Raw genomic sequence first — 428,324 nt, 5'->3', positions numbered from 1 at the left:
AGTTTGTATGAGGGGTGCATGAGGCCCTTCACAATGCTGTTGGCTTTACGGGTGCAGCGTGTCGTGTAAATGTCTGTAATCGCGGGAAAAGACAAATACAGTATAATTAGTTTTTGTGTAGTTGCAATATAATGTCACAACTTTTATATTTTGTGCTCTGACCTATGAAGGCAAGCATGCCACTTGTCTTCTTAACATGACATGCTCACTCCTCTTCTTTGGACAAACTAAAAGCAAACTGTGCTCTACACACCATCTTTATACATCTGGAGAAGAAGAATGCTTATGTGAGAATGCTGTTCTTGGACTACAGTTCAGTATTCAACACCATAATTCCCTCCAGGCTTGACAAGAAGCTCAGAGACCTCGACTTTCTCCCTGCCTTGTGTAGCTAGATCCTGGACTTCCTGTCAGATCACCGGCAGGTGATAAAAATGGGCTCCCTCACCTCTGACCCTCAACACAGGTGTCTCTCAGGGCTGTGTACTAAGCCCCCTCCTTTACTCTCTGTATACCCATGACTGTGTTACCACCCATGGCTCCAATCTGCTAATTAATTTTGCTGATGACACTACACTGATTGGCCAAATCTCAGATAATAATGAGGCAGCCTACAGAGAAGTTATCACCCTGACACAGTGGTGTCAAGAAAACAACCTCTTCCTCAATGTCACATAAACAAAGAAGCTGGTTGTCGACTACAGGAGGAATGGAGAAGGGCTAGTCCATATTGACGTCAATGGATCTGGGGTTGAGAGAGTGAACAGCTTTCAGTTCCTTGGCATAAACATCACCGAGGATCTCACATGGTCTGGACATACTGGCTGTGTGGTGAAAAAGGCATAACAGTGCCTCTTTCATCTCAGACAGTTGAAGAAGTTTGGTATGGGCCCCCAAATCCCAAGAACTTTCTATAGGGGCACAACTGAGAGCATCCTGACTGGCTGCATCACTGCCTGATATGAGAACTGTGCTTCCCTCAATTGCAGGACTCTGCAGAGAGTGGTGTGGACAGCCCAGCGCACCTGTAGATGTGAACTTCCCACTATTCAGGACATTTACAAAAACAGGTGTGTAAGAAGGGCCCGATGGATCATTGGGGACTCGAGTCGCCCCAACTACAAACTGTTCCAGCTGCTACCATCAGGAAAATGGTACTGCAGCTTAAAAGCCAGGACCAACAGATTCCGGGAGAGCTTCCACCAGGCCATCAGACTGCTTAATTCATGCTGGCACAACTGTATTTCTATGTTATATTGACTGTCCTGTTGTACATACTATTTATTATAAATTACTATAAATTGCACGCTACATGTTTAGACGGATAAGTAATTTAAAGATTTTTACTCCTCATGTATATGAAAGAGATAAGTGATAAAGTCAATACAGTCATTTGTGGACTACCTGTGCTCATTTCTTGAAAATAACCTTAAGAATCTCAGAAGAGCCCAAGCAGTTAGATCACTCATAGCAACAATAAGAGAAAGACAACTCAGATTCCTCGGACACATCATGCAGAAAGATGAACTAGAAAAACTCATACTCTCTGGAAAGATTGAGGGCAGCAAACCTAGAGGAAGACCTCGGCTTATGTACATCAAAAGCCTAGCCAGGTGACTACACATCAAGGAAATGGAAGTCATCCAAAGAAAGAGGGATAGATCGATATGGAAAACCATGGTCACCAATGTCCGCATCGGATATAGTACCTCGACAGACAGAACATTAAGAAAGCAGGAAATTAAAATTTGATTTGGTTAACATCCTTCGCAAGGAAAATGTTAGAAGGTATCATTAAAGATTAAAATACGTCCCTAGAAAGATTCAAGGTATTCATGCAAAGGCAGTAAGATTTAGTGACAGGAAAATTATGTTTGACTACTTTATTGGATTTCTATGAAGTAATGTGTACTGTGGTTAACGGAAAACTGGTACATGTAATATACTAGATTTCCAGAAGACTCTTGATAAGATGCTGCAAAGGTTATTTGTGGAAAATTTTTAAAAAATTCATGGTGTAGGTGGTAACACATAATTATAGATTTGCTGAAAGAATTTAGAAGATTTGCTTGCTAACAAAACAGAGAATAGGTGTAAAAGGATTTTTTCTAAAATGTAACAAGAAATGTACCAATAGGATTGGTATTGCTGCCTCAGCAATTTACAATTTAAATAATTTGGACTAAGTGACGGAACGAAACAGAACTGAATTTATTACTGGCCTATAGTGAAGAGAATATGAGGAGGCTACATAAAATGTGGACAGTTTAAGTGAGTGGGTATATAGTTAGCTAACGTGAAATTGCCTCTTTTGACTGTAAAACAAAAAAAGTATGTGATCTAAATGATAAAAGACTGTAGAGCTTTGCGATGTATAGTGAATTAGATGACCTAGTGCACAAATTGAAAAAGACCATTACATAGGTGCAGCAGCTAATTGGGAAAAGGTAACAATATATTATTGTTTCTAGCAAGGAGAATTAAATACAAAAATTGCTATGTATTCCTCCATTATATGGAGGATTGGTGAGATCACATCTACAGTACCCTCTACAGCATTGGTCTCCATATTTAAAGAAAGACAAAAATGTGTTCAATGTTTAAAGAAAATTCCTTTATTTGGTCTTTCGAATGGGATGGTTGCCTTTGAGGAGCATCTTTGGACAGGCTGGGCTTGTAACTATTGGACTTTACAAGAGTGAGAGGGAACTTGATTGAAACATCAGAGATCCTGATGATTTTAACAGGGTGAATGTAGAGATTTTCTTTGTATAAATATCTTGAACTACTTGAAATTGCAGTATCTGAAATTTCCTTTTTCAGTCTCTTTGTTTTTACAGCTTTATTAGTTTTAAATTTATCAGATGAACTTATCATATGAAAAAGTGCTCTTCTTTGGTTTGGTCAAAGGATCTGATTGTAGACTACAGGAGAGAGAAACCAAAGGTCCATGAGCCAGTAATTGTTAGACGATCAGAGGTGGCAAGAGTCAGAAACTTTAAATTCTTGTATGTTACTATCTCAGAGGACCTGTCCTGGACTCATCATATAAACATAATTGCAAAGAAAGCACGACAGCGCCTCTACTTCCTCTGGAGTCTGCGGAGCTTCGGCATGTCATCAAAACCTTGGCAGACTTCTACAGATGTGTGGTGGAAAGTGTGCTGAGTGGCTGCGTTACGGCCTAGTACAGGAACACCAATGCCTTTGACTGGAAAAACCTACAAAAGGTAGTGGATTCAGCCCAGTACATCATGGGTAAAACCCTTGCAGCCATTGAGCACATCTACATGAAACATTGCCATAGAAAAGCATCATCAAAGATCTTCACCACCCTCTTTTCATGCTCTTTTCTTGTTGCTGCCATCAGGTATAAGGTACAAATGCCTCCGGACTCGCACCTTCAGATTCAACAAAAGGGGATAACTACACTCATTCTACTCTGGTTTTCCCACAACGATGGTCTCACTTTAAGGATTCATTTATCTTATTATTTATTGCTATTTATTTATATCTGCACTTGCACAGTTTGTTCTCCATTGATCCTGTTTGTGGGCATGTGGCCAAGTGGTTAAGGCATTGGACTAGTGACCTGAAGGTCGTGAGTTCGAGCCCCAGCCGAGGCAACGTGTGTTGTGCCCTTGAGCAAGGCACTTAATCACACATTGCTCTGCGACGACACTGGTGCCAAGCTGTATGGGTCCTAATGCCCTTCCCTTGGACAACATTGGTGTCGTGGAGAGGGGAGACTTGCAGCATGGGCAACTGCTGGTCTTCCGTACAACCTTGCCCAGGCCTGCGCCCTGGAGAGTGAAGACTTTCCAGGCGCAATCTCGTAAGACTGACGGATACCTTTAAGATCCTGTTTACGGCTACTGTTCTGTAGATTTTCTAAGTATGCCCGCAGGAAAAGGATCTCAGTGTTGTATGTGGTGACATGTATATACTGTGATAATAAATTTTACTTTGAACTTTAAACTTTGGCACATACTCTAGACAGTGAAGGCAAGTTCATAAAAGTCACAACTATCACTAAGACAGGAGTAATAAAGAATGAGAAAAAACTAAGAAAGTTTCTGGGATTAATCTAATGCAGAAATTGTTTCATTCGTCATTTGTCAAAATATATAACAAAACTGAAACAATTATTTAAAGAAAATTATGAATATCAATGGTAATTGATATGGGTATCATTGAACAGGTATATCATTCCAAAGAAGTGGCACATTCTCTTATGATGCATTCATCAGAATTCTGTTTAACTCCATTCTTTGCCATTCTTCCATTGCCTCATGGAGACGTTGGATTCTGGTGTTTCGGTCCAAGGTTCTTTCTGAAGTCATGAAAGAGACACAAAACTTGGTGCTTCATGATCTTTTTACTAAGCATTAATAATACAAAGAAAAATTGAAATGGATAGTGACAGGAGCTAGTAGGAGAAGGCTGAAAAACAAAGAGACCAAGACCTCTGGCCTCGTGGTCAGCTCTTTTATAACCATAGATAAAGAAAAATCCCATATTAAATTTGTAGATAAGAATCAACCACTATGATACCCTCTATTCAAATTATGCAGCACCAGGAAAAGCTTCCAGAATCATACAAATGTGACCACTCGGAGACACACCGAAGAATTGCATATACACACTGTGACCATTAGGAAGCACAGTGAGCAGTTATTTGTATATACTGTAAGTAATTAGATAAAATACAAGCAGCCAATTGTTAAACTGTAAAGGAAATAACAATTAAAGAGTCCAATCTGAAAATAAACAGTCAGATCTGTCAGAAATGATAGCTGTATTCTCTGTCATGCACCCCAAAGGTCTGAATACAATTTACTATGATTACTACATCTTTGCATGGTGTTATCTTTTCTCCACTGAAAGACATTGCGTCTTACTTTATCATTGGAACTATATCCTTTAAATTGTGCGTTAAATATTGTCAACAGTGAAAATTATTCATCAAGCTTCCTGGTCCCCACAGTTCTGCGTAGTTTGGTGAAAACATTGCTCACTGCCAGTGCTGAAATAATTTGGCCAATGAACTTTCTGATTCAGATCTTTCTGGGCCTACCAATATTTTTCACCATCCATTAGATTTTTTTCCTCTCCACAATGGAGTTTATTAAGTTTGCAGTTTAGTAACTTTTGCTGTTACTCCCTTCTGCTCTACCTCCAGGTGTTCGAAGTTGTGAACATTTTCTCCGTCATGTATTGCTTGCATGAGATTGTATCCTTTTAAGATATCTTCTTTGGGGTAGTAATTTTCATTCAATATGAGGGATCATTCAAGTGTCCCTGACAACCATGTATGCAGGAAGGGTGACTAACTGCAGCTACTCTTAGACCAGGTGAGCAGCAGTTGGGCTCATTGAGGAACGTACAGAAAGATTTGGAAATAGGAACTTCATGGATGTGGTCACATGAAAGGTTCAGGCAAAGTGCCCAGGCAGGTCATGCAGAAGTCTCCTCATTTTGAATACTGTTGCAGGGGATAGTCTCCCAGGTGAAAACATCAGCAGCATAACTGGCTCTTATGCAGTTCTAGGCAAGCAGTAATGATGGGGATCTCCATAGTCACAGAGACTTCAGGATGGTGTTTTGCCTCAATTGTTTCAGGGTCAAGGACTTCTGACTAAAAGGGGAGGGTGATAACCAGAGGTCATGATCAAATTAGTATGCAAGTCAAAAGAGACATGAGAGGGTTTAGGTGGTTGGAAAGAAAATTAAAAGGCAGAGACTCCAATCTCAGCATTACTCCCTGCTGTTATAGGCAAGTAAGGCAAGAAATAGGAAGATAGTTGAATGTGTGGCCAAAGAGCTGGTGCAGGAAGGAGATGGATTAATGAGAGCAGTTAGAAATAGATAACTTGAACTAAAAGAGTTAAAATCTGTAAAATGAGGGCAACTATAAAGAGAAAATACAAATCATGGCATGTTTCCTGTGTTCTTAAACTCTTGGTCATTCAGACCAAGAGAAATAGACTATGGAGGAACAATATTGCCACCTTGTGCTGGGAGGCCGAAAGGACATTTACTAAATTGATAATCGGATAATGTCTAGTGTAGAACTCATTGAGTGAGTGGCAATTCTGTGGTTGAAAATGCCTTCTTAATAAGAAAGGTCAGAGGAGGATGACCAGACTGGTACAAGCTGACAGGAAGGCAACAGTAATTCATGCATTACAACAGCGGTGTGCAGAAAAACATCTTTCAATACACAGCACATCACACCTTGAAGTGGATGGGCTACAGCAGCAGAAGACCATGAACAAACACTGCGTGTATATCACGGTATGTCACCTATGATTCATTTTCATGCAAGCGTTCACAGTAGAATAAAGAAATACAAAAGAATCATCTTAATGTGGGAAGATAGCACCAGCAAACAACAAGACCAACGGTGATGTTCCTGCAGGCATTTCACCAAACTACTTTTTGTACTTCTTTTTCTTTCACATATGATCCTACTACTGAGCTGTGTTAGATTTGAACCTGTGCATTACATTTTGATGGTGTGTTTTTGGGCTGATTGAGCAGTCTAGCACTTTGCTGTCTCTGAGGGAGTTTGGTGACGTTTGGAGTGGAGTGCCTGGAGACCAGGAAAGCTCATGATCGGCTCCATTGCTTCTCTCCAATTGAGGTGTTGAGCAAGAGCAAAGTTGATGAGGATGAGAATGGAGGACAAGTGGGTGTTCAGTGCCATCTGCCTGCATTTGATTGGTCTTCCTCTCCCTCTCGCTAGCTGCTTTCGGAGGAAAGTGCATGAGTCTTGGGTTCCATGCTGCAAGGATGACCAGTGAGGCTGTGGATTCATTTTCAGAGACTTTGAGGATCATGGTGCATGTTTTTCTATATTCTAGTTACTCTTTTTTTGCTGTTCTTGAGCAGTTGATTGAGATGATTAATATAGACTCGGGTGCTTCAGGGAAGAATGGCTCCTCTGTGTGCAGCCTGTAGTGGGCTAGCGGCACAGGGCTGAATTAAACTGAATACTACTGGACTTCTGGTTTAATGCTTCATATTCTATGTGTTGTTCGTTCACTTTTTGCTGTGCGTGCAGTTTGTTCTTTTCTCATGTGTTGCGTGTTCGATGTTTCCTTAAACGGGTTCCATACTGTTTATTTGTTTGTTTCATGGCTGCCTTTGGGAGGACGAATATCAGAGTTGTATTTTGTATACAGACTTTGATAATAAATATACTTTGATGAACTACAAAGACCAACAAGGAACCAATGTGCAAAAGACAAACTGTGAGAATACAAAACAAAATAAATAATTAACAATGAGAACATGAGTTGTAGAGTCCTTGAAAGTAAGTTCTTACTCAGTGGTGAGGGGAATGAAGTTTTCCACGTTGGTTCAGGAGCCTGACGGTTGAAAAATAAAAAACTGTTTCTGAATCTGGAGGTGTGGGCTCCTGTACCTCCTCCCTGACAGAAGCAGTAAGAAGGGAGCATGGCCTGGATAGTGGGGGTCCTTGACGATGAGTCCTTTCCTGTGGCAGTGCTCTTTGTAGATGTGCAAAATGGTTGGGAGGGCTTTTCCTCTGATGGACTGGGCTGTATCCCCACAGTTTGTAGGCTTTTCTGTTGTTGGACATTGGTATTTCCATACCAGACCCTGACACATTCAGTCAGGATACTCTCCGCCATGCACCTATAGAAAGTTTTAGATGGCATGCCAAATCTGTGCAAACATCTAAGAAACTAAAGGAGCTGCCATGCCTTCTTTGAAATAGCACTTACTTGCTGATCCCAGGACATATGATAATGCCAAGGAATTTAAAGTTACTGACTCTCGCCACCTCCATGATCTAGTCCCCTAATGAGGACTAGACCATGGACCCCCAATTCCTTCCCCCAATTCAGCTTTTTTAATTTTGCTGATGAAACCCCCTTTCTTCCAGGACGTCTCAAGAAAGGGCTCATTAGCCCTCACTGGCAGTCTCCCAAGTCAGCACCGAGAACCCGACCTTTCTCCGGCCTCATACATCTAGGGTATACACACTCCGGTCCCACCAAATACGTGAGATTGGGATGTCTCACCCATCCAAGCCCGAGTTTGTGTGAATGCTGTGTGATTTGCTCCCCTGTTACAGCTCGTCACCAGAAATAACAGATCACACACTGTATACAATTAAAAGAGTATATTTATGAATATTAACTTAACTTAAGAGTTATTAGAGAAAAGAAAGAAACAAACAAAAAGGGCCCATTATAATCAAACAGTTAAATATGCACAGGTTGGACCTCAAATCTTCCAAAAGCCATATTCACCGATCCCCAGAAGACTTCCGCACCTTGGCTCCATGGATCATAGTCCCCTCCCGCGCCCCCCCCCCCAGATCGAATCCTATGACCGATTCTCTCCAGCGTCTTCTCTCTCTATCTCCCAAGACTCCCACTGGTGTCAAGCACAAAAACAAAACAGTCCCCAGCCTTCTTTCCTGATTGGATGGCCCACATTCCTAGGCATCCCTGATCTCTAACAATAACCCAAACACTGTTAGCAATGTTTTCTGGAAGCCAAACAGAAAAGACCCCCTCCATTTCCACTCCCTATATGTGGACTCTCCACATACTGTTTTAAGAGCCCTTCTTAAGTGCACTTAAGAAATCCTGCCCCATCTAAGCCTCTTGCATTATGAAAGCTCCAATCAATATTGGGGAAGTTAAAGTACATTCCCTATCATAGCCACCATAACAACCTCGTTGTTCTTGCACCTTTCCATAATCTGTGTGCATATTTGTTTTTTTACATTTTGGAGACGATTGGGAGTTATGATATAATCCCAACAGTGAAGTTGTACTTTTCTGATTTTAGAGCTCCACCCTCTGCAGATGAGCCCTCTAATGTGTCTTCTCTGAAGGCTGCTGTGATAGTCTCCCTTATCAGTAGTGTATCCCCTCCACCTCCTTTATACCCCTTTCAAAGACATCTAAAACAACGAAACCCAGGAACATTGAGCTGCCAGTCCTGGACCCTCATGCAACTAGGTCATTGTAATTCCCTGTATGGATCCAGGCTCTAAGTTCAAGCTCCTTACCCATAATAGTCTTACCACTGAAATAAACACATTTTAGTCCATCAGTTCCATGATGTTTATTCGCCTGTCCTTGCTGTCCTTCCTTTCAGCATGTTTTGTCATATCATCTGTCTTCTCCTGAACCCTATCACCTGTCGATTGACTGCTGTGGCTACCATTCCTCTGATCTTTCGTTTAATCATTTGGGAAGTGCAGGTGTCACTCCGTTCTTTGGGAAGGGAGGGAGGCAAAATAAGGGAGATTGAAGGCCGGTTGGCCTGGCTTCATTGGTTAGCAGGATGTTAGAGGCTATTGTTGGGGTTTTGGGGTGCTTAGAGGCACATGGTAAAGTGGATCAGGGTTGACATGGATCCCTTGGTTGTTCTTGTCTGGTGGATCTGTTGTAATTCTTTGGGGAAACAGCAGGCAGAGTGGACCAGGGAGAGTTGATTGATGTTGTTTGCTTAGATTTTCAGAAGTTCTTTGGTGGTGTGTCTCATGTGGAGCAGCTGGATTGGCTGGGAGCCCATTGTGTTACAGGAAGGATGCTGGTGTGGACGGAAGAATGAATGGCTGGCAGGCGCAAGGAGTGGGAATGAGGGAGCCTTTCCTGATTGGCTGCCAGTGATTGGTAGTGTTCCACAGGGGTCAGTGTCAAGTCTACTACTTTTCATGTTATATGTTGGTGATCTCTCTATAAGGCCCTCCATCGGTTGGGGTTGCCCATGCATATGGTGTCCTAGTTCTCAACATGACACGCAAGTCAGGGCAGTACAATATGGAAAGCAAGCCATTGCCCATGCAGCAGATTCATCCTTTCCACACAGCTAATGACTCCAAAGGAAAGGTAGAGACTGATACAGTTTGGCAAAAGCAGCATTGCAGAAGATGCCAGTCAGCATTGGACTGCCTTAGGGACTCCAACTCCAGATATTTCCCTCAGGGTTTACTATTGAAGCCTTCCCCATGAATGGGTATAGTCGCAAGGCAGCGTCGATTTAAGATCAGAGTTTTCCTTCTCCCAGATGAGCTGCCAACCATGACTGATAAGCTTCATCTGGCCAAAGTAACTGGTTTTAAGGCACCAGTAACCTGCCTTTGCTCTTTCTCCTGTCAGTAGAAATGGTTCTGCCGGGTTTAGTAGTTAAGTCACACGTGAAGGCCAGGAGCTGGATCTGGTTTTCAAAGGCTATTCGAGATGAACACCATTGGGAGCCTCCCCCAACTATGACAACCTTAAGGAACCGTTGATGATCTAGGTGCTAGAATTGATGACGTTGTAGTCAAATCTGGGTGGTGTTGCAAAGGAGGGGTCTGTAGGGGCATTTGGATGGGGGGGTGGAGGTTAGCAGATGGAATGCAGTGTAGGTCATGTGCTTGGCAGACAGAATCAAGGCGTAGACTATTTCCTAGGTTCAGAGGTTAGATGTGCAATGGACTTGGGTTTCCAACTCCAGGGTTCCCTAGGGGATGGCATACAGGCTGAGTGGGGATATTGGGTGTGGTGTTGGCATTCGAGATGTCTGGAGTGTAGGAATGGGGATGTGTTGCTGGGACTCTTGTTGGGCATTAGTGTTGTGGGCAGTTTTGGGCCTCATGTCTGGGAAGGGACTGCGGTCAACATTTCAGGTCAAGTCCCTTCATCAGGACTGGAAGACTGGAAGAGAGAAGAAGCCAGAATAAGAAAATGGTTGGGGGGGGGGAGGGAAGGAGTACAAGATGGTAGGTGATAGATGAAACCAGGTGAGGGGGAAAGAGTGTGGGTTGGGAAGGACCTCCATCACCTAGGCTATGCTTTTGTCTCACTACAACAATTAGGCAGGGGATTCTGGAGCCTGTGGTCCCATGCCACAAGGTTCAGTAACATCGACAATCATCTGGCTCTGAACCAGCATGGATAACTTCACACACCACAACACTAAAACTGATTTCCAAAGCCTACAGACTCACTTTTATCTTTTGCACATTGGTTCTTTGTCAGTATTTGTTTATGTATATATTTATGTAATCATATTGTATTTCTTTATTTTCCTGTAACTGCCTGCAAGAGAATGAATCTCAGGGTAGAGTATTGTAACATATACATAGGTTGGTGATAAATTTTACATTGACTTTCACTTTAAAAGAAGTAAGAAGCTGTGAGGTAATTCGTGCAATAGGAAGGTTGAAGAAGAAGACGATAGTGGACCAGGGAAGAAAAGGAAGGAGGAGCGGCACCAGACAGTGGTGATGGGCAGGTGAGGAGAAGGGGTGGGAGGGAAACCTGAAAAGGTGAGAAGGGGGAGTGGGGAAAAAAATGACCAAAAGTTAGAGAAATTGATGTTGATGTCAACACGTTGATGGGTACCCAGATGGAATATGAGGTCAGAATCAGAATCAGGTTTATTATCACAGGCATGTATCATGAAATGTGTTAACTTAGCAGCAGCAGTTCGATGCAATACACAATATAGAAGAAGAAAAAATAATAATAATGAGTAATCAATTACAGTATACAGTATATTGAATAGATTAAAAATTGTGCAAAAAACAAATAATATGTATATAAAAAGTGAGGTAGAGTCCAAGGGTTCAATGTCCATTTAGGAATCCAATTGCAGAGGGGAAGAAGCTGTTCCTATATCGCTGAGTGTGTAACTTCAGGCTTCTGTACCTCCTACCTGATGGTAACAGTGAGAAAAGGGCATGCCTTGGGTGCTGGAGGTCCTTAATAATGGACGTTGCCTTTCTGAGACGCTGCTCTTTGAAGATGTCCTGGGTACTTTGTAGGCTGGTGCCCAAGATGGAACTGACTTTACAACCCTCTGCAGCCTTTTTCTGTCCTGTGCAGTAGCCTCCCCCCATCCACCCCCTGCCATACCAGACAGTGATGCAGCCTGTCAAGATGCTCTCCACAGTACACCTATAGATGTTTTTTAGTGTATTTGTTGACATACCAATTCTCTTCAAACTCCTAATGAAGTATAGTCACTGTCTTGTCTTTATAACTGCATTGATATGTTGGGACCAGGTTAGGTCCTCAGAGATCTTGACACCCAGGATCTTGAAACTGCTCACTCCCTCCACTTCTGATCCCTCTATGAGGATTGGTGTGTGTTCCTTCGTCTTACCCTTCCTGAAATCCACAATCAGCTCTTTTGTCTTACTGACATTGAGTGCCAGGTTGCTGCTGCAACACCACTCTACTAGTTGGCATATCTCACTCCTGTACACCCTCTTGTATCATTGTTGATGATACAACAATGCTGTATCATCAGGAAATTTATAGATGGTATTTGAGCTATGCCTAGCCACACAGTCATGGGTAGAGAGAGAGTAGAGCAGTGGACTAAGCACACACCGCTGAGCTACACCAGTGTTGATAATTAGCGAGGAGGAGATATAATCACCAATCAGCACAGAATGTGTTCTTCCGGTGAGGAAGTCGAGGATCCAATTGCAGAGAGAGGTACAGAGGCCCAGGGTCTGTAACTTCTTCATCGGGATTGTGGGAATGATGGTATTAAATGCTGAGCTATAGTCGATAAACAGCATCCTGACACAGGTGTTTGTATTGTCCAGGTGGTCTAAGGCCATATAAAGAGCCATTGAGATTGTATCTGCCCTTGACCTATTGTGGCAATAGGCAAATTGCAATGGGTCCAGGTCCTTGCTGAGGCAGGAGTTCAGTCTAGTCATGACCAAACCCTCAAAGCATTTCATCACTGCAGATGTGAGTGTTACTGGTCGATAGTCATTAAGGCAGCTCTTACATGGGTGAGATCCAACCAAGAGATAGGAGGACCACTTCATTGAGCACAATTTCACAGTGGATACCCTTTCAATTCAACTCACTATTCCTATTCCAACATGGTCTTCCCTACTGCCCCGATGAAGCCACAATCAAGTTGGAGGAGCAATACCTTTCTCCACACCTGGTTTCACCCATCACCTGCCAGCATGTACTCCTTCCTTTTCCCCCACGTTCTAATTCTGGCTTCTTCAACCTACTTTTCAGTCCTGATGAAGGGTATCAGTCTGAAACATTAAACGTTTATTCCCCTCCATAGATGCTGCCTGACTTGCTGATTTCTTCCTGTACTTCATTTGAATTGTGCATTTTATTTCTAGAGTATAAATCAAATAGGGATAGACAGGGTAGGTACAAGATGAAGATGGTAGGTGTCTCTTAAAAATATAAACTGCTGGTTAAATAAATAAATTAATTGATCTCTCAGACGCAAGACTACCATCACCTGGAAAAACAAAGGCAGCAGGTGCTTGGGGATATCATTAAGTCCCATTCGACAGTAGGTCACATGATTAGTGCTACTGTCTCACAGCTATCTGCATGGAGTTTGTATATCCTCTTACTGCAGATTTCCTGTGTGTGCTCTACTCCTGTATCATTGCCTCAAAACTAATCAATAAACTCCAAGATCTGAGCCTCAATACCTCCTTGTGCAACTAGATCCTTGATTTCCTCAACTGCAGACACTAGTCAGATTGGATTGGCTACAACATCTCCTCCACAATCACCATCAGCACAGGTGCGCTACAAAGCGGTGTGCTTAGCCCCCCGCTCTACTCATTTTATACTTGTGAGTTTGAGGCTGTACAGCTCCAATACTATATTTACATTTCTTGATGCATCGCTGTTGTTGGCTGTATGCTGTATATCAGTATACTGGAGGGCGATTGAAAATCTGGCTGAATTGTGCCACAACAACAACCTCGTACTCAATGTCAGCAAAACCAAAGAGCTGCTTATTAGGAGGAAACTGGAGATCCATGAGCCTGTCCTTATCAAATGACATGAGGTGGAGAGGGTCAGCAACTTTAAATTGCTTGGCATTATAATTTCAGAGAATTTGTCCTAGGATCAGTACTTAAGTACCATTTCAAAGAAGGCACACAAGTGCCTCTACTTTCTTAAAAGTTTGCAAAGATTAGGAACGTCATCCAAAACTCTGGCAAACTTCCATAGATGTATGGTGGGGAATATATTGACTGGTTGCATCATGGTCTGGTATGGACCAATGCCCTTGAATGGAAAACCCTACAAAAAGTAGTGGATATAACTCAGTCCATCATGGGTAAAACCCTCCCCACCATTGAGCACATCTATATGGAGTGTTGTCGCAGGACAGCAGCATCCATCATCGAGGACCCCATCATCGAGGTTATGCTCTCTTATCACTGCTGCCATCAGGAAGGAAGTACAGGAGCCTCAGGACCCACACCACCAGGTTCAGTAACAGTTATTACCCCTCAACCATCAGGCTCTTGGACCAGAGGAGATAACTTCACTCACCCTAACCCTGAACTGATTCCACTACCTCTAGACTCAATTTCAAGGACTCTACAACACATGTTCTTGATATTTATTGATTATGTTTTTTTTCACTTTTGTACTTGCACAGTTTGTTGTCTTTTGCACATTGGTTGTATGTAATTTTTCATTGATTCTATTGCCTTTCTTTGTACCTACTGAGAATGTTCACAAGAAAATGAGTCTCAGGGTTGTATATAGTAACATATATGTACTTTGATAATAAATTTACTTCGGGAACTTTGAAGTTTTGATATTTGAAAACCGTAGTTTAATAATGTGCTGTAAATGAGACAAAGTATTCAAAGGAGAATTAATGGACAATTGAGAGAGAATTAAAATTAGATAACTGGATATACAATTGGCTTGATGGCGGGAAACAGGGTTATGGTGGACGGTTGCATTTTGAACTGAAGGACTGTGTCTCGTCGTGTTCCCTAGGGGTCGGAGCTGGGCCCATTGTTACTTGTCATTTATTATCAATAATTTGGATGAGAATGTAGAAGGTACAGTTAGTAACTTCACGGATAAGACCATAGACTGCAAGATATAGGAGCAGAATGAAGATTTTTGGCCCATCAAGTTTGCTCTGCCATTTCATCATGGCTGATCCATTTTTCCTCTCAATCCCAATCTTCTACCTTCCTTCTCAACACCCGCTGCCCCCCCCACATATCCTTTCATGCCCTGACCAATCAAGAATCTATCAACCCAAAGATGGCACCAGAGGGCGACTTCTCCCAGCTTATCAACATAAAAGTTAAATTCTTCCCATTCTAATATCTCTACTTTCCTTTTTCGACTGAGGTCCTATCGGGGTCTTTGATCGATAGTGGCACTTAGACACTGCAGTTCTGCATGATGGTGAGTTCCCGTTCTCGGAGCTCGCCAATTGGCCTCATTTTGGCATGTCCAGGTTTGACCTGAAGCTGGGTAACTTCGAGGCCTGTGCGGTTCTGAGGACATGAATTCTTGTCGGTGTCATGTACTTAAGTATAGCAGGAGATGGAACATTGAAAACAGCGAGAGTGGCTATAGAGGGCTCTGCACTCAGTAATCAATTTGCTGATTTTTGAGTCAGGGAGCTTGAAATAAAAAGCAGTGCTTCAGACTGAAATAGTAACTGTTGTCTCTCCTGCCGCTGTGGAAGGAGTGATATCTGTCCCTCCCTTGTTAGTGAGAGAGATAGCCTGTGGGATGTTGAAATATTAGAGTGAACAAACAAGAGAAAATCTGTGGATACTGGAAATCTAGCAACACACACAAAATACTGGAGGAACTCAGCAGGCCAGAGAGCATCAATGGAAAGTGCGAAAGGGAGGATAGGCAGGTGATAGAGAAGGGACGCACTCAATCTGATGGTTTGAGGCGTGTCTATCTTAATGCAAGGAGTATCATGAATAAAGTGGATGAGCTTAGAGCGTGGATCAGCAATTGAAGCTATGATGTTGTGGCCATTACAGAGACTTGGATGGTGCAGGGGCAGGAATGGCTACTTCAAGTGCCAGGCTTCAGATGTTTCAGAAAGGATAGGGGAGGGAGGCAAAAGATGTGGGGCGTGGCACTGTTGATCAGAGTTAGTGTCACGGCTGTAGAAAAGGAGGAAGTCATGGAGGGGTTGTCTACGGAGTCTCTGTGGGTGGATGTTAGGCATAGGAAAGGGTCAATAACTCTACTGGGTGTTTTTTATAGACCACCCGATAGTAATATGGACATTGAGGAGCAGATAGAGAGACAAATTCTGGAAAGGAGTAATAATAACAGGGTTGTTGAGGTGGGAGATTTGAATTTCCCAAATATTGATTGGCATCTCCCTAGAGTGAGGGGTTTAGATGGGGTGGAGTTTATTAGGTATGTTCAGGAAGGTTTCTTGACACAATAAGTAGATAAGCCTACTAGAGAGGAGGCCGTACTTGATCTGGTATTGGGAAACGAACCTGGTCAGGTGTCAGGTCTCGCAGTGGGACAGCATTTTGAAGATAGTGATCACAATTCTATCTCCTTTACCATAGCATTGGAGAGGGATAGGAACAGACAAGTTAGGGAAATGTTTAATTGGAGTAAGGGGAACAATGAGCCTATCAGGAAGGAACTTGGAAGCATAAATTGGAAACAGATGTTCTCAGGGAAACATGTGGAATTAATGTGGCAAATGTTCAGGGGATATTTGCGTGGGGTTCTGAGTAGGTACATTCCAATGAGACATGGAAAGGATGGTAGTGTACAAGATCCATGGTGCACAAAGGCTGTTGTAAATCAAGTCAAGAAGAAAAGAAGAGCTTACGAAAGGTTCAAAAAACTAGGTAATGATAGGAATCTAGAAGATTATGCTAGCAGGAAGGAGTTTAAGAAGGAAATTAGGAGAGCCAGAAGAGGCCATGAGAGGGCCTTAGCAGAAAGGATTAAGGAAAACCCCAAGACATTTACAAGTATGTGAAGAGCAAGAGGATAAGATATGAGAGAACAGGACCAATCAAGTGTGACAGTGGGAAGGTGTGTATGGAACCGGAGGAAATAGTGGAGGTACTTAATGAATACTTTGCTTCAGTATTCACTATGGAAAAGGATCTTGGCGATTGTAGGGATGACTTGCAGTGGACTGAAAAGCTTGAGAATGTAGATATTAAGAAAGAGGATGTGCTGGAGCTTTTGGAAGGTATCAAGTTGGATAAGTCACTGGGACCAGACGGGATGTACCCCGGGCTACTGTGGGAAGCAAGGGAGGAGATTTCTGAGCCTCTGGTGTCATCATCTCTTTGCATCATTAATGGGGACGGGAGAGGTTCCGGAGAATTGGAGGGTTGCGGATGTTGTTCCCTTATTCAAGAAAGGGAATAGGGATAGCCAGGAAATTATAGACCAGTGAGTCTTACTTCAGTGGTTGGTACGTTGATGGAGAAGATCCTGAGAGGCAGGATTTATGAACATTTGGAGAGGCATAATATGATTAGGAATAGTCAGCATGGATTTGTCAAAGGCAGGTCGTGCCTTACGAGCCTGATTGAATTTTTTGAGGATATGACTAAGCACATTGATGAAGGTAGAGCCGTAGAGGTAGTGTGTATGTATTTTAGCAAGGCATTTGATAAGGTACCCCATGCAAGGCTTATTGAGAAAGTAAGGAGGCACGGGATCCAAGGGGACATTGCTTCGTGGATCCAGAAGGCAAAGTGTGATTGTAGACAGGTCATATTCTGCATGGAGGTCGGTGACCAGTGGTGTGCCTCAGGGATCTGTTCTGGGACCCCTACTCTTTGTGATTTTTATAAATGACCTGGATGAGGAAGTGGAGGGATGGGTTAGTGAATTTGCTGATGACACAAAGGTAGGGGGTGTTGTGGATAGTGTGGAGGACTGTCAGAGGTTACAACGGGACATTGATAGGATGCAAAACTGGGCTAAGAAGTGGCAGATGGAGTTCAACCCAGATAAGTGTGAGGTGTTCATTTTGGTAGGTCAAATATGATGACAGAATATAGAATTAATGGTAAGACTCTTGGCAGTGTGGAGGATCAGAGGGATCTTGGGGTCCGAGTCCATAGGACACTCAAAGCTTCTACACAGGTTGACTCTGTGGTTAAGGAGGCATGCAGTGCATTGGCCTTCATCAATCGTGGGATTAAGTTTAGGAGCCAAGAGGTAATGTTGCAGCTATATAGGACCCTGGTCAGACCCCACTTGGGATTACTGTGCTCAATTCTGGTCGCATCACTGTAGGAAGGACGTGGAAACCATACAAAAGGGTGCAGAGGAGATTTACAAGGATGTTGCCTGGATTGGGGAGCATACCTTATGAGAATAGGTTGAGTGAACTCGGCCTTTTCTCCTTGGAGCGACGGAGGATGACAGGTGACTTGATAGAGGTGTACAAGATAATGAGAGGCATTGATCATGTGGCTAGTCAAAGGCTTTCCCCAGGGCTGAAATGGCTAGCACAGAGGGCATAGTTTTATGGTGCTTGGAAGTAGTTACAGAGGAGATGTCAGGGGTAAGTTTTTTTACGCACAGAATGGTGAGTGCGTGGAATGGGCTGCTGGTGGTGATGGTGGAGGCAGAAACGATAGGGTCTTTTAAGAGACTCTTGGATGGCTACATGGAGCTTAGAAAAATAGAGGGTTATGGGTAAAGCCTAGGTAGTTCTCGGGTAAGGACATGTTCGGCACAGCTTTGTGGACCGATGGGCCTGTATTGTGCTGTAAGTTTTCTATGTTTCTATGAAAAGAGTAAATAGTCAACGTTGTGGACTGAGGCCTTTCATCAGCACTGGAGGGAAAAGATAAGAAGTCAGTGTAGGAAGGTGGAGGGAAGGGAGGAAGAAATACAAAGTAGTAAGTGACAAGTGAAACTGGGACAGGGAGAAAGGTGAAGTAAAGATCTAGAAAATTGATTGGTGAAAGAGATAAAGGGCTGGAGAAGGGGAAATAAGATAGGAGAGGATAGAAGGCCATGGAAGTAAAGGAAGGGAGAGGAGCACCAGAGGGAGGTGATGCGCAAGTAAGGAGACGAGGTGAGAAAAGAAAATGGGAATGGGGAATGCTGAGGTAGATGAACATCAGTTTCTCAAATTTCTGGTAATGGTGTCCCCCCACCTCACCATTCCCCATTCCCATTTCCCTCTCTCACCTCATCTCCTTACCTGCCCATCACTTCCCTTTGTTGCTCCAACCCCTTCCCTTCTATAGCCTTCTGTCCTCTCCTATCAGATTCCCCCTTCTCCAGCCCTTTATTTCTTTCACTGGTTGACTTCCCAGATCTTTATTTCACCCATCCAAATTTTACCTATCCCCTACTACCTTTTATATCTTCCTCCCCCTTCCCCCACATCTTACACTAACTTCTGTTGTTTGTACTCTGACTTCTCATCTTTTTTCTCCAGTTCTGATGAAGGGTCTTGATCTGAAATGTCCACTTTCACTATTTGATTGAAGTGAAGTTAGTTTTTGCTGGCATGTGAACCATGGTCTCTCTTTGTGGGCTTTGCTGTTCCTTGCATAGTGGGTGGTAAGAATGCTAATGCTTTATGCTAGCATAATTTGGGGCAGGGGAGGGTAGATGCTGCTTATTACCACTTGTGTGTGGGAGGGGGATAGGAGGCTTTTGGGTTCTTATGCCTTTTTTCTGTCATTCATTCTTTGGGTTTTTTCCTTCTGTTTTGAGGATGTCTGCGGGGAGTAAGAATTTCAGATTGTATGTTGTATATATACTCTGATATTAAATGGGACTATTGAAATATATGTGAAGACTTGATCTCCACAGCTGCCTTTGGCAACGAATTCCATAGATTTGCCCATTCTCCTAATCTGTTTAAGTCTTTCAGTAGCCTTTCCACTCCCTTGAAACTTTCTATCCCTCCACGCATCTTTGTATCATCTGCAAACTTTGCAACAAAGCCATTATCCAAAGCATTGACATATAATGTACAAAGAATTGGTCCCAACACAGACCCCTGTGGAACACCACTAGTCCCAGCAACCAACCAGAAAAGGCTTCCTTTATTCCCACACTTTGCTTTCTGCCATGCTGGAATCTTTCCTGTAATACTACGGGTTCATAACTTATTAAGCAGCCTCATGCGTGCACCTTGTCAAATGCCTCCTGAAAATCCAAGTACACATCAAATGATTCTCCTTTGTCTATCCTGCTTGTTATTTCTTCTACGATTCCTAACAGATTTGTCAGGCAAGATTTACCCTAGAGGAAACCGTGCTGACTGGGGCCTATTTTATCATGTGCCTCCAAGTACTCAAAACCACATCCTTAACAATCAACTCCAACATCTTCCCAACCACTGAGGTCAGACCAAGTGACCTATAATTTCCTTTCTTTTGCCTCTGTCCCTTCTTGAAGAGTGAACAGTGCAGTGACATGACAATTTTCCAGTCTTCTGGAAGTATTCCAGAATCTAGTGATTCTTGAAAAATCATTACTAGTGCCTCCATGATCTCTTCAGCCACCTCTTTCAAAACCCCTGGGGTGTACACCATCTGATCCAGGTGACTTATCTACCTTCAGACCTTTAAGTTTCTCAAGAACTTTCTCCCATACTTCATGACCCTTAATACCTGGAACTTCCATCATATTGCTAGTGTCTTCCACAGTGAAGACTGATGCAAAATACTTCTTCAGTTCATCTGCCATTTTATTGTCCCCCATTATTACCTTTTCAGCATCATTTTCCAGAAGTCCGATATCCACTCTCACCTCCCTTTTACACTTTATGTATCTGAAGAAACTTTTGGTATCCTCTTTAATCGTATTGGCTAGCCTACTTTCATATTCCATCTTTACCTTCTTAATGACTTTTTTAGTTGCCTTCTGTTGTTATTTAAAAACTTCCCAATCCTCTAACTTCCAACTAATTTTTGCTCTATTATATGCCCTCCCTTTGGTGTTTACGTTGGCTTTGATTTCTCTTGTTGACCACAGTTGTGTCATCTTCCCTTTAGAATACTTCTTCCTCTTTGGGATGTATATATCCTGTGCCTTCTGAATTCCTTGCAGAAATTCCAGACAGTGCAGCTCTGCCGTCATCCTTGCCAGTGTTCTTTTCCAATCAGTTCTGGCCAACTCCTCTCTCATGCTTCTGTAATTCCCTTTAGTCCAGTCTAATACTGATACATCTGACTTCAGCTTCTCCGTCTCAAATTTCAGGGTGAATTTGATGATACTATCACCACTTTCCCCGAAAGGTTCTTTTACCTTTAGCTATCTAATCAATTCCAGTTCTAATTCTAATCAAGTCCTACAAACAGATCAGGCCCCTGACCTAAAAAAATATATATAGTAGCATTGGAAGCAGTCCACAGGAGATCCACCAGGCTAATTCCAGGGATGAGAAGATTGCCCTATCATGAGAGACTGAACAGTTTGGGTCTTGTTCTTTAGAGTTTAGAAGAATAATACATGTAAATTCAGTCGTCACTTTATTAAGTACCTCCTAATGGTCTTCTGCTGTTGTAACCCAAGGTTGCGTTGAGAGGTGCTCTTCTGCACCCCACTGTTATAACACATGGCTATTTGAGTTACTGTAGCCTTCCAGTTATTTTGAAACAGTCTGTGCATTCTCTTCTAAACTCTTTCATTAACAAGGCATTTTCAGCCACAGAATTGCTGATCTTATGAAGTTTTTTTGTTTTTCTCGCCATTCACTGTAAATCTCAAGAGACTATTCGGCATGAAAATCCCAGACCAGCAGTTTCTGAGATACTCAAGCCACCATCTGGCACCAACAATCATCCCACAAAGTCACTTCAATAATATTTCTTCCCAATTCTGATGTTTGGTCTGCTTGCTTTTATGCATAGAGTTGGCTGATTAGATATTTGCATTAACAAGCAAGTGTACAGGTGCACCTAATAAAATGGCCACTGATTATAAAATCCTGAGGGGCCTTGACAGGATCGATGTTGAGATGTTTTCACTGCTTGGAGAGTCTCAAATGCTGGGAGATAGGGGTGTGATTATTTAAAATGTAGCGGCATGGAAATTTCTTTTCAGGAGGTAGTGAATCTATCAAATACCTATCCCAGGAGGTTGGATCACCAGAAAACCTCCTGTACTACTATTTTCTTGTGTTCTTATATTTATTGACCATTTCTGTTAGGTTTGCCAGTGGATTTATAAGCTTTGAACTTTTACAGTCCTTGTCGTAATGCGACTCCCACAATGTTTTGGGGAATTATATGATAGTTTTAGTTATCCTACCTTAAATCAAATGTTAGCCAAAAAGCGAAATATGGCAAATACTAGAAATCTGAACTACAAAAGTGGACAATATTGAAAATACTCAGCAGACCCGATAAAATTTGAAGAGAAAAAATTCTTTTAAAAAATTCTCAATAGATCATGCAGACATAAAGGTCAATGATCAACATTTCATTAGAACCATTCGAATGCATGTCCACTAACCTGAAATGTTAACTATGCTTCTGTTTTTCCAGATTGTGCATGGCCTATTGAGAATTTTGAAAAGGAATATCATTGTGCTTTGAAAATTGAAGAGATTTAAGAGATACCTGATGAAGGATTAAGGGTTTGTGCTTTGGGTGGAACAAAATTGGATATTTAATTTTGCTCATTTTCTTTTCATTCTATGTTATGTTGTCTGTTATGCAAGTTGAACGGTTGTTGAACTAAGTGGATATATCTTATGCTACCCATTTAATTATTTATCCAAGTTCACTGAAATTACAAAATAAATATGATGCAGCCTTGTTTCTTTTGGCAGAGTATGACAATTTTGATTGTGGACTAAACTTGGAAATAATGGTTCAAATGTAATATGCAAGAAGAAACAGCTGTCATTTATAAAATATGGGCTGTATTGAAAACGGTTCCTCAGTATCGCACAGTGGTCTGTTTATAAAAAAGATGACAAACAGTGGATATGCCAGTAGCAGTGACCTAAAGCTTCGTCAGAGAAATTGGCTTTAAGTGGGGGGTGGGTCTCAAAGGATAAGAAAAAAGGTCAAATCAGTGGTGAAAGGAGAAGATTCCACAAATTTGTAATCAAGGCCTCTGAAGTCATAGTCACTAACAGTCAAGCAAAGGAGGTTACACCAGATGATGATCGGTACTTTAGTAAACAGCATTGCTTTAAGGTGTTGATACTCAAAATTGACGAACCTCAAATAGCAGACTTGGCTCGTGAATGCAGTTCCCTTTTAAGAAAACAGAACCCCGGTATCTTTTGTATGTTCTGTTTCCTCTCCGGGTCTGTGGGTCGCGCCTATTGTCAATCCTCCTTGTTATGGGTTGACTTTAGGATTTATGGAGTCTATTATTAATTTTGTCTCCTGGAATACTAATGGTCTTAATCATCCTATTAAAAGGAAAAAAGTTTTTAAAGTGTTCCGGAGACTTAAAGCACAAATTTTATTTTTACAAGAGACCCATGTACGGAGGGGGGACAGACTACGTTTTTTCAAATTTTGGAAGGGACAACAATTTCATTCGAACTCCAATGCTAAGATTCGAGGCGTCTCTATTTTTATAGACTCCTCAGTTACTTTTATACAACAGGATATTATCTCTGATCCGAATGGTAGATTTTTATTGGTTAGTGGTTTATTATTTAATAAAAAAGTAGTTTTGGTTAATGTTTATGCTCCTAATATGGATTGTCCGGAATTTTATAAATCATTGTTTGATCAGTTTCCGAATTTGAACGAGTTTTCATTGATTTGGGGCGGAGATCTTAATACCTGTTTATCTCCAGCTTTGGACCGTTCGGCTCCTTTACGGACTTTACCTAATAAATCTGCAAATTTGATTAATTTTTTCCTTTCTGATTCTGGGTCGACGGACATTTGGCGTTTTCTGCATCCTCAGGAAAAAGATTTTTCCTTCTTTTCACATGTTCATCATTCCTATTCAAGAATTGATTATTTTTTCATTGATTCTCGTCTCATTCCTTCAGTGATTAAATGTGATTATGATTCTATAACCATTTCGGATCATGCTCCACTTAAGCTTTCTATTAAAATTATGGCCAATATACCAAACAATAGACAATGGCGTTTTAATTCGCTGTTGCTTCAGGACTCGGACTTTGTTAATTTTATGAATGAACAGATTGAGCTTTTTTTTACAATTAACCATACAGAAGATATTTCGGTTAACACTCTTTGGGACACTTTTAAAGCCTATATTCGGGGTCAGATTATTTCGTATTCCGTTGCTTTGAGGAAGAAACAGAAGCAGGAGGAGATGGTAATTGTGGACAAGATTAAAGAAATTGATAAGAAATATGTTATGGCTCCTTCTGAGGAGCTATACAAACAAAGAACTGAACTTCAAATGGAACACAGTTTACTACTCTCGTCCTCGATTGTAAACCAATTAAAGAAAACAAGAAGTGATTTTTATGTTCACAGTGATAAAATTGGCAAGCTGCTGGCTAATCAATTGAAATCTAATTATGTTAAATCTCAAATCAATCAGATTTATAACCAAAATGATCGATTGATATTGGATCATGTGGGGATTAATCAAACCTTTTGTGATTTTTATTCTTCTTTATACCAATCAGAGTCTCCTCGAGATTCTAAATATATGAATGATTTTTTAGATAAGTTAGACTTCCCTCTGATTTCACAGGATATGTCTTCTTTATTAGATACTTCCATTACAATGGATGAGATTAAGAATGTTATTTTTTCTATGAATCTGGGGAAAGCTCCTGGCCCTGATGGGTTTACCGTTGAATTTTATAAATGTTTTGCTTCTTTATTGATTCCTTGGCTCTATAAGGTTTTTGAGGCTTCTTTGAAACTTGGTAAACTTCCGGAATCTTTTAATAGAGCATCAATTTCTTTAATACTAAAGAAGGATAAAGACCCTGCTCAATGTGCATCTTATAGACCAATATCTTTATTAAATGTTGATTCTAAAGTTTTTTCTAAGTTATTAGCAAATAGACTAGAAAAAGTACTTCCTTCTATTATTTCGGAAGACCAAACGGGTTTTATTAAAGGTCGTTACTCTTTTTATAATATTCGTACATTGTTAAATATCGTTTATACTCCCTCACAAAATGTTCCTGAGTGTGTTATTTCTTTAGATGCCGAGAAAGCTTTTGATAGAGTAGAATGGCCTTATTTATTTAAGGTGCTTGAAATGTTTAATTTTAGCTTGAAATTTATATCCTGGATTAAACTGTTATATTACTCCCCTGTAGCCTCGGTTCGTACTAACTCCTTAAACTCACCTTTTTTTCCTCTCTTTCGTGGTACTCGACAAGGCTGTCCTCTTAGTCCCCTATTATTTGATATTGCATTAGAACCTCTTGCAATTGCTATTCGAGAATCTTTAAATATTACTGGGATAACTCGGGGATTAAAGTCCCATAAATTATCACTCTATGCTGATGATTTACTTTTATATATTTCTAATCCTGAGAGATCCATTCCTGCTGTTTTAGAGTTATTAGCACAATTTGGTCTTTTCTCAGGTTATAAATTAAATCTTAGTAAGAGTGAACTTTTTCCGATTAATAAACATCTTCCCTTATATTATAAATTTCCATTTAAATTGATTAATAATTACTTTTCATATCTTGGGATTAAAATTACTTGTAAACATAAAGATTTATTTAAGACTAACTTTTTACCATTAATAGACCATATTACTCAACTTTCATCTAAATGGTTTCCCTTATATTTAACTTTGATTGGTCGTATTAATGCAGTTAAGATGTTTTTTTTGCCAAAATTTTTATATGTGTTTCAGGCATTACCAATTTTCGTTCCTAAATCTTTTTTTGATAAAGTTGACTCTAAAATTTCTTCATTTATTTGGCAGAACAAGAATCCGAGACTGGGTAAAATACATTTACAGAAAGCTAAGAGAGATGGAGGTTTAGCATTACCTAACTTTAGATTTTATTATTGGGCTATTAATATTCGACATATGAAATTTTGGTTACTTGACCGGGACATACTATTTATTCCTAAATGGGTAGCATTGGAATTACAATCTGTTCAGGGTTATACACTTGGTTCTATTTTAGGTTCCTCTCTTCCTTTTGATTCGAAACGTCTTAAGCAGGTCTCTAACCCGATAGTTAAATATGCTTTGCGCATTTGGTTTCAATTCAGAAAATTTTTTGATCTTAATCAATTCGGGTTAGCGATTCCTATTTTAGGTAACATATTTTTTCCTCCCTCTTTTACGGATCGCGCTTTTCAAACTTGGAAGACTAAGGGTATTTTACGGTTTTTGGATTTATTTTTAGATGGTTCCCTTATGTCTTTTGAACAATTATCTAATAAATATAACTTATCAAGAATACATTTTTTTAGATATTTACAAGTTAGAAATTTCCTAAGTACTATACTTACTTCCTTTCCAATGCTTCCTCCTATATATATTTTAGATTCGATAATTAACCTTAATCCATGTCAGAAAGGTGCATCGGCTATGATTTATAATATTATTATGAAACTTAGGAAAGCTCCATTTGATAAGATTAGGGTAGATTGGGAACAGGAATTGGGGCTTACCATTTCTGTGGATGATTGGGGGCAGATTTTACAATTAGTTAATACTTCCTCTATTTGTGCTAAACATTCCCTAATTCAATTTAAAGTGGTTCATAGAGCACATATGTCCAAAGATAAGTTAGCGCGTTTTTACTCGCATATTAATCCTTTCTGTGATAGATGTTCGGGGCAGATAGCCTCTTTAACTCATATGTTTTGGTCTTGCCCTACTTTGGAAACTTTTTGGAGAGATATTTTCAATATTATTTCTAAGGTATTAAATATAGATATCTCTCCTCACCCTATTACTGCTATCTTTGGACTACCTAAAATTTCTAGTAATCTTTCCCCTTCAGCCCGTAGAATGATTGCATTTCTTACTTTAATGGCGAAAAGATGTATTTTACAACATTGGAAAGAGCTTAATGCTCCAACTACCTTTTTTTGGTTTTCTCAGACGATTTTATGTTTGAATCTGGAGAAAATTAGAAGTAACCTTTATGATTCTTCATTTAAATTTGAACAGATTTGGGGACCTTTTATTCGATATTTTCATTTAATGTAATATTTACCCTTCTTGTTTTCTCTTCACTGTTTTAATGGAGGTCGGGATTGAGGACGTGATTTTAAGTTTAACTCTGTTTGGTTTCAAGTTAGCCCATTGCTTTGCTTTGCTTTTAGTTAGTTGCACGGTGGGTTTTTTTTTTGGGGTTTTTTTTTTCTTTTTTTCCATTGATATATATAAAATCTAGTATACTATTATGTTATCTTGGTTTCTTATGCTTAAATTACATTGTTTGTAGTATTTTCTTTTTGGTATTGTTATCTTTTGGAATTTTATTATACTTTAACATTGTATTAATGTTTATATGGCTTACCTTTTTTGTATACTTACTCAATAAAAAGATTTAAAAAGAAAGAAAAGAAAACAGAAGCGGGGATGCCACGCCAGCCTCCAGGTATGAACGAGACATGACTTCCACTCCTGACTATCCTGCTGGTGAATGAACAGTCTCTGGAAAATAATATTTAAGACTTTAGAACAAGATTGATGTACCAGAGGAACATCAGGGACTGCTGTGCACTCTGCTTCACATAAACATGGCTCATACTTGCAAATTTGGACACAGTGCTGCAGCCCAAGAATTCCACCATTCTCCACAAAGACAGGACAGCTCAGTCTTTTAAAGACAAAGGAGGAGGAGCATACTTTATGATTAACTCAACATGGTGCACAACCGTGGTGGCGCTGTCTCCGTCCTGCTCGCCTAACCTGGAATATCAAGCGGTCAAATATCGTTCATTTTTTCTGTTGAAGGAATCTTCCATCATCATCCTGGTAGTGGTGTACATCCCACCTCAGGCCAACATCACGCAGGTGCTGGAGGAGCTGAGCAACATAATCAGCAGGCATAAAACTGCATGCACTGATGCCTTCCCTAATGGGAGATTTCAACTAGGCTGGTTTGAAGAAGTCTCTGAACATCTACCACCAACATATCACTTGTGAAACCAGAGGAGTCAACACACTTGACCACTGTAATACACCAAAGTTCAAAGTAAAGTTTATTATCTGAGTACATATAGTACATGTCACCATATACAACTCTGAGATTCCATTTCCTGCAGGCATACTTAGCAAATCTAGTAACTATAAATACATAATAAATATATAATAGTGAATATACAATAGTATTCACTATGGAAAAGGATCTAGGCGATTGTAGGGATAACTTACAGCGGACTGAAAAGCTTGAGCATGTAGATAGTAAGAAAGAGGACGTGCTGGAGCTTTCGGAAAGCATCAAGTTGGATAAGTCACCGGGACCTGACAAAATGTACCCCAGGCTACTGTGGAAAGTGAGGGAGGAGATTGCTGAGTCTCTGCCAAAGATCTTTGCATCATCAACGGGGATGGGAGAGGTTCCGGAGGATTGGAGGGTTGCGGATGTTGTTCCCTTATTCAAGAAATGGAGTTAGAGATAGCCCAGGAAATTATAGACCAGTGAGTCTTACATTAGTTGATGGAGAAGTTCCTGAGAGGCAGGATTTATGAACATTTGGAGAGGCATAATATGATTAGGAATAGTCAGCATGGCTTTGTCAAAGGCAGGTTATACCTTACGAGCCTGATTGAATTTTTTGAGGATGTGACTAAACACATTGATGAAGGAAGAGCAGTAGATGTAGTGTATATGGATTTCAGCAAGGCATTTGATAAGGTACCCTATGCAAGGCTTATTGAGAAAGTAAGGAGGCATGGGATCCAAGGGGACATTGCTTTGTGGATCCAGAACTGGCTTGCCCACGGAAGGCAAAGAGTGGTTGCAGACAGGTCATATTCTGCATGGAGGTTGATGACCAGTGGTGTGCCTCGGATCTGTTCTGGGACCTCTACTCTTCGTGATTTTTATAAATGACCTGGATGAGGAAGTGGAGGGATGGGTAAGTAAATTTGCTGATGACACAAAGGTTGGGGGTGTTGTGGATAGTGTGGAGGACTGTCAGAAGGTACAGCGGGACATTGATGGGATGCAAAGCTGGGCTGAGAAGTGGCAGATGGAGCTCAACCCAGATAAGTGTGAAGTGATTCATTTCGGTAGGTCAAATATGGCAGAATATAGTATTAACGGTAAGACTCTTGGCAGTGTGGAGGATCAGAGGGACCTTTGGGGTCCAAGTCCATAGGACACTCAAAGCTGCTACACAGGTTGACTCTGTGGTTAAGGAGGCATGCGGTGCGTTGGCCTTCATCAATCATGGGATTGAGTTTAGGAGCTGAGAGGTAATGTTGCAGCTATATAGGACCCTGGTCAGACCCTACTTGGAGTACTGTGCTCAGTCCTGGTCGCCTCACTACAGGAAGGATGTGGAAACCATAGAAAGGGTGCAGAGGAGATTTACAAGGATGTTGCCTGGATTGGGGAGCATGCCTTATGAGAATAGGTTGAGTGAACTCAGCCTTTTCTCCTTGGAGCGATGCAGCATGAGAGGGGAACTGATAGAGGTATACAAGATGATGACAGGCATTGATCGTCTGGATAGTCAGAGGCTTTTCCCCGGGGCTGTAATGGCTTGCTCTTGAGGGCATAGTTTTAAAGTGCTTGGAAGCAGGTACAGAGGAGATGTCAGGGGTAAGTTTTTTTACGCAGAGAGTGGTGAGTGCATGGAATGGGCTGCCGTTGATGGTGGTGGAGGCAGATACGATAGGGTTTTTTTAAGAGACTCCTGGATAGGTACATGGAGGTTAGAAAAATAGAGGGCTATGAGTAACCCCAGGTAATTTCTAAGGTAAGGACATATTCGGCACAGCTTTGTGGGCTGTAGGGCCTGTACTGTGCTGTAGGTTTCTATGTTTCTATAAAAAGGATCATTAAAAGAGCAAGTAGAGAATAGAAGATAACAAACTGTACAAATGCAAATATAAAGAAACAGCAATAAGTAACGATTAACATGAAATAACAAAATAAGGAGTCCTTATATTGAGATAATTGATTCTGGTAACATCTCAATAGATGAGTGTAGTTATCCTCTTTTGTTCAAGAGCCTGATGTTTGCCGGATAGTAACATTTCTTGAACCTGTTGGTGTGAGTCCTAAGGCACTTGTACCTTCTGCTGATGGCAGCAGTGAGAAAAGAGCATGGCCTGGGTGATGAGAATCTTTAATGATGGATGCTGCTTTCCTAGCATTTCATGTAGATGTGTTCAATGGTTGGTAGGGTTTATCCATTATGTACTCAGCCAAATCCACAACCTTTTGCAGGATTTTCCCTTTAAAGGTATTGGTGTTCCCATACTAGGCTGTAATGCAGCCAGTCAGTACACTTCACACTACCGTGCTATCCTATGCCCACAACTTGCTGTACTTCTAATCCCAGCTAATAGACAGAGACATAAGACTGCAGCACCAGTGGTGAGGACCAAGGTATGGTCAAGGGAGGTGGAGGAGCACTTACAGGACTGCTTTGATTCAGTGGATTGGGCATTACTTGAGAATCATCTTCGAATCTGAATGAGTATGTTACAGTTGTCACTGACTTCATCAAGACCTGTGTGGATGAGTGTGTGCCTTTGAGAACATACCAAACTAAAAGCTGTGGATGAACCAGGAAATTTGTAGTCTGCTGAGGGCTAGATCTGTGGCGTTCAAGACTAGTGATCCAGAACTATACAAGAGTCTCAGGTGTGACCTACAGAAGACTATTTTAAAGGCAAGAAAACAATCCCAATCGAGGTTAGAGACAGAATCGGATGTACAGCAGCTCTGGCAGGGCTTGCACGCCATTACTTCCTACAAAGCAATACCTAACAACATGAATGGCTATGATGCTTCTCCCAGATGAGCTAAACGTCTTTTAAGCACGCTTTGAAAGGGAGAATAAAGCTACACCTGTGCATCTGGTGACCCTTTGATCTCTGATTCGGAGGCTGGTGTCCGAACATCTTTCAAGAAGGTGGACCCTTGCAAGTCATCGGGACCTGATGGTAGGGCTCTGAAAACCTGTGCCAAACAACTAATGGGAGTGTTCAAAGACATTGTCAATCGCTCACTGCTGCAGTCGAAGATTCCCATTTGCTGTCAAAAGTGTGACAATCATACCAGTGCCAAAGAAGAGCAAGGTGAGCTGCTTCAATGGAGTATCGCCGAGTAGCATCACATCTACTGTAATGAATGGCTTTGAGAGTTGGTCATGTCCAGAATCAACTCCTGCCTAAGCAGGAACCTGGACCCACTGCAATTTGCTTATCATCACAATAGGTCTACAGTGGGTGCCATTTCACTGTCTCTCCACTCAGCCTAGGATCACCTGGACAAAAGTAATACCTACATCAGGCTGCTGTTTGTTGACTACAGTTCAGCTCTCAATACAATCACATCCTTAGTTCTAACCAACAGGCTCCAAACACCTGAGCCTCTGTACCTCCGTCTGCAACTGGATCCTTGACTTCCTCACTGGGAGATCACAGTCTGTGCCGATTGAAAGCAACATCTCCTTTCTGCTGACAATCAACACTGATGCACCTCAACAATGCGTGCTTAACCTACTGTTCTACTCTCTCTACACCCATGATGGTACAGCTAGGCACAGCTCAAATGCCATCTATAAATTTACCGAAAACACAACTATCGTTGGAAGAATTTTAGATGGTGATGAGGAGGTGGACAGGAGAGAGATAGTTCAGCTGGTTGAGAAGTTTTCCAGCAATAACCTTGTACTTAACATCAGTAAGACCAAGGAACCAATTGTAACCTTAAGGAAGGGGAAGTTGAGGGACCACACACCAGTCATCAACGGATCAGAAGTGGAAAGTGTGAACAATTTCAAGTTCCTGGGTGTCAACATCTTTGAGGAATTATCCTGAGCCCAACATATTGATGCATTTACAAAGAAGGCACAAATGTAGCTATACTTCATTAGGAGTTTGAGGAGAATTGGTATGTCACCAAAGACACTCACAAATGTCTACAGATATACTGTACTGTGGAGAACCTTCTAACTGGTTGCATCACCATCTGGTAAGCAGGGGTCACTGCACAGGACTGGAAAAAGCTGCAGAAAGTTGTAAACTCAGCCAGCCCCATCATGGCCACTAGCCTCCCCAGCATCCAAGTCACCTTCTAAAGGCAATACCTCAAAAAGGTGGCAATCATCATTAAGGACCCCCATCACACAGGGCATGCTCTCTTCTCATTGCCACCATCAAGGAAGAGGTACAGGAGCCTAAAGACACACACTGAACATTTCAGTAACAGCTTATTTCCCTCTGCCATCAGATTGCTGAATGGACACTACCTCGGTATTTTTTTCCCCTCTTTTCTTTCCAAGTTGTGCTCTTGGAAGAAGAAACCAAAGTATTTCAGCAGGGAAATTGGTTATGGTGAGTAGATAACATGCTGACAATGGAAATTTACCAAGGAAGGAAGAAACTTATAATTAGAATAGTATTGGAATAGTCAAGAATGATTCTATTTTTCAGTTGCTCCATTGGTTAATATGAGAAAAAGCTGTAATAATATCACTGAGATGGAAATAGTTATTCTTTGTGATGAAAAATATATGTGAACGTAGTCATAATTGTTATATTTACATGATCAATTCTCAATATCAATGTCAATGTTGCTATCCAGATTGTTTGATGTCATTTTCAATACACATGTGTAAAGGAGAACAAAATAATTGTTCTGGGTCCAACACAGCATATAAAAACACACTAAAGTAAAGAACATAATAATAAAACAAAATCACAATAAATAAGTACATAAAATAGCTTACCTACATTGATTGATTACATGCACAAAAAGCAGTACTGGTGAAGTTAACAAAGAGAGGATTTAATGACCATTTGCAACAACTGGGAACTTGCTTCTTGCTAAGTCAAGTGGAGAGAAACAGGACGGTAGTGCTTTCAATACTGTAATAATAAAGTTATGATGAAAAGGGAAATTAACTTGGACTGTAAGGTAAGTAGCACCACAAATATCTCAGTTTTAACAACCTTTCCTCTACTTGCCCCACAGTTGTTACATTTTCTGGTTTATTGACATTAACATAAATGAATACAACTTTCATTATTCCTGTTCCCAAAAAATATTGATGCATCCTTTTGAAGGGAAGTAAGAAGAATCATGCAGTTTGTTATTACCATTTGGGTTCCATTTGGTCTTCTCCTCCTGGTACAAACAGGAAGTTTTCCACTTTCACAACACAGTAATGGGCACTGATATAAGGCATTACTGAAATAAAATAAACAAAAAGCAACTTCACTGAATGGTCATGTTACAGGATCAGAATTGTTTCTTATCATTTTCAGTTATCAGCTAGCTAAAGTTACTGGAGGCATTTCATTATCATATTGGCTTTCTAACAAAGGGTAACGGAAAATAATCAAATAACACACATAAAAATTGCTGGTGAACGCAGCAGGCCAGGCAGCATCTATAGGAAGAGGTACAGTTGACGTTTTGGGCTGAGACCCTTTGTCAGGACTAACTGAAAGAAGAGATAGTGAGAGATTTGAAAGTGGGAGGGGGAGATCCAAAATGATAGGAGAAGACAGGAGGGGGAGGGAAGGAAGACAGGAGGGGGAGAGCACAGGAAATTGGGTCACTCTCAGGCAAGGGAAGAGGAAAGGGCAGGCAGAGCAGGGTTCCCCTGTGGCCATTCCCCTCAACAACAAGTATACCGCATTGGATACTGTTGGGGGGAGGGGGGAATGACTTACCTGGGACAAGCTGCAGCAGCCAGATCTCTGGCACTGAGTCTGGCTCTGCAGTGCAAAAGGGAGGGTGGAAAAAGAGGAGAGCGGTAGTGATAGGGGACTCGATAGTTAGAGGTACAGATAGGAGGTTCTGTGGTCGTGACAGAGAATCCAGGATGGTTTGTTGCCTCCCGGGTGCCAGGGTCAAGGATGTCTCTGATCGCTTGCATGACATTCTGAAGTGGGAGGGTGATCAGCCAGATGTCATGGTGCACATTGGTACCAATGACATAGCAAGGAAGAGTGAAGCGGTCCTGGACAGTGAGAATAGAGAGCTTGGTAGGAAGTTGATAAGCAGGACCTCAAGGGTGGTAATCTCAGGATTGCTACCTGTGCTAGGTGCCAGTGAGGGTAAGAATAGGATGCTCTGGAGGATGAACAAGTGGCTGAGGAACTGGTGTAGGGGGCAGGGTTTCAGATTTCAGGATCACTGGGACCTCTTCTGGGGCAGGTGGGACCTATACAGGAGAGACGGGTTACACTTGAACTACAGGGGGACCAATATCCTTTCAGGGAGGTTTGTTAGTGCTATTGGGGAGGCTTTAAACTAGATTTGCAGGGGGATGGGAACCAGAGTGCCAGAGCTGACAGCAGGGCTGGGGTGAAAATAAATCATGTTAAAAGTTCAAGCAAAGCCGCAAATAGAAAGGTGAGTGGTGGTAAAAATCTTCTGAGGTGTAGAAATTTCAATGCTAGGAGTATTGCGGGGAAAGCAGATGAGTTGAGGGCGTGGATTGACACGTGGAATTATGACGTTACAGCAATTAGTGAAACTTGGCTACAGGAGGGGCAGCACTGGCAGCTTAATATTCCAGGGTTCCGATGTTTCAGGTGTGAGAGAGGCAGAGGAATGAAAGGTGGAGGGGTAGCATTGCTTGTCAGGGAAAATGTTACAGGAGTGCTCAGGCAGGACAGATTAAAGGGCTTGTCTACTGAGTCCTTATGGGTGGAGCTGAGAAACAGGAAAGGTATGGCCACATTAGTGGGGTTGTATTATAGACCACCCAATAGTCAGCGAGAATTGGAGGAGCAAATCTGCAGAGAGATAGCAGGCAACTGCAGGAAACATAAAGTTGTGGTGGTAGGGGATTTTAATTTTCCACTTATTGATTGGGACTCCCATACTGTTAGGGGTCTAGATGGGTTAGAGTTTGTAAAATGTGTTCAGGAAAGTTTCCTAAATCAATATATAGAGGTACCAACTGAAGGGGATGCAATATTTGATCTCCTATTGGGAAACGAGTTAGACAAGTGACGGAAGTGTGTGTAGGGGAGCACTTTGGTTCCAGTGATCATAACACCATTAGTTTCAACTTGATCATGGATAAAGATAGATCTGGTCCTAGGGTTGAGATTCTAAACTGGAAGAAGGCCAAATTTGAAGAAATGAGAAAGGATCTAAAAAGCGTGGATTGGGACAGGTTGTTCTCTGGCAAGGATATGATCGGTAAGTGGGAAGCCTTCAAAGGAGAAATTTTGAGAGTGCAGAGCTTGTATGTTCCTGTCAGGATTAAAGGCAAAGTGAATAGGAATAAGGAACCTTGGTTCTCAAGGGATATTGCAACTCTGATAAAGAAGAAGAGAGAGTTGTATGACATGTATAGGAAACAGGAAGTAAATAAGGTGCTTGAGGAGTATAAAAGTGCAAAAAAATACTTAAGAAGGAAATCAGGAGGGCTAAAAGAAGACATGAGGTTGCCTTGGCAGTCAAAGTGAAGGATAATCTAAAGAGCTTTTACAGGTATATTAAGAGTAATAGGATTGTAAGGGATAAAATGGGTCCTCTCGAAGATCAGAGTGGTCGCCTATGTGCGGAACCAAAAGAAATGGGGGAGATCTTAAATGGTTTTTTTGCATCTGTATTTACTAAGGAAACTGGCATGAAGTCTATGGAATTAAGGGAAACAAGTAGTGAGATCATGGAAACTGTACAGATTGAAAAGGAGGAGGTGCTTGCTATCTTGAGGCAAATTAAAGTGGATAAATCTCCAGGACCTGACAGGGTATTCCCTCGGACCTTGAAGGAGACTAGTGTTGAAATTGCAGCGGTCCTGGCAGATCTATTTAAAATGTCGGTGTCTACGGGTGAAGTGCCAGAGGATTGGAGAATGGCTCATGTTGTTCCGTTGTTTAAAAAAGGATCAGAAAGTAATCCGGGAAACTATAGGCTGGTAAGTTTGACGTCGGTAGTGGGTAAATTATTGGAGGAAGTACTAAGAGACAGAATCTACAAGCATTTGGATAGACAGGGACTTATTAGGGAGAGTCAACATGGCTTTGTGCGTGGTAGGTCATGTTTGACCAATCTATTGGAGTTTTTCGAGGAGGTTACCAGGAAAGTGGATGAAGGGAAGGCAGTGGATGTTGTCTACATGGACTTCAGTAAGGCTTTTGACAAGGTCCCGCATGGGAGGTTAGTTAGGAAAATTCAGTCGCTGGGTATACATGGAGAGGTGGTAAATTGGATTAGACATTGGAAGAAGCCAAAGAGTGGTAGTGGAGGATTGCTTCTCAGAGTGGAAGCCTGTGACTGGTGGTGTGCCACAGGGATCAGTGCTGGGTCAGTTGTTATTTGTCATCTACATCAATGACCTGGATGATAATGTGGTAAATTGGATCAGCAAATTTGCTGATGATACAAAGATTGGAGGTGTAGTGGACAGTGAGGAAGGTTTTCAAAGCTTGCAGAGGGATTTGGACCAGCTGGGAAAATGGGCTGAAAAATGGCAGATGGAGTTTAATACAGACAAGTGTGAGGTATTGCACTTTGGAAGGACAAACCAAGGTAGAACATACAGGGGAAATGGTAAGACACTGAGGAGTGCAGTAGAACAGAGGGATCTGGGAATACAGATACAAAATTCCCTAAAAGTGGCATCACAGGTAGATAGGGTCGGAAAGAGAGCTTTTGGTACATTGGTCTTTATTAATCAGAGTATTGAGTATAAGAGCTGGAATGTTATGATGAGATTGTATAAGGCATTGGTGAGGCCAAATCTGGAGTACTGTGTTCAGTTTTGGTCACCAAATTACAGGAAGGATATTAATAAGGTTGAAAGGGTGCAGAGAAGATTTACAAGGATGTTTCCGGGACTTGACAAACTCAGCTGCAGAGAAAGGTTGAATAGTTAGGACTTTATTCCATGGAGCGTAAAAGAATGAGGGGAGATTTGATAGAGGTATATAAAATTATGATGGGTATAGATAGAGTGGATGCAAGCAGGCTTTTTCCACTGAGGCAAGAGGAGAAAAAAACCAGAGGACATGGGTTAAGGGTGAAGGGGGGAAAGTTTAAAGGGAACATTAGTGAGGGCTTCTTCACACAGAGAGTGGTGGGAGTGTGGAATGAGGGGCCAGATGAGCTGGTAAATGTGGGTTCTTTTTTAACATTTAAGAATAAATTGGACAGATACATGGATGGGAGGTGTATGGAGGGATATGGTCCGTGTGCAGATCAGTGGGAGTAGGCAGAACATGGTTTGGCACAGTCAAGAAGGGCCAAAAGGCCTGTTTCTGTGCTGTAGTTTTTCTATGGATGTAGCTAAGAGCTTTTAAGTTGATTGGCAAAAGGGATATGAGAGGATCATGGGACGGGAGGCCTAGGGAGAAAGAAAGGGGGAGGGGGAAGCCCAGAGGGTGGGCAAGAAGTATAGTGAGAAGGACAGAGGGAGAAAAAGGAGAGAGAGGAAAAAAATTAATAATAAATGAGTAAATAACAGATGGGGTATGAACGGGAGGTGGGGCATTAACGGAAGTTAGAGAAGTCCATATCCATGCCATCAGGTTGGAGGCTACCCAGACGAAATGTAAGGTGTTGTTCCTCCAACCTGAGTGTGGCTTCATCTTGACAATAGAGGCGGCCATGGATAGACATATCAGAATGTCAGGTTAATACTTGGAAATGTACTACCCCAGTTTCACCAGAGGAGAATGTTTGAACGTTTGAGAATCCTTTCTACTAATAAAAAGAAATGAAAAATAATTCTGCAAAGGCTGTAAATGTATAAGTCAAAATTAATTCAAGATTGTTTAATATCATTTCCAGTGCATAAGAGTAAAGGAGAACAAAATAATCCTATGCAGCACTAAAAACAAAATTAGATAAAAAGCAGAATAATTAAAAGGAATACAATAAATATGTATAAATATATAAGATAGCTTATATACATAGATTGATTGTATGTCCATAAAGTAATACTAGGCACAGCAGTGTCTGTACATAAGGTGACTCTGAGAGGAAATCAAATAGTGGTGGTGGGGGTGTGGAGGGGTGGAAGTATTGGTCAACCTTAGTGCTTTGGAAAATAACCGTCTTTGAGTCTGTTGGTCCAGGAGTGGATACTACATAGCCTCTTCCCAGATGGGAAAAGTTCAAATTTCGCAGTAAATTTTATCATCAGCCTACATACATGTCACCTCATACAATCCTGAGATTCTTTTTCTGTGGGTATACTTAGCAAATCTATAGATCAGTAACTCTAAACAGCATCTGTAAACTGTAAACAAACTGCAAATGCAGATAATAAATAAATAGCAATAAATACTGAGCATAAAATAAGATAAGAGTCATTAGATGACTGTACTTATCCACTTTTGTCAAGAGCCTGTTTGATAGGTAGTAACTGCTCTTGAAACTGGTGGTGAGAGTCCTGAGACACCTGTACCATCTACCTGATGGAAGCAGTGAGAAAAGAGCATAGCCTGGGTGGTGAGGATCTTTGATGATGGATGCTGCTTTTCTATGACAATGTTTCATGTGGATTTGCTCAATGATTTGGAGGGTTTTACCTATGATGTACAGGGGCGAATCCACTACCTTTTGTAGGATTTTCTGCTCAAAGGCATTAGTGTTCTTGTACCAGGCTGTAATGCAACCAGTCAGCTTATTTCCACCGCACATCTATAGAAGTGTGCCAAGGTTTTTAATGACATGCTGAATCTCCACAGATTCCTGAGGAAGTACAAGTACTGTTGTGCTTTCTTCATAATTATGTTTATATGATGGTTCAAGGATAGGTCTTCTGAGATAGTGACACCCAAGAATTTAAAATTACTGACCCTCTCCATCTCTGATCCTCTGATGATCACTGGCTCATGGACCTCTGGTTTCCCTCTCCTGAAGTCTACAATCAGTTCCTTGGTCTTATTGACATTGAGTAACAGGTTATTTTTATTTACACCAGTCAAATTTTCATTCTCCTCCTGTATGCTGATTCATCACCACCTTTGATACAGCCCACAACAGTAGTGCCATCAGCAAACTTAATACCGTGTTGGAGCTGTACTTAGCCACACAGTGGGATGAACACAGGAGTGGAATGAACAGTCCATGAGCAGCATTGGTGGGACCTTTCATGATGACTACTGGTCCTTCTCCAGCACCATATTGTATATATGTCCTTGGTGGCAGGTAGGGTGGTGCCAGTGATGCAGTTGGGCAGTTTGACTACCTTTCGTGGAGACTTCCTGTCCAGCACAGTGTAGTTTCCATACCATGCAGTAATGCAACATGTTAGGAAGCTCTCTACTGCACATCTGTACAAGGTCATCCAGTTGTCTTCAGACTTTTCAGAAAGTGGAAGTGTTGGTGAGCTTTCCTGATTGTGTAGGATGTGTACTTGGACCATGAGAGGTTGTGCAAGATATGCATCCCCATGAGTTTGAAACTGCTCGCAGTTGCTACGGCTGTATGGGATGCGAGTAGTGTGAGTTCTCCTGAAATTGATAATCATCCCCTTTGTTTTGTAGACGTTGAGGAAGAAGTTATTTTTCTGGCACCAGGCCTCAAGCTCTCCTACATCCTGGCTGTAAGCCGTCTCTCCCCACTGTCATGTCATCAGTGAAGTTGACAATATGATCACATGGGTGTCTGGCCTTGCATTGTGTGTGAACAGTCAACTGCACAATTAGCAAATTAATAAAGCAACAATTGTTTAGCAGGGGGAGCGAACTTTTCTGTGCATGGGTACTCAAATTGGAGATGATCTAAAAATTCTCTCACATGCCACAGTAATTTTGAATGAGATTGTCATTGATAAATGAATTAGTAATAATAATTAAGAACTTTTTAAAGGAAAAAGGATGAGTCCTGTTTCTTAGTTACATGCAGTTATTGCTTTACTATTAATAAAAGTATGAGACAGATTGAAATCAATGAATTTTAGAAAACCTATTCAAAATTATTATTAATATTTAAAAGAATTGAAAAATGACTATTTTAAAATAGTATTGTTATAGTATCTCATATACTGCTTAATATAAGAAATGTGAATGTAAACTTAAGCTTTGGTGCATATTAGTAACTAATCAAGGAAAATAAACACACCTTACTCTCACTGAGACTTCTGTTGCTGCACTAAGTAGGACAATTATTTTATATATTGTAATTGTAATTGTCACTGAGTATCCAATGTTAACTCACAAATAACAGAAGAAAAAATATAACCAGAGTGAAGCCAGTGCCATTTATTATCCAAATACTGATGTGTACACAAGGTCTGCAAGGTTTTCAGAATGCATCATTCCTCGTAATCATCTAGCTGGCACCAAACTGGTGTCAGGCATTTCCTGTGAAAACATCTCACTGCTCTGAGGTTATAAAAGTTATTCGGTGCTTTATTTGGCAGTAAAGGTACAGCATCACTATATCTTTTTATTATGGGTTCAAAGAATCGAGGGGCAGTACTGCATGCCGCATGCCAACAAAATTTCTGCAGTTCATCTGAAGCACGCATACCATAGGTTCGCCATCCTAGGGGTAATGGATAAGTGAAAAGCCATGTTTATAGTGACGGAACAAAATTGAGAGTTAAGTGACACAATCAGAGGCATGAGAAATGAGATGAGATATTTAGTAAGAATAAGACTTCAGATTAACAGGAATAGAGATCCCCTTACTATCCCTACCACCCCATGAGCCTCCACATCCAACACATCGTTCTCCACAACTTCCACCAGCTTCAATGGGATCCTAACACCAAACATATTTACTACAGCCCACTCACTCTGCTTCCCACAGGGTTGCTCCCTGATTCTTTTCTCCATTTGTTTCTCCTGCTAATCTCTCTCCTGGCACTTATTGTTGCAGTGAGTGAATGAAACAATCCTAGTGCAGGACAGGCATGGGGAATAAGTTAGGATGCTTACATGGACGTGAAAGTGGTTGTAACACTGGGGTTCTTGTGCTGCAGGTCTTGATGGAAACCAGGTGTGCCAAAGAGAATTAGAAGCAAATGGGAAATTATTGGTCAGAACCATGGCACTATCAAAGGAAATTAGGAGAAGGATAGGGAATTAACGATCAGGACAGTGACAGTACCCTCTCCCCACAACAGGAGTCTCCAGGCGAACCACCAGGCTTGTTCAGATTGTCTCGATGGAAATCTCGGATAAGGGAAGGGTCCAGGATGAAGGAGCGGGGAATCCAGGAGCGTTCCTCTGGGCCGTTTACCTCCCAATCGACCAGGTACTGGAGGCCCCTGCCTTGGCAGCGCACATCCAGTATTTGCCAGACGGTGTACGCTGGGTGGTCATCAATGATCCAATGGGTGGAGGGGGTTTGGCAGGAGGGCACAAAGGGCTGACAGATAGAGGTTTCAATTGGGAGATGTGAAAGGTGGGATGAATGTGCATGGATCCAGGCAGTTTGAGTCTGACTGCTGAGGGGTTGATGACACTCTCAATCTTGAATGGTTCCGGGTAGTGAGGGGTGAGTTTCTTGGGTTCATTCTTGAGGGGGATGCCTTTTGACGAGAGCCGAACCTTCTGCCTGGGCCAATAATTTGGTGCAGGAATTCGATGGCAATCAGCAATCCTCCAGTTGCAGCTGGCTGAGTGGAGCAGGGCCGCCCGTGCATCCTTCCAGACCTTGCGGCACCAGCAGAGATGGGTCCGAACAGAAGGCACAGCAATGTCATCTTCATGTGCGGAAAACAGAGGGGGTCGGTAACCGAGAGCATTTGAAGGGAGACATTCTGGTGGTGGTGCTGACCAGGGAGGTGTGGGTGTACTCGACCCAAATGAGATGAGTGCTCCAGGATAACGGGTTGTTGGTGGTTATGCAGTGCAGTGCTGCTTCCAAATCCTGGTTTGCTCATTCTGTTTGACCATTCGTCTGCAGATAGAAGCCGGAAGATGGTTTACTGAGGCTCCAAGGGCTTGACAAAAGGATCTCCAGACTTGAGAGATCAAATGGGGACCCTGGTCAGAAATAATGTCAGGGAGAATACCATGAAGGGCAGAAGATGTGATGAACAAGGAGGTCGGCTGTCTCACGGGTTGTAGGGAGTTTGGGAAGGGCTACAAAGTGCACAGCTTTGGAGAAGCAGTCCACCACAGTGAGAATGACAGTGTTCCCATGTGAAGGAGGTAGTCCATTAACAAAATCCAGTGCAAAGTGAGACCAAGGGCAGCTGGGGACTGGTAGGGGATGAAGCAACCCAGCAGGTGGCCAGTGAGAGGCTTTTCCGCAGGCACAAACAGAACAAGCAGAGGCGAAGGAACGGGTGTCCATGGAGGGCCACCAGAAATGTCTCTTCAGAAGAGACAGAATTCAATCTATTCCAGGATGGCAGGCAAAATGAGAAGTGTGCCCCCACTGGAGAACCTGAGACCAAACTGAGTCAGGCATGAAGAGGCGATTGGAGGGTCCATTGCCTGGGTCAGGTTGAGTCTGTTGGGTCCCTGACTATGGATTTGATCTCCCAGGTGAGGGCAGCCACCACACAGGATGGTGGAAGGATAGTCTCGGGGTTCAGAAGGCCCTCCTCAGATGTATTGACATGAGGGAGCATCGGGCTTCCCGTTCTTGGACCCTGGACGATAGGCGAGTGTGAATCTGAAACGGCCAGAAAATAATGTCCAACAGGCTTGGCGGGATTTCAGGTGTTTGGCAGTTTGGATGTATGCGAGTTTCTTGTGATCTGCCCAGATGATGAATGGATGTTCTGCTCCTTCCAGCCAGTGTCTTCACTCCTCCAAAGTGAGTTTGACGGCCAGTAACTCCCAGTTCCCCACATTGTAGTCCCGTTCAGTGGGGGATAGCCGGCAAGCAAAGGCTGCGCAGGGATGGAGTTTTTGGTCTGGGCCGGAGCGTTGGGAGAGGACCGCTCCCACCCCAGAGTTGGAAGCGTCAACTTCCACAATGAATTGGCAAGAGGGCTCAGGTTGGACCAGGATGGGAGTGGAGGTGAAACACCTCTTCAGCTCCGAGAAGGCCGAGTCCGCTTCAGGGTCCCAGTGGAAAGGGGTCGTAGGAGAGGTGAGTCAAATAAGGGGTGCTGCCACCCAGCTGTAATCCCTGATGAAGCAACGATAAAAGTTTGCAAACCCTAGAAATCGCTGGAGTTGCTTGAGTGAGGTGGGTTTTGGCCACTCTGCCACCGCCCAGATCTTTTCAGGATCCGCTCTCACTTGCCCGCTCTCGGTAATGTACCCCAGGAAGCTGACGGAAGAGACATGAAACTTGCACTTCTCAGCCTTCACAAATAGTTTGTTCTCCCAAAGCCTCAGCAGAACCTGACGGACATGGTGGGTGTGTTCCTGAAGACTGCGGGAGAAGATTAAGATGTCCAAATAAACAAAAACAAAATGGTTAAATAAGTCCCCAAGGACATTGTTTATCAGGGCTTGGAAGATGGTGGGGGCATTGGTGAGACCAAATGGCATGACCAGGTATTTGAAGTGACCAAGAAGGGTGTTAAAAGCTGTTTTCCACTCATCTCCCTCCCTTATTCTGACCAGGTGGTAGGCACTTAGTAGGCGCAACATAGACAAGATGGTGGATCCATGAAGGGGTTCAAAAGCAGAGTTGATAAGGGGCAGTGGATATTTATTATCTATGGTGATACTATTTAGGCCGTGACAGTCAATGCAGGGGCGCAGTGAACCATCTTTCTTCCCCACAAAGCAAAAACCTGCGCCTACAGGGGAAGATGAGGGTCGGATAATGCCAGCACAAGAGTCATATAGGTAAGCCTCCATTGCTTCCCTTTTGGGCCAGGACAGGTTATACAGCTGGCTGGTGGGCAGAGGGACTCCGGGAAGAAGGTCAATTGCACAATCCTAAGGGAGGTGTGAAGGCAGGGAAAGAACCCATTGTTTGCTAAACACTTCTCCCAGATCATGATATTCTGCTGGAACCTTGGATAACTCGGGGGTTTTCAGCAGCAGACGAGGTCGCGATGACTTTCACAGGGGAAAGAGCCGATTGTAGACAAGTGGAGTGACAGAACGGACTCTAGCTGACCATCTTCCCGGTGGACCAGTCAATGTGGGGATTATGGTGGCTTAACCAGGGGTACCCAAGTAGTATAGGAGCATTGAGGTGAGGAAATTAGGTTAAATCATACCTGTTCCCGAAGGTTCCCAGAGAGAATAAGAGACAGGGTTGGTGTGCAGTGTGTAACTTGGGCCAGGAGTCTACCGTCCAGTGCCTGGGCTTCCAGAGGGGTACTCAATGGCTCTCGAGGAATTCCAGCCTGGGAAGCTATGTTTTCATCCAAAAGGTTTCCTTCGGCACCAGAGTCCACGAGAGCTGACAGAGGCAGGGACTGTTGGTTGTAACGTAAAATAGCTTGGATCTGCATCCGGGTTCAGGGGACAAAGGAATGTTGTCTGGCTCACCAGGGTCCCCCTTTCTACTAGTGAGCCTTCCCTTTTGGCCGAAGGGGACAGGTAGCACGGAAGTGGCTGGACTGGCTGCAATACACTCCCCCACTCTTAATCTCTGGAGTCACTCTGTGGGAGGAAGACGGTTCAGTCCCAGCTGAACGGGTTCCTCTCCCGGGGCGGTGGAAACAGCCGGGCTGGGAGCTATTCTTGGAGCAGGAGGAGAAGAGAGGCTTGTGCTGGTGGGAGGTGGTAATGGGTGCCGTGGAGTGGCCAAAGGTGGTGGACGACCAGTTCTTTTCCTATGGCGTTCCCAAAGACAATTGTCCAACCTGGTGGCTAGGGAGATTAGGGAATCCAGGCTGTTGGTGTCATCTCTTGTCACCAACTCATCTTTCACCATGTCGCTGAGACCATTCTGAAATACCCCTGGGAGTGTGTCATCGTTCCACTGAGTCGGCTGCTAACGTCCAGAACTCCACAGAATATTCAGCAACACTGCGTGAGCCCTGACAGAGAGTAGATGCTTAGCAGCATCTTTACCATGGACGGGGTGGGCAAAGATCTTTCCCATTTCCATGATAAAGGTGGGGAAAGAAGAGCAGATATCCAGTTGATTATTCCAAACAGCTGTAGCCACGCTAAGGCACTTCCCTGCAACAACTCCATGATATAAGCTATCTTTGACTTATCCGTGGAGTATGTGGATGACTGCTGTTCGAACACCAAGGAGCATTGCAGAAGGAAGGCCCGGCACTTCCCCAAATCCCCAGTGTTCTGGTTCAGGTATGTGCGACTCTCTTGGTGGGGGTGTTGCTGACACATAGGGTGTTACCACTACAGGCTGTCTGGGCTGGTTAGACAGAGTTCCAGGAGTGGATGGGGTAAAATGAGTGGATACACAGTCCACCTGGTCACCAAACTTCATTACTTAGCAGACAGGGAACAGAGGTTCTCCATAACATCCCAGGGAAGTTGATCGTGCAGACCCAGTAGGGAGCCCTGGCTGGTGAGGGCTTGTTGCAGGGTATTCGTGTCTGCTGGGTCCATTGTGGCCAGAACGTTCTGTTGCAATGAGTGAATGAAGCGAACCCAAGACCAGGACACAGGCATGGAGATTGAGTTAGGATGCTTATGCAGATGTGAACATTGAACAGCAAACAGGAGGGATCTGGACACAGAGCTTTGACACAGAGAGACAGAGTTTCATAGGTAAACCTTGAAACTGGAGCAAAACTTAGAACACATGGTCCTAAGCAGCCAGGAAATGTTAATTACCACACAGGCAAAACCAATGATCTGGTGACTAGTTGTTGTAAAGCCAGGGTTCTTATGCTGCAGGTCTTGATGAAAACCAGGTGTGCCAAAGAATTAGAAGCATATGGGAAATTAACAGTCAGAACCGTGGCACAATTAAAGGAAATTAAGAGAAAGATAGGGAATTAACAATCGGGACCCTGACAGAAATGCTGCACCTGCCAACTCACTTCCTCCCTCACCTCCATTCAGGGCCCCAAACAGTCCTTCCAGGTGAGGCAACACTTTACCTGCGAATCTGTTGAGGTCGTACTGTAGGTGCTTCCGATACCATCTCCTCTACATCTGTGAGACCTGATGTAAATTGGGGGATCTTTGTCAAGCACCTCCACTATCTGCCAAAAATGGAATTTCAGGTAGTCAATCATTTAGTTCCTATCCCCATTCTCGTATTACAATGTCAGTCCAGGCCTCCTCTTCTGCCTGGATAAGGCCAGTCTCAGGATGGAAGAACAACACCTAATGGTATAAACATCGATTTCTCCTGGCAAGTGTAATTTATTTATTTATTTTTAAAAACATTCTCTTTTCTCCTCCCGCCTTCATCTATACCCCACGTTGGCCTCTTAGCTCGTCTCATCACCTGTCGAACACCTCCCACTGGTGCCCCTCCTTTCCTTTCTCCCAAGGTCCACTCTCCTCCTATCAGACGCCTATTCTCCAGCCCTTCACCTTTCCCACCCACCTGGCTTCATCTACCACATTCTAGCTTGTCCTCCTTCCCCTTTACCTTTTTTATTCTGGCGGTCCCCCCTTCCTTTCCAGTCCTGATGAAGGGTCACGGCCGGAACCATCGATTATTGATTCATCTCTATAGATGCTACCTGAAATGCTGAATTCCTCCAGCATTTTGTGTGTGTCTGGATTTCTTGCATCTGCAGAATCTCGTGCTTATTCTTCGGAGTAGTTTGTTGCCTTTATTTGGAGGATGAAAAATGCCAGTAGCATTGAACTTACGCCATTGTTTTTGCATATGATTTAGCAAGACGAGAGCAGATGCGTATATGTTTAGAAAAGTTTGTAACCATTCAAGTTGCCGATACCCTCTTTGGGCTCACAGTGGAGCTACACATTCGAACTCCAGCTTCCGTGGTGAAGTTTTTGACGTAACGAACCGTAGACAAAACCACTCTGCCAGAGGCAAATACTTGAATGTTTGGTTACGCAACTTTAGCGGCTGAGTTCCATGCTCTGTCTTTCATTAACCCAAAATAAAATATTAAATTGAGAAGCACAGAAAAACGCATTTTGTTGTTGTTTTAATAAAACAGATCTCGCTGAGATTTCTGGTATATACTCCCCCCCCCCATGTGATGGGTGGTGTAGCTCAGAGCCCAGGTTGTGTCACAGTACTCCGTTCGTTGGACTGGATTTGACCATCTACCCAAGACCCTTAGGTGGCGCAGAGCAGCCAATCGAATTTCCATCGAAAACACAAATACGGAAAGCGTAATTCGAAATCAGTGTTGCGGTAAAGTCAGAAAAACAAGGGGCCAATTAAATCATCACCTGACGTTATTCGTAGAAAAGAGTTTACACATTCATCTGAAAGTAAAATGTAAGTTGGAGAATATGGCAACACTGCCGTTGTATGTTGTAGAATCGAACGCCACATGCATGAAAGGAAAATAAGATGCAGGCAGGCGGTGCGACACCGTGCCTTTGATCGTGCTGGTTGCTAATGGGGTCGCTCGCTACATTTGTATGGAGCGCGGTCGATGTCATTTTTTTTCTTCCGATTTCTTTGTGCTTCGATCTTGGGTAGAACCTAGATTACAGAAGAACAAGCGTTGAATGTAGGCGAGGTTGGTGTTTCTCCCGTGGCCGGAATAAACTGATTTATATCAGGACGCCAAATTTGCTGACCGTAATTCGTCTCTGGACCAATGTATTTTTCATCTTTGGGTATTGCAAATCCACTTAAATTGTGAGTTGCCACTTTTGGTTGCTTTGCCGTTCAGGTTGTTTTTGAAATTAATGTATCGTAACATACGTTAGAATCTGAAAGCACTTTCTAAATAGTATTTCGACTTTTCCTTTTAAGTTTCCGCTCTAATTTTGAGGGAATTTATAAAGAAAATAGAATTTACAGCTGTGAATTACAAATAATGCGTTGAAGTTGCTTGCCTCCAAATTAAGATTCCAAATTTAAACCCGTCTGATTGAAAATGCAACGTTTTATTCGAGCAATAGGGTAACCGTTTTCAAGATTTCTTTTTACCACAGCGACATTTAGAAATCAAGAGAGGAATGAAGTATTAACACAAGAACTGAAATGGAAAAATTAACATGTCGAACAAACCGACTCAATATGCAGGTCGTTTATAATTACCGTTTGAAGATAGTGATATTTCTGGCTCAGTGCTGCGCTGGGTAATGAGGATACATGGTTCTGTCTTTGCTCTATTACGTTACAATTAAAATAAGATTTAGTAGGATCTGTAATGTATTTGAATACGCCCAAAATAAAAGTATCCTGTCACGTCGACATGGTGGCTCTTACGGGAAACTTCGCGATGTTACATAGCCATGAAAACGATCGTGATGGCAGTCCAGAGATAATTTTTGAGAGCTGTTTGGATTTCTTGTACGGGTATAGTTTGTTTTTCTCACCGCAGACTGGAACTTTATTAACAGAGGCGAGGTGTGTATTAATATTTGCCATCGATATCATAGCAGTATTTTATCAAGATGGGTGGATGGAGAATATCTGGGGAGTAGCGACAGAAAAGATGTGACAAAAGGAGGAACAAAAGGGAAAGGGTTTGTGCGTGTGAAAGAGCGGTAGGTGAATGTGTAGATGGAGCTGGCCTTATGCCATTCTCCCGGCTCCCTTCCACGCACTTGGTCGTGGTTTAGAGGCAGGGACGCCGCGGCGGGCGCTGTATCACATCTCATTCACAGACGCTGCAGCTAATCTCTCAAGAATGTCGATTAAAAACAAGCAGTACATCTGGTGTGTGTTTCAGACATGGCACATCCGCTTTTAAGACTGAACCTTTCGGTACAGGAAAATTATCAAAACCATGGACACTGATTTTCAACAAGCGAGTTGACTATGTCTAACACAGCAGGCATCGATCAGCTTTTAGCCCCACCTATTTGGATATCGCCCGTTGACCTTGTGGGATTCAGGTTTATGTTTATTCCGACTATTTAGAGACAGTAGTGGTTTTGAGCGTTTAAAAACTCGCCGTGGCTTGGCATACACCAATGGGGAGGATGTCTCTGTTGAACTGAAGAAATACACGGAGAATGAAAAAGTTGGCCACTAACGTTAACTTTCTAATATTAAGTTCTGTTGGAATTTGGTTTTGACCACAACCGTTTCGACTTCCTGTGCAAATCTTGAAGTGTAAATAGCGCGCTAGTTTTGCTTTATAAATCGTACAAGAAAATGAAATGGATTAGGGATAGCGGTGTCCTTTAAAAACGACTGTTTGGTGCTTTTATACATGACTGGGTGAAGTCGTCCGGCAGGGGTGAGCTATTCAATCGTAAATGTTTCTTTCCGCTTTAATGGGTTGGGAAAGTCACGTATTTTCAACCCCAGTGTTCGGTTCCATTGAAAAACGTTGATGGAAAACCCACGTTTTCTTTTTCAATTATCTACTCCTCCGAAGATATTTACTGAGGTTCGTTTCCTCTGCCAGTATTTCAAACTACTACTGTATTTCTAACAACTAATTTACATAGAAATTATTGCCGTAACTGAAATTAATTTAAATTTCTGAAACTAAGCAAAATTCTGTGGACTCTAAGAATAATAAAAATATGATATTGAAACTAAGTTACATAGCATCTGCAGGGAGAGAAATTTGACTACCAATGACATGAAATTCTAATTCTTGTCTCTCCTCTCTTCACGCATAGCATGACAGGTATTTTCAGTATTTTATATATTTTGCACAACTTTTGAATTATTAATTTCAGTGCATGCAACTTATATTTTGCTTCTGAATGTGCAGAGTGTTTTTGCTTTCATTTTTCAGATGTTCTGCCACCTGTGCCATTTTTCTTTGCTCTAATTTTAAAAGAGCTATAGATTCTGAGAATTAATTAGGTATAATTTATGCAGTTGGTTCCATATGATATTCAACTTTCATTGCTTGTAATAAATATTTCATGAATTACACTCAAAGCTGGGTATTTTCAGGTATTTTGCATGTAATAAATATTGTTTTATTTTTGTAGCATTCAGTGTAAATACACAAGCATGATCTAATTTGCCTTCCATTTCATCTCACCCATATGCTTGCTAAACTAGCATATGGTGTTGGCCAAGCAATGTTTCAGTTTTATATTTTGATCAATGATGTAAGCTCTGCAACCCTCCAAGTTTCTAGTGTTTCTTAATGCTAAACTGTCACATATCAGCGATTTTCCTTGACAGCTTGGGTTCAGTTAACATAGAAGCTCAGAAACATCTGTCTACTTTTTCTCCTTATTGAGACATTCTTGACCAAAATTTTTTTGACATACTCCAGTGAAGTGCAAGTAAATTAGTTTAATTTTTCAGAATGAATCGGAGATTTAATGGAGTCCCAGAATATCGGGTTTTGATGGCTGAAAACATTGTAGAGTAATGGAGATACAAACTTGGGAGAGAGGAAAAGTGAATCATTTGGGGAAGACTGGAGGGTTGTAAGTAGTTAGAGAATTGATATAACAGAAGTTAGATGTGATAATGAGAAAATTAAAAGCTGAGGACTTAGACAGGGGTGAAGGGTGCATGAGGCACATCTTGAATAGCATGTTACATTTCTGACTGACACCAAATTATCATTATCACAATATCCTATCAATTCTTCACCAATTTTTAAATCAATGCACCATAGAAAACATTCTGTCTGGATGCATGATAGCTTGAAATACAACTATTCTGCACTTGGCTGTAAGAAACTCGAGAGTTGTGGACACAGCTCAGCACATCACAGGAACCAGCTTCCCCTGTGTGGACTTTGTCTATGCTTTGCCTCATTAAAGCAACCAGCATAATTGTAAATACCACCATCCTGTACATCTTCTCTTTGCCCCCTTCCATTAGGTGGAAGATGCAGAAATCTGAAAGCTCAGACCACTCTGCTCAAGGACAGATTCTATCCTACAGTTTTCAGATTCGTGATTGATCTCTTGTACGATAAGATGGACTGTTGCCGTAAAATCTAGCTTGGTATGATCTTGCACTTAGTCATTTACCTGCACTGCACTCTTTCAGTAGCAGTGAAATGATTTGGTCTGTATAAACAATAAAGGTGGCATGCTTTTTATTGAATCCAGGCACATGTAACAATAATAACCAAAACCAATCTTCATGACTACCATTATCTCATCTCATCTCCCCCATTGGGAAGATATAAAAATCTGAAAGAATGTACCACCAGGCTCAAGGAGAGCTTCTGTTCCACTTTTAGAAGACTTTTAAGCAGTCTCCTAAGTACCACGAGATAGACTCTTGACCTCGTTTGGGCCTTGCTTCTTATAGTCTGCTTGCACTGCACTTTTGCTATAAATAACACTAATATATATAAATGCTATATATAATTGTTATTGGTTTCTCTTGTACTACTTCATGCACTGTATGATTGGCATGCAGATCAAAACTTCATAGTACCTCAGTACATGTGACAGTAAAAAAACTAATTTACCATTATAAATAGGCCATGAACAATGATAGCACCAAATCTGTGATTTGACAGTCAATTCACATTTTGCAAGTTTGTGATTGACCTGTTCTGTGTTACTCAATTTGCATTGCATGGAACATAGTATGGTTCACAGCCAAAAGGGAGAGCAGAGCTTAAAAAAGTGGGATATTTTCTTTAGGCTGATTTAAGCTTTGATAACATGAATCATTTCCACATACAAGTTGGCTCAGCAGTAGGAAGCAGAGGGTGGTAGTTGAAGGTTGATTCTCAGAAAGAAGGCTGGTGTCTAGTGATGTGCCACAGAGGTTGGTGCTGGGACCTTGTTAGTCATAATTTTTATACAAATCATTTGCATGCAAAAGCAAAAAGCTTTGATCAACAAGTTTGTGGATGATGTGAGATTAAGAGGTGTTATTGATAGTGAAAAAGGTTGTCATAGATTACAGAGATCTAAATCAGTTCAGGAAGTGGGCCAAGATGTGTCAAATAGATTTTAGTACAGAATACATAGAATACAGCATGCAAAAAAAGGCCCTTCAGCCCATATTATTTCAAACCAATTAAATTTTTAATCAAATGGCTATTTAATTTCTTTTGTCTACACAATATCCATATCCTTCCATTTTCCTCAATCTTGTGCAGATCTAAGCATCTCTCAAGACAAATGTTTCTGCCTCTACCACCATCTCAAGCAGCACATTCCAGGCATCCACCACTTAATTTGTCCTTCACATCTCATTTGAAATGAACCCCTCTCACCTTAAATGCATGCCCTCTGGTATTTCACTTTTCAATCCTCGGAAAAAATATTGTCTGTACTCTATGCCTCTCAATCTTATAAAGCTCTATCAGATCTACCTTCAGCCTCTGCCACTAGAGAAAACAACCCACGTTTGTACAACCTCTTGTTATAGCATTTGCCCTCTAATCCAGGCAACATCCTGGTAAATCTTTTCTCCAACCCTTAACATCCTTCCTGTAATGAGGCAACCAGAGCTGTATGCAATACTCCAGATGCAGTCTAACTAGTGTTTTATAAAGCTGTGACACAACTTTGACTTTTGAACTCAGTGCCTTGACTAATAAAGCATGTCATTTGCCTTCTTAACCACCATCAACCTGTACAGCAACCTTCTGGGAGCTATGAACTTGGACTCTAAGATCCCTCTGCTAATCAATGCTGTTAACATTCTTGCCCTTAACAGTGTACTGCCTCTTTACATTTGACCTACCAAGGTGCAACACTTCACATTTGGCCAGGTTAAACTCCATCTGCTGTTTCTCAGGCCATCTCTGCAACTGATCTGTATCTTGTTGTATTCTGAGTCCTCTATGCTATCCACACCATCGCCAACTTTCTATTATCCATAAACTTACTAACCCACCCACCTACACTTTAATCCAAGTCTTTTATATACATCACAAACAGAGGTCCCAGTACAGATCCCTGGTGAACACCACTAATGACAGACTTCCAGATAGAACAAGTCCCTTCAACCACTAACCTGTCTTCAGTGGGCAAGTAAATGGCTCATTCACCATGGATCCCATGCATCTTAATCTTCTGGATAATGCTTCCATGATGGACCTTGTCAAACTTTCTAGAATTCATGTAGACAGCATCCACAACTTTACCCTGTGATCACTCATCACCTCATCAAAAAACTCAAGTTAGTATGACATGAAGTGCCCCACTCAAAGATAAGCTGGCTTCTCTAATTAGGCCCTGGTTTTCCAAATGTTCATAAATCTTCTCCTTAAGAATTCTCTCCAGTAACTTTCCTACCAATGATGAGAGACTCACTGAACTATAGTTTCCAGGATTATCCTTGGTTCCTGCCTTACATCGTGGAACAATGTTAGCTACTCACCAGTCCTCCACAAGCTCACCTATGGCTAGAGGACACAGATATTGGTCAATGTCCCAACAATCTCTTTTCTTGCCTGCCTCAATAACCTAGAATATATCCCATCATCCCTGGGCTTATCCACCTTAATGTTCTTCAAGAGACCCAACACTACCTCCTCCTTTACTTCAAAATGCCCTGGCATATTAATAATCTCAGCACTGATCTCCCTATCCTCCATGTTCATCTCATGATGTAAAGTACTCATTAAAGGGCCTCACCTACATCCTCCACATCCAGGCAAATGTTCCTTGCTTTATCCTTGAGTGTTCAACCTTCTCCTTAGTTATCCTCTTGCACTTGATGCATGTGTGAAATGCTTTACAATTCTCTTTAATCCAGGGACTTTTCATGGGCTCTTACCTTTCCTAATTTCCTTTTAGACTTATTTTCTGCCTTCTTTATAATCTGCAAAGGCTTTGTTGGTTCTAGCTTTCTGAGCTCCATACTTTTTTTCTTTGCCCAATTTGAACATCTGTCAATATCCAAGGTTCTCTTACCTTGCCATCCTTGTCCTTTTTTTTGACTGGAACATACAGTACTTATCTTGTACTCCGTGCAGTTGGTCTTTAAACACCCTCTGCATATCTGGCTACATCCACACCAGACCAGATAATTTTGAAAACACCAGTTTCACATAAAAACAATAGGCATCCACAACCAGCATTTTTCAAAATACCTCCATCCACATTAGAACAGATATTTCAGTGAATCTCCTCCTACTGGGCATACACAGGACAGATGGAAAACAAGCAAAGAGGAAATAGTATACTTGGTGCATATTTGTCTAGAAACATTTCTTACAGCTATAGTCTCTTCACCAATGAAAGGGACAACAGCTATAACTAAATGCAATAAGGCTTGTTACTGGGCAAAAGTGAAATTTGCTGTTACCTCATTTGTTTGCCTTTACTTTTGCCATGTCTTTATGTATTATTATGCTGTATTTAACATGTACAATAAAACAAGTTCCTAAGCAAAAGTGACAGTTGCATCTATTAAATGTTCACACAAGCAATACATTGATAATGTTATACAAGCATAGCTATGGACAAACCCAAGTGCAGAACACAGGCATGGGGGCAGAGTCAGGAGGCATTATCACCATAGCAAGCATGAAATCAGTTTCCAGGAGAGTCTTTACCTGAAGTCTTGAGTTTGGAGAGAATCCAGGAACAACACTGGACTTAGAACTAACAGCCCTAAGGCCCATGAACCAAGGTTACTCACACCAGAGTCAACCAATAAACTAGCAGCTCCTTATTCCGATCACAGGGTCTTTATCCTGCATTTTCTGATGGAAAGCAGGTGTGTATAGTTAGTGGAACCTGGGAATGATTGGAAATTAAACAAGGGGATTAAAGCCCAATTCTTGAGGTAAATAGTAAGGTGGGAGATTGCCAGAAGAGACCATGGCTTTAAGGTAAGGGGTGGGAAGTTCAAGGGGAATATTAGAGGAAGGTTTTTTACTCAGAGAGTGGTTAGTGCATGGAATGCACTGCCTGAGTGAGTGGTGGAGGCAGATACACTGGTGAAGTTTAAGAGACTACCAGACAGGTATATGGAGGAATTTAAGGTGGGGGGTTATATGGGAGGTGGGGTTTGAGGGTCGGCACAACATTGTGGGCCGAAGGGCCTATAATGTGCTGTACTATTCTATGTTCTAAATAAAGTGCCTTGTTAAATGTATAAATCATGTCTGCATCAGTGTTATCTTGTATTTCCATACAATGTTACATTAGGCTGTTACACATCTATTGTCAGAGAAGTACTTGCATTAGTAGGTAAACCACCTTCATACAAGCAAGGACAGAAAACAGGACAAAATGAGTATACTTATTTATTAGGTAAACTATGGGTCAAAGTATTTGGTGAGTACATTTCTAACTCTTCTGGCTTCAGTCTCGTTGCCGTCTGTTCTGAAATTGTTAGGTTGTGTGGGGGGTTGCGTTCAAGAAAACAACAAAATGCCACGCTGCCGCCATCTGTTCCGGCACGTCATGACAGCGTTTTTAAAAATATCCATTTACCCTGTCCACACTGCTCTGCACAATTGGCGTTTTCAAATTTACACACTGTGGAGGGCGTTTTAGAAAATCTCCGTTTTCGGGGGAGGAAAGCGCCGTTTCAGTGTGGACGGAGGGTCAAAACAAAGAGAAAAGGCTTCGGTTACGGATTTATCCGGTCTAGTGTGGACGTAGCCTCAGATGAGGGTTTGCCCAAAAACAGCTGTTCCCAATTAACTCTCCCTCATTCCTGCCTAATGCTCACATAATATGCCCTGTTCCAATTTAGTACACTCCTGCAAGGTTGGCATGGTAGCGTAGTGGTTAGCACAACACTTAACAGTACAGGTGATCGGGGTTCAATTCCTGCCTCCTCCTTTAATGAGTTTGTACATCCTCCCAGTGACCATGTGGGCGGCTTCTTCTAAAAGCTGGTATGGCATATTCCATGCTGTATCTCAATAAATAAATAAATAAAGGTCCATACTTGTCCTTATCTATAGCTGTCTTAAAACTTGAAGATTGGTGGTCACTATTCCCTAACTGTTTACCCACTGAAAGGTTGGTCACCTGGCCAAGCTCATTAACCAACACCAGTTCAGTACAGCCCCATCTCTTGTTGGACTACCTACATATTGAAGAAACCCTCCTGGATGCACTAACAAATTGTGCACTCTGAAAGTCCCAGTCTACGTAGGAAGTTAATGTTCCCCATGACAACTACCCGATTGTTTTTACACCTTTTTGAATATGCCTGCAAGTCTGTTACTCAATGTCCTAGTGGCTATTATGGATTGGTAGTACAATCTCATCAGAATGATTGCACCCTTTCTGTTTTTGAATTCTACCCCTATAGCCTCAGTCCTCCATTATATCTCCTCTGAGTTAAGCTGTGATATTGTCCCTGATTAGTAGTGCAACTGCTCCACCTATTATCTCCCTCTATATATTTTATAAAACATCGAATCCCTGGGACATTAAGCACTTGTTCCTGTCCCTCTCTGAACCACATCTTTGGAATGGCCACAACATCATGGTTCCTTGTATTTATCTATGTTCTACCTTTACCCACAATGCTTCAAACTATCCGTCCCGTTATATCCATTACTTTGCTCCTGCCTGTTTTTACTGGTCCTGACGTCTACTTTCCTCGCTTTCCCTCCACTTTCTGACATGGTGCTGTAGTTCCCACCAGCCTACTAAACTAGTTGAAACTCTCCCGAGTAGCAAAAGCAAATCTCCCAGTCAGGATATCGATTCCCCTCCGGTTTAGGTGCAACCTTTCCCTTTTGTACAGGTCACCTTTTCCCGAGAAGAGGTTCCAGCTGGAAACTCTGCCTCTTGCATCAATTCCTCAGTCACTCATTCATCTGTACTGCCGTCCTATTCCTGTCCTGAGCAGCACTTGGCAGTGGGAGTAATTACAATATTAGAGGTCCTGCTCTTCCCTATTCCCTATACTCGCTACACAGGACCTCTTCTCCCTTTCTACCTATCTCATTGGTGCCAATGTACACCATGGCCTCTGGTTGCTGTCCCTCCCTCTTGAGAATATTCTGTGGCCACTCTGAGACATCTTGGACCCAAGCACATGAGAGGCAATGCACTATCCTGGTGTCTCTTTTGTGGCTACAGAATCTCCTGTCCATCCACTTTGAGTTTGAGTTTCCTATCACTATTGAGTTTCCTATCACTATTGCCTTATCTGAGTTTCCCCTTCCCTCCTAAGCTTCATTGACACACAGTGCCACTGGCTTGCCTGCTGCTGCTGTGCCTTAATAGGTTATCAAGTAGTACTCAATGGATATACTTGTTGCAGAAGGAATAGCCACAGAAGAACCGCACATGAACTGCTTAATCCCATACTTTTCCTGGTGGTCACCCATTTGCTATCTGAAGCCTGCATTCTGGCTATTACCTCCTCAGTAAGAGACTCATCTGTGAGGTTTTCAGCCTCCCAGATGTCCTGAGTACATCCAGCTCTAGCTTCAGTTCTTTGAGCTTGTCTGTCAGTAGCTGAAGTTGAATATGCATCCGGCAGATGTAGTCATCAGCGAGACCATTTGGTATGCTGCAATCCCACATTTTACTGGAGGAGAATTGCACTGCCTTTACTACCATTCTATCATTGGCTTTAACTTCTCAAGCTTATGTTCTAGCCTCTGCCTGTTCCTGCCAAAGCCTGTTGAGCCAAAATCTGACCACTCTAACCCTGGCCCACTCACATAATGGCTGCTTCGCTTAAATTTTACTTCTTTTTATTGGCTCTTGCTATGTTACAAACAATGCAAGCAATCTCCTGCTTCCTAGACAAGTCCTGACAGGCCCTGCTTGCTATTTAAAACTGGTGTGAAGTCCACAAGAGACTGTCATTCCATTCCACAGTTTCCTGCTCTGCAGACAAGTCCCAACAGGGCTCACTGTTAGGTGATGCATTTTGGAAAGTCAAACTAGCATAGTACATATACTATAATGGAGTATAATGGACTTTGGAGTACAAGTGAGGTGTCACTGGTAGTGTGGTGGAAAAGGGCATCCAGCATGCAGGCCTTCATCCACCAGGGCTTGAGTATAGGAGCAGCGACATTACGTTACAGTTTTGTAAGTCATTGGTGAGGCCACACTTTGTATTCTGCATTCTGTTTTGGTCACCCTGTCATTCTGGAAAGAATGCAAAAAACATTTACGTATTGGGGGAGGGGGAAGTGTCTAAGATGGGTGCTAACAGTCTTTTCTCCAGGGTAGGAGTTGGCATAGTTTTAGGGTTTGGGTTTGGATATTTGATCCTCCACAATATTCCGCATAGGAATTTAAACTAGAGGTTGCAGTGTTTTATTTTATGAGGTCGAGTTGCAAGCTCGACATCAACCCGGCACGGATGCAGAGCGCGCTCAGGAGCGGCCTGTCACTGGATCGAACTCAGGAACCTCTGTTCTCGAGCCCGGCGCTGATCTCACTGTGCCACCAGGGTGAGAGGAAAGGTTTTAAAGGAAGCCGAGGAGCAACTTTTTCACGCCGAGGGTGAGTATATGGGATAAGCTTTCAGATGACATAGTTGAGGCAGGTACAAAAGTATTATTTAAGAAGCATTTGGATGAGTACATGGAGGGGTGGGGTTTAAAGGAATTTGGGCTGCTGAAGGCAGGAAATTGGATCTCGATGAGTGGGTACTGTTGTCAGCATGGATTGTCCCATGACTATAAAAAGGGATTGGATCAGATTGGTAACTTCATATCTTCACTTAATTGGGGCCAGCTGCAAGTTGAAATTCTGTGAGTTAGTTTCAGTAAGGATGATCTTGATACAAAGTGGTTTTGCTGTGCCTCTTCTCATCTAGTTGAGAATAGCTGAGGTTTACCATGGCTGTAGCAAACGAATGTCGAGTCATTTACTTTGAAATGTGATTATAATGTTTTGAATAATTGAGCAGTACTTCCAATTTTTCTGTGAGACTTGGCTTTATTAATGCTGCATTGTAATGTAGTGGATAAGAAATGAGCAGAACATGACATTGGAGGTCTCTGATTTTAAAATTTTGATGCTATCACAAGTATTTGTCCCTCAACGCCAGGTTATGGATGAATCATTTTTCTGTCCAGTTTGTATTTTGGCAACAGTATAATGCAAGGTATAACAAATAAGTTGTGCAAAAGATGAGATACAAGATTATGTTCATGGGTTCATGGACTGTTCGGACATCTGATGGTGCGGGGGAAAAGCTGTTCCTAAAACATTGATTGTTGGTCTTCGGGCTCATGTACTTCTTCCCTGCTGGTAATAATGAAAAGAGATGCAAACTGTAATAACCACCACAGTAGAACCACGGTAGCATAGCAGTTAGTGCAATGCTATTACTGCTTGGGGCATTGGAGCTCGGAGTTCAGTTCCTGCACTGTCTATAAGGAGTTTGTACATTCTCTCCGTGACTGTGTGGGGATGTCCACAGACGTACCGGTTAGTAGGCTCATTGGTCATTGTAAATTGAACTGTAATGAGGCTAGTGTCAAATAGGTCGGTTGCTTGGCGGTATGGTTCGTTGGGCTGGAAGAGCCTGCTACATGTTGTATCTCTAAATAAAGTAAGATAAATAAAGTGCATGTCCCAGATGGTGAGAGTCTTTGATGATGGATACCACCTTCTTGAGACACCACCTGGTGGGTCTCAAAGGTGGGGAGGGTTACGCCCTTGATGGAGCTGTCTGAGCTTACAACCCAATGCACCTGATCCCAGTCCTGACGAAGGGTCTCGGCCTGAAATGTTGACTTATTCCTTTCCATAGATGCTGTCTGACCTGTTGAGTTCCTCCAGCATTTTGTGTGTGTTGCTATATATTTCCAGCATCTGCAGAATGAATCTCTTGCGTTTGCCATTTGCATGTTCTTTCAATTCTGTGCATTGAAGCATGTATACCAGGTTGTGCTGCAATAGTCAGAATGTTCTCCACCATGCATCCATAGAAATTTGCAAGAGTCTTTGGAGACCTACCAAACCTCCTCAAACTCTTAATAAACTCGAGTAGTTGGCATGTGTTCTTCATAATTGCATGAATGTATCAGACTCAGGATAGATCATCTGAGAACTTCAAGCTGTTCACACTTTCTATCAGTGACCGCTCAACGAGAACTGGTGTGCGTTCTCCCAAATTCTTTTTGAAGTCCGCAATCAATTTTTTGATCTTGCTGATGTCTTGCTGAGGTTATTGATGTGACACCACTCAACTAGCTGATCTATCCTGCCATGCTGCAAAATCAAAAATTCTTGATCTGACTTTTACTAAGATGTGTTGTTTGAACTTCAGCATCTCTGCTAAGTCCATAAATAAGGTCTAAAACCTGGTAAGAATGTTAGAGAAGTTGAGGAAGGAAGAGGCATTAGTTTGTGAATATATTATATGTCTACCATTGATGGTTTGTGAAGGAGATATTGTAACCTCTCTCAGTAGATTTCTACCACTACACTCACCTACACAATATTGGCATGCACAGGGCCAATGAATTTGTGGATTTGCAAGTCTTTGGCATTTGGAAGGAAATTGGAGCATCTGGAGGAAAACCACACGGTCACAGGGAGAATGTGCAAACTCCACACAGAGAGCACTAGAAGTCTGAAGCCCTAAACATGTTGGAACTTAGAGCCGATAGTTGTTACCTATGATGTTGTGCACCAAGACTTTGTTATAGTGCGTAAGTGCAAAATGTAGTCATTGGTGAGAAAGAGCTTAAATGCAGATAGATAATTCTTTACAGAGAACCTAATAATACAAGGCTCTGGGGAAGTAAGATATAACTATTAATGAAAAATTGTTGTCATGCCTCAGTGTTTCATGTGGAAGTTGCATACATTTGTTGCAAGGAAGGAAAACCAATTTATCAATATTCAAATTGTTTTACATTAATTTATCTTAGATGCTTTAAAGAACTATCTGATGTCTTTTATAGACCTACTGATTTCCATGGTTATCTTGACTATACCTCTTCCAACTCTCTGTCCTGTAAACATGCTATTCCCTTTTATTACTTCTTTAGTTCCCAGGATGAGGCTTTCCCTTCCAGGTCCTCCTTCAAAGAACAGGGTTTCCCTTCCTCCACTGGTGATGTTGTCCTCACCTCATCTTTCCACCACCTTAACAGTGATAGAACTCAATAGGTTCAATAGATACATTTAATGTCAGAGAAATGTATATAGTATACATCCTGAAATTCTTTTTCTTTGAGAACATACACAAAAACAGAGAAATGCCCCAAAGAATGAATGTCTAGTCCTTATCTACCACTCCATGAGCCTCTGCATTCAACACATCACTCTCCGCAATTTCTGCCGTCTCCAAAGGGATCCTACCACTAAACACATCTTTACCTGCCTCCCACCCTGCTTTCCACAGGGATCGCTCCCCCCGTGATTCCATACGTCCCTTATCCTTGCAAACGACCAAAGTGCTACAACTGCCCTTTCACCGCCTCCCTCACCTCCATCCAGGGCCTCAAACAATCCTTCCAGACAACACTTAACCTGCGAATTTACTGTGGTCATCTATTGTGTCCGCCGCTCCTGAAGTGGCCTCCTATTCATTGGTGAGACCTGTCATAAATTGGGGGACCACTTCATCAAGCATCCCTGCTTTATCCACCAAAAGCGGATCTTCCTCATGGCCAAACATTTTAATTCCGATTCCCATTCCCCTTCTGACTTGTCAGTCCATGGCCTTCACTTGTTGCACAATGAGGTCACCCTCTGGGTGGGGGTTGTTGTTGTTGCTTTTCACGCCTTGTATTTGTGCCATTTCTTTGGCACAACTGCTTTTTACGAGGCTGAGTTGCCAGCTCGACGCTTTATGCAGCACGATGGTGCATGGGGCCAGGTACATTTGAACTTGTTACCATTTGCCTCAAAGTCTGGTGCTGATGCCACTACACCACCGGCTGAGATCAGGGGGGAGGAGCAACACCTTATGTTCTGTCTGAGTAGCCTCCAACCTAATGGCATGAATATTGATTTTTCCTTCTGGTAAACATATTTTTCCTTCTCCATCCCCTCTTTTACTCCCCACTCTGGTCTCTTACCTCTTCTCACATATCTTTCACCTCCCCCTGGGTCCCCTTTTCCTTTGCTTCATCCTGTGATCTGCTCTCCTCTCCTATCAGATTCCTTTTTCTCCAGCCCTTTACCTTTCCCACCCACATGGCTTCACTTATTACCTTCTAGCTTTCTCCCTTCCTTCCCCCCACTTTTTTATTCTAGCATCTTCCCCCTTCCTTTCTGGTCCTGAAGAAAAGTCTCAGTCTGAAACATCAACCGTTTATCTATTTCCATAGATGCTGCCTGACCTGCTGAGTTCCTCCAGCATTTTGTGTGTGCTGCTCTGGATTTCCAGCATCTGCAGAATGTCTCATGCTTATATTTTGTCTGCACTCATAACATAAAGAGACTAAATTTTAGTAAAGTTATATAAAAAATTCAAGAAAAGAGCACTTATGGTAATACAATAATGGTGCCACAGGGATCAGTGCTGGGTCCATTGTTATTTGTCATCTATATCAATGATCTGGATGATAACGTGGTAAATTGAATCAGCAAGTTTGCTGATGATACAAAGATTGGAGGTGTAGTAGACAGTGAGGAAGGGTTTCAGAACCTGCAGAGGGACTTGGACCAGCTGGAAAAATGGGCTGAAAAATGGCAGATGGAGTTTAATACAGACAAGTTGCACATTGGAAGGACAAACCAAGGTAGAACATACAGGGTTAATGGTAAGGCACTGGAGTAATGGAGTGCAGTGGAACAGAGGGATCTGGGAATACAGATACAAAATTCCCTAAAAGTGGCATCACAAGTAGATAGGGTCGTAAAGAAAGCTTTTGGTACATTGGCCTTTATTAATCAAAGTATTGAGTATAAGAGCTGGAATGTTATGATGAGGTTGTATAAGGCATTGGTGAGGCCGAATCTGGAGTATTGTGTTCAGTTGTGGTCACCAAATTACAGGAAGGATATAAATAAGGTTGAAAGAGTGCAGAGAAGGTTTACAAGGATGTTGCCAGGACTTGAGAAACTCAGTTACAGAGAAAGGTTGAATAGGTTAGGACTTTATTCCCTGGAGCGTAGAAGAATGAGGGGAGATTTGATAGAGGTATATAAAATTATGATGGGTATAGATAGAGTGAATGCAAGCAAGGCTTTTTCCACTGAGGCAAGAGGACATGGGTTAAGGGTGAGGGGGGAAAAGTTTAAAGGGAACATTAGTGGGGGCTTCTTCACACAGAGAGTGGTGGGGAGTATGGAATGAGCTGCCAGATGAGGTGGTAAATGCGGGTTCTTTTTTAACATTTAAGAATAAATTGGACAGATGCATGGATGGGAGGTGTATGGAGGGATATGGTCCGTGTGCAGGTTAGTGGGACTAGGCAGAAAATGGTTCGGCACAGCCAGGAAGGGCCAAAAGGCCTGTTTCTGTGCTGTAGTTTCTGTGGTTTCTATGGTAATAGAGTTAATACAACAAGCAGCAGTAAATTTGCAGTTTCTCTGGTTTTGGCTTGGCAATACTAGTTTTGGATTAAATATTGGCTGGGAGAGTCCCCTGCTTTTTTTAGTAGTACCATTGGATTTTTATTTTATGTACACTTCTAAAGTAGATGAGGTCTCAGTTCAATATCTTATCTGAAAGACAACATTACTTGTGATACAGAAAGTGCAGAATTTATTGTATGCCCATACCACTGACTCTTTGTATCTATCTGTCTATCTATTTATCACTTAAAACAAAAAAAGAAGGGTAGTGAAGCAACGAGATTTGGGAAGGAAATTCCATTTTGGTAGTTGCATAGCTGAAGGCCTAATGCAGGAAATGGGGAAGCATAACTGAATACTCCTGATTACCCGATATCATATCAATATTGAATATTTTTGTCCTGCAATATGGATGTAAGAAGTTTACCCATAACCTCGAAATGTCTAATTGATCCATAATCTATAAGGTCCTCAATTCTCAATTTTCCCCTTTGAGTAAAAATGTAACATCTGCAGTGCCCTAGTTCTTTAGGTGTATGCCTGTAATTACCATTTCCAGTGCATTTTGGAAAATTGTTGCTGTTAATTACTTTATCCTCACCTACTTCACTGTTCTGTGAGTTGTACTACAGCAGTAAAAATGACACCTGTTTTTGATTCAGTTCACATTTTTCAAAAAAGCATGCCTTTGAATGCATAATCTCAGATATGCTAAGTTCAGGGATGTCTCGGATTGGGTCTTCAGCATTCTAAGAGGGGAGAGTGAGCAGCCTATTTTCACGGTACATATTGTTATCAACAACATAGATAGGAAAAGGAAGGAGGTCCTGAAGAGAGAATATTGGAAGTTAGGTAGAAAGCTGGAAAGCAAGACTTCAAGGGTAGTAATCTCTGGATTGCTGTCTGTGCCACATGTCAGTGAGGGCAAGAATAGGACGATTTGGCAGATGAGTGTGAGGCTGAGGAATTGGTGCATGGGGCAGGGTTTCAGATTTCTGAATCACTGGAATCTCTTCTGCAGAAAATGTAACCTATACAAAAGGGATGGATTACACCTGAACCTGAGTGGGACCGATGTTCTTGCGGGCAGTTTGCTAGAGCTATTGGGAAGGGGACTAAACTAATTTGGCAGGGGTATGGGAACTGGAGTGATAATACTAAGGATGTGGCAGTTGGTATACAAGTAGTTGCAGTATATAGTGAGATTAAGAGGAAATTCAGGTTGATGATAGGGAAAAATTGGAGTCAGTGGGATGACTTGAAGTGTGACATGGGAGCAAAAGGGTGATGAATACAGGACTGTAGGTGTTACATTTGAATGTAGTTGTATACGGAATAAGGTGGATGATCTTGCAGCATAGTTAGAGATTGGCAGATATTACATTGTGGACATTACTGAGTCGTGGCAGAAAGAAGATTATAGTTGGGAGCCTAAAATTCAAGGATACACTTTATATTGAAATGACAGGCAGGTCGGCAGAGAGGGTAAGGTGGCTGTTTGGATAAAAAATGAAATCAAATCCTTGGAGAAAGGTGACATAGGATCAGAAGATGTAGAATCCTTGTGGGTAGAGTTAAGAAACAGCAAGGGTAAAATGTCCTTGACGGGAGTTATATACAAGGCCCTGAACAGTTGCAAGGACGTATGTACATATTACAGCAGGAGATAGAAATGGCATGTAAAAAGGGCAATGCTGCGATAGTCATTGGGGATTTCAATATGCAGGTAGATTGGGAAAGTCAGGTTGTGTTGGATCCCAAGGGATAGAATTTGTAGAATGTCTAAGCAATGATATTTTAAAGAAGCTTGTGGTTGAGCCTATGGGAACAACAATTCAGGATTGGGTGAAGTGTAATGCACCAGATTTGATTAGGGAGCTTAAGGTAAAGGAACTGTTGGGAGGCAGTTATCATAATATAATAGAATTCACTCTGAAATTTGAGAAGGAGAAGCTAATGTCAGATGTATCAGAATTACAGTGGAGTAAAGGGAATTACAGAGACAACCCAAAGATACTCTTCTCAGGATGATGACACAACTGTGGTTGACAGAGAAAGCCAAAGACAGCATAAGCACAAGAGAGTGGGCATCTAATATAGCAAAAATTTGTGAGAAGTTAGAGGATTGGGAAGCTTTTAAAACCAACAGAAGGCAACTAAAAAAGCCGTAAGGAGAGAAAAGATGAACTATCAAGGTAAGCTAGCCAATAATATAAAAGATGATACCAAAAGTTTGTTTCAGATATATAAAGAGTAAAAGAGAGGTGAGAGAAGTAGTAATGGAGGACAAGGAAATTGTGGATGAACTTAATAAGTATTTTGTGTCGGTCTTCACTGTGGAAGATGCTGACAGTGTGTCAGAAATTCAAGAGTGTCAGGGAGCAGAAGTAAGTGTAGTTGCTATCACTAAGGAGAAGGTGCTTGAGAATCTGAAAGATCTAAAGGCAGATCTGACACCTGAACCAGATGAATTATCCCCGGGTTTCTGAAAGAGTTAGCTGATGAGATTGTGGAGGCATTAGTAATGATCTTTTGAGAATCACTAGATTCTGGAATGGTTCCAGAGGACTGGAAAATTGCAAATGTCACTCCACTCTTCAAGAAGGGAGAGAGGTAGAAGAAAGGAAATTATAGGATGAGGTTTCAAGGTACTTGCAGGCACATGATAAAAATGGCCAAAGTCAGCATGGTTCCTTAAGGTGGAAATCTTGTCTAAAAAATTGGAATTCTTTGAGGAAATAACAGGCAAGATAGACAAAAGAGAGACAGAAGATGTTGTTTATTTGGATTTTCAAAAGGCCTTTAACAAGGTGCCACACATGAGGCTGCTTAGCAAGGTAAGAGCCCATGGTATTACAGGAAAAATACTAACATAGATAGAAGATTGGTTGACTAACAGGAAACAAAGTGTGGGAATAAAGGGTACTTTTTCTGGTTGGCTGCTGGTGACTAATGGTGTTCCGTAGGGGTCGATGTTTTGAGCGCTTCTTTTCACATTATTTGTGAATGATTTGGATGACGGAATTGATGGCTTTGTGGTCAAGTTTGTGGATGATATGAAGCTAAGTGGAGGGGAGAATAATGTTGAGGAAGCAGGAAGTCTGCAGGAGAAATTAGACAGATTGGGAGAATGGGCAAAGAAGAAGCAGATGGAATATAGTACAGGGAAGTGTATGGTCATATACTTTGGTAGAAGGAATAAATGTGTAGATTATTTTCTAAACAGGAAGCAAATTCGGAAATCAGAGGTGCAAAGGGACTTGGGAGTAAGAGGCGAAAGGATTGGTGAGTAAGTTTGCGGATGATATGAAGATTGGAGGAGTTGTGGATGGAGCTGTAGGTTGTCGAAGGTTACAAGAGGATATAGACAGGATGCAGAGTGGGGCAGAAAAGTGGCAGATGGAGTTCAATTGGATAAGTGTGAGGTGATGCATTTTGGGAGGACAAACCAGAAGGCTGAGTACAGGTTTAATGGTCGGTTACTTAAGTGTGTGGATGAACAGAGGGACTTTGGGGATCAAATCCATACATCCCTCAAGATCGCTGCACAGGTTGATAGGATAGTTAAGAAGGCTTATGGGATGCTCAGCTTCATTAATAGGGGGATTGAGTTCAAGAGTAGAGAGGACATGTTGCAACTCCACAAATCCCTGGTGAAACCACACTTGGAGTATTGTGTTCAGTTCTGGTCACCTCATTATAGGAAGGATGTGGAAGCTATGGAGAGGGTGCAGAGGAGATTTACCAGGATGTTGCCTGGATTGGAAAACAAGTCTTATGAAGCAAGGTTAGCAGAGCTGGGACTTTTCTCTTTGGAGCGTAGAAGGATGAGAGGGGACTTGATAAGGGTCTACAAGATTATGAGAGGCATAGATATGGTGGGTAGCCAGTACCTGTTTCCCAGGACACGAATAGCAAACACCAGAGGGCATATGTACAAAGTTAAGGTAGGGAAGTTTAGGGGAGACATCAGGGGTGGGTTTTTTACACAGAGGATTGTGGGTGCCTGGAATGACTTGCCAGGGATGGTGGTGGAGGCTAAAATATTAGGGGTATTTAAGAGCCTCTTGGACAGGCACATGGATGAAAGAAAAACAGAGGGTTACGGGGTAGTGTGGGTTTAGTACTTTTTTTAAAGGAATATATGGGTTGGCACAACATCGAGGGCCGAAGGGCCTGTACTGTGCTGTAATAGTCTCGTGTCGAGTATGCAGGATTCCCTAAAGGTTAACTTGCAAGGTGAGTCAGTGGTAAGGTAAGCAAATGCAATGTTAGCATGCGTTTCAAGATGACTAGGATATAATGCTGAGGCTTTAACCACACTTGGATTATTGTGAGCAGTTTTGGGCCCCTTATCTATGAAAAGTTGTGCTGGCATTGGAGGGGGTCAAGAAGATGTTCACAACAATTCAGGAAGTGAAAGGTTTAATGTATAAGGAGCATTAGATGGCTCTAGGCCTGTACTCATTGGAGTTTAGACAAATGGAGTGGTGGAAATCATATCATACTGAAAGATCGAGATAGAGTGGATGTGGAGAGGATGTTTCCTAGGGTGGGGGAGTTTAGGACCAGAGGGCACAGCCTCAGAATAGAGGAACATCTATTAAGAACAGAGATGAGGAGGAATTTCCTTTGCCAGACTATAGTGAATCTGTGGAATTCATTGCCACATACGGCTGTGGAGACCAAGTCATTGGGTACATTTAAAGCAGAGATTGATAGGTTTTTGATTAGTCAGGGCATCAAAGGTTACAGAGAGAAGGCAGGAAATGGGGTTGATAGGGATTATAAATCAGCCATGATGGAAGTTGGAATAAATTCTACGGGTTTCATGGCCTAATTCTGCTCCTATGTCTTATGGTTTATATTCACATGCCGAAGTATAAATAAATAAAACTTACATTGTTCTCACAATCTTTAGTATTAAAGCAAGCCTTTTTGTCTCTAGGTAGTTTCTATCCTTTCTTGGGCGATAATTTTACTCTTTGTTTAAGCATAGAAGCTTCAGATGCTCAACAATGCCTCGTATAGTTGTGAGAAGGCAAGTCAATCAGCAATGTTTCATTTTAAATTTATTTTAAAGGTGTATGTGCATTTCAATAACCTTTGGCTTTTGTGATGCTCAAACTTCAATTGTATTTTAAAATATATATTTCTTAGTTTTTAACGACCGCAGGCCAAAGACTTACCGGGTGGGTTAATTGGTTATTGAAAATTGCCCTGTGATTAGGTTAGGGTTAGTTGGGTTTATCGGGAGTTGCGCAGCATGGCTCTGAGGGCCTAGTTCATGCTGTATTGCTAAGTAAGATAAAAATACGAATTTCTTGTACCTAATGCACTAATCTGCTATCCTCTGTCAATATTTTGGATTAAAGAAATCAATTTGACCAGCATTTCAAAGTACATTTACATTTATTATCAAAGTATATATGCAATATACAACTCTGAGATTCGTCTTCACCACAGACAACCACGAAACATGGAGAACGTTCCCATATAAAAAAATCAACCCCCCCCATGTGCGAAAAAAAGCAAATTATGCAAATAGCAACAAAAAAAGACCGAAAACACAGAATATAAAAACACAGAATCAAAAGGCATATTCAGTTCAGGTCAGTGTTCATTATCTGCAGGCTGCCCTGATTCAAAATCATCTAAGCTATCAAAAAAACAAAAGAGCAACCAGAAAAACTAGAAACACGTCATACGTGAAGTAGCGTCCACAATGCACAAACCGCCTTGATTAAACTTTGTTCTGGCACCATCCCCTGACAGCATCGAGAGAGGGAAAGAGAAAAAGATCATTCAAAAGCAGGCGTCTTCGCTTGGGTGCAATGAGCGAGAGGGAGAGAGACACCGTCACATGAAGCCACCTTCCTCCAGCAGCAGCAACTGAGAGGCTAGTGGACGGTGCTGAACACTCGCTCGTCCTCCGCACAAGTCTTGACAGTTTCAATCTTCCTTGGTGCTTTAATCGGTGAGAGATGGAGTCGATCATGGGCTCACGCCCTGTCTCCTGACTTCCTGACCTCCATGCCACATGCTTTGCTTGCAGCCTCATGGAACCCTCTCAGAGACAGCAAAACACCAAATTGCCCGATCAGCCTGAAAACATACTGCTAGAGTGTAGATGACAGGCTGCAACAGTAGAAGAACCACATCTGAATTAAAGAAGATGTAGAAGAAGTGCAAGGAGTGTTGTTTCATGACCCAATTTGAGGATGTTGCCTTTGGTAGCATTGTTCGCTGGCGCCATCTTCTTTTTGTCCGGCAAGAACGTAAAGGGAAATTCAGATCTTTGGTCTACTATAAGCCATACAAGTTTTACTTGAGCTGTTGGTATGTTGTCTGTGAAACTTAATTGGATTGCTGCTTTGTAATTATTTCCAGGTGTCTAGTTTTCAAAGAAATTGTAGGACTTGTTAATGAAATTTTTTAGATGACACGGCAGACATTTGGTGGGTAATGGGTTAACTGACAATGATACTTTGGAAATGGCCTTAACATTTTATGAATGGCTTGAGGTAACTTTAAGGATTAAAAATGTGAAATTTGTATAATGGACTCATGTGATCTAAAATGAAACTGAGTAAGATGGAGCTGTTATTTAACTAAATTTACTTAACTTTCATGAAATATTAGAATAAACACTGAACTTATGATTGTTGGGGAGTCAGAACTTTGGATCGGAAATGCGAGTGGATTGGGAAAATCAGGTCGGCACTGAATCTCGAGAGAGAGAATTTGTAGAATGTCTGCGAGATGGCTTTTTAGAACAGCTTGTTGTTGAGCCCACTAGAGGATCAGCTGTACTGGATTGGGTATTGTGCAATGAACCGGAGGTGATTAGAGAGATTGAGGTGAAGGAACCCTTAGGAGGCAGTGATCATAACATGATTGAGTTCACTGTGACATTTGAAAAAGAGAAGCCGAAATCTGATGTGTCGGTATTTCAGTGGAGTAAAGGAAATTACAGTGGCATGAGAGAGGAACTGGCCAAAGTTGACTGGAAAGGGACACTGGCAGGAAAGACAGCAGAGCAGCAGTGGCTAGAGCTTATGCGAAAAGTGAGGAAGGTGCAAGACAGGTATATTCCAGAAAAGAAGAAATTTTCGAATGGAAAAAGGATGCAACCGTGGTTGACAAGAGAAGTCAAAGCCAAAGTTAAAGCAAAGGAGAGGGCAAATAAGGAAGCAAAAATTAGTGGGAAGACAGAGGATTGGGAAGTTTTTAAAACCTTACAAAAGGAAACTAAGAAGGTCATTAAGAGAGAAAAGATTAACTATGAAAGGAAACTAGCAAATAATATCAAAGAGGATACTAAAAGCTTTTTCAAGTATATAAAGAATAAAAGACAGGTGAGAGCAAATATAGGACCGGTAGAAAATGATGCTGGAGAAATTGTAATGGGAGATAAGGAGATGGCAGAGGAACTGAACGAGTATTTTGCATCAAACTTCACTGAGGAAGACATCAGCAGTATACTGGACACTCAAGGGTGGCAGGGAAGAGAAGTGTGTGCAGTCACAATTACGGCAGAGAAAGTACTCAGGAAGCTGAATAGTCTAAAGGTAGATAAGTCACCCGGACCAGATGGAATGCACCTGTGTGTTCTGAAGGAAGTAGCTGTGGAGATTGCGGAGGCATTAGCGATGATCTTTCAAAAGTCGATAGATTCTGGCATGGTTCTGGAGGACTGGAAGATTGCAAGTGTCACTCTGCTATTTAAGAAGGGGGCAAGGAAGCAAAAAGGAAATTATAGACCTGTTAGCTTGACGTTGGTGGTTGGGAAGTTGTTGGAGTCGATTGTCAAGGATGAGGTTACAGAGTACCTGGAAGCATATGACAAGATAGGCAGAACTCAGCATGGATCCCTTAAAGGAAAATCCTGCCTGACAAACCTATTACAATTTTTTGAGGAAATTACCAGTAGGCGAGACAAGGGAGATGCAGTGGATGTTGTATATTTGGATTTTCAGAAGGCCTTTGACAAGGTGCCACACATGAGGCTACTTAACAAGATAAGAGCCCATGGAATTACGGGAAAGTTACATACGTGGATAGAGTGTTGGCTGATTGGCAGGAAACAGAGAGTGGGAATAAAGGGATCCTATTCTGGTTGACTGCCGGTTACCAGTGGTGTTCCACAGGGGTCCGTGTTGGGGCCGCTTCTTTTTACTTTGTACATCAACGATTTGGATTATGAAATACACAAACAATGATTTGGATTATGAAATAGATTGTTTTATGGCTAAGTTTGCTGACGATACGAAGATAGGTGGAGGGGCCGGTAGTGCTGAGGAAACGGAGAGTCTGCAGAGAGACTTGGATAGATTGGAAGAATGGGCAGAGAAGTGGCAAATGAAGTACAATGTTGGAAGTTGTATGGTTATGCACTTTGGCAGAAAAAATAAACGGGCAGACTATTATTTAAATGGGGAAAGAATTCAAAGTTCTGAGATGCAACGGGACTTGGGAGTCCTCGTACAGGATGCCCTTAAAGTTAACCTCCAGGTTGAGTCAGTAGTGAAGAAGGCGAATGCAATGTTGGCATTCATTTCTAGAGAAATAGAGTAAAGCAGCAGGGATGTGATGTTGAGGCTCTATAAGGCACTGGTGAGACCTCACTTGGAGTACTGTGGGCAGTTTTGGTTTCCTCATTTAAGAAAGGATGTGCTGACGTTGGAGTGGGTACAGAGAAGATTCACTAGAATGATTCCGGGAATGAGAGTGTTAACATATGAGAAACGTTTGTCTGCTCTTGGACTGTATTCCTTGGAGTTTCGAAGAATGAGGGGAGACCTTATAGAAACATTTTGAATGTTGAAAGGCATGGACAGAGTGGATGTGGCAAAGTTGTTTCCCATGATGGGGGAGTCTAGTATGAGAGGGTATGACTTAAGGATTGAAGGGCGCCCATTCAGAAGAGAAATGTGAAGAAATTTTTTTAGCCAGAGGGTGGTGAATCTATGGAATTTGTTGCCATGGGCAGCAGTGGAGGCCAAGTCATTGGGTGTATTTAAGGCAGAGATTGATAGGTATCTGAGTAGCCAGGGCATCAAAGATTATGGTGAAAGGCGGGGGAGTGGAACTAAATGGGAGAATGGATCAGCTCATGATAAAATGGTGGAGCAGACTCGATGGGCCGAATGGCTGACTTCTGCTCCTTTGTCTTATGGTCTTATGGAAATGGTTCAGGAATTTAAGATTAATATGGATGTGGGCATTAGTGAAAACTGGTGACATTGATGTGATAGGGTAACTTAGATTTACCGGGCAAAATTATCAGTTGGGAATCTGCTGCCCTTTGGAAGTTTTATTTTTCACAAGATGATTGATTTATGGAACAAGGTCCAGAAGTCATGGGGGAGACTATTTCTTTTAACTCCTTCAAGAAGGCATCAGAAGATTTCAGGAAGCCAAAAGCATCATAGAGTGTAGCTGGTAAGAATATGTTATTTCTGGGCATTTATGACTCTATTTTGATTGTTTTTAGGAGCAGATGAGGATGAAAATGCAAATTGGTTATAGGTTCATCTTTTTAGCTCTCAGGAAGTTGGGTGTGGATGGCTCAAATCTGCACAGAGATGGCTTCACCCAATATATTTAGCTGGTTGTTCAGCATAAATTAAATTAATGATTTACTTTTCAAGCTGATTTGAGATTGTTGTGTTTGTTTACTGAGTAAAGTGGACAAGAAACAAAAATCGTAATGTCTCCTCTTCATCTAAAGTACGTATTAGTCTTTCTTGGTTTAATTACCTTACTTATCCCTTAGATGAAGACTTATGTAATATACATGCAATTAATGCCATTAACACAGCAACACACATCAAAGTTGCTGGTGAACGCAGCAGGCCAGGCAGCATCTCCAGGAAGAGGTACAGTCGACGTTTGAGGCCGAGACCCTTCGTCGTGACTAACTGAAGGAAGAGTTGGTAAGAGATTTGAAAGTGGGAGATCCAAAATGATAGGAGAAGACAGGAGGGGGAGGGATGGAGCCAGGAGCTGGACAGGTGATAGGCAAAGGGGATACGAGAGGATCATGGGACAGGAGGTCCGGGAAGAAAGACAAGGCGGGGGGGAACCCAGAGGATGGGCAAGGGGTATAGTCAGAGGGACAGAGGGAGAAAAAGGAGAGTGAGAGAAAGAATGTGTGTATAGAAATAAATAACAGATGGGGTACAAGGGGGAGATGGGGCATTAGCGGAAGTTAGAGAAGTCGATGTTCATGCCATCAGGTTGGAGTCTACCCAGACGGAATATAAGGTGTTGTTCCGGTGCTCCCAATGTGGCCTTTTATATATTGGCGAGACCCGATGCAGACTGGGAGACTACTTTGCTGAACACCTACGCTCTGTCCACCAGAGAAAGCAGGATCTCCCAGTGGCCACACATTTTAATTCCGCATCCCATTCCCATTCTGACATGTCTATCCACGGCGGCCTCTACTGTAAAGATGAAGCCACACTCAGGTTGGAGGAACAACACCTTATATTGTCTGGGTAGCCTCCAACTGATGGCATGAATATTGACTTCTCTAACTTCCGCTAATGCCCCACCTCCCCTCGTACCCCATCCGTTATTTATTTTTATACACACATTCTTTCTCTCACTCTCCTTTTTCTCCCTCTGTCCCTCTGACTATACCCCTTGCCCATCCTCTGGGTTCCCCCCCCCCGCCTTGTCTTTCTTCCCGGACCTCCTGTCCCATGATCCTCTCGTATCCCTTTTGCCAATCACCTGTCCAGCTCTTGGCTCCATCCCTCCCCCTCCTGTCTTCTCCTATCATTTTGGATCTCCCCCCTACCCCTCCCACTTTCAAATCTCTTACTAACTCTTCCCTCAGTTAGTCCTGACGAAGGGTCTCGGCCTGAAACGTTGACTGTACCTCTTCCTGGAGATGCTGCCTGGCCTGCTGCGTTCACCAGCAACTTTGATGTGTGTTGCTTGAAGTTCCAGCATCTGCAGAATTCCTGTTGTTTGCGTTTTTAAATTAACACAGCAAAATATTTCAAGATCTCAATTAGTTAATCAACCATAAATTTATTTTACAGCACACAAGAAGACATTAGAATTAAAGTTTGTTAAAAGGTTTGAAGGAGCACCTTGGGAGAGGAAGGGGGAATTGGGAGGTAGGCCTACAGAGGGATTTCAAGATCTTGGGCCGTTGGCTACTGAGTACAAAACTTCCATCACTGGATGAATGAAGGTGATGAAGATCTGGACAATGAAATGTGAGGAGTTATTCAGAGTTATCCCTGAGAGTTAGAGGATTATCAGAGATGATAGAAGTCAAGAAGAGTGTAAATATGAAAGGGTATGGAGAGTGAGCGTGAGAATTTTGAAATTTATACCCGTCCCTTATTGCCAGTGTTGAGTACCAGAGATAGGAGTTGTAGACTAATGGGATTTGGTGTTAGTTAGATTTTGACAGCAGAACTTTGGATAATCTGAACTTTATGGTGAATCAAATGACACAGATTAGCCATTTTACATTGAATTGATCAAGCTGTAAGATTGTAATGACTTGATTATAGATTTCTGAAACATACAAGACTGGAATTATGCAATATTACTTCTCGGCATTAGAATGGATACGTGGTTGGAAGCTCACCTGAGAGCCAGAAAAAGCATTAAGGTTACGTAAGTTCAATTTCACACCATTGTGGTGGAAAGTGATTCTTTTGTATGTTTGCATGCTCATTTTGACCACTGCACTGTACCTGAGTGCATCATTTCTACTTCTACATTTTTCTTTGTCCTTTTCTATCATTTCTTTCTATACCACTTGCACCCTTCTATCATAATGGTTCCTTGAATTTCACCTATTTCGGGAACTCTTCTATTTCCAGGAATGGTAGAATGGAGAACAATCAAGCAAAATGTTAAAGTTCAAAGTAAATTTTATTATCAAAGTATGTACATGTCACCATGTACATCCCTGAGATTCATTTTCTTGCGGCAATCACAGTATATAGAAGAAACACAGTAGAATCAATGCAAAGGACGGGCAAATAACCAAAGTGCAAAAAACAACAAAGAAATAGCAGAATCAAGGATCCATCTGGAATCCATCTGTTTCTACTTATCTTGTTTCATGGAATCCTTATTTCTTTCTCTAAGGAAATAGAGAAAGGTTTCCAAAATAAAGTGAGGTTCAACTTGGAATGTATGAAAAATTGAAACAGTGTTTCAATGCTATTTTGTTAAATTGGGACCAATTTAGGACGGCTCGAATAGTGGATTTCTTTATATTTTTCATTTTAGGTGTCTTTGGAAGGCAGTCCAATCCAGTTACTGTTCATTGCTGATGGACAGAATGTTAGTTTAAGGTAGTGATAGTATAACTTTGGTTTGGCTGGTATTGAGCTTGCATGTCATTGGAGCTGTACTCATCCAAGAAAGTGGGGAATGTTTTTATCACTTATTTATTTATGTTTGAGAGATATTGGTGAAGTTTTGGGATGAGAAGAGGTGAGTCACTCAGAAGAGATGTCTGGCCTCTCACTTACTCTTAGAGCCACAATGTTTCTGTACCTTCTCCAGTGGAATTTCTGGTTGGTGAAGATCCCCAATATAACTTTGACACAAAAGAGTCTCTTTCTGTTGATCAGTGTCAAATAAGTCAAATTAAATTCACTGTGATTCAATGTTGTAAAACAATAAAACATGGAAGTTTCTGGGGGAGGGGTGGTGAATACAGTCGGCCCTCCTTATCTGCGGGTTCTGCATGTGCGGATTCAACCAACCGCTGATCGGGAAAACCCGGAAGTAATCTCTCCAGCACTTGTTGTTTGAGCATGAGCAGACTTTTTCTTCTTGTCATTATTCCCCAAACAATGCAGTAAAACAATTATTTACATAGCATTTACATTGTATTAGGTAATCTAGAGATGATTTAAAGTATGCGGGAGGATGTGCGTAGGTTACCACGGATTGGGATCGGGAAAAAAACAAAAGTTCTTTTGCTAAGTAAGTCGGAACAGGTACATCCAGTATTATTTAGTGTCAGTTAGTCAAATATTTGTCTTAGTATATATTTTACCTTTCTATGCATATAAAACACTTAAGAAACTTATGTATTTCAATAATTAAACCACTGCGTTGCTTAGTAATAATTGTAGCTTTCATCGGGGCAGGACCTTTCATATGCTCCATTATTCTCACTTTCTCCTTTAAAATTGTTCTGATCGTTGACTGACTGCAGCCTAACGCTTTTCCAATGACTGATGGCACTTCACCTCTTTCCGATCGCTTTATTATTTCCAATTTGTTTTCAGTCATGATCGTGATTATTTTCGTGAGCAGAAACACTGTGGATTCAGAGCTCTGCCAGGTCCTAAAGTCCACCTCACTGAGACAGGTTAAATAAGGGACTTGAGCATCCTCATTTTTTGGTTTCCGCGGGGGGTCCCGGAACCAGTCCCCCGTGGGTAAGGAGGGCCTACTGTACTTTTTATAGGAACTACATCCATATCATTCCATTTCCTGCACTGTGTCTGTTTCAGAGCCTCTTGAATGCCTCAATTGTATTTGCCCCCTCCACCATCCCAGGCAGTTGATTTATGGTACACACCACTTACTGTGTAAAAAAAAATAACTTGCCCTGCACATTTCAGAATCAGAATCAGGTCTATTATCACAGATAAGTGTCGTAAAATTTGTTGTGGCCGCATAGTACAAGACATAAAATTACTGTAAGTTACAGATATAAATAATAGTGCAAAAGATGAATAATGAGGCAGTGTTCATGGACTGTTCAGAACTCTGGTGGATGATGGGGAGAAAGCTATTCTTAAAACTGTTTTCAACTTATCCCCTATCCTTAAATGCATGCCCTCTGGCATTAGACATTTCAACCCTGGTAAAAAGATATTAGCTGTCTCTGGCTCTCATAATCTTATAACCTCTATCTCATCTCCCTTCAGTCTCCACCACTCTGGAGGAAAGAAACAAGTTTGTCCAACTTCTATCCTTAAAGATGGTCTTATGGTCTTATCCCACCATCTGGGCCATGCCATCTTTTTCCTTATTGTAATATACATTTTCTTATAAAAATGGTGTATAATTGATGTTTAGATAATGTTTTTTCTTGTGAATGCTGCTTATATGATGCTACGTATCTGTGATGGCAAGTAAGTTTTTCATTGCACCTCTGCATACATGTATTTGTGCATTTGACAGTAAACAAGACTTTGATCTTGAAAAGAAGCCTAACTTCAGGATAACGTGGAATTTTGTAGTTCCATACCATCGTGTTTGAAAAAAGCAGCCAGGGAGAGAGATATAGAGGAGTTTGGGTAGATGCAAATGTTAGCTGAACAGAATGGTTTCAGTTTTTGTTGCCAGGACTCTCATTTTGATTTGATTTGATGGCAGAAAGAAGTCCATATGGAGTGAAAACATAAAGGTGGTACAGTTGTGTGGTTGAGTTGGATGTCAACAGTGTTGCTAAGGACTTGGTGAATAACATTATATTCTGAATATAGTAGTTTGAAGGTGCTAAAATATAATCCTTGCTACCTTAAGAAATCTTCTAAATGGTAGAAAAGCACTTTGCAATCAGATTTATTTATGATTATGAAAGAAGATTGGAGGATAAAGGAAAGTTGTTTCTCATTATTGGTTACATTCAGTGAAAGGAGGGCTTTCTTTCACTGAAGAAAATTTAGTTGTATCTTGGTACATAGCATTCAAAATATTAATCTGGAGCAAAATGCCTGAATAGACTGAGGATGTAATGGACTATCTGAGGAAGAAACATTCAACCAAAGCACTGCCAAGGTATACTTGAAGCTCCTGTGACAGTTTCATAATGCATTGCTTTCCAGTGTCAGAACCTGTGCTTCAAGTATTATCATTAAATAGACTATCTTCCAGCTATGATACTATTTGTGGGACCATTCTATGCACTAATTCCTTGTCGTAGTTCACATCCAATGGATATGTTTCTAAAGTAATTCACAATGTACATGTTCTTGAAATACATTAGTTCCATTTCAAACAGCTCACTGATGCCAGCTTACTAATATACAGCAAGATCAATGTTCCCATTTTAATTCCAGTGCAACAGCACAGGTATGTTTTGTCTTGGCATCGCTTCCACTTAAGGGGGGAAGAATGGTATTGATATGTCAGGATTAACTTTCACACACTTGCTGCCACATACTGTTGTGTACCAAGAATATCAGGGGTCCACTCAAAAAGCAACCTTTGGTGGTGACCCATGTCTGTAGCAAATGTCATTTTGGCAGTATTGGCTGGAAGAGAGGCACGAGAGAAGAGGAATCAAGTGCCTGAGTTTCCAGACGGCAAGTAGGAGATGCTCTTTGAAGAACGTTTTATGCAAGTGTGGCAGGAGACCTCTGAGGACCAGAGTATGGAGATTCTGGCAAGATACAGCAGCTGAGCTTATTTACTAGGAGTGACAGTCAGCAATAAATGGAGCAGTGCTGAAAAATGTAGCATGACCTCAGAAGGTATGTCAAGATGAGAGCTCAAGCATTTTAATGTGCTGATCAAATATTCTGCCCTCAGCTGAAATCCTCAAAGTAAAATTATCATCAAAGTACATCTATGTCACCAAATACTACCCTGAGGTTCATTTTTGTGCAGACATTCACGGTAAATACAAGAAACACAATAGAATCAAAGAAAGACCACACCAATAGGGCAGACAACCAGTGTGCAAAGGGCAGCAAACTGTGCAAGTACAAAATCAAAGGGAAAAAAGGAAATAGTAATAAATAAACAATAAATACCAAGAACATGAGATATAGAGTCTTTGAAAGTCAATCCATAGGTTGTGGGAACAGTTAGGTGATGAGGTGAGTGAAGTTGTGAGTCCTGAGGTTCCTGTACTTACTACCTGATGACAGCAGTGAGAAGAGAGCATCACCTGGGTGGCGGGGGGTGGGGGGGGGGGTCCCTGATGATCGATGCTGCTTTGCTGCGACAACGCTCTGTATAGATGTGCTTCAGTAGTGGGTAGAGCTTTACCTATGATAGATTGGGTCATATCCACTACTTCTCACAAACTGCTAAGGAAGTAGAGGCCTGCTGTGCTTTTTCGTAATTGCTGTTATGTGCTAGGCCCAGGACAGATCCTCTGCATGATAACACCAAGGAATTTAAAGTTGCTGACTCTCTCCACCTCCGATCTTCCAAAGAGGACTGGCTCACAGACCTCTGTTTGCTTCTCCTGAGGTCAATCATCAGCTTCTTGGTCTTGGTGACATTGAGTAAAAGGTTGTTTTTGTGGTACCACTTGGCCAGATTTTCAAATTCTCTCCTATATGCTGATTCATCTGCTTTGACCAAAGACAGTGGTGTCGTCAGCAAACTTGAATATGGCTTTGGAGCTGTGCTTCGCAACACAGTTTTAAGTGTAAAGCGAGTAGAGCAGGGGTCTAAGCACACAGCCTTGTGGTGCACCTGTGGTGATGGCGATTTTGTGCAGATGTAGTTGCCAATCTGAATGTGTGTATAAAAATAAATAACGGATGGGGTACGAGGGGAGGTGGGGCATTAGCGGAAGTTAGAGAAGTCAATGTTCATGCCATCAGGTTGGAGGCTACCCATACGGAATATAAGGTGTTGTTCCTCCAACCTGTGTGTGGCTTCATCTTTACAGTAGAGGAGGCCGTGGATAGACATGTCAGAATGGGAATGGGATGTGGAATTAAAATGTATGGCCACTGGGAGATCCTGCTTTCTCTGGCGGACAGAGCATAGTTGTTCAGCAAAGCGGTCTCCCAGTCTGCGTCGGGTCTCGCCAATATATAGAAGGCCACATCGGGAGCACCGGACGCAGTATATCACCCCAGCTGACTCACAGGTGAAGTGTCGCCTCACCTGGAAGGACTGTGGCCCTGAATGGTGGTAAGGGAGGAAGTGTAAGGGCATGTGTAGCACTTGTTCCGCTTACAAGGATAAGTGCCAGAAGTGCCAGGAGGGAGATCAGTGGGGAGGGATGGGGGGGACGAATGGACAAGGGAGTTGTGTAGGGAGCCATCCCTGCAGAAAGCGGGGGGTGGGGGGGGGAGGGAAAGATGTGCTTATTGGTGGGATCCCGTTGGAGGTGGCGGAAGTTACGGAGAATAATATGTTGGACCCAGAGGCTGGTGGGGTGGTAGGTGAGGACCAGGGGAACCCTATTCCCAGTGGGGTGGCGGGAGGACGGAGTGAGAGCAGATGTGCGTGAAATGGGGGAGGTGCGTTTGAGAACAGAGTTGATGGTGGAGGAAGGGAAGCCCCTTTCTTTGAAAAAGGAGGACATCTCCCTCGTCCTGGAATGAAAAGCCTCATCCTGAGAGCAGATGCAGTGGAGACGGAGGAATTGTGAGAAGGGGATGGCATTTTTGCAAGAGACAGGGTGAGAAGGGAAATAGTCCAGATAGCTGTGAGAGTCAGTAGGCTTACAGTAGACATCAGTGGATAAGCTGTCTCGAGAGATAGAGACAGAAAGATCTAGAAAGGGGAGGGAGGTGTCGGAAATGGACCAAGTAAACTTGAGGGCAGGGTGAAAGTTGGAGGCAAAGTTAATAAAGTCAACGAGCTCAGCATGCGTGCAGGAAGCAGCGCCAATGCAGTCGTCGATGTAGCGAAAGAAAAGTGGGGGACAGATACCAGAATAGGTACGGAACATAGATTGTTTCACAAATCCAACAAAAAGGCAGGCATAGCTAGGACCCATACGGGTGCCCATAGCTACACCTTCAGTTTGGAGGAAGTGGGAGAAGCCAAAGGAGAAATTATTAAGAGTAAAGACTAATACTCTTCCATGTCAAAGTGAAAACAGATCTCTGCAAAGTGATCTAAATTAATTACAAACATTAAACACAAAATAATCGATTGCATAAAGTTTTCACTCCCCCCCCCCCCAATAGGACTCACCAAATCATCACTGGTACACCCAATTGGTTTTAGTAGTCACGCAATTAGATAAATGGAGAACTGTTTTTGGAGACCTGTGTGTAGTCAAGGTGTTTGATTGCCATAACAATACACCTGTATCTGGAAGGTCCAACTACTGGTGAGTTAGTATCCTGGCAAAAACTACATCATGAAGACGAAATAATACTTCAAGCATCTCTGCAAAAATTTCCAAGTCACTATATATCCCCTGGAGTACGGTTAAGTCAATCATCAAGAAATGGAAAGAATATGGCACAGGAATAAATCTGCGTAGAGCAGGCCATCCTCAAAATTTGAGAGACTGTGCAAGAAGGGGACTAGTGAGGGAGGCTACCAAGAGACCTATAACAACTCTGAAGGAGTTGCAAGCTTCGGTGGCTGAGACGGAAGAGACTGTGTACATAATAACTGTTGCTTGGGTGCTTCACCAGTTGCAGCATTATGGGAGAGTGGCAAAGAGAAAGCCATTGTTGATAAAACTCATATGAAATCTTGGCCAGAGTTTGCCAGAAGACATGTGGGAGACTCTGAAGTCAGCTGGAAGAAGATTCCATGATCTAATGAAATCAAAACTGAGCTTTTTGGCCATCAGACTAAACGCTATGTTTGGCATAAACCTAACACTGCACATCACTGCACACCATCCCTACTGTGAAGCATAGTGGTGGCTGCATCATGCTGTGAGGATCCTTCACTGTAGCAGGCCCTGGAGGGCTTGTGAAGGTACAGGGTAAAATGAATGCAGCAAAATATAGGGAAATCCTGGAGGATTCTGGAGAAATTCTGCAAGAGAACTGTGACTTGGGAGAAGATTTGTTTTCCAGCAAGACAATGACCCCAAGCATAAAGCCAAAGCTACAGGGGAATGGCTTAAAAACAATAAATTCAATGTTCTGGAGTGGCCAAGTCAGAGTCCAGACCTCAATCCAATTGAGAATTCGTGGCTGGACTTGAAAAGGGCTGTTCACTCACAATCCCCCATGCAAACTGACAGAGCTTGAGCAGTTTTGTAAAAAGAACGGGGAAAACCTGTAGTGTACAGATATGCTAAGCTGATAGAGAGTTATCCACATGGACTCAAGGTGCATCTACTAAATACTGAATTGAAGGGGTGAATACTTTTAAATCCACTGTGATTCAACATTGTAAGACAATAAAACATGAAAACTTCCAGGGGGGCGGGGGGTGAATACTTTTTATAGCCACTGTATATGATGTGGACTTAACCAATATCAGCTATTCCCAATCTGCTTTCCCTGACTCCTGTCTATTACTGTTGCAATGAGCTTCTCCACAATGTAGCACTTTACCCTGATGTCCAGTCTTATTCTTGTCAATATCTATCTGAAAACCTATGGAATTATGATCATTGTTACCAAAACTCTCACACTTGGAATAGGGTCAGTGAATGCAAACCTTTGGAGGGCTTATCTCTTAGAAACTACAGTCTTGTTTGCCAGGTCTGATGTTCCTACTGAAGAAGCACCTCCAGAAGAGCCAGTGCTGATGCTGAAACAGTACTGAAACGGCACTGGTGCTAAAGGACAATCATTGTGGTCAGCAGAATTGGATTTTTAAGAATCAGCCCTGAGTCTGCAATACAGTCGGCCCTCCGTATCCGTAGGGGTTTGGTTCCGGGACCCCCCGCGGATACCAAATTCCGCACATGCTCAAGTCCCGTATGTAAAATGGAATAGTATTTGCATATAACCTACGCACATTCTCCCGTATACTTCAAATCATCTCAAGATTACTTATAATACCTAGTACAATGTAAATGCAGTGTAAATAGTTGTTATACTGTATTGTTTAGACAATGACAAGAAAAAGTCTGTACACGTTGTGTACAGACGCAACCATCATAACTCTTCCGCGAGCCCCGAGCAGCAAGAGTGTTGAAAAGCGAAAATAATGTTCAGCGTTGGTTTTGCAGTGAGCCGTTATAAAGGCAGCATGTGCACTGAGCAGTGACAGTGGCGAACAGCAAAAATAGTGTTCAGCGGTTGTTTTGCAGCGAGTCGTTTACAGAGGCAGCGTGCATCCCGAGCAGTGAGAGTGGTAAAAAGTGAAAATAGCATTCATCATTTGTTTTGCTCTCAGCAAAACAAATACTCAGCATCTCAGCATCAAGCCGCCATAGCTTTGAATTTTGCTACAATTGAGAGTGCTGCAATGATTGCAGAAAAGTATGTCTTTAATTTTGAAAGGGCACGTAGGTTTAGGGCAGGTTTGTAGGATGTTTTGAGTGCTTACAAAGAACTGTATAATAGAAAAATGCGTGAACCTTCCAGTGTGATCGCTGTCTACCCGATTCTGGTACATACATTATTTCTACTTTATATAGGATGTGTATTTATCATATCATTCCTGCTTTTACTATATGTTAGTGTTATTTTAGGTTTATGTGTTATTTGGTATGATTTGGTAGGTTATTTTTTGGGTCTGGGAACACTCAAAAATTTTCCCCATATAAATTAATGGTACTGTAATTGCTTCTTCACTTTACTTTCGGATAGTGGGGGAAACCTGTACAATGGAAGTGCTATGTAAATAGTTGTTACCCTGCATTGTTTAGGGAATAAGAAGAAAGAGAGAGAACTTTTTTCGATCCTGACCCGCAGTTGGTTGAACCCCCAGATGCGGAACCCGCAGATACGGAGGGCCGACTGTACTGTGCAAATGTCAGAACATAAAACATTCACGGGTCTTTAATGCCTTTGAAATAGAATAACCAGTGTGAAACTGTTTAGGATGGAACTGCAGGTTCCAAGTGCAGGTGTGTTTCAAAACCAATTTTAATATTTCTAAAAGCTCTAAAAAAGTATGAGATGTAACACACTTAGATGCATATCTGACAAACAAGACAGTTCATCAGACTTACAACTGGAAGAGTCTCATTGAAATTTAAGAGTTGTGTTCCTTCAGCTTGAAATGGTTGTAGTTGTGTTCTATTTAAAAAATAATTGCCGATAAAAACATTGCTATATAACTGAATTTCTGGGCATTGTGTTTTGGAGTGTACTAATGTTATCAGAGATACTATATAAATGTTTTTAACTTTATTCTTTGTTAAGAGTATTGTTTTCATTATTTGGTTTACCTTATAATACTTTATCATTTTGATATAGCTGCTTCATTTGAAATCCATTTTCTGTCCATGAGTGGGCACATGGCTTTGAAATATGAGTGCCCAGTGAGGACCATAGATTGCTATTAAAATGAATGCTCATGACTCTCATATACAGTCATATATCCTTATCTGCGGGTTCTGCATGTGCTGATCGGGAAAACCCAGAAGTTCACTCTCCAGCACTCATTGTTTGAGCTTGTACAGACTTTTTTTTCTTGTCATTATTTCCTAAACAATACAGTGCAACAACTACTTACATAATATTTACATTGTATTAAGTACTATAAGTAATCGAAATGATTTAAAGTACAGGCAGTCTTTAAATCGGATTTGTACGTAAGTCTGAACAAGTACATCCATTACGTATTATTTAGCATCAGTTAGTCAAACGTTTGTCTTAGTATATAGTATATATTTTACCTTTCTATGCATATAAAACACTTATGAAACTTATGTATTTCAATAATTAAACCACTGCATTGCTTAGTAGTAACTGTGGCTTTCATCGGGCAGGGCTTTTCATATGCTCCATTATTCTCACTTTATCCTTTAAAATTGTTCTGATCGTTGACCGAATCTAGCCTAATGCTTTTCCAATGACCGATGGCGTTTCACCTCTTTCCGATCGCTTTATTATTTCCACTTTATTTTCAGTCGTGATCGTTTTCCGTCAATGGACCAGAAACGCTGCTAATTCAGCAGCAGCTGCGGGCGGCGGGTCCAGAGCTCCCCCGGGTCCTAAAGTCCACCCGCACTGAGACAGGTTAAATAAGGGACTTGAGCATCCGCGTTTTTTGCTATCCGCGGGAGGTCCCAGAACCAATCCCCCGCGAATAAGGAGGACCAACTGTACTATTCTTAAGTCCAGCGAAGTTCAGAAATGAAATGAGTTGCGTATACCCAAAACTGTACATTTTTCAAACGTTAATTTTGGACAAGGTTGTTCAAATTTCATTTTTATATCCTTACATTTTTTTTGAAAAGAATATAGATCTTGGTTATGAGTTTGCTGATATTTTGCTTGGAGAGTTATGAAATAACATTCCTTAATGTTATGAGTACTGAAAATCAATGAAGGCATATTTAGAATAGAATGTTATGCATCAATTCAAAACTAATGCAAACTTTCCAGTTAGAAGAAGGGTAAATTGTGGTATATTTTAAGATTATAAATACAGCTGGGCTCCCAAAAATCATTGATTTTCATTGATTCACTGAAAATCAATGAGCTTGTATCTGAAGAATGCTTCCAATCCATAGTGAAGTTAATGGGACTATTGCAAGACATTTTGAGCATCAGAATTTTTTTGCCCCCAATTTGTGCAGCAGCTGGAGCAAAACAGGCATTAATAAGCTGGGGATATTTTAGGAGAAAGAGACATATGATCTGGTAGGTGACACATTTGTTCCCTGGAGTACTTTCATTTAAACGTTCTTCTTGACTATTGATTTATTTTCTTGGAGCAAATAAATGGTTAAACAATCCAGATGGTCTTCCAATTCGCACCTTAGTTTCAGAGCGAACACTATTTCCAACTCATTTTCCCTGAGGTAGAATCTCAAAATGATTGTCAGCATTCCTCTCTAAGGCCACCACCTTGATCCCTCTGCAACCACTCCCCCATCCCTTCACCCCACACGCACGCAGACCTGACACACGCACACACACACACACACACACACACACACACACACACACACACACACACTTACTTTACTTTGGAGCACTGCAGGGTCCAGACATGTGGGAGCCAATTTTCTCCCTCAGCTGTTTAAGAAAACTATCTGGTATACTGACCTTTCAGATCCTGTGCAGTATCTCATTTGAATATCTTTGAACTAGAGTAAAGAGAATCATAGAAAAAAATGATGAATTGCGAAAGGTACACAACGAATTATGTTTCTTTTGTGAGCTGATTTTTTGACAACATAAACCAACTCAGAAGAATCCAGGAAATAATCACACCTCATGGTCATTGGTGAAAGGAGAAAACCAAAAACTCCATATTCTGAGTCAGAAAGTGGTCATTAATTGACAGCATGACGTATCGCAATAGTTAAAAATACATTTTGCTTTGTTAAATGAACAGTTTAAATGTAGTATTGTGGCACATATATTGCAGAAATCTCTAGCATTGTCCCTGCTATCTACTTAAGCTTTAGTCATGCAAATATTTCCTTTGAATGTTGCTAGGGAGCAGAAAATGCTGATTAAGTTTTTTCAAACAAGAAGGGAGATGCCACTTGAAACACGGGCCATCTGTCCTGAGGGGATTGATTTCCTGTGAGCAAGGCTTTGTTACTAGAGGACACGACGTGTTTGTAGATAATGCTGCTCTTGATGACATTATGTTCAACTAAAGTTACATTAAATATAGGAACTATGAAAAATCCACGATTAGACAAATTACTTTCAGCAAGGATCACCTCTTCCCTACAATCATCATATCCAGTACAGGTTCAGTGGCATTATTCAGTGTAAAGTTTACATCTGTTATCCTATTTATGATATCCCCTCCCCCACTTGAAATGTGTGGTCAGCCTTGATTGCAAAGGTGCCTGGGAAGTGTACTTAGGAGAGATCCATCCTGTTTGGCATGGATGATCAGGAATGAGGCTAGAATAGCCCATAGCTGTCATTCAGGTTTTGTTTGAAAGCCTTTGGGCCTGCTGGGAGAAACAAAGGTGGGGAGGAGATATAGGGAGGGTGAGGGTAGCTGGTTGTTCTAAGATCTGCAGCTTGAGACTCCAAATCCAAATGACATTGAATTTCTTTATCTGTCTATTCTTTTCTGCCCTAGAGCTTTAGAAGTCATGTAATTGGGCTATTGTACTTTTTTTATTGTCAGCAATTGCTTTTTTTAAATCAAAGAAGTTCAGTTTAGGCAGTGTCTGAAAAATGACCGTGCTTTAGTGATCTCATTTATCTTTCTGTCTTTAATGTGGATTTATACCATTATGGCATTCACCTAATTTCTACAAGAGTCTAATTTTAAATGTTTCGTTTAATGACGATTATGCAGAGAAATAAGGATAGTTATTCAGAAAACAATAAGGTGCTCAATTGCTAGCCCGTGTTAATACATTCATTATGAAATTAATGACTTAGAGTAATCAAATTACCATTTTACATTATTCTCCAGTAAGCCAGGTTGGAAAATGTGTATAATTGTTTCTTCAAAGTTCAAAGTAAGTTTATTATCAAAGTACATAGATCACTATATCAGAATCAGGTTTAATATCACTAGCATATATTGTGAAATGTGTTATTTTGCAGCAGTGATACATTACAGTACATAATAATAAAAACTATAAATTACAACAAGAAGTGTGTGTATATATATATATAAAAAGGAGAAGAAGCTGTTCCTGAAACTTTGAGTGTGTGTCTTCAAGCTCCTGTACCACCTCCTTGATGGCAGTAATGAGAAGAGGGCATGTCCTGGGTGATGGGGGTCCTTAATGATGGATGCTGCCTTTTTGAGGTATCACCTTTTGAAGGTGACCTGGATGCTGGGGAGGCTAGTTCCCTTGATGGAGCTGGCAGAGTTCACAATTTTCTGCAGCTTTTTATGATCCTGTGCAGTAACCCCTCCATACCAGGCGGTGATGCAACCAGTTAGAATGCTGTGCAGGAACATCTGTAGAAATTTCAAAGTGTCTTTGGTGACATACCAATTCTCAAACTCCTAATGAAGTAATGCTGCTGTTGTGCCTTTTTTATAATTGCATCAATATGTTGGGCACCAGATAGATCCTCAGCGATGTTGACACCCAGGAACTTGAAAATGATCACCGTTTCCACTTCTGAGCCCTCAATGAGGACCGGTGTGTGGTCCCTCAACTTCCCCTTCCTGAAGTCCATAATCTGTTCTTTAGTTTTACTGACATTGGGTGCAAGGTTGTCGCTGCAACAGCACTCCGCCAGTTGATCTATCACACTCCTCTATGCTTCTTTGTCACCATCTGAAGTTCCGAAGCATAGTTGTGACATCGACAAATTTATAGATGCCATTTGAGCTGTCCCTAGTTACACAGTTGTGGGTGTAGAGAGAGTAGGGGAGTGGGGTAAGCACACTTCCTTGAGATGCACCAGTGTTGATTGTCAGTGAAGAAAGGAGATATTATTTCCGATCTACACATACTGTGGTCTCCTTGTGAGGAAGTCAATGATCCAGTTGCAAAGGGCATTACAGAGGCCAGGTTTTGGAGCTTGTTGATTAGAACTAAGGATCTGATTGTGATGAACGCTGCACTGTACTTAATAAACAGCAGCCTGATGTAGATATTGCTATGTTCTGGGTACTCCAAGGCTGAGTGGAATGCCAGTGAGATTGCATCCACTGTAGACCTATTGCGGCAATAGGCATATTGCAGTGGGTTCAGGTTCTTGCTCAGGCAGGAGGTGATTCTTTTCTTCACCAACTACTGAAAGCACTTCATCACAGTCGGTGTGAGTGCTACTGGGCGATAGTCTGCTCTTCTTGGATGCTCGTATGGTTGTTGCCTTCTTGAAGCAGGTGGGAACCTCTGACTGCAGCTGTGAGAGATTGAAGGTATCCTTGAACACTCGTGCCAGTTGGTTGGCACAGGATTTTCAGAGCCCCACCAGGTACATCATCACTGCATGACACCTTGCAAGGGTTCAGCATCTTGAAAGATGTTTTGATGTCAAACTCCGAGACAGAGATCACAGGGTCGCAGGTGTGTTTTATTCTGCCTTTCAAAGTATGCGTAGGTGTTGAGCTTATCTGGTATTGAAGCGTCACAGCCATTCTTGATGTAAACACAAGGAATTCTGCAGATGCTGGAAATTCAAGCAACGCACATCAAAGTTGCTGGTGAACGCAGCTGGCCAGGCAGCATCTCTAGGAAGAGGTACAGTCAACGTTTCGGGCCTCGGCCCGAAACATCAACTGTACCTCTTCCTAGAGATGCTGCAGCCATTCTTGATGTTAGGTTTGTAGGATGTAATGGCCTGCAAATTTTGCCAGAGCGGATGTGTATTAGATTCTGTCTCTGATCTCAATCAGAATTGTCTCTTTGCATTAAAATAGCCTTTTGTAGTTTGTACCTGGACTTCTTGTAAAGTTCTGGTTCACCAGTCTTGAATATCACAGATCTAGGCCTCAGCAGACTACGAATCTCGTGGTTAATACACGGCTTTTGATTTGGGTATATTCTCAAAGGCATGTACTCATCCACACAGATCTCAATGAAGTTGGTGACAACTGTGTTGTATTCGTTCATACTCAAAGATGAATCCCTGAATATTGTCCAGTCCACCAATTTAAAGCAGTCCTGTAAGCACTCCACCGTTGCGCTTAACTATACCTTCTTGGTCCTCACCTCTGATGCTGCTTTCTTTAGTCTCTGCCTATACGCGGGAGTAGGAGGTGCAGGTGATTGGACTTTCCAAAGTGTGGGCGTGGGATGGCATGGTAAGCGCTCTTGATGGTGGTGTAACGGTCGTCAAGTGTGCTGGCTCCTCTGGTTTCATGGGTGATATGTTGGTGGTAGTTGTTCTTCAAGCTGGCCTGGTTGAAATCTATTGCAATGATAGGGAATGCATCAGGGTGCGCAGCTTTCATGCCTGCTGATTACATTGCTCATTTCCTCTAGTGCCTTGCAGACATTGGCCTGAGGTGAAATATACACCACAACCAGGATGATGGCAGAAATCTCCCTCAGCAGATAAAATGGACGACACTTGACAACTAAATGTTCCAGGTTGGGTTAGCAGGACTGAGAAAGAACAATCATTATTTGTATACTATGATGAGTTAGTCATAATGCATACCTTTAAAAGACATCTTTGTGGAGAATCATGAAGCCATCCAACTACAGCGCTGTGTCTAAAATGCTGGGAGATAGCCATGTTTCGATGAAGCGAAGTACAGAGCAGTCCCTGATGTCCCTCTGGATCGTCAGTCTTGCTCTGAAGTTTGCAAGTTGATTTTCTGGAGACTGTTCATTCGCTGGCAGGATAGTCGGGAATGTGGGTCTAAAGCTTCTGTATTTCAATAGTACTTGTGGACTGGTGTGCCAGCTCTTCTTCAGTTTTTGTAAAAGGGGAATTCTGCTCCTGACATGAGCCACGGCTGTGACTGGATTTCAGCTGTAGTAGTTCCAAACAGGAATATACCTGTTGGAGCTACACATAAGCAGTTGACCCTTAATTCTGCCATTTTAATATGTCCATCCAATAAAATTTTGGATATACAATTCTGAGATTTTTTTCATTGGAATATGGAAAATTAATATTCTTTTTCAGATCCTGACATTTACTTTGCTTAGTCAGGTGGACCTATGGTTAGTTTTATGAATGTTAGGACTGAGTAAGCTGAACTTTGCAGGATGGGACTCAGTCTCTGTGGAGACAGAAACTGGCTCCTGAGACAACATGTTTTCTTGGCATTGCCATTACCCGTTATCCATAAGTGAATTACTTTCAAAGTGGAAATGAAATATTCTTGACTCTGCAAACCTTTTGAGATAATGTGGAAAAGTATTCCTGCATCTGAAGGAGATATTGCAAAATATTTTACCCTTTTTATTTAATTTATTTTTTTAAATTTGGAGATATAGCACAGTAACATGCCCTTCCAGCCCAACGAGCCCATACTACCCAGTTGTACCCATGTGACCAATTAAGCTACGAACTCCTACATCTTTGGAATGTGGGGGGAAACCAGAACACCTGGAGGAAACCCACGTGGTCACGCAGAGAACATACAAACTCCTTACAAAATGTAGGACCCTACTCCAAGCATTGTGGAGCTTTTCTCCAAGTGCTCTCTCCTAAATGCTGCCCTAATTTGAGGTTCGTCTGACTCCACCGTATCAACATTACAGCTGGATTCAGCTTCTATGGACCATAACAGTAGCTCTCTTTCTCCTCCTACTAACTCACCACCTGATGGTGGCAGGTGTCTTCCTTTGAAAAACACATCCTTCTAATTTTATTTCTTCCTCATCATGTTGGTATCTGAGCTGTTGCTCTGTGGGCCGGGTACACTAGTACAATAAGGTGCTGTCCCTCTGCAGTAGGCATTGCCTGTGTCTCCTCCTGTTCTACAAAAGAGTACGCTGGCTCACAGGAACAGCAGGCTGTACCTCAGGGTTTCCTGCCCATACTTTTGGAAGATGACCAAGAAATTGTTCATACATGCTAAATGGTTCTGTAGCAGTATACATTTGGAAATATTAAACCATAGTACCTGGTAGGGCCTGACTATATCATTTGAGCTCAAGACAGGTACCAAATAGAATTAAGAGCCCATGTGCTTGACTTTGATCGGGTTGGCTGTCTCTTTATAAACAAGCACACTAATACTGATCACTGTATTTAAAGCTGGGCTATGGGATCTGACCATGTATGTTGGACTTGGGTCTTGTAAGATTGTTAGACCAGTAATCACAATGGCTGAATGGTTTCACGATACTGTGTTTAAATTGCAGAATCCATTGGTAATGGAGGTTGAACATATGGTTTTGCAGATACAGATTTCTTTACCCATATAGTCATTTTGGGCTAGTGACTTCCTGTATCAGAAATTTTCATTGATTCTGTGTGCTTTGGTCAGGTTCATATTGGCTTTGGTTGAGCCAAAATAAATTTTAATTTTTAATGGTGATATTTAGTACAGTCGTCCCTCAGTATCCGCGGGGGATTGGTTCCAAGACCCCCCACGGATACCAAAATCTGCAGATGCTCAAGTCTCTTAATAAAATGGCATAGTATTTGCATATAACCTATGCACATCCTCCCATATACTTAAAATCATATCTAGATTACTTATAATACCTAATACAATGTAAATGCTATGTAAATAGTTATTACACTGTACTATTTAGGGAATAATGACAAAAAAAAGTCTGTACATGTTCAGGCAACACACATAAAAGTTGCTGGTGAACGCAGCAGGCCAGGCAGGGAAGAGGTACAGTCGACGTTTCGGGCCGAGACCCTTCGTCAGGACTAACTGAAAGAAGAGTTAGTAAGAGATTTGAAAGGGGGAGGGGGAGATCTGAAATGATAGGAGAAGACAGGAGGGGGAGGGATGGAGCCAAGAGCTGGACTGTTGATTGGCAAAAGGGATATAAGAGAATCATGGGACAGGAGGCCCAGGGAAAAAAAACTGAGAAGGGGGGGGAACTAGAGGATGGGCAAGGGGTATAGTGAGGGGGACAGAGGGAGAAAAAGGAGAGAAAGAAAGGGAATGTGTGTATATAAATAAATAACAGATGGGGTACGAGCGGGAGGTGGGGCATTAACGGAAGTTAGAGAAGTCAGTGTTTATGCCATCAGGTTGGAGGCTACCCAGACGGAGTATAAGATGTTGTTCCTCTAACCTGAGTGTGGCTTCATCCTTACAGTAGAGGAGGCCGTGGATAGACATATCAGAATGGGAATGGGAGGTGGAATTAAAATGTGTGGCCACTGGAAGATCCTGCTTTCTCTGGCGGACAGAACATAGGTGTTCAGCGAAACGATCTCCCAATCTGTGTTGGATCTCGCCAATATATAAAAGGCCACATTGGGAGCACCGGACGCAGTATATCTCCCCAGCCGACTCACAGGTGAAGTGTTGCCTCACCTGGAAGGACTGTCTGGGTCCCTGAATGGTAGTGAGGGAAGAAGTGTAAGGGCATGTGTAGCACTTGTTCCGCTTACAAGGATAAGTGCCAGAAGGGAGATCAGTGGGGAGGGATGGGGGGGACGAATGGACAAGGGAGTCGCGTAGGGAGCCATCCCTGCGGAAAGCAGAGGTGGGGGGAGGGAAGGATGTGCTTATTGGTGGGATCCTGTTGGAGGTGGCGGAAGTTACGGAGAATTATATGTTGGACCCAGAGGCTGGTCGGGTGGTAGGTGAGGACTCGGGGAACCCTATTCCTAGTGGGGTGGCGGGAGGATGGAGTGAGAGCAGATGTGCATGAAATGGGGGAGGTGCGTTTGAGAGCAGAGTTGATGGTGAAGGAAGGGAAGCCACTTTCTTTAAAAAAGGAGGACATCTCCTTCGTCCTGGAATGAAAAGCCTCATCCTGAGAGCAGATGCGGCGGAGATGGAGAAATTGTGAGAAGGGGATGGCATTTTTGCAAGAGACAGGGTGAGAAGAGGAATAGTCCAGATAGCTGTGAGAGTCAGTAGACTTATAGTAGACATCAGTGGATAAGCTGTCTCCAGAGATAGAGACAGAAAGATGTAGAAAGGGGAGGGAGGTGTTGGAAATGGACCAGGTGCCTCCTACCACCCCACCAGCCTCTGGGTCCAACATATAATTCTCCGTAACTTCAGCTACCTCCAACGGGATCCCACCAATAAGCACATCATTTCCTCCCCCCTCTGCTTTCTGCAGGGATCACTCCCTACGCGACTCGCTTGTCCATTCGTCCCCCCCTACCCTCCCCACTGATCTCCCTCCTGGCACTTATCCATGCAAGTGGAACAAGTGCTACACATGCCCTTACACTTCTTCCCTCACAACCATTCAATGCCCCAGATAGTCCTTCCGGGTGAGGTGACACTTCACCTGTGAGTCGGCGGGGTGATATACTGCGTCCGGTGCTCCCGATGTGGCCTTCTATATATTGGCGAGACCCGATGCAGGCTGGAAGACCGTTCCGCTGAACACCTACGCTCTGTCCACCAGAGAAAGCAGGATCTTCCAGTGGCCACACATTTTAAATCCACGTCCCATTCCCATTCTGATATGTCAATCCATGGCCTCCTCTACTGTAAAGATGAAGCCACACTCAGTTTGGAGGAACAACACCTTATATTCCGTCTGGGTAGCCTCCAACCTGATGGCATGAACATTGACTTCTCTATTTTCCGCTAATGCCCCACTTCCCCCTCGTACCCCATCCATTATTTATTTATATACACACATTCTTTTTCTTTCTCTCCTTTTTCTCCCTCTGTCTCTCTCACTATACCCCTTGCCCATCCTCTAGTTTTTCCCCCCCTTCCCACTTTTCTTTCTCCCTAGGCCTCCTGTCCCATGATCCTCTCATATCCCTTTTGCCAATCAACTGTCCAGCTCTTGGCTCCATCCCTCCCCCTCCTGTCTTCTCCTATCATTTTGGATCTCCCCCCCACCACCTTCAAATCTCTTACTAGCTCTTCTTTTAGTTAGTCCTGACAAAGGGTCTCGGCCTGAAACATCGACTGTACCTCTTCCTTGAGATGGTCACCAGCAACTTTTATTTGTGTTGCTTGAAATTACAGCATCTGCAGATTTTCTCGTGTTTGCTGTACATGTTCAGTACAGGTGCACCTATCGTAGCTCTTCTGGGAACGCTGATGCTGCCTCGGTATCAGCCGGTGCCGATTCTCCCGTGATCGCCAAGTTCTTGAGGCTGTAACGCTTTACATAGCTGGCCAGCCATCCCTTACTAGCCTTAAACTCCTTCCTCTCACTCACAGCACGAGTAGCGAATGAACGAGACACAAGGCCAACAATCCTCAAACAATAAGTGCTGGAGAGAGACTAAGGATCTGTGAAATGGCGGGAGGCTACAGCAGGGTATGCCTACACATCACTTCATCCACGTGGATTCAGCATAGTGCTGAGCGTGCGGGAAATTCAAGTTTTGCTTTTTGGAACTTTCTGGAATTTTTTTTCAGAATATTTTCGATCCACGGTTGGTTGAATCCACGGATGCGGAACCTGCGGATATTGAGGGCCGACTATACTAAGCACGCCTCATTAACTGCAACGTGAATGCTTGCAGTTGCTGTAGCAAGCATCTTTTTGCAGATATTAACTTGAACAAATTTGAAGGGATCACTTGTTATTCGTGCCAGTAAATTGTGCCCATAAAATGTCTGATAACCCACGACTGGCTGTCAGAATTGGACAACTGCAAAACTGTTAATTCCAAGTTTAGTCTTGAATTGCCACTTGACCCGTGAGATGGCTTTCTGGAGATTATACCTGGGCTTCTTGTAACTTTCTTGGTCACCACACCTCAGATAAGCTTGGCTGAGGTTCCTGACTATAGTTTAAAATGCGCTGGGATAGACTCTTTCTTGTTTGGAGATGGCTTCATGCAGTATCTCAAGTGCTTGATTATAGTCATCCAGTGGTAGTATGTAAACTGCGGTCAAGATTATGGAGGAGAACTCTCTTGGTAAATGGAACGGATTATTTGAATTTGAATGATTGCCTGATTTAAACCATCTGTCTATATTGCAGTCATAATAAAAGCTCTCACTGTGGAATCCTCACATACCTACACAATTGTTGATGTGGTCATAAGCATCCTTGGATGCTTTTCCTGATCGTGATGAGTATGTCTTGGAAGGCAGATGCCAGACATGTCTTTTTTGGTGATAGAGGTCAGGTCATATATTTGACAGCAGTTGCTGGTGGCTGATCATGGCAATACATTTTGTAGATGGTACACTCTGCAGTCCCTGTGTATGGTTTTGTAGGCAATCAATATTCTGTGTAGTTGATGGATTTGTGCTTACTTATGCTCAGTAAAAGGTGGAAAGGCTTTGGGTGTCCGGAGATGAGTCATTCATTACAGGATACCCAGCCTGTAGTCTGCTCTTATTGGGTCCAGTTGAATTTCTAGTCAATGATGATCTTCAGAATTTTGATGATAGGGGAGTTAGCTATGGTAATGACATTGAATATCAAGGAAAAGGGGTTGCACTCTGCACAAATGTTACTTCCCACTCATATGCCCCTGCCTAAGTGTTTTCTAAGGTCTTGCAGCATGCAGGAATGGACTTCTTTTAATTTGTTAAGGAGTTGCAAATGAAATTAAATATGGTGCACATATCAGTGAACAGTCTCACTTCTGACATTATTGATGGAAGAAGGTTCACTGATGAAGCAGTCGAAAATGGTTAGACCAAGGTCATTTCCCTGAGGAATCCCTGCAATTTTGTCCTAGGACTGGCACAGAGCATTGGAGTATAAATGCAAACAACAGGAATTCTGCAGATGCTGGAAATTCAAGCAACACACATATTATTCTCCGTAACTTCCGCCACCTCCAACGGGATCCCACCACTAAGCACACCTTTCCCTCCCCACACCTCTCTGCATTCCACAGGGATCGCTCCCTACGCAACTCCCTTGTCCATTCGTCCCCCCCATCCCTCCCCACTGATCTCTTATCCCCTCCTGGCACTTATCTGTGTAAGTGGAACAAGTGCTACACATGCCCTTACACTTCCTCCCTTACCACCATTCAGGGCCCCAAACAGTCCTTCCAGGTGAGGCAACACTTCACCTGTGAGTCGACTGGGTTGATATACTGCGTCTGGTGCTCCTGATGTGGCCTTTTATATATTGGCGAGACCCGACGCAGACTGGGAGACCGCTTTGCTGAACATCTACGCTCTGTCCGCCAGAGAAAGCAGGATCTCCCAGTGGCCACACATTTTAATTCCACATCCCATTCCCATTCCGACATGTCTATCCACGGCCTCCTCTACTGTAAAGATGAAGCCACACTCAGATTGGAGAAACAACACCTAATATTCCGTCTGGATAGCCTCCAACCTGATGGCATGAACATCGACTTCTCTAACTTCCGCTAAGGCCCCACCTCCCCCTCGTACCCCATCTGTTCCTTATTTTTATACACACATTCTTTCTCTCACTCTCCTTTTTCTCCCTCTGTCCCTCTGAATATACCCCTTGCCCATCCTCTGGGTCCCCCACCCTCCTTGTCTTTCTTCCCGGACCTCCTGTCCCATGATCCTCTCGTATCCCTTTTGCCTATCACCTGTCCAGCTCTTGGCTCCGTCCCTCCCCCTCCTGTCTTCTCCTATCATTTTGGATCTCCCCCTCCCCCTCCAACTTTCAAATCCCTTACTCACTCTTCCTTCAGTTAGTCCTGACGAAGGGTCTCGACCTGAAACGTCAACTGCACCTCTTCCTAGAGATGCTGCCTGGCCTGCTGCATTCACCAGCAACTTTGATGTGTGTTGCATTGGAGTATATTGCCTTTGATGTCCATTGACTTGTGTTTTTTTCCCAGGGTTCCTTAATGCTGCACTCTATCCAGTGCTGCCTTGAAGTCAAGGTCAGTCACAGATCCTACTTCTGGTGCTGCGGGTGTTGTGTACCTTTAAGAGCTGACTAATGTGGTGTTAACTCCATGGTTATATTCCAGCAGTTACACAAGATTCCAATTTTTCAATTGTAGGAGATACATAATTGCAGTTTTGTATTAGAAAGCCCTTGAAATAAGGCCAAGCTAAAGTCAGAGGATAGAAGGCTCAAAATAGATTAATGCAACACACATCAAAGTTGCTAATGAATGCTGCAGGCCAGGCAGCATCTCAAGGAAGAGGTACAGTTGACGTTTCGGGCCGAGACCCTTCGTCAGGACAAAGATTAGATTATGTTTTTTTGAGCATCAATTATAGCCACACTTTTGCATGGTTACCATTATCTCAATCTGTATCATTTTTGGATTCTAATTAGAAAAGAAATATACTAAGTTTCATTATTACTTGTGTATATAACTTCTTTTGGCAAGGCTAAAGGAGTTGAAATAGTTTAAGTGCTGATCTGAATGAGGAAAGGTCCATTTTTAGCATTCACTGTTTCTATCTAATTCTGAAAATATTTCCACGGCCTATCTTTGATTTGAGACTTAGATTTGAACTAGGTTACTTTTGCAATGAAAGGGCAAAGGGCAGATGTTGGCAAGGATGAAATTTAGGTGTTTAGTGATAAAACCCAACCTTAAAACAACACTGGATGGACAATTAACTATAGCTTTTCACAGACGTTTGATTTTTATTGAGATACTAGTTAATTTTTCTAAAGGTTAAAGGATTGTTGTGTATCTGAAAACTGGAGCCAGACTATTTCCAGGTGATTTGTTTTAACTGGCTTTAGACCTACTGATATTCAGGTAAAGCTGCAACTAAAGTTGGCAATTGAAATCATGTAACATTATAAACTGGAAGAGTGAGAATGGAGTAAAGTTAGCATTTAGTACAAGTTTATTCAATAAACTTTTCGTCCCAAAACTTCTGCTGACCGTGGTTTTGGGACTATCAACTGCATATCTTTCCATAAAATGAAGCTCACGATTTACAATAGTGCTCCTAAGTGATAAAAGCTTCACTTGAAGTACTCAAATAAAGAAGAACAAAATCCTGTGAAATATATTTTGCTGTAATCAAAACTAAAAATAATTAGAGACATCTATCTTCATGTATCATTAACTCGCTATGTAGTTTGGAAAATGGGATCTCGGTTATAACATGTTTTCTTTGTACTTCACCATGATTAGTTGGACATTAACTGTTATCTAATCAGAGCAGAGTTCCGTGAGATTGTGTCATTTTTTAGAGTGATATGATTTGTGTGTGAACCTTGATGTGGATCTTTTAAAGAGACTACATTAGACTGAAATATTGAAATAAAGAGACGATATTCAACTGTAACATTGAAACTTTAGGTTTGACTTCATAGCAATTATTTAATATAGTAAATACAACTAAGGTGACTAATATAAAAAAACTTCCAAAATATAATTAGAACTTGTTCCAAGTCATATTTTAATCAGTGAGCTGTGGATATTTCAAGGGAATGGTAGCACAGAGACATTGTTATAGGCCTGGTAATTCAGAGAGAGATTTGGACTAATGATGTGTATTGGCCTTCATTAATCGTGGAATTGAATTTAGGAACCAAGAGGTAATGTTGCAGCTATATAGAACTCTGGTCAGACCCCACTTGAAGTACTGCGCTCAGTTCTGGTTGCCTCACTACAGGAAGGATGTGGAAGCCATAGAAGGGGTGCAGAGGAGATTTACAAGAATGTTGCCTGTATTGGGGAGCATGCCTTATGAAAACAGGTTGAGTGAACTTGGCCTTTTCTCCTTGGAGCGATGGAGGATGAGAGGTGACCTGATAGAGGTGTGTAAGATGATGAGAGGCATTGATCGTGTGGATAGTCAGAGGCTTTTTCCCAGGGCTGAAATGGTTGCCGCAAGAGGACACAGGTTTAAGGTGCTGGGGAGTAGGTACAGAGGAGATGTCAGGGGTAAGTTTTTCACTCAGAGAGTGGTGAGTGCATGGAATGGGCTGCCGGCAATGGTGGTGGAGGCGGATATGACAGGGTCTTTTAAGAGACTTTTGGATAGGTACATAGAGCTTAGAAAAATAGAGGGCTATGGGAAACACTAGTAATTTCTAAGGTAGGGACATGTTCGGCACAGCTTTGTAGGTCGAAGGGCCTGTATTGTGCTGTAGGTTTTCTATGTTTCTATGATCCAAGGATATTATTTCATTTTCTAGCGTGGAGGTGGAAAATTTAAACACAGTTAATTAAATATCATATAAGAAGACGTTGTAGCTGGTATTTGTGCCCATGGTCTCAACAGTTAGATGGATTCTTAAATGTCTTCTGAAATAGTCATGCAAGCAATTTTACTAATTTACTATGATCTGAGAATATCTAGGAATAGATGTCTGCATGTTAAGATCTATCCCACAGAGTAGTCAGATGTCATGTTTATACAGTCATAGATACAGAATGATACCTTTTAGCTGTCGCCCCCATCTCCCTCATCACCATCCAGTCCAGCAGAAGGGTCTTGACCCGAAACGCTAACAGTCCCTCTATTAGATGCTGCCTGACCCACTGAGTTCCTCCAACTGCTTTGTGTGTTGCTCCAGATTCCAGCATTTGCAGTCTTTTGCGTCTCCTTCATCACCACTGTTCTGGGTATGCTCTGATTCTCAAGCAGGTTATTAATAACAGAAGTTGTGCCATACATTGGCATGTGTGGGAATGAATGACCCTGAGAGTCCTCAACATTGTCACTTGACCCCATGAATGTTAATGGTATCAGATAAGATTGAGAAACTCTCTGTTGACTGCCACTTACTGTTACCTCTAAAGAATTGATAACCGAGGCTTATTCAATCTTTCCTGTTCACCAAGAAATTCCATTGCTGGCAACATCCTCATAAATCTCTTCTGCAGTCACAGTTATTTTTGTCACATGAACTGAACTCATTGTTCGAATGGTTTAACTTTTGTGCGCAATCTTAGCATCAAATTTGGGGTAGTACCGCAGCAGTTAGCATAACGCCATTACAGCGCCAGTGATTAGGTTTAATTCCACCACTCTCTATAAGGAATTTGTTCGTTCTCCACATGACCACGTGGGTTTCTTCTTGTTGCTCAAGTTTCCTCCCATATGCCAAAGATGTATGGGTTCATAGGTTAATTGGTCACATGGCCATACAGGCTCATTGGACCGGAAGGTCCAATGCTGTACAGTGCTGTACTACTAAACTAAATCAACTCTCTGCTCTTGCATTCTGTACCCTGTTTTTAGTGTCAACTGTTTTAATGCCTTTTTAACCATCTTATTGACCTCTGGACATAAACAAGGTTCTTCTGTTTACCTCCCCTTTCTATATCACCCTGCTATAGTGTATTTCCTTGAGGATTGAGATCGTTGTGTCAGAACCCCTGTGTAATGGTGACCTGCAGGGATGAATCTATCTCATTTACTTCCACCAACTACCTTTTGCCACCATGTTCTAGTCTGGTTGCTTGCTCCGATGGCTGAACCCGTTATCCTCTTCTATCACCCAGGCTTTGCTGTTTTAAGTTCCTTTTTGCCTGTGATGTTAAATTTCTAGATTGAATTCATATAATCAAGAGAAGGCACCAGTTCTGTGTAATAAACAGCAGCAAATTCTTTGGCTCATTCGACAGTTCATTTTTGAGTAGACCATTCATATGAAAAGTCCATTGCCAATCAATGGGAGCTTCAGTGCTTTAAAAAAGAACATGGGTGATGCAAAGATTATTGGCAATTTAGAAAGAAGAACTGGATAAATGGCATATGTGTGGAAAAACAAGTGCTACAGTATAGTACTGATGTCATTAAACCTCACTAAAAATATTGCTATCCAGTTGTAAGGCCATAATATACATTTTTTTGAGTGTGATGAGTGGGATGATATAAATAAAGTGGTTTGGATCTGTGAAACTAAGTTGGCCAGTGCAGCTTCATGGATTCTCAGATATTTGGAATAAAAACATGAAGCATTAGATTAGAAAATGTTCAAGGTTTCATATTTCATAATGATATAAAGGAGACCATTCATCCCATCCAGTTCATGCTGGCTCCAAGAATAATCTTATCAATCTTATTCTCCACTTATCTTCCTGTAATTTATTATCTCACACATATTTATTAACATGCCACCCTGATAGCCCATAGCATTTCATTAGCCCTGAAACCGAGCTGTGATTGGTCATGTTTCCTCAATTCAGATACCAATAGAATCTGCACTCAGCCTCTCCCCACTCCACATACTCACAATCCCATCCGTGACCACACTATGATAATTTTGAACTAAAGGCCACCAGTCCTGCTGACTATTGATGTACTAAAGTCAGGCTTGATCTCAGGTAGAACACTTTTGAATACTAAAATGTGTAACACTTGTTTACTTGTGCTGGATCCTCATCAAAGACCCAGTGACCAAAATGGCTATTTGCATCTGCTGCAAAACCAACCTGTTTGGCTACAGTGAAGTGGCAAGCTAATTGTTTGGCAGAATGTGCACATGATTCTTCCTGCACAAATTAGTTTGCATCGTCAAATTTTGTGTTCCCAAAACAAGTTCTAATACTGTTGCTATACTATTAGGCTAACTTTTGAAATGTACCCAGGTTTAGACACTTGATTTGTAAGTTGCTATTTTTCCACATCGGATTTTGACTGAGAAATGTTATTAGATTGACATTCTAACAGTATTCAAAGTTGCATAAGTCCAGTCAGTGTCTCCTCTGTACCCCAATAAAGTTTTCTCCTCAATGTTAGTTGTGGATTAGAAAACCAGTTGTCCTGGTTTTGCGTATTAGTAGGTTGAGTTGATTTCTTTCAAGAGGTATCAATTTAGTTAAAAGCATTAATATAACTATATTTAAAATTCAAAGTAAATTTATTTTCAAAGTACACACATCACCATATACAACCATGAGAATCATTTTCTTGTGGGCATTCATAGGGTATACAAGAAACAGTAGAATCAATGAAAGATTGCACCCAACAGGGTGGACAACCAACCAATGTGCAAAACACAACAAACTGTGTCAATGCAAAAAGAAAACACTAATAATAATAATAATAATAATGAATAAATAAATAACTAACTAACTAATATTGAGAACGTGAAACGAACAATCCTTGATAGTGAGTCCATTGGTTGTGGGAACAGATCAGTGATGGGGCAAGTGAAGTTGAATGACATTATCCCCCGATGGTTGAGAAGTAGTGACTGGGTACTGGGGCATGTACCTTCTTCCTGATGGCAACGGTGAAAGGAGAGCAAGCCCTGGATGGGGGTGCGGGGGAGGTGTTCTTGATGATGGATGCTGCTTTACTGTAACAGCATTCTGCGTAGGTGTGCTCAGTGATGGGGAGGGCTTTACCTGTGATGGACTGGGCTGTAACCACTATTTTTTGTAGGCTTTTCTGTTCACTGGCATTGGTGTTTCCATACCAGGCTGTGATGCAACCTGTCAGTATACTTCCCTCCACACATCTATAGAAGTTTGTCAAAGTTTTATTTGGCATGCCGAATCTATGCAAACTTCTAAGGAAGCAGAGCCGATATGTAATGGACCGAAGACATGAGGTTGCTTTCCAAAAATTGTACCCTGACCTCTTGTGTTTTACTCGGTCTCAAGACCTGAAGGCTACTTATCTGAGCAGATTGCAGATCTCATGGTTCAACCAGGGCTTCTGGTTGGAGAAGACTGAATAATTTTGTGAGAACATACTTGTATACGACTTTTTATAAAGTCTGTGGCATATGCGGTGTATTCATTCAGATCTTTTGATGAGTCCTTGAACATGGCCCAGTTCACGAACTTTGCCATGTTTTGCCAACGCCATCTTGTAGAACCTAGTGGTGGATCTTGTCGCGGGATCACAAAAGATATACCAATGCAAATAAATTAATGTTCTTAATTCAAATTTGTCACTATTTATTTCAATCTATTCATTCAGTCTTATTTACCTATATTTGAAAATGGCAACCATGTGTCATTTGATATTGCCCATAAATTTAACTTAACAAACATTTCTTATTTATTGCTTTGCTGATGGCTGCATTACTCAGCAGTACCATATCTTTGCTGAGACATCTTTTGATTTCAACTTTATTGATTAAGTTGTGTTGTCTTCAAGTAACAAATCTATGTGTTTTTTTGAGATAAACATTTAAATAGAAATTATGGCATCCACGAGCAATTTGAAACGTATATAGCTGCTGTGATACAAATAATTTGAAAGAAAAATTCTTAAACTATTTAGAAAGCTATCAATATACATATGTATCCTTTTCCTAAATGTTTCCAATATCTATTTGGAGCTATTACAGTATATATTTTGTTTCAATCAAAGATATGACAGTGGTACTCTTTGCTGACTTGAGATAGCTTCATTTTCATAAATGGTGCTAGTACTCAGTCTTACTCATGAATTAATGGCAGTTTGTCATGTACAGGAATTATACTCAGTTCTTCCTGGAAAGGGTTAATGCATAAATGTGGTAAAAGAAATTGACACTCATAGTAATGTACAGCTGTTTGAATTTATAGCCAGTCGTGGAATTTAAAATCAGTCTTGGAACTGATTTTATCTTAGACTATTGCTTACTTGATTCAGATTTGGCATTGATGTTAAATCTAGCCTACAGCCAGCTCTGTCACTATGATATTGGAAGAGAATTTGGCCCTCAGATCTGATCTCCTAAAATAGTGGAGAGGACCAGTGTAAATCTGGATGAATAAATTTAATTGACAAGCGTGGACCTCCAGAATTCAAACATTGATGTGGTGACACTGTTCAGGGTGTGATTCAAAGACTCTTTATTGTTTCTGAGGTGTTATACTTTATCTAGCAAACTGTTGTTATACTTCTCTTTCTCTTTGTTGCACATCAAAGGAAAGTAGGTATTGAGCTTGAAATTGCTCTTTCCTGTTTAAAGTCTTTGGGATTACCTTTTGCAGGAGTTGGCAGTGGATCGACTACTGCTTGATTCGTGTTAATTGGGAATTGAGTATTCTAGAAGGAAATGCTGAATTCACTTTAGGTAAAATAAATAAAACCGTAGATGCTGGAAGCTAAACAAATGCAGAAATGCTGGAAGAACTCAGCCAGTCAAACAGTGTCTGTGTAAACAACACACATCAAAGTTGCTGGTAAACGCAGCAGGCCAGGCAGCATCTATTGGAAGAGTTTCAGTCGACGTTTCAGGCCTGACGAAGGGTCTCGGCCTGAAACATCGACTGAAACTCTTACAATAGATGCTGCCTGGCCTGCTGCATTTACCAGCAACTTTGATGTGTGTTGCTTGAATTCCCAGCATCTGCAGAATTCCTGTTGTTGGTGTCTGTGTAAAGATTAATTAGTTAACATTTTGGGCCTCTGAACTTTCCTCAGAATTAAGTCTTAGTTAAGTTTGGTTTAGGTCATTGAGTCCACATTACTACATTAAAGTGGTTGCATAGTTTTTTTTGCATAATCCTACTTAAACATTCTATCTACAAAAGATTATATTTTCTTTATATATCTGAGAAAGCAGTTTCATGAAGCATTCACCTGGCGAATGGGAAGTGTGAAGAGACATTTATTGAGGAACTGGTGCCACAGTGTTTGGGTGTAGTGAAACTGGTAACAACTTGATCTGGTGACAACTATCAGTTTGTGAGACTTGCATTTAATTCTGTGATCAGACAAACTGTGCATACAGATTTCATGGTGTTTACACAGCTCATTCATGGTGGTCTTGTTATCTGTTGAAACTCATGCTTTTCAAGATGCTGAGTGAAAACATTTAACCTTCGTGTAAAGGAAGAAAGGTGATCACTTCTGGTGCTTAAGCAAGATGTCTTTTCTGATGAGGTGTTTCTAATATTATATGACTTGATGAAGTTTGGAATCAAGCTCATGGTATCTGGTTGATTGCTCAATCATGTCTGGAGTATTCAAGTGTACTGTTGATGATTGACTAGATGCCTGGTGCATTAGTTGACACTGGATAGCCATGTCTTTGAGCCAAGGATACTTTATATTCAGTTTCACATTATGCTGGAAATCTGCTTGAATAACCAGTGTGCTTTTGGTTGGTAAGGAGCAGATGGGTTTTCAGAGCACTGTGATATCAGGCCTTTTGATTTATCTTGTTAATCTTCAGCAGTGCACATGCATGCATTTAACGTCACTATAATCTTTGTAACTTTATGGCCAAAGTGTCTGAAGGAAATAAAGATCATATTCTTTAAAATGGAAGTAAAAATCATCAAGCAAGAATTTCATAATCTTCAGCAAAAGCATAAAATGAACAACAATGTACTTCCACGGAGGTGTCCTCATCACAACCTTGATTCAAACAAGGAGTAAAGATTCGAATTACGGAGATGAGAGTGACTGCTCTTGATGAAAGCAGAACTTGACTAGTACGGCATTAAGTATGCCTGGTAAAAATGAAGTCAGTGAGGTCAAGAGGAAATCAATCTACAGGCTGGATCAATACAGTATCTGACACAAAGGAAGATGGTTGTGATTGCTGGAATTAAATCACCTCGGTTCCAGTGCGTCACTGCAAGACAATTCCTCAGTTTCCTATGCTGAGTCACTTCAGCCACTCCTTCAATGAGTTTACTGGATTCTGCAGGGAGCGCTCATGGAGTGAGGTTGTCTCTGGCTTCGCTTCATTCCCGTTATCCTTTTTAACCTATGATCTCCTTGATCTAATTAATTTTATCCACACCAGAAGATTTATTCTATCTTACTGATTCATTGATTTTACTGAATTCTTCGTAAATTGCAACTCTGGAGTTTAAAGAAATGAGTACGAGATCCAAAGCCAAAGATGGGAAAGACTCCGATGGGAACGGAGGAAAAAAGGTGATTCCAAACAAACGGAATCAACTTACGAGGTTATAGTGAAGTGTCTGGAGGAAAAGCTCGAGGAACATCGGCAAAAATTATCCGAAAGTTTATCTGCTCAACTTGAACATCGCCAAAGTTTTAATGAAGACTTAAAATCAATCACGGAATCTTTGAAATCTCTGGATTGCGAAATTCAAAATCATGGAGGTAAAATTTCTGAACTGGATACTAAGTCTCAGAAGACGGATTCAAAAGTTGAGAACTTAGAGAAGAATTTAGCTTCGACTACTGAGCAACTGCAACACCTTAAATCCAAAGTTATCGATCGAGAAGACAAAACTTACGCTTAATTGGCTTACCCGAGGATGTTGAGACTGGAGACCCTGCAATATTCTTTGCTCAACTTTTAAAGGATACGTTCAGTTCAGTTTTTCCCAACGACCCTCCGTTACTTGATCGTGCCCATCGTATACCGTGGATAAAGTCAGCATCGGCTGTATCCAAACTGAGATGAGTTATTCTTCATTTCCATTATGTCAATGTTAAAGAACAGCTTCTCCAGACTGCTCATCAACAAGGGATGATCAAGTATCCCCAGCATTCTTTCAGAATAGTTCAAGATTATAGTCCCGAAGTGATGAAGGAGCGACTGACTTTTAAACCTCTAATGTCGGAATGTTATAAAAAAAATCTTAAACCAGCACTTTTGTATCCTGCACGTCTCAGAATTTCTCTTTCTGATGGATCTCATCATGCCTTCCATTCCATAGCCGACGCTCGTAGCTTTTTGGATGACAACTACCCTTCTGACACAGATATCCTTCTTTAATTAATGCCCCGTGCTTTCTGCACCAGCTTTTTTCTCTGGTGTTTTTCTTTAAAACAAACCTTCTACCACCGTACGATGAAGGTTTTTTATAAGCTCAAGATTTGTGTTTTGTGCTTACTACTATAGTTATTATTCTGTAACCTGTATAGAATACTTATTTCTTGTGAATAACGTCATTTTCCTTTAATTAATTTTTTCTTTAACTTTTTGTTTTTCGTTATTATTACTAATGATTTGATCTGATGATCATTTTTAGTTATATATTTTTTTATTTTTGGTTTCTGTACAATTAAAATGGCGATTTGTCTTTCATTTTGCATAATCTCCTTTGTTCTTTTTGGGACGCCATGTTCCTATGTTTCTTCTCCCCATAATCCCTTTTCTTTTCTGGAAGTGATATTTTACTTACTCATTTATAATTAACTAATCATACATATTGATACTAACTTTTTTTTATTTATATATTTTAGTAATTATACTATGTAGATTATTTTACTATAGTGTTTATTTTTTATATATATTAGTTTTCGGGGGATCATCTATATAATATATATCTTTGGAGTTGCCTCCTGCAGAAATGGGGTTAGAGTTAGTATTAGTTAGTACTTTCTTCAGCCTTCTCTGGCTTAGTTTGGGGTTCTTGGGGTTGGTGGGTGGGGTAGTCTCTTTCTTTTTTAATTTTTTCTATTGGGCTGATTTAGAACTACAAAGATGTCCGCAGTGTCGAGATTTCCGGTTCCTCTCTGATCATGTATTCCTCTTCCAATTTCATGAGTTTACATTATGGTTAACCCTTTACTTACCAAAGGGTTAATCTCAAATTATGGTTCACATTATTAATTTTGTCTCTTGGAATACAAATGGTTTAAACCATCCAATTAAACGGAAAAAGATTTTCAAAGTATTCCAAAGACTGAATGCTCATATTATTTTTGCACAAGAAACTCATGTAAGGAAAGAGGATAATCAATGCTTCTTTAAGTTTTGGAAGGGATAACAATGCCATTCAAATGCTCAAGCCAAAATTAAAGGTTTCAATTTTTATAGATCCCTCAATTACATTTATTCATCAAGACATTATCTCAGATCCTAATGGCAGATTTTTGTTAATCACTGGGGTACTTTTAAAAAAAAGGTTGCTATGGTTAATGTTTACACTCCGAATGTGGATTATCCTGAGTTTTTTAAACACCTATTCACTTCCTTTCCTAACTTGAACAAGTATATGTTGATAATGGGCGGTGATTTTAACTTATGTTTGAATCCCATGTTGGATAGATCCATAGGTAGTCCAGCTTTACTGAATAAATCGGCTACTCTTATTAACTCTTTTATGTTTGATTCTGGGATTTCAGAAATTTGGAGATTTCTACATCCAAACAACAAAGAATTCTCTTTTTTTTCACATGTTCATTGTTCTTATTCCCAAATTGACTATTTTTTTATTGACTCTCGATTAATCCCATCTGTAGTTGATTGTAATTACGACATTATCGCCATCTCAGATCATGCTCCAATGAAACTTTCTATCAAGTTAATGGATACTTCTTCTACTAATAGACAATGGCGATTTAACCATATTTTACTTCAAGACTCAGACTTTGTCAAGTTTATAAAGGATCAGATTGATTTCTTCTTTTCAACTAATACTACGGAAGAAGTTTCCAATGGAACTGTTTGGGACGCTTTTAAAGCTTATATCCGTGGTCAGATTATTTCCTATTCGGCTGGTTTGAAAAGACGTGTTAAGGATGAAATACTTTTGTTGGTTGATAAAATTAAAGGAATTGATAAAAAATATGCTATTTCTCCCAGTAAGGAGCTATATAAACACAGAGTTGAAAATCAATTAATGAGAACTGGAAGTGATTTTTATATTCATAGTGATAAATTGGGTAAATTATTGGCTAATCAATTGAAATTTGATTCGGTTAAACGTCAAATTACTAAGATTCGTAAACACGATGATACTTTCACAGTTGATCATGTTGGGATAAACAAAACCTTTCAAGAATTTTATACCTCTCTATATCACTCGGATTTTCCTCATGATTCCAATTTCATGCATGATTTTCTAGGTAAGTTGAATTTCCCGAAATTATCACCCGAAGATTGTTTATCATTAGAAACTCCCATTACAAAGGAAGAAGTAATATCTGCAATCTCATCATTGAATGCTGGTAAAGCACCCGGTCCGAATGGGTTTACAGTGGAATTTAAAAAATGTTTTTCCTCCATTCTCTCTCCAAGGTTGTCTAGAATATTCAAAGAAGCAATCAGTTTAGGTAAATTACCACAATCGTTTTACGAAGCCTCTATTTCCTTAATCCTTAAAAAGAATAAAGATCCTACTGATTGTGCATCATATAGACCGATATCTCTTTTGAATGTAGGTTCAAAAATTTTTTCAAAAATTCTAGCAACTAGGTTAGAGAAGGTATTACCTCAAATTATATCTATGGATCAAACCGGATTTATTAAAAATCGTCATTCATCCTTTAATATTAGGAGGTTAATGAATATTGTTTATATTCTCTCACTTACTACCCCGGAATGTATTATCTCATTAGATGCTGAGAAAGCCTTTGACAGAGTCGAATGGCCTTATTTATTTAATGTTCTTGAGAAATTTAATTTTAGTCTGACATTTATATCTTGGATTAAATTGTTATATTACTCCCTGGTAGCCTTGGTTTGTACTAATAATCATAGATCTCCTTTTCATCGTCTTTTTCGTGGTACTAGGCAAGGAAGTCCTCTTAGTCCTTTACTATTTAATATCGCCCTTGAACCTTTAGCAATTGCTATCCATGACTCACCCAATATTTTTGGTATTACCCGTGGAAACGAAACACATAAATTATCACTATATGCAGATGATTTGTTGTTATACATCTCCAATCCGGAGAAGTCAATTCCTGCTATTCTAGGTTTGTTGGCTCAATTTAGTAATTTTTCTAGTTACAAATTGAATGTTAATAAGAGTGAATTATTCCCCCTAAATAAGCAGGTACCTATTTATGGACATTTACCATTTAAATTGGTTACTGATTCATTTATATATTTAGGGTTAACAATTACGAAAAAGTATAAATATTTATTTAAAGCTAATTTTTTACCTTTAATTGATCAGATTAAACTTTTGTTTACCAAATGGTCACCAATCTCTTTGTCTTTGACTGGTCGGATTAATGCTATTAAGATGATTATTTTGCCCAAATTTTTATATGTATTTCAATCGGTTTCAATTTTTATCCCAAAATCTTTTTTTGATAATGTAGACTCAAAAATTTCCTCATATATATGGCAGAACAAAAATCCTAGGTTAGGTAAAAGGTATTTACAGAAACCCAAAAAGGAGGGGGGGCTTGCCCTCCCGAATTTCAGAATCTATTATTGGGCAATTAATATTCGATATTTAAAATTTTGGTTACGAGATTTGGATGTATCTTTAAATCCACAGTGGGTAAATCTTGAATGTAATTCATTACAAGGGTTTTCCTTGGGTTTGGTTTTAGGAACTTCGCTTCCTTTTACTTCTTCCAAATTGTATAAACTAATGAATAATCCAATAGTTAAGCATACTTTACGTATATGGTTTCTATTTCGAAGATTTTTTGGGTTTAATCAATTTATTTTAGCAAGTCCTATTATATCTAATTTCCTTTTTCAACCTTCCACTATGGATCAAGCTTACTTTGATTGGAAAACCAAAGGTATAATACGTTTTCGTGATTTATTTCTGGACAATTGTTTCATGTCTTTTGATCAGCTTTCTAGTAAATATAACTTACCCAGATCTCACTTTTTTTAGATATCTGCAGATTAGAAACTTTTTAATTACTGTTTCTCCTAATTTTCCACACGCATATCCAATGGATATTTTGGAAAAAATTTTTGATTTAAATCTCTCTCAGAAAAGTGTTGTAGCAATTATATATAATATAATTATGAATTTATGTCCTGATGTTACCAATAAAATTAAAGCTGACTGGGAAAGTGAACTTAACATTATTATACCGATTGAAAAATGGGAAAAAATTCTTCAGTTGGTGAATTCATCCTCTATATGTGCTAAACATGTGTTGATACAGTTTAAAGTAGTGCACAGGGCCCATATGTCCAAAGATAAACTATCTCGTTATTACTCTTATATTAATCCAATACGTGATAGGTGTCATTCCGAGATAGCTTCTTTAACTCACATGTTTTGGTCATGTCCTTTGTTGAAAAAATATTGGAAAGACATTTTTGACATTATTTCAACGGTTTTGAATATAGACTTACAACCTCATCCAATTACTGCTAGCTTTGGATTACCAATGATAGATTCAAATTATCTAACCTCTTCAGCACGTAGGATGATTGCATTTCTTACTCTAATGGCTAGAAGATCCATTTTGCTGAATTGGAAAGAGATTAACCCTCCTACAGTATTTCATTGGTTTTCACAAACTATGGTATGTTTGAACTTGGAAAAAATTAGAAGTGCGGTTTATGACCCTTCCATTAGATTTGAAAAAACTTGGAGGCCATTCATTCAGCATTTTCATTTGATGTAATTTGACCATTTCCAAACTTGTTTTATTTCTCTGTACTGTTGGTTGAGAGGAATGGAGTCATCGACACTAAGGTTTTCTTCTTTCCCATTTTCAAGTTGTTAGTATTGCCCAAGTCTTTTAGTTTAGTTGACTAATTCTGTTTAGTTTTTTTTTGGGATGGGGTTTGTTTTTTTTTCTCTTTTTTTTCTTTTTCATGATTTTTCTTCCAGGTTTTTTTTGCTTTGTATTATTCATTATTATTCTACACGATTAGGAGCTTTGTCAATTTTTACTATTTGGTTTTACAATTACTCATTTTAAATGTAACAATGTATCTCCTACTACTTGTATTTTTGCTGTGTTATGTTTTCATTCTATGAAATTAATAAAAAGATTGAAAAAAAAGAAAAGAGAAAAAGAGTTTACTTCCATCGGAAGGTCAGAATTGTGGATTGTCACGTGAAGATTACAAGTTGTTCAATTCTGTTTGCAGTTTCTCAGAAAATGCAACAGTCTTTGCCTGCTTGACAACTTTTGGGTATTTGCAAGTAACTGGCAAGAACACTTGTGTGAAAAGCGTCAGGTATAGGGCCTCCTGAGGTTACGACAGGGATCTGCTCCTGTGAACTGTTTGTAACCTCAACAATTCGCAAGTCAGAAATGCTGTTGCATACTGAGCAGTCTGCAGCACTGCAGCAGCCGATAAATCCATTCCACTGGTCTCCCAAGCGCTCATTCATAGGTACAAATTGTAAATGAGTTGGGCCTTTATAAACTGGTGAGGACCTGTAGTGACCTTTCCAACATGAGAGCCTTGCTACAGTCTCTTGACAGTCAAAGACATTAGCAATGCTGACTCTCCTATTATCAACCTCCTGATAGTCATTGTTGATCAGAACCTCCATTGCACAAGCATCATAAATACTATGGCTGCAATCAAGTCAAAGCAACACACACACAATGCTGGAAGAACTCAGCAGGTCAGTCAGCATCTACGGAAATGAATAAACAAGTCAACCTTTCAGGCCGAAACCCTTCTTCAGGACTGAGAAGGAAGGGGAATGACACCAGAATAAAAAGGTGAGGGGAGGAGAAAGAGTCTAGCTAAAAGGTGATGGGTGAAGTCAGGTGGGTGGAGAAGGTCAAGGGCTGGAAAAGAAGGAATCTGATAGGAGAGGAGAGTGGACCAAAGGAGAAAGGGAAGGAGGAGGGGACCCAGGGGAAGTGATAGGCACATGAGCAGAGGTAAAAGGTCAGAGTGGGGAAGAGAGAAAGGGCAGGGGAATTTTGTTTCAAAAATGAGAAATCGATATTCATGCCATCAATTTGAAAGGTCTCAAGTCAGAGGCAGGGTTTACAGTTGGAGCTAACTTTCCTTCTGACGTCCCAAAGCACCCTGCTTTCTATAAAGCACCAGTCAGGAATATAATGGAATATTTCCTACCTGACTGAATGAGTTCAGTTCCAACAACACTCAAGAAACTGAACACCATCCAGAACAAAGTCGCCTATTTGAATTGGATGCTTTACAAAAATAACTAAGAATGGTATGCCGAGAATGACCAAAAGATCGAGCGATGAATTAAAAACAAATGTTAGGCATTTGTGGAGACTTACCATTGCTTTAAGGAAAAGGAACAGTGCCTTTTAAATACAGAAGCCCAGCAGAAAGTCCTTAACCTAAAGAATAAATGCTGGATGGAAATGGAGTTGCGAGTTATGGCGCATGTAGGGTGTACAAGGACCACCAAGATCATTTATGGGCCAAAATATGCATGGCCCCATCCCAAAAAGAGTGAAATTTTAGATAAATTTGTAAGGTACAGAGACGTTGTTAACATCCATTTTGAGTACCTACTGCAACTCTGCCCTTGATGTGATGTCAACAAATTTTGGACAATGGATTCTCAAGAATCAAGATTGTTTAACGTCATTTCCTGTAAACAAGTGTAAAGGAGAATGAAATAATTGTTTCTTCAGATCCGATGCAGCACATAAAACACAGCAAGATAAAGAACACAATAATTTAAAAAACAATAAATAAAATTACATAAGGTAGCTTATATACATTGGATGTTCTAAGCACAAGAGTGTCAGTAGATAAGGTGACTGACAGGAAATGCTGAAGTACTGGTGGGGTGGGTTATGTGGTTAGAGGTGTTGATCAGCCTTTGGGACACAAAGCTGAAAGCTAAAATAAAGCTCTTAAATTAAATTGAACTAAGTGTGTCAGTCTAATGGCATTTATGTGAAATGTCTTTTTGGTCTCACAAACCTTGAATGATCTACACAATTTTAGATAATCTGTGATTTATTTGTTGCTAATCTCCAGGTGTCACACATACAGCATTTTTTTCCAAAATAAAATTCGAGAATTCTTGCTGATCATTTGCTTCATTTCCATGTTTTCATTTGGATATTAAATAATTTCAGATGTGATTTATTAAAGTTTCTAATTAATTTTGAGGGAAGCTGCAATAGCAAAGCCTGAGTAATGTATAACCTTTAGATAACTATTTACATTGTAGTGCTTGTGTGATATTTGGCAATTTTTTAATGTTGTAGTTGCATATAATTTTAAATTAAGTGTATATGTATGGAACTTTTCTTTCTCTAAAGAAGTTCAGAGTATCTTAATCAGACAAAACCATGAACTGTTCTCCATACAATTTAATGGTGGCCACAAGAGGATTGCTTTGTTTGAATATAGTACTGCATGATTGCTTCCAGCGGGATTTTTTTTGTTTAGGGTTTTGGCTGAAAGTATCCTAAAAATTGTCACTTATCATGTCAATTCTTCAGGGCCGTCATTAGTTCTCCTCCATTGTTCTTTTAGGTCACCTGCTATTTGATTATATTGCTTTATATTTTGATTTATTTTGCATATCAAGTTATTTGTGACCCACAAATGACATACTTTTGCTTTTGGCTTTCTTCCAATGTCTCTCACTCTTTAACAGTCTGCTTACACATGCCTAAAACAGACTTGATCTTAGAGATGGCTGAACCAAGTGAAATCCATCTCATTCTGTCCTTGTGAGAAATTTCAGTGATTGCACTGGAGTGCAGAGGAGATTCATCAGGATGTTGCCTGGATTGGAGACCTTAGTTATGAAGAAAGCTCAGGTAGACTTGACTTGTTTTTTTTCCTGGGATGAAGGAGACTGAGGGGTGTCGTTTAGGAACTATATATGATTATGAGAGGCATAGATGTGGTGTATAGGCAGAATTGCTTTCCCATGGCAGGGGTATCAAAAACATGAGGAATACATTTAATGTGAAAGAATGGAGTTTTAAAGGAGATCTGATGGGTAAGATTTTCATTCAGAGAGTGGTTGATATCTGAAACTTGCTGCCAGAGGAGGTGGTGGAATCAGATACAATAGGAGGTATTTAGGTAGGCATTTAAGGTAAGGTATAAAATGTTACAGCTCTGGTTGAGGCAAATGGGATTAGTGTAGATGAATAAAACTGATTAGTGTGGGTATGATGGGCCAAAGGCAGTTTTTTATGCTGAAAAATCCTGTCACTCTGATTGTGTGGCACACTTTCCTTGTGATAGAATTATTTATTCCAGACTGCTTCAAAATAAAGTTTGGCTGTGAAGCTATTTCATGGGGGTTAGTAAATATTGTGGGCATGTTATGTTGGCAATGGAGGGAAGCGACACTTGTCAGTGCGTATTCAGATTGTGTTGGCTGTTGACGCAAATGTATTTCACTGTAGGTTTCAATGTACATACAACAAATAAAGCTAATCTTTTAATTCTTTTGTTTTAGTGCTTTTTTTAGTTAAAGGAAATTTTTGTACATCCAAAAATACTGATCTCAATTTGGTTATGCTGACTCAGCAGTCAGATAAATCATTGCCTCAGTCTTACCTGGGTTCAATGCCAAGGTCACGGCATTCCAGGATGTACTGGGACATCTGGGTGCAATGAATAAAGTCCCACCTATGAAACTGCTAAGAAATTAATAGTTATAGAGTAATGGTGCCAACTTTGTTGTTTGTTAAGTCTGCCAGGCTTTGGAGTACTTCTGATATTCCAAAAGATTCAAATGTCATTATTTTAAAAAGTTACAGAATGAACTCTTGACCTTGCAATCTACCTCATTATTGTCCTTGCACTTTATTGTCTAACCAAAGTAGATTTTCTCTGTAACTGTCTGAGAACACTGTATTCTGCAATCTGTTTTTGTTTTCTCATTGTACTACCTTTGTCTCTATGTTTTGAAATTATTTTCCTTGATGGTATACAATACTCAGTTTCCCCCCTGTATTTTGGTTCATGTGTCAATAATAAACCGATTAAAATGGAATTAAGAGTCCTCGTGCAAGACTCCCAGAAGGTTAATTCACAGGTTGAGTCTGTGGTAAAGAAGGCAAATGCAATGTTGGCATTTATTTCACAGGAAATAGAATATAAAAACGAGATAATGCTGAGGTTTTATAAGACACTAGTCAGGCTGCACTTGGAGTATTGTCAACAGTTTTATGATTATGAAGACACGTAGTCCTCTTTTATTGTCATTTAGTAATGCATGCATTAAGAAATGATACAATATTTCCTCCGGTGTGATATCACAAAACACAGGACAAACCAAGACTGAAAAAACTGACAAAACCACGTAATTATAACATATAGTTACAACAGTACACAATACCATAACTTGATGAAGAAGTCCGTGAGCACAGTAAAGTTCAAAGTTTCTCAAATGTCCCACATGTCACGCTGACAGGAGAAGAAGGAAAAACTCTCCCTGCCATGCTGACCACAATCCGACTCTGAGTCATTGGAAAACTTCGAGCTCTGATCAGCTCTCCGACACCGAGTACTGAGCGCCATCTCTGTCCGAACGATTCAACCTCCTTCTCGGTCGCCAAAAGCAGGCAAGGCTGGGGATTTTGAGGCCTACCCTCCAAAAGATTCACGACCACACAGTAATGACAGTAGCGAATGGGCGTTTCAGAAATTTCTCCAGATGTTCCTCTGTGCTTTCACATCCATTCTCCATCAAATTAGAATTGTCCATGGCCCCTATTTAACAGATACGATATCATTTTTCACCAGAGGGCTGCACACGTGCGGTGCGCTGCCATCTTCTCCTCCTGACAGTTTTGGGCCCCTTATTTCAAAAAGGATATATTGTCGTTGGAGAGAGTCCAGAGGAGATTCACAGGGATGAATCTGGGAATGAAGGGGTTAACATATGAGGAGCGTTTAGCAGCTTTGGGCCTGTACTCACTGGAATTTAGAAGAATGCGGAGGGACCTCATTAAGGCCTATCGAACGTTGAAAGGACTAGATAAGGTGGATATGAGAGGATATTTCCTATGGTGGGGGTGTCCAGAACAAAAGGGCAGGGGTGACCTTCTAGAACAGAAGTAAGAAGGATCTTTTTTAGCCAAAGAGTGGTGAATCTGTGGAATGCTGTGCCACAGACTGCGGGGGACGCCAAGTCCTTTGGTATGTTCAAAGCGGAAGTTGATAGATTCCTGATTGGTCAGGGCATCAAGGGATATGATGGGAGGGCAGGTGTATAGGGTTGAATGAGATCTGGGATTAGCCATGATGAAATGGTGGAGTAGAGTCGATGGGCTGAATGGTCTAATTCTGCTCCTATGTCTTAAGGTCTTTATTCTTACATTTCTTCTCTTATCTTTAAAATCTGCATTGAATTGAGTGGTGTCTAGATCCTGCAACTGATCTGATCTGAATCTCACAAATTTCTGCCCTGCTGTTAGACCTATGTATGAGTGTACTGACAGATTCACTGTCAAAAATATGTAAGTGAATTTAAATATTTGGATTTGATTACTGCATATGCTGAAGTTTTGAAATTTCAGTCATGAACTTCCAGAATTTATCAGTAAAACTTATGGAGACTGCCTGATGTAAATATTTCAGAATCAGAATCAGATTTATTATCATGCATGTAACGTGAAATTTGTTAACTTAGCAGCAGCAGTCCAATGCAGTACATAATATAGAAAAAAAAACAAAATATAATAATAATAAATAAATAAATCAACTACAATACATGTATATTGAATAGATTAAAAATTATGCAAAAAACAGAAATAATATATATTAAAAAGTGAGATAGCGTCCAAGCTTGAATATCCATTTAGGAATCGGATGGCAGAGGGGATGAAGCTGTTCCTGAATCGCTGAGTGTGTGCCTTCAGGCTTCTATACCTCCCACCTGATAGTAACAGTGAGAAAAGGGCATGCCCTGGGTGCTGGGTGCTGAAATATTTCCAGTATTTGCTGCTTTTGTTTCAGATTTCCAAAGCCTAATGTATGTATTTGGATTAGTTTTAGGCATTGTCTCAGTGCAGCTTTAAAATAGCTCTTCTGCTATATGGAGGTTTTCAGTATTGAGCTTATCACTCTGCATCCGAAGAGCAATTAGCATTGAGTCTAACGATGACAGTTTGCAACCACAAGTTTTTAATTCACTTGTTAAAAAGCACTGATAATTATCAAGGATGGTCAGCATTCCTTTTCTGAGGAAGGCAAGATACTTAATACTTTAAGTCAACAGCCAGGGTCTGCTGAATATTTCTAATGTTCTCTGTTTTCATTTCAGATTTTCACCATAAGTAGTATATTTTTGAACACAGTAGATTCCGATTATTTGGGACAGATCAGGATCAGAGTATTTTGGGCCAATTAAGTGGCTGCCCCAATTAGCTAAATTTTCATGGAAATAGTTAAAAAGGTATAAAATAAGACAAACTACTGTTTAACTGAGTAATAATTTATGTATTTAAATGAAACACAGAACAAATTAGAATCTACCAATACCACCACAATATGATAATACTGTGAGATATTTCCTAATAGCTATCAATGGAGGAATTCACCCGGTATACGCTGCCATGTTCTTTTACTACTACCACTACATTGACTCAGGCTTAGGGGGCCGGCATCAGGCAAAATGTTCTTTTCATTACTGTAAATGAACAAAATTAGCGCAGATACCTAGTGTAGATAATGGTCTGCCTTCATACAATGCTTTCAATGACTGCATTCTCCAAATCTTCACTTTCATTGTAACTTTCAAGATGATTGTCGATACCTTCAAGTCCTTCATAATTCTTAACTTGTCGAAGTAGTGAAATTGTCTCATTTTCACTCCTGGCCGTTTCTGGCATCTCCAAGTCTGAATGCTTGAAACTACAGTGAGCCAAGCAGTTCTGAATTGTCTTCCTGCTTATTCTCACCAACTATCAGTGACAAAAATTACTGTTTTTTGAACACAAACATAAACAGACTCTTTAAAAACTGTTTGCTCTGAGTATGGTGTAGTGTAGACACTAATGGCCTGATAAGTACACACTACTGACACTAGTTAGAAGCTGTTTGGCAACAGCCCCCATCCCAATTAAGTGGCATAGTGTCCCAGTAAACAAAAGGAATCCCAGCTATTTTCTTGATGAGTTTTTATTCTTTAAGAGTTGTCCCAAGTAGGCAGCTGCTCTGTTTAACCAAGGGCTCAATGAACTGAAATCCACTATGTATGGTATTCTGAAAACAGGTCAATTTCTGATGTTATTCTTTAATCAATGGGAAGTAATTATAAACTAAATAATTACATTAAAAGAGTATAAGCACTAATGTGCTGGAAGGTTGCAATATGCTAGTAGGGCATTATAAAATTTTCAGAAGATGCACTGCATTTTGGAACCAAGGAATGCTTGATGAAACATTTTGGCTGACTTCCAGCATCCTTGCTGCAGTTTCTATTTAAAGTAGAACAAAGTGTGTTTTGATGAACATTTGCCCATCGCTCTTTGTGTAACCTTTTGTTCTTTTTCAACATGCTCATGGCTGCATTGGTTGGTGAAACTCAATGTCGGTAATGGGCACCCTGCTCCAGCACAGTGAGTACTGGTCTATGACAGACATTCCAGATAGAGTTAATAAACAACTAATCCTTTGTGCTCTGTATATTCAATATATTTTTTTATTTTAAAAACTAATCTCCCATTTCAATTCCACATGGCATAATGCCAATTGTCATTCGCTGCCCCATAAGTACAGTGCCTTGGAAGGAAGAATAATGATTGTATTAGAAATGCATTCTTACATCTGCCGAACCTATGAGTCAGTGCAGCCTTTTGAGGTTATAGTAACATTTTAAAAACACTGTAGTAGTAGAATCTTGGCAGAGAATCATGTTTTTGATGTAAAGTAGACCTCCCTTGAATCCGATGTAAAGTATGTTTGCTCCAGTCTAAGAAGCTTAAAGAAAGAGAGATGGAATTAGTGATTAAAAAATGGGGAAGTGCAGGAGAGGGAATGGATCGTGCCAGTGTGAGGGTGGAGTGAATACACTGGGAATGCGAGAAAGAAAATGCAAAAAAAGGCAAATAAATACATTCTCCCTGCAATCCTTGCCCTTACTAAGGATTACCTTATTGTTGGATACTATACTACTTATTTCCTACTACCAAAGAGACAGAGAAAAACAATAAAGAAGCCAGGAAAAAGAAAATAAAATGAGGAAAGAGAAAAGGAAAGAAATAGTAATCAGTTGAACATACAGATTGAATTTAGGTTAATAAAAACTATATTCTTTGACTTACTGTGGATGATGTGGTAGATGATCCAACAGTTTTCTTTTTACCAGCTTTTGAGAAGTTTTACATTGGTTGTCAGCTAATAAATTGCCATTGTAACCTTCTGAAGATAGGTATAATCTGGAACCGATCTTTGCTCCTTCCTTGCTCAGAACCTCATTGCATTCTTTGCTGTACACTATTGGGAATCTGCATCTTAGATCAGTTTTTAAAGCAAGTTTGTTTATTCCATCTATGCCAACTCCCTTGCACTGTTACCACACTCCCTAGTATTCTGCCTTGTGATTTGCCTAGGCAGCTCCTGTTTGTTACATTGTTAGTATCTGCCTTAATGTTCAATGTGATCCTTTAGACTCCAGCTGCTGCAGAGGTTAGTTACTGATAGAAATTGGGTAAATATTTTCCTGTGAAGTAGAAAGACTGAATCATCAAGGTCTAGCACTGCAGATAAACTTGCTAGGGCAGGAGATCAAGTGGCTTTGCTTGGCAGTCGAAAATTAGAATCTGAAAGTAGTGTCCACCTATGTGCATTGCAGTTGCCCTTTTGCACTGGTAAGTGTTTAAAGGAAATGCAAATTAAATTGAATTTAAGGAGGCAATCTTGAATGTTGGATTAATTTAGTACTAAAGTGCAATGCAGAGATTTCACACAAAACAAGATCTATGATTTTAAAGGGAAGTGATCAGCCACACAGTACTTTTACACAGATTCCTCTGTTAAAGTTGATTGTAGTGCAATAGAATAGGGTCATTATGTCAATAAAGCAATCCAACTCCTATTGTGACATTTTTGCTGATCCTGGTTTCACTGGGAAGCAGGGGTCAGGAAGGACAGATGATGGATAGAGACACCAGCCTCTGTCTCTGCAGGAAGTCAGTGAAGGATGGTATCCTCTGTTTCCTCAGAGGTATTGTTGGTTTGTCTTGTTGACTGTAAGTGACAAGTTTAACTTGAAGAAGAAACATAAGGTCATTATAGACCAGTATCAAAAGAGATGGAATGAATTATCTTTAAGTCAACTACTCCATTATGATGCTGAAATGTTTAAACTCCATAATATTCCTTTGTAAATTTACATAGTAAGTTTGTAAATGATCGCTTTGCAATGTTAATTCCAGGCAGATTATGAATACTTCTTACAAATCTGGTATGATTTAATTATATTTTAAACATTTTGGTTGTGATATTATTTTTGTTTGACTGCTTGCCATATATTGTCAGGATAATAACAGGTTTCAACTTGTTCAGTCAAGATGGACTGTATAAGTGAACGGCAAAAAAGAACATTCAATGTAAAGCTAATTGTCTGGGTGAGACATTCTTCTACTCTAGAATTTAGTGTTCCAGCCAGAATCAATTCAGGTGCTTTTAACTTCAAGGCTCTAACCAATCCCTTAACTGTAACTGGAAAGATGTTTTCCAAATGATTAGTTTCCTGTGGGCCAATAGTTTAAACAGATATCTCCTCATTGCATTCAAAACCTTATTATGCATGTTTGTAGAGGAATTTAATACTCTTCTGGTATGGTGAAGATATTTAGGGGGTAATGCAGAATTTTTGTAAGTCTAGTGGTGTCATTATTTTATGTTCTCATTGGTGTGAACCTATTTCATGGGCACTGCTGAGGAGAAATGTGTTATAGTCTGTCATCCTCCTCAGTCTAAATAAACTGCTGTGCAGCTGGGTGTTAAACTTGCTAACCAGCAGACCTCAGATAATCAGGATGCACAACTGCTCTTCCCTCCCCATCATCCTCAGCACGGATGCCCCCCTTTGCTGTACACTCCACAAGATTGGATGGCTAAACACCCAAGTAACCACATTATTAAGCTTGCTGTTGATAACAGTGGTGGGGTCATTACCAACAACGATGGCATGGCCTACAGTGAGGAGTGGAAGAGTTTGAGGCATGGTGGCAGGCAAATAGTGTCTTCCTCAATATCAACAACACGAAGTTGATGGTTATGGACTTTAGCAGAACTCACGTCACTCACACCCGTCTTTTCATCAGCGAGCAGTTTCATACACCTGGGAATGCACATCTCGCACAATCTCTCATGATCCCAGAACATATTCTACACAATCAGGAAAGCTCACCATGCCTCTGCTTTCTGAGGAGGGTGAAGAGAAATGGATGTTGCACATCTGTACTCATGTCGTTCTATTAATGCGCAGTAGAGAGCATCCTAACAAATTGCATCACTGCATGTACAGAAACTGCATTGTGGTGGACAGATATGCTCTACAACAGGTTGTCAAACTGCCCAAAGTATCACCAGCACCAACCTGGCCACCAGCTGGGACATGTATACAGAAGGGTGCTGGAAAAGGGCCAGCAATGTCATGAAGGATCCCATACACCCTGCTCATGAACTGTTGGGCCCACCTCTGTCAGGGAGGAAGTTACATAACGTCCATGCCAGGGCCATCAGACTCAAAAACAGTTACCTTCCCCAGGTAGGACGACTGATTAGCATCTCCACCCACTAACCCCCCTCCCCACGTCCTCATCCACCACTACTTTATCATTTCCTTTTAGTCACCTTATGTACAGACACTGCTGTGCCTCGCAGAAGTTTGTGGACATATAATCCATCTGTGTATAGAAACTATTTTATGTATTATATTTATTGTGGCTTTTGAAAATTGTTATTGTGTTCTTTATTGTTACTTTGGTGATACTTTGGATCAAAAGTAACAATTATTTCATTCTCCTTTACACTTGTGTACTGGAAATGATATTAAACAATCTTGAATCTTGAATGTATTGTTACTTTTCACATTTGACTAAGTAGTATTCAGTTCTCCGCTAAGGTCCAAAGGTGATTATATCCTGTGGCCATGTACATGATAGCTGTGTTAATCTTCAAAACTGGAAGAAGGAAATCTGATTAAAATCTCATGAGGAAACTTCTCAATTGACCTCGGGGATGACCAGTGGAAGACAATGTAGCACTGTTTGTAATATTCATTTTTATGAGTAATGGAAGAAGGATAGACCTGGATTCATATGGTCCCTTTCACATCCTTTTCAGGACATTCCAATGTCCAAATACTTTGGATATAGTTGCTGTTATTATGCAGATAATGTGCCAGCCAGCATTCAAAGTTGTTCAGAAATGATCAGAGTATGTATTTTAGCATTGTTAATTAAAGACATCATTTCCACTAGCACACGAGGTATAGCTTCCCTGTTAAAATTTGAAATAGTGTAATGGGAAATTACTGTCCACTTACCAGCCAATGAATGTCCAAAAGAGCACCATTGATAGAGGAGCCCTCTCGGGACCTGTGAGAGTCATTTTAGATTTTTGTGCTAAAGTCAATGTAGCAGCAATTTAATAGAACTATTCTATAATATAATGCCAGTCTAAAAGCATGCACATAGTTCATCAGAATGTAGTCTGATCTGAAGAGGTTAACAGAAGTGTCATGAATGGAATGAATGCATGGAAATTTCTCTTGACATGTAAATGTATCAGAAAATGTTTCAACTGACAGCAATGTGGGGTCAATATAAGTAACTCATTTAAATAGTTGATTTAGCTGCATGGCTATTGGAAATTACAGGAAGGGTCTTCAAATATAATGCAACATACCACCAAAAGATGGACATTTGGTTCATGTATTGTCACGCTTCAACAAAATAGTTTGAGTCCCAATGCTGCAGTAACCAACAACCACAGAGTCTACTCTCCTGAGAGGCGACAACCACAGTAAAAATGAAAAGCACTGAGTACATTCAGCCAGAGACTCATTCCACCGAGATGCAGCACAGAGCGTCATAGGAAGTCATCAAACTTTACAACTCCTCCCTTGGCGGGTCAGATACCCTGAGCCAATAGGCTGGTCCTGGACCTATTTCATAATTTACTGGTATAATTTGCATACTACTATTTAACTATTTATGGTTCTATTACTATTTATTATTTATGGTGCAACTGTAATGAAAACCAATTTCCCCTGGGATCAATAAAGTATGACTATGACTAATAGCTTTATGCAGATTTGGGGCATAATCACTTGAAGCATTAAGGTCTAGGTTTGGCCCAAGGAACTGATTGAAGACATTGAGGCTCCATAAAAAAAAGTGTAGGAGTTGAAATCTAATTACCCAAGTGTCGGCTGGGAATGGAAATTAAATGTTTTAGAAATAGTGGATATGTCTGAAGATTTTTAAGATGGGGAAGACAGTGGATGTACCTCAGCAAGACAGATCTTTTAAGATGCGTATAGATGTTAGATTCAGGGAAAAAATGTATAAACTTTGTAGCAAAAAGTGTAGATTAAATACCAGTGGAGCAACATTTGGTTTCTGAAGCAGAAGAGAGAAAAATATGGTAGCTATCAATTCTTAACTGTGCTTTCTGTAAGAGCAAAGCACATTTTTGTTATTGAGAATCCTTTGCTAGTTAGCAGAGGCTGATTGCCTTGGGAAATCAAGGAAGAATTCGTTAGGTTTTTTTCCCCTTAGTTAACAACAGTTTATCTCTTTATCCTTTGCCTGTTTGAAGTGATGCATGGTTAATTGACACAATAGTAATGAATATGGTCTGATCAAAGTCATTTACTTCAAACAAAATCTCTCTTCATTAATGCTGCATGATACACTGAGATTTTTCAATATTTTCTGTTAATAATTCAGTATATGGGAATGATATCGTCATCTGCATGGAGTGTGTTTGCCAAGTCTAAAGCTCTGCAAGATGGCACCAGCGACCAACATGACTAACAGCAATGTCCTGCAGACAGTTCACAAAACTGCTACTTCTTTTAAATATACTTCTACTTCTAATCTCCATGTGATTGGAGCTTGTAATTTACATTTTGTTGTAGTGTTTTTTGACTGACTGAGTGATGTGGTGCTTTTGCTGTCTGCAAAAGAATTGGCAAGTTTGAGGACAGAGTTTGCCTAGTGGCAGAGTGCAAAGCCATGATTGGCTCCAACTTGCTGATTAAAGTGTCGAGCAAGATTGAAATCAACGAGGATGAGAGCGGAAGGCAAGAGGGTGATCAGCACTGTCTGAATCTTTGAATCATCTGCTTGCATTTGACCATTCTCTTGCTCTCACTTGCTGCTGCTGGAGGAAGGTGGAGGAGGCTTGTCCTATGTAAGGTTTGATCGGCGCGATTTGTGGATTGGATTTGTTTTTAGAGGACTGCAGTTCATGTTATAATGTGTCTCTGGCTTCTGGTTATGCCTTTCTAAAAAATTTCTGTTTTGCACAATTTTGATCGGGGTGGACTGGCTCTGCGACTGGCAGTCAACGAACAACACCGCACTAAATTGAACTAAACCAAATCGCCTCTGATCTGGGCTGACATTTACGTGCCAGGCGGCACCTAATTAATTGGCTTGTTTATTTCGGCTTTTTTCTCAAAGATGTGCTGGGTGCGTCCCGGCTACCGCTGCATTCTTCGCGGATTGGTATCGGTCCACGGCCCCGAGGTTGGGGTGGTGGGACACTGGGGTGTGATCTCATCGTCGTCTGTTTCCATCAGGGCAGGCAGGTCATCTTCTTCTATGTCTGCCTGCCTCGATGTTGAAGGTCGAAGTTCGTCGTCTGCTGTGGCTGATGTGGAACTTGAAAAACGACAGTATACTTGACTGCCTAGCCTTGCGCATTTTTCTATCATACAGTTCTTTGTCAGGACTCAAACCATCCTGCAAATATGCCCTAAACCTATGTACCCTTTCAAAATTAAAGTCGTACTTTTCTGCAATCATTACAGCGAAAATCTCACGCAGTTGCTTCAAGTTCAGTTCCTGGACGACTTCACTTTTGGTCCATTCGCTACTGCATTCGGTTTTGATTGTTATCCTTTCCTCTTCCAATTACATCAGCTCTTATCTATCAGTTCTTGGTCATGGGATGCCAAAACCTCTTCAACATCATCTTCGTCAACTTCCACAAGCCAAACTCACTTTGTCCTTACTTCGTTCACCACGATCGAAACGCTTAATTATGTCTAGTTTTACACTAAGTGTAACACCTTTACGAGCTCTTTTAGGCTTTTCGGATACCTTAGAACTCATCTTGCTAACGGATGCTCAAAATAAATAGAGATAAAGCACAGATGCTCACAAGCACGTGTTTAAGCAATGCCGGCTAGAATGCAGTTTCGGGGGAGGAGCTTGGCTGCTCGGGGCGCATGCTGCCTTTTTTCGCGAGTGGCCTTTTTTCATAACAGCGAAAACACCTTCTGTTAGTGAAAACAGGTAACTAATGTAGGTCTTTCGTAACAGGGAGGTTTTGTAAAGTGAACGTTCGAAAAGCGGAGGACACCTGTATACATGAAATTCTTTTTTTCTTAGCAGACATCCACGAAAACAGAGAAGTGCCCCAAAGAATGAATGACGGTTAAAACATTAGAACCCCGAAGACCACCCCCCCCAACTCCTCCTCCCACGCACAAGCAACAGCAAGGCAATCACCCCCCCCCACCCCCACCAGCAAAAAAACATCAGGACCCTCCACCAAGTGACTCAAGCATTCAGCAAAGCATCAATAAAGACACACAACCCCTGGCAGCTAACCAGCAGCTGCTGATGTTCCGTGTTCTCCCACACGCTCCATTCAGGGGCACTGACCTAGAATCAGCACGTCCCCAGAGCCACGAACAGCTGGAACCCTGAAGGTGTTCCAGGGCATGTCCTTGGGATATCAAAAAGCAGCCATTCATGAGACCCTAGGCGTGGGTCCCATTCCCGCAAAGAATCAAAGTCAGAGTGTAACTCCAGGTCAGGGTCTTCAAAAGAACCCCCCACATCCTGAAAAGGAAAAAAACAAGAGATACCAAAGATAGAAATAGAGCTGTTTCCAAAGATGCAAGCAAAGGATTTGCCACTTACTGCCATCTTAACTTCACCCCACCTTAGTGTTTTTTCTGGACTGTTTTTTGATGTTTTCTTTGAATGGGTTCCATGGTGTTTCTTGTTTCGTGGCTATCTGTGGAAGACGAATCTCAGGGTTATATACTACAGACATACTTTGAAATGTCCTTTGAATCTTTGTTTCCCCCGTCTCTCCCTTCTCTGTATGCCACATACATGTGCAAGGCCCTGTTATTTGTGGCTGTTCTTCAGGTTTGCTCAGGTCATCTATCAAATGCAAAAAGCACCACCACCCCCTCAGCCCATGTTCACAAGCCTTATATCTCCAACACCCACCCAAACCCATGATCACAGTCATTATCAATTACCATCCTTGAGTGCTGCTTCCACTCTGCTACTGAAAACACTCAATATCATCTCGCATGAGAGAATAATACCCTATTTGTTGATCTTGCAAACAACCCAGGTTTCTTTGCTCTGCATAACCATGAATCAGACCTGTAATAACAGATTGAGGTGGGGAGAAATGTTTATGCTTAGTACTTGTACATTGGCTGTCTCATCCACAACAACATATGGGCTTTTGTACAATAAAACTTTGCAATGGCAATCTTTACAAAAATCAGGCGATGGCTTGTGGTGCACCACATATTCATTGAGACTTTCAAGGCAGGGAAGAGTTTCTCAGCCCGCATGAGCAATTGCGAGAAACTGCTATCAGTTTTGAAGAGGAATAACACCAGGCACCATCTGTTTATCTGTCATTACAGTTGTAAATTCAGAGCCAAAACCATTCTAAATCCATGTCCAAGCAGTTATTAAGCTTACATCTTTGACTGAAGAGATTAAAAAATGTATTTCTCTATATTTTGAAAGATGAGAGCAGAGAGAATCACAGATTTCTAGTCCAGCCTCAAAGGTGTTTTTGTGGTGCTTATAACATGAAAAGAGTTGAGCTTTTTGATATAAAAAATAGGCAAACTTATTCCACAACTTTATGGGTCACACATGATTGTGTAAACCTTTTAAAAATCTGTCTTCTTGAATAACAGCCTCTCGGGAAGCAACATGAAACTAGATGTGATTTTGAACAGCATACTTTCCAACAAAGTAGGCGTAGGCGGAGTAAATTTGAAATGATCTGAATAATATTTGCAGAGCAAAAGCTGGGGCATTGTCTATGTCTTACTGTTTATTGGCTGTGGTGTATAATCTGACATTTTCTCAGAGCAATTTGCTTGCTCCTTGTAAACTCTATTAAGTTTAGTGTCTTTTCACACCTCTTTGAGAAATGTGAAGAGCTTGTTATCACACTACTTTTACAGATGTTATGGAGTGATTTTTGTCAGTCCATAAAATAAAGTTTTCAGTTTGACTTAAGATCTGAATTTGTAGGTGGACAAAAGTTTTAGAAAAATATCCTTTCACCTATCAGCCATTATGTTGTGACTAATTTTTTTTAGTTTTTCTTGAATTCCTTAATGCTCTGAAATAGGCATTGGTTAAGTATCCAGCTACCTGTCAATCCTAGGCTGTTTCTGAAACCATGATGTGATTTTTGGTTAGCCATTGCTACTATATATCCTCCATCAATGATACAGAAAATAAAGTAGACTTAAGTTCAAAGTAATTTATTATCAAGGTACATATATGTCACCATTTACAACTTTGAGATTCATTTTTGTGGACATACTTAATGGATCCATAATAGAATCATAACCATAATAGAATTAATAAAAGACTGCAACAACGTGGGTGTTCATCCAGTGTGCAGAAGACCACAAACTGTGTAAAGGAATACAAAAATACAAAAATGCTGCCCTCATCTGCATCTCCTCCATTTCCCAAACATCCACACTCACCCCATCTTCCCACTACCTTAACAATGATAGAGTTCCTCTTCTCCGTACCTACCACCCCACGAGCCTCTGCATCCAAAATATCATTCTGTACAATTTCTGCCATCTCCAAAGGGATCCTACAACTAAGCGTATCTGTACCAGTAAACCAGGTATGATTTGCGGAGGGCTATTTCAAGGGTGAAGAGACAATTTCGAACAAGGTTGGAGGCGACATCAGATGCACGGCAACTCTGGCAGGGTCTGCAAGACATTACTTCCTACAAAGCAAAACCCAATAGCATAAATGGCAGCGATGCTTCACCAACAGATGTACTGAACGCCTTCTATGCACGCTTTGAAAGGGAGAGCACAACCACAGCTGTGAAGATCCCTGCTGCATCTGATGACTCTGTGATCTCTGTCTCAGTGGCCAATGTTAGGCTGTCTTTAAAGAGAGTGAACCCTCACAAGGCGGAAGGTCCTGATGGAGTACCTGGTAAGGCTCTGAAAACCTGTGCCAGTCAACTAGTGGGAGTACTGAAGAACATTTTCAACCTCTCACTGCTATGGGCAGAAGTTCCCACTTGCTTCAGAAAGGCAACAATTATACCAGTGCCTAAGAAGAATAATGTGAGCTGCCTTAATGACTATCGCCCGATAGCACTCACATCGACAGTAATGAAATGCTTTGAGAGATTGGTCTTGACTAGACTGAACTCCTGCCTCAGCAAGCACCTGGACCCATTGCAAGTTGCCTATCGCCACAATAGGACAACGACAGATGCAATCTCAATGGCTCGCCACATGGCTTTAGACCACCTGGACAACACAAACACCTACGTCTGGATGCTGTTCATCGACTATGGCTTAGCATTTAATACCACAATCCTGATTGAGAAGTTGCAGAACCTGGGCCTCTGTACCTCCCTCTGCAATTGGATTCTCGGCTTCCTAACGGGAAGACCACAATCTGTGCAGATTGGTGATAACTTGGTGCCCACTCTGTCTTGCATGGTAGATATGCCATTTACTACTGCAGAGCTATATATATAGAGGCTGGAAGTGCTTTGATTGAATATGAGCTGGCTCACTATTTCAGCTACCTCTGAAATCATTTGCAGCAATAACATATTTATGTAGTTCCGTTCACATGATTAAAAGTTCTAAGGCACCTTTTAGGAGAGGTGTTACACAAAATGTGATTCCAAGTTGCAGAAGGAAATAGTTGCACAGATGACCAAAAATCTTGATCAAAGATTAGTTTAGGGAGATTTGAATTAAGGAAAATGGTAGGAGGGTCATGTTTAAGAAGGGAATGATATACCTTGGTGCTTAGATCTTGATTCTTGCTGCACCTGGTATATAACATAAATCTTACAATCTCTTGATCTGCCCTCCTACCAACATCACAATAATCATCTCACTGAGCACTGTAAAGGAGCCTCTGGATTCCACTCCATTCATCCACCTGAAACCCCCCTCCCCATATATGGCTTAGGCTTCCCACAGTCCCACTGAGCCTGTGTGGTCACTGAGCCACTACCCACTTGATTTATACCACCATTCAATTTTTCAATCACCCTCAATCCTTTTATTTCTTTTAATTCCATAGCTTGTTTTGTTTTATTTATTCTATTCCTAAACAAAGTCTGAATTGTAAGAAAAAGCTCATATCAAAACTCATTTTATTCTTTAATTCACTCAGCTTTTATGTTAGGTCCTTCTCATCCATAAACATTTCTTTGGATAATGTGCACCACCATCGTTTCCCACGAATACTATTTGTGCTTTTGTGAAATATTTCGGTCTGCCAAGTAGATCTGTGTCCTATCTCAGTGCAGCTGATCCCCAAGCGATTACTCACTCCTGCGCAAGCATTTAGCACACTGATTCACCAGACTAAACTGGGGTTTGTGTAAATATCAAGAACATAACAGACCTTACAAGGTCATCCTGACCTTTCTTTTAAACTTTGTGCTTATTGATTGCCATGTTTCAGAGATTAAACTAACTGGTGATAAAAGTACCCTGTAATTAGTAAACTATCTAAGTAACCTGGAGATGGTGAATTACACTGATGCAAAGGAACAAATTTATGTTTAAAAAACTTTGATTAAGAGATGTCATGTAGATAACCTGGTCAGTGATAACAAAAGGCTCATCAAATAAAGAATGATAGACTATTTTAGGAGTTGACGAAATTCAACTTACTTAACATTATATGTAGCGATAGATTGGTCCCTTAAGTTGTTATAGCTGCGGGTGGGGGCAGTCGAGTAGTGGGGATAAACTTCTACTACCTATTAAATGATCCCAGTGGTGTGCATCTCAAATAGCTTCTGAACCTCTGACAACCAAATCCAGCTCCTGGACTTTACATATGGCTTGACAGAACTGTTTCTACTCACAGTGAGAAGGGGCAAAAGAGAATTACTGGTGCCTTAAAACCAGTGGCTCTGGACAGATGGGACTTGTCATCTGTGGTGGTCAGCTCATGTAGGAGAAGGAAAATTCTGCTCTCAAATCTCCACTGCCTTGTGGCTGTACCTACTCATGGGGAAGGCTTCAGTTGTAAACCCTGAAGAAATATCTGGAGCTGGAGTCCCTCAGGCAGTCCTATGCTGAATTCAACACTGACTGGTGCCAAACTGTATATTTCTCTGCCGTTCCTTCAGATTCATCAACTGCATGGGGTAGGGGAGCCTCCTGCTCTGCATGTTGTAATCCTCTTGCTTGTATATTGATTTTGTAGAAGCTCAGAAGCAACATCTATGGTCGATCCCGAATGAAGGAAGGCCACATCACCACAGTGTCAGATGTTAAATGTTGATTGATAACTAGTATAAGCGTTTATGTGGTTCTATGCTTGCTACCATTGCACTTTGCAACTCATTCCAGCCTTGCAATTTTCAAACAATAAAGCATATTAAAAGTGACAACAGGAATTCTGCAGATGCTGGAAATTCAAGCAACGCACATCAAAGTTGCTGGTAAACGCAACAGGCCAGGCAGCATCTATTGGAAGAGTTTCAGTCGACGTGTCAGGACGAAGGGTCTCGGCCTGAAACGTCGACTGAAACTCTTCCAATAGTTGCTGCCTGGCCTGCTGCATTTACCAGCGACTTTGAGATGTTAAAAGTGAACTTGATATAGAATCAGGAAATCCATGTATCACTATAAAAAGTTGAAAGGTTGTGGGAAGTTGGGAGAATAAAATCAAGCAAATTTTGCACATGGAGCTGAAAGTTTTAAAAAAAAGCAAATAAAATTAAAACTATAAACTTGCAAGTATTTCAAATTTAAAGATTCTATTAATATTATCTTGGTTTGTGCTTCCTAAGTTATTTTTATTAATTTAATCAAAGAAGGTGTTTATATTGGGTTGGGTTTCTGTAGTTAAATATGAATCTTTGGATTAGAGTGTTGCAGATATATTTGAATAAAAGGAAAGTTAACTTTGTGTGTACTTTTGCTTTTGATTTTGTAATCGTAGTGAGAGCACGGTTCTGATGCCAATTCACAGTAATATCCATGATTTATTTTAAGTCGTGTGTACCAAACAAATTTTTTTTTGTTGCCAATTACAAGGCAGTACAGACTTCTCAACTATATGGATCTGTTAATGTGTTATATAACTGACTAGTTAAAGCACATGACAAAGTACAAGTTGACAATTCAACTTTAGTTTGCCTGGTGAAGAGTGGTCTCATGACCAATGAATGTTTTTGAGGCCTTACCACTGCAAACTCCTATTATGGGCAGGTTTAAAAGCCCTCCCACTGTCTGCACAGACCATGCAAGCAAACAGGTTACAGAATTGGGAGATGTTATGGGAAAGGCAGGAAAGATTATATGTGCAAAACACATAAAAGTTGCTGGTGAACGCAGCAGGCCAGGCAGCATCTCTAGGAAGAGGTGCAGTCGACGTTTCAGGCCGAGACCCTTCGTCTGACGAAGGGTCTCGGCCTGAAACGTCGACTGCACCTCTTCCGAGAGATGCTGCCTGGCCTGCTGCGTTCACCAGCAACTTTTATGTGTGTTGTTTGAATTTCCAGCATCTGCAGAATTCCTGTTGTTTAAAGATTATATGTGACCTACTTGTGCATAAGTAAGACACTTTCTGTGAGACATGCAAGCCTTTGGGATAATCACAAAAGTGGCTTTTAAGCATGAGTGCATGTTTTTTTGGAGCCACTGTTTATTTTCAATTGGCACTAAATGCTTATATTAATTGCACCAGGGATAGTGAAACAAAATTGTTTTGCTCATGGCACTGATGGTAAGTCTATCATTGAGCTTTTCAAACAATAGTATTGAAGGTGCACGTCAAGTTTCAAGTTAAAATTTCTTGCCTGTGTCTTTTGACTTGCTCTGTTCAGCTGCTTTCCTGTAGATAAACTAGCCCATCATACATTATTGACCTAATTACCAACTCTAGCAATGGCATTCAGTTGGAATGCTGACTCTCTACTTTGGTTCAACAGTTTTTTTTCTCTCTTGGGTCATCTGGAATTCTCAGTAATGTGATGTGCACAGCATGCAGCCATGGTTGTTGAAGTGAATTGGGTTGTTGTCTACCACCCGGGTTACTAATGACTGGGCTGGATTTTTTTTTGTTTTCATTGTAGGTTTAAAATCTAAAAAGTTACTCAAATATGTCACGTTTTTGTTATTTACTGTATGTCGGACAGCCTCAAAACAGTTAATAAAAATGTTCTGTTCAGTAAAGGCATTCTGGAAGTACATACATTGAAATGCTTATATTTAAATAAGTTTACTCTGTAAGTCAAGACAAAACTTGCCAAATATAACAAGTGCAGCAGTTTTCCAAACTGTTTCCCTGTTTTGTGATCTATTTATCGATCTAATTTGACATTTTTCTGAAAATCAAGATATGCAACTGTTGTGTATATTTGAAAACTACTGTAATGCTGGCCGATGACAGTAGTATTGAAGGTCATTGTACTCAAGTATATTTATACTCTACTACATAAAATGCACATTAAGAAAAATCAAGTTTCTGTAGATTTATTTGTAGTTAAGTTTCAAAATTGATCCAAGAAAAGGGATCATTTCTATTTCAAGCATTTGTTGAAGGCTTGGAGTCTGAGGTAAAGGTCATATGGGGAAAAGAAAATGTAAATTAACTGAGCTGTTATACCAAATGCATTTGACATTTGACTGTTTTTGACCATGGGGCATGCGGCCCTGTAGAAACACTTAAAACGCAAGCTCTTGTTTAGGTCTTTGGGTATAGACTGAAGAGTTAGAAGTCACATGGTTATTCAGTCAACCGTTGACTTGAAGGATGACGTGAGTACAGATTAAAAACGGGAGTTGTTCAACGTCCGAGCATTTCCGGAGCCTTGGATCTGAAGAGTGAACAGTTTGATGAAGTATTGCTTACAAATTCAGCAATTCATCCAGAGGAAGAAAGAAAATAAACTGGCACATAAATCACCATTTATCTCCTCCTCATTATTTAAATGTACCAATCACAAGGTTTATGTTAAGAGTTTGAGGGTTGGTGAGGGGGAAGGGTGGGGCAAACTTTTGAAGTGCAAATAAGCTCTTGAAGGACAGATAAGCCCTTTCAGGCACACATTTTGAAGGATTTATTCTTTATTTTAATGACTGAAAGTGATTGAGCTCAGAGTTTGTCTTTTGTTTTTGTTTCGCTGGGCAGTAAGAACCAACTGTGGGGAGTTCTTTCTTTCTGCGTATACTGAATTCATTTTGTCTGAGGCTGTTCAGTTAAATAAGAGTTTTGTCATGGTGGTGTTGTGTTTCAGTACCAGCTTCCTTAGTGATGAATTGTTTCAGGATTTAAGCACTTCTCCTGTTTTGTGTTGCTTACAGTCCTGCTTTTGATTATGACCTATATTCTGAACTATAACCAGTCACTTGACTTGTGGACATAGCTTATTACATCATGGAAACCAGCCTCCCTCCATGGACTTCGTCTGCAGTTCTCACTTCCTTGGCAAGGCAGCCACCATAATCAAAGATCCCACCCACACCAGACTTTCTGTCTTCTCCCATCTCCCATCAGACAGAAAGTACAAAAGCTTTGAAAGCACATACTACCAGCCTTAAGGACAACCTCTATCCTGCTGAATGGTTCCCCATAAAATAAGCTGGACTCTTGACGTCACAATATACCTCATTTTGATCTTGCACCTCACTGCACTTTCTCTGTACCGTGACACTATGTTACCTTTTACTTTGTACTACTTTAATGTACTGTTGTAATGAGTTGACGTGTATGGAGGGTAAAGAAGTCAGGTTTTTCACTGTACCTCAGTACATATGACAATTATAAAGTAATTTATCAATTTAAATCACCTTCCATTTGTTTTCTAATTTGAAGCTACTAACTTTTTGCGCTGTTTTGTCCTGTCTCAAGGAGCATGGCCTCTGGATGTGGACTCCCTTGTTGTATATGCTCAAAGTTATTAAGAACACCGAGCTACGAAGAAGGTAAACAGGCTATGTTTGAAATTTTCAGATCGTCTCAATTGGTCTGAATTGTTAAGCAGTTCTTACTGATAAGACCATAAAACACAGAAGCAGAATTAGGCCATTCAGCCCATTGAGTCTGTTCTGCTATTCCAGTATGGCTTATCCCAGATCCCACTCAAGCCTGTACACCTGCCTTCTCGCCATATGCATTGATGCCCTGACTAATCAGGAAGCGATTAACTTCTGCCTTAAATATGTCCACGGACTTGGCCTCCTCCGCTGTCTGCGGCAAAGCGTTCCACAGATTTATTACTCCATGCCTCTAAGAGGTCACTCCTCAATTTTGAGGCTGTGCCCTCTAGTTCTGGATACCCCCAGCAAAGGAAATAACCACTCCACATCCACCCTATCTAGCCCTTTCAACATTCGGTAGGCAGGGGCGTATCTCTGGAAAATAGCACCTATGGCAAGCACTGAAATTGCGCCCCTGTCCAAACATTTGACACCCATCTTTTAGATAACTTTACCATAATATCAACTCAAAATTAGAAGTCAAACTCTTTAATCTTTTAATTAACAAATTATGGCACTACATGAAAATTATAACTGCACCTTCCTTGCTTTCACGGATGCAAATTGGTCTATGATGTGATCAAGGTCAGTTTTTTCAGTTTCTTCTCTTTCTACACTCAGCAGAGCAAGATCACAGAGTCTGCCTTGACCCATGGAAGCTCTCAAATACGAAAGTATTAGTTTTAACTTGCTGAATAATCTCTCACAGCTGGCGATGGAAGCTGCAATGGTTAGCATTATCTGAATAGCAATGCAAAGAGTGGGGAAGATGCTCTCATCTTCATACTGAACAATAAATTCAAGAAGCTCTTCAGGTCTTGATATTTTCATGTTGACCTGCCTTGATAGCAACATTCTGCAATCCAAAATTTCTTCATATTGCTGCTGTCCATCAACATAAGAGCTTTACAATTCGCCCAAATTTTCGCACTTCTTCTTTAGGTCGTTACTGTCGGTGCCATAACACAGTCCCTCGACATCGAGAAGGAACCCAAACTTGGCGTCAGTGTCGTGCAAACGAGCGAACCTTTCATCCATTTCTCTGTGAAGACGGTTGAGTGTTCCCTTCATGACTCTTTCCATTTCCTCCTTAGCTGTTAACCCAGCGTCTCTCAAGTTCTCATCAGCCATTCATTTCTTTCGTCTCTGACGTCTTTCAACTTCAATATTCCATTCTTGACAGAGACCGACTCCTTCTTCGAGTGACTCACTGACCAACACTTCTCTTTCATCATAAAAATGATCTCAGAGGGCTTTCAAATCCAGGGCAGCATCGTGGAAGTTCATGCTGGGATCCTGCAGCCCCTTTTGAATATGGTCAATACGAATGAGTAGATTGTTCCAAAATCCTAGCAAAATCAGAAAATTGTAACTCAACATGTGGTTGTACAGTTACCTTGCATCCCTTCTTGTTTCACTGGTCTTGTTTTCATTATCTATCATGTCCTGGAGAACTTGAAGTATCTCCTCAAGATACTTGTTGATGGGCTTCACTGCTTCTGTCCTTGCGTTCCACCTGGTTTTGGATTCCGACTTAACAACCACAGACACGGCATTTTTGAATTTTTCCCAGTGCTGTGTTGAACGAGAGAAAAACACGTAGAGAGCTTCGGTGGTTCCAAAAAACGTGACCATCATTGTATCCTGCTTGGCTGCACGTACTCCCACCAAGTTGAGTGAATGATTGTCGCAATTCACAAACACTGCTAGGTTGTTTTTCTCACTTATTCTTTGATGAACACCACTTCTGTGTCCAGCCATCACAGCAGCGTTGTCATATCACTGTGACCGACAATCTTGAAGCTCCATTTTGTCCTTCTCTAGCTGTTTCAAGATGTCTTCAACCAAGCTCTCAGCATTCTTCTGGTTTATCTGGATAAAACCAAGGAAGGACTCTCTAACACATACTGTTTTCCTCTCAAAATCAGCTTCCACATACCTCACAACTTCTGACATCTGCTCATTGTGTGCCTGATCAGGAGTCGAGTCAAACATGAGACCATAGTACTTGGCTTTACGAGTGCTTCTCAGTAAACCCTGGCGAATAGTGGATGCCATCATATGGATGAATTCATTCCAGACACCTGGTGAAAGATAAGACGTGGATCCAGGATGACTTTCCAAATGACTCAGGTGTTCTTTTATGACAGGGTCAAAGATGGCCAGTAGTTTCAGTAAGCCAAGGAAATTTCCCACATTGGAGTCATCGTCTAACTGAAGTGACTCTCAGTGTCCTCACAAAGCCAGGTTCTGAGTCACAAGGAATTTTATGCAGTGAAGGATTCTCGTCAAGATATCACGCCACTTCTGCTTTTCCTTCTCAATCTGTGACTGAAATACCACGTCAATAACTCCTCTGTTTCAAGCTAAATTTCTTTCCATTTCTTTCCACTGTGTGAAGCATTCCCGGTGATTCTTGGCATTTTCATGAACACTAATCCTTTCAGGTGCTTTCCGCTGGTTGAATCCACTTTCCTGCTCCAATGAGTATTGATGGTCTGACTGGGAATAGAGAAGACAACAGACACAAAATGCAGACTTCTTAGAAGGGGAATAGACCAGCCATGAGCGAGTCACTTCCTCACCACGACCATTTCCCAATTTCCTCATGAACCAAGTTTTGTTCATTGAGTGGTTATTTGTTGGTAGGAAAGGCCCCTCACTGTTCTGGAGATACTTCAAACCCAGCTTTATTATTTCTGTTCTCAACGCGTCAGGCAGAATTGCTTTTCCAGTATCCTTGTCGAACTTCAGAAGTCCAATGTCATGCTGTTCAATCATTTCTGGTATGACAGTTCGAGGCTCTTTGACACCATCCAGTTCACTAGGTTCAGTGTCGTCAGGTTCAATCTCATCAGGTAAAATCTCGTCAATAAACTCAACATCACCACCCCCATTATCATCTTCCCTGCTGTCATGTCCACGTTCTCTGTGGCAGCCGCACTCTTAATCTCATCATACTCGGATTTATTTGACTTGACCTCCTCCTCGGCATGTGACACATTTGTACTTGACCCACCTTCGGATTCTAACAAACTTGTAGCAGGTGCAGGCGACTCCATGGAACGTGTCAAACTACTTGTTCCGGGCTTTTCAAAGAAGGGCATGAAGAACTTGCTCGACTTCTTGGCTTCCTCCGCCTCCAACTTTCGTCTCTTCTGTCCTTCAGCTCCGCTTTCCTTCTTCTTCGTGAAGAAACGTTTCATGGTCTTCTAACACAATGCTCTGAAATAAGGCCATCCTAGTGCTTCTCACCCATGATAATCAAAGGCAGATCATACATCTGAAGAAAATTCTTAAATTCTTTTTTCAATATCCGAGGATGGCTTGTCTGACTTTAATAGAAACTGCTCAGTGGTGCCCCCCCTTCAAGTGGCTCCCAGGGCACGTGCCATATCTGCCATACCTTAGACACGCCACTGTCAGTAGGTTTCAATGAGATCCCCCCGCATTCTTCTAAATTCCAGTGAGTACAGGCCAAAAGCTGCCAAACACTCCTCATATATTAACCCCTTCATTCTCAGAATCATCCTCGTGAACCTCCCCTGAACTTTCTCTAATTACAAAATAGCCTTTCTGAGATATGGGGCCCAAAACTGTTGACAATACTCCAAGTGCAGCCTTACTAATGTCCTATAAAGACTCAACATTATCTCCTTGCTTTAAATTCCCCTTAAAATAAATGTCAACGTTGCATTTGCCTTCTTTACCACAGACTCAACCTGTAAATTAACCTTCTGCGAGTCTTGCACGAGGACTCCTAAGTCCTTCTGCACCCCTGATGTTTGAACCTTCTCCCCACTTAGGTAATAGTCCACACTATTGTTCCTTTTACCAAAATATATCGTCATACATGTCCCAACATTGTATTCCATCTGCCAGTTTTTTGCCCATTCTTCCAATTTGTCTAAGACCTGCTTCCTCAGCTCTACCTACCTCTCCACCTATCCTTGTATCGTCCACAAACTGCCACAAAGCCATCAATTGCATTATTCAGATCACTGACAAACAACGTGAAAAGCAGTGGTCCCAATACTGACCCTTGAGGAACACCACTAGTCACTGGCAGCCAACCAGAAAAGGCCCCATTTATTCCCACTCACTGCCTCCTGCCTGTCAGCCATTCCACTATTCATTGCCAGTATCTTTCCTGTAATGCCACAGGATTTTATCTTGTTAAACAGCCTCATGTGTGGCACCTTATCAAGCCTTCTAAAAATCCAAGTAGATGACATCCACTGCCTCTCCTTTGTCCACCCTGCATGTTACTTCCTTGAAGAACTTTAACAGATTTGTCGGGCAACATTTCCCTTTACAGAAACCATGCTGACTTTGACGTCTTTTATCATTAGTCTCCAAGTACCTTGAAACCTCATCCTTAATAATAGACTCCAACACTTTCCCAACTACTGAGGTTAGGCTAACTGGCCTATAATTTCCTTTCTTTTGCCTTCCTCCCTTCTTAAAGAGTGGAGTGACATTTGCAATTTTTCAGTCCTCCGGGATCATGCCAGAATCAAGTGATTCTTGAAGGATCATGACCAATGCATCCGTTATCTCTTCAGCAACCTCTCTCAGGACTTTGGGATGTAGTCCGTCTGGTTCAGGTGACTTATTCACCTTAAAACCTATCAGTTTGCCTAGCACTTTTTCCCTTGTAATAGCAATGGCACTCATTTCTGCTCCCTGACACTCATCGACCTCTGGCACAATGCTAGTGTCTTCAACAGAAAAGACTGATGTAAAATACCCATTAGGTTCATTTGCGTTTCTTTATCCCCCAATTACTACCTCACCAGCATCATTTTCCATTGGTTCAATATCAACTCACACCTTCCTTTTACTCTTTATGTAACTGAAAAGTCTTTTGGTATCCTGCTTTATATTATTGGCTAGTCTGTCCTCATTTCATCTTTTCCCCTCGTATAGCTTTTTTAGTTGCCTGTTGTTGGACTCTAAAAGTTTTCCATTCATCCAACTTCCCACTCACTTTTGCTAACTTACATGCCCTTTACTTGGCTTTTATGCAGTCCTTAACTTCCTTTTCAGTCACGGTTACCTACCCCTACCCCACAGAACAACTTCTTCTGTGAGACATCTCTATCCTGTGCCTTGTGAACTATCCCCAGAAACTTCAGCCATCTCTGCTCTGCTATTATCCCTGACAGTATCCTCCTCCACCTGGGCAAGCTCCTCTTTCAAGCTTCTGTAATTCCCTTTATTCCATTGTGATACAGATGCATGGGTGTTATGCTTCTCCCTCTCAAATTGCAATGTGAATTCAATCATATTCTGATCACCTCCTAAGGGCTCCTTTACGTTAAGCTCCCTAATAAGCTCAGAGTGATTATATAACACCCAATCTAAGATAGCCTTTCCCTGAGTAGGCTCGAGCACACTGCTCTAAAAAGCCAACTTGTAGGCATTCGACAGATTCCCTCTCTTCTGATCTAACACTATCCTGATTTTCCCAATCCCCTTACATATTGAAGTCCCTCATTATAATTGTGTATTTACCCTTATTACATGCCTTTTTCAGCTCCCTTTGGAATCTCAAACCCACATACTATAAATAACATTTCTTTAAAATACTATGTTGTGAGTTCCAGGTATTTATAAGAAGTAAATTGGTTGAGACTATGTATTTGACAACTTGAATACAAATTTCACCACATTCACTCAGCAGGTCAGCACGAGTATTTCAGCATTAAAATCACTTTATCGCTTGTCATCTGACAGTATATAGAAAATACTCGCATTTATATAGTAGATATCACAGCCTCTGGCTGTCACAAATTGCTTTGCAGCTAGTGACACAGCTTTTGAAGACGATCTACTGTTGTCATTTAGTGAAATATATGCAGAACAAGGTGTCACAATTAGTGACAAATAAATGTCAAGTAACATGGAGGAAAGATGCAAATATTAACAAGGACACTCAGGAACTTCTCCCTTTTTTGAAGAGTGCTTAAGATCTTTTAGTTGCAACAGAGAGCACAAGCAAGGTTTTGATTCAATGTTATCCAAAATAAAGCACCTTTGTCTGTATAGTACTTCATTAATCCTCCAATAAAGAATACTGTTACATTTATTGATTTTATGAAGTGGCATACTATTTGGATTTCACAGATCAGGGTCTGTTTGCAACTTCCACGATTATAGACCAGAATTCCTGTGATAATTCTGAAAACCTAAACTGATAGTCTTCAAATTGAAAAGAAATTGGTGACCAGTATAATGTACAATGAATATTATTTACTGAATGGACTTCCGGTTAAGATAGTGCCTGTGTACAACGCTCCTTTGGTTGACATCTTCTGGATCGATCTTGAAACCATATATTTCACTTCTTTTATGTCTTTTACATTTGCTTTTCATCTTGAATGTGATTGTGGAACCTTTGGAGTCTGTGATTTGCAGTTCGGAGATCATTTGGGTATTTCAGCGCTCTGCAGTCTCCTCGAGGATTCCAGGAGGCAGAGGCAGTGTGTGCGAACCTTGCGTCGAGAAGGCTGCAGGGTGTGAATTGATGTTCAATTTTATTTTGCGGATTAAAACTTTCATTGTTAGTCAATTAAAGTGATGAGGGAGTTTGGAACGTCAAGGCGAATATAGAAGGTGAGCGCAGGCTGCCTGTCTTTTGATCATTTGTGGGTTCACTCTACTCTTGGAGAGGGTTGACTGCCTTTTGAAGGCTGGTGGGTTTGCTCTAATATCGGAGAGGGGAGACTGCCTTTTGATTGCCTGTGGGATTGCTCTACTATAGAGAGGGAAATGCCTGTCGCTGGGCCCTGAGAATGTTACCCAGGTTTTCTGTGTTTTGGATATGGACTTGGACTATAGACTTTTTTCAGTCTTCTTGTTTTTTATATTCTGTGTTTCTCCCCTGATCTTTCTCGCTGTTTTTGTGTGTGTGGGGAGGGGGATTATAGGGTGTCGTTGTGTCTGTTCCGTTTTTGTTTGTTTTTTTTGTGCGGGAGGAGGGCTTTAGGGGCTGACGATCGTGCTGCCATTCTTTTCTTTCATGATTTTGTGGCTTTCTAGGGAAGAAGAATTTCTGGAGAAAAGTTGTATTCTTTGATAATAAATGAACCCTTGAGCAGTTAAAGTAATAAATCAAATTGAAATTTTCACACAACATTTTAACACATCCATTTCAATCAAGAGGCTTTAGTGTGCAAATTAAATAGTAGAAGGTGGCGGTACTTAAGCTCCAGTGCTATTTAAACACAATCTTATTTTTTATAATGCGTTTAGATGCAAATCATAGATTTTTTAGGCTTTTGGGCTGCAAGTCATAATACATTGAATTTACAAAAATCTCTTAATAGTTACATATTTTATACATTTTCCCCATGGTCAATAATAATTCCAGAATAATTCCTTCTTATTTTTGGTGGTTAAATTGGGTGTGAAAATAGGCAGCAATTCATGTCTAACCTGGTTCTTCTAGATGACCTTGGTATTTGCATTTGGATCATAGAATGGTAGAGACTTCAGCATACATTAATCCCATTCTTATACTCATATTCTCTATTGAAGAGTTGTTTTGGAAGGGAAAGGAGGTGAATAGTTGTGCTCTTCTATTCTTTTAATTAGGTCAAAGATGGTAAATCTTGCTGTAAGTTTGAGCCACATCCCAAAATGTTATTTACATTTTACTTCATAATATTATAAAATTATCCATGATGCTTCATGGATTTCATGGAAAAGTTATGACAGATTTTATGTTCAGATTTTAATCTTCCAGTCTTTTGAGGTGGACTCATTTAATCATCAATGAGTGAATTTATCCACTCATATGAAAATAGATTGTGGCATTAATTTTTATACAATTACTTTGTTGGACAATCAAAGTAATAGCTTAGAAGTAGTCATTATTATTTAAATCCTGGGCCCCATTAGACATAGGTGCAGTATTAGGCCATTCGGCCCATCAGGTCTTCTCCTTCATTCCATCATGGCTGATCCTGGATCCCACTAAACCCCATACAGCTGCCTTCTCACCATATCCTTTGATGCCCTGACCAATCAGGAAACTATCAACTGCCTTAAATATACCCACGGACTTGGCCTCCACCACAGTCTATGGCAGAGCATTCCACAAATTCACTACTCTCTGGCTAAAAAAATTCCTCTTTATCTCTGTTCTAAAAGGACGTCCCTCAATATTGAGGCAATGCCCTCCAGTTCTGGATACCCCCACCAAAGGTAAAATCATCTCCACATCCACCCTATCTAGTCCTTTGAACATTGAGATCCCCCCACATTCTTCTAAATTCCAGTGAGTGCAGGTCAAAAATGTTAACCCGTTCATTCCCGGAATTATCCTTGTGAACCTCCTCTGGACTCTTTCCAATGACAGTGTATCCTTTCTGAGATATGAGGCCCAAAACTGTTGACAATACTCCAAGTGTAGCCTTACTAGTTTCTGATAAAGGCTCAGCATTATCTCCTTGCTTTTATATTCTCTTCCCCTTGATATTAATGCCAACATTGCATTTGCCTCCTTTGCCACAGACTCAATCTGTAAATTAACTGAGAGTCTTGCACAAGGACTCCTAAGTCCCCCTGCACCCTTGATGTTTGAACCTTCTCCCCACTTAGATAATAGTCCACACTATTGTTCCTTTTACTAAAGTGCATTATCATATATTTCCCAATACTGTATTCCATCTGCCAGTTTTTTGCCCATTCTTCCAATTTGTCTTAAGTCCTGCTGCAATTGCATTGCATCCTTGGCACTACTTACCCCTCCACAAAACCATCAATTCCAATATCCAAATCATTGACAAACAATGGGAAAAGTAATGGTCACAATACTAACTCCTGAGGACCACCACTTGTCAACAAGAAAGGATCCCTTTACTCCCACTAGCTGCCTCCTACCTGTCAGCCATTCCGCTATCTATGCCAGTATCTTTCCTGGAACACCATAGGATTTTTATCTTGTTAAGCAGCCTTCATGTGTGGCACCTTAGAAATGCCTTCTAAAAATCCAAGTAAATGACATCCACTGCCTCTCCTTTGTGCATTCTGCTTGTTACTTCCTCAAAGAACTCATACAGATTTGTCAGGCAAGATTTCCCTTGATGGAAATCATGCAGAGTTGACTTATTTTATCATTGGTCTCCAAGTACCTTGCAATCTCATCCTTAATAATCGACTCCAACACTTTCCCAACTACTGAGTTTAGGCTAACCGGACTATAATTTCCTTTCTTTTGCCTTCCTCCCTTCATAAAGAGTGGAGTGACTTTTGCAATTTTCCAGTACGCCAGGACCATGACAGAGTCAAGTGATTCTTGAAGGATCATAACCAATGCATCCATTATCTCTTCATCAACCTCTCTCAGGACTTTGGGATGTAGTCCATCTGGTCCAGGTGACTTATTCACTTTAAGACCTTTCAATCTGCTTAGCAATTTTTCTTTTGTAACAGCAATAGTACTCACTCCTACTCCTTGACACTCACAGACGTCTGGCACACTGTTAGTGTCTTCCACAGAGAAGACAGATGCAAAGTGTCGATTAAGTTAATCTGCCATTTCTTTGTCCCCCATTACTACCTCACCAGCATCATTTTCCAGTGGTCCACTATCAACTCTCACCTCCCTTTTTGTCGTTATATAACTGAAAAAAATACTTCTAGTATCTTGCTTTATCTTATTGGCTAGTTTGCCCACATATTTCAGCTTTTCATTTATGGCTTTTTAGTTGCCTTTTGTTGGGTTTTAAAAGCTTCCTAATCATCCAACTTCCCACTCACTTTTGCTACCTTACATGTCCTTTTCTTTGCTTTTATGCAGTCCTCAACCTCCCTTGTCAGCTCCTATCAAGTCAGCTTCACCATATGTACATGTAACTCTCATCAGCTCCACGCTGTAGGCTGTTTATCCAGGGTCCCAGCAGAATTCATGTTCCACAGAGTATTTTATTATCTGTGCAGTTTTTCTGTATTGTCACTGAAGAGACATTAGTTCAGCTCTCTTGTTCATAAATTGCTTAGCATAGCAGTACATGCTTTGTCCATGTAATTAACTGAATGGATATTTGATATTATGGAGTCTTTAATTCTTATCTATAATTGGAATTAAGACTTAGTAATTTGGTACAAATGAAATTGTCCTTTTGTCCCAGTTGAAACTATCTGATTATTATTCATTGGTAGACTCCTATGGTTTGCTCACAGTAAGTCAGATCATTTGGGCCGAGAATGTAATTAGTCGTTTTCTGAAATATTGTTTTGATTATCTGACAATGAAACTTTATTCGGTTGAAAACAGCAATGTTTTCTTTGGAATATGTCTTTCAGTTTTGAGCCAAATGAGTTGTTACTCTGCAGCATTTCATATATATTTTTGGAAACTTTCTACTCTGCATGAAAATCGACGTCAAGTATATTGTATGTTATGTAAATGTTTGAGCTAAACCATGTAGTTCCATTGATTTTATTTGGACTAGTTTGATAGGTGCAATCAATGCAGCAGAACTTCAGTGATCACTAGTGGGAAACTTTTGGTGAAAACAATTTTGTTGTTTTATGATCTCTTGATTAAGCATGAGGGTGGACATGTTACTACTCTGCCTTGGTCTGTCAGAGAGGAACCTGAAATACATAATAACTTTGAATCTTCTATCCATTTAAAAATTCTTCCAATCAAGCATTCTACTTAAGCTATGCATTTGGTATTAAATAAAATTTGTGCAGAATATGAAATTGGAAAACTCAGATTGAGGATTGAAATGATGTATCTCTCTGTTGTTGGCATTGTTTCCTTTGACTGGGATTTCCAAGTTGTTGATTTAATTTGTTACACATTGCATGCAAAATTTTTGAAGTAATTGTCTTATATATTAATTGGTTGCATAGGTACATTTGTATTACAAGTTTATATTGATGCTACATGAGCCTTTATATTAGTGATTGGAAAAATATGTGCTAAAATTACTTGAATTTGCTGTATTCGCCATCAAGAAAGAGTGAATCAGCAATGTGGTCAAAAATAATCTTTTGCCATGTATGTAACGACAATTTACACTTGTATAATGATTTTAAAAGTATTGTATAACTGAAAGTTGTTGCAAATCAAATTATCTCAATATACTTAATAAAAAAAGAATATAACCTGACAATGTTAACTAGTAATGAAAATAGTGTCAAACAGACATTGGGAGAGTACATTCCAGATCATATTTGCAGAATAGCTGTAGACTGATTGTGGATTGGATGGGAGGATTGCAATGAAATTAGGCATCTGGAAAGTAATTAGTAAGTAACAATAAAGGCTGATAAGAACTGAGTATTAGGGAAAGTAAGATTTTGGGCATGTTTTGGACCATGGATAATGATATAAGGGCAACAAAGGACATTGAGTGAAGAATACAGTGTAATGCCACCACCCCCCCCCCCGCCCCAGTTCTCCATTGCATACAATGTACTCTGTGTGGTAAGTAAATGAGCTTGTGCTCTTGAAATGTACTAGATACAGAAATATGATGTTCTATGAAAGCACTTAATTTTATAAAAATGGGTGAAGAACTAACCAGAATATAGGAGTTTAGAGCCTTTAATAGCTCACTTAAGTAGCATAGCTTTGATATGAATGAGAGCTCCATATGTGGTTGACCAAGGCCCCACCCATATAACTAGGGCTTCACTTCCTCCCTTTTGTTTTCCAGCCTAGTTGAGATAAAGACCATTATTCTACAATGCTTTTTGATTACTTTTGTATTGTGTGCTAGCTTGTCCTGAATTGTTTTCATGGACACCTAAGTCTTTCTGCTTTTCAGTCCTATTTTTAAATATTTAGAAAATATTCTGATATGTCTGAATAGTGGGTGGCCACTAAACAGCGTAGCAGTAGGCAGGTAGTGCAGGAGTCCCCTGAGGTCATCTCCCTCCTAAACAGATATACTGTTTTGGATACTATTGGGGGAGATATCTCATCAGGGAAAGGCAGCAGCAGCCGAGTTCATGGCACCATGGGTGGCTCTGCGGCACAGGAGGGAAGGAAAAGGAGTGGGAGAGCTATAGTGATAGGAGATTCGATTGTAAGGGGAATAGATAGGCGTTTCTGCGGCCACAAACGAGACTCCTGGAGGGTATGTTGCCTCCCTGGTGCAAGGGTCAAAGATGTCTCTGACAGGACATTCTGGAGTGGGAGGGTGAACAGCCAGTGGTCGTGGTGCACATAGGTACCAATGATATAGGTAAAAAACGGGATGAGGTCCGACAAAGTGAATTTAGGGAGTTAGGAGATAAACTAAAAAGTAGGACCACAAAGGTAATAATCTCTGGATTACTACCAGTGCCACGTGCCAGTCAGAGTAGAAATAGGAGGATATTTCAGATGAATACATGGCTTGAAAAATGGTGCAAGGGGGAGGGATTCAAATTTCTGGGGCATTGGAACCAGTTCTGGAGGAGGTGGGACCAGTACAAACAGGACAGTCTGCACCTGGGCTGGACTGGAACCAATGTCCTAGGGGGAGTATTTGCTACTGTTGTTCAGGAGGATTTAAACTAATGTGGTAGGGGGGTGGGAACAAGTGCAGAGAGACAGAGGGGTATAAAATAAGGGTAGAAGCAAAAAGTAGTAAGGTGAAAAGTAAAAGTGGCAGGCCGGAAAATCCAGGGCAAAAATCAAACAGGGCTACTTTTCAACTTAATTGTATAAGGGCTAAGAGTGTTGTAAAAGCAAGCCTGAAGGCTTTGTGTGTCAATGCAAGGAGCATTCGTAACAAGGTGGATGAATTGAATGTGCAGATAGTTATTAATGAATATGATATAGTTGGGATCACAGAGACATGGCTCCAGGGAGACCAAGGATGGGAGCTCAACATTCAGGGATATTCAATAGTCAGGAGGGATAGACATGAAAGAAAAGGAGGTGGGGTGGAATTGCTGGTTAGAGGGGAGATTAACGCAATAGAAAGGAAGGACATTAGCAGGGAGGATGTGGAATCGATATGGGTAGAGCTGCATAACACTAAGGGGCAGAAAACGCTGGTGGGAGTTATGTACAGGCCACCTAACAGTAGTAGTGAGGTTGGGGATGGCATTAAGCAGGAAATTAGAAATGCGTGCAATAAAGGAACAGCAGTTATAACGGGTGACTTCAATCTACATGTAGATTGGGTGAACCAAGTTGGTAAAGGTGCTGAGGAAGAGGATTTCTTGGAATGTATGCGGGATAGTTTTCTGAACCAACACGTCGAGGAACCAACTAGAGAGCAGGCCATTCTAGGCTGGGTATTGAGCAATGAGGAAGGGTTAGTTAGCAATCTTGTCGTGCGAGGCCCCTTGGGTAAGAGTGACCATAATATGGTGGAATTCTTCATTAAGATGGAGAGTGATATAGTTAATTCAGTAACAAAGGTTCTGAACTTAAAGAAGGGTAACTTTGAAGGTATGAGACATGAATTAGCTAAGATAGACTGGCAAATGATACTTAAAGGGTTGACGGTGGATATGCAATGGCAAGCGTTTAAAGATCGCATGGATGAACTACAACAATTATTCATCTCAGTTTGGCAAAAGAATAAACCAGGGAAGGTAGTGCACCCATGGCTGACAAGGGAAGTTAGGGATAGTATCAATTCCAAAGAAGAAACATACAAATTAGCCAGAAAAAGTGGCACACCTGAGGACTGGGAGAAATTCAGAGTCCAGCAGAGGAGGACAAAGGGCTTAACTAGGAAAGGAAAAAAAGATTATGAGAGAAAGCTGGCAGGGAACATAAAAACTGACTGTAAAAGCTTTTATAGATATGTGAAAAGAAAAAGCTTGGTTGAGATAAATGTAGGTCCCTTACAGTCAGAAACAGGTGAATTGATTAAGGGGAACAAGGACATGGCAGACCAATTGAATAACTACTTTGGTTCTGTCTTCACTAAGGAGGACATAAATAATCTTCCGGAAATAGTAGGGGACCGAGGGACTAGTGAGATGGAGGAACAGAAGGAAATACATGTTAGTAGGGAAGTGGTGTTAGGTAAATTGAAGGGATTAAAGGCAGATAAATACCCAGGGCCAGATGGTCTGCATCCTAGAGTGTTTAAGGAAGTAGCCCAAGAAATAGTGGATGCATTCGTGATAATTTTTCAAAACTCTTCAGATTCTGGATAGATTCCTGAGGATTGGAGGGTGGCTAATGTAACACCACTTTTTAAAAAAGGAGGGAGAGAGAAACCGGGGAATTATTGACTGGTAAGTCTGACATCGGTGGTGGGGAAAATGCTGGAGTCAATTATCGAAGATGTGATAACAGCACATTTGGAAAGCAGTGAAATCATTGGACAAAGTCAGCATGGATTTGTGAAAGGAAAATCATGTCTGATGAATCTCATAGAATTTTTTGAGGATGTAACTAGTAGAGTGGATAGGGGAGAACCGGTGGATGTAGTGTATTTGGATTTTCAAAAGGCTTTTGACAAGGTCCCACACAGGAGATTAGTGTGCAAACTTAAAGCATACGGTATTGGGGGTATGGTATTGATGTGGATAGAGAATTGGTTGGCAGACAGGAGGCAAAGAGTGGGAATAAACAGGACCTTTTCAGAGTGGCAGGCAGTGACTAGTGGAGTACCGCAAGGCTCAGTGCTGGGACCCCAGTTGTTTACAATATATATTAATGACTTAGACAAGGGAATTAAATGCAACATCTCCAAGTTTGCGGATGACACGAAGCTGGGCGGCAGTGTTAGCTGTAAGGAGGATGCTAAGAGGATGCAGAGTGACTTGGATAGGTTAGGTGAGTGGGCAGATTCATGGCAGATGCAATTTAATGTGGATAAATGTGGGGTTATCCACTTTGGTGGCAAGAACAGGTTATTATCTGAATGGTGGCCGATTAGGAAAAGGGGAGGTGCAACGAGACCTGGGTGTCATTGTACACCAGTCATTGAAAGTGAGCATGCAGGTACAGCAGGCGGTGAAAAAGGCGAATGGTATGCTGGCATTCATAGCAAGAGGATTCGAGTACAGGAGCAGGGAGGTACTACTGCAGTTGTACAAGGCCTTGGTGAGACCACACCTGGTGTATTGTGTGCAGTTTTGGTCCCCTAATTTGAGGAAAGACATTCTTGTCATAGAGGGAGTACAAAGAAGGTTCACCAGATTGATTCCTGGGATGGCAGGTCTTTCATATGAAGAAAGACTGGATGAACTGGGCTTGTACTCGTTGGAATTTAGAAGATTGAGGGGGGATCTGATTGAAACGTATAAGATCCTAAAGGGATTGGACAGGCTAGATGCGGGAAGATTGTTCCCGATGTTGGGGAAGTCCAGAACAAGGGGTCACAATTTAAGGATAAAGTGGAAGCCTTTCAGAACCGAGATGAGGAAAAACTTCTTCACACAGAGAGTGGTGAATCTGTGGAATTCTCTGCCACAGGAAACAGTTGAGGCCAGTTCATTGGCTATATTTGAGAGGGAGTTAGATATGGCCCTTGTGGCTAAAGGGATTGGGGATATGGACAGAAGGCAGGTACAGGGTTCTGAATTGGATGATCAGCCATAATCATACTGAATGGCGGTGCAAGCTCGAAGGGCCGAATGGCCAACTCCTGCACCTATTTTCTATTTTCTTTTTTTTTAATTTTATTTTTATTTGGATAAGGAGTTCACAATTATCATGTACTTTTTTCACACATATAACCTTTTCCATTTTTTTATATGTATAAAACTACAAATACATTCTTAAGTACACATTGAGATGATATAAAAGCAAAATAAACATTTAAATAGATAATTATGTTCTGTGCTAAATCTAACCTATTAGGCTAAGTAATGAAATTAGTTGTTAAGAAAAATGGTAATAATAGTTTCCATACAACCCTTCTGGACCATTTCCACTGGTCCAAAATGTTGCATACAAGCCTATATACCAACCATTGTAGGTGTTTATATCCCAATTTGTTCGTGCTTGTTCCTGCCCGCAGACATAATTATCCAATCCCTATGTACTTATTTACTTAATTTTTTCATTTTTTTTATCCCTTTCCCAAATCTTTCCCTTTACTTGTGTTAATTCTCTATTTTCCAAAAAAAAACAACAAACATTTAGACTAGGGGTGCTTACGTTAGCAATATTACTGTGTTGATGAGAAGAGCAATATAAATCATTAGGAGAGTCATCTAAAGTCTGCTCGCATTGGGGTTATATATTCAATCCATTTATTCCAGATTTGATAAAATGTTTCTTTTTGAGTTCTCAGGGAGTAGGTCAACTTTTCCATTTTAAATATTTCCAAGATAATTTCGTACCAATCTTCTAATGTAGGTGGTATTGGATTTAGCCATTTTCTAGTGATTGATTTCTTACTTGCCGCTAAGAGGGCCTGCAGCAACTTTATATCTTCCTTCTGTTCAAGGAACAATACATGCCCCAAATAGAGCGTCTCAAAGTTCAGAGGTATCTGGGACCTAAGTACCTTAACTAATGTTCTATGAATACCTTCCCAAAATAGACTTAATTTAGGGCAATCCCAGAAAATATGAAAATGATTTGCCTCCTTGGAGCCGCACCTTCTCCAACACATCACATTTGTATCTTTATATTTTTCCTGATATGGGGTCTTGAAGTATCTTATAATGTTTTTCCAACAATGTTCTCTCCAAGTCAAAGAATAAGTCGAGGACCATTGAAAGCTGCAGATTTTCCCCCAAGCCTCCTCTGAAAGTACCAACCCCGCTTCTTTCTCCCACTTCTCTTTAATATACAGTGTATTTACATTTTTAGCATGGGAGAGTGCATTATATAGGCGAGAAACTGATTTACTAGGTATTGAACTGCAAGCCGAATTCAGAATCTTGAAAAATTCTAATTCTACTGTTGATAGGTCTGTATATCTACAACTCTGGTTAACATAGTTTCGTATTTGAAGGTACCTAAAAAAGTCATTATGTTCTAGGCCATGTTTGTCCTGCAGGATTTGGAAACTTTGTAATACTCTTTTATCTATAAATGAGAGGTAGGTTGTAAGACCTTTCTTTATCCATAGCTCAAATCTTTTATCTCCTCTGTTGGGAAGGAATTCGGTATCATATGCACACCATCTAAAGAGTTTTAGCATGTTATTAATTCCACATGAATTAACCACCTTCTGCCATACTTTTAATGTAAGATTTATCCAAGCATTATTAGATTTTTCCAACTGGGCCATCAATCCTTTGTCAGCTATTGAGGCCTGAAGAGGAAAACTGTCAACTAATCCAAATTCTATTTCCTTCCATCTAGCCTTATATTCCCTATTACACCAATATAACAGAGGGGTTATCTGTGAGGCATAAAAATAATTTCTCAGGCAAGGAAGAACCATACCTCCTCTTTCCTTCCCTAACTGTAAGGTGTTATATCGAATTCTAGGTTTCCTTCCTTGCCAAATGAAGCGGGAAATCCATTTGTCCCATTCCCTGAATTGATTATCATCCACCTCCACTGGTAAAGTACGGAAAAGATATAATAACCGAGGAAGAATATTCATTTTTATAGTATTTATCCTTGAATTTAAACTTAAAAAGGGGATAAGATTCCATCTATGCATATCTGCTTTTATCTCTGAGATTAATGGCCCATAATTTACCTGTGACAGTGTTGAAAGATCCTTCGGCAGGGTTATTCCTAAATATTTTAATGATTTAGCTTCCCACTTTAGATCGTATGTATCCTGCAATTTTTTGGATGGTGTATAATTTAGGGACATAACCTGCGTTTTCTTTACATTTATTTTATAACCTGATATTTTCCCAAAGTCATCCAACAGTGTAAACAATCCTATAAATGATTTTTCTGGTTCACTCAGATAGACCAAAACATCACCTGCGAATAACGCCACTTTCTGTTCAATCCCTGCCACCTTGATACCTTTTACGATTTTGCTCTGTCTTATTAGTTGGGCAAGTGGTTCAATATATTGCGCAAAAAGGAGAGGAGAAATTGGGCATCCCTGTCTAGTGCCTCTCTCTAAAATGAAGGAGTCAGAGAGGTCCCCATTTATCTTAATTCGGGCTGCTGGGCTGTCATACAGAGTCTGAATTACTTTAATAAACCTTTCTTGAAAGCCGAATCTTCCTAACACTCTGTATAGGAATGCCCAACTAACCTATTTTCTATTTTCTATGTTTGTATGTCTGTCTTGGACTTAAAGTGGATGAATCTGAATCTCCAACTCTACCTCAAAATTTAATGATCAGGGCCAATGGTTATGAACTATAATGTTGTGTCGTAATATATCTAAACTAGGTTACTGCACAACCAATTACCAGAGATTATTTCCATATTGATCTGTTTCCAGAAATCTGGTTTAAAAAAATAATTGGAAGGCGGCTATGATTTGCAGCTTTCACCTTACAAGTACAGTGGCTGATTGTATAGAGCAGGGGTGGCCAACCTTTTAAATTCCATGCATCAATTTTTTCATGCACGAGTTCAGATGCGCCATACAACTCTTGTACCCCCATTCAATTCTTGTAAAAATATGTTAATATAGACATATTTATCATTTTACAAGATGTATTGATTTAATATAAAAACAAGATAAACATTACTTACCTGAATGAGACTTCTTTTAACAAATATATTTTGTCTTCTTTTGATTTCTTCTTTTTTCTTAATCACATATTCTTTCCCTAACTCAGACCCAAGCACTAGTTTCAGTTTTCCTTCTATTTCAGTCTGATGTTGTGTTTTATAGTGTCTATTAAGAACATGTCTTCTATTGTGTGCGAAAGTGTTTTCACAAACCATGCACAACGGTTTTTCTCATGGACCCGCTACCCACTGTTCATTGAATTCACGCTTACTATCACTTCCTGCTTTTCTTTTGCACTGTGATGGGTAACTGAATGTAAAAACAAGGTTTAATTTTTGAAAAAGTACAAAACTGCAAATGTTCACAAAGGACGAACAAAGCACAACTCCGTAGCGCATGCGTGTCAATTGTAAACTGACTGGCAAAAACCTGCGACGCACCGCTGGTGCAGACGCCTGGCGCCTCAGGATCAAACAAGTATCAAACGTGTATTGAACAGTTATGGAACGACTGCAGAACAAAAGTCCTTCTTTCCCAGTTTGACTCATTGAATATTTTTTAAAATTGAAAACAGATTAATGTGAAAGAAGATAACATTCACCAAAAGATGTGCACGAAATAATAAAATCGCTAAAAATAATTTCTAAGTTTTAGATTTATTCTCAGTAAAACGCATTTCTAACTCTAAGCTACTTGAATTCCTGTTATACTTTTTTTTCTACAAATCGGTTTTTGGTTAATACTTTTCTCATGAGTAGGCTTACTTTTTTATTATTAGCACTGGGGTGCAATGCGCCGCTTCTAATCATCCAATGCGCCATAGGTTGCCCATCCTTTTTATAGAGCAAGAGTTAAGCTTTTCTTACTATCTGTAACAACAGTGTGTGTACTACCAAGGCACATACATATTTGGATTTTACGAATATTGACAAATGAACTTGCGTCATGTGCCCATTTATTTTGTTTCTTATCTTACACTCCGTGCTCATGTCCATCAAACTGTGGCAGGGTACAAATCACCTGTTGATGGTGGTACACACCTCCTCATGCATGCCCGCTTTTGGTCAATTAAATGTATTCTGACATTTTTATAGAAATAAATTGCTGGATGTTGCCAAATCAATCTGACAATGCTTGGCCCATTCAGTTGTTGCAGACTTTTACATTCAGTAACAGTATCCTACCTTCTTTCCTGCAGTCTTAGTGAGATGTGTTAGCAGCTGGAGTTCATCCCAAATATTCAATTATGATTAAACTCAAAAATTATGTCTCTTGCACTTCACCGCACCTTCATTCGGAATTGTGCGCTGTCAGAAAATATATCTTGGAAGTTGGGCAAATCTTATTAAAAGAAAGTGATTGATACTTTTTTTACCGTTCACCTTTTATATTTTATCTCAAGTTTGAAAGAAAATGAAGCAAAAAATTTTGTGTGATATGAGTGGCCTTATTAAACATATGTTTATGACTTACTTGTTCCTTTGGTTTCTTTCTCATTCCTTCTGAACATTGTTCTCAACTTTTTTGCTTTGACTATATATTTTTGTTGTATATTTTCCACGTTACTGGCCAAATGGCGCTGGCAAGACACGGCGACATTTTGTGGGCAGCAAACAAAACTACTAACTATTCTATTAATTTTACTTTTTCTGGACTATGACCTCTGCAATCCTCAGCCTTTGAGAAGTGTGTTTTTGGACCATCTGCACAACCTGGCATTTTTTGCAGTATCCTGAAGGATATGGTGAATTGGACTCTTGCGAATGCAGGTGCACCGATGACTGCCATTGCTGGAGCAGACTTGAAGCCAGATTGAAACTTCGGGCCTGAGAATGAGAAACAAACTGATGTTTAGTTAACTTAAGCCAGATTGAAAAGATAAAGGCGCCAAAGCCAAGGGCGAAGGACGAATGGATGTTCAGCTCACTACTCTGGGAGGCTGCACTCACCTCAGTGCTGAACTGACTGCAGCTGTGGCCTGTTGCCATCGGGCTCCTGGACTGATTGCAGCAGAAATTTGGATTAGTGACTGTTATTCATGTTCTGTGTATTACCTGTTTAATTTTTCGTTGTTTGCATGATTTGTTTTTTTTTTGCACATTGGATGTTTGACGATCTTTGTTGTGTGGGGTTTTTCTTTGTTCTGTGGCTGGCTGCAAGAAGACAAATCTCATGGTATACATACTTTGATAATTAATGTACTTTGAACTTGAAATTTGAGCAGTTTCTTCCCCGTTCTGATGTTTGGTCTGAACAACAACTAAGCCTCTTGCCCTCCTGATTATGTCTGCATGCTTTAATGCATTGAGTTGCTGCCATGCGATTAACTGATTAGATAGTTGCATTAATAAGCAGGTGTACCTAATAAAAGAGGTCACTGAATGTATGCTTTGACATCATTTGTCTTGGTTTATTGATTGCTATATTATCCTCGTTATTGAATTCAAGTGGAAGTATGGAAGTGGGCCCTTAGGCCTATTACCAACCATCAAACATCAATCTGCAAAGGTCCCATCTTTTTCTCTCACACTCCCATTAATTTCCTCCCTTCCTCCTTTTCTTCTTTTATTCCCACACTTCCATCTACAGCAGAGGCAATTCACAGTAGCAATCTAACCTTTCGACCATCACATTATTGTTAAGAAACTGGAGTAGCTGGTGGAAGTCTTCAGTCACAGGAAGAATGAGCAGATTACACAAAGACTGCATCCAAGGCCAGGATCAAATCCAGTTTTCTGGAGGGCTGAGGGAACTGTTCCACTACACTAGCCTAAATAATTTGTTTCATGGGGCATTACAATTTACAACTGGGCAAAGGTATTTTTGTTCTTGTACCTTCTGCTGAAGTTAGTTTAAATTTTCTGAAGATTACGTTAGTCTTTGTATACCAGAGTAATCGCCCTCGATATCTGTCAGATTGTGCATGTGATTACAACTCATTTTTTCGAACTCAAAGAAAAAATACAGGAGACATAGCACACATTGAGACGTAGCCAGGATCTGGAATATAAATTTCAACGGGAAATAGAAATGGCAATATTACGATAGGGGGATTTCAATATGCAGGTGGATTGGGAAAGTCATGTTGTTGCTGGATCCAAAGAGAGGGAATTTGTAGAATGCCTACGAGATGGCTTTTTAGAGCAGCTTGTGGTTAAGCCCACTAAGGGAAAGGAAATTCTGGATTGGGTGTTATGTAATGATGTAGATTTGATTAGGGATCTTAAGGTAAGGAAAGTCTTGGGAGGCAGCCATCCTATAGTTTGAGAGGGAGAAGATAAAGTCGGTATTGCAGTGGAGTAAAGGGAATTACAGGATTACAATTATAGGATAGGAGCTGGTGAGAGTTGATTGGAATTATTATAAAGGGAGGATGAGGCAACTGTTGTTACCAAGGGAAGTTAAAGACAGTATAAAAGCAAAAGAGAGGGCATATGATATAGGTAAAATTAGTGGGAAATTAGAACCATAGAACCATAGAACATTACAGCACAGAAACAGGCCTTTTGGCCCTTCTTGGCTTTTCGTACCATTTTTCTGCCTAGTCCCACTGACCTGCACCTGGACCATATCCCTCCATACACCTCTCACCCTGTCCAAGTTTTTCTTAAATGTTAACAGTGAGCCCGCATTTACCACTTCATCTGGCAGCTCATTCCACACTCCCACCACTCTCTGTAATGTCCCCTTTAGACTTTTCCCCTTTCACCCTTAACCCATGTCCTCTGGTTTTTTTCTCCCCTGGCCTCAGTGGAAAAATCTATACCCATCATAATTTATATACCTCTATCAAATCTCCACTCATTCTTCTACACTTCAGGGAATAATGTCCTAACCTAATCAACCTTTCTCTGTAACTCAGTTTCTCAAGTCCTGGCAGCATCCTTGATTGGAAAGCTTTTAAAAACCCTGAAGAAGGCAACTAAAAAAAAGTCATAAGGAAAGAAAAGATGAAATACGAAGGAAAGTTGGCCAAAAATATCAAGGAGGATACCAAAAGTTTTTTCAGATATAGTAAGAGTAGAAGAGAGGTTAGTGTAGATTTTGGCTGCTGGACAATAATGCCGGAGAGTTAGTAATGGGGACCAAGAAATGGCGGACAAACTTAATTAATCATTGTGGAAGACACTAGCAGTATGCCAGGGAGCGTCAGGGGGCAGAAGTTGCTATTACTAAGGAGAGGTGTTTGGAACCTGAATGTAGATAAGTCACGTGGACCAGATGGACTACACTCCTGAGTTCTGAAAGTGGTAGCTGAAGAGACTGTGGAGGCATTATTAATGATCTTTCAAGAGTCACTAAATTCTGGAATGGTTTTGGAGGACTGGAAAATTGTAAATGTTACTCCCTTCTTTACGGGATGCAGAAGCAAAGAAATTATAAGCTGGATAGCCTGACTTCAGTAGTTGGGAAGATGTTGGATTCTCTTACTGAGGATGAGGTTTTGGGGTACTTGGAGGCAGATGATTAAGTAGGCCAAAGTCAGCATGGTTTTATTAAGGAGGAAGCTTGCCTGACAAATCCGTTGGAAAGACAAAGGAGAGTCAGTGGATGCTGTTTACTTAGATTTTCATAAGGCCTTTGACAAGTTGCTGCAAATGAGGCTGCTTAACAAAATAAGAGCCCGTGGTATAATGGGAAAGATACTAGCATGGATAGAAGATTGGTTGATTGGGAGGAGGTAAAGATTTAGAATAAGGAGGGCTTATTCTGTTAGCTGCCAGTGACAAGTGGTATTCCGTAGGGGTTGATATTGGGACTTTGAATTCACGTTATATGTCAACGATTTCAATGACAGAATTGATGACTTTTAGGCCAAGTTTGCAAACAATACAAAGATAAGTGGAGGGCAGGTAGTGCTGCTGAAGCAGGGAATCTGCAGAAGTACTTTGACAGATTGTGAGAATGGGCAAATAAGTGGCAGAAGAAATACAGTGCAGGGAAGTGTATGGTCATGAAGTTTGGTAGAAGGAATAAAGGCATTGACTATTTTCTAAACGGGGTGAAAACTCAAAAATCAGAGGGTCCTTGTGCAGGATTCCATATAGGTTAACTTGCAGATTGAGTCAGTGGTAAGGAAGGCAAATGCAATGTTAGCATTCATTTGGAGAGGACTAGAATACAAAAGCAAGGATGTGATGCTGAAGCTGTATAAAGCATTGCTCAGACCACACTCGGAGTATTGTGAGCAATTTTTAGCCTCTTATCTACAATGTTGCTAGAAAGTTTGTGAACCCTGTCAAATTTTCTCTATTTCTGCATTAAGTATGACCTAAAATGTGATCAGATCTTAATGTAAATCCTAAAAGTAGAAAAAGAGAACCCAATTAAATAAATAACACAAAAAGCATCAATCTTGTTCATTTATTTATTAAGAATAATGATCCAATATTACATGTATTTCTTGGAAAAAAGATGTGAAAATTTGCTTTCAGTAATTGGTGTGACCCCCTTATACAGCAATAACTTCAACCAAACATTTCCAGTAACTGTTGCTCAGTCCTGTACATTGACTTGGAGGAATTTTAGGCCAAAAATTCCTTACAAAACTGCTTCAACTCTGGGATGATGGTGGGCTTCCTTGCAAGAACTGCTTCTGTTTGTTTCAGGTCCTTCCACAATAATGTAAACTTGAGACAAGCAGCAATGCTTTTTTTTGGAGAGCAGTGGTTTCCTCCGTGGTGTCCTTCCATGAATACCATACTTGTTCAGTGTTTTTCTTGTAGTGGACACATGACCAGAGACTTCAGCAAGTCCTGGAGATTTCTGCAGGTCTTTTGCTGTTACCCTTGCATTTTTTTCACCTCCTTCAGCTTGCATGTTGTGCTGTTTGTGTGATATTTGCAGGATGCCCACTGCTGGGGAGAGTAGCAACAGTATTGAGTTTCCTCTATTTGTAGACAATTTCTCTTACTGTGAATTTATTAACACTCAGGTCTTTAGAAATACTTTAATAGCCTTTTCCAGCTTCATGCATCTCTACAATTCTTCTTCTATGGTGCTCTGAAAGTTGTTTTGATCGAGGCATGGTGCACGTAAACAGATCTTTCTTGAGAAGGGAGGGAGGCGCTGTCAGAAACCTAACTTTATGTGTCTGTTTTATAGGGCAGGGCAGCTCTACAACCCACACTTCCAATTTCATCTCATTGATTGGAACACCCGACTCCAAATAGCTTTTGCAGAAGGCATTACCTCAGGTTCACATACTTTTTCCAATAACTGCAAGTAATATTTGATTATTTTTCTCAATAAATAAATGAACAAGAATAATTTTTTTTGTGTTACTTACTTGGGTTCTCTTTATCTAGTTCTAGGACTTGCATGAAGATCTGATCACATTTTAGGTCATAGTTATGCAGAAATAGAGAAAATTCTGCAGGGTTGACAAACTTTCTGGCACTACTGAAGGAAAAGATGTATTGGCATTGGTGAGGGTCCGAGGAGGTTCACCAGAATGATTCCGGGATTGACAGGGTTAACCTATGAGGAGTGTTTCATGGCTTTGAGCCTGTACTTGCTAGAGTTTAATGAATGTGGGTGATCTCATTGAAACCTATCGAATATTGAAAGGATTAAAGAGAGTGAATGTGGAGAGGATGTTTCCTACAGTGGAGAAGTCTAGGACCAGAGGGCACAGTCTCAGAATAGAGTGATTTAGAACAGAGATGAGAAGGAATTTCTTTTGGCAGAGCATAGTAAATCTGTGGAATTCTTTGCCATGGACAGCTGTGGAGACCTAGTCATTGAGTATAATTAAAGTGAAGGTTGATCGCTTCTTGGTTTGACTGGACATCAAATGTTATGGGGAGAAGGTAGGAAAATGGGGTTGAGAGGGATAATAAATCAGCCATAATGGAATGGCAGAATAGCCTCGATGAACCGGTGGCCTAATTTCCCCATGTCTTATTGCTGTTTGTGTTGTACATATTGTTACATATCTCTCTGATTTTCAGGGTAAGGTAGGTAACAATTGAAGACATTTGCAGCAAACTGATACTTGACAGCCATGTCCCTACTCCCATGAAGGAAGCAGAGTTTAAGTGGCTTTTCCTCAGTTTGTGGACAACAGTGAGGCAGAATTATGAACAATAACAATCCTCTTATCTACTCCTAATAGTTTATAAATCCCAAAAATATCATCTGATAAATTATGGAAGATGCAACACTTCCCTTCCCCATCTCTTTTCTTTCTTTCACTACAACTCATCCTTGTGTCTTTAGTCTTTGAGATGGGGTTGGAGTGTGGGAGGGGAGAAGGAAAGAAGGCAAGGAAGATGAAGAAATAATGCCAGTGGATTTAACCTTAACAGCCAGCAGATGAAATAATGTCACCACTTGCACTGGTTAGATGAGGGGTGCTGTTTGCCTATGGCTGGACTGGGTGCACAGCCTGTGGGTAGAGCAAAGGGCAGTGCGGAGTTGTACACAAATTCTTCTGCAGAGGGTTCAGACTAAGAAGCCTGTGCTGAGTACAGTGCTTGATGCGTTGTAGGTCTACCTGAAAGCCAGAGTGTAACGTCAAGGAGCAATGAAGAAATCCTGGTTCAGATCATGCATGGAGCTTTGGTTGGTAACTCTGGAGGCACACATGGATTTAGCCTTCATACAGTTCCAGATGGCCAATCTGTCAAGCTCCATTTCAGCACAAATAGAAACCACCCAATCTCTGAGTGCTGCAGGGGAAACTCTGATCTCAGATTTCATGTGACCTCTGCTGCCCTCTTGGCTGTGAATAATGTTGGAAGGGTGTTGCCATGGTCCAGCAATCTGTCGCCAACAGATCACTTGACTTGCTGTGATGCAATCCCAGAGAAACGGCAATGATAGAGTCACAGAGCAAAATAACACAGTCATACAGAAAGCAATACAGCAGAATCAGAATCAAAATCAGCTTTAATATCACTGGTACATGTCGTGAAATTTGTTGTTTTATGGCAGCAGTACATTGCAATATATGATAAAATATTATAAATTACAATAAGTATATATAAAACCAAAAAAATTAAATTAACCAAGTAGTGCAGGAAAGAGCTGGAAAAAAGTGAGGAAGTATTCATAGATTCCTTGTGTGTCTTCAGGCTGCTTGATGGTAGCAATGAGAACAGGGCATGTCCTGCGTGATGGGGGCCCTTCATGATTGATGTCGCCTTTTTGAGCCATTGCCTTTTGCAGATGTCCTCGATGCTGTGGAGGCTAGTGCCCGTGATGGAGCTGGCTGAGTTTGCAACTTTCTGCAGCCGTTTCCAATACTGCGAAGTGTTTCCTCCATACCAGAGGGCGATGCAACCAATTAGAATGCTCCCCACAGTACATCTGTAGAAATTTGTGACTGCCTTTGGTGACATAACAAGTCTCTTCACACTCAATAGCTGCTGTCTTTGTAATTGCTTCAATATGTTGTGCCTAGAATAGATCTTCAGATATGTTGACACCGAGGAACTTGAAACTGCTCACCATTTTCATTACTGATCCTTCGATGAGGATTGGTGTGTGGTCCCTCGACTTCCCTTTCGTGAAGTCCACAATCAATTCTTGGGTCCCACTGACATTGAGTACAAGTTTGTTGCTGCGACGCCACTCAACCAGCTGCTTGCTCCTGTACGCCTCCTTGTCACCATCTGAAATTCTGCCAATAAGAGTTGTCATCAGCAAATTTATAGATGGCCTTTAAGCTGTGCCTAGCCACGCAGTCATGGGTGTAGCGAGAGTGGAGCAGTGGGCTAGGCATGCATCTTTGAGGTGCACCAGTGTTGATTGTAAGTGAGAAGCGAGGAGGAGATGTTATTTCCAATTCACACAGACTGGTTTCCCAGTGAGGAAGTCAAGGATCCAGTTGCAGAGGGAGGTACAGAGGCCCAGGTTTTGGAGCTTATTGATTAGAACCGAGAATATGATTGTGTTGAACACTGAGCTGTAATGAATAAACAGCAGACTGATGTAGGTATTACTACAGACTCTTCAGCCCAACGAATCCATGCCAACCAAAGTGCACACGTAGCTAGGCCCAATTTTCTTTGTTTGCCTCGTATCCCTCCAGGCCCTCTGGTTCCGCTGGTTGACTTTCTAAAGTATATTACCTCACACTTGTATGTACTGAATCCAGTTGCTACTCCTCTGCCGACTGTCCTAACTAATCAAGAGCCCCAGGTACTTGATAATCTTTTCACTTTAACCACACCTCTGATTTGCCTAAAATGATTGGGAAGTGAATGCATAAGGCTTGTTTAGAAAGTCATCTACAAACATACTGAAGAAGCCTTGTACGTTCACATCCAAATAATTTGTATAAATAACAGATAGCAAGGGTCCCAATACCACTAGTCACTGGTCTCCACTCCAAGAAACATCCTTTAACCATCACCCTGTGCTTCCTGCCTCCAAACTAATTTGTAATCCAGTTAACTTGCTCTGTCTGGATTCCATGGGCCTATAATCTTGAAGATCATACTGCCATGTGAGACTGTGTTGAGGCCTTGTTAAAGTCCAAATAGGCAACATCCACTGCCCGAACTAACCTCCTGGTTACCTCTTCAAAAAACTCTCAAATATTCATCAAACTCAATAATGCGCCAATCTTCTCCAGTAATACAGCACCAGTTGCGGTCCTGGCCATAAAATGTCAGCCAGCAATGTTAAAGTACTGCTGCTTGCTTCCAGTTGATTCAAACACCAGTGCTTCCCCCCACCATGCATATCCTCCAAGGTCATCTGCAGTTTCCTTTGCAGAAAGTCAGTAGTCACCAAGCTAAGTGAATCAGGATGGGCAAAGATACTTAAACACAAGGAAATCTGCAGATGGTGGAAATTCAAGCAACACACATAAAAAATGCTGGTGAATGCAGCAGGCCAGGCAGCATCTATAGGAAGAGTTACAGTCGACGTTTCGGGCCTGTTGAAGGGTCTCGGCCCGAATAGTCGACTGTACCTCTTCCTATAGATGCTGCCTGGCCTGCTGCGTTCACCAGCATTTTTATGTGTGTTGGGCAAAGATACTGCCATTTGAGCTAAGTTTTCAAATTAATGTCATGGAACCTTTCATACTCACTTTACAGGGGGAGCTAATGGCGGTAATTTCGCAGCCTAAAGGTGGTTTATCCATCATTGTGCTCTTTAGTACTACATGGATACATGGGCCTTGATTGTCTTCTGTGCTTCGATCTCTGATGTGGTCCTCATGCCTCCTGAACTTATAACTTCTGAATCAGAAAAAATAATTGCGTTCAGCTGCCTATCTAATGCTCTGTTCACTGACACATTGACAAATAGTAATTACCTATCATCACACCAGGTGGTGCTGTGTTATCTGGTTTCCCCCATAAATCGCTCAAAATACATATTGGAAAAGAAGTCTCTTTCTCATTTCAGATGTTAACATGCTGAACTCCAAAGTTCAGCGTTAATTATTGATGGATAATTAACCCGTCAATTAAATTGACTCGTTTTGGAGATATCCTCCACTGGAAAAGGCCAAAATGATTTTTTAAAATACTATTAAGAGGGAAGAAGATTTGGGCTGTTGAAATGAATTCTGGAAAACTTAATTGTTAGGAGTTCACACAGACATATAGAATATGATATTACCCACAACAACGAACTGCCTAGCTTAAGTTTGAGCTGTGCAATGAAAGTCAGAAGGCTGGAGATCTCAATTCTTTTTGTGCAATTGCTCCCTTGGCAGTAAATGTTTTGCCAGTCCTGATAACAAGAACCATAAGCTTTGTTGACATTAAATATACAGCAACAGATCATGTGGTAGGTTGAGATGAGCTGGATTACACTTTTTTTTGCTGTTTTTATGAGGAAGTGGATCATCTGTCTGTGTATCCATACATGGAAGGCAAGTTTAAAAATTGCTGAAAGTTTCTGGTATATCAAAGTTTAAAAAAAATCCTAATTTGTGAAAATATTGGTCAGAACATAGAACATAGAATAGTACAGCACAGTATAGGCTTTCAGCCCACAATGTTGTGCCCACCTTCAAACCCTGCCTCCCATATAAGCCCCCAACTTAAATTCATAGAAACATAGAAAACATAGAAAATAGGTGCAGGAGTAGGCCATTTGGCCCTTCGAGCCTGCACCGCCATTCGGAATGATCATGGCTGATCATCCAACTCAGAACCCTGTACCAGCCTTCCCTCCATACCCTCTGATCCCTTTACCACAAGGGCCATATCTAACTCCCTCTTAAATATAGCCAATGAACTGGCCTCAACTGTTTCCTGTGGCAGAGAATTCCACAGATTCACCACTCTGTGTGAAGAAGTTTTTCCTCCATATACCTGTCCAGTAGTCTCTTAAACTTCACTAATGCATCTGCCTCCACCACTGACTCAGGCAGTGCATTCCACGCACCAACCACTCTCTGAGTGAAAAACCTTCCTCTAATATCCCCCTTGAACTTCCCACCCCTTACCTTAATGCCATGTCCTCTTGTATTGAGCAGTAGTGCCCTGGGGAAGAGGTGCTGGCTATCCACTCTATCTATTCCTCTTATTATCTTGTACACCTCTATCATGTCTCCTCTCATCCTCCTTCTCTCCAAAGAGTAAAGCCCTAGCTCCCTTAATCTCTGATCAGAATGCATACTCTCTAAACCAGGCAGCATCCTGGTAAATCTCCTCTGTACCCTTTCCAATGCTTCCACATCCTTCCTATAGTGAGGTGACCCGAACTGGACACAGTACTCCAATTGTGGCCTAACCAGAGTTTTATAGAGTTGCATCATTACATCGCGACTCTTAAACTCTATCCCTCGACTTATGAAAGCTAACACCCCACTAGCTTTCTTGACTACCCTATCCACCTGTGAGGCAACTTGCAGGGATCTGTGGACATGTATCCCCAGATCCCTCTGTTCCTCCACACTACCAAGTATCCTGCCATTTACTTTGTACTCTGCCGTGGAGTTTGTCCTTCCAAAGTGTACCACCTCACACTTCTCCGGGTTGAACTCCATCTGCCACTTCTCAGCCCACTTCTGCATCCTATCAATGTCTCTCTGCAATCTTTGACAATCCTCTACACTATCTACAACATCACCAACCTTTGTGTCGTCTGCAAACTTGCCAACCCACCCTTCTACCCCCACATCCAGGTCGTTAATAAAAATCACGAAAAGTAGTGGTCCCAGAACAGATCCTTGTGGGACACCACTAGTCACAAGCTTGTCCTCCACCTCTTCTCATCAGCTTGATGTTTTTGTAAATCTCTTGAAATATCTAGTTTTCTTTTGGTGGATAATGTTAAATTATCCAAACGGAAGCGTAAGGTATGCAAAAACAAGCTCTTCCAAACAGATCAAGAGCACTCAAATTGCAATCTGGTTAATGACGATAGAACTGTAAGACATTGGAGAAGAATTAGGTCGTTTGGCCCTTTATGTCTGTTCCACCATTACAAGGTACTATTTTTGGTGGAGAAATATAGAGGGAAAAAAGAACGTATTTTGTGGATATTTTTTGTTCAAGTGTATTACTTTTATTTCTAAAAGTCAGTTTATATGTAATTTAGTGATATGAGCTCAGTCAAAGTTATTAAGTACTTAATTTAATAAATGAGAATAACCCCAATACATCTCAGTAGATTGCCTCATTGCCTTAGCAACAAAGTTTGGGCTGAGATCCATGGGCGACTCCAGCAGGAATTGATGGATTTATTTGGATTTAAACTCATGATTTAGCAGGCCAAATAGCAAAAGAGAGTAATTTTTTTTCAAATTTTGTCAAAATGCTTTATGTTCAGAGGTGCAATGCATATGCCTTTGATTTCAAATCATGAATAGAAGGTTAGAGACCAGCATTTTCTATATCAATATTGTGGAACTTTTTGTTGGGAGTGTCAGAATTATAATCCAAACCATTTGCAAGAAGGTTTTACTTAAGTTGTATGTAGACAGATACAAGGTGTCCCTGGGTTGCAGAAGACCTGACTTACGGAAATCCGACTTTACATGATTGTTTTGTTGGCTAACAAGGCATATCTGGGAGAAATTGTGTGAAGTCTAATTGGTATGCTATGGAAAACAGATGACATGCCTTATGCAAGGTAGTGCACAAGGAAAGGGAGCTCCACAATTTGAGGCAGTGGGATTTTATCTTGGCTTTGTATGAGATTGTTCATGTCTGACTTGCAGAACAATCAGCTTAACAGACAGTTCTCAGAAATAGAAATCAGAATAGAAACCAATGTAACCTGAGCGCTGGCTGTACTGATTTTTTTGTCATATTTCGACTTAGGTATGCTACTGTCCTCACACTCCAATTAATGCCTCCTTACTGCTTCCTCACTATTCTTGTTCTACCTCCTTCCTGCTCTTGTTCATGTATCCTCGCTGCTGCACTTGCCACATTTCTGGTGCTCTTTTCCACCTGGCCAACAGTTTCAATGTCTCCTGTAAAGAGAACATAAGGAAATACTCAGCAAGTTAGGTAATATTGGTTGAAAGAGAAACAGGTTTAATGGGGCAGATTGAGCTTCACCAGGCCACTGTTTCTATAAAGGGCAGCTGATAAGCTGCACCGTGTGTGTTAGCATGAACTAAGTTTGTAGTGCGGAAATAAGAAACATGTTGCAGGTCAAATGTGGGCATATCTGCCATCATTTTTCCCAAACTCACCACCGAGTCCATTGACATTCTGTAAATTACTTCTTTCTTGCCATTTGTATCTGGCTTCTTGTTTTATGCCTTTCTTTTCTTGTTAACTTCAGTAGGCATTTATAATTTTACTAATAGCAGTTTAATGTGTTTTGCTTTTGTTTGTTTTTAAATTATTTCAATCAAGTTCATGTGTTTTTAAATGTCTCTCATCAGAGATTTGACAGCATGAGATTGTCAGGATAGTGCTGGAGACAGGGTTTCTGAATGTGCTGTCTGGAGCTCTAACCACATTCTGCTGATGGGACATCTGCAGTGCAGAGATTGGTCTCTGCAGATGGTTCTGGATGGACTAGGGATGAAAAGGTTCAGACTGAGTATGTTCCAACTCACCCTTATAAGGTTGATGATCCCTCACTTAGGCATAATTTTCCAGAAATTTCAGTTTGACCTCAGAATACTAACAGCTGAAATATTTTGCTCTTTACAATATACCAGGTTCTGTGTAAAAGCTTTTAAATGTTTCTCCCTACTAATTAGAGGTTTATTAATGTCTCTCTGATCCTACAGACCAGTATATAACTGTCCTTCAGTTTGGATCTATCAATATGCATAGAAGTTGAGAGTTGTTTCTTTCTTCTGATCCCCACTGTTTCAAAGCTTCTCCTTGTCCCGGTCTGTTTCTGTCTGAAAATAGCATGGGGCATCCTTTTTAAGGAGCTGTCACCATCCTAGGAACCAAGATACTTCCGGCAACAAATGGCTGAAGCAATTAGTGTGGTTTTTAAGTTTAAAGTTTGGACATTTGATAATCAAGAAGTATTTCTGAGGTTCAAAGTTCTAAGTAAATTTTATTATCGAAGTACATATATCACAATGTACAACACAGATTAATTTTCTTGAGCATATTCAATAAATCTATAGAGTAGTAACCATAATGTAATCAGTGAATGTCTTCCCAACTAGGGTATTCAACCAGAGTGCAGAAGACAACAAATAGTGCAAATGTAAGAGAAATAATAAATAAGCAATAAATATTGAGAACATGAGATGAAGAGTCCTTGAAAGTGAATCCATTGGTTATGAGAACATTTCATAATGGGTCAAGTGAAGATGTGTGAAGTTATCCCCTTTGGTTGAAGAGCCCAATGGTTGGGAGTAACTGTTCCTGAACCTAGTGGTGTTAGGAGTTATCGAAGGAGATAGTGTATTTCTGAATAATTCATGTCAGAAGGAGCATTGATTAAGAATGGGGAGAGATTACTCTCACGTAGCTCACTCGTTTAAAAATGTTTCCATGACTCCAAGTGAGATTTAAATCCCAGTCCTGCATCATATTGAACACAATGTCAGGTTGTACTGACATTAGGTAACAAGTTACAGTAGGCAGCTCTATCTCTAATATGGTAACACTGTATGTATTGGGGCCTATTGTATAAAATATGTTCTGAAGTATATGTTTCTAACTGTAGTCGGAAAATTAAGCATAAATGTGGCTGAGATCAATTGATTTTATTTTGAATTTGTTAGTTAATGGTACTTGAGGCAATTAATGTATCTGTTATTTGACTCCTTTATGGTTTATATAATTATTTATTCTATTTCTAATGTAACTAATACAGAATTATTTTTAAAATAGTATTAAGGCCAAGGTTTCCAATTTGGTCTTTGATCCGTTTTCTCACAGTGTGTTACAATCCTCACCCATGTATCTGAAGGAGTCATTAGAGTATTTGAAGTAAAAGACAACAAGTACTTGTGGCCAAAAAGTTCTATTTTAACTTTATCGGTCCACAGGACTTGTTTCCAAAATGTATCAGGCTTGTTTAGATGTTCCTTTGCAAACTTCTGACGCTGAATTTTGGCGGCAATGAGCAAAAGTGTGTTTGAAGAAAAAAGGGTGCAGAATTTCATGAAAAGAACACCTCTCCAACTGTTAAGTACGGGGGTGGATCGATCATGCTTTGGGCTTGTGTTGCAGCCTGTAGCATGGGGAACATTTCACTGGTAGAGGGAAGAATGAATTCAATTAAATACCAGCAAATTCTGGAAGCAAACATCACACTGTCAGTAAAAGAGCTGACGATGAAAAGAGATAGCTTCTACAACAGGATAATGATCCTAAACACACCTCAAAATCCACAATGGACTACCTCAAGAGGCGCAAGCTGAAGGTTTTGCCATGGCCCTCACAGTCCCCTGAAAGTCATCATCGAAAATCTGTGGATAGAACTCAAAAGAGCAGTGCATGCAAGACGGCCCAAGAATCTCCCAGAACTAGAGGCCTTTTGTAAGGAAGAATGGGCGAAAATCCCCCAAACAAGATTGAAAGACTCTTAGCTGGCTACAGAAAGCGTTTACAAGCTGTGATATTTGCCAAAGGGGGTGTTACTAAGTCCTGACCATGCAGGGTGCCCAAACTTTTGCTTCTGGCCCTTTTCCTTTTTTGTTATTTTGAAACTGTAAAAGATGGAAATAAAAAAGTAATCTTGCTTAAAATATTAAAGTGGTGTGTCATCTTTAACTTTATGCGTTTTGGAAACCAGTTCATCTTTTACTCGCTTAGCTATTCACAGTAACAGAAATTTTGACGAGGGGTGCCCAAGCTTTTGTATATCCAAGTCTCTGAGTCCATGAATCTTGCAGCTGTCTGCAGTTGAACAAATACAGTTTGTCTTCTGATGAGCAAACATTGGGGGTGAGTGCTGACTCCAGCTTGGGATCCGTGCTACACCGCCTCTGGTGGAGTGCACTGACTCCGCCCCTCTGCTGGCACTTGTAAACAGGTGACACCTCAGCTTGAGGTCCAGTCCACACTACACTTGTATGTTTAATATTTCAGTAGTATTTGAGGAATGTAAATATATTGTTTGATTCAGCATTCTTTGTTTATATACATAGTGTTATATGTAAAAGTACATGAATGGCTTGTCATTATGTCACTATGGCGTACGCACGCACCTCAATTAAAGTAAAATCGAAGTTACAAAGTTTGCATGCATCTCTTGGGCTCCCTTGATTTTCTTTCAATTAGCTTTACATTTTGGAGTTACAACCCATAATAGCTACAACCAAAGGACACAGATCCCCCGCCGTCCCACCGTCCACCAATTAACCAGTGGATTGGACTTTGCAGCATTCAACATTAAAAATGTCAAACAGGTTTTTGCGATCAGAAGAAAAGCAACTAAGATGAGCACTCACTGTTAGCTAGCACACCACCGTTGTGCACTAACACCTTTGATGCAGGCAGCAGCACGATCTGCACCATCCAGCTCCTTCAGTTTCTCTGCTAACCAGTAACGAGCATCTACCGCTGATGGGGTAGACCTGCAGCATTTTAAGTTCTTAATGTCCAGCCGGGTCTTGCAATTGTAAAAAATAAGTTTAGTTGCAGTTGTCTTTTATCTGGAAGCAGAGGACACCAGCCTTCCAGTGCAAATCAACCTTTTGTTTTGCCCTAATGAGATACGGTGACGTGAGGTAAGATTTTAGAACAGTACAGTGCAGGAGCAGGTCCTTTGACCACAATACTAATTAGCTGTTTTCTCATACTAATTACCTGTTCACAATGCTGAATGCATGACAACCAGAGAAAAATATGGCGAGCTCATTAGACACTATAATTTTTCTGCCTGATTTAATTTTCAGGCTGGCTTTTAATGAAGTACTTAATGTATGAAGCAGGAACTCTTTAAATATAGAATGCAGTGTTCTGTTTTGCAGATCAGGCAGCATCTGTGGACAGAAAAACTTGAATTAGCATTACAGGCCAAATAGAAGGATAGAATATAAGAGCAAGGAGATAATGCTGAGCCTTTATAAGACACTAGTCAGGCTGCACTTGGAGTGTTGTCAACAGTTTTGGGCCCTATATCTCGGAAAGGATGTGTTATCATTGGAGAGAGTCCAGAGGAGGTCACGAGGATGATTCCATGAATGATGGGGTTAACATATGAGGAGCGCTGAGGCAGTTTTTGGCCCTGTACTCACTGGAATTTAAAAGAATGCGGGGGGCGGGGGGATCTCATTGAAACCTACCAGATGTTGAAAGGACTAGCTAGGGTGGATGTGGGGATGATGTTTCCTGTGGTGGGGATATCCAGAACTAAAGGGCACAGCCTCATAATTTGGGGTGACCCTTTAGAACAGAGGTAAGGAGGAATTTTCTGTAAAAGTCGTAAATCTGTGGAATGCTTTGCCACAGACTGTGGTGAAGGCCAAGTCCATGTGTATATTTAAGGTGGAAGCCGGTCAGGGCATTAAAGGATATAGTGAGAAGGCAGGTGTATGGGGTTGAGTTGGATCTGGGATCAGCCAGGATGGAATGGCAGAATAGACTCGATGGGTTGAATGGCCTTATTCTGCTCCTATGTCTTATCCTAATTTTTTAAGGCCAGAGATCTGTTCTAATAGCAGTTCCTCAACATGAAACATTGTCTTCACTGCAGATGTTGCCTGAATTGTTGTTGAAAGCTCCCAGAATGTTTCTGTATTTGCTTAAGTTTTGTACTATCTACAGACTTATATTAATTTTGTAGAGAATTTACTATGCCTTTGTATTTTATAATGCCTAACAATTCAGAGTAAGAGATTCAGCTCATAGTTTCTCTATATGCTTTGGAGATACATTTTTTAAATTAGAAGTTAATACTGTGCTGAAGTGTTAAGTGTATATGTGTGTGTGTGTATGGTGATTAGTACTCTATTTGTCAACATGGAGCAGAGAGCGAGTTTGTAAATCTGGCGGGACCAAAGGATGTTGGGAATAGCGAGGGTTGTGTGCCGTGGGAAGGGTGTGGGACAGGTGGCAGAGGAGTGCCAGGGTGCTGGAGGGGGTAACGCGGGTGCAGAACTCCAAGCCCTGAGACGCCAGTCAAGGTCATTTGATTCCATTGATCATTACAGAATGTCTCCCTGCTGCTTTCTGCTTCCTCTCCTCTCCCTTCCCCTTCTCCCAACCGTGATTCCCCTCTCCCTGCCCCTTTCCTACTCCCAGTCCACAAAAGAGACCTGTATCAGAATCAGGTTTATCAATACTCACGTATGTCCTGCAATGTGTTTTTTTCGTGTGGCAGCAGTACAGAGCAATACATAAAATTACTGCAGTACTGTGCAAAAGTTTTAGGCACCCTAGCTATATATGTGTCTAAAACGTTTGCACAGCACTGTAAATCTGTAGATCCATCAATTCATATTCATTGAATGATTGCTGGTTATGAACTTGAAATAATTACTGCCTTTAATTTTTCAGTTGCCTATTGCTACAGTAGGAGTGTGAAGTCTATCCTGTTTACTCAGAGAAACGAAATTCAGCACACGTACCAGTTGTTTTCTTTCTTCTCGAATAGTTGAAACATTCCAGTTTATGTCATGAGACTTAAGCCTCTACCGGCGTCAAATTGCAAATGCCTTGGGAATTTGAAGTCGATGCAGCTGAGTGCATAAGTGAGTTTCAGCCAACTTTCTATGAGAAAAATAAAAGGATATTCCTCTGTTTTCTAGGGTTTGCTTTATTTTGCTTTCTCAGGACATTGAGGGAATCTTGCATGGACAGATCAAAAATAGTGAGCAACACACATCAAAGTTGCTGGTGAACACAGCAGGCCAGGCAGCATCTCCAGGAAGAGGTACAGTCGACGTTTTGGGCAGACCCTTCGTCAGGACTAACTGAAGGAAGAGTTAGTAAGAGATTTGAAAGTGGGAGGGGGAGGGGGAGATCCAAAATGATAGGAGAAGACAGGAGGGGGAGGGATAGAGCCGAGAGCTGGACAGGTGATAGGCAAAGGGGATATGAGAGGATCATGGGACAGGAGGCCCAGGGAGAAGGAAAAGGGGGGCGGGGGGGAACCCAGAGGATGGGCAAGGGGTATTATCAGAGGGACAGAGGGAGAAAAAGGAGAGTGAGAGAAAGAATGTGTGTATAAAAATAAATAACGGATGGGGTACAAGGGGGAGGTGGGGCATTAGTGGAAGTTAGAGAAGTCGATGTTCATGCCATCAGGTTGCAGGCTACCGAGACGGAATATAAGGTGTTGTTCCTCCAACCTGAGTGTGGCTTCATCTTTACAGTAGAGGAGGCCGTGGATAGACATGTCAGAATGGGAATGGGATGTGGAATTAAAATGTGTGGCCACTGGGAGGTCCTGCTTTCTCTGGCGGACGGAGCATAGGTGTTCAGCAAAACGGTCTCCCAGTCTGTGTCGGGTCTTGCCAATATATAGAAGGCCACATCGGGAGCACCGGACGCAGTATATCACCCCAGCCGACTCACTGGTGAAGTGTTGCCTCACCTGGAAGGACTGTCTGGGGCCCTGAATGGTGGTAAGGGAGGAAGTGTAAGGGCATGCGTAGCACTTGTTCCGCTTACAAGGATAAGTGCCAGGAGGGAGATCAGTGGGGAGGGATGGGGGGGAACAAATGGACAAGGGAGTCGCGTAGGGAGCGATCCCTGTGGAAAGCAGAGAGAGGTGGGGAGGGAAAGATGTGCTTAGTGATTGGATCCGGTTGGAGGTGGCGGAAGTTACGGAGAATAATATGGTGGACCCGGAGAAGGGTGGGGTGGTAGGTGAGGACCAGAGGAACCCTATTCCTCGTGGGGTGGCGGGAGGATGGAGTGAGAGCAGATGTGCGTGAAATGGGGGAGGTACGTTTGAGAGCAGAGTTGATGGTGGAGGAAGGGAAGCCCCTTTCTTTAAAAAAGGAGGACATCTCCCTCGTCCTGGAATGAAAAGCCTCATCCTGAGAGCAGATGCGGCAGAGACGGAGGAATTTTGAGAAGGGGGTGGCATTTTTGCAAGATACAGGGTGAGAAGAGTAATAGTCCAGATAGCTGTGAGAGTCAGTAGGCTTATAGTAGACATCAGTGGATAACCTGTCTCCAGAGATAGAGACAGAAAGATCTAGAAAGAGGAGGGAGGTGTCGGAAATGGACCAGGTAAACTTGAGGGCAGGGTGAAAGTTGGAGGCAAAGTTAATAAAGTCAACGAGCTCAGCATGCGTGCAGGAAGCAGCGCCAATGCAGTCGTCGATGTAGCGAAGGAAAGGTGGGAGACAGATACCAGAATAGGTTCGGAACATAGATTGCTCCACAAAGCCAACAAAAAGACAGGCATAGCTAGGACCCATACGGGTGCCCATAGCTACACCTTTAGTTTGGAGGAAGTGGGAGGAGCCAAAAGAGAAATTATTAAGAGTAAGGACTAATTCCGCTAGATGGAGCAGAGTGGTGGTAGAGGGGAACTGATTAGGTCTGGAATCCAAAAAGAAGCGGAGAGCTTTGAGACCTTCCTGATGGGGGATTGGTTAAAAATAGTGAGATTGGTTTGAAAAGGAGTAGGAACAGAAGTTCAGTTTTAAACTGAATACAGGCTCAGATGTCTTAGTTCCCAATGCATTTAGATAAAAATACTCATGTCACTATTTGCTAATGATTGCACAATATTCAATTCTACTTGCAACTCTTCAACAAATGAAGTAGCCACGCAACAAGACGTAGACATGCACTGATATTCACAGACAATGACCATGTACCAAAAAAAGTACGATTGCCAAGTTCTACAGTAGACTGGAGTAGCCATAAATACAGTGGCAATAAGAGCGCACAAGAGTTTGCAGATCCTGTGGGAAGTGAGTCAACTTGTGAAACCTCAAGGCCTTTCTGCAAAGCAGGCTGTCCCCAGGTAACAAACAGGTTTCATTTTTACAGATGCCATTAAGTCAATATTGTCCATAAATTGGAAACTGCACAAGAATCACTTGATATGGTAGCCACACATCAGCTGTAATGTGTGGCATCAAAGTACGTGAGGAAACTAGTTCTGTCGTTGGAAGGTGCAAACATATGTACGTTCATCAGACTTTTGTGTAATACTCTGGTTTAAGACCATATGTTATTAATACAGTTATGCTGTTGAGCATTTTACTTTTTGCAGATCTCCATAAAATGCAAATCTATATAAGAAAGTGTTCCTTTAATTGCATTATACAATGAAGTATTTCATTTTTGCTATCTAAAATAAAAATTCAGTTGATTTACAAGTTAGGCTTGTTGTAATTAACCAATAGGATTTGCCTTGTTAACATTTTTGCTAGAGAGAGTGTGGGAAAGGAATGGGCAGCTATTTTCTAGGGAGAATATGAGTTGGAAGAAGAAAAAGAATGAATGGAGGCGGACAACAAACGTTGCAGAAGAACATGGTGAAATGTTCACAGAACCCAATTTGGAAGGACAGTTACCGATGTCAGAAAATCCTCAGGTAGACTATGGTCTCATGGAAAAGTGTAGATTACTTTTCATTAGCCATCTAACACACGACATTGGAGAAAATTTGATGATTCTTCCTTGGATGATGTGTGGATTTTTTTTTAAACTTGGACTATTTTTACAGGGCAGAACGGTTTCAGTACCATGAGTAAACGAACTGAAGCAAACTGGATTGATTACGTGACAATGAGCTCCAATAATTACTTAAATTATGTAGACCAGGGATAGGCAACCTACGGCCTGCGAAGGTATTTTGACCGGCCTGCGAGCAAATATTGGGATACTATGCTTATCTGACCCGCGAGCGATTTTTCCTTATTCTGAGTGTTTCATGTGACCACACTGTTGGACATGCAAGGCATCTTGTTACACTGGCCCGAGGTTCCATCTTGTTCCAAACCAAACACTGGTACATACATGATGTATTTGAAGTGCCACTAATAACATGTGGCCCTGTGTACTACCATTTTATTTGCATTGTTAGATGAACTTAGTTTAAACCTCTACTGTCATTGGCCACTCACAAAGCAAGCACTTTTTCATAACATTGCATCCTTTGCAGATCTGTGATTTAAAGGAGTGTTCAGACTCTCACTTGCCATTTGCTCCTGATCATGCCACGGAGACTTGTACAGAGCCACATTATTTTGAACTTGGAAAGTCCTTATGATGGTCACATATAATTTGCTCTGACTAATTTTGTTGGAAGATATGGAAATGTATTACTGATGTAAGAGGGTCCATTAGCATGGTTGGGGACATTATCACCTCAGAGCCCTTCATAATTTCTCTAAGAAGCAGTGTCAACAGTGGCAAAGGTGTACCAAGACATTTGTTATTAAATCTGCATTTGAGGCTGAGTTGCTCTGATAGCACCGAACAACAATGAAGATTTTCTTTCCTGAATACTTTTGGGTGTCTTAAGGAATCTTAAGGATTTTGGGCTGCTGATTATGAAAGTCACCATGAAAATCCCCTATCACGCATAGATTAAGGAAGGCATTTTTGTTGGTCCACAAATCAAACAGGTCATCATTAAAAGGCAATTCGAAAAACTTCGAGTGGGACCGGAGAAAATCCTATGGAATACATTCAAGGATGTTGTAGAAAATTTTCTTGGCAACTACAGAGCACCAAACCATGTGCAGCTGGTTGACAACATGCTTCAAGCATACAAAACCATGAAGTGCAATATTTCACTAAAGATTCATTTTCTGCATTCCTATTTAGACTTTTTCCCTGCAGATCTTGGCACTGGCAGTGATGAGCATGGTGAAAGGTTTCATCAGGACATTGTGGTCATGGAGAAACGGTATCAGGGCAACTGGAATCCATCAATGCTGGCTGATTATTGTTGGACCCTGAAGCAAGAAGCCTCATAAACTGAGTACAAATGAAAATCATTAACAAAACATTTTTAACGCAGTTGGACTATTGCAAAGCATCAGTACTGTTATGCAGTTAAAAACATTATATTCAATAAAAGTTAATTTTTTGTTTTTCCGAATTCCTACGTGATGCAAGTAGTCTGAAATTATATTTGTGTTCCGCTTCAAGCAGTCTATCATAAACCAAAAAAATTCTGAAGAAATAAGCCTTTTGAAAAAAAAATTGTTGTCCAGTGTAGTTGAGGTCAAAGACATTGCCAATTTTTTTAGACTCATGATCATTCCATTCAACATTCATGGTTGAATGTAAAGTGTATGTCCTTGTATCAATAAAAGGAATGCTGGGAGCTTCATGACTCCTTCATTCTAAGGTAATCATTTTAGTCTTTCCAGGCTGTAAAGGGATGTATATTTGGGATATGTGCTGTTTCATTCTGATATCCCTCTAATTTTTGCATAATCTTTAGCCACTGTGGCTGAGTACTGCTATGATGAAAATCACAACAGCACAAGCAGCTTAATTAAGGCCACTTCTAGACTCTACAAAATGAGGCAGTCTCCATCTGGATGTGTAATCAGAGACCTCAAATAGCCAACAGAATTTCATGACATACACTGTTTACCAGTTTCTATATCACCCGTATGTGCAGCATGCACATGCATATGTGCAGCATGAAGAAAGCTCACCTCTGTCATAGGATACTGATGGACTTTTACCCCTGTACCATTGAGAGCATACTCACCAACTGCATCTCAGTGTGGTATGGCAATTGTCCTGTACCGGACCACAAAGCACTCCAGCGTGTGGTGAAAACTGCCCAGCGGATTATCGGCACTCAATTGCCCAGCATTGAGAACATCTACCATAAACACTTATCAGGGATGCATCTCACCCTAGTCATGGACTTTTTACTCCCCTCCCATCCGGTAGGCGCTACAGGAGCCTCCGTTCCCACACCAGCTGGCACAGGAAGAACTTCTTCCCTGAGGCTGTGACCATGCTGAACCTCACATCACAGTGCTGAGCAGTATTGCATCCATATTGAACTGTCTCAGTTCTTTTATATTTGTGTGCTGTTGCACTTTTTTTATTCGCAGTTATTTTGTAAGTAACACTATTCTTTGTATTTCTGGTCAGATGATAAATGCATTTCATTGGCTTTGTATCTGTACTCGGCACAATGACAATAAAGTTGAATCTAATCTAATCTTATTAGTCTAATATTTTCACAAGTACTACATAACCAGTTGATAGCATCTGAGTAAACAACAGGTAAAGCTTCAAAAGCTCTATACCATTCTCCCATTTCCATTTAGTAGGTCACATGACAGGATAGTGAAAACTATATGTAAAATTCATAACTTACTGAAAAATTTGCATTTTTCTATTGTTCCCGCGCAAAATCATTGTGCTAGACACTCAGCAATAGACTCCAATAAAATGATGCAAGGATGTTTGTTTTGGATTTTTTTTGTCTTCCACTTATGCTATTCTGTGGAGGCAATATCAATTAATCAGGCTAGATTCTCCTTACCCTGGGCACATTATTTAATTATATCACTCTCCTGGCCAAGTCAGTCCTCAAGTGACAAACTGTTGCTTCTCTGAAGTATCTTTACTTATTTAAAACAGTTGATTCGATAAATGTATGGTCAAAATGAACTTTATCGATAAACTGATACAATGAGATGTGTAATATTGTTATAATCAGAGTTATTTCGTTCATTCAATATCATTGAATTTCAAACTCTGTGCCATCATCACCTGCAAAGGCATAGTTAATTCTGTGGACAATATAATCAGACATTTAAAGTTTGGCCTTTCTTTTTCAACTTGCAACTTGCTTGTTTACACCGGAAAGGAGACCACAGAAGCATTATGTTTCAAGGCAGGCAGGAAAATAATAGCAGCACTAAGTGCTCATCAAGGCTATGTTTAAAGGTGATTTATCAATGGGCCTGTCACTGATATCTGAGTTCCTGAACATTCTCTAAGGAGATGGCCTTGAGGGTGACACAATGTTGGGATAAGCCACAGGAGTGACTCTGGACCGCAGATTCTATGGGTTTGATCTCTAAAAATACGTTGATACAATGATAAGGGGTTGTCGCATACACAATTCCCTTACTCTGAATAGAATGGCAATGGCAAGCTTCATTCACATAGCTCATGCTTATGTTGTGCTGTGGGATGTAACTGATTTAACATGAGTCTATTGAACTATCTCTGTGGAAACAGTGCACGACCATCTGCAATGGATGTCTCATTGTGTATTAAAGATAAGAGCTAAAAGGTCAGGGTTAGTGTATGTAAACTTGTTATAGGCCATAAAGCTTCCTTAAAAGCTGGAAGTCTGGTTTACTTTTTTATGATAAGTACAAACTCTTAAGACCCTATTTCTCCAAGAATTTTGTGCATATTTTAGTAACTGATTGTGGAGCTCTAGATCAAAACAAGGGGCAACTGCTGTGTGATTGGATCACCTCAGCTGAGCATGGTCATTGATTCTGCACAATGCAGAAAACGAAGTGTTCTATTAGAAGTGAATTTCAGCCACAGAAGCAGCCCTTCAGCCCAAAATGTCTGTACAACTTTGTCCAACTACATAATCCTATTTGTCTGGATTAGGTCCATATCTTTCTTAGCTTGGAAAACTTATGTGCATGTCTAAATGTTTCTTAAAAGTTGTATTCAATTCACCTCCACCTCTGGCAGGAAGTATCAACTTCTCTCTCTACAAAAAGCCCCTCAAATCCTCTGTATAACTCCTTCCTGTCACCTTAAAACTGTGTCCTCTTATTTTTGATTCTTTTACCATTGAAAAAAAACTCTACCAAGGCATCGTGCGATTTTATAAACCTCTATGTCATCCCTCGGCCTCTCTTGATCCAGGGAAAACTTTCCCATCTCTCTTCATAACTAACATACCTCAATTTAGTCAACATCCTGGTAAAGCTTCTCTCTCTCCCCTCTTTAGCGCAATCAAATTCTTCCTATAGGTGTGATGAACAGATATGTTTGTAAGGATGCAAAATAACATCCAAACTTTTACATTTTATGCTTTGCCCTATGAAGGCAAGCATACCATATACAGTTGAAGTCAGAAGTTTACATACACCTTAGCCAATACATTTAAACTCAGTTTTTCACAATTCCTGACATTTAATCCTAGAAAACATTCCCTGTCTTAGGTCAGTTAGGTTCACTACTTTATTTTAAGAATGTGAAATGTCAGAATAATAGTAGAGAGAATGATATATTTCAGCTTTTATTTCTTTCATCACTTTCCCAGTGGGTCAGAAGTTTACATACACTTTGTTAGTATTTGGTAGCATTGCCTTTAAATTGTTTAACTTGGGTCAAACGTTTTAGGTTGCCTTCCACAAGCTTCTCACAGTAAGTTGCTGGAATTTTGTTCCATTCCTCCAGACGGAACTGGTATAACTGAGTCAGGTTTGTAGCCTCCTTGCTCACACATGCTTTTTCAGTTCTGTGCACAAGTTTTCTATTGGAATGAGGTCAGAAAATGATGCCAAGTCTGGTTCATCCTTGGGAGCAATTTCCAAACGCCTGAAGGTACCATGTTCATCTGTACAAATAATAGTACGCAAGTATAAACACCATGGGACCACGCAGCCGTCATACTGCTCAGGAAGGAGATGCATTCTGTCTCCAAGAGGTGAAAGTACTTTGGTGCGAAAAGTGCAAATCAATCCCAGAACAACAGCAAAGGACCTTGTGAGGATGCTGGAGGAAACAGGTAGACAAGTATCTATATCCACAGTAAAACAAATCCTACATCAACATAACCTGGAAGGCTGCTCAGCAAGGAAGAAGCCACTGCTCCAAAACCGCCATAAAAAAGCCAGACTACAGTTTGCAAGTGCACATGGGGCCAAAGATCTTACTTTTTGGAGAAATGTCCTCTGCCCTGATGAAACAAAAATTGAACTGTTTGGCCATAATGACCATCGTTATGTTTGGAGGAAAAAGGGTGAGGCTTGCAAGCCGAAGAACACCATCCCAACTGTGAAGCATGGGGGTGGCAGCATCATGTTGTGGGGGTGCTTTGCTGCAGGAGGGACTGCTGCACTTCACAAAATAGATGGCATCATGAGGAAGGAAAATTATGTGGATATATTGAAGCAGCATCTCAAGACATCAGCCAGGAAGTTAAAGCTCGGTCGCAAATGGGTCTTCCAAATGGACAGTGACCCCAAGCATACCTCCAAAGTTGCTTAACTACAACAAAGTCAAGATACTGGAGTGGCCATCATGAGGCCCTGAACTCAATCTGATAGAAAATTTGTGGGCAGAACTGAAAAAGCGTGTGCGAGCAAGGAGGCCTACAAATCTGACTCAGTTACACCAGTTCTGTCTGGAGGAATGGAACAAAATTCCAGCAACTTACTGTGAGAAGCTTGTGGAAGGCAACCCAAAACATTTGACCCAAGTTAAACAATTTAAAGGCAATGCTACCAAATACTAACAAAGTGTATGTAAACTTCTGACCCACTGGGAAAGTGATAAAAGAAATAAAAGCTGAAATAAATCCTTCTCGCTACTACTATTCTGATATTTCATATTCTTAAAATAAAGTAGTGATCCTAACTGACCTAAGACAGGGAATGTTTTCTAGGATTAAATGTCAGGAATTGTGAAAAACTGAGTTTAAATGTATTTGGCTAAGGTGTATGTAAACTTCTGTCTTCAGCTGTACCTTCTTTACCACCCTGTCTAGTTGTGTTGCCAATTTCAAGGAACAATGGACTTCGATTGTGTTACGGCGAGAAATACACTGTATGCTAGAAACATCAAAGCACTTCATTTTAATGGAGGGAAAAGCATAACAAAACATCATAACTATTCTGGGTTACTTGCTGTATCAATTGTACCACTAGTATTGGTTTTATTAGGAAATTAAGATGTGAATCTCTAAAAGGAATCTCAGCTAAAGTGTTTAATTGATCTGATTTGATCTGATGTAAGAGGTGTTGGCATTAGTTAGTTAAGATCTAGTGGAAACTTCTGGAGGAGGGAGAAGAAAAAGAAAGGAGGACAGATTGAAATAGGGGAAAAGACCCAGCTCAATTTGCCATTCCTTCCCATGGTCTCACTCACCTAGAGATTTCCCATCATTCAACAGTTGAGGTCCACCAAAAAATCTCAGCGGTGCCTGGATTGCTGGTGCTTGTAGCTCCTTAGCAACGCAAAGGCCAGGAGATTCCTACTCCCAGCAGTGTCAACAGTGAGCAGCCAGTCTGAAGAACCATGTTTTGACAATTGGCATGCAAATCTATCAATCAGGCCCACCTTCCAAATGGAAATAAAAGTAAATTCCTAACAGTTATGCATGCAACTGCTGGCCAATTGGTCAGCCATAGCTGTTCATGATTTCCTTTCTCTTCACTTACAACCTTTGATTTATTTTTTTGCCCAGGAGCCATTGTTTCTGCCATTGAGAAGATTACTGACCACAAAATCTCCAGCACAATTTTACCTCTTGTCACGAAAAAAATGAATGCATTTTCAAAAGGGTAACTGACAGAAAAGGAGGTAAGAAGAAAAATCATGTCTGGATTCTTGTGTATTGATTAGTAAAAAGTTTGATTCTGTATGTGGGTAATTTACTTGGTTTACTTGCCTAGTTTGAAGAGATTATAGGAGAAGTATTGCTTAACCAGTGGCTTGTTATGATTATTTCCCAATGATCTTGTGTGAGATAAGATTCCACCCCCTCACCCACTCTCTCTCTCTCTCTCTCTCTCTCGCACACACACACACACACACACACACACACACACACACACACACACACACACACACACACTTTTCTTCTCCCTCTCCCTCTCCCATTTCACATATTATGTGTGTGAACTTACGTCTGTTCTTATTAGTACAGTGGGTTCTGGTTAATTGGGACACATCAGGACCAATACATCTTGGCCCAATTAAACAGTTACCCCAATTAACTGAAGTTTCATGGATGCGTTAAAAAGGTATAAAAAGACAAACTACTGTTTAACTGAGTAACAAATTATGTACTTAAGTGAAATATAGCGCAAATTAGAACACTATTGTTACTACTACAATGCTATAAAACTATGCAACACACACTAAATGCTGGAGGAACTCAGCAGGCCAGGCAGCATCTATGGAAAAGAGTACAGTTGACGTGTTGGGCTGAGACCCTTCAGCAGGACTGGAGAAAAAAAGAGGAGGAGTAGAGTTAAAAGGTGGGGGGAGGGGAACGAGAAACACAAGGTGTTAGGGTGAAACTGGTAGGGGGAGGGGTGAAGTAAAGAGCTGGGAAGTTCATTGGTGAAAGAGATACAGGGCTGGAGAAGGGGAATCGAATCGAAGAGGGCAGAAGGCCATGGAAGAAAGAAAAGGGGGGAGGAGCACCGGAGGGAGGCGATAGGCAGGCAAGGATATCAGGTGAGAGAAGGGGATGGGCAATGGTGGAGGGGTGGGGAACATTACCAGAAGTTCGACTATAAATTCCTAATAGTTATCGATGGAGGAATTCGTATAGTGTACGTATTCTTTTGATTGACACTCAATGAACAATGTCAGCACAGATACCTAGTATAGATAATGGACTGCCATCATACAAGGCTATATTGACGATTTTATCCTCAAAATCTTCATTTTCATTGTAACGTTCAAGGTGATTGTCGATACCTTCAGACTCTCTGTAGCTCCTAATTTGCTGAAGTAGTGAAATCCTTTCATTTTCACTCCTGGCCATTACTCGCATCTCCAAGCCTGAATGCTTGAAACCACTGTGTGCAAAACAGTTCTGAGTTATCTTACTGCTTATTTCTCACCAAATATCAGTGACAAAAATTCCTGCTTTTTGAACGCAAGTGCACGCAATTGATGCTGCTTAAAAACTATACACACAAAATTCTGGAGGAACTCAGCAGACCAGGCAGCATCTATGGAAAAGAATAAACAGTTGACATTTCAGGCCAGGACCCTTCATCAGGACTAGGAAGAAGTACAACATATAGAACATAGAACATAGAATAGTTCAGCACATTACAGGCCCTTTGGTCCACAATGTTCTGCCGACCCTCAAACCCTGCCTCCCATATAACTCCTCACCTTAAATTCCTCCATATACCTGTCTAGTAGTCTCTTAAACTTCACTAGTGTATCTGCCTCCACCACTGACTCAGGCAGTGCATTCCACACACCAACCACTCTCTGAGTAAAAAACCTTCCTCTAATATCCCCCTTGAACTTCCCACCCCGAACCTAAAAGCCATGTCCTCTTGTATTGAGCAGTGGTGCCCTGGGGAAGAGGCACTGGCAATCCACTCTATCTATTCCTCTTAATATTTTGTACACCTCTATCATGTCTCCTCTCATCCTCCTTCTCTATAAAGAGTAAAGCCCTAGCTCCCTTAATCTCTGATCATAATCCATACTCTCTAAACCAGGCAGCATCCTGGTAAATCTCCTCTGTACCCTTTCCAATGCTTCCACATCCTTCCTATAGTGAGGCGACCAAAACTGGACACAGTACTCCAAGTGTGGCCTGACCAGAGTTTTATAGAGCTGCATCATTACATCACGACTCTTAAACTCTGTCCCTCAACTTATGAAAGCCAACACCCCATAAGCTTTCTTAACTACCCTATCTACCTGTGAGGCAACTTTCAGGGATCTGTGGACATGTACCCCCAGATCCCTCTGCTCCTCCACACTACCAAGTATCCTGCCATTTACTTTGTACTCTGCCTTGGAGTTTGTCTTCCAAAGTGTACCACCTCACACTTCTCCGGGTTGTACAAGGTAGTAGGTGATAGGTGAAACTGGAAGGGGTGAAGTATAGAGCTGGGAAGTCAATTGGTGAAAGAGATAACGGGCTGGAGAATGGGGAGTCTGATAGGAGAGGACAGAAAGCTTTGGAAGAAAGGGAAAAGGGAGGAACACCAGAAGGAGGCGATAAGCAGGTAAGGAGAGAAGGTGTGACAGGGATACAAGAATGGGGAATAGTGAGGGGGGGGCAATTACTGGAAGTTCAAGAAGTCAATGTTCCAGCCATCATGTTGGAGGCTACCCAGACGGAATACAAGTTGTTGCTCCTCCAACTTGAGTGTGGCTTCATCGTGGCAGTAGATGAGACTATGGACTGACATGTAGGAATGAGTAGTAGAATTGAAATGGTTGGCCACTGGGAGATCCCGCATTTTCTAGTGGATGGTCTCCCAATCTGAGTCAGGTCTCACTGATATACAGGATGCCACACCATGAGTACTGGATACAATAGATGAGCCCAACAGACTCACAGGTGAAGTGTCACCTCATCTGGAAGGACTGTTTGTGGCCCTGAATGATAGTGAGGGAAGAGGTGTAGAGGAAGGTGTGGCTGTTTTACACTTGCAGGGCCAAGTGCCAGGAGGGAGATCAGTGGGGAGCGACAAATGGGTAAGGGAGTCCCATAGGGAGTTATCCCTGTGGAAAGCAGAGCGGGGGGGGCGGCGGGGGAGCTAAAGATGTGCTTCGTGGTGAGATCCCATTGGAGATGGTGGAAATTACGGAGAATTATGTGCTGGACACAGGCTGGTGGGGTGGTAGATGAGAACAAGAGGAACCCTATACCTGGTGGGGTGGCAGGTGGATGGGGTGAGAGTGGACGTGAACAAAATGGAAGAGATACAGGTGAAGGCAGTGTTGTTGGTGGAGGAAGGAAAGCCACACTCTTTGAAGGAGGATGTCTCCCTCATTCTGTAATGAAAAGCCTCATCCTGAGAGCAGATGCGGTGGAGGTGGAAGAATTGAGAGAATTGGATGGCATTTCTACAAAGTGGGGAGAGGTATAGTCCAGGTAGTTGTGAGAGTCAGTGGGTTTATAAAAGATATCAGTAGATAGACTGTCTCCAGAGATGGAGTCAGAGAGATCGAGAAAGGGGATAGAGGTGTCAGAAATGGACCAAGTAAATTTGATGGCAGGGTGGAAGTTGGAAGTAAAGTTGATGAGCTCAGCATGGGTGCAGGAAGCAGCACAAATGCAGTCATTGATGTAGCGTACTTCTTGTGTTTAAGAACTGTTTGCTCTCGGCACAGTGCACTGTCTAATAGTCAGACAAGTGCATGCATCTGACGCTAGTTAGAAGCTGTTCGGCAGCAGTCCCCTGTCCCAATTAAGCAGCATAGTATCCTGAAGAAACAGAAGGAATATTGGCTTTCTCAGTTTATTTTTGTTCTTTAAGAGTTGGCCCAAATAAACAGCTGATCAATTAACTGGAATCCATTGTATTTTCCATCCAAACCACAGGCATCCTACTACATGTTATATGCATATCCATTTTGGAATTGGTATTCTCACAGATACGCAAGTTTAATTTGATATACTTTATATTCCTTTACTTATAGTAACAAAACTTTGGGCAAGGAGTTGGAAGTTATCTGAAAAAGCTTATAAAAGTGTGGTAGGTATGGGCCAGCCTTTTCAAGCTGTTCCTTCAGGTGATGGTCTGTTGCCTGGACTGAGTTAAGCCTTGCCCAATTTGTAGGTATAAAAATTCTCTGCTTATCCAGGAAGGTGGATTGCTGGAGTAGAAAGGACATTGAAGTATGCGTTGGTTGCAGAAAGTTTAAGGCCTGCTGGGTTGAGGTAAGCTGTTCAGGGGTGTGGAATCAGTCAGTCGATTAATCGGGTAGTGGGGTCAGTTGAATAGGTGACTGGAAGTTGTAACCAGGTAGAAAAGGAGTAGGAGACTTTGAGAGTTTTGGCAAAGAGGAAGGGAAGAGTTGCTTGGAATGAATACTGAGAAAGCCACTTGAAGGAGACTCACCTGGAAAATGATGAATGCCTTAGAGTCTACAGCAGTGGTGGGCCCACTTTTAATTCACCATGAAGTGGGCCTCTGCATAAACCTACTTGGTAAATATGAACTGTGCCATTTGTGCAGAGGAAGCTTATACAGAAAACGAAAAAGAAAATTCCAGAAAACCTCATTGCTAGATTATATCGATCACTTGATGTAAAGGTCAAGAGTTGTTTTTTGAGGAAAAGGAAATAATGATAAATTTGTTTATAAGTATCAGGTTTGAAGTATCATTTTTCAGTGCGTAAGAATGCCCAGTTTTGTTGCCTTCTCTATTTTGGACTAATCATGCAAATTACTCCCTTGAAGGACATTCATCTAATTTGGACTTAAATGAGGTTGCTCTCTCTGCATTGTGACATGTATGTCAAGCACCTTCACGATCTTAGGATGGTCTAAAATGTTTTAATAATTATGAAGTAAATATATGGCATTTGTATGTGCACAGAGGCCAAATTCAAGTCATTATTGACTTATTCAGTTTCGTATGAAAAGTGCGCTTTGTACTAAACATCTGTAAAAAAATGATCCAGTCAGCTTCCACTGCAACCCACCACTCCAGTGAGGTCCCTGAAAAATATGATCCACTTTTCATTCCTTGGGAGCTTCTTCTGTGAGAATAAAGTGGCTGATGAAACTCACCATTGCCTCCATGTACATCAGCTTTTGGCCTTCTGTGGAAAAAGGTTGTTGAAGATCATGATCTCAAACCTGCCTTGAAGCATGATCCACCTAACTCTCTTATATGACTCTGATATATGGAAGTGAGGCATGAGAGAGGTTTAGGTTGCACTATTTTCACAAAATCCTGTGATTGGACTACAGGATAAGCAGACTAATATCGCAAACCTCTCACACCAATTTCCTTACCATTATCATTTAATTTTATCAACCAGCTCCAGTGGACAGGCTACATTGATTGCATACCTGATAATATTCTTGAAACAGGAACTCAATACTGAGCGCTGTTATAGTATGAGACTACAACTCAGACAAAGGAAATAATTAAAGGATTTTAGACCTATTAAAAAAAATAACATCCTCACCAATTCAACGGGAAACCATAGACTGCGACTGATTAAAATGGAGAAGAAATATCTGGATTGACATTGAGAACATCAGTCTCTTGTGGAGCACACGGGAATCCAGGAAACCATTGCAACATCTTGAATGCCACTCTACACCTGAGCTGCCAGGCACCTCCTGGCCCAACTGTGGCAGAGTCTGTGGGTCCCACATTAGTCTCAGCAGTCATCTCAGAATTTACAGAACTGGAGTTAGAGCAAGTCATCCTTAACTCCAGTGGACTGCCTAAGGAAAAGAGATTTCTGAAATACAGCCTCTAATGTAATACTACATGCTGCAGCAAATTAGTATGTGTAAATAACAATAATATAATAATTAGATTCTTTATTAATTTTGTAACATTTTCAGGATAAATTGAACCTTCCCTATTATTCAGAATTGCAGCATGGCATCTTTTATATCCAACTTAGAGCGTTGAAATGCCCACCAAATCATCTTCCTTTCGGGCTGGTCTGGCTGGCATCACATATTTGGTTGAAGATTTCAAAAATCCTGTCATAATTCTCTTTTCTGATGTATGGTGGCTACCACCATCACACTCCAAACATCAAAACTCTGCTGTCAGCATTTTCGTTTGTCCAGATGTTGATTGATTATGTTGTGCAGAAAAAGAGGTAAATCTGTAATCTTCTCTTGACTTACAACACTCTCTGATCTCAATTGTTCATTGGCCCCAATGGTAGAGTAGAATTTCCTACAATGATATTAAACATACTGAATGCTCAGATTAATTCTGGTCTAGGTACACAAAGTTTGAAAAAAGTCTTTTACGGAGCATACAAGTTTTGTCTTATACAGTAACATTTCTTGAGTGCTATCTTTTGAAGTTAAATCAATTCTTTCTTTCATTGTCACCAATTAATTCCTATTGTCCTGGCTGATATTTTCCCCTTAATAAACTGCACACAAAAAAAATGCAGAGGAGTTTTCTGTGGATAAACTGCCTGCCTCTTTGCCTTTGCTACAACAGTAAGTTACATGGATATTAATACATTTGTTTGTAAAGCATTTTGGGACATTCAGAGGTCACAAAATTTAGTGTGTAAATACATACCATGTCTGTGCACGAGTCAGAGAACTTGGTGTTGAAGGGGTTAATACTTTGAAGCTGACTTTGTACCCTATTGTTTAATGTGACTACAAAATCAGACCAAGTTTGATTTGAAATTTATTGCTCACTGTGCCTTTGGAGCAGAAGTGAAACCCACCAGAATTGCGGGTCATTGCCACAAACCAGGTTAAATTTACTGCTTTGTATACTGCTGCAATGGGATCCAAGCCTCTTATCAGTGAGGCTTTCGTGGAGAACTTGTGAGTCGTGGAGAAAATGGGAAAGGGTGGCTGCATGAAACTTTGTATTCAAATTTGTGGCCAGGTGCTAGGAGGAAACAGCATCTTCAGGCTTGACATAGGATAAATGCAGCAGGCCCAAAGTGATGCTGAAACAAATACAGAGGTCATTGGGTGGATGAATGAGGGTCACCAAGCCACTGAGTGGTGTGTTTTGTTACTTTGTAAAGCAAGCAAGCTTATAAAACCCAGAGAATTTCATAGAATGAGATCTAATTTGTGATATTTTTTCATTAAAAGATAAAGTATGCTTTTTTATCTGAGGAAGCCTTGAAATTTGAAGAATTACATTGCTTTCTTTTTGGTGTGCATGAAAACTACACAACCTTTGCAACATAGAAAAAGAGATTTGTAATTAAATATTATCTTAGGGAATATAAATAATGTAAATTTTATAAAAATTACATCCTTCCAGAATTTTAGGAATTATCATTTCGGGAATTTTTTTCTAATTAAATCAGCGAAATTTGAAAAATAATGACTTTGAAACATTTTCATGTTCCAAAACTATTTCAAATATATCTACTGAAAAGGATAATGTGATGCAGGCTTCCTAATAATTTAAAAAAATATTGGAATACTTTAAGTTGGACTATTTCGAACCAGAAGCAGGCCTTTGTGTATGGGGAGTAATTAATTACTACAAGGTTGTCCTCCAGAGATATGGCACGTGCCAGAAGAAAGCTTTCTGTTTCATAGCACAGTCTTTAGTTCCAGCCAGTGTCTCACATTCGACAAACTGGGGCATTTCAGAGAATGATTACAGTATCAATGAGGTTTCAAATACAGCTGGAAAAAGAACATTAGGATGATGATGATTATGAAATGTGCTGTTTTCAACTGATGGGTTGCACACTTATTTCCTGGGATTTAGTATATCCCTAGTAATGTCTGGAATTCCACCTAGATCTAGAAGTGTTTACTTTACCAAAGAATCTGTGGTATGTCAATGCATGGGGTGCTTGATGATGTACTCTGGCAATTGAGTAAGACATTACTTTTAATGATGACAAACCTGTAAATATATAGACTTCAAACTACATTGTGATTTAAAATAATGGTTGCATATGATAGAGATATCTGCAGGTTCCAGTTTTGTTAGATTAAAATATTTCTGCAGCCAGGTAGAAGGTTTGAATTCATATATTCTTTAATTCTTTACAGGTAGATTGTTAACAACCTGGGAGTATGCAGCAATGCTGATCTTGTGAATGCTTTTTGAGGATTTTTTATGAATAAAAAGTCATTTCTTCAAGTGTTGTTAGTGCTTCCCCAACATAACCTTGGATAAGAAGTAATCTACTTTGTTGAATTACCGGGAGTGGATTTTATTTCTGAATTTTAGGCTGAAAGCAAGAGTGATAGACTTTCAGTGATGCTTTATTGGATTCATTTATTGAGTAGCTCTGCATTGTATAGTGAGGGAGGCCTGTGGTCAGTAACAGTCTGTGCTGAGTTTGCTGATCTCAGGCAGGGCAGTGGCAGACATCCCACCCTGCAAAAACTCATTTCAGGGAGATATCACCACCATTTCAGGGAGGTAGCACCCCCGCCCCCCGCCCCCTTCGACCTTCAAGGGTGTATGCAATACTTTGTTTAGTGATTTTGTCTAATCTGTAAACCAAGTTGCGTATATGCAGCAAATGTGACATTAAAATATCTGCTTATATTATATTATATTATATTATCATGTTTATTCTATTACAACTTTAAGCAAGTCTACAGGGAGTTTGGCCTCATCACGTAGGACATCAATAGCGTAGCTCCTTAGCAGCTAGCCAGCTAGTTTAAATAACGTTAGCTATGCTGTAATGACACCTGTTAAACTCACCTCAACATGTCTTTTACATTTTAACCCACCATGGGCAATAGAAAAGTCACTGTTGCAAACAGTGCAGCGAGCAACACTGTCATTATTTTTGAGGTCGACTGTAAAGCCCACCCACAGAGAAAACTGATAGGTCTACTTAGCAGGGGTCCCCAACATTTTTTGCACCGCAGACTGGTTTAATATTGACAATATTCTTGTGGATAAACCGACCGGGGGGCGGGGGGGCTGGGGCATGTGTAATCACGACCAGAATATAGGTGATAAGTCAATAGCATCATAACATTTTAAGTAACGTTTGGATATTAAACACACAGCGCACATTTTCCCCGTATGAACATATAAAATCATTGCAACACACCAATATCGCTGAATCAGTGTGAGCCCTGGGCTTGTTTCCCTGCAACAAGACTGTCCCATCGAGGGGTGGGGGAGACAGCGATACTCGAAGGGGGTTCCTTATGTCCAGTCTCTTCCGCAATTTAGCTTTCATTGCATTCATTGCAGAAAACTCCGCTTCACAGCGATATAATGTTGGAAATGGAAGCAACGTTTTCAGTGCTTTCGTGGCTATCTCAGGATATTTAGCCTTGACTTTGATCCAGAATGCCGGCAGAGATGTTATGTGAAACATACTTTTCAGCCCGCTGTCATTTACAAGCTCGAGGAGTTGATCTCCTTCCCGCGCTGACACGGATAATGCGTGGGTAATGACCTCGCATGCGTTCAAGCTCAACAGTGCGTGACAGGGAATGCGGAAAGGTGCAAATGACTCATATCGTTTCATATCGCCAAATCATATTGTTTCTTTGCGGCCCGGTGGTTGGGGACCACTCTTAGCACGAAGAGAGACCAATCAGGATGCTCGCTCTCCCTCTCTCTCTCAAAAAAATCTATTTCTGGGATATTGTGTATAATTTCCGGGCGTCAGGGAGCCACTACCGATATGCAGGAGACTCCCGGATCTTCCGGGAGAGATGGGATGTCTGCCGTGGTAATGGTGGTGCAATTGTCTCTTTTCTGATGGAGAAAGAGGGCAAATATACTTCCTGTAGTTCAAATTTACAGTATCTGCAATTTCTTTTTTATTTGTTTTTCTATGTTACAACTGCCAGTGATTGGTTAGACTGTGAGGAGAGATTGAGTCGCCTGGGACTATACTAGCTGAAATTCAGGAGAATGTGAGGAGATCTTATGGAAACCTATAAAATTATGAAAGGGATAGATAAGACAGAGGCAGGAAAATTGTTTCCACTGATAGGTGAAACTAGAACTAGGGGACGTAGCCACAAGGTTAGGGGAAATAGACTTAGGATAGAGATGAGGAGGAACGGCTTTTTCCAGAGGGTGGTGAATCTGTGGAATTCTCTGCAGTGAATTCTCTGTAATGAAGCAGTGGTGACTACCTCATTAAGTATATGTAAGACAAGGTTGGATAGATTTTTGAAGTGTAAGGGAATCAAGGGTTATGGGGAAAAGGCAGGGAGGTGGAGATGAGTCAATGGCCAGATCAGCCATGATCTTATTGAATGGCGGAACAGACTTGACTGGCCAGATGGCCTACTCCTGCTCCTGTTTCTTATATTCTTTTGAATTTAAAAGTGAGGAAAACTTTGGGGGAAAAACGTGATTTGGGAATGTTGAAGAGCTGGAGGAGACTTTACGGTTAGGGAATTTGGAAATGACCTATTGCTGGAAAGGAAGTCTATTCAGAGCAACACACACAAAATGCTAGAGGAACTCAGCAGGTCAGGGGCAGCATCTATGGAAATGAATACACAGTCAATGTTTCGGGCAAAGACACTTCTTCGGGACGGAAAAGGAAGGGGAGGGATGCCAGAATTTAAAGGTAGGGAGAGGGGAAAGACAGCAAGCTAAGTGATAGGTGAGGTCAGGTGGATAAGGGAGGGGGTGAAGTAAGGAGCTGGGAGGCAAAGGACTGGAGAAGAAGAAATCTGACAGGTGAGGGGAAGAGGTAAAAGGCCAGAGTGGGGAAGAGAAGAAAAGGGAAGGGGGAGGGCAAAATAATACCAGAAGGAGAAATCATTGTTCACGCCATCACGTTGGAGGCTATCCAGGTGGAATATGAGGTGTTGCTGTTCCACCCTGAGAGTGGCCTCATTGTGGCAGAAGAGGAGGCCATGGACCGAGATGTTAGAACAGGAATGGGGATAGGAATTAATATGGTTGGCCATCGGGAAATTCCGCCTTTAGCAGATGGAGCAGAAGTACTCAATAAAGCACTCCCCCAGTGTATATTGGGTCTCGCCAGTGTAGAGGAGGCTACATCAAGATCACCGGACAACAGATTTAGGGGTATGAATGGCAGTTGCAGCAAATTAGGCCAAAACACAGCAGTATTTCAGATGAACTCTTTTATGGAGTTCACCTCCAACCTTTGTGTCATCAGTAAATTTACGTACCCATCCCTCCACTTCCTCATCCAGGTCACAAAGACTAGGGGTCCCAGAACAGATCCCTGAGGAACTCCACTGGTGACTGACCTCCATGCAGAATATGACCTGTCTATAACCACTCTTTGCCTTCTGTGGGCAAGCCAGTTCTGGATCCACAAAGCAATGTCCCCTTGGATCCCATGCCTCCTTACTTTCTCAATAAGCCTTGCATGGGGTACCTTATCAAATGCCTTGCTGAAATCCATATACACTACACCTACTGCTCTTCCTTCATCAATGTGTTTAGTCATATCCTCAAAAAATTCAATCAGGCTCATAAGGCACGATCTGTCCTTGACAAAGTCATGCTGACTATTCCTAATCATATTCTACCTCTTAATACCTCTTCTTTCAGTTAGTCCTGACGAAGGGTCTCGGCCCGAAATGTTGACTGTACCTCTTCCTGGAGATGCTGCCTGGCCTGCTGCGTTCACCAGCAACTTTGATGTGTGTTGCTTGATTCTAACAACACCTAATATTCCGTCTGGGTAGCCTCCAACCTGATGGCATGAACATTGACTTCTCAAACTTCAGCTAATGCCCCACCTCCCCCTCGTACCCCTTCTGTTACTTATTTATATACACACATTCTTTCTCTCTCTCCTTTTTCTCCCTCTGTCCCTCTCACTACACCCCTTGCCCATCCTCTGGGTTTTTCCTCCCCTCCCCCTTTTCTTTCTCCCTGGGCCTCCTGTCCCATGATCCTCTCATATCCCCTTTGCCAATTAACTGTCCAGCTCTTGGCTCCATCCCTCCCCCTCCTGTCTTCTCCTATCATTTTGGATCTCCCCTCCCCCTCCCACTTTCAAATCTCTTACTAGCTCTTCTTTCAGCTAGTCCTGACGAAGGGTCTCGGCCTGAAACGTCGACTGTACCTCTTCCTAGAGATGCTGCCTGGCCTGCTGCGTTCACCAGCAACTTTGATGTGTGTTGCTTGAAATTCCAGCATCTGCAGAATTCCTTGTGGCCAAAGAAGAAGGAATTTGATAGGAGAGGATATTGGACCATGGAGAAAGGGAAGGAGAGGGGGCACCAGGGAGTGGTGGTGGGCAGGTTAGGAGAAGAGGTAGGATCAGAAACCTTATTGTTTTCTGCAGAGTCCACTCTTTAAGTGACTTCTGATTTACTTAATCCTCTTTGTCACTTTGCACTTTCTCCTGTGATTGTAGAAGGTGCAGCAGATATCCTTATACCTCCTTACTCTTCTCTATCCAGGGACTGACACCTCCTCCCTCTCCTCCATCCAGGGACGGATACCTCCTCCCTCTCCTCCATCCAGGGATCTAAATAGGGCAGAGATTCATATGCATTTCCTCTAACCTTGTCGTTTGCATTCGGTGCATGTGATGTGGCTGCCTCTACATTAGTGAGGTCAAGTGTATACTAGGTGACTGCTTTGCCAAGCACCCACACTCTGTGCACAAATGCAAATTAAAGGTAATAGTAGACACTTCAACTCCCTTTCCCATCCCCACACCAGTCTATCCATTCCACAGTGAGGCCAAATATAAACTTGAAGTAACAGTGCATTGTATTTTACCTGTGTAGTCTACAAGCCAATGGTATAAACTTTGAATTTTTCAATTTCAGGTAATCTGAACTCTCTCCTTCTGATTCCCCTAGGTTCTCTCAAACCTCCTATCTTACTAACCATCTCCTCCACCTGGTTCTTCTGCCCATCATCCAATACTTACTCACTAGGCCTCCTATCTCCTCTCCCACAGGTTACATAGAAACATAGAAAATAGGTGCAGGAGTAGGCCATTCGGCCCTTCGAGCCTGCACCGCCATTTATTATGATCATGGCTGATCATCCAACTCAGAACCCAGCCTTCCCTCCATACCCCCTGACCCCTGTAGCCACAAGGGCCATATCTAACTTCCTTTTAAACATAGCTAATGAACTGGCCTCAACAGTTGGCTGTGGCAGAGAATTCCACAGATTCACCACTCTCTGTGTGAAGAAGTTTTTCCTAACCTCGGTCCTAAAAGGCTTCCCCTCTATCCTCAAACTGTGACCCCTCGTTCTAGACCTCCCCAACATCGGGAACAATCTTCCCGCATCTAGCCTGTCCAATCCCTTTAGGATCTTATACGTTTCAATCAGATCCCCCCCTCAATCTTCTAAATTCCAACGAGTACAAGCCCAGTTCATCCAGTCTTTCTTCATATGAAAGACCTGCCATCCCAGGAATCAATCTGGTGAACCTTCTTTGTACTCCCTCTATGGCAAAGATGTCTTTCCTCAGATTAGGGGACCAAAACTGCACACAATACTCCAGGTGTGGTCTCACCAAGGCCTTGTACAACTGCAGTAGTACCTCCCTGCTCCTGTACTCGAATCCTCTCGCTATAAATGCCAGCATACCGTTCGCCTTTTTCACCGCCTGCTGTACCTGCATGCCCACTTTCAATGACTGGTGTATAATGACACTCAGGTCTCGTTGCACCTCCCCTTTTCCTAATCGGCCACCATTCAGATAATAATCTGTTTTCCTATTTTTGCCACCAAAGTGGATAACTTCACATTTATCCACATTAAATTGCATCTGCCATGAGTTTGCCCACTCACCCAACCCATCCAAGTCACCCTGCATCCTCCTAGCATCCTCCTCACTGCTAACACTGCCACCCAGCTTTGTGTCATCCGCAAACTTGGAGATGCTGCATTTAATTCCCTCATCCAAGTCATTAATATATATCGTAAACAACTGGGGTCCCAGCACTGAGCCTTGCGGTACCCCACTAGTCACCGCCTGCCATTCTGAAACATTTGACCATCATCCATCCCTTATCTGATTCCATTATCACCATCTTATTTATTCCTTATAAATATTCCTTATTTATCACTGTCCTTATTTATCAAATTCCAGAATCTCAAGGCCTTTGCCATCTTCATTTATTACCTTGCAGCAGGTTCTGCCTCTACCTCCATTTTCTCCTCCCTCAACCTGGCTCCATCTGCCTATTGTCTCCCTCCTAACCCAGCTCTGCCTGTTCTTGCTCCTCCCCCCACCTACCTCTTTTCACTGGTCATTTCCACTCTCTGTTTTGGCCCAAAATGTCGACTATCCTGTTGCCTCCACAGATGCTGCCTGACACATTGAATTCCTCCAGCAGTTTCTTTATGTTCCAGATTCCAGTGTTCACAGTTTCTTTGTTTCTATTCATCCCAATGTCCATTTGAGAAGTAGCAATCAGGACAGCTGTAATAATGCTTAGTGCAACAGAAGAAAATCTGCAGATGCTGGAAATCAAAGCAACACACACAAAATGCTGGAGGAATTCAGCAGGCCTGGCAGAATCTATGGAAAAGAGTAAACTGATGACGTTTTGGGCCCAGGCCCTTCATTGGTCCTGATGAAGGGGTCTCGGCCTAAAATGTCAACAGTTTACTCTTTTCCATAGATGCTGCCTGGCCTGCTGAGTTCCTCCAGAATTTTAGGCGTATTGCTCTATGTCATTTGGTTCCATGACAACTGTAATCCAAATGCAGAAACTTTAGACAAATCTCTAATGAACAAGCTTGTAACTGTTAGCGTGAAAACAAAACTTTTACATTGAAAGTGCTGCAGCATTGGGGAATTTTAGGTCCCCTCACCTGAACAGTATGGGAATGCCACCAGCTGCAAATTCTCCTCTAAGTCACAACAGCCTGTCTTGGAAATATATTGCTATTCTATCATCTTTGCTGGATTAAAACTATCTACAAAATGCACTGAGAGGATCATCAGTACAAGGAATTTTTAAAAATTCCATTTATGTGATGTGGTTGTTGGCGACAAAGCAGCATTTAGCACTCATTTGTATTTGCCCTATAAGTGGTGAATCAGAATCAGGTTTATTATCACTGGCGTGTGATGTGAAATTTGTTACCTTAGCAGCAGCAGTTCAATACTATACATAATATAGAAGTAGAAAAAAATAAAATAATAATGAAATAATAAATAATTAAATCAATTACAGTATACATATATCGGAAAGATTAAAAATCATTCAAAATACAGAAATATTATATTTATAAAAAAGTGAGGTAGTGTTCAAGGGTTCAATGTCCATTTAGAAATCGGATGGCAGAGGGGAAGAAGCTGTTCCTGAATCACTGAGTGTGTGCCTTCAGGCTTCTGTACTTCCTGATGGTAACAGTGAGTAAAGGGCATGCCCTAGATGCTGGAGGTCCTTAATAATAGATGCTGCCTTTCTGAGACACCGCTCCTTGAAGATGCCCTGGGTATTCTGTAGGCTAGTACCCAAGATGCAGCCGACTAAATTTACAACCCTCTACAGCTTCTTTTGGTCCTGTTCAGTAGACCCCCGCCCCCCCCCATACCAGTCAGTGATGCAACCTGTCAGAATGTTCTCCACAGTACATCTATAGTTTTGTAGTGTATTTGTTGACATACCAAATCTCTTCAAACTCCTAATGAAGTATTGTTGCTGTCTTGCCTTCTTATTAACTGCATTGATATGTTGGGACCAGGTTAGATCGTCAGAGATCTTGACACCCAGGAACTTGAAACTGCTCACTCTCTCCACTTCTGATTCCTCTGTGGATTGGTATGTATTCCTTCGTCTTGCCCTTCCTGAAGTCCACAGTCAGCTCTTATGTCTTACTGACATTGACTGCCAGGTTGTTGCTGTGACACCACTCCACTAGTTGGCATATCTCGCTCCTGTATGTCCTCTTGTCACTAACAATGGTTGTATCACCAGCAAAATTATAGATGCTTTTTGAGCTATGCCTAGCCACATAATCATGGGTATAGAGAGAGAGTGGAGCAGTGGGCTAAGCACACAAACGTGAGGTTCACCAGTGTTGATCGTCAGTGAGGAGATGTCATCACCAATCTGCACAGACTGTGGTCTTCCAGTTAGAAATGCGAAGATCCAATTGCAGAGGGAGGTACAGAGGCCCATATTCTGCAACTTCTCAATCAGAATTATAGGAATGATGGTATTAAATGTTGAGCTATAGTCAATGAACAGCATCTGACATAGGTGTTTGTGTTGTCCAGGTGGTCTAGAACCCTGTGAGGAGCCATTGAAATTGCATCTGCCGTTGACCTATTGTGGCGATAGGCAAATTGCAACGGGTCCAGGTCCTTGCTGAGGCAGGAGTTCAGTCTAGTCATGACCAATCTCCTAAAGAATTCCATCACTGTAGATGTGAGTGCTATCAGGCTCACATTATTCTTCTTAGTGAGCCACCCACTGTACATAAACTGTTGGAGTTCTGAGGAATTTACTCCCACAGTGATATTGAGAGTGGACTTAGACCCAGTGGTTGCTGTAGTTTAAGAAGTCAACTCACCACCGTATGGAAGTAGGAGATTCATTAAATGCTAACCTTGCCGTTTATGGTGAAATCTTTTGTGTTAATGAAAAAAACATGGCTGAGGCTGTTAACATTATAAATTATAACGATGGTAACAGAGGTATTGCCCGAACATGACAATATCTGTCTTTAAAAATTCATACTAGTGCTTGATGATAACATAAAGACTTGGTTGCCATAAAGACCTGTGGCTTTGAAGCCAGGCTAGAGGTTTAACACTAGAAGAAGAGGTCTCATTACGAGTCAATTTTGTTTCTTACTGAGGACGAAGAAACAAAACTACAAAAAAATTAAGTGCAAAATGGCAAAAAGCTGTGACTTTTTTCCAAATTGTTACCTGACCAAAATTCTAATCCATTCGCTACACTGCATTCACCTCACTGGGCTGATCAATTTTAACAGCAGAGCTCACTGTTTTTATTTCTTGTTTGGGAATCTTAATAATGCAGCTTTGGATTTTTAAGTGAAGGTGGAGGAAGTGGTAAAAATTCCATACTTGATACAATGTGGTAAAATATTTGTTCCTCACCTTCTCTCATTAACGTATTGATATTAGCTGGAGTTTAATTTCATTGAAATTATTTGCTCTTAGTGGCTTTTCTTGCTGTCCACTTTTCATTTGACAGATATGGCAAGTTGGCACCAGAAGTGAGCCAATTTTGTCTGTACTTGAATGCCATGGTGTATAGTGTTAGCAGATTGCAATGAGCTTCCAGATTTGGTTTGGTTCTGACTTTCTGCTAATGATTAGCTATCCATGTGTTTGCAGCTTTAAAAATGCCTAAGTAACTAACACTTAGTACACTTAGTAAAATAAAGACAAATAAAAAAATTGACTTCTCAACAATACGAACAAAATACAGGGTGAGCACCCCTTATCCAAATTTTTTTGCGCACTGACATAATGCCACAAACTGTAAATTCCCACAAAGCACTGGGAAGGTTCCCAGGTAAAGCACAAGTCTCTGCACACCACAGACAGTGCTATGAAGTGACCTCACATATATAATCAGCAGAGGTTAATGGAAAAATAGAAAAGCACTGCATAAAGTGAAAATGAAGATCTCAATCTTATTTTGAAAGGGTGGATTCGTCAGAATTGCTTAACAGTATGCTGTTCATGAAACAAGCAAAGGTCTATCACGATGAACTGAAAATTGAAGTTAATTGTGGGTAATCAGTAGGCTGGTTGTATTAAATTTTTAGTGGTGAAAAAGCATCTTCTGATCACGAAGGGACAGATAAACTCATTGGTGGGTTTGCCAAGATAATTGCTGATGAAAATCTAACATGCTGAACGGGTACATCACTACATATGTGTAGCACATCAATTCAGAGTCGGAAATGATGGCGATGCCAAAGAGCCACTGACTGTCCACCCAGGCAGCCGAGGTAGTGATAGCTTACCTTTCTATGTACACATTATTGCTTCATGAGCAAAATTATTTAAAATATTATTTAAAACTCCCCCCCCCCCCGCCCATCATAGTTGCTGTAGAATGGGCAGCTGTTTGAAATCAATGGCAGATATATTCAACTCTGACTGTCTGCGGAGGACCCAACTCCATCACGTCAGACTGTGCTCCGAATATGGACTGTTCACTCTGTGAGCTCCACACCAGCTGTACATAAGCTGTATAATGTAAATGGATTTTGTGTTTAGACTTGGGTCCCATCCCCAAGGTATCTCACTATATAGATGCAAATATTCTAAAATACAAAATCTGAAACACTTCTGGCCCCAAGCATTTCAGGTAAGAGGTGCTCAACCTTACATTTAAAGTTTTTGTTGGTGATGCATATTTTAAATAATCATGCATTCTACTGAACAGTGATGTTCTAAGTAACGCCAATATTTATATTTAGAATACTGATAATCAGCTTATTAATTTGTTCATTATTGATTATGCTGCCTTTCCTCACTTTCAGACCATGGGAAATTCATATGCTGGACAAATGAAATCTGCACGTTTTGAAGAGGCTCTTCACAATTCAATAGAAGCATCACTTCGATCCAACAGTATTTCTCCTCAGCCAATCTTCTCTCAACTCTATCTTGAGTCAGATCAACCACCTCTGTCCCCTGAAGGTCAGGGTTACCTCAGTTTGATTTTATGCCTCATTGTTTTGATTTTTAATCACTGTGTTCTGCTCACAGACTTGCCTTTATGTTTCCTCATTGACTTTCTATTTAAAATTCTGATAGTAAATACTTGAATGCTTGTCAGACTGGTCAAATCACTTGCCCCAGTAATTAATCATCTTTGTGGGGGAGGGAGGAGGGTAGGATTGGTGATTGTGCTTGTATGTATACATTTGAGGCCGAACATGGGGTGATGTGATTGAATGAATAAAGCATCAATGTTATTTTTTGTCACCATATATTTAACAGTCAAGGCCAGACTTTGAAAGGGAGACTGATGAGTGACTGCTTTGACAACATTTTACATCCATTTCAACCCTTTCAGTTGACTCCATTTATCTTCAATTCACATTTTAAAAGGAATAGCCAGAGCACCATAGATAGACAATTTGCGAATTTAGTCCTTTCCTTTTTTAAGATGCTTATGATGTTAATACAAAAGACAATATGACGTATCTTTACAATCATGTATCAGTTCTTTGCAATTTATTTTGATTCTAGCTAATTACTTTGGTAGGCTTTTGCTACAACACACTGTATCTCATTTGGACAACTTCATCATGGATTTGGGGGGCAAAGAATTTTAAAGATTAAACTTTGAATTTGCTCTTAAATTCAAACAATTCATTTTGAATTCAGTGGCTAAAGATCTGTGATGCATTTGATGCAGATAGGTAACAGTCAGGTGAGCTGTCAAGAGAGGGCTATTGTATTTTATTTATCTCCTCTGACTTACTTGCCCCATCCCTGTGCTAATCCAGTTATTTCCAAATTTACTAGATGGGGCTGTGTCATGGTCCGGTCCATGAAGTCCATATTCCGGTTCACGGTCCGGTCCATCGATCCTTGCTCCAGGTTTTCTTTCTTTTTAAATCTTTTTATTGAATTAGTACACAAAAGGTAAAGCATATAGAAACTAATACACTGTTGCAATATAAATTTACAAGAGATATTAATACATAAAAAACAATACAAACAGTGCAAATTAGTTATAAAATAACGAGGTAATATAGTAGTATACTAATTTTCCATATATATCAATAAGGAGAAGAAAAAAACCCCCAAAAAAAACCCACCGTGCAACTAACCTAAAAAGCAAAGCAAAGCAATGAGCTAACTATGTACCCAGTAGACTTAAACAACTTAAACAATCACGTCCCCAAACCCGACCTCCATTAGTAACAGTTAAAAACCAAGAAGGGAATGTAAATGTGGTCAAAGAGAAAAAAAAGAAGTTACATTAAATGAAAATGTTGAATAAAAGATCTCCAGGTCTGTTCAAATTTAACTGAAGTATCATAAAAATTACTTCTGATTTTTTCCAAATTTAAACATAGTATCGTTTGAGAAAACCAAAAAAAGGTAGTTGGGGCATTAATCTCCTTCCAATGTTGTAAAATACATCTTTTCGCCATTAAAGTAAGAAATGCAATCATTCTACGGGCTGAAGGGGAAAGATTACAGGAGGTTTTAGGTAATCCAAAGATAGCAGTAATAGGATGGGGAGAAATATCTATATTCAATACCTGTGAGATAATATTAAAAATGTCTTTCCAAAAAGTTTGCAGAGTAGGACAGGACCAAAACATGTGAGTTAAGGAAGCTATCTCCCCATGACATCTGTCACAAAGAGGATTAATATGAGAGTAAAAACGAGCTAATTTATCTTTAGACATATGTGCTCTGTGAACAACTTTAAATTGAATTAGGGAATGTTTGGAACAGATAGAGGAAGTATTGACTAGTTGTAAAATATGCGCCCAGTCATCTGCCAAAATAGTAAAGCCCAATTCCTTTTCCCAATCGGACCTAATCTTATCGAATGGAGCTATCCTAAGTTCCATGATAGAATTATAAATAATAGCCGTTACACCTTTCTGACACGGGTTAAGGTTAATTATAGTATCTAAAATATTTATAGGGGGTAACGACGGAAAGGAGGAAAGGATGGTACTTAGGAAATTTCTAACTTGCAGATACCTAAAAAAATGTATTCTTCGTAAGTTATATTTGTTAGATAACTGTTCAAAAGACATAAGAGAGCCATCTGAAAATAAATCCAAAAACCGTGATATACCATTAGTCTTCCAAATTTGAAAGGCACGGTCCGTAGAGGAAGGGGGAAAGAATATATTGCCTAAAATAGGAATCACCAGTGCAAATTGATTAAGATCGAAAAATTTCCGGAATTGAAACCAGATGCGTAAGGTATGTTTAACTATCGGGTTACAAACCTGTTTATGGCGTTTCAAATCGAAATGAAGAGAAGAACCTAAAATGGAGCCAAGTGTGTAACCTTGAGCAGATTGTAATTCCAATACTACCCATTTAGGAATGGGTAGTATGTCTTGGTCAAGTAACCAAAATTTCATGTGTCGAATATTAATTGCCCAATAATAAAATCTAAAATTAGGTAATGCCAAGCCTCCATCTCTCTTAGCTTTCTGTAGATGTATTCTACCCAGTCTCGGGTTTTTATTTTGCCAAATAAATGAAGAAATTTTAGAGTCAACTTTGTCAAAAAAGGATTTTGGAACAAAAATCGGTAATGCCTGAAATATATATAAAAATTTTGGCAGAATAAATATCTTAACAGCATTAATACGACAAATCAAAGTTAAATAAAGTGGAGACCATTTAAAGGAAAGTTGTGTAATGTGGTCAATTTAGGATAGGAAATTAGTCTTAAATAAATCCTTATGTTTACAGGTAATTTTAATCCCAAGGTATGAAAAATGATTATTAACCAATTTAAACGGCAGGTTCTGATATAAGGGAACTTGCTTATTAATAGGGAAGAGTTCACTCTTATTGAGATTTAACTTATAACCTGAAAAAAGACTAAATTGTGCTAATAAATCTAAAGCTGCAGGGATAGATTTTTGAGGATTAGAAATATATAAAAGTAAGTCATCCGCATAAAGTGATACTTTATGAGACTTTAAACCACGAGTTATACCAATAATGTTAGGAGATTCTCGAATAGCAATTGCAAGAGGTTCTAATGCTATATCAAATAACAAAGGACTAAGAGGACAACCTTGTCTGGTACCTCGAAAAAGAGGAAAAAAGGGTGAATTTACCGTGGGAGAATGATATAACAATTTGATCCAGGATATAAATTTCGGGCTGAAGTTAAACATTTCAAGCACCTTAAATAAGTAAGGCCATTCGACCCTGTCAAGGGCTTTTTCAGCGTCTAGGGAAATGACGCATTCAGGATCGGTTTGTGACGGGGTATAGACAATGTTTAAAAGTGTACAAATATTATAAAAAGAATAACGATTCTTAATAAAACCCATTTGGTCTTCTGAAATAATATAAGGAAGTGCTTTTTCTAGTCTGTTTGCTAATAATTTAGAAAAAAATTTTGAATCAATATTTAACAGGGGTATTGGTCTATAAGATGCACAATGAGCGGGGTCTTTATCCTTCTTTAATATTAAAAAAATCAATGCTCTATAAAAGGATTCGGGTAGTTTACCACGTTTTAATGAGGCCTCCAGAACCCTGAATAGCCAAGGGATTAATGAGGGTGCAAAAAATTTAAAAGATTCCACGGTAAACTCATCAGGACCAGGACTTTCCCCGAGTTCATAGAAAAAATAACATTCTTAATCTCATCAGTGGTAAAGGAAGTGTCTGACATAGAGCATATATCGTGTGAAATCTTAGGAAAGTCTAGGTTATCTAAAAAGTCATACATATGTTTAGAATCTCGTGGAGACTCTGATTGGTATACAGAGGAATAGAAGTCAAAAAAGGATTGATTAATCTCCGCTTGTTCAAATGTCAGTTGATCTTTTTGATTATAAATCTGATTAATTTGAAATTTAGTAGAGTTAGTCTTCAACTGATTAGCCAACAGTTTACCAACTTTGTCACTATGTATATAAAATTCGCTTCTTGTCTTCATTAATTGATTTGCAGTAGAGGACGAAAGTAATAAACTGTGTTCCATTTGAAGTTCAGTTCTTTGTTTATACAACTTCTCACAGGGAGCTGTGGCATATTTCTTATCAATTTCCTTAATCTTGTCCAGAAGTACCAGCTCCTCCTCCTTCAACCTTTTCCTCAGAGCAGCAGAGTACGAAATGATCTGACCACGAATATAAGCTTTAAAAGTATCCCAAAGGGTGTTCATGGATATATCCTCTGTACAGTTAATTGTAAAAAACAGATCAATCTGTTCATTCATAAAATTAACAAAATCCAAGTCCTGAAGCAACAGCGAATTAAAACACCATTGTCTATTATTTTGTGTATTGGCCAATATTTTAATAGAAAGCTTAAGTGGAGCATGGTCCGAAATAGTTATAGAGTCATATTCACATTTAACCACTGAAGAAGTAAGACGAGAGTCAATAAAAAAATAATCAATTCTTGAATAAGAGTGATGAACATGTGAAAAGAAAGAGAAGTCTTTTTCCTCGGGGTGCAAAAACCGCCAAATGTCCATCAACCCTGAATCTGAGAGAAATGAATTAACCAAGGTTACGGATTTATTGGGTAGGGTCTGTATAGGAGCCGAACGGTCCAATAATGGGGATAAACAAGTATTAAGATCTCCGCCCCAGATTAGTGAAAACTCATTCAAATTCGGGAACAAATTAAATAATGATTTATAAAATTCCGGAGAGTCCAAGTTTGGAGCATAGATGTTTACCAAAACTACCTTTTTATTGAAGAGTAAACCACTAACCAGTAAAAATCTACCATTCGGATCAGAAATAATATCATGTTGCACAAAAGTGATTGAGGGATCTATAAAGATAGAAATGCCTGTTGGGTATAACTTCCTCTTTTTGCTCTACATGAGGGCAGAAATGTTTTTTTCGGTTTAATTAATATGGTTGTCAAACTTTTTTTAACTGCGTCATTCCTTTCTTCTTCCCTGGGGATTCTGGGTGGCCATTTCCACAGCATCATTTTACGCACATACCTGGAGGCTTTAAACTTTGTAGTCTTTTATGTAGTTTTTGTAGGTTTTTTTTGGCTAGTTTATGCTGATATTTCATCTTCTTCTTTAATTATACGGTCTGTTGAGGGTTAACGGTTTTCTTTATATATACCTGTGTTTTCTTTGTATTATATCGTTTTCGTTTTAATCGGTATACTTTTTTTTATTCTTTTACTGTTTTATAACTTTAGCTGATCTTTCTATATTAGCCCAAGAAGAAAGAAAAACTAAAAAGTGAAGCCCCCCCACACCCGCCACCCCATAACCCCAAAGCTACATCTAAGATAGACTAGCCAGAAAGAAGCAAACACTAGATCTACCCCCATGACTTCCGATAGACGCTCACTAAAAAAGTGTAAATATAGAAAGATCAGCTAAAGTTATAAAACAGTAAAAGAATAAAAAAAAGTATACCGATTAAAACGAAAATGATATAATACAAAGAAAAAACAGGTATATATAAAGAAAACCGTTAACCTACAACAGACTGTATAATTAAAGAAGAAGATGAAATATCAGCATAAACTAGCCAAAAAAAAACTACAAAAACTACATAAAAGACTACAAAGTTTAAGGCCTCCAGGTATGTGCGTAAAATGATGCTGTGGAAATGGCCACTCAGAATCCCCAGGGAAGAAGAAAGGAATGACGCAGTTAAAAAAGTTTTGACAACCATATTAATTAAACTGAAAAAAACATTTCTGCCCTCATGTAGAGCAAAAAGAGGAAGTTAAACCCAACAGATTAACAGTCTCCGATTGGACAGAGATGATTTAATAGTGCAATTAGGATGTTCAAGGCAATTGTTGATCCAGGTAACTCTGGGCTTCTGACGGAGAGTCAAAAAAACAGGAAGAGCAATCAGACAATCAAATCCTCAAACGTGTGGGATAAAGCAACACTGGTTTTAAATCCATCTTGTAGGTCCGACATCACAGATGTGTAACGAACATGTTGATCACAAACCTGTTTACTAAAATCCTCCACCAATCGAAAACGGAGATCCGAGAAATCAATATAGCCTTTAGATCGAGTGAAGCGAAGCAGCTTCTCCTTGTCTTGAAAATAATGAAATCATAAAATAACATGCCAAGGTTTATCTGAGTTAGGCGAATATAGTGGGATTCGGTGAGCCCTGTTCAATAGTGGTGGTTGATCAGGAAATAAGGTGGGAAATGAATCTTTTAAAAGTTGAGAGAAAAACTTTATAGGGTCATCAGATTCGGCAGCTTCACGAATACCAATAATTTGAATGTTTTGACGTCGCATTCTGCATTCTAAATCAGAATTTTTAAAGGTAAGAAAGTCAAGTTTTTTCTTCATTGTAGTAATTGTTTCTTCAATTTTTCCCATCTTCAGTTCATTCTGTTGCGTGGAAACTTGGAGATTAGATATAGCAGTCTGATGTTCCGTGATAGATGTTTTCATTTTATCAATTTCATCGATGATTTTCTCCAGCCTAGATGAAATTTCCGCACAAATCAGATCCAATATAGCTTGCATAGTTACCGCCGGTTCAATCGGAGGAGGGTCGGTGGCTTTCGGTCTAACCGGAGGTTTGCCGTCTTTCCCGTTCTTAGACATACCGGACCTTAAAAACATCCAAATATATAATAGCAATCCGCTGCAAGGTATTGTAAAAGTTGATGCCTTAAAAGTTAGCTTAAATAAAGCTGATCATAGGATAAAGCTCAGAGGTGATGGAGCGAGTCAAGAACACGACTTCACTCCATGAGGTCTACCGGAAGTCTCCTCCAGGTTTTCCTGTCTACCCTGTTTCTGTTCTTGTTGAGCTCTAATTGAGGCAGCTGATGCTCGTTGGGGCTGGCTGCATAAATACCTTCAGAGACCAGGGTGTGGCTGCTGGATTGTTCTTGTCCTTACTCTTTGTATCCCTTCTTCTGCTTTCTGTTTCCTCGCCTGAAGCCCTGCCTTGTCTTGCCGGTAACTCTTGCCTCACCTGAAGTTCTCATCTCGCCTTGCATTGCCTGAAGCCGTGCCTTGTCTTGCTGGTAACTCTCGCCTCGTCTTGCCTGTAGTCTTGTCCTGGAGCCACCCTGTAACTAGCTCCCTTCCTGTCCCTTGCCTCCGCCCAGGTAAGCCAGGCCATATTGCTGTTACCCACGGTTGGTTCTGTCCCTTCCTGTCCCCTGCCTCCGTTGGGTAAGCCAGGCCATCTTGCCGTTACCTGGGGTTGGTTCTGTCCCTTCCTGTCCCTTGCCTCTGTCGGGTAAGCCAGGCCGTATTGCTGTTACCCACGGTTGGTTCTGTCCCTTCCTGTCCCTTGCCTCTGTCAGGTGGTGATCCGTGCCCTGCCCAGGAGTACCGCACCCTGCCCAGGAGGAGCCTCTAGCCTCGGGCCTCCAGCCAAGCCTCTAGCCTTCTGCCTCCTGCCAAGCCTCACCTTTGGTCTCTAGCCTCAAGCCTGAAGACTCTAGCCTCCTGCCAATCCTCAAGCCTGAAGACTCCAGCCTCCTTCCTAGCCTGAAGCCTGAAGACTCCAGCCTCCTGCCTACCCTCAAGCCTGAAGACTCCAACCTCTTGCCAAGCCTTGCCTCAGGTCTCTGGCCTCTAGCCTCAAGCCTGAAGACTCCTGCCAAGCCTCGCCTCAAGTCTCTGGCCTCTAGCCTCAAGCCTGAAGACTCAAGTCTCCTGCCTCCTGCCAAGCCTCGCCTCAAGTCTCTGGCCTCTAGCCTCAAGCCTGAAGACTCAAGTCTCCTGCCTCCTGCCAAGCCTCGCCTCTAGTCTCCTGCCTCCCGCCAAACCTCGCCTCAAGTCTCTAAGACTCCAGCCTCGTCTTGCCTGCCAGCCAAGCCTCATCCTTGCCTAGTTCTGGGGTCGGAGCCAGAGGCAAGACCCGGGTACTGGATCCTTGTCCAGTCTCTGGCTCTGAGTCCAAGCCCGGGCTCTTAGCTCTCTTGTCCAGTCCTGTTCCGGGTTCCCAATTTTCATGTCCATGTCCTTACTCTCACCCTGTATCCTAGTCCTGTCCCTAGTACTTCAGTGTCTGTGTCTTGCACTTGGGTCTGTTCCCAGCCTATGACAGGCTGATAACAAGCATGTTTGTGATTTGCCACTTCTGTGACTCAAATTTCCAGATCATGGGCACAATTAATGGATGTTAGAAGCTATAGTTAGCTACCTTTAAATCATTTCAGCTAACACTGTTAGTTAAACTCCAAGATTGTCTTGGGCATAATTACCATGAAAGTTAACTTTTTGCCACAGCAGGACAGCACATTACAAACATGACAAAACATAAAATGTAACAAGAGAGCTGTAATGAGAGAATCCAAAGGCAAAATCACAAACAATAGTACTGGAAATGGAATTCCTATGATTGAGCACTGAGTGCTCAGCACGAAGCCTTTGCGTACAGACTTTCCATGAAGGAATGAGGCAGGCTATAATTGGCAGTCTGAGTCTTAAGGGCGCAGTGGCAGCTGACCATTCTCTGAAGAACTGGAATGCTGAAACTTGGATGCCTACTGCTGTACAGTCAGGACTATTTCAATAAACTATGTATAACTTGTGCAATAAAAGAAACATAACAACATTGGTGCAAGTTAAGGGAGAGAGAAAAGAAATTTATTGTGAGGGCATGTCAGGTTTTTGAGATCCATTCAAGAACCTTAATACAGTGGGAAAAAGCTGTTATAGAACTTGGTGTGGCCCTTCAGGCTCATGTATGTCCTCTCCAATGGCAGCAACGAGAAAATAGCATGCCCCATATTGTGGGAATTCTTAATAATGTATGTCATCTTCTTCACACATTGCCTCTTGAAGATGTCATCAGTGGTGGGGAGAGCTGTACCCAATATGGAACTGGCTGAGTCCATCACTCACCATAGTCTCTTGTGTTCTTGTGTATTGGAGATTCCATACCAGGTTGTGATACAATTAGTCCGAATGCTTTCCACGGTGCATCTGAAAAGATTTGTCTGAGGCGCCAATGACATGCTGAATCTCCTTAAACTTCTAAGGGTGTAGAGATGCTGGCATGCCTTCTTTATGGTTACTTCTATATGCTGGGCTCAAGATATATCCTCTAACACAACCTTGCACACAATATCAGCAAAACCAAGGAACTGGTTTTGGATCTCAGGAAGGGAAATTTCAGGACTGGGGTTGTTGTTATGACAGCACTCAACCTGCTGTTGCCTGGGAGTGTACGTGGACTGGAGCTTCAAGTATCTCATATAGGACCTGGCTTGGATGAAAGATCAGATCATCCAAAGACATATATATAGTCAGTGGTAGCTAAAAATGTATACAGAGTAGTTTGAAGAAATTCAGTCTTTCATTTAATTAATTTGCTCTCTTTCATGACTATGTGTATCTGTTTCCTGACAACTTCAATAAATGAAAAACCAGGGATTCTGCAGATGCTGGAGTAGCACATGCAAAAAGCTAGAATAAACTTGTAGTCTTTCCTCTTCCCCTCCTTCTTATTCTGGCTTCTAGCCCTTTCCTTTCCAGTCCGGATGAAGGGTCTTGGCCCGAAACATTGACTCTTTATTCCTCTCCATAGATGCCTGATCTGCTGACTTCCTTCAATAAGTGAACCAGTGATGACTTGGAGCTCACGGTCTAAAAGTGTTCATAATGACTGTTGTCTGAATACCACAGCTAGACAACTGAAGTTGGGGTGATCTGCATTCTGGAATGTAGAGAGTACAGGATGAACTGTTTGCCATTAGCCTTGCAGATCAGCTTCATTCCAACAGTAAGTTTGTTGGAAGCAAGATGTGAAATTGTAGAAGGATAATGCTTTTGTGAGCTTCAAAAGGGATTTGTCATTGTTGGTTGTATTTTTTCTAATGTTGTCATGTAATGAGCATGTCTCCTTCTGAATAGTCGTGCATCACTTAGCTAGGCCAAAGCCTCAGTTGATGCTCGTCAATCATAAAGTTTGATCCAATGGATATGCACAGAGGCAGCAAACAGTAGAGTTAATGCTGGCAGTCATAATAACAAGGAGGGTGCAGATGGCATATTTGACTTGCTTCATGTTAAACAGACAGAGGCTAATTGGCCATTGCGACCCCAATGAGTGTTCTCCAGTGTTATTCAGCTGTTTCCCCACTGCGCCATATTGCAGTTGTACTCAGCATTGCCATCTCTTGTTCAGGGCCTGCAACTGCAGTGGTTCAGACAGCTCCATTAATGCCCAGAATTATAGAGACTAACCGATGAGCTCCCCTATACAGCACATCTACACTGCATCTAGTCAGAAATGAGCTAGACATGAGATGTCATTGCACCAGCCTTTCAAATAATTTGCAACCAGGTTTGAAAAGTTAACTTCAGTTAAGTGAATTTAGTGTTTTTCTTTATTTCACTAAATCTTTTAATTCATTTAACTATTTATTATCTAACATTTTAAACTATTTTTGTATTATTTAAATTCTTCTGAGTAGTTTGTAATTGTTTCTGCTCATTGGAGACATTCAAGAGCAGCTCACTGGACAATGACACCAGTGAGTCCCTGCTGCGTGAAGCTCAGAGGTAATTTATGAATGGCTCTACTTACCGGGATTGAGAAATATTTCTGCAGGAATAATGCTGAGAGTGACTTGCTAGGAGTAGGTGGGATTGGGCACAATCTGGTCCATCAAGTAGGTGATAGGGCACAAATTTAGGGCACCTAAATTATGAAAGTGGCAAAATCCATACTTCTGACTTCGTATGAAATGTTGGTAAAATGAACTAAAATCTACTAGATTTACCACAGTGAAAAATGCTTAGGGCTTGTTAGTGAAAGACCAATGAAGATATTTACACAGTTGCAATGAGCAAGGTAGGTCAGATCACAATAGAAAATAATGCACAATTTGTGATATTTTGTCCCCATAGGGTATGAGTACAACTCCAGTCACCAGTTTAGGTTTTGTAATGTAAAGTTTTATAAATTTAACTTCAAGGGAAGTAATGTTTATTTAGAAATGAGCATCTGCAGGAATCCTTAAGGCTATTAATAGTTATAACTGTGAGAAATTATTTACCGTGGTCTGAAAATCCCTGGCAACCATGGAAAGAAGCCAAGAATGGTGAAGATGAATGGAGAGCAAAGTTCCATTTTACACTGTGGGTGATAATTGCTTGGAATGGATTGCCTAGGGAGACACTTGAAAGTGATGTTATCAGTAACTCCAATAGGGAGTTTGTGAGAAAATCGATGATAGGGACGGATATTGAAGTATGTGCTGATTTTGTACTTGAATATGAACCAATAAGTTTTTTTTGTGTTGTACTTTCCTGTATTCTTTTCTAAATTTCCAAAACATGAAGTATTTGTGAACTGACAAGAAAGATGCGAGGGGTTGGGGTGGTTGAAGGTGTTCCACAAATTAATTCTCAGTTGATAATGGAGCCCTGGTTGGAACACAAGAGTATTTTACTTTTTGATTAATGTAATTAACCACTATTCAAATTGAGTTGTTCAAACAAATACCAAGTTAGTGCTAGAGGCTGGCACTAATTGTTCGTGTTTTCCCCCTTGATATTTTGATATAATGTAGAAGGAGGCCCTCTGCCTCACTGAGTTAATGCTGACTCCAAAAACATCTCCTGAAACCTATTTTTCTACTCATTCCCCTGTCACCTATGGTCATCTGACTTCTCCCCTGCTTTGCCTGGCATCCACCTAGGAGTTACATACAGTAGCCATCCAGTGCTGTTTTGGGATGTGTTAGAGGAAGGAAGCGTTAGAGCCCCAGGGAAGCTCATCAGCTATGGAGGGAATGTGCAAACTCCACACAGACAGCACCTAAGGTTAGGCTCGAACCCAGACTGCTGCAGCTGTGCACCAGGAGCATGTGTGCCACGCCACTATGCCATGAGTACAAAATAGTTTTGCATCCAACAAATTAACCTGACAACAGACATATTCTAAAATGCTTCATATAACCATACAACAATTACAGTACGGAAACAGGCCATCTCGGCCCTTCTAGTCCGTGCCGAACTCTTACTCTCACCTAGTCCCACCGACCTGCACTCAGCCCATAACCGTCCATTCATTTCCTGTCCATACAGCTACCCAATTTTACTTTAAATGAAATATCGAACCTGTCTCTACCACTTCTGCTGGAAGCTCGTTCTACACAGCTACCACTCTCTGAGTAAAGAAGTTGCCCCTCATGTTACCCCTAAACTTTTGCCTCCTAACTCTCAACTCATGTTGTCTTGTTTGAATCTCCCCTACTCTCAATGGAAAACGCCTATCCATGTCAACTCTATCAATCCCCCTCATAATTTTAAATACCTCTATTAAGTCCCCCCTCAACCTTCTACACTCCAAAGAATAAAGACCTAACTTGTTCAACCGTTCTCAGTAACTTAGGTGCTGAAATCCAGGTAACATTCTAGTAAATTTTCTCTGTACTCTCTCTATTTTGTTGACATCTTTCCTATAATTTGGTGATCAGAACTGTACACAATACTCCAAATTTGGCCTCACCAGTGCCTTGTACAATTTTAACATTACATCCCAACTCCTATACTCAATGCTCTGATTTATAAAGGCCAGCATACCAAAAGCTTTCTTCACCACCTGACCCACATGAGATTCGACCTTCAGGGAGCTATGCACCATTATTCTACGATCCCTCTGTTTTACTGCATTCTTCAATGCCCTACCACTTACCATGTATGTCCTATTTTGATTAGTCCTACCAAAATGTAGCACCTCACAATTATCAGCCTTAAACTCCATCTGCCATCTTTCAGCCCACTCTTCTAACTGACCTAAATCTCTCTGCAAGCTTTGAAAACCGACTTCATTATCCACAACGCCACCTATCTTAGTATCATCTGCATACTTACTAATCCAATTTACCAGCCCATCATCCAGATCATTAATGTTTATGACAAACAACATTGGACCCAGTACAGATCCCTGAGGCACACCACCAGTCACCGGCCTCCATTCTGACAAACAGTTATCTACCACTACTCTCTGGTGTCTCCCATCCAGCCACTGTTGAATCCATTTTACTACTTCAATATTAATACCTAACGATTGAACCAACCTTCCATGTGGGACCTTGTCAAAGGCCTTACTGAAATCCATATAGACAACATCCAGTGCTTTACCATCGTCAACATACCTAGTAACCTCTTCAAAAAAATTCAGTAAGATTTGTCAAACATGACCTTCCACGCACAAATCCATGTTGACTGTTTCTAATCAGACCCTGTCTATCCAGAGAATTATATATACCATCTCTAAGAATACTTTCCATCAATTTACCCACAACTGACGTCAAGCTCACAGGCCCATAATTGCTAGCTTTACTCTTAGGACCCTTTTTAAACAATGGAACAGCATGAGCAATACACCAATCCTCCGGCACCATCCCCGTTTCTAATGACATCTGAAATATTTCTGTCAGAGCCCCTGCTATTTCTACACTAATTTCCTTCAAGGTCCTAGGGAATATTCTGTCAGGACCTGGAGACTTATACACTTTTATATTCCTTGGCACCAGGGAGGCAACAGACCATCCGGGATTCTCGATCTCTTCCACAGAACCTCTTATCTGTCCCCCTAACTATCCAATCCCCTATCACAACTGCTCTCCTCTTTTCCCTCCTTCCCTTCTGAGCTGAGGGTCCCATCTCGGTGCCAGAGATGCAACCACTGCAACTTGTCCCTGGTAGGTCGTCCCCATCAACGGCATCCGAAATGATGTACTTGGTGGGAACGGACACAGGGGTGCTCTGCTCGTTCTGACTATTCCCCTTACCTCTTCTGACAGTCACCCAGCTACCTATCTCCTGACTCTTAGGGGTGACTATCTCTCTGTAACTCCTGTCTGTTTCTGCCTCTGCCTCATGAATGATCCGAAGTTCATCCAGCTCCAGCTCCAGTTCCCTAACTCGATTTGTCAGGAGCTGCAGCTGGATGCATCTTTCACAGGTGTAGTCATCAGGGATGATTGTGCCCACCCTTACTTCCCACATACTGCAAATGGAGCACTCGTCTGCCCTAACTGCTGCCTCCATTACCTACTCTTAAGGTAATTAGATTTATTAAAGGAACTTACCCAGCCTTACCTCACTTGGAGTGAAGATCTTCCTCAGCCTCTGCTCGCTGAAGCCTTCCTACTCTGTCTCCCTCTACTCCGTCGCCCGCTACAACGTCCTGGTGCCATTGTGAATAAAATATTCATTCTTGACAAAAACTATCTAATGTCTTGTATGAATGGTATTCAAAGTAGGGTGTTCACCCATGGGTCACTTCATAAGTTGTTGCCTCTGAATCATTAAGGTGTACCTTTGTTGAGACCTGTCAGTCTTCTTGGAATATTAAAGTCGGTTAGTGGATGCCAATATCTCAGCTTTGGAAATCTAAGTTACTGGTTTTCCTCCACAAAGAATTTCAAGTATCCATTCCACTACAAAGAATGCTGCTTGCATTTGCAGAGTGCCATCTACCTCGCTCACTTCCTCAACCTACTTGCTCTCCTGGCTCCTCTTACAGAGTGCTCTGTAAACTTAACTCACTTAAAACTTTGAGCTGACCTTAAAACTTTTCTGCTCGCATCTGAGAAGATGGACATTTTAATCAAAATATAAATCCTATTTCTGATTTCTGAGGATCTATAAGATTTTCCTAATAATGTTCCCACTAGTTCAGTCATGAATACTTGGTGATGATGAGACCCAGGAACAATCAGATTTTGTTATATTATAAGATGTAGGGTTAAACATCTACTAAGATTACTCATTGTAAATCCATACACAAGTCTGGTTTAAAATTATAGAACTATCACTCAGTCCAGTTTTTTCACAATCTTCTGTGCTACGTGATTGAATTCTTTCAAAAGGAAAGATGTATTAAGTAATTGTGTATTTAGCCCACAGTTTGCTCATTTACAGAAACTTTGTCCAGGCCACATGCAGCAATATCAAATGTGCTTAGTGCTGTTGATATTGCTTTGCATAATTTATCTCCGTGTATGAGGCCTGCAAACATTTGAGGTCTTAGATACCAGGGCAGATTTTAAGTTGGTGGGGAGGAGTGGAGGAGGGAATGCAGAATTAAACCCTACTGATCACCTAGCTGTGGCATGACAATTCTGAATTGTAAGAAACCCAACCTGAAGCCACAAACATTTTCACTTCGGAGTTTAAAGGAGATTGGATTGTATGGGTACAGTCCATACAAATGTACTGTCTAATTTATTAGGTACCCCTGCTTATTAATGCAAATATCTAATCAGCCAATCATGTGCCAGCAGTTCAATGCATTAAAGCTTGCAGACATGGTCAAGAGGTACATTTGATGTTTAGACCAAACATCAGAATGGGGAAGAAATGTGATCTAAGTGACTTTGATCGTGGAATGATTGTTGCTACCAGATGGGGTGGGTGGGTATCTCAGAAACTGCTGAACTCTTGGAATTTTCACGCAAAACCGTCTTTAGAGTTTTCATGTGAAAAACAAAGAAACATCCAGTGAAAATTCCTTGTTAGTGACAGAGGTCAGAGGATAACAGCCAGCCTGATTCAAGGAAGGGCATAGTAACTCAAATAACTGTACAGAGGAGATTTACCAGGATGCTGCCTGGTTTAGAGAATATGCATTATGACCAGAGATTAAGGGAGCTAGGGCTTTACTCTTTGGAGAGAAGGAGGATGAGAGGGGACATGATAGAGGTGTACAAGATAATAAGAGGAATAGATGGAGTGGATAGCCAGCGCCTCTTCCCCAGGGCACCACTGCTCAATACAAGAGGACATGGCTTTAAGGTAAGGGGTGGGAAGTTCAAGGGGGATATTAGAGGAAGGTTTTTTTTTACTCAGAGAGTGGTTGGTGTGTGGAATGCACTGCCTGAGTCAGTGGTGGAGGTAGATACACTAGTGAAGTTTAAGAGACTACTAGACAGGTATATGGAGGAATTTAAAGTGGGGGCTTATATGGGAGGCCGGGTTTGAGAGTCGGCACAACATTGTGGGCTGAAGGGCCTGTACTGTGCTGCACTGTTCTATGTTCTATGTTCTATGTATTACAACAGTGGTGTGCAGTCAAGGTTCAATGTCTTGAATGCACAACACATTGAACCTTGAAGTGGATGGGCTACAGCAGCAGAAAGCCACACCGTGTTCCACACTTGTACTGGATAAAGTGGCTACTGAGTGTATAACCTCTTTTTGAGAAATGGACTGGCAATTTAAATATTAGTTTGGCAGTGTTGTTTAATTTTTAACATTTTAACAGTTTTAACTTTGATTATTGTGGGCTTAGTTTGTTTAGGAATTGCTTCTTAAGGAAACTGAGAAAGACGAGATCCAGCACTGGGGTGTTATTTTTACGTAAGTTATGGGCCATGAACAGCTGGAATATATCTGCCACTTCTCCTTAATCTGATTTGATGTGAATTCATCACTGATCGACGATGTAAATTCTCTTTATCTTCAAGGCCACTGCAATCCCTGTCAGTTGCTCTATCTGCCCCACGCCTATGTCCTCCAGTGCATGTTTGCCAGCTGGCTGCCAGCTTGGACACAGTAGAGAACAAATCAGTCACTGGCATGAAATGCAGCAGGGCCAGAACATTAAATACCCAAATACCCAATTTCCCTGTAACATTTGGTTCTTTATTGTGTTTGTCTTTACATGACCTTCTGGGGTATCAGCAATACAAATGTGAGCTGCCTTAAAGTAAAACCTGAAGTTTGTTTTTGAAATAGATGTCAAACCAAAGATAGAGGACCTTGATAAAGAAATTGAAGTCCATCGTTATACACAGAGTAGCTCTTCTGGATTCCCAGCTATACAAGTCAGCAATGGATTGGATAATGAGGAGGAGGAGGAAGAAGAGGAACTGTCAGAGTCAAACAGCCCACCTATTTCCTACATTCAGAAACATGTTCCAGAGGGATCCTGTACAACTGATGGTTTGTATAGCTCTGTCTTCTGAAATGCAGTATCTGGTAAAAGTGACACTGCCAAAGTGTTACTTAAGTGTTGATGCAGACGGGTAGTGCTTTTTTCCAGTGACAATCATGTTTCATTTGAAACCACTATTACTTCAATTGCTCACTCAGTAGTCACCTATACAACTACTCCTGGAGACACAGGTATGGAATGGTTGCTACGTTGTGGTACAAGGGTGATACCTCACAATGACCAATACTGGTAAATTATTAATCTCACCTGTGTCATTAAGAAGCTGATTCAGGTGAAATCAATAGGTTTTTCACAGGATCAGTGAGAATTATCACAAGTCGTTTAATGAAAATTTCTTAGGATCAGAATAGGAATTCCACAGAAATAGGACAAATGCCACTTTAACTGTACAGATACTCCCCAGGTTTTGATAGAGTTTCATTCCTGTGATCTGTTCGTAACCCAGACAGTGCGCAAGTCAGAAATACAGTGGCAGAAGATGCTCGCAGACTGGCAGCAGACAAATCCACCCCACTGGTCTCCCGAGTTGGGTATTTGTAATCTGGAGAGGACCTGTGTAGTGTCATTTCTAGGGACACTCTGATGAATAACTTTCTGGTAAATATGCTGAGAAACAGATCTTGGGTTTGCATTATGTTGAATCATTTTCTTGAAAGATTAAATTAGATTAGATTAAACTCAACTTTATTGTCATTGTGCTGAGTACAGATACAAAGCCAATGAAATGCAGTTAGCATCTAACCAGAAATGCAAAGAATAATGTTATTTACAAAATAACTGCGAATAAAAAGTAAGTGCTACAGCACACAAAATTAAAAGTACTGAGACAGTACAATATGGGTGCAATACTGCTTAGCGCTGTGATGATACTGTGATGATAACGTTTGCTCAAGGAGACTCTCACACCCAATTATCCGGGTAGGCCCATTATCTCAGCCTGCCTACCCCAATGAACATACCTTGACTCCATTATTTCCCCCTTGGTTAAGTCCCTTCCCACCTATGTCCACAGGACTTCTCAAGCTCTTAATCTCCTCACTAACATTTAATACCCTGGCCCTGACTGCCTCAGTTTCACTGTGAATTTTCAGTTCCTATACACTTCTATCCCCCTTCAAGAATGCCCTAAAGCTCTCCGCTTCTTTCTCAACAGAAAACACAACTAGGTTCCCTCCATTACTGCCCTCCTCTGTCTGGCAGAACTGATCCCCACATGCAACAATTTCTCCTTTGACTTCTACTTTCTCCATGCTCGAGGGGTATCCGTGGTCTCCTGCATGGGCCCCAGCTATGCCTGCCTTTTTGTTGACAACATAGAACAGTCCGTGTTCCAAGCCAGTACCTGTGACCATTAGGGAAATTCTAAGGAATTTTTTTGACTCAGTTTGTTTCTGTGGCCTATCCTTCCTGTCACATCACGTTTCAGGCTTTCAGCATCTTTCTTGAGTTTGGTTCTTGCTTTTGATCATTGTTTTTCATATTTAAAGCAAGGTCAGGTTCGGAATACCATCTACCAGAATTCATTGAATTTAAGCTCAGAGATTTCAGTTTTAGTTAGTCCACCCAGTGTTTGTATACTAGGACCTCCTGTCAGACAATAATCCCAACACGCCATTTTGCTAATTCTTGGGAAATATTTAGATATGTATTGATCTGCAAATCAGTATTAGCAAAGAATTTGATGAACCTGAATAATTTGGCTGGCATCATTTGCAAATTGAATTAAATATCCCAACAGTATAGCAAAGCGGTGCAGTTCTTGTACTTTTTAGCTTACTGACTTGTGTAACTGGATGATGAAAGCTTGCAGTGGTGGGTTGTCTCCCACACAATCTACCACTCATCATCAATAGCAAGAGAGTCCTGTCATTATCTTCCAAAAGCTTCTGAGCTGCAGAATAATTTTTAGAGCAGCATATTTTAGTGAATCATGTATATTACTCAATAATTATCTGAAATTAAGCCTTTGATTTCATTTGCTAAGTAACCTATCTTTATTTTATATTGCTTATGTTATTTTGTAGCATTGTTCAAGTAGACACATCTTTTTGGTTTGGTTTAGGTTTCTGTCAGGCCGGCAAAGACCTGCGCTTGGTATCACTCTCCACAGAACAAATTGATATTCCACCGGGTTTTGTGCTGGTAGGAGCCAAGTCTCCAAATCTTCCTGAGCACATTCTGATTTGTGCAGTAGATAAACGATTCCTGCCAGATGACAATGGAAAGAATGCACTTTTAGGTAAGGAATATCTTGTTTTTAACAATGGTTTATTAGTAATATGACAGTGCAATCGTCAGTAAAACAAAGATTACTTTATTTTATAGATAATTGCTAAAACAAAAATTATCAGTCAAACATTTCTCCATCTGAACATTCTGTCTTTTGTATTTTGGTAATGGTCCACAAAACAACGATACCATACTCAGTCAATATTCACTTGTTTTAAAATTCATGAAGATTCTGCCAAGATTCTGTTCTGGTTATTATGGTTTTTAAGTTCTGTGAGGAATATTCCCACCATTACACCAAACCCCTCCACCACTCTCCACTCCCCCCTTCACATAATATTGGTGCTTCACTATATCATGCCAGATATTTGAGTTTGATTTTCATTTTGAATGTGGCTTTTATGTTATAATATTTAGATTAGACAAGATGAAGGACTGAGCTGAATTAACCTTAGCAGTCTTTTTGAAATCTGGTTCTCACTGGTAGAGCTTTTATAACTAATGGCCGAGCTATTTTGAGACTTTGGTAGTTGAGGAGGAATTAAGTAAAATCTTCAGAATTCAAGTTAGATGTTAGAGGGTTGAATTTATTTCTTTTAGAAAGTAAAGAGATCTTAAATATATATTTAGAAATATAGTAACTTTATGGGTATGCCATTTTGTTTTGATTAGGGACAAAAAGTTTTTTCCAAACATATTTGGTGGGTGGGAGGGTGAAGTAGAAGTACAGGACACGGTTGGAATAAGATGCAGTGAGAATGTTGATGATTTTCAGTTACATGTTACTCACTGTACATATTAAACAAATAAATCCTGGTTAGTCTTGTTCCTGCCGAATAAATCTGTACAACACTTAACAGTAACAGTGCAAGATAGAAATGATATGATTCCCCTCACTGAGCATCTGAAACCTGAGCAAATGGGACAGACAGCTGAGCATCCTCTTTACTAATCAAATTGAAGGACAATTTTTTCATGAAGATTGTCTTCCTTTAAGAAAGCAAAACAAACAGTTTAGTTTCCTCTCAGTAAGCTTTTCTTTTAAAAAATTAAACCTGAAAATCATGATCTATGAATATTTTTATCCTATAAATGAAATATATATTTAGATGACACCTGTTGTGATCTGAAAATATGTTGAAGTGCTTTGCAGTTAATAAAATACCTTTGAAATGTAAATACTGTTGTAGCTTCACCATTCAAGTAAAACACAGTGCAATTGCCATTTAAAAAATTATTGCTGGAAAATGTCAAGACTTAGGAAGCTAAACATGAGGGATAGGGAGAGACCAAGACTGCCTACTGTAGTTGCAAGAAAAGGTTTGTGAAGTCTTTGCAATTAGCTAGTTTTCTGCATTAATTACTCATAAAATGTGGTCTGATCTTCCTCTAAGTCGTAATAATAGACAAACACAATCTGTTTAAACTAATAACACACAAACAATTGTACTACTTGTCAATACTGAGTACACCATTTAAACAAACACAGTTTAGGTCAAAAAAGAATGCAAACCTCTGGGGTAACGCCTCCTACAAAAGCTATTCAGAGTCAGGTGTTCCAATCAATGAGATGAGATAGGAAGTGTGGGCTGTAGAGGCGCCCTGCCCTATAAAAAAGACACACTGACAGAGCTTGCTCTTTTCAAGAAAGATCTCTTTATGTGCACCATGCCGCGATCAAAATAACTTTCAGAGGATCTTAGAAGAAGAATTATAGAGATGAATGAAGTTGGAAAAGGCTAGAAAAGCATTTCACCTGTCCACAATAAGAGAAACAAGTCTCCAAATGAAGGAAATTCAGTACTCTTGCTACTCTCCCTAGGAGTGGGTGTCCTCCAAAGATCATACCAAGAACACAATGTGCAGTGCTGAAAGAGGTGAAAAAGAACCCAAGGGTAACAGCAAAAAACCTGCAGAAATCTCTAGAACTTGCTAAAGTCTCTGTTCATGTGTCCAGTATAAGAAAAACATTGAACAAGAATGGTGTTCATGGAAGGACACCACAGAGGAAATCACTGCTTTCCAAAAAAAAAACATTACGGCTCATCTCAAGTTTGCAAAGACAACCTGGATGTTCCACAATGCTTCTGGGACAAAATTTTGTGGATAGATGAGACAAAAGTTGAACTTTTGGCAGAAATGTACACTGCTATGTTTGGAGGAAAAAGGACACTGCACACCAACACCAAAACCTCATAACAACTGTAAAGCATGGTGGAAGGAGCATCATGATTTGGGGCTGCTTTGCTGCCACAGGGCCTGGATAACTTACAATTGTTGAGGGAACAATGAATTCAAAATTGATTCAAGACATTTTACAGGAGAATGTCAGCATAGCGGTCCGTCACTTGAAGCTTAATAGAAGTTGGATGATGCAACAAGACAATGATCTGAAACACGAGTAAATCAACAACAGAATGGTTTAAAAAGAAGAAAATGTGTGTTTTGAAATGGCCAAGTCAGAGTCCAGATCTTAACCAATTGAGATGCTGTGGCATGACCTGAAGAAGGCTGTTCATGCAAGGTATGCCAGAAATATTGATGAACTGAAACAGTTTTGTATGGAGGAATGGTCAAACATTTCTCCAAGCCAATGTGCAGGACTGATCAACAGTTACCAGAAATGTTTGGTCGAAGTTATTTTGTGTTATTTATTTAATTGGGCTCTCTTCATCTAGTTTTAGGACTTGCGTGAAGATTTGATCACATTTTATGTCATTTTTGTGCAGAAATGGAGAAAATTCTAAAGGGTTCACAAACTTTCTATCTCCATTGTACATTGTGAAGTGTGTAGCAGCCTACAGCATTGAAAAAAATATTGAGATCAATTGCTCCTTAACACTTGTGTCAATCTTTTCCAACCAAGACACCCTAATAACTAGGACCCATTGGTGTTATCCAGTTTTATAGCATTGGAGATAAGATAACTTTTAATAATATATTCCTAGCATTTGTAAAGCAAAAAATTTATTCGTAAACCGACAGCAATTACTATCTGCTATTCAACTTGATCTAAAAACAGAAAATGTGGAAATACTTGGCAAAATTTGGTTTAGGTGAAAGATGTCAGTCTGAAAAATGAACATGGTTTCTCTCATGACAGATGACTTTCATCTTTGCTCATTTAATATAAGTGATAATTGACAGCAGTACCAAAAATGGAAATGGAAATGCTGGGAGCTTTTTACCCAAGATTGGAGAATTTTGAAATGAATTGTATAAGGATGGAGAAAGAAGCATTAGACGGCTGAACTTAATGCTTAATAAAGAAACAAAATATAAAGGGAAGAAAGAAATAATTTGATTATGAGATAAAAGAAAAATATAGAACTTTAAAAATAATTCTTCAGTAATTTAAACTTGAACAAAATGAGGCCCTGCATTTGTGATAGTTTATTTATACAGCTGAAGAGGTTGACTGGCAATAATTAATACTTATTAAGAGTAATTAAATGCATGCATAGGCTTGAAATAACTTGACCTGACCTTCTGTAGTGAGCTTAGTTTATGTCTGCTGTGATTCAGTTGAACAGCAATGTTAAAATTTCTCAAATTTCCTCCATTTCTCATGCTTATGCTCTCTCTCCAACTCCCTTCAAACAGTACAGATATGGAATTTATCTACTCTTCACATTGAACCTTCTGGTAATTTTTCTCCACCGACCACCCTTACCCCTCACCTGGTTTCACCTGTCACCTGCCAGCTTCTTTTTCTCCCCCTCACCCCCACCATCTTTTTCATCCTCCCTTTGCAATCCTGATGAAGGGCTTTGGCGAGAAATGTTGACTGTTTATTCCTCTTTATAGACGCTGCCTGTCCTGCTGAGTTCCTCTCGTGTTTTGTGTTTGTTGTTCTGGATTTCCAGCATCTGCAGAATCTCTTGTGCCCTCATCTTTCATAGAAGTAGCCTCCACATCCAGCACAACATCCTTCATTCTTTCCGCCAGCTGTGGTGAAATCCCACCACTTCTCCCAACTCTTGTTCCGCCTCCTGCAGGAACCAGTCCCTCCGTGACACCTTGACCACTCACCTCTCAGCACCCACCCCTCCCTAACCCCCGGGAATTTCCTCCACAACCACAGGATGTGCAACTCTGGCTTTTACACCTGTTCCATCTCCACCAAGCGGGGACCTAAAGAGAGGCCACCTCCTCTCACCTCGCTTGCTATATTTGTTGCTCCAGCTGTGACCTCCTCTGCATCAGTGAGGCCAAGCGCAAACTGGACTATCAATCTGCAGACCCATTGTGACTTGTTCCACAATGGCCAGCCTGAGCTCCTAGTTTCCTTCCGTCTCTATCCTCCTTTCTATTCCCTCACCAACATGTCTGTCCTCAGCCTTCTCTACTGCATCTACTGAAAGGGTGAGGTTCAATGCAAAGTGGAAGGATAACACCTCATACTCCATATAGAAGGAGAACACCTCATATTCTGCACTTGAAATTCAGGTAATCCTTACTTTGTGTGTGTGTGTGTGTGTGTGTGTGTATGCTCGAGAGAGAGAGAGACACCTTGGAAAATACTATCCACATTTACCCATTAATTTCTTACTTCACTCCCCCCCCCAGACACACACACACGCACATGCATGTGCGCATCTGGTTGTGACCCACCTCACCCTTAATGGTTCCCATTATTACCTTTCTTACTTATCAGATTCCAGCACTGGTAGCCTCTTTGTTCCCATGCATCACGCTCCTGGTTGTCTCCACCTTCATCTCCGCCCTCCATCTAACCTGGCTCCCTTTTGCTTGGCCTGTCTCTGTCTTCCCATCTCCATCCCTTCCTTTATCAAACCTGGCTCCATTTTGCTGTCATCCTTCATCCATCCTTTGTTCTCCAATCGCTCTCCCAATCCTCTTTACATCGGCTATCTTCTTTCTCCACTTCAGTCCTGATGCCATAATTTGATATGGGATAATACAATTACCCAAATAACATTTGTTTTAAATAATTATGAATAAGTATAACCAAATGGACACAATACAGATATTTGGAATTGTAGTCTTAATAGATTTTGCAGAGGAAAAAAATCCATTCCACTAAAATGCTTCAAAGGAAACAATTTTTTTTTCACAAAATGCAATTGGATCCAAATGATTCATAATCTTCACTTTCTGCTCTTGGTCTGGTTGCTATGACTACAGGTTTCTCGGGAAATTGTATAGGCTGTGGGGAGAAAGGATTCCGGTACTTCACCGAGTTTTCCAATCACATCAACTTAAAACTGACAACCCAGCCGAAGAAGCAGAAGCACTTAAAATATTACCTCATCAAAAACTCACAAGGTGTTTTCTCAAAGGGACCATTAATTTGCTGGAAAGGTAATCAAGCTCATGACAGTCTCTTAAACTGAATATTTCAACAATTTATTAATTGTGTTTATGATAATCAATAGTTTTCAGATTGTTTTCCTTTGGTGCCTTTTAATTCTTTGAATGTTATCAGATATTCCTCCTAGTGACAATTTAAGTAAAATATCATGGAAAATTGATTAAATTGATTTCCATTATTAATAAATGTTCAGAATAAAATCCATCCTATGTAAGTACGTTTTTTTACCTCCTCTTATATGTTGTAAGCTGCATGTTTGCCTATAAACAATGGATTTGAGATGTTGCTAAATATCAAAAGACTTGCAATGTATGTTAAATTCTTGCCCAAAATAGTATCTAAGTAGAGTTTATAATTCTGTCTTTGCTGACGTGCAAAGTTGAAATAACTACTGTATTTGTTCCGAGGCTACTTGAAAAGGATGGGCTTTCATTTTTAATGCCTCTAGTGAAAAGCATCATCCAAAGAAAAGTCAATAGAGAGAATTGTATTACTGCTGGAGAGACTTGCCTTCATTATTTTAAAAGCACGTGTATGTGACTGCTCTTTATAAGCATCCTTGTTAGTAGTCTATGATCAATGTAGTCTTGAACCTGGAGTGACATTCAAAATTCTGGAGAAATCTGTGTGGAATTCTCTGCCCAATGAAGCAGTAACTATATCTAAGACAAGGTTGAATAGATTTTTGCATAGCAGGGGAATTAAGGGTTATGGGAAAAGGCAGGTAGGTGGAGATGAGTCCATGGTCAGATCAGCCATGATCTTATTGAATGGTGGAGCAGACTTGACGGGCCAGATGGCCTACTCCTGTTGCTATTTCTTATGAAACATGCAGCATCTATGAAGGGATATGGACAGTTTTCTTTTGGTTGAGTCCCTTCATCTAGTCCAGATAAAGGATCTCAACCCAAAACGTCAACGGTCTATTTCCCTCTACAGATGATGCCTTGACCCACTGAGTTCATTCAGCATCTTCTGTGTTAATTCAGATTCCAGCATTTGCAGTTTCTTGTGCCTATAGTCTTAAACTGAGTCTTGCATTCCCTTTTAAGTGATTCCTCAGTGGCAGTGGCTGGTTTTTGCAACTTGGATTCAGCTGATTATCATTTGAGTTACAATGGCTGAATCTTAAGTTTAAGTTGATCAGAACTTATCTGGACATCTACATTTTAATGGAATGAGTCTTTGAACATGGCATTAGATTGTAACTGTAGAAGTTTATTTTTACTGAATATCTTGAATGAATCTGAATGCTCAAATATAGCCTAGATTAGGGAAAACATAGTCTCTCTGCAGGATCAGAGATTCTGATGCAGCTGATGATGCACTTGATGGCACGGTAGTGTAGCAGTTAATGCAAAAGTTTACAGATCTGGTGATTAGCAATTGGGGTTAAATTCCCACTGCTGTCTGTAAGGAGTTTTTGCATTCTTCCCGTGAACATCTGGGTTTCCCCCAGTGTTCTGGATATGCTATGTTGGGGCCAGAAGCAAGCCACACTTGAGCATTGTTCTCTGGACTGTGCTGGTCTGTGATGGTCATTGATACAAACAATCCATTTCACGGTATGTTCTGATAATTTGACGTATGTGTGCCATTGAAAGCTAATCTTAAAAAGGGTGCAGATGTAACAGTATGTGGTATATTCATATTTGCAGTTCAGTTTCAGGGTCTGCTGAAGAAGTTTCCTCCTCCCAAGGGTAGCCATGAAGGAAGCAACACTGAATGGTGTCTTCTTTTTCCATGCATTGATCTCAGTCCTTGGGTATCTTATTTCAATGGCAGTGTTTGCCTGGAGTCATTAAAGGGAATAATAAAGAAAGGAAGTTAGCCAATGTAGAGAAATTCTGGAGAGTTTACATCATATTGATTTTGGTTTATTATTGTCAAATGTACCAGGATTCAGTGAAGAGCTTGTCTTGCATATTGTTTATACAGATCAAGTCATTACACAGTACATTGAATTAGAATATGATAAAACAATGAAGATAAGGAGCAAAGTATTAAAGCTCCCAAAAAAGAGTGCAGTGCAAGTAAATGATTAAGTGCAAGATCATAACAAGATAGATTAATAGAACATAGAACATAGAATAGTACAGCACAGTACAGGCCCTTCAGACCACAATGTTGTGCCGACCCTTAAACCTTGCCTCCCATATAACCCCCCCGCCTTAAATTCCTCCATATACCTGTCTAGTAGTCTCTTAAATTTCACTAGTGTATCTGCCTCCACCACTGACTCAGGCAGTGCATTCCACGCACCATCCACTCTCTGAGTAAAAAACCTTCCTCTAATATCCCCCTTGAACTTCACACCCCTTACCTTAAAGACATGCCCTCTTGTATTGAGCAGTGGTGCCCTGCGGAAGAGATGCTGGCTGTCCACTCAATCTATTCCACTTAATATCTTGTATACCTTTATCATGTCTCCTCTCATCCTCCTTCTCTCCAGAGAGTAAAGCCCTAGCTCCCTTAATCTCTGATCATAATGCATACTCTCTAAACCAGGCAGCATCCTGGTAAATCTCCTCTGTACCCTTTCCAATGCTTCTACATCCTTCCTATAGTGAGGTGACCAAAACTGGACAGAGTACTCCAAGTGTTGTCTAACCAAACTTTTATAGAGCTGCATCATTACATCGCGACTCTTAAACTCTATCCCTTGACTTATAAAAGCTAACACCCCATAAGCTTTCTTAACTACCCTATCTACCTGTGAGGCAACTTTCAGGGATCTGTGGACATGTACCCCCAGATCCCTCTGCACCTCCACACTACCAAGTATCCTGCCATTTACTTTGTACTCTGCCTTGGAGTTTGTCCTTCCAAGGTGTACCACCTCACACTTCTCCGGGTTGAACTCCATCTGCCACTTCTCAGCCCACTTCTGCATCCTATCAATGTTTCTCTGCAATCTTCGACAATCCTCTACACTGTCCACGACACCACCAACCTTTGTGTCGTCTGCAAACTTGCCAATCCACCCTTTTACCCCCACATCCAGGTCGTTAATAAAAATCATGAAAAGTAGAGGTCCCAGGACCGATCCTTGTGGGACACCACTAGTCACAACCTTCCAATCCGAATGTACTCCGTCCACCACGACCCTCTGCTTTCTGCAGGCAAGCCAATTCTGAATCCACCTGGCCAAACATCCCTGGATCCTATGCCTTCTGACTTTCTGAATAAGCCTACTGTGTGGAACCTTGTCAAATGCTTTACTAAATTCCTAACTTACTAAATTATGAGACCAAAAGTCTGTCTATTTGTACAAGAGATCCTTTCAAAAGTTGGAGAACAGTGCAATAGAAGCTGTCCTTGAGCCTGATGGTACATGCTTTCAGGCTTTTGTATCTTCTGCCTGTTGGGTGAGGGAGAAGAGAGAATACCTGGGGTGGATGGGACTGCTTTAAGGCAAGGAGCCGTATAGAGAGAGTCCATAGTGGGGAGGATGTTTCCTGTGGTGTGCTGACCTATGACCACAACTCTCTGCAGCTCCCTGCAGTTACGTGCAGAGCAGCTACATACCAGGTTGTGCTGCATCAAAGCAGAATGCTTTCTTTAGTGCATTAATAAAAGTTAGTGTGAGTCAATGGGGGCATGCCAAATTTAGCCTCCTCACGAAGCAAAACATTGTATCCACCATAAACATCAGAATTTCCTTTTCACTTTCATTCAACAAGTTATAGGCCCATCCTTGGAATGGAGAATATGCTGGATTTTAGACAATACGTACATAAAGTTTGGAATACAAATCTTTTTGTACTTATTAAATAGACAACAAATTATGCTGTCTTTTTGTTGTGCCACCCATTACTCTTTTGACTTACCGTGATGACAAAATCATAGGAAACAACAGAGATGATGGAGGCCAGGAATTTAGGCTGATTTGGGTGAGGCAAAAGGTCTTTGGGTTCACAGGAGATTGACTGGTGCACAACAGTAAACAAAGTAGCTAAGCCAATAACTAATTTGAGAACTAGGACTTGGCTAAAATATCCTGGTATTTAGACAGGAAGCCTAAATCTCATTTGACTGTAGATCTCAAATGGAATATTTTTGCAATAGGTAATTCTTGTTGTTGGATAGCTGAATTTTGAACATCGAACTGGAGACAATTTCAAAACCAAAGCAGATATCAAAAACACAAGAAAAATAGGAGGGGAAGCAGGGCATTGGGTCCATCATTTGATGTGATCTAAGTTGACCTCAACTCTTCTTCTGGCCATTTCCCCATGAAATTCAATTTCTTGATCTTCGCAATATTTATCTTATCGGCACCTTAAATATGTCTGATGATCTGGTTTCTGCTACCTTTGGAGGCTAATAATTCCAGATATTCATGATCTCTGAGGAAAAAAATGCTGTATCTCAGTATTAAATAACCTGCCACCCGCTTACATCAGCAAACTCTTCAGCCATATCCCCTTATTTGTGAATCCCTCACAAATAAAGACATCTCAACATCTGCCCTTATATGTTTGAATAAGGATACCACTCATTTTTCTAAACTCCAAGGAAAACAGACCCAGTGTAGCCCTACCTGCCAGGACAGCCTTTTCAACCCAACAATCTCTTTTGAGCTACTTGCCAGTGCTCATATATTGTTTTCGAAAAGGGTATTAAACTGTGCACGTTATTCCAAATTTGGTTCATCAACACCCGTACAACTGTAACAAAACCTCCCTTTTCTTAAACTACCATAAACACCAAAATACCTTTTGCCTTCTTTAACTTTTTGTGATTTGTGCACCAAAACACCAAGATCCCTCATAGCTCCTTTCATTTGTAGAGCCAATCCTGATGATTCCTCCATGACCCTGACTTTGAGGCCTTGATGTGATGTTAATATCAACTACATGGTAATGAAATATCTCTAGGTGTGAGGTACAACTGAATATAATAATCACTGTTTTTGAAATGTGTTTAGAATGCCGAACTCGTCAGTTGCCTAGCAGTTATTCATCTGCACTACCTACAGCCAAGACAGTTGCTGCAGTCAGTGGTTCGACATCACCTTCACCCAATGTAGACACAGTCTCACCCAGTGCTTGCAGCACCACGGCCGCCAGCTGTCAGACAGGTAGGCTGTTGAGATTGCTGCGTGCATATATTTGAGAGTACAGTGCATTGTTTTTATACCATGTGGTACTCATACAAAAGTATGAATATATCTAACATCTTACTCTGGCATACTAAGGTCATTTTGCCTTGGAAGAGTTTTCAGTATCATTTTGTGGAATGAGTGGATTACAAAAGAGCAGTCAGAGTTTTTACATGTGAGAAATATTTTTTCAGATTCCTGAAGTCTGCATGTTGATTTTTTTGAAGGGTCAGAATCAGGTTTATTAAAATCGACATGTGATGTGAAATTTGTTAACTTAGCAGCAGCAGTTCAATGCAATACATAATATAGAAGGGGAAAAAAAATTAATAATAAATAAATAAATATCCTATTTGATATACTTTATACAGTATACGTATATTAAATAGATTAAAAATCGTGCAGAAAACAGAAATAATATATATTAAAAAAGTGAGGTAGTGTCCAAGAGTTCAATGTCCATTTAGGAATCGGATGGCAGAGAGGAAGAAGCTGTTCCTGAATTGTTGGGTGTGTGCCTTCAGGCTTCTGTACCTCCTACCTGATGGTAACAGTGGGAAAAAGGCATGATGTGGGTGCTGGAGGTCCTTAGTAATTGAGCCTTTCTGAGGCACCACTCCTTGAAGATGTCCTGGGTACTTTGTTGCTTTGTAGGCTATTACCCAAGATGGAGCTGACTAGATTTATAACCCTCTGCAGCTTCTTTTTGTGCAGTAGCCCCTCCCTGCAACCGGATAGTGATACAGCCTGTGAAGCTCCCTCTTTATTTGTGTCCCTGCTTTCACGTTGAAAATAGTTTGAAGAGTTACAGTAACATTATTGCCAAAACTGGAATCGGGGCTTGGGAAATTTATCCACTCTTCAAAATGTGATTTGTTTTGTGTTTGTCTGCATCATATGCTGTGCTTGGGCAAATTAAGTTGTTTGGCCAATCTTTACTTCTTAGGCAAAATCATTGAACACCAGTAACCGGTAATGTCTCATTTGCTATTTATGATGTTTTGCTGCATACAAATTGGCTTGTGTTTCTGATTATGTGACAAGATTGACCAACATTTCAGAAGTGCTGCTCAACAGATCAGCCTCCATCTCGCCCCAAATGACAACAATGCATCACACGTGTCAGGAAGTGTCCTTGGTACTGACCTAAAGTTGATACTGTTCAAAGGATAAAAATGATCCTAAAGCTTAATGAAACATTGACCTCAAATAAGACTGGAATTTAGAAATGAAGAATTGATGAATAATTTGCATAGAACCTTGGTCGCTCTAACTCTGGAAATGGGTATTTGGATGCAGGCATAAAATTCGGAAAGTAAGCCTAGAAAGGACTGTAGTGCAGACTCAACAATGGTATATAAGAATTTAGAGTCATAGAGAACTACAACATAGAAATAGGCCATTCATTTCTAGTATTAATTTAGAAAGGCAGCTTCCAAAATACTGGTTTCTATTTCCTTAAGTTTTCAAAAAAGAGGATAATCTAATTGAATTGCTTTAGATAATTAAACAACCACTCAGTGTGGCTATGTGTTTTGATTTGAGTGGCCACCCATTTTAATTCCACATCCCATTCCCATTCTGATATGTCTGTCCACGGCCTCCTCTACTGTAAAGATGAAGCCACACTCAGGTAGGAGGAACAACACCTTATATTCCATCTGGGTAGCCTCCAACCTGATGGCATGAACATCGACTTCTCTAACTTCCGCTAATGCCCCACCTCCCTCCGTACCCCATCTGTTATTTATTTTTATACACACATTCTCTCTCTCTCTCTCTCTCTCCTTTTTCTCCCTCTGTCCCTCTGACTATACCCCTTGCCCATCCTCTGGGTTTCCCCCCCATCCCCCTTTTCCTTCTCCCTGGGCCTCCTGTCCCATGATCCTCTCATATCCCTTTTGCCAATCACCTGTCCAGCTCTTGGCTCCATCCCTCCCCCTCCTGTCTTCTCCTATCATTTTGGATCTCCCCCTCCCCCTTCTCCTTTCAAATCTCTTACTAGCTCTTCCCTCAGTTAGTCCTGACGAAGGGTCTCGGCCCGAAACGTCGACTGTACCTCTTCCTAGAGATGCTGCCTGGTCTGCTGCGTTCACCAGCAACTTTGATGTGTGTTGCTTGAATTTCCAGCATCTGCAGAATTCCTCATGTTTATGTTTTGATCTACTTATGATTTTCAGGATTAAGATAGGTAGAGTTTTATTAGATAAGTACATGAAAGATAGATAGATGGAGGTTGAAAAAAGTCTTAGGTAATTTGAAGGCAGAAAACATGGGGTAGGATCATTGGACTGAGTGGTTTCAATGGTCCAGCATCATTCCTTAGCATTTATTTTGTTTTGTTTTCCCCTCCTTATTGACTCTTAACTGACAAACTTCTTACGGTTTTCCATTTGATTGTAGCCTTGCCTGAGATCAGCCTTTTTGGGGCAGACCAATGATTAATTGATTAATCCTTGGGCCTTCTGCAGCTCCAAAGTTGTACCTCATTATGTCTTTGTATCCTTTCTCAGAGGGATCAGTTATAAATAGTCATTTTGTCTTTCAGCATCCAATCAAATTTAAAACAGCCTGAAAATGTGTGATTGAAAATAGCTGAATATAGCAAAATATACCACATGCAGTTTGAGGAAATTAGATGGTTTGTGCGTAGCTTTATTTAAAAATCTACTTAATAATATGTTTTCATATTTCATAATAGCTATTTACTTTTCAGTAGCTTTTGTTAATCCTTCACATGGTTAAACATGTCACTAAATGTTGAATCATATTCTACAAATTGAAAAGAGCACTGACATTCTTAGACTAAGATAATCCATTATAAGTGGCTTGCTCACTCTTAGTGTAGTGGGAAAAATTCTCTTGTGAGTGTAGTTAATTTGTTTATCGGACAAAATATGTGTTACCAAGAGGAGGTTCTGAAAGCTTCAATTACTCACCTCTATAGCTTTGGCTATAGTACAGAATGGTAGGTTAAGTTTTATAATATTTCATACATTATAGAATCGATGTTCAGTCATGGTTCAGCAGCATCCTCTGCCAGTTTCTCTGGATGTCAAGACCTGTCCCGGAGTGGAAATATAACAAAACCTCTTGCCATGGCCATACAACAACCTGTGAAGCCTCTCACTGCAGGTACTGTTCTAATTTGTTCTATCTCAGAGCAAATCTTGCAACTTTCTGTCTACAGAGATGATCTCATCTATACTCTTCATTGCCCACCTGAATCTTTGTTTCGTTCTAGTAAAATTTTAATGTGATATACAGTACTTATATGTATTGATTTTTACTTCATTATTTATCCTCTCTTCTAACAGATTATTTTCCAGTATTAACATTATTAACTTCTTTACTGTTTTCTGTTTAGTAAAATCTGAAACTTTAAAACTTCAGCACCACCACTGATTAAGGACTTTGCAGTGTCCTCCCCAATTGTACCCTGCCCTTTCTCCTTGCTAGGTGTGGGGCACAAGAAACTGAAGCACCCTGAGGAAATCTATGCTCTAAGATAACATTATATACTAACATTCTTTCATATTCCTCATTTCTCAAAATCTTTACACTCGTTTCTTCCTTACCGCTTAAGCTAGTACAGTATGTGTGAATAAGCATCAAGTAAAGACATCCAAAGTTCTGTGATAATGTCAAAGCAAAGCTAGGGGTCCATTCTATTTCAGCACCATCAATAACATGTGTTTATGTAGGCCTGGTAGATGCAATTTTCATTTAGCTGTTCTGCTCTAAAGTAATTAGCATAAATGCTTCTTTCATAACATTTCTATCTTGTGCAGCTCCTTGCCCAAATAACCAGTCACCTGGGTCTGTGCGAGTTAATGGTAATACCAATAGTAATGGCACTGCTGGGAAATCCAACGTTTTCAATGCTTCTTTGTCTCGACCTCAACTTCTTCCAACTTCATCAAGTCCCGGCTTGACATCAGGAGAAAACAGTAAGATCATGTTGTGATTTTCAACAACTGCGCATTATAACACAGTTGTAACGTTATAAGCAGTTTAACAATTTTTCAGAGACATTACTGAGGAGCCATAAACAGGTACTTATTAAATGATTTCATGTACAGCTTGCACTTTTTTTTCCATGAGCCAAATAGCAGTTTTTTATTCAGAACATTTTGTGTAAAATACATTGTGAAGATTTCCTTTATATTTAATTTTTGTGCGGGCAGGAAGGGTTTGGCCAAGGAGTTTGAATTTCCGAATCTTGCCTTTGTTCTGCAGGACACCTCGTGTAGATGCAAATCAGATTTCTTTACTACAAATAGGCTTTTGATGTAATTTAACTAGTGGTGTACAGGATTCATGGAAATTGACAGGATGCAAGGTAGCTCTGGTAGATTGGATTGGAATGGTACAACATGCTGAATGTAAAGGGGTGTAACTCTTTTTAAAGGGGCACCATTTACAGTTGGTTTTTCACCTCACTGTATCATGACTACCAGTTCCAAACTAGGTTTAGTTTGCATCTGGCCAAGCCAAGTGCTGGTCTCTTGGGATAGGGCTACAGATTGCTATACGTTTGAATTTATACTTAAGCCAGACTTGAGAAGATTGGAGATTTTCTTAACCTGAGCAACATTTGCTAACAAGATGGTTTTTTATGATTACAGGATAGCTTTGTGATCACTGTTTTTGAAATTAGCTCCTATCTACCTATCTGTTTGTTTAGATATACTGTACAACATGATAACAGGTCCTTCCTTCCCAATGAGCCCTCGGTGCCCAATTACACCCACGTAACCATTTAACCTATGGATGGAATGTGGGAGGCAATCATAGCACCTGGAGGAAACCCACACTGTCAGGGGGAAAATGTGCAAATTCTTTACAGTCAGCAATGGAATGGGTACCTGGCGCTGAATAGCATTACACTACCATCCAGCCCTCAATTTTATACCAGATTTATTTAATCTCTTGATTTCGAATTTACTGGGTGCCATGATGGAAGTCAAATCCTAGCTTCTGGCTGCTAATCCAGTAACTTAACTCCTAGGTTTGCAAACTGTCCAATACAAGACTGATTGTTTTTTTAGGTGAAGTTCATAGTCCATGATAACATTTGTTTTATTTATGTTTGGTTATGGATAAATGTTGGCCAAGTATAAGGAATAATCTGTTGTAATCTTCCACTCATCTGAGAGGGTAGATGTCTGATAGAATGCGCTTCAAACTTTGCACATTCTCACTGCTGCAGGAAGGCTGGTGAGCTCCTATCTCTAAAGAGAGCCTGAGCCTCCATTCATCATACTCAGAAACGGAATCGACGCTGAGCCAAAACTAACACATCAAAGAAACTAATATAAAATTATCATGCTATTGAAATAGAAAGGCAGATCGAAGAATTGGGATTGAATAAGTGATAATTTTTGGATCTACTGTGATATTGAAATCGAGTGAAAACATTTTAAATACAGGATTATCTTACACTAATTTAGCTACATAATGAGGTAACAGGATTCCAAATTTTGCCATGCATTTTGCATTGTCTAACTGGAGTCTTTTGAATCATATGAATGGACACCTTGTTTGATTTTGTTATTCATCTACACAAAGGTAATTACGATGCCCCAAAAGTCCTGCAGTTGACGCTGCTTCATTGTATAGAACTTTGGTTAGATCATATCTGAAGGTCTATCTGATGACGAAAGATTGAACAGAATTCTGCTTTGCACTCTGAAGGATAACATGGGATCTATAAAATCATGTAATATTCTGAGGGGCATGTTGCTAGGATAGATGCTGTGGGAATGTTTTCCTTAAGGCAGACCAAGGTAGAATTGGGGCTGACCACTTAATTCTGAAATGAGAATGAATTTCTCCTCTCAGGGTTGTAGATCATTGATTTCTTCACCTCGGGGTAATGTGAATGCTGAGTTATTTCAAGGCAGAGTTTGATTCTTGAAGTACAGAGAAATTTTGTGCCTGAGGGACTTTAAAGGGAAATGAGTTTCATGATATTGAATAGTTTACAGGCTTGAAAGGCCGTCTTGTATGAGCACTTTTTAATGTTTTTATGAGGTCTCAACAATTATTTCATCTATCCAATTACTTACTATATCCATGTTATTCATTGTATAGTAATAGTATGAGTTATGTAATGAAATGTAACTATTTGCTTTCTCAAGGATGCAAAAATTCATCCCTAAATAATACTTCATAATACTTGCAGGCATTATGACAAGCTCTGGGCCACCTAAGAAGCGCCATCGTGGGTGGTCTCCAGGCTCTCCGAATGCTGCTCCCACAGTAGTCCCTGTTCCAGCTGTGAGACCAGTGCCGAGATCTGGTAAGATGTGTCCAAAACCACATTTGCATCTCTTTTAGAGCTGCAGAACTGCTTGGTGTATGACTACTCTAATATCGAGTTTGTCAGGGAGCTCTTATTTCTCATTTAGATTTTGGCCTCGGTGATATTTTCTGAAAACACATTGTAAAGGGGTATATGGTGACATGTACTCCTTTACTGAAGCAAAAAGGAAACCACAGACTTTGGTTCCCACCTCAGACTCAGGCCCTACACCGTTACTCCTATCCCAGGAGGTTATCTGGACGTTCAATCATAGGGTGAAGTTCTGACTATTGCCTTTATTCCCGTAGCTACCTGATTCCACCTTTGCTGACACTGCTGAGCTGCAGTTGAAATCCTTATTTTTGTTATGATGTACTTGACTGTTTCAAAGATTTCCTGGATGATTTCCCATCTTCTGCCCTGACTAAAGTTGTGATCTAAAGCTCTACTTTCCTGCACCAAGTTCTATTCAGTTATCACCTCTTTGCTCAATGACTCCCAAATGAAAAGCTCCTCAATTTTAAGTTCTTCTTTTCAAATTCTTCCATTCCTTTGCCTTACTATTTCTTTGGAGTTATCCATCATCTAACAACACTATTTCATAACGAGTTTCAGGAAGATACTCACAAATTTCTACAGATGTGGAGAACGTTCTAACTGGTTGGATCTCTGGTATGGAGGGGCCACTGCACAGGATCGAAAAAAGTTGTAAACTCAGCCAACTCCATCCTGAAGGATCTCCATCACCCAGGACATGCCTTCTTATTGCTACCCTGGAGAACGAAGAGCAGGAGTCTGAAGACACGCACTCAACATTTCAGGAACAGTGTCTTGCCCATCTGTCGTCAGATTTCTGAATGGACAATGAATCAATGAACACTATTTCAGTATATTGTCCATCTCTTTTCACACTACTTAATTTATTTTTATACACATATAGTTCATAGAACATAGAATAGTACAGCACAGTACAGGCCCTTCGGCCCACAATGTTGTGCTGACCCTCAAACCCTGCCTCCCATATAAGCCCCCACCTTAAATTCCTCCATGTACCTGTTTAGTAGTCTGTCAAACTTCACTAGTGTATCTGCCTCCACCACTGACTCAGGTAGTGCATCCCACACACCAACGACTCTCTGTGTAAAAATCCTTCCTCTAATATCCCCCTTGAACTTCCCACCCCTTACCTTAAAGCCATGTCCTCTTGTATTGAGCAGTGGTGCCCTGGGGAAGAGGCGCTGGCTGTCCACTCTATCTATTCCTCTTATTATCTTGTACACCTCTATCATGCCTCCTCTCATCCTCCTTCTCTCCAAAGAGTAAAGCCCTAGCTCCCTTAATCTCTGATCATAATGCATACTCTCTAAACCAGACAGCATCCTGGTAAATCTCCTCTGTACCCTTTCCAAAGCTTCCACAGCCTTCCTATAGTGAGGCAACCAGAACTGGATACAGTACTCCAAGTGTGGCCTAACCAGAGTTTTGTAGAGCTGCATCATTACATCACGACTCTTAAACTCTATCCCTTGACTTATGAAAGCTAACACCCCATAAGCTTTCTTAACTACCCTATCCACCTGTGAGGCAACTTTCAGGGATCTGTGGACATGTACCACCAGATCCCTCTGCTCCTCCGCTCCTCCACACTACCAAGTATCCTGCCATTTACTTTGTACTCTGCCTTGGAGTTTGTCCTTCCAAAGTGTACCACCTCACACTTCTCTGGGTTGAACTCCATCTGCCACTTCTCAGCCCACTTCTGCATCCTATCAATGTCTCTCTGCAATCTTTGACAATCCTCTACACTATCTACAACACCAGCAACCTTTGTGTCGTCTGCAACCTTGCCAACCCACCCTTCAACCCCCGCATCCAGGTCGTTAATAAAAATAACGAAAAGTAGAGGTCCCAGAACAAATCCTTGTGGGACACCACTAGTCACAATCCTCCAATCTGAATGTAGTCCCTCCACTTCGACCCTCTGCCTTCTGCAGGCAAGCCAATTCTGAATCCACCTGGCCAAACTTCCCTGGATCCCATGCCTTCTGACTTTCTGAATAAGCCTACTGTGTGGAACCTTGTCAAATGCCCTACTAAACTCCATATAGATCACATCCACTGCACTACCCTCATCTATATGCCTGGTCACCTCCTCAAAGAACTCTATCAGGCTTGTTAGACACGATCTGCCCTTCACAAAGCCATGCTGACTGTCCCTGATTAGACCATGATTCTCTAAATGCCCATAGATCCTATCTCTAAGAATCTTTTCCAACAGCTTTCCCACCACAGATGTAAGGCTCACTGGTCTATAATTACCCAGACTATCCCTACTACCTTTTTTGAACGAGGGGACAACATTCGCCTCCCTCCAATCCTCCGGTACCATTCCTGTGGACAACGAGGACATAAAGATCCTAGCCAGCGGCTCAGCAATCTCTTCCCTCGCCTCGTAGAGCAGCCTGGGGAATATTCCGTCAGGCCCTGGGGACTTATCCGTACTAATGTATTTTAACAACTCCAACACTTCCTCTCCCTTAATATCAACATGCTCCAGAACATCAACCTCACTCATATTGTCCTCACCATGATCAAGTTCCCTCTCATTGGTGAATACCGAAGAGAAGTATTCATTGAGGACCTCCCTCATTTCCACAGCCTCCAGGCACATCTTCCCACCTTTATCTCTAATCGGTCCTACCTTCACTCCTGTCATCCTTTTTTTCTTCACATAATTAAATAATGCCTTGGGGTTTTCCTTTACCCTACTCGCCAAGGCCTTCTCATGCCCCCTTCTTGCTCTTCTCAGCCCCTTCTTAAGCTCCTTTCTTGCTTCCCTATATTCCTCAATAGACCCATCTGATCCCTGCTTCCTAAACCTCATGTATGCTGCCTTCTTCCACCTGACTAGATTTTCCACCTCACTTGTCATCCATGGTTCCTTCACCCTACCATTCTCTATCTTCCTCACTGGGACAAATTTATCCCTAACATCCCGCAAGAGATCTCTAAACATCGACCACATGTCCATAGTACATTTCCCTGCAAAAACATCATCCCAATTCACACCCGCAAGCTCTAGCCTTATAGCCTCATAATTTGCCCTTCCACAATTAAAAATTTTCCTGTTCTCTGTGATTCTATCCTTTTCCATGATAATGCTAAAGGCCAGGGAGCGGTGGTCACTATCCCCCAGATGCTCACCCACTGAGAGATCTGTGACCTGACCTGGTTCATTACCTAGTACTAGTTCTAGTATGGCATTCCCCCTAGTCGGCCTGTCCACATACTGTGACAGGAATCCATCCTGTACACACTTAACAAACTCTGCCCCATCTAAACCCTTGGAACTAATCAGGTGCCAATCAATCCAATCTGTACAGGTCCCACCTTCCCCAGAAGAGATCCCAGTGATCCAAAAATCTAAAACCCTGCTCCCTGCACCAACTCCTCAGCCACGCATTCAACTGCCGTCTCCTCCAATTCTTACCATTACTGTCACGTAGCACTGGTAGCAATCCTGAAAACGCCACCCTTGAGGTCCTGTTCTTCACCTTCTGCCTAGTTCCCGAAACTCACACTTCAGGACCTCATCCTTCTTCCTGCCTATGTCATTGGTCCCAACATGTATCACGACTTCTGGTTGTTTTCCTTCTCATACCAGGATGTCGTGCACCCGGTCAGAGACATCCCGGACCCTGGCACCCGGGAGGCAACAAACTATGTGGGTGTCCTTCTCATGTCCATAAAATCTCCTGTCTGCTCCCCTGACTATAGAATCTCCAATGACAACACTCTCCTCTTCTCCGTCCCACGCTTCTGCACCACAGGGTCAGACTCAGTGCTGGAGGCCCTGCCACCGTGGCTCACACCTGGTCGGTTGTCCCCGCCAACAGTATCCAGGATGGTAAACTTATTATTCAGGGGAATGGCTACAGGGGTGCTCCGCACTACCTGTCTGCTCACCTTCGCTTTCCCCCCTCTGACTGTCACCCAACGACCTGCTTCCGACAGCCTAGGTGTGACTACCTCCCTATAGCTCTCATCTATGACTGCCTCATTTTCCCTTATGAGTCGAAGGTCATCCAGGTGCTGCTCCAGATTCCTTACATGGTCTTCCAGATCGCCCAGCCGTATGCACTTCTGGCAGATGTGACTCTGTGGGAGTGGGGCATTCCCCCTCGACTGCCACATCTCACATGAGAGGCACATCACCGTCTCAGGAGACATTGTAAAGACTAACTGCGAGCAAGCTTGTCCGCCTCTTCTTGTCAAAGCCTCTCGAGGCAAAGCTTCAAAGCTCCACTCCTTCACTGGCCACGTTCCACAGGCCAGTGTAATTTATAATAATTATAATTATAATTATATTGTAATTTATAGTATTTTTATTATTATGTACTGCAGGCTCAAACCAATTTATTTCACAAGGTATACCATTGATATTAAACCTGATTCTAATTCTGACTCTACATGATATCTATGCTTCTACATTTCTAGCCTCCACAATTATATTGCTCCATCACTGATAACCATGCTGTCAGTTGCCCAGATCCTAGCCTGTCCTTAAATTTATCTGACTTTTTAGTACCTCCTTCTTCTTAAAATTTGCATTTTTGGTCAAGCTTTTGTTCATTTGCCCACCTATATGTTGCTGTATTAAATTTCCTTTCTAGACAGTCTTGTGATGCGGATGCTGAAATCTGGAGAAATCTACTGGAGGAACTTTGTGTTTCATGCAGCATCTGTAGTGGGGGAGTGAGGGGAAGGAGTTGTCTATGTTTTGGGTTGAAACCTTGCATCAGTATTGCAAGTGATCTTTTCTGATGTAACAATTATTATGACTCCATTGGAAATTAATGCGAATTGCTTGTTAAGCACTGTTTAAGTAGTTTTAATAAGGTAAAATTATATTGACTCGATTATATTGTTTGGGTAATTTTCTGAGTTCTTAATAGTGGAAGGAGAATTCTCTTTTAAAAACTAAGGCTTCCTTCACACACTCTTGATGAATTGTAGTGTTGAAGTCTTACATTCCCAGACCCACACCGACACTGCTGCAAATTCCTCAAGGTTCCCAGAAACTTCCTTTTCATTTCACCTCCCAGCTTTACAGTTTTAACGGTGTTTATCATATTAATAGGAATTTAAAGATTTGATAAATCAATTTGTTAATTTTAGTACCAGAAAACGCAGATACTAGTTTAGGAATTGCTGTTTAAGAATTTCATTTTAACATAGTAGTTTTAAGGAAAACTGAGAATATTGTGCTTGTGCACCATTTGTCTCTGTAGATGCTGCACTACCTGTGCCTGTTACTCAGTCCATGCCATCTGGAGTTTTGCAGCCGCAACCAATCCCCGCAGGGGAAACTGTAATCATCCCTGAAAACTTATTGAATAATTCTGGAGTGAGACCTGTTATTCTGATAGGTACGTACTACCTATATTCATTTACCTTCCTTGATTTAGAGATTATAACAACTCCATTAGAAATTAATATAAATTGCTTGTTAAGAGTTGAGTTGAGAGTTAAGGGGCAAAAGTTTAGGGGTAACATGAGGGGGAACTTTTTTACTCAGAGAGTGATAGCTGTGTGGAACGAGTTTCCAGCAGAAGTGGTTGAGGCAGGTTCTACGTTGTCGTTTAAAATTAAATTGGATAGATATATGGACAGGAAAGGAATGGAGGGTTATGGGCTGAGTACAGGTCGGTGGGACTATGTGAGAGTAAGAGTTTGGCATGGACTAGAAGGGCCGAGATGGCCTTTTTCCGTGCTGTAATTGTTATATGGTTATATGGTTTAACCAATTTTAATAAGGTAAAATTATATTGACTCCATTATGTGTTGGAATGACTTTCTGAGTTCTTAACAGCAGTCTGGGCATGTCTGCCAAATAAAGAAACTGGAAACTGTGGACCTAAAATCGATTTCTGCACTCATCCATTTGTACTGGGTGAGGAGCTTACTGAATGAAGATCACAGATCTTTTTAAAATATTGAAAAACAATGTTCAGTCATAGTACAATAAATAATTGAAAATGTATCTCTTCTGTTTATAAACATTATCCCATATATGATTTCCGCATGTTTCTTTTTGTGTGTGTGCTCTTGTTTATCTGACATTAGCCTTTAATGTGTTTGGATTAAGTTGCTCACTCCCTCTTTGTAAAACAGTGAACATGGTAGGATTGTCCAAGAAAAACTATTATTTTGATCTATTACTATGGTGAATATTTATTGGTTACATGAAGAAGGTTAAGTCATAATGTAGGGACAGTTCATTCCTCTTTGTTTTTTTTGTACTTAACAATCTGGAACTAATTAATTTGTGGTCTTAAATTTGTCTTTGTCTTGATGTGAGTTTTTGTTTTGCAAGCCAAGGTGAGTGACAGTGTCCAGCTCATATAGAAGATGTTCTCGCTATTACACTATCCCCTCCTGACCAACCTTTAGATTGTATATATCTAGATTTTGGGTAGCAGAAGTTGCTCTGCGTTTTGTAAGTAACCTGCTGATAGGACCTGCAGCATAATATTTATCCAAGTGCGTACAGAGGGTGGACCTGAAGCCAAACTCTTTTGCCATTTAGGCATCTGTTTGAAATCAAGGGTGGAGATTTTAATTCATTTCCAAGACATTAAAATTAACTTTATTTTCTACCTCAACACCTTTACCAACTAGTTAGTTATACCTGTTTAACTTTTGAGTAGAATGCCCATTGTTAAGTATTTCCTGATTTGGATTGTTATTTTATTTCTAATTTCTAGATACCATTGCTTAATTGCAAGTTCCACAGCTGTTGTTGATCACTTGTTATTGCATGGTTAAGCAATTAGCTTTTGTCATCAAGTCAGCCATTATATAACTGCTTGTATATTCATTAATTATATAATCGCTTGTTAGAATTTGAAGGAATTTCAATCAATATTTGGATCTGTCTTTCGTAAGAACACCGAGTAGTACTGTAATTTTATACCGGCTCCTCGTGTACTGCAACACATTGGTGAATAATAAAACCATTTTCTACTATAGCTACGTCAGGATTGGAGTTATCTATCTGTCTAGTTTAAGAAAATGGAGAAAACAATTGAGTGAGGGTGGAATATCCACGATTAAAGTAAAGGCTTAACCCATCACCTTTCATGTCTGTATTTTAAGATCCTTATTTTATTATTATTTAAGAAATGATCGTTTGTTTAATTGTTAATAGTTTTGGAATATTTTTAGTGTTTCTGAAACAATGGTCGTGTCTTGAAAACATTTACATCTGACATGTGGCCCAGACAGATCTCATCAGATCTGCATTTTCATGGGGGAAAGTTGGGGGTAGGCAGTGTGGTCAATAGGTGGGGCTTCTCCTGTTCCCCCCCCCCCACATGTTAGAATTACATGCTGGAGGCTCTACCATGTGTCAGAGGTTCACTGTGAAGGTTGGAGCAGCTATTTTTCAGCAAATTGACCTCAGGCCATCATCACCAAGTAAGTATCAAAGACATATCCCAATGCAGACAAAATAAAATTTATCTTGAAAATTAATGAGAGACTAAACTATCTTCTTCCTTTTGCAGGTTATGGTGCTTTACCATATTTTTATGGCAATGTTGGCGATATTGTAGTAAGCCCTCTACTTGTGAATTGTTACAAGTTTCCACAGCTGACTTCAACTGAACTAGCACAGCTGGGTGTTTCCAACAGCCAGATCCTAACTGTGGAAAATATGATTCTCTTAACAATACAATATTTGATTCAGCTGGGTAAGATTAAACAGTTAACTAGAAATATTTCACTAATTCAGTTAATTCTCCTATAGAGTCATAGCACAGAATTTATAGCACAAACAGGCACTTTGGCCCATCTTGTTCCTGCCAGCCATGATGTCCATCTGACTTATTCTCATTTGCCTGTGTTTGGCTCATATTTCTCGAAACCTTTTCTTTTCAAGTACTTGTCTAATGCTATACTTGCTGTGAGTTCTGAAAGGATTTACTGCTAGAATGCTAGTGTTGATTGCCAGACCTGCAATCTGTACAGCCAATGAACTTGCATCCATTGAATTCTTTCTGTGGATTTATAGCAAGAGAAACAATTGAGAGGACATCTAGGCCATGTGTCACTAGTAAACTGCATATCACTATCCTGTTCCCTTGACTGGTATTGGAAAGCAACATGCCTCAAACACTTTCCATATTAAGCCTTCATGATTTTACATGTTTGAAATGAAATCCCAGTGGCATAGTGTTTCAAGTGAAGTTGCTGTAAGGCTGCAGCATGAACTGCTGTGAGCAGTTTCCAGCGTCACTGTTTTAATAGTGTGGGATTTTTGAGGAAGAGATTTGTCAAAACAGATAATCCCTCTCTATCCATGTATTTTACTAGCAAAGTTCTAAATGTATCCCTGAAAGCCCAGTGTTGGTGACTGTACCTGGGTCGACATGACCTACCACTCTGAGAGGATTCCGGGCAAGACTCCAAATAAATAAAAGTCTCAGTCAGCTCTGTAGACCTTGCCCATGATATAATTTCCTGGAACCAGCAGGAATAAATGGTATTTGTAGTTTTCGGGATTTGTGGCTGTTTCCTGGAAATTAAATGCTTCAAAAGTTATGGGTTTACTGCATTTTAGGAGTTAATCTATGTTTGTTTTTAATAATTGTTGGGTTATTTGTTTTTTTTCTATGCATATTTCAGACTTAAGTGATTGTGGTAAGTTTGGTTATTTCAGGTCCAGACCAAATGCCTCTCAGGGAAGAGTTTGAACAGATTATGCTGAAGGCTATACAGGACTCAAGCCTCAAAGACAGATCCCTACAACTTGGAGGCCCTTCTTCCACTGTGTCGCCAGGACAGCTGCCCTGGCTTGCACGACTTGCTGCCAGTGTCTCAAGAGATCTAGTGCAAGTTGTTTTCTCTCAGAATTCTCTGGCTGAAGGCATCTCAGAAACCTTAAGAACATTTGGTGATGTACATCTTCAACAGAAAGTACCTAACTATGTGGTAGTCATTTGTACTTCAAAGATAAGAGGCAATGAATTTTGTGTAGTGGTTTTAGGTAAGTCACATTTTAATCTGTTCAAGACTAACCTGTTAACAAAACATAAATTCAAACTGTGTGATAACACTGATAAATAGTTTTTTTCATTTAAAGTAATACCTTAGGGTTACAGAGTTATGATTAATATGTTAGTTTTCCAAATTTTTAGAAAATTAAGTATTTTCCAAATATTTGATTTGCCCTTTACAGGACATTTGACTGAATCAATAGTTTATTTAATAGAAGGTTTTGTTGCATGTCACAAAAATACCTGTAGTTATTTTGTGTCATTCAAATCCTAGTTAATCATTTGACAGATTTTGGCTGTACAGTACACAGTGGATTCAATGCAAGAATGTGTAGAGGATAATCACAATATTTCTCTGAGCCTGTGAAAGATTAGATTATGAGAACACTCAGTCCTCTTTTATTGTCATTTAGAAATGCATACATGCATTAAGAAATGATACAATGTTCCTCCCGAGTGCTAACACAGAAAACAGGACAAACCAAACACTGATACTGACAGAACCACATAATTATAACATATAGTTACAGCAGTGCAAAGCAATACCATAATTTGATGACGAGCAGACCCTGGGCATGGTAAAAAAAGTCTCAAGTCCGGATCGACTCCCGAGTCCCCGATAGCAGGCGGCAAAAGGGAGAAACTCCCTGCCATAAACCTCCAAGGCACCGACAACTGCCGATGCCTTGGAAGCAGCCGGCCACAGCCGACACTGAGTCCATCCATCCGAAAACTTCGAGCCTCCGACCAGCCCCTCCAATACAGCCTCCCGAGTGCCATCCTCTGCCGAGTGCCTTCGACCTAGCCCTGGCCGCCGAAAGAAGCAAAGCCGAGGATTCGGGGCCTTCTGCTCCGGAGATTCCGGTTACCACACAGTAGCAGCGGCAGCGAAGCGGGCATTTCAGAAGTTTCTCCAGATGTTCCTCCGTACTCTCACGTCTGTCTTCATCAAATTTGGATTGTGCATTGTCCCCTACTTGACAGATAACAGATATCATTCACCGGAGAGGCGAGCGTGCTGTGTTGCACCGCCATCTTCTCCTCCTCCCTTCCACCCTTGCCTGTGGAACATACAGCTGACTTTCCTGACTTAGTTGGTCCTATAGTAGAGTTAACCACTTGGAGGGGAGAATCAGGTTGAATTGCACGTCTAAGAGTTAAATCATGCTCCTGGCTAGTGCAATGAAGACGCTCTGTCAAAGTGGCAAAAACTTCTTGGGAAAAATCGCCACTTTCCTATAATCATCTCAATTTTTGAAGAGTTTCCAGTGATCATGCAGATGTTGTAGGCTTTACAAATAGAGAACATTGAACAGTACAGCAGAGTATGGGCCCTTCAGCCCATGATGTGGTGCCATCCAATGCAAGTCTCTGGCATGTCTCAGTGTAACATTCACTGCAGCTGTTTGCATGCCCCGTGAGCAGGGTGGGGGGGAGGCAGAAGCACTTTTTCTTGTTTTATCAAGATGCAGTGCAGGATATCTGACCCATTCCTTTCTGCTGTTGTACCCACTTCTTGGCCCTACTGATAAAATATTCCCCATTCATCTGACCTGGAGCAGTGGTTATTCTATAGCGCTCTTCGTCCAATACTTCCTGTGCAGTTCTCCATCAGTCATTCCCCTGAGATACATAGATAGATAGATATACTTTATTAATCCCGAGGGAAATTTGGTTTCGTTACAGCTACACCAACCAAGAATAGAGCATAAATATAGCAATACAAAACCCCCAACAGTCAAACAACAAAATGCAAACTATGCCAGATGGAAAATAAGTCCAGAACCAGTCTATTGGCTCAGGGTGTCTGACCCTCCACGGGAGGAGCTGCACGTTCGATGGCCACAGGCAGGAACGACCTCCCGTGCTGCCAACTGTTGTATCACGGTGGAATGTGGCCGAAGTCCAACAGTAAAAAGTTCAATATCCAGTCTGCAAACATGTTCCTCGATCGTAATATGCCCCGGATTGCACCATCCGTTGTTAACCAGATCAGTAAGCACCCCACTCCTTTACACTTACCGCTCTTAGTGCACTTCTGGTCAGGCGGAACGGTATTACCCACCAAACTCCTCTTCTGCAGAAGTCTCTGTTGTCTCGACCCAGTCCTCCTTCCTCGGCTTTGTGATCCCCCTCTGCATCCTCTGTGTGTTTTCCTCCGGATTTCAGCAGGGGTGTCTGCCGCTCTGCTCGCTAAACCGGCCGGCATTTGCTGGTCCGTGGAATACACAATGCGACCTTGCTTCTGTCCCGTGTGTCGGGATGTAACCATTTCCAGTGCTAAAGAAAACCCAAATAAAACTCTCTCTCTACCAGCATGTTAAAGAGGGTGCAGCTTCGGCGTGTTACCGTGAGAAAAAAAAATACAAAAAATAACTTGGATTAAAAAGTAAGAAGAAAGTAAGAATAGATCGGAACGGCTGTACCAGGCTGCATGCACGACCAGCGCATGCGCACTACTATGGAGCATGGTGCTCTCTCTTCACTGGTACTTGTGTCTTAATTTCCCAGTAGTTCTTTTCAAACCAGCAGAATTTAAACTCAGCCATGTTAAAATATGCAACTTATGATTTGATGTATCAGCTATAAACCATGATCTGCCAGTATCACTTTATGGGGATGAAGCATAGTGAACACAGATCAGGGATATGGCTGTTCTACTGCTACCATAATTGTCCAAACCACCTATGACAAAATGGAAATTCATAGCAACAACAGTATTGCATAAATTATCACACAGTTTTCGATCTAGCTGGGAAATGATAATAAACCACAAGTGATTTCCTTTCAATCGAGATCATTTTCAATATCAAGTTAGAATGGATAAAGATGTCTTCATCAGGAATTTCTCAGGGGTTCTAATGAGGGACTGATGGACCCACTTTGGGTTTGGGCCCAGTTGTAGGAAGTGTCTACTGTTTCAGTGAATCTCTGAGCTGCCTTGTAAGTGAAGAATCTCTATATACCTTGTAAGGCAAATTGTAAAGGGCCTCTTTCTATTAATTACACATAGTGTGTTATGTTTTGTAACTTTAAAACATAAAACTAATTAAATGAAAACACAAAGCTGGGCGAAGAACTTGTGTACATTCTTAGTTTTGCTTTTTAAGTGAAGCTCGTACATACGACTTGGCGGCGTAATGATAAAACCATAGAACCATAGAACATTACAGCACAGAAACAGGCCTTTTGGCCCTTCTTGGCTGTACCGAACCATTTTTCTGCCTAGTCCCACTGACCTGCACCTGGACCATATCCTTCCATACACCTCTCATCCATGTACCTGTCCAAGTTGTTCTTCAATGTTGAAAGTGAGCCCGCATTCACCACTTCATCTGGCCGCTCATTCCACACTCCCACCACTCTCTGTGTGAAGAAGCCCTCCCTAATGTTCCCTTTAAACTTTTCCCCCCTCACCCTTAATCCATGTCCTCTGGTTTTTTTTTTCTCCCCTAGCCTCAGTGGAAAAAGCCTGCTTGCATTCACTCTATCTATACCCATCATAATTTTATATACCCATTTACGTACATGTAACCTGCAACGTATTATGTAAACAACAAATAATGCTTAATCAAACAATATATTTACAATATTACTCAAGTAACACTGAAATATTAAATACACAACATAGAGCAATGTCATTGTGCATTCGCAGTGATCTTGATTTATCTTCATTGAAAGTTCAAAGTAAATTTATTGTCAAAGTCCATATATGTCACCATATATAATCTTGAGATTCACTTTCTTGTGGGCTTACTTAATAAACCCAATAACCATAATGGAATCAATGAAAGACCACACCAACAGTACGAACCGCCAGCGTGCAAAAGATAACAAACTGTGCAAGTATTAAAGAAGAGAAAAGAAATAATAATAAATAAGCAATAAATATCCAGAACATGAGATGAAGAGTCTTTGAAAGTGAGTTCATAAGGCTATGAGATCAGTTCAGTGATGGGGCAAATGAAATTGAGTGAAGTTCTACTTCAAGAGCCTGTTGTGCTCAGTAACTTCTCCAAGTTACTATTCTATCTCACAGATAATATCAGATGAATATAAACACTCGGCTAAAATACAAATCAGTTTATAAATAATTAAATTCTATAAGCCAGATGTCCAAAACTACTTCTGTCTCATCTTGTAGTTGAAAATCTCAGGCAGTACTGAACTGAAAGTTATAATGGTAAAAATTCAGTTGCACATTTTACAGTATTACTAATTTCAGCTGCAACCTATTGTGTGCTTTATGATAACAATGAAAAAAATTTTTTTTCTTCAGGTCACTATCAATCCAGAGTGTTAGCAGAGAGTATGCTCACCACAACTGAGTTTCTGAAGGAAATCAGCTATGAGTTGATTACAGGAAAAGTCAATATTTTGGCATCCCATTTTAAAACCTTGCCCTTTGGTAAGTGTTTCAATCAGATATATCTTGGGAACATTTTTCTACTGAAAACAGCTGGTAATGGTTCTTCATATTGAGAAGAAGTAATGAATTGTTTAAGTAAAGTTTGAGTAACTTCTGCCAAATTTTTCTCAGTTATTATCCAAGCATTCAATCATTTCTTTGGGATAGAATTCTGGATTTTTCAGAGCCTGTGAAGGTGAATAAACCACGTAAGCCTGTGCATTAAAAGTGCAGTCCTACGCATTTTCTAGAAGGAGGTATATGCTTGAGATATATGATATATATAATCCTTTACATAGATATTGCTTGAGTATCTGCAGAATCTCTTTTATGATCTCTCTATAATGTGCTAGTGCTAGTTCTTGTGTATTGCTGTATACAATACTTAATTTGTATCTCTCTTGCTGGAACAAGAGGAGTAAAAGAGCCTATTCTGCAGGGTATTTCTCAGACAGTAAGCCATTAGCTTGAAGACCAGACAAGCTGAGCTGTGGAAGACTTAGAAATATGCAAATTACTGGCAAAACATATTAAGAAGTTCAAGGTGCTATTTGAGTTAACTGGCTGCAAATAGAAATTCTGTGCCAACTATAGAATGTATTGTTGTTTTGTAACTCCAAAACATTAAATTATTTCAAAAGAAAACAAGAGAGTGGGGAATGTGGGTCTAACTTTGCGGTTTACTCTAAGTAAGCAGCGGACATATCACATGATAGCATCATGATGTATATAATTCATGGTGTTATGCGTATACCTCGTAATGAATTATTTAAACAAACAAAAATGCTTAATCAACCAATATACTGTTTATATAAGATTACTCAAACATGACTTAAATATGAAATACACAACACTTCTCCCTGCTTAGCTATGAACTCCAACTCAATAGAGAATGCATCAACTATATACACAGATTACTATACAATGCAACTATTATATACAGTCATCTACAGCATAGTAAACTTTGAATTGTTCCATTCAGGCCTAAAGATTTAATCACTGTGGAAGCTTTCTTACTCTTGTAGGATAACGTCTTTCTTGACAAGGGGAATCACTCTGCTTGGCAGGTGAGACTTGTGTCTGGGAAAACAATCTCAGGTTCTGCGTTTTCCCCTATGGTGGTTGTAGGACTTGACCCTGAGACCACAGGAAGTGGTTCTGACAGTGGTCGCCACCTTTCTTCGTCTTCCTTTTTCTTCTTCCAGTTTGTGCATCCTGATCTTGGGAAGGTGCATTTCGTTCTCTGGAGTATTCTCTTATTAATCCTTCTATTGCTCCTTTTACAATCTGATCTTGCCTGTTGGTTTCCTCATCCACGACATCATCTGATGAATCCTCTGTTTTGTAATTTCATTGACTCCTTTCATTTTAGCCTTTCATTCATCGAGCTGGCTGTGGTCTTTGCATCTACTTTTACAAGCAGCTTCTTGTCTCCTACTTGGAAGTTCATTCCATAACCTTAACGCATGCAGAGTAGATTCTGGTTCTTTACACTCACAAAAGCAGAGTGCTTGCAACTTTCCTGAAGCTCCATGAACTCTCTCCCAGCTTTAAACCATGCCACATTTTGCAAGTAACTGCCTAATTGACATATCAGAACCTTTCTCAGATAATGTCTGACCAGTGCTTTCATCACTTTCCTGCTTCCTCTGAGCAGCATGGTCCTTCCTTGATCCAATATGGTTTCCAACCAGAGGCACAGAGATTGACACTCTGTTGGGCAATGGTTCATGGTGTTTGGCATGGTTAGAGTTATGGCATCATCTAGTACCTTTCTTAATTCACCTTCGGTAGACCTTTTGAGTGGGATATCTGCAGGCTTCAATTTGGCATCATTGAAGTGCCATTCAAACTCATTTTGTGGAATGACTGAAACATCCAAAGCAGTGTCCAGTTCCATTTTACACACAATTTTGGTGCAGGCCATATTGCTGGTCAATTGGTAGTTTTCACATTGTAAATCTCAAGGCTACACGGTCCTGAGTCACTCTCATCATTATCAAGTTTTTCATCAACACTGTGTTGTTTAATGCTCTTTTTGAAACTGCAACTTAACTTCTAACTTCTCTGGGCAGTCCATGTATTTTTACTTGCCTGGCATGCTCTTTGTATGTGTCCTACTTTGTTTCTTCTTCTGCAAGTTTCGCCTTTAAATCTGCATTGATCTGGTGTGTGTAAGCCCCTGCCACAACAGTCACACATTTTGTTCAGCCAGGCTGATTTCTATTTAGATGTTGCAATTTTGAGCGTTCACTTTTATTCCTGATTATAACTCAGTTATGTCTCTGCCTGCTGTTTCCATTGATACAGCGAGCTCAACTGCTCTTTTAAATGTAAGTTGTGCTTCAGTGAGGAGCTGTTTGTTTGCTTTATTGTAAGATTCCACAAACTAATTAATCTCTTAAGTGCATCATTAAGGCCATTACCGAACTGACAGTGCTTGGACAATCGCTTCAATTCAGCCACATATGCTGAAATGGGCTCCCCTTCCTTTTGAGTCTGCTTATGAAACCTGAAGCATTCTGCAAGCAACAATGACTTCAGTTCTAAATGTTCCTCCACTACTTTTAACATATCAGCAAAGCTCTTTTCCGCTGGTTTGGTTGGAACAGTCAAACTTCGAAGCAAACTGTATGCCTTTAAACCCAAATGCACATAGCAAATTGGTACTTGTTTCTCATTGGCTATTTCATTTGCTTCAAAATACTGTTCAATTCGCTTAGTATATAAAATTCAGTTATCTGTTACGTGTTGTAACATGTCTGTCTTTCCAATGTAGCCACCCACTTCTGCTCTTTTTTATGATTGTTATCACCCAGTACTCACTCTTTATGAATCCATGAATTCTTCCATTTTCTGACTTTTAAAAAAAACAACTTGATCATGTCTTACCTTGCTTCCCTTCCGAAGAACATGTGCGGCACTGCTTTTTTAAAAATTCAGCAGTCTCTACACCTGCTACACTATTATTACTCACTGTTCCTCGCAGTGTTTAGTTCAAACATCTTGCTGCACTTCAAAACAAGCCAAAACAAGCAGGTTTCGGGTGCATTTCAAAAAAATATTCGTCACATTTTTGTAACTTCAAAATGTTTAACTAATTCAAAGGAAATCAAGAGAACCAGGAATGTTACTCTAACCGTGTTTACCTCTAAGTGATGCACACACATATCGCATGGTAGCATTATGACATAAGCAATTCATATATTTATGCATGTAACATTATGAATTATTTAAATGAACTAGAATAATAAACCAACATATATACAAAATTACTCAAATATTACTTAAATATTAAATATGCAATATGTATAATTAAAGTTTGGTTAGGTTTTTAAACTTTTAATACTGGTATGGAAATGCAAATACTTGTTTTGGTAAGATTTTGCTTTATCTTTTTACAAATGCATGTTTGCTCAAGAATCTTCTCCAGAAATGAGAGTCACAGTTAAACAAATATATTTTAAAACTTTGATTAATGCTTTACTTTGAGGTAGTATCACATTAATTTGTGACTGCTTCCCAATCTTTTTTAAAAGGTGGGAATAATATTCTTTGTTTTTATCCAATTTGAACTGGACAAGAAGTTGAGAAGGAGTGGCAGTTTTATGATTCTTGCAATATTGGATTCTGGAAGAACAAAGAAGACCCTTTGAAGATATAACTTTAATGATTTATTATCTTTGTTGCACTCTTTCTATCCTTGCCCTGACTGGACATTTGTTTTATGGAGCCCTCTCTCTGCCTTGTCTTTAATATGAGAGGAAGATGGGAACAATTCTCATAATGTGATCATATAGGCTTGAAAATATCCTGGCTGTCAGCAGTCAACCAGTTATACAAGGCATTCATGGAAATTTGCCAAGAGTTTAATTCATGATAACACTCATATGTAGGAGCAAATAAGATATGCTAAACTTGCTTGTTTTGGCTGAACACAACTTGCTCTGGTCTGATCAGATTTGGCAAGAATATTTTGGACTGAGACTTCAAATGGTAACTGACTCTATGCTGATTATAAAGTAATTTTTAAAATTCACTTATGGTGTGCAGTACAAAACCTAGGAATGAAGTATTTGTTGTGGGGATGGCAACAGATCATGAAGGGCAATCACTTGACTATTCGGGATGTTTTTTAAAAAAATCATCGGGATGAAATCATCGGGATATCTCTTCGGGATGTTTTTTTAAAAAATCATCCCGAAGAGATAGAAACTGAAAGACTGTATCAAATTGGCACCTTGCTGTCATACTAAATAGATTTAGTTGTATACTTCTGAAAACTGTGCCCATTACCTGATAAATGCATGTCTAGGCAATGGCCAAGTCAATGTTACGGTGGTTTTCTGTAGTTGTTGATATGCATTAATGGCAAAGCTGTTCTGGAAACTGTGATGACGCGATAATATGATTATGAAGACACGTAGTCCTCTTTTATTGTCAATTAGTAATGCATGCATTAAGAAATGATACATTATTTCCTCTGGTGTGATATCACAAAACACAGGACAAACCAGGACTGAAAAAACTGACAAAGCCACATAATTATAACATATAGTTACAAACAAAGTAACAATACCATAACTTGATGAAGAAGTCCGTGAGCACAGTAAAGTTCAAAGTTTCTCAAATGTCCCACATCTCATGCAGATGGGAGAAGGAAGAAAAAAATATCCCTGCCATGCCGTCCACAATCCGACTCTGAGTCATCCGAAAACTTCGAGCTCTGATCAGCTCTCCAACACCGAGTACTGAGCGCCATCACTCTCCGAACGATTCAACCTCCTTCTCGGTCGCCAAAAGCAGGCAAGGCCAGGGATTTTGAAGCCTACCCTGCGAAAGATTCCTGACCACACACTAACGACAGCAGCGAACGGACGTTTGAGAAATTTCTCCAGATGTTCCTCTGTGCTTTCACGTCCATTCTCCATCAAACCAGAGTTGTCCACGGCCCCTATTTAACAAATACGATATCATTTTTCACCGGAGAGCTGCGCACACACAGGCGCGTCGCCATCTTCTCCTCCCTCCTTGTTAATAGCCCTCGTTAAGTTTATGAAGATTAGAATGAAGGTGATGAAGGAAACTTTTTCTTTGACAAAATAATATACTTGACACGCAGAATGTGTAGGCAGGCTACAGGTTGCCTTCAGTGGCAGTTGTAACTTGAATTTTTTTTAGGGTAAATTTGCCCCTTTCCCAAAACATCCTTTAAAAATGATCAAAATAACAGCATAGGAATTTTCTTTGAATTTATTTCTCAGCATCTGATGCAGGGGTTCCTAACCTGGGGCCCACGGACCCCTTACTTAACGGTATTGTTCCGTGGCATAAAAAAGGTTGGGAACCCCTGATATGAGGCAAGGAGGATGAAGCTGAATTTCCTGCTGGTGTTTAACAATGAGTTTCTTTAACCTTCTCTCGTGGATTTAATGGCACAGTCCCATTTGAGAACTATATTCATTTGTGCCAATGTTCTATTGATAGAATCTATACAAAAGATTTCCATGTTGTTTAACTCTGGCAGTATATTGCTCAGGGTTCCTAAAAGATTGAGAGTGAGCTGTCATTTTTGCTTCATTGGCATGATCAAAATGCAGCAGGATTTAGATGGGGAGCTTTTTTTTAAATCCGTACCAATGAAATTCTTTCTTTAATGGTTTAATATGTTTTGAAAATTATACCTAAAATCATATTAAGATTCTCCTTAAAAAATATATTGGAATATTCTTGGTTTGTTTACTTTTCCAATGTTTCAGTTCAATATCTCATGGCAATATTCTAAGGGAATGCAGAATAGTTTTCCTCTGGCATATCTCTGGGGTTCAGAACTGGAAAAATAACCTGATAATCCTTCCACCAGCTATTGCGCTTGTGCTGTCTTTCCAATGATTTCTAATTGGTCATCTTTGGTAATATGCCCAAATATTGATAGGGAAATTACTCATATTCCCTTGCAAGATAGAAGGAGCCTATTTGTTCATTAAATAATACCAACTGGTGGAGCATTCCATCAATTCTGTTCCCCAACTTACTTCCCTGAAACCTATTTCCTCTCACATGCCCATTGACAACTTCACACCCAACCCATTCCCCATGCTCCCGCCGTGCACCTACAATAGGGTTAATTTATAGGGACAAATTATCATGTGTGTCAAGTTATCATGTGTTAGGTGTACATAACACATAACGCATGGACAGAGTGGATATGGCAAAATTGTTTCCCATGGTGGGGGAGCTAGTACGAGAGGGCATGATTTAAGGATTGAAGGGCACCCATTCAGAACAGATACGAAGAAAATTTTTTATCCAGAGGGTGGTGAATTTGTGGAATTTGTTGCCAGGGGCATCAGTGGAGGCCAAGTCATTGGGTGTATTTAAGGCAGAGATTGATAGATATCTGAGTAGCCAGGGTATCAAAGGTTATGGTGAGAAGGCGGGGGAGTGGGACTAAATGGGAGAACGGATCAGCTCATGATAAAATGGCGGAGCAGACTCAATGGGCCGAATGGCCGACTTCTACTCCTTTGTCTTATGGTGTACTACTGTGCTTTACACCCAAGTCTGGAGAAATGTCGCTATGTACATTACATACATGTATATAGTTAAATGACAATAAACGACTTGACTTGAGCAGCCTGAAGTTACTGGAATATGAGAGAAGATCTGGAACACCACACTGTAACAGTGTGAACTTGCAATATGTGCAGTCTCTGTTTAGCACTTTAGGCCAAGCTGAAACCTGGCCACTGGAGTTGTGCAACAGCACCAGCCACCATACCACAATGCCATCCTATCATGATTTTCAAATAGTAGGATCAGATTGTACAACTTGTACATGTCAGATGATAAATATGTAAACAGTCTTTGCCATAGCGATGCAGAATTGGTGAGTTGATGTTATAAATCCCCAAAGCACTTGGATTAATCCAAGTCTTGTCCAGGAGTAACAATACCACAGAATAATGTGGAAGTGAAATTCTACTCTGCTTGAGGGAGATTATTAAGATCTTCTTGACTCTGGGGACACTAAGAGGCTCAAGTTGGAGATATGAGGCTTGCAAAATTCTGTCACAATAAAGTGGAATAATTTAAGCCTGGGATCTCAGTCAGTCACTGTGGGAATAGTATTGGGACATTAAGTTTATTGAATAATTTTCAACAGCAAGAAAGTGCCTTTTATTCATAAAGTTAGAAATAATTTGTCAAATATAAATAATTTAACCAGAAAATCTTTATTCATTCATCTATATTTATAATGTGGTCTAGATGGTACTGGGTATACTTTGAAGCTTTAGTACTTGTATTGTTTGTACTAACACTTTTCCAATATGTTTTCCTGTTTTTCTTTATACTTTCTCTCTTAATGAAATGAGCTCTGTCTTTCTCAGGAGATAATTTAGACAAATTCCTGGATAAATTTCAGCAAAATAGAAACAATAATGTTGCTATTCCATTCAATGGAAATGTTTCTGAATATATTCCGTCTGATGAGGCTGCAGCAGTGACATCAAAGCAAGCTGTTGGTAAGGCATCGAAATCTGTGGTTATTGGTAGATTCTTATTGCATGGTGGTATATAGTATTCACTTAAAGACTTTGGCTATAGCTCATAAGTGCTCTTCATTAGTTGAATGAGTTATAACTATTGCTATACAGTTATAACTATTTACAACGTGGAGTTTACCAAAGAAGGGATCAGTTTGGCATTATCACGAACAACTGTTAAGTTTTTTTTTGTTGAAAATTCTTTTGCTGTTAATCTTCAGAAAATTTAATAGTTTGGATTATTTGATTACAAAAATATAAATGCTTATTATTATCATTTATATATGAAGAATACATGTAATGAGCATTTAATATACAACAGTCCCCAGATACATGCATGTAGTTTATTGCACAGCCTTACTACATGGGCAGTTTGCTACAGTATTTTCAAAATTCTAATGTCTGCAATGCTTTAATATGGTGGAGTCACATTGGTGCCATGGTTTCATTGCCCAGTGAGATAAAATGTGACCTTTTTGTTATCTCCATTTTTTTTAAAAAGGTAAACTTCTTTTCTAGATGTAACATCATAGACCTCAGGCTGGCTTACTATGAAGGATTGTAGCTTAACATAGCCAGTTGCAGCAAAATCCAGTGCAGGTAGACTATAAAGATACAAGGACCAAGATGAGGTAGATTGAGAGATCAATGGTTCATCTTTATTCTACAGGAGGTCTGCTCAAGAGTCTTATACCAATGGGATAAACTAGAATACTTGGTTTTATTCAAATGATAAATCAACTCTCTTATTTAGAGTACAAAAAATGTATATGGTGTGAGCAAGATGATTGAAGTATACCTTAAAGATGAGCAAATCTGGGGATATTATTGAAAAGAATAACTGTACGCAATGCTACATTTCACTATCAACAATTGATGTGCAAAGGTTACGAGATTTGATTAGATTGGTGGGATTTTAGCAATAGGATTTGCTTTGTTCTTATTTCACAGATTCATATACTGAAGTGTTCCAGATCCATTCGCCTCAACTCACTGTTGCTCGCAAGCTGCTGTCTCAGGTTTGTGCTATAGCGGACTCCGGAATGCAAAACCTAGATCTGGGGCGCTTTGCAAAAGTTGACTTCACCATTTTAGTTCCTCCATCAGAAGTTCTTTTCCACCAGACTTTGCAACGTATTCAACATTCAGGTAGGCAAATAAAGCAGCTACTTAGTTTATCAGAAAAGTGCATGGTAAATGGTGTGCAAAAAGTTCTTTTTTTAAAAAAAGAAACTTTACTTAATCTTATGTGATAGTTACTAGTAATTACTTTTATTAAAGTTATTTCATTATTTAGAAATGAAGAACTGGGTTGTTTGATTTCTGTCACAAAGGGAAATCAAACAAATGTGGGTTCAACTAATTTCATTGACAGATCTGATAATATGTAAATCGAAATCTGCTATTCTTCTTCTACCAATTTTTCCACAAAGCAGTTCACCAGAAGAGTCTTGTATTAATTTTGTTGGAGGCTACAAATGCAGTATTATGACATATATCTTGTTTTGTCTCTCCTTATTTACTACCACTGGGGATGACCTCAGGCATATGTTCGAGAGGGTATGATGGAGGATCTGGTTTCATCCTACAACAAAGCTATTTCTCACTGGCTACAGAAAACACGTGTCTGTAAAAATATAAATTAATTATATTGTTTTTGTTCAGTTTGTAAAACTGAGATTGGAACACTGTGGACCGGATGATCTAATCTACAAGGCTAACAACCTGTGACACAAACAATAATGGATGAATAAACTTATCCCACTGATCTCCCTCCTGACACTTATTCTTGTAAGTGGAACAAGTGCTACACATACCCTTACACTTCCTCCCTTACCACCATTCAGGGCCCCAGACAGTCCTTCCAGGTGAGACGACACTTCACCTGTGAGTCGGCTGCGATGATGTACTGCGTCCGGTGCTCCCGATGCGGCCTTCTATATATTGGCGAGACCCAACGCAGATTGGGAGATCGTCTCGCTGAACACCTATGCTCTGTCCGCCAGAGAAAGCAGGATCTCCTAGTGGCCACACATTTTAATTCCACGTCCCATTCCCATTCTGGTGTGTCTGTCCACAGCTTCCTCTACTGTAAAGATGAAGCCACACTCAGGTTGGAGGAACAACACCTTATATTCCGTCCGGGTAGCCTCCAACCTGATGGCATGAACATTGACTTCTCAGGCTTCTGCTAATGCCCCACCTCCCCCTTGTACCCCATCCATTATTTATTTATATATACACACATTCTTTTTCTCTCTCTCCTTTTTCTCCCTCTGTACCCCTCACTATATCCCTTGCCCATCCTCTGAGCTTCCCCCCTCCCCCTTTTCTTTCTACCTAGGCCTCCTGTCCCATGGTCCTCTCATATCCCTTTTTCCAATCAACTGTCCAGCTTTTGGCTCCATCCCTCCCCCTCCTGTCTTCTCCTATCATTTCAGATCTCCCCCTCCCCCTCCCACTTTCAAATCTCTTACTAGCTCTTCTTTCAGTTAGTCCTGATGAAGGATCTCGGCCCAAAACGTCGACTGTCCCTCTTCCTAGAGATGCTGCCTGGCCTGCTGCGTTCACCAGTAACTTTTATCTGTTGTTTGAAGTTCCAGCATCTGCAGATTTCCTTGTGTTTGCGTTATTATAATATTATTGGAATGTTACATTCAAAAATAAATAAAAGTAAGATAATTAAGAATATGCTCCAGAGAAATTATTATTTTCCCATTTTTCAAAGATATTTATTGCTTCAACGTATATTTCTGATGCTTGGCAAATGTGTCAGGCACAGAAAAATTGCATTTATAACATATTAATAGAACACTTTGATTTTTATGCAGGAGTTCTTGTAGATCTGGGTCTTGAGGAAAATAATATAGCTGATCAAAGGGCTGAGAAATATATTATCCGGCTAGACCATGACTTTCAGAACAAGTTTGAGGCTTTCATGAAAAAGATCAAACAGAATCCATACACACTCTTTGTTCTTATTCATGACAATTCCCATGTTGATCTTACTAGGTAAGTTTGTATTTCATTTTTGCAATCTTATTTCCATTTTCTCTTCTTTGCATCTCATGGAATTTCAGAATTTTTAGTCACTGTTGATATGAGGTTGTGGCTAGTAACTTTGCTTTGATGAAATATAATGGCTGCCATTTGATTTTATGTATTCCTCCTTACCTAATAACCTTTTTGGTGCTCCGCGCTTGATGCCTACCTGGACGAACAAGGAAGTAGTTTTATCTTAACTGTCTTTATAGCTTTGTGTTTCATTGAACTATCTGTTGTTTCCCTTCGGAAATGGTTTAATATCCTGTGCCCCAGAGAGACGATGTGAATTTCTAACACTTGACCTGTGAATTGGGATTATTCCAAGTGATAAAAATTAGTAAAGTTGTGACAAAATGTTTACCAATATCTTTTATAAACCTATCGATTCCCGCGGCTATCTTGACTGTACCTCTTGCCTGCCCCTCCCTCCCATCTCCTGTAAAAATGCTATTCCCTTTTCTCAATTCCTTCACCACCACCACCACCTCTGATCCCAGGATGAGGCTTTCATTTGCAGGACAACAGAGATGTCCTGTCATTCAAAGAACAGGATTTCCCTTCCTCCACAGTTGACGCTGCTCTCACCTGCATCTCCATTTCCCAGACATCTGTGTTCACCCCATCTTCCCACCGCCTTAACAGTGATAGAGTTCCTCTTGTCCTTACCTAACACCCCATGAACCTCCGCATCCAACACATCAATCTCTGCAACGTCTGCAATCTCCAAAGGGAGCCTTCCACTAAACACATCTTTACCTCCTCCCCACTCTCTGCTTTCCACTGGGATTACTCCCAACGTGATTCCCTTTTCTATTCATCCCTCCCCACTCATCTCTCACCTAGCACATAACCCTGTAAGGGGCAGAAACGCTACACCTACCCATTCACCGCCTCCTTCACTTCCATCATGGCTCCAAACAGTCCTTTCAGGTGAGGCAACACTTCACCTGCGAATATTTCAAGTTGTCTATTGTTTCCGGTGCTTCCAATGCGGCCTCCTCTACATTGGTGTGACCCGATGTAAACTGGGGGACCTGTTTGTCAAGCAATTCCGCTCTAGTCACCAAAAGTGGAATTTCAAGTTAACCATTTTAATTCCTATTGCCATTCCTGTTCCAACATGTCGGTCCATGGCCTTGTCTTTTGCCGTGATGTGGCCACTTTAAGGTTGGAGGAGCAGCACCTTATATTCTGTCTAGCTAGCCTTCAACCTGATGGCATAAGCATAGATTTCTCTTTCCAATATTTATTTTACCTCCTCCCTCCCCCATTCTGGCCTCTTAGTTTTACATCTCACCTGCCTATCACCTCCCTTTGATGCCACTCCTTCTTCCCTTTCTCCCATGGTCCACTTTCCTCTCCTCTGTGATTCCTCCTTCTCCAGCCTTTTTACCTTTCTCACCTTCCAGGCCTCACATATCACCTTCTAGCTTGTCTTCCTCCCCCTCCCCCCCCCGCCCATTTTATTCTGGCATCTTCTCTCTTACTTCCCAGTCCTGAAGAAGGGCCTTGGCCCAAAACATTGACTCTTTATTCATTTCCATAGGTGCTGCCTGACCTGCTGAGTTCCTCTAGCATTTCAAAGGTTCATTTAATGTCAGAGAAATGTATACAAAATACATCCTGAAATGCTTTTTCTTCGCAACCATCTACGAAAACAGAGGAGTGCCCCAAAGAATGAATGACAGTTAAATGTTAGAACCCAAAGACACCCTCCCCCCAGCTCCCTCCTCCCGCACGTAGGCGGCAGCAAGCAACAATCCCCCTCCCCTCACCAGCAAAAATAAAGCACACCCGCTACCAGCACTCAAGCGTGAGCAAAACAATAGCAAAGACACAGACTTGCAGTTACCCCAAAGACTACATTGTTCAGCCGATAATTCGACAAGCTGCAGGCTCTCTCTCCTAATAAGGGGGAAGGAGGTGACTCCATTCCATTTTCCAAGGAGCAAGAGAGATAGCAAACAATTCGCTGGATTACGATGTTAAAATTCCGTTACGTTGCTTTTTCCGAGCTCTGTGCCTGGAGATCGCAAGGATCCCGGGTCTCCAGGCACACCGTAGATGTTCCAACTTTGTGTGTGTTGCTCATTATTTCCCCTTGTTCTACTAATGTGAATACCTACTGACTGGCTAATTTTGCTGATGATAGAACTTAGAAAACCGCAAGATATTGCTATGCATTCAGTGCTCATAAAATATAAATGTTTCTTTGCTCAGTGACATATCAATATGCTACATATGGTTTTAGATTGTTAAAATAGTAAATGGGTCTGGAATTAGGCAGATTAATCTGTAATCGGAGACTGAACCATGGTCATTTTGATTGTGGGCACGTGATCTAACAGTTCAGTTCAGGACCAGCCAATGCATCAGATGCTGCTTTCCTTTCCACACTGTGCTAAAGCTGAGCATGAAAGAAGAATGAATAAATCAGTGATGGGAAGCAGGACTGATGGTTCCTAGGAACAGATGCCTTGAGGTAAGAAGGTATTCAGATATCACAAAGGGGTTTGGGGTGAAAGCCAGGGACCTGCTGTTGAAGTTAAGAGGATCTACAAGTAGTAGTTGGGGAACCAGGATGAATGAGATCGCAAACAACAGGAATTCTGCAGATGCTGGAAATTCAAGCAACACACATCAAAGTTGCTGGTGAACGCAGCAGGCCAGGCAGCATCTCTAGGAAGAGGTGCAGTCGACGTTTCAGGCCGAGACCCTTCGTCAGGACTAACAAATGAGATGCTGATTGCTGGTGGGGAGGGATGGTAATATTAGAGGATAATAGCCTTTGAAGGGTTGGGAGATCACTGGGTCAGTAGTGGGGTGGGGGTGCACTTTGGCTGGTACACCACGAAAGGAAGGGGAATGAGATAATTTTGTATGCAAGCCAGTTTGGAAATATGTAAGTGGCACAAGTGTGATTTGGAACTGTAAGTGCCTGGTTTGTTTCTGGAGTTGTATAATTTGGCCTGGAAATCATTCTCGTCATGTCTCACTCTTGTTAAAAGGTGCACGTTATGAGCAGGTTTTTTTCCCTAACAGACTCCCTCCTGAGGTTCAACTATTAATATGCCTGGTCTTCAGTGAGATGGGGAGGATTCCAGAGTAGTGTGCTAGAGAAGGGTCTATGACCTAGGGGTGTCAACCCATTTCCAAATCTCCTGGAGGGAATGACTCGGATCCTGTTCAGTGAATCCTTAATTCTCAGGAATGAGATAATGGTTGTAGGACTACAGGAAGCATTCCAGCTCCCCCTGCCCATCTTTGTGCCTCAAAAACACTTCACGTTTTCTTAAAGCCATTTTAGCCTTTCTCCAGCTGCTAGGTTTTCCCAGGAATTGGAAGCATGGCAATCATAATGAAGATTAAATCAGATGCTGCAAATGTCAGTAAAATATTCCAATTGGAATCCCTGGATCTACTGTCACTGATACTGGGCCAGGTTTGAGAATTTTTCATTGTTAACCTGACCTCACCCCAAATGAGAACAAAAAGCATCTGTCTCATTTGCTCCTTTCAGCTAAAGGACTACTATCTGTAGCAGTTTTTATCCCCCTGTCATTTTGGGAAGACATAAATATGATTGCAAAGCTGTCAGTTGTGTTTCAATGTGCTACCCATTTACAGCTTGTTCTGTTGAAGAAGACCCAAGAGAGTTAGTTTAAGGATTCTCCCTATTATCTGTTTTGACATCTGTAGTATTCACCACTTCCACTGTTCATTATCAACACTGAAAGTATTAAAAAGTTCTTTTATTTTGATAATTAAATAAAGCATATTTTAAAACTGTTTATTTTGATTTAGTGATATCCCTCTTGTTCCCTGGGTCAGGCAGTGTTGGGTCAATCACTACTTTAAAGTGTCCATTCTAACCTGGACTGCATTCCTTTCAGATATGCCATCTTTTGAATCAGGTGTTAAACCCAGTTTTCCTGCACTCCTAGGTGGGCATGAAGCATTCCTTGGCACAATTCAGAGATTCACTGGGGACTCACACAGTGCTTTATCTGCTTTTTGACTAACATCACTATCTATTTCATTTTTGATTATGGACCTAACTCATTGAAATTGGCTACTGTCTGTCTGCATTACTAGATTTTAAAGGAACTCTATATATGTTAGTGAAGTATTTTGAAATGTTCTGTATTTTCTGAAATATGCTACAAGTATGTGAGTATGCAAGTATAACCTGAAGAAAATGAATCTCAGGATTGTGTATGGTGACATATGTGTAACCATGAGAATAAATTCACTTTGAACCATGAATTATTATATTCCATCTTTGCTGTAAATGAAATATTTTGAGTTTTAATATAACCTTTTTTCCCTCAGTCTTGTTTCAGGTTCCACAACTCATTGGGAATCCAGCCAGAGTCTGTCAGATAAGTTTATTAATTCACGTGAGGCACTTGAGGCTTGCAACTTACTTATGTTGCAGGTCAGCTCGTTTCCTTTCACTCTACAGACACAACAGTCCCGTGTTTGCTCATACAATGAAGTACACTGGATACTCTCCAGCAACCCTGTAAGTTTAGATTAAATACTTATTTTCCAAGAATTTTTGCAGTATTTGAATGTGCATTTGCTGTTTGAGAAGTAGTATAACTTTGCTGTACAAATATGTTTAGGTCAAATCAATGCAGAGATGAAAATATTGGCAAAAAAATTGAGATGAAATTTGCAGTCAGTAGAGAGAATCAGATTTCAAATTCACATAAGGCAGTGGTCCCCAACCACTGGGCCGCAAAGCATGTGCTAACAGGCCGTGAGAAAACGATATGAGTCAGCTGCACCTTTCCTCATTCCCTGTCACGCGCTGTTGAACTTGAACATAGGGTTGCCAACTATTCCGTATATGCCAGGACATCCCATATATTGGGCTAAATTGGTTTGTCCCGTATTTCCCCCGCTAAGGTACAGTGTTCCTATGAAACCTTTCGTGCCGAAACGGCGTGAAGCGAAGAAACAATTACCATTAATTTATATGGGAAAAATTTTTGTGCGTTCCCAGACCCAAAAAATAACCTAACTAATCGTACCAAATAACACATATAACCGAAAATAAATAACACTAACATATAGTAAAAGCAGGAATGATATGATAAATACACAGCCTATATAAAGTAGAAATAATGTATGTACAGTATAGTCGGGAAGATGAAGGCAAAACCGATTTGTGGGGAAAAATTCGGCACGTACGCGCATGTGCACACAGGTGCCCGCGCAAGGCTTCATAGTCGTGGTAGTCTTCCCAGGGGTAAAGTGTCCTGGGATTTGACTGCTACTTTTGTTCCTTATTTGGGAGTGAGAAGGTTGGCAACCCTAACTGCAAAAGACATGTTGAGGTGAGTTTAACCCTACCTGAACACCCCCCCCCGGGTTAATATTAAACTGGTCCGCAGTGCAAGGGATTGTTTAGTTTTTGAATTGTGTGCTTCAAAGCAGTCACTATTTATAAAATATAAGGGTAGATTTTTGACTCCTAACAAATAGCAATGATGTTTCCAAAGTTAAATATCTTCATAAGCAAAATTATGGAAATTCTCCCAATCTCCCACCATAAATGTAAAACTATAAATGGTGAAATAACAAAGCAGTGGAAGAATAGAAATAAAGTCTGTCTTTGTAATCCTGAAAATTTTTAGATGTTGTTGGTGACATCAGTTACACATATTTAAAATTTTAATACTTTACAACTCTTTGGCTGATTCTGAGAGACAAATATTATCTAGTTTATTTTGTATTGTACATGAGCCTTTAAAATAGATTACTAGAAATTTTAATTGGTTTAATATAGTTTGTCCTCGCTGTACAACAAGACTGCATTAAAATTCTACATCTGCCAATAACAATTTTACAGTAATGTGCAAAAACAATAAATCTACAGTAGATGCATTAAGTTATTGAAAACTGTGGCTGCCAGGAGCTCAGAAGTGCTCTAAGAAAATATGCCCAGCCCCCTTAAGGAAATTACTCTTTCACATAATTTCCTATTTTATCACTGATTTCCAGCACTTTTTTTCTTGTTTCAGCTGACCAAGTGTATCTTAAGAGGCTAATGGATTAATATAGGTAAAGATGAAGCCAGGCTGTGATATGGTGCAGGTCAGGCAGTTTCTGTGGAGTGAGTAACAGTTAACATTTCAGGGTAATGGGCTTTCATCAGAACTGCAGAAGTAGAACCTGTTTCCTCACTTTTCCCAGTCTGGTGAAGGGTCACCTACTTGAAAAACTGACTGCTTCTCCCTCTATAGACGGTCCCTGAACTTCCGAATATTTCCAGAATTTTCTGTTTTTATTTCAGATTTCCAGCATCAGCAGTCTTTTTTTGCTTCTGTAGGATTTATTTGTTTACTATTGAGTAGATTGTTATATGTAAGCATAATTCTGCCTTGGACTGCTCAACAGATCGTCATCCAATTTTTATCAGTTAGTCATGCTTGGTTATGTTTGAATTAATTTCCAAACTTTCTTTTGTGCCAGAGACCACACGTACAATTCCTGCAAAACATAGCAGATGGTTAGCACTGCTCCATCTTAACAGAAGGAACAGTTGGCTACTTCCTCATATTATATTGTTTATTTCCTAAATTTTAAGTGTTTACATTCCAATAAGTCTTGCCAACTTTCTGCAACCAAGAACACTATTAAAATCAGTCAGGCAGTAAACCTCAAGTTCATTCCAGTAATATTCTCTTAGGTTAATATAATTTATGTTGTCAGTGTCAGATTATGTGAGATTCTGTTTTTATTTCTGGTCAGTGACATTGTGTTTCTGTGAAATTGTCAGGGTGTGTGTGCACACAAGAGAACAAGAGTGAGAAAACAAGTGGAGGCTGTCTTTAATTCATAGCACGTTTCAAATCTGCTTTTGGTTTGACAATGTTTCCAACACTCACCCTTCACTTGTGAAGCTTGGGAATTTCAGTGGATTTTTTTGATACATTTTTCATGCAAGAGGTGGGACAGTTGTTCACCTTGCATTTTGCAGTGTCAAAAGCTTCCTATAGATTGTAATTTTTATAATTTCAACAAATCTATTCACATTTGAGACTGTTTCCTCACTATAATTCTATTGTGTTATCCCCTTCTGTCAGGAGGAGCTCAGCAGTGAGGAGTTGGTGTACTTTGGTTTGTCCGATTATAGAAAATCTTTACAATGGGGCATTACAAGTCCAATTCTAAGATGTGATGAGGCTTTTGAAAGAATGGTGAATACTTTGATGGAAAGGTAAATAGTGTTTTTTTTCTTGGTGTTTCTTCATAATAAATTAATCTGCCCCCTTTACTCTTGAGAAAGGTATACGCATATATGGTAGCCAGTCATATGGCACTGGATGAGCTTTCATGGAAAGTGCTAAAATTATATTTAATAGGTCTGATAGTTTGTGGCAAAATCATCTATCTGTCATTCCTGGCTATGACCAATTCATTGAATCATTGAGGCCAACACATAGAAACAAATCATTTGCCCACTGTGTACACACTTTTTTGCCCAACTGCACTAATCCCATTTGTCTGCATTAGGACTGTATCTTCAGAACATAAGATATTGGAGCAGAATTAGGCTATTCAGCTCATTGATTCTACTGCACTGTTTCATCATAGTGGATTGATTTCCCTTTCAGCCCCAATCTCCTGCCTTCTCCCCGTGACCCCTCACACCCTGACGAATCAAGAACCTATTAACTTCTGCCTTAAATACACCCAATAACTTGGCCTCCAAAGCTGCCTGTAGCAATGAATTCCACAGATTCACTACACTCTGGCTAAAGGAATTTCTCCCCATCTCCGTTCTAAATGGATGTCCGTCTATTCTGAGGCTGTGCCCTCTGGTCCTCGACTCACTTATCATACTCTCTGCATCCACTTTGTCGAGGCTTTTCAACATTTGATAGGTTTCAATGAGATCCCCTCTCATTCTTCTGAATTCTAGTGAGTACAGGCCCGGAGTCATCAAATACTCAAATAATAAATGACAAACCTTTCAATCCCGGAATCATTTTCGTAAACATCCTTTGAATGCTCTTCAATGTCAGCATATCCTTTCTTAGATAAGGGACCCAAACCTGCGCACAATACTTCAAGTGAGGCCTCGCCAGTGCCTTATAAAGTCTCAGCAGTGCATCAAGGATACTCTAGTCCTCTTGAAACAAATGCTAACAAATAGCAATGATGTTTCCAAAGTTAAATATCTTCATAAGCAAAATTATGGAAATTCTCCCAATCTCCCACCATAAATGTAAAACTATAAACCTGCAAATTAACTTTTAGAGAATCTGGCAGAAGATTTTTGAATTTTTTCTCTATTTAGAAAATAATTTATGCTTTTATTTCTTTTACCCAAATGCATTACCGTAAACTTCCCGTTACTATATTCCATCTGCCACTTCTTTGCCCATTCTCCTAATCTATGTCCTTCTGCAGCCTCTCTACATTACCTGCCTCTCCACCTATCTTTGTATCATACCTAAACACACCATTTCTGTCATCCAAGGCATTGACATAAAAATTGAGAAGAATCTACATTAACACAGACCTCTGTGGAATACCACTCGTCACTGGCAGCCAACCAGAAAAGGCTCCCTTTGTTTCCACTGTTTGCCTCTTGCCAATCAATCAATGCTCTATCCATTCTTGTATCTCTCCTGTAGTACCATGGGCTCTTAACTTGTTGAGCAGCCTCATGTGTGGCATGTTGTCAAGGGCCTTCTGAAAATCCAAGTACACGACATAAACTGATTCTCCTTTGTCTATCCTGCTTATTAATTATTCAAAGAATTCCAACAGATTTGTCAGGCAAGATTTTCTCTTAAGGAAATTATGCTAACTATGGCATTCTTTACTACGTGCCTCCAAGTACACTGAGACTTCATCCTTAATAATCGACCCTAACATTTTCCCAACAATTGAGGTCAGACCAACTAGCCTATAATTTCCTTTCTTTTGCCTTTCTCCTTTCTTAAAGAGTGGAGAGACATTTGCAATTTTCCAGTCCTGCGCAACCATGCCAGAATCTATTGATTCTTGAAAGATCATTACTAATGCCTCCACAATCCTTCAGCTACCAGAACCCTGGGGTGAAAACCATCTGGTTCAGGTGATTTATCTACCTTCTGTCTTCTCAGGTTTCCAAGCTCCTCTTCCCTTGTAATGGCAACTTCACTCACTTCTGCCCCTGACACTCTTGAACTTCCAGCATACTGCTAGTGTCTTGCAAAGTGAAGGCACGATGCCTTGTCTAATTAAGTGTTTTTCTAAGTGCCTGTTAAGCATAATTATTATATCTGATTCTATCTCCCCCTCTGGCAATTCAATTCAGACATCAGCCAGCCTGTGGGTTTAAAAAAAAGTTTACCTCTCAGGTCCCTTTTAAAACTCTTACCTCTCACCTTAGACTTATTTCTTCTTGTTTTAGATATCCCTATCAGCCCTATCTATGTCTTTCAACATCTTACATACTTCTATCAGGTCACTCCTTTTTCTTTGGAAAAACAAGCCCAGCTTATCTCTGCAGAACTAAAGTTTGCCATTCCAGATAACATCTTGGTGAATCTCCTCTGCACTCTCTCCTGTGTGGCTATTGCATTGTTATCATGTCAACCATGTGTTATGTAGTTAAATAAAAATTTTCAGGGTATTTGGAGTGGGCAATAAATTTTATCTTGTTTACAAAAGGCATTTGATTAAATAATGGCTTGGAACTTGCTTGCCAATACCATTGCATTTCAGGCATGAATATGGTCCGACTGAACTTACACAGAATTGAGAATCGTGGTTCTGAAAAACATTATTTATCATGTTAGCTTGTTACTATCTTGTCCTTTATCTATATGCATAGAAACAGGCACAATTCTCCATGTCTGAATTAACCTAGCATAAACTGATGTTCTCACAGGTAACAGCGATTCCTGCTCACAGGTTTGTTTCTTGAGGCTCAAATACTACAACTAGCATTTCAAGGCACTTGGAAAGGAACAGCCTGGAATTTGAAAGATTACTTCTTGTGAAATCCTTCAAATTCCAGGCAAGATAAGCAAACTGGTATCCCTAATTACCCACAGTTGATTCTTCTGAACAGGGCACCAAGTTCATGTGAACGATACCCAACTCCCAAAATAGGAATTCTGCTCTTGAATTTCATCCCAGCAGGAGATTACCAGGTGGATGGAGGAAACAATGAAAGAGTGTTCCTAAAGCCTTCCCATCATGGCTTGCCCAATGAGTAGAATGGCCTCTTGTGTTGTTAAAATTCTGTAACGCTATGAAATTGGAATACACTTAAGGAATCTGATGACATTGGTGAGAACTGTGACTGTGCCTCTGCAGGTATCCCCGATTGCACAGTATGGTGATCCGATGCTACCTGCTGATTCAGCAGTATTCTGAAGCCATGATGGCTGTAACATCAATGAATTTGCTGAGAGAACACACTACACCTGAGACTCTGAGTATTATGGATGACTTGATCAGTTGTCCAGGGAAAGATGAACTTGGCCGTGGACATATGCTTTTGATAAGAGTCCCATCAGTGCAGCTGGCAATACTTGCCAAGGAGCGACTTCAGGATGTTCGAGATAAGCTCGGCCTGCAGTATCGCTTTGAAGTACTTCTGGGCAACCCTGCTGGGGAACTCAGTGTTGCCAAGCACTTTGTTACACGAATGAAGGTAGGAACGTCTCTTTAATTTTGAATGTGGAAAGGAAATGAACTTTATATACCACAGAAATATTGATAGGGCACAATTGCAGTCATCAGGATGAGCTGCAACGTAAAAGGTGGACAAAAGCGAAAAGGGTGAATACAGACTGAAGGTCACAAGCAAGAGAAAATCTCCAGATGCTGGAAATCTGAGCAATGCACACAAAATGCTGGAGGAATTCAGCAGGACAGGCAGTTTCTTTGGAAAAAAGTACAGACTGCAGGTGTTGTATTTGAATGTGTGCAGTATACAGAATAAGGTAGATGAACTTGCAGCACAGTTACAGATTGGCAGGTATGATGTTGTAGGCATCACTGAATCATGGCTGAAAGATTAGAGGTGGGAGCTTAATGTCCAATGATACACATTGTATCAAAAAGATAGGCAAGAAGACAGAAGGGGCAGCATTGCTCTGTTGGTAAAAAAAAATGAAATCAAATCATTAGACATAGGGTTGGAAGATGTTGAAGTGTTGTAGATAGAGGTTAGGAACTGCTTAGGGAAAAAAGACCCTGATGGGAGTTATATATAGATCCCCAAAGAGTAATAAAGATGTGGCCTACAAATTACAATGGGAGATAGAAAATGCATGTCAAAAGGATAATGTTACAATAATCATGGGGAACTTCAATATGCAGGTAGATTGAGAAAATCAGGCTGGTCCTAGATTACAGGAGGGAGATTATCTAACGTGCTAACAAGATGGCTTTTTAGAGCAACTCGTGATTGAGCTCAAAAGAAGATCAGCTATTCTGGATTGGGTGTTGAGTGATGAATCAGAATTGATTAGAGAGCTTGGGGTAAAAGGACATTAATGGGAAAATGATCATAATATGATCAAATTCACCCTGAAATTTGAGAAGAAGCTAAAGTCAGATGAATCAGTATTACAGTGGAGTAAAGGGAATTACAGAGGCTTGAGGGAGGAGTTGGCCAGAATTAATTGGAAAAGGACACTGGCAGGGCTGATGGCAGAGCAGCAATGGCTGGAATTTCCAGAAGCAATTTGGAAGGCAGAGGATACATACATCCCAAAGAGGAAGAAAATTGTAAAGGCAAGATTGCAGAATTCTCTTGGCTAGCAAGAGAATTCAAAGGCAACATAAAAGCCAAAGAGAGGGCATATAATAGAGCAAAGAAAAAATAGTGGGTTTAGAAGCTTTTAAAAACCAACAGAAGACAACTAAAATGTTATTAAGAAGGTAAAGATGGAATATGAAAGTAAGCTAGCCTATAATAGCTAGCCCAGGAGAGATACAAGCATGGATAGAGCATTGGCTGATTGGCAGGAGGCAAAGAGTGGGAATAAAGGGAGCCTTTTCTGGCTGGCTGCCAGTGACTAGTGATGTTCCAGAGGATTCTGTGTTTGGACTGCCTCTATTTACATCATATGTCAATGATTTGGTGATAAAATTGATAGCTTTGTTGCAAAGTTTGAGACAATATGAAGATAGGTGGAGGGACAGGTAGCTTTGGAGAAGTAAGGAGGCTACAGAAGGACTTAGATAGATATGGGGAATGGGCAAAGTAATGGCAGAAGGAATAGTCTCAGCAGGTGTATGGTCAAGCACTTTGGTAGAAGAAATGAAGGAGTTAACTATTTTAAAAATGGAGAGAAAATACAAAAAACTGAAGTACAAAGGGACTTGAGTCCCTGTATGGGATTCCCTAAAGGTTAATTTGCAAGTTGAGCCTGTGGTGAGGGGGGCAAATGTAATGTTAGAATTTATTTCAAGTGGACTAGACTACAAAAATAAAGATGTAATGTTGAGATTTTATAAAGCACTGGTGACCTTCCTAATGTCAGCACAAATTCACTCTTGTTTGAATCTTACATATATAGCCAAATTAATTTTGTATTCATGAATTGTCTGCTCAGAATCAGCAGGTTCTCCAAATTATCGGTATTAACTGCGCAGGCAATCATTTGCATTTTGTTTTTGATTCAGCCTGTTCATGCAAGTTAGAAGAAATAGTGAAATGACGATAGATATTTATATTTGGCTTATTATTTGTTTATTATTATTGTCACATGTACTGAGGTACAGTGAAAAACTTGTCTTGCATACCTTCATACAGATTAACTCATTACAACAGTGCGTTGAATCTGGACAAGATTAAAGAATAATAGAGAGCAGAAGAAAGTTCAGAATAAATGAAATAAATAAGTTCAGTGCTCTACCACATGGAGCTTACAGGATGGGTGCTTTTAATTGTAAAACTAATGAGTTACAGTAGCATAATCTTTTAACTCCAGAAATGAGCTACTTGTCCCAGATGTTACAAGGTTTTGTTTGTGTTGCATACAAATAATCTTCCACCAATCCTAAATAACTCCATCAGCACACCCTTCTTTTCCATTCTTCTTTAAATCTTTGTGTAGTTGTTTTTATCTCATTATGGTAGTTAATTTTTGGGTTTAGAAATTTCTCCTGAATTCCCTATTGCCTTGACTTGTAGGGATGGAGAGGATGTGAGCAGGACGATTGGAACCCACTTACGTATCAGGATTTGGAAGGTCTCCCATGTATTGTTATTTTAACTGGTAAAGATCCACTTGGGGAATCATTTCCACGGTAAGTAATTTTTAAAAAGCTGATAACATCATAGTACAGGTCGACCTTCTATAATCCAACTACCTGTAATCCGGTTCCTTCGATAATCCGCACTGATTCCAAACTTCCCACGCAACCGTAATTTCAAATTTTCCGGGCCACCGTACCAGTCTGCTGCGCATTGTTTTGGTTGCGCTAGATCTGTTCACGTGCTGGCGTGCTCTTGTAAGCACAGACAGGCGATTCCTGCTTGTTTTCCTGCAATTATTAATATCATTTGCGTGAGGCGCACCGGCCCATCTTTCCTGCCAGCGGCAGGGGAGCTGGTGCGTGTTGAGTCAGTCCACGTTCTCGCCCGCCTGCCAGCAGTCGCGCACGCCCTCCAGCGTTGCCAGGCCGGCACTCCGTTCTCTTCTGCCTATGATCTCAGATCAGATGTGGTCACCTGCTGAATTTAAGCAAATTACTAAGCAGAGGAAAAGAAACTAACGAGGGTTCTCTCAGTAACTAAGAGGGAAGTGCCCAGCGCTGAATCCCTGGGCGGTGGTGGTTAATTGCAAGTCTATCTGTGTCTTTGCTATCGCTTAGCTCATGCTTGAGTGCTGGTAGTGGGTGCGCTTTATTTTTTGTTGCTTGCTGCCGCTTTACATGGGGGAGGGAGGGGAGCGGGTGGGGGAACTTAGGGGTTCTAACATTTAACTGTTGTTCGTTCTTTGGGGCACTCCTCTGTTTTCATAGATGGTTGCGAAGAAAATGCATTTCAGGATGTATATTGTATACATTTCTCTGACATTAAATGAACCTTTGAATCCTTTGATATTTTAAAGGTATGATCAGGCGGTTAGCTGTTGCTTAATGTGATCCTTCTGTAATTCGACATTTTCACTAATCCGGCACTCCTCAGGTCCCAGTGGTGCTGGATTATAGAAGGTCGACCTGTATTTAAAATAGGGTGCATTTTCCTATATTGTGCTCTGGATGAGGTGGTTTAAAACAAGCTAATTTCAATTTCTTTATTTAGGACTATAAAAGGCCTTTTTTTATAAACCCTCATGCATATTTTATTGATGTGAATTTGATTTTAACAGCGTGGGACTTTAAGAATTTGTTTGGTTATTTGTGGCATATTTCAATTTTTATATTAAGGTCCATGAAGTACTGTGATCTTAGGCTAATTGACTCCAGCTACCTTACACGAACAACTCTAGAGCAAGAGATAGGCCTGGCTTGTGGCTATGTTTCTAAAAGTGCTGTCAGAGAAACTATGGCAATTTTTCAACGAACAGAAAAAGATCAAGAGAAAGTTTTCATCGATGAGAATGAATCTGATGAATTGCAGATTGACTTAGAGAGACCACAAAGCAACAGCAGTACAGTCACTGGAACCTCAGGTTAGTGATCTTTTCCTCTGTATTCACCAGGTTTGGTCAAATATATGGGATTTTGTTAATATTTTACCTCTTTCAGTTAGTTTTATGCTTCCATTAGTCAACCTCTATCCTAATGCTCTTCTGTTCCATAGAAAAGAAAAAGTAGAAATGTTGGTGGGAAAAAAAAAGAACTTAGAGTCAAAAGAACCAAAACAAAATGTTGGAAGGAATAGGAGAAGCATTAGTTGGAGAGAGTGAAAGGCAAGTTCGACTCTAGAGACAGTGAGCCAGCAGATTGCTAATCAGCCATGTTCTCTTTTTAATCCTCTTTCAAAATGGTTCCTCTATTTTGGAGCTTCACTCAATGAGCATTGAAAGTTGGAGTTAATTAAGAAGAAGGGATATAACCAGAGGAACAGAGAATTTAAGTGGAAGCATTGTAAGAATGGAGAAGGCCACAAAGACGAGGGTGAATCTTAAAAAAATTTGAATGTCAGAATCAGAATCAGGGTTATTTATCACCAGTGTGTGCTGTGAAATTTGTTAACTTAGCAGCAGCAGTTCAATGCAATACATAACATAGAAAGAAATAATAATAAGTAAATAAGTAAATCTTATTCAATATACCTTATACTTCATACATATATTGAATAGATTAAAAATTATGCAAAAACAGAAATACAATGTATTTTTTTAAAAAGTGAGGTCGTGTCCAAGGGTTCAATGTCCATTTAGAAATCGGATGGCAGAGGGGAAGAAGCTGTTCATGAATCACTGAGTGTGTGCCTTCAGGCTTTTTTACCTCCTAACTGATGGTAACTGTGAGAAAAGGGCATGCCCTGGGTGCTGGAGGTCCTTAATAATGGACGATGCCTTTCTGAGACACTGCTCCTTGAAGATATCCTGGGTACTTTGTAGGCTAGTACCCAAAATGGAGCTGACTAAATTTACAATCCTTTGCAGCTTCTTTCAATCCTGTGCAGTAGCCCCCCCCCATACCAGACAGTGATGCAGCCTGTCAGAATGCTCTACACAGTACATCTCTAGAGGTTTTTGAGTGTATTTGATGAAATACCAAATCTCTTCACACTCCTAATGAAGTATAGCCACTGTCTTGCCTACTTTATAACTGCATCGACATGTTGGGACCAAGTTAGGTCCTCAGAGACCTTGACACTCAGGACCTTGAGACTGCTCACTCTCTCCACTTCTGATCCCTCTGAGGATTGGTGTGTGTTCCTTCATCTTACCCTTCTGGAAGTCCACAATCAGCTCTTTCGTCTCACTGACGTTGAGTGCCATGTTGTTGGTGTGGCACCACTCCACTAGTTGGGATATCTCACTCCTGTACGCCCTCATGTCACTACCTGAGATTCCACCAATAATGGTTGTATCGTCAGCAGATTTATAGATGGTATTTGAGCTATGTCTAGTCACACAGTCATGTGTATATAGAGAGTAGAGCAGTGGGCTAAGCACACACCCTGGAGGTGCACTAGTGTTGATCGTCAATGAAGAGGAGATATTATCACCAATCGCACAGATTGTGGTCTTCCGATTAGGAAGTCAAGGATACAATTGCAGAGGGAGGTACAGAGGCCCAGGTTCTGCAATTTCTCAATCAGGGAATTGTGGGACTGATGGTATTAAATACTGAGCTGTAGTCAATGAACAGCAACCTGACATAGGTTTTTGTGTTGGCCAGGTGGTCTAAAGCCGCATGGAGAGCCATTGAAATTGCATCTGCTGTTGACCTATTGTGGCAATAGGCAAATTGCAATGGGCCCAGGTCCTTGCTGAGGCAGGAGTTCAGTCTAGTCATGACCAACCTCTCAAAGCATTTCATCACTGTAGATGTGAGTGCTACCAGGCAATAGTCATTAAGGTAACCCACGTTATTCTTCTTAGGCACTGGTATAATAGTTGCCTTTTTGAAGCAAGTGGGAATTTCCAACTGTAGCAGTGAGAGGTTGAAAATGTCCTTGAATACTCCCACCAGTTGGTTGGCACAGGTTTTCAGAGTCTTACCAGGTACTCCATCGGGACCTTTTGCCTTGTGAGGGTTCTCTCTCTGAGACAGAAATCACAGGGTCATCTGGTGCAGCAGGGATCTCCACAGCTATAGTTGCATTTTCCTTTTCAAAGCGGGCATAAAAGGCGTTGAGTTCATCTGGTAGTGAAGCTTCGCTGCCATTCATACTATTGGGTCTCGCTTTGTAGGAAGTAATATCTTGCAAGCCCTGCTGGAGTTGTCATGCATGCAGTGTCACTTCCATTCTTGTTTGAAATTGTCTCTTCCCCCTTGAAATAGTCCTCTGCAAATCATACCTGGTTTTCTGGTACAGGCCTGGGTGGCCAGACTTGAATGCCGCAGATCTAGCCTTAAGCAGACGACGTACCTCCTGGTTCATCCACGGCTTTTAATTTGAGGGTTATAGTTCCCAACACAATTCCTATTCATGTTCAATCACATTTATGGTCCACCCACAACACCAAGAGAGCCTTAACTGAAGACTGAACAATAGATCACGGTACACCCTGGTCCTAGAGTCCCTCATTATAGAAAACATTGACAATATGATGGAGCAGATTTGTTGGGCTGAATCACCCAATTCTGCTCCAATGTCTTGTGGTCTAATATCCTTTTGTGTCCTTTAAACGATTTACTATAGTGATATAGATAATGTTGAAAATGACATTCACAACTCTTCCAAGAAGATAGGCAGCACTTTAAGCAGTGTAGAGAGAATCAGAAAATCATAGAAATGTTCACAGGTTAAATAATGTGCAAATGGAATGGTGCAGGCAGATGGAATAAACAGTCTGCAATAGTATAAGCAGAAAATAATTTTTAAATGGTGAAAAGCTAGAACCAGTAGGAGTCAAGGGAAACTTTGTATCCATGTACATCATTGAAAATCATGAGTGTGTAGAAGGTAATCATGAAGCTAATGTATGATTAGTATTCCCTTTATAACTGCTACTGCCTTGTATAATCTACACAGGGTTCTGCAAAGCCTTGTTTAAATCACTAGAATATAGCAAGCAATGCTGGACATAATTTTTCGACATAGGGCAGGATTTATATTTGTTTTAAGGCAACACAGCTATGATTTTAGCTGAATGACACTTGGACTCTAGTGAAATTATGATATGAAATTGTACGTACTAGGAATATAGAGGGTTAAGGAGTGATTTTTTTTTATCAAAGTTTCCCTTTATCCAGTCACAGATCATTTCCACAGATTGTAGAGTCGATGACTGGGAAACACAGTCTGAAGTTAGAACCATGCCTTTCAGAATGAAATTAAGAAACGTTTCTCTATGTGATGGTTGTTAGAACTTTTGAATGCTCATCTTCATTCAAATGTCAATTGAAACTAGATCAATTATTATTTTAAAATCTGAAATTGATACATTTTTATTCACCAAAAATACGGAGGAGCAAGGAGAAAAGAAGTTCAGTCATACCGTTAAATGGTGGAACAAATGTGAGTGGCTGATTAGCTTGGCCTCCCATATTTAGCCCCAGCTCACCCAGAATACTACTCACCATTCCCTGCCCTCTACATCCCACCCCCCGCCACCCTAGTTTGGTAATTCAACAGGAGTGCAGTTCTCTGAAGTAAAGAATTTAAATTCTTATCTTCATATTCAAATTCCTTCATGTATTTCTGTAACCTTGTCCTTACCACAGTCACCATTCCCCTGAGTATCACTGTGGCTTCAGATTATACCATCAAAATGGTCTGGAAAGCTTCCTTGAGGATCCTACTCAAAACACACACTATTCTTTGGACATTCTTCTTGAATTATTTATTTTAGTTGACTTTTACACTACCTAAGCATAGGATGTTGTAAGATGCAATTAAAATTGGAAAATATGACAGAAAAAGTATAAGTTTTGAAAATGTATTTAAAAATGTCATCTACCCCTAAAGAGCACTAAATATTCTTTCATACTTTAAATGCACAAGTTTCACTATGTGGTGTTGATAATTAACAATAAATTTGAATTTTTTTCAAACAGGTTCCTTAGCGGAGAATGGAGTGAGCTCTTCCATTGCTCTTGACTCATCACAGAGGCCTGCTTCATCTCTTAGCTTCCAGCACATTGTGAACAGTTCAACTGATGAAGGCACTTCCACATACACCTCGCACATCTCAACCAGTGTATGCAGTGAGGGCTGCAAACAGGAAAGTGACATGGAAGGGAAGGAAACTGCAAGCAGCACAGTTTCAAAATCATCCTCATTATCTGGAAATTCTCGCCAATCTATTCTAGACAATAAGGACCTAAGGACTCCACACCTCATTTTTCCAAGGACTGTAATTTTATCAAAGCCAGTCTATCATCTCCTTGGCTCAGCAAGAAATGAACACCTGTGCTCTGCCTCTCTGTTGCCTCATGCTGATATGACTTGGACTAGCCCACTGAGATCACTGTTTCACAAGGACTTGAGCAGTGAAGAACAGTCACTTTATTATCGACAGTGGACAATTCCCAGGCAACATCATGCGGACTATAGCAATAAAAGTGAGGGAAGTTCTGGAAACTTCCACCGCCGCCGATTGTTATTGACTGGACCTCCACAGGTGATGAATTAGTATTTCAGTTGATCATGTTGGGACAAATGCATATGCCAGAGTTAAAATGAAATAGTGGGATGGTGTTATCTTATAGGGTTTGTGGTGATGTTCAATAACTCCAGAGGTAACATGAATCAGACAAATACCTCAATGGAAAAGGCATGTCGTTACATTACTACTGTTTATTCTGGCCATAAATGCAATTTTAATTATAGAATCTCAATTAAAGAATAGCATATTTAAGGTAGCCTAAATAGTGTTGTGACAGATGTGACATATCATGCACCAGGAATATCATTATTTTCTCAGATAATTTTCCATACAAATGTCATACTGGATAAAAGAAAATCAAGATCTTGTTAAAGAACATAGGTATTCAAAACTCCAAGGTAATTTTTCGAGAACTTCAAGCAAGGTATTTATTTTAATGAGATTCTTAAGGGAATTACATTCTGACTGAATAGCAGCAATGGCAATAAATTGCCATAATAAGCTGCTTTGAAAAACAGGAAGCACTAAAGCACATTAAGGACTTCAGCAATAAAAATAAAATAACTGAATCACAAAAAAAGATTTTCAGGCAGCTGATCAAATGTTTTTTTTTGAGGAAGTGTTTTTGCAAAGCATTTTAACGGATAGCAGCTAATAATCTAGAGGAGTATTGAAAGGGCATTCAATATTTAGGTAGCTGACAGCAAGGCAGCCTGTAGAGGATCTATATGCAAAGGCTGCCAGTTTTGGACGAGTACAAAGATCTCAAAGGTGCAGTGACAACACTTAAAGACCATTTGGACACTTTCATGGATACTAACTCTAGGACTTGAAAGGCTCGCAGGAATGGAGATCATAACAGAGCTAGGAAAGTGCAAGGTCATTGAATATTTTAGAAACAAAACAGATTTTTTTTCATTGAGTTCGTCCCATATTTTGTGGCAATGAAGATCAGCAAATGTTGCTGAAAAATAAATGAGATTTTGTACAAGTCTATTTATGGAGTTTTGGATGAACAGAAGTTTATGTAAACTGGTTGTTTAAAAAAGGCTGTAAAAGTAATCCAGGAAATTATAGACCGGTAAGTTTGACGTCGGTAGTAGGTAAATTATTGGAAGGAGTACTAAAAGATAGGATCTACAAGCATTTGAATAGACAGGCACTTATTAGGGAGAGTCAACATGGCTTTGTGTGTGGTAGGTCATGTTTAACCAATCTATTAGATTTTTTCGAGGAGGTTACCAGGAAAGTGGATGAAGGGAAGGCAGTGGATGTTGTCTCCATGGACTTCAGTAAGGCCTTTGACAAAGTTGCGCATGGGAGGTTAGCTAGGAAGATTCAGTTGCTAGGTATACATGGAGAGGTAGTAAACTGGATTAGACATTGGCTCAATGGAAGAAGCCAGAGAGTGGTAGTGGAGGATTGCTTCTCTGAGTGGAGGCTTGTGACTAGTGATGTGCCACAGGGTTCAGTGCTGGGTCCATTGTTATTTATCATTTATATCAATGATCTGGATGATAATGTGGTAAATTGGATCAGGAAATTTGTTGATGATACAAAGCTTGGAGGTGTAGTGGACAGTGAGGAAGGTTTTCAAAGCTTGCAGAGGGATTTGGACCAGCTGGAAAAATGGGCTGAAAAATGGCAGATGGAGTTTAATACAGACAAGTGTGAGGTATTGCACTTTGGAAGGACAAACCAAGGTAGAACATACAAGGTAAATGGTAAGGCACTGAGGAGTGCAGTAGAACAGAGAGACCTGGGAATACAGATACAAAATTCCCTAAAAGTGGTGTCACAGGCAGATAGGGTCGTAAAGAGAGCTTTTTGTACATTGGCCTTTATAAATCAAAGTATTGAGTATAAGAGCTGGAATGTTATGATGAGGTTGTATAAGGCATTGGTGAGGCCGAATTTGGAGTATTGTGTGCAGTTTTGGTCACCAAATTACAGGAAGGATATTAATAAGGTTGAAAGAGTGCAAAGAAGGTTTACAAGGATGTTGCTGGGACTTGAGAAACTGAGTTACAGAGAAAGGTTGAATAGATTTGGACTTTATTCCCTGGAGTGTAGAAGAATGAGGGGAGATTTGATAGAGGTATATAAAATTATGATGGGTATAGATAGAGTGAATGCAAGCAGGCTTTTTCCACTGAAGCAAGGGGAGAAAAAAAACGGAGGACATGGGTTCAGGGTGAAGGGGGGAAAGTTTAAAGGGAACATTAGGGGGGGCTTCTTCACACAGAGAGTGGTGGGAGTGTGGAGTGAGCTGCCAGATGAAGTGGTAAATGCGGGCTCACTTTTAACATTTAAGAAAAACTTGGACAGGTACATAGAGGGATATGGTCCAGGTGCAGGTCAGTGGGACTAGGCAGAAAAATGGTTCAGCACAGCCAAGAACGGCCAAAAGGCCTGTTTCTGTGCTGTAACGTTCTATGGTTCTACGGAAGGAGATGTTGTCCATGAAAACCAATTGTCACCATACAGGTTACAATGAAGCATAGGCAGAATTTCAACAGCCAATACATTTGGGGTGGAGTCATGCACTGATATGGAGCTGCTGGAAGTAGTTTCAGTAATAAAGCTGGTATTTTGTTCTATATGTCTATGGTGGCAAATGTTGTTTAGCTTTAATTAGCCATTCATTGTGGAATATCAGAGAACTGGAATGGTATAGTAGAAAGTTAGTGGTAAGATGGAACTGAATAAAGTCACTGTACTTGTAGAAGGTGATGATATTGGAGAGGGGCAAGTTGTACTGAAGTGGTTCATAACTTAATTTTCTGAGGGCTAGGTTGGTGATCCAAATCGCTTGATGGGAAGGTTATTTTAACTAGTCATATTTCTGGCCTTGTGGAAGTACGAGTGAAGGAATTTGTAAATGATCAAGTTTCTGTTCTGATTGATTTCCCTGCTGCCAATGCAATGAATTACACCTGAGAGTTTCATGTGTTTGACAGCATAATTTTCAATTAATTTTAGACTTTATCAATCCATATTCAGTATCAGTGTGGGCCAGTATCCTGAAGGCGTGAAAAATAATAATTGTTTAATCAATTAATTAAACTTCAGTTATTTAAAAACACTGATGCTTCTCTCATCACCCTCACCACTAAACTTGCACTGTCTTAGATTTTCTTTGTACTTTTGTCACTCAATTCTATGACTGTAAAAGTCTATCATCTATAAATGAATCTGTATTATGAGAAGTCTCGACTTTTAGAATTTCGTAGAATCTCCGGTAAGTTGATGGTGAACTCCTCCACACTCCAGCATTTGGTGGAAAGTTCCTGTGAGGTTTTGTTGTGTACTTAATCTTTATTTCTGTGCAGAAAACTGCTTTCATTTCGAGAGAGGGACATAAATTGCATTTCTGTCTACTAGAGGTGGTAAACAAGTCGGTTCCTTGGTTTCTAGCGACATCCTTTCAAGTTGCACCTACTCCTTCTTTCTTGTACTTAGAAAATGAATATTGTGCAGTGGGGATAAGACTATTGATGGAGCATTAGTAGTTGGTTGGAAAAGACCAATGCCTTTGAAGTTTCTGAAGTACTACTGGGAGCTAAAGTAACAGGTCTGTAAGAATGTGATCATTTAGCATTTGACCTGATTTAAGCTAACTGCTATTTCATTTCTTCTCTCTCAGAAAGACTGTTTATTTCTACTGCTATGATCTCAATCACCTACCACTGAAGCCTTCATACAGTCTACCATATTAATATGGACCTTCCCAGCAATTTATTTATTATACAAAGTCATTCTCAACCATCTTCACTGAACTGTTTAGTAATTACCCAGCATCAAAAAAGTTATTTTCCATCTGTGACCTTATTCCTCTTATAATATAACATTCTCCAACTATTTTCCCTCATTTGCCTGCAAACTCTTTTTCCTGTCTTTCTAGCTAGCTGCTGATAAAATCTGTCCCATTTGCAAAACATTAATCATCTTGTCTTCAGTAATTTATTCTTCATGCCCTGGAGTTTCCTCACTAATTGCATCAGTCATGCATTCCTCTCTTACTATAGTCATTCATGAGTTTTGCGTATCTCACAATTCAAAACTCACAGAGAGAACATGACATGATCGTACAAAAATATTTCAAGGAAAGAAAACTTTAAGATTAGAGACCTAAAATACTGTATTTGCATTGGTGCATTAGTGGAGATAGAGCTAAGCAATTTAATAAAAGATTCCAATTCCCATACTTCCCCTTTGGCATAGAGGAGGCCAATCAGCCCAGAGCAATCCCTTGGTCCCATTCCCATCCTTATCTCCTTGTTTCATATCCTGTCACCCTCCAATTCACCGACACTAGAGGCAAGTTACTCTGGAGACAATTTAGCTGAACTATTGATCAATCATGAACTGAAGTTCAATCATAGCTGCTGGGAAATTTAAATTTGGAATAAATGAAAAAACTGGAAGCTGATAACCTTGAGGGAAGGAAAGCTGCCAGTACTTAGCCAATCTGGCTTTATGTGACTCTGGACCCAACAGACGGTATAACTTATAAATGCAGTTTGAAATGCCTAGTAAGTAATTCATTTCACAATGTGTTTATTGATGGACAATAATGCTGCCCTTCCCAATGATATCCATACCCCATAAACTAATAAACAAAGAGGTGGCATAGATTTGGTAGACTAAGTGGCTTTCTAAACTCTGCTACAAACATTTTAGGAACCATACACATGATAATTTTTAAGTTGCTATGACCATTGTCAAAATGGGTTATTTTCTGAACCTGCAAACAAAGCAGGGGCCATTTATTTGGACAGTGTACCTTGAATTTTTTCACTGTTCTTAATAGGCTTCTTATCAGAGTAATTAATTCAGGTTTCTGCAGCTAAAGGTACAGTAAAAATCATTATATCAGCTTAAAACTCAATAATGGGGTGAGTGTCAGAAAAATCCTATTTCCGTTGTCATAGGGGGACAAGTACGAATAGATTTTCTTCTGGTAACTGTGACTTGCCTTTAAAGCAATGAAAAAAGGTGTTTCCTGGTATTTGAATGAATCACAAGATGTAAACACTACTTACTGAACTGCTGTCCTCTGCTGTTTATAAAGGGAACATAATTATTATACTAGCAGCATTCTTAGTTACTTCACTTACAGACTGTTTGAGTTTGTATCATTTCCATATAATCTGTCCAGCAGTAACTGCCCCAAATTAACATTTATAAATTTGTCTGCAAGTGAATAGAAATATGCATTTTAAATTCAAAATTCACACTTAAAATATTGCCTATCTTTAGCCTTATTTTGCCAGCTTTCAGAAGTATTTTAGTAAGTATTAATACATCTTGCAATAGGTTAATATTTGGATTTTTTTCCCCAACATGATAATAGATTTAACCAGGTTTTTTCATCACAGGTTGGAAAGACTGGTGCGTACTTGCAGTTCCTTAGAATTCTTTCCCGCATGCTAATAAGACTATTAGAGGTTGATGTATACAATGAAGAAGAGATTAATGAAGGTAAATATATTTTGGTAACTATATGGTTAATACAGTTAACTTTTGTTTTTGCATGATCTGTAGTTTACATATGATTATTGTCCATACTTCAGAACTAATATGTTCTTGACATTGACAATGCCTTGAATTCTCTGGTACTAAAGCAGCAATAAGAAACAATAATGAAAAATTTGTTGTTATTTATTATTGAGACTTTAGTGCTAAAGCAGAGGTGTTATATAACAATGCTGCACATAATGGCTCCCCCTCAAGCTAATGAGACTTGGTTCATTAAGGCAGTGGTCCCCAACCACCGGGCCGCGAGGAAACGATATGATTTGGCGATATGAAATGATATGAGTCAGCTGCACCTTTCCTCATTCCCTGTCGCACCCACTGTTGACTAACACCCCACCCCCCACCCCCCACCCCCCGGTTGGCTAGTCCGCAAGAATATTGTCAATATTAAACCGGTCTGCAGTGCAGAAAGGGTTGGGGACCCCAGTATTAAGGAACTAAATCAGAATGACCATGGCATAGGCAATTGCTGTGGGGCTCCATATCCTATTGCTGTGCACCAACTCAGCAAGATGGAAGGACACCAAAACTAGGAAATTGGTGCTGTTTGTGATCAAATTAAAGTTTACTGTTAGCTGTGTTTGTTCATTCTACTTCTTTATTAAATGCACAATTAAGTGATACAAGGAAGTTCAAAATTTTCAGTGATTTTTTTATGTTTCAGAGATGAAAGAAGCAAAGGAGCATGTGCAAGGAACTAATGCGCATTGGCCTGATATTGAACTCTTCAGTAAAATGACCTTTGACTACACAGTACATGATCCAAAATATCGCCACATCAGTTCTGTCTACTCAGACAAGCTGCCGAAGGTTAAGCTAGGTCAGCAGAACTTTGTTTGCATTGCATGTTTACATCTGTATCCTTTTGAAATACTAAGCAGTTACTATTTCTCTTTGGATTTCACCTCTAATTACTCTAATACTGCAGAGCTAATGGCAGCACCCAAAAGATTTAATGCCAGTTGAGGTCTGACTTTGCTTCCAGTGGAGCCTCATAAATGGCCTACAGCAACAGATTATTGATCTAGGAGAGGTTTGATTAATTTCAGTAACTAATCTTTACTGTTTTCTATCAGAACAGAAGGGCAATTCACATCACACTGCTTGTGGCTTCTGATGTCTTTCCAGTGTGTTTGAAGGGCACTGTCTTACCATGCTGTTATGTAGTGGCCCATTGAACTGGATGCATAACATGACATCTGTGGCAAAACGTACCTCTCACATGAATGCAGATAACTGCATCTTCATGATTTAATGTAGAATGCATGTTTGTGGATTAAAAACGTGTCTGCCGCCTTTTTAATAGCACAATTTCTTAGAAAGAATTTCAGGCTGGATAATGATACCACCAGTGTATCAGAAGGAACAACAGTTCTCCAGTTTGCAAGCTATACCTGGGTATTTGAATGAAGTGCCTGTTTGTAATTTAACAAAGCCATTAATTCTTACAATCTATACACAAAAGTGTATTTCAATTATTTATTATGCTTTGTCTTCATTGGTAAACTTTTTGTAAAAAAAAGATGGCCATCAACATATACAAGATGCTTATGCCCATTTCTGTGCCTTACTTATTTGTGCATTTACTTTAGCTTTACATGCTATAGTTGACAATGAAAGGCTTTGAATTTTCCAGAAAGTGGCAAAAGTTGCAGCTCAAGTGACGGATCAACGAAACAAGAGACGGTTTCTATTATGTTAACTAAATACGCTGCGTATAACACGTTCCACCATTGCGAGCACTGCCATCACTATGTTGATTTTAGCCCTGCAACACAGGTCAGTATCAAATACAGATATTTTACTTTGTTTAAATCTGGTTTCTACAAAATCAACATAACTTCTTTTAATATCCATTTCCAAGCAACAATATATTATTTTCATTTTATTTAACACAAGAATAGTTCATTTTCTAATATTTTCAAAAGCACAAAGTGAGCAGTCCTTGTTTTCCAGCCAGGCATGATTGAGTATTCACAGGACTTAAATGAAGTGTCATGCTTCTTTCTGTTGGACTTTTGATACAATCTGTCTTAAAGTTACTCTTACCTTATTTAATGTATACCAGGCTTTCTCACCTGGGGGTTTCTCCTCCTCAAGAGGTCACTAGGGGTTCTGCAAGAGATTGTGATTTAAAAAAAACTAAACACAATTCTTTGAACTTCGTGCAATGCTTGATGCTAGTGCTTGCAGTGGTGGGCAGTGAAAGAGCACCTCCTTTAGCAATCTCATTAAAGGTCTTTCAGTGCACAGTAGGACCGTGATTATTTGGTTGGGTTCATTCTCAGTTTTTGACATGAGATTGGGGAGGCCTTTGATAATTGGTGGGTGCTGTATTGAACAGAGAGAAGGACAGTAGGTTGATCAGTGTGGTGCATCTTCCAAGCATTGAATGGATTCGCCCAACTCGGGCTGTGACGTCAGCCTCTCCCTCCCAAATTACCTCCCCCATCTTCCCCTTGCACGCCACCGACTGGCTTTTGGGAGTAAATGAACTGATCATGTCACATAGTAAGACAATGTTTTTTCAAAGATTTGTATAGAATTGTGTCTTAGGTTATATTTTTATTCATATTGCTTCAGCTTATGATTTTTAGTAACTTTGTCAATAAATTTTCATGTTATAAATAGTGTTAAATAAAGGTTGTAAATTGATTTTAATTAAATTAAATCTACCAAGCCTACCTTTAGAAAAAAATAAATCCTATTTTGGCTTAAGCCAGTTACTTAACAGATATTTATTATGTTTGCCTTATGAGTTTTTGAAATTTATGAACGAGAAAGAAATAGATTAATTTCAAAAAAGGTTGGCTAAAAATTTATTCTCTACTTTAAAGAGCATTGACAATTTTTTTTGGATCATTATATCTACAACTTTCTGATCACACTAACGTACCTTGAGCTGTAGATATAATTATTTTAATGCAGGATTTCCCTGAGATCTGAAAATTATTTCAAGGGCAAAAAGGTTGAGAAAGGCTAATTACACAGTGAGAAGTTGATATATATCCTCATGATCATTTGATCCTTTAAAGCTTTTCCTGTATATTGTGAGCAATCTGTATTCTCAAATTTAACTGGTTTAAATTTAATTTTATTCTGATGTATTTTTCATTTTTTTCATCTAATATCCAAAGTTACTGAATATGATGTAGTTTAGATGCATTAAATTTCATTGCAATGATATCCAGATTACTTCTTGTAATAGTTAAGTACAAAAATTAGCTGGTGAGATTGAATCCATGGTCTCATTGTGTTTCAGGTGTCTGATTCTACACTACATGCATTTACATTTTCCTCCTCCATGCTGGGAGAGGAAGTGCAGCTTCACTTTATCATTCCGAAATCGAAGGAGCAGTATTTTATCTTCAGTCAGCAGGGTAAACATCTGGAGAGCATGCGTCTACCTCTTGTCACAGATAAGGTCAGCAAAATTAGAAGCTACTTTGGATGCCTATTTCAGAGCCAATGTCATTTTAATTGAAAGTAAAAAATATATATATTTGGGATGTAAAGAAAAGATCTACCATGAATACAAGATGTCTCAAAATGGTTTTCAACAAAATAATTGTTTTGAAATATAATTACTGTTGTGGTGTAGGGAAACAAACCATTTTCACTGAGGTTGGATCTTTTATGGGTTAGGATTGTCTTTAGCATTGTGCTACTTTCTAATCGGCCTCAGGGCAATAAATTAATGAACGTGTCCTCCAGAGTTCTTTTATACCCTCCACAGCATGTTGGTTTCTCATTTCCCTCAATAGAAGGCTGCTTGGTTTGTCCCTCACTCCATATCCCTTAATATCTTACACGTCCATTTCAATTCCATTTTGTTATGGTCAGATCTGTGTAGGAATTTAGACAGAGGCATAAACCTCGCTGGTGAGATTAGGATGAGAGGTTTCAGATAAAATTTGCATGGATTTGGAAGAAGTAATCACTGTTGCAGTTTTATTTATAGTCTACTGTATATTGGCCTTGTGGGTGTGAGGTAGTTCGGCCTGGATTAACATGGACTGGATATATTCTGTAGAGACGGGATATTCACAATGTAGATATGGCAGAACAATATTGATGCTAATTAAATATGTTCCTATTATAATTCTCATTAAACTGCAAGGTCCAGGGACATTAATAATTTTTATACCACGATTTAATGTTTTTAAAATTAGACTGAATACACAGTATATGAAATCTAGTCTTGTGACATCTGTTGTATTCCCACTTGCTTCTGTTTAATTTGACGTCTTAATACACTTGATTCATCTAATTTGCGAGAGAAACCTCAAGGAGCTCAGGATGATGCCGTTATTTTCTCCCTGCCTTAATAAGTTGATGTACATCAGACTCGCACCAAAACAGGTGAAACCAACATCAGTATTAGCAGGTAGCATTAAGAACAGAAACTTTACTGGATGCCTGTGGTTGTTGGGTCTCAACAAAACAATTCCAGCCATTGTTAGTACTTTAGAGAGTGTGGGCTCCCAGTGAGGTACAGGCGCTGGGATGGAGAACCACTGTAGTATTGTTTGTGTGGCTCTTGATTTTAATGGCTGCTGTAATGTCATTACTAGGTCATTATTTCCAAACACAAAGTGACCTTCAGTCTATCCAGGCAGACAACTGTCTCTTTTTATATATGTTAGGAGAGGACAGGAAAGGGCCACTGTTTCTGCTGGCTTGGTAGAAGAGGAGGAATTTTAAAAACGATCCCATACAATCAATCTGGGTGCTATTTGTATAACAATCAAACACAAAGATAGTTTATTTTCATTTTTGTATCGTTACCTCATCAGTTTTTAAGCTGCATCCATTATTCTCAGATTTACAAAATTATGTTGAAGTACAAGGAGACTGGCTTATGAAGAATGTGGAACTTTTAAACTCCTTAACCACACCTAGTCCCACAAACACATGAGACAGGCTCATAGTTGTAACTCTGATGCAGACTTAACTTCAGCTGTTGCGTTTTCTGGTCATGACAGCCACAGGCTGCTAAATCCAGTGAGCAAACAGTAGTATAGGACTGTATGTGGCCAGAAGGAAAAATAAAATTTCCACAGACCCATCATGCCAACAAGTTACTCCTGTCTAACCACCCCATCAATTGGCTATTGACCTCTTCTTTGAAATGCAAAGCCCTGCTCTTCCTAATTTTCCAGATCCCAACCGTCAACCTTTCCAATCCTCAGCATTACCCTATTGCAGCCTATGGTTTGTAAATAATCCTGCTATTATTGCTAGCTCTTTCATAACCAAGCTCACTTTAAACTTTCTGATCACAACCACCTCCTCCCCACAACACTTAAGCTTTCTGATACTCTCCTGCTTGTCCTCTCCCAAGATGGTGATGTCCTAACCCTGCCTGTCATTCTATTAGTACATTGTAACTGGTCACTGGGGTAAAACATATTAGGTAGGTCCTACTGTTAAAGCTTGGAAGTACCTCAGAAAAACTATTTCATGGTCTTTCCCAAATGCAAATGTTATCCATCTTCTGTGGCTCCTTTCTACTTACCTGAAAAATTCAAAGTTCAAAATATAGTAAATTTATTATCAAAGTATGTATATGTTAACCATATACTACTCTGAGATTCATTTTCTTGCAGGCATTTACAGGAAAAATAACAAAATACAATATGAAAAGCCATGCATAAAGATTGACAATGTGCAAAAGAAGACAAACTGTGCAAATATAAAAAAAATACTGAGAATATGAGTTGTACAGGAGTCCTTGAAAGTGAGTCCGTAGGTTGTAGAATCAGTTCAAAGTTGTGGTGTGTGCAAATACAAAAGAAAAAAAAGAAATAATAAATAAATAAATAAGCAATAAATATGGAGAACAAGAGAGTGAAGAGCCCTTGAATCTGAGTCAATAGGTTATGAGAACGGTTCAGTGATGGACTGAGTAATGCTGAGTGAAATTATCCCCATTGGTTCAAGGGCTTGATGGTTGAGGGGTAATAACTGTTCCTGAACCTGATGGTGTGGGTTCTGATGCTCCTCTACCTTCTTCCTGATGGCAACAGTGAACAGAGAGCATAGCCTGGGTCGTTGGGATCCTTGCTGATGGATGCTGCTTTGACAGTGACAGTGCTTTGTGTAGATGTGCTCAGTGCTGGGGAGAGCTTTACCCTTGATGGACTGGGCTGTATCCACTGCTTTTTGTAGGTTTTTCTGTTCAAAGGCATTGTTGTTTCCATACCAGGCCATGATGCAGCCAGTCAATATACTCTTCACTACACATCTGTAGAAATTAGTCAGAGTTTTAGATGTCATGCCAAATCGTCATAGTCATACTTTATTGATCCCAGGGGGAAATTGGTTTTCGTTCCAGTTGCACCATAAATAATAAATAGTCATAGAACCATAAATAGTTAAATAGTAATATGTAAATTATGCCAGTAAATTATGAAATGTCCAGGACCAGCCTATCGGCACAGGGTGTCTGACCCTCCAAGGGAGGAGTTGTAAAGTTTGATGGCCACAGGCAGGAATGACATCCTATGATGCTCTGTGCTGCATCTTGGAGGAATGAGTCTCTGGCTGAATGTACTCCTGTGCCCACCCAGTACATTATATAGTGGATGGGAGACATTGACTAAGATGGCATGCAACATGGACAGCATCCTCTTTTCAGACACCACCGTCAGAGAGTCCAGTTCCATCCCCACAACATCACTGGCCTTACGAATAAGTTTATTGATTCTGTTGGTGTCTGCTACCCTCAGCCTGCTGCCCCAGCACACAACAGCAAACATGATAGCACTGGCCACCACAGACTCGTAGAACTTCCTCAGCATCGTCCGGCAGATGTTAAAGGACCTCAGTCTCCTCAGGAAGTAGAGACGGCTCTGACCCTTCTTGTAGACAGCCTCAGTGTTCTTTGACCAGTCCAGTTTATTGTCAATTCATATCCCCAGGTATTTGTAATCCTCCACCATGTCCACACTGACCCCCTGGATGGAAACAGGGGTCACTGGTACCTTAGCTCTCCTCAGGTCTACCACCAGCTCCTTAGTCTTTTTCATATTAAGCTGCAGATAATTCTGCTCACACCATGTGACAAAGTTTTCTACCGTAGCCCTGTACTCAACCTCATCTCCCTTGCTGATGCATCTAACTATGGCAGGGTCATCCGAAAACTTCTGAAGATGACAAGACTCTGTGCAGTAGTTGAAGACTACAGACTTCTAAAAAAAGTAGAGGCACTGCAGTGCTTTCTTTAAAATAGCATTTACATGCTGGTGTGAAATTATCACACCAAATTTAAAGTTACCAACCCTCTCCACCTCAATGAGGACTGACTCTGGCTTCCTCCCCTGAAGTTAGTTCCTTGGTCTTGCTGACATTGAGTGAGAGGTTGTTGTTGTGGCTCCCCTGAGCCAGATTTTCAATCTCCCTCCTGTATGATTTGGCCAATGTCAGTGGTGTCATCAGCTAACTTAAATATGGCACTGGAGCTGTGCTTAGCCACACAGTCGTAAGTGTAAAGCAAGTAGACCAGGGGGCTAAGCACACAGCCTTGTGGTGCACCTGTGCTGATAGAGTTTGTGGAGAAGATCTTGTTGCAAGTTTGAACGGACTGGGGTCTGCAAATGAGAAAATTGAGGATTCAGTTGCACAAGGAGGTATTGAGGCCAAGGTCTTGAAGCTTATTGATTAGTTTTGAGAGGATGATAGTGTTGAATGATGAACTGTAGTTGATAAAGAGCATCCTGATGTACGCACCTTTGCTGTCCAGTGTTCCAAGGTTGAGTGAAGAGCCGATAATGGTGTCATCAGCAAGCTTAAATACGACTTTGGAGCTGTACTTAGGCACGCAGTCAAACATAAAGTGAGTAAAGCAGGAGCCTAAGCACTCAGACTTGTGGTGTACGTCTGCTGAGTGTGGAGGAGATGCTGCTAATCCATATTAATTGGAGTCTGCTAGTGGAAAAATCAAGGATATAGTTGCACAAGGAGGTACCGAGGTCTAAGGCTTAGAGCTTAGTGATGAGATTTCGGTGGATGATAGTAATGAATGCTGAGCTGTAAGCACCTTCACTGGCCAGGTGTTCCAGAGCTGAGTGAATGGCATCTGCTGTTGACCCATTGTGACAGTAGGCAAATTGGGGTGGATCCAGGTCTCTCCTCAGGCAGGAGTCAATATGCTTCATGACTAACCTTTTGAATCAATCCATCACAGTGGATGTAAATGTTATGGGATGATAGTCATCGAGGCGGGCTACCATGTTCTTGAGCCTGATAGGAATGAAGCCTGCTCAATCCAGATGGGTACCTCAGACTGCTGAAGCAGGAGGTTGAAGATGTTTGTAAACAATCTGGCCTATGATTAGCACAGGTCTTCATACTCAGCCAGGTACGCTGCCTGGGCCAGATGCTTTCCATGGATTCATCCTCCTGAAGGATCTCATGCTGGACTCCAATTGAGCCTTTTTGGGAATTGGGGGGGGGGGGGCTGTGGGAGTTTGTGAAGGTGCCTCCATGTTCTTTTGGTCAAGGTGAGCAGAAAAGACATGAAGCTTATCTGGGAGTGAAACCTTGTTCCAAGTTCAAATAACCAGATAGCTGAAGGGTAATAACTGTTCCCTCTCATTGGTGATGTTGTAGATAGTGTAGAGGATTGTCGAAGATTGCAGAGAGACATTGATAGGATGCAGAAGTGGGCTGAGAAGTGGCAGATGGAGTTCAACCCGGAGAAGTGTGAGCTGGTATACTTTGGAAGGACAAACTCCAAGGCAGAGTACAAAGTAAATGGCAGGATACTTGGTAGTGTGGAGGAGCAGAGGGATCTCGGGGTACATGTCCACAGATCCCTGAAAGTTGCCTCACAGGTGGATAGGGTAGTTAGGAAAGCTTATGGGGTGTTAGCTTTCATAAGTCGAGGGATAGAGTTTAAGAGTCGTGATGTAATGATGCAGCTCTATAAAACTCTGGTTAGGCCACACTTGGAGTACTGTGTCCAGTTCTAGTCGCCTCACTATAGGAAGGATATGGAAGCATTGGAGAGGGTACAGAGGAGATTTACCAGGATGCTGCCTGGTTTGGAGAGTATGCATTCTGATCAGAGATTAAGGGAGCTAGGGCTTTACTCTTTGGAGAGAAGGAGGATGAAGGGGAGACATGACAGAGGTGTACAAGATAATAAGGGGAATAGATAGAGTGGATAGCCAGCACCTCTTCCCCAGGGCACCACTGCTCAATACAAGAGGACAAGGCTTTGCGGTAAGGGGTGAGAAGTTCAAGGGAGATATTAGAGGAAGGTTTTTTACTCAGAGAGTGGTTGGTGCATGGAATGCACTGCCTGAGTCAGTGGTGGAGGCAGATACACTCGTGAAGTTTAAGAGACTACTAGACAGGTATATGGAGGAATTTAAGGTGGGGTGTTATATGGGAGGCAGGGTTTGAGGGTCGGCACAACATTGTGGGCTGAAGGGCCTGTAATGTGCTGTACTATTGTATGTTCTTCCTAATGGCAGCAGCGAGAAGAAAGGATGGCCTGGGTGGTAGAGTTCCTTGATGATGGATTCAGCCTTCCTGTGATAGTGCTTCATGTAGACGTGCTCAATGGTGGGGAGGACTTTACCATAAATAACTGGGCTATATCTACTACATTTTGTAGGATTTTCCATTCAAGGACATTGGTGTTTCCATACCAGGCTGTGATACAACCAGGCCATGATGCAATGATGAATGAAAGCATTGAGCTCACCTGGGAGTGAAACTTTGTTGTCATTTATGTTGCTTGGCTTTGATTTGTAGGATATGATGGCATTCAAGCCCTGCCGCAGTTGCTGAACATCCTACTGTGATTCAGGTTTAGTGTGGAATTGCTACTTAGCATATGTGATGGTCTTTCAGAAGTCATTCCTGGACCTTTTATACTTACCTGGATTGCCAGTCTTGAACACTACCAATCTTGCTCTCAGAAGATTTCAAACTCTTGGTTCTTTGAGGACTTCTGGTTGGCTAGGACTCTGAATGATTTTGTGGGGATACACTCATCCATGAGTATCTTTATGACAGCAGGGCATATTTATTCAGGTCTGTTGCTAAGTCCTTGTACATGGTCCAGTGTACTGTCTCGTAGTGGACCCGTAGCTGCTCCTCTACCTCCTGTGACCATCTCTTTACTCTGGTGCTGTGCTCTTTAGTCTCTGCCTATATGCAGGTAGTCAGAATCAGAATCAGGTTTATTATCACGGGCATGTGACGTTAAATTTGTTAACTTCACGTCCAAAGCATATCTGGATTATTCATTGGAAAACCAGCCATTCTTGTCTATAAATTGATTTCATAAGTACACTTGACAAAACATGTATATTATTGAAATTTTTACATGCGACACAAGTTTCTCCTTATTTTCTATAATCTACAACGTTTGTAGAACAGGCTTCAGATTTGATTAATTACCTTTACTTAACAATATTTCCTTAAATTGTTTTGGCAGAATTCAAAATTAGTGAAGAGTCCTATCTTTACACCTACTACCGGGCGGCATGAGCATGGTCTTCTGAACCTCTACCATGCCATGGAAGGTGCAAATCACCTTCATATCCTTGTGATTAAAGAGTTTGAAATGCCATTTTATCGAAAATATTGGCCCAACCACATTATGTTGGTATTACCAGGCACATTCAATGGTGCAGGGGTTGGTAAGTAAACACTGCTATCTGCTAATAACCTTTGATTATTGTGTTTAAAAGATTAATAATTGATGTCAAGTTACATGTGAATTTTAGCAGCGTTGTTTACCTTTTACATCGGTATGATGATTTTCCGCATCAGGTTCCCACGGTCATCTTGAATACTGTATACCTCTTCCCATCAAGTCTCTTGTAAAAAGGCTATTCCCTTTACTGTTCCCAGGATGAGGCTTTCCTTTCTAGGACATCAGGGGTGTCCTCCTTCTTTAAAGAATGGGGTTTCCACCTCTCCACCATTGATGCTGCCCTCACCTGCATCTCCTCCATTCCTGAACATCTGCGCTCACTCCACCTTCCCACTGCCTTAACGGTGATAGAGTTCCTCTTACCCTAACCTATACCCTACCATCCTATCCCCCACATCAAGCACATCATTCTCCTCCCACCATCTCCAAAGGGATCCTACCACCAAACATATCTTTACCTCTTCCCATGTCCCCACTTTTCACAGGTGTCGGTCCCTCTGCGATTCCCTTGTCCATTCGTCCCTCCCCACTAATCCTCCTCCTGGCACTTATCCCTGCAAGCAGCCAAAGTGGTACATCTGCCCAGTCCTCACCTCCATTCAGGGCCCTAAATAGTCCTTCCAGGTGAGGCAACACTCCACCTATGAATCCGCTGGAGTTGTCTATTGTGTCTGTTGCTCCTGATGCAGCCTCTTCCAAATCTGTGAGAACCGTCATAAACTGGGGTCTGCTTTGAGTTCTGACAAAAGTGGAACTTCTCGGTGGTCAAACATTTAAATTCCAATTCTCATTCCTGTTCTGACAAATGCTGAGATGAAGCCAGCCTCAGGGTGGAGGAGCAACTCCTTTATATTAAGACTCGGTAGCCTCCAACCTCATGGCACGAATATCAATGTCTCCTTCTGGTTCCCCCCTCCCCTCTTCTTCTACTCCCTACTCTGGCCACTTGCCTCTTTGTAACTGCCTGTCACATTCCCCAGGGTCCCCTGCGCCGCCCCCCCCCCTTTCCCCTATGGTCCACTCCTCTGGCCTATCAGAATTTTTTCTCTCCAGCCCTTTATCTTTCCTACCGACCTGGCTTCACCTATTACATTTTAGTTATCCCCATCACAACTTTTTATTCTGGCGACTTCCCCCTTCTTTTCCAGTCCTGAAGAAGGTTCTGTGCTCAAAATGTTGACTGTTTCTTCATTTCCATAGATGCTGCCTGTCTTGCTGAGTTCCTCCAGCATTTTGTGTGTATGTTGCTCCGGATTCAAGGATTATACTTGAAAAGATTTAGACCATAAAACCATAAGATATAGGAGCAAAGTTAAGCCACTTGGCTCATCGGGTCTGCTCTGCTATTTCATCATGACTGATCCAATTTTCCTCTCAACCTCAATCTCCTGCCTACTCCCCATATCCCTTCATGTCCTGACCAGATAAGAATCTATCAACTCTGCCTTAAATTTATATAAAAAGGTGGCCTCCACAGTTGCCTGTGGCAAAGAATTCCACAGATTCACTGCACACTAACTAAAGAATCCCCTCCTCATCTCCACTCTAAAAGGGCGCCCTTCTATTCTGAGGCTGTGTTCACTAGACTTAGACTCTCCCACCACAGGAAAAATCCTCTCCACATCTACCCTATCAAGCCCTTTCACCATTCGATAGGTGTCAATGAGGTCACCCTTCATTGTTCTGAATTCCAGCGAATACAGACCCAGAGCCATCAAAATCTCTTCATATGACAAGACATTCCGAAACCAAATCATTGACATATAACGTAAAAAGAATTGGTCTTAACACGGACCCCTGTGGAACACCACTAGTCACTGGCAGCCAGCCAGAAAAGGCTCCGTTTTTCCCTCCTGCCAATCAGCCACTGCTTTTCCATGCTAGAATCTTTCCTGTAATACCATAGGCTCGTAGCTTGTAAAGCAGCCTCCTGCGTGGGACCTTGTCAAAGGCCTTCTGAAAATCCAAGTACACAACATCAATGAATTCTCCTTTGTCTCTCCTGCTTGTTATTTCTTCAAAGAATTCCAACAGATTTGTCAGGCAAGATTTTCCCTTGATGTAACCATGCTGACTACGGTCTATTTTGTCATGCGCTTCCAAGCACACTGAGATCTCATCCTTAATGATCAACTCCAACCACTGAGGTCAGACTAACTGGCCTATAGTTTCCTTTCTTCTGCCTCTCTCCCTTCTTGAAGAGTGGAGTGACATTTGCAATTTTCCAGTTTTCTGGAACCATTCCAGAATCTAATGAATCTTGAAAGATCATTACTAATGCCTCCATGATCTCTTCAGCCACCTCTTTCAAAACTCTAGGGTGTACACCATCTGGTCCAGGTGCCCTACCTACCATCAGACCTTTCAGTTTTCCTAGAACCTACTGTCTAGTAATGGAATCTTCACACACTTCATGGCCCCAACACTTTCCACCATACTGCTAGTGTCATCCACAGTGAAGACTGATGCAAAATTATTCTTCAGTTCATCCACCATTTCATTGTCCCCTATTACTACCTCACCAGCATTGTTTTTCAGTGGTCTGATATCCACTCTCACCTCTCTTTTACTCTTTATGTATCTGAAGAAACTTTTGGTATCATTTTTAATATTATTAGCTAGCTTACTTTTGTATCTATCTTTACCTTAATGACTTTTTTCATTGCCTTCTGTTAGGTTTTAAAAGTTTTCCAATCTTCTAACTTCCCACTAATTTTTGCTCTATTATATGCCCTCTCTTTGGCTTTTTTTGTTGGCTTTGAATTCTCTTGTTCACCACCGTTCTGTCATCTTGCCTTTAGAATACTTCTTCCTCCTTGAGATGTATGTATCCTGTGCCTTCCGAATTGCTTCTGGAAATTCCAGCCGTCATCCCTGCCAGTGTTCTTTTCCAATCAATTCTGGCTAAAACCTCTCTCATACCTCTGTAATCTCCTTTACTCCACTGTAATACTGATACAACTGACTTTAGCTTCTCCTTCTCAAGTTTCAGGATGAATGTGATTGAATTATGATTACGTTTCTCCTAAGGGTTCTTTTACCTTTAAGCTCTCTAATCATTCTGGTTCATTGCACAACACCCAATCCAGAATTGCTCTAAAAAGCCATGCTGTAGGCACTCCAGAATTCCCCCTCCTGTAACTCAGCAAAAAACGGATTTTCCCAATCTACCTGCATATTGAAGTCCCGCATGATATTGTAACATTGCCCTTTTGGCAAGCATTTACTATCTCCCATTGTAATTTGTAAGCCACATCCTTACGACTGTTTGGGGGGGTTCTGTAAACAACTCCCATCAGGGTCTTTTTACCCTTGCAGTTCCTTGGCTCTATTCACAATGATTCAACACCTTCTGACCGTAGGTCATCTCTTTCTGATGATTTGATTTGATTTTTTACCAAAAGAGCAACTCTGCCTCCTCTGCCTTCCTGCCTATCCTTTTGATATAATGTGTATTCTTTGACACTAAGCTCCCAGCTATGATCTTTCAGCCATGATTCAGTGATGCCTTCAACATCATACCTGCCAATCTGCAACTGTGCTGCAAGTCCATTACCCTTATTCCGTATACTGCACACACTCAAATACAACACCTTCAGTCCTGCATCCACCCTTTTTGATTTTGTCCACCTGTTACATTGCAACTCATCCTATTGACTGCAATTTTGACCTATCAGCAACCTCTCCTCACTACACATTGCCTCTGTTTGTAAACCAACTACCTCATCTTCAGCACTATTATCCGCCTTTCCTACGATACTTTTTGCATTGAAATGTTTGCAGCTCAAGACACTAGTCACACCATGCTCAACCCTTTGATTCCTAACTTACCACATCTGCCTCCACAACATCTCCACTAACTGTTCAGACACTCTGGTTCCCATCCCCCTATAACTCCAGTATAAATCCCACCATGCAGCATAATAAACTTTCCCTCTCGGATATTAGTCCCCCTCCAGTTCAGGTGCAAACTGTCCCTTCCGTATGGGTCCCACCCTCCCTGGAAGAGAGCCCAATGATCCAAAAATCTTATGCCCTCCCTCCAACACCAGCTCCTTAGCCATGTATTAAACTGTACAACCTTCCTACTTCTAGCGTCACTAGTGCATGGTACAGGTAGCAATCCTCAATTTATTCCTGTCGAATTTCATTGTTGTTTTCAATTGTATCTGCTTTCATGCGCTTCCTGTACTCATTTTAGATTAATACTTTCTGAACTTGTGCATATTGATTCAATTCATGATTGTTAACTCAAAAATATGCTTTGGGTACAAAAAAAAAGATATGTTTACCCACATTGTACCACAAGAAAGTATTTGTTCACCTTGTAAATTAAATAGCTCCTTGTTTTTCTTATACCCAATGCACTTTGACATGATCCAGTGTTAGAAAAAGCAACACTAAGGCCCAATTGAAAGTGTTTTTGATCATGAAAAAAGTGAGACAGTCACCCACTATGCATTTAGAATCTTAACATAGCACATAGAATAGTACAGCACAGTACAGGCCCTTCAGCCCACAATGTTGTGCCGACCCTCAAATCCTGCCTCCCATATAAGCCCCCATATACCTCCATATACCTGTCTAGTAGTCTCTTAAACTTCACTAGTGTATCTGCCTCCACCACTGACTCAGGCAGTGCATTCCACGCACCAACCACTCTCTGAGTAAAAAACCTTCCTCTAATATCCCCCTTGAACTTCCCACCCCTTACCTTAAAGCCATGTCCTCTTGTATTGAGCAGTGGTGCCCTGGGGAAGAGGTGCTGGCTATCCACTCTATCTATTCCTCTTATTATCTTGTACCCCTCTATCATGTCTCCTCTCATCCTCCTTCTCTCCAAAGAGTAAAGCCCTAGCTCCCTTAATCTCTGATCAGAATGCATACTTTCTAAACCAGGCAGCATCCTGGTAAATCTCCTCTGTACCCTTTCCAATGCTTCCACATCCTTCCTATAGTGCGGTGACCAGAACTGGACACAATACTCCAAGTGTGGCCTAACCAGAGTTTTATAGAGCTGCATCATTATATCGCGACTCTTAAACTCTATCCCTCGACTTATGAAAGCTAACACCCCATAAGCTTTCCTAACTACCCTATCCACCTGTGAGGCAACTTTCAGGGATCTGTGGACATGTACCCCGAGATCCCTCTGCTCCTCCACACTACCAAGTATCCTGCCATTTACTTTGTACTCTGCCTTGGAGTTTGTCCTTCCAAAGTGTACCAGCTCACACTTCTCCGGGTTGAACTCCATCTGCCACTTCTCAGCCCACTTCTGCATCCTATCAATGTCTCTCTGCAATCTTTGACAATCCTCTACACTATCTACAACACCACCAACCTTTGTGTCGTCTGCAAACTTGCCAACCCACCCTTCTACCCCAACATCCAGGTTGTTAATAAAAATCACGAAAAGTAGAGGTCCCAGAACAGATCCTTGTGGGACACCACTAGTCACAATCCTCCAATCTGAATGTACTCCCTCCACCACCACCCTCTGCCTTCTGCAGGCAAGCCAATTCTGAATCCACCTGGCCAAACTTCCCTGGATCCCACGCCTTCTGACTTTCTGAATAAGCCTACCGTGTGGAACCTTGTCAAATGCCTTACTAAAATCCATATAGATCACATCCACTGCACTACCCTCATCTATATGCCTGGTCACCTCCTCAAAGAACTCTATCAGGCTTGTTAGACGCGATCTGCCCTTCACAAAGCCGTGCTGACTATCCCTGATCAGACCATGATTCTCTAAATGCCTATAGATCCTATCTCTAAGAATCTTTTCCAACAGCTTTCCCACCACAGACGTAAGGCTCACTGGTCTATAATTACTCGGACTATCCCTACTACCTTTTTTGAACAAGGGAACAACATTCGCCTCCCTCCAATCCTCCGGTACCATTCCCGTGGACAACGAGGACATAAGGATCCTAGCCAGAGGCTCAGCAATCTCTTCTCTCGCCTCGTGGAGCAGCCTGGGGAATATTCCGTCAGGCCCCGGGGACTTATCCGTCCTAATGTATTTTAACACCTCCAACACCTCCTCTCCCTTAATATCAGCATGCTCCAGAACATCAACCTCACTCATATTGTCCTCACCATCATCAAGTTCCCTCTCATTGATGAATACCAAAGAGAAGTATTCATTGAGGACTTCGCCCACTTCCACAGCCTCCAGGCACATCTTCCCACCTTTATCCCTAATCGGTCCTATCTTCACTCCTGTCATCCTTTTTTTCTTCACATAATTGAAGACTCGCCAAGGCCTTCTCATGCCCCCTTCTTGCTTTTCTCAGCCCCTTCTTAAGCTCCTTTCTTGCTTCCCTATATACCTCAATAGACCCAGCTTATCCTTGCTTCCTAAACCTCATGTATGCTGCCTTCTTCCTCCTGACTAGATTTTCCACCTCACTTGTCGCCCATGGTTCCTTCACCCTACCATTCTTTATCTTCCTCACCGGGACAAATTTATCCCTTACATCCTGCAAGAGATCTCTAAACATCGACCACATGTCCATAGTAAATTTCCCTGCAAAAACATCATCCCAGTTCACACCCGCAAGTTCTAGCCTTATAGCCTCATAATTTGCCTTTCCCCAATTAAAAATTTTCCTGTTCTCTTTGATTCTGTCCTTTTCCAAGATAATTATAAAGGCCAGGGAGCGGTGGTCACTGTCCCCCAGATGCTCACCCACTGAGAGATCTGTGACCTGACCCGGTTCATTACCTAGTACTAGATCTAGTATGGCATTCCCCCTGGTTGGCCTGCCCACATACTGAGACAGGAATCCATCCTGGACACACTTAACAAATTCTGCCCCATCTAAACCCTTGGAACTAATCAGGTGCCAATCAATATTAGGGAAATTAAAGTCACCCATGATAACAACCCTGTTTTTTTTTTGCACCTTTCCAAATTCTGCCTCCCAATCTGCTGCTCTGTATCTCTGCTGCTACCAGGGGGCCTATAGAATACCCCCAGTAGAGTAACTGCTCCCTTCCTGTTCCTGACTTCCACCCATACTGACTCAAAAGAGGATCCTGCTACATTACCCACCTTTTCTGTAGCTGTAATAGTCTGACCAGTAATGCCACCCCTCCTCCCCCTTTTCTGTCCTCTCTATTGCTTTTAAAGCACTGAAATCCAGGAATATTGAGAATCCATTCCTGCCCTGGTGCCAGCCAAGTCTCTGTAATGGCCACTACATCATAATTCCTTTTTTTTTAATTTTATTTTTATTTGGATAAGGAATTCACAAACATCATGTACTTTTTCACACATATAACCTTTTCCATTTTTTATATGTATAAAACTATAATTATTTATACATTCTTAAGTACACATTGAGTTGATATAAAAGGAAATTAGACACTTAAATAGATAATTATGTACTGTGGTAATTCTAATCTATTAGGCTAAGTAATGGTATTAGTTGTTAAGAAAAATGGTAATTATAGTTTCCATATAACTCTTCTGGACCATTTCCACTGGTCCAAAATGTTGTATATAAACCTATGTAACAACCATTGTCGGTGTTTATATCCTAATTTGTTCATGCTTGCTCCTGCCCACAGACATAATTATCCAATCCCTATGTACTTATTTACTTAATTTTTCCATCTTTTATCCCTTTCCCAAATCTTTCCCTTTACTTGTGTTAATTCTCTATTTTCCAAAAAAAAACAAAAAAAAAGACATTTAGACTAGGGGTGCTTACGTTAGCAATATTACTGTGTTGATGAGAAGAGCAGTATAAATCATTAGGAGAGTCATCTAAAGTCTGCTCGCATTGGGGTTATATATACAATCCATTTATTCCAGATTTGATAAAATTTTTCTTTTTGAATTCTCAGGGAATAAGTCAACTTTTCCATTTTAAATATTTCCAAGATAATTTCGTGCCAATCTTCTAATGTAGGTGGTATTGGATTTAGCCACTTTCTAGTGATTGATTTCTTATTTGCCGCTAAGAGGGCCTGCAGCAACTTTATATCTTCCTTCTGTTCAAGAAACAATACATGCCCCAAATAGAGCGTCTCAAAGTTCAGAGGTATCTGGGACCTAAGTACCTTAACTAATGTTCTATGAATACCTTCACAATATAGACTTAATTTAGGGCAATCCCAGAAAATATGAAAATGATTTGCCTCCTTGGAGCCGCACCTTCTCCAACACGTCACGTTTGTATCTTTATATTTTTCCTGATATGGGGTCTTGAAGTATCTTATAACGTTTTTCCAACAATGTTCTCTCCAAGTCAAAGAATAAGTCGAGGACCATTGAAAGCTGCAGATTTTCCCCCAAGCCTCCTCTGAAAGTACCAACCCCGCTTCTTTCTCCCACTTCTCTTTAATATACAGTGTATTTACATTTTTAGCATGGGAGAGTGCATTATATACTCGAGAAACTGATTTACTAGGTATTGAACTGCAAGCCGAATTCAGAATCTTGAAAAATTCTAATTCTACTGTTGATAGGTCTGTATATCTACAACTCTGGTTAACATAGTTTCGTACTTGAAGGTACCTAAAAAAGTCATTATGTTCTAGGCCATGTTTGTCCTGCAGGATTTGGAAACTTTGTAATACTCTTTTATCTATAAATGAGAGGTAGGTTGTAAGACCTTTCTTTATCCATAGCTCAAATCTTTTATCTCCTCTGTTGGGAAGGAATTCGGTATCATATGCACACCATCTAAAGAGTTTTAACATGTTATTAATTCCACATGAATTAACCACCTTCTGCCATACTTTTAATGTAAGATTTATCCAACTGTTTTTAAATTTTTCCAACTGGGCCATCAATCCTTTGTCAGCTATTGTGGCCTGTAGAGGAAAACTGTCAACTAATCCAAATTCTATTTCCTTCCATCTAGCCTTATATTCCCTATTACACCAATATAACAGAGGGGTTATCTGTGAGGCATAAAAATAATTTCTCAGGCAAGGAAGAACCATACCTCCTCCTTCCTTCCCTAACTGTAAGGTGTTATATCGAATTCTAGGTTTCTTTCCTTGCCAGATAAAGCAGGAAATCCATTTGTCCCATTCCCTGAATTGATTATCATTCACCTCCACCGGTAAAGTACGGAAAAGATACAATAACCGAGGAAGAATATTCGTTTTTACAGTATTTATCCTTGAATTTAAACTTAAAAAGGGGATAAGATTCCATCTATGCATATCTGCTTTTATCTCTGAGATTAATGGCCCATAATTTACCTGTGACAGTGTTGAAAGATCCTTCGGCAGGGTTATTCCTAAATATTTTAATGATTTAGCTTCCCACTTAAGATCGTATGTATCCTGCAATTTTTTGGATGGTGTATAATTTAGGGACATAACCTGTGTTTTCTTTACATTTATTTTATAACCTGATATTTTCCCAAAGTCATCCAACAGTGTAAACAATGCTATAAATGATTTTTCTGGTTCACTCAGATAGACCAAAACATCATCTGCGAATAACGCCACTTTCTGTTCAATCCCTGCCACCTTGATACCTTTTACGATTTCGCTCTGTCTTATTAGTTGGGCAAGCGGTTCAATGTATAGCGCAAAAAGGAGAGGAGAAATTGGGCATCCCTGTCTAGTGCCTCTCTCTAAGATGAAAGAGTCAGAGAGGTCCCCATTTATCTTAATTCGGGCTGTAGGGCTGTCATATAGAGTCTGAATTACTTTAATAAACTTTTTTTGAAAGCCGAATCTTCCTAACACTCTGTATAGGAATGCCCAACTAACCGAATCAAAAGCTTTCTCAGCGTCCAATCCTACTACCATTGTCTCTGTCTCGTTCTTATTAACCTGTTCTAATATGTGCAGAGTTCTCCTTATGTTGTCCTGTGTTTGTCTTTGTTGAATAAATCCAATCTGGTCTAAGTGGATTAGGCCAGGTAAAAGCTTTTCCAATCTGCGTGCTAATATAGATGTAAATAGTTTGTAATCTAAATTAAGAACACTAATTGGCCGATAATTGCCACATTCTAGTTTATCTTTACCCTCTTTAGGAATAACTGAAATAATCGCTTCTCTCCAGGAAGGTGGAGTTTCTCCTCTCTGCAAGATCCAATTAAAGGTGTTAAGTAGTAATGGGGCTAACTGTGTCTTCAGGGACTTGTACCACTCTGAGCTAAACCCATCAGAACCCGGGGACTTTCCAGCCTTTAACCTAGAGATGGCCATGTTCAGTTCTTTGACAGTTACTGGTTCTAATAAACTTTCATTTTGTAAATCTGTAAGTTTAGGTAGATCTAAAAAATTCAATACACTGTCTATATAAGGCTCATTGGGGGCCCAGGGTTGGGAGTACAGCTCTCGATAATATGTTTCAAAACTCTCTTGAATTTTCCCTGTTGCACTCTCCACAAGCTTTGTCTTTGGATTCTTTATTTTATGAATTGTATTGCCTGCTTGTTGTTTTCGTAATTTATATGCTAATAATCTAGCTGATTTACCTCCTACTTCATAATTCTTTTGTCTCAGGTAAAGAAAATTTCTTTGAGTTTCCAACGTATAAATATCGTCAATTTCACTTTGCAATTTCCTAATTTCCTGTTTTCGATTTGAATTACTTTTGTTGCTATCTACAACTTGAAGTTGTTTTAATTTTCCTTGAAGGTCTGCTAATTTTTGTGCATTGATTTTTTTCATGTGAGTGGTAATGGAAATAATTTTCCCTCTCAGTACAGCTTTCAATGTATCCCATAAGATCACTGGTGATTGTTCTCCCGTGTCATTAAGGTCTAGATATTCTTTGATTTCTCCCCTTAATCTCTCCATTACTTTCGGGTTATTGAGTATATGTGAGTTTAGCCTCCATAGTGTTTTCCTCATTTTCCTTTCCAGGATTAGAGACATAGAGACTGGGCTATGATCGGACAGATCAATTGTTGCAATATTACAGTTTTTTATCCTGAGTCTATCTGTATTAAAGATAAAGAAATAGTCTATCCTTGAATAGGCTGAATGAGGGAAAGAGTAATATGTATAATCTTTACTAGTAGGGTGTAATTCCCTCCAGACATCTATAATTCCCAACACCTCCATCAATGAATTCACTTTCCGAGTCAGAGGTTTATTCTGAGTAACTATTCTTGAAGAATCTAATACAGGATTTAATCTAATATTAAAATCCCCTCCACAAATTACTACCCCTTGAGAACTGACCATTAGGTCAAAAATGTGTCTATAAAATGACCATTCACAACCTGGAGGAGCATAAACATTCAGCAATGTTATTTCTGTACCTTCTATTCTTCCTGTGGTTTTTACAAACTGTCCTTCTTTGTCTTTAGTCTCTGAAATATGTTCATAATTAAGAGTACTTGATATTAAAGTAGCTACCCTTGTTTTGTGACTCAAGTTATACGATGAATAAAATACATGCTTAAAGTCCATTCTTTTTAATTTTCCATGTTCAGATTGGCTCATATGTGTTTCCTGGAGGAAAGCTATTTGTGCCCTCTCTTTTTTCAATTTAGACATAATCTTATTTCTTTTAATTGGATTCAAAACCCCATTAATATTATAGGAAATTATTTTTACCAATTCAGTTTGCATTTTTCTCTAGTAGAAAAAAAAACACTCTTCTTTTCTAACCAAACAGTAAGCAATCCCTTCTCAACAGTAAACCAAGACATATAACCACACCCTAGACATTTTTGAACTTGTAACATTTGAAAATTTTTCCCGACTTCCCACAGTGAGGCCTGAGCACCGACCCGCCTCAGTTCAGAGGGATAACCTCTATGTTCACCCTGTGTTAGAGGGCCCTCAGCAGTCTGAATAATCGTAAGAGAATTTTCTCCTATTTATGTCTCGACCAAGTTGCTATCATTCAAGTTATTCCGCCTAGTTTATTTTCAGTTACCAGTTTTCATTTTACCTTTAAGTCCGATTTACTCTTTTCAGTCATTTCTCTTAATTAATCTGTATTCTCTGTACATTCGCCTCTGAATATTTGCAGCTTTTCCTTGTAGTTTGACACTCTGGTTCGAGTGGAGCGTCCTCGCCCCACTAACTGCCACGACTTCTGCCGAATCCTCTCCAATAGCGACTCCGGTTGGGTGATAACTTTAATAGGTAGTCCCCAGTCCGCCAGGTCCGACGTTGCCTCCTCCGCTGTAGCGTAAGTTTTTGTCCCTTTGTCGTAAAAGACTCTCAGCCGAGCTGGATACAGGGACTGGAATCTGATGTTGTTTTCCTTCAGGACTCTCCACGTTTCTGTATATTCCTTCCGTCTGGCAAGAATCCCCGGTGCGTAATCGTGGTCTAAACTGATTTTGCAGTTGTTCCACATGAAACCTTTCTTTTGCCATGCCCGTTTAAGCACCTCTTCCTTCGTTCTGTAACTGAGAAATCTGACCAGAATCGATCTGGGCTGGGCGCCTGTTGGAGGCTGTGGTGCCAACGCGCGGTAAGCCCTTTCTATCTGTAGGTCTTTTGCGGCCGGAATATCAAGGTTCTCTCTAAGCAGCTTCTCTATGAAGGGAATCATCAATCCGGGTTTACCTTCGGTTCCTTCGGGAACTCCGTAGATCCTCACATTTTCCCTTCTCGAGCGGCCTTCTTGATCTATTAGTTTCCACTGGAGTTGGTCTTGCAGCTTCAGCATTTCTGCTATCACTTCCTCGGCGTTTTGTAGCTTCTCTTCAATTCCAACAATCCTCGCTTCGGCTTCATCTATCCGCTAGTTAGTTTTTACTATTTCTCCTTTAATATCTTCCAGCTGTTTGCTGTTATCTCGTCGGAACTCGCGAATCTCTCCGAGAATCAAAGACAGAGTCACCGATTTCCCCCTCATTACCTCCGTCCTGGCTTGCCGTGGGGGAGCTAGGCCCGTCGCCTTGCTGCATCTCTTTATGTTTATCAGCCTTCGGAGCGGACTTTTTAATCTTGTTCTTAGATATCATCCTTGCCCCTTTTATTAATATAGTTATGCAATATTAAGTATTTGTCTAAATTCGATTTTGGGGCGGTTTACCTTTTTTGTCGAGAGACCTTCTCCTTACGCCACCATTAAAAAGGACAAATCAATTTGATTAAAAATATAAATTTTAATAAAATAAAAAATGCATTAGGCAGAGATGGAATTGCATTTGGCGTGTCTCGACTGCATCTTGTGTGAGCAAGTGGAAAGCATCACAATCTTGACAGCCATATTTGCAACGTCCCACTACATCATAATTCCATGTATGTATCCAAGCTCGCAGTTCATCACCTTTGTTCCTGATGCTTCTTGCATTGAGGTACACATATTTCAGCCCTTCTACCTTACTGTCGTTACACCATTTATTCTGCTTCTCTTTCCTCAAAGCCACTCTGTATGTTAGATCTGGCTTTACTCCATGCACTTCTTTCACTGCTCTATTGCTCTGGGTCCCATCCCCCTCGCAAATTAGTTTAAACCCTCCCGAACCATGCTAGCAAACCTACCTGCAAGGATATTGCTCCCCCTCGAGTTCAGGTGCAACCCATCCAATCTGTACAGGTCCCACCCTCCCTAGAAGAGATCCCAATGATCTAAAAATCTAAAACCCTGCTCCCTGCACCAACTCCTCAGCCACGCATTCAAATGCCATCTCCTCCAATTCTTACCATCACTGTCACGTAGCACTGGCAGTAATCCTGAGAACGTCACCCTTGAGGTCCTGTTCTTCAGCCTTCTGCCTAATTCCCGAAACTCACACTTCAGGACCTCATCCCTCTTCCTGCCTATGTCGTTGGTCCCAACATGTATCACTACTTCTGGTTGCTTTCCCTCTTGTACCAGGATGTCGTGCACCCGGTCAGAGACATCCCGGACCCTGGCACCCGGGAGGCAACAAACAACCAATCTGCTGGAGAAACTCAGTGGGTCAAGGAACCTCTGTGGAAGGAAAGGAGTTCCTGAGTCATTGACAATTCCCGCCACAGATGCTGCGCAACCCACTGATTCCTCCAGCAGGTTATTTGTTACTATATACAGTATTGGACTCTTTATTTAAGGAAGCATGTTATTGTGTAGGAAGCAGTTCAGGAAAGGTTTATTGAATTAATACCTTGAATGGGTGTGGTTGTTTTATGAGGAAAGGTTGAATGGCCTTGGTTTGAGTTCACTGCAGATTATGAAGTGAGAAAGGTCTTGAAAAGACAAACAGGTCTCTGACAGATTGGATATAGAGAAGTTGTTTCCTCTTGTGAGAAAATCAAATTAATAGAAAATCAAATTTATGAATTTTGTTACAAGACCTTCTCAGACTCTGGCAAAAGTCCGATCTTTTGTTTTCATATCCTCCAATGCCTGTCAAAGCTCGATGATAGATTGGCTGGGATTGAGTCCCCACCGTGGCCTTGCTGAGCCTCACTAGTTGTCTCTTAGTGGGCAAGTCAGTTCATTTGGCCCACAGTTGGATAGGGATAATTTTAGATCAAATAGTAAAGTAACAGGAGAAAATTAATGCAAACATTCCTTCACATTTTTCAGTGAAACCTGAAAAATCACACCCAATGCCAAATGAATTTTCTGGTAATAGAGGAATTTGTTAATACCAATTTCCGTGCAAAGCACTTTAGTGTCACTTAATTCTTCTAAATATTTTATTCCAGATCTAGCCTGAAATTATCAACCTTGGGCAGCTTTGGAACATCAATTCATGTTTTTTGATAGAGGAATAAACAGAGTAATGTCAGGCCAACATTTAGAGCACTGAAGCCATGGTTGCATTTGATTGGCTATATTGGGTAGGCCATGTTGTTCAGATGCCCAGCATTGGTCTTCTGGAACTGACAACTTATTTCAAGCTTTGCCTTGAGGAGAGATTACCAAGCAGGCAGGGGAGAAAGGTGTGCTCAAAACCTCCTTTAAAAATTGCAACATCCTCAAAAATTACTGGGAATCTGCACCTCTAACTATTCAAAGCAGGGAAGGAATATTCAGGATGTTATTGAGAAAATGAAGGCTATAGAAGCCCTGCATTAGCAGTAAAAGGAATGCCCATCAGCTATCACCTGTCCCATCAATGCCCAATTGGAGTGGAAGTAAGTCATCCTCAATCATGAAGAAGATGATTGTTTCCATAACCTCTGATATCCTTCCCTACATGGCCATTTGATTAACACTTACTCTATATGTATAATAATGTGTTAAGAAATAAAGAAAGCTTAACAAGTATAGTTAATAACAATTACATGCTGTGAAGTTGAATTGATATGAGTGTAACTAAATTATTTTAAAATTGACTTTCAGCTTAAAATTATATTTTTTTTCCTCTGGAATTGTGGAGGAAAACGACATTATGTATTGAGCATTGATATGTGTGTGTGACCCCTTCAGGTGCTGCCCACTTTCTAATCAAAGAGCTTTCATACCACAACTTGGAATTGGAAAGAAATCGGCAGGAAGAGATAGGAGTCAAGCGACAGTGTGTTTGGCCATTTATACTGGTCATGGATGACTCTTGTGTCCTTTGGAATCTTCATAATATGCAGGAATTGCCCAGGTGAGAAAGGTGAATGTGGCACTGTTTTCATGTCCGCAGACAGCTTTTTGAGAGGCTATGACTGATCTCAAGCTTTGCAAGTATCCCCCAAGTCAGCAGTTACAGTGGTATGCAAAAGTTTGGGCACCCCTGGTCAAAATTTCTGTTACTGTGAATAGTTAAGTGAGTAGAAGATGAACTGATCTTCAAAAGTCATAAAGTTAAAGATGAAACATTCTTTTCAACATTTTAAGCAAGATTAGTGAATTATTTTTGTTTTGTACAATTTTAGAGTGAAAAAAAGGAAAGGAGCACCATGTAAAAATTTGGGCACCCCAAGAGATTTGAGCTCTCAGATAACTTTTACCAAGGTCTCAGCCCTTAATTAGCTTGTTAGGGCTATGGCTTGTTCACAGTCATTGTTAGGAAAGGCCAGGTGATGCAAATTTCAAAGCTTTACAAGTACCCTGACTCCTCAAACCTTGTCCCAACAATCAGCAGCTATGGGCTCCTCTAAGCAGCTGCCTAGCACTCTGAAAATTAAAATAAATGATGCCCATAAAGCATAGAAACATAGAAAATAGGTGCAGGAGTAGGCCCTTCGAGCCTGCACCGCCATTCAGTATGATCATGGCTGATCATCCAACTCAGAACCCTGTACCAGCCTTCCTTCCATACCCCCTGATCCCTTTAGCCGCAAGGGCCATATCTAACTCCCTCTTAAATATCGCCAGTGAACTGGCCTCAACTGTTTCCTGTGGCAGAGAATTCCACAGATTCACCACTCTCTGTGTGAAGAAGTTTTTCCTAATCTCGGTCCTAAAAGGCTTCCCCTTTATCCTCAAACTGTGACCCCTCATTCTGGACTTCCCCAACATCGGGAACAATCTTCCTGCATCTAGCCTGTCCAATTCTTTTAGGATTTTATACATTTCAATAAGATCCCCCCTCAATCTTCTAAATTCCAATGAATATAAGCCTAGTCGATCCAGTCTTTAATCATGTGAAAGTCCTGCCATCCCAGGAATCAATCTGGTGAACCTTCTTTGTACTCCCTCTATGGCAAGGATGTCTTTCCTCAGATTAGGGGACCAAAACTGCACACAGTACTCCAGGTGTGGTCTCACCAAGGCCTTGTACAACTGCAGTAGTACCTCCCTGCTCCTGTACTCGAATGCCAGCATACCATTCGCCTTTTTCATCGCCTGCTGTACCTGCATGCCCACATTCAATGACTGGTGTATAATGACACCCAGGTCTCGTTGCACCTCCAGTTTTCCTAATCGGCCACCATTCAGATAATAATCTGTTTTCCTATTTTTGCCACCAAAGTGGATAACCTCACATTTATCCACATTAATCTGCATCTGCCATGAATTTGCCCACTCACCTAACCAATCCAAGTCACCCTGCATCCTCTTAGCATCCTCCTCACAGCTAACACTGCCGCCCAGCTTCATGTCATCCGCAAACTTGGAGATGCTGCATTTAATTCCCTCATCTAAGTCATTAATATATATTGTAAACAACTGGGGTCCCAGCACTGAACCTTGCAGTACCCCACGAGTCACTGCCTGCCATTCTGAAAAGGTCCTGTTTATTCCCACTCTTTGCTTCCTGTCTGCCAACCAATTCTCTATCCACATCAATACCTTGCCCACAATACCGTGTGCTTTGAGTTTGCACACTAATCTCCTGTGTGGGACCTTGTCAAAAGCCTTTTGAAAATCCAAATATACCACATCCACTGGTTCTCCCCTATCCACTCTACTAGTTACATCCTCAAAAAATTCTGTGAGATTCGTCAGACATGATTTTCCTTTCACAAATCCATGCTGACGTTGTCCGATGATTTCACCGCTTTCCAAATGTGCTGTTATCACATCTTTGATAACTGACTCTAGCATTTTCCCCACCACCGATGTTAGGCTAACTGGTCTATAATACCCCAGTTTCTCTCTCCCTCCTTTTTTAAAAAGTGGGGTTATATTAGCGACCCTCCAATCCTCAGGAACTAGTCCAGAATCTAAAGAGTTTTGAAAAATTATCACTAATGCATCCTCTATTTCTTGGGCTACTTCCTTAAGCACTCTGGGATGCAGACCATGTGGCCCTGGGGATTTATCTGCCTTTAATCCCTTCAATTTACCTAACACCACTTCCCTACTAACATGTATTTTCCTCAGTTTCTCCATCTCACTAGACCCTCTGTCCCCTATTATTTCCGGAAGATTATTTATGTCCTCCTTAGTGAAGACAGAACCAAAGTAGTTATTCAATTGGTCTGCCATGTCCTTGCTCCCCATAATCAATTCACCTGTTTCTGTCTGTAGGGGACCTACATTTGTCTTAGCCAGTCTTTTTCTTTTCACATATCTATAAAAGCTTTTACAGTCTGTTTTTATGTTCCCTGCCAGTTTTCTCTCATAATCTTTTTTCCCTTTCCTAATTAAGCCCTCTGTCCTCCTCTGCTGGACTCTGAATTTCTCCCAGTCCTCAGGTGAGCCACCCTTTCTGACTAATTTGTATGCTTCTTCTTTGGAATTGATACTATCCCTAATTTCCCTTGTCAGCCACTGGTGCACTACCTTCCCTGATTTATTCTTTTGCCAACTGGGATGAACAATTGTTGTAGTTCATCCATGTGATCTTTAAATGCTTGCCATTGCAGATCCACCGTCAACCCTTTATGTGTCATTTGCCAGTATACCTTAGCTAATTCACGTCACATACCTTCAAAGTTACCCCTCTTTAAGTTCAGAACCTTTGTTTCTGAATTAACTATGTCACTCTCCATCTTAATGAAGAATTCCACCATATTATGGTCACTCTTACCCAAGGGGCCTCTCACGACAAGATTGCTAATTAACCCTTCCTCATTGCTCAATACCCAGTCTAGAATGGCCTGTTCTCTAGTTGGTTCCTCGACATGTTGGTTCAAAAAAACCATCCCGCATACATTCCAAGAAATCCTCTTCCTCAGCACCCTTACCAATTTGGTTCACCCAATCTATATGTTGATGAAGTCACCCATTATAACTGCTGTTCCTTTATTGCACGCATTTCTAAGTTCCTGTTTAATACCATCCCCAACCTCACTACTACTGTTAGGTGGCCTGTACACAACTCCCACCAGCGTTTTCTGCCCCTCAGTGTTATGCAGCTCTACCCATATCGATTCCACATCCTCCCGGCTAATGTCCTTCCTTTCTATTGTGCTAATCTCCTCTCTAACCAGCAACGCTACCCCACCTCCTTTTCTTTCATGTCCATCCCTCCTGAATATTGAATATCCCTGAATGTTGAGCTCCCATCCTTGGTCACCCTGGAGCCATGTCTCTGTGATCCCAACTATATCATTTTCATTAATAACAATCTGCACTTTTAATTCATCCACCTTGTTACGAATGCTCCTTGCAGTGACACACAAAGCCTTCAGGCTTGCTTTTACAACACTCTTAGCCCTTATACAATTATGTTGAAAAGTGGCCCTTTTTGATTTTTGCCCTGGATTTGCAGGAGAAGTCTATAAGAAGATAACAAAGCATTTTCAGGTAGCTGTTTCCTCAGTTCGTAATGTAATTAAGAAATGGCAGTTAACAGGATTGGTGGAGGTCAAGTTGAGGTCTGGAAGCCCAAGAAAATTTTCTGAGAGAGCTGCTCGTAGGATTGCTAGAAAGGCAAATGAAAACCCCCGTTTGACTGCAAAAGACCTTCAGGAAGATGTAGCAGACTCTGGACACCTGCACAAATATGGCCTTCATGGAAGAGTCATCAGAAGAAAACCTTTCCTGCATCCTCACCACAACATTCAGCGTCAGAAGTTTGCAAAGGAACATCTAAACAAGCCTGATGCATTTTGAAAGCAAGTCTTGTGGACTGATGAAGTTAAAATAGAACTTTTTGGCCGCAATGAGCAAAGGTATGTTTGGAGAAAAAAGGGTGCAGAATTTCATGAGGAGAACACTTCTCCAACTGTTAAGCGCGGGGATGGATCAATCATGCTTTGAGTTTGTGTTGCAGCCAGTGGCACGGGAAACATTTCACTGGTAGAGGGAAGAATGAATTCAATTAAATACCAGCAAATTCTGGAAGCAAACATCACACCGTCTGTAAAAAAAGCTGACAATGAAAAGAGGATGGCTTCTACAACAGGGTAATGATCCTAAACACACCTCAAAATCCACAATGGACAACCTCAAGAGCGCAAGTTGAAGGTTTTGCCATGGCCCTCACAGTCCCCCGACCTAAACATCATCGAAAATCTGTGGAAAGACTTCAAAAGAGCAGTGCATGCAAGACGGTCCAAGAATCTCACAGAACTAGAAGCCTTTTGCCAGGAAGAATGGGCGAAAATCCCCCAGACAAGAATTGAAAGATTCTTGGCTGGCTACAGAAAGCGTTTACAAGCTGTGATAGTGCCAAAGTGGGTGTTACTAAGTACTGACCATGCAGGGTGCCCAAACATTTGCTTTGGGCCCTTTTCCTTTTTTGTTATTTTGAAACTGTAAAAGATGGAAATAAAATAAGTAATCTTGCTTGAAATATTAAAGAAATGTGTCATCTTTAACTTTATGCCTTTTGGAAATCAGTTCATCTTTTACTCGCTTAGCTATTCGCAGTAACAGAAATTTTGACCAGGGTGCCCAAACTTTTGCATGCCACCGTACGTGGTACCTTAGAAGCTCCATTTTGTTTTTCTGTTGCTGGCTACTCTGCCATTCTGTATTCGTTTAATTGATCAATTCCTTTGTTCTCCTTTGAACTAAAAGACTTAACTCTCATGGTTAGTTATTCTCTCGCTGGAAGATGTTTATCCCTCTGTTTGATATTACCCAGATTAGCAATCACAAAATAAAAATTAATGATTGTAAGATTGAAAATAAATGATGCATCATCAGTATCATGAGGAAAATTTTCTAAAATGACTTCTGTATTGATAACCTTGATTGAATCAACACTATGGCCTTTGCACAGTGTTATTCACAGACAGTAGATACTGTGTTATAATATCATGCTTGTGAAATCAGTTAGGAAACTTCCTTCTAACACTGATTTTGAATTGAGTATCTGTACAAGACTGAGGCAAGTAGATTAGAACCAGATCAGTAATTTGCATCCAATCCTACTTTATATACCATCCTTTTAGTACATCAATGAAACTGTTCCCTTCTCCAACACCAACACAGGCAACAATGTCAAGTTCATACAATACTGGACACAGTTTTGTGCTGTTGCCTTGTATTCATAAGGAGTTTGATACCGATTTTCCAGGCCTTTAAATTTATTGCCATTGTGACAGCCTAGTAGAGAGACTTTGATTCCTATGGTTTGGATGGAATTGATTCCAGGACTTGGTAATGAATGATCAGTGTGTTAAACAACAATGAAGACTATAAGATTTGCAAGTATATATTCTGCCTCTTGGTTCTCCTTTAATATCTAAAAGAAAGTTTAAGTACAATTAGTCAATGGATTACTTTTATTTTTACACAGGCAAATGAAACAGGCACTTCATACTGTTGAGAATTCACAGACAGTACAGAAATAAAACTTGGATGATTTCTGTGTAAAAACTGTTCTGGTGTTAGGAAAATACATGCGAAAAATAATCAAACTGACATTTCTTTTAAGCAGTGAAACTAAAGAACCTGCGGTTTCCACAAAGAATGTTTCCTTGAAGTTCTTAATGCAACACATTGAAGCCACACCAAAGATTACTCATTATGCACTCTGTGGGATTCAAAAGTGGAACAGCAAACTGACTGCTGGAAAAATGCGGACTCCATTCTCTCGCTGCCACATACATGATTTTATATTCCTCAATGTTGATCTGACACAAAACGTACAATATGATCTGAACAGGTAAGCTTTGCACAATGAGCAAAGGGGAAAAAAACATTAGAAACTCTTAATCCACTCTCAAAAAGGCCAGGGGATAGGGGACCAGGGGTCCATAAGACCATAAGACAAAGGAGCAGAAGTAGGCCATTCGGCCCATCGAGTCTGCTCCGCCATTTTATCACGAGCTGATCCATTTTATCCTATTTAGTCCCACTGCCCCGCCTTCTCACCATAACCTTTGATGCCCTGGCTACTCAGATACCTCCACTGCTGCCCGTGGCAACAAATTCCATAGATTCACCACCCTCTGACTAAAAAATTTTTTTTGCATTTCTGTTCTGAAAGGGCGCCCTTCAATCCTGAAGTCATGCCCTCTCGTACTAGACTCCCCCATCATGGGAAACAACTTTGCCACATCCACTCTGTCCATGCCTTTTAACATTCGAAATGTTTCTATGAGGTCTCCCCTCATTCTTCTAAACTCCAAGGATTACAGTCCAAGAGCGGACAAACATTCCTCATATGTTAACCCTCTCATTCCCGGAATCATTCTAGTGAATCTTCTCTGTACCCTCTCCAACGTCAGCACATCCTTAGGGTCCATTCATTAGGTTTTATTCACACTTTGATTTAAACTGCAGAATCAGAAGGGACGGAGGATGGGAGTAGATCTGCGGTGGCCAACAAACTGTTCTGTCCTTGACACTGTGAGGATAGATAAGTGTACATTTGTGATTTCATCTGCAAAGTACTGAAACTGGCAGCTTGCTAGACAACTGAGGAGAGACTGGGAATTCAACCTGAAGCCTAAAGTTTCAGACGATAATTCTATTCTTCATTGTCTTAATTCACTAGTGCATGGGGCAGCTGCAGCTATCTAACTATTTAGAAGCAATGTAAAAAAAAAGTTCCATATACATTGCTCTGGTTTTGAAAAAAAAATGGAAATTGCTTGAAGTGATCAAAAATCAGCAAGGTTGTCTGAAGAAAGAAACAGTTATTATCTCAGATACACGTTACAGAATTTAAGATAGCTTTTGTTATCTCTTTTGCATTTGCTATATTAAAAATGTAAAAAATATATCAATACATTTTACTGCATAAAGTATCAATAATTTTCAAAAGAATTTCTTAATTCTACATTTTAAGATTTATCATTTCAACTCCCATTATCCATTCTTGAAATCCATCCTTGATAGCCTTCATGGAATTTGCTACTCCTGGTGTGAAAGTTTCAATAAATTGCAGAAACTCCCAGCCTCCAAAGGACTGATAGGAGGGATGGATGAGTTTCAGATTGTCATTCACTTTGCAATCCTGAACTGTTGTGAGTCAGGTTTGAAAAGATGATGCCTTGTTGTAGATTCCTGAATACAACTCAACATCATACTTCCTGTCCTATAATCAATCCATTAAACATTGATATCATACTGGGGACTTGCCAATATAATTTTGCTGACTGATACTCAAAACTGGATGCAGTTGTAATCCAACTGCAGCTGATCATGACTGGTAAGGATTCTTGAGATACAGAATTATATTTTGATTGCACTTTTAACATTTTTACCGTATGAATACACTTGTTCTTTTGTGATTTGTATAAAAAGGATACCTAAGTACCTTTCTTCATCACAACTCTTGTTTCGTCACCATCAGCAAAATATTCTGCATTTAATTCAAGCTTTGTTTTTACATTGTACAATGAGATAAAGTTAGTTTTGTTTTTCTGGTAACATTGCAAATAGCAAAGTATATTTTTAGTTTAATATTATTTTAAATGTCAGTTCAATAGCTTAGTTTTTCTTCAGGTTTAAGCCATATTTCTAATAAATTATAATATGTATGCAACCTTCTTGGCCGGCTGGTGGCATAGTGGCATCAGCGCCAGACTTTGGGGCGAAGGTTCCCAAGTTCAAATCCAGCCAGCTCCCTTGCACGCTTTCCATCCGTACTGGGTTGAACGTCAAGCTAGCAACTCGACCTTGTAAAAATAAGAAAGCCTGCTAAAAAAAATGCCACATGACAGCGTCCCAATGACTCCGCTTGGAGTTAAGGTCTTTCTTCTTCTTCTTCTTTTATGCAACCTTCTAGATTAGACATTCCTGAAGACTGCCCTTACCTTCTTGTTTTTCAGTATTGTGCCAGTGACACTGAGCACTTTCATCTAGTGCTAAAGCTTTTTTAATTTAAATTTTTTAAAATTTAAAATATGATACATCTGCAAAATTTATTTCTGCTTTTAAGACTCCAGCTGTTTAGCTATGGTTTGTTTACTCACTGATCTTCCAGAGATTATGTAATTCACTTTATAAAACAGTGATTATCTCATTGACACAAGAGATTCAGTAGATGCCAGAAACTCAGAGTAACACTGGAAATTCAGAGGAACTCAGCAGGTCAAGCTATGGAAATAAATTAACAGTTGACATTTCACTCTAAGACCCTTCATTCAGTCTTGATGAAGGGTCTCAGGCTGAAACATTGAATGTTTATTCATTTTCATAGGAAGGGAGAAGAAGCCAGAATAAGGTGGTGGGGCAAGGAGAAGGAATACCAGCTAGAAGAGGTACCAGGTGGGTGGGGGAGGTTAGATGAAGTAAGAAGTGGAAGCTAATAGGTGGAAAAGTTAATGGGCTGGAGAAGGAGGAGTCTAATTAGAAAGGAGAAATGGAAGGAAGCAGGGCACCCAGGAGAGGTGATAGGGAGGTGAGAAAAAGAGAAGATGTGGGGAATGGAAGAAGAGGGAAAGTGGAGGGGGAAAAATTACTGGAAGTTAGAGAAATCAATGTTCATGCGGTTAGGTTGGAGGCTACTCAGACGGAATATGAGGCGTTGTTCCTCTAACCTGAGAGTAGCCTCATCATGACAGTAGAGGAGGCCATGGACTGGGCATGTCAGAATGGGAGTTGGGAGTTAAAATGGTTGGCCACTGGAAAATCCTGCTTTTTGCAGATGGAGCGAAGGTGCATGACAATGCAGTCTCCAGTTACATCAGGTCTCACCAATGTAGAGGAGACTGCATTGGAAGCATCGGATACAGTAGATAACCCCAACCGATTTGCAGCCGAAGTGTTGCCTTGCCTGGAAGGACTGGGGTCCTGAATGGAGGTGAGGGAGGAGGTGAATGGGCAGATGTAGCCTTTTTTTTTCTCTGAGTGACCTTGTGGAAATCAGAGAGAGGGAGGGAGGTAAAGGTGTGTTTGGTGGTAGGGTCCTGATGGAGATGGCAGAAGTTGCGAAGAGTGATGTGCTGGATGCGGAGGCTGTTGTAGCTGCACATAGAAAGGGGAGGCATCACCATGCCAGTGTAATCCATCTGCAGGCAAGTTGCAATGATTTCTCTAATCTAGTTTTTTGTACTGTAACTTTAGCATTGCTCACCTCCATGTGGTGAAGGGGTGAAGAGATTTGCTTTATTTTTAAAAAGTTTGATATTTTGGGGAATGTGGGGCCCTGTTATGTACCATAAAACAACTGTCTCATGTCCAGATAATGTTGTCGTTTTATTCTGGCATTGGGTATCAGAAAGTTGTTGCCAGGAAGTAAAATTTAAAACAAACAACAGTGCAATCAGCTCATCCAAGTAATGAAGCCCTTTAGAGTTCTTTGTAAATAATGTTTCTCTAATAAGTTTATATCCCCCTGCAAATCTTCAACTGTGACTAAAAAGTATAAGGAATTAAAACTACCTTGTTCCAACAGATATACCTGTGAAGACATTGACTTCAATCTACGGACAAATAGTAGTGGCTTACTCCTTTGTCGGTTCAATCACTTCAGTCTCATGAAGAAATGTATTCAGGTTGGAGGACACAAAGATTTTGTTATAAAGCCTAAGGTCATGGTAAGGAATATTCTGAGATAATTCATCATGTTAACATAGTCTTAATTCTAAGCAATATTTAATATTGAACCTATCTGAGAGGCTTTAAGATGTAGCCTCCATGTAAAAGGAAAAATTAAAAAATAAATTCGGTATTTTTTTTGTATCTCCCACATTTTAAAAAGCAGATTGAATGAGACTCCACCTAACAGTTTATTCTCAGTGCTAGGGTGACTGAGCAACAGCAATTAATGAACACAAGAGAATCCTGCTGATGCTGGAAATCCAGAGCAACACACACAAAATACTGGAGGAAATCAGCAGGTCAGGCCACATCTATGGAAAGAGTCGACATTTCGGTCAGAGACCCTACATCAATACTGGATGAAGGGTCCTGACGTAGGGTCTCGGCCTGAAACGTCGACTGTTTGTTCATTTCCAACAGTAATTAATACTTATCACCCACTAAAAGTTTATGTAGACTTCCAAATACTGCAACTTCTCACTGAAGCACAGTGAGATCAACTTTTCATGAAGCTACTAATAGAGTAATTTGGGTAGGAACACTTGGATGTCTGGATTTAGCTAGATGTCCACAAATTGAATATATTATACAGTCTGCATACTATTAGCAGCAGATGTCATTGTCACCATCTGGGACATGCCCTGGTTTCATTACTACCATCGGGGAAGAGGTGCAGAAGCCTGAAGATTCACACTTAAATGATTTGGCAAAAGCTTCTTTTCCTCTGCCATCAGGTTTCTGAATGGTTCTTGAGTAGTACTACTTCATTATTCCAGTTTTTGCATTATTTAGTTATTGTGTAATTTATAGTAATTATATGTCTTTACACTGAACTACTGCTGCAGAACAACAAATTTCACATCATATGAGTCAGTAATAATAAACCGTATTCTGAAACTGGTTTTGACAGAAAGGTCTGGCCCAGTCACTGTAAATTCTAACATTAATTCAGGTTTCAGATGAGGTTTGAATTATTCTGTATATATGCTACTCCACCAGGAATGTGGAAACTATGTAAAACTAGCTGAAATTTTTCAGAACAACTAGGTAAGTTGCTACACTCTATTATATAAGACATTTATAAATTCAGTCAGACAATGTAGTTCTGTATTGAGGGAGAATGGCAGCTTTCAGATGAGACATTAAACTAGGGTCCTGTCTGTTGAATGTCAAACATGAGAAGAGTAGTAAGCTCCAGTGCCTTGGTCGGTATTAATTCCTGAACTACTGTAGTAGGTGAGCTTCATTTGGTCTCAGACAAGCTGATGGAGGCATTGCAGAAGCACTGTGAGGGAGATGTGCACAGGGAGACAGCTTTCTTGCCTGTTTCTTCTGAAGCCATTTCCTGCCCTGTCATTTTTAGAGAACCAACATACTTATGATTGAGAAGAAAGCTTGGACATGTTGAAAACCGGAAAAGCATAAAGCAATACACATGTATTAATATGAAATTTGGATTGAAAATAAAGGGAGCCTCATGATCACAAGAATTATTTAAGGTCTTTTTGGTTTTTTATGGATTGGAATGGCAGTGTATGCTTTAGCACTCAGCAACTGTTAATTACTTTGACCATGCTTTCAACTAGTATGTAAATGGCATTGAAAATACTTGTTTTGTATTACAAGGCTGTACCCTGTTGGCTGATAGGAGATTTAAATGTCAGGTATGTTTCTGATACCTCAGCTTGCTTAATTAGAGATGATCATTTGCTGCAACTAGCCTTGGCTTTTTCAGCTATTATACAATTGGCAATGTGCTTAGCATAGAGTAAAGTGATCAATAATGATCACTTCCAGGTATCCTTCTTCCACTCCTGAAATTCAGCCAGGTACTTTCAAGCATGAGTCATGGTTACACATCTTGTGATCTGAGCAGTAAATATGTATCATCACTCCCAGGCAATGGTCCTTTTGGAGTATTGTGGCTAAAATTAGACCAGGTTGTCCTGGGCATGGCCGCTGTTGGGTTGTTGAACACTCGGAGGACATCTCTGTCTTTATCACTGCACTAGCTGGACTGGGACTTCAGCAAGGTCATTTTCATCCTTCCTTACACAATGTACCAAGATACCAAACCTTGCATCCACAACCCACAACCCACAACCCTTGGTCATCTTAGATCCTGAATTCCTGATCTCTCAAATTGCTCACCTTCAATCAGTAGTTCTCCTGTGTCACCAGATCTTGTCATCATTTGGCCCAGACCCTGATCAGAACTATAGGCAGTAGAGTAATCCTCCCTCACAGCTCAGTGACCAGGTTTCAATACTGACCTCAGGTGCAGTCTGTGTGGAGCGTCCATATTCTTAATGTGCAGCCAAGGTCTCCTCCCACATCCAAAAGATTGGTAGGTTAATTGGCGACTATACATTCCCACAGTGTGTAGGTAAGTGATAGAAACTTGGGAGAATTAATAACGGAAAAGTAGGGACAAAGTAAAATATTAGTGAGGGAATGGGATTGCTCTGTGAGCAAGCATGGGCTTCATAGTTTAAATGTCTTTTGGCAATATAGGGAATAGACAACCAATACTGGCTTCCTCTTGATCTACTAGTGACCTGGCATCAGTCCTGGTAGACGTATAGTTTGCAAAATGTGCATGGTGTTCGGCAGTACTGAAATCAGCAGCAGGAATCTCATCTCTAAAACTGTCATTGGCACGCTGCAGCGACAACTACTGAGTGTGTCTAGAGGGATACCACAAGGTTTTCAAATTGAAATAAAGAGTACTGTACCAGTGATACTCAGGAGCTCAGGCAGCATCTACGGAGAGCAACAGAGTTAAAACTTCAGGGCAGCAACATCAGATGTAGAGTCATTGGGTTCAAATGCTAGTTTTGTTTCTTTCTCTTGCAATGTTTCTTGACCTGCTGAATTTTCCCTGTATATTCGTGTTAAGTCAGAGTTTCTCAGTCTTGTTTTACTAATCTTCACTTGACCTGTTGATTGACAGCTTTCTCTTTACCCATAGGTGAGCGAAAGCCTCAATATGATTTCAGCCTCACAGTATGTCTGTGCTCCAGACAGTGAAAGCACAATGTTGGCTGCTCCTGCCCACTTTCTCCTGGAGAAATTCCTGCAACACACAAGTTACAAGCTGTTTCCTAAAGCTATAAACAACAGTAAGAATCCAGTGTTGTCTATTGACTGTTATATGAACCTGGGTCCTGAGGTGAGTTGTTACTTAAATCGATTTCTGCAATGAACTAGAATGTTACCTATCCATTGATCTGAGTTTAATCTGCTGTATAATTAACATTTATTAAGGATATTACTTCACAAATTAGTCTTGACAGGAGAGAATGAACATTAGTAGTACATTCTGAATGACCTAACAAAACAATAAATTGGACTTCAAATTCTCTGGCTACCACAGCACTTTTATGCGTTGCGTGAAAGAATATGATCATATCATATGCAGATTAAAGCCAGGATTTATTTCTGGATGTTTAATCCTCGTACTCTGTGTATGGCATATGTAAGCACAGAAGCCATTGGACATGCATGAGAAACAATTACCAAGCAACAATTGATTGGCATCTGCATGAAATCAAATTATTTAATGTAATGCAAGTTTCATCCTTCATGGTACCTTTTATTTAGTTTCTTAACATAGCTGCTTTTTAATGCACTTTTATATTAATATGTGGTCGAGTTGAACATCAAAATTGACGGTCAGCTTCCAATTGTAATATTTAATTATAAATATTTTAATATTTATAAACATCTGCATCTCAATTCATTTTGATGCCAGGTTTATTATTATGAAAATATTAAGCTGAGAAGTGTTGTGGAAAGGTAACTCAATGGCCCTGGGTAAGAAGCAAGGAGAGATATACAATGGATTCCGCTTAATTGGGACACATCAAGAGCAGTACATTTTGCCCCAGTTAGCCAAAGTGAAAACAGTTAAAAAGATTTTTTTTTAAAAAAAGGCAAATTGCTGTTTAGTGGAACAACAAATTATGTGAAATACAGAACAAATTAGAACACTACCAATACTAGTACAGTACTATAAAACTTTATTAGTTCCTAATAGTTAACAATGGAGAAATTTATCCAGTATACACTACTGTGTTTCTTTGACTGTAAATGAACAAAATCAGTGCAGGCACTTAGTGCAGATAATGGTCAGCCCTGGTACAAAGCTTTTGACAATTACATCCTCTAAATCTTCATTTTCATTGTAACATTCACTGTTGATACCTTCAAATTCTTCGTAGTTCTAAACTTACTAAGTGTTTCATTTTCACTCCCAGCCGTTTCTGGCATCTCCAAGCCTGAATGCTTGAAACCGCGGAGAGCAAAACAGTTCTGAATTGTCTTATTTCTTGGCAACTAACAGTGACAAAAATCACTGTTCTTGAATATGTTACGTACCCCGTAACTGGGTTGCCAAACTAGCAGAAATGGATCACTCAGTTGGAGTCTGGATTACTAGAACTAAGAAAGTTTTATTAAAGAAACAAGCAACACAGTACTCTAATCAAAAGGATAATAAATGCAACAGTTCAGCAATGATAAACACACATGTACACAGAATTAAGATAACAGGATCAATCAAGCTCTATCGTTGTCTAGGGGTAAATGACCAGTTTCAAAGTGACGCAAAGTTCAGTTCAATTTAGTTCAGCTCAGTTCGCAGTAATCGCTGCCGTGGCGATGGACAGTGGGGGGAAGGAGAGAGAGAGCAAAACGAATGAATATTCAAAACGGCTTCCACACACAGACCTTCGCAGTCAGCTTTCGGGCGAGCCCTTTGTGATGTCATCTGAGGTCACCGACCGTGACCCCCTCTGTTTCCAGATACGGTCGTTTCTCTGCGGTGAACCCGGCACCCAGGCAAGGGTGGACACACGCCAGGTTCCCGCCGATCGTGCCTTTCCACCCTGTGCGTCTATGGCCTGGTCCCGCAACCGGCCTTCCAAAACTTCCCACCGACTTGTGAGAGACGCACCGCTTCCAGGGTCTCGTTACCTCAGGTGTCGTGTGTGTCTTGCCTTAGCGAACCTGTCCCTTTTTATCCCCCTGCTGGGGTATCGCCTGTCCATCACTTCAAACAGTTCAGGGTTCAAAGGGGGAGCCGATCTTGACAGCTCTCCTCCCGTTACTCTCTCCCGTCCCTTCATTAACATCTCCAAATGCTGCTCCATTGTTTTCCTTATCTCTCTCTCTCCCCTGAAGACAGGTGGCAGACCAACTGCTGATCCCACTGGTGCCAGCACAGGACAGCTAACATCTTAATCTATGTGTATTCTCGTCACACTTCCCCCCTTTAAGGATTTTTACCGGGGTAAAAATTACAAACATGAATACATTATTTGATACACACAAATACACATTTTTATCAGCTATTTGGCTAATACAGCGAATTTGAAGTTGTCAACACCTGACAGACAGTCAGCCATCACATTTTCTGTTCCTTTTATATGTGTTATTAATAATCCCTTAGACCAGGCTCCAACTTAGCAAACTTCGTAGTGGCCAAAAACACCGATGAATTGCGATCAATGTAACCTCTCTTTTGGTTTTGTCCCGGACCACAATAACAAGGGTCGTCCCATTCCGACTTAGTTTTCTCTCGCAAGGGCTTAGTAGGAGGGGGAGGGGTAGTAACCGCAGAGTTATTGCAAAACTTCCAACAGTACCCCACCATCTCCAAGAGCCTTCTGAGGGCCCTCTTGTCTGTCAGGGTTGGGATGTCAGAGATAGCCCGCACTTTAGCTTGCATTGCTGCCAGCTGCCCCTGTGTCACCACAATTCCCAGGTAAGTGACCTTCGTGTGGCCGAACTAATTTTTTTCAAGGTTCACTATCAAGCTGGCTTCAGACAGCCGTATTACATCACCATTACACACCTCTGTGTTTGTCAGCCCTTTAGTCACTGAATTACTCATTCTATAGGGCTGATGCTCGCTAGGCTGGCCTAGTGTAACAAACACCACCCAACGTCCCAGTTCTTTGCATCGCCTCGGGACAATCAAACACACGTGTGTGAGTCGTTTAATTACTTCTCCTAAAGAGTCGCTTTGTTCGGGGATTAAGGGAGAGACCTTATCAACAGAGCTGGCCAAAATAATAGCCTTCTCCCATCTGGTTGTTACCATACTCATCTTTTCAAAATGGTTTTTTCCTCTTATCAGGGGGCCCCTAGCTTCATTGATTTCCGCGCTAACACCGACTAGGTTTGTTAGCATATCAAAAGCCTGTGACCGTCTCAGTTCGCGTTGGCCATAATCAATAACATCCTTCTTTTGGTGCAGCCGGTAAACCTCTTTCATGATTCCACCAACTGTTTCCTCCAGCACCGCAAAATGTCCACCGGGGGGTACCTTGTGGGCCAGGTTAAAAATCTCATCCCCATAACTCTTTTGCACCACCCCCCATTCCTCATCTGCGGGTAATGCACTTGGTTTCCCTTTCTTCCTTAGCACTTCCTCCTCCACACAATAGCCTACTAGTTCCCTTGTTAATTCTGCATCAGAGAGAGCTGTCTCCACCAAAACCATCAGCCCCTCGTCTCGCTCCTGCGCCTGCACAAATTCTTTCCTGGCTAATGCTACGTCTGTCCCAGCTCCCTCACTACTTCTTGTTTCACTACACTCCTTCTTTTCACTTTCTACCCCCTTCTCGTACAAGGCTGGCAGAAACGTCTCAGCTAAATTCACTACCGCGGTCCCGTGATGAACCTGTGAGTCCATGGGCAGGGCCTCAATGCTGGCAGGCTGACCTGTCAATCTCACGACTGGGAACACGATTCCCCCGGCGAGGTCATTACCGAGCAAGACTTCCACGCCTTTCATCGGTAATTCGGACCTCACCCCGATCGTGACTAGTCCAGAGACCAGGTTGCTTTGTAAGTGTATCTGGTGCAAAGGGATGGCCTCTGTCCCTTCCCCAATACCTTTGACCTTGACCTCCCCAGTCTGGGTCTCTGAGCTAAACTCTAATACACTCTTCAGTATCAGTGACTGACGTGCTCCCGTGTCTCTCCAGATCCGCACTGGAACTGGTTTTAATCCCTCCTTCACTGACACCAATCCGGCCGAGATAAACCTCTCGCACCCTTCCTGAACTTTGGCAGACCTGTCCTTCCCTAGCGGTTCGTTTACCAGCTCGATACAGCCAGTCAAAATCGCCGTTTTTCCTTTTCCCGTCTCCTTCTTTGGGGCAAAGCACCTGGACGCAAAGTGTCCGACTTTCCCGCAATTATAACAGACGATCCCAGGAGACTTCCTACCAGACTGCTCCCTGTCTACCTCATCCTTCTCACTAGTCCCCGGCTTACTTTCTGACTTTTCTGGCGGACTCTCCCTGCCGTCCTGACTACCTTTACTTGGGGCAAACTTCATTTTATGCGTCAACGCATACTCATCCGCTAACTTAGCAGTTGCGGCTAACGTGGCTGCCTCTTTCTCATCTAGGTAGGGTCTCATACCCTCAGGGACACAACCTTTAAACTGCTCAATCAGGATCAGCTGTAGCAGTCTGTCATAATCCCCCTCTACCCCCTTCGAGGCGCACCAACGCTCACAATATGTCTGCATCTCACGGGCAAACTCTAAATACGTGTGGTCCCACTGCTTCCTCGCATTCCGGAACCTCTGCCGGTATGCGTCCAAGACCAACTCATAAATCCTGAGGATGGCCTCTTTCACCACCTCATATCTCTGGGCATCTTCCGCGGACAAAGCTGAGTAAGCTTGTTGGGCTTTCCCTTTCAGTACACTCTGAAGCAAAACAGCCCACTTATCCCTCGGCCAGTCCTGACTTGTAGCAACTTTTTCGAAATGGAGAAAGTACCGATCCACATCGGTATCGTCAAATGGGGGAACCAGCCTAACCTCCTGGGTCGCCCGGAACCCTCCACCTTGGTTCGGCACGGGCCCCTGCTCGGCCCTTATCTTTAACTTCTCCAGCTCAAATTCCCTTTCCCTCTGCCTCTCTCTCTCTTCTCGCTCCCATTGCCTCTCTTTCTCTTCTCGCTCCAACTGTCTGTCCCTCTCTTTCTCTTCTCGCTCCAACTGCCGTACCCGGAACTCGTGCTCGAGTCTCAGTTTTTCAAGCTGCACCTGTACCGCGTCTCCAGCAGGTTTTTCAATAGACACCACCTCCAGCTCGCCTTGGGGAAACACACCTTTAGATACATAGTGCTCTACGATAGCTCTGTGTATCTCCTCTCTCCTCATTGTCAACTTCCCCTTAGCAAGATTCAACCGTTTGGCCACAGCTACCAATTCCGATTTCCTGGCACCCTCTAATGCCTCCAAGGTCGGTGCCTTTATAAATTCCTCAGCCTCCATTTCTGCTGTTTGTCTTTTCTTTCTTTCTGGAATTTTTGACCCAATCAATTTACTCCATCCCAAATTTAGCGTTCAAAATCGCGGACGAGAACCCCACTTATGTTACGTACCCCGTAACTGGGTTGCCAAACCAGCAGAAATGGATCAATCAGTTGGAGTCTGGATTACTAGAACTAAGAAAGTTTTATTAAAGAAACAAGCAACACAGTAGTCTAATCAAAAGGATAATAAATGCAACAGTTCAGCAATGATAAACACACATGTACACAGAATTAAGATAACAGGATCAATCAAGCTCTATCGTTGTCTAGGGGTAAATGACCAGTTTCAAAGTGACGCAAAGTTCAGTTCAATTGAGTTCAGTTCAGTTCGCAGTAATCGCTGCCATGGCGATGGACAGTGGGGGGAAGGAGAGAGAGAGCAAAAACGAATGAATATTCAAAACGGCTTCCACACAGACCTTCGCAGTCAGCTTTCGGGTGAGCCCTTTGTGATGTCATCTGAGGTCACTGACCGTGACCCCTCCGTTTCCAGATACGATCGTTTCCCTGCGGTGAACCCGGCACCCAGGCAAGGGTGGACACACCACCAGGTTCCCGCCGATCGTGCCTTTCCACCCTGTGCGTCTATGGCCTGGTCCCGCAACCGGCCTTCCAAAACTTCCCACCGACTTGTGAGAGACGCACCGCTTCCAGGGTCTCGTTACCTTGGGTGTCGTGTGTGTCTTACCTTAGCGAACCTGTCCCTTTTTATCCCCCTGCTGGGGTATCGCCTGTCCATCACTTCAAACAGTTCAGGGTTCAAAGGGGGAGCCGATCTTGACAGCTCTCCTTCCGTTACTCTCTCCCGTCCCTTCATTAACATCTCCAAATGCTGCTCCATTGTTTTCCTTATCTCTCTCTCCCCTGAAGACAGGTGGCAGACCACCTGCTGATCCCACTGGTGCCAGCACAGGACAGCTAACATCTTAATCTATGTGTATTCTTGTCACAAATACAAACACACACAGCTGATGTTATTTAAAAACTGTTGTAAGCATGGTGTGAAGTCTAACAGATAGATAAGTGCACATAACTACACTAGTTAGAAAGCATTTGGCATCGGGTTCCTGTCCCAATTAAGTGGCATAGTGCTCCTAATAAGCAAAGGAAATCCTGGCTATTTTCTCAATCAGCTGTTCTTTAAGAGTTGTTCCAAGTAAGTGGCTGCCCAATTAACTGGAATCCACCATATTTGACGTTTTTTTTCAAGTTGTATGTATTGAACTTTGCTTTGCTTTATCATTCTCAGATTTCTGTTTGTTACATAAGTTCACGACCTCATTCAGTTAATATAAAATCTGAGGAGGTGTTGTTCAGTGGACTTCTACTCTACCTCTGTGACTCATTTGTCGTTGCTGACTTTCTCAAGAAATTCATGTTTCTTAAAGGTAATGGAACATAAGTTCTCTTTATGTGGTAGTTACACTTGATGACTACAGAATTGATATTTAGTTTTATTTGCCTTAATTTGATGATTTCCCTGATGAAAATTCCAGATTGTCCTCCATGGTTTACTCACCAACAAGGGAGCAGATTAGGACTCTAATTTCTTCAATTAAGACCTGCTCTGCTGCTTAAGCTGCACATTGTTTCCGGCATGTTGCATGCAGATTGTTGCACACAAAATGCCTCTATGGATAAGCACCTCATGAACACACAAATGCTCAGTCAAATTCTCTTTTAGTAATCAGTTGGAAATTCCATGATGAATTTTGCACAACAAAATTGATCTCTACATTTTTGGTTGGCATTAAAGAAAATCATCTGCTGCAGTGCAATTTGCAATAGCTAATATGATGAATTGAAGCATGCATAAAGTATAAATGCATGATGAACTGACAGAAAAATTTGCAATAATATTTTTATTGCTGTCTGCTGCCACTTGATTTTGCACTAGCATGCTTCTATAGATCCAGGTAATATGCTGCCATCTTTTACATTATGCTGGACTCTCTCTGTCTTACTGTTGATTATTGAATCTACCTTTTCAAGCTAAAATTGTGCAACTTCTCAGTTGACTGATCACTTCTGGCTAGAAAAGAGCACGTTGATTCATTTCAGTTACTGCCACAACTGCATATTTAATCAATGTGCATATCTAATCCAATTTCCCAACCCGGTACCCATGGACCCTTTGCTTAATGGTATTGGTCCATGGCATAAAAAAGGTTGGGGACTCCTTCTCTATACTTTGTTTCTCTCCTATATAGCTCAATTGTTGGAGATTATTCAGATGGCAGATAGATTGTAATAACTATTGGCTTTTAGCTTATTAATGTGCTTGTCTTACTGTTATATAGTGGGAAAACGACTAGCATGAGGGTGATGTTTTCTTTTTTAGAACACTGAAATAATGCTATTTATGTGAAATGACAAATTATTTTCTTTTAAAGCTGCCACACTTTGTGTGATCTGTCAAGACCGAAGTTCATTACGTCAAACTATTGTCCGTCTAGAATTGGAAGATGAATGGCAGTTCCGGCTGCGTGATGAGTTTCAGACAGCCAACAGCAGTGATGATAAACCACTTTATTTTCTTACTGGACGGCACATTTAAGTTCACAGATAGCAAGAAATAACAGGTGATGGTGACGGGTGGCACAATAACAGCATAATAGAGTACAACTTATAATCTCAAAAGAAGGGTAAAGTGACACATTTTGAGTAGAAACAAAATGGGTAATTTTTCTGGTTACCTAACTGAGGTCACTTTATCAAACATTTACAGCAGAACAGGGACCGTGTGCTCAGTGTATAAGAAGGATCTATTAACCAAGGTCAGTTTATTCAGTAACTCCAGAAGGGAGTCTTGTGTGCGATTTGCAAGGAAAAAGGCATACGTACACCATGATAAAATCAAGCAATTCAATTTTCAGAAAAAGGCAGGGCAAGATGCAAAATGTTTTTTTTTCTTCATTAGAACCAATCAAACCAATGATGATTCCAAAACATAAGAAAAATAGACCTGGATCAACAAATAAGGTGAACGACTGCCACCAGAAATACTTCACTGAAGGAATGGAACAAAATCAGTGGAGCAAAAGCAATTGAAGATTGTACTTTAAGGATCTCCAGTGTCGCCATTCTTACTGTACATAATTACAGTTAAGCTCAGGGTTTTGAAAACAGGTGACAGTGGAGAAGGATTATCCATAATCACACCACGTACTATTTCTTTTTGTTGGGTTTTATAGTGCATGTTTCCATGTTTATTTGGTTCCTAACCTGACAATATTTTTAAGCAAGCTCTCATATCTTCTGGACATTGTAATCTAAATACTAGGGAAATGTAAAATGTAGTTACATGATGTTTTCAAGTGGGACTATTGCTGATTTTTTTTAAGCGGCAATTGATCCAGAAACATTTTCCCACCAGAGATTTGCAGGCCTTTGTTAATTTTTTAAATTTCACATACACAATTGTCTTGTCTTCTCTTATATATATTTATAAGACCTCTTTTTGTATTGTACAAGTAGTTGCATGCTTGTATTTTATATTTACAGCATTATTATGTTTAATATTGCCTATTCTCATATAACTGATTACCATCATTCATTGAATCTGATTTTGGAAAGTTAAAGCAAATCCACGACAGGTATTACTAAAATAGTAAAAGCTAATGGTGGATGATGTGATTTTTGCTTTCCTTTTGTGTATGGTATATATTTCTTTTTCAAAGTAAATGTACACAAATATGACACATCTAATGATTCCTTGCTTTGTGCCTGTAATATGTATTTTTAATTTTTGTTACTGTTTAAAGAGATAACCTGTGGGAAAACAAACATAACATTGGTTTAATTGTAATTCTTTTACTGAGTTAATTCATAACTTTTTGACCATTTTTTCCCCTATATCTACAACAGTCTCTTTGCAGGGAATGCAATGATAATCTCAATGGCAACCAAAAAATATAAAATGATAGTAACTGTATAAAAATGTGAAATTGCCCCTAGCTCCTAACCTACCACTCTTCTCTCAGGCAACAGGATTATAGACATATAATGTAAGTTGGTTTTATAATCTTTCCAAAGATTGATTATTTGGCCTGTAACCACCTGGCAAGTTTGAAGTAAAATCATTCCAAATAGACAACGAAAGAAAATGATCCTATTTTAGTGTTATTTTTCAATTGTAATTTAAGAATAAACTGTAGGCCTGTCAACAGCAAAGTGTAAATGATCAGACATCAAATGAAAGTATGGGCATTACAAAGTAAATAACACTGGACAACTTTTTTTCAAAAGTGTTGCTTCCTCAGAATTTTTTTTGTTTATGATAGACTGCTTGAAGATGAACGCAAATATAATTTCAGACTACTTGTATCACATAGGAATTTGGAGAAACAACAAATTAACTTTTATTGAATATAATGTGTTTAATTGCATAATAGTGCTGATGCTTTGCAATAGTTCAACTAAGTTAAAAGTATTTTGTTAATGATTTTCATTTGTACTCAGTGTCTGAGGCTTCTTGCTTAAGTGTCCAACAATAATTCACCAGCATTTATGGATTCCAGTTGCCCTGGTATCTTTTCTCCATGACCGCAATGTCCTGATGAAACCTTTCACCATGCTTGTCACTAACAGCACCAAGATTTGCAGGGAAGAAGTCTAAATGGGAGTGCAGAAAATGAATCCTTAGTGACATGTTGCACTTCATGGTTTCATATTCTTGAAGCATGCTTTCAACCAGCTGCATGTAGTTTGGTGCTCTGTAGAAGCTGAGAAAAATTTCAATAATTTCCTTGAATGCCTTCCATGTGATTTTCTCCAGTCCCACTAGAAATTCTTCAAATTGCCTGTCATTGATGACCTGTTTGATTAGTGGACCAACAAAAATGCTTTCCTTAATCTTGGCATCAGTTATTCTGGGAAGCATCTGTCTCAGATATCAAAATCCTTCATAGAAATTTTTGTGCCTGGTGATAGCAAATTCCATCCTTACAGTCCTGAACTCAATAATTATTGCTAACACCTGTCCTGCCATGCAGCAGCCACGCCGCCTAAGCATGCCTGGACAAGATAGGAAACTTTCCAGCTTACATTGTAGGCAACATTTTAATTGACTTGTATTATGAATTGAAATAATAAACATAAGTTTATTTAAAAAATGGTGCATGATAGGGAAATTTCACGGTGATTTTCATGATCAATAGCCCAAAATTCATAAGATACACCTAAAGGTATTTAGGGAGCAAAATCTTTGTTGTCCAGTGTAATTAAATCACACTATTACTGCAGATAAATGAATTAAAATGAGTAAGATTTATCTTTTATCTTACAAGGCATTTCTCTTCCTCCCCAACTCCACTCCTCCCAGTGCTTGCATTCGACACAATATTCAGAACAATAACAGTCCTTGAATAAACTCTTTATTCATCTACTGTTATGCGAGCTTTAAACAAAAGGGGCTTGTGGGTTTTAAAAGTAATTCATGTAATTATTATTTTGAGTTGAATTATGTAAACATGAAGGGCAAGCCTTATTGTCACAGATCTCAGGTAGCTTTGTATTACATGAATGTATTGCAGAAGTTCAAATTCCACTGACAGGATAAAGGGCCACATTTTGCAGACTGTGACCTAGACTAAAAGTACCCTAAAAAAATTGTATGCTTGTTGCAGCAAATCTTGCAGAACCTGTCCTCAATCTGTCAATCCCATTAAATCAGTACATTTGCCATGATTGAGATTCTTCTATAGCATTACACCCCAGTCCTGTCAATGAACTTTTTGCATTTTTATGACTGAATGTATGCTGTTAGTTGCAATGCTGTTATCAATGTACTTTAAAATTTTTGTGCTTAAGAGAAATACACCTGCATTTTCTGTACTCCATATATCATCAAAATGGTAGACCAAGTAATTGAAAGACTGGAAACTTGAAATTCAGGCTGGAGTGATAACTTTTAGTTTTAGGTCCCTTGCAAAATTGTTCTCACACTGTTTGAAAAGCCAAGGTAATTTAATGGTATACAATGTGGAGCGAATGATTTTTTTTTGTAGGTAAATACATTTTGCACATAACTCAGTCCATTTGGAACATGTTGGTTTCAAACACTAATTAGTTGTGGAGTGTATTTTTCTATTTTCCTTTTATTTAAATTTATATTGAACATTTATTAGCCTATTTCCTACAATGAAATGTCTCCACAAATTGTCTGTGCTGCAGACTACAGCCTCTAGTCTCTGTTTCATTAACATCAAAGATTATAGACTTGGTTTACAGATTCAGCAGCAGCAACGTTCGATTAGAGTCATACAGCATGGAGTTGGGCTCTTTAGCCCGACTCATCCTCTATATGCCCTTTATAATTTTATGACCTATACAAGGTCACCTTTCAGCCTTTGGCACTCGACTGAGAATAATCCCAGCCTATCTTATCTCTCCTTTACTCTAAGCAATATCCCGTTAAAACTCTCCTGCATTGTCTCTGTTGCTGCAATGTTGTCCTTGTAGTGTGCCAACAAGAATCATGTCTAGTACTCCATCTGTGGCCTAATCAATGCCTGATACAGCTGCATCATGTTTTAGCTCAATCCCATGGCATATTAAGGCAAGAATGCGAACTACCTTTGCCCTTACCCCCACCACTAGTCACTATTAACTTGCTGTATAGCCCGAAGTCCCTCTGTGTAACAGTGCTTCTAAGGTCCCTGCAGTTTACTATACATTAGAAAATCCAAATGCACAACTTCGCACATCTGGAATGAAGTCTATCCGCCTAGACTCCACCCAACTTTCCAGCTGATCTAGGTCCTGCTGTATCCCAAGATGACTGTTTTTGATATTGACAACTCTGCCATTTTTTCTGTGATCTACAAACTCACTAATCATCAATTTATATAGATTAAAGAAAAAACAAAGATTCTAACACCAATTCCTGTAACACACCACTAATTACAGACTTCCATTCAGAGAAACAAGTATCTGCTACTAAACTCTGCCTTCCATCATCAAATCCATTCCAACTCATTTACTAAAACACTCTGAATTCCTTGTGCCTCAACTTTTTTGGATCAGCCTATTGTGTGAAACCATGTCAAAAGCTTAACTAAAGTCAACATATGTTTACCATCATTTTCCTAAATGACCTCAATAATCTCATCAGATTTGAAACAGGATTTTCCATGTGTAAAACCATGCTATTCCCCTCCTAATAAAGCTCTGCCTTTCCAATTGATCGCTAATCCCATCTTTAAGGATTATCTTCCAACAGATTCCCTATTATGCAAGGCTCAACACTGATCTTCTTGTGTATGGAAGACCGTCTGATACCCTTCAGCCTTTCTCATCTAACCTGCAGCTACAGGTTCAAAATAAAACCTCTAAATTCCCCAGCAATTTCTGTCCTTGCTTCCGTTAACATTGTGGGATAGATTTCATTAGGCCCTGAGTTAATATTTCTAACACCTTCCTGGTTCAAGCACATTTCAGACTATTAAGCATTCATCTTTCCCAACTCTCCATCTTCCTCCTTAGCAAATATTAATCTGAAGTAGTCATTCAGGACACCAAAGACTTCCTTTTTGACCCTGAAGGGGCCTACTACTTCTCTAGCAACTGTCAGTCAAGTATATTTAAAAGACGCAAACAGGAATTCTGCAGATGCTGGAAATTCAAGCAACACACCCATCAAAGTTGCTGGTGAACGTTTATAGCTGTGAGAGTCAGTAGGCTTATAGTGGACATCAGTGGATAAGCTGTCTCCAGAGACAGAGACAGAAAGATCTAGAAAGGGGAGTGAGGTGTCAGAAATGGACCAGGTAAGCTTGAGGGCAGGGTGAAAGTTGGAGGCAAAGTTAATAAATATTATAGCTGTGAGAGTCAGTAGGCTTATAGTAGACATCAGTGGATAAGTTGTCTTACTAACTCTTCCTTCAGTTAGTCCTGACGAAGGGTCTCGGCTTGAAACGTTGACTGTACCTCTTCCTAGAGATGCTGCCTGGCCTGCTGCATTCACCAGCAACTTTGATGTGTGTTGCCTATATTTAAGAGTTGTTTTTCTTTTTTTAAATTTTGCTGGGCAGTGCAATTTCATATCCCCATTTTGCCATCCTAACTGATTTCTTAAGATCTCTACTTATCTTTTGTTAACCTCAAAAGGACTCACGATAACAATTTTCATAACTCACATAGACTTTGTTCATTTTCTGAGCAAGTCCTCACTTTGTTCCTTGATCTTACCAAATTTAACTTCTTACACTTACAAACACACATTGACTCTGAACTTTTGCTTTCAGATACCTTCATCTGATGTCATATTTCCCTTCTAGCAACTGCTGCAAATATTCTTTCATCTTATAGGTGAGTCCTCCCCCAGCCTAAGACCTGAACTCTAGGTTCAACTTATTGATTGTCACTGTTTGCAAAAGGTTCCTCCACAGACGTTTCCACCACTTGCATCCTCTTTCCCTAAAGTAAGGCAGAGAAACAGAAACTACTGTTTCCCAGTAGTAGTAATAGGTTAAGACGTTATTCATTGGGATGTAGGAGACTAAGAGATGATCTTTTAGAGGTGTACAATCATGAGGAGCAAAGATGGCTGACTGCACAGTCTCATTCTCAAGGAAAGGGAATCAAAAACTAGACAGCATGGGTTTATGATGAAAGGGAAAAGATTTAAAAGGAGCAAGTTGTTCATACAGAGGGAGGTGCATGTATGACATGAGCTGCCAGAGGTTGTGGCTGAGGTAGGAACAACAATGTTTATAAGACATTTAGAAAGGTACATGTATGATAGGTTTAAAAGGCTAAACACAGGCAAATGGATTAAATGGGCAGCTTGGTGGCATGGACAAGTTGGGCCAAATGGTTTCTATGCTGAATGACAATCCATGTTGCTCTAAAACCCCTTCATTTAAAAAATGCCACCCAATCTCAGCCCCTTACAGTAAGGCAATCGAGGTCGATATTGGGAAAGTTAAAACCACCCACTCACTAACTTAACCCTGTTACCATTTGGTCTTCCAAATCCTCCTATTTGGAGGTCTATAGTATAATTCCATCAAAGCTGATGTCCCAAGCCAATTGGTAAACAATATCCAATGAAAAAAGCAATACGGAGTGAAAGAGTTAATTAACCTGTTCTATATTTCAATTTTCCCTACTATATTAAAGTTTGGGCTGCAATAGTGACAGTTTAAAACATGTCTAATGTTTAATGTTTCTTTGAAAATGCCCTAAAGCATACCACTGCTACACAACCATAAATTTTGAATTATCCAGCAATGGTGCTCAGCACTGACAGGCAAGTAAACAGAAAATTCAGGAAAAGTACAACAGAACAAATCATTAGCTTAAAAAAAAGTTTGTAATGTGTCTATCCACATTCTATCTCAGCATTGGATGTTTGAAATTCTTAGTAGCCTGTGAAATGCCCCCATATCTTTACATAAAATAATTTCCTTCAAGACTAGTATTCAAAAAAATATTTATGCATACCCATTTAATAAAAATTGCAAATAAAACCAGTGCATGAAAGAAAGCATTCATCAAAAGTATTAGTGTCTTGGCCATGTAGGTATTTCTTAATAAGATCGAGTAACTTAACTTTGGTGCTTAGTACAAGTTAGCTATTAGTGATATTATCTACCTGTAATACACAATAAATATCATCATGTCAGAGGCAATGCTCAAAAGACAATCATTTGCATTCTTTACGTTGATCAGGTTTTGTAGATTTAGAATGTACAGAGTAGTTTGAATTGTAATTCTGTGCGTTTAACCATACAGTTATCAGTCATCAATGGATCAATGAAATAGGTTTCTCTCATAAACAAATCTTTTCCCAGTGTGGGTCCAGCAGCTCATCCCCAAGGTTCATGAAAGCAAAATTATGTTGGCCTTAGACCTGTAGCACATCCTTGAGGAAGGCATTTTCTTTCTTAGAATTGATCAAATTTATCAGACCACATTGGTGGTCTGATCTCAATAATCTCCAAGGTGCTATCCAATAATGCTTTTCTCAAAACTACAGCTACATAATTAAGTATTTGTTTGTCCGAGAGTGCCATTTAAAACATCTGTTGTTTACAATTTACTTCTCCTCCTACTAGCCAGCTCAAAACCCAAATAATGAAATTGACATTTTAGGGTAATATCATCCAAGTTTAGCAACACTCCAACCTCCAAACAATGACCTTTTTAATACCATACCAAGATGAGTCAACATCGCGTATCTTTTGGCCACTTCAGGCAATCCCTTTGGCCATAATGGGAGACGTAATTACTTTGGGATTTAACTATTTCAGTTGACCATTTTCAGTTTTCAAAGGTTTGCATCCTCTTTTATCTCATCACTACTCAAACGCCATTGTATATTGATAGCACATTACAGCCCTCAATGTCCATCTCTTAACGTCCTGAATAACAAAAGCATCATGGTACCACAGCAGCAGCAGGTATCACATGTAAAAAACAAACACATCTTCCTTCAGGATCCAGAATTACCATATTTCTTTATATTAGTTGAGTAGAGCTATATTGAGTATTACAGTTCCAAAAAAAAATTAAAAAATGGAAACATGCAGTTGTAGAACGAGTGCAAGTTGGAAAAGGTCCCACTCCAGCCTGAATGTTACTTTTAGATAACCTATAAATTTTCCCAGTTCATTTCAATATTTTGCTTAATGCCATGTATGGTAGCTACATTTGAAATTAGCAGTGCTACACCTGAAAAAGAGTATTTTTTTCTGTCGCATGTAAACAGTAGTCAATTTAAATATAAAATCTAGTATTAGACAAGCTCTAGAATATGAACAACTTAACTGTGAAGTTTAAATTATGCAATGGCTTTTCTGTAACTCAATAGTATGTTTTATCTAATTGCTGCTTATCTTTAATAATTCTGATTTTAATTGCTTTTTGGATCCCTAAATATAGTGAATTTTGTTTTGCTGACCAAATCTACCTCAAGTTTCAACATTTGTACAATGTTCATGTTGTCTTACTGCAATCGTGGTTCCAGTTTGTTTTTGATTGTGTTAGTTTACTTTGAATCTATTAAATTGATGTTTAAACTGGAAAAATTGTTGAAATAATTTCTTAAAGATATTCTTCATGTAATTATCTGCCAGTTTGCAAAAATCGTCCCTCATATACAAGAGCAAGTTTTATTTGGAACAAAAAAACCAGTAGCATATCAGTTAGGTATTCAAAACCAAGAACCATCTTGCATTTATAATTGATAGGACCAAATTGTTTTAAGGGTTCATTATATCATATAAGGAAATGGACATCTGAGCAAAAAGAAGTAACTATAAACTGTTCTTTGGTTGGGATTTGGAAGGATATTGAATTTCTTTGTTCTCTATTACTGGCTGTAATACTCAAAGGTTTTTTAAAAAAAAACTCTTGTGAATAAAAGGGTAAAATTAGAGTGGCAGAACAAGAGCTGACGGAGGAAATTCACCCAGAATAATTTAACAATCCTTAATCGCTCAGTTTCAGAATGTGCCAGGAGAACAATCTTTTCTCTGTACTTGGTATATTGAGCAAGGAAGCTTCCTTCAGTTTTTGATGTTGTAGTTATTCTATGGCAACAGAGACAGCATATTAAATTTACGTTTATTTATTACTGCTACAGTAAAGCAGAGATCAAATAACTACTTTAGTTCCTTTTGTTCTAGGTTCATGTTATCTAAGCTGTAAAAAGTACCATGGAACAATTTTTTTAATACAGTGACATCCAAAAATGGACTTGCAATTTGAGTTGATAGCTGTGGTTATCAGATTTTAAGGTCCAGTAGTTATGTTGGATTATTTGATGACTCATTGATGACTCTTAAGTATGGTCTGTCAATATGCTTCTGATTGAAGATTCAAATGTAAAGTTTAAAAAAATATATCTCTGCAAGTTAAGCTGATTGCTTAAAATATTGAACCAAGATTCTTTGGAACGTAGAAAGTTGAGGGGGGACTTGATAGAGTTATTTAAAATTATGAGGGGGATAGATAGAGTTGACGTCGATAGGCTTTTTCCACTGAGAGTGGGGGAGATTCAAACAAGAGGACGTGAGTTGAGAGTTAAAGGGCAAAAGTTTAGGGGTAACATGAGGGGAACTTCTTTACTCAGAGAGTGGTAGCTGTGTGGAACGAGCTTCCAGCAGAAGTGGTTGAAGCAGGTTCGATGTTGTCATTTAAAGTTAAATTGGACAGCTTTATGGACAGGAAAGGAATGGAGGGTTATGGGCTGAGTGCAGGTTGGTGGGACTAGGTGAGAGTAAGAGTTTGGCACGGACTAGAAGGGCCAAGATGGCCTGTTTCCGTGCTGTAATTGTTATATGGTTATAAGATAAATAATATTTTTAGAGCTTGAAGCAAAAAAATAAAAGCATCAGCAGATAAAAGAAATATGATATCTGCTTTTATGATATATAAAACCAATGTCAATCACAACCACTGCACAAACCTATTATCTGTAAGGCCCATATCAAGTCCAACAGGCAGGGCCTTAAACGCTGAGTGTGCTGAAATACCTGTCCTCTAAAGTAGACAGGGAAGTCAGGACCAATGGAAAGGTGATTGGTTGCTGGGTTCAGAGGGGCTCTGAGTAAAAAGTGTATTTTAACTTAAGGGCAGATATAGACACATTTGAACCAGTGATAATTAAAATCAATGCTGGAAACCTTGTAATAAATAATTACTGTACCAACATTGATTAGCGGTAAATCTAATAGCTACTATGATCTCCTAAGTTCAGTCTGTTTAGTGTCCAAAGATGCAGAAGTTGATCGAATCTGGGTATGATATTAGTCCACAGCACGTATTACTTGAAAAGCTCTGGCTTCATACTATTCTCTGGCAAGCAAAGCTGAACCTGATTCTTCACAGTACTTGGCTATGAGTTGATCGTCTGCTCTCTAAGCTTGCCTAACTCCATTTCTGACATCTCAAATTCCAGCCCAGCCTCAGCTTAGTTAATTTGCTGAAATTCTTATACACACTCATTCCATGTGATCTCTCATATTCCATCCTTAATAAACACACAACTGAAAGCTAAATTCACTAAACATTCATGCTGTCATACATGGGATTTGTTAAGTTTGATGATGCCTAGGTTACGTTCTTGACCTCCTTGTGAAATTTCTCCACAATTTAGGAGCTGAGAGGTAATGTTGCAGCTATATAGGACCCTGGTCAGACCCCACTTGGAGTACTGTGCTCAGTTCTGGTCGCCTCACTACAGGATGGATGTGGAAACCATAGAAAAGGTGCAGAGGAGATTTACAAGGATGCTGCCTGGATTGGGGAGTATGCCTTATGAGAATAGGTTGAGTGAACTCGGCCTTTTCTTCTTGGAGCGATGGAGGATGAGAGTTGACCTGATAGAGGTGTATAAGATGATGAGAGGCATTGATCGTGTGGATAGTCAGAGGCTTTTTCCCCAGGACTGAAATGGTTGCCACAAGAGGATACACGTTGAAGGTGCTGGGGAATAGGTACAGAGGAGATGTCGGGTAAGTGTTTTTTTTACTCAGAGTAGTGAGTGCATGGAATAGGCTGCCAACTACAGTGGTGGAGGCAGATACAATAGGGTCTTTTAAGAGACATTTAGATAGGTACATGGAGCTTAGTAAAATAGAGGGCTATAGGTAAGCCTAGTAATTTCTAAGGTGGGGACATGTTGGGCACAACTTCATGGGCTGAAGTGCCTGTATTGTGTTGTAGGTTTTCTATGTTCTAACCTTGCCATAATCTCTGAGGTTTTCCTTTCCTACAAGCATCAATCATCACTGCATTCCTCTCATAGTGGCATCTTCTGCATACACTAATACTCCACAAACCCAGCAAGCAGTAGCTTTATTTGCAGCCTCACTTGAGATTCTTGTTCCTACAAGTTCTATGACTCCCTCCGTCTCACTTCCTTATCACCAACTACCCCGAAGATGCTATGAAAACCATTGATTAATCTTTAGGTTACATCTTATGGGGCTTAATGTAAATACAAGTTAGGGTATCTAGGAGTTTTTAAGAAAAGCAACAACTTTCCTACAGTGTTTCTTTCCCCCTCAAAGTTAATCCTTACAGTTCAAATGAACATAGGTACTATGTTCATACCTGGCTGGAACCACCAATAAGTCCAAGCTATGTGATCGATTTATAACCAACATCACCTGATTAACCCTATGTGGGCAAACTTAGCAAGATTATTTTTGGAAATACAGTATGAGGAAATGGTCCAAAGCAAACTGGGGAAGGTGGTGGGAAAACAAAGCCTTGCTTGATAGTATAATAGGAGTCCTTGGTTTTAAGTGATTACTAAGAATCAGAGCAATACAGCATGAATACAAGCCCTTTGGCCCAACAAGTCTATGCCAATCACATTGCCCACCCAGCTAGTCCCAATGTCCTGCATTTGGTCCATATCCTTCTAAGCCCTCTCCCTCCATGTATATATCTGAGTGCAAATAAATAGTATTGTTGTATCTGCCTCAACCACTTAATCTGACAGTTTATTCATCACCCATTTCATGGGAAAAGTTCCCCCAGGTACCTTTAAAAATTTCCCCCTTACCCTAAATCTACAACACTGCAAACGTCCTAGGCACATATGCAGTATACAGCTAGACTTTTACATAGTGCTATAGTGATTTTCTATATTGCACTGTATTGCCGCCACAAAAAAAATCAAGACCTATGAGAGTGATGACAAACCTGATTCTGATGTGGATCTCTGTTGTGAACAGTGGGAAGTGGGTAGGGAGACGGGAATCATGGTTGGGAAAAGGGGGAGAGGAGATGGAGAATGAAGCACCAGAGATGAGATCCTGTAATGATCAATAAGTCAATTGTAATCAAATGACCTTGCCTGCTTTCTCAAGGCCGGATCTGCCTGCAACCATGCCACCCCTTCTGTACCACCTGTCCCACAACACTCCACCCTTGCCATTACCAACAATCTTTGCTCTTGCCATATTTACAAATTAGCTCTTTGCTCTACTTTGAAAAACGCCTTACAGTGCAAAGGTCTTAGGTACCCTAACTGGCTGTATTTAAGACTTTTGCACAATACTGTATACCTCCTAGTTTTAGGCTACTTTGGGGCGGGGGGGGGGAGGCTGTTACCATCCACCTTATCTATGCCTCTCATCACTTTAAATATTTCTGTAAGAATACCCATTGTAGATTCTTTGTTCCACGTGGGCGGCAGGATTGCACTGTGGCTAATATAATTCCTCACAGCATGAGTGATCAGGGTTCAATTCGCACCACTGTCTGGAAGGGGTTTTACATTCTCCTTGTGATGTCACGTGTTTCCCTCTGGGTGCTCTAATACCCTTCCACATGCTATATTGGTGCCTGATGTATGCCTCCACCACCCCGCCCCCCCCCCCCCCAAGTATTTAGATTGTTTTGGTCAATGATGCAAATAACATATTTCACTGTATGTTTTGATGTACAAGTAACAAAATATCTAAACTGACCAATCTCTTTATAACTCAGAGCTACTAGTACTGGCAACATCCTTGCAAGTCTTTTCTGCACTGTCCAATTTAACTATGTCCCTTATAACAAGGTGACCAAAATGGTACACAGTGCTCCAAGAACAGCCTCACCAATGACATAAATAATTGCAATATAATATCTCAACACTAATACTCAATGCCTTGACTGATGAAGGTCAGCGTGCTAAACATCTTTTCCACCTAAATGGTGCTTTCCACAAACTGTTACTACAAAGTTCCCCTGTTCCATAACATTCCCTAGTGCTTTATCATTCATGTATTGACTTTCATTTGTTTGACTTTCCAAAAAGTATCACCTGACATTTATTAGTATTGACACCCCTTTGTCCAACTTCCCTAAATGACCTGGTAATCTACGGGAAATTAAACCCAGTAATCTGCAATAACCTTATTCACTATCAAACACACCACCTAATTTTGTGTCATCCACACTGATTAACACTTGTGCACTTGCATCCATATCATTTATATAAATCACAAATAACAAAGGTCCCATCACCTACAGCACATCACTCACTACCAGCCTCCAGTGAAACAACCTTCACACACCACTTTCTGCTTCTAACCTTTGAGCCGATTTTGAATCTATCTAGTTCCATGCACAGTACTGAATGTACAGAATCTCCAAATCTTTACTCCACAAGTGAAAGGTTATTGGAAAGGGTGAAATTATGGAGGATGGTCTGTTGAAGGTGGAGGTTTATGGGAGTGCAAGGCAAAAACAAGGGAAACCATAACATTGTTTTGGCTGGAGTAAAGCAAGAGCAAAACTATGAAATACAGACATGGCTGAATGTTTTGTCAACTATGGTAGAAGGAAAGTCAGTTAACTTTTGACCAGTATGTGACAGTTATCATTGCACATAGAGGCTATCTATACAATTATTAAATGGGCGCATGACTGGTGCAAATGTTTATTCACTCCAAAGAGTAATCTTGCAGCAGACATGGAAAGTGTGACATGAATGAAAGGATGAAAGGTGCTTCACTTGCAGCGGTTGGTGTTGGGACTGCTTCTTTTAATGTTATATAGTCAATGGTTTGGATGAAGGAATTAACGGTTTTGTAGCTAAGTTTGCAGATAGTACAAAGATAGGTGGATAGGCAAGTAGTGCCGAGGAAGCAGGGAAAAAGATTTAAAACAGATTAAGCAAATGTCCAAAGAAGTGGTAGATGGAATAGTGGAGCAACTCACATCAAAGTTGCTGGTGAACGCAGCAGGCCAGGCAGCATCTCTAGGAAGAGGTACAGTTGACGTTTCAGGCTGAGACCCTTCGTCAGGACTAACTGAAGGAAGAGCTAGTAAGAGATTTGAAAGTGGGAGGGGGAGGAGGAGGTCCAAAATGATAGGAGAAGACAGGAGGGTGAAGGATGGAGCCAAGAGTTGGACAGGTGATTGGCAAAAGGGATATGAGAGGATCATGGGACAGGAGGCCCAGAGAGAAGGAAAAGGGGGAGGGGGGAACCCAGGTGGGCAAGGGGTATAGTCAGAGGGAGAAAGAGAGAGAAAGAAAGAATGTGTGTATATAAATAAATAATGGATGGGCTACAAGGGGGAGGAGGGGCATTAGCAGAAGTTTGAGAAGTCAATGTTCATGCCATCGGGTTGGAGGCTACCCGGACGGAATACAAGGTGTTTTTCCTCCAACCTGAGTGTGGCTTCATCTTTACAGTACAGGAGGCCATGGATAGACATATCAGGTTGGAGGAACAACACCTTGTATTCCGTCTGGGTAGCCTCCAACCCGATGGCATGAACATTGACTTCTCTAACTTCTGCTAATGCCCCACCTCCCCCTCGTACCCATCCATTATTTATTTATATACACATTTTCTCTCTCTCCTTTTTCTCCCTCTGACTATACCCCTTGGCCATCTGGGTTCTCCCCCCCCCCCCCTCCACTTCTCCCTGGGTCTCCTGTCCCATGATCCTCTCACATCCCCTTTGCCAATCACCTGTCCAAGCTCTTGGCTCCATCTCTCCCCCTCCTGTCTTCTCCTATCATTTTGGATCTCCCCCTCCCCCTCTCAAATCTCTTGCTAGCTCTTCCTTCAGCTAATCCTGACGAAGGCTTTCGGCCCGAAATGTCGACTGTACCTCTTCCTAGAGATGCTGCCTGGCCTGCTGCGTTCACCAGCAACTCTGATGTGTTTTACTTGAATTTCCAGCATCTACAGAATTCCTCGTGTTTGCAGATGGAATATGCCAGGAAGTGTACAGTTGCAAGAAAAACATTGTGAATCCTTTGCAATTACCTGGTTTTCTGCATTAATTACTCATAAAATGTGGTCTGATCTTCATCCAAATCATAATAATAGACAAACACAATCTGCCCGTACTAATAACACAAACAATTGCACTTTTCATGTCTTTATTGAATACATTGCTTAATCATTCATAGTCCAGACTGCAAAAAGTATGTGAATTCTTGTATTTAATAACTGGTAGAACCTTCTTTAGCAACAATAACCTCCACCACACATTTCCTGTAGTTACCGATTAGACTTGCACAATGGTGAGGAAGAATTTTAGACCATTCCCCTATGTAAAACTGTTTCAGTTCATCAATATTTCTGGCATACCTTGCATGAACAGGCCTCTTCAGGTCATGCCACAGTACCTCAATTGGGTTAGGGTTTGGACTCTGACTTGATCATTGGCTTGTCGCATCATCCAACTTCTATTAAGCTTCATGTGATGGACTGCTACCCTGACGAAAATGCCTTGATACAATTTTGAATTCATTGTTCCCTCAATGATTGCAAGCAGTCCAAGTCCTGAGGCAGCAAAGCAGCCCCAAACCATAATGCTCTTTCCTCCATGCATCACAATTTAGATGTTGGCGTGCAGTGACCTTTATCCTGAAACATAGTGATGTGCTCTTCTACCAACTGAACATTGTCCCAGAACAATTGTGGAACATCTAGGTGCTCTTTTGCAAACCTGAAATGTGTAGCAATGCTTTTTTTGGAGCAGTGGTTTCCTCCATGGTGTCCTTCCATGAGCACCATTCTTGTTCAGTGTTTTTCTTATAGTGAACGTATGAATGGAGACTTTAGCAAGCTCTAGAGATTTTTGCAGATCTTTTGCGGTTACCCTTGGGTTCTTTTTCACCTCCTTCAGCATTACACGTTGTGCTCTGGGTGTGATCTTTGCAGAGTAGCAACAGTACTGGATTTCCTACATTTGCAGATAATTTCTCTTATTGTAGACTGATGAACACTCAGATCTTTGGAAATACTTTTGTGGCCTTTCCCAGCTTCATGCATCTCTACAATTCTTCTAAGGTCTCCTGAAAGTTGTTTTGGTCAAGGCATGGTGCACATAAAGAGATTTTTCTTGAGAAGAGCAGGCTGTCAGTAACCTGACTTTGTCTCTTTAAAAATCAGGCAGGGCACCTCTACAGCCCACACTTCCCATCTCATCGACTGGAACAGTTAACTCCAAATAGCTTTTTTTTTTAAGGCGGCCTTAGGGTTCACATACTTTATTGAACCTGGACTGCGATTGTTTAAATGGCGTATTCAGTATTAATAGGTACAATTGTTTAAGATACCCGTAGAACAGATTTAATCAATTATAATTAGAGTTCATGAAAAATGGCAACTTAATATCTTAAGCTACACAACAAAATCCAAACTCATCACTTCTGGTACAAAAGATACAAGTCATGGAATGAGTTACTCATCTTTTCAGTCAGCATGGATAACAGAAGCATTGCGTATGTTGCTATTTTCATATTTAGAATGATGGGGGGGCAAAAAAAGAGGTGGACAAGCAACTGTTACCTTTAGGTTTCAAACAACAGGAATTCTGCAGATGCTGGAAATTCAAGCAACACACATCAAAGTTGCTGGTGAACGCAGCAGGCCAGGCAGCATCTATAGGAAGAGGCGCAGTCGACGTTTCAGGCCGAGACCCTTCGTCAGGACTAACTCTTCCTTCAGTTAGTCCTGACGACGGGTCTCGGCCTGAAACGTCGACTGCGCCTCTTCCTATAGATGCTGCCTGGCCTGCTGCGTTCACCAGCAACTTTGATGTGTGTTACCTTTAGGTTTCAGCTGGTTTTCATAGATGCCAAAATCTGGTTTTAGGCAACATACTTTGAGGCGATGTATAATTTGGAAAGACAGGAAATCCTATTACTCAAGAGAAATTTAGTTCTACTTTTATTTGTTTTTTTAAATGGTTTACTTGCTTTATCAGAACTAATTCAACTAAACATCACTTAGCCCTCCAACAATCAAATTTATTGTACAAAGTAATTTGTAATTTATAGTCCAGAACATTTTCCCAATTACATTGCACGGTAAGTCTTCCAAATGGGATATATTAATAGTCTCCCACTTGGGAAAAAAAGACCAGATCTATGATCAAATTACAAGATAATACTCACCATGAAAATAATGCACACAAAGATTGCTATTAAGTAAAACATAAGAATTCCAAATTTTCACATTTGGAATGCAAAAACTAGTTCTACAAAAGATACAAAAGTCAATGTATTAATTAAATTAAATTGTGGGTATCTTATTTGCAAAGTTTGTCAAGTATTACTGTATGTCTACACATTCACATTTGTGCATTGTTCTGTAAAATCATGGTTTCTCAAAATCATTAAGCAATCATTTAAATGCAACCAAGTCTGCTCATATGGATTTAATTATGAACAATTCAGAATTAATATACAAGTAAAAGGTTAATTTTAACCAGTTGTATTTGGTCCATTTAAAATTTAGTGCAAATAGAGTCAGAGCGAATAACAGCATCACATTTACAATTTTAGTCTTCTCCCAGTTAAAGCAAATCAAAACTGGTATGTGCACATTTATCGTTAAGATTCATACCATATGCCTGAGTTGCAGAGAGCCATTTTATAGTTTGGAAGCAATGTTGATAACTCAGTCATGAACAGTCCCAAACTTGGCTGTGAAAGGATGACATTGGCATGGAGCTAGCAACATTGTGCCATAAAAATCCAGTGTGACAAACGCCAACAGAAGCTCCAAAAACCTCATCCTTTAGAGAGGAAGAATCTTTGCCTAGAAGATGGGCAGCACCTGGCCTTGAAATACTTGTTTAGGACAGAGGACTATGGCGAGCTGCTGTCGGCGGCAAATGCCTCAGTAGGTGTGATGGGCTTAAGAACCAGCAGCAATGCTGATAACAGCACGCATCCTCAGGCAACATGGCATTTACCAGTATTTAACTGGAATATTAAAAACAAAATGCACCATTATGGTACAAATCCAATTACCACTTTGGGAACAGCCAAACACTAGAAAATAATGCACAAGGGGATAGTGAGATGTTAAGATTACATCTTCCAGATCCTACCAATTTTCTACATTGCAACATGACAATTTTATAACTATTTACAAGTAATTGTTATCAGAGATAAATAATAATTTTTCTGAACTCCAGTGCATGAACAGAACACTGGGCTGAAATTCTGCTCTATACATTCTGCAGTTGTTGCTAAATGGAATTCACTGCATCTTTTGATTTTTTTATGCTGTGAATAGTTTAAGTACTTTTAATTTAAAAAGTAACCAATATTAAAAACATTTAGCAATAAAATATTACCTGCATTCCAAGTTTTACACACACACACACACACACAACTAACTTCCACTTCAATACCATCCCATTAAAAAACAAAATCAAACTACAAGCCACTTACCAAAACAATATTTTTAATTTAATACCTTAGTCATAACCAGTTAATAAAAAACATTTAAATTTTAGGCAAAAGAACATTTCACTTCATATCCCCATACGACCCAGGCTGAGAAAACATAAACAGTCCAGGAGTCATCAATATCTTGGAATTCTGCAGATTAAAGCAATGTACATTACTATGGCTCAATCAACTTATAGCACAATACCAACTAATACTCAGCATCAGTATGAACATTGCTGAAAAGGTTTTAAGATGTATTCAAAAAGTAGCAAGCTCATCAGATCCGGGAATACAAAAATCAAACAAATCATACAACAATCCTCAATTTTGCTCCTCATGGGAGAAAAGGTTTTAGGTTTTCAGTTTTGGACTTTAAGCTAACAAGTGATCTCAACATGTATAAGAAGCAAATTAATCAGGCTCAGTTGTTGACATGTGAGATCTCTTGTTGATTTGTTAAAGTATAAATTAACTTCAAATATTTGTTTCAGGGCTGTCTAGTTCTTGTAAAGGTAAACTACTCATAATTCAATTTATTGAACTCAGAAAAATCAAGAAACAGGTTGAATTTTTAAAGGCAATGGCAAGTAGTGTGGAAATCTTAAATAAAATTCGCTACAGTATTTACCATGCAAGCTGGTAACAACTTTTGAATCCATGTTTATATCGTCAGGAATAGTGTGCTTACTGATCCTTGTAATGTACTGATCTGCTCTTAAGTTTTAAAATAAAGCTGTAATTTTCTAGAACTACCCTATTTAAACAGGTTAAAACCATTGCATTCAATCTGAAATTGTGACCTACAGTGAAAAAGGCACAGTTATTAAATTTATATAAGCTACTCTTAAGGTAAAGTTAACAAACCTTTTGAAAACCAAGAGTCATCATTAATACAGGTGTCAACTGTAATCTTGGACACCAAATATTGCAGTGGTTCAACGTTAATATTAAATGAGGTATTACATTTTGTACTGACAACTGTATATTCCCAGAGCAAAATTAAAAACAATGACAATTTTGTTTTTAAACAGTTCAATAACATATGCAACTGATCAGACAACCTCAAGATGTTTAGTCTTTAGTATGGTAGCCTGATATCCCTGAAACAGAAACTAGGAAATTTACAGGCACCTTTCACAATAATTCAGATATCATATTCAAAGCTGCTTGCTCACTGTACAGTATATACATAGACCAAGCTGCTTGTCTTTTATACAGACCAAGAAGGCCACAGAGCAGATTTAGAAAACTCAGTTTCTCAGTTTTAGAGCATATTTACAGAAGTTTAATGTTTTTTATGTAAAACATCCAAGTATCCGTGAGCATGACTGAACTAAATAATGGTGCATGCTTTTCTGGGAAAAAAAAACTATTTTGACTTTAAAATACAAATCAAGATCAAACGCTACTGCATCCATTCCAGTTTTTTAACTATATTATCAACCACTTGGTTGTCATCAGTCCTGAGCTCACAATAATAAAAAAGCAGTACAGTTCCTACTATCCAGCCCCTGAAACTATGTGTCAATTTATGAAGGTTCATGTACAATTATACAAATTGTCTAAGGCTGTATGAAAAAAGATCTTCACTGGTAGTTGAGAGGTTTCTTGTGAGGTTAACTGACAAAGTTGTACACCAGGAATCTGGGTGTTCCACAATATTGGGTTGCAAAGAGTTTACCATCCGGAGTAGGATCTGAGAACGCAATCTCGTCTTTGCTCAAATAGGAGCCATATACAAAATTACTCCTGCAAAATAATAAATTCATGATTTACAGATAAATACATCACAAGTGTTAACAAGCCAAGTTAAAGGAACAAAAATAATTACATGACATCCTAAATGTTTTTGAGTTCAGTTTCACAGAGAAGTTTTCAGTGAATTTCTTTTTCCCCCTTTCTCCAGGAAAAAATAAACTTCAGCAAGGTGACCTTTCTGCAGCATAAGTATGTCCTTCAAACAATCTAATTGGATGTTTGCAATGCAAGTTGAATATGTTTCATTCAAATACAATTAATTAAATAAAGCAATAAAGCAAATGATTCTAAACTACTTCTGTAAGATTCTAAATCACTTGGGAATGTCCATTTGATTGTAAAACTTAGCCCCAATTAGTTAAAACCTACTAATTCTTTGAAGGTTATTAGTTTAAAAAAGTAATTTTATCCCTAACAGAACATTACATGTGTAGTATATGTCATTCTACTCAAGACTTTGTTTTGAAATTGAACAAAATAGCAACATTAAGAGGAAGAATATGAGCAAAACACTAAATGCACATATCTAAGAAACAAATTAACACAGCACCTCCTCAGTAGCAAAAAATATGACTATCTTTGGGACATTGATTGTGTGGAGAGCCAAAGGCTTTTTCCCAGGACTGAAGTGGCTAACGTGAGGGGGCATAGCTTTAAGGTGCTTGGAAATAGGTACAAGGGGGACGTCAGGGGTAAGTTTTTCCCACACAGAGCGTGCTGAGTGTGTGGAATGCACTGCCGGCGGTGGCAGAAGCGGATACAATAGGGTCTTTTAAGAGCCACATGGAGCTTAGAAAAATAGAGGGCTATGCACTAGGGAAATTCTAGGCAGTCTCCAGAGTAAGTTACATGGTCAGCACAAGTTGTGGGCCGAAGGGCCTTTAATATGCTGTAAATTTCTATGTTCTATGTTTATTCATTGCTCAAGACCTGGGCATGCCAGCAAGGCCAGCTTTAATGCACATCCCTATTTGCCCTGGAGAAGATGCAAGATACTTTTTGAATTGCTGTTGTGCTTTAGGCGAAGGAACTCCCAAGGATTGATTAGGTAGGGAATTCCAGGATTTAGACTCAAAGTATGGTGTTATTTGTCCAACTCACAATGGTGTACATCCTGGAACATATCTGCAGGTGGCAGTGTTCCATATTCCTTGCTGGTAGAAACGACAAGTTTGATAGAATAATCAAGATAATACATTGCATTTTGTAGACAGTACACAGAGTCGTCACTGTGCATAGGTGGTGGAGGGGGTGAGTCTTCAGGGTGATTGACAAAGTATCAATCAAGATTAAAATGTGGAGCTGAGTGACTGGGAAATGGTGGTCACTTGCATAAGTGGAGAAAAATGAGAATAAATGCACCCAGTTGATCAGCTATTTGGAAAACTTTTTTTTATTTAAGTTTGTAGGGAGAGTAGTTTCAGTGCCATTTCACATAGTTAGAAGTTAAGATTTTTTTTTAAAAGAAAAATCCAGTCTGACAGAAAGGCAGGTCTGACAGAATTAAAAGTTTAGGTTCAGAGGACTGGTTTTGCCTTATGCATAACATTCTCACCAGCAAATAACCATTCAATTAACCAGAAAATAAACTTCAGAAGACTACTCAAATTTGCTTGTTTCCATGTGGCACAGTTCAGTTCTTGCAGTTTTATCAAATCAATTCCGAGGAATACAATGATATATAATGGGACTCGTAGATTATAGCTGCACACAACTAAGATATTACATTTGGAAAACTTAGTGGCTACTTTATTAGGAACCTCCTGCACCTATTAAAATGGCCACTGAGTGTATGTTTGTGGTCTCCTGCTGCTGAAAGCCCATCTACTTCAAGGTTCGATGTGTTGTGCGTTCAGAGATGCTCTTCTGCACACCACCATTGTAACACATGGTTATTGGAGTTGCTGACAGCTTGAACCAGTCTGGCCATTCTCCTCTGCCCGCACTCATTAACAGGTGTTTTCACCCACAGAACTGCTGCTCACTGGATATTTTTTGTTTTCACGCCATTCTCTATAAACTGTAGTAACTGTTGTGCATAAAAATCCTAGGATATAGAAACATAGAAAATAGGTGCAGGAGTAGGCCATTCGGCCCTTCGAGCCTGCACCGCCATTTATTATGATCATGGCTGATCATCCAACGCAGAACCCCGCCCCAGCCTTCCCTCCATACTCCCTGACCCCCGTAGCCACAAGGGCCATATCTAACTCCCTCTTAAATATAGCTAATGAACTGGCCTCAACTGTTTCCTGTGGCAGAGAATTCCACAGATTCACCACTCTCTGTGTGAAGAAGTTTTTCCTAATCTCGGTCCTAAAAGGCTTCCCCTCTATCCTCAAACTGTGGCCTCTCGTTCTGGACTTCCCCAACATCGGGAACAATCTTCCTGCATCTAGCCTGTCCAATCCCTTTAGGATCTTATAGGTTTCAATCAGATCCCCCCTCAATCTTCTAAATTCCAACGAGTACAAGCCCAGTTCATCCAGTCTTTCTTCATATGAACGTCCTGCCATCCCAGGAATCAATCTGGTGAACCTTCTTTGTACCCCCTCAATGGCAAGGATGTCTTTCCTCAGATTAGGGGACCAAAACTGCACACAATACTCCAGGTGTGGTCTCACCAAGGCCTTGTACAACTGCAGTAGTACCTCCCTGCTCCTGTACTCGAATCCTCTTGCTATAAATGCCAGCATACCATTCGCCTTTTTCACCGCCTGCTGTACCTGCATGCCCACTTTCAATGACTGGTGTATAATGACACCCAGGTCTCATTGCACCTCCCCTTTTCCTAATCGGCCACCATTCAGATAATAATCTGTTTTCCTATTTTTGCCACCAAACTGGATAACTTCACATTTATCCACATTAAATTGCATCTGCCATGAATTTGCCCACTCACCCAACCTACCCAAGTCACCCTGCATCCTCTTAGCATCCTCCTCACAGCTAACACTGCCACCCAGCTTCGTGTCATCCGCAAACTTGGAGATGCTGCATTTAATTCCCTCATCCAAGTCATTAATATATATTGTAAACAACTGGGGTCCCAGCACTGAGCCTGCGGTACCCCACTCATCACCGCCTGCCATTCTGAAAAGGTCCCGTTTATTCCCACTCTTTGCTTCCTGTCTGCTAACCAATTCTCCACCCACACCAATACCTTACCCCCAATACCGTGTGCTTTAAGTTTGCACACTAATCTCCTGTGTGGGACCTTGTCAAAAGCCTTTTGAAAATCCAAATATACCACATCCACTGGTTCTCCCCTATCCACTCTACCAGTTACATCCTCAAAAAATTCTATGAGATTCGTCAGATATGATTTTCCTTTCACAAATCCATGCTGACTTTGTCCGATCATTTCACCGCTTTCCAAATGTGCTGTTATCACATCCTTGATAACTGACTCCAGCAGCTTCCCCACCACCGACGTTAGGCTAACCGGTCTATAATTTCCCGGTTTCTCTCTCCCTCCTTTTTTAAAAAGTGGAGTTACATTAGCCACCCTCCAATCCTCAGGAACTAGTCCAGAATCTAACGAGTTTTGAAAAATTATCACTAATGCATCCACTATTTCTTGGGCTACTTCCTTAAGCACTCTAGGATGCAGACCATCTGGCCCTGGGGATTTATCTGCCTTCAATCCCTTCAATTTACCTAACACCACTTCCCTACTAACATGTATTTCGCTCAGTTCCTCCATCTCACTGGACCCTCTGTCCCCCACTATTTCTGGAAGATTATTTATGTCCTCCTTAGTGAAGACAGAACCAAAGTAATTATTCAATTGGTCTGCCATGTCCTTGCTCCCCATAATCAATTCACCTGTTTCTGTCTGCAGGGGACCTACATTTGTCTTTACCAGTCTTTTCCTTTTTACATATCTATAAAAGCTTTTACAGTCCATTTTTATGTTCCCTGCCAGTTTTCTCTCATAATCTTTTTTCCCCTTCCTAATTAAGCCCTTTGTCCTCCTCTGCTGAACTCTGAATTTCTCCCAGTCCTCAGATGAGCCACTTTCTCTGGCTAATTTGTATGCTTCTTCTTTGGAATTGATACTATCCCTAATTTCTCTTGTCAGCCACTGGTGCACTACCTTCCTTGATTTATTCTTTTGCCAAACTGGGATGAACAATTGTTGTAGTTCATCCATGCAACCTTTAAATGCTTGCCATTGCATATCCACCGTCAATCCTTTAAGTGTCATTTGCCAGTCTATATTAGCTAATTCACGTCTCATACCTTCGAAGTTACCCCTCTTTAAGTTCAGAACCTTTGTTTCTGAATTAACTATGTCACTCTCCATCTTAATGAAGAATTCCACCATATTATGGTCACTCTTACCCAAGGGGCCTCTCACGACAAGATCGCTAATTAACCCTTCCTCATTGCTCAAAACCCAGTCCAGAATAGCCTGCTCTCTAGTTGGTTCCTCGACATGTTGGTTCAAAAAACCATCCCGCATACATTCCAAGAAATCCTCTTCCTCAGCACCTTTACCAATTTGGTTCACCCAATCTACATGTAGATTGAAGTCACCCATTATAACTGCTGTTCCTTTATTGCACACATTTCTAATTTCCTGTTTAATACCATCTCTGACCTCACTACTACTCAACAGTTTATGAGTTATTCAAACTACTCCGTCCGGCACCAACACTCATTCCACAGTCGAAGTCACTTAGATCACATTTCTTCCCCGTTCTGATGTTTGGTCTGCACAACAAATGAACCACGACCATGTCTCCATGCTTTTATGCACTGAGGTACTGCCACATGATTGGCTGATTAGAAATTTACATTAATGAGGTATACAGACATAGCTAATAAAGTAGCCACTAATTGTATATCTGTAGGGTTGTTCGTCCATCGTTGACGTCGAAGAGGACCTCAACACCATAATGATGGTGTCGAGACTAGCGCGTGATTTGGATTCAAGTGAGGGAGAGTTGTGTAGGGTATATGTTACTGAACCACCACTGAGAAAAGTATTAACTATAGGCAGAGAATTATGTAGCAGTACATCCTGAAAATGGAATCATCAGTAGAGATAGAGGTCAAAGTCACTAACAAATGCCAGAATGGGAGAAGTCATTGTGTGGAAAGAAGTATAAAGCTCTACTGAACACAGGTGCTAACTTGGGTTTATCAGCAGACCTAGATCTGTAACAATAAACAGCAAACTTGATGTGTCAGAGAATCAGAATGCATGGGAATGATGAGAATTCAAATGGGGCCTTGGTATAAGCGATGCAATAAGAAGGGAATTGCTCCATGTGAAGTGTTCAAGAATTTACTGGACTGATCACATGTTAAGTGGAAAAATATTCGCAAGGGCACTCAAATAATGGAACAGTTCCTTCCACATTGCCATCAGATTTCCAAATGGACAATGAACCCTTGTACCCTCACTGTGTTTTTATTATATATATATTTATATTTCTTATTGTAATGTATGCGATTCCTCAAAGTTGTTATAGCCGGGGGTGGTAATCCCACTACCTATTCAATACTCCCAATGGCACGCACCTCATAAAGCCTCTGACAACCAAGTCCAGCTCCTGGCCTTCACGTATGGCTTAGCTACTAAAGACAGCAGAACCATTTCTACTGATAGGACAAGAGGCAAAGGCAGGTTACTGATGCCATAAAATCAGTCACTTCAAGCAAACAGGGCTCAGCAGCATTGGTTGGCAGCTCATCTCGAAGGAAAACTCTAATCTCAAACCTCCGCTACCTTGCGACTATAGCCACTCATGGGGGAGACTTCAGGAGTAAAACCAGAGGGAAGTATTTGGAACCGGAGTTCCTAAGGCAATCCTACATTGAGTTCAACTCTGACTGGCAACTTCTACGACACTGCTGGTATCAAAGTTCACCAGTCTCTGCCGTTTCTTTGAGTTCATCGGATGTGTGGGGAGGGGGAACTTGCTACATGGGCAACAGCTTGCTCTCCACATCGTACTGCCCAGGCTTGCGTATCTAGATAGCTAGGTCTAACATACATGTTTGACCCTGACCGAAAGAGGCTCATTCATTCAATGTACTGTAGTTCATTATGTATTGCAACATACTGCTGCCACAAAACAAACATATTTCACGATATATGCCAGTGATTTTAAACCTGATCCTAGACAATATGTTGTGCAAGTTAGTTTATCCTCTCATGCTATCAGAAGCCTTGACATCCAGCATTCCACCCAAACTTTAGCACCCTCAGTAGCCTGTATTAATCAAAGGGTTCAAGATTAATAGCAACAAATTATGCTTACTATCCTGATACCTGGAGACAAGGACTACAGGAAATGAGTTCCCAATTCTCATTTTTGTCGTCAGGAGACACCCTGACCAGCAAGAAAAGAATGAGGAAAAGTGAAGATACACTGAGGAAGAGCAGCTAGATCTTCAAATTCTCAAAGAGGGGTAACAAATAGTTATCAAGGTAGGAAGGACGCGGTTGGGGGGGGGGTGTTATACATAGGTTTTGTTGCATTAAGTTTGGTGTCATTAAGTGACACAAAACCTATTCCACAAAAATGGGGCCAAAAAAACTTAACATATTCCAAATCAGATGCAGATCTTAAGATATCTATAAAATAGTGCTTCAACCCAAAAATTTACATTTATTAAATTGTACATCTAAACACAAGATTTTGAAATCACGGGTACACATGACTAATTATCCAAAGTGCTAAACGGAACATGGCAGTATTGTGGATGCTGGATTGATGACTTGAAAGAAAAAAAATCAGTGCATTGTTCATCATTTCTCACTTTTACTTAAGAAACAATACAAATTGTTGAGATAAAAATCATCAAATGTGTACATTTTAAAAATACACTAAATACACACACACACGTACAAATTTGTCCTTTACCTAAGGCAGTCGGTCATTCTTGTAGCAATTGCCTTTCGTCGCATCATACTGAAGACCCAAACCCTACTTATTCCACAAATTGCAGGTTCTGGATTGGTTGAACAGCACCATGCTCGCTGACGTTCAAGCATAATTGCATCATTTGGTGACTGTTGAGTAGCTTTATCTTCTATAACCCTGAAGCCCTACGTGGGTAAAACAGTAAAATCAATTAATTTTCAGTAATTTAAAGAATCTGAACAGAGTCAATTAAATTATTCACTGGGTGCAAACTAGAGGGTTCAGGAAAAAAATTAAAACATAAGTATTAATACAAGTTGTGTTGGAATTAAACTCTGTATTGGTTTTATACATGCTACAATCAAGGTACAAATTCAACACTTACAGTTCTGCAGCTTTTAAGCAAAGTTAGAAATTACAAACCCGCTGTATGTGTTCTGCAATTAAACAGCCAACTATTTTCCGATCATTAGAAATGAAGAGAAGAGTTTTTGTTCTGGATGGACACTTAAGTTCTGCCTGCTGAAACCCGAGGTCATTATCAACCATCTCTCGAATTTCCTCAACCTGTCATGAATATATTAATCTTAATAAACCAATTACTGAATTCACCCTTCAATTATTCCACCTAAACATTAAAATAACGTTACATCTTTTCAATAGTCCTCGGTTTACACACATCTTAAAAGCAACAAGCATGTCAGATTCCATTCAGATATAATAAAAGCAAGGCACTAAAACAGAAAATACAGGGTACAGAGGTTCAGTTTGCCTTTGACCAAGACAAACATGTTAGCTGCTAAGTAATTCTGGCATTCAATTTCTTGCTAAATGATTTATGGTGAAAAATTTAATTGCCATCTCAGAGCACAAGAAAAACCTCAGGCAGCATTAAATAATCCCACTTTTATTTGTTTTGATGCAGCATTTAGATCATTGTGGACAAGGATCTTCGGGGCATTTTACCCAATGTTACTAACTCCATTTTTCTTAAGATTTTGGTATATTGTGTTGCTAGGGGATACACAATATTTTAAATATTAAAAAATGGAATAATCATGCCCATGCCATTTGCAATCAAACTGAAATCATTTAATAGGAAGCAACATTTCAGACAATCCCAAAATCTTGATAAACTTCTAAGAATCAATTCAAACCGAAGTACAGAAACAGAACTAAATGAATAAAAAACAAGATTACCTTTTTAAGGGCATATTTTGGATCATCAGGAAGAACCATTATTATTTTACCATCAGGATATTCACCTAAAATTCTCTCCTTCTTCCAACCCTAGGTTAAAAGTATACATTTAGAAGTGATTTTATGACTCATACTATAATTTTTCTAATAAGACTATAATAGCCAGCAATATAATCAGATAAAATAATGCTTCCAATAAATTTTAGTTTTGATGCAGGATCCAAATTATTACACACAAGGATTTCAGGATACGTTATTCAATGCCACTAATTTCAATTTATGTCAGGTTTACTGGATACTTTGGCCTAGTAAAACAATATTTAGTTTCCTAATAGACAGAATTGTAATTTAACAAAAGGGCCTTTTTTCCCCTGGTTAAGAGCTTTCACAATAGAACAATGGCCTAATTTCAGAATTCAGAACGTGAATTAAATCTGCTCATCCTGTAACACCAATCCCTGACATATGGGAATGAAGATAAATTTTTGGACAGGAATTGAAAAGAGGAGAAAGATCAGAAAGGCATTCAGCAGGTTGATACCACAGGCATCCTTGCTACTATCCAAGAAGCAGTACTTACATTACTTTGAAAAATGCATTAGTCACCTTCTCCTGTGGAGTAATAAATATTATAGCTTGAATAGGATGTTACAAACTAATGGAGTGAAGGTAGTTTGGGGGGGGGGGGGGAACACCCAAAGGGAGGTACTATTGGGAGGAAAAGTTCACCTATGCTTTTTTTTTAAAGCCTATATGTCACATGTAGGGAATATTTCTGAATGGTCAACTGATTGTATTGCATTGCATAAATACACATCCAGTTTATGCTGCAATGCTCTATTATCTTACCACATATTTTACAGCACTAATAAAGTGTTTATGAAACTTAAAGTGCTGAGCTTCATCTTCTGGGATAGAAGCTGCATAAAGCATTCCACATGTAGTGCAAGAAATTGCTCCAATCCTTTTCTGCCCAGAATCCTAGAAATAAACATATTCAGATTCACATCCATTAACTTATGCATAAAATTTGTTAAAATTTCAAATGTCTAATTTACTATTCTTATTTCTTTCTGATTCCCATGTACTAATTAACAGAAAAAATATTATAAAGTGTAATTAAGTTCTTATTTACCCAAGTAGCAATCTGAATTAACACCAGTCAATTTCTCAATCTCCCAATGCTTTTCCCTTCAAAAATCTTATTTTATCCAATTGAAAGAGAAAGGAAGCATTGATGCAGTTTGCAAAAATTAATGGAAGATACCATAATGTTTTCAGGAAACAAATTCCACTCACCCATTTGCTTTCCTCTCAATCATCTCTACATATCAAGAACTGCTTAATCCTATGGCAATTTATTAAATCCAGAAGACACTCAGGTTATTTCATGACATTTTATGCCAGACTGATTACTAATTTATAGACAAGAAAATACATAACTACTGTAATACTTCTATAATCTGCCACCCATAAATCCAGATAGTCTGGCATTTATACTTTGACATTTGCACTCTGCAATCATTGATATTCCACATCCTCCTCCAATCCCAGCACTCGCTTTAAACTCAGCTGGTTTTGTTGGACACTCTCCCTTGAAACTTCACAAATTTCCAGAAATATTACTTTGTAACATCTTTTTAAAAACTGAATCAAGGGTATTGAATAATAGTCCACAAAAATCTGTTGGTCCAACATCAAAAGTTCCAAGTTTGCTAGAAAAATTGTTTCATTGTATTCATATGAAATTCAAACACAGGCATTTGTTTACCAACTCGTAAAGCCACTTTTGCCATATTGAAGGTCTCTTAACAGCACTGACAATAATGATACAGATTACATTTTCAGTGGTGGCCCTTTTAAAGTATTGCAATTTTTCAACCTTAAAATGACTGTTCAGATTGAACTGCTTAAAGCAAGTCAACTCAGAAATAAGGCTTACAACTAGTATTGATTTCTTATATTGATTTCAGATCTCCACTTACAAGGATTGTTTGTTGAAGCCCACCTCCATCTGCATTGTCTGATAGTTTGGCCTCTTTTTGTACAGAAAATTCAAGGGGAATTGTTGTGTTCTTCGCTATGGTTAGCTGATTAGACAAAGATACACTTTGAAAGAATAAAAGTTGACACATTGTTTGTTAAAAGATATAAACAAATTTCTCAAACCGCACTTTCTCGTCTACTATTTACATTTAGACAAAGTTGACTAGCAACACTAGTAATTAATATTTACTGTGTTCAGAAATATGAATCTTCTCAATATCAGTGTGATGGCAAGGAAAAGCCATTAGGTTAATAAAAAAAATCAGTGCGATGGCAAGGAGAAGCCATTAGGTTAATAAAAAAAAACATATACTGAGTAGCAAGTGATGAGGGTACATGGATTCATATTAATTTACAATTTTTAAATTTTACTTATCTTGCAGCAGTTGAAAAAACAAAAATTCAAAAAAAATTACAGAAATCTCGATGACTGAAGAATTTGGGGAAAATAATAGTGTGAAAAGGGCCTTGTTATGGTCCATAAATGATTTGTGTTCTATTGTCTAGTTGTAGTAGTCATCATGCATTACCTCAGACATCAGGAGTGAATGATCCTGGGCACTTGAAGTTGCAATGAAGAGCAACTTCATGGTTTTCTTAGTTGTCCAGTTTAGTTAAATCGGCCAATCTCATAATCGAATCTGTCATTCGTATGAACATTTTTTCTTGTATGGTCAATCAACTGCCCAATGAAATCATATGCCAAGAATCAATTCCAAATCATGTTTCAACCCAGTAGAAGATCAGATTAACCAGAGGTGGCAGTATTGAGGAAAACAGAAGAAAGTGTAGCCTAGCTTCATAAACTGAAGACCAATAGAACTCAACTAAGTGCATCATGTTTGGGATAGATTGGATATATGTTCTGATAAAACACTGTTGTGCTACATTCAAGATTGTTTAATATCATTTCCTGTATACAACTGTAAGGAGAAATGAAATAATTGCTACTCCGGATATGCGGCACCACGAAAATAACCAGAAAAGAACATAATAATAATAAAATACACAAAAGATATAAATACAAAACCGTAAGATATAGCAGAAGTAGGCCATTTGGCCCATCCAGTCTGCTCTGCGTTTTCATCATAGTTGATTCATTTCATTCTGAGCCCCAGTCTCCCGGCTTCTCCTCGTATCCCTTCATGCCCTTAAATATACCCAATGACTTGGCCTCCGCAACTGCATGTGACAATGAATTCTCCAGATTCACCACTCTTGGCTGAAGAAATTCCTCATTTCCATCCTAAATGGTGGTCCCTTATTCTGACTCCACCAGAATAGGCAACATCCTCTCCACAACCAGAAAATGCTCCCTTTACTTCCATTCTGCCTCTTGACAATCAGCCAAAGCTCTATCCATGCTAGTATCTTTCCTGTAATCCCATGGGCTCTTAACCTGTTAAACAGCCTCATGTGTGGCATCTTGTCAAAATCCTTCTGTAAGGACACAACTTCCACTGATTCTCCTTTTGTCCATCTTGCTTGTTACTTCAAAGAATGCCAACAGATTTGTCAGGCAAGATTTTCCCTCAATTTACCATGCTGATTTCAGCCCTATTTTAAGCTGTGCCCCCAAGTACCCCAAAACCACAACCTTAACAATAGAGTCTAATGTCTTCCGAACCACTGAGGTCAGACTACTGGCCTATAATTTCCTTTCTTCTGCATGTCATCCTTCTTAAACAGCAGAGTAACTCTTGCAATTTTCCAGTACTCCAGAACCACGCCAGAATCTAGTGACTCTAGAAAGATTGTTACTAATGCCTCTTCAGCCACCCCTTTCAGAACCCTGGGGTGTAGACCATCTGGTCCAGGTGATTTATTTACCTTCAGACCTTTCAGTTTCCCCAAGAATCTTCTCCCTAGTAATGGTAACTTCACTCACCTCTACCCCTGACACTCAAACTTCCGGCATACTGCTAGTGTCTTCCACGGTGAAGACTGATGCAAAATACTTATTCAGTTCATCCACCATTTCCTACTCCCCCATTACTACCTCTCCAGCATCATTTTCCAGTGGTCCAATATCCATTCTTTCCTCTCTTTTACTCTTTATATACCTGAAGAAACTTTTGGTATCTTTTTTGGTATTATTGTCTAGCTTACCTTGGTATTCATCTTTTTCCTCTATGATTTTTTTTTAGTTGAACTTTTTCATTATTAAGATCTTCCCAATCCTCCAATTTCCCACTAATTTTTGCTCTATTACATGTCCTCTCTTTGGTTTTTATGTTAGGTTTGACTGCCCTTGACAGCCACATTTGCAACATTCTGCCTTTAAAATACTACTTATTCTCTGGGATGCATTTATCCTGCACCCTTTGAAATGCATTTTCTATCTCCCATTGTAATTTGTAAAACATATAAGATAGCTTATATGCATAGATTGATTGTACGTCCAAAAAAATGATGCTAAATGTACATTAGGCGACTGATGAGAAATAATAAAGTAGTAGTGGAGTTAGTGGGTGGAGATGTTAGAAGTCTTACTGCTTGGAGAAAGTAATGGCTTTTGAATCTGGTGGTCCTGTTGCGATTGTTATGTAGCCTCCTCCCAGATGGGAGTGGAACAAACAACCCATGAGCAGTGTGCGGGATCCTTCATGATGTTACTGGCCCTTCTCCAGCATCTTTCTGTATACATGTTCTTGATGATGGGTAGACTATCTAGACTATCTCATGTTTCCATTCTTCTTGATCTGTTTTTAACTTCAAATAATCAATAGTATACAATTGTTACATGAATAGCAATATTCAACAAGATCTTCCAGTTTAAGATGGCACTACCAAAGGTATGCATAAACTTACTGAGGCAAGAAATTTGACTAAAAACGTTACTAATAACACCTTTTCTGAAGAAAATTGTGCTAAACTACCACCACAATGAAGAAGCAAACAGAGGCAAAACTGATTTAAAGGATGAACCGTGCTGGTGCACTGCAAAGCCGAAGCACAATATGTTCAAGACATGGTCACAGACAGAGTTACTATTGCTGTTGGAGACGGAGTTGGAGTAAGCGATTTGGAGAGGAGTCGATGAGGAAGAGTTTTGATGCCCCCGTCCACTTAAGATTGCTTCAAGCACCGAGCAGATTTGGTGAGATTAAGAACGGTTTCAGACTAGGTGGCCCAAGTGTTGTGCTATACCAGGGGCCGGGTCCTAGAACAAGGCACTACCTGATGCTTAGACAATTTAAATGCTGGCCCAGAAAGACTACAAAGCCTGATGGCTGGGACCGGAGGCGAGGGTCAGTCAGGCCGATTTTGCTTGCTCTTCCACGATGTTCATTCATCTCTTGGCGGTGAACTACTCCAGATGCTGTACTACTGAGACTTGAGCCTACTCTGGCTGCTCCAGGGAGTGGATCTTAGTACTTGCTTCTATTGTCTGCATGACTTTTTTTTCAGTTCTCGGCACAGTGGTTTTGATCTTTCTTTTTCTTAACAAATTGGGTTCTTCGGGTTTCTTGCTTTTGTGGCTGCCTGTATGCAGATAAATCTCAAGGTGTATAACTTATACACTCTTTGATAATAAATGTACTTTGAATCATGAAAACTGGGCAACCAATTTTGAGCTGCTCTTAACAGGCTGTGTGGGTATAATTAGTGCACCCTACTGTAGAAGTAAAGCAATTATCCACGAGCAACCTTATTGCTTATTATACATAAGCAAACTACATATTAGATTTTCCCTAAGATGTATTATTCATGTAAATTATGCCCACGTAGCTATTCTAAAACCATGACAAATACCTTTCATTATTCACTTCCGAGGAATCTGGATTACTGAAGAGAGTCCGTACAGTTTCCTTCAGCAATGACCCTACAATTTTATTGAACAAGACAAAAATAACATTTGAACTGCCAACAAGTATTGTTAATTATATGAACATTAGACAGACTGAACATATTATACCCATACACAATTGGTTCATAAAGTTCAAACAGATTCAAATCAATAAAAATTTAAAGTACACCATCTTAAAGTGCCTACTCAATTTATATCTTGACATAGAAATAGCAGCTTTGATTACACTGCTGGAAATGAAACATTCGAGTAGGATTTCTTTGGCTGATAGGGTACATGAGAACTGGAGAGGAGATAATAAGTATGAATGGAAAAGTTGGTGGGGATCAGAATTTGAATCTGATAGAGGCACAAATTCTGATGCCTGAAGCATTATGTGAATGAGTTTTGTAAATTGCATTCCAGTTTCTATGAACAATGTTCGAAGTACAAATTAAATGTAACTAACATTCACTCATATAGCAGACCAAAAACAGGTCCATGAACATTATCTTTCTTGATATACAATAATAATTTATTCAACTGTACCTGACTCACTCTCCACTTGCTCTTTAACAGGTTTTAGCGATAATGTTGTAGAAGTGTATTTTTCTGGACTACATTCAGGACTTGATTCTAAGTGTAATCTAAAACTCTGAAGGAAACAAAAATACCTTAATTGGAGTGCAACAAATTTAAGTAATTGAGCATATATTTTACTATGGTCAACTTAGTATAAGTATCATTACCAAGTTCACCATTCTAGAAATCCATGATATATTAAGTTTATACAAATACACAGTAAAATGACCTAGTCAAAGAAACATTTCAAGACAGTACTGGTAACAGTCTGGATTTAAGAGCAAATTACGTAAACATTTTTGAACAAAAATATTCATTAAGAATCTCCAGAAAACTGGAGATTCCTACTCCTCAGTGCTTCTGACAGAATAAACACAGGGGCACCCCAACATGCAGAGTGAACCCCAACAGCTTGTAACATACTTTTGGATACTCAGATTTTCAACTTGGACTAGACCATTTTTGCAACAACAGATTTTCTCAGCACCCAAGACACATTTCTTCATTACACAATGGACCAAAAGTCAAATAGAAACCAAGTTGTTCCTCTGGTTCCTTACTGTTCATCCTTTTAATCCAACTGAAAAACTTAAACCATGCCACAATCCTACCCACTGTTCAATACTCACTTTCTCCATTCAACACCAGGGTACACTCTGTCACAATCCAATCCACTAATTTTTCTATCTGACCACAAGATAAGTAATATCCAAAAGTATATACATCAACTTGGACCTCAAAAATATTTTGTTATTAGGCACAATTCTAAAATTACCTAATTTTTCCATTCAGGTATTAATTTCAATTACTCGGATGAAGTAATGTGTAAACTCGACCGATCCACAACTTTTGTAAAAATCATTTAAACAAACATAACCAAAGGCAAATCTGAAGCTTTGTTCTTATTTAGAAGTGTTTCTCCAAATTGTCTTGTTAATTCTGGATGCTTCTCTTCATGAGAGGGAATCGAAATGAGGCTGGAGGTAACCTTTAAAAAAATGGATCTACAGAACTGTGCTTAATTGTCTGCCAGACTTAATGAAAAAAAAAGTTGATAAAAGTAACAAACTAAAATTTAAGACTTTGCTCAAGCTTTTTGAGAAAATAATAAATGATGAGGTATCTTGATTGTAATTTATGCAAAAGGATTCATAACCTTGACCATTTCTCATATTCTTAAAGGCCTAGTTTTCAGTAATTAGAAAAAACTTGAAAGGTTTTAACAAAAATAAAGGAACAGATCTATTCAATGTCCTTATTGGTATCACAATAATATGTGCACCAAATGGAGTGCAATAAAGCACTTATCAGACAAGTTTGTGAAAAACCTTTACTGTTGAAAACTGCATATTCTTAAATTCCTTTGATTATGTTTGTTGAATTGAATGTCTAAAAATAAAATCAAAGGCAAAAATATGCAGAACAAACTTATCTGTTGGACTGAGTGCCAAACAGTCATGTGGGGGAAACCTGATCATTGTTGTTGTATAGTGCTGGCAAAATTCACCTAGGAAATTTCCTAACACAATTAGGGCCAATGCCCCTCTTCTGTACTATGAATCACTATGACTTCAAACATTCAGCCAGGAACTTGTTACATATTACCCAGGAAACTCCAGAAACATCAGAATTTAAGACAATTGTAAGCAGCAGCTCCTGTGAGAAAAACAGAAACCTTTAACTTCCACTGCATGGCTGGTTGCATTCTTTGCACAAGAGTTAACTCAGACTGATCAACTGCAATGTTTTAAATTAAAAGGTGTACTTACAAGCTTCGCTACCAACAATAATATGAAATGAAGATATACCAGATAAATGCACTGCATACAGAATGACTCTCCTTGCCAAATCATGGTTTTCGCAGGATGTTCACAATGTCACACTGAGGGATTTTACAAACACGTTTGTAATTATATCAGCTGATAAAATGCCTCAATTTTTCTTGGTCCAAGAATATAATTCTGTTATTATAAAAAAATGATAAGGATTGGGAAGCTTCTGTTTGATAATTCAGGAAGATGTCCATTTAAAGCCAATTTGTATCGTTATGTTGGGAAGCAATGAAATAAGGCTTTACTCAGCAGAGAAGGTGATCATTCATATTAGACCTAAAGAACTCTGCTCAGCGTTAAATGGTTTTACTGGCTTACTGACAATGTAAATATTATTATCTAGAAATAGTATTCCAAAACATTAATACATCTCTCAGGCTGCAGGATAGGTCTAAAAAGTAAACATAGCAAGTACTACACTACATCCTTGGCTAATATACACTACGACCATAAAGCTGACAGTGGAGGGATTGGAAACATCCCAGTGACAAATGATCCCTTTCTTTGAGAATGGAACTGTTATTTGAAAATGGTTGTAATGTAAGCATCCAGATGAATGGAAAAATGCTCCTAATAACTTCTTAGTCCCAGAAATAGGCAGCATGATGAAATAGGTTATAAAGCAATTAATAGTTCTCAGGGTCTAAATGCTCTTGCAACCTTATAGGCATTCAACCTTTGATCAGCAATGACCTCTCAAAAAGCTACTGATGGGGGATTTAGAAAGTATGTTAAAAGGAAATGGATAGAAAGAGAATCTTTAAGAACAATATGCTCATTCCCAACCATTGTTCTTCTCTAAAGAATATACTGATATTTATCCTCCTACCACCAATTTTATACTTCAATGGCCCACTTTGTTAATAAAAAGGTCATAAAGTTAAACAAGTTGATTGGTGCACATCCCCATCCTGAATCTGTAATAGTGAAAAATCGAATGGTTCCATCTTGAAGATTAACTAGCAACACATGTGGAATTTCAAGACATTAGATTATGTACCCCCATACAAAATTTTAGATAAGAAAACTGGATTGTTAACAGGCAAAATAATTTTTCTTTTAAGTTCACTAGCTGTGGCTAGTTGGCTGTCATAAGGATTAGTGTCAGGTTACCAGCTTTTTATAATCTACAATAATGACTTGGATGACAGGACAAATTATTACATAGTCAAAATTTGGTGATAATATACAAAGGAGGAAAAGTGAACTGTGAGAGTATACAGAGTCTGCAAAGGGAAATTTAAACAAGAAAGTTAGTAGCAGATTAAGTAAATTGAAGTTAATTACACTTGTCAAGAACAGCAAAGCAAAAATTTGTGAGAATTTTTTTTTCAGAGAAAGCTTAGCAAATTACCAACAAAACAAGCAAACCAAAAGACATTTTTCACTGCAACTGTATGGGGTGCAAGAAAAAGTTTTTCTGTAATTGAACAGGTGAGACCACACTTGGAGTGTTGCGTACAGTTTTGAATAAGGGATTCTATATAGCAATGAAATACAAGTTGATCTCTAATCTACAACACCCATGAGTTGGATACCGTAGCCTACATGGACCTCAAGTCAATTAAATACAAGTTAAATGGTGACAAGAATGACAGCCCAGCAAGAGTGCACTGTTCTTGCATGAGGAGGTGAACAGCAGGGAGAAAGCCAAATCTAGCTAACATTTGAACAGAATGGTCACTTGCATTGCAAATCCAAAGTATTGTGAACAACAGCATACAACATCACTGAAAGAGAACATATTTAAATGAAATACAAAGTACCTCATCTGCTTCAGATTCAGTCTCCACTTTTGACACCTCCATCTCGTCCTCTTTTTCATCACACAATTTCACTAGTTTATCATTTTCAGGTGTACTGTTTTCTGTTGACCTTAGGCCATTATTAAAGTCTTTTCCAACTTCCAAATGAGAAACAGTGGTGTCTGCTTTGTGCTGGTCATGTGCAGTGCCATCTTCTTCTTTGGTCTGTACAGATACTCCATTTGACAATTTCTCTTTCTTTATCTTAATTGTTTGAACTACTACTTGTGAAACTGCTTGTTTAACCTGTAAATTTCTTAGTTTGATGGCAGTTAATGTCTTTTGATCCGTTTTAATTTGTTTAATTTTAGTCCAACTGTTCCCTCCTTTCTGTGTAGTATACTTTGAAGCTACAGATTTATGATGCTCAAATGATTTACGTTTTATAGATTTTTGGCCTGAAAACTGGAATCTGTTGAGGCTAGAATAAATAGGTTTTGCTCGCTGTTTTCTCTTAGTATCTTCAGGCGTTCTGCTTTCTGGTTCTTTTGGGATACTTTTATCTTCCATCTTTGTAGACTCCTCTTTCACTGAAAGATCAAGAGTGTCCGAAGCTATCTCTTCTGCAATTTCCTCACACAACTCAAGAATACTTTGTCGCTTACATTTGGCATTATCATCAGTTGGCAGACATGGAATTTCCATTACTGATTTAGGATTAGAGATTGTACTTTTATTTGCTTTATGAACTGTTTGAGGCTGCTTTGAACGTTGTTCTTTAATAGATACATTTATCTTTTTCTTATCTTCTGTACTATTATTTAAAACTTTTTTTTGTTTCTTTTCAGTTGATGTTTCTACTCCAGTTTTTCCTTTCATAGCTTTGACACTACAATTTGTTGCCTTTGTCAAGTTTTGAACCAGACCTTTCAATTTTGCACTGCTTTCCAATGTTACACATGAAGCTGTTTTTTTGATCTTTGTTTTGGAATGAGAAACAGGCTGACCAGTTTTAATCTGCTCTTGGGAAGATTCTAAAACTACTGAAGTTTTACTATTAGGAATATTTTTTAGTATTCCCTGTTCACTTTTTCTTTCACATGCCATTGGTCCTATACCATTGGAGTCTTGTTTTTTGGCAGTAGTAGTAACTGGAGTTCTTCTCCTAATTTTACGATGTCCTTTTTCTTTAATTTCTGAAGCCTTTTTTGGAGATTTTGTAATGTTCTTCTGCTTAGTTCTTCCAAGCTTACTGTTTACTTTCAGCATTTTTTTCAAAGGACATTTATTCTCAGGACTTTCAGGATACAAGTCACTAAATGTCCTTTTACGCGTTTTCTTTTGAGTAGGAACCACACTAGATGCACTATCAGTGGAAACAAAAGATCTCGTTGATAAAGATGGGTTCAGATTCAGTCTCTGAGAACACCTGGTCTGTCCTTTATTCAACATTTGCTTAGCCCCAGACTTCAAACCAGAGTTCACTGCCTGTTGAATGTTCTCTTTTGAATGATTCTGGATCAACTTGGTTTGAGGTCTTGCAGCATCAGCTTCAAAGTTATCCTCACTTGCAAGGCGATAACGTAATCTCTCCGATCTCACCATCTTTTTTTGTTGAAGATTCTTTACCGACTTTACACTACTTTGTATTTTCTCAGAAATTTTCTTTGAAGAAACATTTTTCCCCACAATACTATTATCTTTAAAAGAGGGAAGTTGTTTAGTATGATTACCCTTGCATGTCACTTTTTTAGCTGTTTTTTTGACAAGTTGCTTCTTGGAGGTTCTCACAGTTACTGACAAAGATTTTGTATCCTTCTTTGCAGGTTTCATTCTAGATACATTCACAGTAGACTTAGATTGAACCTTCACAGTTTTCTTACTCTGATGAGATTTCTTTATGGTGGCTCTTAAAGAGTTTTTCTCACTTTTTTTTGATAATGGTTTACTTATTTTTTGAGGAGCTTTTGTCCGCGAATTGCGTGATGACATTTTTAAACTCTTCTTAGAGCTAGTCTTTTTGGAATTAGGCAAGCTTTTATGTGCAAGTCGTGACTGAGAAGTTCTATTCCTCTGAACTGACTTCTGTGACACCTTCACCGGGATTTGTTTATGCACAATTTTAGCATTATTCTGTTTTTGTGTGGATTTTCTTTTAGCCATTACTTTACCAGAATTTTTCTTGGATATTGGAGACAGAATGGATTTCTTCTGGTGTGAAGATTTTAATGATATGCTATTTTTCAATAAATGTTTGGTATATTTCTTCAAAGGAACTACCTTTTCATTGTTTTTAGTGACCTTTAGCTTTGTGGTTGACTTTGATGACAATCTGTTCACTTTGACAGCTGTTCTTAGTGATTTTGAAGCTCGTTTATTACTGGATGCCTTGCGTGGTTGAGCAGCTGACTGCTTTGTTAACCTTAGTTGAGGCGATATCACCTTTTCTTCCAAGCGTTTCTTTTTGGCTGAAGGTCCACCTCCTGTTGTGCCATTTTTTGTCCGAACTGACCTACCAAATAAATAATGATTCACTTGATATCAATAGTATTTTCAATGATTACCTTATGTGTTAAAAAATAATCAGCTGGACAGCAAAGAGCACTCAATGTTTACTAATAATAATGTCCATATAATAATCACCAGTACTGAACATTTTAGGAAGAGTAGTGGGGAGTAGTAAATGGAGAACGAAAAGTCAACCCTTGTTTTTATTATCCCTGTTCAATTATGATGGACCAATTACTGCCCACACACACCTCTGCATTGCTTTATCATGGAAACAGATTTGCCTGAAATAGTATAATTAAGAACACAATATAATTAACAGAAATGGGCCAACAAGCACTCAAGCATTCATGAATTGCCTCAAAGAAAGGATTTGTTTCAATTCAAATCCCTCAAATCTCAACAATAAAAGAGCAATTTTATAAACAGATGAAAACACATTTAGTTATACAGCAGCCAAATTAACGAAGTGTTGCATTGCTGTTTTCTAAAATGTGCAACAAATACTTAGATATCAAAGACCATTGTGATTTTACACCAGAAACACACAATAAATTTTAAAACCTTCATTGATTCATGCCACCCAACCCAAGTTGGCATGAAGCATTTTCATTCACATTGCAATGGCTGAATAGTTATAACCTTACTACAATTTTGTTTTCTGACATGCCTCCAATGGAGCATGACCAAATGTACATTGGCAGGTATCTGTCTCAAGCAAGTACTCATGTTTTGCTAGCAAGGAGGCTTTAATCAACCATTATTATGACTTTAACAAGGCAATTCAGAATCAGAATCAAGTTACACACAAAATGCTGGTGGAACGCAGCAGGCCAGACAGCATCTATAGGAAGAAGTTAGTCCTGACGCAGGGTCTCAGCCCGAAACGTCAACTGTGCTTCTTCCTAGAGATGCTGTCTGGCCTGCTGCGTTCCACCAGCATTTTGTGTGTGTTGCTTGAATTTCCAGCATCTGCAGATTTTCTTGTGTCAGAATCAAGTTAAAATAGCTCTTGCATATGTCATTAAATTTGTTTTGTGGCAGCAGTACTCTGAAATACATAATAAAAAAACAAGTTCCAATAAAAATATATACAAAAATATTTTTAAATTAAGTAGAGAAAAAAAGAAAGCAAAAATAAAAGTGAGGTAGTGTACATGGATTCATTGTACATCCATTCAAAAAGGCAAGAAACTGTTCCTAAAATGTTAAGTATGTGTCTTCAGGCTCCTACACCTCTTCCTTGATGGTAGCAATGAGAAGAGATGTTCTTTGGAACTTACTGATGGATGCAGAGTTGCAATGCTGTAAATTCACATACAGTATAATAGTACCTTGTTTACTGCATTGGACACATTCCCAAAAACAAAAATGCCAGTAGAATCAAAACTAATAAGGATCATTGTAGCATAATGGGTAAAGGGGATCATGACCAAGAAACTGGCAGGCCAAGGCAATTGCTTAGTGCTGAGATATGTGGTTTTGGTCAGAGATGGGGATGTACACAGGCCAGCAAAGTTCAAAGTACATTTATTATCAATGTGTACTACATATACAATGTACCACCTTGAATCAGCCTGTATACGCCACACCAAAAACATCCTGTACCTTCAAGACTTCAGTTCACACTGCAAAAATGTGTGTGTTTTGGAGGCTGAACTCCAAAAGGGAAGTTTACAGTCTACTGATTGCAGTAACCATTTTCCAGAAAAAATTATTAATAATTAGTGGTTTCATTTGCTGCCAGTAAGTCATCGCTGTGTTTCACTAGTGCCGTCTTAAACCAGATACATTGATGCACACCTTCAGTACCTACATCGTATGCTGACAGGCCTCTCAGATGCTACAGTTGCTATCAACACTTTGGACTTGACAGAAGGTGCTCTTTCCTTTTCTCTACCATCAATGCTGCCCTCACCTGCATCTCCATTTCCAGGACATTGCACTCACTCCATTTTCCCATTGCCATAACATGGATAGAGCTCCCCTCGTCCTTACCTACCACCCCACAAGCCTCCACATCCAGCATATCATTCTCTGTACTTTGTCATCTCCAACGAGATCTTACCACAAGCACATCTTTCCTTCTCCACCCACTCTTTGCTTTCCACAGATCCTTACATGATTCCTTAGTCCATTCCTGTCACCACCCAACTTCTCATTTCACTTCTCCATCCCCCCCACCACTTCCCAGTCACATGGTTCCACCTATCATTTGCCAGCTTGTACTCCTGCCCCACCTCTTATTCTGACTTCTTCCCCTTTCCTTTCCAGCCTCAGCCTGAAACACCAACTGTTTTATTCCCCTCAATAAATGCTGCCTCACCAGCTGAGTTACTGCTCTAGATTTCCAGCATCTGCAGAATCTCTTTTATTTATGCTTTCCCTCTCTTTGATTGGCTGCACAACTTTCCCCAACTTAAAACAATTCTCAATGGTTCCAAACTCAATAGCCAGAGATGACCATTTAGCTTATTACCTTATTTTGCTTTACTCAGTATTATTTATTTACTTTTTATTTATTATTGGCACAATTTGTCCCTTTGCAGATTGGATGTTTGTCAGTCTTTGTTAAGTGTATTTTTTCATAAACTATTGCATTTCTTTATTTTCCTGGAAATGCCTATGAGGTGTGACGGGAGTACACATAGATTAAGATGTTAACTGTCCTGTGCTGGCATCAGTGGGATCAGCAGTTGGTCTGCCACCTGTCTTCAGGAGAAAGAGAGATAAGGAAAACAATGGAGCAGCATTTGGAGATGTTAATGAAGGGACGGAAGGAGAGCTGTCAAGATCTGCTCCCCTTTGAACTTGAACTGTTTGAAGTGATGGACAGGCGATACCCCAGCAGGGGGATAAAAAGGGACAGGTTAGCTAAGGCAAGACACACACGACACCACGAGGTAACGAGACCCTGGAAACGGTGCGCCTCCCACAAGTCGGTGGGAGTTTTGGAGGGCTGGTCGCGGGACCAAGCCATAGACGCACAGGGTGGAAAGGTACGATCAGTGGGAACCTGGTGTGTGTCTGCCCTTGCCTGGGTGCCAGGTTCACCGCAGAGAAACGATCGTATCTGGAAACGGAGGGGTCACGGTCGGTGACCTCAGAAGACATCACAAAGGGCTCGCCCGAAAGCTGACTGCAAAGAATATCGAAGGTCTGTGTGGAAGCCGTTTGAATATTCATTCGTTTTTGCTCTCTCTCTCCTTCCCCCCCACTGTCCATCGCCACGGCACTGATTACTGTGAACTGAACTGAACTCAATTGAACTGAACTTTGCATCACTTTGAAACTGGTCAGTTACCCCTAGACGATGATAGAGTTTGATTGATCCTGTTATCCTAATTCTGTGTACATGTGTGTTTATCATTGCTGAACTGTTGCATTTATTATCCTTTTGATTAGAGTACTGTGTTGCTTGTTTCTTTAATAAAACTTTCTTAGTTCTAGTAATCCAGACTCCAACTGAGTGATCCATTTCTGCTGGTTTGGCAACCCAGTTACGGGGTGCGTAACATAAGAAACGCACCTTAAGATAGCATATGGTAACATATACACCACACTTTGATTACTTTTCTAAGAATTATGCATTGTTAGTACGGAGGAGAAAGTAAAGGGACTTCAAAGTTATCAACAAACAGCGAGTGGGTAAAAATGTGGCAAGTGGATTATAATATAACTTTAGTGTATAAAAGTGAAAAGCAGAGCATTTGTCAAAAGGTGCAAAAATTAGGTACAACTGACCTAAAAGGACCTGAGTGTACTTGTCACAATTACGATTAACACACAAGTACAGCAAGCTACTATAAGGGCTGTTGACCTTAATTGGAGGAGTAAGGAAGTATTATTTCAATTGTACAGAGCCTTGGCAGGACTGCATCTGTGGAGTATTGTTTTGATCTTCCGACCCAAAATGTTGCACAGGCAACACAGGTTTCCTTCCTGATTACTGTTCCTAAACTGATTTTTTCTGTCAAGTCAGAAATACCCATTTTCTATAGCTACCCATATTTCGTCCTCCATAATTATTTTATTTTGTTGAATATTTTCTATATTCATCCTAACACAACCCACAGTTAAACTCATGCATACATTTGATAATGAATTATCATAAAAAATTATTAGTGTTTTAAATATCTCTAAGAAATTTATGGGAGAATTTGTTGTCAGATTTCTGAAGGTCAGATTCAGTTCAAGCACTTTCTAGACTGGTTCTAGGGATGCTGGGTTTGCCATGAGCAGAGATTAAGTAGATCAAGAATGAGTATTTTAGTTTAGAAGAAAGATTTTATAAGGACTTGATAGCCTAGATACAGGGAGCATGCTTCCAAATGCTGAAGGGTCTAAAACTCGGGGCACAGTTTGAGAACAAAAGGGTGAACTGTGGGATTGAAATGAAGGGAAATTGCTATTACAGAAAAAACTCCTATTACAGAAATAATAACTGCAATCTCATCAATGAATTCTGGTAAAGCACCCAGTCCGGACGGGTTTACAGTGGAATTTTTAAAATCCTTTTCCTCTATTCTCTCTCCGTGGTTGTCTAGAATATTCAAAGAAGCAATCAGTTTAGGTAAATTACCACAATCGTTTTATGAAGCCTCTATTTCCTTAATTTTTAAAAAGAATAAAGATCCTACTGATTATGCATCATACAGACTGATATCTCTTTTGAAGGTAGATTCAAAAATTTTAGCAACTATGTTAGGGAAGGTATTACCTCAAATTATATCTATGGACCAAACTGGATTTATTAAAAATCGTTATTCATCCTTTAATATTAGGAGGTTAATTAATATTGTGTGCACCCCTTCACTTATTACCCCGGAATGTATTATCTCATTAGATGCTGAGAAAGCCTTTGACAGAGTTGAATGGCCTTATTTATTTAGTGTGCTCGAGAAATTTAATTTTAGTTTGATATTTATATCTTGGATTCAATTGTTATATTATTCCCCGGTAGCTTCGGTTTGTACTAATAATCAAAGATCTTCCTTTTTCCATCTATTTCGTGGTACTAGGCAAGGATGCCCTCTTAGTCCTTTACGATTTAATATCGCCCTTAAACCTTTAGCAATTGCTATCCGTGACTCGCCCAATATTTTTGGTATTACCTGCGGAAATGAAATACAGGTTTCCCCCGCCATCCGAAGGTAGAGCATTCCTATGAAACGGTTCGTAAGCCGTAATGTCGTAAAGCGAAGAAGCAATTACCATTTATATGGGAAAATTTTGTGAGTGTTCGCAGACCTAAAAATAACCTACCAAATCATGCCAAACAACACATAAAACCTAAAATAACAGTAACACATAGTAAAAGCAAGAATGATATGATAAATACACAGCCTATATAAAAGTAGAAATACTTTTCCACAATCATTACTGCACTGTTCTCCGTAGCGAAAATCGCACGCAAGCGCCGTCGGCAGAAAATCTCACACAAGCGCTCTCCAGTAACCTTTAAGCTATGAAGCTGCCAAATCATACCAAATAACATGTAAAAATACACAGCCAATATAAAGTAGAAATAATGTATGTACAGTGTAGTATCACTTACTGGAATTGGGAAAACAGCGCAGAGCACACTGATGATGGTGTGTCAGACGGAGTCGTCACAGGTTGGTGCAGTAGCCCCCCCCCACCCTCCAGGCCGCTGAGCGATACATTGCCATGAAGAACGCAGGGGTCCAGCGGTAGCCGGGAGGTACACAGCACATTTTTAAGAAAGAAGCCGAAACAAACATGCTAATTAATTAAGTGCCGCTCATAATTGTCGGCCCAGATCAGTGCCGATTTCCGATTGCGTCGTCTCTGATCTGGGCCGACAATTACGTGTCGGCGGCACCTAATTAATTAGCATGTTTATTTCGGCTTTTTTCTTAAAGATGTGCTGTGTGCCTCCCGGCTACCTTTGCATTCTCCGTGAATCAGTACAGTACCTGTCCGTGGCCTGGGTGTTGGGGTGGTGGGACACTAGGGTGTCATCTCGTCGCCTGTTTCCATTAGAGCAGGCAGCTCATCTTCTTCCATCTCTGCCTGCCTTGATGTCGAAGGTCGAGGTTCATCGTCTGCTGTGGCTGATGTGGAAGGCTTGCTTGACTGCTGAGCCTCGCGCATTTTTCCATCACACAGTTCTTTAATAAGGACTCAAACCATCCTGCAAATATCCCCTAAACCGACGTACCCTTTCAAAATTAAAGTCGTACTTTATCATTACTCATTCAGTTTCAATTGTTATCCTTTTTTCTTCCAACTGCATCAGCTCTTCATCTGTCAGTTCTTGGTGATGGGATGCCAAAACCTCTTCAACATCATGTTCGTCAGCTTCCACAAGCCAAACTCACGTTGTCCTTACTTCGTTCACCACGATCAAAATGCTTAATTATGTCTAGTTTTACCATAAGTGTAACACCCTTACGAGCTGCTTCAGGCTTTTCCAATACCATAGAACTCATCCTGCAAACGGCTGCTCACAGGCACGTGTTAAAGCAATGCAGTTCCCAATCTGGGGGAGAGTGGCTGCTCGGGGCGCGCTGCCTTTTATCGCGCGCTGAATTTTTTTTTCGTAACAGTGAAAACACCTTCTGAAAGCGAAAAGAGGGTACTAATGTAGGTCTTTCGTAACAGTGAGGTTTCGTAAAGCGAACGTTCGAAAAGTGGGGGACACCTGTACATAAACTATCACTATATGCAGATGATTTGTTATTATATATCTCTAATCCGGAGAAGTCAATTCCTGCTATTTTAGCTTTGTTGGCTCAATTTAGTAATTTCTCTGGCTACAAATTAAATCTTAATAAGAGTGAATTATTTCCCCCAAATAAGCAGGTACCTATTTATGGATGTTTTCCATTTAAATTGGTTACTGACTCATTTATATATTTAGGGATTATAATTACGAAAAAGTATAAAGATTTATTTAAAGATAATTTTTTTACCTTTAATTGATCAGATTAAACTCTTGTTTACTAAATGGTCACGAATATCTTTGGTTCAGTTAGTCCTGACGAAGGGTCTCGGCCTGAAACGTCGACTGCACCTCTTCCTATAGATGCTGCTTGGCCTGCTGCATTCACCAGCAACTTTGATGTATGTTACCAATATCTTTGTCTTTAATTGGTCGGATTAATGCTATTAAGATGATTATTTTGCCTAAATTTCTATATGTATTTCAATCGGTTCCAATTTTTATCCCAAAATCTTTTTTTGATAATGTTGATTCAAAAATTTCCTCATATATATGGCAGAACAAAAATCCTAGGCTAGGTAAAAGGTATTTACAGAAATCTAAAAAAGATGGGGGGCTCGCCCTCCCAAATTTTAGATTTTATTATTGGGCAATTAATATTCGATACTTTAAATTTTGGTTACGCGATTTGGATGCAACTTCAAGTCCACATTGGGTAAATCTTGAATGTAATTCATTACAAGGGTCTTCTTTGGGTTCGGTTTTAGGAACTTCGCTTCCTTTTATTTCTTCTAAATTGTATAAACAAATGAATAATCCAATTGTTAAGCATACTTTATGTATATGCTTTCAATTCCGAAGATTTTTTGGGTTCAATCAAATTTATTTTAGCAAGTCATATTATATCTAATTTCCTTTTTCAATCTTCCACTATGGATCAAGCTTACTTTGATTGGAAAATCAAAGGTATAGTATGTTTTCATGATTTATTTTTGGATAATTGTTTCATGTCCTTTGATCAACTTTCTAATAAATATAATTTACCTGGATCTCACTTTTTTAAGATACCTACAGATTAGAAACTTTTTAATTACTGTTCCTCCTAATTTTCCACACGCATATCCAATGGATATTTTGGAAAAAATTTTAGATCTAACTCTCTCTCAGAAAAGTGTTGTAGCAAGTACTTATAATATAATTATGAATTTATGTCCTGATGTTTCCAATAAAATTAAATTGATTGGGAAAGAGAACTTAAGATTGTTATACCGATTGAAAAACAGGAAAACATTCTTCACTTAGTTAATTCATCCTCTGTATGTGCTAAACATGTGTTGATACAGTTTAAAGTAGTGCACAGGGCTCATATGTCCAAAGATAAACTATCTCGTTACTATTCTTATATTAATCCTATATGTGATAGGTGTCATTCCGAGATGGCTTCTTTAACTCACATGTTTTGGTCATGTCCTTTGTTGGAAAAATACTGGAAAGAAATTTTTGATAATTATTTCAACGGTTTTGAATACAGACTTACAACCTCACCCAATTACTGCTATTTTCGGATTACCAATGATAGACTCAAATCATTTAACCTCTTCAGCTTGTCGGGTGATTGCACTTCTTACTTTAATGGCTAGAAGATCCATTTTGCTGAATTGGAAAGAGATTAACCCTCCTACTGTATTTCACTGGTTTTCACAAATGTTTAAATTTGTGTTTAAATTTGGAAAAAATTAGAAGTGTGGTTTATGACCCTTCCATTAAATTTGAAAAAACTTGGAGGCCATTTATTCATCATTTTCATATGATGTAATTTGACAATTTCCAAACTTATTTTACTTCTCTGTAGTGTTGGTTGAGAAGAACGGAGTCGTCGACACTAAGGTTTTCTTTTCTTCCATTTTTACGTTGTTAAAATTGCCCAGGTCTTTTTTTTAAAGTTTAGTTGATTAATTCTGTTCAGATTAGTTTTTTTTGAAGGGGTTTTGTTTTTTTTATTTTTGTTTTCTTTTTTCATGATTTTTGTCTAGATATTTTCTTTTTGTCCTGTATTATTCATTGGTATCTTACATGATTGGGAGTTTTGTCAATTAAATACTATTTGGTTTTATAATTACTCATGTTAAGTATAACAATGTATTCCCAACAACTTTGCATTATTGCTGTTATGTTTATATTCTATGAAACTAATAAAAAAAGATAAGAAAAAAAGAAAGGAAATTGCTTTATTCAGGTGAGTAAATCCCTAGAGTTCTAATAGCCATGACAGCTGTGAAAATTCAGTCATCACATTTACAGATCAACAGATTTCTGGCCAATATGGTAATAAAGGCAGATGGGGACAGTGTTGGAAAATGACACTGGGCTAGATCAGCCATGATCTTAATGACGGAGCAGGTCTGAAAGTCTGGAGGACCTACTCTTGCACTCCCATGTTAATCTGACTTCTCCTAGTGGTTAAAAATACTGTCAGCCCTCCACATCCATGGATTTAACCAACCGTGGATCGGGAAAACCCGGAAGTTCTCTCGCCAGCACGCGTTGTTTGAGCACTGTTCGCCTCGCATCTTGTTCAGTTGCGAAGAAGCAATTACCATTAATTTATATGGGAAAAATTTCTGAGCGTTCCCAGACCCAAAAAAATAACCTACCAAATAACACATAAAACCTAAAATAACACTAACATATAGAAAAAGCAGGAATGATATGCTACTAGCAGAACCAACAGTAACATCAGCAGCTTTCAAGATTCTTTCTCTCTGCGTGTAAATACGGTAGTACAAATGGTGGATGTAGGCAAGTTCAATGCACACACAATGTCTTTATTTCGTTCACCACAATCAAAACGCTTAATTACGTCCAGTCTTACGCTAAGCATTACACCCTTACGAGCTCTCTTAGGCTTTTCTGTTACCTTAGGACACATCTTGCTAACGGATGCACAAAATAAATCAAGATAAAGCACTCTTGCTGCTCGGGGTGCGCGCTGCCTCTATAACGGCTCGCTGCAAAGCAAACACTGAACACAACTTTCGCTTTTCGTAACACCCTTATGAGCTCTCTTAGGCTTTTATATAAGAGACTTGAGCATCCACGAATTTTGGTATCTGTGGGGGTCCCGGACCAATCCCCCGCGGATACAGAGGGCCGAATGTGTTCCCCTAATTGAAGTACAATTTTTTCTATGACTATACATAGTTGACAAAACCTGCGATTCTAAGGGAAATGCAGGGAGCAACAACATCAATCAGTACATACGATCTTGACACTGGAAAAAAATGCCTTTAACGAAGTCAACTGAAAGACACCATGAAAATAGTTCTCAAATTCAGCTGTCCTTGGAAATTAATCTCCATTTACCATGTGCTAGGTGATGGCATGCAAACTGTGACTCTAACCAATGACCTAACCCAAAGCGGATTGGGTTTAAGCAAAGTTGTGTTATTGTTTCAATTTTCTCAATTCAACAAGCTCCTGTTGGGAGTAGAACTAATGCAAATAGGAAACTGTGGAACCACTAATCAGGGTTACCAACCTTTTTAATGCTGTGGACCAATACCACTAAACAAGTGACCTTGGAGCCCAGGTTAGAAACCCCTGTACTATTGCATCCACTGTGAATTAAGGACATTTCAATTTTAGTCAGAGCTGCAACACATGCATATCTGCACTGACACAGAATTACAAGACATCGCTGACTCACTAAAAACTACGATAAACATTTGCAAAACTAACATTTTTTTGTCAACCTTCCTCTGCTGCACAAAACCTCACTGACCCTGGCACCTGGGAGGCAACATACTATCTGGGTGTCTTTCACATCCACAGAATCTCCTGTCTACTCCTCTAACTATGGAATTCTCTATCATTACTGCACTCGATTCTCCTCCCTCCACTGCTGAGCTACAGAGCCAGACTCAGTGCTAGAGACTTCATTGCTATAGCTTTCCTCTACTAGGTCCCATCTCTCTCCCACCCCCCACACCAGTATCCAAAGCAGTATTTCTGTTGTTGAGGGGAACAGCCAGAGGGGTGGTCTGCACTGGATGCCCCCTCCTGATGGTTACCTAATTACTGTGTCCTTCACCTTGGGTGCAACTACCTCCCTGTAAGCCCTGTCGATCAATCCCTCAGCCTCCTGAATGATCTGCAGTTTGCTTTGATTCCTTAACATGGTCTGAAAGAAGCTGCAGCTGGATGTACTTCTTGCAGGTATAGTTGTCAGAGACACTGGAGGTCTCCCTACCTTCCCACATCCTATAGAGGAGCAATCCACTATCCTGCCTGGTATCCCCATTGCTTTAACTGTACAAGAAGAAAAAATTAAACAAAAAAGTCTACCTATTGCCTTCACCTCTCCTCCCCAAAGTCTTTATAAGCCAAAGCCTGAAATCCCAACTCTAACAGTGGCCCACTCTGCTTAAACCTAACTTTTTGATGGACCTTGGCAAGTGTCTACTAATGCACTATCAAAGTCTTCTTGCAAACCGTGGCATGCAGAAACATGGCTCACCCACAGCTCTCCAGACACAGAATTCGAAGTGGGGAATGAGCTGCCAGCACAAGTTGTGGATGAGAGTTTGATTTCATAGTTTAAAAGAAGTTTCAATAGGTACATAGATAATAGGGGTAGGGAGGGCTGTGGTCCCGATGCAGATCATTGGGTGTAAGCAATTTAAATGGTTTCAGCAAGGATTAGATGGGCCAAAGCGCCTGTTTCTGTGCTGTACTTTTCTCTGACTCTAACTCAGGGAGTTCGCCATCCATCACATGGACTGAACAGTGGCATCAGGCAAAGACAGAGGTAAAAGTAAATTTAATATCAAAATATGCACATGTCACTATATGCTACCTTGAGAGATTCATTTTCTTGCAGATGTTTACAGATAATTAAAGAAATACAATACAAAAGAATTATGAACTTTGCTTATGTATCAGTTTCCAAGGAGACAATGGATTATGTAGCAGAAGAGAATTCAAAAGAAGTGAGTAGAGGGACAGTCAGGACATTTTGTGCACCACAGTTCCAGAGGAGATGTTGGACTGCGTAACGGGAGACAGCATTCAAAAGGAGTGAGTGGGGTCAGTTGGGATATTTGGCACTGGGGTCTGCAAGTGTGGAAATAGAGGATCCAGTTGCACAGGGAGGTAATGAGGCCAAGGTCTTGGAGTTTATTAGTTTTAAGGGGATGGAACATTCCAGCCAGTTCATTAGCACAGCTATTCAGTACATAGCCAGCTTACACCAGAGAAACCATTACATTAGCAGTGAAACCGTACAGCACATTACATTTAGGTTATACCATTAGGGAAGAGCTACAGGAACCTGAAGACCCATACTCAATATCTTTTTTTTTATTAAGTGCAATCGTGAACAATAGCCAGATCAGAAATGCTGATCAAGTCAACTAGTTCCCAAAGAGCACTCTGATATGCCAATCAGATGGTTCACTGCTGCTCAGCGATGGAAGACAAAAAAAATATGTACAATTAAGAAACATTAAGGTTAAGAACAGCTTCTTCCCCTCTGCAATAGATTCTGAACAATCCATGAACACTACCTTGTAATTAGTTTTTGAACTAGATAGTTTTGTCCTGCACTGTACTGCTACCACAAAACAATGAATTTCATAAGAGATGTCTGTGATAATAAAGTTAATTCTGATGTTTACAATGTGGGACCAATCATGTTTATCAGCTAAGAGATTTTAGGACAGAGATCAGAAGACATTTCTTCAGTCAGTGATGAAACTGTGAAATTTAGTACCAGAAGAATGCACAAGTTGGAAAAAATTGGATATATTTCTAGATGCAAAATGCATCAAGGAATACTGTGAAAGCACTAGAGCATAGCTCTGAAATACACTTACTGGCCACTTTATTAGGTACCTCCTGTGCATAATAAAACGGCTGCTAGTGTATGCTTGTGGTCTTCTGCTGCTGTAGCTCATCTACTTCAAGGTTCAATGTGTTGAATGTTCAGATATTCTTCTGCACACTTTTGTTGTATGCATGGTTATTTGAGTTACTGTCACCTTCCTATTAGCTTCAACCAGCCTAGCTATTCTCCTCTGACCTCTCTCATTAACAAGGTGTTTTTGCCCACAGAACTGCCATTCACTGGATGTTTGCACCATCCTCTGTAAACTAGAATACATTACATGTGAAAATCCCAAATCAGCAGTTTCTGAGATACTTAAGCTAATCTATCTGGCACCAATAATTATTCCTTGGTCAAAGTCATTTAGATCACATTTCTTCCCCATTCTGTTGTTTGGTCTGATCACAACTGAACCTCTTAACCATGTCTGCAAGCTTCTAGGTATTGCATTTTGCCACGATTTGCTTATCAGATATTTGCATTAATGAAAAGGTGTACAGGTGTAATTAATAAAGTGACTACTGAGTGTAGATTGTCAGCCATGACTGTACTGAATAGTGGAGGAGGCTTGAAATGCCAAGTGGTTTATTTCTGCTCTTATTTTCAATGTACCCAACAACTGGTTGATTGTGCTTCACAAACCAGACTGAATTACTTTTGGACGTGTGCAGTTGCTATTTAAATGAATTTGCATAGATATTCAATTAAGTCTCTCATAAGCAAATCATCTGGGCCAAAGTCAATCTAAGTGAAGGTAGAATGAAGACATAATTGGCAGATCCTCTAATTGACAGGATGAAATGAGTCATGTTAGGTCCCCCACTGTTGATTTTATTATAATATCCTCAGTGATGGGCTAGAAAGCTGTCCATTCAAGTTTGCCATCCTTCTGCATAGAACATAGAATAGTACAGCACATTACAGGCCCTTCGGCCCACAATGTTGTGCCGACCCTCAAACCCTGCCTCCCATATAACCCCCCACCTTAAATTCCTCCATATACCTGTCTAGTAGTCTCGTAAACTTCACGAGTGTATCTGCCTCCACCACTGACTCAGGCAGTGCATTCCATGCACCAACCACTCTCTGAGTAAAAACCCTTCCTTTAATATCCCCCTTGAACTTCCCACCCCTTACCTTAAAGCCATGTCCTCTTGTATTGAGCAGTGGTGCCCTGGGGAAGAGGCACTGGCTAGCCACTCTATCTATTCCTCTTATTATCTTGTATACCTCTATCATGTCTCCTCTCATCCTCCTTCTCTCCAGAGAGTAAAGCCCTAGCTCCCTTAATCTCTGATCATAATGCATACTCTCTAAACCAGGCAGGATCCTGGTAAATCTCCTCTGTACCCTTTCCAATGCTTCCACATCCTTCCTATAGTGAGGCAACCAGAACTGGACACAGTACTCTAAGTGTGGCCTAACCAGAGTTTTATAGAGCTGCATCATTACATCGCGACCCTTAAGCTCTATCCCTCGACTTATGAAAGCTAACACCCCACAAGCTTTCTTAACTACCCTATCTACCTGGGAGGCAACTTTCAGGGATCTGTGGACATGTACTCCCAGATCCCTCTGCTCCTCCATACTACCAAGTATCCTGCCATTTACTTTGTACTCTGCCTTGGAGTTTGTCCTTCCAAAGTGTACCACCTCGCACTTCTCCGGGTTGAACTCCATCTGCCACGTCTCAGCCCACTTCTACATCCTATCAATGCCTATCTGCAATCTTCGACAATCCTCTACACTATCCACAACACCACCAACGTTTGTGTCGTCTGTAAACTTGCCAACCCACCCTTCTACCCCCACATCCAGGTCGTTAATAAAAATCATGAAAAGTAGAGGTCCCAGAACAGATCCTGTGGGACACCAGTAGTCACAATCCTCCAATCTGAATGTACTCCCTCCCCCACCGCCCTCTGCCTTCTGCAGGCAAGCCAATTCTGAATCCACCTGGCCAAACTTCCCTGGATCCCATGCCTTCTGACTTTCTGAATAAGCCTACCGTGTGGAACCTTGTCAAATGCCTTACTAAACTCCATATAGATCACATCCACTGCACTACCCTCATCTATATGCCTGGTCACCTCGTCAAAGAACTCTATCAGGCTTGTTAAGACACGATCTGCCCTTCACAAACCACGCTGACTGTCCCTGATCAGACCATGATTCTCTACATGCCCAGAGATCCTATCTCTAAGAATCTTTTCCAACAGCTTTCCCACCACAGGTATAAGGCTCACTGGTCTATAATTACCCAGACTATTCCTAATACCTTTTTTTGGACAAGGGGACAACATTCACCTCCCTCTAAACCTCCGGTACCATTCCCAGGGACAACGAGGACATAAAGATCCTAGGGCAGAGGCTCAGCAATATCTTCTCTTGCGTCATGGAGCAGCCTGGGGAATATTCCGTCAGGCCCCGGGGACTTATCCATCCTAATGTATTTTAACAACTCCAACACCTCCTCTCCGTTGATATCAACATGCTCCAGAACATCAACCTCACTCATATTGTCCTCACCATCATCAAGTTCCCTCTCACTGGTGAATACCGAAGAGAAGTAATCATTGAGGACCTCGCTCACTTCCACAGCCTCCAGACACATCTTCCCACCTTCATCTCTAATCGGTCCTACCTTCACTCCTGTCATCCTTTTGTTCTTCACATAATTGAAGAATGCCTTGGGGTTTTCCTTTACCCTACTCACCAAGGCCTTCTCATGCCCCCTTCTTAAGCTCCTTTCTTTTTTCCTATATTGCTCTTTTCAGGTCTCCGTTCTGACACGTGATGTTCGGAGCCATGGAAGTGGAAGCGCTTGCACGTTTCGGATAGGTGCTCTGCTGGTAAACTGCCGGGAGACAGTGATTAATTTTCTGGTAACACTTAGTTCTGCATGTCATTGCTAATGTAATCTGCATGGGTGGCAGAAATACTGTATTGAATTAATGTACAAAATTGTTGCAAATGAATCACATTTAGGAAAAAGAGAGATCAACCATCCCTCTCCCTTCACCCCATTCAACAGAGGGAGGCAGGAAGCTTAACATCCAATGATGCACATTGTATTGTAAGGATAGGCAAGTAGGTAGAAGGGATGGTGTGGCTCTGTTGGTTAAAAAAAGAGTAAAATCAAATCATTAGAAAGCAGTGACATAGCGTCAGAAAATGTTGAATCATTGTGGATAGAGTTAAGGAATGGCATGAGTAAAAAGACCCTGACTGAAGTTATTTACAGACCCCTTAACAGTAGTAAGGATGTGGTCCACAAATTACAATGGGAGATAGAAAATGCATGCCAAAAGGTTAATGTTACAATAGTCAAGGAGGATTCTAATATGCAGGTAGATTGGGAAAATCATGTTGGTGCTGGATCCCTAAAGGGGAGATTTCTAGAAAGAAAACAAAATGGCTTTTTTTAGAGCGCTCGTGGTTGAGCCCACCAAGGGATCAGCTATTCTGACTTGCGTGTCGTGCAAAGAACAGGAATAGATCCGAGAGCTTAAGATAAGGGAACCCTTAGGAGTAATTGATCATAACATGATAGAATTTACCCTGTAACTTGAGAAGGGGAAGCTAAAGACAGATGTACAGTATTATAGTAGAGTAACAGGAGTTACAGAGGCTTGAGAGAGAAGCTGGCCAGAATTGATTGGAAAACAGCACTGGCAAGGATGACGGTAGAACAACAATGGCTGGAATTTCTGGAAGCAATTCAGAAAGCATAGGATATATACATCCCAAAGAGGAAGAAGCATTCTAAAGGCAGGATGACACGGCTGGCTGACAAGAGAAGGCAAAACCAACATTAAAACCAAGGAGAAGGCATATAATTAGAGCAAAAATTAGTGGGGAGTTAGAAGATTGGAAAGCTTTTAAAAACCAACAGAAGGCAACTAAAAAGTCATTAAGGAAAAGATGGAATACAAAGGTAAGCTAGCCAATAATATTAAAAGAGACACCAAAAGTTTCTTCAGAAACAAAGTGTAAAAGAAAGTCGAGAATGGATATCAGACCACTGGAAAATAATGTTGGAGAGGTAGTAATTTGGGACAAGGAAATGGTGGATGAACTGAACAAGTATCTTGCATCAGTCTTCACTGTGTATCTTGCATCAGTCTAGCAGTGTACCAGAAGTTCGGGAGTGTTGGCATCACTAGGGAGAAGGTTCTTGGGAACTGAAAGGTCTGAAGGTAGATAATTTACGGGGACCAGATGGTATTCCACCCAGGTTTCTGAAAGAGGTAGCTTAAGAGATTATGGAAGCATTAGTAAATATCTTTCAAGAATCAATTGATTCTGGCATGGTTCTGGAAGAATAGAAAATTGCAAATTTCACTCCACTCTTCTAGCAGGTGGAGAAGTAGAAGAAAAGTAATTATAAGGCAGTTAGTCTGACCTCAATGGTGGTGAAGATTTTTTGAAGATATGGTTTCAGGGTACTTGGAGACACATGATAAAATAGGCTGTAGCCAGCATGGTTTCCTCAAGGGAAAATTTTGCCTAACGAATCTGTTGGAATTCTTTGAAGAAATAACAAACATGGTAGACAAAAGAGGATTGGTGGATGTTGTGTACTCGGATTTTATGAAGGCCTTTGATAAGGTGCCACACATGAAGCTGCTTAACAAATTAAAAGCCCGTGGTATTACAGGAAAGATACTAGCATGGATAAAGCACTGGTTGATTGGGAGGAGGCAAAGAGGCTTTTTCGGTTGGCTGCTGCTGACTAGTGGTCCCAACGCAGACCCCTGTGGAACACCACTTCTTTTTGTATGTCATTGACTTGGATGACAGAATTGATAGCTTTGTGGCAAAGTTTGCAGATGATGCAAAGAAAGGTGGAAGGGCAGGTAGTTTTGAGGAAGTAGAGGGGTTATAGAAGGACTTAGATTAGGAAAATGGGCAAAGAAGTGACAGATGGAACACTGTTGGAAAGTCATGCACTTTGGTAGAAGAAATAAAAGGTTAGTCTGTTTTCTAAGTAGAGAGAAAATTCAAACGTTGAGGTGCAAAAGGGAGTTGAATCTTTGTGTAAGATTCCCTAAAGGTTAATTTTCAGGCTGAGTCAGTGGTGAGTGAGGAAGGCAATGTGATACTAGCATTCATTTCATGAGGACTAGAATATGAAAGCAAGGATATAATGTTGAGGCTTTATAAATCACTGACAAGGTCTCACTTAGAGTATTGTGAGCAGTTCTGGGCCCTTTATTTAAGAAAGGATGACATGGTTCAAAGGAGGTTCACGTAAATGATTCTCAGATGAGAAGTCCTATTATCTGAAGAGCATTTGATGGCTCTGGACCTGTGCTGACTGGAATTCAGAAGAATGAGGGGTGAACCCATTAAAACTGATTGATTGTTGAAAGGCCTCGATAAAGTGTATATGGAGAGGATGTTTCCTATGGTGGGGGGAGTCCAAGACCAGAGGACACAGCTTCAGAATAGAGGGGTGTCCTTTCAGAATGGAGATTAGAAGTTATTTCTTAAGCCAAAGAGTGGTCAATCTGTGGAATTTGTTGCCATAGGTGGCTGAGAAGGCCAAGTCATTGGGTATATTTAAGGCAGAGTTTGATAGATTCTTGATTAGTTAAGGCATGAGGGGAGAAGGCAGGAGATTGGGGCTGAGAGGAAAAATGGATCAGTCACGATGAAATAGCAGAGCAGATGCAGTAGGCCAAATGGCCTAATTCTGCTCCTATATCTTACGGTCTTAAAACGGATCTAAAAATCAAATGGAATATTTTTAGGAAGCAAAGAATAATAAGAGCAGAGATAGAAACAAGAGTTGAATTTTGTATGTCAAAGACTGGAGTAAAATAAAAACATTACCAAAGCTCTAATGAGATATTCTAACGAAATGAATTGACCTTAAACCACTCTCCTCTGTCTAGCGGAATTAGTCCTTACTCTTAATAATTTCTTGTTTGGCTCCTCCCACTTCCTCCAAACTAAAGGTGTAGCCATGGGCACCCGTATGGGTCCCAGCAATGCCTGCCTTTTTGTTGACTTTGTGGAACAGTCCATGCTCCAAGCCTACACTGGCATCCGTCCCCACTTTTCCTTCACTACATCGACGACTGCATTGGCGCTGCTTCCTGCACGCATGCTGAGCTCGTTGACTTCATTAACTTTGCCTCCAACTTTCACGTTGCCCTCAAATTTACCTGGTCCATTTCTGACACCTCTCTCCCCTTTCTTGATCTTTCTGTCCATCTCTGGAGACAGCCTATCTACTGACGTCTACAGCTACCTGGACTATTCCTCCTCCCACCATTTCTTGCAAAAATGCCATCCCTTTCTCGCAATTCCTCCGTCCCCGCCGCATCTGCTCTCAGGATGAGGCCTTTCATTCTAGGACAAAGGAGATGTCTTCCTTTTTTAAAGAAAGAGGCTTCCCTTCCTCCACCATCAACTCTGCTCTCAAACGCATCTCTCCCATTTCACACACATCTGCTCTCACCCCATCCTCCCGCCACCCCACTAGGGATAGGGTTCCCCTTGTCCTCACCTATCACTCCACCACCCTCCGGGTCCAACATATAATTCTCTGTAACTTCCACCACCTCTAACGGGATCCCACCACCAAGCACATCTCCCCTTCCCTTCTGCTTTCCGCAGGGATCGCTCCCTATGTGACTCCCTTGTCCATTCGTCCCTCCCATCCCTTCCCACCGATCTCCCTCCCGGCACTTATCCTTGTAAGCGGAACAAGTGCTACACATGCCCTTACACTTCCTCCCTCACCACCATTCAGGGCCCCAGATAGTCCTTCCAGGTGAGCCGACATTTCACCTGTGAGTTGGCTGGCGTGCTATACTGCGTCCGGTACGGCCTTCTATATATTGGTGAGATCCGATGGAGACTGGGAGACTGTTTCGCTGAACACCTACACTCTGTCTGCCAGAGAAAGCAGGATCTCCCAGTGGCCACACATTTTAATTCCACATCCCATTCCCATTCTGATATGTCTATCCATGGCCTCCTCTACTGTTAAGATGAAGCCACACTCAGGTTGGAGAAACAGCACCTTATATTCCGTCTGGGTAGCCTCCAACCTGATGGCATGAACATTGACTTCTCTAACTTCTGTTAATGCCCCTCCTCCCATTCTCACCCCATTCCTTATTTATTTATTAACTTTTTATTTTTTTCTTCTTTTTCTCTCTGTCCCTCTCACAATAACTCCTTGCCTGCTCTCCATCTTCCTCTGGTGCTCCCCTCCCCCCTTCTTTCTCCCTAAGCCTCCCATCCCATGATCTTCTCCCTTCTCCAGCCCTGTATCCCTTTTGCCAACCAACTTTCCAGCTCTTAGCTCTATCACTCCCCCTCCTGTCTTCTCCTAGCATTTCAGATCTCCTCCTCCCCCTTTAAAATCTCTTACTACCTCTTCTTTCAGCTAGTCCTGACGAAGGGTCACGGCCTGAAATGTCGACTGTGCTTCTTCCTATGGATGCTGTCTGCCCTGCTGCGTTCCACCAACACTTAGTGTGTGTAACTGCATTTTCTGTTCACTCTACAGATGCTGTCTTTCTTGCTACTTCAACTACTTTCTGCTTTAATTACGAAAACTTTCTTTTAACAAGATGACTTGAAGTTCTAGTTGCTGATTAGAGTACATGGTCTGTAAACCGAAGTTCTGAAGATAACTGATATTAATATTGATAATCTTAAATTAAGAGGAATAGATTTAAACAAGATATTAAGAGGAATATATAAAGTGGACAGCCAGCACCTCTTCCCCAGGGCACCACTGCTCAGTACAAGAGGACATGGCTTTAAGGTAAGGGGTGGGAAGTTCAAGGGGGATATTAGAGGAAGGTTTTTTACTCAGAGAGTGGTTGGTGCGTGGAATGCACTGCCTGAGTCAGTGGTGGAGGCAGATACACTAGTGAAGTTTAAGAGACTACTAGACAGGTATATGGAGAAATTTAAGGTGGGGGGTTATATGGGAGGCAGGGTTTGAGGGTCGGCACAACATTGTGGGCCAAAGGGCCTGTACTGTGTTGTACTATTCTATGTTCAAATCTAGAATTGACAATTGTGATTAATAATTAAAGGATGTGGAAAGTGTGAAGGAAAAATGGAGAGATGTTAGATTAGAGAGCCATGATTTTGCTGAATAGAAAAATAGATTACTACTGTTTAGTTCTATGCAAACAAAATAAGTGCTCAGGCACCAAATGTGAACACAAATTCATTATTTAACTTAGTTCTGATTTATCACTACACATGCTCCCTGACTTTTGCATTCCCACCGTTTAAATTTTATAATTCCAACACTGTTTTTCGTTTTTTGTTGGTAGAAGTTATTGTTTTTGCACAAAATTATTAATTAGCTGAAGATTTACTAGGTCTTTTAAACTTACAGAAAAAGATCAATTTTTAAGTAAACCAGGATCTAAAAGTTGTCTTGGACGTATAATAGACAAATATAACGACCAGTGAGTGAATACAAATGCTGATATTTTTGTCCACAAGCACACCATCAAATAAATATGTTGTTCGTTGAAAAGTTAGAATCGTCTTGGTTAGGAATAAAACTTATTCTATTATATGCTATTAATACAGTTAATTTGAGTTAGACAATAATAGTAAGAAAATTGAAATTTAGATAAGGCTCTGGGTTATTTAAACAGCGGAGACGGAAACGGAAACTGGCTGAAACATGGCGGGGCCCGTCCCATCCTCAGGGACAGAATAAGCCCCCCGCCGCCGGTTCACTACATCGCCAAGTGATGCACAGGGGCCCTTCCACCCAGCCACCTGGAAACGAAGTAATGTCGAGATCAAGGTGCCACGACGGCCGGTCCTGGGCCGCAGCCCCGGGCCACTCTCTGGCTTTGTTCCCCAGCCTCCCGAAGAGAAACTCGGCAACTCACCCTCGCTGCGCATTCGCCGGGCTCGAGGGCACTTTCCGTTTTTGTGCTACCATTTCTTGACAAGGAAGAAAAGTAATATTGTACACACAGTGTGGAACTATTTTTTTCAGCAGATATCGCAGCCTTTCAACCTGTCACATCCCTCCCTGCGAGGGCTAACACACAACCCCCGGCTTCCAGCGCTCGGCCGCACAGATTTTCTGCGAGAGACATATCGCCCACGCCAAGCGACGCACGAGCCCAGCAGCGCGCATGCGCTCTCCCCTCCCCGCCGTCTCTCGTTAACGGGAGAAAAAAAATTAGCGTCACAGATGTTGAAAATCTGGAATTAAAAAAAATGCAAGAAAGCACTTGAAGCACTCATCTCGCCAGATAAAGTTTGTGCACCGAGCTATCATTTGCGGTCTAAGACCTTTCATCAGCGATAGGAGAAGTGCACCGGTTCACTGATTAACACGCATCTCGGGCAGCTCCCCCGCTTAAATTTCTGAGGAGAAAGACAAACCGGCACTGACTCCGAGCACGTGTAGGAATGACGGTGATGTGAGAAGTTACTCATGTTGGATCGAGGAATTGCAAAGATGATGCATTGAAAGAAGTGACATTAAATATACAAATAAAAACAAGGGCAAACCATACGAAGTCAGAATTGTTGAAAATGCGCTGGTGCGATAATTAACTTTACAGATTCATGCACCTAATCTGAAACAAAGCAGGTGAATTCAGGCGACTGTGTTTTTGGCAATAAACGTCCGTAGTTACACATCCAAGCTCTTCTTCTCTTTCTCTTCGGTTGTCCATCGAAATCCGATGACGACGTCCACTCCTTTAACGGTGAGATCTTTGATGACTATACAGTCCTATCCTGGACCCACAAGCTTTATTGCAGATGGGACATGTATATGTGGTAGTGGAGGCAACTATGGCTGCGTTTCTCCTGGCTCTCTTCTGCTGTCTTCTGGTTGTTCTTTCCATCTCCAGAATATAAACCTGGCCCTACACAGCTGTTGCCACGTGGTATGGTCAGCAGAAACATCCTCCAGGCCCTCGGGTCTGATCTTGCACTTCCTCAAAGCACATCCAAGTATTACAGGCAATAAAGTACAAGGCCATATAGTAAGATAGATTGTGAGTTCAAGAATATCTAATTACACTGGGGACCATTCTATAGTCTAATAATAGTAATAGTATTAATAATAGAGGCTACCTTTCAAGCCTTTGCATTTTGTTCCTGATGAGAGAAGAGAGAATGTCTTGGGTGGGGTCTTTCTACCATAAGCCTGGTGAACAAAAATATTTGTATTGCTTTGAACTGAGCTAGAGAAGAAATCTTGTTTTGAATTTAACAAAGGTACCAACAAATGGCCAGAGAGATTATGCTGAACCATAATGGATAAAGCAACTCAAATCACTAAAATTTCCCCAAAAAATCTATGATTGTTCAACATATAATGCTACATTTAGAAAATTCCAAATAATAAGATACATTTTTCAATGAGGCTACTCAATTGCATTGCTCATAACTGAAACCAAGGGATTTATCTCCAGTGCACAGGCCTGAATGGTCCTCTGAATTTGGCATCATGCCAACAATGAGTTGGTATGGGATTGTATGAGTAAAACCTAAAGATAACCCAACAAGTCAGACTCCGAGATCTCAAGTAAATTAAAATTATTGATTTTGATTTCCATGTTTTATGTTGCCAGGTATGGAATGGGTGCAATGTGGACTCACAAGATCCAGTGAATGATGCACATTGAGCACAAAGAACACCCAGATTCAATGACATATCACTGAAATTGTTACTAGATTTGCTACTAGAAGGAGATGAGATATGAGGGCAGACTGGACAATAATGTAAAGCAGGATACCAAAAGTTTTTTCAGTTATATAAAGAGTAAAAAGGAGATGAGAGTTGATAGTGAGCCATTGGAAAATGATGCTGGTGAGGTAGTAATAGGGGACAAAGAAATGGCAGATGAACTTAGTGGGTACTTTGATCTGTTTTCACTGTGGAAGACACTAGCAGTGTGCCATAGTTCCATGAGCGTCAGGGAGCAAGAGTGAGTGAGTGCCATTGCTATTACAAGGGAAAATGTGTTAGGCAAACTCAAAGGTCTTCAGGTGGATAAGTCACCTAGACCGGATGAACTACATCCCAGAGTCCCGAGGGAGGTTGCTGGAGAGATAACAGATGCATTGGTCATGATCTCTCAATTCTGGCATGGTCCTGGAGAAATGGAAGATTGCAAATGTCACTCCACTGCTTAATAAGGGAAGAAGGCAAAAGAATGGGAATTATAGGCCAGTTAGCCTAACCTCAGTGCTTGGGAAAGTGTTGGAGTCTATTAAGGATGATGTTTCTAGATACTTGAAGACTAATGCTAAAATAAGTTAAAGCCAGCATGGTTTCTGTAAAGGAAAACCTTGTCTGACAAATCTGTTAGAGTTCTTCGAGGAAGTAACAAGCAGCATGGACAAAGGAGAGGCAGTGTATGTCATTTATTTGGATTTTCAGAAGGTGTTTGATAAGGTGCCATACATGAGGCTGCTAAACAAGATAAAATCCTCTGGCGTTACAGGAGAGATACTGGCATAGATAGCAGAATGGCTGACAGGCAGGAGGCAGCAAGTGGGAATAAAAGGGGCCTTTTCTTGTTGGCTGCCAATGATTAGTGGTGTTCTTCAGGGGTTAGTATTGGGGCCGCTGCTTTTCACATTGTTTATCAATAATTTGGATAATGGAATTGATGGCTTTGTGGCAAAGTTTTGCGGATGATACGAAGATAGGTGGAGGGGTAGGCAGTGTTGAGGAAGCAAGGTGATCATAGCCGGACTTAGACAAATTGGAAGAATGGGCAAAGAAGTGGCAGGTGGAATGCAGTGTTGGAAAATATGTGATAATGCGTTTTGATAAAATAAACAATAATGCAGACTATTATCTAAATGGGGAGAAGGCTCAAACACCAGAGGTGCAGAGGGTCTTAGGAATCCTTGTGCAAGACTCCCAGAAGGTTAATTTACAGGTTGAATCTGTGATGAAGAAGGCAACTGCAATTTTGACATTTATTTCAAGGGGAATAGAATATAAAAGCAAGGAGATCATACTGAGCCTTCATAAGACATAGTTAGGCTGCACTTAGAGTATTATCAAAAGTTTTGGGCCCCATACCTCAGAATGGATTTGTTGTCATTGGAGAGAGTCCAGAGGAGGTTCACGAGGATGATTCCTGGAATGAAGGGGTTAACATATGAGGAGCATTTGGCAGCTTTGGGCCTGTACTCACTGGAATTTAGAAGAATGTGGGTGAATCTCAAAACTTCTGAAAGTTGTAAAAACTAGATAGTCATAGTCATAGTCATACTTTATTGATCCTGGGGGAAATTGGTTTTCGTTACAGTTGCACCATAAATAATTAAATAGTAATAAAACCATAAATAGTTAAATAGTAATATGTAAATTATGCCAGGAAATAAGACCAAGACCAGCCTATTGGCTCAGGGTGTCTGACCCTCCAAGCAACACACATCAAAGTTGCTGGTGAACGCAGCAGGCCAGGCAGCATCTGTAAGAAGAGGTGCAGTCGACGTTTCAGGCCGAGACCCTTCGTCCTGACGAAGGCCTACCTGGCCTGCTGCGTTCACCAGCAACTTTGATGTGTGTTGCTTGAATTTCCAGCATCTGCAGAATTCCTGTTGTTTGACCCTCCAAGATAGGGTGAATGTGGAGAGGGTATTTCCTGTGGTGGGGGTACCCAGAACTAGAGGGCACAGTCTCAAAATTGAGGGTCGACTCTTTAGTCAGAGGTAAGAAAGAATGTTTTTAGCCAAAGAGTAGTAAATCTGTGGAATGCTGTGCCACAGACTGTGGTAAAGGGCAAGTCCATGCATTTATTTAAGGCAGAAGGTGATAGTTTCCTGATTGGCCAGGGCATCAAAGGATATAGTGAGAAGAATCCGGAATCAGTCATGATGGAATGGCAGAGCATACACGATGAGTTGAATGGCCTAATTCTTCTCCTAAGTCTTGTGGTCTTATAGATGCAGTCAGTGGCAACAGATCATACTTTTTCCCAGAAATGAAAGGAAGAAGACCACTGTTTTCATCAAGCAGAAATAAGTGGAGATCAACGAAGAAATGAGCATCTTGCACTGCTTTCAGATGCAGTGCAGGAGGTCATATAATAAGCTAAGCAGGTTATCAAGACTGTGTGTATTTGCTGAATCGCTTACCTCTTGATGGTTAAATTTCTTGACTGTAATTGCTATTCCCCAACACACCCAATCTTTCACCTGTTTTGGCAGAAGCATCATAGACAGGGAACCACATGAGGCTTACTATAAATAGTCCTGCACAGTGATGCAGAGGAGGATATCTTGTAAATATGTTGTTTCTCTGAGAGTTAATAGATAATCAATAATATACACTGCCTTTATTTCATCAATCACTAAAACATGAGAACATTGTATTCACTAGTGAGCAAGATTGTGGTTTTTGCCACAGCTCAATCACACACATCCTCCAAGAGGACCACAGCCTTGACATGGTTTGGAGACTTTCTTGCCTCAACGACCCAGAGAGTTATGTTAACTAGAGTCCGGGCTTTATACTTTGGCCCTTAGTAGGGCTAGCCATGCCAAACAGGTCAAAGAGTAGAGGCCAGACTAAGAGTGGTCCACCAGTCCTCCAGGTTTAGGGGTTCATCCCAGGGCTAACAACCTGACTGGTCAAACAAAACTGAAACAACAACGAAAGCAGATGGACAGTGTCCAGCAGACAACAACAGTTTTACACTTAGGAAGGGAAGATGGTCAGCATCATGATGGTGTAGCTGTCATTTTGAAGAAAGATATTGAGAAGTGCTTGCTGGTGTGGAAACCAATCAACAGTAGGTTGATGAGAGTAAGACTGAAAGGGAAGGAAATAAACATGACTGTGATCTCGTGCTATGCTCCAACTAATGATAGTGACACTGAAGAAGAGGACATCTCCGAACAGCTACAATGGGAGGTCGAGTTAACACCATAACATGACATAATCATCATCATGGGAGATCGAAACGCCCAGGTGGGAAATAACAGCTCACACTTCACAGGGTTATGGGTATGTGTGGGTGTGGAACAATGAATAACAATGGTGAAAGACTGGTGGAATTCTGTGCCATGAACAATCTGGTCACAGGAGGGACCCTCTTTCCACACTGTGAAATCCACAAACTGATGGTACTCTCCTAGTGGATGTGACAAAAACCAGATTGACCATTTGATGATCAATGGTACGTGGAGACAATTCTTGCAGGATGTAAAGGTGGAGTGGATACAGGAACTGATCATAACCTTGTTGTAGTAGTGATGAAACTCAAGCTGAGAAGCACTGGAATCAGAACACATATACAAAGATGTTTTGACATTGAGAAGTTCAAGGACACCAGTGTGAGACCTGCCTTTAATATTCAGCTTAAAAACAGATTTTCAAGACTTTGATGAGGATGTGTCAGTAGAAAATATTGACACAAATGTGGAAAACAGAATACCTCAATCTTCAAGGAGAGCTGTGAGACTTGTCTTGGATGCAGAGCTGGAAAGAAAAACAAAGAATGGATACAGCAGGAACCATGGGCATGGACAGCCTTAGAAGTAAGATGGAAAATTGAGAAGAAAGTGCTAGATGCAGAGTCCATAAGACCATAAGACAAAGGAGCAGAAGTCAGCCATTCGGTCCATCGAGTCTGCTCCGCCATTTTATCATGAGCTGATTCATTCTCCCTTTTAGTCCCACTCCCCCGTTTTCTCAAATGACTTAAGGTGAAACTTCAACTAGCATATATTGAAGCTAACAAGAAAATAAAGAGACGGAAGAAAGGATAAGAGAGTCTATCTACGTGGAAGACCTTGCAGTTCAAACCAAAGGAGCAGCCAATCGAGGTGACCGGGGCAAAATATAGTATATAAGATTTCAAAATTGGTATGTGGAAAGTTCCAGGCCAGATCCAGTGGTTCCATGAGGGTTAAGAATGGTTTGCTTTTGACAACTGAGAAAGGCCAAGAAGCACAGTGGACAGAGTATTTTGGAGACTTACTGAATAGACCACCACCAAAGGAAGAACCTGATATACAAGAGGCAGCAAAGGACCTCGACATCAACACAGATCCACCCAAGAAAGAAGAGATTGTTGCTGTGATCAAATCACTAAAGAACAGCAAAACTCTGGGACATGACAATTTGAACACTAAACTGTATAATGTTAAACCAAAAGTTGTAGCAGCCATCCTGTAACCACTGCTTACTATAATCTGGGAATGGGGACAAGTATCCAAGGACTAGGCAAAGGGAGTCGTTGTTAGGGTCCCCAAAAAAAGAGCACTAAATGATTGCACCAACTAGCACGGTATCACACTTTTGTCAATGCCCAGCAAAATTCTCACCAAAGTCCAACGGATGACAGATACTGTTGATATGTGCTTCAGGAACGAACAAGCTGGCTTCAGGGAGATAAGAGGCTGTGCCGAACAGATCTTCATGCTGCATAACATCATACAGCAGTGCACAGAATGGCAGAGACAACTGTATGTAAATTTCGTGGACTTTGAAAAGGCTTTTGATAGCATACACAGGGAGAGCCTCTGGTGAATTCTCAGTTCATATGGTATCCCTTCCAAAATTGTCCAGCTCTTCCAGAGTTTCTATGCTAACTTCAACTGCACAGTTGTGGACAGCAACTTGAGCTTTGAAGTCAAGACAGGAGTCAGACAAGGCTGTGTGATGTTGGCGATATTCTTTAACCTGATGATTGACAGGGTTATGAGGTGAGCAATTAAAGATAAGCAGAGAGTCATAAGGTAGACTCTATTCTCTATTTTGGATGACTTTGACTTTGCAGATGATCTTGCATTACTATCACATACACACCAGCACATGCAAGAGAAAACTCAGCATTTGTGTAACTTTGGTGGACAGTTGGACTTACAGTCAGCCAGAGAAAGATTGAGACTATGACCCTCCACCTGACATGCTCCCCCCACCAGAGGTGCTACCCCTCCTTGACGCCCCATACACCCTGATGTAAGGTTGAAAGGAGTCATGTGTAACACAAATATTCTGAATGCACTTTAGAGTGAATGCACTATTATTATTGCTTCCTGATCAAACTTTGCAGTTAGATTTTGAAACATGAATGTATGATAAGGTGGTTTGTTTAACAATAGCCATTCATAGTTCAACGTTCAAAGTAATTATTATCAGAGTACATATATGTCACCACATAAAACCTTGAGATTCATTTACCTGTAGGCATACTCAGTAAATCTATAAAATACTAATTGTAGCACCGGGGGATCAGAGTGCTACGGCTATCCCCCAGTGAGATATGTCACTCTCCTTTACAAATGGGTTGCAGGTTCTGACATCACCAAATTCCTTTGAAAACGGAGTTACGAATGACGGAATGACAAATTATTTCAAAGTCACGAGGACATGGGGATTTGACCTGGAGCGGGGCTGTGATTCGATAAAGCCCAGGGTGAGATTGAAGGAGGATTGGTGAAGGGGAAACGGTGAGCTCCAACTTGTGCACATTAGGCTGTTTCATTAAAATGGGCCCTTTTCTTTTATGCTCTTTCCTTACTAACCCTTTAGTCAAATTAAGAATTATAAAGCTAAATCTTTTAATTGTATGTGGTGTATTGTCTGTTATTTCATGGCACTTATTTGTACCAGGGTAATGAATCACCCAGCATCCACACGAACGGGGTTTGGGGTGGGCTTGCACCTCAATCTCACACGTTTGGCGGGGCCGGAATTTGTCGTCCGTAGACCTACACAGGTGACGGAACAAGAGTGTTTTATAATTATATCAGAATCAATGAAAGATCAAGTAGAGTGTAAAATACAACAAAATGTGCAAATGCAAATATAAATAAATAGCAATAAATTAGGAGACCATGAAAAAGAGTCCTTAAAGTGAGATCATTAGTTGTGGGAACATCTCAATAGTAGGGCAAGTGAGTCTAGTTACCCCTTTTGTTCAAGAGGTTGATGATTGAGGGGTAGTAACTGTTCTTGAACCTGGTGATGCAATCCTGTGGTTCTTGTACGGTCTACCTTATGGCAGCAGTGAGTAAAGAGCATGATGAGGATCTCTAATGATGGATGCTGCTTTCCTACGACAGTGTTTTGTGTAGATATACTCAACGGTTGGGAGAACTTTACCTGTGATGTACTGGGCCAAATCCACCACCTTTTGCAGGATTTTCCGTTCAAAGGTATTGGTGTTTCCATACCAAGCCATGATGAGCCAGTGAATACACTTTCCATTACATATCTATAGAACTTTGTCAAAGATATTCATGTCATGCCAAACCTCTGCAGAACCCTAAGGAAGTTGAGGCACTGCTGTGCCTTCTTTGCAATTGCATAAGACCATAAGATATAGGAGCAGAATTATGCCATTTGGCCCATCGATTCTTCTCCACCATTTCATTATGGCTGATCCATTTTTCCTTTCAGCCCCAATCTCCTGCCTTCTCCCCAAATTCCTTCATGCCCTGACCAATTCATACACTGGGTCCAAGATAGGCCCTCTGAAATAGTTACACCCAGGAATTTAAAGTTGCTAACCCTATCCACCTCTGATCCTCTGATATGGACTTGCTCATGGGCCTCTGATTTCCCTCTCCTGTAATCTACAACCAGTTCCTTAGTCTTGCTGACATTGAGTGAGAGGTTTTTGTTATGACACCACTCAGCTAAATTTGTAATCTCCCTCTTGTATGCTGATTTATCACCACGCTTGATACAGCCCACACAGTGGTGTCATCAGCAAACTTGAATGTGGCATGGGAGCTGTGCTTAGTCACACTGTCATAGGTGTAAAGCACATAGAGCAGGGAGATATGCACACAGCCCTATGGTGTACCTGTGCTGATGGAGATCGTGGAGGAGTTGATTTTGCCAATCCAAACTGACTGAGGCCTACAAGTGTAGAAATCCAGGATCCAATCGCACAAGGAGGTATAGAGGCCGAAATCTTGGAGCTTATTGATTAGTTTTGAGGGTATGATGGCATTAAGTGCCGAGCAGTAATTGATAAAGAGAATACTGATGTATGCATCTTTGCTGTCCGGATATTCCAGGGTTGTGTGAAGAGCCAATGAGATGGCATCTGCTATGGAACTGTTATTCCAGTAGGCAAATTGAAGCAGGTACGAATCACCTCTCAGGCAGGAGCTAATATCCTTCAACACCAGCCTCTCAAAACACTCTGCCACTGTGGATGTAGGTGCAACTGGGTGATAGTCATTGAGGCAGATCACCACACTTGTCCTGGGCACCGGTATAACTGAAACCTGCTTGAAGCAGGTGGGTACCACGCACCACCGAAGCGAGAGGTTAAAGATCCCAGTGAACCCACCAGCCAGTTGATCAGCCCACTTTGGCCAGGCACTCTATCTGGTCTGGATGCTTTCCTTGGATTCACCCTCCTGAAGGCAGTGGCATGTCAGCTTCAGATACTGAGATCAAAGGAACATCAGGAGATGTGGAGGTTCATGACCAGATAGGCCAAAGCCAGCATGGTTTCCTGAAAGGAAAATCCTGCCTGACAAACCTACTGTAATTCTTTGAGGAAATTACAAGCAGGGTAGACAAAGGAGATGCAGTAGATATGGTGTACTTGGATTTGCAGAAGGCCTTTGACAAGGTGCCACACAAGGCTCCTTAGCAAGATAAGAGCCCATGGAATCACAGGGAAGTTACTAGTGTAGGTGGAGCATTAGCTGGTCAGCAGAAGACAGAGAGTGGGAATAAAGGGATCCTATTCTGGCTGGTTGCTCGTTACCAGTGGAGTTTCACAGGGGTTGGTGTTGGGACCGCTGCTTTTTATGATGTATGTCAATGATTTGGATTACGGTGTTAATGGATTTGTGGCTAAATTTGCCAATGATACAAAGATAGGTGGAGGAGCAGGTAGTGTTGAGGAACTGTGTTGAGGTACAGAGGAGATATCAGGGGTAAGTTTTTTACGCAGAGAGTGGTGAGTGCATGGAAAGGGCTGCTGGCAACGGTGGTGGAGGCGGATACGATAGGGTCTTTTAAGAGACTTTTGGACAGGTACATGGAGCTTAGCAATATAGAGGGCTATGGGTAAGCCTAGTAATTTCTAAGGTAGGAACATGATTGGCACAACTTTGTGGGCCAAAGGGCCTGTATCGTGCTGTAGGTTTTCTATGTTTCTATGTTTAAAACAGAGAGCCTGCAGAGAGACTTAGATAGTTTAGGGGAATGGGAAAAGAAGTGGCAAATGAAATACGATGTTGGAAAGTGTATGGTCATGCACTTTGGTGGAAGAAATAAATGGGTAGACTATTGTTTGGCTGGGGAGAGAATTCAAAATGCAGAGATGCAAAGGGACTTGGGAGTCCTTGTACAAGATACCTAAAGGTTAACCTCCAGGTTGAGTCGGTTGTGAAGAAGGCAAAAGCAATGTTGGCATTCCTTTCTAGAGGTATAGATTATAAGAGCAGGGATGTGATGTTGAGGCTCTATAAGGCATTCGTGAAACCACACTTGGAGTATTGTGTGCAGTTTTGGGCTCCTTATTTTAGGAAGGTTATAGAGACTTTGGAGAGGGGTCAAAGAAGATTCATGAGAATGATTCCAGGAATGAAAGGCTTACCGTATGAGGAAAGTCTGGCAGCTCTTGGTCTGTATTCCCTGCAGTTCAGCAGAATGAGGGGGGATCTCATAGAAACATTCCGAATGTTAAAAGGCCTGAACAGATTAGATACTGCAAAGTTATTTTCCATGGTAGGGGATTCTAGGACAAGAGGGCAGGACTTGAGGATTGAAGGACGTCCTTTTAGAACTGAGATGCGGAGAAATTACTTTAGTCAGAGGGTGATAAATCTGTGGAATTTGTTGCCATGAGCGGCTGTGGAGACCAAGTCATTGGGTGTATTTAAGGCAGAGATAGATAGGTTCTTGATTAGCTGGGGCTTCAAAGGGTATGGGGTGAAAGCAGGGGAGTGGGGATGACTGGAAGAATTGAATCAGCCCATGATTGAATGGTGGAACAGACTCGATGGGCTGAATGGCCTACTTCTGCTCCTATATCTTATGGTCTTATGATGGTTCCTCCATGTCCTGATGGTCAAAGCGAGCACAGGCATTGAGCTCATCTGGAAGCAAAGTCCTGCTGTCCCCTGATTTTAGCATTGAAACCCTGCCACTGTTGTCAAGCATCCTTTGTTGATTCCAGTTTGGTCCAGAACCTCCATTTCACCCATGAGATGGCTTTCTGGATATCATACCTTGTAACATTCTTTGTCTCCAGATTTGCATGCCTCTGATCTGGCCCTCAGCAGATTGCGGATCTCACGGTTCATCCAGGACTTCAGATTGGGGAAGACTCTGAACAATTTAGTGAGGACACATCTCAAATGAAATGAAATGAAATCAAGTTTAATTATCATTCAAACCATTCATAAATACAGCTAAACAAAACGGCGTTCCTCTGGGGCCAATGTGCAAAACACATAATTCAAGTAGCAAGTAACTTAATTCAAAGTATCGAGCAAAGAAACATAATCACTAAAAAAAAGCATATTATAGTCCGAAACCCTGAACAACTATGTCCAGCAACTGATGGTACAGTCCCCTGGCAGTGTACAGGCGCACGCATTCCAGCCTGTCATTCCACAGCTTGAATACTGGAGGACATTACCAACTGGCAAGGCTAAGCTTCAGCTGAACTCAACCACGCAGTAGTGCTTCTGCATCTCTCACCTGGTCTGCAACAGCAGGCAAGCCCGAGGCTTGAGGCCTAGTTCTCTCTACAACTGAGGCTACACAGCTCCCATGTCCACTGTCCCTCCACCAGAGAAGGGTAACAGGCCTGCAGCATCTTACATTATCACTGTCCAACAGAGTCTTGCAATCACAAGTGAAATGTCCGAGACAATCTCTCACAGTTACACTGCACCAACTCCGATGCTTTCAAATAGTGGGCATCAACACAGTCTGTAGCCAGAGCTGCTCCTCCATACCTGAGCTTCATATCAGGTGATCCAAAGGGATAAGAAACTTCATGTTTCAGACCCAAAACAGCTCCTCTGACACATTGGCAGACCCCTCTGATATCCCAACAGGCCCCTCTGATATCCTGAGAGGTTCCTCTGACATCCCAACTGACTCATCTGATATCCCGACTGACTCCTCCAATATCCCAACCAGCTCCTTCAGCATTTCAGCCGACCCCCTTCGGGACCTTTGCTGGCTCCACTGCTGACACCAGTCCAGTTACTCCAATCAATGAGCAGCTCACTGTTGGAGTAGCCTGCAGTACCTGATATTCTTGGAGTAGAATTGTCTTTGGATTGTAAAGAACAAATTTTGCAAAGAAAAATCTACAGCTTTTTAAATAAAATCTGTTACCATCCTGGTGTATTCATTTAGGTCTCTGGATGAACATGGCCCAGTCCACTGACTCCTAAATCATTTGTAAGGCATATGTAAATGAAGTGGAAGGAAATTGAAATTCATGACCACTGAAGTCTAAAAAACTTGCAGTTTCACCAGCATAGGATTAATCTTGCCGCAGGTTGTGGGACTATCAAGCACATTCTTTCTATAGTTGCATATAAACTTACTGAACCAGATGTCCAATGCCAGATAATCCATTGTTAATGCTTCCCATTTTGCACAATCTCATTTACCAAACTTGTTTGTGAATTAATGCTATAATGATGCTCAAATCAGGTAATATCTGCATGCAACAGCTTGCAGAAGTATTTTACATCATGAAAGGGACGTGATGAACATAAAGTTTCTGTTGTAGTGTGATCATTATAAAAATAAGTTAATACTAATTAGGATAATGGTAATATAGCAATACTCCTGCTAGGGGAAGCTGTTTGTAAAGAGAGGCTGGTTCCGGGGTTGGGGGGGAGTGGTTTTCTTCCGTTTTCTTGTCCGGTGTGCATCTGTATAGTTTCTCTGCCATGCAGTACAGTTCAGTGAAAGCCTAAGTATGTAAATATCGGTTTTGCCGTCTCAGATAAAGTTGTTTCCTTTGGGCATGAAGTTGTCAAGTGGTCCTTTTTCAAAGTAGAAGTTACCACATATTTTTGGCGATGAGGATGGGATGGTGTTGTACCGTTTCGTTTTTGTTGTTAGCTTTAGCTAGGCTACAGTGTGCTAGCTAGTTAGGCGGCTACGTATGAGCAGCAGTGCCGAGGAGGAGCAGCTCAGGGACGAGAGGCAAACGGCGCCGGTGTCTGAACAGGAGCTGTGCGGGGGGACGAGAGACAAAGGGCGCCGTGTCTGAACAGGAGCTGTGCGGGAGGACGAGAGACAAAGGGCACTGGTGTCTGAACAGGAGCTGTGCAGGAGACGAGAAGCAAAGGGCGCCGGTGTCTGAACAGGAGCTGTGCGGGGGGATGAGAGGCAAGGGGCGCTGGTGTCTGACAGGAGCTGTGCGGGGGGATGAGAGGCAAGGGGCACCGGTGTCTGACAGGAGCTGTGCGGGGGATGAGAGGCAAAGGGCACCGGTGTCTGAACAGGAGCTGTGTGGGGGGACGAGAGGCAAAGGGTGCCGGTGTCTGAACAGGAGCTGTGCGGGAGGACGAGAGGCAAAGGGCGCCGGTGTCTGAACAGGAGCTGTGCGGGGGGACGAGAGGCCAAGGGCGCCGGTGTCTGAACAGGAGCTGTGCGGGGGGACGAGAGGCAAAGGGCGCCGGTGTCTGAACAGGAGCTGTGCGGGGGGACGAGAGGCAAAGGGCGGTGTCTGAAAGGGCTGTGCGGGGGGCGAGAGGCAAAGGGCCCGGTGTCTGAACAGCCGGTGTCTGAGCGGGGGGACGAGAGGCAAAGGGCGCCGGTGTCTGAACAGGAGCTGTGCGGGGGGACGAGAGGCAAAGGGCGCCGGTGTCTGAACAGGAGCTGTGCGGGGGGACGAGAGGCAAAGGGCGCCGGTGTCTGAACAGGAGCTGTGTGGGGAGTCGAGAGGCAAAGGGCGCCGGTGTCTGAACAGGAGCTGTGCGGGGGGACGAGAGGCAAAGGGCGCCGGTGTCTGAACAGGAGCTGTGATGGGGGGACGAGAGGCAAAGGGCGCCGGTGTCTGAACAGGAGCTGTGCGGAGGGACGAGAGGCAAAGGGTGCCGGTGTCTGAACAGGAGCTGTGCGGGGAGACGAGAGGCAAAGGGCACAGGTGTCTGAACAGGAGCTGTGCGGGGAGTCGAGAGGCAAACGGCGCCGGTGTCTGAACAGGACTGTGCGGGGAGTCGAGAGGCAAAGGGTGCCGGTGTCTGAACAGGAGCTGTGCGGGGGGACGAGAGGCAAAGGGCGCCGGTGTCTGAACAGGAGCTGTGTGGGGGGTCGAGAGGCAAAGGGCGCCGGTGTCTGAACAGGAGCTGTGCGGGGAGTCGAGAGGCAAAGGGCGCCGGTGTCTGAACAGGAGCTGTGCGGAGGGACGAGAGGCAAAGGGTGCCGGTGTCTGAACAGGAGTTGTGTGGGGAGTCGAGAGGCAAAGGGCGCCGGTGTCTGAACAGGAGCTGTGCGGGGAGTCGAGAGGCAAAGGGCACAGGTGTCTGAACAGGAGCTGTGCGGGGAGTCGAGAGGCAAAGGGCGCCGGTGTCTGAACAGGAGCTGTGCGGGGGGACGAGAGGCAAAGGGCACAGGTGTCTGAACAGGAGCTGTGTGGGGGGACGAGAGGCAAAGGGCGCCGGTGTCTGAACAGGAGCTGTGATGGGGGGACGAGAGGCCAAGGGTGCCGGTGTCTGAACAGGAGCTGTGATGGGGGGACGAGAGGCAAAGGGTGCCGGTGTCTGAACAGGAGCTGTGCGGGGGGATGAGAGGCAAAGGGCGCCGGTGTCTGAACAGGAGCTGTGCGGGGGGTCGAGAGGCAAAGGGCGCCGGTGTCTGAACAGGAGCTGTGCGGGGGGACGAGAGGCAAAGGGCGCCGGTGTCTGAACAGGAGCTGTGTGGGGGGACGAGAGGCCACGGGCACAGGTGTCTGAACAGGAGCTGTGCGGGGAGTCAAGAGGCAAAGGGCTCAGGTGTCTGAACAGGAGCTGTGCGGGGAGTCGAGAGGCAAAGGGCACAGGTGTCTGAACAGGAGCTGTGCGGGGGGATGAGAGGCAAAGGGCGCCGGTGTCTGAACAGGAGCTGTGCGGGGGGTCGAGAGGCAAAGGGCGCCGGTGTCTGAACAGGAGCTGTGCGGGGGGACGAGAGGCAAAGGGCGCCGGTGTCTGAACAGGAGCTGTGTGGGGGGACGAGAGGCCAAGGGCACAGGTGTCTGAACAGGAGCTGTGCGGGGAGTCGAGAGGCAAAGGGCTCAGGTGTCTGAACAGGAGCTGTGCGGGGGGACGAGAGGCAAAGGGCACAGGTGTCTGAACAGGAGCTGTGCGGGGGGACGAGAGGCCAAGGGCGCTGGTGTCTGAACAGGAGCTGTGCGGGGGGACGAGAGGCAAAGGGCGCCGGTGTCTGAACAGGAGCTGTGCGGGGAGTCGAGAGGCAAAGGGCGCCGGTGTCTGAACAGGAGCTGTGCGGGGGACGAGAGGCAAAGGGCACAGGTGTCTGAACAGGACTGTGTGGGGGGACGAGAGGCAAAGGGCGCCGGTGTCTGAACAGGAGCTGTGATGGGGGGACGAGAGGCCAAGGGTGCCGGTGTCTGAACAGGAGCTGTGATGGGGGGACGAGAGGCAAAGGGTGCCGGTGTCTGAACAGGAGCTGTGCCAGGGGACGAGAGGCAAAGGGCGCCGGTGTCTGAACAGGAGCTGTGCGGGGAGTCGAGAGGCAAAGGGCGCCGGTGTCTGAACAGGAGCTGTGCGGGGGGATGAGAGGCAAAGGGCACAGGTGTCTGAACAGGAGCTGTGCCAGGGGACGAGAGGCAAAGGGCGCCGGTGTCTGAACAGGAGCTGTGCGGGGGGACGAGAGGCAAAGGGCACAGGTGTCTGAACAGGAGCTGTGCGGGGGGACGAGAGGCAAAGGGTGCCGGTGTCTGAACAGGAGCTGTGCGGGGGGACGAGAGGCAAAGGGCGCCGGTGTCTGAACAGGAGCTGTGCGGGGGGACGAGAGGCAAAGGGCGCCGGTGTCTGAATAGGAGCTGTGCGGGGGGACGAGAGGCAAAGGGCACCGGTGTCTGAACAGGAGCTGTGCGGGGGGACGAGAGGCAAAGGGCGCCGGTGTCTGAACAGGAGCTGTGTGGGGGGACGAGAGGCCAAGGGCACAGGTGTCTGAACAGGAGCTGTGCGGGGGGACGAGAGGCAAAGGGCGCCGGTGTCTGAACAGGAGCTGTGCGGGGGGTCGAGAGGCAAAGGGCGCCGGTGTCTGAACAGGAGCTGTGCGGGGGGACGAGAGGCAAAGGGCGCCGGTGTCTGAACAGGAACTGTGTGGGGGGACGAGAGGCCACGGGTACAGGTGTCTGAACAGGAGCTGTGCGGGGAGTCAAGAGGCAAAGGGCTCAGGTGTCTGAACAGGAGCTGTGCGGGGAGTCGAGAGGCAAAGGGCACAGGTGTCTGAACAGGAGCTGTGCGGGGGGGATGAGAGGCAAAGGGCGCCGGTGTCTGAACAGGAGCTGTGCGGGGGGTCGAGAGGCAAAGGGCGCCGGTGTCTGAACAGGATCTGTGCGGGGGGACGAGAGGCAAAGGGCGCCGGTGTCTGAACAGGAGCTGTGCGGGGGGACGAGAGGCAAAGGGCGCCGGTGTCTGAACAGGAGCTGTGCGGGGAGTCGAGAGGCAAAGGGCACAGGTGTCTGAACAGGAGCTGTGCGGGGAGTCGAGAGGCAAAGGGCACAGGTGTCTGAACAGGAGCTGTGCGGGGGGATGAGAGGCAAAGGGCGCCGGTGTCTGAACAGGAGCTGTGCGGGGGGTCGAGAGGCAAAGGGCGCCGGTGTCTGAACAGGATCTGTGCGGGGGGACGAGAGGCAAAGGGCGCCGGTGTCTGAACAGGAGCTGTGTGGGGGGACGAGAGGCCAAGGGCACAGGTGTCTGAACAGGAGCTGTGCGGGGAGTCGAGAGGCAAAGGGCTCAGGTGTCTGAACAGGAGCTGTGCGGGGGGACGAGAGGCAAAGGGCACAGGTGTCTGAACAGGAGCTGTGCGGGGGACGAGAGGCAAAGGGCACAGGTGTCTGAACAGGACTGTGTGGGGGGACGAGAGGCAAAGGGTGCCGGTGTCTGAACAGGAGCTGTGCGGGGGGACGAGAGGCAAAGGGCACAGGTGTCTGAACAGGAGCTGTGTGGGGAGTTGAGAGGCAAAGGGCGCCGGTGTCTGAACAGGAGCTGTGATGGGGGGACGAGAGGCCAAGGGCGCCGGTGTCTGAACAGGAGCTGTGCGGGGAGTCGAGAGGCAAAGGGCGCCGGTGTCTGAACAGGAGCTGTGCGGGGGGACGAGAGGCAAAAAGCGCCGGTGTCTGAACAGGAGCTGTGCGGGGGGATGAGAGGCAAAGGGCACAGGTGTCTGAACAGGAGCTGTGTGGGGAGTCGAGAGGCAAAGGGCACAGGTGTCTGAACAGGAGCTGTGCGGGGGGATGAGAGGCAAAGGGCGCCGGTGTCTGAACAGGAGCTGTGCGGGGGGACGAGAGGCAAAGGGCGCCGGTGTCTGAACAGGAGCTGTGTGGGGAGTCGAGAGGCAAAGGGCACAGGTGTCTGAACAGGAGCTGTGTGGGGGGTCGAGAGGCAAAGGGCGCCGGTGTCTGAACAGGCGCTGTGCCAGGGGACGAGAGGCAAAGGGCGCCGGTGTCTGAACAGGAGCTGTGTGGGGTGTCGAGAGGCAAAGGGCGCTGGTGTCTGAACAGGAGCTGTGATGGGGGGACGAGAGGCAAAGGGCGCCGGTGTCTGAACAGGAGCTGTGCGGGGGGACGAGAGGCAAAGGGTGCCGGTGTCTGAACAGGAGCTGTGTGGGGTGTCGAGAGGCAAAGGGCACAGGTGTCTGAACAGGAGCTGTGCGGGGGGACGAGAGGCAAAGGGTGCCGGTGTCTGAACAGGAGCTGTGCGGGGGGACGAGAGGCAAAGGGCACAGGTGTCTGAACAGGAGCTGTGCGGGGGGACGAGAGGCAAAGGGCGCCGGTGTCTGAACAGGAGCTGTGTGGGGAGTCGAGAGGCAAAGGGCACAGGTGTCTGAACATGAGCTGTGTGGGGAGTCGAGAGGCAAAGGGCGCCGGTGTCTGAACAGGAGCTGTGTGGGGAGTCGAGAGGCAAAGGGCGCCGATGTCTGAACAGGAGCTGTGTGGGGGGTCGAGAGGCAAAGGGTGCCGGTGTCTGAACAGGAGCTGTGCGGGGGGACGAGAGGCAAAGGGCGCCGGTGTCTGAACAGGAGCTGTGATGGGGGGACGAGAGGCAAAGGGCGCCGGTGTCTGAACAGGACTGTGTGGGGGGTCGAGAGGCAAAGGGTGCCGGTGTCTGAACAGGAGCTGTGCGGGGAGTCGAGAGGTAAAGGGCGCCGGTGACTGAACAGGAGTTGTGCGGGGGGACGAGAGACAAAGGGCACAGGTGTCTGAACAGGAGCTGTGCGGGGAGTCGCGAGGCAAACGGCGCCGGTGTCTGAACAGGAGCTGTCCCAGGGGACGAGAGGCAAAGGGCGCCGGTGTCTGAACAGGAGCTGTGCGGGGGACGAGAGACAAAGGGCGCCGGTGTCTGAACAGGAGCTGTGCGGGGGGACGAGAGGCAAAGGGCACAGGTGTCTGAACAGGAGCTGTGCGGGGGGACGAGAGACAAAGGGCACAGGTGTCTGAACAGGAGCTGTGTGGGGGACGAGAGGCAAAGGGCGCCGGTGTCTGAACAGGAGCTGTGCGGGGGACGAGAGGCAAAGGGCACAGGTGTCTGTACAGGAGCTGTGCGGGGGACGAGAGACAAAGGGCGCCGGTGTCTGAACAGGAGCTGTGCGGGGGACGAGAGGCAAAGGGCACAGGTGTCTGAACAGGAGCTGTGCGGGGGACGAGAGGCAAAGGGCGCCGGTGTCTGAACAGGAGCTGTGCGGGGGGACGAGAGGCAAAGGGCGCCGGTGTCTGAACTGGAGCTGTGCCAGGGGACGAGAGGCAAAGGGCGCCGGTGTCTGAACAGGAGCTGTGCGGGGAGTCGAGAGGCAAAGGGCACAGGTGTCTGAACAGGAGCTGTGTGGGGAGTCGAGAGGCAAAGGGTGCCGGTGTCTGAACAGGCGCTGTGATGGGGGGACGAGAGGCAAAGGGCACAGGTGTCTGAACAGGAGCTGTGTGGGGAGTCGAGAGGCAAAGGGTGCCGGTGTCTGAACAGTAGCTGTGCGGGGGGACGAGAGGCAAAGGGCACAGGTGTCTGAACAGGAGCTGTGCGGGGGGACGAGAGGCAAAGGGTGCCGGTGTCTGAACAGGACTGTGCGGGGGGACGAGAGGCAAAGGGCGCCGGTGTCTGAACAGGAGCTGTGTGGGGAGTCGAGAGGCAAAGGGCACAGGTGTCTGAACAGGAGCTGTGTGGGGAGTCGAGAGGCAAAGGGCACAGGTGTCTGAACAGGAGCTGTGTGGGGGATGAGGAGCCTTGCGTTCAGATGGCTACGTTTGGGACTATCAGTGAATTTGTGGAGGGGAACGAGGACTGGCTGGAGGATGAGGAAAGGCTGGGACACTTTTTCTGTGCTAATGGAATTTTTGAGGAGGCTAAGAAGTGCCCTATAGTCCTGAGTGTGTGTGGGGTAAAGACTTACAACCTGATAATGAACTTAGCCACACTGCGGAAACCGGGGGAAATTCCATAAGACCAACTGGTCAAGCTCGTGGGGAACCACCACAATCCGGAACCTTCCGTGATAGTCTAATGGTTTAACTTTCACAGCCATTTCAAGAAGCCAGGTCAGTCAGTGGCCAGTTTTGTGGCCAAGCTTAGGCAGCTGTCGGAGCATTGTGATTTTGGGACAGTGTTAGATGACATGCTCCGTGACAGATTGGTATGTGGCATTAATAATGACGGCATACAACGCCGCCTGTTAGGGGAAACCCCACCGTTGACTTTCAAGAAAGCCCTAGAGATATCCCAAGGCATGGAGATGGCTGCTAATAATGTCAAGGATATCCAATATGGACATATCCGGTCGGCGGCAGTGCACCAAGTCAGGGGGGAGACTGGTAAACTGGCAAAGCGGGTGGAATGTTTTCGGTGTGGAGGGACACACTGTGCAAATGATTGCAAATTCAAAGACACTGTCTGCCATGCTTGTATCAAAAAGGGACATTTAGCTAAAAAGTGAAGAAGTTCAAAGGGTAAGATTAAGCCTGGGCAGGGGAAAGCTCAACAGGCTCAGGCAGCCACACACCATCTAGAAGAACAGATGAAGAGGCAGCGTGTGCCTACAACATGTTTGCAGTGGAAACAGATGAGGAACCACCTGAACCATATTATGCCACAGTCACTGTCAGGGGAAAGGACGTTAAGTTTGAGATTGATTCAGGGGCTACTGCATCGGTCATCAGTGTGGAGAACAACAGGAGGACATGGGGGTCCAGCCTGCCTCCCATCAGACCGTCAAAGCTCCAACTCAGGACCCATGTGGGGCAGCCCATACCTCATTTAGGGGTGTTAGATGTGGATATTTCAGCCAGGTGTCAGAAGACTGAAGCCAGGCTGGTGATAGCTAAGGGCAGTGGGCCCAGTCTTTTGGGCCGTGATTGGCTTCTCAAAATCTGGCTCAAATGGCATGAAATTAGGTATGCACACACGACGGAGGACATTCTGCGGCGGTACTGTGACGTTTTCAGGGATGAGCTGGGCACACTGAAGGGCGTGACAGTGAAACTCTATGTCGACCCTGAGGCCACACCACGTTTTTTAAGCCCAGGTGGGTGCCCTATGCCATGAAAGGCAAAGTTGAGGAGCTGGAACGTTTACAGGGGCTGGGCATCATTGAACCCATCTAGTTTTCAAGGTGGGCAGCTCCCTTTGTTCCAGTTCTGAAGGCAGATAAAATGGCAAGGATATGTGGTGACTATAAGTTTACGGTGAATCAGATCGCTAAGCTGGAGGAGTACCCATTGCCACAGGTGGATGACCTGTTTGCCACCCTGTCAGGGGGTAAGCTGTTCACAAAGCTGGACATGAGCCACGCTTACCAACAGTTGCTGCTCGACGAGGATTCAAAGGAATACGTCACAATCAACACGCTCAAGGGATTATTCAAGTACAATCGCCTGATGTTTGGAGTGGCGTCCAGCCCTGCCATTTTCCAAAGGAAAATGGACACTTTGCTGCAGGGGATTCCACACATAGCAGTGTATCTTGATGATATTTTGATCACATGGGCCACAGTGGTGGAGCGTCTGGCTAACTTAGGACAGGTGCTGAAGTGGCTCTCAGATGCAGGGCTGCGATTGAAACGCGGCAAGTGTGTGTTCCTGGCATCAAGTGTGACTTACCTGGGACACAAGATCACAGCTGAGGGGCTCTGCCCGGTGGAAGACAAAATGAGAGCTATCAAGGAGGCCCCAAGCCCCAAGAGCATCACAGAACTCAGGTCATTTTTGGGCATGGTGAATTATTATGGCAAGTTTCTTCCTGACCTCCCAAAGGTTTTGACCCCACTGTACAAGCTGCTTCACAGTGACACTAAGTGGCAGTGGGGTGAAGAGCAGAAGGAAACTTTCAAGGAAGTGAAAGAACTCCTCCACTCAGCGAAGCTGCTTGTTCACTATGACCCAGACAAGGAGATTATCCTTTCATGCGACTCCTTGCCCTATGGAGTCGGGGCAATACTCTCACATGTAATGGAGGACCATTCAGAGAAGCCTATTGGTTTTGCTTCACGTACCCTGATGGCTGCTGAGAAGGGATATTCACAGCTAGACGAAGAAGGTCTGGCCATTGCTTTTGCGGTCAAACGCTTTCATCAGTACCTCTACGGACATGCATTCACAATTTATATGGACCAGAAACCACTGCTGAGCCTGTTCAGTGAGGCCAGGTGCATCCCACCGCTAGCCTCAGCCAGGATACAGCGTTGGGCTCCCACATTGTCAGCCTACCAGTACACTATAGTGTACAGAGTGGGTAGGGATAATGTAAACGCCGATGCGCTGAGTCGACTACCTTTACCTGAGATACCTGCTACTACATATGTGCCTTCAGAGACTGTGCTTTCATTGGAGAGGCTGTCAGAGATGCCTGTAAAGTCGACCCAGATCAAGCAGTGGACAGAGAGGGACCCAGTCCTGTCCCAAGTCAAGACCTTCCTTTTACAAGGTTGGCCGTGTGTCGTGGAAGGAGAGGAATTGAGGCCTTATGCCAAACGCAAGACAGAACTGAGTTTGCAGGATGGCTGCATTTTTCTGGGGGGGTGGGGGTGGTGAGGGTCATCGTGCCTCCCCCTAGCTGTTCGCAGATTGTGGAGGAAATTCATGAGACTCATCCAGGGGTGTCTCGGATGAAAAGCCTTGCAAGATCCTACGTCTGGTGGATAAGAATGGATCAGGATCTGGAGAACAAGGTAAAATCATGCACGCAACATCAGATCAATCAGAACATGGCACCACCAGCTCCTTTGCACCCATGGGAGTGGCCAGACCACCCCTGGTCTAGGCTACATTTGGACTTTGCTGGCTCCTTTATGGGGCAGATGTTTTTTGTAATGGCGGATGTGCACTCCAAATGGATAGAAGCTCACATCATGAGCAACATCACAGTCCACTCAACTATAGACAAACTCAGGCACAGGTTGCCTGACATTCTGGTCACTGATAATGGCCCGACTTTCACCAGTGAGCTGTTCAGTGAGTTCATGCAGCAGACTGGCATTCATCACATTCATTCGGCCCCTTTCCACCCAGTCTCAAATGACTTGGCTGAGCGGACTGTTCAGACAGTAAAGTAAGGCCTGAAGTTGATGACAGGGCACTCTCTTAGCACTCAGCTTTCACGTTTCCTATTTAAATACCGCCTCATGCCACACACTACGACTGCACGCACTCCAGCAAAGATGTTGATGGGGCGTAGGCCCAAGTCAAGATTGGACCTGCTACACCCAGACATGAAGGCAAAAATGGAGAGAAAGCAGGAAAAGCAGAAGGAGGGACATGATCAACATGCGCGAGAGAGACAGTTAAAACCGGATGACAATGTCTATATGAGAAACTTCAGCAGTAACAACAATCAGCAATGGCTACCTGGGGTTATTCTTAAGCAGAGTGGTCCAGTCTCCTATGTTGTTAAGCTGACTGACGGATGTGTTTTCTGCAGACATCAGGACCATGTGCGCCTGTGTCATGATATAGGCTCAGAGGCAGACAGTTCCACGGAGTTTCCAATGGTGAGACAGACTACTGTGGGAGCAGGTCCACCAGTGACTTTGCCAGAGAGAGAGAGAGAGAGACGCAGACAGAGGGATCGGGGTCCCCTGAAGAGGATGGACATTCTCACACGGACATACAGACCCCTCTCATGCCCCCAACACCAGATCCACCCAAAAAACCCTCACTAGCAGTGCCTGCTGGGTCACTGTCACTGGTGGTAGTGCGCAGATCACAGCGCAGTCACAAACTTCCTGACAGACTGAATGTTTGACTGGACAGTTTTTTTTTGTGTTAGACGGAATGTTGAATCTGCCACGTTTTTCAGGTGTTTTGTATTGGTAAACTGTTGCTGAGACACTAGTATAAGTTTCAGGGGTACACAAGCTAATGACACCACTGTTTTTGTTTCCCAGTTCTTTTACATTTGGGCAATGTTGGAATTTAAAGGGGGAGAAGTGTTGAATGTGAGCATTATAAAAATAAGTTAATACTAATTAGGATAATGGTAATATAGCAATTCTCCCGCTAGGGGAAGTTGTTTGTAAAGAGAGGCTGGTTCCGGAGTTGAGGGGGTTTTACTTCCGTTTTCTTGTCCGGTGTGCATCTGTATAGTTTCTCTGCCATGCAGTACGGTTCAGTGAAAGCCTCTGTATGTAAATATCGGTTTTGCCGTCCCAGATAAAGTTGTTTCCTTTGGGCATGAAGTTGTCGAGTGGTCCTTTTTCAAAGTAGAAGTTACCACAGTTTCTTTGGATCACCTGATATGAAGCTCAGTGGCCCCCAGTTATGCTGAGGATTTTTAGATACCAGTTCTTCCCCAAAGCCTGATTAGTTACAAAAGTGCATTCAGCACCATAGACATGGAATGGGCTGTCGGCGACTGTGGTGGAGGCGGATACAATAGGGTCTTTTAAGAGATTCCTGGATAGGTACATGGAGCTTAGAAAAATAGAGGGCTATGGGTAACCTAAGTAATTTCTAAAGTAAGTACATGTTTGGCACAGCATTGTGGGCTGAAGGGCCTGTATTGTGCTGTAGGTTTTCTATGTTTCTATACTTCATCAGATCTTCAAACTTTCAAAACTTCCAAAAATGAGAAAATCTGCAGTTGCTGGAAATCCAAGCAACACACACAAAATGCTGAAGGAAAGCAGCAGGCCAGGCAGCATCTATGGTAAAGAGTAAACAGTCAATGTTGCTGGCAAGACCCTTCATCAGGACCCTGTGTCGGCCCGAAACATCGACTGTTTACTCTGTGTGTTTCTTATAACTTTATATGTTTCAATAAGTGTAATATCCTGGTTTAAGACCATGCTTTATTTTATTAATACAGTTATGTTTTTGGGCATTTTATTGTCCGCAGATATTCTCGAAATGTAAATCTATATAAAAGCATGTTCCTTTAATTACATTATACAATTGAGTATTTCATTTTGCTGTTCAAAATAAAAATGTAGTTGATTAAGTTAGGTTTGTTAAAATGCCTAGGAAAGGAATGGGTAGCCATTTTTCTAGAGAGAGTGCAGAAAAGAATGGATAGCCATTTTTTAGAGAAAGCGCAGGATCGAAGAAGGAAGAAGACAGCAGAAAGATAACGAACATAAATATAGCAGAAGAACATGGTGAAAAGCTGACAGGATTCAAATTGGAAGGACAGGTATTGATGTCAGAAAATCCTCATGTAGACTATGGTATACCTATGACTGTGTTGTCACCCACAGCTCCAATCTGCTAATTAAATTTGCTGATGATACTACACTGATTGGCCTTATCTCAAATAATAATAAGGCAGCCTTCAGAGAAGAAGTCATCACCCTGACACAGTGGTGTCAAGAAAACAACCTCTCCCTCATGTCGTAAAAACAAAGGAACTGGTTGTGGACTATGGAAGGAATAAAGGCAGGCTAGCTCCTATTGACATCAATGGATCTGGGGTTGAGTGAGTGAACAGCTTTAAGTTCCTCGGCATAAACATCACTGAGGATCTCATGTGGTGTACGTACCAGCAGTGTGGTGAAAGAGGCACAACAGTGCCTCTTTCACCTCAGATGGTTGAAGAAGTTTGTTATGGGCCCCTAAATCCTAAGAACTTTCTATAGGAGCACAACTGAGAGCATCCTGACTTGCTGTATCACTGCCTGGTATGGGAACTGTACTTCCCTCAATCGCAGGACTCTGCAGAGAGTGATGCGGACAGCCCAGCGCATTGTAGATGTGAACTTCCCACTATTCAGGACATTTACAAAGACAGGTGTGTAAAAAGGGAAGAATCATTGGAGACCTGAGTCACCCCAACCACAAACTGTTCCAGCTGCTACCCTCTGGGAAATGGTACTGCAGCATAAAAGCCGGGACCAACAGGCTCCAGGACAGCTACTTCCACCAGGGCATCAAACTGCTTAATTTATGTTGACGCAACTGTATTTCTATGTTATATTGACCATCCTGTTGTACATAATATTTATTATAAATTACTATAAATTGCACATTGCATATTTAGACAGAGACATAACGTAAAGATTTTTACTCCTCATGTATATGAAGAATGTAAGTAATAAAGTCAAGTCAAGTCAAGTCTCACGGAGAATGTGCAGATAACTTTCAGTTAGCTAACTAGCACACGACAACGGAAGAAAGTTCGCCTTTTTCCTTGGACATTGCATGGGTATTTTTTTTTGCTTGGACTGGTTCTTCAGTGTAGAACTGTTTCAGTACCATGAGTAAACAGAGTGAAGAAAACTGGATTGATTGGACAGCAATGAGCTCCAATTATGTGCACGTTAATCGACATACATATATGTGATGGGGCTTTTCTTTATTTTGTACTATGTATAGTATTATTTCCTTTGTTATAGATTAAAATATTTTGTCAGTACAATTTAGATATAAATTTATACTGGTGTAAGCTAAATTATTGCTCTGTCAAACATTAAATTTGCATGTTTGTGTCAGTATTCATACAGGTAATCGTTTTATTTCTGTTTAGAAAAAACATTTAAACTTTTATGTTTTGTGTTTACCTGAATCATATCCATCCTACCCTTGTTTATTTATTGGAACTGGCCCTTTTATTGTTATTCCCATGCAATGTAGAGTTATTTTGCTGTTAGTTTGTATTCACAGTAATAGCTCATTACAAGCCAATGGTGAGAGGCTTACATAAGACTTCCCCTTATTCTTCTAAACTCCAAAGAAATCACATCTGTTTATTTTGCCACTCATGATATGACAATTCTTTTTTCCAGGGATTAGTCTCGTCAATCTTTTTCGGACTGACTCTAATGCTAGTATATACTCAGTATTACTTTATTAGGTACACCTGTTCACTTGCTTGTTAAAGCAAATTTCTAATCAGCCAATCATGTGGCAGCAATTCAATGCATAAAAGCATGCAGACATGGTCAAGAGGTTCATTTGTTGTTCAGATCAAACATCAGAATGGGGAAAAAATGTGATCTGAGATACTTTGAGTATGTCAGAAACTGCTGATCTCCTGGTATTTTCGCACACACTAGTCTCTAGAGTTTATAGAGAATGGTGCGAGAAACAAAAAAAATCCAATAAGCGGCAACCACAGTTCTGTGGACAAAAAAGCTTTGTTCATGAGAGAGGTCAGAGGAGAATGGCCAGGCTGGTTCAAGCTGAAAGGAAAGCAACAGTAACTCAAATAACCATGCATTACAACAGTGGTGTTCAGAAGGGTATCTCTGAATGCACAACATGTCAATCCTCGAAGTGGATGGGCCGCAACTGCAGAAGGCCATCAACATACACTTAGTGGCCACTTTACTAAGTACAGGAGGTGCCTAATTAAGTGGCCAATGAGTGTACTTTCTCAAAAGTAGGGACCAAACTGTATGCAGTTTCACTATGTATCAGGTGTGGCCTCACCAATGTCATGTACAATTGTAACAATACTTAGATTATGAGGACATGCAGTCCTCGTTTATTGTCATTTAGTAATGCATGCATTAAGAAATGATACAATGTTCCTGACGAAGAGTCTCGGCCTGAAACGTCGACTGCACCTCTTCCTAGAGATGCTACCTGGCCTGCTGCGTTCACCAGCAACTTTTATGTGTGTTGCTTCAATGTTCCTCCAGTATGATCAGAAACACAAGACAGACCAAGACTAAAAAGCTGACAAAAACCACGTAATTATAACGTATAGTTACAACAGTGCAAAGCAATACCGTAATTTGATAAAGAACAAACCATGGGCATGGTTAAAAAAAAGTCTCAAAGTCTCGAAAGTCCCATCACCTCACGCAGACGGTAGAAGGAAGAAAACTCTCCCTGTCATGAACCTCCAGCACCACAAACTTGCTGATGCAGCACCCTGGAAGCACCCGACCACAGCTGACTCTTGAGTCTGTCTGAAAACTTTGAGTCTCCGACACCGAGCACCAAGCACCATTTCTGTCGGGCGCTTCGACCCCAGCCCCGGCTGCCAAGCAACAGGCAAAGCCGAGGATTCGGGGCCTTCCCCTCTGGAGATTCTCGATCGCACAGTAGCAGCGGCAGCAAAGCGGGCATTTCAGAAGTTTCACCAGATGTTCCTCCGTGCTTCTTACGTCTGTCTCCATCAAATCAGGATTTTGCACGGCATCCTACCTGACAAATACAGATATCACTGACGTATACTGATGTATAAATTGCAACCCACTTGAAATAAAGGTGACTATGTCATTAACCTTCCTACTTGCTGCACCTGCTTGCTCACTTTTTTTGTGATTCATACACAAGAACCTAAATCTATCACTATTTCATTCATTTGCATTTTCTCTCCATTTAGATGGTACCTTGCTTTTTGATCCTTTGTACCCAAGTGCATGACCTCACATGTTCCACATTCGATTCAATTAGTTAGTGTCCAAGAATCCTCACCATAACATGCCCTCCTACCTATTCTTGAGCTAGGTCCAGAAAGTACACAACCCTCAGTCTTCACTGTGGGCAACACTAGCTATATGCTGGAAGTTTGAGAGTGTTAGGCGTAGAAGTGAGTGGAGTTGCTATTACTGGAGAGAACCTACTTGGGAAGCTGAAAGGTCTGAAGGTAGATAAGTCACCTGGACCAGATGGACTACACCCTAGGGTTCTGAAAGAGGTAGCTGAAGAGACTGTGAAGACATTAGTTATGATCATTCAAGAATCAATAGATTCTGGCATGGTTCTGGAAAATTGCAAATGTCGTTCCACTCTTCAAGAAGGGAGGGAGGCAGAAGAAAGGAAATTATAGACCAGTTAGTCTGACTTCAGTGTTTGGAAAGATGTTGGAGTCGATTGCTAAGCTTGAAGCACATGATAAACAGGCCAAAGACAGCATAATTTCCTCAAGGGAAAATCTTGCCTGACAAATGTGTTGAAGTTCTTTGAGGAAATAACAATCAGGATAGACAAAGAATAATTGGTGAATGTTGTGTATTTGCATTTTCAGAAGGCCTGAGCCAAGGTGCCGCACATGAGTCTGCTTAGTTAGCAAGATAAGAGTCCAAGGTATTACAGGAAACATATTAGCATGGATAGAGAATTGTCTGATTGGCAGGAGGAAAAGAGTGGGAATATAGGGAGCCTTTTTTGATTGGCTGCCTGTGACTAGTGGGCACAAGGATTGGTATTGGGACCGCTTTTTTTTGCATCATATTGTCAATGATTTGGATAACGGAAGTGATAGCTTTGTGGCCAAGTTTGCGGACAATATGAAGACAGGTGGAGAGACAGGTAATACTGAGGAAGTAGGGAGGCTGCAGACGGACAGACAGAGTAGGAGAATGGGTAGGTAAGTGGCAGATGGAAACAGTGTTGGGAAGTGCATAGTAATGCACTTTGGTAGAAGGAATAAAAGCATTGACCATTTTCGAAATGGAAAAAAAATTCAAAAATCCAGGGTACAAAGGGACTTGGGATTCCTCATGCAAGTTTCCTTAAAGATTAACTTGCATGGTGAGTTGGTGATGAGGAAGGCAAAAGCAATGTTAGCATTTATTTTGAGAGGATTAGAATATAAAAGCAAGATGTAATGCTGAGGCTTTATAAGGGGCTGATGTGTCCTCATTTGGATTATTGTGAGTAGTTTTGGGACCCTTATCTAAAACAGGATGTGCTGACATTGGAGGGTGTTCAGAGGAGGTTCATGAGAATGATTCTGGAAATGAAAGGGTCAATATATAAGGAGCGTTTGATGGCTCTGGGCCTATACTTGCTGGAATTTAGAAGAATGAGGTGGGGGGATGTCATTGAAACCCATCAAATATTGAAAGGCTTAGACAGAGTTGATGTGGAGAGGATGTCTCCTATAGTGGGGGAGTCTAGGACCAGAAGGCACAGCCTCAGAATAGAGGGACATCCACTTAGAATGGAGATAACAAATTTCTTTAGTCAGAGAATGGTGAATCTGTGGAATTTGTTGCCACAGGCGGCTGGATGTATTTAAGGTGAAGGTTGATATGTCCTTGATTAGTCAGTGTGAGAAAGGTTGTGAGAAGAAAGCAGGAGAATGGGGTTGAGAGGGAAATGGATCAGCCATGATGAAATGGCGTAATTCAGCTCCTGTGGCTTATGATCTTCTGGTCTTACTGTGGAGAACATGAGTAATAGAAATGGCTGAAGGCAAATCAGTGTCACTAAATCTCTGCAGCCTGCTTGAGAGCAGGCCACCTGACAACCTTATCAAGAAAATGATGTGAGGAATCTAATGGTAGAATGAGAGCTATACCAGAAGTAAATGATGACAAAGGTTTGTATCAAAATAATTTTGTTAAAACTCAATTTTAGCCCACCATTTTTAAAATTTAAGATACTACAGTGCAATAGATGTTTTGAGGTTTATCTTCATTAGTGAAACAAATACTATTTTTGAATGTGATCAATGCATAGCTCTGTTCTCTCACTTGCACACAATAGCATCTCTTGAACTGAAGCATTGCATAATATGATATATTTGATTCCAGATTATTTGTGCATTTTTCTTGGATATCAGATTTTGTCTCAGGCTGAGTTTATATAGGTGGGTTGCTGGGTGGTGCTGCTTGTTGGGTTGGAACGGCCTGTTTCACACCACGTCTCTAAATAAATAAATAAAAAGTATCGAAGTCATATTGCTGCTGTATAAAACTTCGATTATTCTATATTTGACAGATTGTGTTGAGTTCAGATCATTCCATTACAGAAAGGATGTGGAGGCTTTGGAGACTATGCAGAGGATGCTGCCTGGATAGAGTGTATTAGTATAAGAAGAGGTTATATTGGATCGAATTGTTTTCTCTGACATTGTTGGAGGTTGAGGAGAGACCTGATAGAAGTTTATAAAATTATGTAAGGCACTGTTAGGATCAGAATCACTTCCCCAGTGCAGAAATGTCAGATATTGGAAGGCATAGTTTTATGGTAAAAATGAAATATTTTAGCAAAACCTGTGGGGTAAATTTTGTATACAGGGGGTAGTAGTTGCCTGGAACATACTGCCAGACATTGTGGTGGAAGCAGGCATGATAGTAGCATTTCAGAGGCATTTAGACAGATCCATGTATGCAAAAGAAATGGGGAAATGTGGATTATGTGCAGCAGATGGGATTAGATTCATTTTGCATCATGGTTGGCAGAGACATTGTGGGTTGAAGGTTTGTTTATGTACCGTACTGTTCAATTTCCCATGTTCGTGTGTAATTCAGCTCTGAGTTAAGTATTTGTTTCTGGAGTCTGATGTCATGCATGTGGACCATATGATCTGCCCAAAATGAACCACAGTCTGAGGATATTGGCCTGAGAAAGGGCACTATCACTGATTGACTTATTCTACAATGGAATTTGGTATTTTGCATTGGTGCTACTGTAGGGTAATGTAATTGGGAGTGTGACGCCAACCAAAGCTAGCTGATGATTGATGCTAACGAGAGAGATAAGAAAGACAATGGAGAAACATTCAAAATGCTAATAAGAGAGAAGAGAGAGATTAACAGAAAAGAAACACAATTCAGAATATTGACAGACCAGTTGCTTTGAACCTGAACTGTTTGAAGTTTGATGGACAGGTGATACCCCAGCAGGGGGATAAAAAGAGCAGGTTTGCTAAGGCATGCGACACATCACGAGACCCTGGAAAGAGTAGTGTACCCCCACAAGTGGTGGGAATTTGGAGGTCCAGTTCACGGGAACCGACCAGAGGCTCACAGGGTGTAAAGGTACGATTGGTGGGAACCTGGGGTGTGCGTCCGCCCTTGCCTGGGTGCCGGGTTCACCGCGGAAGAACGATCGTATCCGGAATGGAGGGGTCACAGTCGGTGACCACAGCGGGGATTAGAAGACATAAAAGGGTCTGCCCGAAACCAACTGTGAAGACATCAAAGGTCTGCCTGAACCAAATTGCATCTCTCTCTCTCTCTCTCTCTCTCTCTCTCTCTCTCTCTCTCTCTCTCTCTCTCTCCCTCTCTCCCCAACGGTACAGCAACAGCGATTACTGCGAACTGCACTAAACTGAACTGAACTCTGCTTCACTTAAGACTGATCATTTTACCCCTAGACTGCGATAGAGCTTGGTTGATTCCTATTACCCTATTTCTGTGTATATGTGTGTATTATCATTGCTAACCTGTTACATTGATATCCTTACGATTAGAGTACGGTATTACTTATGTCTTTAATAAAACTTTATTAGTTCCTAGTAAACCAGACTCCAACGAGCGTTCCATTTCTGCTGGTTTGGCAACCCAGTTACGGGGTAGGTAACAGGAGAAATGTACATAATTCACAACCACCAACATTGAGCTGGGGTTTCACTTTAAGAGGCTGGTCTGACGTGATGACATTATTACATAAAGACTTTTAGTGCGATTTTGTGTTTAGGTTTTGGAGTTCAATAAAACGTGTTACCGGTTTCATTAAACATAAAATGCCTCACTTTGTCTTATTTGTGGAAACCTACATTGGTGACCCCGATGCTCCAGGATGATTCCAGAGTTATTGAACATATCGGCCAATGCAATTGCTTTGAATCTGCCAAAATTTTGGGAGCAAAATGCTGTTGCTTCATTTGTAGAAGCTGAGGCCCAGTGTACATCGTGAGAAACACCAAGTGTTTCTATGTGGTAGCGTTGCTCAGCAACTCCACGGTTGGTTGCAAGAGTGGTGAGTCTACAAGAACTCTCGCCTGAACACGATAAATACCGATCACTGAAAACTCACCTTTTACAGACTTTTGGACTATCGGAGTCTGAGTTCTCCTTACACGGACTTGGCGATGCTAGGCCTTCGGAGCTAATGGACCACATACTGTCTCTTCTGGGAAATCACCACCCTTGCTTTATTTTTAAAGAATTCTTCATGCAGCAAATACCTGATCAAGTTCACATTGCCCTTGCTAATGCACCAGTGAAGGACTATAGGGAATTTGCTAAAATGGGTGCAACACACACAAAATGTTGGAAGAACTTAGCAGGCCAGGCACCATCTGTGGGAAAAGAACAGTTGACATTTTGGGCCATGACCCTTCAGCAGGACTGGAGAAAAAAAGATAAGGAGTAGATTTTAAAGGTGGGGGGAGGGGGAGAAAACACAAGGTGTTAGGGTGAAACTGGGAGGGGGACGGATGAAGTAAAGAGCTGGGAAGTTACTTGCTGAAAGACAAACAGGGCTGGAGAAGGCCATGGAAGAAAGAAAAGTGGGGGAGGAGCATCAGAGGGAGGTGATGAGCAGGCAAGGAGATAAGGTGAGAGAGGGAAAGGGGGATGGGAAATGGTGAGGTGGGGGGCATTACCGGAAGTTTGAGAAATTGATGTTCATGCCATCAGGATGGAGGCTACCCAGACAGAATATAGGGTGTTGTTCCTCCAACCTGAGTGCGGCCTCATCATGACAGTAGAGGAGGCCTTTGGTTGACATATTGGACATAGTGGCCACCCATTTTAACTCCACTTCCCATTCCCATTCCGATATTGAGGATATTGAATATTCCGATATTGAAGACTTTTATTTCATAAGAGGGGTAAAGCTGAATGTGCAGTATTTTGGTAGATTGCCTTAAACTGGCCCGCCAGGATTTGGAGTATTCTTCTGCCATACCCTGGCATCACAACATGACCTGCTGTTCCTCCACTCATGGAACCCAGAACCCGAGCCGGGTGACAAACCCGAGCTCCGGACAGGCTCACAATGCTGGTTTTAGTGAATTCTGGTGGTGGGGGGTGGGGGAGGGCTGTGTAGGGTAACGTAATTAGGAAAGATGTACATAATTCACGACCACTGACACTGAATTGA

General features: G+C 41.0%; 2 protein-coding genes and 1 long non-coding RNA gene across 12 annotated transcripts; 1 reads left to right on the top strand and 2 right to left on the bottom strand.

Annotated features, from left to right (window-relative positions):
• Positions 1-32,989: 32,989 nt before the first annotated feature.
• Positions 32,990-46,410, bottom strand: LOC134342868 (uncharacterized). Its single transcript, XR_010017129.1, has 3 exons — positions 46,240-46,410; positions 45,740-45,844; positions 32,990-33,060 (listed from the first exon to the last, which is right to left on the bottom strand). It is a non-coding gene; the product is annotated as an uncharacterized LOC134342868 (long non-coding RNA).
• Positions 46,411-46,906: 496 nt separating this feature from the next.
• greb1l (GREB1 like retinoic acid receptor coactivator) lies at positions 46,907-340,842 on the top strand. Of its 8 annotated transcripts, XM_063062674.1 has the most exons (35): positions 46,907-47,067; positions 182,440-182,555; positions 198,042-198,118; positions 200,826-200,985; positions 217,700-217,906; positions 219,982-220,158; positions 225,297-225,473; positions 230,414-230,566; positions 233,591-233,722; positions 234,379-234,537; positions 236,775-236,891; positions 242,186-242,323; positions 244,463-244,648; positions 245,617-245,943; positions 250,233-250,361; positions 257,753-257,887; positions 258,860-259,057; positions 260,740-260,920; positions 265,286-265,478; positions 268,051-268,184; positions 271,283-271,622; positions 274,116-274,231; positions 275,357-275,601; positions 279,611-280,176; positions 285,543-285,645; positions 286,367-286,522; positions 287,339-287,481; positions 288,965-289,126; positions 296,156-296,360; positions 311,697-311,862; positions 317,476-317,706; positions 321,388-321,529; positions 324,505-324,705; positions 331,126-331,264; positions 332,270-340,842. In XM_063062674.1, the coding sequence occupies exons 4-35, from the start codon at positions 200,829-200,831 to the stop codon at positions 332,431-332,433; spliced, it is 5,979 nt and encodes a 1,992-aa protein (XP_062918744.1). In that variant the 5' UTR covers positions 46,907-47,067; positions 182,440-182,555; positions 198,042-198,118; positions 200,826-200,828; the 3' UTR covers positions 332,434-340,842. The 8 variants fall into 8 exon arrangements, with proteins under 8 accessions (XP_062918744.1, XP_062918788.1, XP_062918734.1 ...); XM_063062718.1 differs by lacking the exon at positions 198,042-198,118 and having other exon boundaries at positions 317,479-317,706; XM_063062664.1 differs by lacking the exon at positions 198,042-198,118.
• An 8,750-nt stretch (positions 340,843-349,592) lies between these two features.
• Positions 349,593-395,056, bottom strand: LOC134354000 (N-acetyltransferase ESCO1-like). 3 transcript variants are annotated; one of them, XM_063062639.1, is made up of 10 exons: positions 394,836-395,056; positions 370,889-373,379; positions 367,258-367,363; positions 366,675-366,744; positions 362,858-362,981; positions 361,722-361,853; positions 360,873-360,962; positions 360,096-360,239; positions 359,673-359,857; positions 349,593-352,782 (listed from the first exon to the last, which is right to left on the bottom strand). In XM_063062639.1, the coding sequence occupies exons 1-10, from the start codon at positions 394,886-394,888 to the stop codon at positions 352,650-352,652; spliced, it is 3,528 nt and encodes a 1,175-aa protein (XP_062918709.1). In that variant the 5' UTR covers positions 394,889-395,056; the 3' UTR covers positions 349,593-352,649. The 3 variants fall into 3 exon arrangements, with proteins under 3 accessions (XP_062918709.1, XP_062918718.1, XP_062918723.1); XM_063062648.1 differs by having other exon boundaries at positions 370,889-373,374; XM_063062653.1 differs by lacking the exon at positions 360,096-360,239.
• Between the last annotated feature and the right edge of the window lie 33,268 nt (positions 395,057-428,324).

The sequence above is a fragment of the Mobula hypostoma genome, chromosome 1 (genome assembly GCF_963921235.1).
Source record: "Mobula hypostoma chromosome 1, sMobHyp1.1, whole genome shotgun sequence".
In the NCBI taxonomy this organism is placed as follows: domain Eukaryota; kingdom Metazoa; phylum Chordata; class Chondrichthyes; order Myliobatiformes; family Myliobatidae; genus Mobula; species Mobula hypostoma.
This window is presented reverse-complemented; position numbering and strand designations above follow the sequence as displayed.

What these genes read in the sequence shown, in the direction of transcription:
- greb1l (XM_063062702.1), top strand. Translation starts at nt 200,829, where the DNA reads ATGGGAAATTCATATGCTGGACAAATGAAATCTGCACGTTTTGAAGAG. An exon ending in GTGAATACTTTGATGGAAAG is followed by an intron (nt 268,185 to 271,282) that starts GTAAATAGTGTT and finishes GTGCCTCTGCAG; the next exon opens with GTATCCCCGATTGCACAGTA. An exon ending in ATTCAATGGTGCAGGGGTTG is followed by an intron (nt 296,361 to 311,696) that starts GTAAGTAAACAC and finishes TGACCCCTTCAG; the next exon opens with GTGCTGCCCACTTTCTAATC.
- LOC134354000 (XM_063062639.1), bottom strand. Translation starts at nt 394,888, where the DNA reads ATGGTAGCACAAAAACGGAAAGTGCCCTCGAGCCCGGCGAATGCGCAG. An exon ending in CTGAATCTGAAGCAGATGAG is followed by an intron (nt 367,364 to 370,888) that starts GTACTTTGTATT and finishes TGTTTCCTTCAG; the next exon opens with AGTTTTAGATTACACTTAGA. An exon ending in GCAAGTGGAGAGTGAGTCAG is followed by an intron (nt 366,745 to 367,257) that starts GTACAGTTGAAT and finishes ATAAAATTGTAG; the next exon opens with GGTCATTGCTGAAGGAAACT.